The sequence below is a fragment of the Nycticebus coucang genome, chromosome 14 (genome assembly GCF_027406575.1).
Source record: "Nycticebus coucang isolate mNycCou1 chromosome 14, mNycCou1.pri, whole genome shotgun sequence".
NCBI lineage: Eukaryota > Metazoa > Chordata > Mammalia > Primates > Lorisidae > Nycticebus > Nycticebus coucang.
This window is the reverse complement of record NC_069793.1, coordinates 58020376-58597091: the sequence shown is the minus strand read 5'-3', so window position 1 is coordinate 58597091 and position 576716 is coordinate 58020376. Positions and strand designations below refer to the sequence as shown.

Here is a 576716-nt window from a genome sequence, read left to right as displayed (position 1 = left end):
CCCAGCTACTCGGGAGGCTGAGGCAAGAGAATCGCTTAAGCCCAGGAGTTGGAGGTTGCTGTGAGCTGTGTGAGGCCACGGCACTCTACCGAGGGCCATAAAGTGAGACTCTATCTCTACAAAAAAAAAAAAAAAAAAAAAAGAAGACTGCTTTACTCTCTCTTTCCAGCTAAAGTAGGTAGCCCTCAGGCACCTAAGAGCGCTGAGCAACATAACTTAGCGGTCCACATCCGGAACCTAGTTAAGCCGGCCAGTCCTGGACCCTGACAAGTGGTGTCAGAAGTGGGATGTGACAAAAACCATGTAAGAACAGGGAATTTTTGCAGAAACTCTGCTATCTTGATATTTTTTAAAAGGTAGCCTAGCCACAAGAGCCTAATAGTATACATTGAAACAGTTTAATAATAGGGGTATGGACTGAACACATGAAAAACAAATCTGTATGTGTTACATATAAAGAGGACCAAGATAACCTCTGATCCCTTACAGTTAAAGCTGTATTTCTTGTGTTTAGAGACTATAATGTGGAAATGGCCATGAACGCTTTCAGATCATCTGTTTTACCTGTGCAGTGCATATTTTGACATAGTCACCAATTAATCTATTGAAAGATGGTCCTCTGCCAGTTACTATACAGAGAGCTGTGTGGTTTTGCATTATTAAATGGTTGAAAAAAATCAAAAGTATTTCATGATGTGAAAATTATATTAAATTCAAATTTGTCTTTTAAGTAAAATTTTATTGGAATACAGACTTATTCACTTATATACTGTACACATAATATCATCTATGGCTGTTTTTATTCTATAATGACAAAGTTGAGTAGTCACCACTAAGAACTTAAAACCTGCAAAAAATCTAAAATATTTGTTATACTATCTTGCCTTTCATAGAAAGTTTGTAAACACCTGGTTTAAATTTTAGATACTAGAGTTACTGTGACCTTGATTTAGAGTTTTAAATTTGACTTTTTGATACAAAATACCTTTTGTTCCTTTTTAATGATATTCCCCTTGAATTCTTTGGCAATTCTTTGGTATTTTTGTTTTTGTACATCTTTTTCGGATTTCTCTTCACTTATTGTTTTTAAACTAACTTTCTTATTTATAGTGTTTGTTAAGTAATCTACCTTTTCATTTTAATTTTAATTAATATTAATTTAGTAATACTAAATTATTTTAAAGGCCGGAACAAAGTAATACATACCACACACTATCAACTGTGTAAACATGTACATGTAACAAGTACATAAGACATGCTGAATAAGGATGTAAACCAAAATATTACAAATGTCTATCTTTGAGTAGCAGGATTTCTGTCTTCTTATAGTGGACACAATTTCCAAGTTTACCCTAGTAAGAAAATAAAAGAAAAAATAAAACCAACAACTAAAAAGAAAACCATACCCCACTACCAAACCTCAGTGATACCACGTAGTTGCCTTGTCTCCTAAATGGTCTTGTGACTTCCATTCTTGGTCATTCTCTGCCCCTCACTCTGCCACATATTCAATTTTCACACCATTAAAATATCTTTCTGAAATGATGAGTTACTCCGCCATTTAAGATTCTTCAATGTTTCTCCTTGAACTACAGAAATTTTTAGCTTGGCACAGGAAGTCCTTCGTGACCTGGCCATCCTTCAACCGCTCCTTTGATTTACACTTTACACTCCCAACAGTGTCAGACTACTTGTAGTTGACTGTACATATACATCAGGGAATTTCATTATTCCATCACTCTGCACAAGTTAAAACTTCTTCCTCTTATCGTTTAACACACAATAATTCCAATACAGAAAATTCTAATAAAAATTACCTAAAATTGTGGTAAACTTCTTAATGACCGTAATGGTAGTTCAATTCATTACATAAAAATGAAAGGTCTAAATCCCTGTTAATATAGGGATAAATATAACTTATCCCTGCAGCAACACAATGGAATATCATGCAGCCATTAAAATTTTAAGTTATATGTTAAAAAGTGATTTGTATTTTTTATGAAGAGAGATCAATAAAAATACTAAAAATACAAAAAAGTGTAAAGAGCAAAAAGATAACCACAGTCTTTCCTGTCAGAGACCCACTAATAACATTTTTTTTTTTTTGAGACAGAGTCTGACTATTGCCCTCGATAGAGTGCCATGGCATCACAGCTCACAGTAACCTCAAACTCTTGGGCTTAAGCCATTCTTTTGCCTAGCCTCCCAAGTAGCTGGGACTATAGGCGCCCACCACAATGCCTGGCTGTTTTTTTGTTGTAGTTGTCATTGTTGTTTAGCAGGCCCAGGCCGGGCACAAACCCACCAGCTCCGATGTATGTGGCTGGTACCCTAACCACTGAGCTACAGGCGCCAAGCCCTAATAACATTTTTTAATATAGCCAACATTTTTCCCATGGAAATATCTATATAAGTACATATTCTTTTTTTGTAGAGACAGAGTCTCACTTTACCGCCCTCAGTAGAGTGCCATGATGTCACAGGGCTCAGCAACCTCCAGCTCTTGGGCTTCCGCGATTCTCCTGCCTCAGCCTCCCCAGCAGCTGGGACTACAGGCGCCCGCCACAACACCCGGCTATTTTTTGGTTGCAGTTCAGCTGGGGCTGGGTTTGAACCCACCACCCTCGGTATATGGGGCCGGCGCCCTACTCACTGAGCCACAGGCGCCACCCACAAGTACATATTCTTGTCATTACAACATTCTTGAAATGTATGTGTTAATGACTGCATAGGACTCTATATATAGTTGCATCATAATTTATTCAGATCATTCCTATTGAGAAGGCAGTGTAAAAGTTACAGTATGCTGGGCATAGTAGTGCCCAGCACTTTGGAAAGGCCAAGACAGAAAGGTCACTTGAGGCCAGGAGATCGAGATCAGCCTGAACAACACAATAAGACCACATCCCAGTGAAAAATAAAGTAACTGAGCATGGTGGCACATGGCTGTAGTCCTAGCTACTCAGGAGACTGACGCAGGATGACTAATTGATCCTAGGAGTTGGAGGTCACAGTGAGCCATGATTGCACCCCTGCATTTCAGCCTGGGCAACAGAGTGACATCGTGTCTTCTGAGAAAAGCCTGAGCAAGAGTGAGACCCCATCTCTACTAAAAATAGAAAAACTACACAGGTGTGGTGGGTGCCTGTAGTCCCAACTACTTGGGAGGCTGAGAGAAGGAGGATTGCCTTGAGCCCAAGAGTTTGAGGTTGCTGTTGAGTTAGGACACCATAGCACTCTACCCAGGTGACAAGACGGAGTGAGACTCTGTTGTCTCAAAAAGAAAAAAGAAAGAAAAAGAAAAAGAGAGGCCACTCAAAGAGAAACTGAAATAAGTTCTTGTAAGAGTACCTTCATTATCTGATGGGTTTCAGGGAAATTCCCCAGAAGTTTCTGCCCGTGAATTTTCTTCTGTTGACATTTTACTATGTAATGTTCTATACCCCCATTCTTTACATGAGATAGCTTGAGTGGATCTCTATTCTTTACAACTCCCAGAGAGTGTGAAACTCTACTTCCATAGGATATATTCCTAGATGTAGCAAAGAGTATCAATAATTTAAGGCTGGCTCGACGCCCACAGCTCAGTGGTTAGGGCGCCAGCCACATGCACTGGGGCTGGTGGGTTCTAACCCCGCCAGGCCCTGCTAAACAACAATGACAACAATAACATTAAAAAAAAAAAATAGCCAGGCATTGTGGCAGACACCTATAGTCCCAGCTACTTGGGAGGCTGAGGTAAGAGAATCACTTAAGCCCAAGAGTTTGAGGTTGGCTGTGAGGGTGACATAGTGAGACTCTGTCTCAAAAAATAGTAATTTTGAGGTTTATGATTGACCAAATAGCTCTTCCAAAAAATCTGTATCAATTTACTCTTAATATATGTAGTGTACTTCTATACTTCACTCCATACTCACTAAAAATAGGTATTATCATTTGTTAACAGAAGTTATACTTATTCTGTTTATGTCTGTCAATTTGAAATCAGCTATCCACTGTTTACACTGTCATATTGTCATAATCATGGCTTGTATTTTTCCTATTGTTATCTGATTTCTATGTTTTTGGCCTACAATTTTAACATTTTTATCTGGTCAAACTCCTAGGTATTTTTTCTGAGTTTTTTAACTTTTTAAAAATTCATGTATGTATGTGCATTTTAAACGATATAAAAATCCACTCCAGAGAATTTTAAGCATGTTATATTTAAAGGATAGACCCTCCTTTTAAAAAGAATGAAATCTTATGTTATTCTTGCAGATGAAACACAAAAATATGGAGCTAAATTTGTGATTCTTGTGTTTGAGTTACCAATCTTCATAAAACCATATGGAGGTCCATGGAATACAACTTGCAAACTTGTGCTTTAGTCAGTATATATTTTATTCTGATGTAGATCATGACATTAAAGCCTAATTTTATTTTTCACCCAAAGGTTAAATAATCATCTCAGTACTATTTATAAATAATTCTTCTCCTGTTTATCAATCTTTATCATATGTGAAGTATATATGTATATATATACATATACACATTATATATGTGTATATAATCCATGCACTGGTATATTTCTTTAAGCTATTTAGTGACTGAATTCTAAAATTTTTTTCAAATATATAATTAAGTCCTCCATTACTATATTTTCAATATACTATTACACGTTAGTGCCACCTCATTAATCTTTATTATCTTTGCTCTTTTTCAACATGTTTTTCTAAAATTTGATTTCAAATCTCATTGCGACTTTCATAATATTTAAAATAAATCTATAAATTAATTTAGAAACATTCCCTCTAGGAAAATTGTCTTCTCTTCAAGTCCTGTTTTATGATCTTTGATTTTTTCATTATGTACTTTTATGTTCATTTTAAAAAAATTTTTAAAGCTAGATATTTTTCACCTGTTCCATTTTCTGATTATTACAAGAGTTTAAGAAACTATTGATGTAGTGTTTTTATCCATCTTATGGACTTAATTCAAATTTTTTAAACTTTAAAAAGTATATTGTAGGTACTCCTTCGTATTTGCCTTAAAAAAACATCACCTAATCTCACATTTAATCAATATCTTTTTACTTTAACCTTTTCATCTGTAATAGAATTTAAATTTTACCCCATTTGTGTTTTCAAAATTTTTAATAAGTCATACTTTGGTAAATTTGGCCTTCTCTCATCCTGATGTTTTAGGCCAACCTCTTGTGTTTTTTTGTACTGTCTTTGCTATAAAGACTGAGTATTTTCTTTGCTTTTATCTTCTGTTTTGAAAAGCATCTGAACTTTTTTTAGTTCTATTAGTTGTAATTTCTAAGTTTTGAGGGAAAAAAAGACTTTTCTTAAACTGTAAAGAAGAAAATGTTATCATGAGTCCCTGTTTTTTCAGATTAGAAATGTAGCACTTTTCTCTATACCACCCCCATAGAGTTGCCAGATTTAGCACATAAAAACACAAAATATCCAGTTAAATTTGAATTTCAAGTAAATTATTTGCATTAAGTCCATGCAATATTTGCAGTATATACTAAAAAACTCCTTTGCTTATATGAAATTCAAACATAAGTTGAGTCCTGGCAACCCTAATTTCCCACCCAAACTTTTATTATTCAATATGCTTCTATACTTAGCATTTGTATATTTTCCTGTACAACTATTTAAATATTTTGAAGTTTTGAAACAAATTATTCAGACTTAACTGCAAGAAACTATTGATGTAGTGTTTTTACATGATTTTAGTGTTCACCACCAGTCCTTTAATAGCATGGCTTTCACATTCTTGAACCGTAAAAGGCATATGTATGGTGTGCTGTTTTTTAGTTTATCATCTAAAATACTTGTTTCTTGCGAATATAATGGACTATTTTATTATACTGTTCCTTAACAGTTGACTTTTTTAAATGTCAGAAATTCTGAAGGTGCTATTGCATTGTCTTCTGCGCTACCGTTGCAGAGGTTATCTATCCTCCCTTTTTAGCTTTGTAGATAACCAGAATTTTTCTTTCTGCATGCTTTCAATTGTTCCTTTTTTTCCTAAACTGTTTCTAAGATTGTTTTCATACTGGTTTTGCCTGAAATCTAGGAGCACATGCTTTAATCCAGGTAAAAATTCTTAGTATCTTTGATCATTGATTCTATTTCAAATGTTTTTTATACTCCTTATAAACATCTTTAATTCCTACATGGGACTCCCACTCTCTGCTCTTCGTATCTGTGTCTTCTCCTTATTTCCATTTCATTATCTTTTCCTTAGCCATTTAAGATCATCTCAAGTTTATTCATGATAGCATTGATACTCTGCAATGTTAATTTTACTCTGTATTGCTTTTTACTTTGATATAGCATTTTTAATTTCACTAAAGTTCTTCATTGTATCTATTTCTCCTATTATTTTAGAGGCTTTTCTCTACCTATGGATTTCTACTCTAGCTTTTTTGAGGTCAGTTTTTTTTTGTTGTGACACTGGGGATATCAACTTTTTAAAATATTTCCTCTGGAGCCTTAAGCAGCTAACTTTCAGGACAGTAGGTTTCTAACTCTTCAAGATAATATTCCTTTTTCTGATATTTCAATTCCCTTAAATTTCACTTTTTACTCCTTTGGAAATACTACCTAAGCCTATTTACATATCAATAGTTAATACTTTTTAGTGTTTTTCTATTGACTCTTCTGCATTTTATATAATGGATTATAAAATGGTTTATAAAAACCCTTCACACTTATAGGGTTTCTCTCCAATTATGTAAGTAGAGCTTAAATTCTCTACTTACATAATTAGCTTGGGGGCTCATTGTTGTACATAGCTCTGACTTCAATTCTGTTCCTAGCACTCTGTTTTTACTAAGATTAAATAAAATTCTACTCCTTGAACTCCTGGTTCTGAATCAATGGAGCATCTTCTGTTTCTAGCATTCATTCCTATCAATTTTTGTCCATACCTTTCACATCTTAGAGAAACTAAATGTACTTCTTGCAAGGTGGTGTCTGAAACTATGAATAAATGTGGAAAACTAGGGAGGGGAAGGAATGAAAGTGCACTGTGGTCACCAAAATTTGAGGAAATGTTTTGAAGTCAATGAAAATACAAAGTTGAACACACACACAGAATAATTTCATGCATATTGAAATGCACCAAAAAAAAAAACAAAAAACTAGGATGAAGGATTAGTTTTCTCCTTAAATTTTAATATATATTTTTAATGACTATGTTTATCATGGGTAAAGAAAATACTCTTCAGTTTTAAATATATATAAATCCTCCTAAGAACCTCCTCTTAAAGCAAATAATTCTTAATTGCAGTTAGAGGAATTATAAATGTTGTATGGGATTGTCTTGTTTATAGGATTTCCTTACCCGTAGCATTTATTGGGTTTAAAGGTTAAGCTTTGATTATAGCTATTAATAAACAAGATTTATACACTTTCTCTTCTATAATGACTGTGAAGATGTGAATTCTGATCAAATCCCTTATAATACTCATAGCATTTATAAGGTTTCTCTCCTGTATGAACTCTTTGATGAATTCGAAGAGCTGAGCTATGACTGAAACCTTTACCACACTTAGCACATTGGTAAGGCTTTTCTCCTGTGTGGACCCTCTGATGAATGTGAAGATTAGAGCTATGACTAAACCCTTTTCCACAATCATCACATTTATAGGGTTTTTCTCCTGTATGGATTCTCTGATGAATAAGAAGATGTGAACGCTGACTGAATCCCTTGCCACACTCTTCACACTTATAGGGTTTCTCTCCAGTATGTACTCTTTGATGAGTGTGAAGCTTTGAACTCTTGCTGAAGCCCTTCCCGCATTCATGACAAGTATAGGGTTTCTCCCCCGTATGAACCCTCTGATGAATGCGAAGATCTGAGCTGTGACTAAAGTCCTTTCCACATTCATCACATTTATAAGGCTTCTCTCCTGTATGCACTCTCCGATGAATTTGAAGATTTGAACGCTGGGTAAAGCCCTTGCCACAATCATCACATTTATAGGACTTCTCTCCTGTGTGTACTAATTGATGAATTCGAAGATTTGAGCTCTGACTGAAGCCCTTACCACACTCATCACACTTATATGGTTTCTCTCCTGTGTGGACTCTTTGATGAACATGAAGTACTGAATTCCGACTAAAACTCTTACCACACTGATCACATTTAAAAGGCTTCTCTCCCATGTGAAGTCTATGGTGAATGTGAAGAATTGAATTTCTACTTAGGTCCTTATCATACTCAAATGTATAGAGTTTCTCTTCTGTGTGGACTCTTTGATGATTATGAAGACTAGAGATCTGACTGAAGCTCTTACCACATGCATTACAGATGTAAGGTACCTCCCCCGTGCAGATTCTCTGATGAAAGTGAACTCCTAAGGTCTGACAAAAGTTATTGTTAACTTCATCACACCCATACAGCTTTTTACCTAGGTGGATTCTTGGATGTCTATATAAGTCTGATCTATGAGAGAAGACTGCTGTGCTGATGGAGCAATGATAGAGGTTATCTCCAAGCTGATTTCCCTTGTGAATACATTGTGAGTTCCAATAATAAATTTCACTACATTTATTACATCCACAATACTTCTCTCCCATCGAGTCTTTCAGGAGGTCATTTTGGCAAATCTCCCCAAAGTACTCTGGAAGGCCTTCCTTCACTGGGATATAAGAATGCTGAACTAAAAGCTTCTGTTCTTCAGTGGAGAGATTCTTCCTGGATATGCCAAGATGGTACCTGCCTCCTTGAAAACCAAGTGAATCACTCATGTAGATTTCTTTACCATAGTCTGAAGTGGTTTTTGTTTCCAAGGACTGCCAAGGTATAAATTTTTTATATTTTAAGTTCCTAGGATTTTTCCCTTCAAAAGTTAATTTGTAATTCCCATACCCTGGTACTTGTGTGGAGACTATTAACCATCCTTGACACTGGGAAAGGTCTTGCTGCTTTAGGTCTTTGGAATCTACTCCTTGAACAGTTACCTCACAGCTCTGATCCTCATATATCTGAGTGCCAGCATTCCTCCAGCCTTTCCAGCAGGAAAAATCTTCATATTCTAAATATCTGAATTTTTCTTCTTGGGGTTTGTAGCTCTCATTCCAGCTTCCTAGAAGAAAAAGAAGATAATTCAGTCAGGAGATAAAAGTTGTGTTTAAAAATTTCCAAGTGTCAAAATCAACATCTTCACTCTCACTCTGGAGTGACAGAAATATATGTGTGGATGGGAATAGGAAAGAAGGTTAGGACTTTGGCTGCTCCTTTTGAGTCTGAAATTCATTTGTTTTGTTCATTCATATATGCATTCACTCATTTGCTTATTTATTCATTCTTCAAGCATATCTTGAGCATCTACTATTTACCAGGCACTGTTAGAAAAAAGGATAGGGCCAACTCCTTCAGGGAAATACTCTTAAAACTGATACTTAATTAGACGATTTTGAGTATTATTATTATTAGAAATAAAATATATTATTCTTATTTTTTGTTCTAAAATAGTATAATAGATTGTTTGGAAAAAATGGCTATTCTGACTTGCTGCTTTATCTATACCTTTGGTTTTCTCTTTGTATTCTGTCTCTAGGCTTGGCTGTACAATATATTTGGTCACTGGGACAATAGCCAAAGTGATACAAGCAGAGACTTAAAAAGTGTTTGCTCTCTCTCCATGCTTCTGAAACTCCTGTGATTACTACTATATAAATGAGTCTCAGCTTGTTTGCAAAGGGATGTAAGGCCAACACATCCCAATTATCCCCACTGATACTAAGCCAACTGCCAAACGTTATTAGTCAGGCCAGCCAGCTTCATCTATCTTACCCCAATCAAGTCTCTTCAAGATAAAAGATCCATCAAGCCAATAAGAATCATGAAAAATAATAGTTTAAACCTCTAAGTTTGGCATATTCACTATACAACAAAAGCTAACTTGTATACAGTATGAAAAGGAAACAAATTTAGGATCAAACAAAGTTCACTATATATGGAGATATGTGTTTTAAGGGTAATTCAGAAAATAACTAAAAATAATAATCACAAATACCTATTAATTGTATAAACTAGGTGTCCTAGAAGATGTTTTATTTTATATAAATGAATCTGGGTTAGCTTGTTTGCAAAGGGACGTAAGGCCAACGCATCCCAATTATCCCTACTGATACTAAGCCAACTGCCAGACATTTGAGTCAGGTCAGCCTGACTTATGACACATTTTTGAGACTATTTCTTCCTTCACCTCAATACAACATCCTAATTCTTCCAGGACTTTAATACAACACCAGATAAAAACCCGAATACTCAGCAAAACTGGTTCTAGAAGAAACTAAGTCTATTTCCTTAGTTCATGGGATAACTTTACCTACTGACATGACATTTGTGTAGTTCTCCCACATGACTTCCCTATAGAGCCTTTTTTGAGAAGAATCCAGGAATTTCCATTCCTCCCAAGTAAAAATAACAGTCACATCTTCAAATGTTATTGCCATCTGGTCAAAGATCAAGCTTCCCAGGAAGAAGAAATCTAAGAGAGAAGAATAACACGGGAAAGAAACATTTAGCAAAAAAAAAAAAAGAAGGAGGGGGAGATAAATAGGCGGTAGGTAACACAACAGGCAAACTAAATAGAAAAATAAGGAACTTCTGAACTTCAATAAGGAAAAAAAACAAGAAAGGTAAAGGGAGGCACAATAATAGTAGTGGAATAGCTAGCTATACATCCAATCATGAGACATAATCATTATTATAAGAAACACCAATATAGTACAGCACTTATCTGTTAATCACAGGCTAAGTACTTCACCTATATTTCAGTTAATACTCACAGTAATAACCCTTTGTTATAGGTACTATCATCATCCCTGTTTTACAAATTAGTAAACAATGGTTGAAAGAGGATTAAGTATATTCCCAAGACTACAGTGCTAGAAGGAAAACAGTAGAATAGAATAACTGGGATTGAGGTCCGCATACTTCAGACCAAACCCATTAGCCACTGTACTAATATTGCTCAATGTTGTTTATATTACTGCATTATGACTGATTACTTTAGATAGTATTTTCTTTTTGCTGTAAGACATTACATCTTATACCCTATACTTCTGGCTCAGTATTCTCATACAGTGTTATCACTAATGTTTAGCCAAAGCAATAAAAAGTTCTAGCTGGGCACAGTGGCTAATGCCTATAATCCTAGCACTTAGGGAGGCTGAGGCAGCAGGATCACTTGAGACCATGAGTACCACATGGCCTGAGCAGTACAGTGAGACTCTGGTTCTACAAAAAAATTAGGAAATAAAAAATAAATAAAAAGTTGTTATATAATTTTCACTATGACTCTATACAGTTTGGGACGATTATCTGTTTTATTTCTACTTAATAAAGCCAGTATCCTCATATTGTTAATTATTTGAAAATTCTCTACATAATCTTTTTGTTTTTTTGCAGTTTTTGGCCAGGGCTGGGTTTGAACCCGCCACCTCTGGCATATGGGGCCGGTGCCCTATCCCTTTGAGCCACAGATGCCGCCCACTACATAATCTATTTTATCAAGTATCATCCTGCTCCAACCTGAATGTAAGCTGGAGTTCCACTTTCTTTTCAGCTTCATTTTCAAGAGCATATAATTATTCCTTGTTTGCGATTTACTCCTTTATTTTGGAGAAGGACACCTAAATGAGTTCAATCAAACCTATGAATGTGAATCAAACCCAGGGCTGATGAGAAAGGCAAAGGTGAGAAACAAACGAGGTTCTCTTCTATGATACACAGTTTAGTTTTAAAAAGAATCTCCTAGCATAGTTACTAAAAAACAACCCTAGGATTCATTTGAATCACTGTATACGTGAAGTCTTCATTATCCCCTCATGTTGGCTACATATAAAATTCTAGAATGAAAGAATTTTTTTCAGAATTGCTTCACTGTTTGTAACCATTCAGTGTTGCTGCTAACACTGATTTTTTTAAAAAAAATTCTAAGTGCTTTGTAGGTAATCTTTTGTTTTCTCTCTGGAAAGATTTTAGGATCCTTTACCTCCTTATCTCTTGGTTTGGGACTTTTTTCATTGGTTCTATTAGGCATTCAGTGAGAAAACCAATAATCTCCAGACAGCTGCTCATTAGCTTTATCAAATTTTCTTGCTTCTTTGCCAACTTCTTCCCTCTGATTTCTCTGTTCTGGAACACTTTACTTATACTGAGTTACCTGTTAGTCGTACCTCAGTTCTTTTGGATGATCTCTTTATATTCTTTCTTTTTATTCTACTATCTGGAAGAGTTTTTCAACCTTCCAGCTCTTCCCTTGAATTTTTTATTCTGGCAATCATGTTTTAATTTCTAAGAGATTATTTTCCTTCTACTATGGTTCTTTTTCTTAGTATCCTGTTCCAGTTTTATAATAATGCTTTAAAAACTTACTTAGGGTATTAGTAAGAGTTCCGTTGATGCAATGTCTAATTACTTTAGGAATGCTAATTTGAGTTTATACTAAGTTTTCTTACGTTACCTGCATTATGTTCCCTTGGTGTTATCAACACACACATACACTTATTTTGGTTTTTCTCTTTAAAGTTGAAGATTTTACTTAAATATCTGCTTATTCTTAGGTAAGTGACAAAGGTGATTCAAATGCTAGAATTCTTAGAGAGTGTTCCCCTACTACAGATGTCTAATTTCCTGTTTGAAGGGTTACATGTTTACTTCAGGCTGGCCCTGTGCTTCAGGTGGTATGGATGCAATCTTAGTCTCTCTGAAGTTCACAGGGTTGTCAGTTCCTTTCTAGTCTATATTTTCCTGTGTGAGCATTCTATGATGTAATATCTTTAGCTCTAAGTGGTTGTTACCACTATTCCTCCTGTTGTCTTTCAGATCTTTGTTGAAATTTCTCATTTTTTGATGACTCGGCACTTAATTTGCAAGGTAATCATATTTTTAGTTTTTTTATTACCACCATTAAGTAGAGAAAAGAGAGGAGATAAATACAGGTATTCAAACTACTTAAAAGTATTTTAGTGAAAAAAACAGACCATAAATTAGTTATGTGACAAGTTTATTTCTTTAATAACATTCTCAATTCTAAATTTCAATGGGGGCAAGACATGATTGCAAGAGGGACTTTACCTAACAATTGCAATCAGTGTAACTGGCTTATTGTACCCTCAATGAATCCCCAACAATAAAAAAAAAAATAAATAAATAAAAAAAAAAAAAAATACTGAGTAAAAACTAAGCATAAGAGAACAGATATTTTAAGGAGTTTACAAAGATGGATAGAAACTAAAATGTTAGCAGCAGCAGCTAAACATCACTGAATATGTATTATATGAATGGAACTATGTTTATCTCATTTACTCTCACAACACTCCTATAAATAAACTATTATCATCTACACAAAAAGAATGAGGAGACTAACATTCAGTAATACTAAGTCACTTGCACAAGGTCATGTAGTTACAAAACAGAGGTTTTTAAACCAAGGCCTACCTAGTAAGTGAAAGTGAGTAAGTGAGGAAAGTTAAAAACATTTGGCTAAGGGTTGTAAATTGGTTATTTCCATACACCATCACAATATGTTGATGTAGAATGCCCCCAATGCAGAGAAGAGGCACTGAAATATGGGTTCAAAATATACCACCAAAGTACTATTTTCCAAATAAACTATATGAAAATACATACCTACACAATGAAACATTATTTACAAATTAGAATGAGAAAATTCAGTGCTATATACTTAAATATCTAATGGTTTACTTTTAAATGCCTAGAAAATAAATTTTAATAAGCCTATTTTTTTTTCTTTTTTTTGCAGTTTTTGGCCGGGGCTGGGTTTGAACCCGCCACCTCCAGCATATGGGACCAGCACCCTACTCCTTGAGCCATAGGTGCTGCCCCAATAAGCCTATTTTGAACATCTAAATAAAATAAGACAATAAATTTGGGAGGCTCAGAAGTCCAGAGTAAAGGACTAACAATGGGGAAAGAAAGTTAGTATGTTTCTGGAAAATAAATGAAATCAATGGTTTCTCATTTCATAAAAAGTACAGTGAAGGTGGCGCCTGTGACTCAATGAGTAGGGCACCAGTCCCATATACTGAGGGTGGCAGGTTCAAACCCAACCCCAGTCAAACTGCAACAACAACAAAAAAATAACCGGGCATTGTGGCAGGCACCTGTAGTCCCAGCAGGCAAGAGAATCGCCTAAGCCCAGGAGTTGGAGGTTGCTGTGAGCTGTGTGACGCCAGGGCTCTCTACCAAGGGCGATAAAGTAAAATGTCTCTACAGAAAAAAAAAAAGTACAGTGAAAATAAAACTCGGTCTGTGACTATTGGCTTTGATTGTTATTTTTTTTTAATATTTAAGAATTTCTGTGAAAAACATACTAACAGAATCTAGTTAATTTTACTAGACTTTATGAAAATAAGTGCATAAATGTTTTAAATATTGAAGTAACATAAAAATTGAAAGGCTACTCTCCCTGAAATAACTTGAGAAATAGCCACTGTAAATAGTTTTCACCGTTCTTTCAGACCTTCTTCTACATATACGCACAAGCTCACATACATACTCCACTGACATTTTTTCTTCACAAAGACCTAATTTCAATTTCCTTTTTTTCATTTACGAGACAGTGTACAACTTCCCACTTCAGTACATATAGAGGTATCTTATTTCTGGTGCATAAATTATTTGATAACTTTACATTTAAGAAGTAGACCTTAATTGCTCATCCCTCAAATGTGGGCTGGACCTAGTCACTTCTGATAAACAGGGGGAAAAAAAGGAAAAGGAAGTAATGGTGTGTAATTCTGGAGACGAGGACATAAAAAGCACTGCACCATCCTCCCTCTCTCTTCAGACCACTAGCTCTGGAGAAGCTATCTGCCATGTTATGAAAACGTTTAGGGAGCCCAGTGGTGAAGAATTGAGGTCTTCTGCCCTCATTGAGAAATGGGGCCTCTTGCCAACAGCCCTGTGTATAAACCACCTTAGCAGTTTACCCTCCAACCCCAGTACATCCTTCAGATGACTGCTGTCCCTGCAGAAGGCTTGACTGCAACCTCACAAGAGACCCTGAACAGCTGTGCTGCTCCCAGCACCCTGGCCCTTAAACTGGGTGAGATAATGTTTGTTATTTTAAGCTAAGTATCAGAATAATTTGTTATGCAAAAATAGATCTATGTTATTTTTTGTAAAATTTACACAGCATTTCTCTTTATTGACGTCTAAGATTTAACCCTTCCTATACTATGGACTTTAAGACAGTTTTTAGTTTCTTGGCTATAACAATATAACAGTCAAGAATTCTCCTAAATAGGGTGGCACCTGTGGCTCAGTGAGTAGGGCACCGGCCCCATATACCAAGGGTGGTGGGTTCAAACCCGGCCTCGGCCAAACTGCAACCAAAAAATAGCCGGGCGTTGTGGCGGGCGCCTGTAGTCCCAGCTGCTTGGGAGGCTGAGGCAAGAGAATCGCTTAAGCCCAAGAGTTTGAGGTTGGTGTGAGCAGTGTGATGTCATGGCACTCTACCGTGCCATTTTTTTTTATTTACAAAAAAAAAATAAAAATAAAATAAAATAAAAAGGAATTCTCCTAAATATATCATAACCTTTCACTCATAATACTATTTCTGTAAGATAAATTTCCAAAAGTTAAATTATCAGTTATATGCATTTTGGGTTAACAAGAAATACTATAAGATTTCCCTTGAAAATACTATTTTAGAGTATGTGACAAGTATTTTCTTCCACTAGAAAAATAAAAGCAGGACAGGTATATTAAAGGACAAGTAAGTACAATGTATCTATACAGAATAAAAGTAAAAAAAAACATTACATAAGGAATAAAGCTAACAAGTAAGCTATTAATAGACAAAAAGGATACTAAAATTGAGTTTTAAAATATAGTGGTACACTGCTTGTAACACATACACACCAAACTGATAAATTCTGAAAGATTAAACATGATTTGGTTAATTGCTTCCTTGTTCTTTACTCCATTACTGTCAACTCATTCTTTTGCTCCAGAGACTTTATTAGATGAAGTTTCCATAGGGAAAAAAGCTAAGAAATAATAATAAACACAACATTTAAGATAGTGGTTGCCCTTCTAGAAGAGGGTTAGAATGAAATTATGGAGTGATCAGGGGGCTTTCTAATGTATTTTCTGGTCTAGCTGGTGTGTTTTCATGTTGTTATTGTATTTTAAATTATATATATGTTTTCAAATATTCATACATATATAATAAATCACAATAAAGTTCAAATTACATAAAATGTGATATAGAGTTTAGACATATAATGTTACAAAGTATTTTAAGTGACATTTATAACATAAAATATGAATTTCTAAAAATAAACTTACCAAATACTATAGTCTCACAAGTCTATAGGATAAAAATGGGGTTGAAAAAAAAAAGGAAGACCCTGCTCAATCTTAGGTAGGAGAAATAAATACAATGTTATTCTAAATTTATCTCTATCTCTATTTTCAATCGGATTTGATCAAGATACTAACAAGATTTTGATGTGGGGATGGAAAAGTTCTGACAAACTGGTTTTCAAGTTCTTTTGAAGGGAGAAGAAAATTGTGAAAGAGGAATAATGAGGAAAGACTAATCCAACACCCTTTAATAAGGCCTCTGCAATTATAACAACATGAGTTGACATACAGAACAATGGAAAAGACTAGGAATCTAGGAACGGACCCAGTACAACTGTGAATTTTAGGGAAAAGATGGCTTAGTAATTAATGATGTGAGAACAATTTCTTGACATTGGGGAAAAAAATTTAAACTTGATTCTCTGCGTCAATTCTTATGTTTTAGTGACTAAAAAAGAGTGACATCAGATATGCATTATAGTTTAAATAATAACATAACAGCAATCAACTATAAGTTTTTTCTATGTCAAGCATTGTCCTATGTTCTTTTACATGTATGATCTTACTTAACCTTCTTAACAGCCCTACATAGTAAGTTTTCTTTCCCCACTTTAAAAATAAGAAACTAGTTTAAGTAACTCAATCTAGTTCACAGTATTAAGAAGTGGTAGAGACATGAAACTTAGGTAGTATATCCAGAATCTATATTTTGACTAATATGCTATAATGATAAAACGTACTGAAAGGTTACTTACATACTCAATACTTCTGTTACTACTTTTTAAAATGGGAATCCTTATCATGTTATTCTGTGAAATATCCCCAATATGTTACCCTACTTCCTTTTCTTATCCCCACTGACTAAAAAAAGAAAGGTTACATTTCTTCTCATTGCCTACTAAGCAGATTTAAATTAATTATAGTAAAATAATTTTAAATAAAGAATGGTATATACCTGGAATGGGACACTCTATACCCATGAAAACTTATGCTACCAAAACAAGTGCTTGGAAAAATGCTCAAATGTTAAATGAGCATTTGTAAAAAATTATACAAATAACAGCCACTCATACATTCAACAAATATTTACTGAGCACCAAGGTTGAGTTCTATATTCACTGGAGACACTCCCTGCCCTCGTGGAACCTGTCACAATTCAAATTTTTATGTATATACTAGTCTCTCTGTACACAAATATGAATATACACATATACCTATATGTGTATTTTTACACATAAAATACATGTGTGTATATGTATGCATGTGTGTATATGTATGCATACATATTAGTGTTTATATGGATTAGTATGTATGTACCGTAATTATTAGATAAAAGACTATAAGCAAATATACCCCAATATCAATTGCATGGAGGAACCTCTAAATGGTACACAAGAATAGATAACAAATTAAACATTAATAGCTGTCCATAATGTGGCTTTACTTTATACATTCATACTTATGCTCCTCTGTACCTAGATCAGTTTTCTTATTTGTCCCCTCAAATTCTGAGACTCAATGTTGACTTTCCTATCTAGAATGGTATCTCCCTATTTATAATGATTATTCAAATCCCATTCTGCTGCTGTAAGTGCCACTCATTCTGGTACTATTTAATGTAGATAATTTCAGAAATTATTACTGACATCATATGGTTTATTCTCTAATGTTAAGACATATTTCTTTATCTCAGAGCACCAAGAACTGTATGAACTATATAGCAGACTTGAGTGCCTAAATGAATGAATGAGTAAATGCTGGGAAAAGACTTTGGGTAGGGGCATGCTGCATAGGAGGCTTGGAAGCTTCTCAGGCAACCAAGGAGCATTTTCTATGCAGTCTGATCCATCCATCTTGATTGCCACTTATACCACCACTGCTTATGGAGAATTCAAGATCATTTTATAAATAAGAAAAGACAATAATACTCACCTGGGATCAGACTGTGAGGAAAATGGTGAACATTCCTTCTTCCTTTGTGCTCCTCTTCTAGTGAACGGTAGAGTGTTGAAATGGCTAAGCTAAGGGAGAAGAAAAGAGGAGTGAAAGACTGGACATGACTTCAAATTCCCAAACTCACTAAAGTCTCCATACACTATACTGGGTATGACCCCCAAAATCTCTTAGAAAAAGGTCAAAAAGAACCTAAGAACATTTCTATTCCCTTTCAATGATGAAAAAGGAGAGCTATGAAAACTGGCATCTTGGAATTTATTTCTGACTCTCCAAAAACTTCAAAGGATACAATTCTAGTCTGGACTTGAAAGCACAGAATTTGACTTCACTGTTTAGTTTTTCCAGAGATGCAGATGCTTTCTATATAAGCAATCTCTCTGAGCCTCAAGGGTTTATTTTATTGATTACATTCATTATTATACAGATCATTAAAAACAAGAATGAAAGTAATAGAAATAATGGCAGCACATTTAAATAGTTTCCATACTTGAAGTATTTTTCTTATTTATTTCAATTAACGTCATTGCCCTCCCCTACTTATTACAACAGACATACTGGATTCACCATCAAAGAAGTACCAGGAATCTTGGAGAAGTATCCCAGATTTGGTAATTGGCTCACAGGTCTTGATCACAGTCTCAACTATGCCATCAACCATTTGTTGAACTTTAAGAGGACAAAAGGAGATCGCCTAAGGCCTCCGTTTCCTCACCTGTACAATGGGGGCATGAGCCTTTGCCACCCTGATCCTTCCTTGCGATCACAAGTAGGTCCCTGGGAAAAATGATAAGCAATTAGTCAAGACCCCTCTCTTTCTAAAGAGAAAAATGATTCATTCTTGTGCATCCCAAAAGCAGGCCAGATAGAGGCTGCCTCAGCGCGCCACGGGCTGCCAGAGTGTAAACACCGGAGAAACGTACGAGCATTTCTCAAAAGAACAGAATCGCAGAGTCTCAAGTCCACATAGCTTTGCCGGGCCTCCGCGTCTGCAGAGAAGCGGTGCGTGGCCTCCGCTGCTCATCCGGATACCCAGGCTGAGCTCCGCCTCGACACTTACCAACATCTAGCACCCAGACCCCGGAGCCCGAGATGCCTCTACCCTTCCGTCTCCTTCTCCTATTCATTCGTAACCAGAGCCCGAGATGCCTCTACCCTCCCCTCTCCTCCCCCAATTCATTCGTAACCAGGGGGGAAACCGAGAAGGACCTACCTACAGGAGTGTCTCCAATTTCTAAGCCAGAGTCGCTTCTCAGGCCGTGACCCTAGCTGTTCGGCCACTGTTCCTTCAGCCACAACTCTTCCAGCCCTTGTCCCCTCCTGACTCGGTGGTCTCGAAAGTCCACATCACTTGCACAGCCTCCAAGGAGAAACCAAAACATTCAGTCCACAAAAATAATGGCTGCATCCAGGCAAGACAGAACCGGAAGTCCCTGGCCTCAGAGCGGACACTCGAAGTGTTTCCATGGATACTGGAGGGGAGGGGCGGAAGTGAGAGCAACGGAAAACGTGACTTCTGATTGGCCAGAAGTATCAAGTCGCTTCTGGGCCTTTACCCTGTGGCGTTGCTGCCCGAGAAGAGTGTCCCCTTTGGTGCTTTAGAGCTAAGGAATGGGGCGAGGAAACCCCGACGTTAAAGTAATAGGACTAGACTTGTTGCTTTTAGGACCCCGGGAAGGGGGGCGTGGCTAGGGCTTCAGGGAAGCCGAACGGGAACGGCTACAGAGAGCTCTGGAACTCTCACAACCTGATAGGACCGAACTCCCGAAGGGGAACCCCAAGAAACACTTGGTGTCAAGTCGCCTTTGGTTGGCGAGGCGTGGTTATCCCGCTGTCCAGCGCCCTAGGCGGGATGGGCATCCCGGTAGCCCGGGCCCTGGCTAGCATCGCCCCTAAACTCGAAGTTGGAGGTGCCCAGCCATGGAAAAGGCTTTTTGAATTCCGTCTTCATGTTGTCTGGGAGTCCAGTCGCGGTTTTTTTCCTCCCTCCTTCCTGCCTAGTCCTAGGCTCTTCTGGAGACTCCAGGCAGAGGAGGGAAGGGCAAAGTGGGAATATGATGAAGTGGGAGGAGGGAAGGAGCTCTTCCTTGGTTTCCTGGAAACACAGAAAGAGTTCCATGCACCTGCTTTCCTGTTACTGAGTTGAGTATGTGTTACTAGAGAAGTGTTTTCACTTCTTTAAGCCCACTCTCTTAAACTTGGGCTGGATCAGTAGTAGTCAAACGTTTTATTAGGCAAGAAGCCTTTGTAGGGTAGTCCTTAAAGGCAAGGGGCTGCTTGGATTCTAATCTGGGAACATGACTTTTTTTTTGGTGGGGGGACAATTTCACTTTGACACCCTGGCATCATAGTTCACAGAACCTCAAATTCCTGGGCTCCAGTGATCTTCTTGCCTCAAGCCTCCCAATTAGCTGGGACTACAGGCGCCCACCACACACCAACTATTTTTAGAGACGGAGTCTTGGGGTCTCGCTGTATCTCAGGCTGGTCTCCAACTCTTGAGCTCAGGCAATCCACCCACCTCGGCCTCCCAGAGTGCTAGGATTACAAGCGTGAGCCCACCGTGCCTGGCCTAAACATCATTTATTAATGATATTAACCATGAATTACTTTGTAGTGTCAGCTTAATAGACATAATATTAATAGGTATAATAATAGTAACTACTTCACGGACTTGTTAGGCTTAAATGAGTTAGTATAGTTAAAATGCTTAAATTAGTTTTCACACATTTGGTACTCTAAAAATTCAATGTTTGGCAGGGGTGGGTGACCCAGAACCCATCTGCTTGGGCCCAGCGCACAATGAGCACCTTTGTCTCTTACAACTCTGGAGACATTTTGGAAATCTTTGTTCAGGGACCTCTCTCTGGCTTAAACTTTCAGAAACAATGTGGAATTGTGTTTAAAAACTTGGACTTTGTCCTTTGAAAGAACTAGTTTAAAATCTCTCATTGTTATCCACTAGATGATGAAGAGCAGGTTATTAAACCTCTCTCATCTATAAGATGAAGATTTCAGTAAAGTCAAGTGGTTATAATCGATAAAGTCCTGAACACACAGATGTTGACCAGTCAGAATGAACACTGAAAATGAAGTATTCTGCCATGCTGCTTCCAACCCATAGAATATTAGTCAGGATTGTTAAGGAATAATGTGGATAATCCACATAATATACTTTTTAGCATTCCTAGCACACAAAAGATTAGCTGTTGATGTTATTTAACTCACAGTCTCATTTTTTAAAAATAGTATGTATTGAGATGAAATTATTTTGTAGCAGAGGATATGAGAAGTGTACTTAGTTTCTTGGACTTGGATCACTTTTTAATTTATTTTGAGAGGAAAGTGGAACCTAGGATTTTGTTTCAAGCAAATGATTGTTTGCTAATTAAGAATACTAATTCTTTTACCCCCAGACACACTGATAATGTCTTCTCCATGCCAAAGTTGGTGAAAACTGTAGAAAATCAGAACCTTTCATATTAAAGAGAATGTACACGTCTCCCATTTCATAAGATAAATCACAGAAAAGGGCAGTAACTCTATGTTAAAGATGTATTTGGATTATGGGGGAAAGTCTAAGAAATGGCTGTCTAAATGAACTTCTCTATTCCCTACTTATAGCTATCTGGTCCTATATCAGAAAACTGGGGCTTATAGAGAAAAACCTTAGGATTAGAGCACTAGGTTAGAGACTTGGTGTTGGACCTCTCCCCATCCCCTTCCTTATGGTCTGGACAAGACCGTGGGGCACAGCATCACAGTCTACACATAAGAACTTAAATGTGGCATTTCTGAAAAAAAAAAAAAAAAAAACCCTGGCCCTCAGATTTGTGGACCTATAAGAGACCTGTATCAATTTAATGGGATTCCTTGACTCCAAAATGTACTGGAAGAAGTTGATAAAGTAAGCTGACTGTCCCTGTGCTAAGTCTCATAGATCATAAGGAGACTAGAGAGAATAAAAGATTTTATCCAGGTGCCCCTATAGGCAAATGGAAAGCTTCATGCTTCCATTCAATGGCCAAAAGAAGGAGAGACCATCTTTATTATCTCCTGTATGTAGGACTCCACCACTTTCAATATTCGATACACTAGACCTGGACCTCAGTGAACTGATGAAATTTTTTTTTAAGAGCTAAGAGAAGAGTTTCCAGTTGTTAGAGAAACAAATAGAATGTGTGATGAAGAAATATACCTGCTGAAGGATGAAGGACAACATGAATAACAAAGAGCATTAAGTGCAGAACCCACAAGGCTTTGGGAATTAATTCTATTTATCTTCCTGATTAAGCACTGTAATAATTGAATTAGAGGAAAGGTATGGTCACTTTTGAGTCAAAATGTAGCCAATATGGTTTAGTAATTAAGTCCCTGAAAGCACAGAGGGGAAAAAAATTGATAGAAATTGTAAAGAAAAAAGACAATAGACTTAAAGGATAGATCTATGAGATTTAATATGAAGACAGAGAAGTTCTAGAAGGAAATACAGAGTTGATAAAAGTGAGGGCCAGGTACGGTGCCTCACACCTATAATCCTAGCATTCTGGGAGGTAGAGGTGAGTGGATTGCTTCAGCTCAGTAGTTCCAGACCAGCCTGAGACCCCATCTCTAAAAACTAGTTGGGTGTTGTGGTGGGCACCGGTAGTCCCAGCTACTATGGAGGCTGAGTCAAGAGAATTGCTTCAACCCAAGAGTTTGAAGTTGCTGGGAGCTATGACACCATGGCACTCTATGGAGGGTGACAAAATGAGACTATGTCTCAAAAAATAAACAAACAAACAAAAAGACTGTAATCCTAGCACTCTGAGAAGCCGAGGTGGGCGGATTGCTTGAGTTCACAGGTTTAAGATCAGTGTAACAAGAGTGAGACCCTGTCTCACTAAAAATACAAAAAAACCGAGGCAAAAGAATCTCTTGAGCCCAAGAATTGGAGGTTACTGTGAGCTATGATGACGCCATGTCACTCTACCTAGGGTGACAGCTTGAGACTGTCTCAAAAGAAAAAAAAGTTGATAAAAGCAAAGAAACTAATGAATAACAAAATAATAGAAAATTTCTATGTGTTAAAAAATTTTTTAAAAAGCTCAAATTTGCAGATCTAAAGAACTCATTACATTTCAGTCTAGATTAATGAGTAAAGACTCAGACTAGCCATATAAACATACAATTCCTATACTCTAAGAGTAAAAAGAATAGTAAATTTTCAGGCAAAAGGGGCAAGTTATCTGAAAGAAAAATGACGTTGGACTTATTATTTTTAATTCTGTAAGCTAGAAAACTTGTACAGAAATATATAGACTAAAGGGCTTCAATCTATAAGCCAAAATATATCCTTGAAAAAAGACATACTTGAAGATTTGAAGAATTCAGAGTTTGTATTGCTCAGGTCTCCCTCATCTGAAGAAACACTTCAAGAAAGGACTCCAAACAACAAGAGAGGTCCCCACAAAACAACTCCAAACAAAAAGAGAGGTCCCCACAAAACAAGTATGGGAAAGGAAATAGAGAAAGCCGTAATATAAAATAAATAATAAACCTAAAGTAGCATATATAAAGACTACAATAAATTATCAGTTATTATGGTAAATTGAATGGCTTGGATTTTCCTATATATATTTAGTGAGTTATTTAATTTTTTTTTGAGACAATCTCACTCTGCCACCCTGGGTAGAGTGCAATGGCATCAGCCTAGCTCACAGCAAACTAAACTCTTGGGCTTAAGAGATCCTCTTATCTCAGCCTCCTGAGGAGCTGAGACTGTAGGTACCTGCCACAATGCCCAGATCGTTTTTCTATTTTTAGTAGAGATGGAGGTCTCACTCTTGCTCAGGCTGGTCTCACAGTCCTGAGCACAAGCAATCAATATACCCGCCTTAGCCTTCTAGAGTTCTAGGATTACATGCATGACCCACCACACTTGGCTGAAATTTCCTATATAAAGGCAGAAGCTGTCAGGTTGGGTGAAGTAACAAAAATCCAGCCATGTGCTATTTGTAAGAAATACCAGTGAGTTTGCTTAAAAAGATATCAAACAAGAAGTGCAACTAATTGAAGATTAGTTTGAGAACCAAAGAAATATATTGACTTTATATATTGATAAAAGGCACAATTTATGAAAAAATATAACTTGCTAAATATATACAGCAAAAATGTACAAGTTTGAGACCTTCACAAAAAATACTATTCTGCGGGAAAATTCAATACATTTGTCTCAAAATTAGATCTAGGAGACAATAAAGCCATATAGAAACTAAATAGTGTAATTAATAAACTTAATTTAAGAGGTATATATAGAAACTTTCATCCCTGGAATAGAGAATATATTTTTTGTATCCATAGAACATTTACAAAAACTAATTATGAGCTTTGCTGTCTTCATCCCCAGATGATGAATGTTTGTAATTGCCCTGAGAAAACAAGCAATCAAAGTGAACTACCCAACCTCATTCACTACAATAGATTCACACACCTTATCTGCATCAGTGGTGATTTAGTCTATTCCTTACTATGAATAAAAAAAGGTCTGTGCTCCTGGTTAAGAAACATATCCACTTGGTCACTAGATTCTATTCATTCTTGCCCACATGTGGACCTAGCTCCAGCAATTCCCCTCTCCTACAACATCAGTTTTCCTTTTATAGATTTTTCCCATCAACAAGTGTGCTTTCATTTCTCCAAAACAAACATCGAAACAAAATGAATCATTCTAGGGCCCTGGGATTCTATAACAAAATACCATAAAGCATGTGGCTTATAAACAACAGAAGCCTATTAATACCTCATGGCTCTGGAGTTTGAAAGTCCAGTATCAAGGCACCAAACAAGATTTGGTGTCTGGTCAGGGCATGATGTTTGGTTCATTATAGCCATCCTCTTGCTGAGTCCTTACATGGATGAAGGAGGCAGGGAGTTTCTGGGGACCTCATTTATAAGGGCCTATTCCTAAGGGTTCTGCCCTTATAAACTAACCATTTCACAAAGCCTCCACATCCTAATGCCATCACCTGGGGATTAGGATTCACTATATGAATTTCAGGGGAACACAAACATTCTGTCTATAGGAGGTCTACTATCCTTATCAGGTGCTGCCCCCTTTTTTCCCTTGGAGAAAAATTTCTTGAAAAAGTCATCTATTAAAAAAAAAAAAAAAGAAAAAGTCATCTCTTATCTTCAATTTTTTTCACCTTCTAGTCTTTCTTGAACCTACTTCAGTTCAGTTCTCATCCCATCCTTCCAGAAACCATTTTTCTCAAAATTACTAATGATCTCCATGTTGCTAAATCCAATGGTCAGTTTTCAGTCTCTTTCAGAAGAATTTGACACAACTGATCTCAAGCATTTGGCACAGTTAATCTCTCTTCTTAGGGATTCATTTTCTTCACCTGAAGTTTTAGACATCTCCCTCTCCAGGTTTTTCTTTCTGGATGTTCTTTTTCAGGCTCTATTGAAAACACTTTTACTACCTCTGTCCAGTCCCACTCCCTCTCTGTGACCTTAACACAGTGGAGTGACTCGGGGATCAGTCTCTGAATTCTTTTTTCTATCGACTTTCACTCCCCTAAGTATTTTCCATGGCTTTTATATTTCACATAAATGCTGATAACTTCCAAGTTTATATCTCCTGCCCGGACTTCAAACTTTAATTCTAGAGTCCTTCTTTGTCATTGTCACTTCAGGGTCTAATAGGCGTTCCAAATTTAACTTGTCCAAGAATGTGCTCTTGAGACTCTCTCCAACAGAGTTACTTTTTTTCCACAATCTTCTCCATCTCATTCTTTTTCAATTTTCCAAGCCAATATCCTGGACCTACCTTTGTCTCCATTCTTTTTTCTTACAACCCATAATTGTTCTGTTAGCTAATCCTTCAAGTTATATCTTTAATATCCAGAATCAGACCAATTTCACCACCAGCACTGCTACCAGGGTAGCCCTCACCATCATTTTCTCTAATGTGGCAATCCCTCTTATTATGATAGCCTCTTAACTGATCATGTTACTGCTCCCATTGCCCTACTCCAGTACACTTCGTCAGGACTCAGGATGATTCTCTGAAAACATAACTGTGATTATTTACTTTACTCAAAACCCTAAGTTGGCTTTCTAGCTTACTTACAGTGATCTAAATGGCCCTACAAGATCTTTCTCTCCTTACCTTTCTCATTGTCTCCTCTCTCTAATTCCATACTCCATCATTCTACTCCTTCATCGTATATTGGGGATGATGATATACATCATTCTGGCTTATTTTCTCTTTCTTCAGCTTGTCATGCTTGTCTCTACTCCTTTCTGATGTCCATGGGATTCTATTGATTCATTCATTCTTCTGGGTTCTGGGGATTAAAAAAGTGAATTAAATAAAAGTATCTATTATGGACCCATCATCCTTTTGATGGGGTGGAGTGGAGGAGGGAGAGAATGTCAATAGTCAATAAACAAATAAGTAAAATTATTTATTGAGTGAGAAAGTAAAGATGCAAAAATTGGAAAAATATTCAAATTTTGTGGATCAATGTGTGTATGTGATTGTGACTTTTATTACACAGCATGGATTAAAAAATGTGAAAGGATACATGCCAGAAGGTGATGTTTTTAATATAGATTTTTTTTTTTAACTGGGAAGCATTGATGTAAGTAGAGACAGGAAGAAATTGGAGACCTCTAAGGCAGTCTCTCAAACTCTTGGTAAAAAAGGAATGCTATCACTTTTATTTTATGTCCATGCTTTCCGGAGATAAGAGAATCAATAAGTTCTTTCAATTTGACAAAGAAATCCTACAAGCACTTTTATCTGTTAGTCACATAGATATTATTTCAAATATGATTATCAGGGCAACAAATGAACAAGTACTACAGTCACTCAGAATTGCAGACCTTTTTAGATGTTAAAGATCACTTGCACAAGGCACTGCAATAATTTCAACAGACCGGGTATCTTCTAAGAGTTCTTTGAACAAATAACACTTCCAAGTATAAATTTCTATAAACAGAAAATCGAACAAGATAATATCAGCATGAATACTTATGCAGACACCCCTTAGGGGACAGCAAAACAAGAAGAGATTTTGTCACTGTTTTCAACTTGCACCTTAGTTTTATGAAGAAGAATGATGCTTCTTCTCCCAGCATGAGAAGACATTGCTTTTCAGGAATAAACATGTTTATTTTTATGATAAAATGTGTACTTTCAGGTAGATAGATTTATGCCTTTTCTCAAAGTTGACAAAATGAACATCTCACTAAAAATTGAAGATCTTGTTAAACTCTCTACACTATGGACAGAATTACTCATGACATTTTAAACATTTACTTAATTTTACAAATCTGGAGAGTACAAAGAGAAACAGCATTGTTATTTTAGGTTTGTTCAGAATAAATATAATTGAACGTACTGTAGTTTCAGATGTTTATTTTCTATGTGTGTTTCCCAAAATATCCTGTTGATATATTTTGCAGATTTTTAACATTGATCTCCTATGTATTGATTTTCAGCAGCTCAATTGAGTGCTTGATATTTTCAAAATATTAATATCAAATATATCATCTTTTGAATTTTTTCTCAGTTTCTTTTTTGTCTTTTTTAAATTATTGTTGGGGATTCTTTGAGGGTACAAAGAACCAGTTTACACTGACTGCATTTGTTAGGTAAAGTCTTTCTTATAATTGTGACCCTTTCCCAAGAGGTGTGTCACACCCTGTGACTCACACCCTCCTCCCTCCTTCTCTCTCCCTGCACCCCTTACTGTGTACTAGATCATCAATTGTCTTCATATCAGAATTGCATGAGAAGACATTTAAAAACTTTTTCTTAGATGCCTTTTTATTAGCAGTTGTCCATTAAGTTAACATTTTCATTTTCATCATTGAGGACTTTAAGAATAAGAAGGCCTAAAAAGTTATATTTTACCACAAGTAATAGAGAAGAGGCTAACTGGAATTTTCTTTAATAATGCAATAAGGTGATAAGGAACAAATAATGTTCTTCCTCACAAGGGTTGCTTTCAGTGGGTGAGCTAAAACAAAAGGAAAAATGATTTCATTAACATTTATGATACTAAAATACTTAAGCACTTATACAAAATTAAGTATGGTCAAGTATATGCAAATTAAATACAAAATTTTAAATGTCTAATTCATTTTCATTAAGACACAGTTTCAGGATCCTCAAGCATCTAAAAGTTTTGGTTTCTTTAAGTATTTCCTGAGTTTTTATTTTTCATGGAATAAATATGTTCTATCTCATTATTTTATGACTATATTGAGAAATAGTTTCAGAGCCAAAACTTCTAACGTTCATAATTTCTCTTAATATGTATGTACATATTTGTGGCCAGGCATGGTGGCTCATGCCTCTAATCCTACCATTCTGGGAGGCCAAGATGGGGTGATCGCTTGAGCTCAGGAGTTCCAGATCAGCCTAGGCAAGAAACCCCATCTATACAACATATAGAAAAAAAATTAGCCACATGTGGTGGAACTTGCCTGTAGTCCCAGCTACTGGGAGGCTGAGGCAGGAGGATTATTTGAGCCCAGGAATTTGAGGCTGCAGTGAAGTACGGTAATGCCACTGCAGTCTACTTCCATTGACAGAGTGAGACTTTGCCTTAAAAAAAAAAAGTATGTATTTATGAACATAATATCTAATACATTACTCGAAGGCTATTATAAAATCAATTAAAATATATGTAGTAGATTGGAACCAAACCAGAGTGTTTATCTTTTCTCTTACTCCCCACTGTTGGTTATTCTTTTGAGTTACTTTTTATATAAATTTTATAAGGTAGGCCACTGATTTCTGACTGTAATTGAAACTGTTTGATCCATCTAGTTTACTAGCATGCTGAGCCCTGAGCTGCTTACAGTTTCCATTCATTTAATGTTAATGAATACTGACTCCTAATTTACCAATAAAATTTAAAGCTCTCTGTGAAGATTCCAGCTTAAGAAATGCTACCTTAAATGATGTGATGGTTAACTCTAGACTATCCCAAGTCTAGCTGCTTTGTGAATAAGAAGAGGTTTTTCAAATGGGTTATCCTTTATACTTTATCCTGTAAAGTCTAAAAAAACAAAGGCTTTTCAGAGAAGCCCAAGAACACTCCTGCAAGGTTTTCCCCATGGTAACCCAGTCCTTAAGAATTTGTAAACTTAGCTACCTGGGTCCTTAAAACTAAAGTTTGCTGCTTGCTTCCCCTTCTGTAAACCCTGCGTATGATTTGACACCTCCAAAGAGAAATAATATGGTAATTCATTCGTCTGTCTACTTGTGAATCTAATAAAAGGACAGGGACAGAGCTGATGGCCTGCTGAGTTTCTCCACTGGCAAATAAAATTCCTTTCCCTATAATCTTTGGTGAGCGTCCATTTGTTTTAATTTGCCGGTCTTGCAACAAAACAAGAAGTTGTCCTAACAGAATACCCATTTACCCATTTGATCCAAAGGCCTTTCATCTAATCATTAGACAATTCTAATTCCTGATGCTGCTGGATCTATTAATTTCTAAGTCTGTCTTCAGGTGCTAAGGGCATGAATTCACCCAAGAGCAATTGTAGTCATGTGGAATTTGGATGAAATTGCCTGTTTATAAATCACCAGAGTCATGGTGAACCACAATGGTTGATTTAACTGAAATGTTCCTCAAATATGTCAAGTAGGCTTTTGCCTGTGTGCCTCTGCACTTGCTATTTCTTCTTCCTGGACTGCTCTGTCTTCCAAATACCTGCATGGCTCATTCCCTCACTTTCTACAAATGCCACCGTCCCTGGGTCTTCCTTTTCCATTCAAAGAGAAATAAAACCAATCTCTTCCTTCCCACCCCAGCACTATCTCCCTTACCCCACTTCACAACAGTGATCAACACCTGATATACTACAATTCATTATCTATGCTTCTTCAATAGAATGTAAGCTTCACGGGGGGAGAGGGGGGACACAGAAATAGTTGCAGTCTAGAGAGAGAGCCCAGAAAACTTCCAGGCAGGAAGTAGGTGCTCAATAATTATATGGATTATTGGATAGGTAATTTAAGGGACATTGCTATTAGGAGTCACCCAGTTTGGGAAAGGTCATCAGAAGCTGTGATTCAATTCTCCAACTTCTCTTTCCCCCAGTGTTATTGTTCATCAGAAAAGGAAGGAGGAAGGCTGTGTGCCAGCAGATGTACCGAGCACAGGGGATCCTATATTGAACAATGTATCTTCTCTGGGGGAAATGCATGGTAGGAGTCTGCTTCCAGAATAGCTGGGATTACAGCCACAGTGCCAGCCCTTTTTAAAAACAGTTTTGTGCTAGTTAACTTGATTTTGTTTTATTTGTCAACGTTGGTATTAACTTTTATTTTTAGCTTAACTTAAAACTCTTAGTTTTCTTCCTTAACATTTTATTTATTTATTTATTATTTTTCTTTTTCTTTTTTTTATTGTTAAATCATAGCTGTGTACATTAGTGCAATCAAGGGGTAAAATGTGCGGGTTTCATATACACTTAACATTTTAATATGATCAAACGAATTAGTAGCTCCTAAAATGAAAAAGAAATTTGATTATTTGCCACATAAATTTGTTACTTAAGCAAAGTATTTTGACTCTGTCGATTTGACCATTCAGAATATTTTTTGTATAGTACTAAAAACAGTTATTACATTATACAAAAAGCGACCTAACTGTATGGAAAAATTAGATTAACAGTATATTAGGCATCTAGTTACAACGGAAGAATACGGAGTGATCAAAAAAGAATTGCTTAAAGTGTGAGTTGTTTCATGGTTAAAGAAAAAAAATTGCTCATTATTTTCTCATGTGCTTTCTAAGAAATACAAATTATTAGTCTTTTGTAAAATTCAAAATGAGTATTACTGTTAAGAATGACATAAAATAAAAATGATTTCAATAAATAAATAAATAAATAAATAAATAAATAAATAAATAAATAAATAAATAAATAAAGAGTCTGAGTCATAGACAGGGAGGGGAAGAGTGGGAACACCATTCTTGGGCCCCGCCAGCCAATGGGGAGAGAGATTCGCTGATGGGCGGGGGCATCTAACCATGCCAGCCCCGCCCAGCAGCCCTCCGGCGGCGTTAGGGTTTGCTGCACTAGACTGGGAGGAGAAATATGAGGCGTTAAGAGCCAAGGCGTAAACTCCCCTTACTCATCAAACCGCAAGTGCCTGTGGATCTTCTACTTTACCCTTTTCCTTTTTCCTCTTTGACTCCTTTTCAGCGCTGGGATTTAACTTTTGCTACCCACGTCCACTGAGACCTAAGGTATGGAATAAACCTCCATTTCTCTAGATATGTGTTTTTCCCCTCCAGAATAGGAGGTTGGACTCTGTAGGAGTCCTTCCAGCGCCCAAGGTTCAAGTGGAAGATAGAAAGGATGGACCTGGAATGAAGCCCAAGAGCAGACATTGCTGGGCCCCCTGGGGTGGAAAATGTTGGTAACTTTCAGGAATGGTGCAGGCGATGACCAGGTGGGAGAGTGACTTGCCAAGTGAAAGGCCGTGGTCACCTGGGAATGGAGGGTAGGGGTCGGGGGTCCAGACCCTAGAACCGGAGTTCATGTGTAGGTAACGAGTAGCCTGCGGCTGGAGACCGAATGTGGCCTTTAATATCCGTGCACTGCCAGCTCCTTAACTCTTGAGTTAGCATGGTAGGAACAGCCCTACTTTGGTTCTGAGGCCTCAAACACGCCCTTCTCATCTCTGCTAGGAGCAGGTGTTCGTCCTTCAATCCTAGGCTTTTCCCGCCACCTGGGTTCCGCAGACATTCCTCCACTCTGGGCCTCCTCTGGGCCCCTTTCGCGATTGAAAATGGAATACATCGCCTAAAAACTTTACAGTTCCCCTGCTCCACTCTACATGTCTTTTTTCCTCTTCTCAGCAAAGGTTGAAAAATAATAACGCGTGCTTGCTCCCTGCGTCAGACATCCTCCGCCCGTGGTAGTTTGTCTTTAGCACTCCCGCTGCCTTACTCCAGCAAAATTGCTGTTACTGTCTCTATGGAGGTTATCGATGATCGCTAATCTGCCAAATTTCAAGCACAGTTAGAGGTCATTTATTTATCTCTTTGGAATTTGACAAAAGGATATTTGTCTTTTTATCTTTTTATTTTCCACTTTTTAAAGGACTGTGTTCTGCTTTTTTAAAAAGTCACAAATTGTCCTAAACTCCAAAACGGTGATTAATATATAGGTTTATTATCTTTAATTTTTATGAGGCAGTTTTAGTTTTAATTTTAGTTGTAAGCCTCATATACCTGCCATCTGTTTGGAATCCTGCAAGTATTGTATATTATTGCTACCTGTAAGATCATTGTAATGACTGAAAACTCAACTGTGTTCTAATTTTTTATGCATTTATTTAAATTACAATAGGATTATTAATTTGTTGACAGTTATTCTCTATTCAAAATAAACACCCTTATGCACAAAACTTTGTGTATTGGGATTCTTTTCATTGGAAAATTTCCCAGAGAAGAAAGTGCTGCTTGAAAAGTTATGCATGTTTTTAAAACTGTGGGTGGTTGTGAACATATAGTTTTTCAATTTTGTAGCAATTAACGTTTATACTAACAATATCTGCTTCACTCCATTCTTATCATTATATGGCCTTATTTTTGAAAGCTTATTTTTTCCATTTTGATAACTGAGAAGGTTTATCTCCTGGTTTACATTACTTTTGGTATCTGCTTAAGTCTGAACATTTTCTGAAATACTTGTCAGCGATTTGCTTTCCTTTTCCTCTGTGAATAGGCTATTCACAATAAATTTGCTTTAGATCTATTTGTATATTGCTTTTCTGGTGATAGGAATTTTTAATTTTTTTCTCTAAGATAGAGTCTTGCTCTCTCCCCAGGGTAGAGAGGAATGGCATGATCATAGTTCACTGCAATCTTAAACCTCTGGGCTCAAGTGATTCCTTTGCTTCAGCTTTCTGAGTAGCTGGGGACTAGAGGCATGTCAGGGTGCCCTACTCTGCTAGTTTTTGTTTTTTTGTGCGGGGCGGTGTTGCTCTTGCTAGGGCTGGTCTTGAACTTCTGAGCTCAACAATCCACCCACCTCGGCCTGCCAGAGTGCTAGGATTACAGGCGTGAGCCACTGCGCCCAGCCTACAAGAAGCTTTTAAAAACCATATTTGCGTGTGAGCTATAACTCTTACAGAAGAGTACATAAAGCATAAACGTGCAGCTTAATGGGTGATTACCAAATCATCACCCATGTAAACTATCACCAGGTGAAGTAATACAGCATTCATTGCCAGCACCTAATAGCCCCAGGGGCACCCATAAAGCCCATTTAAAAAACATACATGCTTCTATAAACAGTAGAATTTAGTTTTCTCTGTTTTGGTCTTTTTCAGTGGCATCATACAGGACACGATTCTGTTGCATTTGGCTTCTTTTACTGATTGATTGTGAGAGTCATCCTAGTGGCATATAGCCACAGATCATATACTTTCACTACTGCGTAGGATCTTGTATGAATTTACCACAGTTTATTTATTGTTTTTACTACAGATGGATTCTTAGATCTTTTCTCAATGTTTAGGAATTATAAACAATGTTGTTATAGTTGTTTTATACACACATTTTTTAAAGACTATAATTGCTAGGTTATAGGATATGGATATCTCCAATTTTTAAAAAATAGCCATTTTATTTTAGAATAACATTTTTAGAATTACAAAAATGCTTCTCACCTTCTCATTTATGCTTCTCACCTAATTCCACCTATTTTTAATATCTTTCATTACTAAGACAGTTAACTGAGACAATTAAGTTGGATTTCATTTGGATTTCCCTAGATTTTTCTTTAGTGTTCTTTTTCTATTCTTGGATGCTATTCATTATACCATTTTGCGTTTAGCCATTTTATCTCCCTGGTCTCCTCTTGTCTGTGAAAGTTCTTCAGTTCTTTCCTTGTTTTTGATGACAGTACTGGTCAGGTATTTCTCAGGTCAGATATATTCTCTTCTCTGATTTGAAGTATTATCTATTTACTGTATATAGGATTTATTTTATAAGGATACTAATTAATTTTTGTCTGAATGGTTTGCAAATTATCCTAATAAACTCTTCTCTGACCGCTTCCCTTCCTAATTATGTAATTGGAGTATCTCTTAAAATCTCATAGGGAAGGGGCGGGCCTGTGGCTTAGTGAGTTGGGCGGTGCCTGTGGCTCAGTGAGTAGGCCGCTGGCCCCATATACGGAGGGTGGCGGGTTCAAACTCAGCCTCGGCCGAACTACAACAAAAAAATAGCCGGGCGTTGTGGTGGGCGCCTGTGGTCTCAGCTGCTCGGGAGGCTGGGGCAGGAGAATCGCTTAAGCCCAAGAACTGGAGGTTGCCGTGAGTCCTGTGACGTCATGGCACTATCGTGGGTGGTAAAGTGAGACTCTGTCTCTACAAAAAAAAAAAAAAAAAATCTCATAGGGAAGGATTTTTCTGAACCATTTACTCTGTTCTTTGATTTGTTGGTTATGGTAGAAGTTGTACACTCAGTAGTAGAGGGTAAAGCTTTAGAAGTGGCTTCAGCTGGCAGCAGTTTTCTGCTCTGGCGATATTTGGCAATGTCTGAAAAAAAATTTTTTTTCAACATCTCAATGTGTATCCATTTATTTAGGGTCTTTTTAAATTTCTCTCCGCAATGTTCGGTAGTTTTCAGTATACAAGTCGTACATACTTTTTGTCAGAATTATCCTTAAGTATTTATTTTTAATGCTAAGTAGTTTTTTACATTTCAATTTGCAATTGTTGATGCTAGCATATAGATTACAGTTGATTTTTGCATTTTATTTTATTACTATTTTTTATTGTTGGGGATTCATGGAGGGTACAAAAAGCTAGGTTATACTACTTGCATTTGTTAGGTAAAGTCCCTTTTATAATTGTGTCCTGGCCCCAAGAGGTGTGCCACATACTGTGATCCCCTGCCCCCTTCCTACCTTCCCTCTCTTCACTCCCCCACTCACCCACCCTACCATGTACTAGCATCAATTGTCCTCATATTAGAATTGAGTACATTGGATTCTTGCTTCTCCATTCTTGTGATGCTTTACAAAGAAGAATGTGTTTCAGCTCCATCCAGATTAATAGAAAAAGTCACTATCTTTTTTAGTGGTTGAATAGTATTCTATGGTGTACATATACCACAGCTTGTTAATCCATTCCTGGATTAGTGAGCATTTAGCTTGTTTCCAAAATTTGGCAATTGTAAATTAAGCAGCAATAAACAGTGTAGTTGAAATGTCCTTATGATTGGGTGGTGCCTGTGGCTCAAAGGAATGGGGTGCCGGCCCCATATGCTGGAGGTGGTGGGTTCAAACCCAGCTCCTGCCAGAAACTTAAAAAAAAAATGTCCTTATAATAAAATGATTGTTTTTCTTCTGGGTAGATGCCCAGTAATAGGATTGCAGGAGCAAATGGGATGTCTAGTTTGAGTTCTTTGAGGATTCTTCTTCTTTGAGGATTCTTCATACTTCCTTCAAAAAAGGTTATATTAGTTTGCAGTTCCACCAGCAGTGTAAAAGTGTTCCCTTCTCTCCAAATTCACGCCAGCATCTGCAGTTTTGAGATTTTGTGATGTGGGCCATTCTCACTGAGGTTAGGTGATATCTCAGGGTGGTTTTGATTTGCATTTCTCTGATAATTAGGGATGATGGGCATTTTTTCATGTGTTTGTTAGCCATTCGTCTGTCTTTAGAGAAGGTTCTAATCATCTCACTTGCCCATTGATATAAGCAATTGTTGGCTCTTTTTATGTTGTTTAATTTGTATTCTCTATAGATTCTAGTTATCAAGCTTTTGTCTGATTCATAATATGTAAATATCTTTTCCCATTCTGATAGTTGTCTATTTGCTTTGGTTGTTGTCTCCTTGACTGAACAAAAACTATTCAGTTTAATTAAGCCCAATTTGTTTATTTTTGTTGTTACTGCAATTGCCACTGGCATCTTCTTTGGAAACATTTTTGTTTGTCACAACTGTAGAAGATTGGGGATTCTAATGGCATTGAGCTGATAGAGGCCAAGTATGGTGCTAAACATAACACATGTCCCCCAAAGAATCATCTAGCCCAAAATGTCAGTAGAACTGAGGATTAGAAACTGCTATAAGGACTTCCAACTAAGAAAGGAAAGGAAGGCTATGGAAAGAATGACAACACAGTTTCCTGTGTTAAATGCCCCAAGATCTTCTCATCTCTATCCCATATCATAAAGGTCCCTTCTTTTTGTTTTCTTAAAACTACTGCTGCTCAGATGAGAGCTGTAGAGGTTATATTTAGAGATCTTGTTCTGCTAGCCTGGTGTTCAGCACAAGGTCTTGGTATCAGAAAACATGGCCACGCAGATTCCATGTAACTCTGAATTCCCAATGCCTAGGAAAATGAAGTGAAATTAAAAGGCAGTGCCACATAGTAGAAAGAGAATTAGCTTTGTAGGTTAATGAGCCATTTGTCAACTCTGCGAGCTAGGCAAGTTTCTTAATTTCTGAGCTTCTATATCTGTAAAATATGAGTAAAACCAAACTTTCAAGATTATTTTAAAAATGGAGAAAATTTTCATGAAGAACCTATACACAGTAGGTCCTCAACAAATATAGTCATTATTAATATGAGCTTTCTGATTAATTTATATTGAGCAAATGTGCTTTAATTATCATAGTCAAAAGTTCACATCAGTAAATTTGCAATTTGAAATCCTCTTAGACCATAGGTTTCCATTTTAGTTCAGGACATTTGGGAATGAATGTATGCCTTCACGTAAGAGAAGCAACACCAAAAAAAAATCTGTTTTCCTCTTTCTCAAAATGTAAAAGAAGACCAGAAAACAAAACAAATTCCTTCAAGAACACTGAAAAACCTTTGGGAAGGAGGCTACAGTATATTGTACTCTGTCATAATTATGGGTATGTATCACGGTATAGAAACCCTATTGCAGCAGTTCTCAACTTGTGGGTTGCAACCCCTTTGTTCCATGTGTAAAAACGCGACAATTAGGAAGGTTGAGAACCACTGTCCTGTTGGGTTTAAACCGCTATAGACCTTGGCTGAAAGGAATATCTAAAAAGGGAGGAGGAAAATGAAGAAAGTTTGGGATTATGAGAGCCAAGGGGACAGAGAATATCAAGGTGAAAGGCATTATTTTTTTTATTTTTTTTTCAGTTTTTGGCCAGGGTTGGGTTTGAACCTGCCACCTCCGGCATATGGGACTGGCACCCTACCCCTTTGAGCCACAGGCACTGCTATGTGAAAGGCATTCTTATACATGGGTCATTATGAAAGTTTTGAGATACACAAAAATCAAGAAACATAAAATCCACGTAGATGGAAACAAATGAAGCCCTCCCAGCAATACCAACAAGCAGAGCAAGTTGAAACTTGTATGGGTGAATAAAGAAGGATGCTGCTGTTTTTCTTGAAAGTGAAATAATGGACCATAACACAGTCTCAAAATTTTCATAATGACCCATGTACTAGCATTATTAAATGTATGACCCTTGTAAGTTAAGTGCATACATTAGCTTCTTTAATCCGTGCAGAGGTAAGCACTCTTATTCTTCCTGTTAATAGGTATGAAAATTGAATTCTAAAGTGTCTCTTGGGTTTTGGAACAAGATAGAAGTTGTTATGAGTTGTCTCAGTAGAATTATGGTGGCAAAAGTTAGATTATAGGTGGCACATATATAATAAAAGATAATTATAGAAGACTCAAGAAGTTTGATTACAAAGATGAATGGGATGTGGCATAAAGGGACCATTTATAAAAGACTAATTAAATTTGGGCATGTTTAAATGCCAGTGAGAAAGACTTAGTGGACAGGAAAAAGTTGAAGATAAACAAGAAAAAAGAGATCATTAATGGATTAAATCCCTCAAGGGAGAGTTGCTACTGAGATTCAGTTTACAAGAGAGGAAATAAGCTATAGAAAAGAGAGGGCCCCCTTTTCTGTGTTAATAGGAACAAAGAGGAAAAATGTAGCCTGTAATCCCAGCTATGTGGGAGGCTGAGGCAAGAGGATAGCTTAAGCCCAAGAGATAGAGGTTGCTGTGAGCTTTGATGCTACAGCACTCTACCCAGGGCAACAGCTTGAGACTCTGTCTCAAAAAAAAAAAAAAAAAAAATGTAGGCCCACACATGTGGTGACATTTGTGAATTTCTAGGCACAAAGTTGAGGTTGTTGTGTTCTATGCCTCACTTTCCCTTACCTACCATATTCTGTATGTCCTGGAGAAATTTCACTGTCTACTTTGAAGTTCCCTCAAATTTATCCTTTATTTCTTCTTTTAAAAACATTACTAATAGAACCTCTTTTTGTCAGATCCATCAGTAATCTAGACTATTTCTCCAGTGTAAACAACCCTAAGGCATCCAATAGCTCATCAATTATTGTAGAATAAATTCCAGATTTATCATGTAATTTTTGTAATTCACCTTCTGTTTAAGAGGTAAACTTAACATTTTTATTTCCCTATTTCTGTTTTCCAATCTCATTAGCAAGAGCATGAAGAGGATTATGAAAGGCTGGGGAAGACAGGTTTAGAGAAAGATTCAAGTTGAGTTTCAGCTTGTACCACTTACAGCTGCCTCTTCAGGCAAATCACCAAAGAGGAGATGAGGAAATTGAAAGTGTGAAGGAGAGTGTAGTTTAAGTGATTCATTAACTGGAGTGTCCATGCTAAATAAGAAATTGAATAAGGTTCTTAAAATGCTGGTAAATAAGGGGCTCGCAGGGAATTCATGATGTTTGAAAAACCGTCACAATGACTGAGGGCATGAAACTGCTTAATTAACTGGATTATGGGAGATTGCAATTCAAGAGTTGGAATAGTTGTTGCTGATAAAGAACAACTTGAGAGGGGTGAGAGCATCAGAGTGAGCTTCCAGAGTGCAGTAAGGTCATGAGAGTTGATATCATGGATATGAGAGAATGAGGTTTTGAATGAGCTTTAACTCTGAACTCACCCAGAATTAATGTGGTGTTTGACAGTGGACATGAAAGGAGCTTGTCATCTAGGAACAGACCCTCAGTGACTATAGATTTATGACCAGAGATAACATAACAAGAAGAGGTAGATGATGGCATATTCTAACTGCATGTGCTTCAAGAGTAGTAATATGTTAGTGGGAGTATAAATGATTTATTTATTTATTTATTTATTTTTGAGTCAGAGTCTCATTCTGTTGCCCTTAGTAGAGTTCTGTGGCATCACAGCTCACAGCAACCTCAAACTCTTGGGCTTAAGTGATTCTCTTGCCTCAGCCTCCTAAGTAGCTGGGACCATAGGTGCTCGCCACAACACCTGGCTATTATTTTTTTATTTTTATTAAATCATAGCTGTGTACATTAATGCAAAAACAATGTGCTGGTTTTATATGCAATTTGATTTTCATCGAACTGGCTATTTTTTGATTGTAGTTATCATTGTGTTTGGCAGGCCTCGACTGGGTTCAAACCTGTCAGCCCTGGTGTATGTGGCCAGTACCCTAGCCGCTGAGCTACAGGTGCCGAGCCTGTAAATGTTTTATAAGCTGAGATATATATTTAGTGTTGGTGGGGGAGAGAAGGGATGAAGAAAGTTACCGATACTCAGGAGATAGTATGCCAGGTGATACATGAGCCATACCTTGTTTGGTCCATGGCACAGTCCTCTGAGATTGCGTCTAACATCCTCATTTTGCAGAAGAGTAAACTGAGGTTCAGGGAGATGAATTGCCTTTGTTTTTTAATAGCTCATAAGTAGTAGGACTAGAAATACATCCTAGCAAGGTGGAAGAAATATGCATTATTATATAGTAGAGGGATGCTTTATTAAAGAAAATGTGTTACATAGGATGCTAAGTCACTATGAGCCTAAGATAGTGGGCTTTAACAAATATTAGTTGAATTAAGCTATTTTTATAGGTCTTTCACTTTCCGATCTTTCCCATATGTCCCATTTATTCCATGTACTTTTATATTCCCTACTGAAGCCTGAATAGTGATCCATGGATAAGATGACAGATTCGTTGCCATCTTCTTCATTCTTTTCTGATTTTGGGCTGCTGTTGTATTTGGAGGAGCTAAACAAAGAGGAACTAAATAAATTCAAGTCACTCCTAAAGGAGACCACGGAACCTGGGCGCTGCCTAATACCCTGGACTGAAGTGAAGAAGGCCAGGCGGGAGGATCTGGCCAACTTGATGAAGAAATATTATCCAGGAGAGCAGGCCTGGAGTGTGACTCTCAGAATCTTTGGCAAGATGAACCTGACCCATCTGTGTGAGAGAGCAAAAGCAGAAATCAACTGTGAGTGATGCTAGGGGCAAATATGGGGATAGGCAGGAGGAAGTGTTTCCTGGAGCCCACTGGCATGATTCTATTAATATAAGTGGGGCTTAGGCATTAAATCATTCTGTAGAACACAGACTCCATGGTGGTCTTGTATATTATGAGCTCGTTAGATCATTTGAGGAACTCTAAAGAGATAGAGGTTTAAGTACTGTTACTCAGCCTTGCTGCTTAATTGGGAGCAATTCATCCATCTTGTACCAATCATTATCAAAGGAATTGAATGGTAAAAATTGTTCAAGGTTGTACACTTAATTTGCCTTAACTAAAAATCATAAATCAGGTTAAACTTTAAGGAATCTCAAATGTAACTTAACGTATTTGCTGAAATATGAGAAATGAGCTAAAAATGATTAAAAGATATAAGCCAAGCCAGTATTTTTAGTCATTCCCAAGCATGAAATTTTAGAGACATTTAAAATTCCTTACTCATTTACAAGGCTTTCCAGCTACAAAATATATATCCATTATCTCCTTTGAGCCTCACCATGTCTCTTTGATGTCAACAGAAACTGAAGCTTATATGCAGTACTTGTGGTAGAATTATAAGGGGTTTGTGTTGGGGGGAGCGTAGCAAGAGGTCTCCTTCTTCACTGTTGTTTGTACCATACTACTTCTCCCCTCAGCTAAGCTTGTTAGAGTTTGAGGCTCTGCTGTACTAATTTTCCTAAATCCATATGGTCACAGAACTGAACAACTGAGGAGAATGCTGGCCTCTGCTCTGGCCATGTCACCAAAGCTATGCTTGGTTTTAGTGAATCTCATGGTCTTCTCGGAAACTGTTACAGGGGCAGCTCAGAGCACAGGACCAGAGGATGCTAAAGCTGGAGAGACACAGGGAGATCAGAAGGCAGGGCTGGGTGAGTAGAAGGCCTTTGTCAGATTCAGGAGGTATTTGAACTTTTGAAGCAGGGCAGGGTGTTTATCTATGCAATGCTTATTCACTTCTAATATCCCACCTGTTCCCTGAATGTGATTCAAAGAGGGTCAACAGACTGGCTCTCTGATCAGGGTCAGAATTTGGGCCATGTTAAATCAGGGCTTCAAGAGAACAGTATTTGGAAATGCCTAGTCAAAAGTTGGCAATCTTATGCACAAAGGTATATTCATGCTTGTGTTTATGGACTAAAGATTCCCTGCATTGGCGGGGGACTTTGACTTAACACATTTGTACCCTTCCATTGGAGAAAGTGCTCTGAGTTCCAGGAGTGGAGATCAGCTAGTCCATATAAAACCTAGAACCAGATCTTCTCAGTTTTAATTTAATTCAATTTCCATTCCCTCACTTTGTTTTGAATTCTAAAAAATTTAATTCTAGTTTCTATAAATAGAACTATAATAAAAAGAAAACTGGACCAGGTAAGAAACTTTTATTATTAACTCAGGTATACTGTTTTCTAAGAGGGCACATTATTTTATTAAAGAAATAATTGAGAACTTGCTGTATCCTAAGCACTGATAAATAAACATATTTTAAAACTTTGAATATAACTTCATGTTCTGACTTTAATTTCTGATTCAATAAGGAGTTTATGTTTGTGATATTAGAAGAAACTAATGACTATTAGTTTTTATGATTTTATTATTTCAAACCTAATGGTTATTTCCTTCATATGTGCAAATATTTGGACACAGATAGCTAATTAAAAGTCTCTAATTTATTCCTTGAGAATTTATGATAAAAGTAATCTGTACTTATTATAGTAACTTTGGACAGTAAGTACCACAATAAATTACTGATATGCCTCCCTCAGTATCAACACCATACAATTTGAATTATTGTAGTTTCATGATGCTTTAGTTTTTGGTAAATAGTATTTCCCTCTTCCCTGACTGGCCAGTCATGATTTTTGTTCTTAAATTTTTTTAGGCTATCATTGATTACTTTATTTATATCTTTATTGTTAAACCTCACATAAGCAAAATAAGATTCAAATATAATAAAAGCATATAAAGTGAGTTTTTCCCTCACTCCATTCTCCATCCCCAAATCCTGCCATTTGACCAACCTTAATATTTTGATGCATATCGTACAGATTTTGAAATATGTAAAGTTCATTTTTTTCTAATACAGGGTTATATTGTATACCTTTCCCTGAAGCTTACTTTATTTTTGGGGGTTACAGCATAGACTTTTTCTTGGATATTAGTAAAAACTTTTTATTCAAAAGTTGCAAAATATTCAATTTTATGATTGTATTTTTTCATTTTTTATTCAAATATAATTGGCAGTTGTGTGCAAGGAGATGTATTAGACACTGGAGATGCAATGATGAGCTACAAATGCGTCTCTAACCAAGTGCATCATTTCTTTAAAAAGTAAATACACAAATTACAATTTGTGACATGTGCTGTGAATGAAAAATATACTGTGTTTTGAGAATATATGAGAGAATTATTCTAATGTTGGGGTTCAGAGAAGGCTTTCTAAGATCATGTCATTTAAATGGAGATCTAAAGAAGTAACAAGACCTAAACAGGTAAAGATGAACTATATTTTCTTTCTCTTTGGATCCTTAGGAATTCCTTTTCTTCAGAATATTCTTGGCTATGCTATAATGTTTGTTTCTATTAACTTTCTTCTTGTATAGTCATTTTTGGTCTATAGATTCCCGTCTCTCTTAGGGTCATCCCTATTGTTAATTGTTGCCTCTGTTCTTATTTTTAATTTGTATTACAACTCTGTCATCATTTTTCATTGTGGAAGAAAAAATATTTCTAGAGCAAATATAATTTTTATTTTCTATCACAAATAGAAATTTGTTTTTCTTCATTTGAATTATGCTTATTTGATTTACATTACTTATAAAATATAACCCAGCTTTGATTTCAGACTGCATTATTTCTTGTTCCTAATTCCAAGTTTAATGTTCTTAACATTTTAATTCATAGCATTTGTTTTGATCAAATGTATCTTTGTTTTTGTGGGTTTTTTCCTCTGCTCCATTCTAACTGACTTAGGTGATAGAACAGAATACAGAATTCAAATAAAGGAAAAATTTTGCATCACATGGGATAGGAAATCTTTGCTTGGAAAACCTGAAGATTTCCATCAGGGAATTTCTCAAGAAGGTCAAAAACTATTGGAACATTTGTTTGATGTGGATGTCAAAACTGGTGAGCAGCCACAGGTGGTGGTGCTTCAGGGAGCTGCTGGAGTTGGGAAAACAACCTTGGTGAGAAAGGCAATGTTAGATTGGGCAGAGGGCAATCTCTACCAGCAGAGGTTTGCCTATGTTTTTTATCTCAGTGGGAGAGAAATCAACCTGATGAAAGAGAGAAGCTTTGCTCAATTGATCTCACAGGACTGGCCCAGCATAGAAGGCTCCATTGACAGGATCATGTCCGAGCCAAGAAGCCTCCTCTTTATTATTGATAGCTTTGATGAACTGAACTTTGCTTTTGAGGAACCTGAGTTTGCACTGTGTAAAGACTGGACCCAAGAACACCCAGTGTCCTTCCTCATGAGTAGTTTGCTGAGGAAAGTGATGCTCCCCAAGTCATCCCTATTGGTGACATTGAGACTCACAGCTTCTAAGAGACTAAAACCTTTGTTGAAGAGTCACTACCGTTTCGTAGAAGTACCAGGAATGTCTGAGGATGCAAGAAAGGAGTATGTTTACCAATTTTTTGAAGATGAGAATTTGGCCATGAAAGCATTCAGTTCCCTAAGAAACAATGAGATGATTTTTAGCATGTGTCAAGTCCCCTTCGTGTGCCAGCTCATTTGTAGTTGTCTGAAGCAGCAAATGGAGAAGGGTGGCGATGTCACATTGACCTGCCAGACCGCCACAGCTCTGTTTACCTGCTACATCTCTAGCTTGTTCACAGTGATAGAGGGACACTTTCCTAGGCTGCCCAGCCAAGACCAGCTGAGCAACCTGTGCCACTTGGCTGCCAAAGGAGTATGGACTATGACATATGTGTTCTACAGAGAAGACCTCAGAAAGTATGGGTTAACTAAACTGGATGTCTCAATTTTTCTGGACATGACTATTCTCCAAAGAGACCCAGAGTATGAAAACTGCTATGTGTTCATTCACCTACATGTGCAGGAGCTTTTTGCAGCTATGTTCTATGTGTTGGAAGGCAGTTGGGAAGCCAGGGGGCATGGGCATTCCTTCCAGCCTTTTGAAGACATAAAGCTGTTACTTGAAAGCAAAACTGATAAAGACTCCCATGTGACACAGATGAAGTGCTTTTTGTTTGGCCTTTTGAATGAAGATATAGCAAAACAACTGGAAAAAACTTTAAACTGTAAAATGTCATTGGAGATAAAATCAAAGGTACTTCAGTGGATGGAAGCATTAGGGAACAGGGAAACTTGTCCATCACAGTTGGAATGTCTGGAGTTGTTTCATTATCTGTATGAGACTCAAGACGAATCATTTGTAAGCCAGGCAATGAAGTATTTCCCAAAGGTTGTTATTAACATTTGTGGAAAAACTCATTTATTTGTATCTTCGTTCTGCCTCAAGCACTGCCAGTGTTTGCAGACCATCAAACTGTCTATAACTCTGGTATTTGAGAAGAAGATGTTAAACACAAGCCTCCCAGCTGAAACTTGGTAAGTGTGTTAGGTTAGTTCTCTGAAGTAACCCATGGTGAAGTGAAGGAAGTAGATTTTGTTAGAGGGAGGAGTTGGTTAGCTGAGGTCCAGCTGGGATAACCCTTCAGAGTTTTTCTACCTTGAGGCAGGGAGGCCAGGCATTTAAACCCCTACTGACCAGTAGTGACTGCTGGTGCAAAATGGACAAAAAACTTCCCAGAGGTGGCTTTCTTGGCTTGAAGGCAATTCCAGGAGAGGAACTGGGCTGAGACCTCTCAGCTGTCAACATTCCTAACAACTTTAATCTTCCCAACAGCGCTTTAGTCCTTAGAGAAGAATGTGATATAACACACACACACATCAATTACAGTAATATATTTATTTCTAAAAATAACATCCTCTACAAGAATGAGGACCCAGAAATGTCTCGCTGAACCTGGTGTACTATCATCTATTTGTATTATATTTCTCAGAACTTTACTGACCTAACTCACCTTTCTCTTCACCAAGACATAGGTCCATCTTTACTTAATAGTTCATGAAAGGTATCAGCCCTTTAATGCCTAACTGGAGACAGCCAAAGCTGAGTAAGAAATAGGTTCTGTATGAACATTCTTAAAAGAAGAAATGAACTTTTTACATGTATTATTTCACGTGTATTATTCTATCCTGTTCCCTTCCTCAAGTTTCCTTTGTTGACTATTCATATAAATACAGGGAAAGAACTGAACTATGGAATTGGTTTTAAGATTTAACTAAAATTTGTTGAAGGCTTACTACGTGCTAGTAAACTGGATATTTGGTGGCAACCATTATGTTAATTTAGTTTAAAGATCACCACATTGAGAGAGAGGTTTATCTAGAAAGTAAGTATACTGTTTTTGATTCAAACACAAATCAAACAATAGCTAACATTTGCTGCGTGCTTGGCACATATCTGACAGTCTTCTAAGTCCTTGAATTCATTTAGTCTTCCAACAGTCTTGTGAAGGAAATGCAGTTATTTCCATTTTTCGTATGAAAAAAGTGAGGTACCAAGAAGGCATACTGAGGTCACACATCTGATAAATCCTTCGTTTGCTAGCTTTACCAGGCTGTCTTATTTGCCATTGCATATGACTGAAGAAATATTCCTCTCTTATAAGCACACACATTTCATTTTTCTCTGAACTATGGGAGTAGAAATTATGGGCAGGGATTCTACCCTGATTGGGGTGTGTGAATAATTGTTAGTCATTTTTCTTAATTCTGACTTGGGCATTCTATTTTAAAAAGATGTGCTTGAATCCAGGGCATTAGAATGTCTTTCACGCCTAAGATAATAGTAAATGTTGGAAAGGTATTCTGGCCACTAGATTGCCTGCTAGATTCCCTCATCTTTGTTGTAGAGTAAAACGCTAGAGTTGGCATTGCTGCTAAAATTAAAAAAGAGTCTGAGAACTCAGTGTGCTAGAAGAGACAGTGACTTCAGTCTCTTCTACCATATAAGTACATTGTAAACTTTACAAGGGCAAGATCTCTGTCTTGTTTATCATTTTGTCTACAAAGTACTTGCATGTTGAACAATTTCTCATTCACACAAATTTAAGACCTCCAGTGATTGCAGCTCACTCTGCAGTGTCACTCATTCCAAGGTAAGGTATGGAAACTAGTATTGAGTAGCTATTATATATAAGGTAACACACTAGACTTTCATGTATTTTAATACATATAGATATTGTTAGGAACGCTTACAACATGAGACAGTTGCTAAACATTTTTTATAGATTGCTTCACTGAATCTGCACAGTATTTCTAAAGAATGGATACTGTTACCTTCATTTTTCAAGATGATGATGCTGATGAGGCTCAGGTTAGTTAGTAAATTTGTCAAAATCACCTACTATGGTTAGTGGCACAGCTGAGCTGTGACATTGGCTGCTCCACTGTAGAGCTTATGCTTATAATCAGTAGGCTATCCTTAGGTGTATCTCTATTACTCATTATTTATTTATAATGAGTCTATTAATGATATACCTAATAATTAAATCATCCAGTATTTTGAAGCTTACCAAGTGCTTTTGTGTCCCTATTAAAATTGACCATTAAGTCTGCAAAGTCTGTGAAGGGAGATGAAGTTTCCATTTTATGTATGAAAAAAACGTAGGAGCTCATAGAATTGATTTGACTTGCTTAATATAACATAGTTAGTAAGTGGTAGAGCTGGGGCTCAAGCTTGTGGTTTTTACTTTATAACACATTATATGTAATGCCTACCCACTAACCTTAAGCTTATTTTTTATGTTTGGTCACATAGTGTTTTTCTTCTTGATATCGGCTCTTCAAGTATTTGGAGTCGCCTCTCTTGTCCCTTGGGAATCTCTTCCTCCAAAGTGAAGCCTCTTTAGTTTTTATTTTCTGTGGGTTGAGGGTGTGAGTAGGAGGTTAGGGAGCTATTGGACAAATAAAGCATCTGGAGAGCCTCGAGGAAGACTACTTGGTAGACTGTGTCCATGGTAGAGCTGCGCTGGATGGTCTTAACAGAGTAACTTACTTTTACCTTATACCATCTTCTCATGGTTGCCTGGGCTGAAATACATTCACTAGTCTTTTCTTTTTTTAAATGATTTAGGCAAAATGATGTTGATCACATTACTCAATGCTGGCAAGAGCTCTGTTCTGTGCTTCATACAAATGAACACTTGAGAGAATTGGAGCTGTGTCATAGCAACCTTGATAAATTAGCAATGAAGATCTTTAATCAAGAACTAAGGCACCCAAAGTGTAAACTAGAAAAACTGAGGTAAGTCAGGCTTGAGAATATTGAATGGAATTATTCAAGCTTCTTTCTTTGTCTCACCTTCCCAAATTTTATTTTATTATAATTTGATTTTGGATACTCATCACTTTTTAACATTTGCTTATTTATATGACTCTTACTCTTGTCTATCAGCTCTCCTAAGAGGTAGAATGGATCCTACTTTCCTTTGCATTTTTTTGCCTATCAATGAGCGCAAGGTCCATTTGGTACTTAGAAGTAGTACAGTAGAACCTCCATAGTTGACCACCTCCTCACGTTGACCTTATTTTCATAGGTACATGTGGTGCATGTCCAGTCTATCAGTACAGAAGGCCTAGTTCCCTATGTTTGTTGACCACCTCTGTATGTTGACCAGTGTGTTATAGTCCTTTGGGTGGTCAACTTAACAGATGTTCTACTGTATATACTTAATGCTGACCAAATGATAGATCTTTGTTTCCATTAGCACTTAAAATAGATGTTCTTTAGTGGGGTCAGGCCTCCCACCAAATCTTTTCCCCAGAATCTGTGTGTTTTAGTGACTAAAGTAGGTCTGGTCTTACATAGAGAGATAGAAAGGCAATTGAATGTGTGTTATGGTTAAGCGGTTCCTAGAAGTCTTTTTTTCACCCATCTCTAAACTTCTCCTCTATGTAGCCCTGTTACTGAATGTCACTAATCCAACTGACAATATTCAATGCCTTCTTTGGAGGCATATGGCTTCCTCTTTCAGAATATAAGGGCCCCTTGCAGGATAACACCATGATGACTATTCTTAGTCTTTGCTCCCTTTATGTAGTTCCTTTTCCCTAACAAGCAAGATTGTGCTTTTGTGTATATTTACTGAGTACCTTAGGTATTTTTACTAGATGAGGATGATTATTGCACAATGGGTAAAATCTTCATTTTCTTGTATGTGCTTGGCTAGGAGCACAGGGAGTAAGGATGGGGACTGGGGATGGGTAGAAAGGAGGGGGTGGTTGCATTACAAAGGGAGATTTTGAACAGTTAATGAGCCCTGTACACATAGTCATTGGGGGCTAGCAGAGGCACTATAGAAGAATCAGAAGTATCTAACATTGAGTTAGGAGATAGAAAATAGGAAAGAAAATTGGCAAGATTTATCCTACTTAATATTTTGTTTTGGCTACCTCTTTTTATTTAACAGAGTCCACAGGTGATGGCATATTTTGCAATAATGTGTTTTGCTCTTGATGCACATCTAATAATTGATTATTTAAAGGATGTAAATTATTAATTGTTCCTACATATGTGGAATGGCTCTGATAATTTTTAAAAGGTGTAAACAGTGACACTCAGAGATGAGGCCACAGAGGAGATGTTCAGGCCAGGTTTATTGAAAGGGGAGGGTGTCCCACCTGGGCAGTGCAAAGGTGGTGGGTGGGGCTGGGGGGGTGGGTAGGCACATTTGACAGGTTGCTTGTCAGGTTGGGGTCTTTTGGCTGGTACTTCTGGGAGTAGGGCTAGCTAGATCCTTTGTGCCTTTGTTTAAAAGGAGAGAAGGAGGACGGGGAGGAGGAAAGGGTTTGTGTGGGGCTACATTAAGCCCCCCAACAATTTTGGGGAGTTACACCTGGGATGAAGAGATAAGAGGCTCCTTTTCTGCCTTTCCTTATATTCACCTTCTTTTCCTTTAATGAAAAAAAAAAAAGTTTAGAATGCCAGTCTTCGGGATATAAATGGAAGTGGAAATTGTAAGCCTATTGTTTTTCTAAATAATATCTTAAAAATCAGATTTATGATTTGACCCGGAATCTGAGAAATCCAGAGTAAGATAAGAGATGAGGATAGAATAAAAGAATATTCATATCATATGCAAGTATTAGATTAGAAAAGAAAGAGATTCTATGATCATGGACAAGGATGATTTTGTAATCCCTCCTGTATTTTTCTTCCAAAGGTTGAGTTTTGTCACTTTCCCTGTAAGTGCTTGTCGGGGTATCTCTAGTTCTTTGAGTCATAACCAGAATCTAATGCATCTTGACCTGAAAGGGAATGATATAGGGGATAATGGAGTCAAGTTATTATGTGAAGCTTTGAAACATCCAGAATGTAAACTACAGAAACTGAGGTAAGTCTTTAGTTTTTTTTTTTATGAAAATTTAGACTTTTTTCTGTCAATATAGACTCTAACAGCCTGATCTTACTGTTCACAGGGCTCACCTGAATCTACTTTTGTTGTATGGAATAGCAAGGATCAGTAGAATCAGGCTGATTACCTTCTGGGAGGACTTTTCACTCCTCCCGTCCCCCTACTGAAGAGTTCTCATTGTATAGTTCTGAGCCTTCATCTCTTCAATCTAGGGGAAAAAAGGAGAGAAGACCAAGAATTTATAAACATTTAACACTTTTCATGTTTAAGCATTGGAATATATTCACTGCATCTTTAAACTCTTGTAGAAAAGAAGGCACAAACGCTAACTAGGAACAATGCTAAGACAGGCTCAGTTTTACTTGATTTATGATAGAGAGTTCCTCTTAATTTATAATTGCAGCTCAGTGACCAGGCCCGAGAGTTGACAAAGAACAGAGTGGCAATTGTCAACTGTCAAGGCACTTGCATGCTATCACACACTAATGATCTTAGTGGTGACTGGCTGATTTTTCTTCCTCTATGAATATGAGGGGATTACAATCATTCACATTGTGTATCAGATTTTTTTTTTGGCCATGGCCAGGTTTGAACCTGCCACCTCCAGTATATGGGGCCAGTGCCCTACTCCTGTGAGCCACAGGCACCACCCTGTGTATCAGGTTTTAAGAAAGATCTTACAGTCCAATGAAAGGCAATTAAATCTTTTGCTTACAAAACTAAAACAAAATAAATCATTACAATAAATTTTACCTTAGAAGTGTTTGTAATTCCTGAGCTCAGTTTCCAGGTGAGTGATACATAAAGGGCCAGGGTAGGTCTGTATTTATGGGGAGTCAATTATACTCCATGTGTAGGAAAAATGACTGAAATATGAAATAAGACCTTGTTTGAGTTTTTAAATTAGTTTTTATAAGATGGAATTAAATTTACTTATAGACTGTCTGGAAAGTTGGATAATTCTTGGACGTGGGTTGAGTTCAGTTGTCAGTAGGCCATGTCAGAGTTAGAGGTTTTCTCAGATGGGAAGTAGTTTTAATTAATTATGAGGAATTTTCTGTAACCCATCTTATCTGGAACCCAGGTTAGAAGTATGTTACTGGTTCCTGTGTCTAAAAATAACACATTAGTAGCAAAAAGTTGTTAAGTGGAGGAAAAGTTGTTTTCTAATAATGGGAGCTGTGGATCTAAGACAGCCTTGGCACTTGACAGTTCAGCAGGACTTGGTATCTTACCAACAGATCTCCCTCCGTTTCAGTTGAGGTTCAAGTAATGTTTTACACTGATAAGCCTGATATAGGCCCAGTTACCAGGCTTTCAAGAAGGAAACCATCTATGCAGGATTCCTTGCACCAGTGAATAAAAGAGGTAGTTGGGCCAAGTCCTCAGAAGGATGTAAATGTACGCTATATGGTAATCTGTCGCCTCTGCTTTGCTGTCTCACATTAAGAGATCAGTTTGGAGCTACAGTGCCCAGATTTTAGTTTCCCTTTTGAATGAATCACTGTTGATTGATATCATATATTAATGTAAATAAGACCCTCAAACTCCAGAAAAACAGGAAACAGAATTATATTTTTTTTATTACTTTATGCATGTAAGAGGAGGGTGCCAATGATCCTTTTTCTGTTGTGAGGAAATCTTTTCAATATATATAAAATTTAGGAATTCAGAAATATCAATTTGAATATTACAAGAGTGGCATATCATCAAATAATTGATAAAATATCACAATAGTAAAGGGTTGTTTACACAAGATATAGCAACAACTTCTAAAGTCTAGGTATCTTGTAAGATTTCCTAAAATAAATAAATAAATAGGGTGGCACCTGTGGCTCAAGGAGTAGGGCACCGGCCCCATATACCAGGGGTGGTGGGTTCAAGCCCAGCCCCAGCCAAAACTGCAATAAATAAATAGATAAATAAGATTCCCTTACTATCATAAAACGCAATTAAAAAAATCATTGTTATAAAATATTTTATAACTTGTAATGCTATCTACTTTTCTTTGTAGTTGCAAGGGAAAAAGGGGACTTTTTAAAAAAAGTGACACCGAGGTTTCATTCATCAAGAGTTAGGAGGTCCCATAGCTGAAATTCTATTAGCACTAAGAAAAAAATAAAGAAATTTTAAGAAACTAAAACTTGTAATGGAAAGGATAAAACCAAAATAGATTATAAACAAATGGACTACTGATCATGTAATATTGATTATATCTACAATTAAAATCACTTTTAAATGTTTTCAGTACCATTTCTGTTTTTCCTCTATAGGTGAAATATATTTTCTTTCATATTTGTTTACAGGTGTGTCCAGAAATTTGCAAACAATGTTGCCTCTCTTTATTTATTTATTTTTTGTAAGACAGAGTCTCACTTAGTCAGCCTTGGTAGGAGTGCTGTAGCCTCATAGCTTTTGCAGCAACATCAAACTCTTGGGCTCAAGAGGTCCTCTTGCCTCAGCCTCCCAAGTAGCTGGGACTACAGGTGCCTGCCACAACACCCACCTGTTCGTTTTTATTTGTTTGTTTATTTTTTAGAGATGGGGTCTCTCTCTCGCTCAGGCTGTCTGGAACTCCTGAGCTCAGGCAATCTACCCACCTTGGCCTCCCAGAATGGTAGAATTACAGGTGTGAGCCATTGTGCCTGGTAATGTTGCCTGTTTATAACGTAATTGGTGGTTATTTATTACCCTTCAGATTTTCCTCCAAAACATATGCTTAAATTATGAAATTCAAAAAGATTTAGACATTTAAAATATCTTTATTTAAGGGAATACATTTGGCATACTCCGTTATATAATTTCCAGTATATTAACTTAACCTGGGATTATAGGAAATAGATTTTTTTTTTTTCTTTTTGAGACAGTCTTATTGTGTTGCCCAGGCTAGAGTGCCATGGCATCAGCCAACCTCACAGTGCCCTCAAAGTCCTGGGTTCAAGTGATCCTCCTGTCACAGTCTACTTAGTAGTTGGAACTACAGACATCCCACAATACCTGGATAGAAATGAGGTCTCCCTTTGCTTAGCTGGTCTCCAACTCCTGAGCTCAATTAATCCACCTATTCACCCTCTGAGAGAGCTGAGATTACAGGTGTGAGCCACTACACCCAGCCTTCTCAAAATATTTTGAAGAGATCTGTGTGCACCTTTTCTTCTTCTCTTTCTCTTTTACTTATTATTGGAAACCATTTTTTTTTGTGGGGGGGAGACAGAGTCTCACTTTGTAGCACTCTATAGAGTGCTATAATGTCACAGCTCACAGTAACCTCAAGCTCTTGGGCTTAGGTGATTCTCTTGCCTCAGCCTCCTGAATAGCTGGGACTATAGGCACCCGCCACAACGGCCCGGCGATTTTTTTGCTGTTGTTGCAGTGTGGCCAGGGCCAGGTTTGAACCCACCACCCCTGGTATATGGGGCCACATCCTACTCACTGAGCCATAGGTGCCACCCCAGGAAACTATTTTCTTTATAATTTATTTCTGTTTTCATTCTTAAGGACTATTCCTCAGAAAACATGGGTTGGCTCTCATGAATAAATTAACTCATCAGTTATACAGTTTTGTTTTGTTTTGAGACCAAGTTTCACTTTGTCACCCTTGGTAGAGTGCTGTGGCATCATAGCTCACACCAACCTCAAACTCTTGGGCTAAAGCAATTCTCTTGCCTCAGAGAATTGAACTTGTGAGCTAAGGCAATCCATCCACCTGGGCCTCCTGGAGTGCTAGGACTATAGGCCTGAGCCATTGCACCCGGCAGTGACACAGTTTTTGCTTCTGACTTCCTGTCCATCTCTGTTCTGTTTCAGAAGTCAGAGTGTACAAGGGTACAGCCATTCTTCAATCTATCTTATTCTAGTTGTTAGAGAAAACTCTCAGATTAAAAAATATTATCAAAGAGAATTGGGGAGGTGAGGATGGGTGAAACAAGCTCTCTTCCCCTACCCTTTTAACTCTATTAGAGCCTTATGCTTTGTTAAATAACTCTCATTCTATGTAGAGAAGCTGGATTTTTCAGGTAAAGTACTCCAAAACTTCTGGCTGGATGAGTTTTGGTTGTACCTCTTCTGTGAGGAAATGGTCATTTCTGTTTTTTTGTATTGTTTTCCAGGTTAGAATCCTGTAACCTCACTGAAGTTTGTTGTCTAGATATATTTAATGCTGTCATCAGAAGCCAGAACCTGGTATTTCTGAATCTGTCAACTAATAATCTACTGGATGATGGAGTGAAACTGTTGTGTGAGGCCTTAAGATATCCAAAGTGTTACCTAGAGAGACTGTCGTGAGTCTGTTTTGTTTTCTGTAGAGTCTTTTTTTCCCCTTGATTCTGTATAGATTAATTATGATCAGATGGGGAAACTGCTTGGGTTATGATAGTAACTAGCTCAGTTATCAACCCTGGGTGATCTTTACCTGCACCCCACTTTCCATCCTCTACCTCCCTGCCTTTTACACTTAGCTTTTAAACCCTTCCTTTCTTTCTGATTGACCCTGTGTTTTGTTCTTTTCTGGATATCTCCTCTCTCCTTTCATGTTTTTTTTTTTTTTTTTCATTAATCCCTATATACAACTATGGTGGAATTCATAAGTAAATTTGTTGAGGTTGCTTCTATAGCTGAAGGATAGGTTGTTACCCATCAACTAATTTCCTCATGAAGGAGAAGAAAAGCATGAACTTGGGAAATTGACAGATGTCTTCTCATTTGTGTTCCTCCTTCAGCTTAGAAAGCTGTGGCCTCACAGAAGCTGTTTGTGAGGATCTTTCTTTGGCTCTCATCAGTAATAAAAGGCTGACACATTTATGCATGGCCAACAATGCCTTGGGAGACAGTGGAATAAAGTTTATAAGTGATGTCTTGCAAAATCCGTGTTGTATTCTACAGAGCCTTGTGTAAGTGTCTACTGTTTTCATCCTTCCAATATAATATCCATTTTGAAATATAAAATGGGAAATTATGAATCTATTCTATGCCTTGCATTTTCCCGTTATGCTAAATGATAACTAAGAAGATAATGATATTAATAATCGACAATAACAATTGTTAATAATTGTGTCCTTACTCTATATCAGATCCTGTGTTAAATTTATTTAATCTGCACAAAAGTCCCTGATCGTATCAAATTGGTTACCTGCTTTCTAGATGCCTCACTGTACAGGTGAGGAATGTGAGGTTGAGGAAGGTAATGCAACTTTCTACTTCCTAAAGCAAGAAAATGATGAATTCACAGCTAAAATCTACCACTTATCTAGCCCCGTAGTCTGGGCTTGGAATAGAAATATAACATTCCATATTATGGCTGATCACAGTGAGATTATTTGGTCCATTTTTGTTAGATAATTTCCTAGGCATGGAATTAATGAGCCAAAGGTTTTATTTTATCAAATATGGTTAAATTGTCTTTTAGATATATTGTTTATATTCCCCACAGTAGTTGAGGGGCCTACATTGTAATACCCTTACTAGGTATCCACAGGTTTTTTTGATCCATATTAATTAGATAATTAAAAAATAACTTCTGGCTCGGACCCTGTGGCTCAAGTGGCTAAGGCGCCAGCCACATGCACCTGAGCTGGCAGGTTCGAATCCAGCCTGGGCCTGCCAAACAACAATGACGGCAGCAACCAAAAAATAGCCAGGTGTTGTGGCGGGTGCCTGTAGTCCCAGCTACTTGGGAGGCGGAGGCAGGAGAATCGCTTGAGCTCCAATCGCTTGAGGATTTGGAGGTTGCTGTGAGCTGTGATGCCACAGCACTCTACCCAGGGCGATAGCTTGAGGCTCTGTCTCAAAAAAAATAAATAAATAACTTCTAAGGTAATTTGATGTTGAGCATCTTTTCAAATGTTTTCTGCCTTTTACATTCGGGAATTGCCTCTTTACAGGCTCAATTTTCTTTTGATATATTTTGATATATTTGATATATTCTGATATATATACATATTACGGTTATTAATATATTATGTTAAATAATTTTCCTAGAATGTTACTTTACTTCTAACTTTCTTTATGGTTATTTTTAGGATATAGAGGTTTAAGATTTTTGTGAAGTCAAATTCTGCTTTATGACTTGTAAAGTTTTGTCATAATTGGAAATACCTTTTTGAAAAAACTCCACTAATTTTCTAAGATATGGTTTAATTTTAACATTTACATGTTTAATTACTACAAATTTATTCCCAATTTGCCATTTACATGTTATTCAAAAATTTATTTTGTTACAAGGTTGAAACTTATTTCCCCCAGTATAAGATTTGTTGTACAAAAATCATAAAGGGTATAATATGTCTTCTCCTTACTGTTTGAAAATGCCACTTTTATTATGTACAAAATGTATTTATTTTATTATAATTTCTCCTGCTCTCCATCTGCCTGCTTTTTATGCTTTTGCAACAGGATACTATATTTATATGCAATATAAAGAGGCTAATATTTGCCTTATATATTTAATATTAAGAAAAATTCTTAGGCACAGACAAATTAAGTCACGAAACACTAAGTGGTAAGGCTAGAATTCACCCCCAAATTCCTCTGGCTCCAAAAGGCTAATCTCTCTTAACTAAGCAAGCCCACCTTGCCTCATGATGTCCCCATAAACAACAGAAAGAGGGAGGAAAGGGGAACGGAGGGAAGGCTACCAATCCTTGAGCACCAGGGAGACCTACAAAAGGTCAAGATTCCAGCCTTTAAGAACTGCTGCCAACCAAAATAGCTGTAAATGTTCCTGCCCATGTAGGTTCGTTATTGTGTTGGCATCAGAACGAGCTGGACATTCTAATGTTCTGGGCAAGAAGAAGCTCTCTCCTTCAGACATGCACTTTCTTTTTTTTTTTGAGACAGCCTCAAGCTGTCGCCCCAGGTAGAGTGCTGTGGCATCCCAGCTCACAACAACCTCCAACTCCTGGGCTCATGCGATTCTTCTGCCTCCACCTCCCAAGTAGCTGGGACTACAGGTGCTTGCCACAACGCCTGGCTATTTTTTTGGTTGCAGCCATCATTGTTGTTTGGCAGGCCAGGGCTGGATTCGGACCCGTCAGCTCAGGTGTATGTGGCTGGCGCCTTAGCCACTTGAGCCACAGGTGCAGAGGCATGCACTTTCTTTTTTTTCCTTTTTTTTTGAGAGAGAGAGTCTCACTCTGTCACCCTGGGTAGAGTGCTGTGGCGTCATAACTCACAGCAAATTCTTGGACTCAGGTGATCCCCCTGTGGCTGGGACTACAGGCACCCACCACAACACTCAGTTTTTTCAATTTTTAGTAGAGACAGGGTCTTGCTTTTTGTTCAGACTGGTCTTGAACTTCTGAGCTCAGGTGATCCACCCACCTCAGCCTCCCAGAGTGCTAGGATTACAGCTGTGATCTACTGCACCCTGCCTAGACCACACGCTTTCTAATAAAGTAATTAGATTATTACTTTCTTTTTTTTTTTTTTTAAAAAAAACAAAAAAAAAGAAAAATTCTAAAGAATATGAATCCACTGGTAGCCCAATTGGATGTAAGTCTTAGTTTACTGTAGTTTCTCCTATTCTCCATCTGCCTGCTTTTTATGCTTTTGCAACAGGATACTGTATATATATGCAATATAAAGAGGCTAATATATTAAGAAAAATTCTGAAGAATATGAATCCACTGGTAGCCCAATTGGATGTAAGCCTTAGTTCTCAAGTGAAACAGGCTGGCAGTGAGGGTGCTTTCATCTGAGCTGGGGTGTTGGCAGGAAAAGTTTCATTCTAACATGAAACTTTTTCAAAGATACCAATCTCCAGGAAGTAGAGTAATGATTCCAACTTTCCTCACATTGTCCTTCCTACAGGCTGAGGCATTGCCATTTCACTTTGCTTAGCAGTGAGTATCTCTCAACATGTCTGCTACACAACAAGAGCCTGACACATCTGGATCTTGGATCAAACCAGCTACAAGATGATGGAGCAAAGCTTCTGTGTGATGCCTTTCGGCATCCAAGCTGTAATCTTCGGGACTTGGAGTAGGTTTTCTGTGACTTTTGTGTAGTTTCAATTACAGCGTGTCTGTGAATGGAGATTAGGAAAGGAAGTCTGGGAACTGGGTAACTATTAGAGAAAAGAATATACAGCTGATTTTCTCTCTCTCATTCAGCCAGAGACAAACTGGGGAAGACTGCTCATCAGTTTTTTAAAATAATTACCAGAGTAATTATAGCTAGCTCCCCTCAGGTAAGGAGGACCAGGGGCATCAGGCTGAGCAGTAGCTGTTTTATTTTTTCCTTGGTTGTGCCCTAGTGAATCTACAGTGTATCCTCCACTTGATATCCATGAAGCTGAAATTGCTGTACAAGTTTTTCTTTCAGTTTTATATTTAAACTCAGATTTATAATTAGGCAGAATTTCAAAAAAAATTGAGAAAGGAATTTAAAAAAAATATTCTGTAGTCCATTTTCGAACACCATCCATTTTTAGTAATATTCTGTCCTCTGTTAGTCTGTGAGCAAGTATACAAACATATACATAGTATATGTGTATGTAATTGTGATTATTGTATACACATGACTTTGGAGTTCCCTTTTCATTTGATAGTATTTCAGAAGCAGTTTTAAATACTTATTTTAAAATCATCTTTTTGATTATTTCATTAATGAAATATTATTGTGGCTAGAGTGAAGCCAGATAGAGGTGTCACTTAGCAATCTCATTTCACTTTCCCATTAAAACCTCCTGTGGGACTAGTAGCTTGGGTGAGTCATTAAAAGTCTAACTCCATCACAGTTTTTTAGAACTCTAAATTCAAGCTTCTTTGTATACCCAGAAGTGTTTGCCTTGACTGGACTGACTCCTAATAACTAAACTTTTGAATGAATTTAAAATTAATTGTGATGTCTATAAACACTAAGGTGCTTGAACTCTAAGGTCAAATAAGCACCTGTGCTTGCTTTAATAAAGTGTACATGATATGGGTTATATGTGATTCTCTGAAATTTCCTTATCATTTTTCAAATGGAAGGCAAATTTTTACCTAATGGACATTATCATTCAATACAGTGCTTTCATTCAACTACAGAGATAATTTCTAGGTAACTTATTCTCAAAGTCTGCACTCAGCCTACCTTCTTTCTTTAGCATTAGTATAAACACATGGACAAATTTGTACTTTCTTAGTTACCATCATAGCCTCTCTTCAGGCCAAGCCAATACTCTCAACCAATATTTGCAACAAATATGTGCTAGAAGCCGAGGGGACTAAAGGTCATGAAGGTGATGCTGTCCTCCTCAAGTAACACACAATGCTGATGACAGGAAAATAAATACAAAGACAACTGTAATACATTCCATATGTTACAAGGATGTGGCGAAAGTGCTAAAAAGGAAGGGGTGGGACTTCACAGTGGTAGCAACGTTACTTTATGCTTGAAAGATGAAGAGGATTTTGTTTTGTGGGGATATCCTAGGCATACGGAAAGGAGAGAGAGAATAGAAGGCAAATAACAACAGATGTGGTGTAAGTGGAGAAAAATGGGGAGAAAAATGGACATGCATGGTGAGAGAGTAAGGTGGGACAAAGTATGTAAATAGAAAGCTTGAGGTCAGGTAGTTATGGCATTTGAAAGCCATAGAACCTGGAAGAAATATCTTCATATGTGGTTTGCTTTTTTCTTCTTTGGAGGTGACATTTTGAGATAGATTGGTGGAAAACTTTTTATTTTGGAAATATATTAAAAACTAAAAGTAATATAAGTACCGTGCGCTAAGGAGGGAGGGGGGTGGGGTCTTGGTGTGAGCCACACCTTTTGGGGGAAAGACACGATTGTAAAAGGGACTTTACCTAACAAATTCAATCAGTAACCTGGTTTCTTGTACCCCCAATGAATCCTTAACAATACAATAAATAAATAAATAAATAAACTAAAAGTCTAGAGATCTATGGGTTCTTTAAGAAAGCAGGTTCCCATTTTTTAAATATTGGTAAAAATAATGTTCATACCCTTGATTTTTAAAAGCTTTGTTGATAACAACCTGTTTCTTCTGCTCATTAAGAAATCCCATCTGGAAACATTCAACTATCTCATTTGCATCCTGGATTGTATGTAGAAAAGAATCAAAAAAGAGGTTCAGATACTTGAGCATTCTAAGAAGAAACTAATTAATAGTTTCTATAATTAATAGCTCACAACTGGAAGATTCACATCTCCTCTGTTTAATTTCTTGCAGATTGATGGGCTGTGTTCTCACTAGTGCATGTTGTCTGGATCTGGCTTCTGTTGTTTTGAGCAACCGAAACCTGTGGAGCCTGGACCTTGGGAAAAATGATTTGCAGGATGATGGGGTGAAAATTCTGTGTGATGCTTTGAGACATCCAGACTGTAACATTCAGAGGCTTGGGTGAGTTTGGTTTCTTGTTAGGAAATGACACCTATTTGGCTGGTATAGCTAGAAGAAATTTAGTACATGTGCATGGTGAGAGGATGAAACATAAATGGGGCTAAGAAGTTAAGTTACTCTGAGAAATAAGAATGTAAATTTCAAACATATGGATCAATGTATTGTGTGTTCTTCAGTATAGAAGCCATATCTCTCATTTCTTTGTATTCTTCTTAGTGCCTTGGGTAGATTGTATTAAGTAAATGATCCCTCACTGGGGGCCTTCATGCTCTGTCACCCTTCAGATACTCTATTTGTCCTTGAATTAATTTTTTAATTGAAGATTTTACTAATCGTCTTACATCTGTAAAATACTATGTGTTTCATTTTACAAGAGCTTATAATCTAATAAATGTTTTTACTACATGGGTAGCTTTTTATAATGCCTTAGTTAGGGCTATTAAGTGTGCCTATCACACACATAGTATTCATTGTACCCGTTAGGTAGGGTTTTGTTTTGGTTTGGTTTGGTTTGTTTTTTTTGCAGTTTTTGGCCAGGGCTGGGTTTGAACCCACCACCTCCAGCATATGGGGCCAGTGCCCTACTCCTTTGAGCCACAGGCGCTGCCTGCGTTAGGTAGGTTTTTACCCCTCCCATATTTCCTTCTCCCCTTTCTTGATTTCCATCAATTTTTACTTCTTTTTGTGCCCATGTGTGCCCATCAATTAGTTCCCAATTATTAGAGAATACTTGTGTTGTTTATCCATTCTTGAGATACTTCACTTAGGATAATGGTCCCAGTTCTACCCAATGCTGCAAAAAACATGAATTCATTTCTTTTAACAGGTGAGTAAGTGCTCACTGGTCTCTGTGTGTGATTGTGTGCATGTGTGTGCGTGCACACGTGTATATATATCACATTTTGTTAATCCGCTTATGAATTGATGGACACTTGAGTTGATTCTATATCTTTGCAGTTGTGAATTGTGGTGCAGTAAACATTGGAAAGAAAAAATGATTTCTTTGGGGAGGGGGTTGGGGGTAATTGCTACCCCATAGTGGGATTGCTGGATCAAACTTTTAGTTCTTTGAGAAATCTCCATACCGTCTTCCAGAGAGGTTGTACTAATTTGCCGTCCTACCTACAGTGCATAAGCATCCGTTCTCTCTGCATCCATGCCAATATCTATTGTTGTTTTTGAACTTTTTAATAAAAATCATTCTGCCAGGGTACAGGTGAAATCTCATTGTGGTTTTAGTTTGCATTTCTCTGATAACTAGTTCCCATTGAGCATTTTTTCTTTTTTTTTTTTTTCCATTTGTATATCTTCTTTTGAAAATCTTCTGTTCATGCTTTTTGCTCACTTCTTAATGCGGTTGTTTCTTTCTTGCTGATTTGTTTGAGTTCTTTTTTTTTTTTTGCATATTCTAGATATTAGCCCTTTATTGGAAGCAGTTTGCTAATATTTTCCCCATTTTGTAGCTTGTAGATTTGCTGTGGTGATTATAAAGACGCTTTTTAATTTAATCAAGTCTCATTTATTTGTTGTTGTTGTTGCTGTAATTACCTTTGGCGTTTTAGTCAGAAATTCTTTGCCTAGGCTGATATCTAGAAGAGTTTTCCCTATATTGTAGAATTTTTATGATTTCTTGCCTTACATTTAAGTATTTTATCCATCTTGAATTAATTTTTTTAAGTGGTAAGAGATAAGGATCCTGTTTCATTCTTCTGCCCATGGCTATCCAGTTTTCCCAGCACCATTTATTAAATAGGGCTTCTTTTCTCCAGTGCACGTTGTTGTCTGCCTTGTCGAAGATTAGTTGGCTGTAGGTAAAAAGATGGTTTTATGTCTGGGTTCTCTGTTCTGTCCCAATGTTCAATGTCTCTATCTTTATTTAATCTTGAACTGATACTGGCTAGTGCATTCTCACTTATACAACATGAATCATTGACCTCTGGGTCAAGAACTGTGCTCTACATGTGGGAAGCCAGGACATGATAATCTGTCTTATACTAAAGGAATTTTAAAATTTCCCAGAGAAATCTATTCTGACTCTTCCAAGAAAATGCTGCTTTTCCTATTGACTGTTTACATATCCTTATCAGAACAATGATGAAGTTGTAACTGTTGTATCTAAGATTTAATTTTATCCTGCCTATAGCCTTATAATAAGTTAGCCTATTGCTGTTTCATGGATTCAGCCAAAAACTACAAGACTCCTATCAGAGACAAAGGACTTTATTACTTATAGCAAGTACACAAACATTAATAATATTTGTATCAGTTCCTTTTGTCCCCCAAGTCTCACAGGGCTGACGTGGGTTGAGATGGGTGTCTACACATGCAATGTGCTGTGCCCAAGAAGAGCAACATGTATGAGGGACCCACCCTCAAACTATTTACTTATAGCATGCAATAAGTAAGCTCACTCTTTGTCCTGGAGGGAGACGTTACTTCATTCCTCAAGGTTGCTCATTGCAAACACAACCCTAGGAAATGGCCCGTGTAAAGTGTTGTCAGGGCTTTGCATTGTTGCTAGCAAAACGTGTAGGAGAGAGAAATTCATATGGAAGAATGTGTCCCAATATCCACCCCTCATTTCCACACAGTAGTGTTTTGTCATCTGGTGAATTGTCACATGGGTATGTCACTGTATTGACCACTCTGATTAATCTGACCAGCAGAGGTTATGACCAAATCTATTCAGTTAATCTCATATACCATTTAATTAAGTTCAATATCAACAAGACTTTAAGCACAGGACAGGGTCAAGTTGTAGTATTGATTTCAACCATGCCTCAGAGTCCTAGACTCAGCCAACTGAGTAGTCTCATGGAAAGATGAACAGTTCTTTGATCCATTAGAAATCCACACAAGGAAGTCTAGAATGCTGATTGCTGGTATCACTGGCAATGAGGGGCAAAAGATTGTATAGTGGTCCAAAAGCAACCTTCATGCCCAATAAAGAGGCATTTAGTGATCCACTGTTCCCCATATGCAAACATAGAACCCAAAGGAGCACAGGTCACTCTAATTTGAGATTTGTTATTATTTGATTTGGGTCACCATTATACTAGTCTGGTTAAGCAGCTGGATAGTCTCACTGGTAGTCGCGGCTGCCTTGTTCACCATACACGGTACAACTCCAGACTGTTCTGGCATCAGAGAAGCCTATGAATTTGTTTCAATCATATTGGAAGAAGATTATGCTGCTAGTTGTATTTGTCCACATAGGATAGGATCCACATTTGGAGGTTGGTGTCATCAGGCACAGCAGAATAGTTCATGACCTGCTGTGTCCACATGAGATTTTCTGTTTTCATAGCATTTGGACAGATACTACAAACCAGGCAGTGGGTCTGATTGCCAGATAAGAGTCTTGTAGTTTTTGCTTAACTCACATGGACCATATAATTAATTTGCCAGGCTACAGTGTTGGATCTAGGGGGAGAAAGAGAGCATTAATTGATCTCCCCACTCTCTGTACCATCCAGGTTCTAAGCTGTTCCTTCTCCAATATTGTTGCTGCTCTTCCGCCATACCCGTGGTACTGGTGTGCTCTATCCCAGTAGCTGTAATTCACCTATTTTCTAGTCATTCCCCACTTGCACCCAGACCTTTGGTCCAGAAGGATCCAATGGAAGGGAGACAAACACACCTTTATAATATTTACAGTAAACCATTATATTTCACACATCATATTTCTTATTGTAATATATTGTCTCCTAAATGTCAAAGGAAAATTATGAAGCTTTGGGATCTTTAATCTACCTTTCAAAAGCATGGTTGAAGGTAAAGTCCAATTTACTATTTTCCTTCTATAGATAATCATTTTTTCCCAGCAAAATTCATTGAAGTTTCTCCTTTCTGTTTGGCAGGGGTGGTTACCTTTGTCATAAAATCATATTTTCATTGGTGCATCTATTACTGTGTTTTCTGTTCTTTTTCTGTTTGTAATTTCCAGTCTCAACAATGTACTATCTTAATTAACAGAGCTCTGTGATAGTTCCCAATACCCATTAGACCAAGTCTTCTCCTCATCTTGAAGAAAGTTTAGGTTCTTCATCCCTTTTGCATTGCCAAATAAATCGAAAATAGAAGCTTATCAAGTTATCCATACATGCACATGCACTCCCTACCAACCTCCCATTCATTCCATTTTAAATGGAATTGCATTGATTATCATTTAATGACTCTACTGATATACCAGAATGATGTATCTCCCTGTTTAGGCCTATCAGTAAAACTTAGTAATTTTTCTTTGAGCATTCCTGTATTTTGTTGTCATTCAACTTTGTTCAGAGTCCTTGTTATATGTATATATTTCATTGCTGTTGTAAATGGTTATTTTTTAATTATTGTTTTACTATGTTTATTCCTTATACATAGAAACACAGTTGTTTTTTGCATATTGATTTTATATCCAGTAGCTTGCCACATTCTCTTCTTGATTTAATTGTTACTTCATAGATGCTTTTGGATTTTCTAGGTATACAATTATGTAATTTGGGAATAATACAGTGTAGTAATTTTTTCCTTCTCTCTCTATATATATATACATTGCAGGATGGAATCAATGTAATAAAGGGAATTTAAATTTATAAATTCCCTATATATATGTATATATATACACACACACATATATACACACATACATATATATACATATACACACATACATACACATATATATTTTCATTGCCGTAGTAAATGTTAATGTATGGGGATTAACATTTACTACGGCATTAACATAAGCAAAATTTCAGTTCACCTATCTATCAATTTAAGGAAATTCCTTTCCACACTTAGTTTGCTAGGAGTTTTTTCTTTTTCTTTTTAATTCATGAATAGATGTTAAGCTTAAGAAATTTGCTAAATGGGATAAATCATATTGATTTATGTATTATGTCAACCTTGCATTTTTGGGCTAAAACAAATTTAGTCATGGTATCTCTTATAAACTTTGTGTGATTTATTTTGTTAATATATGATGATTTAAGCATTTTTGTTTGTAATGGAGATTAGGTTATAATTTCTTTGCCCTCAATCAAAATTACAGTATTTTTAAAAAATGAGTTTAGGCATGTTCTTTGTTTGTTTGTTTGTTTGTTTTTACAGTTTCCTGGGAGAATTTTTATAAGACCGATATTATTTCTTTCTTAAATTTTGTAAAAATTTCAGGTGAAACTATCTATTCTGGAATTTCCTTTTTTAGACTTCTAATTCAATTTTTGAAATAGTTATACATTATTTGGGTTTTCTTTCTTATTGAATACTTTTTGGCAAGTAATATTGATTTTATCCATTTCATCTAAATTTTAAAACATATTGGCAAGTATGTAATAATTTGTTCTTATCTGCTTAACTTTTTATAGTGATGGCTCCTTTTTCATTCCTGATATTGGCTATTCTTGAGCCTTTTCTCATTTTTCTTTTCAAAGAATACAACTTAAGTACTCCCTATTATATGTATACATTCTATTTTAATTCTTTTTTTGTACTTTTGCTAGGTTTATTTTATCAATCTTTTTCTAAAATCTTGTGCTGGATGCTTAGATCACATGTTCCCCTTATTCTTCTCTATCACAGATACTTAAGGTTATTGTTTCCCTTCATTACATTGATTCCATCCTGCAAGTTTTAATATTAAATGCAGTGTTTTTGTTATTTATTTTGCTATTTTTTTCTTCAGTCAATTCATAATTTTAAAATGTATGCCTTAATTTTCAAACATGAGAATGTTTCCTTGCTATCTTTTATATTTAATTTCTATCATTGTGGTCACTGCACCTGACTGCAATTTTTTGCAATGTGTTGGCATTTGGTTCATGGCCCTATCTATCGTCAGTATTTGTATGTGTTCCATAGTGCACTTGAAATAAATATGAAGAATTATTGGTTGCAGTATTCCATATTAGTTAATTAAAATTGTGAATTCCATTCAAACCATCTATATCTTTACTGATTTTTTTTTTGCAATATTGATAATTTAGTTACTGTGAAAAATATATGAACATTTCCATTGTAATTCTGTGTCTTTCACTTTGTAGTTATTAGTGTTTGTTTTCTATATTTAGTGATTGTTATTAGTGACTACAAATTTAAAATGATTATGTTCCTCATGAATTCTTGATAATTATTTCTTATAATGCTTTTCCGCTAAGGTGTATTTTGTGCAATGCTTACGTATCTTGTAACATTATTAGTGGGACTATCTCTTTACTCTGTTAATATGAGTTCCACGTGGGCAGCAACTTAAATTTTGTATGCTCTGCACCCATATAGGCATTCAGTGTGCAGTGGCTAGGTAAACATAGGGTAACAAACTCAATTGGTTGGGGGAACATCAGATACAGAAGGTTGAGTTTAACATTCTTCCTCAATTCATGTATTATGTTAACACTGGCTTGTCCAAAGGCCCTTGATTGACTGGCAAGTTGATCAGTTTGGCTAATTTATCTCCATCAGCAGTTTTCCTTCCCACCTAATATCACAAAATGTCATAGAATTATGATTATTCTTGTAAAACATGCAATACTGTTTTTTGGTATAGCATTTTTATTTGCAGAAATGGTATGGTACTAGAGACCTACCATTATATTATCTGCTTTTAAAACATTCAGTACCACATTTAAAAATCTACTTATGTTGCTTTATTTTATTTTATTTTATTTTGAGACAGAGCCTCAAGCTGTCACCCTGAGTAGAGTGCTATGGCATCACAGCTCACAGCAACCTCCAACTTCTAGGCTCAAGTGATTCTCCTGCCTCCACTTCCCAAGTAGCTGGGATTATAGGCACCCACCACAATGCCTGGCTATTTTTTGGTTGCAGCCGTCATTGTCATTTGGCAGGCTGGGCTGGATTTGAACCTGCCAGCTCAGGTGTATGTGGCTCGTGCCTTAGCCACTTGAGCCACAGGCAATGAGCCTGTTGCTTTATTTTTAGTGTTCAAAGATTCAGCTACATCATGGTATTTTATAGTGTGCATATTTTATTTATTCCCTGGATTAAAATTATGAGTTTGTAAATGCATGATTTTGGAAGGAGTATATTCAGCCTAAAAATACCTTGTAATAATGAATATTATAAGTACTTACAGTCTTTGAATTTAACTGTGCTCATATTTTTTAGTTTCTGGAATTATCCTCCACTCTAAGCTCACAGATCTTTTGTGTGCTTGTTCTCTGTCTGGGATAAGGTAGGTCATTTTTTGTCTTTTGTCTCTCTCCTCTACAGGTTGGAATGCTGTGGTTTGACCTCACTGTGCTGTCAAGATCTCTCCTCTACTCTTAGCAGCAACCAAAGACTAAAGAAAATGAATCTGACACAGAATGACTTACAATGTGAAGGAATTAGGAAGTTATGTCAAGCCTTGAAATCTCCTGACTGTAAACTACAAGTTCTAGGGTAAGTCTTGATTGACTTCTCAGGGGAGTAGTCTCCTGTAATGAGGGATCTGGGGAGCCATTCATTTATGCAGGCCTTAGAATCAACGTCATAGTATATCTTTAAGTATTTATCAGGCACATATTTGTTTTTCTCTCATAGAACACTGAAATTTAAGAGAGATAATATAGTATAGTAGATGATCACTTTGGAACTAAATTACCTGAGTTTGAATTCTAGCTCTACAACTTACTAAATCTTAAATTTAGGTTATTTCCACCAATCTCTCTTTATTTTGGTTTCCTTATCTGTATAGCGGGTGAAATGATAAAATCTACCTATAGGATGATTGTGAGGATCCGAATCAATATAGGCCAAGTCCTTTAAATAGTGCTTTGGATAATAATAAGCAATGAATGCCTCAACTGGTTTTATCTTTTATCATTAGTGGTAATATTTTTCTTGGCTTTCAAAATGCTCTTGGAGGAGACGTTGATATTTTTATCTATTTCCCTGTCTATATTCCATTTTCCTTCAGTTGCTATATCTCCCTCACTGTATGTCTCTCAGTTCCTTTCCCGGCTCCCCATTCATGTTATAATATTCTCTTTCTACTTCAACACAACACTTTTTTCTTCCTCCTAAAATCCTTCACAGAGAAGGGTAAGGCTATAGAGAAACTGAGTTAAGAGAAAGAGATGTTCCCTTGTTTTCTCAGGTTGCGCAAAGAGGCATTTGATGAGGAAGCCCAGAAGCTGCTGGAAGCTGTGAGAGTTAGCAATCCACACTTAATCATTAAACCAGATTGTAATGATAATAATGAAGAAGATGCGTCCTGGTGGCGGTGTTTCTGATTTGAAGAACTTGACATTACTTAAAATAAATAAATAAATAAATAAATAAATAAAACCTCAGAAGGAATGAGAACTTGAGTTCCTAGCTTTAGGTACTCTATTCCCAGAGATACACACTTGATCTTCATTAGATACAGGTTAGTCCCTTCTCTGTAAAATGTCTGTTCAACTTCACATGGGGCTTAAATAGGCTAAAATAAAATGAAAAACATAAAGCTCTCTGAAAAGTGTAACATAATTTTAATTGGATACAGTGCTTAAAAACTCAGGTGAGAGAAATCTAAACATGAGATTGTAAGATGGCGCCAGGGAAGATCAGATAAAGTGCTTTATTTTCCTTCCCATTCCCATTGCCATGGCTTAGTTCGCAACTTTGACATCTTTGGCTCCTTTTATTGGAATGTGTCTCGTGTGTTCTTAGGACTACCAGTGTCAAGATCACTTGGATGTCTATCTTAAAACACAGATTCCTGAGCCCCACACAGATTTAGTGAATCAGAATGTGTGGGTGAGGGTCCTTAGTAACCAGCAATTTTAATAATTTCCTTGGCAAATTCTTAGATATTCTAATATTTGAGAATAATTAGTTCCAAAAGAAATAGGATTCTACTTCTACATTGAATGTTTCTGTAGCCTTTGCAAAGGAAAAGAAAGCTTTTTTGCAAAGGCTACAGAGGAATATGAGCTTATTTGGATTAGAGCTAAAAATAGGTTCTTAGATTTGGAAAAAACGTGACACAATGAAATTGTCTGTGAAAGAATGTTCTGATTATTTATCTCTGTGTAACTATCCCAAAGCTTACTGGTTTAAAACAATAACAATTTCGGGTAGCACCTGTGGCTCAAAGGAGTAGGGTGCTGGCCCCATATGCTGGAGGTGGTGGGTTCAAAACCAGCCCTGGGGAGTAGCATCAAAAGAATTTTTGGCCTTCTTTAGTCAAATTCAACTTTTTAATCCTTCTATGTAGGAGATAAAAAAGCTCTCAACTGATTATAAAGGACAAAAAAAATCACTTTTTCTCAAACACAGTCAACCACACACTTTTGGTTACCAAATGTATGGGGTTTTACTACAAAAGTCAGTTTTCCAGCTCCAACTGAGTGTGCTACAATTTAATTCAATTATGACACTATCTATTTGAAGATAGCAGCAGATCTCACAGGCTAATAGTTCAGTCCCACAAAACTTCCCCCCACTTCAGGTACCGATCGTAACTCTCAGGTTGTGACCTTTACTTCTGACTAAATGGATATAAGTTGAGGTTCCCAAAACTCTCTCCTTGAATTCAATAATTTGCTAGGATGTCTTACAGAGTATAGGGAAATCACTTATTATAAAGGATGATCCAAATGAACAGCCAGATGAAAAAGATACACAGGATGAAATTAGGAAGGATATTTCCCCTGTGGATTTGGGGTATAACACCCTCTCAGCACATGGGTTTGTTCAGTAATCAGGAAGCTCTCCAAACCTCATTTTTTTGAGTTTCTGTGGAGGATTAATTAGGTAGGCATGTTTGATCATTGGCCCCCGATGATTAATTCAACCTTCAACCTCTCTACCCCAGGAAAGAAAGGGGTGAGGGAGCTGAGAGTTCCAGCCTTTTAGTAACAGGTTTGGTTCCTCTGGGAACTAACCCCAACCTGAGTCCATCTAGGAGCCTCTACACCCCCCAGCACCTCACTAGCATACAAAGATACTAATCATAGAGATTCCAGAGATTTTTAGGAGCTATGTGCTACAAAAAGGGACATAGTATCATGCTGGTATAATAGCCCCGGGTCAGTATGGAAGAGCTAGAGATAAGAGTAGATCATGGGAGTTATAAGGGGCAAATTACAACCTTATGAAGATTTACAGGTTCTGATACATACACAAAACAATGACACCATTGACATTTGGCATAGGTGATACATTGTGGGAGGAGCATTGCTGAGGTTGATTCACATTGATGGCAATTGTTAGAGAAATCTAACCTGGAAGTGTCATAAAACACACAGAAAAGAAGGTATGCAGTGAATCCATGTCACCTCTTTCACACGGCAGCCTATGTTTCCCTGTAGTTTGAGTACTTTAATCCTTTTCATTTGTCCAAAATTCCTTTCTAAGAGGGCCTAGTGAGTCACACCTACAAATGATAACATCTCACAAAATAAGGTTAGTTAAGCCAATAAAATGTGGTTCATTTTCAAACCTGATTCCAGAATAGCATCACGTGAAAGGCAGAAGACCCAATCTTCAGCATTTCCTTTCCACTGATGTCTAATCTTTTAGACAAAGCCTAACTCTTTCAGCCAGTTGTCAACTAATGAAGCCCTGAATTCACCTATTATTTATAAGCCCCCACTTCAACATGTACTGACTTTCTGGGCCAGACCAATCTATGCCTTCCACATACTGATTTATGACTATTAACTCTATCTCCCAAAATGTATAAAACGAAACTGTAATCCAATCACAGCAGTGCAGGGCTCCTTGGGCTCTGAGTCATAGTCCTCAAATTTGGCTCAGAATAAACCTCTTTCAATTATGTTTTCTGTTCGTAAGTTTTTTAGATATTTTGAGTCTATGGTCTTGGGTAAGTGGTTAGAATGTCTCACAGGCAGCTCTGAACTCACCTGCCTTCATCTTAGCAACCAAAGAGAAAAGATACTTTTATTCCTCTGCTTTACATTAAAATGTCTTCCAGAGACGCTAATTGTTCCAGCATGGATCCAATGATGCAATTTAAAATACAATTTTCAAGAGTTTTAAAGCTTGGTTCTTTTAAAACAGGCGTCCTCAGACTTTTTTTTTTTTTTTTTTTTTTTATTGTTGGGGATTCATTGAGGGTACAATAAGTCAGTTACACTGATTGCAATTGTTAGGTAAAGTCCCTCTTGCAATCATGTCTTGCCCCCATAAAGTGTGACACACACTAAGGCCCCACCCTCCTCCCTCCATCCCTCTTTCTGCTTCCCCCCCCCATAAACTTAATTGTCATTACTTGTCCTCATATCAAGATTGAGTACATAGGATTCATGCTTCTCCATTCTTGTGATGCTTTACTAAGAATAATGTCTTCCACTTCCATCCAGGTTAATACGAAGGATGTAAAGTCTCCATTTTTTTTAATAGCTGAATAGTATTCCATGGTATACATATACCACAGCTTGTTAATCCATTCCTGGGTTGGTGGGCATTTAGGCTGTTTCCACATTTTGGCAATGGTAAATTGAGCTGCCATAAACAGTCTAGTACAAGTGTCCTTATGATAAAAGGATTTTTTTCCTTCTGGGTAGATGCCCAGTAATGGGATTGCAGGATCGAATGGGAGGTCTAGGTTGAGTGCTTTGAGGTTTCTCCATACTTCCTTCCAGAAAGGTTGTACTAGTTTGCAGTCCCACCAGCAGTGTAAAAGTGTTCCCTTCTCTCCACATCCACGCCAGCATCTGCAGTTTTGAGATTTTGTGATGTGGGCCATTCTCACTGGGGTTAGATGATATCTGAGGGTTGTTTTGATTTGCATTTCTCTAATATATAGAGATGATGAACATTTTTTCATATGTTTGTTAGCCATTCGTCTGTCATCTTTAGAGAAAGTTCTATTCATGTCTCTTGCCCATTGATATAAGGGATTGTTGGCTTTTTTCATGTGGATTAATTTGAGTTCTCTATAGATCCTGGTTATCAAGCTTTTGTCTGATTGAAAATATGCAAAAATCCTTTCCCATTGTGTAGGTTGTCTCTTTGCTTTGGTTATTGTCTCCTTAGCTGTACAGAAGCTTTTCAGTTTAATGAAGTCCCATTTGTTTATTTTTGATGTTGTTGCAATTGCCATGGCAGTCTTCTTCATGAAGTCTTCCCCCAGGCCAATATCTTCCAGTGTTTTTCCTATGCTTTCTTTGAGGATTTTTATTGTTTCATGCCTTAAATTTAAGTCCTTTATCCATCTTGAATCAATTTTTGTGAGTGGGGAAAGGTGTGGGTCCAGTTTCAGTCTTTTACATGTAGACATCCAGTTCTCCCAACACCATTTATTGAATAGGGAGTCTTTCCCCCAAGGTAAGTTCTTGTTTGGTTTATCAAAGATTAGGTGGTTGTAAGATGTTAGTTTCATTTCTTGGTGTTCAATTCGATTCCAAGTGTCTATGTCTCTGTTTTTGTGCCAGTACCATGCTGTCTTGAGCACTATGGCTTTGTAGTACAGACTAAAATCTGGTATGCTGACGCCCCCAGCTTTATTTTTGTTACTAAGAACTGCCTTAGCTATACGGGGTTTTTTCCGGTTCCATACAAAACGCAGAATCATTTTTTCCAAATCTTGAAAGTACGATGTAGGTACTTTGATAGGAATGGCATTGAATAGGTAGATAGCTTTGGGAAGTATAGACATTTTAACAATGTTGATTCTTCCCATCCATGAGCATGGTATGTTCTTCCATTTGTTAATATCCTCTGCTATTTCCTTTCTGAGGATTTCATAGTTTTCTTTATAGAGGTCCTTCACCTCCTTCGTTAGGTATATTCCTAGGTATTTCATTTTCTTTGAAACTATGGTGAAGGGAGTTGTGTCCTTAATTAGCTTCTCATCTTGACTGTTATTGGTGTATACAAAGGCTACTGACTTGTGGACATTGATTTTATATCCTGAAACATTACTGTATTTTTTGATGACTTCTAGGAGTCTTGTGGTTGAGTCTTTGGGGTTCTCTAAGTATAAGATCATGTCGTCAGCAAAGAGGGAGAGTTTGACCTCCTCTGCTCCCATTTGGATTCCCTTTATTTCCTTGTCTTGCCTAATTGTATTGGCTAGAACTTCCAGCACTACGTTGAATAGTAAAGGTGACAGAGGACAACCTTGTCTGGTTCCAGTTCTAAGAGGAAAAGCTTTCAGTTTTACTCCATTCAGTAAAATATTGGCTGTGGGTTTGTCATAGATAGCTTCAATCAGTTTTAGAAATGTGCCACCTATGCCTATACTCTTCAGAGTTCTAATTAGAAAAGGATGCTGGATTTTATCAAATGCTTTTTCTGCATCTATTGAGAGGATCATGTGATCTTTATTTTTGCCTCTGTTAATATGGTGGATAACGTTTATAGACTTGCGTATGTTAAACCAGCCTTGCATCCCTGGGATGAAGCCTACTTGATCATGATGAATGACTTTTTTGATGATAAGCTGTAATCTATTGGCTAGGATTTTGTTGAGAATTTTTGCGTCTATGTTCATGAGTGAGATTGGTCTGAAATTCTCCTTTTTGTTTGGGTCTTTTCCTGGTTTTGGTATCAGGGTGATGTTTGCTTCATAGAATGTGTTGGGGAAGATTCCTTCTTCCTCAGTTTTTTGGAATAATTTCTGCAGTACAGGAATAAGCTCTTCCTTGAAGGTTTGATAGAATTCTGGAGTGAAGCCATCTGGACCAGGGCATTTTTTAGTTGGAAGCTTTTTTATTGTTTCTTTGATCTCAGTGCTTGAAATTGGTCTGTTCAGGAGGTCTATTTCTTCCTGGCTAAGTCTAGGGAGAGGGTGTGATTCCAGATATTGATCCATTTCCTTCACATTGTCAAATTTCTGGGCATAGAGTTTCTGGTAGTATTCAGAGATGATCTCTTGTATCTCTGTGGGATCAGTTGTTATTTCCCCTTTATCGTTTCTGATTGAGGTTATTAGAGATTTTACTTTTCTATTTCTAGTTAGTCTGGCTAATGGTTTATCTATTTTATTTATTTTTTCAAAAAACCAACTCCTTGTTTCATTAATTTTCTGAATGATTCTTTTGTTTTCAATTTCATTGATCTCTGATTTGATTTTGGATATTTCTTTTCTTCTACTGAGTTTAGGCTTAGATTGTTCTTCTTTTTCCAATTCCATAAGATCTCTTGTGAGATTGTTGATGTGCTCTCTTTCTGTTTTTCGAATGTAGGCATCTAAAGCGATGAATTTTCCTCTCAAAACTGCTTTTGCAGTATCCCACAGGTTTTGGTAACTTGTGTCTTCATTGTTGTTATGCTCAAGGAAGTTAATGATTTCCTGTTTTATTTCTTCCTTCACCCATCTGTTATTCAACAGAAGATTGTTTAATTTCCATGCCTTTGGGTGGGCTTGAGCATTTTTGTTAGAGTTGAGTTCCACCTTTAGTGCCTTATGGTCTGAAAAGATACAAGGTAAAATTTCAATTCTTCTGATTCTGTTGATATTTGTTTTGTGTCCCAGGATATGATCAATTTTGGAGAATGTTCCATGGGGTGATGAGAAGAATGTATATTCTTTATCTTTGGGGTGGAGTGTTCTATATGCATCTATCAAGCATAGTTGTTCTAGGGTCTCATTTAAATCTCTTACATCTTTGTTTAATTTCTGTTTAGAGGATCTGTCCAGCTCTGTAAGAGGTGTGTTAAAGTCCCCTGTTATGATGGTATTATCAGATATCATATTGCTCAGACTGAGTAAGGTCTGCTTCAGGAATCTGGGAGCATTTAAATTGGGTGCATAAATATTTAGAATTGAAATGTCTTCTTGTTGTAGTTTTCCCTTGACCAATATAAAGTGACCATCTTTGTCTTTTTTGACTTTAGTTGCTTTAAATCCACATGTATCTGAAAATAAGATTGCAACTCCTCTTTTCTTCTGAATTCCGTTTGCCTGAAAAATTGTCTTCCAACCCTTGACTCGGAGCTTTAATTTGTCTTTTGAGGCCAGGTGTGTTTCTTGCAGACAGCAAATGGATGGCTTGTGTTTTTTAATCCAGTCAGCCAATCTATGTCTCTTCAGTGGGGAATTCAAGCCATTAACATTTATTGAGATAATTGATAAGTGTGGTAGTATTCTATTCGTCTTATTTGGTGAGAGTCCATTGCTTAATTTTATCTTTTGCATCAGTGTGGAGGTTAGGTTTTGTCCTTTGATTTCTGAGTTCTTACTTTGCTGCTGATCCATTGTGGTGGTCAGTGTGCAGAACAGGTTGAAGTATTTCCTGTAGAGCTGGTCTTGTTGTGGCGAATTTCCTCAATGTTTGTATATCCGTAAATGATTTGATTTCTCCGTCAATTCTGAAGCTTAGCTTAGCAGGGTACAGAATTCTGGGGTGAAAATTGTTCTGTTTAAGTAGATTAAAGGTAGATGACCATTGTCTTCTTGCTTGGAAAGTTTCATTAGAGAAGTCTGCGGTAACTCTGATGGATTTGCCCCTGTAGGTCAACTGGCGCTTACTCCTGGCAGCTTGCAGAATCTTTTCTTTTGTCTTGACTTTGGACAGGTTCATCACAATGTGTCTTGGAGAAGCTCGGTTAGAGTTGAGGCGACCTGGGGTCCGATATCCCTCTGAAAGCAGTGTGTCAGACTCTTTGGTGATGTTTGGGAAATTTTCTTTTATAATATTCTCTAGTATGGCTTCCATTCCTCTGGGGCATCCTTCTTCCCCTTCTGGAATTCCTATAACTCGTATGTTGGAACGCTTCATAAAGTCCCATAATTCTGACAGTGAACGTTCTGCTTTCTCTCTCTTCTTTTCTGCCTCTTTTACTGTCTGAGTTATCTCAAGAACTTTGTCTTCTACCTCTGAAATTCTTTCTTCTGCATGGTCTAACCTGTTGCTGATACTTTCCATTGTATCTTTAAGTTCCCTAATTGACTGTTTCAGTTCCTTCAGGTCTGCTATATCCTTTTTATATTCTTCATATCGTTCATCTCTTATTTGATTCTGTTTTTGTATTTCCTTTTGGTTATTTTCCACTTTATTAGGAATTTCCTTCATTGTTTCCATCATTTCTTTCATTGTTTTCAACATGTGTATTCTAAATTCCCTTTCTGTCATTCCTAACATTTCTATACTGGTGGAATTATCTGCAGTAGCTACCTCATGGTCCCTTGGTGGGGTTGTTCTAGACTGGTTCTTCATGTTGCCTGGAGTTTTCTGCTGATTCTTCCTCATGAGTGATTTCTTTTATCTGTTTCCTTGCCCTAATTTTCCTTTCACTTCCTCTTGCTCTTTAAGTTCTTATGCCTGTGGACTAAGGGTTATAGGACCAGAAGGGTGAGAAGGTTGAAGAGCAAAAAAAGGGGATGAAAGAAAGGAGGACCGAGTGATAAGAAAAAAAGAAAGATAGAGAAAGGAGAGGGGGTGGGTATAAGGAATATTGACAAAAAGAAGAGAGGCACAGAAAGAGGGAGACAGGGCAATATAGGTGTACAGTAGGGTACTTTGACACAACCTTAAAAAAACCCCACCTTCTGGGGGTGCCCAGTTGCGTGGTTCCCTTGAGGTCAGCAGCTCTTTGCTAACCTGATCAGACACAGTACCCCACCTCCACCAAGTAGAGAGGAAAGACAAAAATGCTATAAATCAAACCAAAAGTAGCAAACAGAAAACTTTACGGGGATAAAATTGGGTGAAAAACCAAATTATATCGGTAGAAACACTAGCAAAAATGAAGTTGAAGTTATTAAAAAAGTCAGCAATGGGAAATTATAATTAAACTAGGAAAATTGAGAAAGAAAAAGGGATCTGTGTGGAAAAGATTGAAATTAAAAAAACAAAAGAACATCAGCAACGTCAAAATAAACAAACAAAAAAAACAACCAAACCAAAAAAAAAAAGAAGAAAAAAATACACAACCAAAAACAAAGCAGTTTGTATATGTTATTGAATATTGTCTGGGCAACACGTGGTCTTCTGGGGTATGAGATGTTAGTCACAGTTCTGATACGACTGGAGGCTGCTGATTTCTCAAACCCCAGCAGGTAGACACCCTAAATCTCTCTTCAGCCTACTTAAAAGGCACTTTGAACTTGTAAACTTGCTGAGCAGAAGCTTTCCCAGCTTTCTCGCTGGAATCGCTGCTGAAGTGGCTATGCACTTACTCAGTGTGCCAAAACCGATCTCACTCTGCCCCTGAGGGTTAGGGCTGCAAGGCGGCTCAGACCCCACCCTTAGGCTACTTGGTTGCTGGGTTACCAGCTCCCACCCGTTTCTAGCTCTGCGACCCTGAGGGCAGAGGTTGCCGGGGCAGATCACTGACAATGGATCCGTGTGACCCACCACCAAACACTATCAGCTCCGTCTGGCTCAGCGGCTCAGACTGGGGCCCTAGACAACGGCCAAAGTTCTCCGCACTCCCGCTCAGGCCTTCCCCAAGGCAGTTCAACTCAGTGCCAAGTCCAAGGACATCAAAACAGTTCACAGGTAAGGCCTTTCTGGTTTGCAGTCTCGCTGCTACTGAACTTACAGTTGTGGGCGGGTTTAGACGGATTGAACACACGCGACCACTTGCCGGCTTTCCACTGTTTTAGTCCTCCTCTTGGGGTCCAGAAGTCTCTCGCTGACTCCCTGTATTTTCATAGGAGTGATGATAGGCAGTTCCCACCAGCCAGAGATGCCTGGAGTCCTATCTCCCCAGACTCACGGTGCCCAGATGCAAGGAAGCTGTTACTCGGCTGCCATCTTGCTCCGCCTCCTCCCGTCCTCAGACTTTTTAAACAGGGGGCCAATTCACTGTCCCTCAGTCCGTTGGAGGGTCAGACTATAGTTTAAAGAAAAAAACTATGAACAAATTCCTATGCACACTGCACATATCTTATTTTGAAGTAAAAAACAAAATGGGAACAAATACAATTCACACCGCTTCGTGTGGCCCGCGGGCCGAGTTTGAGGATGCCTGTTTTAAAAGTACAGAACGAACACTTGTCAAAGATTTATTTTCAAAAAAGGAACCAGTAAGATGGTAGTTCAAAAGGAATTTAAGGAACAAGGGTTTACATGTACATTAGAAAAAGCATTTTAAAAAAATGTTAGAATAGCATTGCTAGGTAGATACAAAACCGGTTAATGCCCAACATTGCAATAATCTTTGGGATTATGTTTTCAAACACATAATTTGTACTACTAGCTAACAATTATTTGCATTGCTATCAGGTTCTCACAAATCTCTACCAAGTTGTAAGTACTTGATCAATAGCTAATTTAGAGTCAAGTAAAGATACACATCTCTAATAAAACAATCTCCTATCTGCTAATGCCTAGGATTACACAGAAAGAATATCCAGTAATCTCTTCTGTCTATTTTTAGATTTAAGTAATTTTTGTTAACAATACCTTCCAGAACAATGGATCTCAACTGGAGTTGGGGATTTGATCACTGAAACCCCACTTTGGTGACCCATAGGAATCATTTTTGGTTATCACTACTGAGGATTGCTACCATAATGCACTTAAAATCATCGTACTGTTAGGGACAGATAAGGAACAGGGTGAGAGAAGGAACAAGAAAAAAAAAAAAGGAAGAGAAAAAAAGGTTCTTAGCTTAGATATGAACAAGGTAGAGAAGATAGACTATTACAGGCTAGTACAAAAACAGAACTAGCTCAGATTGTGGTTGAAAAGTTTTAAAATTCAGTGACTGTTCAACTCCTAAGGCCTCTACAGAAGGATTGATTAATAAGAACTTAAAAAAAAAGCTAGTCACCATCCCATGATTAATGAATGCTCTATTAATATGTTGGAGATTTTCCAAAGGAGACGTTGGTAAAGAATACCGTGGAGTCAGTTTGATCAAGACTGTAGGTAAAAGAAATGCATAAACATTAGAAGTAAGTGGAACAAAGCTAGGAATTAGAAAATAATTACAAGAGAAACCATTCGTAAGGGGTTCTTCCTCATTCGCAAGGAAGAAACCACACCTCTCAAGTGCATGCTATTTGCTTAAAAAATTAAACTTTTCTGTTAAATTGCCACCGCTGCCTGACTTCTTTTCGTGCCAGCTCTGCTGCTGCTGCTACTTGGTTTCTTCTTTTTTGTGCCTGATGAGTCAAAGCGATTTCTGATTCTGGGGGCCACTTGCCAGTGGCATCCATAGAAAGCCCAAACCGGGGCTGAGATCTTCATAGCCCCCTGACATTACAGCAAACAATATCCAGCCTAATCTTGACAATGCCAAGGTTAAGAAACTTGTCGTAGACTAAGCACTGTCTAAGGTTAGAGTTGAGATCATTATAATCAATCCAGCTGGGAAGGAGATGTCAGAATTGCAGATGTACCTTTCCATAGCCAAATATGGAAAAGTTGAGTTCTAAATTGTGCCTACTAGCAGGTAGAAAATAAGGGACCATGGAAAGAAGTAGAAAAATAAACCTGTGAACCTGGAATCCAAAGATGTGGGATTTAGACCTATACTTTTAGTTACAAGCTCTGAGATTCTGGAAAATATATTTAGTTTTTTTATACCTCAGTTATCCATCAAACGAATGTCTCACTAACACCCTTGATTGTTAGCCTGTAAGAAAGTGAACGTTAGGGGTGAAGAAGGAGGAAGGAGAAGGCAGAGTAACCATCTGTATCCTTGTATCATCAATATATACTTCTTTAGAGTGAAAGAGAAAATTATAAGGGAAAACTAAGTTGAAAAGATTTCTTCTTTCTTTTTTTTTTATTATTAAATCATAGCTGTGTACATTAATGCAATCATGGGGCACCATACACTTGTTTCACAGACCGTTTGGCACATTTTCATCACTCTGGTTAACATAACTTCTTGGCATTTTCTTAGTTATTGTGCTAAGACATTTACATTCCACATTTACTAAGTTAAGATTTCTTCTTTCTAATCTTACCATAGTTTAGTCATTTCCTGTCTAGTCTTCTGGCTTCTCCCTTTACATTCTACTGTATCCTCCACAGCAGTTTCAAAGTAGTTTTATTTCTTTGTTTTTTTACTGTTTGGCATTCATTGAGGGTACAGAGAATTAGGTTTCAGTGATTACATTTTTAGGTAAATTCCCTCTGATAATTGTGTCCCACCTCTAAAATCAAAGTAGTTTTCTTTACAAACAAAAATACAAATCTATATATACTCAAGGCTCTCTTCCCCCTTCTGCCTCTTCTGCTTACATTTCAGCCTCATCTGTTGACCCCCAAATGTCATGTAAACCACTAACAAGTACCAGTACTTTCAAACACAATACCACCGTGTTAAAGCTCATTGTTTTGTTCCTGTACTCCTTTGCACATATTATTCTGTAATGTTTCTTTCTCTCTTTCTATCTTATTCTTTATTCCTTTATTCCCTGAAGATCATCATGGATACCATCCCAGCATTTAAGTATTGCCTTTAAGAATAAAGGATAAAAACTAGCACAATGTTTTGTTATATAACAACAGAAGAAAGAAAAAAGACTATGGACTCAAATAGTACTTCTGTCTCTTTCACATGCAATTAGTTTAAACATCCCCCCTTACTATTTGTTTTCATTCAGACTATCCAAACCTAGTATAGTGCCTTCCACATAGATGTTCAATAAATATTTGATGAATGAATGAAAGCATAAATAGATGATGTTAGAGCTGGACTAAATTCTTTTTATTCAAAAGACTGCATAATTTGGTTTCACTTTCAAATTTGTCACTCTCCCCCCTCACTTCTCAATTCTTTCAATACTACAGGGTTTTTTTGTGCCTGGGATCCACTCTGTCCTCTCAGCTCCTGGGCTGTCCCTTAGACTGAAGTTTAAATATCACCTCCAGGGAGAAGTTGAATACTTTATCTTAAATGCCACCATCAATGTCCCTCTCCCCCACAAAGCACTGCATTTCTTTCCTCCCACTATCACAAAAATTTAATTATTTCTTACTGTTTATTTTTCCTCATCACAAAGAAAGTTCTGTGAGGTTGGAGACCATGGCTCTTTCCTTCCCAGTTCTATTTCCAGCACACAGCAGTGCCTTCTTGCACATTGTAGGCTGTTACTGGGTAATGAGTGAGTGAGTGAGTGGAAGCAAAATACCCTACTCTCCTCGGGAACATCTGTCTGTCCAGCTTCCTAACAGTTCAGTGGGGTACCTCATCATGGGAAACACTGTCAGGAATGCCCAGCTTCTACGGAGACTTCTGGAATGACATCAGGTGGAATGGAGTTACTGGGCATTCCTCGGTTCTAGTTGTCTTCTGAGATTTATTAATTTAATTGGGTGGGCGAATCGGACCTCTGATTGCTTGACGTGGCCCATAAGGGAGACGGCGGCATTCGCAGTTCTGGCGCGCAGGAGGAAAGGAACAGGAGGAAAGGAAGGTGCCCTCTCAGGTGCTCAGAGCACAGAGGCGCTCCACCACCTGTCAACGGGGTCAGGTTGGAGAGCAGCGGCCCTGGCCTGACCTGCAGGAAGCGGGGGAGACGGGTCCTTTGCTCTGAAGTACAGCAAGTCCAGCGGGGATGGATGGACCCCGCCTTTCCACTGCCAGAGTCTTGGTATCTCCCTGAGTCACGTGCTGTCGGAGTTCAGCAAGGGGCGTCTCACAGGGACTGAACATAGTTGGCAAGGAGGTGACCCCACCCCTGGCCTCCAACGACAAAGAAAGCAGGACTCTGGACAGCGCAGCGCTAAGAAACCGGACCTATAGCTTTGCATTTCTCTTCTTAGCTTAGTTCTACTCCGTCTTTAAACTCGGGAGTTCTTCCGCTCACAGGGGTAGACCTATTCCTTCTCCAGAACATTCTACGCTTTAATAAACTTTGGCCCTTTGCCTGTTTGTACCTGCTCATTAACTCCCTGGACCGGGTACCAGTAACTATTCATCAGTACTGGAAACCATGAACCAAGTTAACACTGATCTGACATGTCTCCACACCTGACAAGGGCAAGAAAGAAAAACTTAGTTGTCAATCATCTTTTCTGTGGGAAAAAATTACACAGTCATACCAGCATTTTCTCCCAGTCTCTCTCCTTCTGATCAACCAGAAACCAGGAATCTGTCTAGTGAATACACTTTCATCCCTGCCCCCTCCAGAGTCTGAGCATACACCATGAAGGCCAGTTCTTCATTCCTTTATGTTCTCCCATTTTACTCAACCAACATTTCAATGGCCTGTTCTAATTCTCTATCAAACTATTACTTTAAAAAAGATAATTCTTCGCTTATTGTTGAAATTAGTTTGCAAAAGGTTTTACGTAGTCTGAGGAAAGGTGACTTGGTAGTCCAAATTGATGAAGTATCTTCTTTTCTGATTCTTTTTAGGCATGATGAGCAATTGCATCTATCATTAGGTACACAAAGGCCCATCCAGTCAGTGTACATTCCTATCAAGACCAGGTAGCCAGCATCAGTCACACTTACCAGCTATGTTCAAGGCCTTCTCCCAGGGAATCTGAAATAACCATCTGCAGTCTCTGCCTCTTCTGTTGCAAGACAAAGTTTTTAGTAGTATTTTGTGCCTCAGTAGTACAATAATAGGAATATGTCTATGTCTAGATTTAACCATCTTTGCATTGCTGCAGGCCCCCAATGTCTATTTATTTCCTAGACCCAGGTGGCCACCTCAGGCATACACAATGGGATATCCACTAGTCAATTCCAGCCACCTTATGAACCTACCGATAAATTCTTCTGACAGGAATCAACATTTTCCACTTTAATGGGCTCCTTACATTCCCATGGTGATTTCTATATGGGCAACCCTTCAATAGGCCAGTTTTCCATTGCATCTCCCAAGCCATTGCCATTCATTAGTTAGTAAAAACTCAAAACATACAGGATTTTGTTATTGTTCAGTTCTTCCATTACTGCTAGGAAAACAGCATGTACTTCAGCCCATCACACTAATTTGTTTTTACCTTTTTCAAACCCAGAGGTAGCCTTCCAATGAAGATACTGTCCTTGGAACTGCTATCCATAAACCAAACAACTCTTTGCTAGTCCTTTGAGAACTGTTCACAGGGTACTAGCCATAGAACAGAAGCTGGCAGGTTCTCACAATATTCCAAAATCAGTCGTAAGGGAACATAGTCTACTTGCTTGGAAATCTGCTGAGAAACTCTCTTCATTCCCCCAGTAGCATATTCCTGTTTTGACATTAAGAAACATATATTTGTTATCTGTTGAAAGTTGTTGATACAAAGTCTCTAAAACCCTTATAATCTCTTGAGTGATGGGGTGCTGAAAGCATTTTTTATTCTAATATGTGGTCTTTTGCCCAAATTTCTGACACAGAAATCTTAATTTTTTTATATTTCCTGGGTGATAGGATTGTCCTTTATTTTAATGAGTTGACTCTTGGTGGGTTCCTTGATACCTTTGGGATGAAGGCCAGTCACTAGAAAGGCCAGACCATGATTAGAAGCTTGGAACTTTCAGCTGCACTCCCCATCTTCCAGTGAGGAGAAAGTAGCTACAGACTGACTTAATCAATTGTGTCTATGTCATGAAGCCTCCACAAAAATCCACACATGGTAAGGTTCAGAGAGGATGGTGAATCCACTTGCCAGAAGTTGCACATCCCAACTCCTCAGAGACAGCAGTTCCTACACTTCCAGACTTCAACCTATATACCTCTTTGTCTGGTGTTCATTTATATTTTTTATTATGTATTGTATCATATCCTATAATAAACTGGAAACTTAAATTTTTCAGATTTTGGTAAGCTTCAATGTGAATTTTCAAACCTGAGGATAGGGCGATAGGAATCCTCAGTTTGTAGCCAAGCCTGTCAAGAAATGTGGATCACAGGAGTTTGGGGCTGCAGTGAGTGACCTATGATGACATGATAAGAAAAAATGTGTGTGTTAACCTAAAGTCTGAAGTAGGGGCAAGCTTATAGAAATAAGCCCTTAACCTGTAAGTCTGTAGTGAAATTAGTAGCTAGTCTCATAATTGACTTATAGGACACACAATTGATGTCCAAAGAATTGGAGAATTTGTTGGTGTGGGTAAAGTATACCAACTGATTCTTTAAAAAAATTTTTTTTAACTGTGGTAAAATATACATAACAAAGTTCATGATCTTAACTTTTTTGGGAGGGAGGATGGGTCTCCCTCTGGTACTTGGGCTAAAGTGCAGTAGCTCACTTAGAACCTCAAACCTGGCAACTATATTCTGCTTTCCAGTTCTATGAATCTGTAGATACCTCATATTAGTAAAATCATATAGTATTTGTCTTTTTCTGACTGGCTTATTTCACTTATCATAATGTCCTTAAATTTCATCTGTGTTATATAGCATATTCCAGAATTTCCTTTTTTTCCTTCAGGCTGAATAATATTTTTTTGTATGTAAATAGAGTAGTCACTCAGTATCTGGGAGAACTGGCCGCAGAACCCCCCTCAGATATCAAAATCCATGAATATCAAAGTTTCTTATATAAAATGGTGATGGTTTTTGCATATGTGATCTGAGGGACCAAAATAGAGGCCCCCATATCAATTAAAACTGACCATAAATCAAGGAAACAAAGTTACCTACCAATCAGAGATTTAGGGCCCAGACAGTGTGGCAAATGTCTAAATTCCTATAGCTCTAAACTCCCCCAAAATAAGAGCTATCAGACCCCTCTTAACCCCGAAGTACAACACCAACAACTACAACTCTTAGTGACAGAGGGTCGGCCTTACATTCATTTCTAATGATCATTTGCAGATTTTAAGCCAGTTTCAGCCAGTTTATGGAGGCTATGCATAACCTATATTTGTGTCATATAGTTTACTTTTTAACATAAAGAGCCAAATTCTGCCTCATTTTAATGCTATATCCCTGGCCCATTATGTTTTTTTAAATTGTTTTTTATTAAATCACAACTTTGTACATTGATGCATTTATAGGGTTCAGGGTACTGCTTCAATATACAATGTGAAATGCTTACATTGAGCTAAGTAACACATCCATCACAATTATAACTCATTTCTTAATAGTTTTGAAATATACCATTGCATCATGCACATTAGGTGAGGTTCCCTCCAATACCCTCCCTCCTCCCATATACCCTCTTCCCTCCCCTCTCTCTCCTCTTCCATTCTACTTTCTGGATTATAGTTATGTTTTGCCATTCATATGAGTGTGTAGGTTATATATTGATTTCATAGTAGTATTGAGTACATTATGAACATGGGGTGTATGTTACATGTTTACTTATTGTGTATGCACTTGACTTCCCTCATAAATATGTATAGCTTTTATCTCAAATCTGCTAAATATGTGTGACTTATGCTCTGTAAGGCATAAAAACAAACCTGTCCTTCATCTTTTCAGTGAGAAAACAGAAGCTGGAGACTATTTCTTTCTGGTTTAGAAACAGATATTATCAATAATGCTATCCTTTCTACTATTTACTTATCCTGGTCTTTCGGATGACATGTATAACCTATGCACATCCTCTCTTATGTTTTAAATCATCTCTGTATTACTTATATACCTAATATAATGTAAATGCTATGTAAATAATTTTTATAAGGTATTATACTAGAATAATAACAAGAAAAAAGTATACAAGTTCAGTACAGACACAATTTAAAAAAATATTTTAATCCTCAGGCGGTTGAATCCACTGATGTGGAATCCAGGGATACAGAAAGCCAATTGTGTTACATTTTTTATTCATTCTTCTGTTGTTGGATGTTAAGTGTACTGTAAGAGCTATTCAGACTATATTGCTATGCTCGCTAAAGGGGAGCTATTTTTCTTCCAGTATGCTGTTGGCTTGTTCTGTCTTCAAAGTTTATAATGGACCTGCTACTTGATTACACAACTGCTGGGCATAAGATTAGAAAATGAACTTGAGGACAAATAGATCAAGAATCTGGAACAGGCCAACTACATATTGTTGGTAACAAGATCTACCAGATGACATACTGTTTGCTGATGATGGAACAAGTCATGATGATGACAAAGCTTGGTTTCTGGTACATACCCCCTTTACACTTTCCCTTTATAAGTTGCTTGGTAAACAGAGGAAGATGAGGCGGTATTTAGGACAACAGTCTGCCATCTCCTCAGGCTGCCAGCACTTGAATAAACAACCTTTCCTTTACCAACATTCACTTCTTTTGTGTGGGTTGTCCTTGGGTAGCTGGTAGCCAAAACTGTATTCAGCAATGTGGACAAATGGGTTGCTTCTACTTCTTGACTATTGTGAACAATCTTGCAGTGAATATGGATGTATAAATATCTCAATTCTTTTGGTTACATATTCAGAAATGGGATTGCTGGATCCTATAGTTATGTGCCTATTTTTTTTTTTCAAGAATTGCTTTACTGTTTTGCATAGTGACAGCACCATTTTACATTCCCACCAGCATTCCATGTCCTCACCAACAATTTTGTTTGTTTGTTTTTGTTTTTTGATAGTGTAGGGGTGAAAGGTAAAACCTCCTCTCTGAAGACTTGTTAAAAGTCATTGACAAGAGGCAAATTAATGGGAGAAAAAGCATACACTTTTTTTTGGTCATAGTTTTATGTTACACAAGAACCTTTAGAATGAAAACCCAGCCATACAGTGGGGTAGAGAAGCTTGGTTAAAAGCATGGCTAAATACAGGTTATGGTGGTAAATGAGGTCATTGTAAGTTATATGACAGAGAGGAAACTTAGCTAGCAGAGATGGTCTTGTTAAGTAGATGAACTTTATAGGTAGCAACTGTCAGAATGGATAGTAAATGTTTCTTTTTTATTTTTATTTTTACATATACATGTGTTAATTAGGTTTCCGTTTTTTTTGCCTTCACAAAATTAAAAAGATTTAAAATTTAATAACAATGTTTAAGATAAGAACTAGAAACAAAAACTTCGTAAAGAATGAACGAACATAAATACATTCAGAAAAGGAATCAGACAATTGCTACATCGAAATATTGAACAATAATAATAATAATAATGCAAAGAAAGTAACATTCACATTGTCAAATAAGAGTATGTCTATTATAAAATGCTTTGACTCTAAGATGTTTCTTTTCAGACCTTTAATGGTGTCAGACTTTTGGTTAATCTTTCCTAGATCTGAACAAAGGGAAGCCTGGCTACATTAATGCAGATACTCTACAGATGCAGATTTCTCCCACAAAAGACAGATTTGCAGGTTCTCTTGTTTGCAGGCCCTCTGATAGCTATCTTAAAATCTGTCAAAGAAATACATTTTGGGGTTAAATATTTTTTATTTCCTTCAGTTTCATTTCACTTCCTGCTGGGTGCAAGATAAGATTATTTTATGTACTACAGTCATGGGCAGTTTCAATTAATGTGTGAGAGAAAGCTAGTAATTGCCGTAAATGGAAATTCTCTAATCCAAAGTCATCACTGGGGAGCCTTCACAGGCTTTTGCCAAGAGCTCCAGTCTGAGCTACACAGAGGTATACTGTGTAAACAACTTACCCATCTTAGTGATAACAGGTTTCTCCTACTCAGGGCTGGACAGGAACCCCTATTTTCTAAGTGTGGGTGAGATCAGAGATCAGTCTCATTGCAGACCCATCTCTATGCACAAACAGGCTCAAAAAAATTAGCCTGACCAGTATCTACCTTAGCTGCCACTTCTGGAACAGGAAACCCACCCTAAATAAGAGGCTGCCCCTCCCAGAGCACAGAACACATCCAACTGGGACCACATTCCTGCACAGGGGCAGTTTTAAAATTAACTTCTGGCCCTAAGCCCCTGGCACCAACTGGTTGTGACAGTCTGTCTTTCCAATAGTTCCTCCTACAGAATAGGAAAGTAGTGTATAAACCCCTAGACAGAATGACTGCTTGGGTCCCCCTTTGCCACAGCAGAGGTTTCCTTATCCATCTTTTCTACCTATCAATAAAATCACATGTTCCCTGGATTTGAGAGAGGATACCCGACAAGGTTGAGGTCTGGAAGAACAGGTCTTCAGAAGAAGACCACAAGGATACACCTGTGGGGTTCTCTCCATGGTGACTCAGCTCTTCGGAATTTATAGACTTAACTTCCTGGAACTTGTAAATTTCCAAGTTCTGTAAAATCCTGTAGTTCTTTAGGGGATGAAATAGCATCTCACGCTTGATTCAAACTGTCCAATGAGAAGGGTACCTGTGGGATGGAACATTTTGACTGTCAATAAAAAGGGAAAGAACAGGATGGTCATCTATTACTCCAGGCAAATGGAAAGCAGAAAAAAGCAGGTGTTGCAATCCTATTTGCAGATGCAATAGGCTTTAAACTAACTGAAATAAGGAAGGATAAGGATGGACACTTCATATTTCTTACAGGTAATACTCAATATGATGAGATTTCAATTATTAATATTTATGCACCCAACCAGAACGCACCTCAATTTATAAGAGAAACTCTAACAGACATGATCAACTTGATTTCCTCCAGTTCCATAGTAGTTGGAGATTTTAACACCCTTTTAGCAGTGCAGGATAGATCCTCCAAAAAGAAGCTAAGCAAAGAAATTTTAGATTTAAACTTAACCATTCAACATCTGGACTTAACAGACATCTACAGAACATTTCATCCCAACAAAACTGAATACAGATTCTTCTCATCAGCCCATGGAACATGCTCCAAAATTGACTACATGCTAGGCCATAAATATAACCTCAGCAAATTTAAAAATATAGAAATTATTCCTCGCATCTTCTCAGACCATCATGGAATAAAAGTTGAACTCAATAACAACAGGAACCTGCATACCCATACAAAAACATGGAAGCTAAACAACCTTATGCTGAAGGATAGATAGGTTATAGATGAGATTAAGAAGGAAATCACCAAATTTTTGGAACAAAACCACAATCAAGACACGAACTACCAGAACCTCTGGGATACTGCAAAGGCAGTGCTAAGAGGGAAATTTAGCACTGCAAGCCTTCCTCAAGAAAACGGAAAGAGAGGAAGTCAATAACTTAATGGGACATCTCAAGCAACTGGAGAAGGAAGGACACTCCAACCCCAAACCCAGCAGAAGAAAAAAATAACCAAAATCATAGCAGAATTAAATGAAATTGAAAACAAAAGAATTATACAACAGATCAATAAATCCAAAAGTTGGTTTTTTGAAAAGATCAATAAAATAGATAAACCTTTGGCCAACCTAACCAGGCAAAAAAGAGTAAAATCTCTAATTTCATCAATCAGAAATGGTAAAGATGAAATAACAGCAGACCCCTCAGAAATTCAAAAAATCCTTAATGAATACTACAAGAAACTCTACCCTCAGAAATATGAAAATCTGAAAGAAATTGACCAATACCTGGAAGTACACCACCTACCAAGACTTAGCCAGAATGAAGTGGAAATGTTGAACAGGCTTATATCAAGTTCTGAAATAGCATCAACTATACAAAATCTCCCTAAGAAGAAAGGCCCAGGACCAGATGGCTTTATGTCAGAATTCTACCAAACCTTTAAAGAACTAGTACCTATATTACTAAACCTCTTCCAAAATATAGAAAAAGAAGGAATATTACCCAACACATTCTACGAAGCAAACATCACCTTGACCTCCAAACCAGGGAAAGACCCAACAAGAAAAGAAAATTATAAACCAATATCACTAATGAATATTGATGCTAAAATACTCAATAAGATCCTAACAAACAGAATCCAACAACACATCAAAAAAATTATACACCATGACCAATTCGCATTTATCCCAGGGTCTCAAGGCTGGTTCAATATATGTAAATCTATAAATGAATTCAGCACATAAACAAACTAAAAAACAAGGGCCATATGATTCTTTTGATTGATGCAGAAAAAGCTTTTGATAATATCCAGCATCCCTTCATGATCAGAACACTTAAGAAAACTGGTATAGAAGGGACATTTCTTAAACTAATAGAGGCCATCTACAGCAAACGCACAGCCAATATCGTATTGAATGGAGTTAAATTGAAATCATTTCCACTTAGATCAGGAACCAGGCAAGGTTGCCCATTGTCTCCATTCCTCTTTAACATTGTAATGGAAGTTTTAGCCATTGCAATTAGGGAAGAAAAGGCTATCAAGGATATCCACATAGGGTCAGAAGAGATCAAACTTTCACTCTTCGCAGATGATATGATCGTATATCTGGAAAATACTAGGGATTCTACTACAAAACTTTTAGAAGTGACCAAGGAATAGAGCAATGTCTCAGGGTACAAAATCAACACCCATAAATCCATAGCCTTTATATATACCAACAATAACCAAGCCGAAAAAACAGTCAAGGACTCTATTCCTTTCACAGTAGTGCCAAAGAAGAAGAAATATTTGGGAGTATACCTAACAAAGGACGTGAAAGATCTCTACAAAGAGAACTATGCAACTTTAAGAAAAGAAATAACTGAAGATGTTAACAGATGGAAAAACATACCATGCTCATGGCTGGGAAGAATCAACATTGTTAAAATGTCTATACTACCCAAAGCAATATATAATTTCAATGCAATTCCTATTAAAACGCCATTGTCATATTTTAAAGATCTTGAAAAAATAATACTTTGTTTTATATGGAATCAGAAAAAACCTCGAATAGCCAAAACATTACTCAGCAATAAAAACACAGCAGGAGGAATCGCACTACCAGACCTGAGACTGTACTATACATTGATAGTGATCAAAACAGCATGGTATTGGCACAAAAACAGAGAGGTAGATGTATGGAACAGAATAGAGAACCAAGAGACGAATCCAACTACTTACCATTATTTGATCTTTGACAAGCCAATTAAAAACATTCAGTGGGGAAAAGATTCCCTATTTAACAAATGGTGCTGGCTGAACTGGCTGGCGATCTGTAAAAGACTGAAACTGGACTCACACCTTTCACCATTAACTAAGATAGACTCTCAATGGATAAAAGATTTAAACTTAAGACATGAAACTATAAAAATACTTGAAGAAAGTGCAGGGAAAACTCTTGAAGGAATCACCCTGGGTGAATATTTTATGAGGAGGATTCCCCAGGCAATTGAAGCAGTATCAAAAATACACTACTGGGACCTGATCAAACTAAAAAGCTTCTGCACAGCCAAGAACATAGTAAGGAAAGCAAGCAGACAGCCCTCTGAATGGGAGAAAATATTTGCAGGTTATACCTCCGGTAAAGGTCTAATAACCAGAATCCACAGAGAACTCAAACGTCTTATCAAGAAAAGAACACGTGACCCCATCTCAGGGTGGGCAAGGGACTTGAAGAGAAAATTCTCTAAAGAAGACAGATGCACGATCTACAAACACATGAAAAAAAAGCTCATCATCCTTAATCATCAGAGAAAGGCAAATCAAAACTACTTTGAGATATCACCTAACCCCAGTAAGAGTAGCCCACATAACAAAATCCCCAAACCAGAGATGTTGGCGTGGATGTGGAGAAAAGGGCACACTTCTACACTGCTGGTGGGAATGCACACTAATACATTCCTTCTGGAAGGATGTTTGGAGAATACTTAGAGACCTAATAATAGACCTGCCATTCGATCCTATAATTCCTTTACTAGGTTTATACCCAGAAGACCAAAAATTACAATATAACAAAGACATCTGTACCAGAATGTTTATTGCAGCCCAATTCATAATTGCTAAGTCTTGGAAGAAGCCCAAGTGCCCATTGACCCACGAATGGACTAGCAAATTGTGGTACATGTATACCATGGAATATTATGCAGCCTTAAAGAAAGATGGAGACCTTACCTCTTTTATGTTTACATGGATGGAGCTGAAACATGTTCTTCTTAGCAAAGTATCTCAGGAATGGAAGAAAAAGTATCCAATGTACTCAGCCCTACATGAAGCTAAATTATAGCTTTCACATGAAGGCTATAACCCAACTATAGCACAAGACTATGAGGAAAGGGCCAAGGAAGGGTAAGGGAGTGGGGAGGTTAGGGTGGGGGGAGGGTGATGAGTAGGGCCACACCCACGGCATATCTTAGAATGGGTACAAGCGAAACTTACTAAAGGCAGAATACAAATGTCTGCATACAATAACCTAGAAAATGCCATGAAGGCTACGTTGAACAGTTTGATGAGAATATTTCAGATTGTATATGAAACCAGCACATTGTACCCCTTGATTGCACTAATGTATACAGCTATGATTTAACAAAAATAAAAACTAAACTAAAAAAACAAAAACAAAAACAAAAGGGTAAGACCAAGCCACTCCGGGAACCTGGCCATTTGGAATTCTTCTATGCCAAGGGCTTCACCAAGGGTTTTGGTATACAGTGTCATGACTCTATTTCAAGGAGTTTCAAAACTTCTCTTCTCTACTCCCTGATCATTTGACTCACTCTTGTGGGTAAGGCTCTTGGGTCTCCAGAGAGGAGTCTAGCTAAGGGACCCTGGCCCTTTTGGCAATCTTAATACTGATTAATTTACCTAACCATTCCTTCAGCGATTCCAAGTCAGGTTTCTCATTGTAGTCTCTTCCTTAGGGCTTTTAAAATTCCTCCAGAGTGGGGTAAATAGAGCAGATTTGGGGGCCCTTAAATGGGAGTATAAAATCAGGAATGGGTACCATTGGTTCATCCAAAGAAATAGTGCTATATTAAGACTTTAGTTTTAACCCCATCAATATCCATTTGATTCATCCCATTTCTCAAAGACCATCTGAAGATTTCCATCTTTCTGGGACAGGTCCCTTGACTCTTCTCTCAGCCTTTTCCATTTTATTATTAATTAATTTAATGTGTTTTATTAGAATCTGTAAAGCCCCCTGAGAGAAAGCTGAGATAATTCACCATTACCAGGATAAGGGGTATATTCAGTGGATGACTATCCTGATTTTTTATGAAGCCAGTAGCTCAGGGTTTACATGCAAACTGCTACATGTGAGATGCTGTACTGCCATTTATAGGAGACGTTGGACTGTCCTCCTTCTCTAGATAAACTTCATTGTAGATTTTTCCCAATCCACCAATAGACCAGGTTGTCTATTCCCTTAAGGGTAACCTGTTTTGTGTCTGGATCATGGAGAGCCACCTGCAATTGTTCCATAGTGAGTTACGGGGCCTGAACCAAACCAAGCATGTTCTTCACTCTGCAGCATACCACTCTTATCTCCCATGAGGCACCAAGGACTGAATACAGTGCTAAGAGACTTGAGCAAAACTTTTTCTGGCTTCCATCTGTACTAGGTCTTCTCTGAAAAGAACGCTCAAACTTTTATTCAGAGTCTTTGCTTTAAAAAAATGCAATGCTGCAAAACCACAAAATACACATTTTCCCAACATATTTCTGCCCTTAAGGTTTGTTGAAAAATCACCTCACAAGAAATCAGATCAAAAAGAGAAAAGTTATCAAATTTATTTTATTGTGTATACACAGGAAGCCTCAGAAAATGAGGATTAAATTCCTCAGTTGAGCTCAGAAGTTTATATGCCTTTTTGATAAGGTAGGCTATGGGAACAAGGATAAAGGAATTCTGTTGCAGCACAATAATGGATTGCTAAGGAGGATGAATGAATGGGGAATGAAGATTAACTAGCAAATATTCCCCTTTGGACTTTAATCCAGTCTGAGACATGGAACGTTGTTTTCTTAAAGAGTATGTTAATGTCTGGTCACATCCCAGATCTTACAGGGTGGATTAGAAAAGAACAATTATTATTCTAAGTAGGTCTGCATCTCAGGGAAATAAAGTAACTTCAGTGATTTTGGTAAAGTAGATAGTGATGGTGATGGTCGCACAGAGACCTTGAGGCTTCTTTAGTAAGTCCAACATGTCAAAATGCCATATTTGGGGGTAAAAATAGTCATTCCAATTTCCTTCAATATTGCCAGACCCTCTTCAATAATTTTCTACTTATCTCCATTTTGCATTTTCCCCTTGCCCCATAACCTGCAGGCCTCTTTGATTGTTCTTCCCCTTTATCTTAGATAAAGTTTATATAGTTTAAGTTTATACTTAACTCTGTCTTGCCACCTTTAACAAATGTCTGATCCTGTTGTTTCTCTTTGACAGTTCTATGGTGTCACGACTCAAGTCTGGGTCAAAACAACCATTGGTCCCTTGGATACGACAAATAAATGACTCAGGAAACCATAAAACCTTTTGTTTCCAGTCTGCTTGCCTGTTGATGAGTCTGACTCCTGAGCCAGGATTCTGGAAGCAGGTTTTAATTTCTAAAATTCCAAGTATACTCTTGAGGTTGGGATAAAGTCACAGGCTTCTTTGTCAAGTACCATTAGTTAAGGATATATAAGGTACCATTAAAAATAGAAAAACTACACTCTTCCTCTCAAATCCCCACAGACTATATGCTTTTCCCCTAAAGCCTTAAAATTCTTTATCATTGGCAAAAAATTATATTAAAGATTCTATTGAATTGCAATGGCCCCTTTGTAGCTCTTGGGACATTCCTAACTGTCCATGCAAGGTGAGTCCTGGAACAAAAGGGAACAAAAATTTCAGATGTACAGTGTTTCTTTTAATTTGCCTGATATGAAAGAGCCCAGAAATAGCTTCATCTCCAGCCCCTTTCCCTTCCCTGAAGATGTAGCAGGGGTAAGGAGATACAGGTTCTAACTTGGAGTCTAAACCCCCTATCCAAACATTGGGTTGTGGGAAGGGACACAGAAAAGGGGGATTTAAAGGAAATAGGAGACAAGCCTGGCCTGTTGCATAAAGAAGTCTGAAGGGCTTGTTGAATAAAGAAGTCTGGAGAGCCAGTAGAATGGGAACACTGTCATCTGCACTTGGCACTTCTCACTAAAAAAGGGAAAAGAAAATGGATATGAGGTGATGTAGGTAACAAATAACCAACAGAAAAGGGAAATAATTCCTGGAGGTGAAGAGAGAACAACAAAAGAGTTAAGATTTCAAACAGAAAGAAAGGATATTTATACTTCTTCACTGTCTTTGCACCTGCAGTCTCTCTTTCACTACTCACTCCATGAGAAACCCACTTCCAGCTCTGTTTGGAAGTGCTCTAAGCTTTCTCTTTGCTCTTAAATAAAATTTCTCTTTGTTATACTAAAACTTGTGCAAGTGACTTTTGCTTTCTATTTCCTGATACCTGTGCTGCTCCCATTTTACTTCCATTTTCTACCTATGTTCACTTTCTATTCATGCAAGCCTTGGTTGAATGAGTAATGGAACTGGTCGACTGGAGTGGAGAACCAAGACTCCCAACCCTCACAGTTGGCTCCTCAGGCAACCAGCTTCCATCTTGAAGTATTGGAGGGGCCTCAACTACAATCACTTCTTTAACAACTCAGGTATGGTTGTCAGGGACTTGTTATGAATAACAAAAGACGTTCCTATCGCTTAGGAATTACCAAGGATTTTAGGAACTCTGTGCTAACAAGCAGGAATAAAGATCAAATACATATATTTATGCCAGGGTGGCAATAGTTTGTATGAAGGTGGTAGCAGGGCAGAAATAGAAAAGCACATGGATGCTAGATGTATTTTGAGGTTGGGGCCAAAAGGACTGATTCAATGGTGGGTAGGGTACAGTGGGAACTGGAAGAAACAGGAAGGTCTCCCCAAAGTGAAGACAACCCCTATGTACATCACTAAGAGAATTGAAAAAATAGTGGTACAGTAAATACAATGAATACTAAAAAAATTAAATAAACAAAAAGAGTAAACTGCTGGTACAACATATGGATGAATCCCAAAAATACGCTGAGTGAAATAAACAAAGCAAGTAAGAGTTCGTTCTATATGATTCCAATTATGTAAAGTTTAAGAGCAAGCAGAATTAATTCATGCTTGAGGTAAATCAGAACAGTGGTTACCTCTGGGAGGAAGGTATTATTCTGAAAATGCTCTAGGATGATGGAAATGTTATAGAATTCAATGTGGGTTGTAGTTATATGGATATACACATATGTAAAAATAAGTCAGGCAATAAATTTAAGATGTTATAAGTAAATTTATAAACTTAGTGTTTATATGGTAGCACTCAATAAAATCATTTATGGTAATCATTAAAAGAGCAGAAGTAGGAGGCATAACTTTTTCCATAATAGGGAAAAAGACACAACTAAAGACAATTCATTTGCTACAAGAAGAAAGGTGGGGGGAGGAGGGAGACAAAAACAAACAAACATGGTTACCACAAAGCACACAATAAATTTTTTTTTTTTTTCTTTTTTTGGCCGGGGCTGGGTTTGAACCCACCACCTCCAGCATATGGGACCGGCGCCCTACTCCTTCAGCCACAGGCGCCGCCCAGCACACAATAAATTGACAGGAAGAAATATCAAAAATATTGTAAGATGTAAGTATCAAAATATACAGACTAAGGTAAAAAGAATATTATGAATAATGAAAATCATTACACAATAAAAGGTATTCATCAGAAATACATAGTCATTCTCAATATTTCACAGTATAACCTTAAATTACATGAAGCAAAAAGGAACATAAAAACGAAGAGAAATTGACAAATCCATAATTATGGAGAATTTTAAAACAGTTCTTATTCAACATTAAACACACACACACTCATATATACTCTTACCATATTAGGTCACAAGGCAAATCTCAATAAAAACAAAAATAGGTATCATAGAAAGCATGTTAAAAAATTCTAAAATATCCATAAATCTCAAAATTTCTTTATAATTCATGGGTCAAGCAAGAAATAATGAAAATGAGAAAATGAAAACACCATAAAACACAGCTATTAACCAGTACATAGAGAATGAATTTTTAACCTTTGAGATAACAATTAGTAGAAACATTTTTTAGAACTCTTAATATGCCAAGTGTCCTATTTTAAAAATCATAGCAAAAAAATTTCATACAAACTGCAAATCCAAAAACGTTAACTTTTCACAATAACAACTTCTGAAATATTTATAACACTTTTGAACGAACAGCCCAAAATACACTAAATCAATATAGTAAAGAAAAATGGTTTTAGATATTACTGTTTTCAAGGAAAGATATGGTCATCAATTCACTTTTCATTCTAACATTTAGATCATCTAGTAAAGAAATTGGAATTGTATGATTTGCTGGAATGAACCCAAAAAGTTTTGCTTTGCTTAGGTGTGCTTCCTCATTCCAATGAAGCATGGGTGAAGGCTTCAGTTATGAATACTCAAATGCTACTTTTGAGTATTGATGATGAGTGTAAACGTGCTCTTACGTTTTGCTAAGGTAACTTTTTATGCTATCTATACCTTTACTTTAAAAAGCAGTTTGAGTCCAACATAACTGTGAACCCTTTGAAGAAAACGAGTGCATTCAAAGAATGACTCCCTTTACTTCCTACTCCACCACTGTCAAGTCTTCTCTCCCCGTTTGGCAGGCACATAAAAATGTTACTTTATTAAATTTTACGTGCAACAAACAGCGAACTGTTATTTTAAGACTTTTAAATTGCTTATTTTATCTTTCAATTTTTTTTTTTTTTTTTTCTGTTTGAAAATGGTTTGGGTAACTTGGTTTGGAATGCATCATAATACTCATTCGTGAGTAATGGAAAAAAGTTTTTATCAACCTAACGGCTTTCCATTTAGCGGCAAGAGCTCTCAAGAATGAATTAAAACCGTTAAACCAGGGTCTCGTTAACTGGAAGTTAAAAGACTGGAAAGGAGTCACAAAAACTGTCTTCTTTCTCAACCGGGTCTGCCCTCCGGAGACAACCAACCAATCACAACCAGCAGGGGGAGCCCGCCGGGCTGGGGGACTTAGACCCCAGAGGCACAAACCAGAGAGTTCCGCCTGCGCAGCCGGGACCACGTCTGCGGTTCCGGAGTCCGCAACGCGCCGCCGACCGGTAGGATCCGCTCTCGGCGAGCGGGATCGAAGGCCGCGACGGGCGCTGCCTCTTTCGCCTCCCACCGCCACTGACCACTCCACCGGCTGCCATGGTTGAAGCGGATCGCCCGGGGAAGCTTTTCATTGGGGGGCTCAACCCCGAAACCGACGAGAAAGCCCTCGAGGCGGCGTTTGGCAAGTATGGCCGCATCGTCGAAGTGCTCCTGATGAAAGATCGAGAAACCAGCAAGTCGAGGGGCTTTGCGTTCATTACCTTCGAAAGCCCCGCAGACGCCAAGGCCGCCGCCAGAGACATGAACGGAAAGTCCCTGGATGGTAAGGCCATCAAGGTGGCCCAAGCCACCAAACCGGCGTTTGAAAGCAGCCGGCGGGGCCCACCGCCGCCGCCGCCCCGCAGCCGGGGCCGCCTGAGGGGCCTGCGCGGAACCCGTGGGGGTCCGCGGCGACCACCTTCCCGGGGCGGGCCAGCAGACGACGGCGGCTATGCAGGGGATTTCGACCTACGGCCCCCCAGGGCCCCGATGCCCATGAAGCGCGGGCCGCCGCCGCGCAGGGCCGGCCCGCCCCCCAAGAGGGCAGTGCCGTCGGGGCCGGTTCGCAGCGGCGGCGGCGGCGGTGGAATGCGCGGGCGGGCCCCGGCCTCGCGGGGCCGAGACGGCTATGGGGGCCCACCTCGCCGGGAGCCGCCACCCCCGCGCCGTGACCACTACCTGGGCCCCCGAGAGGAGGGCTACTCGCCCAGGGACAGCTACTCGAGCCGAGACTACCCGAGCACCCGCGACCCTCGGGATTTTGCCCCCTCGCCCAGAGAATACACCTACCGCGATTATGGCCATTCCAGTGCCCGGGACGACTGTCCATCGAGAGGCTACGGCGACCGAGACGGCTACGGGGGTCGCGACCGTGACTACGCAGATCATCCAAGTGGAGGCTCCTACCGAGACCCCTTCGAGAGCTACGGGGATTCGCGCAGCGCAGCTCCTGCGCGGGGGCCACCGCCATCTTATGGAGGAGGCGGTCGCTACGAGGAGTACCGGGGCTGCTCGCCCGACGCCTACAGCGGTGGCCGCGACAGTTACGGCAGCGGCCGGAGCGACCGCTACTCCAGGGGCCGAGAGAGGGTGGGTAGAGTTGATCGTGGGCTTCCCCCATCCATGGAAAGGGGGTGCCCTCCCCCGCGTGATTCCTACAGCCGATCAGGCCGCAGGGTGTCGAGGGGTGGAGGCCGCCTAGGAGGCCGCTCAGAGAGAGGGGGAGGCCGGAGCAGATACTAAGCAGGAACAGACTTGGGACTAAAAATCCCTTGTCAAGGAAACTAACAAGAAGACGTGTTTTATGGTCACTACCCAAAGACTAGTACAAAGAAGAGTTGTTTTTACCTTTTAAGAATTTCTTGTTAATTTCCTCCCTCCCAATTTTTATGCTTTTGGGAGGAAAAAGTTAAAATTCATTTAATTTTGTTTTGGAATTGTTAACGTTTCTTTCAACAAGCTCATGTTAAAAGTATAAGACGAACCTGCGTACTAGTCTTCTTGTATTTTCAAGTAGAAATTTTCCTTAAAGGCTTCTTCCCTTCTAAATTTTTCTGATAAATGAGGCAAACAGTTCTGAGATGTTCTGAGTTTCATAAACATCTGCTCACCTAAAATGGAAAAATGGATCATTCTGCCCATTCAAACCAACTAGATTTTGGAAGTAGAGTGGGAGGGAATTGGTACATGTTACTGTTAAGATTTTGGGGTATCTTTCAGACTGAATCTCAGTGTTCCCAGTATTAAAAACCAAACAACCAGCAAAAACAACAAAAACCATTTAGATCAGATGCTTATGTAAAGAATTTTGTATTAATTCGGTAAATCTAAAAAAGCAAATGGATAATGCTGGCTATATTTTGCATTTTTTTCCCTTTCTTTGGGAATCTGCAGGATCTATCCTTTGCTCCCCCAAATATCATTTATATATTTTGAACAACAATGGAATGCTAAAAGAATTTACCACAAAGCTGCAAAAAAGAAAAAAAACAAAACCCAAACACATCAATTGATAGCATGCATTTTTACCACCAACCCATTATTAAGAAACAAGTAGAAAATACAACAAAGGTGGATTTGGAGATGTTAATGGCTTTCATTTCTAACTTGAAGCTACTTGCCCTTGGCTCTAAAGTGGCCGTTGACTCCTGTGGATTGAATTGGGCTTCTTCCCCTAGGGGTGGAGGAGTCAAATGTGAGTAGTTTCAGACAGAGCTCAGGAGCAAAGGTCAGAGAATCCCTCAAACAGCTTGGCATTTCAACCTCTGAAGATCACAAACTGGTATGAAGGTGCTGGGTCTTCCTGTCCGCAAAAGGCAAGGGGTTGAATTGGTGTTAACTGCTTTAAAGGTAGGGAGTAGGGCTTGAAAAGGTCAGAATCTTCTTCCAAGATTTGTCTGGAGGAAGGTAACAGTTTCTTCTTTTTATCCCAAGCTTAGGGGAAGAAACACCTTTTCCACTTAGCACCTATGGAATTCCCCAGTTTATCTCAGAGAAAGGTAATTGTCCAGTCAAGGGATTCTAATGACCAGAGAAAGAAGTATCAGGTAAAACTATAGGATCCTTGTTCAATTGCTGGAGGAAGCAAAGTAATACCTATACCTGAACAACAACAAAAAGTATTTAAAGAGATCTGAATGTAATTGACACACATACACAATTCTTAAAAAAGATTTTTCAACAAACTAATAAAGTAGGTGAATTAAAGGAGAGGACATGTATTAGTGTGTCAGAAGATCAAATGCAAGAAATAGCTCAAAAGAAATGATCCAAGAATTTAGCAGAACTGTGTAAGATAATTTGTGGAAAATGTTAATTTTTATTAAAGGACCTAAGAGAGGAATTAAGTAAATGGAAATTCATATGTTCCTGGTTGGGATGTCTTTTTATCATAACTATTTTCAGTCTTCCCAGATTAATTTGGAAACCAGGGTAATTAAATTGGAAAATCAGCTTTAAATGAAGTCAAAATATGATTTTTTTTTCCCACACAGCTTCCCTCTTCTCTTTCCTAATAATACCATTTATTTGTGTTGATCAGCAATGGAGTACTAAATGAGATTTGGTAAACCAACCACAAAAATCAAAACAAAACAATAACTTCATTTTACCACCAACAGATTATTAAGAAACAGGTATAAAAAACCGACATTAATGGGAGATGTAGCTAATCCTAAAATTTATGTGGTTCAATAAAAAAGAAGAGCCAAAGCAATTCTGAAAAATAATAGTTAGGAAGGACTCTATCCTACAGATACCAAGACTTACTGCAAAGCTCTAGCAATTTCAGCTGTATGTCATCAACAGACAAGATATACATACCAATAGACCAAAACTGTGGGCCTAGAAACAGGCTCACCTCTCTGTAAATGTGTTATATGACAGAGGTAGCTTTAAAAGTCATTGATGACAGAATGAACTTTTTAAAAAAAAAAATGACTTATCTCCGTAAAAGGTAAAATGAGACTCCCTAACTAACAGGCATGCACAAAAATACATTCTAGATGGTTTGAAGACATAAATACGAAGAGGAAATTTTTTAACACTTTGAAGAAAAAGAAATGCATTCACTTCACTGGGGTAGAGAATTCCTTTTTAAGACATAAAAATTACAAACCTATGAGGAAAATGTTGGTAAAGTTTTCCACACTATTAAGGTTTTTTTTTTTATAATAAAAGACACCATTAACAAAGTGAAATGTCGAACCATAAATTGTAAGAATATATTTACTTCGGAATAATTAACTGAAGCATGCTTAAAAATCAATAAGAAAGGAAAAAATGGACAATTAATCTTAGCTTTCTGGTATAACATTGATGCAATCCCTTTGGAAATAATTTTGGCAATCCCAAATTGGTCATACCTATGACCCTGAAATTCCATTTCAAGGAAGGACTAAGAAACTTGCATATATTCACAAGGATATATACACAAGATTGGTCTGTAAAGCACTCTGAATGTTAAAAAACAAAACAAAACACAAACAGTATACCTGGAGTGGATCAACAGCGATGTTCTCTTACAATGAAGTTTAGTGTAGAAGCTAATATGAATCAACCAGATCCAATGTATCAACATGAGTTAATATCAAATTATTTGGTGAAAAGGGCTAATTGCATATAGAGTATAGTAAAAAAGGCCAAAAATATGATTGGACTGATAGACAAAAACAATCAGGATATTTAGTGTGAGGAGGAAAGGAAAACAATGGGATGAGGAGTGGCTGAAACTGCAATGTTTTTATTTAAAAGTAACAGGTATTGGCTCAGTGCCTGTAGCACAGAGGCTGGGGTGCTGGCCACATATACCAGCTCTGACAAGTTCGAACCCAGCCCCAGGCCTGCCAAATAACGATAACTACAACAAAAAAATAGTCAGGTGTTGTTGTGGGTGCCTGTAGTCCCAGCTACTTTGGAAGACTGAGACAAAAGAATCCCTTAAGCCCAAGAGTTAGAGGTTGCTGTGAGCTATGAGCTGTGATGTCATGGCACTCTACTTGGGGCGACATAGTGAGACTCTGTCTCAAAAAAAAAGAAAAAATAACAGGTATTAAGCAACTGATTCAAGTTTAGCATCTTAAATTCTGTGGTCTGTATATTGACATCTCTTTATTCTAAAGGTCAAAATATTTCATAGTACAAATTTTAATAGGAAAACTAGAGCTTAGTGCAGCACCAAGCATATGATAACTACTCAAGAATGTTTACTATTATCTTGAAACTCAGACATAACACTCATGAGAATAATTCTCCATTCAGCCTTTGTTCTCTCTTCAGTATGGATGATGTGTTGTTTTATAATATTTGACTCAATTTGTAGAACCTTCCTATCCTAGACTGTGCCCACAGCTAGTTCAACATAACCTCAAGGGTAGAACTTGTATTTCTGAGAACCAAATCTTAGAGCAGGTGTAGCTTTTCTCTTTGATGTTTATCTTGAAGCATAATAAAGAGGAATTTTTTTTTTCAGTTAACAGGGTAATTCTGAACAGTAATCTGCATATTAAAATGCTTAACTTAAAAAATGAAATATTGGGCGGCGCCTGTGGCTCAGCGGGTAGGGCACCCGCCCCATATACCGAGGGTGGCGGGTTCAAACCCAGCCCCGGCCAAACTGCAACAAAAAAATAGCCGGGCATTGTGGCGGGCGCCTGTAGTCCCTGCTGCTCGGGAGGCTGAGTCAAGACAATTGCCTAAGCCCAAGGATTTGGAGGTTGCTGTGAGCTGTGTGATGCCATGGCACTCTACCGAGGGTGATAAGGTGAGACTCTGTCTCTACAAAAAAAAAATGAAATATTAACATTTGGAAATACTCTCTTGGGGCTTAGATGAGGTTAATAACATAAAAGGGCTGTCGATTTCTTATATACATGTACAACAGCCTCAATAGTTCTCTATTGGAAATTAATGTTATTATCTTTGTGGAATCTAGTCAATTGAGAATATCTTTTTTTTTTTTTTTTTGCAATTTTGGCCGGGGCAGGGCTTGAACCCACCACCCTGGTATATGGGGCCGGTGCCCTACTCCTTGAGCCACAGGTACAGCCCTCAATTGAGAATATCTTTATAATCATTTTTATAATGATGAGAGAGAGCATATCAGATGGTTTCTAGGACTCATCTACGGAATTTACATCTCAACCGAAACCTTTTTATTTGCTGTCTTGAATTTTATCTGTACTCCTGAAACCCCCATATCCTCCACAGTCTTTCTTTCCAAAATGGTTGCAGGAGCCTTCAAACTGTTCATGTGACAACTGATAGCATTACTGAATCCTCACCAGGTAAGGCCTGAACAATTTTCATTTCTGATCATAGACTGAATCTTACTGTGGTTCCTAAAGATACCTTGAAGAGTGCTAAAGCCTATAGAAGTATTTTCTATAGGCTAAATAAAGCCTTTTCTATAGGCTAATACCTCCCCCTTTCCCTTTACCTCAGGCCAGGTAAGGAGGAAAAAGCATTTCTGCCTACTGTATTCCTCCTAACTGGATCTTCTAAAACTTCTCTGCCTTTATATGGTTTCCATGATCCCTCCCTTTTAACCTTTGCTTTAAAGGTGATATAACTTCTCTTCCTCCACAGAAATGTTCTTTTAGGGGACCGTTAACTGTGTTCTCATATTTCCTCTTTGGGGCATATTTAAGAACTCACCAAGAAGAATCAGGTTGTGTTGCTTTTGTTGTGCAGACATGGAATCCAATGCTGGTGGGAATTTCAGAATCGGGCATGTTCTGTTTGTAGAGAAGTTGATTCTGAAGCTAATTTTTCTTACAGTTCAGCACATCTAAGAATAACTAAAAAATTATTCAGAGTCTAAGTATTTTGGGGTTAACACTGAACAAGGTTATCAAGTGCAAAAAATTAACTCTAGAGGAATTATGTAGCAATGATGACCCTAATGCAGCCTGCTACCATATCATATTTCTTAAAATGCTCAAGAAAAATGAAAAAATATGATGATCTATTATGAAAGTTTTAGGGAAAATATTAGAAAAAAATAGTAAATCTTTTCCTATAATGTTTAGAGGCTATTTGTTATAGTAGAGAGATAATTAATCTTTTGGTTACATGGATAAGTCCTCATTCTGTTACTTATGTGGCTTGGACAATTTTCTTAAAAAATTTGACCTTCATTTTTTTTCATGTGCAAATGGTGATGATGATAGTCTTTAATAATACTAGGAAAGCTCTAAATAAGGAACGTGATGAAGTTCAATAAATGATAGTACCATAGCATTCTATGCAAAGCAGTGACACAGATTGTCCCTTGGAATTTATCATTTCCATACCCAGTAAAATTACTTCTGTACTCAAGTCTTCAGGAAAGGTCACCTTGAGAGTTTTATTGTATTTACTCAAGCTGTACTCACCCAGCTTGAAATCTTAGAGACATATTTGACTTTTTTTTTTTTTTTTTTGAGACAGAATCTCAGGATGTCACCCTAGGAAGAGTGCCGTGATGTCTCAGCTCACAGCAACCTCAGGCTCCTGGGCTTAAGCAATTCTCTTGCCTCTGCCTCCCAAGTAGCTGGGACTGCAAGCACCTGCCACAATGTCCAGCTATTTTTTGTTGTTATTGCAGTTGTCATTGTTGTTTTTAGCTGACCCAGGCCCAGTTTGAACGTGCCAGCTGTGGTGTATGTGGCTGGTGCCCTACCCACTGAGCTATGGGCTCCACCAACATATTTGACTTTTTATAGCCCCCATTTATTTTCTGCTGCCTCTGCCTCTTGAAACTAGGGAGACCAAAACTCCTAACAGCAGGCTCAGTGCCCCATTGCTAACTAGTCTGAAGTGAGGCAGATATATGTTACTATCAAGGCCTTGATTCCTTCAAATCTAATAGGGCTTAGAATTATTACTTCTGGCTTAATTGGTTTAGATTCTGTTTGACCCCATAAATAAAATACAGACTATAGTGCCTAGATTTTTTAAAAATAGCTATTATTGTTGTTATTTTTATTTACAATTGATGCAAGGCTTGGTGCATGTAGAGACTTCCCTAAGTTGCAGTAAAGTGTAATGATTTAGAATAAGTAATATGGGATCTGGTAGGGCTGAATTCAAATTATGTATCCACCATTTACTAACTATGTGAACTTGGTCAGGTTACTTAATCATTCTCTGGTTTGTTTCCCTTGTTTATAAAATAGGGACGAGAATGCTTACCTCATGAGATTGCCCATCTGTTTACTCATTAGATGTAATGTTGAACAAATATTTATGTAATATTCAACAGATGTCAAGAACAGTGTTAAAACTGTGGCCATAAGGCAAACGATTAAGCAGCACGCATACTTGGCTGCTAGATTCAAGTTTATTAAAGAAGATTCACAAAGGTAGAGCAGTAGCAGTTACTCGTTCCCCAGATGCATTCGGGGGAATGCACAGAGAATTAACAGTATTAAATATCAACTTTTGGAGAGGAACTCCCCCATTTGGGCTGTGTGGCTTTGCGTTGCATAATAAGGCAAGCCTCAGCCCCTACTTTGGAGTAATTAGGGATTAGCATATAATGGCAGTATGTCATAGCAGAACCCTAGTTTTAACCCTCCTGACTCATAGCACTCATGGCTGAGGATTTGTAGTTTGCTTACTTCAGACCAATCCTAGCACTCTGGGAGCCAAGGCCGGTGGATTGCCTGAGCTCACAGGTTCGAGACCAGCCTGAGCAAGAGGGAGACCTTGCCTCTAAAAATAGCCAGGCATTGTGGTGGGCACCTTAGTCCCAGCTACTCAGGAGGCTGAAGCAAGACCATCTCTTGAGCCCAAAAGAATGAGGTTGCTGTGAGCTATTACCATGGCACTTTACCAGGGGTGACAAAGAGAGACTGTCTCACTGTCTAAAAAAAAAAAAAAAATATGGGAGGGACACTGAGCCTCCTGGTGGAGGATTTTGGTCAGTTTAGCTGTCAAGAGCTGGAGAAAGGAGAGGAAGTACAATAGAAATGAGATCTGTGAAGACAGTGTTACTCTGAATAATACCTTTTCTAACATTTTGCGGAGCAGGGGTCAAAATCTTGCACTTAAGGATGCGTAACGCAGCAAACTAGCGGCAGGAATTGCTACATCAGCATTTGTGATTGGAAGAACACTAGCAATAGTTGTGGAGGCAACTGTGGTCCAACAGGTACAGATAACCATAATTGATTGCATAAAAATGGGCCATAACCAGTTCTCAATGAATGTTGTAGAAAGCCAATCCTTTTCCAGGAGGCCAGTGTTAATCCTTATCTCCCAGCTAAGCAATGGAGACATGTTGGTGAACACAAGTAGACATTGTTTGTCCTCAAACAGATTAATGTTCAAAGGGTACACAGACTTTGGTTAATATCATTCCAAAAGGTAAAATTTTAACTATGATAAGTGCTATGAAAGAGAGTGCTATGAGATACGTTAATGAAAGCTTGGACATCAGAGAATACATCCTTAAGGAAGTGATAATTGTATTAAGATGTGAAGAATGGGCTTGGCGCCTGTGGCTCAAGCAGCTAGGGCGCCAGCCACATACACCAGAGGTGGCGGGATGGAGCCCAGCCTGGGCCTGCCAAACAGCAATGACAACTACAGCCAAAAAATAGCCAGGCATTGTGGTGAGTGCCCATAGTCCCAGCTGCTTGGGAGGCAGAGGCAAGAGAATCACTTAAGCCCAAGAGTTGGAGGGGTTGCTGTGATGCCATGGCACTCTACCAAAGATGACATAGTGAAACTATGTCTCAAAAAAAGAATAAAAAGTGAAGAATGAATAAATGTTATGGTTAAATATCATAATCTATAAAAAGCATTAGCACATAGTAAGCTCTTAATGAATGGAGACTGGTTTTCTTATTTCTATTTTCTCGTGACATCAAGATGTAGCTAGAAGTTTAAGGTATATAGATGAAGATTAAGGAATCTAGATGAACTAACAAATGTTAACTTATGAGGGCATAACTTGAGGTTGATTACCAAGAGAGCAGAAATGAGGAACACCAAAATATAAATCACCAAATAAGAAAGAGAATATGAGGTCAAGGTCAAATGAGAAAGGAAAAATGAACTGATAAGATTAGAAGATGGGAAACAGGCATGTATTGGCTGGACTGATGCTTTAGAATGAACCATGTGTATACCCCTTTAAAGTCAAAGAGCCAATGTCACTTGTTAAAGGCATCAGGGCTATTTGAACCTGAAGTGAACCAGACACTGTCTTTATCCTTAAGGTACTCACAGTTTAGTGTAGGTGACAGATTGTTCTGTATCAAACTATCTGGGATGCAAAATTGAAAAAATATTGAGATATGCATGGGCATTGTGCTAAGTGAAAGAATTAATTCTGATTAGGAAAAGGCTTTTGAGAGGATGTGAATTTTAGGATTTTCCCTTCTTTGGTGTGTGTATGTTTCCACTTTAAATACAGCTAGATTCATTTGCTTCTATTTGTAGTTAATTTTAATATTGTCCTCATCTTTGTTTATTTCCCATTTCTGAATAACTTACATGTATTTTATGTCACTGTCAATTGAAAGCCATTAAAATATCCGAAGATAAGAGAGGTGATCTGAGTTGCACTTGCCTGTTATTCTCCTGGCATCTGAAAAATTTACAGGAGAGAGAGGCCAGAGGAAGAGGGTCATCCTCTACATAATAAGGCTTATGTTTTTTGTATTTAAGGTTACCCAGTGGATTAAGAAGCTTTGTGAAGGAAAAGTGTGCTCCTGATACTAAAACAGAAGTTACCCTATCGTTACTGTCCGCTAGATGTCACCAAAAGCTCAAGAATTGTGGAGGATGTTTCCTCTCTTGTACCTGCCCCATCACTCTTGAGCTCCAGGTCCTGTGGTTTTATGGCTGGCTGGTACTTGTACCTTCAACTGGAAATCCTCATCTAATCAGATTCTTAACAGTGTATACAATTGAAAAAACCAGAAGTATATCTAAGTATCTACAAGTATTCAAGTTGGTAATGAAAGGTGAAAACTTGAATAAGTGATGCCGATTCCATTTATTATTTTAGAAAAAAACCTTGTATATCTACTAATCTTTATACACCACAAAATGTTCCAGTTGTACTAACTTATTTTAGGTAGGATTTAAAACAAATTTTTAAAAACTTTTATTAGGATACACTTGACAGAATTTAACTGTCTTTTTCCCCAGAATTTCACTGTCTCAGCCATTTTTAAGTGCACAAGTTCAGTGGCATTAATTATTTCACACTGCTGTGCTACCATCACCACCATGCATTCATAGGACTATTTTTACCTTGAGAAATTGTGGATTAACTTTTTAAATGTAAAAAATAGAAACAACAAAACCTAAAATAAGATAGAGGTATATTTTTTTATAATCTCGAGTTTGGGAAGATTTTTCTAAACCAAATAGCAAAGGGGATATCAAAAGTTATATATTGATACACTTTCTTGCATAAAGATTAAAACTTTGTTTCCATTTAAGTAAGCCTTAAAGTTTATTTATCACATATAATATGTATAATTTATCAGATATTCATCTCCATGTAGTTATAGAACTGAGGTCACTTGCCTTGCTGGCTTTTAGCCAACAGGCTACTATAAGTTCCTAAAGACCTCCTACAAGTCCTTGCCACACAGACCCTTGTACAATGTGACATTCTCTTTCTTCCAAGCCAGCAACGAAGAGTCTCTCCAGTCTGCTACTGTAGACTTTTATATACCACACCATCCCAACACAGTCATCTTTGTTATATAATTTAACTAATCAAAGGAGTGCCATCCAAGGCATACATGCCACGTGAAGGAAACATGAAATACAAGTTTTGTTTTTTTTTTTTAATGTTGGGGATTCACTGAGGGTACAATAAGCCAGGTTACACTGATTGCAATTGTTAGGTAAAATCCCTCTTGCAATCATGTCTTGCCCCCATAAAGTGTGACACACACCAAGGCCCCACCCCCCTCCCTCCGTCCCTCTTTCTGCTCCCCCCCCCATAACCTTAATTGTCATTAATTGTCCTCATATCAAAATTGAGTACACAGGATTCATGCTTCTCCATTCTTGTGATGCTTTACTAAGAATAATGTCTTCCACTTCCATCCAAGTTAATACGAAGGATGTAAAGTCTCCATTTTTTTTAATGGCTGTATAGTATTCCATGGTATACATATACCACATCTTGTTAATCCATTCCTGGGTTGGTGGGAATTTAGGCTGTTTCCACATTTTGGCGATTGTAAATTGAGCTGCAATAAAAAGTCTAGTACAAGTGTCCTTATGATAAAAGGATTTTTTTCCTTCTGGGTACATGTCCAGTAATGGGATTGCAGGATCGAATGGGAGGTCTAGGTTGAGTGCTTTGAGGTTTCTCCATACTTCCTTCCAGAAAGGTTGTACTAGTTTGCAGTCCCACCAGCAGTGTAAAAGTGTTCCCTTCTCTCCACATCCACGCCAGCATCTGCAGTTTTGAGATTTTGTGATGTGGGCCATTCTCAATGGGGTGAGATGATATCTCAGGGTTGTTTTGATTTGCATTTCTCTAATATATAGAGATGATGAACATTTTTTCATGTGTTTGTTAGCCATTCGTCTGTCATCTTTAGAGAAAGTTCTATTCATGTCTCTTGCCCATTGATATATGGGATTGTTGGCTTTTTTCATGTGGATTAATATGAGCTGTCTATAGATCCTAGTTATCAAGCTTTTGTCTGATTGAAAATATGCAAATATCCTTTCCCATTGTGTAGGTTGTCTCTTTGCTTTGGTTATTGTCTCCTTAGCTGTACAGAAGCTTTTCAGTTTAATGAAGTCCCATTTGTTTATTTTTGTTGTTGTTGCAATTGCCATGGCAGTCTTCTTCATGAAGTCTTTCCCCAGGCCAATATCTTCCTGTGTTTTTCCTATGCTTTCTTTGAGGATTTTTATTGTTTCATGCCTTAAATTTAAGTCCTTTATCCATCCTGAATCAATTTTGTGAGTGGGAAAAGGTGTGGGTCCAGTTTCAGACATTTACATGTGGATATCCAGTTCTCCCAACACCATTTCTTGAATAGGGAGTCTTTCCCCCAAGGTATGTTCTTGTTTGGTTTATCGAAGATTAGGTGGTTGTAAGATGTTAGTTTCATTTCTTGGTTTTCAATTTGATTCCAAGTGTCCATGTCTGTTTTTGTGCCACTACCATGCTGTCTTGAGCACTATGGCTTTGTAGTACAGACTAAAATCTGGTATGCTGATGCCCCCAGCTTTATTTTTGTTACTAAGAACTGCCTTAGCTATACGGGGCTTTTTCTGGTTCCATAGAAAACGCAGAATCATTTTTTCCAAATCTTGAAAGTACGATGTTGGTATTTTGATAGGAATAGCATTGAATAGGTAGATTGCTTTGGGAAGTATAGACATTTTAACAATGTTGATTCTTCTAAGCCATGAGCATGGTATGTTCTTCCATTTGTTAATATCCTCTGCTATTTCCTTTCTGAGGATTTCATAGTTTTCTTTATAGAGGTCCTTCACCTCCTTCGTTAGGTATATTCCTAGGTATTTCATTTTCTTTGAGACTATGGTGAAGGGAGTTGTGTCCTTAATTAGCTTCTCATCTTGACTGTTATTGGTGTATACAAAGGCTACTGACTTGTGGACATTGATTTTATATCCTGAAACATTACTGTATTTTTTGATGACTTCTAGGAGTGTTGTGGTTGAGTCTTTGGGGTTCTCTAAGTATAAGATATCATGTCGTCAGCAAAGAGGGAGAGTTTGACCTCCAATGCTCCCATTTGGATTCCCTTTATTTCCTTGTCTTGCCTAATTGTATTGGCTAGAACTTCCAGCACTACGTTGAATAGTAAAGGTGACAGAGGACAACCTTGTCTGGTTCCAGTTCTAAGAGGAAAAGCTTTGAGTTTTACTCCATTCAGTAAAATATTGGCTGTGGGTTTGTCATAGATAGCTTCAATCAGTTTTAGAAACGTGCCGCCTATGCCTATACTCTTCAGTGTTCTAATTAGAAAAGGATGCTGGATTTTATCAAATGCTTTTTCTGCATCTATTGAGAGGATCATGTGATCTTTATTTTTGCCTCTGTTAATATGGTGGATAATGTTTATGGACTTGCGTATGTTAAACCAGCCTTGCATCCCTGGGATGAAGCCTATTTGATCATGATGAATGACTCTTTTGATGATAAGCTGTAATCTATTGGCTAGGATTTTGTTGAGGATTTTTGCATCTATATTCATGAGTGAAATTGGTCTGAAATTCTCCTTTTTGTTTGGGTCTTTTCCTGGTTTTGGTATCAGGGTGATGTTTGCTTCATAGAATGTGTTGGGGAAGATTCCTTCTTCCTCAATTTTTTGGAATAATTTCTGCAGTACAGGAATAAGCTCTTCCTTGAAGGTTTGATAGAATTCTGGTGTGAAGCCATCTGGACCAGGGCATTTTTTGGTTGGAAGCTTTTTTATTGTTTCTTTGATCTCGGTGCTTGAAATTGGTCTGTTCAGGAGCTCTATTTCTTCCTGGCTAAGTCTAGGGAGAGGGTGTGATTCCAAATATTTATCCATTTCCTTCACATTGTCAAATTTCTGGGCATAGAGTTTCTGGTAGTATTCAGAGATGATCTCTTGTATCTCTGTGGGATCAGTTGTTATTTCCCCTTTATCATTTCTGATTGAGGTTACTAGAGATTTTACTTTTCTATTTCTCATTAGTCTGGCCAATGGTTTATCTATTTTATTTATTTTTTCAAAAAACCAACTCCTTGTTTCATTAATTTTCTGAATGATTGCCGCGCCCACGGCATATAGCCGTAGTGAGGCAGTGCTGTCCGCGTTATAGAACGACGGGAAGGTGGTTTGTGCTCCCCGGAGCTTTGCCCCCAGCGCCCCCAGTATGCACAGCATCAGAAATGTTGCCTAGCATGCTCAGTTACCCGCTTAAGTTTAAAGATTGTGGTGTTTACTCATGTGTTTGTCATCCTGTACCAGAAGTCTGTTTGTTCTGATAAACTATCAATATATACTTTCTTAAGAATGAACACAATACACTGTTGATCCAGATATAACACCACCTCATGAGCTATTAGACTCAGTGGCACCAACAATGAGCACCACCATTATGGTGGTTTTCCCACCATAAATACCAGTGAGCTAAGACGATAAGCCTAAGGACACGAAATACAAATTATCTACATAAGTTACAAAGTCACTGAAACACATCCACCCACCATGAAGTCCTGTTCAGAACATCTTACTTCACCAACTGTCACGCATAATAAAAATCAATAGAAAAACTAATACTTGTCAAGAAATTTACTCTAAATCAAAATTATAATTATCAATAACAATAAGATCAAATAGTAAATGTAGAATTAGTCAAGCATTAACATAAAGAAGATATCAAGCTGTTCTAAAAAGATAATAAAAAACTAAGAAAAGAGTTGGAGGCGGTAACATTCCTGAGATAGGAGGAAGCAGGCAGAGTTGACTAATAACCGCTACCCTCCGGGAAGCGGAACCTTAAGACATAACAATGCATGATAAATCACACTTACAAACACAAAGATAACCCGCGCACGTAAGCAGAAAGATTGCAAGCTCTGTAAAAATGTATAAATACCAACATGTGTACCCCGTAAATTTGCAGCTGCATACTTCACCCGTAGTGTGCCAGACTGTCATTCCTGCGCTGACCTCTCAACCTTCCTCGTTCCTTCTCCCTACTTTCCCTCGGACTGGAGCCCACCGACAGGGCGGTCCGCGGCAAATGATTCTTTTGTTTTCAATTTCATTGATCTCTGATTTGATTTTGGATATTTCTTTTCTTCTACTGAGTTTAGGCTTAGATTGTTCTTCTTTTTCCAAGTCCATAAGATCTCTTGTGAGATTGTTGATGCGCTCTCTTTCTGTTTTTCGAATGTAGGCATCTAAAGCGATGAATTTTCCTCTCAAAACTGCTTTTGCAGTATCCCACAGGTTTTGGTAGCTTGTGTCTTCACTGTTGTTATGCTCAAGGAAGTTAATGATTTCCTGTTTTATTTCTTCCTGCACCCATCTGTTATTCAACAGAAGATTATTTAATTTCCATGCCTTTGGGTGGGGTCGAGCATTTTTGTTAGAGTTGAGTTCCACCTTTAGTGCCTTATGGTCTGAGAAGATACAAGGTAAAATTTCAATTCTTTTGATTCTGTTGATATTTGTTTTTTGTCCCAGGATATGATCAATTTTGGAGAATGTTCCATGGGGTGATGAGAAGAATTTATGTTCTTTATCTTTGGGGTGGAGTGTTCTATATGCGTCTGTCAAGCACAGTTGTTCTCGGGTCCCATTTAAATCTCTTATATCTTTGTTTAATTTCTGTTTAGAGGATCTGTCCAGCTCTGTAAGAGGAGTGTTAAAGTCCCCTGTTATTATGCTCAGACTGAGTAAGGTGTGTTTCAAGAATCTGTGAGCATTTAAATTGGGTGCATAGATATTTAAAATTGAAATGTCTTCTTGTTGTATTTTTCCCTTGACCAATATAAAGTGACCATCTTTGTCTTTTTTGACTTTAGTTGCTTTAAATCCACATATATCTGAAAATAAGATTGCAACTCCTCTTTTCTTCTGAATTCCATTTGCCTGAAAAATTGTCTTCCAACCCTTGACTCGGAGCTTTAATTTGTCTTTTGAAGCCAGGGTGTTTCTTGCAGACAGCAAATGGATGGCTTGTATTTTTTAATCCAGTCAGCCAATCTATGTCTCTTCAGTGGGGAATTCAAGCCATTAACATTTATTGAGATAATTGATAAGTGTGGTAGTATTCTATTCATCTTATTTTGTGAGAGTCCATTGCTTAGTTTTATCTTTTGCATCTGTGTGGAGGTTAGGTTCTGTCCTTTAATTTATGAGTTGTTACTTTGATGCTGATCCATTGTGGTGGTCACTGTGCAGAACAGGTTGAAGTATGTCCTGTAGAGCTGGTCTTGTTGTGGCGAATTTCCTCAATGTTTGTATATCCGTAAATGATTTGATTTCTCCATCAATTTTGAAGCTTAGCTTAGCAGGGTACAGAATTCTGGGCTGGAAATTGTTCTGTTTAAGTAGATTAAAGGTAGATGACCATTGTCTTCTTGCTTGAAAAGTTTCATTACAGAAGTCTGCGGTCACTCTGATGGATTTGTCCCTGTAGGTCAACTGGTGCTTACTCCTGGCAGCTTGCAGAATCTTTCCTTTTGTCTTGACTTTGGACAGGTTCATCACAATGTGTCTTGGAGAAGCTCAGTTAGAGTTGAGGCGACCTGGGGTCCGATAAGCCTCTGAAAGCAGTGTGTCAGAATCTTTGGTGATATTTGGGAAATTTTCTTTTATAATATTCTCTAGTATGGCTTCCATTCCTCTGGGGCATTCTTCTTCCCCTTCTGGAATTCCTATAACTCGTATGTTGGAACTCTTCATAAAGTCCCATAATTCTGACAGTGAACGTTCTGCTTTCTCTCTCTTCCTTTCTGCCTCTTTTACTATCTGAGTTATCTGAAGAACTTTGTCTTCTACCTCTGAAATTCTTTCTTCTGCATGGTCTAACCTGTTGCTGATACTTTCCATTGCATCTTTAAGTTCCCTAACTGACTGTTTCAGTTCCTTCAGCTCTGCTATATCCTTTTTATATTCTTCATATCGTTCATCTCTTATTTGATTCTGTTTTTGTATTTCCTTTCGGTTATTTTCCACTTTATTAGCAGTTTCCTTCATTGTTTCCATCATTTCTTTCATTGTTTTCAACATGTGTATTCTAAATTCCCTTTCTGTCATTCCTAACATTTCTTCATATGTGGAATCCTCTGCAGTAGCTACCTCATGGTCCCTTGGCGGGGTTGTTCTGGACTGGTTCTTCATGTTGCCTGGAGTTTTCTGCTGATTCTTCCTCATGAGTGGTTTCTTTTATCTGTTTTCCTTGCCCTAATTTTCCTTTCACTTCCTCTTGCTCTTTAAGTTCTCGTGCCTGTGGACTAAGGGTTACAGGACTAGAGGGGTGAGAAGGTTGAAGAGCAAAAAAGGGATGAAAGAAAGGAAGACCGAGTGATAAGAAAAAAAAGAAAAATAGAGAAAGGAGGGGGGTGGGTAAAAGGAATATTTACAAAAAGAAGAGAGGCACAGAAAGAGGGAGACAGAACAATATAGGTGTACAGTAGGGTACTTTGACACAACCTTAAAAAAAAACCCACCTTCTGGGGGTGCCCAGTTGGGTGGTTCCCTTGAGGTCAGCAGCTCTTTGCTGACCTGATCAGACACAGTACCCCACCTCCACCCAGTAGAGAGGAAAGACAAAAATGCTATAAATCAAACCAAAACAAGCAAACAGAAAACTTTACGTGATAAAATTGGGTGAAAAACCAAATAATAGCAGTAGAAACACTAGCAAAAATGAAGTTCTAATTGTTGAAAAAGACAGCAATGGGAAATTATAATTAAACTAGAAAAATTGAGAAATTAAAAGGATCTGTATGGAAAAGGTTGAACTTATAAAACAAAACAACATCAACAACATCAAAATAAACAAAAAAAAACCAACCAAACCAAAAAAAAAAAAAAAAAAAAACACAACCAAAAACAAAGCAGTATGTATATGTTATTGAATATTGCCTGGGCAACACGTGGTCTTCTGGGGTATGAGATGTTAATCACAGTTCTGATATGACTGGAGGGTGCTGATTTCTCAAACCCCAGCAGGTAGACACCCTAAATCTCTCTTCAGCCCACTTAAAAGGCACTTTGAACTTGTAAACTTGCTGAGCAGAAGCTTTCCCAGGAAAGTGCTTGTCGGTGGAATCACTGCTGAAGTGGCTATCCACTTACCCAGTGTGCCAAAACCGGTCTCACTCTGCCCCTGAGGGTTAGGGCTGCAAGGCTGCTCAGACCCCACCCTTAGGCTACTTGGTCGCTGGGTTATCAGCTCCCACCCAATTATAGCTCTGCGACCCTGAGGGCGGAGCTTGCCGGGGCAGATGGCTCACAATGGCTCCCTGTGACCCACCGCCAAACACCATTAGCTCCGTCTGGCTCAGCGGCTCAGACTGGGGCCCTAGACAAAGGCCAAAGTTCTCCGCACTCCCGCTCAGGCTCGCCCCAAGGCAGTTTAACTGAGTGCCAAGTCCAAAGACACCAAAACAGTTCACAGGTAAGGTCTTTTTGGTTTGCAGTCTCGCTGCTACTGAACTTACAATTGCGGGTGGGTTTAGACCGATTGAACACACGTGACCAATTGTCAGTTTTCCACTGTTTTATTCCTCCTCTTGGGGTCCAGAAGTCTCTCGCTGACTCCCTGTATCTGCGCAGGGGTGATGATAGGCAGATCCCACCAGCCAGAGATGCCTGGAGTTCTATCTCCCCAGACTCACGGTGCCCAGATGCAAGAAAGCTGTTACTCGGCTGCCATCTTGCTCCGCCTCCTGTAAGAGCTAAAATGAAATGCAAGTTTTAAGATGATGCTAAAATTTTGGATGAGAATAGTGATTTTGTGGGGCTTTGTTATATAATATATAGATTACAGTTTTAATGTATTTATTTTCAAATAAATTTAAGGTCAAATTCATATTGAAACTTACTATTATAAAAAGGCTGCACAGTGAAGATAAGAGATGTATGTACTTAGAATAAAAACAGAATGTTATTAGAAATTAAGTAGTCATTTAGTTTGTTTAGCCTAACATTCTTCAAATTCAAAAATAAGTTAAAAGAGCTTAAGATAATTTTGACCTATCTGATCTCCTAAGTTTCCTTTCTGGTTCTAATGATAGAGAAATAACTAATATTTTTGAATTATTCCTCTGAGCAGGCAATGAGATAATTTACCTCATTTAGTTTTCACAAGGACTCTTTAAAGCAGATGTCATTTTTATGCCAACCACATTACAGATGAAGAAACTAAGGCCTCAAGAAGGTAAGTAATTTGTGCAAGGTTATAGAGAAGAAAATTTGGTAGAGTAATAATTTTAATGTAATTAATTGACTTTGGGAGCCCAAGGTTTTATTTACTAAGTTATACTGCCTGAAAGTCCCCTGTGCCAAGGCAAGCCATAGCATAAGAGCCCAAGTCTCTGTGATGTCAATGTAAGTGGCTCACACCCAGTTCTTACCCTGAAGTTCCAGGAACAATTATTAAATAGGTGGTGTCTACCTCTACTTTAATAAGCATTCATATTTTATAATCACAGAAAAATATTTAGTAAGAAACAGAAATACATTAAAAACTAGGGTGTAGATTACTTAACAAAGATTAAGCCTAGTTTCACTCAATGTGTTAATATCCTTTTTTCTTTTCTTTTTGTTTTTTTAAGTGAGTATTCTTTCCTTTGGAGCCATGGACATTGTGTTAATATCTTTTTATAACTCACACTTCACCCACTCCATGGGAAATATGTGTATATATGTATAGGACAAAAGGACATCTTGAGTGGCTGCTGGTACATTCTTTTGCTGGATATACCCATTCTTAATTATTATTTTTTTTTTTTTGTAGAGACAGAGTCTCACTTTATGGCCCTCGGTAGAGTGCCGTGGCCTCACACAGCTCACAGCAACCTCCAACTCCAGGGCTTAAGCGATTCTCTTGCCTCAGCCTCCCGAGTAGCTGGGACTACAGGCGCCCGCCACAACGCCCGGCTATTTTTTGGTTGCAGTTTGGCCGGGGCCGCGTTTGAACCCGTCACCCTCAGTATATGGGGCCGGCGCCTTACCGACTGAGCCACAGGCGCCGCCCCTTAATTATTTTTTATCATTAACTTTTTCATAGTTAGTATCTTATCCCTCAAACATGACAGTTATTTTGAACTAAGAAATCTCACAATAAATTTTGGATTGAAACTGATGTGGATGGTTTAAAAAAAAATCTATATTTTGTATCAAAATATCTAGTATTTTTTGTATCAAAACCAGGGTTAAGGTCAACTGTGTCAGAATCTGGGGGCTTATTACCTTCATAGTGACATTGTCTATGGTTGTAATGTGAGGTTTCTTAGTTCAATCATCCCCTCACCCAAATTCTCCAATTATGTACAGGCAGCAATTCATTGACTTCTATTTGGGGTGGGATTGTGAACTAAGTGATTTCCTAATTCCCCTATTATGTGATGACACTGTCTGCTTTTATATTAGTCATTATCCTATTTTTCCAATTACACCAACATACTGTACTTAATAGGATTTTACCTGCAATCTTAAATTTGTGCCAGGGAACTTAATCATTACAGAATTCTTATTTTTGTTTGTGTTTTATTTCATTATTGAGTCCCCTCCCAGACGGTTTATGATTCTAGCCTTCCATTTAGTTTGGAAATTTAGTTGTTATAAGCCTTTTTCTTCAGGCTTTATTTTTTATTTGGGTAAGATTCTACACCTTTTATAGTTAATGCAATGACACACCAAAATCAGACCTGGGAAAATTCAATTAGGAGGAAACATTTTTGTCATAGTAGTTGCTCTGGGCATTTAGAAAGTCTGGAAATGCAATTCTACTTTTTAGATGCTCAATGTTTTCCAAGAAAATGTCCAGTCCACTAAAGAGGAAAGAAGGCTTGTAACCAACCAAGAAGGCAGGGAACCAGTATATGCATGGGGTTGTCCTCAACCTTCTGTTCACTTATTTAGTAAGATTAATTCAACACTTATTACCAGCTGAGCATAGTTCTGAAGGGTGGAAATGCAAATATAAGACAACAATTATGGTCTCTACCTCTGAGTATTTATTTCTCTGTCCAGTGGGGAAGAAAAATACAAACTAGCAATTGCAGTACAAGTCACATATGAGTATAAATCAAAAACTTCATCCTGGCAGCAAAAAACAAGCTTACCAGCTATTGCTTTGGAATAGAAAGAAAACTGGAGACTAGAAGTGAGCCAAAAAAGTAAGTTAAAGTGAAGTAAGATCTGGGTAAAGCTGTTGTGTATTTCCTTTTTTATGTCCAGTGAAATATTTTTGACAGTAGAACTCCAAAAATACATAACGATGAATTGAAAAAAAAATGCCTTTTAGAAGCATCAAAAAAACACAATTTCTCTCATAAAGAAGTCATAGATATTATGAATATTTTGATATACTATAAAATTGCAAACTAGGATTAGTTTTCACCAAATGGATTTTATGACCCCAGTAATATCACTGCTCTATTTACTTTTATGATTTCAAGTAAAGTAAACATTCCACATGTAACTAATATATTTGGATTAACTCCTCTGTGCTTCATTTGTTTTGAGAGGGATTAACAACAAAGCTAGATTTATGAGCTTTGGGGGAAGGGTGTGCTTTGTTGAAACAGTCATCAGATTTTACACATGATTCTAAATACCGCAGAGAGATGGAATTAATCAGGCCTCAGCTCCTTAAAGTATAACTGCTGGCTACTCAGAGCAATAACTTCAGAATTAAAAATAGCAATTGAGCAGTGTTCAGTCTAGGGCTAATCAGCACTATGACAATGAGAACTATTCCAGGTCCTTTGTGGGGACCAGGTGCTTTTCCCTCCTAATCATTTTGGATGGCTCTTTCACCAGCCTGAGATGTTTGTTCACAAACATGCATGGGTTAGTAGTTGGCTGCTGCATCTTCTAGGTGGACCCTCTGGAGATGTCTGAAGTTTTCTCTCAGTGTTGATGCTTTTCTCTGTTACTCTGGTTTACATATGATAAAGGCCTCTGGACTATTGTTTTTTTATCCTCAACTAAGGGTGTCTGGCCAAGGTCTGTCTAGGTTTCTTCTCCCTGCTTTCCAGAAAATAAATATTTTAATAGAAACATAAATTATAGAAATAGATTCAAGAATAAATAAGATATATAAATAGGATAATAATCATGGAAGCAACTTTAAATCTGCAAAAGGATTCCCTAAAAGTACACTTGTTTTGGTTAAAGAATAATGAAGAAATAGTTCCCATGCTATATAAGTCATTGAAGAATATTTTAAAACAGAGACAGTGTCCATTTTATTTATTTATTTATTTATTTATTTATTTATTTATTTATTTATTTTGAGACAGAGTCTCATTAAGTCGCCCTCCGTAGAGTGCCGTAGTATCACAGTTCACAGCAACCTCAAACTCTTGGGCTTAAGCTATTCTCTTGCCTCAGCCTCCCAGTAACTGAGACTATATGTGCCCGCCACCATGCCCGGCTGTATTTTTGTTGTAATTGTCATTGTTGTTTGGCAGGCCCAGGCTGGGTTTGCACCTGCCAGCTCTGTTGTATGTGGCTAGGGCCCTTGCCACTGAGCTATAGGCACTGAGCTGAGAGAAACAGTGTTTAAATTTATTTTATAAGCCGGTATAAACTTGCTACTAAAACCTGACAAAGATACAAAGGCATGAAAATTATGAACAGTTTTCATCCATGAATATAAATAGGTAAAAATATACTCACAATAATAGTAAATTGAACCATACAACATAATTAAATAATATACCACAAATGAACATTGAATATAGTTTCTTTAATATAGTTTTATAAAACCTATTAATATAATCTTTTACATCAGTGAGCCAAAGAAGCGAGAAGTCCTCCATTACCTTTCTCCAAATGTAACTCCTCTTCCTCTCTTGGGGGTATTCATTCTCCTTACTTTCATAAAATTATGTTACTGCTTTTTTATATTTTAATATCATAATTATATTCTTTAAAATATATAGATTTGCTGGATTTTAAAATTTTATCTGAAAGTAATTATACTGTATATACTTCATATATACTTTGGTGACTTTTCATCTATATTTTATGAAATTTATTCGTGTTTTTAAACGAGGTTATAGTCTGCGAATTTTCATTGTTGTCTAGCATTCCATTGTATGAATATACCATGATTTATTCTTCAGTTTTATGATTGTACTTATCAGCATCATTTCCATTTGGAGACAGTTTTGAACATGTTACTCTGAAAATTACTAGGTACTCTATACCTGGTAATAAATTATGCCAACGTACTTCCCAAATGTAGCTTCAGAGTATAATTCGCTTGGCTATGTTGGTGAATACCTGTTGTTTTACCTCCTTTCCAACTCTTGATATCATCGCATAATCTTTACTGATCTGTTTAGTTGGTGTTCAGCTCAGTGCCAAAGCAATCTGCTGAGTGTGTGAGGTAGAGGAGGCATTTTATGTCTGTCTTGCTCTTACACTGAGGATACAGCTCTTTGAAATCTCAGTTCTATAGAGGGAGGGTCTCTTTTTAAAATTCTTACCTAATTGTACCTTAGATTCGGTCTTCTGTCTCCTAAGCCACTGAAAGCCTGTTAAAGTTCAGAGGATTTGACAAATGCTCTCCCAGCAAGAGCTCCTTCACTTGCATGTTGGCTTGAGTTCCTTCACTAACATATTGGCCTTACTATTTTTAGCACATATTTGATGTATTTAAGCTTTATTTTTGTTATATATTTTGTCCAAATTTTTTAGTTTGTTTTTTAATGTCTCCAAAGTAAATCAGGTTAATCCAAATATCCTTAAACCTATACTTTTTAGATAATGTCATTTCCCATTAAGTTCCAGTAGGATTTAAATGGGCCTCTTTCCTTGCAAATATTCTAGTTAATCTTCCCTTCAATATCAAGTAAAGGCACTAGGAAACCAGATTTGATTAGTTAGGAGTTATCTTGGCACTAATTTCCATTTATTCCTAGACAGGCTTTGCTGCCTCTTGGGAGGTATTAGTTTGGTATTCCTTTCTCCTACCTGATATTCTTGTATTTTTTTTTTTTTTGTGATTTTTTGGCCGGGGCTGGGTTTGAACCCGCCACCTCCGGCATATGGGACCAGCGCCCTACTCCTTGAGCCACAGGTGCCACCCGATATTCTTGTATCTTTTAATAGATTCTCAAATAATTGACAGGTAAAATACAACCTTTTATAGTTCCCTCACTAATAACTGTTTTTCCCTCTTCACTATAACACTTTGGTCCTTTCAGTGACAGCTCAGAAGGGATTTGAAAGGTGTAAGCAGTGGCACCTGGAGAAGAGACTGGAGGGGAAATGTTCAGGTATATTGAAAGGGGAGGGTGACCCATCTGGGCAGTGCAAAGGTGGTGTCTGTGCATGGGGGCAGTTAGATGCCCCTTTTATATGAGTCTGTAGAGAGTGGGTGAATTCCCCAGCTTGCCTAGAAGTTAAGATACTTTGGCAGAAACTTCTGGGGGGGATAACCAAGTCCTTTGTGTCTTTGTCTTAGGAGAGAATAAGGAGAAGGAAGGGAAAGGGGTCACATGTGGCTGTGTTAGGCTCCTCAACATTCCCAACTCTTGTTAAAAGAGGTACTAGGGACAATGGTCTGTCTTCTGAAATTGCTTTTGGCTGAACAGGGTTGTAGTTGTCCTCAGTGGGATGAGTTGGGTGTTGGTCAGACTGTGCAGGTTTGTGGTATACTGGGAGAAGATTTGGGAGTGATAGCAATTGGGTGGCAATTAATGGTGGCTGACATCTTCTTTACCCTGTCTTGAATAAATGAGTACAGGAATTGGATGACATAGGGGGCAATGGTTAATAGGAGGATTGCAGTGAGGAGGCCCAAAAGGGGTAAGATCCAGTGTCCCTGGGTGGACTGTTGAACCAGAATTCTTCATTTTGGAAGTGTGGGTGGGTAGCTTGTTCCTGGAGCTGGCTGATGCCCTCTTGGACCAGACTAGACTTGTTGATGTAGAAACAGCATGTCTCCTGTAAAAGCGTAAATAAAGGACCCCTTCTCCGCCATGATTGGGGGAGTTGTATTTTTTTATTACTTTAATGATGGAGATAGGAGAGAGAAATATAGGTCTTTAAAATTTAGGAAGACTAGAGAACATGTCTCTGGCATTTATTAGAACTAAGTTACTTACTTGTGTTACAGAGTAAGTTACTTAAGGCCATCCTGGTATGATGAAGTTGAGCTCATTTTCAAGACAGCCATGTCAGTCAGTTGGAAGCCATTCCCATGAGTCCATGAGTATGAAGGCTATTGATTCAGCGGACTACTAGTTCCAGAAGGTGAATGTAATCTGTGTTTCAGATGATTATAATCTCCCTTCTAGTGCCTTTCTCCTTTGTTGAGAAGATATGGTTCCAGGGTTCTGGCAAAAGATGCCTCTTGGGGCATTTTATTTTAGGGACACAGAGTCATAGTGGTGGTCAGGGCTCTATTCTGTAGAAGGGCATGTTCTTCTTGCTTGGGCGTTTTGAGTAACTAACTTCTGGAGAAGTTTTGAAGTGGCAGCCACTATTGAAAATCTTTTCTGCTTTTGTAGCTGCTGTCAGTCCCGTTTTCTCTCTTTCTCTATTCTTTCTCTGGGAGGAAGGAAGCTAGTTGGGTGGAGGGGAATCTTCAGGGCAGAGGGAAGCTGTCAGTGGGGTAGAAAGGTGGGAAGCCCACAGGATGGAGAGAAGTTGGTGACGGCAGATGCTGAGTCTATGAGCTCGCTCTGCCCTGCCCTGGCCCATGCGCTAGTGCTTATGTCATTTGCAGTCTAGGAAGTGCGTATGGCTTGCCACTGCTGCAGGAGCCAGACCCATGGTTTCACATTTTGAGTCTGCAGCCCTGCCTTCGTTGGGGGGAGGGATGCATGGCTGTTGGGCAGGAAGAGGAAGCTAAGAAATCTGGGGATTGGTGAGATGGGGGAGAGGGGAGTGCCTTGAGGCTCCAGGGGCAGGTTATGAGGTGGAGGAGCAGTAGGAGCTAAAAGAATCCCTGGAGGAGGGAAGATAAGGAGGAAGGTAGGGGAGATAGAAGGGAATGTGTTTGAGCAATGATTTATATAAGGAGGGGTAAGAGCAGAGGGAGAGAAAGGCCTGAAGATAGGGGACTTCGTTACATCTGCCTGTTTTTTTTGAGGAAATTATTTAAGTTCTTCAGGATATTGAAATTAAAGATCCCATTTTCTAATTTGTATTGACACCTCCACAGTATTTCTATTGAGGGGAGTAGAAGGGCCAGCTCCCATGTCTCGGATGTCTTTCCCCTACCTAGGTGGAAAAGAAGGTGTTCCTGGTTTCCCAAGATCCAAGAGTGAAAAACAAAGGAAGACTGAGAAAGTTCAGGCATCCCTATTTTTTCTCAGAAAACTTGAGGTCCCCAGGACCTTGAAAGCCTAAATGAGGATCTACTGCTGGGCTTGAAGTGAAAAATGAAATGATTTGAGGTCTCCAGGACCCCAGAAAAGAGCACAGAACTGGGACAAAATCCTCTAATTAGGCACAAATGAACAAAGAAGCAGCAACCAGGGGGGTTATGAGGACATGGAGGCATGGAGTTAGCCAAAGAGCTAGCTGAGAGAGGTTCTGTTCAAAGCTATTTAGGAGCTTACTTGCCCTTACTCACTCCTAAGAGGCAGTTGGAGCAAAATCCTCCAGGATTCTCAGGTGAAAAGGAGTCCAGTCTCAGTGCTACCAGAACCAAGTTTTGAGAAAACTAGGGTGGCTAGGGTGGGCAGCACTGAGATGCAGCTTGGCCACCAGCCAGATTCCAGTCTCCCACCGGTCCCAGGTCATCAGTACCACATGACAGGTGTAGGTGGCAGTGCCCAAAGATGAGATTGGAGCAGAGATGTTCAGGCCAGGTTGATTGCAAGGGGAGGGTGGCCAACTTGGGCAGTGCAAAGATGACATCTGCACTTGGGGGCAGTTAGAGGCCCCTTTTATATTGGGCTGTAAAGGGTGGGCAAATTCCACAGCTTGCCTAGAAAGTTAGGGTCCCTTGGCATGAACTTCTGGGAGCTGGGACTAACTGGGTTCTTTGTGTCTTTATTTTAGGAGGTGAGGTAGAGGAGGTGGAGGGGAAAGGGTTCATGTGTGGCTGTTAGGTCCCCCAACAGGATTGAATATAGGTATTAAATTGTTATGTTTACGATACCATCCTGAGCAAGAATTCTGTTTTTTTTTTTTTGTTTTTTTTTGTAGAGACAGAGTCTCACTGTACTGCCCTGGGGTAGAGTGCCGTGGTGTCATACGGCTCACAGCAACCTCTAACTCTTGGGCTTACACGATTCCCTTGCCTCAGCCTCCCAAGCAGCTGGGACTACAGGCGCCCGCCACAACGCCCGGCTATTTTTTTGTTGCAGTTTGGCTGGGGCTGGGTTTGAACCCGCCACCCTCGGCATATGGGGCCGGCGCCCTACTCACTGAGCCACAGGCGCCGCCCAAGAATTCTGTTTTTTAAAAAATTCTAGAACAAAAAATAAATACTATAATATAGATATCAAATTACCACCTCCCCACTTTATGTTGAAAATTTTTTTATTAAATTGATAAAACTTTGTTTCTGTTGTATTCATAATGTTCTGTTATACATAACATTAAAATGTTCATTTAAAAAATTCTAGAACAGTATTTTTTAGCAAATGTTCATTTTTGTTATAATTTTATTGGGGAATGTACTATGCTGCTCAGGTATTTAGGGAACTTGTGTTATTACTTTTCTTTTTTTAATTCCATTGTTTCTCCCTCTACTAGTTTCCACCCTCCTCCCACCCCCATCAGGATTTAAATATGCTCAGGTGTCTTTCCAGGAAAACTCTCTTGACCCCCACGCCCTCTCTAACTATTACCTTGTGCCCCCACTTCACAGCCAAATTTGTCTCCATTTCCTTATATCTTAAGTCTTGTCAAGTTTTTCCCTGAATTATAAAATTGAAAATCAACTTTTCAAGTTCCTCAAAAATTTATCTTAGATTTTAATTGAGAATACACCAGAATTATAGGTAAGTTTAGTGTGGATTGGCATTTTTTTAAATATTAAATTTTCTCACCTAAGAATTCATTTTGTTTCTCTATTTAATCAAGATGTTTTTATGTCCTTGGGCAAAACTGAATCATTTTCTTCATATAGAGTTTGCACATTTCTTTTAGGTTTATTCCAATTTAGAGGTGTTTAATTTTCTTTCTATAGGTAATGGGTTTTGCTCTCAGGCTTTCAAATTATTATTGCTGGTTGATAAAAGGAGACTATTGATCTTTGCAGACTTTTGTCATATAGTACCTACTTATTCAACACTTATAAATTCTAATGGTTTTTCAGTTAATTTCATTGTATAGTCTAGGAACTTTGTATCTCTTGTTTTCCTAATGTTTGTATCTCTTTCTATTATCTTATTGAAACGGTATACTTCAATGAAATTTTTACTTACCGTGATAAGAATTCTTATTAACTTCATTGCAGTTGGCTTGTGGGATTGCTTCTAATAGTTAACATGAGACATGGTATTTTCTGTGGGGTTTGTTAAATGCATTTCACTTTATTCCTACTTTTCTAGAAGTAGTAGGGGTTTTGTTTATCTATTTTAACCAGAAATGGTTATTGAGCATTAACAACTATCTATCAGTTAGGTCATATATTTTCTTTTAAACTAACCACGTAGAAATGCCTTCAGATAAACTCTATGGAGCCATGGTGTACATATATTTTTAATGTATCACTGGATTTGGTGTTCTAATATTATATATATTTTTTCATCCATGTTCTTAGCGAGACTACGAGTACTTTGTGTTTTCTTTTTTTTTCTTTTCTAATTTAGATATTAAGGTTAGGTTAGCCTGGTATAATGGTACTATTCTGTTCTAAGTCTGCACATTACTAGGAGATGATATAATAATCATGTAATACTTCAAATAACCAATTGACAAATTGCATAATTACAGCTACTAAGAAAATTAGGCAAGATTGCTGGATATTAACTTACAAAACTAAATACTAGACAGGCACAATGGCTCACACTTGTAATTCCAGCACTTTGGGAGGTAAAAGTGAGAGGATGGCTTGAGGCCAAGAGTTTGAGACCTATCTGGGAAAGAAACATAATGAGACTCCCATCTCTACCAAAAAACAAAACGACAGGAAAAACTAGCCAGGTGGCTTATGCCTGCAGTCCTAGCTACTTGGGAGGCTGAGACCAGGAGTTTGAGGCTACAGTGAGCTATTGTCCTGCCGTTGCACTCCAGTGGGGGTGACAGGGCAAGACTCTGTGTCAAAAAAGAAAAAAAAAGTGAATAAATATAAATAAACAAAGCACCATTCTTCTCTATGGGCAATTGCTATATCTAGAACATAAGAAATTAGATAGCATTACATTAATGACAAAAAGAATAAATCATGTGGTAACTAACCTAACAAAGTCTTCATAAGACCTTTAAGTAGGAAAATACTAAAAGCTATATGAGGATCTAAAGAAAACTTCATATGCCATGTTTAAGGGCAGGCTGCTTTAAAATTGTGGAGGTTCAAATTCTTTTCAAAATAACATAAATAAAATAAAATTTGAACAAATTTCTAGCAGAGTTTCTGAGGAACTCGGTATACAGAGAGAGTTAATAACTTCTTGGTTTTATTTTATTTTTATTGAGTTATTTATTTTTTTGAGACAGAGTCTCACTATATTGCCCTTGGTAGAGTGCCGTGGCATCACAGCTCACAACAAACTCAAACTCTTGGGCTCAAGAGATTCTCTTGCCTCAGCCTCCCAAGTAGCTGGGTCTATAGGCATTCGCCACAACGCCTGGCTATTTTTGTTGTTGTTGTTCTTGTTGTTGCAGTTGCCATTGTTGTTTTTTAGCTGGCCTGGCCTGGGTTTGAACCTGCTAGCCTCAGTGTATGTGGCCAGCGCTGTAACCACTGGTACAGGGGCCGAGCCATCTTCTTTGTTTTAGATGTTGCTCATATCTAAATTTGCATAGGTAATTCATCTGTTTCTTTTGCCTGTGACAATCTTCACTAAAAAATAATCTTCCGAGTGGTGCCTATGGCTCAGTGAGTAGGGCGCCGGCCCCATATGCCAAAGGTGGCAGGTTCAAACCCAGCCCCGGCCAAACTGCAACAAAAATATAGCTGGGTGTTGTGGTGGGCGCCTGTAGTCCCAGCTGCTTTGGGAGGCTGAGGCAAGAGGATCGCGTAAGCCCAAGAGTTAGAGGTTGCTGTGAGCCGTGTGAAGTCATGGCACTCTACCTGAGGGCGGTACAGTGAGACTGTCTCTACAAAAAAAAAAAAAAATCTTCCATTTAAAAACAAATTTAACACATTTGGGGTATGCAAATGTTTTGATATATTATATAGTGGTACAGTCTGGGCCTTTAGTGTACCCCAAAAGTGTGCTTTGTAGTCACAATCATCATAAATGCTTTATTATCTAATTTAAAAAGTATTTTATCACCGCAAAGTTACAAAGAAATTCTCTTACATTTTCTTATTTTAGATGAGATCATAAGGAAAAGAACAAAAGAAGCTCACCCTGGCAGACTTTAAGATCTATGACATAGTAAATAAAGGTGAGAATGGCAAAAGAGCAGTGCAGCAGAGTAGAAAGCTCATACATTTGTATGTAGGTAAATTCATGTACAATACAATTGTCAGTGAGGAGAAGAATTACAGTAGATCTTGTTGGGGAAACTGACTCATCTATTGAGAAAAATAGAATTAGTTCACTGTTTTACATTATTTTATTTATCTATTTATTTATTTTATTATTTTTTATTTTTTTTGCTGTTTTTGGCCGAGGCTAGGTTTGAACCCACCACCTCCAGCATATGGAGCCTGCATCCTACTCCGTTGAGCCACAGGTGCCGCCCTTTATTCATTATTTTTTTAGAGGCAGAGTCTCATTTTGTCACCCTTGGTAGAGTGCTGTGGCATCACAGCTCACAGCAACCTCCAGCTCTTGGGCCCAGCCAATTCTCTTGCCTTAGCCTCCCAAGTAGCTGGGACTATAGGCGCCTGCCACAAGGCCTGGTTATTTTTTGTTGCAGTTTGTCCGGGCTGGATTCAAACCTGCCACCCTTGGTACATGGGGTTGGCGCCCTGCTCACTGAGCCACAGGTGCCACCTGACACAGTTGTTTAGTGCAGATGTAGGTTTAAGTCCCCAAACAGAAAGGTCAGAGGGTTCTGGGAGAGGGGTCAGAGAGCTGACTGGGACAGGCTCTGGGTAGAGCTGGGAATAAGGAGTGAGACACCCAGCAGTTCTCAAACTGCGGGTTGCGACCCCTTTGGGGGGTGAATGACCCTTTCACGGGGGTCACCTAAGATCATCCTGCAAATCAGATATTTACATTATGATTCATAACAGTAGCAAAATTATAGTTATGAAGTAGCAACGAAAATAATTTTATGGTTGGGGATCACCACAACATGAGGAACTGTATTAAAGGGTTGTGGCATTAGGAAGGTTGAGAACCACTGTCCTAACCAGTATAATCATAGTGTTTATTCTTTAGCTCTGTGCCATTATGGGAAGTATTAAAATATTACAAGGTTTCTCTCTCATAGTGAAGAGCAATTATCTTCATCAGTATTGATTCATTCTTCTGGAGCTTTCTTTTCCATGTGTTATAGGCTGAATTGTGTCCCTACAGAATTCACAGGTTAAAGTCCTAATCTCCAGAGCTTCAGAATTTTACTGTATTTGGAGACAGAATCTTTAATGTGGTAATTAAGTTTAAATGAGGTCCTTAGGGTGGACTCTAATCCAATATGACTGGGATCTTTTTTTTTTACTATTTCACCAGTAAATATATATTTTTTAATTTTTTATTAAATCATAACTTTGTACATTGATACATTTATGGGGTTCAGGGTACTGCTTCAATATACAGTGTGAAATGTTTACATTGAACTAAGTAACACATCCATCACAATTATATTCATCATGAAAGTAAACTTAAGAGAGGATAAATTGAAGACCGGTATTTATGTAGTTAAATTATAAAGTTAATGGTCAAGAGAGATTAATATCTATAAAACACTTATATGTAGAATTTGCTATAAATCAGACTAAACAGAAAAGTAGGCAAAGGAAAACTGGCCAGGCATGGTTTCTCATGCCTGTCATCCCATTGCTTTGGGAGCTTGAGGTTTGAGAATAGCTGGAGGCCAGGAGTTCAAGGCCAGCCCAAAATTAGCCAAGCACTATTGGGCATGCCTGTCATCCCAGCAATTTAGGAGATTGAGGTGGGAGAATTGCTTGAGCCAAGGAGGCTGCAGTGAGCTGCAGTGATAGTACCACTCACTGCACTCCAGCCTGGGCAACAGAGCAAGGCCCGTCTCTTAAAAAAAAGAAAAAAGAAAGAAAGAAAGAAAGAAAAAGGAGAGCTATTTATAGATGGAAACAGATCACATGTATGTGATGAGGTGCTTGATTTCACTTATAAAGAAATATATATTATTAGCCGGGCACTGTGGCGGGCACCTGTAGTCCCAGCTACTTGGGCACAAAAATGGTCTAAGCCCAGGAGTTGGAGGTTGCTATGAGCAGTGTGATGCCATGGCACTCTACTGAGGGCAATAAAATGAGACTCTGTCTCTACAAAAAAAAAAAAAAAAAGAAAGAAAAAGAAATATATATTAAAACTATGAGATAAAAAAAAAAAAAAACTATGAGATACCACCTTATACTTAACCATGCTAAGAAAAATTAGAAGGTTGAATGCAGTAAAAGGGGAAACTTTATGCTCTCCTGGTGGGAGTATAAAATAGTACAATCATTCTGGAGACAAATATGGCAGTATTTGGGGAAATTCAAAAAGCATATACCACATGATTCAACAATCCCAGCCCTGGGACTAAACTGAAGAAATTTTCCCATGGGTCTAATAAGGAGAAATGTGTAAGATATATATCACTGCATTTTTTGGTGAAGGGGATCAAATCGTAAGACCATTGTCATACCTATCCTTGCCTTTAAGTTCATTTCCTCCTTTACCTAAGTTCCTACCTCTGTTCTCAGACAGCCTCCTACCACCTTATGCTTTACCCTTTTAGGCTCCATTGATTCTTCAGTCTTACCACACCCAGAAATCTATATGAATTTACTATTTTTCATAAAGCCTTATTTTCTTCATGTCCTCATTTCCTTCCCACCTAGCTTAGATTTCATTCCCTTAACTCCTTTGTCTTTTTCTTTCTCCAATATTTTCATCTGGCAAAACCCCAACCCTATTAGAAATAATGGGGCAGTGCCTGTGGCTCAGTCGGTAGGTCACCAGCCCCATATACTGAGGGTGGCGGGTTCAAACCCGGCCCTGGCCAAACTGCAACAAAAAATAGCCGGGCGTTGTGGCGGGCGCCTGTAGTCCCAGCTACTTGGGAGGCTGAGGCAAGAGAATTGCTTAAGCCCAGGAGTTGGAGGTTGCTGTGAGCTGTGTGAGGCCACGGCACTCTACCGAGGGCCATAAAGTGAGACTCTGTCTCTACAAACAAACAACAACAAAAAAAAAATTTAAAAAAAGAAATAATGCTACACATACCTCAGCTGCACCAAGGGAGCTGAATATGGCTAGAGACAAACCATACAACTCTGCTGGCTGGTATCACGTTAAATTTATGGTCATATATCTCAAGTAGATTCTTAGTACTGCCAGAAAACAATGTGTGACCAATCTGTTCGTCCTCCTACTCTTCAGAATCAACAGATGTGTTGGACATAGAGCAACATGGACAGATGATTGTTTAATGTTGATTGAAAAAATTAAGAGAAAAACAGAATAAACTATAACAAGAGAAGTACCTTTCTCAAACTGATAATGACCTGTGGAGCTTGATCAACTCAATTCTTTGCACCTGGTGTTTATTTTTTATTCTAAAAAAGGAAATAAACAAATAATCTGTACAGAGAGACCAAGGGCAGCTAGTTTAGAACCCTGCACTTTAGAACAAAGTCTTATTCATTCTAGTGTGTAGGATTCTTGATCATAAGTTCATCCTCCTGCCTAGTCAAGTAGACATTTCAAGTTTTAATGTCTGTAGGAATTGGGTGGGTCACACATGTACATATGTTTGAAATGGACTGCAAGCAGAATAACCACCAATTCTTGGCCTACTGGCACTTATGAATGTAGGCCTAGTATTGCTAGATAGTCTCTATTTTTTTTAACATAAGCCAGAAATATAAATGTTATGTGAAATTTTTCAATTGTAAATTATTTACAGTATAATTTATAAAGTTTAAATCACTATGCAAGTCATGATTAGGCTCATGAACCCAAATAATTTGATATATCTGCACATATGTGAAGTCTACCGGTTGCTAAATTCTACCCATACACACAGTGCTTCTAGTCAGTATGAATCATCAGATATTTAAAGAATGCCAACAGCATTACTAAAGTAGACATACTGAAAAACTGATGTTTTGGGAAACAGAGATAATTTTGGAAACAGAAGATACATTTAATTGTATCAAACATAATAATCTCCTTTCTAAGTCTAATACATCTGAGAACTCTACATATGAGTTCCTATACTTGTTTCGGAAGGTCAGAAATTAGTGCCCTTATTGGCTTGCAAGGCTTCTGGGAAATTTTTATATATTTATTTGCAAATGTAATCCCCATTGCAAAATGCTGTTGTATTCATATGTTCATGGGTACTTTTGACTCCTTTTCTCCATACTACATGCAGAATAAGATAAATGTCACCATGCTACCACAGAGTGCTCAGGTGGCTGACAGAATGATGATGAGTTTAATTTTTATCAGAAAACACCACAGTATTGGTGCTATGCATTGTTCTTGAGAAGGCCCCTATAGGCTTCCTAAGCCCAAGACAGCATTTGATGACAAGACACTTCCTTTGTTGCTTTTGCATTATGTTACCCTTGCATATTTTTAGAACTGTGTAAAAAGAAAGTGTCAATTCCTTCATATCCTCTTCCATTTTTCTAGAGTAGTAAGACAGAATAAGGCCAGCAGCAAGTATTATAATTAGGCTATATGCTTTTAAGGACTAATTAGAGTGAATCATAGACTTCCTTAGTTTGAAATCCAATATTACCAGGGATTTTAAGATTGAAAAATTCTGAGATTTTAATAGACAAGTTGAATGGTAAATTTTGCTTGGTTATGTATTAAATAAAATTTTGTGCCTTTAATGATTTTTATACTGACTGAGGATTATAATTTCTTCATTCAAAACTCTTTATCACTTACTACAAAGTTCTTTTTTCTTGTTTAGAACTGAAATATACTGAGCAACTATTAAAGGACAAAGGGTGGAGGAGGGATGCAAAGATAAATCAGATGTAGGCCCTGTCCTCAAAATGCTCATGCTACCATGTTGAAAACTGCTGGTCATTTGTATTAGTTTCAACAAGAATATTGTATTATAATTTAAATGGAATTGCAGGATCTGGAGTTAAACCGCCTGAGTTCACATTTAGTTCTGTGTAACTTTGGGTAAGTTATTTAAACTTTCTGTGTTTTCCTACTTGCAAATGTGTAGTAAAAAATAGTGTACACATAGTTGTGAAGATTTAGTATGATGCTACTTGTAAAGGGTGGGGGAGCTGTTTCTGAATTCTCACCTTATATGGAAATTTAGTAATTTAATTCTGTATCACCTTTTCAAACAGATTTTATTACACTTGTTTGGTGATAAAAAAACAAACTAATGTTTAAAAAAATTAAATAACTTTTAAAAGGATCCATAGGTAATACCATAGCTGAAACTCAATCTTATTCTACTTTTTATATTGCAAACAGAGTTATAGAATTTTCTGAGTGAGTCACATTTTCAGATGTTCTGCATTGTTATAACACTGTGTTCCAATGTGGGGTCTGTGAACTATACTCTCATAATCCTTACTGCCTGTTTGTCTTATAAATGAAGACATTTTCAAGACTCAAGCCCCAGAAAGTAACGAGAGAAGGAAAAATTGAGGAAACACACCACTCCTATTTCAGGGAAAATTCTGAGGTTTTGGAAAGCCATCCCTATCTTATATCTTCTCTTCAGTCCATAGGCCTAAAGGTTTTGCACAGTGGTGGCACTTGGTGTAAGTTAAATAAAACCCTTCTACACCAATCTTCTTTCCTGAGTCAATGGGCAAACACTCAATGGGCTCTTAGGAACTAACACCCTGTTGTGGCTTGATTTAGTTAGCTCACGTCCCTAATGCAAAGTTGAGGACAACTGAAGAAGCAAATAAGAATTTTATTGACTTGAGGAGCTAGATAAGAAAAATGTGAGAAAGATAACGGCAGTATTGAATGCCAGAATGAAAGTTATGGAGGCATAGTGGGTCAGAAAACAGGAGGAGAGAGCATAGTGAGGTTGAAAAAGGCATCAATAGGGAAATAAATGGGTAGAGTTTGAGGGAAAATATATAGGAAGATGTATTATATACAGGTGGAAAAATGAGAGAAGGGCTTTGCTACTCAGGAGTGTGGGCCTCAGATCAGCAGTATTATCACCTGAAACTTGTTAGAAATGCAGCCTCTCAGACTCCATCTATAATTAACATTGACATGCTAATAAGATCCCCAGGTGATTTGAATATACATTAAATGTTTAGAAGGAATCAGAGGAGTGCAAATGAGGTTATGAGAAAAACATGCAGATGAGTGGTGGAAGGGAGCAGTCTAGTGGATAAGATGGAGATGCTTACGCATATCCAAATAGTAATCTAGTATCTTTTGGGGCAACCTGGAGGGAGATAGAAACCATTCTTATAAGTGAATCATCACAAGATTTGAGAAATAAACACATATACTCAATACCAAATTGGAACTCATTGATCAACACTTAAGTGCATGTATGGAAGTACATATCAATGAAAATCAAGCTGGGGGTGGGGAGGAGAAGGAAGAGATGGGTAAATTCACAACTATTGGTTACAGTGCACACTATCTGGGTGAACAGCACACTTACATGTATAACTTTAACTCAATATGTATAAAGCATGTAAACAGAACATCTGTATACCCTTACATTCTGAAATAAATAAATACATAAATATTTACTTAAAAAAAATCTTAGAGTAGTTTGTGAGTAGGGTAAATGATTGTGAATTATATATTAGTCTCCACTCAGGCTGTTAGTGCCTCAGTGGTATGAGACAAGGCCTGGGAATTTCTTTTTTTTGTTTTTTTTTTTGTTTTTTGGCCTGGGCCAGGTTTGAACCTGCCACCTCCGGCATATGGGACTGGCACCCTACTCCTTGAGCCACAGGCACCACCCAAGGCCTGGGAATTTCTTTTTTTTTTTTTTGTAGAGACAGAGTCTCACTGTAGCGCCCTCGGGTAGAGTGCCGTGGCGTCACACGGCTCACAGCAACCTCTTAACTCTTGGGCTTACGTGATTCTCTTGCCTCAGCCTCCCGAGCAGCTGGGACTACAGGCGCCCGCCACAGCCCGGCTATTTTTTTGTTGCAGTTTGGCCGGGGCTGGGTTTGAACCCGCCACCCTCGGCATATGGGGCCGGCGCCCTACTCACTGAGCCACAGGCGCCGCCCGGCCTGGGAATTTCTTAAGGGATGAAGTTGTTGGAGATTCCCATAAGATTCTGATGTTATTAGGTATTGGTTTTAATTTGAGGCTTTTGTCATTGAATGTACATTTTTTTGTTTTCTTTGTGTATGTTTGGCTATTGTAGTTAGGGAAGCTGTGTTATGGGGAGCTATCCAGAAGTGATTTAAAGCAAGAAGTCACTTCCCTCAGCTTGTCTTCTAAACGTTCTTGCTTCTCAGTCTCATTCTCCAGCTGTGGCTTCACAGGCCTTTTGTAAGACTTCTAAGCATCCTTTGGATGTTTTTGCTTCTGGGCTCTGTCCTTCTCCTCTGTTTTCACAAACCAAACTTCTCTAGTTGCACCATCTATTATTGTGAATCCTACTGTCATCAATACACTGGTGACTCTCAGAGTGCCAGACTTACTGCTTAATTCACGCCTTACTGGATGTCCAATGGGCAACTCAGGATGTTATGGGATGATGTTTGTGTCCCCCAAGTTCATATGTTGAAATCTTAAATTTATGGGCAATGATATGGGGGGGTGTCTTTGGGAGGAAATTAGGTCATGAAGGCAGGGCCCACACGAATGGGATTGGTGCTCTGATGAGAAGACATATGAAGATGACTTCTCTCTCGGCCATGCAAGGATACAAGAAGATGACTGTTTCTAACCCATGAGCAAGGTCTTCACTGGAACCCAACCATGCTGGCACCCTAATCTTGGACTTCTAGTCCCCAGAACTGTGAGAAATGAACTTTGTCGTTTAAACCACCCAGTCTAGGGTAATTTGTTATTGCAGCCTGACCTGGCTAAGACACAGACTCATGAAGTCAACAAACTGAATTCATCATATTCTCCCTAAAATACTCTCTGTATTCTCCAGTCTCAGTAAATGTCACTACCATGAACTCAGTCCCCTATGCAAGATGTCCCTCCACATTCCAACTTTGTTTATACTCCCCACCTCCAATTACCGTGAAAACATACTGATTTTATCTTAATACTTCTTGCATCCATTTCCCCCTTTCCATTCACATGGCTATTGACTTAGTTCAGTACTTCCTTGATCTTTTCCCTGAAATGTTACAATAGTCTCTTGTCTCTCATCCTTAGTCTAGCCCCATTTCAATTTTAACCTCAATGCTGCACAGTGGCATTTTTAAACCATTAACATTTATTTATTTATTTATTATTATTATTATTTGACACAGAGTCTCACTATGTCACCCTTGGTAGAGTGCCCTGGCATCACAGCTCATAGCAACCTCAAACTCTTGGGCTTAAGTGATTCTCTTGCCTCAGCCTCCCAAGTATCTGGGACTACAGGCACCTGCCACAATGCCCGGCTCTTTTTTTTGTTGCAATTGTCATCACTGTTTAGCAGGCTCAGGCCAGGTTCAAACCCACCAGCCTCAGTGTATGTGGCTGGCACCCTAACCACTGAGCACAGGCACCTAGCCAAAACTGTTAACATTTAAAAGTAGGATATCTCCCATGTTAAAATTAAAGAATAGTTCCTTGTATCCCACTTGATATCCTTGAATAATTATATCAAGGATATCAATTATTCAATATTATCCTTGAATAATTTTTTAACTTCTTTGTAAATCATGTAAAAATTCTAGGTCAAACTGCTTGTACTTGTAACTCTCTCTGCAGACATTGTCTTTGCTTAATATATCCTGAATGAAAAAAATCTGTTTTATACCTCCATATCTTTGTTCATGCTATAGACCCTACCTCCCCCCTCCATTTCTCCTCTCTGCCAGATATAATTTTGAGGGCTGATCAGTGGTCATCTTACACATAAAATCTTTCCTGACTAGCTCATCCATCTTTTTGTATGTACACTGAACCTCATGCAGATTTAGATCATCACATAGTTTACCAAAATGCAGTTCTAAGGCTCTGATGTGTTTACATTATTATATTTAACTCTTTCATTGTTTCATTGGAAAAATATCTATTCCTATGGGGACTGCAAGGCCGGGCAGAGAAAGTTTTCAGGGCCTACGAGATGGCATGGGCTAATGGATCCTATGAGTCTGGGGGCTAAAGAGACATTGTTTGTAAATAGGGAAAAGAATAATAGAAGCTGTGTAGAAATGGGGCCCATCCTTTCACTGTAAGAGAAAGGATATTCAGTCGTTTAAAGGGGAAAGTTAGAATGAACACAGTGGTGTTAGATTGGCATTGGTATAAGTATGATGAACTCATTGACTGTAGAGCAAGAGAGAGTGATAAAGAAAAAAATGGACATCCTTGTGTGTGCATTTGTAGATAGATACATATATACGTGTGTGTATGTATACACGTTTTCTACATTTTCTAGCTCTATCTGCCAAGAGAACCTAAGAGCAGTAAAGCCCCAATAGCAAAGAGCATACCTAGTGCCCAGATCTTGGTTTGTATATTTCCTTATCTGATAAAAGAAACCAGGACTTTTAGAGAAATTTTTAATTCCAGGACTGGGGCAAGGAAAGTATAAGATGAGACCAGAGTATATTGATTGTTATAAAACAAGAAAGTGATAAAAAATGATGAGGACTTGTCAGAAGGACACAGTTGAGAGCTTAAAGGACAATTGGGACAGTCTGAGCATCAAAATAAATGACAGTAATAAATTATAACCTATTGATTAAAATAAGGCTCAATGAGTCTACAATGAGATAAACAAAGAAATATGAGAACGAAAAGCTCTTCCTTATAGTACAATACCAACTAATAAATGTAGAAGGAATGATAGGAAGTTAGGAAGTCATCATTAGCAAGCATCATAGTAATTAGATAATTATCAATAGAGTACAGAACTAGTTTGGTAATATATAAGGTATTAGTTCAATCTCAAAGGATATCTTAATTATAAGTATAATTAATGAGATACTTATTAATTACAAATGGAAGACTATATATTTATAGTGAAGAAATATGGCAGGCACCACATTAACCCAGAGAGGAAAGTTAACATCATTTGGAACAACGTGTGTCCTTGATTTCCTGAGAAGAACACAGCATCACTTCTGTGGCATTCCCTCTAGAAATGCCTGAATCTAATTTTTTTTGTTTGTTTTTGAGACAGGCTCTTACTATGTTGCCTGTTCTGGTTTCAAACTGCTGGCCTTAGCAGTACTTTCCCCTCAGCCTTGAATAGGTGGGATTACAAGCATGAGCCATTGCGCCTGGCTCCTGAATCTAATATAGAAGAGACATTAAGTAAACTTAAATTGAGGGAAATTCTATGAAAGAACTAACCTGTACTCTTCAACAATGTCAAGATTACAAGGAAAGAATGAAGAAGTTTCAGACTGATAAACAAAAATGACAATGAAATGTAACATTTGATTTCAGATGGATCTTAAGCCAGAACTAGGTATAGTGGGGTCATCACACCTACAACTTATTTTAAACTGGTTTGGGGAGTGGGGGGGGAAGTTAAGTGTGTGCGTGTGTTTCTGTAGATAAAGGTGGTGGTGAGGGAGTAATAAATTATGTCAAATGAATGTTAATAATTAGGAAGCCAGGCTGAAGCTATTGGAGCTTCTTTTACTCTTCTTGCAACTTTCTATAGCCTTGACATTATTATAAAATAAAAAGATTTTTTTAATCACAATTTCTCTGCCACTTTTTATACTTCTATTTTCTTTCCTGACTTTAACTGCCTTCTAATAACCCCCAAACACACGGAAATAACTTTGTAAAATATAAAAATGAATTTTTTAAATGAAGAAATAATTAAACATGATGGTTAACCATCTGGGCTCTTGAGTCAAACTACCCTGGTTCAAAATTCTAATCCATGTGTGGTTTTAAGGCAAATCACATGATCTTTCCATGTCTGTGTTTTCATCTGTAAAATGTGAATGATAAAAATGCTCACTTCATGACTGTTTGGGGAATTTTAAATTAACACGTATAAATACTTAGCACGGTGCCTATCATGTGACAAATAATTAAGGCGTATTCAAAAATTTCCAGAGGACTTAATGAGAATTATAACTGTTGAAGAAAAGTTGATTTGTGTAGCATTTTGTTTACTGGAGTCTGGTGGAGCCCTAAGTGGTTAACAATCCTAAAGAACCTCACATATCCATGTAATAATGAATTGATTTACTTATCTCCACAGCATGAAAATATTAGATATTTTAGTGTGTCAGACTGAGGATCACCCCATATGAGAATTTTGATTATAATAATTAGTGGGTTTTCTTACTAACATACTTAAAAACCATGATAGGGAAAATGGGTGGGGAAGGCGAGACTCATAAAAACAGAAAAAAACCCTAGGCTCTGCAGGCAATGTATCACATTGTTTCCATAAGCTATTTTAACACTTATTTTAAGAAGTATTAGATTTTATCAGGTCAGACAGTGAAGCAGAAAAAAGCTCAGTTTGTCTGTTGATGCTCCTGAAATACAAGAAATCTATCTGTTCTAAAATATAAAGAAGCTGTTTAGGAAAGGAAGTAAAACAACTGAATGAGGAAAAACACAATTAAAATCTCATGCTCCTAGCTCTTCATCCAAAATAAAGTCCTGCGCAAATGATGTCCAACATAGATTGTCTTTGAAGGATATGATGGCAGTCAAGAGCACTTGTTTTCTAACCAGTCAGATCTAGATGTGGATCTTTGTTATTTGATAACCAGTTGTGTAATCTTGAATAAGTCATGTAACCTCTCTGAGACTTAGTTCACCTGAATAAAAATGGGGATATTACTTGCCTCAAGGTGTTATGTGAGCATCAAATGGGGTAATATTAAAATGCCTGTCCCATAAACATTTATTGTTCATATTCTGACAGGAAGCATAAAGCAACGACAAAATAAAGACAAATTTTGGGAGAAAAAGTTTCTACCCACTTTTGAAGATTAAGTTAATATTCTTGGGGTTTTTTGTTTGTTTGTTTGTTTTGTTTCCTTTTTATCTTGGGACAATCACAAATCCAAATCCAATTGTAAAAAATAATACAGAGAGGTCTCAGTGAAGAGAACTTTGAACCAGTTTAAAGTACTGCCTCATTAACCTCTGGCAAACACTAGCTTGTTATCCATTGCTATAATTATTTTAAAAAATGTTATGTAAATGGAATCACACAGTATATCATTTTTTGGAATTGGCTTTTTTTTTTTTTCAGCTTTTTGTTTTTTTAACTCAGCACAGTTCTCTGGGGATTCATCCAGATGTTAGCATGTTTCAATAGTTTGCACCTTTTTATTACTGAGTGGTATTGCAAGGTATGGATGTATCAGTTTGTATAACCAGTCACCCATTGAAGAGCTTTGGTTTCTTTCCAGTTTTGGGCTATCATGAATAAATCAGCTATAAATATTTTTTCACAAGTTTTTATGTGAACATAAGTCTTCATTTCTCTGGGATAAAGGCCTAGGAGTGTGATTGCTGGATCATATGGTAGTTGCATGTATAGTTTTTTTTTTTAAAAACATTGTCAAATTATTTTCCACAGACACTGTACCATTTTACATTCACACCAGCAATGCATGAGTGATTCAGTTTCTCCAAAAGTTTGCCATCATTTGGTGTTTTCACTATTTTTAATTTTAGTCATTCTGATAGGTGTGCAATGGTAGCATATTTGTGGTTTTAATTTGCATTTCCCAAGTGTCTAATGATGCTGAACATCTTTTCATGTGTCTATTTGCCATCTGCATATCCTCTGGTGAAATGTCTCTTCCTATCTTTTGCCAATTTTCTAATTAGATTGTTTATTTTATTACTGGTGAGTTTTGAGAGTCTTTTATATATTGCAATAATTTCTCGGATATGTGATTTGCAATTATTTTCTCCCTCTGTGTAGCCTGCCTTTTAGTTCTCTTAAATGTCTTTCACAGAATAGAATTTTTATTTTGAAGAAGTCCAGTTTACCAACTTTTTCTTTTGTGAATCATACTATCAAATCTAAGAAATCTTTATTTAGCTATAGTTCTCCCAGATTATCTCTGAGGTTTTTCCTAAAATTATTGTGTTACATTTTTTATTTAAGTCCATGATCCATTTTGAATTCATTTTGTATAAGGTTTGACACTTTTGTTTTGTTTTTATTTTTATTTTTGTTTTAATCTATGGATGTCAAATTAGTCTAGCATTATTGATTAAATAATTAATCATTTAATTATTAAATTAAATAATTAATTTAATTCCATCATTAAATTCCCTTTACTACTCTTGAACTTCTGTCAAAGATCTATTGAGCCAATTTTGGCCAATTTCTGAATTTTCTAGTATGTTCCATTTTTCCCTTTATTTATTCCTCTACCAGTACCTCTTGTTGACTACAACTATATCATAAGTCTTAAAATAATATGGATTGATTCCTCTTCAGTTTTTGTTTTTCAAAATTGTTCTAGCTTTTCTAATTCCTTTGAATTTCCATATAAATTTTGGAATTATGTATATATATATGACTTATATGTATATAAATTGTGATAAACATGCATATGGCCCAGACACAGTGGCTCGTGCCTATAATCCTAACACTTTGGGAAGCTGAGGCGGGAGGATCGCCTGAGCCCCAGGAGTTTGAGACAGGCCTGGGCAATAGCAGGACAGTGTCTGTACAAAAAATTAGCTGGGCATGGTGGCTTGTGCCTGTAATCTCAGATGCTGGGGAGGGGAGAGGCTAAGGAAGGGGGATTGCTAGAGCCCAGGAGTTGGAAGTTGCAGTGAGCTAAGATGATGCCACTACACTCAACCTAGGTAACAGAATGAGACCTTGTCTCAAAACCCTCCCAAACCAATCCCCTCCTCAAAAATACCCCTATGTATATGAATTTGAAGAGAATTGATATTTTTGCTGTGTTGAGTCCTCTAATTCATGAACTCAGTATGTCTGTTTCTTTTAATGTTGGTTTTTCAGCAACATTTTGTAGTATACAGCATACAAATCTTGTACAAATCTTGTTAGATTTATATTTGAATGTGTCATTTTTGAGTGATTATACATGGTATTTTTAATTTCATCATTCAAGTGATCTTCAGTAGTGAATAATAGTATATATTTATCTTGCATCCTGTTACCTTGCTGAACCCTCTTATTCTAGGGATTTTTTTTGGGGGGGGGTTACTTGATATTTTCTGCCTAGACAATAGACAATCAATAATTTCATTTGCACTGGTTATTCTGGAGCATAGTGTTTAATTTCTATATGTTCTATGTTTTCTGATGTTCTTGATTGATTTCTAGTTCTATTTCATTGTGGTCATAAAAATACTTGTTATAATTTTAATTTTTGAGAATATATTTTTTTAATTTTTGAGAATATTTTAAGACTTACTTTGTGGCTTAATCTGCTACTAGAGAGTGGTCCAACAGCTGAGAAGAACCTGTACTCTGCAGGTGTTGGATGAAACATTCTGTAAATATCTATTAAGTCTATTCAGTATATAGTGCAGATTAAGTCCCATGTTTCTTTGTTGGTTTTCTGTCTGGATGATCTGTCTGGTGCTGAAAGTGGAGTGTTGAGGTTTCCAATGATTATATATTTAGAATTGTTATATACTTTTGCTGAATTGATCCCATTAATATTATAAAATCTTCTTGGTATCTTTTATAGTTAATTGCTTCTGTTCTTTTTCTTTTTTTTTGTCTCCATTTGCATGGAATATCTTTTTTCCATTTCTTTATTTTTAGTGTATGTGTGTATTCATAAGTGAAATGGATTTCTTCCAGACAACATATAGTTGACTATTGTTTTTTAATCTATTCAGCCATTCTAGGTCTTTTTGCATTTTGATTTTTTTTGTTTTGAGACAAAGTCTCACTCTGTCATCCCAGTAGAGTGCTGTTGCATCATAGCTCTCAGCAACCTCAGACTGTTGGACTCAAGTGATTCTCTTGCTTTAGCCTCCCAAGTAGCCTCCCAAGTAGCTGGGACAGGTGCTTGCCACAAAGCCTGATTATTTTTAGAGAAAAGGGGTCTCACTCTAGCTCAGGCTGGTCTCAAACTCATGAGCTCAGGTGATCACCTGCCAAAGTCTCCCAGAGTGCTAGAATTATAGGCATGAGCCATTGTGCCAACCTCATTCTAGGTCTTCTGATGGGAGATTTTAGTTCATTCACATTCGGTGTTATTGTTGATAGGTAAGAGCTTACTGCTGGCATGTTGTTATTTTATTTCCGGTTGTTTTGTGGTCCTGTCTTTTTTACTTCCTTTCTACCTTCCTATGTTAAAAGTGATTTGCTTTGGTAGTGTGTTTTAATTCCTTGCTTTTTATTTTTTGTGTATCTGTTGTAGGTTTTTTTTTTATTTGAGGTTATCATGAGGCTTACAAAAAACACTTTATGACCAATGATTTTTTCTTTTTTTCAATGATTTTAAATATGACAATTCTGCTTACAATTAAATAAATAAGCAAAGAGAAATCCAACAGAGATTCTACCCTTTAATTTCATCTTTCCCTGCTTTTAAATTTTTGTTTCTATCGCTATCACCTATCTCTCCAAAAGTTGTAATTATTTTTGATGGGTTTATTCTTTAGCCTTCCTACTCATATACTCATTTAAGTGGTTTATATAGTACATTTACAGCAAGAGTTTTCTATATCTGTATATCTGCATATTTACTGTTATCGCTGAGTTGTACACCTTCAGATGATTCTTACTTTTTATTACTGCTCTTTTCTTTTGGATTGCAGAAGTCCTTTTATCATTCTTATAGGACAGGTCTGGTGTTGATTCAATCTTTCAGCTTTTTTTCTTTTTCTTTTTGGTTTGAGGAATTCTTTGTTTCTCTTTGTTTGCAAGGATATAATATTGGATATAATATAAGTTGGCTTTTTTGCAGGATATAATATTCTAGGGTGAAGGTTAATTTTACTTCAGTACTTGGAATATGTCATGCAGTTCTCTCCTACTTATAAAGTTTCCAATGAGAAGTCTGCTGCCAGCCATTCTGGAGCTCTGTTATATGTAATTTCTTTTTTCTTATTAACCTTAGAAACTTTCTAAAAAAATCTGTGACCTTTGGGAGTTTGATTATTAAATGCGTTAAATTATTAAATGTGTTGAGGTAGTCTTGTTTGAATTAAATCTGATTGGTGTTCTATGGTCTTCTTATACCTGAATATGATTTCTTTCTTTAGGTTTGGAAAGTTTCTTCAAACAATCTTTCTACCCTAATCTCTCTCTACTCCCTCTTTAAGGCCAATAATTCTTTGATTTGCCATTTTGAGGCTGTTTTTTAGACCTTGTAGGTATGCTTTATTCTTTACTATTGCTTTGACTTTTTTCTCTTTTGACTGTGCCTTTTCAAATGGCATGTCTTCAAGCTAATTCTTCTCCTTGGTCAATTCTGCTATTGAGCAACTCTGTTGCATTTCTCAGTTTTTCAACGGAAATCTTAAATTCTAGAATTTCTGCTTGATTTTTCTTTTATAATTTCAATCTCTTTGTTAAATTTCTTTGATAGACTATCCTCTGTGTTGTCTTAAAGTTCATTAAGCCACTTCTGGACAATTATTTTGAATTCTTTGTTTGAAAGTTCACATATTTTCAAATATGGATTAGTCTCTTGTACCTTATTTAGTTTGTTTGGTGCGGTCACGTCTTCCTGGATGTTCTTGATGGTTGTGGATGTTTGTTGATGTCTAGACATTGAAGAAATGGGTATTTATTTTAATCTTTGAAGTCTGGGCTTATTTGACTCTATCCTTCTTGAGAAGGTTTTCCAGATATTCAAAGGGAATTGAGTATTGTGGCCTAATTCTTTGGTCACTAAAGCTGTATCAGCACTGGGGTGCCTCAAGCCTGATAATGATGTGACTTTTGCAGACTCCTGGTAGTATCATCTTGGTAGACTTGGGTAAGATATGGTAGAATCCCCCAGGTTACCAGGCAAAGTCTCTTACTTTGTTTCCTCACTCTTTATATTGGGCTGCTGGAGTGGGGGGAGGAGTAACATGGACACTCTTTCATGACCACTAGCTCCAGGTCACCCAAAGCCAACTTAGCCTCACCCAAAGCCACTGGCCATTGTTGCCTGGCTACTTCTTATGTTTATTCAAAGCCTAAGGGCTTGTTAGTGAGCAGGTAGTGAATCTGTCAGGACTAGGTCTTTCTCGGCAGAGCAGCAGGATGAAACCAGAAATGCCATCCAGGAAGGGGCTTCAGTAGTCTGGTACTTATTTTTCTCAGTTTTTCAACTGAAATCTTAAACTCCAGGGTTTCTGTAACTGAGATGATAGCCAGGTTGTAAAACAAAGTCCTCTGGCCTCTTCCCTTTCCTTTTTTTTCGTGGAAGAAAACTCTCCTTGAGACACACTGCTTGTAGTGGGGGGAAGGGTGACAAGCACTGGCTTGGCCACACTTGCTGGTGTCTCACTGGTTCTCTTGCACCCCAAGTCCACTGGCTCTGGGCCAGCATATCCATAGACATCGCTGAAGGACTATTGCCTTTGTGGCCCAACTGCCATATAAATTTAGTCAGGCCACAGCCTGCCTTTTGACAGCCAGTGGTGGGGCTAGCCAAAACTCAGGTTTGGGGGCACAGGATTTTCCTCTGGCTGTGGGGATCTGAATGCTTCCTCCATGGACACCAGCAGAATTCTGCCCTGTGGTATGTTTCCCTATGCCAGAGTGGCCCTGGGTTTCTGTACAAAGTCTCATAATCACTTTACTCTCCCTACCCAGGCACACAGATTCTTTCTCCATGTGGTGTGCTGGTATGGCCACAGGATGGGGATGCATGGTATTGAAAGACTTGGGACAGGACCCCCCACTCTGTCCTGAATGACGACGACCTCAATCAACCGCAAGAGATGGCACTTGATGCAATCAGCAAGAGGATTTTATTCCAGCATGCTGGGGCTTAACTCATAACTCTCTCAGGAGCAGAGGAGTCAAGCCCCGAACACCAGGTTTTACAAGCTTATAAAGGCAAAAACCACAAAGTAGGGAGGGGTAGCAGACATAGCAGGGGCTTTCCAGATAAGAAGAACTCTGGTTCATTACTCATCTGTCTTAAGACAAGATCAGCAGTTAAACATTTGCTTATCTCTTTTCTCAGAACCGGTTACCGGGTATCTGCTTTAGCTCGGGGCTATTTCCTGGGACAGTTACAAAAGGTCACATTCTTATGGTAGGGGGCGAGAGGTGCTGCTACATGGCTGGTTCCCCCCCCCCTTTTTGGATTTGGTAATACTTTCCTTCATTCCCCCATTTGTTTTTTGGGAAGTTCTAATCATGGAACTTCTGGCTCTATGTATTCATTCTCATGGCTATCGTCCTGGCAGAGAGACTGGTAATGCTGCCTGAGCATTAATACTTGTACAGCACTCACTCTCTCCCGGACGAAGGTGACTATACGGTTGAAAATGCAGGGCCCAAAGGTAAGAATTAGAAGCAGTGTAATAAGGGGACCTATTAAACTGGAAACGAGAGTGGTGAACCAAGGGGACTGGTTGTACCAACTTTCAAACCACCCTTGATGGGCCTCCCGGTCTCATTACCTTTTTTCCAGTCTCTCCCTGAGTTTAGACATGGAGTCTTTTACCATGCCAGAGTGATCTATATAGAAACAGCATTCTTCTCTTAGTGCAGCGCATAACCCTCCATCTTTTAGGAACAGGAGATCGAGTCCCCGTCTATTCTGCAATACTACTTCAGATAAGGAGGACAGTGACTCTTCTAGTTTTGTGATTGATTGTTCTATGGCTTTTAGGTCCTCATCTACGGCTGCTTGCAGTTCTTCGAGATACTGTGGGGTCTGGACAAGCGCAGCCGTTCCTGTTCCTACTCCAGCTGCCACCCCTATACCCATCAGGACAGCTAGGGTAATAGAGACTGGTTCCCTTTTCTGTCTACGGGGTCTGAGATCGAATTCTGCCTCGAAGGAACCCACCTCGTGGTAGATAACTCTAGGTATTAACTGTACGAGGATACAGTAGTCTGTAGTGGAGTCAAACACTGATGAGGAAATGCACGGGGTTAGCCCGGTGCTGCAAGCCCACCATCCTCCTTTAGGGGGCACTAGATAATAATTGGTAGTGGTTGACGGGCTTTTTATGATCTGATTACACAGATGCTGGCGATTTTCGGGGATCGTGCCTAGGCAAGTGCCTCTTCCAGAGACTGCTGTAAGGGTGATCTTGGACCCCCAGTCACAGGAATTATGGGAGGTGGTATTTTGAAAGATACCTGAGAAGGCGATCCCTTCATAATAGGGCAGGCCTGAGGCTAGGCACAACCAGCAAGATTCAGTAAGATTAGGGTTGGAAGTATTGAGGACATTGAAAGCTCCCTGTATTAAGTTAAGGAGTCTCTGCCCGGTGCTTGGAGTCTCCGGGGATGTTACCTGGGGAGACAGTTCCACAGGCGATGGGGCGGCTGTGCTGGCCCCAGTTAATTGGGTGCTCCCTGGGGTCTGGGGCATATGGGAGGAAATAGGTGGCCTGGCTGGCGGCTGCTGTCCTGAGAGTCCTGAGAGTACGATGTTGGGTCCTATCTGGACAGCGATGGGGGTCTCTATTTTTAATTTGATAAAGAAGGTAAATCCTTTATCCCACCCTGACATATAGAAACGGAATCCCCATGTTCTTCCTTTTATCCAATCTCAGGCTTGTTTCCCTCTCTCCATGAAGGAAATATTGAGGGGGTTTGACCCTGCCCCGGTACTGCTTCTCTTTACGGTTATTAAGTCCCAAGAGGAGATGGGGTGCCAGGAGGCCTGCCCAGTCGTTTCACATCCCCATTGCTTACAATAGAAATTTTCTATCCCCCCACATCTGTTGGCCTGGCTTCTCGTTCTCCTGTCCCGGGGACAGGTATAGAACTCTGTTTGTTGCATCCGGCGCTGGGCGGGCAAGTTGCCACAGCCAGGGGCGTCTGCAATGTACTGGCCTTGGGATGTGGAGCCTTGGGTAAGCAAGCGCTTTGCCAAATGATGATCAAGGCTTGATGGAACCTCCTCAAAGGTCTCATCGGGGATATCCCAATTATCTAGCCCTACTATTAAGGTGCAAATATCTGGGGTGAGGGGCAGCCACCAGGTCCAAGGAGGGTCCTCTTTTGTAGTACTCCATACTACATCACCAGTCTGAGAGAGAACCTGCCAGGTTAACTTCTGGGGGGCATGGGGATTGGGACCGGAGCTACTTATCACTGGGAGTTGTATCAGCAGGAGCAGGGCTAGTGCGGCGGATGCGGAGCTTGAGGGGGTTGTCCGTCTTTTCCACTTTCCACCCGGAGTCTGGCGGCAGTGCTGGTTTGACATGAGACGCGTGGATCCAGGCTGCGATGCCATCAACTTTTACTGTGGTCGGGGTTGTGAGCAGTACTAGGTATGGTCCTTTCCACCGTGGTTCAAGGTTGGCTGTCCGGTGGCACCGGATGTACACTGAATCTCGAACCTGGAACTGGTGAGGTATTTGCAGATCTCTGGGCTTGTAGGCTTCGATCAGCTGGCTCCACACTTCCTTTTGCACAGTTTCAAGGGCTTTTAATCTGGTGTATAGAGATTGAGAGGAGTAAGATTCTGGGGAAGGGAGGTGCTGCATGGCAACAAGCAGGGGGTGAGCTCCATATAGGATTTCAAAGGGGGTCAGCTTGAGAGTACTAGGGTTGTTGCGCACACGGAACAGGGAAGGAGGACTGTCCAGTCAGTAATGCCAGTCTCTAAGGATAATTTAGTCATGGCCTCTTTTAGGGTTCTATTCATACTCTCTACCTGCCCTGAGCTCTGGGGCCGATAAGCACAATGTAATTTCCATTCAAGCCCCAGGATTTTGGCCACACCCTGACTAACCTGGGCAACGAAAGCGGGACCGTTGTCGGATCCGATTACTTTGGGTAGCCCAAATCTTGGAAAAATCTCTTCTAATACTATTTTGGCCACAACTTGAGCAGTCTCCCTCTTTGTAGGAAAAGCTTCGACCCATCCTGAGAAAGTGTCTATGAACACTAGCAAGTACTTGTATCTGTACTTAGCCGGCTTAATCTCAGTAAAATCTGTTTCCCAGTAGCTTCCAGGGCAATCCCCTTGGAGTCGTTTTCCCTGAGGTAGTGTGCTAGGCTGAGTGTTTACTAATTGGCAAGGTCTGCACTCTTTTACAGCTGCATCAATGAGCTTATTAATTCTATAATATAGTATGGAGAGGACTGAACAATGGTTTTCAGATGCTTGGGGCCCAGATGGGTTAATTTATGAAGTTGTCTGAGAACGGTGATTGCCTGCTCCTCAGGGAGGATGTTTTTCCCTTCTGGGATTTCTCGTATCCCCTCTGGGGATTCTAGGTGGAGGCCTAATCTGTCCATCCTCTCGAGATCCTGTTCTGAATATTTAAATTTTTTGATAAGGGGGGGGTGCTATTTCTTTAAGCCTAGGCCTTAAAGTGTTTTCATATAGCGGTAGGATGTTGAGCCCTTGAGCTGCTCGCTTAGCTTCTTGGTCAGCTCTTTGGTTTCCCTCGGCAACTCTGGACCCCCCTTTCTGATGTCCAGGGCAGTGGATTATGGCCACTCTCTTAGGGAGGTGAACAACCTCCAGTAGACTTAGGATTTCTTCCTTGTGTTTAATTTCTTTTCCTGCTGAAGTTAACAGTCCTCGCTGCCTGTAAATGGCCCCATGGACATGGGCTGTAGCAAAAGCATACCTGCTATCGGTGTATATGCTAACCTTTTTCCCTTCTGCCAAATGTAAGGCCTGGGTCAAGGCGACCAGCTCGGTCTTTTGGGCTGACGTCCCTTCAGGCAGACTACTTGCCCAGATGGTCTGCTTATCGTCCACTACCACCGCCCCGGCCACCCTTTTACCTTCTATTATGGAGCTGCTCCCATCAGCGAACCAAGTCAGTTGGGCATCCGGCAGGGGCTGATCACAGAGGTCCCTCCAAGTTCCAGTCTCCTCAGCCAGTACTTCTTGGCATGTGTGTAATACATCCTCCCGGACAGAGGTATCAGGTAGTAGGGTAGCCGGATTGAGGAAGACAGGCGGGCCAAACTGGACTCTGTCTCCATTTAATAGGAGACTCTGGTAATGTGTCATGTGGGCATTGGACAGCCACCGGTCAGGGGGCTGTGTGATGATGCTTTCTTAGGCATGGGGGCAATGACTGTCAACTTCTGCCCCATAGTCAATTTGTCTGCATCTTTTACCAGTACCGCCACTGCTGCCACAGACCTCAGACAGGCTGGCCAACCACCAGCGACGGGGTCCAATTTCTTGGAGAGGTATGCTACCGGTCTTTTCCATGGCCCTAAAGGCTGCGTCAGCACCCCTCGGGCCACTCCTCTCTTCTCATCTATGTATAGGACAAAGGGCTTTGTTACATCTGGTAGAGCCAGGGCCAGGGCTGATAATAATGCTTTTTTAATGTTGTCAAAGGCCCGCTGTTGGCTGGCACCCCACTCGAAGGGAGTGCCTTCCTTGGTCAAAGGGTAGAGGGGGGCTGCCAGAGTAGCAAACCCCGGTATCCATAAGCGGCAGAACCCCGCAATCCCTAAGAATTCTCGCACCTGGCGGGGCGAGCGGGGAACTGGAATCTGAGTCACAGTATGCTTCCTGGCTTCTGTTAACCATCTCTGCCCTCCTCTTAGGGTGTAACCCAGGTACGTTACCTCTTTTTGGCAGATCTGGGCCTTCTTGGTGGAGGCTCAATATCCTAAGCGGGCTAGTTCTTCCAGCAACAGTTCTGTGCCCCAATGGCCCTCTTCCTTTGTCGTTCCAGCTAGTAGTAAGTCATCTACATATTGTAGGAGCATTACCTGAGGGTGGCTGGCGTGAAAGTGAGCTAGGTCTTGGTGGAGGGCTTCATCAAAGATGGTTGGGGAGTTCTTGAACCCCTGTGGAAGTCGGGTCCATGTCAATTGCCCCGTTGTTCCCGAGTCTGGGTCTTTCCATTCAAATGCGAAGATGTTCTGGCTACAGGAGTGTAGCCGGAGGCAGAAGAAGGCATCCTTCAAATCCAGGACGGTGTACCAGATATGGTCCGGAGGGAGAGAGCTTAACAGATTATAAGGGTTAGGCACGGTGGGGTGGATGTCTTGCGCCTGCTTGTTTACTTCTCTCAAGTCCTGCACAGGGCGATAGTCTCCTGTGCTGGGTTTCTTGACGGGTAATAAGGGGGTGTTCCATGGTGACTGGCACTTTACTAGTATGCCCAGCTGTAGGAGACGCTGAATGTGAGGCCTAATCCCTTCCCGAGCTTCCCTAGTCATAGGATACTGGCGCACTGCCACAGGAGTGGAAGTAGCTTTAAGTTCTATGACTATAGGCGGCCTTTCTGCGGCCAGTCCCATTCCGGCAGTTTCGGCCCATGCCCCGGGATATTTTTCTAGCCAGTCTTGTATGAGACTAGTCCCTTTCTCCCGCTGCTTTTCAAAGAGTCTATGTTCATCCTCTAAACGCATGGTCAGGGCTGTTACTCTCTTATTCTGGGTTACCTCTGGGCCAACAGGAGTGAAAGTGATTTGGGCTTCCATTTTGGTGAGTAAATCTCTCCCAAGGAGGGGCGCAGGGCACTCAGGGATAATTAAGAACGAGTGGGTGACCCATCCCACTCCCAGATCTACTGATCTTCGGGTAGTCCATGAGTACTGCTGATGCCCTGTGGCCCCTACAACCCAGGATTTTTTCTTGGAGACAGGTCCTGATGGTTCGAGTAGGACTGAGTGTTGAGCTCCGGTGTCTACTAGGAACTCAACTGGCTTCCCCTCCACCTTAAGTATTACCCTAGGCTCGGGGAGGGGTTCCGAGCCCCATCCCTGCTAATCTTCTTCTTCTTCTAAGGCCAGTACTTTCTTGGAGAGTTCTTTCTTCTTTTTTTTAGGACGTTCCTTGGCCCAGTGCCCATTCTCCTTACAGTAGGCACATTGATCCTTATCTAACGGGATGCGGTTGCCCAGGCTACCTGACTTCTTAGTTCTACCTTGGATCTGTTCCTGGCTCTTCTCCCCTACTCCTGCAGCCAAAATCCGTGTTAAGTTTTTCTCCTGTCTTTGGTCTCTCTTATTTTCCCTTTCCTCTCTCTCTTTCTCCTTTCTCTGCTCTTTTTCTTCCTCAGTTTCTCTTTTATGGTATACTTTCTCAGCTTCCTTAACTAAATCCTGCAAGGTATAGTCCTGCAATCCTTCAATCCTCTGCAGCTTTCTTTTAATGTCTGCAGCTGACTGCCCTATGAAAGTCATAGCCACGGAAGCCCTCTGTCCTTCAGAGGCAGGGTCAAATGGGGTGTAGTGCATAAAAGCTTCCATTAGACACTCAAGAAACACTGAGTGGGGTTCCGTGGCCCCCTGTATTACTTCTCTTACCTTAGCCAAATTAGTGGGGCGTCTTGCCGCCCCACGGAGGCCAGCCACTAGAGCCTGGCGATAGACTGTCAGTCGCTCCCTACCTTCTGCCATGTTGAAGTCCCAGTCAGGTCTGGAGAGGGGAAAGGCAGCCTCGATGATGTTGGGGAGCTGGGTAGGACACCCGTCCGCCCCGAGCACATTCTTCCTAGCTTCCAGTAAAATCCTCTCCCTCTCTTCAGTAGTGAAGAGAGTCTGTATGAGCTGCTGGCAGTCATCTCATGTGGGCTGATGAGTGAACATCATGGACTCTACCAGCCCAGTCAGGCCTTGGGGGTCTTCTGAAAAAGGGGGGTGATTAGTTTTCCAGTTATACAGGTCTGCGGAAGAAAATGGCCAGTACTGGAGGGGCTGGAGAGGAGGTGGTCCCTCATGTGTTGCCACCGGCGGGGGGCTGTATGCCCTCAGGGGCAGGGCAACAGTAGTGTCGGGAGACATTCCTCCCCGGCAGTGACTCCTGGTACCTTGTGCGGGCCCCAGTGAAGGTTCCCCCGGGGGTGCAGAGGGGGCAATTGCCAGATCCAGCGATGCTGGTCCTCCCTGCCCCAGACAGGAGCCAAGGCGGGAGGGTATGGGGGAGGAGGGGGTGGAGGGTCGAGGAGAAGATGATCAGCCTGAATTTCCGGGTAGATCTTCTTACGGGGGTCCGAGCTGTCGCCCCCTTTTCTGGAACCAGAAGATTGGACAGCGAGCACCCGAGGATTAGATGGGCAGTCCACGGCCGAACCCAGGGGGGCGGATTCTGTACCAGGTCCTGCCAGACTATGATGTAAGGTTGTTGATCCGGATGGGCTCCCTGTCCTCTCTGAAAAACAATCTTTTTGATAGCAAAAATAAGAGATAAGTCAAAGGTTCCTCCTGAGGGCCAGCCAACATTAAAAGTGGGCCACTCCGAGGAGCAGAAAGTCTGCCATGGGCCTTTTTTAACCTCTACTGACAGATCACGACCTCTTCTCTTCACTTCAGTCCAATGATCTAGAGTCAAACTCAGAGGGGTTGTCACAGTCTGTCCCATCGTCAGTAGATATGTCAGAAACACAAATGACAGGAATAACAGAAATATTACAGATACAAGGACCTACCTACCACACTTGGTCCCCCACAAGCCTACAACAGAATCAGACGGGAGCGTTTCCCGTAATTTTTGATCGAACAACCTGACTCGATCAGCGCCCTTACAGCAGGAGACAACCAGGCATCCCTGGTTCTCCTCGATTCCTGGGGCGTCCACCAGGATTTCAGCCTGTGGTCCTCTGGGCATGTCTACCGACCACTGTCCGGCCACTCTCACTAGGTGCCGAACGGCTGTGAAATCGAAAGTGCGCACACAAAGTCAAACAAAGGACTGAAGACACAGACCAGACAGTTTTCGGGGTACCCCTTTCTTACCTCCAAGGTCGACTCTGCAGGTGAGGGGTGATCGTCAAATCCCGGACGAGCCCCCAAATGAAAGACTTGGGACAGGACCCCCCACTCTGTCCTGAACGATGACGACCTCAATCAACCGCAAGAGACGGCACTTGATGCAATCAGCAAGAGGATTTTATTCCAGCATGCTGGGGCTTAACTCGTAACTCTCTCAGGAGCAGAGGAGTCAAGCCCCGAACACCAGGTTTTACAAGCTTATAAAGGCAAAAACCACAAAGTAGGGAGGGGTAGCAGACATAGCAGGGGCTTTCCAGATAAGAAGAACTCTGGTTCATTACTCATCTGTCTTAAGACAAGATCCGCAGTTAAACATTTGCTTAGCTCTTTTCTCAGAACCGGTTACCGGGTATCTGCTTTAGCTCGGGGCTATTTCCTGGGACAGTTACAAAAGGTCACATTCTTATGGTAGGGGGCGAGAGGTGCTGCTACATGGCTGGTCCCCCCCTCCCCCTTTTTGGATTTGGTAGTACTTACCTTCAGTATAGGCAATACAAAATTGTCCTTTCTCCCCTCCTCTGTGCCTCTTTCCTTGATATAATGCCAAAACCAGGAGTGTGATCCCTCACCAGATTTTTGATTCTTCTGAAGGTGCTTACTTGCATGGATAGTTGTGGAATTTGGTGTTTGTGCTGAGGGACAATCACTGGAACTTCTTTATCAACCATCTTTCTCCACCCATCCTATGAATCTGGGCTTTTTTTATTTTTTATTTTCTTTTCTCTATCTTCCTGTGGGTTACTTGAAATTCTTCAGGATCTCATTTTGAATTCTAAAACATTTCTCTATGGTGTTTTTTAACGTACTCTGTTCAGCTTTTTAAACGCATGCTTTAGATACCATATTTATTGCATGCTCTAGATTTGAGAACATCTATTGTTTTTTGACATTTTAATAAAGGGCACTCTAATTGGAGTAAGATGGTATCTCATTGTGGTTTTAATTTTTATTTCTCTGATGATTAGTGATATTGAGCCTTTTTTCCCTATTTTTTTTGCCTATAATAAATTAAGTATCTTCTTTTGAATGTGTCTATTCATGTCATATTCCCTCTTTTTTTTCTTTTTAATGGAGTTCTTTGGTTGACTATTTAGAACCATATCTGTCTATGTCTATGTATGTGTCTATCTGTGTATCACTTGTCCCAGTGTAGTAGTATCATTTGACCACTTTGAACGAAGTGTAGAAAAATTATTTTACATTGTGTCACTTTCACATTCCCTATTTATATTATAACTGTCTTAAGTATTTCCTATGCATGTGTTTGGAAATACATCAGCCAGTATTTTGACTTTTTTCCTTTAACTGTCAATACAATGAATGTCTAAAACTAAGAGGCGAAGGGAAGCGTATTAAAGTTATTCCTATTATTGTTTAACACAGTTTTTCTTTTTCTTCTTAATGTTCTTCAGCTTCTTCTGCTAGTATTTGCTCTCTGTTTAGAGAACTTTTTGTTTCCTTTTTTATTTCAATAGATTTAGAGGGTATAAGTTGAATTTCATTGTATATATTGTATAGTGGTGAAGTCTGCATTTTTAGTGTACCTATCACTTGAATAGTGTATATTATACCCAATAAGTAATTTTTCTTCTCCCACACTCCCCTCTTTTAAGTCTTCACCGTCCATTATACCACTGTGTGTGCCCTTGCATAGCCATTGCTTAGCTCTCATTTATAAATGATAAATGTGGCTTTTATTTTTCTGTTCCTGATTTCTTTACTTAGGATAATGGTCTCCAGTTTTATCCAAGTTGCTGCAAAAGACATTATTTTATTCTCTCTTATGGCTAGGTAGTACTCTATGGTATATATATCCACATTTGTTTTATTCGTGCATTGGTTGATGGGCACTTAGGTTGTTCCCCTGTCTTTTCAATTGTGAATTGTGCTATGATAAATATACAAGTGAAGGTATATTTTTGATATAATGATATCTTTTTCTTTTGATAGATAGCCAGTAGTGAGATTATAGAATCAAATGGTAGATCTACTCTTAGTTCTTTGAGATATCTGTATACTGATTTCCATAGTTTGTACTAATTTACTATCTCACCAATAGTGTATAAATTTTCCCTTTTACCGCATCTGAGCCAACATCTATTGATTTTTTAATACATGACATTCTAATTGGAGTAAGATGGTATCTCATTGTGGTTTTAATTTGCATTTCTCAGATGATCAATGATATTGAGCCTTTTTTCCTATTTTTTTTTTTGCCATTTATATATCTTTTTTTGAAAATGTATGTTCATGTCATTTGCCCACTTTTTAATGTAGTTGTTTGGTTGTTTTTCTTGCAGAGTTGTTTGAATTCCTTGTAGATTCTGAATGTTATGTCTTTGACACATCCTTTGTGAATATTTTCTCCCATTCTTTGGGTGATCTGCTTATTCATTTGATTATTTCTTTTCTTGTACAGAAGCTTTTCAGTTTGATTAAGTTCCATTTTTCTATTTTTGGGTTTTTTTGCATGTAGAGAGCAGGCTATTAGAGGGCAGAGCCCGCACAGCCTGGGGAACATTTAGAGAATGAACCCCCAACTGCTTCTCCTCTGTTCCTAAAACAGCCATATTCTTTTCTTCATGGTCCCTCTGCTAGAAGTCATGTAGCCCTTTCTTTTGTTGTACTCATTTGCCACCTGGAAGAAAAACTAGGACCCCACTTCAGGTATAAATCAAATGGTGATTTATTACACCTGCGCAGGGCACCATGGTGATTTATTACACCTGCGCAGGCAGGTCGCTGTCCCAAAGGGCAAAACGGTGCTGAAGAAAGGAGTAGGGTGATTTTTATAATCTTTTTGTGCTACATGGCAAGCCAAGCAAAAACAGAAGCATTACGTGGCTGGTTAGCTCAGGGGTGGGGTTACAGTCATGGGGCTACAGCGCGGTGACTGTGTGGCAGCTGGCATGGGGACAAACTTGGCTTGGGAAGTTTTGCTTGAGTAAGCTTTCCACCATTGTTTAGCTATTGCTAGGGGGTTGGGGTAAGTTATACCATTGTTTTACCTGTTGCTAGGAATTCTTGGGAACTCAGGGAACTTCCTTGTACTGAAATCTGTTAGAATTAACCCAAGGAGGGGGTTTGAGACATGCAGGGACTCAGGCTGAAACAGTTAGGGGCCTTTAGGGGCCCTTTGGATGGGTACCACACTTTGTCTAGTTAACTATGCAGAGATCCTTGAGGTCTCGCCCTTCATTCTCCTTGTCATATGCTAACAAAGTTAAGTAGTAACCACTAAGTCACATAGTTCTTCCTTTGTTTTGTTAACCATAATGGGATCCTAGTGATCTTTCCCTTCTTGCTTCTTGTCATATGTTAATGAAGTTGAGTAGAAACCATTAACAAGATGGTTTGTGTTTTGTTAAAGTTATTTACATTTTCCTATTGTACTATAATACCAAAACTATGTCTTTTGTTTATGCTATTTCCCCATATTGTCTATGCTATCTCCCCCTGGACAACCCTGTACAGATACTATAAAATAAAGCTGATTTTGTGCTTTGGGACTGGCTGTAGCTATCAGCTCAGTCAGTCCTCCCTGCCCCATCCTTTGTTTCCATGTCTTCTCTTGTGTTGTATTTTCCTCATTCCCCACCAATTCCACTCTAGTTCGCGACACTTGCATTTGCTTTTGGAGTCTTAGTCATAAGCTCTTTCACTATGAAAATGTAAAGGAGAGTTTTTTCTTGGTTTTATATTAGAATTATTATACTTTCAACTCTTACATTTAAGTCTTCAATCCATTTTGAGTTAATTTTTGTATATGGTAACAATTAGGGACACACTTTTATTCTTCTATATATGGCTATCCAATTTTCCCAGCATCATTTATTGAATGGTATGTCCTTTTCCCAGTGTATATTTTTGTCTGCTTTGTCAAAGATCAGTTGGTTATAGATTTATGATTTTGTTTCTGGATTCTCTATTCTGTTCAATTGGTCAGTATCTCTTTTTATATCAGTACCATGCTGTTTTGGTTACTATAACTTTATAGTATAATTCAAAGTCAGGTAATGCAATGCCTCCAGACTTGTTCTTTTTGCTTAAGATTGCTTTGGCTATTAAGGCTCTTTTTTGGTTATACATGAATTTTTGAATATTTTCTAATTCTGTGAAAAATGACATTGATATTTTGATAGTAATTGCATTGATTATATAGATCGCTTTGAGCACTAGGGTCATTTTAACAATATTGAATCTTCCAGTTGATGAGCATGCTTGTGTAGTATATTCCTTCCATCAGATTTTTAGCTTTCTTTTTAGAAATCATTAATATCCTTGGTTATGTATATTTCTAGGTATTTATTTATTTGCAGCTATTGTAAATAGGATTGGTTCTTAATTTGGTTCTCAGCTTGGCTTTTATTGGTGTACAGAAATGCTATTGATATTTACACATTGATTTTGTAACCCGAGACTTTACTGAATTCATTTATCAAATATAGGAGTCTATTGGAGGACTCCTTAGTGTTTTTTGTTTTGTTTTGTTTTGAAGACAGAGTCTCACTATGTTGCCCTCAGTAGAGTGCTGTGGCATCACAGCTTACAGCAATCTCAAACTCTTGGGCCTAAGCGATTCCCTTGCCTCAGCTTTGGGGTAGCTACAGGTGCTGAGCCTCCTTAGTCTTTTTTTAAGTATAAAATCACATCATCAGCAAACAGTCATAATTTGACTCTTCTTTTCTAATTTGGATGCCCTTTATTTCTTTCTCTTGACTGATTGCTCTGGCTAGGACTTCTAGTACTATGTTGAATAGAAGTAGTGAAAGTGGGCATCCGTGTCTTGTTCCATACAGAACTTTCTAAAATCACTTTAGGTAGCTCTGTTGACAACAAATTCTTTGTTTTTCTTCATCTGAAAATGTCTTGATTTCCTTTCATTCCTAAGGGATATTTTCACAGAATATAGGATTCTGTGTTGATCATTCTCTTAGCACTTGAAAAATACTGCACTACTACTTCCTTTGACGTCAGTGGTTTCTCATGAGAAATCCACTGCCATCTGGCTACTTTTAAGATTTTTCATTTATCTTTAGTTTTCAAAAGTTTAAGTTTGGGTGGATTTCTTTGGGTTTATCCTTTTGGGGATTCATTCAGCTTCTTGAATCTGTAGGTTAGTATCTCTTTCTAAATTTTGGAAGATTTCATTCATTACTTCTATGGTGACTTTTTCAGTCCCTTCCTGTTTCTCTTCTCTTCCTGCAACTCTGATGACACAAATATTAAATCTTTTGTTATAGTATCACAGGTCTCTGAGACTCTGGTTTTTGTTAGTCTATTTTTTTCTCCATTGTTCCAATTAGGTACTGCTATTGTTTTTCCTGAAAGTTCACTGATTCTTTTCTTGACAAATTCATTGCATGACTGATTATGGCACTCAAGCTGTTAGCTTGAAAACATAATTGTCAGCATGATAAATGGTAAATATTAATCTCAAAGTAGACCCACATTAAACAATCTCATGGAGGCTAATGACTGAAACCTAGAATGCCATTTAATTTACTTAATTTAAAACAAATTGTTTAACCATCCGATAGACTTAAAAAAAATGCTTTCTCTATATAAGCAAATGAAAATGGAAAACCTTAATTATAATTAAAAGGCTTCAGAATAAGCCTGAAACTAGGAAAAGCATTAGATGGAGATTTTAATGCCTGGTATTATAGGGCCCTATAGTAAATTGCTAACTACAACTATACCACTGGATCACACTAGGCACACCACCTGGTTGGTTATCATACTGAACCATGACACCTCTTCTGGCCCTGAAATAAAATACTATCAAGGTTTGACTTCTTTTTTTAAACATTTTTACTGATTAAATATTTTTAAATATTACTTTTTTTCCTGATATGCACATTCATTACAGTTTTGTTCAAATCTTTGTCAGAGCTTATTCTGTCTCTGTTTTGTGACGTTATATATCTCTAATTTAAATGATAATTAAAAAAATAGTTCAAAACTCAACGTGAAAACTCTTCCTAAGTTTTTGAAGGGAAATTTATTATTGTTTTTATGAACCACCTGCTAAAATTAGAAACTTTATTTGACAACAAGGACCAAGTGAGAGTTGGTCTTTTTCTTTTTCCAGCAAAAGCATCTTTTTCTCTGAGCAGTCACAGCTGATAAGAACATGTCTCCTCTATAACATCAATTTTAAGAAATAGCAAGTAAAAGAAATCAGAGATCTTAGAAAGTGGGAGAAAGTGCATTTGGTTCTATGCCTATATCTCTGATTTCAGGGGTTTTGGGAAAGGTGTCTAGAGGGGGCAGAAGTTAGGCTATGAGAGTCACAGATGGCTGAGGAGAGTACAGCAAAGGTGACTATAGTGACATTCAGCAAGAGATATGTAGCACATTTTCTAGGATGCATTTGCAAACTTAGTCATCAACTTATATGTGGATATCTTATTGACAGGACATTTTCCCTGAATTATTAGAAAGGGAGCAAACTTTATCAAAAGTAGGGCCTAACTCTTGGTATGCTGATAGCCTCATCACACCCTAGTTCTTCCTTAATATTCATTTAATTTATTTCAAATACTTTTTCTTCTGTAAATGCTAGGTTGCCTGACTGTTCACTGTCCATGTTATCTTTCCATTCTCTCCAAACTTTACATCAGCCCCCAAAATAATCACAGGTATTTTATGGAACCCTAGTTCTCTAGAAAAAGGATTTGTTATTGTCTGGTGTCATCTAGTCGAATGCAGTTGAGAATGATCTGGTGATGCAGACCTCTGGTCAAGTCCTGGCATTCCTTGATATAACTATACCAAATAGGGTTGGAAGAAATAATCTCTACTAGCAGGGCTAGCAGAGAAGGTTAGTATGAGGACAGATGAAGACTCATTTATCTTTACCCTGCCAGAAGTATTGCTAATCTCCCTGGGCCATAAGATACTCTTTCTCATTGATGACTATATCATAAGAAACTCTTAACCACAGAAAAAGAAAGTATAGTTCTTAGACTAAAAGAACTCCCTTCCTCCATAAAACACAGAGAAAAACAGGTCTGGAAAAGAAACTCTTGGTAGCTGTCCAAGTTCTTAAACTAGCTACGCCAATCTTTCACATTAAGGTTTATAAAATAATGATTGCAATTTTGATATTTTAAATTTCTGAGTGGTGCTGTTCATGTTTAGACTGGATGTGATTTCTCCTTTCTATATGTAGAAAATTGGTAAACATAAAAAGCATAACTTAAAATTTGAATCTGTATGTTTTATTGCCACAATATTAACCCTCCCCCCAAAAGCTGTATTTCTTTTTTTTTTTCATACATTTTTTATTTTTTTTTATTGTTGGGGATTCATTGAGGGTACAAGAAGCCAGGTTACACTGATTGCAATTGCCAGGCAAAGTCCCTCCCGCAATCATGTCTTGACCCCACAAAGTGTGACACACACCAAGGCCCCAACCCCCTCCCTCCCTCCCTCTCTCTGCTTCCCCCCCATAACCATAATTGTCATTAATTGTCCTCATATCAAAATTGAGTACATAGGATTCATGCTTCTCCATTCTTGTGATGCTTTACTAAGAATAATGTCTTCCACATCCATCCAGGTTAATACGAAGGATGTAAAGTCTCCATTTTTTTAATGGCTGAATAGTATTCCATGGTATACATATACCACAGCTTGTTAATCCATTCCTGGGTTGGTGGGCATTTAGGCTGTTTCCACATTTTGGCGATTGTAAATTGAGCTGCAATAAACAGTCTAGTACAAGTGTCCTTATGATAAAAGGATTTCTTTCCTTCTGGGTAGATGCCCAGTAATGGGATTGCAGGATCAAATGGGAGGTCTAGCTTGAGTGCTTTGAGGTTTCTTCATACTTCCTTCCAGAACGGTTGTTCTAGTTTGCAGTCCCACCAGCAGCGTAAAAGTGTTCCCTTCTCTCCACATCCACGCCAGCATCTGCAGTTTTGAGATTTTGTGATGTGGGTATTCTCACTGGGGTTAGATGATATCTCAGGGTTGTTTTGATTTGCATTTCTCTAATATATAGAGATAATGAACATTTTTTCATGTGTTTGTTAGCCATTCGTCTGTTGTCTTTAGAGAAAGTTCTAGTCATGTCTCTTGCCCATTGATATATGGGATTGTTGGCTTTTTTCATGTGGATTAATTTGAGTTCTCTATAGATCCTAGTTATTAAGCTTTTGTCTGATTGAAAATGTGCAAAGATCCTTTCCCATTGTGTAGGTTGTCTCTTTGCTTTGGTTATTGTCTTCTTAGCTGTACAGAAGCTTTTCAGTTTAATGAAGTCCCATTTGTTTATTTTTGTTGTTGTTGCAATTGCCATGGCAGTCTTCTTCATGAAGTCTTTCCCCAGGCCAATATCTTCCAGTGTTTTTCCTATGCTTTCTTTGAGGATTTTTATTGTTTCATGCCTTAAATTTAAGTCCTTTATCCATCTTGAATCAATTTTTGTGAGTGGGGAAAGGTGTGGGTCCAGTTTCAGTCTTTTACATGTAGACATCCAGTTCTCCCAACACCATTTATTGAATAGGGAGTCTTTTCCCCAACGTATGTTCTTGTTTGGTTTATCAAAGATTAGGTGGTTGTAAAATGTTAGTTTCATTTCTTGGTTTTCAATTCGATTCCAAGTGTCTATGTCTCTGTTTTTGTGCCAGTACCATGCTGTCTTGACCACTATGGCTTTGTAGTACAGACTAAAATCTGGTATGCTGATGCCCCCAGCTTTATTTTTGTTACAGAGAACTGCCTTAGCTATACGGGTTTTTTTCTGGTTCCATACAAAACGCAGAATCATTTTTTCCAAATCTTGAAAGTACGATGTTGGTATTTTGATAGGAATGGCGTTGAATAGGTAGATTGCTTTGGGAAGTATAGACATTTTAACAATGTTGATTCTTCCCATCCATGAGCATGGTATGTTCTTCCATTTGTTAATATCCTCTGCTATTTCCTTTCTGAGGATTTCATAGTTTTCTTCATAGAGGTCCTTCACCTCCTTCGTTAGGTATATTCCTAGGTATTTTATTTTCTTTGAGACTATGGTGAAGGGAGTTGTGTCCTTAATTAGCTTCTCATCTTGACTGTTATTGGTGTACACAAAGGCTACTGACTTGTGGACATCGATTTTATATCCTGAAACCTTACTATATTTTTTGATGACTTCTAGGAGTCTTGTGGTTGAGTCTTTGGGGTTCTCTAAGTATAAGACCATGTCGTCAGCAAAGAGGGAGAGTTTGACCTCCTCTGCTCTCATTTGGATTCCCTTTATTTCCTTGTCTTGCCTAATTGTATTGGCTAGAACTTCCAGCACTACGTTGAATAGTAAAGGTGACAGAGGACAACCTTGTCTGGTTCCAGTTCTAAGAGGAAAAGCTTTGAGTTTTACTCCATTCAGTAAAATATTGGCTGTGGGTTTGTCATAGATAGCTTCAATCAGTTTTAGAAATGTGCCACCTATGCCTATACTCTTCAGTGTTCTAATTAGAAAAGGATGCTGGATTTTATCAAATGCTTTTTCTGCATCTATTGAGAGGATCATGTGATCTTCATTTTTGCCTCTGTTAATATGGTGGATAATGTTAATGGACTTGCGTATGTTAAACCAGCCTTGCATCCCTGGGATGAAGCCTACTTGATCATGATGAATGACTTTTTTGATGATAAGCTGTAATCTATTGGCTAGCATTTTGTTGAGAATTTTTGCATCTATATTCATGAGTGAAATTGGTCTGAAATTCTCCTTTTCGTTTGGGTCTTTTCCTGGTTTTGGTATCAGGGTAATGTTTGCTTCATAGAATGTGTTGGGGAAGATTCTTTCTTCCTCAATTTTTTGGAATAATTTCTGCAGTACAGGAATAAGCTCTTCCTTGAAGGTTTGATAGAATTCTGGAGTGAAGCCATCTGGACCAGGGCATTTTTTGGTTGGAAGCTTTTTTATTGTTTGTTTGATCTCAGTGCTTGAAATTGGTCTGTTCAGGATCTCTATTTCTTCCTGGCTGAGTCTAGGGAGAGGGTGTGATTCCAAATATTGATCCATTTCTTTCACATTGTCAAATTTCTGGGCATAGAGTTTCTGGTAGTATTCAGAGATGCTCTCTTGTATGTCTGTGGGATCAGTTGTTATTTCCCCTTTATCATTTCTGGTTACTAGAGATTTTACTTTTCTATTCCTCGTTAGTTTGGCCAATGGTTTATCTTTTTATTTATTTTTTCAAAAAACCAACTCCTGGTTGCATTAATTTTCTGAATGATTCTTTTGTTTTCAATTTCATTGATCTCTGATTTGATTTTGGATATTTCTTTTCTTCTACTGAGTTTAGGCTTAGATTGTTCTTCTTTTTCCAATTCCAGAAGATCTCTTGTGAGATTGTTGATGTGCTCTCTTTCTGTTTTTCGAATGTAGGCATCTAAAGCGATGAATTTTCCTCTCAAAACTGCTTTTGCAGTATCCCACAGGTTTTGGTAGCTTGTGTCTTCATTGTTGTTATGCTCAAGGAAGTTAATGATTTCCTGTTTTATTTCTTCCTGCACCCATCTGTTATTCAACAGAAGATTGTTTAATTTCCATGCTTTTGGGTAGGGTTGAGCATTTTTGTAAGAGTTGAGTTCCACCTTTAGTGCCTTATGGTCTGAGAAGATACAAGGTAAAATTTCAATTCTTTTGATTCTGTTGATATTTGTTTTGTGTCCCAGGATATGATCAATTTTGGAGAATGTTCCATAGGGTGATGAGAAGAATGTATATTCTTTATCTTTGGGATGGCGTGTTCTATATGCGTCTATCAAACACAGTTGTTCTCGGGTCTCATTTAAATCTCTTATATCCTTGTTTAATTTCTGTTTAGAGGATCTGTCCAGCTCTGTAAGAGAAGTGTTAAGGTCCCCTGTTATTATGGCATTATCAGATATCATATTGCTGAGACTGAGTAAGGTCTGTTTCAAGAATCTGGGAGCATTTAAATTGGGTGCATAGATATTTAGAATTGAAATTTCTTCTTGTTGTATTTTTCCCTTGACCAATATAAAGTGACCATCTTTGTCTTTTTTGACTTTAGTTGCTTTAAATCCACATGTATCTGAAAATAAGATTGTAGTGCCTCTTTTCTTCTGAATTCCATTTGCCTGAAAAATTGTCTTCCAACCCTTGACTCGGAGCTTTAATTTGTCTTTTGAAGCCAGGTGTGTTTCTTGTAGACAGCAAATGGATGGCTTGTGTTTTTTCATCCAGTCAACCAATCTATGTCTCTTCAGTGGGGAATTCAAGCCATTAACATTTATTGAGATAATTGATAAGTGTGGTAGTATTCTATTCGTCTTATTTTGTGAGAGTCCATTGCTTAGTTTTATCTTTTGCATCAGTGTGGAGTTAGGTTCTGTCCTTTAATTTCTGAGTTCTTACTTTGCTGCTGATCTATTGTGGTGGTCAGTGTGCAGAACAGGTTGAAGTATGTCCTGTAGAGCTGGTCTTGTTGTGGCGAATTTCCTCAATGTTTGTATATCTGTAAATGATTTGATTTCTCCGTCAATTTTGAAGCTTAGCTTAGCAGGGTACAGAATTCTGGGCTGGAAATTGTTCTGTTTAAGTATATCTGGACCAGGGCATTTTTTGTCAAAGACGACCATTTTCTTCTTGCTTGGAAAGTTTCATTAGAGAAGTCTGCGGTCACTCTGATGGATTTGCCCCTTTAGGTCAACTGGTGCTTACTCCTGGCAGCTTGCAGTATCTTTTCTTTTGTCTTGACTTTGGACAGGTTCCTCACAATGTGTCTTGGAGAAGCTCGGTTAGAGTTGAGGTGACCTGGGGTCCGATATCCCTCTGAAAGCAGTGTGTCAGACTCTTTGGTGATATTTGGGAAATTTTCTTTTATAATATTCTCTAGTATGGCTTCCATTCCTCTGGGGCATTCTTCTTCCCCTTCTGGAATTCCTATAACTCGTATGTTGGAACGCTTCATAAAGTCCCATAATTCTGACAGTGAACGTTCTGCTTTCTCTCTCTTCTTTTCTGCCTCTTTTACTATCTGAGTTATCTCAAAAACTTTGTCTTCTACCTCTGAAATTCTTTCTTCTGCATGGTCTAACCTGTTGCTGATACTTTCCATTGCATCTTTAAGTTCCCTAATTGACTGTTTCAGTTCCTTCAGCTCTGCTATATCCTTTTTATATTCTTCATATCGTTCATCTCTTATTTGATTCTGTTGTTGAATTTCCTTTTGGTTATTTTCCACTTTATTAGCAGTTTCCTTCATTGTTTCCATCATTTCTTTCATTGTTTTCAACATGTGTATTCTAAATTCCCTTTCTGTCATTCCTAACATTTCTGTATAGTTGGAATCCTCTGCAGTAGCTACCTCATGGTCCCTTGGCGGTGTTGTTCTGGACTGGTTCTTCATGTTGCCTGGAGTTTTCTGCTGATTCTTCCTCATGAGTGATTTCTTTTATCTGTTTCCTTGACCTAATTTTTTTTTCACTTTTCTTGCTCTTTAAGTTCTCATGCCTGTGGAAGTTGCGGGTGGGTTTAGACGGATTGAACACACGCGACCACTTGCCGGTTTTCCACTGTTTTAGTCCTCCTCTTGGGGTCCAGAAGTCTCTCGCTGACTCCCTATATCCTCTCAGGGGTGATGATAGGCAGATCCCACCTATCAGAGATGCCTAGAGTCCTATCTCCCCAGACTCATGGTGCCCAAATGCAAGGAAGCTGTTACTCGGCCGCCATCTTGCTCCGCCTCCCCCAAAAGCTATATTTCATGTGAATATCCAGTGATGATGAAATCCAACAGAATAACATGGTATCTTAACATGTAGACTAAGTATACTTATGAAGAATATAATGTTAATGATATTTGAAAGTATCTGGGCAAAGTTTTGACTTTTGGAATGTCTGGTCACAGAGATAGGGTTCCAGTCTGGGGATTTGTTTAAAGAATTAAATCCAATACAGTAAGAAGGAGTTTATCAAGAATGTGAGTAGAGCTTTAGTTCCAGAAAAGGATGAGAGATGAGGCAGGTCACAAATCAGAAAGTCAGGACCTCAAAGAACTTCAATTTCACTAGCAACCTTGGGAAAATACCCAAATCCGGTAATGTGACTGTATGCTTCACTTTCCTCCTTCTTGAACTAATTTTTGGTGTTTTTTTTTTTTTTTTGTAGAGGCAGAGTCTCACTTTATGGCCCTCAGTAGAGTGCCGTGGCCTCACACAGCTCACAGCAACCTCTAACTCCTGGGCTTAAGTGATTCTCTTGCCTCAGCCTCCCGAGTAGCTGGGACTACAGGCGCCTGCCACAACACCCGGCTATTTTTTTTTTTTTTTGGTTGCAGTTTGGCCGGGGCCAGGTTTGAACCCACCACCCTCGGTATATGGGGCCAGCGCCCTACCGACTGAGCCACAGGTGCCACCCTTCTTGAACTAATTTTAAAGAATGTAACCACATTAAATAAAGTAAAATCTGGTTTATCTATGGAAGAAGAATTTTCAGGAGTGCAGGGGCTGCTTAAGAATAGTGGTGACTGTGTGCTCTGAATTTCTTCCTCTTTTTTGGACAATCTTCTCAGTTTAGTTTCAGCTAAGCCTCCCCTCTGCCTTAATCACTTCTGTCAATCACCAGGTTTTTGTGCTTAGCACATATAAGACATAATGAAGCTTGCAAAGACTCTGGTGGTTTTCCCCCAGCCAGAGATGGCTGGGCTTTTTTCCCCTGGCCTTGCTGGGAGCAGCTAGTAGGGAGATGTTTCTAGTCTGCCATCTTGCTCTACCTCTCCCCTAACACTATTTTAAATATGAAGGACAATCATGGGAAAATAATCAATGCTAGATGGAATATCAAACATTTCATTTAACAAATCTAGGGATCTAATCCCATCTTATCTAGTTTGTATTAATAGCATTCCACTTTCTCTTTGGAAATCTCTATATTTGGCACTAGTTCACTGAAGTCTTATCTGTGTCCCTTACTTCCTAGTTTTTGGTCAGTCTCTATGCATCAGTTTTAATTTTGACCACCTCATTTCTACCTTCATTGATGAACTGCATACAAAATTTCATCACTTTTCAGTACAGACCAAAAAAGAGATTTTTTTTTTTTTGCATATATGTTTGTCCAGGTTTCTGGTTTTTTTTTTTTTTTTTTTTTTTTTGTAGAGACAGAGTCTCACTTTACTGCCCTCCGTAGAGTGCCATGATGTCACAGGACTCACAGCAACCTCCAGCTCTTGGGATTCTGCAATTCTCCTGCCTCAGCCTCCCGAGCAGCTGGGTCTACAGGCGGCCGCCACAATGCCAGGCTATTTTTTGGTTGCAGTTCGGCCGGGGCTGGGTTTGAACCCACCACCCTCAGTATATGGGTCCGGTGCCCTACTCACTGAGCCACAGGCGCCACCCCAGGTTGCTGGTTTTTAATCTGAAAAATAGGCTTATTCCTCTTGTGGCTGGCACTAGAAATAATTTTATATACCCAAAGATTTATATTTTAGGCTGAGACATTAGCCATATCATTCAAATGCAAACACTATTCTTACAACAAGGGTTACACATATATAGTAACAAGTGAGTTGTCTCCTCATACAGAGACTAGTCATATATAGTCTGTGTATGAGAGGACAACTCATATATACACACATATATAAAGGTATATATATATATATATATACACACACACACACACACACACATATATATATATATATATATATATATGAATCAACTTTATCTTCCTGTTTCTTGGGAAGCCAGGGGGTTTAAAAAGGGCTCCTCCACTCTTTTACTTATGAGTAGGATGCAGAGTTGCCAGAGAGATGGATGCTATAAGTAAATGTAAAGGTACAGGTTTCTAATGAATTGGAGAATTAAAGCCTTGTCAAGAGTTAGGAATATGGAGAGAGATGTATAGAGGAGGCAAAATTACAGAAGAAACTCTCAACAACTGAAGATATATACTCAGTATGATTCCCATAGAGGGGACAGAAGAACTGGGAAAAAAAAATAATAAGGAATGTATCCTTGTCAGAAAAAACATGGGAACATTTGGTAAACTATGGGTGTTACTATTCTCTTGGGGGACTTAGGAATAACTAAATTGTACACCAAACAGATCAACATGAAGTTCACAAAAGAAATCTTCCTTTAAGAAACAATGGAAAATGAGAAGCAAAATCTGACTTGCTTTCTAGACTGGCCCCTAAGCTCTAATGGTGAGGATGCCATGTAAGGGGCCTCTATTTCATGCTCCTTCTTACAAGGCCGAAGATTCAATTTCAGAATTGTACACATACCAGGAGAGAGTGACCCTAAGGCAATTTGCCTTTTTTGCTGAAGAAGTGTAAAAGAAAGGTGAAAGAACCAATATATGGGCTATCTTTAAATAGGCAGTGACTCTTTATCACTACTAAATAAGGCCCAATTAATGTTAACATTTTAGCAACTAATCAAAACAGTGTTTTGCCTTAGTAGGAGGAATTAAGAAAAGGCAGGGAGGTATTGGAGAAATATTGATGATTTTATAATTCTCTTTAATAAAGTTTCTGTTCCTAGACCAGCAGGAAGCACAGATTAAAAATGATATTGTGGTAAAATCTCATTTTAAAAACAATCTCACTTAACACCGGTTCTCTTGATAATATTTTATTTAATGCTCACCATCTCTTCCTTGTTACCTATGTAACTGTTTTGTTGTTTCTGTCTTGTTTATTATTGCTGTTTGCTTCTCTGCTTGATCTATTAAATCTTTTTTTTTTTTTTTGGATGGAGCTGGAACATATTCTTCTTAGTAAAGTATCTCAAGAATGGACAAAAAAGTATCCAATGTACTCAGCCCTACTATGAAACTAATTTATGGCTTTCATATGAAAGCTATAACCCAGTGATCTATTAAATCTTAATAGACCTAGATTAAAATATCCCCTTATGATTGTAGACGTGTTGATTTACTCTTACAGTTCTAACAAATTTTGCTTTCTGTATTTTAAAGCTATGTCATTAAGCTCCTACAATTTTTATATTTTTATATTTTACCACTGAATTGAGACTCTTACAAATTGAAAGCACCAGGTCACGGTGAAAATGAAAGTTCTTCAAGCACATGCACCAACATGGATAAATCTCAAAGACCTAATGCTGAGAAAAGCATACAATTATAGAAGAATACAAGCACATAAAATCTAAGACCCTAAAAAATGTGAACAATGTATTATTGAGGGACACATTTTATCAATGGTAAAAATCAATAACAAAATTTAGAATAACGATGACTTAGAGGTGAAGAGTGAGGGTTATGATTAGGGAAGAATACACAAAGGATGTCAAAGATTCTGGTGATGAAAAAAAAGATTCTGGTGATGTTCTTTAATTATGTTGGCTGGTGGGCATATAGGTGTATGTTTCATTTGTTTTATTTATTCTATGTTATATAATCTTTTGTTAATGATATATTTTATAATGAAAATTAGCTAATAATTTCATATATAAAAAAGGTGAAATCAATCTCAAGAATCTGCTCTACCTGAATCCGTAAAACCTGGGGTAGTTACTCCACACCTGAGGTCCTGAGAGTCATGATCATAAGGTCAGGCTTATTAATAAAGCCATATCCTCAGCAAGAACTTTTAGTCCTGGACCTTCACTAAATTTTCAAACCTGAAAACATCTCCAATTCTCACCCTCATTTACTTCTTATAATTAGTCTTCTGCAGGAGTTCCTATTGAGAAAAAATATAAAATAACAATGAAAACTAAACCAGAAAGCTTACTTCAATTGCTAGGATTTATGTATTCTAATTTACATATATTAACTTACTTACACTACTTACACCAGTTCTGTGAGGTGAGTGCTGGATTTATTTTTGTTTTTTAATTTTGCAGATGAAAAACACCACAGAGTAAGAGAGATTAAATAACTTGTCCAGTATTTTTTTGCTTCCAGATAGGTCCCAAACCAGATAGTCTCCAAAGACTGCACTCTTAACCATTAAGATCAGACTTTGTTCTTGCCAATTCCCTTTCCAGAAGCTGTGATATTGTCCCTAAACTTAAATCCACCCAATTAAACACAAATGTTTTCAGCGCCAGCAGCCTCTCTCTGAATCTTTTAGAGTTCTACTCATGTGAAAATTGAGAAAAAGTGAAAGGCTCATATTAGATTTGAAAATAGCAAGAGATAAGTGTTTAATGTGGTAGACAGTTTAAAGATTAGAAAAAAGATGATTATCGTTCTGCAGCGCGAGACTTTAAATTGAAAGTTAGCTTTAAATGTGTGGGAAAATTCCGATTAAAAAAAATACAAAGTACACTAAGTAAAGAAATAAAGAAAAAGACACATGAAGATACCAAGAAGACTGTAGAGGGAGCTGTCTGATCAGTTCAGATGCTAAAGAACAATTTAAAAATGAAAGAACACTGACCAGAGACTGTCTTGCATGCACTGTTCACTGAGGAGTAACTTAATAAACATTTGTATGAGTAAAACTGAAATGAAAGACTGTGATAAAACACTGTCCATAAAAGTTATGTTCAAATAAGATAGAATTGCAAAAAAAAAACTATGCGGCAAAGAGGTTGGGGTGCTTTGTTTTTAGCCACAGGCAAAACAACAAAAAAGCAAAAGAACAGGCCCAGCTTAAGGATCATGGTGTATGTATTATGTGTACTTTTGGGGACAGAGGGAAAGTAGATGAAAAACCAATCCCTGATTTGGTTTTCTTCAACCAATATTGGGCAGAGAAAAGTTACACTCTGGAAAGAGGGAGGAGTGTAGAAGGGGTGTACTCATCAGACAGCCCCAACTCGTTTCAGACCTAGGACTTCCATCTTACTTTCTAAGTGTTTACAAAGAGAATTCCTGATATACCCACAGGTCAGTCATTTCAGTGGTCATTTATCCAGCACCTATCATGTTTCTGGCACCAAGTCAGATACTGGGAATACAAAGATGAAGACAATACAAGATTTTCAATACAGAGAATGAGACAGGAGCTGGAGATTAGAAAATATTCTGATTTCTCCAAGGGAAAGAAGTGTGTTCCTCAAACTACTGGATTCTTGGTTCTCAGACAATAGGGCTTTTGACCAAGTTGACACACCCTATGTCAAAGATCTGGTTGGCAATAAAAGTGAAATTCAGGCTTCTGAACCAGGCTCTCAACTTACTTCAATTCTGCTCCAGCCCTTAGTGCCTCTCCTGTTGCTTTGTCTTCCTAGATTCTAGTCCTTAGATTTGTCTCTTGCTTATAATCATTCATCTACTCAAGAAATACTCACTAATGTCTATCATGTGCTGGAATCTATTCTAGATTCTTGAAATATACCAGTGAGTAAACAAAGTCCCTGTCTTAATGGAACTTACCTTTTGGTACTGGTCATGGTGGTGGAGGCAAAATATAAAGTGTATTCTCTCTCTCTCTCTCACACACACACACACAAAATAGTATATGCATATATATATACACTATATAGTGTGTATATATGTGTATGTATATATAATTTACAGTAGTACTAAGAAGAAAAAATAAATCAGCATAAGAGAGTCAAGGAGTACTGAAGGTTTTTATGTATATGATCAGAAAGAAGGTTCTCAAATAAGATGACACTTGAATAGACATGGAAAGAAATTGAGAGTGAGAATTATGCTTATGTCTGGTGGGAAGAACAATGCAGGAGAAATTCCAGTGTAAAGAGTGGAACACAGTGGGGTAGCTAGCAAGGTGTCCTAGTGGTAGTGAGAACAAGGGGAGCAGAGGATGGAGGGCCTGATAAGCCATGGTGAAGACTTGGTAATGTGAGACTATGAACTCTTGAAGGGTTTTAAGCAGGGCAGTGCTATCACCTAACATGTTTTAAAAGCATAATTTGGACTGTCATAGGAAGAATACAATGGGAGGGATAAAATTACAAGAAGAGGGAGCAATTAAGAGTTTATCAGAATCACTTGGAAAAGGGCTGATGGTGCTTTGGACAAGGTTGCAATAGCAAAGGCAGAAAGAAATGTTGGAATTCCAAATGGATTTTGAAGATATACCTGAAAGGGTTTGCTGTTGGCTTAGAAGTTGGGGTATGTGAGTGGAAAAAATATGCCTGGCTTTGGCCATTAGTGCCCCCTAAGACATGGCTTATCCTTACTTCCTGATTTTACTGACTTCCAGATACCTACTTGGGAACCCTACTCTTCCTACTTCCATTGCAAACCTTGAACCCCAACTCTGGCTTTGGCTTCCCTTGCCTATACTCCTGGCTAGGCTTGCACTAGCCTCCTGCAAGACAAGTATTTTCTTCCCTGAAATTAAAATAAACCCAACTGTATTTCCATTGTGTCTTGAAAATGTATATTAAGAGAAAAGGAATTAACTGTCTAGAAACATGTAGTACTTTATTTTCTTCTTGATTGAGTAATCAGTGTTTAGGGATCAATGTTTAATGATCATAAAATGAAAATGGACGCTCAAATCCTGACTAAGAAGAATGTTCAAGGAAACTGAACCCCTATTTCTGTATCAATTCAAAAAGACAAATGATTTACAAGTCTTTTCCTTCATGTCATGGTAATGAATTTAGCCCAGAAATGTCTAACTTATTCTGCCAGCCATCTAATGGCTGAATGAGACACCAAGTCCTGGTGCCTGTTCTGTTTTCCCATAGCAGCAGTGCATGTCATCTGCCCTACCCCTGCTCTCTCCCCTCTACACTAATTGGAACCCAGTCCAGTGTCTTTGGAATAGGAGCTGAGAGTGGAATTACTGCATCCCTGGGTCAGACCAAGGGAATTTAGCTTTGCTTCTCTATTTTGCCTGTTACACAGATGCTTTGCAATTCCCACCAATAAACAGGAGCTGATTAGCACTCCAGTGCCCTATTTAAGCTTTCTGGCTCCAGAGAGAAGCTATTTTGAAAAGTGAAAAGATTACACTCTGATAATAGACCAGAGGCCTTACACATGTGGATTGTTCACAGAGGATTAAAGAACATACCCAGAATAAATGCAGCCTCCACTTGTGGGAGCAATGAGGGAGAATTGCCCTCACACTGGCTATAGGGGCTATTTAAAAGAATTTTCCTGCTTAGATCATTGATACCTCTGTGAACCAACACAGTGATGGGTAGTTTAGGGGCCAATGTCTGATCCACCTGCTGTCTTCTTGAGGAACCAATTAGACCACTCCATAGTCTTTTGATGTCTCCAGGATCTTACATCCTTATTGGTAGGCTCCTCTTTTCCTCCTTTGATCTCTTTCTGAGTGGGAGGGATATGCACAGGAACATATCCCCAGAGTCACCAATTATCTGAAAAAGCGAACGAGTGGGAGAATTCACACTTGTTCCAACACAAGATGATGCAGATCAGAATTTTGTTAATTTCAGCCAAGACCCATAGAAGTTTGATTAAGAGGGGCTCTCAGATGGATAAAGCTTTAAGCCCCGTAGGTCAGATTTAAGGAGGTCAAGGCTTTGGGAAATTTAGCTCACTTAATTTGATAATTCCAGTATATTATTGTGTTATTTACCAAGAGAAATTATACAGTTTGAGGATATGATGTTTATTATAAAATTGGTTTCAATTATATTCTGTCCAGGGAAGGCAACCGAGGAAACTTAGTAATTAAACAAATATCTTCAATATTTATTAGACCTATGTTACATGTCAAGAACCTTGCCTGATACTGAGAATTCAATGATGAAAGAGGATTATGGGGGGCGGCGCCTGTGGCTCAAAGGAGTAAGGCGCTGGCCCCATATGCCAGAGGTGGCAGGTTCATACCCAGTACCAGCCAAAAACTGCAAAAAAACAAAAAAAGAAGGATGATAGCATTGTTCTGGGTGACTGTAATCAATGAGGAAGAAACTTAAAACTATGCTCATCCTCCCCATCCCTGTGGATGATAGAGGAGCAAGTCCATTATGTAATCTATTGCATTTGTGTCCTAGAAACTTTCAGGTGGCTCTCAAGTCTATGTTTCTAATTCAAAGATAAGGAGAAATGTCATCAAGAGAAATGAATTGTAGGGTACCGAACCAGATTTATAGCCATAGAACACCCTAGCATTTTATAGCATCTGAAATGGTCTGTAAGAAGGGGTATAGAAGAGCAATGGTATATAAGTAGAAGATGCTCCTGCTGCTTGGAACAGGAGGCCTACCGTCCCCAAGATGTCTGGATCTTGAAGTAACACTGCAGGGTGTGGTCACTTGCTTATTATTCCTGGTTGATCATCTTGGTCAGTCACAATGAGGGTGGGGGCTATCCTGGGTTGGATAATCAGGATGATCAATGCTGTCCGGGTTTCTCAGCTTGTGGGACCTGGCATCTGTTTGGTGGATCTGACTACCTGGTAGGTAGAATTTAAACCTCTTTGGAGAAACTGTCTGATATGCTTCAATTGCTTTGAAGTTAGTAGTCGTAACTTGTTGCCAAGAGGTGTGTGTTCCTTTGAGATGTATGTCCATACTTCTAAAGTGTCTTAACTGTCAGTAAGTATGACCCATACTGCAGGAAATAATCTGGAAGGAAATGTCAGAGGTAGGTGTCCCTTAGTTTTAGCCATGCCAAGCAGGAAGCCAAGTAGGCCTGGTGAGTATAGTGAGAGCTAATCTCTCAGAGTCCTTTTAATGTGTTACATTTGTCTATATGTCTGAACATGAACTTGGGCTCTTCCCAGGCAAGTGTGGCACAATTTTTAAATAGATATTTAAAAATTTTTTAAAGTTTTTATTTTATAATAATTTTAAATGTACCAAAAAGTCGTAAAGACACTGTTGTTTCCATATACTCCTCATTCAGTTTCTTCTAAGGTTAATATCTTACATTATTATGTTACATTTTTCACAACTAAGGAAGTAAAATTGGCAAATTACTATCAATTAAACTCCATACTTGATTCAAATTTTACCAGTGTAGGACTTTTATATACAATGTTGGTAATGTCCTATTTAGTGCTGCCTTTGTCAGATTTGGTATCAGTGTTACATTAGCTTAACCTTTCCCTGAGCTCTCAATAGTTTAAAAGAGATTGGAATTATTTACTTACTGGTTTGAAAGAATTGGCCTGTGAAATTGTATACTCTTGGTACTACGTTGGGGATTGTATGTTTGCTGAGACACTGACCAAGAGAGGAGCTAGAGCTTTAGCCCCAAACTCCAGTGCAATCCCTACTTGAGCTATGCTGGACCACTTGGAGAATTCTCACCTAGGCCCAATTGACCTGTATGTCCTTTGTAGAAATCAAGCTGAAATGCCATCTGAGCCACCTCCTCTTAAGCTTATATGTAAATCTGGGATTTTAAAAAATATATAAGTAAAGCCCACATCTGAGCCTCCTTGTTGGTAAAAAAAAATAACAGAACAAAACCCCAAAGTCAGAATTTGATCTAATGCTTTGACAGCTGACTTAACTCTTTTAGGCTCAGGATTCTCCCCAGAATTTTGAGTCAGGAGTTCAAAGTGGAGTCTTACTTTTGAGCAAGGTCTCGGGTGATGCTGCTGGCCCAGAAACCACACTTGGAGAAGCACTGCCATAAGGTCTGGTTTGTATAGAAAAATCTAAATAAATACTCAATTACTTATCTTTATTTCCCAGATTTCTGACCAATAATTCAGTCCCCTAGTAATGTGCAAAGGGGATCAGTAATTCTTATTTAAGAGACATTTTGAAGTTAAGCATTTTTTAAATAAAGGGAGCTTTCATACTTTTTTTCAGATTGATATAAGGGTACAAACACTTAGGTTACATTGTTTGCATTTCTTAAGTAAAGTCCAACTTGTAGTTGAGCCCTTCACCCAGGAGGTATGCCATATACTCCTGCTCCTATTAGGCAAGAGTTTACCAAACTCTCTTCATCCTCTCCCTCCCTGCCACTTGAATTTAATTGTGTTATTTTTCATGTGTGGGCATGTAGTTCATCTACTAATTTCATATTAGTATTGAGTACATTGGAACCTTGCTTTTCCATTCTTGTGATACTTTACTTAGGAGAATGTTCTTCAAATCCAGGTAAATACAAATGATATGAAGTCTCTCATCTTGCTTTATGGCTGAATAGTATCCTATAGTATACATATACGAGAGTTTGTTTATCCATTCATGAGTTGATGGGCACTTGGATTGTTTCCATATCTTGGTGATTATGGATTGAGCTGCAATAAACATTCTAGTGCTAATGTCCTTATGTAAAATGCACTAGAGAAAAGAATCCCTATTTGATAAGTAGTCCTGGGAGAAATGGCTAGCCACACGTAAAGGACTAAAACTGGACCTGCACCTCTCACCGCTTACAAAAATTGACTCACACTGGATTAAAGATTTAAATCTAAGACAAGAAATAATAAAAACTCTAGAAGAAAGGATGGGAGAAACTCTTGACGATATATTATCCTGGGAAAAGATTTTATAAGAGACCTCATTGCAGAAACAACAAAAATAAATAAATGGGACATGATCAAATGAAAAAGCGTCTATATAGTTAAGGAGGAACTAAAGCAACTTATGTTTACTGAGACACTGACCAAGAAAGGAGCTAGAGCTTTGGCCCCAAACTCCAGTGCAGTCCCCACTTGAGCTATGCTGGACCACTTGGAGAATTCTCACCTAGGCCCAATCCTACAGTATAGTCAGTGTCTCAGCAGCATTCTTACTTTAAAGTATTTGCTTGTGTGATGGACAAAATATTACTATTGTGTTCATTTGAATTTTTATTCTTACTATATTAACATTTGATCTGTTATTGCAAATGTTTCCTCCAGCTAAACAACTAAAGCAAGCAGACAACCTTCAGAATTGGACTTCAGAATGGGAGAAGACATTTGCATGCTACATATCTGACAGGCCTATTAACCAGAATTTATAGAGAACTCAAACTGATCAATAAGAAAAGAGCAAACAAAACTATTTATCATTGGGCAAGAGACAGGAACAGAACATTTTCCAAGAAGATAGATGAATGGCCAACCAACATATGAAAAAATGCTCATTGCCCCTAATCATCAGAGAAATGCATATTAAAACCTCCTTGAGATATCACCTAACCCCAGTAAGAATTGCCTACATCACAAAGTCCCAAAGCTGCAGATGTTGAAGTGAGTGTGGAGAGAAGGAAACACTTATACATTGTTGGTAGGTTTTAAACTAATACAGCTCTTTTGGAAAGAAGTAAGGAGAATCTTCAAAGAGCTAAAAATAGACCTTCAATTTGATCTTATAATACCATTACCTGTTATTTACCCCAAAGAAAAACACTTAAGCATTTTTAAAAAATATCCAGCATGTTAAGACATTATTCTTAGTAAAGCATCACAAGAATGGAGAAGGATGAATCCTATGTACTCAATTTTGATATGAGGACAATTAATGACAATTAAGGTTATGGGGGGAAGCAGAAAGAGGGACGGAGGGAGGGGGTGGGGCCTTGGTGTGTGTCACACTTTATGGGGGCAAGACATGATTGCAAGAGGGACTTTACCTAACAATTGCAATCAGTGTAACCTGGCTTATTGTACCCTCAATGAATCCCCAACAATAAAAAAAAAATATATCCAGCATGTTTCAATTAATTGTAATTATTGGTTTTCTTTTTGGTCCCCAAATTGTCTCATGTTTACTACAAGAGTCCCTTCAAATTGGCTCCTGTATTCTTTCGCATGAACTAGCCAATAATCTTTGAAGGCATCTTTTCTTTTGGGTGCCAACAAAATGCTCTATGTATATCTTACAAATTTCATACTCTAAACTTGGATTCAGCCATTTCTTCAAGGAGTCTTGATTCCTTTTAATATGAATTTGTATTATACTTTCATTATTTTTTCTAATTATAAAAGCATATCCTCAGTGAAGAAATGTGGAAATAACATCATAGAGTAGAAGTAGGGAAAAAATCCTATCATTTAAACCACTACTGATAACATTGTAATGTATTCCTTTCTAGATTGCAATTCTACACAGTTGAAATCAGATTATATATCTCTCTCTATATATAAATGAAATATATATATATCTTGCATTTTCACTTAAAAGATAACATTCATAACAACTTTTGTGTATCATTACAAATGTTTCATGAACATGATTTTAATAGTAGCAGTGTGTCCCACCATGTGGGCTTACTATAATTTCCTTAATCATTCTCCAAATATTGGACATTTGACTTGTCCTCATAAATTATGCTTCAAAAGACAGATATGTGCTTAACACTTTAATCCTATTTTATATTACTAATTATTTCTTATAATCTAATCTAGAAATAGAATTATGGATCAGAGGACATGGAGCTATTTAAAGACTTAGAAACCTATTACTAAATTCCTATCAAGAAAACATTATACTATACCCTTTCCAGCATTCAGTGTTCTTAAAGTATTTGTTTGTGTGATGGATAAAATATTACTATTGTATTCATTTGAATTTTTATTCTTACTGTATTAACATTCGGTCTGTTATTGCAAGCCTTTCCTCCAGCTTATCTTTTGCCTTTCCATTTTGGATTAGTTTTTGATACACAGAAACCTATCTTTTTAACAATGCCTTCTTTTGAAAATTCTTCCAGTGAAGTTATAGTGTCTACATTGATAACAGGAATAAAAGGAATGTTTATATTCAGTATACAAAAATTAACCATAAAACTGCGTTTAGTAGTGCACATATGTTCCATAAAGCAAAAAATTTTAGAGAAAAGAAGAGATTAGCTAGTGTACTATGTGGCCATGATGTAGATGGAGCCCCTGACCTCATATGGTAATCTGGGTATCGTAAGGTCCTTCTTTCTCATCTCTGCTCATCTACGAAGGGCAGCGAAGTCTCATATCTGGTACAGGTGATCTTTGTCAGGATAGTCACTACTGATAGATGGTTGTGATTTAACAACCAACATGGGGCAACATCCTTAAAAAATATTTCAGCCAAAACGCTGTGATGGGACCAGGGACAACAAAACCTTCCTCTGGTAACTCTGCCACAGTCTCACTATTCTCTATCAGAACAAAAGAGGCAGAGCTGTAACAGAAGGAAAGGATGAGGTCGTTTCAGTATAGAAGTACAGTGTGGGAGGAATAAGCTCAGAACTCAATGTAGTTCCCTGTCTTGAAAACCATCCTTCATCATCTGCAAAATGGTGCCCCAGTGAACATGGCCTCTGATTATCTCTACTCTTCCTCTCTCCCTAAGTCAGCTTTCACCTTCCTTCTTGCAACTCTCTCTCATGAAGTCATTCAGTATCATTTCTCCTACATCTCTCTTTACTTAGGAAACACCTTTTACTTCTTAGGATTAAGAGTTTCATCCTTTGCATTTTGAAAACTACAATAGTGTCTCAAGTTTATCCAATGTGCTCATCACAGTTTCTCTGTGCTCAGTTCATTACGAGATTGGAAAATGTGAGTCAGGGATGCAACTTAACTTTATTTAGTGTCTCCTAAAGAGAAAATTGAAAACTAACTTAAAAAACAACCTATCTAACCTGGGATGTAAACACATCTCATTAAGGTATTATTTTATTATAGAAAAAAATATATACAGAGAGAGATAGACTCTCACTGTGTTGCCCAGGCTAGAGTGCCATGGTGTCAGCCTAGCTTACAGCAACCTCAAACTCCTGGGTTCATCCTGCTGCTTCAACCTCCTGAGTAGCTGGGACAATGGGCACCTGCCCTGACACCTGGCAGGTTTTTCTATTTCGAGTAGAAACAGGTCTCGCTATTGCTCAGGCTGTTCTCAAACTCCTGAGGGTAGGTGATCCTCCTGTTTTGGTCTCCCAAAGTCCTAGAATTGCAGATGTGAGTCACCACACCTATCTTATAGAAAATACATTAATGCTAAGAGAGAAATCATTTGTATCAGCATGACTCTGGACCTTGCTCATTGTGGAACAATAAACCTTACCTTTAATTGTATTGTGTGAAGGAACATTTGGCTCTCTCTGGGCCTGGCCTGATTAACAGGAACCACACTAGCTATTAACGGCCCTTTCCTTTCTATATGGGATGGGCACTGCCTTCTCCAATTAATCTGAAAGTCAATTCATCGCACCTCAAATGGCATGCTCAAAGATAAATTTCATTCCCAGAGGTTTCTCAATCTCCATTTTTGCTGTGGCTCATCTACTATTTTTCAGACTAGGTTTTCACCTACACATACATGTACGTTGTTTTTAATTTAGGGAACAAATATAAGCTAGATTTTGCTTATCTAAGGGGGTAACTTTTGAGATAGAAAATTTGGTTTCATGGCAGTTTTCTTTTTCTGCTGATAGAGGTAGCAGTTGGGAAGATTTTTCTCATTGTGAGCAACATTGGAATGGCCTGCTCTATTTATTGAAATGTTAAGACCAGTAGGCCCATCTGGCCTGGGACTAGGTTTAAAAGGACATTGTTTTTTCTCTTTATGTAAGCAAAAGCTATCTATTCTCATGGCCCTGTCCTCATGATGGTATGCTGAGCTCAGGAAGATGACATAAAATGGTTTGTATAAGGAGATTTGATGATAGGAAAACCTCCTGGAGTCTATCTAGCTGGTAAACACAAGTCCTAGGGCTAGAAGTGACACAAAGAGCCCTATATAAGAGCTCTTATGTGGCCCAGAGTGCAATATATGGGGCCTTGAGCAGGGGTAAGGGGCTCTGCCACATTATTTGAGTAAGGTTGGCAAGTGGCATGCATAGAAGACTCGCCTCACCCCAGAAGACTTTGGGAAGAAGCGGCGCCTGTGGCTCAGTGAGTAGGGCGCCGGCCCCATATGCCGAGGGTGGCGTGTTCAAACCCAGCCCCAGCCAAACTACAACAACAAAAAAAAATAGTCGGGCATTGTGGCAGGTGCCTGTAGTCCCAGCTGCTTGGGAGGCTGAGGCAAGAGAATTGCGTAAGCCCAATAGTTAGAGGTTGCTGTGAGCCGTGTGACGCCACGGTACTCTACCCGAGGGCCGTACAGTGAGACTCTGTCTCTACAAAAAAAAAAAGACTTTGGGAAGAAAGGCTATGCTTTTGAGCTGACTGAGTCATAATCCTAAAATCCAAGGATGAGACAGTTCTTGTGGCGGTGAATGGCCTTTATCAGGATTATTGCCACAGTCGTAGTAGACAAGCACCCTCTGGTTTTATGAAACCAATGAGGAAATATCAGGAGTTAGTGGTGGGAACAATGGATATTATGAGATATATATGCTTTTGATTTTCCTTTTTCATCTGTTTTTGAAAGCCAGATGGATCCCTGTAACTGAGTAAGCATCTAGTATTCTTGCACATTTGGGCACAATGGGGGCTTCAAGGAAAAGAGACTGGATTTCTCAAAGTTGCTTGAGCCAGAAAACTTGAATTTCTCTTTTCTCTGTTCCTGTTTTCAATCTATCAATAATCCCTAAAGATTCTACTTCCAAAACCTAAACGAATCCATCTGCTCTTCTTTATTCCTGCTTCTAGGGTGCTACGTCAGCCACTGGCATTGCTTTTCTAGTTTACTGACCTCCCCACTCCTGTTTCATCTCCCACCCATATAGAATTCACTCTCTGCGCAGAGTTAACTTTGAAAAATGCAAACCAGTCTTGCCACTCCCATGCTTAAACAGTCTGGTGGCTTAAAATCCTGGTAATAGATTAAAATTAGATCTCCCTACATGGCCTACAAGGTTGGACCTCCTCTCCTGTTCCTTCTCTTAGCAATCTTGCCTATGCCTACTACCCTCCAGCCAGGACATTTTCTGTTTCTGGAACAGAACATTTTATTCCCATCTTAGAGTATCTGCACTAGTTCTTTCCTTTGCCTGAATTGCTTTTCCTTTGATTCAGTTTTTATGGCACATCCTCTGAGAGGCCTCTGTCAGACACCTGAGTTAAAGTAGCCCCTACTCTCATCACTCAGATATTTTCAAGTTAGCATATACCACTTAATGTTTTTTAGTTACTTTTATTTACCTATCTATCTGTCTATCTTATCTCTAAGCGAGGTACTAGAATATAATTTAGTTTAAGGAGTGAGGGGAGAGTGGTGAAAGATGAATAAATAATTGAATGAGTGGCTAGCTCTGAATTCATTCATTTAGTATTTCTTCCAGGATGAGACTGCAAATTCCATGGGAATGTGGATGGTATTTTGCATGGATATTCAGCTACAATGCCTATTACATAGCAGTCATTCAATTAAACACTGTTGAATAAATTAAAGGGCTGCAGTGAGTAATTGGAACAATATAGCAGATGTGCTAACATGTATTTCCAAAGGGCATAAAGGTCATGTCACCTATTACACATAGTTAAAATATTTTAGTATTTCCCAGAGGACAATTCATGACAAAATGCTTCTTCAGTGTTTCTTTTAATACAACAAACTTCGGAGTTACATATGATGTTTTGTCCATTTTATAGATAAACTGAGGGTCGGATGAAGGGAAATAACTGCTATTTAAATCAAAGAGCAGAATCTGTGATTATTTGATGCTGTCTAGTAAACTGTTAATACTGTTTCATCATAGTAAATTATACTTATTGCAAGTTACAATTTTTCTATGTGTGATTTTATATATCTTTTTTTATTAGTTTTTGCTTCATTTTGGTTTTTATTTTATTTTTTATTGTTAAATCATAGCTGTGTACATTAGTGCAATCAAGGGGTACAATGTGCTGGTTTCATAAACAATCTGAAATATTCTTATCAAACTGTTCAATGTAGCCTTCATGGCATTTTCTTAGTCACTGTATATAGACATTTGTATTCTGCCTTTAGTAGTGTATTTAGTAGAATACAAATGTGCCTATACACTACCCTCCCTCTACCCTACCCTCCCCCCTCCCTTCCCCTTCTTTGGCCCTTTCCTCATAGTCTTGTGCTATAGTTGGGTTATAGCCTTCATGTGAAAGCTATAAATTAGCTTCATAGGGCTGAGTACATTGGATACTTTTTCTTCCATTCATGAGATACTTTGCTAAGAAGAATATGTTCCAGCTCCATCCTTGTAAACATGAAAGAGGTAAAGTCTCCATCTTTCTTTAAGGCTGCATAATATTCCATGGTATACATGTACCACAATTTGCTAGTCCATTTGTGGGTCAATGGGCACTTGGACTTCTTCCATGACTTAGCAATTATGAATTTGGCTGTGATAAACATTCTGGTAGAGATGTCTTTGTTTATTGTGGTTTTTGGTCTTCTGGGTATAAACCCTAGTAAAGGAATCATGGGATCGAATGGCAGGTCTATTTTTAGGTCTCTAAGTATTCTCCAAACATCCTTCCAGAAGGAACGTATTAGTGTGCATTCCCAGCAGTGTAGAAGTGTGCCCTTTTCTCCACATCCATGCCAACATTTCTGGTTTGGGGATTTTGTTATGTGGGCTACTCTTACTGGGGTTAGGTGATATCTCAAAGTAGTTTTGATTTGCATTTCTCTGATGATTAAGGATGATGAGCTTTTTTCCATGTGTTTGTAGATCATGCGTCTGTCTTCTTTAGAGAAGTTTCTCTTCAAATCCCTTGCCCACCCTGAGATGGGATCATGTGTTCTTTTCTTGTTAATACGTTTGAGTTCTCTGTGGATTCTGGTTATTACACCTTTATCGGAGGTATAACCTGCAAATATTTTCTCCCATTCAGAGGGCTGTCTGCTTGCTTTCCTTACTATGTTCTTGGCTGTGCAGAAGCTTTTTAGTTTGATCAGGTCCCAGTAGTATATTTTTGATACTGCTTCAATTGCCTGGGGAGTCCTCCTCATAAAATATTCACCCAGGCTGATTCCTTCAAGAGTTTTCCCTGCACTTTCTTCAAGTATTTTTATAGTTTCATGCCTTAAGTTTAAATCTTTTATCCAGTGAGAGTCTATCTTAGTTAATGGTGAAAGGTGAGGGTCCAGTTTCAATCTTCTACAGGTTGCCAGCCAGTTCAGCCAGCACCATTTGTTAAATAGGGAATCTTTTCCCCACTGAATGTTTTTAATTGGCTTGTCAAAGATCAAATAATGGTAAGTAGCTGGGTTCATCTCTTGGTTCTCTATTCTGTTCCAGACATCTACTTCTCTGCTTTTGTGCCAGCACCATGCTGTTTTGATCACTATGGATTTATAGTACAGTCTCAGGTCTGGTAGCATGATTCCTCCTGCTGTGTTTTTATTGCTGAGTAATGTTTTGGCTATTCGAGGTTTTTTCTGATTCCATATAAAACACAGTATTATTTTTTCAAGATTTTTAAAATATGACGATGGAGCTTTAATAGGAATTGCATTAAAATTATACATTGCTTTGGGTAGTATGGACATTTTAACAATGTTGATTCTTCCCAGCCATGAGCATGGTATGTTTTTCCATCTGTTAACATCTTCAGCTATTTCTTTTCTTAAAGTTTCATAGTTCTCTTTGTAGAGATTTTTCACATCCTTTGTTAGGTATACTCCCAAATATTTCATCTTCTTTGGCACTACTGTGAAAGGAATAGAGTCCTTGACTGCTTTTTCAGCTTGGTTATTGTTGGTATATATAAAGGCTACAGATTTATGGGTGTTGATTTTGTAGCCTGAGATATTGCTGTATTCCTTGATCACTTCTATAAGTTTTGTAGTAGAATCCCTAGTATTTTCCAGATATACGATCATATCATCTGCAAAGAGTGAAAGTTTGATCTCTTCTGACCCTATGTGGATACCCTTGATCGCCTTTTCTTCCCTAATGCAATGGCTAAAACTTCCATTACAATGTTAAAGAGCAATGGAGACAATGGGCAACCTTGCCTGGTTCCTGATCTAAATGGAAATGATTTCAATTTAACTCCATTCAATACGATATTGGCTGTAGTTTTGCTGTAGATGGCCTCTATTAGTTTAAGAAATGTCCCTTCTATGCCAATTTTCTTAAGTGTTCTGATCATGAAGGGATGCTATCAAAAGCTTTTTATGCATCAATTGAAAGAATCATATGGTCCTTATTTTTTTAGTTTGTTTATGTGTTGAATTACATTTGTAGATTTACATATATTGAACCAGCCTTGAGACCCTGGGATAAATCCCACTTGGTCATGGCGTATAATTTTTTTGATGTGTTGTTGGATTCTGTTTGTTAGGATCTTATTGTGTGTTTTTGCATCAATATTCATTCTTGTTGGGTCTTTCCCTGGTTTGGGGATCAAGGTGATGTTTGCTTCATAGAATGTGTTGGGTAATATTCCTTCTTTTTCTATATTTTGGAAGAGGTTTAGTAGTATAGGTACTGGTTCTTTTTTAAAGGTTTGGTAGAATTCTGATGTAAAGCCATCGGGTTCTGGGCTTTTCTTTTTAGGGAGATTTTGTATAGTTGATGCTATTTCAGAACTTGATATAGGCCTGTTCAACATTTCCACTTAGTCTTCAATGTCAGAAATCCTTTCTTCTGCTTGCTCCATTCTGTTACTGAGGGATTCTACTGTGTTTCTCAGATCTTTGAGTGCTGCAACTTCCCATCTCAATGTGTCAAAATCTTTGGTCATTTGATCTTTGAATTCGTTGAATTCTTGAGATATCTTTTGGGTTACTGCTTGGAATTCTAATTCAATCTTATTTGCTATCCAGATTCTGAATTTGATTTCTGACAAATCAGAAATCTGCTATTTGTTTGTGCATGGGATCGTGTGCTGTGTCTGCCCCATTGATCCTTGGGAGAGTTGATCTACTCTGATTATTCACATTGCCAGAGTTTTTCTGTTGATTTTGTCTCATGATTGTTTTTCACCATTGTCTCTGGCCATCCTTGGAGTTGGGGAGGTGTCTCTCCAAGATTTGACCCCAGCGTGATCACTCTATTGTTGCTGGATCTTTGAAGGGAATGAGCCTGTGTAGTTCCTTTGGGGCTGCCCAGGGAGTTCTGCTTGTGGAAGCAGCTCTGGAGTGTGACACACCGGGATCCAGCAACAGGGCAGGAGATGGTGCGCATGGTTCTAGGAGTGCCTGGCACCCATTGACTTTGGCACAGAGAGCCCATTCTCTGTCTCAGCATTCTCTGTCCAGGAGAAAGGCTCTGCACAGAGGCAGGGAGGGCTCCAGAGGGCACATGGCTACCAGAGTCCCTGGCCAGATAAGCGGGCTGGTGTGGAGTCAGGGAGGGTATAGGAGGGAGGACGCAGGGTTGCGTGGCTCCCGCAGTTCCTGGTCAGGGCATGTGGAGGCCCAGCGGCACGGGTTGTGGGTCGGGGGTCGCGGCGCAGCTCTTATGGAGGTCCGGGTGACTCCAAGCCCAGGAGTTTGAGGTTGCTATGAGCTGTGATGCCATGGCACTCTACCCAGGGCAATAGCCTGAGGCTCCAGTGTGCCAAAACTGGTCTCACTCTGCCTCTGAGGGTTAAGGCTGCAAGGCAGCTCAGTCCCTGCCTTTAGACTGCTCAGTCAATAGGTTACTAGCTCCCGCCTGATCCTTGCTCTGCGACCCTGAGGGCAGAGCTTGCCAGGGCAGTTCTCTCACAATGGCTCCCTGCAGCCCACAGCTAAACACTATTAGCTCTGTCCGGCTCAGCAGTTCAGTCTGGGGCCCTAGACAATGCCCAAAGTTCTCCGCACTCCTGCTCAAATTCTCCCCAAGGCAGTTCAACTGAGTGCCAAGTCCAAAAACATCGAAACAGTTCACAGGTAAGGCCTTTTCGGTTTGCAGTCTCATTGCTGCATGTACTTACGGCTGCCGGCAGTATTAGGTTGATCGAACACATGCAACCACTTGCCAGTTTTCCACTGTTTTTGTCCTCTTCTTGGGATCCAGAAGTTCCTTGCTGACTCCCTGTATCCTCAAAGGGATGATTATAGGCAGATCCCACCAGCCAGTGATGCCTGGAGTCTTATCTCCCCAGACTCACCGCGTCCTGTTGCAGGGAAGCTGTTACTCGGCCGCCATCTTGGATTGTTCTCTGATTTTATATATCTTAGAAAAATAGTGGCAAGCATCCTTTCTTGCTCCTTTTCTGTACAGGATAAAGTGCTAGCTTTTGGTAGAAACAGTTATCCAAAAATGACCAGATTATTAGTGATCAAATATGGGAACAAAAGTTCTATGTGTTGCAGAATATACACAGATAATAATATAGAGTGCCTTTTTTAGCGTGTGGGAAAAGAAGAAATGAGATAGTAACAATTTTTTCAAACTAATTATAATCTCTTTCATGTAAGGATAGAATTCTGTTGTTTCCTTTGGGAAATCCAGTACACTTTTGGAGGCAGAAGTTTGCTTTTCATAACTTCTTGGGGTGCCAGGCTCCCAGGAACAGCCTGCTTTGGAAAGTGTCCCTCCTAAGCTTTAAGTAGACCTGGCATTTATCTCTTTGTGGTCTCCATGACTGGCAGATGGAGCTTGATTCTAAACCGACCTGCTGAGCTTGGGTCTGAGGCTTTCAGACATAAAATCTTGATTAACAGCAAATGTTAATTGAAGCAGTGAATTATTAAAATGTCTTTCCATAAATGATAAATGCTGTTGTTGGCTGTTTTACCCATTGTGACATCATAAAACTTTCCAAGAAATTGCCAGCTTTATACAAGGTAAACAGGAGGAAGTGGCTGCATTTATTTAATGGCATTAGTAGTAACTTGCTTATGTTCTGTGGCTAGGCCTGGCGGGTGATGACACCACCTTTTCTTCCGGAATCTCACATCATCTCAACTGAACAAACAAATCATCTTTCCCATAAACACAGGACTCTCTCCAAAAGTTCTCATCCAGCCTCCCAACTTTAGTTTGCACCAACAGCTGACAACTCCTAATCTTTACCTCAAACCCAGACTTTCTCCTGAACTGCAATCTTGTAAATACTATGATTATTATTAGAAAACTCCACCTGATGTTCCATGGGACCTCAAACTCAAATTCATTTATTTAACAAATGTAAATCAAGTTCTTTCCATATGTCCCCAGTGCCATTTTATTCTAAGCACCAGGGAAATAGTAGTGAACAAAGTAGATATAGCACCTTGTAGAACTTCTAAGGCAGGGGTCCTCAAACTGCGGCCCGTGGGCCGCATGAGATGGTGTGATTATATTTGTTCCTGTTTTGTTTTTTACTTCAAAATAAGATATATGTAGTGTGCATAGGAATTTGATCATAGCCTTTTTTTTTAAACTATAGTTCGCTTCTGCAATGATCTGAGGGACAGTGAACTGGCCCCCTTTATAAAAGTTTGAGGATGCCTTTTAAGGGATGTGGAGGAGAAAAAATAAAGCAGAGAAGGAGGAGCAGGAAGGATGAGCATTGAGGGTAGTGATGGCAGTGGCAGTGGTTTGTAAACCGTAGGCAGGGAACATCTTGTTAGATGACATTTGAGCAGACACTTAGAATAAGTTATAGATGGGTCTAAGATTTTAATATAAAAATGAAATTATAAAATACACTACAAATTAATTCTCTTTCTCTTCAGATTTGCCCCTTGTCCTGCATTTGGAGTCTCAGGGAATGTTGCACCCAGTCACTGGAGTCACATGCATGGGGCTGTCTACCTCCTCCATTCCAATATTTGTAAGGGATGGGCATCATCTCACCCATCCTGAATTCCTGCCAGCCCTCTGCAGCATCTTATGCCATCACAGATATATCAGATAGAACCTTTTGCCTCTTGCCCATTTTTCATTGGCTCCTCCACAGGAGATAAGAAGTGTTGGATCTAAAAAGGCCAGATGGAGATCTCTCACATAGTAGTCCAGTTTCTCCAGTGCTCTCTGGCAGCACTTGTCAAACTTTAATGTCCAGGAGTCAACTGGAGCATTTTGTTCAAGTGCGGACTCTGATACAGCAGTTCTTGGCTGGGACCTGAGATCCTGCATTTGTGTTGAGCTTGCAGGTAATGTAGAAGTTGCTGGTTTATGCACCACACTCTCTGTAACAAGACTTTGGGGTGTGAGGAGACTTTGATGCTCCATGCTAAGCATCTTCTCAGATGCTCCAACTCTCCTCGCCTATAAGGCCCAATATATAGGCTTGAATGTAAATGTTAGGAAGTCCAGTTTCTTTCTTTCTTTTTTTTTTTTTTTAAGAGACAAAGTCTCACTTTGTCACCCTCAATAGAGTGCCATAGCGTCACAGCTCACAGCAACTTCCAGCTCTTGGGCTTAGGCAATTCTCTTGCCTCAGCCTCCCCAAGCAGTTGGGACTACAGGCACCCGCCACAATGCCTGGCTAAGGAAGTCCAGTTTCACTACAAATCCAAGCTAGATCCTCTAATCTAGGTTTACTAGATTAAAACTGACATTTTGATTTCTACTCAACAACTATCCATTACTGAATTAGCTTAGAAGTCAAGAAAGAGGGGAACAAAGTGTTGTTATCACTTCCATTTTGCAGATGAGGAAATGGTGGCTTAAGGAGGTTGAACAGCTGATCTAAAGCCAAAGGAGGGAGGCAGTGCAAACTGGGATTTGAAGCACATCAATCTGGCCCTAGTGTTTACCTTCTTACTTGCTGCTTTATACTTCTCCTGTTAAAATGCCCTGTCCCATATGCTGTGGTTCCCCCACCGCCACCCCACCATGTGATTCCTGTCTTGCTTGGATTACTGAATTCACTGCCCTCTTCTCTGTACCCTTCACACTTGTCACACTTTTTTCCTTGTCCCTTTTTGCTACTTGGCCATCTTCTCACCTATCAATGGGAAGAGCAATCTCTATCTCCTCTGTGAATCTTTCCCTCAATGCTTCAGCAAGATGCAGTCCTTCTCTATTTGGCTCCTGATTTTCTGTTTATAGAATTTCATAATTTCCTTCTCAATAGTTATTGTATTTATTTGTTCCATGTCCATCTCCTTTACTGTTTTGAAATATGGGAGTAGTGTTCCCAGCACCCTGCTTGGGGCTCACACCTATTCAGTGCTAAATATACATTGAATGGATGCTTAATTCTTAGGTTGGAACTTAGTGGCCAAATACTTGTATACTCAGTCTTTCTTTTCTGTCTCATCCTCTTCCCACCCTTGCATTTTGTTTGAAGTGTCTGTTTCCTTCTCTACTGTATGAGCAGGAACAGAGAAAGCAGGGTCAGCATCTTATTTTGTTAGCGACTCACTTATCACTTATTAAGGACTTTGCAAAACCTTGTGGTAAAATAGAAGTCTGATAATAAAATACTTTTATGGTCTGAGAAGATCATAATACAACTTTTAACTCAAAGTTAAGACAAATTATCCCTTCTATTAACTTATATATGATCTTGGGCTAGTTACCTAAATTATCTGAACTTTACTGTCCTCATCTGTACAATGATGGTTTTGATATCTATATCACAGGATTATCAGGGGATTAAATGAAACACTGTATCTTAAAGAACAGCCAGGCACAACTGTGCCTGCTTCCTCTTCCATTCAGTTTCCATGAGGTTTAGGCTATCATCATAGTTCCTTCTTCCTGCTTTCTGCCTCTCCCATTTTAGTTTGTTTTAAATATGCTGCTGTTGTTCCATCCCTGAGTGTGATATTTGTCTAGATACTCTCTGTTCTAAAATCTGATCATCGACAAGGCTATACCAAGTTTCTCTTCCAATTTTCCCACGTTCCATGACACCACCTCCTGCTCCAGGCAAAGTGGGCACCAACTAATTTTTTGAACACAAAACTTTACTTTCTTGCTCCTGGGATATTTCTCACATGTTCTATATATTATTTTTGCCCAAGTATTATTTAAGAATGCTAATCTCATCCTCAAAAGATAGTGTAAGTCTCAATCTTCCTAAATGCCAGATTCAAAGGGTGCTTACTCATCTGAAATTTTGTGTTCTATTACCCAACATGGTAATTAGTTTTGCATTTTCCTGTGAAATAGTACTTTTGCTATTGTTTGAAAAGGCCCTTCTAATCTTGCCTCACCATTTTTTTTTTTTAATAGATGGTAACACCAGGGACTATGGAATCTTCAAGAACAGAGATTATGTCTTGCATCCCATATAGCTTTGCATTCCATCCACTGCCTAATGTGCAATCTGATAAATTTATTCAGTCCCATATGAAGAAGTTTACATTGTGCCAAGCATTTAGTAAAATAAAATAAATATCAAGACAAGGCTTATGAGGATTCCTTAACCTAGTTTGGGAGATAGATAATACACAGGTGGAATATGCTGGAGTAGTAAACAAAATGGCCATGGATTCTTTGCAATTCTTGTCATTATTAAAGTCTATTTCCCTGTCCCTTGAATCTGACTGGTCGTGTGATGTACTTTTCCAGTGGAATGTATTAGAAGTGACATTGCATGACTTTTTGCAGCATCTTCTCAGTCTCTTGGGGTGCGTCAGCCATGAAAACACATCAACACCAGCCTCATTGAGGATGACACACCATGTGGAGAGGGGGGAGCAGCCTTCCCAGCCATCTCTCCGTATGAGTGAACCCAGCCAACCATGTGGATTATACACTATCCACACTAATAAAATCCAAGAAAAATTATAATCATTTCATCATCTCATATCCATTTAATAAAGATGTAAGTTATCAGACCAGCATATGGAGGCAAAAATATTTTGAGATGAGTTACTGCTATGAAGCAGCTAATGCTCTAAGTGAAATACATGATGCATGGGCAAAAACAAGACACCAGTTCAAGGCCTATATAATAAGCAGAACAGGCAGTGAAATAGCAGGTGGAGGAGGAAAGCATATTAAAGAACTGTGTTCCTCAGGAGAGCTTCATAGAAGAGCAGCACAGGGATGAGATTTTAAAGAATAGAGAACTCAGAGAAAATTGGGTTCCACTCAAAATAGAAAGGAATAGAAGGGCATTTCAGAAACAAAAATGGCAAGAGCAAAACAAGGAGGCAGCATATGGCTCATGTGGAGCAGGACTAGGTACTTTGAAGAAGCAAGTGCAAAGAGTGAGGCATGGTTTCAGAAAGGTGGTTATGATCCTTATAGCAACTGGTATTAGACACCAAAATAAGGATGTTTATTTTGTGAAAATGGGAGCCATGGAAGAGTTTTAGTAAAAACATGACATTAACAAGATAGAAAACCAAACTATGTCAAAGACTTCCTCCTGGCAGCAACACTTGTGATTTTCCTCCTGCAGCTGAGAGTTTATTCTCCAGATACCCCAGTTTGCTTTTTTTCCTGAAGTTTAGTGACCAAATTTGGTGTAGAAAAATAGTAGAAAAATCTTCTAACATGTGGATTTGGGATTTGATCTTATTCCAATACAGAAAGTGGTATGTTGGTATACTTACCATTTGAGAAATAGCTGAATTAGGTATGAAAGTTCCCATTGCTCTCCCAGTCCATGGCCCAGCTTTTCAGCTCACCTGCTTGCTGCTCAGTATGCATGGAGTATGTCATGTCAATAAGGGCATATTCTGCTTTGAATTTACTGGCAAAGCAAATAGGAGATGGTAAAGAATTATTCTTCATTCCACAGATACCTATTGATATCAGAGCTAAGCATTTGTCATTAGAAAAGCCAAATAAGACATTGTTGCTCTCCCTTCTAAGCCACTAGTGAAAGCAGATATATCAAAATATAGCCTGCAAAGTACCACAGTGAGTCATATAAGTTGGCTGGTTCAGCTTCAGTTTTCTTCCTTCTGGTGAGCCTTGCTGTTTACAAAAGCTGAAAAATCTAAAATTTGAATTTCCTAGACTCCCTTTCAGACAGGGTTCTGAATATAAATGAAATTCCACCAATTGGATGCAATTGCATATGACTTGGAACATGATTTCTGTCCCTTTTGGTTGTATTTGTTGGCAAGCAAGTTCCTGGGGACTTTGGTTATCCTGGTGCAACATCTCAAGGCCCATTTACCAACTTTATGGCTGTCAGGAGGCTATTTCAGCTCCTATATCAGCAATTTTCAGACTCGGACTTTCTTATTCCTAGATCACAGTTGTTGTGTGTGTTCTTATACTAAGGTCAGTTCTAAAGTGTTCTGAGAGACATAGCCTAGAACCCTTGTGACAATTGTGTAGGCATCTAATTCTCTGTATTAAATCTTCTGCTTTAGTGCTTAGAGTGGTTTCTATTTCCTGCACTGAACATTTGCAGATGGTGTAAAAACTGTATAAACAAAATAATGAGAATCTAGCCAAGTGTGTGACTAATCCTTCTGGTTGGGGGAGTTGGAAAAAGTTTCCATGAAGAAGTGATAATATCTATCATGTCTTAAAGTATGAGTAGTGATTATTATTTGATAGGCAGCTAACAGTGCAAAGGGCAGTTTAGGCATTGAAAAGAACTGGTGTAGAAACACAAAGGTGCTAAAAAGTAGTATTAGGGAGTGATAAGTAGACTAGTGAATTTCTACTTGTCATTTCCAGTCACTTTTTAGTACATTTTTTAATAATACAGTTATACCTCAGTGTTTCTGCATAGAGTGACAATTCTTTATTCTTTATAGTGCTTTTCATACCAAAAGTAACCTATACACGTGTAGAATAGATGTCTGAACATAATCATATCTTTCCCAAGTGCAGTAAACCAGTAGCATAGACAGATATCAGGGAGAAGTATAATAGGGTGCTTAGAATATGGGCTCAAGAGTCAGACTATCTTGATGTTTAACGACGGATGTCATTTCCTTCTCTGTAAAAATGGAATAATAATAGTACCCCTAACCCCACAGAAGAATTGTTTTGGGGATCACAATAATACACATAAAATTCTTAGAACATAGTGGACATGCAGAAAGCTCTCAATAAATGTTAGTTACAGTAATTCATTATTCTTAGGGTTGTACGCTCTGCTAATGAATGCTAGAGTGCTATCCGGAGCTCCTTGCAGTGGAAATGACTCTCGCAGATTGATTTTCTTTAAGACTCTGTGTCATTTATTTCTGCCATTATTAATTTGTTGTCATGAACAATTTCAACCCTTCCTGGTTATTAAAACATATGCCAAGAAAGTACTTGTAATGCCACAAAATCTCCAAAGAAAATTTTTATGCTGCTTGTTAAAATGCAAAGTTTATGTTGGTCCAAGGCATTAAATGTAATGGGCAAGACAATAGAAGGTAAATACGAGTAGAAATTGGTGGAAATCCTTTGACATTTTAAAGGTTATTGTAAACATGCTGCAGATCAACAATTGTTTGATGAACCTGGAAAGAAATATGGACAGTGGCAAAGAGATTCTACTATAATAAACTCTGAAGCTTATTTAGTGAACATTCACTTCCAAGAAAATATTCCTTGCACTAAAAAAGACCATGCTCATGTTTTCTTTTTAAATCTAGATTGTTGGTGTAAATGCCGATGCTGCAGAGAGACAGCCTTGCAGCCTCAGGGGGAAGCTTGCTCCTATAATGTTAAGGAAAGGGGGCAAGAAACAGACTACACAGCATGGGATGGTGTGTAGCAAAGTTCTTTATTCTGGGGTCTGATTTTATACATTTCTAGTCATGTACACACTTAATCTGTTAGTTTCACCATTACCTCATTTTACCTATCTGAATTTAACTTGTAAGGAAATATCCTGTTACCACGTCAACACAATCACTTCAGCAGTTAACATTCTTTTCTAGACATTGACTAATCTCTTGGGCAAGTATCTAAAAGAAGAAAATAGCCACAGGGGAACAGAGTTAATGGAAGAGTGCCTTCAAGCGTTCACTCAGTATACCCAGCCTGAAGTAACAACTGTGTTTCTCCACAGGGCAGAACACCTATAGACCTCTGACAATATGTTTTTAACATACATCAACCCTCTGGCCCCTATCTCTGAGGATGCCCTTTGGCCTTAGGCTTAACGAGCACAACTTCTTAGACCCAGCCTGTGGGATTTTAACCCCAAGCAAGCCAGCTCTGTGCATGTGATCCAGGGGGCCCAGGTTCCTTAAGCCTCTGTAAAAACAGCAAGCCATTTTTTAACTCACATTGAGTTCACTTTGTGTGCTTGATGTAGGATATGTTTATTTCTAAATATTATCCTACACTAGATTATCTATTTCTTCTGTCCTCTTCCCCTTTTTATCCCTCTCCTATATTTCTTGAGATCTTTTGGACATGATTTCTTCTTGTATATTTCACGAACACTCCAGCCACCCTCAGGGAAACTTGGACAAGTTTCAGCTCTATCCAATAGCCATTGGATAGAATAGGAAAATGGGCCATTGTTCAACTTTGAATTTCCCTTTATATTAGGAGCCACATATTAGAGAAGACTTTCAGTCTCCCTAACATACTCCCCTTCAGACTGCTCTAGCTTAGAAAACTTCCTTTTTTATATATCCCATCTTTGTATTTGTCCCATTGAACTATACTTTTATAAGTTTTCCTACTCTAAAACCAAACAAAACTCTTCTCTTTATCTTTTCATCAATCCAATTAAGAGTGCATATTTTTTCAGCCATCATTTGCCAAAGCATTTCTATGTTATAGGCACGTGGGATTCATAACAGAGCAAATATTACTCCCGAGGAACACGGAGTGTGATGCAAGAGGCAACGGAGCAAACTTTACAATAGCATGTAATTCAAGCTCTATTATAAGCAACTGCTGGATTCAGTAGCAGACTGAAGAGAGACAGAACCAAGACTTCACTGAGAAAAAAAAAAAAAAGAGTTGAATCTTGGAAGATATGTAGACATGGCAGAGATTTTGTTTTTGCATTTTTTGGTGATTTATCTATTTTTAAAAGCTTTATTGAGATATAATTCATACACCATTTAGTTCACTCATTTAAAATGTGCAAGTCAGTGACCACGGACCTTATGAATTTATGCATTTGTACATCTATCACCACATTAAATTTTAGAACATTTCATCACTCCAGAAATAAACTCCATAACACTTAGTATTATACCAACCTCCCATCCTGCCTCAATTCAAAACAATCACTAACATGCTTTTTCTCTATACATTTTCCTATTCTGAACATCTCATATTAAGTATAATTGTACAGTATATGGTACTTTGTGACTGCTTCTTTTACTGATCATAATGTTTTCTTTTTATTTATTTATTTTTTATTTCAGAATTTTAGGGAGGTACACATATTTTATTTACATACTTTGTTTTTTGCACAAATCCAGTCAAGTTTAAAAGTGTGTCCCCCCATCCAGTGTGTACCATACTCAATACATCTGAATTTACCCACTCCCTCTTTCTTCCTCAACCAGCTTGATTTTGATTGAGATTTACTTCCAGATGTGCACTTACGTGTTGATCGATCAGTTCCAGCCTGGTACTCAGTACATGTGTTTGTTTCTACAGTCTTATGACATTTCACTTAAAAGAATGGCCTCCAGTTCCATCCAGGTTGTCACAAAAGACACTAGATTGCCATTTTTACTTGTCTTGATGTTTTCAAGGTTTATCCATATTATAACATATATTAGTACTTAATTTCATTTTATTGCCAAATAATAGTCTATTTGTATGGATATAACACATTATATTTATCAATTCATAGTTCAATGGACATTTGGGTTATTTCTACTTTTGGGCTACTGTGAATAAATATGCTGTGAATATCCACATACAAGTTTTTCTGGGAAATATGTGTTCTATTCTCTTGGGTAAATATCTAGGAGTGGAATTGCTGAATCATATGGAAACTCTATGTTTAACTGTTTGAGGAACTGCCAGACTGTTTCTGAAAGCAGCTGCATAATTTTTAACTTTGACAAAAAGTATGAAGGCTTCAGTTTCTTGAGATCCCTGACACTTTTGTTATTGTCTGTCTTTTAAATATAACTGTCCTTACAGGTGTGAGGTGGCAACTCATTGTGGTAGAAACTTTGTTTTATTTAATTTTGTACGCAGTGTTCCCCATATCTAATGCAGTATCTGACACAAGTGGGCGCGTTAAATTTTAGGACTGAGGAAGAAAAAAAGAATAGAAATTTTAGGACTGAGGAAGAAAAAAAGGATGTAGGAAGAAAGAACAGAAAATTCAAAGGCATAGAATCAAGAGAAAAATAGGTTATATTCTGTGAATTGTTAGAACGCAGCATATTAAAGCATAGCTTTATGTGGAGAAGTTTCAGAAAATGAAATTGAAGATACAGACAATTAGTCAACAGCTACTGAACACCATCGCGTACCAGGCAGTGTTTTTTTGCACTGGGATACAGCAATGAACAGGATAGATGGAGTCCCTACCCATGAGGAAGACTGAAAATGAAAATATTATGAAATAAGTAAATTAGAAAAATTCACAAGCAAAATTCTTTGAAAAAAATATTATAGCCCAATGTGATAGAGTGGGAGTAAGGCTACATTAGCTCAGTGAAAGAGAGGGTGGCATTTAAATAGAGACCTGAGTGGTTAAAAATCAGGCAGGTACATGAAACTCCTGTGTAAGAATGCTCCAATCAGAAGCAACAACAAGAGCAAAGATTGTGAGACAGTTAAATGCTTTGGGGTGCAAGTAAATAGAAAACTCTGTGAAGCAGATTTAAAAACAAGAATTTATCATTTCATAAGAATCAGACAAAAACCTGATTCCTTGTTTGATTAATCAGCAGCACAACAATGATTTCAGTCCCAGGTACTTTCCACTTCCCTACTTTGTCATCTTTAGAATGTTTCCTTTATTGACATGTAATGTATGGATTGACAATGGACTTTCACTTACTGGAAAATCAAATGTGGCATAGATGGTACCCTTTAAAATAGTGATGTTAATAAGGTATCTCATTTTTTTTTTAATTTGAAGGTACCAACAACTAGGTTACAATGTTTGCATTTGTTAAATGGAATCCCTTTGGAAGTTATATCCTGCACCCAAGAGGTGTGCCATATACCTTTACGTTGTGTCCATTAAGTGAGAACACCCAATCTCCTTCCCTTCTCCCCTCTTCCCCCTCTCTACTTCCTCCTACCCCCAACATGAATTTAATTGAGTTTTTCTCTTATGCAGGCAAGTATTAGATCTCTGCTGGCTTCATATTAGTATTGAGTACATTGGATGCTTGCTTTTCCATTTGTGTGATACTTTTCTAAGAAGAATGTGCTTCATCTCCATCCAGGTTAGTTAAAAAGATGTAAGTCTCCTTTTTATGATTGAATAGTGTTCCATGGTATACATATAACATCATTTGTTAATCCATTCTTGGGTTGGTGGCTATTTAGGTTGTGTCCACATCTTGGCAATTATAAATTGAGCTGTGATAAACAATCTAATACAAATGTCCTTATGACAAAATGATATTTTTTCTTCTGGGTAGATACCTAGGAATGGAATTTTAGGATCAGAAAACTAACACAGCACTTTGGAAAGTTGGAAAGAAGTATGGAGAATTCTCAAACAACACATTTTTCTTTTACTTCCAGATTTTTATGATGTTTTAAGTAGATTATTTTTTCTTATTGGAAACTTTATAATATTTATGAAATAGGAAATGATTATAAAAATATTTTAAGCTACCTGCTTTTTCATGGAAAAGAATATTAAAATAATTGTTCAAAATAGACAAATCTACAGAGCCAGAAGGTAAATTAGGGTTTGTTTAGGACTAGGCATTTTACGGGGAAATGCAGAATGACTGCTAATTGGTATAGAGTTTTTTTTTTTTTTATGGGGGTAGTGATTGATATGTTCTAAAATTGAATGCAATGATGATTGTACATTTCTGTGAATAAGCTAAAAACATTGAATTATATACTTTAAATGAGTGAACTATATGGTATGTGAATTATATCTCAATAAAAATGTTTAAAATATAATGTGGTAAAGATAGAATAAATAGTAATTTCCAGCTATATAATTTTACTCATTAAAAATACAAGAATTTTTTCACTTATAAAATTTACAATTTTAAAATCTTAATGTCGGTGGTGCCTGTGGGTCAGTGAGTAGGGCGTGGACCCCATATGCCAAGGGTAGCCAGTTTGTGCCTGGCCCTAGCCAAACTGCAACAACAACAACAACAACAACAAAGGCTCGGTGCCTGTGGCTCAAACGACTAAGGCACCAGCCACATACACCTGAGCTGGCAGGTTCGAATCCAGCCCAGGCCTGCCAAACAACAATGATGGCTGCAACCAAAAAATAGCTGAGTGTTGTGGTGGGCGACTGTGGTCCCAGCTACTTGGGAGGCAGAGGCAAGAGAATCGCTTGAACCCACGAGTTGGAGGTTGCTGTGAGCTGTGATGCTATAGCACTCTACCCGGGATGAAAGCTTGAGGCTCTGTCTAAAAAAAAAAAAAAACAACAACAAAAATAGCCAGGCATTGTGGCAGGTGCCTGTAGTCCCAGCTACTCTGGAGGCTGAGGCAGGAGAATCGCCTAAACCCAAGAGGAGGTTGCTGTGAGCTGTGATGCCACGACACTTTACTGAGGGTGACAAAGAAGGACTCTATCTCTAAAAAAATAAAATCAATAAAATTTTAATGTCATATTAATAATAATTTTAGTGGGAATAATACCTTTTTGAAAATCTTTAACACTTATATATTGAGGTATAATATTACCATAAGTTCTAAAATATTATTTTTCAAAATGTTCACTCCATCCCTTGAATTGATTTCACTACATCGCCTCCAAACTGTTTTCCATAGGAGCTATATCATTTTAAGTTTCCATCAGCAATGAATGGCAATTGATCCACATCCGTGCCTTACAGTCACAAACAACTGACTTACACACAAATTATACTCATGACCAGAGGGTATTACAGTAAGTCCCCAAGTTACAACCAACCAATTGACGTATGACTCACACTTACAGAGGATATTATAGGTAATAGGTAAATGGGTTCCATCTTAACACACAAATTTAACTAAGAACAAACCTATAAAACCCATCTCATGTGTAACCCAGGAACCGTCTGTACTTTGTATTTTCAGGGTTTTTTTGAATAATTTTTATTATAGCTCAGGGGGTGTGAAGTGGTATCTCATTATGGGTTTGAATTGTGTTCCCCTAATGACTAATGATGTTGCACATTTTTTGTACTTTTGGCCATTTGTATGTCTACCTTAAAAAAATATCTTTTCAGCTCTATGCCTGTAGCTCAGCGGCTAGGGTGCCAGCCACATACACAGAGGCTGAGGTTGGAACTCAGCCCAGGCCTGACAAACAACAATGACAGCTACAACCAAAAAATGGCTGGGCATTGTGGCAGGCACCTGTAGTCCCAGTTACTTGGAAGGCTGAGGCAAGAGAATCACTTAAGCCCAATAGTTTGAGGTTGCTGTGAACTGTGACACCACAGCGCTCTACCAAGGGCAACATAGTGAGACTCTGTCTCAAAAAAAAAAAATATATATATATATATATATCTTTTCATCACAATTGATTCACAAAAGTTTTCAATTTTGATGAGTCCAATTTATATATTTTTTTCTTTTATTGCTTGTGCATTTGGTGTCATTTCTAAGATACCATTGTCAAATTCAAGGTCATGAAGATTTACCCCTGTGTTTTCTTTTAGGAGTTTTATCATAGGAGCTCTTACATATAGACTTTTGATCCATTTTGATTTATAAATGGTTTGCAGTGAAGTCTAGCCTCACTAATTTGCATGTGGTTATCCAGTTGTCCCTGCATTCTCTGTTGAAAAGACTATTCTTTTCCCACTGCATGTCCTTGGTACACTTGTCAAAAATTAATTGACACATAGGCTTATTTATGGACCCTCAATTCCATCCAATTGATTCTTATGTCAATACTGCATTGTCTTGATTTGTAACAAGCTTCAAAATTAGGAGTGTGAGTCCTCCTCTGTGTTCATATTTTCTAAGATTGTCTTGGCTTACTGAAAAGGTTATATACTGTATGATTCCATTGACATGACATTCTGGAAAATGCAAAACTATCGAGAAAGTAAACAAATCATTTGTTGCCAGAGGTTCAGAGTGAGGGAGCATTGAATAAGTAGAATATAGGACATTTTCTTAGGGTGGTTAAAGTATTCTATATGATACTGTAATGGCAATATATGACACTATGCATTTATCAAAATGTCTACCCATAGAACATTAGGAAAGTGGAATGAACTTTAATCTATGCAATTTTAAAAAATCATTTCAGAGGTCAGGGATCCCAGGATAGAATGCAGACTATGGCAGAAGAATCTAATTGTATTACACTTACGTTGTATGAAATAACCTCATTGAAGGAAGTGGGGAAGTGGCAGAAAAAGATGCTGACATAAATAATTCAGAAAATGAATGAAGTCTATAATCAGGAATATAAACACTGTCCTCTAGTTGATAATTTGTTTCCCACAAGTATATGGGTTAATAACTCTGAAACCACTATATGTGTAAACTGGAATTAAACAATTAAGTAATAGGATCTCAGATGGTGGCAGCCAGGTTTTCCACTGTTGGAATGGGAGGTTTCCCACAAGCAGCAGGGAAAAGCATGGAATTATCCATGTAGTAATGGGTCAGAGTTGGAGAACCAGTGTGAATACATGTTTATCTTAATATAGATACAGAGACATACAGAAGTATTAATAGATAAGTATATATACATAGGTTAGCATACACACATATATTTCCTTACTCTGTCATCAGAAAGGGCTTAGAAGCAGTAATACCCCGGTAGCAACAAGCAGAGCTAGCATCCAGTTCTTAATTTCTAATCTCACTCTCTAATAGAAGGAACAATAGCTCCTTAGAAAAATGGATGTTTCTGGGACTGGGGTGGAAACATATAATATAAACCTAAAGCAACGTTTAATGACAGAAAGGAGGTGCTCACACACACACACAGAGACTCAGACATATATACAGACAAACATCAAAGACACAAAGAAGCCAAATGAGCAACAAAATAACTAAAGCAGTCTTGGATAAGCCAACAAATAAAGTAATTATCATGAGTCTATACTAGTATAAATATAAATAAGTAATTGAAATATAAATAAATAGTAGAGGAGAGACAAATTTCTCATGCAGAAGAATTCCAAATAATTTAAAGTAGATACTCTTCCCTTAAGAAAGTGGAGCATAACTCCCCATTCCAATACTATGGGCTCTACCTAACAACTTCCCTCAGAAAAGCACAGTATGGAAAGGGGAAATAAAATAACTTTACAGTGGAGAAACCTGACAAACACTATTTCAGCCACACAATCAACATTAACAGTGATACATCATGCTGATAGTATGTGTCTTTGGAATAATAAGATAAGAATGCGACTTTTCCTTGTTGGTCTTCTTCTCAGGAACCCTTAGCCCCAGTCTAGTCATGAGAAAAACATCAGGCAAATCTAAACTGAGTGACATTCTACAAAATACATCACCAGTATTCTTCAAAACATTCAAGATCGTCAAAAACAAGGAAAAACTGTGCAGCTGTCATAGAAAAACCTGGAGATCTGACAACTGAGTTTAGTGTGATATTCCAAATGTGCTTCTAGAACAGAACAGGGACATAGGTAAAAACTAGGGAAATATGAATAAATGATGGACTTTAATTAATAATAGTATATAAATATTTTTCATTAATTGTGATAAATGTACCACACTAATGTAAGATGTTAATTATAGTAGAAACTAGATGTGGAGGTATGTGGTAAATCCATACTATCTTCACAACTGTTTTATAACACTACTTTAAAATAAAAATTTTATTTAGAAAGTAAACACACACACACACACACACGGACATGGGCCAAATTCTAGGAACTTTTATTAGCCCTAAATGGAATAATTTGAGTTTGAAAAGGAATTATAATTACAATAGCTTGAAAGATACTAATAAACAGGAATTCATGAGCTCATAATGATGTTTCAAAGAGACAAAGTAAAAAACTGGGCATCAACCAGGGCATCAAGTCCTAATGCTGAAAATTGTTAATAAAAGAGAAAAAACTAAACATCCACCCCTTTGCTGTACAAACTCTATTTCAAGGTAAGAAAACAGTATTCACTAATAAGGGAAACTTCCTAAAGAATTATAGATAATATGTTAGGAAACAATGATAGAATTAGAAAAATAACAATTTTGCCAATGAAATAATTGATGGATGAAACCATTTAAATAAAAGATGAATAGGTAATTTTAGTACAATACAATATAGTGATCAGGCTATCATTACCTCAAATCCCAGATCAATCTTAGGCGAGCAGACATTTTGAGTTTCCTCTTGTGAACTATTTGTAAAGAATTCTTACTCTTACCCCCCAAATTAACCTGAATCTTCCAGTTTACAGGAAGCAGAACAGAGGAACAGGTTAAATAACACCAAAAGGAAGCACAGGAACTTTTCCAGAATGTGCTCATTCAATAGGACAAGTTACATGGTTTCCCCAACAAAACAAGATTTTTTTTTTTTTTTGAAGAGGAAAGATTGTTTAACATTAAAAGTATTTAGGAGAAAGGATAATCAAATGCAATGTATAAACCTTGTCTGAATCTTGATTTGAAAAAAAATCAACTGAAAAAATAGTTTTGAGACAATTGTTGGAATTTGAATTTGGATTGGGTATTAGAATGGATCAAAGAATTACTGAAATTTTGCTCAACTTTAATAATGGCATCATCTTGTGTAGAAAAACATACCTTAAAAATAAGATACCTATTAAATCATGCAGGGATGAAACTATGAGATTTGTTTTCAAATGTGTTTTCAACTACCTAAAAAGAAAGAGTTGAAGCAAGGATAGAAAATCTTGACAATTGTTGAATGTGGATGATAGATATATGGAAGTGCATTATAATATTTCTTTATTTTGTGAAAATTTTCATTATGCTTTGTAAAGGGCAATGCAATTTTAACTATCGGCATATACATCAATACATATACATACATGCATACAAAATATACAGCATGTGTGTGTATTTACAATGTGCATTCACACACACACACACACATATATATACACATGTACATACCTGTGCTGTTGCAGGGTGCATTTACTGGAATTTACCTAACAGGATATGTACTGGGGCGTGTCCTTGGAATCAACACCCATAGAAGAGAGGCAAAAGAATGAAGCAGGAATGTGTGGATGGAAAAGTCAAGCTGCAGTGCAGGCCCAGCGTCAATGGGATACAGGATCTAGAATGACCCTTTACAGTTGTCCCAAGGTGGGCCTGGATGGCCAAGGCTTTATACTCCTGCATTAGTGAGTCACTGGCTGTGGGCCAGCTCAGAGAGGGGTGAAACACTGGGCAAGGCAGTCCTCTGAAATCTCTTAAGGGCTGGTGCCTGAAGGCTGCCACTGACCACAACTCCAAGCAGCAGGTGCAGCAAGTTCATCATTGGGTCCACCACAGATGGTATAAGTGATAAAGTGAGCCAAGATCTATACCAGAGGATTCTGGATGTGAAGAGAAGAGTAACACGATAAATCTAAGATCAGGCAGGCCTCCAGAGTCCAGGGAAACATCAAGAGGAGGAGCATCAGAAAGCCAAAAAGGCAAACAAGATAGGCTTCCTCACCTTCGTAGCAAATTTGTGACCTAACTAGAAGTTTTTCACCCAAAAACCCAAGAGCAAGTAACCACTAAGGCAATGTAAGGAGAAAAGAAGCAACGGTAATTAAGCTTCGAATGACATGAGCTTAGAGGTCTGTAACTTAGAGAAGAATCAATACTCAGCCTGCTTAGTAACAATGCCAAACCATTGCCTAACCGAAGGGGGAAAGTAATTAGTGGAGAAGGCTGTTTAAGTCTCAGTCTTCAGGTAGACTTGAAATACCTCTCACACATATACAGAGAGGCACATCAGCAAATTATCCAATCCTTTGTGCCTTCTCATTTTCTGCTAGTGAAATCCACCACTATCTGCTGAAATCCAAAGGGATCTCATCTCATGTATACCTATTATTCCTGGGTTCATACAGGCATGGGATGTGACTAGCCATTTGACCACTCTTTCTTTGTGCTGCCCTGTACAAAACTCCAATTTCTAATATAAATCTAGAATATCTGGAACTTTTTGTGGGTCTTTTTTTTTTATCATTTCCAGAATTATTCTGTTGCTAATCAGTTTGATTTAAGCATTCCACATTGTATATCAAATCATCACATTATATCCCATAAATGTATATAGTTATGATTTTAATTAAAAATTAAATTAAAAAAGTGAAATACTTCAAACATTTCTTCTTTTGTGGATGCTACAGTCATTCCCTGCTGCATACTTAGTTTCTGAACATCTATTAATTTTGCATCTTCCACTGGAGTATGTTGCTGCTCACTGACAGCTGTGTCAGATAACTGTAGATTGAAATGACTGACCTAATAGGATTGGGTCTTCACACTTTGATGCCAAATTACCCATTTTGATTGTGTGGCCTTCTGACTTATGGGTAGCATTTATTAATGTTAGTTTTCTTTGTTAAATAACTTTTAGACCTGTCACTTCATCTCAATTCCTGCTCTACACCCCCTATACCTTAATTCAGGTTATTATTTTACTTAGATCTTTAAAATAGGTAGTTAATTCCTCCCCATCTAAACTTCAGTTGCATAATTATCATGGAAGTCTTGCCTCATAGTTTGTAAAGATACTTGTTTACCTCTATGCCCACATGAAGAAAAATATAGAAATAGAGAAATAAATCATATATATATCAATCAAAATATAGCTGGCATAGGCAATGGTCCTGTTCAAAATAAAGTGGTACTTGTATTTAAGCAAACAACTAGTCTTGTATGTAGCTGTCAAAGTGAAACAGAGCTGGACAGTAGTTAAAGCTGTAAAAACAGATTTTACTCAGGAACTATTGCAATAGGTAAACAGAGATATCAATATAGAACTGGGCTCAATTCCAAATACATGAAAGTCAGCTGGAAATTTATAGCCAATAAGCATAATAAAGGGGTCAGTGGATGGAAAATTACTGAGGAGACATCAAGAGTAAATGGATTCTTGCTAAACCAATCCTTTTTGTATCTTTGTGATATATAGGAAAATTACAAACTTGTTTCCTGTACATATGAAATCCACTAAAGTCTTTGCCAGGAGTATCTTTTCATACTCATTTTCTGCCTTTCTTCACCATGCTTTGTGAATCACATACAAAACAAACTATATGTGACTTTCTTATATGTGATCTTTCTTAAATCTAAGACTCTGAGATGTTCCCTCTTTCTAACATGGCCTTGGAAATTTTGTAAACTTTCCTATCATCTTTCAAGACCCATGTCAATGTCACCTATTTCTAATGGCTTCTTTCTCTTGTCTTCTAAGGTTTAAATGTACCATCCTCTGTAATCATTTAGGGTCTTTATTATACATCAGTTATAGAATTTATAACATTTCCCTGAAGTTACTAGTTTCCATGTTTATTGTCCTCAAAGAGCATGAAGTACAGGGAGACAGTGATGTCATATCAGTCATCATTGTATACGCAACATCTGCCTCCGTGCCTGGCATCAAGTAACTGTTTAACACATGTTGACTGAATGCATGCAGGGATAAATGAATGAATGATCAAAGATTCTATAGCTGGCTGACTTTCCTAACATTTGGTTGTCAGTAAAAGCAGCTGTTAAAATATACCCCAAATCTTTATTTCCTCTATGCAGCAAGGAAGAGACCTCTACAATTGTTATTCATGGGCAGCTCCAGAAAACAGCAGAATCACAGAAAAAAAATGGCACACTACCAAGGATTAATTCCAGTGAGATTCTGAAAGGCATTTTTATGATCTAAACAAACTCCTTCAAATTTTTTCTAGGACAGTTAATGTCTCATAACTTGGAATTTTATTTCATCAAAGCACTTAAACCATTGTGTTGTAGCGACAATGAGAATATAGAATGTGAACAGAGAACTGGGTTGGGCCTTTTCAGAGAGACCAGAACATAAAGCAAGGATTTCCCAGAAATAAGCCATCTACAATATACCTTTCTCCTCTTCTCCCATGTACCTAGGCAACTGACTATTACCCTCCATGCCAACTTAAGGTCTAAAGGCAGAGCGCAGGCAATGAAAGAAAGGAGCATTCTTAGACAAATAGGAGCTATAAACTGAAAAACAAACAAACAAACCAAGATCAGTATTAAAATTTACTATAAATGAAGAATTAATAAACACCACCTGAAAAGTTATAGATGTAAAGAGACATATGAAGAGTTATCCCAGAAAGCAGGTAAAAATTTTGGACACAAATATTTTGTGTGTTAAAAAAAAATGAAAGATATTATTGGCTGTGTAATCGACTCAGAGAGATCCTAAAACTCCAGACGATAGGTAGCTGGAAAAGCCAGAAAGCTTATAAATAAATAATGCCAATCCCTTTTAAAAATAGACTTAAAAACCAATGTAAAATGGGTTTAGAAGAAACAAGAAACAGAAATAACATTGCAGACACTTGTATTAAAGGAAGAAAGGCTTGAAGAAAAGATATCAGTTTTAAAAGCTTTTTATTCCTTTATTGCAATTTTAATGGGATCTTAGGAAGGAAAGAAGAAAATACTTGTGGTTGAACCAACCACCTTTAATAAGAAGGTGTCTCTTTACTTTTGAGGAAGTAAGAAAACAGGACTGTTAGGATAGAAAATAGGACATGAGCTGTTAGGGTGTTAACCAGGTTCCAGAAACCCTGGACGTCTGTTACTGAAGAAGGATATTTCCAGTCTACAGTACTGATAACTTTTTTATCACATGTGAAATTTTATGGACAAAATGTGGCTCAAAAACTTTACCTGAAGCTTTCAAACATTATTTTGTAGAATTTGTCTCATACATGTGGCATCAGATACTCAAAATCTGATGTCACTCTGATACCTGATATGACCTCTTTTTTTCAAGAAATCTTTAGAACGTTCTCTTTGTTGTTACTATGCTGATAGTTTACAACAATGTTCCTTGGCTTGAAAGTTTTTACATCAATCATACCATCTATTTAGTGGGACTTTCGACCTTTTCATTCATGGAAATATTCTTAGATTAATTCCTTGATGGCTTATTTCACTCCATTTTCTCTGTTTTCTCTTTCTGAGACTTTTATTAATCATATTTTCCAAGCCCTCTTCATGTTCTCTAAACACAAGAGAATTTAGAAAGTTATATACCCCATGTTCTTGTTTCGTGAATATAATATATTCTTTCAGATATGAGGTATTTATTATTTTTTTTAAATTCCTTTCTGATCACTGCATTTTAAAATTTTATTGGACTTCCATTTTTAAAAAAAAATTCAGAATCTTACCATGGCACACACATTTTAGTTACATGATTTGCTTTTGTACAGATTAAGTCAAAGTTATAGGTTTGCCCTTCACCCAGACAGTGTTTATTGTACCTGCTGGGTGTGAATTTATCCATGCACTCCTATCTCCTCCCACCTGATTTTCATTGAGCTTTCCTTCCATGTGTACACATACATTTGAATCAATTAATTCCAATTTAGTATTATGCACATGTGGTGCTTGTTTTTCCATTCTTGGGATATTTCACTTAGAACAGCGGTTCTCAACCGCTGTGGGTTGCAACCCACAGAAACTGTGTTAAAGGGCCATGGCATTAGGAGAGTGGAGAACCACTGACTTAGAAGAAGAGACTTAGTATTGGTGGACACTTGGGTTGTTTCTATGTTATTGCAATTGTGAATTGTGCTGCTGTAAACATTAAAGTACAAGAATCTTTTCATAAAAATGCCTATTTTTCCTTTGGGCAAATACCTAGTAGTGGGATTGCTGGATGAAATAGTAGGTCTACTTTTAGTTCTTTGAGGTATCTCCATAATACTTTTCATAAATGTTGTACTAGTTTGCAGTCCCACTAACAAGGTATAAGAGTTGCTTTTCTCCATATCTGTGGCAGCATCTGTAGTTTGGGGACTTTTTGATCAGAGCCATTTTTGCTGGAGATAGGTGGCATCTCATTGTTGTTTTGATATGCATTTTCTCAATAATTAAAGACATTGACTATTTTTTCACGTGTTTGTTGTCCTAACTTTAGTATATCTTCATTTGAAAAGTTTCTCTTCATGCCTTTTGGCAATTGTTAGTGTGGCTGTTTGATTTTTTTGTTGTTGATTTGCTTAAGTTTCTGGTAATCACCTTTTTTTCTGATGAATAGCATACAAATATTTTAACCCTTTCTGTTGGTTGTCTATTTGCTCTGTTGATTATGTCCTTGGCTTTGCAGAAACTTTTTTTTTTTTTTTTTGTAGAGACAGAGTCTCACTGTACCGCCCTCAGGTAGAGTGCCGTGGCATCACACGGCTCACAGCAATCTCTAACTCTTGGGCTTACACGATTCTCCTGCCTCAGCCTCCTGAGCAGCTGGGACTACAGGCGCCCGCCACAACGCCCGGCTATTTTTTTGTTGCAGTTTGGCCGGGGCTGAGTTTGAACCCGCCACCCTCGGCATATGGGGCCAGCGCCCTACTCACTGAGCCACAGGCGCCACCCGAAACTTTTTAATTTTATCATGTCCCATTTATTTTTGTTGTTGCTATAATTACTTTTGGGGATCTCCTTCATAAATACTTTGCGTAGGCCAATATCTATAGGAATTTTTCCAAAATTTTTTTCTAGAGTTCTTCTGGTTTCATGCCTTAAGTTTTAAGTTTTTATCCACCATGAATTAATTTTTGTAGTGGTGACAGGTACAGATCCTGTCTCAGTCTTCTACATGTGGCTATCCAATTTTCCCAGTACCATTTATTGAATAGAGATTTTTTCCCCAGTGTATGTTTTTGTCGGCTTTTTCAAAGATCAGATAGCAAGATGAGGATGGTTTCATATCTGGGTTCTTCATTGTGATCCATAGGTCTTTATCTTTGTTTTTGTGCCAGTACCATGCTATTTTGGTTACTGTAGCCTTGTAGTAGAGCTTAAAGTCTGATAAAGTGATGCCTCCTGATTTGTTCTTATTGTGTAATGTTGCATTGGCGATTCAGGGTCTTTTCTGGTTCCATACAAAGCAAAGTACTATTATGTCTAGATCTCCAAAAAAATGACATTGGTATTTTAATGGGGATTGCTTTGAACCTATAAATCACTTTGGGTAGTATAGCCATTTTAACAATGTCTATTCTCCCAAACCAGGAAAATGATGTGTTTTTTCATCTGTTTATATATCCTGTAATTCAGTATTTCATAATTCTCCCCATAAAGGTCTTTCATCTCTTAGTTAAATATATTCCTAGGAATTTTATTTTCTCTGTTGCTGCTGAGAAAGGTATTGCTTCTTTGATTTGAATCTCAGTTCAATTGCTGTTAGGAAATATGAAAGCTACTGATTTGTGTATCTTAATTATGTAACCTGAGACTTTGTCAAATTTATTTTACAAATTCTCAGTTCTCTTGGTTGATTCTTTGGGGTTTTCTAGACATAAGATCATGTTGTTGGTTTGGTACCTGTGGCTCAGCAACTAGAGCGCTGGCCATATACACTAAGACTGGCAAGTTTGAATCCAGCCCAGGCCTGCCAAACCACAATGACAACTACAACCAAAAAATAGCCCAGCATTGTAGTGAGCACCTGTAGTCCCAGCTACTTGGGAGGCTGAGGCAAGAGAATCGCTTAAGCCAAAGAGTATGAGGTTGCTGTGAGCTGTTAACGCCACAGATCTCTACCCAGGGCAACATAGTGACATTCTGTCAAAAAAAAAAAAAAAAATAAAACAAATATATATATATATATCATATTGTCATCAAAGAGTAATAGTCTGACCCTTTTCTTCCCCATTTACATATGCTTGATTTTCTTCCCTTGTCTGGTTGCTCTGCCTAGGACTCTCAGAACTATGTTAAATAGAAGTAGTGATAGTGATCAACCTTGTCTGGTTCCAGTTTAAAGTGGGAATGCTTTCATTTGTTCTCTATTCAGCCTTATGTTGGCTGTAGATTTGTCATGTATAGCTTTTATTTTGAGGTATATCCCATCTATGCCTATTTTGTTAAGTGTCTTTATCATAAAGGGATGCTGCATCTTGTCAATTTTTTTCTTTGTCTCTTGAAGTATCAGATGGTCTTTGATTTGCTTCTATTTATGTGGTGAATTATATTTATAGATTTGTGTATTTTGAACCATTCTTGCATCTCTGGGATAAAGCTAACATGGTTGTGGTAAATTATTTTTTGATGTAGAGCTGATTTCAGTTTGCAAAGATTTTGGTGAGAATTTTTGCATCTCTATTCATAAGGGATATTGGTCTGTTTTATTTCTTGTTTTGTCCTTTCTTGGCTTTGGCATCAAGGTGATATTGGCTTCATAGAACAAGTTGGGAAGGACTTCTTCATTCTCAATATTATGAGATAATTTCTGTAATATAAGTTCTTTGTAAATTTTGTAAAATTAGGATGTGAACCACATGGTCCAGGACTTTTTTTTTTTGTCACAAGATTTTTTTATTACTGCTTCAATTTTGGCGCTTGATATTGGTCTGTTCATGAGTTCTATTTCTTGCTGACTGAGCCTAGGGAGATTGTATGTTTCCAAGAATTTGTCCATTTCTTCTGTTTTCAAGGTTATGAACATAAAGACTTTTATAGTATTCAGAGGTGATGTTTTGTACTTCCATGATATCAGTTGTGATTTCTCCTTTTTCCTTTCCGATTGAGCTTATTAGAATCCCTTCTTTTCTGTTTCTAATTAATCTAGCAAACACCCATCAATATTGTTTATCTTTTTTAAAGAACCAACCTTTCTGTTTCATTAATCTTCTGTATAATTCTTTTGTTCTCAATTTCATTTAGTTTTGCTCTGATCTTGGTTATTTATTTATTTATTTGTAGAAACAGAGTTTCACTTTGTCGCCCTTGGTAGAGTGCTGTGGCATCACACAGCTCACAGCAACCTCTAACTCCTGGGCTTAGGTATTTCCCTTGCCTCAGCCTCCCGAGTAGCTGGGACTACATGCGGCCGCCACAACACCCAGCTACGATCCTGGTTATTTATTTCCTTCTTTTGGGATTGGGATTGGTTTGCTCTTCCTTTTCCAGTTCCTTGAAATGAGTCATTAGATTGTTGATTTGTGGTCTTTTATCTTTAGGATATAGGCATTTAAGGCAATAAGTTTTCCTCTTAGAATTACTTTTGCTGGGCGGCACCTGTGGCTCAGTGAGTAAGGTGCTGGCCCCATATACCGAGGGTGGCGGGTTCAAACCCAGCCCCGGCCAAACTGCAACAGAAAAATAGCTGGGCGTTGTGGCAGGCGCCTGTAGTTCCAGCTGCTCGGGAGGCTGAGGCAAGAGAATCGAGTAAGCCCAAGAGTTAGAGGTTGCTGTGAGCCGTGTAACGCCACGGCACTCTACCCGAGGGTGGTACAGTGAGACTCTGTCTCTACAAAAAAAAAAAAAAATTACTTTTGCTATAGCCTCAGGACTACAGATTTGGATAGCTTATGTCCCCATTATCACGTAGTTCAAATAGGGTATTGATTTCCATCTTAATTTCCTGTTTGACTCAACTATTATCCAGCATTAGATTGTTTAGTTTCCACAACTTTGTGTAGAAATGAGTATTTCTGTTGGAATTGATTTCTAGTTTTATTCCACTGTGGTCTGAGAAGATACATGGTATAATTTCTGCTGGGGTCCTGCCCCAGGGGCAGGGTCCTTCAAGACCTGTGGAAATGGCTGCAATCAAGGGGGAAAAATGAAATTATAAGTGGCGAGAGATAAAGAGACAGGACACACAGAATAGAATTTTAAAGAGTGTGATAGGGGTCCACCGCTAGTTTGTGGGACTTCAGCAAGTGGTCCTGAGTGCTTGTTTCACCCACCTTTTATTGAAGGCTATTTTCTTGCTTAGCCAAGGGGTTAAGCTGAGAAAGGGAACAAAAACATCAGCAGTTTCTATGAGTAAGCACGTTAATTCTTTTTTTTTTTTTTTTTGTAGAGACAGAGTCTCACTTTATGGCCCTCGGTAGAGTGCCGTGGCGTCACACAGCTCACAGCAACCTCCAACTCCTGGGCTTAAGCGATTCTCTTGCCTCAGCCTCCCGAGTAGCTGGGACTGCAGGCGCCCGCCACAACGCCCGGCTATTTTTTGGTTGCAGTTTGGCCGGGGCCGGGTTTGAACCCGCCACCCTCGGTATATGGGGCTGGCGCCTTACCGACTGAGCCACAGGCGCCGCCCAGCACGTTAATTCTTATTCTATTTATAATCATTAACTTTAAGGGTCTGGGTAGCCTTGGGAAATTAAGAACCTGAGCCTTGTGTGGGGGCAGCCTCCTGTTTGTGGTCATGCACACAGATTCCTTGGGGGAGGTTAGAACCCTCTAGTTTCTCTGTGGAGAAGATGCAGTGGCATCAGCTCTCCTCTGAAGAATGGGTGGAAAAAGAGGAATTTTTCCCCTTATCTCTACCTGGAGGCATTTCCCTCTGTAGATTAGGGTACAAGCCCTCCTGCCCATATGTCAGGGCTCAAGCTATTCCCTTGATCTCTGCCCTGGCCATCACACAAATTCCCACAATGGGGATACTGGAAGGTTATTAACTATTGACTGGGCAGGGGTTGGTCTGGTTAATGTTTCTTCCCAGACCTTACATGCAGTTTCTGCTATGACCATTGTTCTTCAGAGTGCTTACACACCCAGTAGTGGTGTGTGTCTTCAGTCCCATTCTCCCTGCAAATTTCTATATTTGTTTTGAGATAAGTTTGTGGCCTAGGATATGATCAGTTTTAAGAATGTTCCATGAGCTAATGAGAAGAACATATATTCAGTGGTTTGGGGGTAGAATTTTCCATAAATGTCTGTTAGGTCCGTATTTGCTAGAGTTACTTTTAGTTTTTTTTTTTTTTTTTTTTCTCATTTTCTGTTTGGAGAATCTGCCTGGTTCTACCAGTGGGGTGTTGAATTCATCAGAATTATAGCACTGCTGTTTATCATTTTGTTTAATTCAAGCAATATTTGCGTCAATAATCTAGGTGCTCCTTTGTTAGGTTCATAAATATTTAGGATTGTTAAGTCTTCTCATTGAATTGTTTCATTCACCCTTATATGACCCTTTTTGCCTTTCTTTACTTTTGCTGATTTAATGTCTATGTTATCTTATATGAAAATGGCCACGCCAGCTTTCTTTTGGTTTCCATTTGCATGGAATATTGTTTTCCATCCTGTCACCTGGAGTCTAGATCAGTCCTTGTGAGTTAGATGTGTTTTGGGGAGACAGAAGATGCTTGGTTGCATTTTATTATTCATTGAGCCAGCCTATGTCTTGAGTGGGGAGTTCAAACCATTCACTTAGTGAAAGACTATAAATAGGGTAAATTTCTGTTCATCCTTATTGCTTTCTTTTTATTTTGATTTATGCCACTCTTACTTGAAGCATTTTTTAGGTATCTGATGATCTTTGGCTGTGTATTTACATTTAGAGTGAGATGCTACAATGCTGTTTGGAAGCTTTGTGTGCAGAAGAGTATTATAGTTGGCTTATTTCATTGGGTAAACAGGAAATTGTAAATATATTTCATATGAAGACCACAAAATTTTAATATCCTGCAGCTTTTTTTTTCTTGGCCAGGTGTTTCCCCCATAAATAAATCTCCCAATCTTTTGTGTTTATGAAGAGGAAGCATACTTCTCTAATTGCCACCATTGTAGAAGCTGAGAGAGCAAAGGAGGTTAAAAGGATTTAATTATTTAATTTTATCCTCTAGTTTTCACTGCCTATACCAGCTCTTATATATGCTTGGTACCGCCATACCCAATCCCTCTAGTTTATTTTCTACATACAGTTAAATTTCAATCTTCTGCTGAGGTATAGGGTCAAGCAATCATCTGCAGAAAGTCAAGGATAGAATGTGGATATTTAATTGCTTCTTTGGGGGATTTTTTTTCCTCATTCTTCAAGACCCTATTCAACATGACCAATATACCTCCAATTCTAGACCCTTTCTGAAGTTCATGGATGTGAGTTACCTATGGGACTCTCCCATTTCTGGCTTTAGTTGCAATTCTCTTTTTATGATGGCAAAATTTGCCCATTTATTTTCTAATTCCCCAAATTTTGTTACTGTTACTTCCAATGATTTAGTCTTTCTCCTTGAAAATTTTATTTCTCTTCCACAATTGGAAGAAAGGCATGGAGGAAAGGGCCCTAGGTACATTTAGGCAATGTGCCACTAAGAAGTCCTAATGTTTGTTCCTGATTTTTTATTTTGAACAAGTTCAAATATATATAATTGCTTTCTATTTCTTTTTTTTTTCTTTTTATTGTTGGGGATTCATTGAGGGTACAATAAGCCAGGTTACACTGATTGCATTTGTTAGGTAAAGTCCCTCTTGCAATCATGTCTTGCCCCCAGAAGGTGTGACACACACCAAGGCACCACCCCTCTCCCTCCTTCCCTCTCTCTGCTTTTCCTCCCCCCCACCAACCTTAATTGTCATTAATTGTCCTCATATCAAAATTGAGTACATAGGATTCATGCTTCTCCATTCTTGTGATGCTTTACTAAGAATAATGTCTTCCACTTCCATCCAGGTTAATACGAAGGATGTAAAGTCTCCATTTTCTTTAATAGCTGAATAGTATTCCATGGTATACATATACCACAGCTTGTTAATCCATTCCTGGGTTGGTGGGCATTTAGGCTGTTTCCACATTTTGGCGATTGTAAATTGAGCTGCAATAAACAGTCTAGTACAAGTGTCCTTATGATAAAAGGATTTTTTTCCTTCTGGGTAGATGCCCAGAAATGGGATCGCAGGATCAAATGGGAGGTCTAGCTTGAGTGCTTGAGGTTTCTCCGTACTTCCTTCCAGAAAGGTTGTACTAGTTTGCAGTCCCACCAGCAGTGTAAAAGTGTTCCCTTCTCTCCACATCCATGCCAGCATCTGCACTTTTGAGATTTTGTGATGTGGGCCATTCTCATTGGGGTTAGATGGTATCTCAGGGTGGTTTTGATTAGCATTTCTCTAATATATAGGGATGATGAACATTTTTTCATATGTTTGCTAGCCATTTGTCTGTCTTCTTTAGAGAAGGTTCTATTTATGTCTCTTGCCCATTGATATATGAGATTGTTGACTTTTTTCATGTGGATTAATTTGAGTTCTCTATAGATCCTAGTTATCAAGCTTTTGTCTGATTGAAAATATGCAAATATCCTTTCCCATTGTGTAGGTTGTCTCTTTGCTTTGGTTGTTGTCTCCTTGGCTGTACAGAAGCTTTTCAGTTTAATGAAGTCCCATTTGTTTATTTTTGTTGTTGCAATTGCCATGGTAGTCTTCTTCATGAAGTCTTTCCCCAGGCTAATATCTTCCAGTGTTTTTCCTATGCTTTCTTTGAGGATTTTTATTGTTTCATGCCTTAAATTTAAGTTCTTTATCCATCTTGAATCAATTTTTGTGGGTGGGGAAAGGTGTGGGTCCAGTTTCAGTCTTTTATATGTGGATATCCAGTTCTCCCAACACCATTTATTGAATAGGGTGTCTTTCCCCCAAGGTATGTTCTTGTTTGGTTTATTGAAGATTAGGTGGTTGTAAGATGTTAGTTTCATTTGTTGGTTTTCTATTCGATTCCAAGGGTCTATGTCTCTATTTTTGTGCCAGTACCATGCTGTCTTGGCCACTATGGCTTTGTAGTACAGACTAAAATCTGGTATGCTGATGCCGCCAGCTTTATGCTTTCTGTCTGTCTCAGTTTTGGATAATTTGAACATCCAAACAATGAGTAAATATATAAAATGATCTGTTTTTGCTGACTCATTTGAAAGTTTCAGTTACCATGAACTATACTCCAAAATGCATGCATAGTATTAAATCCCTAAAGAATAAAGAAATCCTCCTACATAAACATGATATTCTCACACTTAATAACCCATATCATCATCCACTATCCAGTCCATATTAAAATATCCCCACTGTCAATTGTTTTTATATCTTTATTTAAAGCTAGTTAAAAATACCATATTGCATTTGGATGCTCTATTTTTGCAGTCATTTTATTTTATTGTATTTATTTTTTCACCATACACTGGTTTTATATACCTTCTACATTTAGTAAGTTTCACATGTACCCTTGTAAGATGCACCGTAGATGTGGTCCCACCAATTACCCTCCCTCCGCCCATCCTCCCCCACACCTTTCCCCATATTCTTAGGTTATAGTAGGGTTATAGCTTTCATATGAAAGCTTTAAATTAGTTTCATAGCAGGGATGAGTACATTGGATACTTTTTCTTCCATTTTTGAGATACTTTACTAAGAAGAATATGTTCCAGCTCCATCCATATAAACATGAAAGAGGTGAAGTCTCCATCTTTCTTTATTTGCAGTCATTTTAAATCTAAAAAAGCTCTGCAGAGTTTTTGATGTCGGAGGAAGTTCATATCTGGATTAGGATGTTTCCTTATGGTGTCATTAAACTTGTTCACTTATTCACTAGGTTTCCTTTTGCAAACTAGCGCAAGGAGGGGGAGATATCCTGAGTGGAAATGGTGGGAAATGAAGGACATGAAAGACATAAAACACAAGCAACAAAAGATAGGATGGGATGGAGAGGGCTGAAGAGCTGATGGCACACGCATGTGTGCGTGCGTGTGTGTGTGTGTGTGTGTGCACGCTTGCCTGCCTGCCCGCCCGACCTGAGCTGTAGAAGCAGATTTATAAAGAATCTTTAACCAGGTAATTCTTAACACCTTGGGATAAGGATTAACTTTAAGGAGGAAAAGTTGTATGTAGGGGCTACGTGACTTCTGGCAGGTGTAAAGAAGGAGGAGAAGTGGCAGGGGTGGGGGGTCATTTTCTGAATGCCTCCCTAGGTTGTGAGGGGCCCAGCCACCTCAGAGCCTATTCTCCACATCCTTTTTTTTTTTTAAATTTTTTCCAATTTGTGAATAAACAATTTTAGTGGGGGGAGTTGTTTGATTCCAACTCTGCAGAAGACTGATTCATCATAACAAGGTTAAGATAAATTTACAGGTAACATAGCAAAAGAAAGTTGTTCAATCACAGCAACAGCATGAAAAGGATTAAAATGATTAACACAATTAGACAAATTACAATGCGTACAATTTAAAGTAGATCTATGTTCAGCCTTAGTCATATAAATATTTCCAATTAACAAGTGTCTTGGGATTCAGGGTCTTTATCCAAGAAGGAAGAGCATTCTGTATCATATTTTTGCTCCTCATTCTGAAGTTCTTCTGACTCCATATCCAACTAACTGTTCTGGGAGCCAGCAAGGGCTGTCAGCTGTTCTAGGAAAAACACAAACTTACTCTTTCCTCCAGAGAGAAAAGCTTTAGAACAGATAAAAGACCCCACCATTAAATCCATTGTTTTATTAATGGCCCTAAGACCTTGCAAAAGATACCACTTGTCTTTTTTTCTCCAAGTTTGTAAGCCTAAGTCTCTTCCCCTAACAACATATCTTACAGTAAAAGGAAGATTTTTTCTGCCTTCTTGTCAATCTGATGGGCCCATTCTGATTTCCATAACAAATAATCACCTCCAGAAAGGCAAGCCTTAGGAACTGACTTCCAATCATTAGGAGGGAGAGCCTCATTACTTAAAGTATCTGTTTTAACTCCTTAAGGATTTTAAGAGAAAGTGGCTGATGTTCCCTAATACAGCTGCCTTATTGATCTGTAGTTTCTACCCTGTTTCCCCGAATATAAGACAGTGTCTTATTTTAAGGTGTGCTCCCAAAGATGCGCTAGGTCTTATTTTCAGGGGACATCTTATCTTTCCTGTAAGTAGGTCTTATTTTCGGAGGATGTCTTATTTTCGGGCAAACAGGGTAGTACTTGGAAGTAAGAAAAGCCACCTAGACATTCTCTTTGGTCATGAGCTTGTGCAAGGGTCTTTTGTAATGGAGATGTAAATGAAGATTTTAACTTAAATTCCTTGCTTCAAAAGGCAGTGTTGTTAGCAGTGCCTTCCTTGGGAAACTTCTGAACGAAGTGTAAAAAACATTCTAACTGAATCTTAACCATACAGTTTCCAGTTTTGACCTTAACCTTACAGTTTCTAGTTTTTTTTTTGTTTGTTCTTTTGGGGTTTTTTGAGACAGTCTCAAGCTGATGCCCTGAGTAGTGCTGTGACATCATAGCTCACAGCAACCTTCAACTCTTGGGCTCAAGTGATCCTCTTGCCTCAGTTTTTCTATTTTTCGTAGAGATGGGGTCTTGCCTTTGCTCAGGCTGGTCTCAAACTCATGAGTTCAAACAATCCACCTGCTTTGGCCTCCCATAGTGCTAGGATTATAGGTGTGAGCCACCATGCCTGGCCTACAGTTTCCAGTTTTGACCTTACCCTTACAGTTTCCAGTTAAATGTATCTGAGGCACATGACATCTACAAACACATAGACATACAGATAGACATACGGACTTTCTATTTGCCAGCTTTTAAACATATTTTATCAATTCTCGCTCCTTTGAGCCCGACTGTCTCATAATTTATTACTCCAGGCTATGATTCCTCCCTCAAAACACTTTCTAGCTGTGCAGTTTTACTCTTTTCTTCTCATAGGGGATTTGCTCAGCTGCTGTTTCACTTTCCCATACCCTGCTCCCTGTTTGAACCAGAGGGAGAATGGTGGGGAATATTCCCTCACCTACTTGAACTTACTTTTCCATACTCAGGTTCCTGTTTGGGTGCCACCTTTTGCAAACCAGCTGGAGGAGGAGGAGGTATCTTGAGTGGAAATAGTGGGAAATGAAGAAGAAGGACACAGAAAACATAAAACGTACAAGAGACAAAAAATAGGCTGATGTGCACCACCCAGCACGGAACTGTGGAAGGAGCTTTATTTATAAAGTATCTTTAACAAGGTAAATATTAATACCTGGGGTAAGGATTTACATTAAGGCAGAAAAGCTGTATGTAGGTGCTGTGTGACTTCTGGCAAGTGAAAAGAAAGTGGTTGAAGGAGGAGAAGTGGCTGGGAGGTGGGAGCATTCCCTGAACACAGTTGCCTGCAAATTGGAAGGCAAGTCTGAAGCTTCATTTGTTTCATGTTAACCTTGTTGGCCAGAATGCTTCATAGGTGATCATGGATTCTTATTACTGCATCACATCAAGAGGCACATAAGGTCAGGTTGCCTCAGTCTTAATATTAAGTTTAATGATGTGATTAAGGCAGTGAACACTAATCTATTATAAGCCAATAGTTTTCCTTTGAATCAGTAGTTGATCCATGGGGGTGATACTTTTGGATAATGTGAATCTCATGTTCCCCAGTCACTGCCTTCCTAGTCATTTTAGAATAATTCACAATCTTTGTCTGATTCAATTATGAAATTGTGGTTGCAAAATGGTAATTTCCTAATTCTGTCAATCCTTTTACGTTTACTCACTAGCATTATTCCTAAAGAAAAGTTTTTCCTTTCTACCTTAGCTCTCTCTGTGTGTGTGTATTTATAGACTTAGAATTCATTTGAATATTTGTTTATTAAAAAATCAGTTGTTATTAACATTGTTATTATTATGATCAAACTTTCTAAAATTTAGACAGTGGAAATCCCTTCAAATTGACTCCTTTGTCCTTTTGGCATGACTCCATTAGTCGTTGGGTACATTTTTGTTTTCTTATACTAAAAGGTATCCCAGGGAGGGGAGACAAGATGGCGGACTGAAGCCAGCTTTCAACAAAGGCTCCCGTCCAGAAGGAGAGTTAAGGGACAGGAATTTAGTAAGTATCCTGGTGGACTTGAGCCTCACCAAGAGAGAAGGCTGAAGAACGCACATCAACACCGCTGAGGCAAGTTGTGATCACAAGGACGCAAACAAAAGGTACAAAATCCACCACCAAGCGGACGGGAGTCCCCCTCCCCCATGAGACTGGCTCAAGAGCCCCACAATTGAACAAGCGGGCAGAAATTAAAAGCCCTCCCACTACACTCCACGGGAGAGACCTTCTAAAAACTGGACCTACCTCCCCTACTGGGGTGCCGTGGCATTCTCCTGCCAGACATAGGGCTGAATAAAACTTTGGGAATCCCTTGCCGGCAACCCTGAATCCCCGGCGCTCCCCTCCCGCCCACTGAGGTCTGGAGGCCTGTCCCCCAGGACTTCGGATCCTTGGGTGATTTCTCAAGAGGAGTGGACAGTCCCCGAGTTGCGACTGGTCAGCATTGACTCTGAGGCACGCAAGTGAGGAGAGGGCACCGGGCTGAGGGGGAGTCACACCTCGCGGCACTTCCCTGCGGTGCAGTGCACCAACCCTCCCGGGGCATACGGGGCCCAAGACTGAATAAGACTCTGGCCTCCCCGCTGAGAGCTGAGAACCCCTACTCTCACTCGGGGTCTGAGGGCCTATCCCCCAGGAGTTCAGCTCCTTGGGTGATTTCTCGAGGGGAGTGCACAGTGCCTGAGCTGCGTCAGGTCAGCGCCGACTCTGGGACACGTGAGCGAGGAGAGGGCACTCTGCTGAGGGGAAATCAAGCCTTGGCGGCACTTCCCTGCGGTGCAGTGCAGGAGCCCTCCCCGGACCGTAGTATTGCGTGAAACTGAATGAAACTCTAGCTTCCCCCCCCCACTCCCAATCAGGGTCTGGGGGCCCATCCCCCAAGAGTTCTGATTCTTGGGGGATCTCTTAAGGGGTGTGGACCCAGCACAAACTGCGGCCGCTCAGTGCTGACTCTGGGGCACGGGACAGAGGAGAAAAGGGTCGCCTGAGTGCCCACACCAGAGCAGCAGTTCCCTGGAGGTAGATCAACAGCCGTTTTTTCTTTAACGGCAGAACGCTCACTTCTGGATATTCTGAGGCCACACCCCCTGTCTCCCTGGGCAACCAGAGGAGGCCACCGGTGACACGGCTCATAAGCCCGGGAAGCTTCCAGGGCGGGGCCGACCCAGAGAGGTGTTCAGACGCAATTCTCCAACAGCAAAGACGTTTGAACTCAAAACAGCCCGTCTTCTGTAGGCGACGACAGGAACAGAGACAGAACCTCACAAAGTTGTCTGTTCTGTTCTGTTCTGTTAGCAGCATCCATCAGGGACGGGGCTAAGCCTGAGTGAACACCTCCTTCCCATCACCTGCATCAAACACTCAAAGATGTCAGGCCCCATCTCCTCCTGCTAGATAGCGGCAGTCTGCGGGGGCCTGGCAGACTTCCTTGTGATTCAGGCAGGTGCAAACCCCTGGAGTGTCTGTTCACTGCAGGCAACTGGGTTAGCCATCTGCAGAGATACCAGTGACTGGGTCCGACGGAGGGGCAAAGTGGGGAAGGAGACGTCAACCTTCCCAGACTGCTCTGTTTGCTGGGTGGCTCCTCCTGACTCCACGCTGCACTGGGGTGAGCTGTGTCAGAGGAGTCACCAGGCCCCTGTGATCCAGTTCCCAGAGACCTCTTGAACCCTTCCACCCGAGACAAGAGCCGATTGAGACAGTCGATTCGGACCTTTTGAACTGGGCTAATAGACTGAGGACTTTTCAGGCAGTGCCCTGGGTGTGCGATTGTAGGAAGGTTTGATTCTCCTTTTCCAACTGGGGCCAGAGGTGGGCAGGCGGGGTGACTTAATTGCTGATTTTTCCACACAGCTGAGACTTCAAGCCAGAGTAGAAGTTGCAATAGGATCGAACAGAAACCAGCTGAAAATAAGACAGAACCACTTTGCTCCACCACACCAGACAGGGCCCCAGTTTCTCAGGCCACAACACTGTACGGGCCCTCGATAAAACCCCAGGGGAAAAACCAAAGGGAGTAAAATACCATGGGGCGGAATCAGTGGAAAAACTCTGGTAACATGAATAACCAGAATAGATCAACCCCCCCAAAGAAAAGATACGGCAGATATGATTGAAGATCCCATTCATAAACAACTGGCTGAAATGTCAGAAATTGAATTCAGAATTTGGATTGCAGACAAGATTAATAAAATGGAATTAGGAATTCGAGGAGAAATTCAAAAATTGTCTCAAGAATTTAACGAATTTAAAGACAAAACCACCAAAGACTTAGACACACTGAAACAAGAACTTACAGCCCTCAAAGATATGAAAAATACAGTAGAATCTCTCAGTAACAGAATGGAGCAAGCAGAAGAAAGGATTTCTGACATTGAAGATAAAGTCTTCGAACGCTCCCAATCTCTCAAAGAGGAAGAGAAATGGAGAGCAAAAACGGATCACTCACTCAGAGAACTCTCAGATAATTCGAAAAAAAAAACAACATAAGGGTTATAGGAATTTCGGAGAACGATGAAGTGGCTGCCAAGGGCACAGAGGCCCTTCTACATGAAATTATGAAAGAAAATTTTCCAGACATGCCTAGAGAATCTGAAATTCAGATAGCAGACAGCTTCAGAACCCCAGCACGATTCAACCCCAATAAGCCATCTCCCAGACATATCATAATTAGCTTCACTAAAGTTAACATGAAAGAGAAGATTCTCAAAGCAGCCCGGCGAAAGAAAACTATAACGTACAAAGGTAAGAATATTAGAATAACTGCAGATCTCTCTGCTGAAACTTTTCAAGCCAGAAGAGGCTGGTCATCAACTTTTAATCTCCTAAAGCAAAAAAACTTTCAACCCAGGATCTTGTATCCAGCTAAACTGAGTTTCATCTATGATGGAGAAATTAAATACTTCAATGACATTCATATGTTGAAAAAATGTGCCATAAGTAAACCAGCTCTTCAGGATGTTCTCAGACCTATCCTCCACAATGACCAACCCAATCCTATACCACAAAAGTAAACTCACTCAGAAACTTCGGATCAAACTCCAACTTCCACACTGGCGAAAGGATTAAAAATGTCCACTGGACCTTTGAAAAACTCGATACCCAAAATTCCACCAGATTTATCAATACTCTCCATCAATGTGAATGGCTTAAACTGTCCTCTAAAGAGGCATAGGTTAGCTGACTGGATACAAAAACTCAAGCCAGATATTTGTTGCATACAAGAGTCACATCTCAACTTAAAAGACAAATACAGACTCAGGGTGAAAGGATGGTCATCCATATTTCAGGCAAATGGTAATCAGAAAAAAGCAGGTGTTGCAATTTTATTTGCAGATACAGCAGGCTTTAAACCATCAAAAGTAAGGAAGGATAAGAATGGTCACTTCATATTTGTTAAGGGTAATACTCAATATGACGAGATCTCAATTATTAATATCTATGCACCCAACCAGAATGCACCTCAATTTATAAGAGAAACTCTAACAGACATGAGTAACTTGATTTCCTCCAGCTCCATAATCGTTGGAGATTTCAACACTCCCTTGGCAGTGTTGGATCGATCCTCCAGAAAGAAGCTGAGCAAAGAAATCTTAGATTTAAACCTAACCATCCAATATTTATATTTAGCAGACATCTACAGAACATTTCATACCAACAAAACTGAATACACATACTTCTCATCAGCCCATGGAACTTACTCCAAAATTGATCACATTTTAGGTCACAAGTCTAACCTCAGTAAATTTAAAGGAATAGAAATTATTCCATGCATCTTCTCGGACCATCATGGAATAAAACTTGAATTGAGTAACAACAGGAATCTGCATACCCATACAAAAACATGGAAGTTAAATAACCTTATGCTGAATGATAGCTGGGTCAGAGATGAGATTAAGAAAGAAATCACCAATTTTTTGGAACAAAACGACAATGAAGACACAAACTATCAGAACCTCTGGGACACTGCAAAGGCAGTTCTAAGAGGGAAATTTATAGCACTGCAAGCCTTCCTCAAGAGAACGGAAAGAGAGGAAGTTAACAACTTAATGGGACATCTCACGCAACTGGAAAAGGAAGAACATTCCAACCCCAAACCCAGTAGAAGAAAAGAAATAACCAAAATTAGAGCAGAATTAAATGAAATTGAAAACAAAAGAATAATACAACAGATCAATAAATCAAAAAGCTGGTTTTTTGAAAAGGTCAATAAAATAGATAAACCTCTGGCCAACCTAATCAGGAAAAAAAAGAGTAAAATCTCTAATATCATCAATCAGAAACAACAAAGACGAAATAACCACAGACTCATCAGAAATCCAAAAAATCCTTAATGACTATTACAAGAAACTTTATTCTCAGAAATATGAAAATCTGAAGGAAATAGACCGATACTTGGAAGCACGCCACCTTCCAAGACTTAACCAGAATCAAGTGGAAATGTTGAACAGACCCATATCAAGTTCAGAAATAGCATCAACTATACAAAACCTCCCTAAAAAGAAAAGCCCGGGACCAGATGGTTTCACGTCAGAATTCTACCAAACCTTTAAAGAGGAATTAGTACCTATATTACTCAACCTGTTCCAAAATGTAGAAAAAGAAGGAAGACTACCAACACGTTCTATGAAGCAAACATCACCCTGATCCCCAAACCAGGAAAAGACCCAACAAGAAAAGAAAATTATACACCAATATCACTAATGAATATAGATGCAAAAATATTCAACAAGATCCTAACAAACAGAATCCAGCAACACATCAAACAAATTATACATCATGACCAAGTTGGTTTTATCCCAGGGTCTCAAGGCTGGTTCAATATACGTAAATCTCTAAATGTAATCCAGCACATAAACAAATTAAAAAACAAAGACCATATGATTCTCTCAATTGATGCAGAAAAAGCTTTTGATAATATCCAGCATCCCTTCATGATCAGAACACTCAAGAAAATTGGTCTAGAAGGGACTTTTCTTAAACTGATAGAGGCTATCTACAGCAAACCCACAGCCAATATCATATTGAATGGAGTTAAATTGGAATCATTTCCACTCAGATCAGGAACCAGACAAGGCTGCCCATTGTCTCCATTGCTTTTCAACATTGTAATGGAAGTTTTAGCCACCGCAATTAGGGAAGAAAAGGCGATCAAGGGTATCCATACAGGGTCAGAAGAGATCAAACTCTCGCTCTTCGCAGATGATATGATTGTGTATCTGGAAAGCACTAGGGACTACTACAAAACTCCTAGAAGTGATCAAGGAATACAGCAGCGTCTCAGGTTACAAAATCAACATTCATAAATCGGTAGCCTTTATATACACCAACAACAGTCAAATTGAAAAAGCAGTTAAGGACTCCATCCCATTCACAGTAGTGCCAAAGAAGATGAAATATTTGGGAATTTACCTAACAAAAGACATGAAAGATCTCTATAAAGAGAACTATGAAACTCTAAGAAAAGAAATAGCTGAAAATGTTAACAAATGGAAAAACATACCATGCTCATGGCTAGGAAGAATCAACATTATCAAAATGTCCATACTACCCAAAGCAATATATAATTTCAACGCACTCCCTATTAAAGCTCCACTGTCATATTTTAAAGATCTTGAAAAAACATTACTTCGTTTTATATGGAATCAGAAAAAACCTCGAATAGCCAAGACATTACTCAGAAATAAAAACAAAACAGGAGGAATCACACTACCAGACCTCACACTTTACTACAAATCAATAGTGATCAAAACAGCATGGTATTGGCACAAAAACAGAGAAGTAGATATCTGGAACAGAATAGAGAACCAAGAGATGAATCCAGCTACTTACCGCTATTTGATTTTTGACAAGCCAATTAAAAACATTCAGTGGGGAAAAGATTCCCTATTTAACAAATGGTGCTGGGTGAACTGGCTGGCAACCTGCAGAAGACTGAAATTGGACCCACACCTTTCACCATTAACTAAGATAGACTCTCATTGGATTAAAGATTTAAACTTAAGACATGAAACTATAAAAATACTAGAGGAGAATGCAGGGAAAACCCTTGAAGAAATTGGTCTGGGTGAGTATTTCATGAGGAGAACCCCCCGGGCAATTGAAGCAGCTTCAAAAATACACTACTGGGACTTGATCAAAATAAAAAGCTTCTGCACAGCTAAGAACACAGTAAGCAAAGCAAGCAGACAGCCCTCAGAATGGGAGAAGATATTTGCAGGGTATATCTCTGACAAAGGTTTAATAACCAGAATCCACAGAGAACTCAAACGCATCAGCAAGAAAAAAACAAGGGATCCCATCGCAGGCTGGGCAAGGGATTTGAAGAGAAACTTCTCTGAAGAAGACAGGCGCACGGCCTTCAGACATATGAAAAAATGCTCATCATCTTTAATCATCAGAGAAATGCAAATCAAAACTACTTTGAGATATCATCTAACTGCAATGAGACTAGCCTATATCACAAAATCTCAAGACCAGAGATGTTGGCGTGGATGCGGAGAAAAGGGAACACTTCTGCACTGCTGGTGGGAATGCAAATTAATACATTCCTTTTGGAAAGATATATGGAGAACACTCAGAGATCTAAAAATAGATCTGCCATTCAATCCTGTAATTCCTCTACTGGGCATATACCCAGAAGACCAAAAATCACAACATAATAAAGATATTTGTACCAGAATGTTTATTGCAGCCCAATTCATAATAGCTAAGTCATGGAAAAAGCCCAAGTGCCCATCGATCCACGAATGGATTAATAAATTGTGGTATATGTATACCATGGAATACTATGCAGCCTTAAAGAAAGATGGAGACTTTACCTCTTTCATGTTTACATGGATGGAGCTGGAACATATTCTTCTTAGTAAAGTATCCCAAGAATGGAAGAAAAAGTACCCAATGTTCACAGCCCTACTATGAAACTAATTTGGGACTCTCACATGAAAGCTATAACCCAGCTACAACTTAACAATAGGGGGAAGTGGGAAAGGGGGGGTGGGTAGAGGGAGGGGAATCGGTGGGATTACACCTGTGGTGCATATTACAGGGGTATTTGCGAAACTTGGTAAATGTAGAATGTAAATGTTTTGGCACAGTAACTGAGATAACGCCGGAAAGGCTATGTTAACCACTGTGATAAAAATGTGTCAAATGGTTTATGAAGTGAGTGTATGATGCCCCATAATCATATCATTGTATACAGTTATGATTTAATAAAAAAAAAAAGGTATCCCAAATTCCACTGTATTTTTCCTATACTACACTTGAAATTATGCATTTCTCCAAGGAGATTTTGTTCCTCATAGTGGGCAATGGTGTTTGGAAAACAAAATCTATGTGTTACGAATCTGTTAATTGTGAGTTGGAGTAGTATTGCTTCTTAGCAGTTTTAGGGGCTAAGCTAGGAAAAAATACACACACACACATATATGTTTAACATACAAAATTGAATATTCATATTAGTATTTTCAATTAATATTTACATTAGGCATTTGATTATCTTCATTTATATCATATTTATGTCTCTTTTTTCTTGCAATGAAAATCTTGGTACCCACATATTTGCTATAGGCTATAAATTATATTAAAATGTTTTAGAATCACAGTACCAATAGTACTACTAACAATAAACTATAATAAATAGATCAAAATTTATTTGCAATTCATTTTGTCTTCAGAGTAGATGGTACTACAGATGTAAAGACATAATTTTATTTAAAATTATTCTGTTATTTTCAATTTTAGTTGTTTTCTTTTAAAGTCTTTGTTATTTAATTTTATGTTTTGAGTATATAAAGCATTTTATGTTTGGAATATATAAAGCATCACTCAAAATCAAAGCTATATGAAAATGTAGCTAAAGATATAGATAAACTATGAAAAAAGCTATAGTCAGATAGAGATACATTCAGATTTTTGCTGCTAATCTTATCCCCTCCGTGCTACTCCCACACATTTTTGGTAACCATATGAAACACCTGGTTTAATAATCACTGTCATTAGTTTCTGATTCAGCTTTCTTGTGTTCTTTTTGCAAAAGTGAGCATAAACTTATATTCTTTTCCCTTCTTTTTTACACAAAAGGAAACATTCTCTCTATATACTCTTGTGTACCTTTTTCCTTAACTATGGCAATTAAAATGAAAATTATTTCATATATCTTCGAAGAAATCTTCCTAAATATTATTATAGCTGCCACAGTATTTCAGTAGGTGGATATAGTTTATTTAACCATGCTCCTACTGAAAGGAATTTTGGTAGTTCCAATTGCAATAGATTTTACCATTACGAAATCTTGCTACAGTGAATAACCATATGCATATGTTGTATAATATTTGTAGAGATGTGTCTTCAGGATAAATCCTAGAACTGGGATTGTTCAGTGAAAGTACATGCATAAATATTTCTTTAGTCCTTTCCATGAGGAGTTAACTTTTAAAAACATCTAAATTTATTACCTGACTACTTTTATTTAATCTTGATGTCTGTTTATAAATTACTGTTTAAAAAATCTTTGCATATTTATCCAGAGAACTAGAGTTTCATTTAATTTTGTTATACTATTTAATTATTTTTCCTTTACATCTAATCTTCCTTGTAAATTTTATCTTAAAGCCTTTTAGAGCTCTTTTTTGAGACCTCCTAGTTTCTGAACTGTATTTTCTATTTTACGATTTTCTCTTGTTAGCCCACCCATGCATTTTAAGATATTGACCACTTATCTTTTTAACATGTATCTCTCTGTAAAACCAGTTCAATCAATCATCATAGCATTTGCCAGAGTCATCATAGTGTTTGCCAGAGGCAGGAAATTTTCTTTTATTGTAGTTTTGGAAATGTTTTTCTTCTTCTTTCAGAGAGAATAGCAACTTAGCAAGAGAATTGATCAGTGGTGACGAAACACATCCCATAAGTGCTTTATATGTATTTTCCCAGACTCTTTGGCCCTCTAATTTTTAACTTATGAAAGTGAAGATTTTTATCCCCACCCTTGGGTGTTAGGTCTCCTCTCATTCTATCAGCATGTAGTTCAATAACATATTAGTAAGTCTCTGTCTTCCTTTGATACTAATGATGGAAGACATGTTATATTTCTTTCGAACTCTGGAATACATACTTTTTATCAATTCAGGAAAATTGTTTTAAGTTATTTTCCTAGTTTTATAATTGTGGTTTATGTTTTTTTTTTCTCCACATCTCCTTTGGGGACACAATTGTGAACAGTTTGGATTTATATCTGTGATATTATTGAGGTTTCATTTTCAGCTGGTTGTATGTGGTTGCCATTTATTCTACTTGTAGCACTTATTCTAACTAGTTTAGTATCCATTCTATTCTATTGTAAAATATTCTAAATATCACTAGTGTGATAACCTGACATTAGTCCGTGAGCCAATGCCAGTCCCAGATATGTCAATTGCAGCCATCTTTGGCTAATTGAGAAATAGTGGGACAATAAAGAGAAGTGTTCAGCTTATAAAACTATTTTTTATTGAGTCTATCGCATTCCTACATTTTTAAAAATATTTTTTCTTTATTTTTATTGTTAAATCATAGCTGTACATTAGTGCAATCAAGGGGTACAATATGCTGGTTTCATATACAATCTGAAATATTCTCATCAAACTGTTCAACGTAGCCTTCATGGCATTTTCTTAGTTATTGTATGCAGACATTTGTATTCTGCCTTTAGTAAGTTTCGCCTGTACCCATTCTGAGATGCACCTTAGGTGTGGCCCCACCCATTACCCTCCCTCCACCATAACCTCCCCCCTCCCTTCACCTTCCTTGGCCCTTTCCCCATCGTCTTGTGCTATAGTTGGGTTATAGCCTTCATGTGAAAGCTATAATTTAGCTTCATAGTAGGGCTGACTACATGGATACTTTTTCCTCTTTCATGTTTACATGGATGGAGCTGGAACATATTCTTAGCAAAGTATTTCAGGAATGGAAGAAAAAGCATTCCTACATTTTTGTTTACAAAGTGTTATTTCTCTTATGGAAAAAATAATAACTGGTAGTTTTGGGTTTTTTTCCCTTAACATTCTTATTTGGCTTAAAGAAAGATGACAACACTAAGTCAGTCCTCAAAAATTTTTAAAAGAAAATAATTACTTTGTAAAATTCAAAAGTCTGGGAACACTAATATTTATCATTTGTTTCGAAGTTAATATCTAGGCTAGCCTGTTATTTGTTTATGAATCTAACTGTATTATTTCTTTAGGATTGGGTTTTGAGATTTAACTTTTATCTTTTCAGTTACTGACTCTTTTTGCATTCCTCTTTACTATCTCCAAGAATGTTTATAATACTACACTTTTTGTTTCTATCTAAACTGTTAAGTTTTGTACTCAATGTTATCTATTCCATGTTCCTTTGGTCACCAAAGCCAAGTGGCATATCAAAAGTGATAAACAGGATCAAGGAATAAACTACATTTTTCTGGCCGTTGCCTTACCTACCATTAGGTATTTCTCACTCTACAGTAGTATCCCACATGTGTGCATTAACAAGCCTCTTAGGTTTACTTATTGGACACACTTCTGCAGCGCACATCATTGACAAAGGTACTTTATCATCATCAAGGGCACCAGTGCTGAGTCTTGTAGACAGGATGTCTGGCCCTCATAGATGAGAGCAATAATGACTGGGAAGATTTAAATAATATTTTATTTTCTATAGATAATGTCTGTGTAGTTAAAATCCCAAAGAATTGACAAGAACTAATAGTATTATTTTTTAATGAAGAAGATATGTCAATTGCAAGTCAAAACAAATCAATAATATTCTAATGTACTAATGAATGGAGAGTTTAAACAGGAAAGGTCCCCCTTCAAACACACACACACACACACACATACACACACATACAAAGGCACTGGGATAAAATAATGCATAGCTTTATAATGAAAATAATAAAACCTTAATAAATCTAAATAAAATTTTAATGAAATAGTATAAGGTACATTAATAAATAGATGGTAATTTTGATGGGAGTTGTAGGATCTAAAACTGGAAAAGGGAAACAGGAGAGGCTTAGCAAACAGTCCAAGATGATAGAATTAGAGTAACAAGGAAACATAGCACCTCACAAGGAATACAGGCTAGGAATCAAGGAAATTATCTAAAGGATGTGGCCAATAGTAAAAGAACAGTAAGAAAAGAGCAAAGTTCAAAGCCAAAGGTCTGCATCAAAAAGAATTCAAACAAGCAAGGAAAGAGACTGGATGAGGAGATAGGAAACCCATGCCCTGGGCGTTAGAGCCTGAAGAGTTTCCCATAGATACTGATTCAAATCTTCTTTCCCATGGAGTCAGTGGTCATCTCCACAGGTGTACAAATCCCAAACTAATGCAATAATTTACTAACTCATAACTTAGAAATTACAATTCTGATTAAAACTTCAATAAGATGTACCTTATAAAGCAATAAAATGCTCCTAAATTTCATGTGAAAAATGAACAGGTCAGACAATCACAGAACCTACAAAGCAGCAGTGAAGGGGCTCATTCTACCAAGTGTTCAGATATGCTCAATACTAAAATGCTCAGCTGAGTCTACCAGAAAATAAAGAGATCATTGGAACAGAGTATAACTCTAAACACCGTAGGATGAAACAATAGCACAAAAGCATCAAAAAGGAAAGACCATTTTTTGAATGGGAACTTTACATCTGGATAATAATTTGAGAAAACAGTAATTTAAATCCACCACATACCAAATTTATATCTTTCATCAAAATGACTTTCAGAATAATAAATGAATAAGCATTTAATAAAATCAAGTATAGAATACTGATGAGAATTATCCAGATACTTGGATTTACAATATTCTTTTCAAGACTTAAGTCATAAAACACAACAAGCTCAAGATACCAATTTTCATGGGGCCCTTTCTGTGGCTGATCTGCCTCTGGCCACACTCTTCCTCCTGTCTGTCCTTCTTGCCTGCCTGACTGCCTACCTCTCATGCTAAATTCAAAGCATTTTGAAGAATTTACATAAAACATATGAAACATATGTAATAATAAATATAAAATAAACATTTAAAATTTTCTGTATAATATTATGTATGATTCTATTCAGAGCAAAATATGTGAGTATCATATGTGTATATCATTTATACACACACACACAGGGTGCCAAAAATATGTATTTGTACTTTTTACAAAAGAAAAACACTGTATTAAAATTGAAATACGGAAGTCACATTTGACTTCCGCAGTTACGAGAGGCGCTCAAACATGATTTGTATTCGTCTATTGTTATTGGTGTATTTTGATATTAATAATTTTAATATATTTTTTTCTTTTCTTAAAATATGTATTTCTTTTCTGGCAACCCCTATATATTTGCTTATATATGCACAGGGGAAAAGAGGAAGATACCTGGAAAATCACAAGTATCTTTATCCCTGGAGGCTAGGATTACTTTAATTTGTTTTCATCTGAGAAATACTTTACACCCTTAAAAATTTGTGAAGCTTTGTTTGGAAGGTGTTAGATCTGTAGATACTTACTATAGGGGAAATAAAAGCTATGAACTTTAGGGCGGTGCCTGTGGCTCAGTGGGTAGGGTGTCGGCCCCATATGCCAAGGGTGGCGGGTTCAAACCCAGCCCCGGCCAAACTGCAACAAAAAGATAGCCAGGCATTGTGGCAGACACCTGTAGTCCCAGCTACTCGGGAGGCTGAGGCAAGAGAATCGCCTAAGCCCAGGAGTTGGAGATTGCTGTGAGCTGTGACACCATTGCACTCTACCGAGGGCAATAAAGTGAGACTCTGTCTCTACAAAAAAAAAAAAAATCTAAGAACTTTAAAACATATTAATCTATGGTATTGAAAAAGTATTTTTAGTGGACATAATAATTATATAAATTTAGGTACAGTGTGATATTTTGTGACGTTTATTATGATGGTTGTGTAATGATCAAATAAAGGTAATTAGCATATTATCACTTCTAAGATTTATTATTTGTGTTGAGAACATTCAAAATCTGCTTTTCTAGATATTTGAGAATATACAATAATTTTTATTATTATCACCCTATGGTGCTACAGAACACTAGAACTTACTCCTCCTATTGAGATGTCCTTTTGTATCCATTAACCAATCTCTAGCTAGTCCCCTTTCCCTGACCTTCCCAGCCCCTAATATACACTATTCTATAATCTACATCTATGTGATCAACTTTTTTAGCTGCCACATGTGATGGTAAGTAGTATTCATCTTTCTGTGCCTGATTTACTTCACTTGACATAATGTGTCTTCCAAACTCATCCATGTTGTCATGAATTATAGAATATTGTTCTTTTTATGGCTAAATAGTCTTCCCTTTCATATATGTACTATAGACTATATTTTCTTTATTCATTCATCTGTTGATGGTCACTTAGGCTGATTCCTAAGGTTGTTCTGAATAATGCTGCAATAAACATGGGAGTACAGATATCTCTTTGACTTACTGATATCCTTTCAATTGAATATGTACCCAGTAGTGGGATTGCTGGATTATATGGTAGCTCTATTTTTAGTTTTTTTAGTTTTCCATAATGGCTGCACTAATTTTCATTCCCATCAACAGTATATAAGTGTATGATTTCATTTAAAATTGCAACAAAAAATCCATCATTGTGAACATAAATAACATCTTTATGTAGAGAAATAATTACATTTTCCAATATAAAAAAATTAATGAGAAGACTAACATTATTTTACATTCTATTTAATGTTCAGCTAAATAGAAATAGCTGGATTGTATATCTACTTTTGAATTTGAGTAAAAATGGAAAGTAAAATCTCAGTATTATTGTGAAAATAGTTTGACCCAGAGTCCCCAGACAACACTTTGAAAACTGCTTCTGTAGAAGGGAGGAGGAGGATTTTTATCTTCACCACAGATTGTTTGTGTTTTAGAGCTCTCTAAGGCTTGTCTGTTAAATGGGGAAAATAATACTTCTGTATACAATCTCTGTGCACAATATGAATAATGAACTTAGAAGAAAAATAACCATATGTTTAAATGATAGCTGTTATTATAGTAATCATTTATTATTATGGTTGAATTTAAAGCCAGGAAGAAAAATACTCTAAATGTAAATTCAGTACTTTTCACTGAGGTCACATATGGTTTAAAGGCTGTAGATAGGGGTGCAAGGGTTTCCTATGCTCTTTTGGAAAACTATTGGTTTCCATGGCAGACAAAGTCCAATTTGCCAGAGTGGGATATTAAAGCTGTTGGGAAAGATGCAGAACCCACCCTTGGATACTAATAGGCATTGGCACTGGTACTTTCAAACAAAATGGAGGCAAAAGACTGCTCAGACCTCTGAAGCGAAGGAAGAGAAAGGGAAGTGTGAATAGTAAAATGGAACATTTGCAATCAATCAATTAATTGACTCAGGGTCCTGGTCTATGATGGGCCCACCAGAGCTTACACTTCAGGCAGGGTTGGGCATAGAACAAAAAAGGTGTTAAGACTGGTAGCCTAAGACACAAAGGTTGATGTGATGATGGTGATGATAGTGGAACAAGGAGGTTAGAGTATTGGGGGCCATGGTAAAGGCAAGGGAGCTCTCCTAAAATTTTACTTATTTCCCTAGATTCTCAATCCTCTTATGATTAGGCGGGGCCAACATGGCTGGTTTTGAACAATGGCACTATAAAAAGGAATAAAGAACTTAATATACAAATTATAAAATGGGAGTTAGAATCCTAGAGGATATTTATTTGATAAGAGTCCAAAAGAATCTAATGGAGGGAAAGAAAAGTAACAAATATGTGAAGAGATAAAAACTAAAGTTTTCAGAATCAAATGAATATGTGGGTCCTTAGACTGAAAGGGAATCCCTAGAACCAAAAAGGACGTAGATAATGCTCTATATCAAGACATTTCATGGTAACCTGCAAAACATTAAGGACAAAGAGAAAAATCTTTAATATTATTTGAGGGAAAATGCAGATTACATACAAAGCAACAATTATCTTGATAGCAAGACAGACAACAGATGTCAAAAGATAAAAGTAATATTGAGTAATAACCACTGGTCAGGACTAAGAGAAAAATAAAAATGGTTTTATCTTTTCTTTAGTAAGACAAAAAGTTAAAGGAAAAGAATAGGAAATAATTTGAAGTGTGCTAAATATTGCCAGAGTCTATACTCACAGATGCTATAGGCATAGAAATCCAAGAAACCAGGAACATAACTAAGCTATCAGGGTTTATATGACCAAATTTTCCACATCCCCAATATCACAATGGATATTATAGGACCAGATAATAGACCATGGCAGGAGGGAGAGGATGAGGCTGTATTTACAAAATCACTAGATATGAAAATCGCTAGATAGGTGCATAGAAAAAGGGAGAAAAGAAAAAGAAGAAAAATCTTTATCATGAAAATTGACCTTGTAAAAAAATCCAAAAATATGGAGAGACTTAATGTTAAGAAAACAGGTTACAAAATCAAGTAAAAATTAATTCATTAAAAATATTATATTTCTGGAACATGGTTATAAAATCAGTGCATTAAATGTATTCAAAGAGGTAAATGAAGACAAACCTGTCATTAAAAATAAAAAATATATGTAATAGGCAGGGAAGAAAACAAAGGTTTTAAAGAACAATTAAAGTATCTTGGAAATGAAGAATATAGTGATTAGAGAAGCTAGGTTTATAATATAAACTGCAGATGGAGCCTAGCTGAGAAGAGAATTGGATATTTGGAAGAAATAAATTTGGTACTTACCCAGAACACAGCCCAGAAAGACAAAAAGATTGAAAATCATATTTGTGTGATTAAGAGACTAGGAGATAAGGCAGGGTATCAGTTTTTACCATTCTAATTCAGCCTTGTACTGGAGGATCTATCCAGGGAAGTTAGGCAAGAAAAGGAAGTAAAAGGCATACAGATTGTAAAGGAAGAAACAGAATTATCTCTGTTTACAGATGGTGTGATCTTGTATTTAAAACTTTTTAAGGAACTCACATACATACAAACCTACTAGAGCTAATTAATGAGTTTATAGAAGTTGCAAGATACAGTATAAAAAAATCAATTGTATTTCGATATGCTATCAGTGAACAATTGAAAATGAAATTAAGAAAAAGTTACATTTATAGTAGTATCCCAAAGGATAAAATACTCAGAAATAGATATAACAAAGAAGTATAAAATTTGTACACAAAAAACTACATAATTCTCATAAGACTGTGATACTGGCATAAGACAGACTTATATATCAATAGAATGGAATTGGGAGCCCATAAATAAAGCTGTACATCCACAGTTAATTGATTTTCAACAAGGATGTCAAGACAATTCAATAGAGAATATTAGTAGCCTTTTTAACAAATGGGACTTATATGACTGGATAAACATATGCAGCAGAATGAACCTGCACCTCTACCTCATACCTTACACAAAAAGAAAACTCAAACTTAATTGAAGACCTACATGTACAAACTAGAAGTGAAAAACACTTAGCAGAAAACATAGCAATACATTTTTGTGACCTTGGATTAGACATGTTTTTTTAGTATACTAAAGACAAAATTGATAAATTGGACATTCTTGAAATTAAAAATCTTTGTGCTTCAAAGAACAATATGAAAAAGTGAAAAGATAATACAAAAAATGGGAGAAAATATTTGCAAGTCATACGTCTCATATGGGTCTGGTATCTGGGTCATATGCAAATGACTGATAACAAAATTGACATTGGAATTTTTATCGGCGTCACTGAGTACAAGAAGATATTAGAATCATTTCCTATTGATATAGGAACAAAAGAAATACTATATATTTTTCATAAAGAGGAAGATCCTTTCCATATTAATCACTTGATTCAAGGAAACTTTATTTAAAATAGCTATAGAACATTTTATTTTTTTTTTTTTGTAGAGACAGAGCTAATTCTAAAATTCTTGTGGAGAAATTAAGGGCAAAAAATAAACCATTTTGCAAAAAGCTAGGGGAAAGATAACTTATTATCATTGTGAGAATAATTTGTATCCAAAAAGTTTCTATTTAGAAAGAGGAATAAACACTATTATTTATAATTAGTATATTTTCCAATTTATTAATCATATGAATCTAGAATTTACACAGAATACACACAAACTAATGCCTCAAATTTATGCACTAAACAGATTTAATTTCCCCAAACATTTAAATGTTGATTGCAAACTTAAACACTTATAAACCTTTAATTAGGATTCTTTCAATATATCAGAGTCTCTCAAATGCTCTGAAATTTTGAAAATCCATTAAAATGTACACGCAGTATAATTATTAGAAAACTAATATGATACCTACCAGAAAACCTGCCTATACAGTTTTTGTACCAGGATGTTAAAACTGTTTCTTCCTGGGGGGAGGGCAGAGCAAGATGGCAGACTAGAAACATCTCCTTACTAGCCCCTCATTCCAAGTCAGGGGAAAGAAAACTCCAACCAAATCTGACTGGGGGAACCTATCCACAGACTTTATTCTGGGGCTTAGTGAAGCAGTGGTGGACTATAGGAGCTAGCAAGGAGCTCTGAAGCTGAGGAAAATCAGCACAGAAGGCAAGTGCTTGGGAATGGGTGGGGACCAGCTGGCCAGCCATCGAATGAAGACCTGGGGACAGGAATGGGCTCTCCTGCAGTCTTTTTATTTTGGGTTAAACTGCTCACTGGAACTGTCTTGGAAGTTTTAAACAAGTGGGTGGAGTGAAACAGTATCCAGATGCCAGGATTGAATAATGGGTGGGGTGGATCTCCCATGGATTTGGTTGCTAGCTGGGCACCACCATTGTAGGAAGACCATGTGGGAGGAACAGTCTGGAGGGTCCTAGTGCACACCCAGTTCTGGTGTACCTGCTGAGCTCAAGTTGGGGTGATCTGAACAGCCCCAGGAATTGTTGCCAGGGGGCACTGTGTGACATGCTTTCTAAAGAATCTGGCCACAACTTTAGGACACTAATCACACAGGGACCGAATGCTGACAAAGTAACCAGGCCCTGCTCTGAGAGCAACTAAGTCAGAAAAACAGGACCTGAACTACCCTGCAACTAGAGAATAGATTCCAGGCCCAAATTTTTCATAGAAAAACAGCCTATGTTTTCCATACTTTAACACCATAGTGCAACCTGGTGTCCAGGCAATATATTTATATATATATATATATATATATATATATATGTACATATATATGTTCTTTGTTTTTTGTTGTTGTTTTGTTTTGGTTTGTTTTTTTGCATGGTCAGCAAGAAAGAGGCTGACCCTGCAAAGACCTGGAGGGAGAATGTGATGGGCACATGAAATAGCAGCTGTAAAAACCTTCGCGTAGAATGATCCTGTGTTGGAGACACAACAGGGGAAGATCACTACCGTGGACGCTATGGTGCACTTCCCAGCTTGCCCTCAGGACCCAGGTTCTACTCACCCAGTTTATGGGAATGTGGCTCACCCGTGGATCACAGCTGAATGCTTCCCTGATAATCTCCTGTGGAGCTCATGTATTTGCCTCCATCCAAAGACTATTAAAATCTTTCTCTTGGGCGGCGCCTGTGGCTCAGTGAGCAGGGCGCCGGCCCCATATGCCGAGGGTGGCGGGTTCAAACCCAGCCCGGGCCAAACTGCAACAAAAAAATAGCCGGGCGTTGTGGCGGGCGCCTGTAGTCCCAGCTACTCGGGAGGCTGAGGCAGGAGAATCGCCTAAGCCCAGGAGTTGGAGGTTGCTGTGAGCTGTGTGATGCCACGGCACTCTACCGAGGGCAATAAAGTGAAACTCTGTCTCTACGAAAAAAAAAAAACCTTTCTCTCAACTAAACTAAGCCATATCTGGGCAGATGCCAGGCTGTTTTTGTTGTTGTTTTCTTCCCGTTGTATCACTAGTACCTGACACACTGCCTGGAGCATAGTAGGAACTCAATAAATACACATAGTTCAGGGAGAATTTTTTTTTTTTTTTAAATCTCATCTTCGATATCTTCTTATATAAACTCCACATTCTTTTTACTACATGTAAGCAAAGGCTGTTGTTATCTAAAATGTTACACTGTTCTCCTGGGTAAATTCTCACTGCGTAAGCTGTCCTAGTTTCCCAGGGCCGCTGTAACAAAGTGACTGAGTGGGCTAAAACATCAGAAGTCATTCCCTCACAGCTCTAAAGGCTAGAAGCCTGAAATCCAGGTTCGTAGGATCAACTCTCTCTGAAACCCCGAAGGTCAGATTCCTCCTTGTCTCTCCCAGTTTCTCATAGCCCCAGGCATTTGTGGCTGTGGTGGCATAACTCCAATCTCTGACTTTCTTCGCGTGGTCCTTTCCCCTCTGTGCCTGTTTATGTCCAATTTCTCTTTTAAAAGGACACCAGTCATATTGGATTAAGAGCCCACTCTGCTCCAGTATGTCCTCATTTTAACCAATTACTTCTGTAATGACCCTATTTCCAAATAAGGTCACATTCTGAGGCACTGAAGGATACAAATCAATATATGTTGAACAGAGCAACAAATGATTGCATAATCACTTCACAGTTTCTCAAAACCATTAAACCAAACTGAAAATGTAAAGCTTTCCAGGAATGCTTCTCTCCCCAACAAATTGCACAGTCTTTTATTTAAACAATGCATTATTTTATAATCTTTATTTTTTCACTAGATTTCACAGAATGAATGAACAAGAAAATAAACACTGGGAGGCACCTGTGGCTCTGTGGATAGGGCACTGGCCCCCTATACCAAGGATGGCAGGTTTGAACCAGCCCTGGCCAAACTGCAACAAAAAAGTGGCTGGGCATTGTGACGGGCGCCTATAGTCCCTGCTGCTTGGGAGGCTGAGGCAGGAGAATGGCTTAAGCCCAGGAGTTGGAGGTTGCTGTGAGTTGTGTGATGCCACAGCACTCTACCGAGGGCCATAAAGTGAGACTCTGTCTCTACAAAAAAAAAAAAAGAAAAAAAATAAACACTAATTGAATGCCTACTAAATAACAGGAAAATTAGGCACTAAGTTATATCTTACTTTTATTATGCCATTTAATACTTGGTAATACCATGTCAAGACAGAGTCAAGTGCCTCTTCTCTATATTTCCTCACATGCTTCTGTGGGTGTGTGAGGAAATACAGTATTACTCATCATACTGTATCATAATTACCTGTTCACTTCTGAGTGCCCATCACTCTAATCTTTGAATGTAGGGCCTGGCTTATTCATTCTAGATCTTTACAGCCCAGTCCAGTGCTTGCAAGTACAAGTGCCCCTACTAGGCATTGATGACTAAATTGATTAATAGCTTTCAGTTATCCTACAAAGTGCTTAGTGTTGTTTCCGCATTTCAGAAACAGTCTAAGTGAATGAATATGTCATATCTGTGTGAATATGTCACAAGTCTCATAAGCCTTTCATATTCTAGGCACTATTTTATATTCACAGAGAGTCTATTAACACATAGACTCTCTATGAATATACATTCTATATGACTATTATTTTACTAAACTTCTTATTTTGTTTGGCAAACCTCTCTCCTTTTGGATCCCTTTTCTAATCTTCTCTTTCCTCCTTTGGCTCCAGGGGGTGGATTCCTAAAGACTAAGTCACCTGCATCCCTAAGTTAGTCAGAGGGGGACACTGGCAGGGGACTAGTGGGTAGGACTGAAAAGGAGATTCCCTCTCTGTTCTTCAGGAGAATTTCTTCCCCTTCCTTCCTCCTTGCCTCACATTGATTCTGTGAGTGCTGCATCCTCTGTGGGCATGGCTTCTGTTAAACCAGTGGTTCTCAACCTTCCTAATGCCTCGATCCTTTAAATACAGTTCCTGTGGGTCGCGACCCACAGGTTGAGAACCGCTGACCTAGAAAGAGCCAGAGTTGTGGGAGAGATTAGGAAGGTTGAGAACCACTGTTCTAGGTGCTGGTTATCCCTTTCCATCCACTGCTTCTTCCAGGATAGGGATGGTAACAACTTATCTCTGTGGTTACCTTCTGCATATTTTCTGATTCATCAAATCATTGTGTTGGTCATGTGCCCCAGCATCTCATTATTAAATGAATACAGTATAAATGAGACCATGCCAGAGAACTTCTGGGTGAATAGGTGGCTTAGAGTCATATGAAACATGCTCCTACAGTTTTGAAGCATTTTCTTCAGCCCACATCTAACGCTTTATAGGGGGTTCCTATGACTAGCTAATATAAGAGGACAGGCACACAACTAGTTCACAGATGTGCTATACTATGTGCTGTCATCAGCTGTAACTGGACAACCACAGCATCATAATCTCATTCAGGGGTGGCTCTACAGGAAAGCATTAAATGGAAATCTGTCATCTAGGAGTGACGTGAACTATGAATCTACAGTAGTTTACTAGCAGTGGCTAACAGGTCGTCAGCTGCTTGTTCAGACACTTGCAAAGTACAGAGACCGGTAGATTAGCGACAAGAAGGTCAAATTAAGAGGCACAGACCTGATTTCTCTGAGACAGCAAAGAGTGTGAGGATATTTATGTTATAGAGGAGTGTCCACTACAAAGGAGGCAATCACATGGCAGATGAGATGACCTGTTCTCTGCCTTTTAATCATTTTTCATCCAAAGGCCCATTTAGTGGGCAGAGTCAACCAAGATGTCATGGCAGCAGAGGACAGAGGCCATGTCTGAGCTCAACCCAATATATATTTCCTCTCATTAAGACTGAAATGGAAACCATTACTACTAATTGATTAGTCTACCGATGTTGAACTGGAACTTTCCTTGGAGGGCCCAGGTAGTCACCTGGTAGCAAAGTAACAAGTTGATTACCCTTAATCCTTTCCATCATAGAGTAGGCAGAGATTTCTAGCCCTTGGGGACAAATTTGTCTTCCCTGCCCAAAGTACTTTATCACTACCATTTGTGAACTTCTAAATGTCTTACTGGTTGCCATGTTATCCAACATAATATCAACAGCAACCAGGGAATATATTTCATAGCAAAAGAAGACTAGCAATGGGCTCTAACAACAAAGTTCCCTAATCTTACATTTACTGTCTCCCAGAAGCAGCTGGCCTGGCAAGAGAGCCCAGTTGCTTGTAAGGACTCAATAATGGCAATAGGGTAGGCGGAGCAAGATGGCGGCCAAGTAACAGCTTCCTTGCATCTGGACACCGTGAGTCTGGGGAGATAGGACTCCAGGCATCTCTGGCTGGTGGGATCTGCCTATCATCGCCCCTGTGAGGATACAGGGAGTCAGTGAGAGACTTCTGGACCCCAAGAGGAGGACAAAAACAGTGGAAAAACGTCCACAGGCACGAGAACTTAAAGAGCAAGAGGAAGTGAAAGGAAAATTAGGGCAAGGAAACAGATAAAAGAAATCACTCATGAGGAAGAATCAGCACAAAACTCCAGGCAACATGAAGAACCAGTCCAGAACAACCCCGCCAAGGGACCATGAGGTAGCTACTGCAGAGGATTCCACCTATAAAGAAATGTTAGGAATGACAGAAAGGGAATTTAGAATACACATGTTGAAAACAATGAAAGAAATGATGGAAACAATGAAGGAAACTGCTAATAAAATGGAAAATAACAGAAAGGAAATCCAAGAACAGAGTCAAATAAGAGATGAACGATATGAAGAATATAAAAAGGATATAGCAGAGCTGAAGGAACTGAAACAGTCAATTAGGGAACTTAAAGATGCAATGGAAAGTATCAGCAACAGGTTAGACCACGCAGAAGAAAGAATTTCAGAGGTAGAAGACAAAGTTCTTGAGATAACTCAGATAGTAAAAGAGGCAGAAAAGAAGAGAGAGAAAGCAGAACGTTCACTGTCAGGATTATGGGACTTTATGAAGCGTTCCAACATACGAGTTATAGGAATCCCAGAAGGGGAAGAAGAATGCCCCAGAGGAATGGAAGCCATATAGATAATATTATAAAAGAAAATTTCCCAAATATCACCAAAGATTCTGACACACTGCTTTCAGAGGGATATCGGACCCCAGGTCGCCTCAAATCTAACCGAGCTTCTTCAAGACACATTGTGAGGAACCTGTCCAAAGACAAGACAAAAGAAAAGATTCTGCAAGCTGCCAGGAGTAAGCGCCAGTTGACCTACAGGGGCAAATCCATCAGAGTGACCGCAGACTTCTCTAATGAAACTTTCCAAGCAAGAAGACAATGGTCATCTTCCTTTAATCTACTTAAACAGAACAATTTTAAGCCCAGAATTCTGTACCCTGCTAAGCTAAGCTTCAAAATTGACGGAGAAATCAAATCATTTATGGATATAAAAACATTGAGGAAATTGGCCACAACAAGACCAGCTCTACATGAAATACTTCAACCTGTTCTGCACACTGACCACCACAATGCATCAGCAGCAAAGTAAGAACTCAGAAATTAAAGGACAGAACCTAACCTCCACACTGATGCAAAAGGTAAAACTAAGCAATGGACTCTCACAAAATAAGACGAATAGAATACTACCACACTTATCAATTATCTCAATAAATGTTAGTGGCTTGAATTCCCCACTGAAGAGACATAGATTGGCTGACTGGATTAAAAAACACAAGCCATCCATTTGCTGTCTGCAAGAAACACACCTGGCTTCAAAAGACAAATTAAAGCTCCGAGTCAAGGGTTGGAAGACAATTTTTCAGGCAAATGGAATTCAGAAGAAAAGAGGAGTTGCAATCTTATTTTCAGATACATGTGGATTTAAAGCAACTAAAGTCAAAAAAGACAAAGATGGTCACTTTATATTGGTCAAGGGAAAAATACAACAAGAACACTTTTCAATTCTAAATATTTATACACCCAATTTAAATGCTCCCAGATTCTTGAAACAGACCTTATTCAGTCAGAGCAATATGATATCTGATAATGCCATAAAACAGGGGACCTTAACACTCCTCTTACAGAGCTGGACAGATCCTCTAAACAGAAATTAAACAAGGATATGAGATTTAAATGAGACCCTAGAACAACTGTGCTTGATAGACGCATATAGAACACTCCATCCCAAAGATAAAGAATATACATTCTTCTCATCACCCCATGGAAAATTCTCCAAAATTGATCATATCCTGGGACACAAAACAAATATCAACAGAATCAGAAGAATTGAAATTTTACCTTTTATCTTCTCAGACCATAAGGTACTAAAGGTGGAACTCAACCCTAACAAAAATGCTCGACCCCACCCAAAGGCATGGAAACTAAACAATCTTCTGTTGAATAACAGATGGGTGCAGGAAGAAATAAAACAGGAAATCATTAACTTCCTTGAGCATAACAACAATGAAGACACAAGCTACCAAAACCTCTGGGATACTGCAAAAGCAGTTTTGAGAGGAAAATTCATCGCTTTAGATGCCTACATTCGAAAAACAGAAAGAGAGCGCATCAACAATCTGACAAGAGATCGTATGGAATTGGAAAAAGAAGAACAATCTAAGCCTAAACTCAGTAGAAGAAAAGAAATATCCAAAATCAAATCAGAGATCAATGAAATTGAAAACAAAAGAATCATTCAGAAAATTAATGAAACAAGGAGTTGGTTTTTTGAAAAAATAAATAAAATAGATAAACCATTGGCCAGACTAACGAGGAATAGAAAAGTAAAATCTCTAGTAACCTCAATTAGAAATGATAAAGGGGAAATAACAACTGATCCACAGAGATACAAGAGATCATCTCTGAATACTACCAGAAACTCTATGCCCAGAAATTTGACAATGTGAAGGAAATGGACAAATATTTGGAATCACACCCTCTCCCTAGACTCAGTCAGGAAGAAATAGAGCTCCTGAACAGACCAATTTCAAGCACTGAGATCAAAGAAACAATAAAAAATCTTCCAACCAAAAAGTGCCCTGGTCCAGATGGCTTCACTCCAGAATTCTATCAAACCTTCAAGGAAGAGCTTATTCCTCTACTGCAGAAATTATTTCAAAAAATTGAGGAATAAGGAATCTTCCCCAACACATTCTATGAAGCAAACATCACCTTGATACCAAAACCAGGAAAAGACCCAAACAAAAAGGAGAATTTCAGACCAATCTCACTCATGAATATAGATGCAAAAATTCTCAACAAAATCTTAGCCAATAGATTACATCTTATCATCAAAAAAGTCATTCATCATGATCAAATAGGCTTCATCCCAGGGATGCAAGGCTGGTTTAACATACGCAAGTCCATAAACATTATCCACCATATTAACAGAGGCAAAAATAAAGATCACATGATCCTCTCAATAGATGCAGAAAAAGCATTTGATAAAATCCAGCATCCTTTTCTAATTAGAACACTGAAGAGTATAGGCATAGGTGGCACATTTCTAAAACTGATTGAAGCTATCTATGACAAACCCACAGCCAATATTTTACTGAATGGAGTAAAACTCAAAGCTTTTCCTCTTAGAACTGGAACCAGACAAGGTTGTCCTCTGTCACCTTTACTATTCAACGTAGTGCTGGATGTTCTAGCCAATACAATTAGGCAAGACAAGGAAATAAAGGGAATCCAAATGGGAGCAGAGGAGGTCAAACTCTCCCTCTTTGCTGACGACATGATCTTATACTTAGAGAACCCCAAAGACTCAACCACAACACTCCTAGAAGTCATCAAAAAATACAGTAATGTTTCAGGATATAAAATCAATGTCCACAAGTCGGTAGCCTTTGTATACACCAATAACAGTCAAGATGAGAAGCTAATTAAGGACACAACTCTCTTCACCATAGTTTCAAAGAAAATGAAATACCTAGGAATATACCTAGCGAAGGAGGTGAAGGACCTCTATAAAGAAAACTATGAAATCCTCAGAAAGGAAATAGCAGAGGATATTAACAAATGGAAGAACATACCATGCTCATGGATGGGAAGAATCAACATTGTTAAAATGTCTATACTTCCCAAATCTATCTACCTATTCAATGCCATTCCCATCAAAATACCAACATCGTACTTTCAAGATTTGGAAAAAATGATTCTGCGTTTTGTATGGAACCAGAAAAAAACCCGTATAGCTAAGGTAGTTCTTAGTAATAAAAATAAAGCTGGGGGCATCAGCATACCAGATTTTAGTCTGTACTACAAAGCCATAGTGCTGAAGACAGCATGGTACTGGCCCAAAAACAGAGACATAGACACTTGGAATTGAATTGAAAACCAGGAAATGAAACTAACATCTTACAACCACCTAATCTTTGATAAACCAAACAAGAACATACCTTGGGGGAAAGACTCCCTATTCAATAAATGGTGTTGGGAGAACTGGATGTCTACATGTAAAAGACTGAAACTGGACCCACACCTTTCCCCACTCACAAAAATTGATTCAAGATGGATAAAGGACTTAAATTTAAGTCATGAAAATCCTCAAAGAATTCATAGGAAAAACACTGGAAGATATTGGCCTGGGGAAAGACTTCATGAAGAAGACTGCCATGGCAATTGCAACAACAACAAAAATAAACAAATGGGACTGCATTAAACTGAAAAGCTTCTGTATAGCTAAGGAGACAATAACCAAAGCAAAGAGACAACCTACACAATGGGAAAGGATATTTGCATATTTTCAATCAGACAAAAGCTTGATAACTGGGATCTATAGAGAACTCAAATTAATCCACATGAAAAAAGCCAACAATCCCATATATCAATGGGCAAGAGACATGAATAGAACTTTCTCTAAAGATGACAGATGAATGACTAACAAACACATGAAAAAATGTTCATCATCTCTATGTATTAGAGAAATGCAAATCAAAACAACCCTCAGATATCATCTAACCCCAGTGAGAATGGCCCACATCAAAAAATCTCAAAACTGCAGATGCTGGCGTGGATGTGGAGAGAAGGGAACACTTTTACACTGCTGGTGGGACTGCAAACTAGTACAATCTTTCTGGAAGGAAGTATGGAGAAACCTCAAAGCGCTCATGCTAGACCTCCCATTTGATCCTGCAATCCCGTTACTGGGCATCTACCCAGAAGGAAATAAATCCTTTTATCATAAGGAGACTTGTACTAGACTGTTTACTGCAGCTCAATTTACAATTGCCAAAATGTGCAAACAGCCTAAATGCCCACCAACCCAGGAATGGATTAGCAAGCTGTGGTATATGTATACCATGGAATACTATTCAGCCATTAAAAATAATGGAGACTTTACATCCTTCGTATTAACCTGGATGGACGTGGAAGACATTATTCTTAGTAAAGCATCACAAGAATGGAGAAGCATGAATCCTATGTACTCAATTTTGATATGAGGACAATTAATGACAATTAAGGTTATGGGGGGAAGCAGAAAGAGGGACGGAGGGAGGGGGTGGGGCCTTGGTGTGTGTCACACTTTATGGGGGCAAGACATGATTGCAAGAGGGGCTTTACCTAACAATTGCAATCAGTGTAACCTTGCTTATTGTACCCTCAATGAATCCCCAACAATAACAAAAATAAAAATAAAAATAAAAAAATAATGGCAATAGGTAAGGAGAGTATTCTGTGAGGCATGATACCATTCTGTGGGATGTGTCATATACCTTAAATCAACAGCCAATGTGGATATGATGCCCTTTGTCCTGGAGAATACATGGGACTGAGAACCATGAAGGAAAGATCCTCTCATTTTAAAATCTTTTTGTTTTTTTCACTTGTGTATCTTCTAACCCACTCACAGAACTATCTTTTTTCCATCTAATCACTTGCATTTTGGGGCCTATGGGTCATCAGAGCCTACTGCTGTTTCTAGTGCCTGGTGTTTCTCATCTCTTATTAATTCCCTTGATGAAAATCTCCGGAGTAAAAACTTCTGAGTGTGCCATCTGTTGACCCTGGGACCCAGCTGCCACAGCCTCCTTTCACCGGGAGCAGCACTGTCTATACTGCTCTGCTTTCAGGAGTAATTTAGGGGCTGCAGTTCAGTACTATGCTTCGTCTTTTTCTTTCCCACCCAGTTTTAAAATTATAAATTCTTTCAGAAATAGCAAGAAGATATTTCCTTAATCTCTGGTTTAGTTTAATTTTAATTTTCATCAGAATGGCAAACACAACTTTCCTAATTAACTGGAAGAATACAGTTTTACTAGAAATATTACTAACTCAAAACAGCATAGGAAGACCACTTTACAATTAGAATTATGATGAAAGATCCCTGGTGCCTTCCAAAGACAGCTCCCCATGTATGATATTCTTGTTTTTACTTCTGTGCAAGGACTTAACATTATCACTACCTGAATAGTCCTTAATTCCTTCATCTATCGGGAGTCAATTGGGCTTCAAATGCAGAATGTAAAGGAAGTTCTTTGCTTGAAAATTAGGATTCAACATATAGCCAAAGCACTTGATATCTGCCCTAAACTTTTATTTCATTTGTTTAGCTTTACTCATTGTGTGAGTGTGTGCATGTATGTATTAACATAAAATTTAAAATTCAGTTATTCATCACTCTAGCAACATTTCAAGTATTAAGTAGTCACTAGAAGCTAGTGGTTGATATCGTGAACAGCACAGGTATAAAACATGTCTATCATGGAAAGACTTATCGGACAGCACCAAGAAATATTATAGAAATACTTACATAATCACATAAAATTAAATATACAAGGTTGTTCATTGAAACATTATTTATAATAGCTGAAAAATTTAGCACAATAAAATTTTCCATCTGAAAGGAAATGGTCAAGTCAATTATAGAAATATTTGTTCTATGATGTAATAAACTGTCATTAAGAATGATGTAGTTCTGGGCAGCACCTGTGGCTCAAAGGTGTAGGGCGCTGGCCCCATATGCTGGAGGTGGCAGGTTCAAGCCCAGCCTCTGCCAAAAACTGCAAAAAAAAAGAATCATGTAGTTCTATATACAATGTGTATAAGTTTTAAATGTTACACTGTACCTTAAATATATGTAAGTATTAATGTTTCAATTAAAAACAAAATAAAACTAAAATGAAAAAGATAGTTCTAAATGTATTAACATGGAATAATAGCGGAGTTATATAAAAATATGTGTATTATTATATGATTGAGTTAAAATATTTTTGTTTTTTAATATACTACCTACTCTGCCATTCATCCGTAAAATAAGTTAATAAGAATACTCACAGAAAAGTATTCTATTCTTCTTTTAATGAAGAATGTATTAATGAAGAATCTTTTAATGAAGAAGAGTATTTTTTTAGATTTTTTTAAGGAACTTTTTTTTACTTAAATTTCAAAATATTAAGGGGATTCTGGAATGTCAGCTGCACATGGATTATTTAAGGCCTGTTTTGCTTATCTGTGGTGTCATAGATCATGAAAATTATGCACGGACTGTTTTTTATTTGCTCATTAGCTTTTGTTAGTGTTTGTGTATTTAGTATGTGTCCCAAAACAATTCTTGCAATGTGCAGCAGAAAATAAAAATGTTGAACATCCTTGGATGGATCACTTTTGTAATGTATGAGTCCTGGATACAGGTGTGCCCATTACCAAAATAATGTTCATTGTACCCATTAGGGAGGTTTTTGCTCCTCTCTTCCTCTCTCCTCCTCCCTGCTTGACTTCCACTGAGTTTTGGTTCCCTCTGGGTTTATCGGTTAGTTCCAATTGAACAGTGAGTACAATTTTATTTGTTTGTTTTTCCATTCTTGAGATACTGCACTTAGGAAAATGGTCTCCAATTCCACCCTGTTTGTTACAAAAGATATTAATTCATCTTTTTATGGCAGAGTAGGACTCTGTGGTATATATGTGCCACATTTTATTAATCCACTCATGTATTGATGGGCACTTGGACTGATTCCACATCTTTTCCATTGTGAATTGTGCTGCAGTAAACATTCGAGTGTAGGTGTCTTTTTGATGAAAAGTCTTCTTTTCCTTTGATTAGATACCCAATAGTGGGATTGCTGGATTGAATGGTAAGTCTTCTTTTAGTTCTTTTGTTCTTTTAGCAAAGATTTACTGAGCTAGTATTTATAAAACATTTAATAGTGCTGGGCATATACTAAGTACTCCATTACTCTTTGTTAAATGAATTGTGTAAACCTTAATAAATCATTCTCTAATCAAAGATAATAAAGCTATTCTTCTAGATTTTCTTCTAAGAGCTTCAATTTTTTTCATTGTGTCTTTAATGAATATGCAATTTATTTTTTATCTTTTTTTGTATAAATTAGAGATCTTCCTCTTTTGTCATGTAGAAAACAGCTGTAGCAATACAAGGATGATGTATACCAAAAAAATGTAATTTGTTGTACCACCTCTGCTACTCACCATAGGTTTGGGTCTCTGCCATGCTGGTCTAAAACAGCTTGATGTGTACCTGGTGAGCATACTGTAACATTTAAACATTAATAGGGTATTGCACCTGATGACTCTCCGTTTCTCTTGAATGCTAAGCATTAGGAGTTAGTGTTGTGTCTAGATTTAAAAAATCAAAAAGACAAAATATGTCACTGACACTCTTGAATTTTTTTCAGCAGCATATAAGTTGAGGTTTAGCAGCATTCAAGGGATGGTGCTTATTTCAGACTTTTTCTAGCAGGTTGTATGCCTTACTATTAGCTTTCAGGAGATAATTGTAGGTCTACAGCACAGCACTTGCTGGAGGACACACCTGCCTTGATACAGGATATGATGGAAGAAACCTGATGATTATACACATTTGGGTCAACATGCATGTTTTTCTCAGAAGTCTTAAGATTTACACATTGCAGTGATTCCATTTTTTCCAATACTGTCTAATAATGCCCATCTTTGCAATACAATATAATAAATTTCTATACCTGCTTTTACTGCTTTCTGGGGTTTCTATTCTGAACTTTACCCATTATCATAATGTATTCATGACTTAGCTTTCTAGTTGTAAATATAATAGAAAATCTTAAACCATATGTATACTATAGATTATGATAATAGGACAATAGAAAAAATGCAGTTGACCATCTGAAACTTAATATACATTGTTTCTGGCAAAAACACCAAGTCTCAAAAATTGATACCGATATTATAGATGAAAATATAATAGTCTTAGAACAGAACAAAGAAAGCTTGATTATAAAGAGGAATTCAACTTTGTATGTTCTGACCAACTATAAGTTTGTCCATATTCAGATCCAGTAATTCGATGTTCTCATGTAGTACGTCTTTTCTTTGGGATCTGAAAAATTGATAAAAACTACAGTGAGAAATCAGTATAAAATGAAATGACTTAGAAGTATAAAGTAAGTAAAAGAAATGCAAGTCAAAACCACAATGAAACATCATTGTAAAGGTCTTAGCAAAATAACTAAGAAAATGCCAGGAAAGCTATGTTAAACTAGTGTGATGAAAATGTGTCAAACGGTCTATGAACCAAGTGTATGGTGCACCATGATCATACTAATGTACACAGATATGATTTAATAAAAAAAAAAAAGAAACATCATTGTACACCTGTTAGGGATGGCTATTATCAAAAAGACAAGATAAAGTGTGATCAAGGGTGTGGAGAAAGAGATCTTTTGTACAGTGTTGGTGGAAAGGTAGATTGGTGTAGCCATTATGGAAAACAGTATGGGTATTCTTCAAAAAATTAAAAATAGAACCACCATACAAAGCAGCAATCCATCTTCTGGGTCTATTTCCTTCCCCCCTCCCCCCACAATGAAATCAACACTTTGTAAAAATATTCTTCACTCCCTATTCATTGCAGCATTATTCACAATAGCCAAGGCATGCAAGCAACCTAAATGTCTATAACATTCAAAAGGATAAAGAACTTGTAGTACACCACAATAAAAAAAAAAATGCAAAAAAAAAATCTATCCTCAAATACAGTTTTTACACATAACGTAAAATTTACTGTCTTAACTATTTCTAGGCATATACTTCAGTAGTGTTAAGTACACATTCACATTGTCATAAAAGAGATCTACAGAACTTCTTCATTTGCAAAACTGAAACTATCTCCATTAAATAATTTTGATATAAATCAAGAAACACCTGAATAATTTAGTTCTTTGTGTCTGCAAGATCTAAAGTCATTTGGGGGGACAGCATTTATGCCTCTCTTCCTCCAGTTGTTAGCAATCGTAATTGAGTGGGTTTTAAATATGGGGTTTGTTATTTCATTTTGAGCCAGAGCCATATTTTAAGTATCAGAATTAGGTTATCTTTGAATTTGCACTAAATTAAGAAAGTAAACAATTTTCATAAATTATGTGTGCCTTGTTGAAAATGTCAATTGTTCTTGACATCTATCCATAAAAGTTTTAAAATATGTTTTTCCTTTGAAAAAGCAACTTAATTTCCTTTGCTTGGATATTATGATAGGAATGTTTACTGATATTACTTGGTAATCATATATAGCCTTGGAACTTTATCAGATATACATTTATATATATGCATACACACACACTTATATATATGGCAGTATTAGTATAGTTGTACTTCTTTAAAACATTAAATTTGAAGAAAATTTTAAAAAGTATATGTGGTATATATGTACAATAGGATATTATTTGGCCTTATAAAGAAAGAAATCCTCCATTTGCAACAACATGGATGAACTTGGAGGACATTATGATAAATGAAATAACCAGACACAGAAAAAGATATATTGTATGATCTCACTTATATGTGGAATCTTAAAAAAAAAAAAGAAAGAAACAGGCGGTGCCTGTGGCTCAAAGGCGTAGGGTGCTGGCCCCATATGCTGGAGGTGGCGGGTTCAAACTCAGCCCTGACCAAAAACTGCAAAAAAAGAAAAGAAAGAAAGAAACATAGAAGTTGGGCACAGTGGTTCATACCTGTAATCCTAGCACTCTGGGAGAGCAGGGCTGATGGACTGCCTGGGCTCAGGAGTTTGAGACCAACATGAGCAAGAGCCACAATAATCTGAAAATTAATCTGTATTAATACATGTACATCTAGATCATTCATTAAATTATTGTACGACAGTTCATTATTTGGAAATGTTATCTTCATTATTTAATTCACCAATTCCCCTGTTGATAGACATTTATGTTACTTATTATTTTTCGCTTTATGAAATGCTGCAATAAATAACTGGTGTATGTTCCCTTGTGCACATGTGATGGAGTTTCTCTAGGATAAATATGTTAAAGTAGAAGAGTACAAACTTTTTCAACTTGACTATGTAGACCCCAATTCCACTCCAAAGTGGACATGACAATTTACATTACCATCAGGAGAATATGAATTTTTCTTTCTCCCTATCACAACAGTGGTTGATATTACCAATTATAAATTTTGAGAATATAATGCGTATGAAATTTTAATTTTCTATTTATTTTTCTCTGATTATTCTGAGGATGAACATTTTTGAAATGTTTATTAGTCATTCTACTTTCTTCTATAACTTTTACCCATTAAATATAAATTATTCAAATATTTATGACTTGCTAATATTGCCTTCAAATCTGTGCTATATCTTTTAACTGTGTTAATGATTTATATTATCTTAGAGAATTTTCCTATTTTAATGTAGTCATATATATATTTTTTTAATTTGCCTTTGGTTTTGTAATTCTTGCATCATGTTCAATAAACTCTTGTCTACCCGAATATGAAGAAATTATTCACCTACATTTATAACTATTAGTTTAATAGAAATAGAATAATACAACCTGATTTTAACATATGTCTATCTGCATAGGTCTAAATTTAAACCAAATGTCAATATTAATATAACACTTTACCATTCCTATGAAAATTAGGAATAAAACATTGGTGTCTGCTGTGACTCTTGCTATTTTCTATTGTACATTAGCATAATACAATTGTTAGATGGTATTATTATACAACATAGTGAAGTAAGATAAATGTAAGTATCTCCCTAGAAGACCAAAGAAAAACAATAAAACTCAAGTAAACTAAAGGGATGACAGGTAATAATATGTATCCAAAGCAATGCATCATACATACAATGAAAAACAATTAGAAAATACAATAGAAAAGGCATAGTTTACTGTAACAAGTAAAAAATATCCAGTTATTTATAACATGAGTAATTAAATTTGTAAAATTATAAAACTTTAGCAAAAACCATAAATAAATAGACCCATCAGGTTTTAAGATAGAAAGATTTTGTACTGTAAAGAGATCAATATCCTACATCTGTTTACATATTCAATGAAATTCCATTGAATTCCTTTTCAACTTTACAAAACAAAAAATGTACAGGTGAAAATACTCAAAAATGCTGAGAAAGATGACTAAGGAGAGTGGATTGCCATAGCAGATACTAGAATACATTATACAGTTATAGCAATTCAAAGTATATATTACTTGACTAAAAACAAAGAGCAACAGGAAGAATACAACTCCAGACTGAGAACAAAAGTATCAATGGAAAGTTTATGGTTTATGTCCGATAAAGGCAGAGTTTTAAATTTCTATGGAAAAACAATGATTCCTAAATAAAATTAACACATTTAGCTAGCCATCTGAAACCATAAAAGATGCGGATTCCTTCCTCATTTACTATACCAAAATACAAATTCTTTCTGAAATCATAAAATACTAACACATTAGGAATATTTTCATAGTCTTGGGTTAGGGGAGACTTTTCTAAGTTTGTCTTAAGCATCTGAAAACTTGATAGGAAGTATTGGTAAAATTGACTACTTGAAAAAAATGAAACTTCTGTATAAAAATAAACACCATAAAAGGTTGAAAGGTAGAAGGCCAACTGGAAAATTATTTGCAGTAAAATGAAGACAAAGAATCAATAACCCAGATAGAGAGCTCTTAAAAATCAATAGAGAAAATATTTAATGTTTTAATGGAAAAATGGGCAAAATACTCTGAGGCAAGTCACCAAAGAAACAAAAGACATGAAAAATGGTTAGTCTCACAAATAATCAAAGAAATGCTAGCAAATGTAAATAGTCACTCCACCCCCATGAAACTGGCAAAGATTAAAATTATTGACATACCAAAATTTGAAACTGTGAGGGACAGCATGTCTTCTCAAGCAATATTGTTAAGTTTGTAAAACAGTCACATCTGGGCGGCACCTGTGGCTCAGTGAGTAGGGCGCTGCCCCATATACCGAAGGTAGCAGGTTTGAACCCAGCCTCAGCCCAACTGCAACAAAAAAATAGCAGGGTGTTGTGGTGGGCGCCTGTAGTCCTAGCTACTTAGGAGGCTGTGGTAAGAGTTTCACCTAAGTTCAAGAGCTGGAGGTTGTTGTGAGCTGTGATGCCATATCACTCTACCAAGGGTGACAAAGTAAAACTCTGTCTCTAAAAAAATAAGAAAATAAAAAAATAAAAATAAAACAGTCACATCAACTTAGGAAAGTAGTACAGCAGTATATATTAAACCGTAAAATACTTTATTCTGCAACACACTTCTGGGAATTTACCCTAAGGAGATGTATGTACATTATTGCTCTATTTACAATATTGAAACTGTGAAACAACCTTAATGTCCGTCAATAATGGACTGGTACAGCAAATTATGTAGGAATTTCAGATATTTCTTAAAAACAGACTTTAAATTTATGGAATAGGACAATATTGTCTAATGGAAAGTGAGCATTTCAGAATATAGGCTTTAAAAAATTACAATAGGTTTTATGCCTATTTATGAATAGAGAGATACTTGAAAGGGTTTCCACTCTCCTCCAAAGTAAAGTAATAACAGTGTGTGTTTCATGCTTTTTAAAAAAAGCAAATGATCTGTACATCAATAAAAGTCAAGCTGAGAGTCGAATCAAAAACTTAATACCATTCACAATAGCTACAAAGAAAATAAAATACCTAGGAAAATACTTAATCAAAGGTGTAAAAGATCTGGACAAAGGGAGCCATGAAACACTGAGAAAAGAAATCACGGATAATACCAACAAAGCATGTCATGCTCATGAATCAGTAGGCTCAACATTGTTAAAATGTCCATATTCTCCAAAGTTTTTTACAGATTAAATGCAATCTCTATCAAATTACTGATGTCATACTTCACAGATCTAGAAAAAAGAACTATATGCTTCTTCTGAAACCAGAAAAGAACACAAATAGCCAAACCAATCTTAAGCAAAAAGAACAAATCTGAAAGTATCACATTACATGTACCACACTTCAAACTATCTTACAAGGCTATAGTAACTGAAACAGAATGGTATTGACAGAAAAATAGAGACATAGACCAATGGAACAGAACAGAGAACCCAGATATAAAACCATCCACATAGAGCCAACTGATGTGGATGTGACAAGCAGACAGCAATGTATGCTGGTGAAAAGAAGTCCTATTCAATAAACAGTGCTGGGAAAATTGGATAAGCACATGCAGAAGAAAGAAACAGGATCCCTATCTCCCACCACTCACAAAATTAATTCCAGATGGATGAAAGACTTAAAGCATGAAGCCATAAGACGTGTAAAAGAAAACGTAGGAAAAAACTATCCTAGTTATCAGCTGGGATTGGGTTAGGAGGGTGTCTGTGTAGAAAAGCAGACTGGTTTGTAGTGTCAGTCCCAGAGCAGAGTGTGAAGGGGGTTGATATGGAGGGACAGCCTGGTTTGGGATGTCAGAGACCAATTGGGGTGGGGAGGCTGTCCACACAGAAGGGCTTCCTAGTATAGGGTGATAGACCAAAGAAAGACCATGCATGCAAAAAATAGTGTGAGGAGTAAAGGGAGATTTCTTACACACCACAGAGTTGGTAAAATAAGAAAATATAGTAAGAATAATGGGAGCAAGTTTTCTCACTGTCATAAAGAGTTATAAATATGAAAAGGGAGAAAACTAGGGTGAATGTAGACTGGAATTGGAGATATTGGTGTGAATTTGTGGATTTCTATAAATATAGAGAGATAAAAAATGTGGATATAATTGTGTGTGGATATATGTACATACAGCTCTATCAACTGAGAGGACTGGCGGTCTCACCTCAATAAAGTGAGCACATATAGCACCCAGATCTTGGCTTCTAAACACCAGAAAGTAAACAAGTACTTGAAGAAGGATGAGACCAATTGAAAGGATGCAGGAACCATCCTGAAGGCCATCACATGTGAACATCACAATAAATCATGAGAATAAAGGATTGTAATACCCTGAACAAAATGGGAAATGATATAAGAAAATAAGAAAGTTGGATGAGCAAGGAGATATTTATATAGTTTCAAAGAACTTCACAAAATAGTTATTAATTTCAAAGGAAAAACATGTTACCTCACAATAAAGAAAGGTAACATAAAGTATCTTACACAGATCATCAAAGTGAATGTCATCAGTAATGAGACAGAATCCTGTGTCACCTGGCAGGATGCAAAGGCGAGAACACAGCATTATTCTGTGATACGTCTGCCAAATTGCGTAACCTGAGCCTGGTCATGGGGCAACATCAGATATGCCGACATGGAGAGATGTGAGGCAAAATAACTGGCCTGTAATCTTCATAATTCATGAAAGTCAGGGACTATGGAGCTGTTAAGGGAGATTGAGGAGAGGTGATACCTTACTGCAATACTCAAGTCTAAGCTGGATTCTTTTGCTACATAGGTCATTACTGGGACATTTGGGGAAACTACATTGGGGTCTGAGGCTTAGATGATACCAATGTGCCACACTGGTTTCTTGATTTTGATGCTTTTATTATAAATGGTTTTTAAGAAAGTATCTTTGCTTGTAGGAAACACACACTAAAAGTATTTGGGGGTTGGGGAAGCAGTGGCAGGGCATCAGGTCAGTAATATGCTCTCAAAAGTTTTTTGTACTGTGGTTTTAAGTAAGTTTTTTGTACTGTAGTTTTAAGTAAGTTTGAGATTGTTTCAAAATAAAAAGTGTATACAAAAAAAAAAAGAATAAAATGGTCTATGAGATTTTCTATCATATTAAAATGAATTGCCCACTATCATAACCATCCCTGGATGGCCTTTCCACAGAGCATACATGTTTACCTCCACACCCTTGAGTGCTTTCTTTTCTCAAAGGCTCTCCATGGCACTGGCCACACTTGGGACACCGTCTCTTCTTCACTACTGTTCACTGGACTGTTTTTATCTAGGATGTGCTTATTTATAGAACCTGCATTTTAACCACCAGAATAGAGGTATAAATGCTGCAGGCACATTTCGTCACATCCAGCATTCATGCTGACAGAAATGTGGGGTCAGGTTGTCAGCCCCTTAGTAGATGTGATTTTATAATCTGTATTGTTTGTCCCATTGCATTAAATTTGATTTTCATAGAAACTTCTTTTTGTTTTACAAACCTATTGAGCTACACTGTTATGTGTTGTCTCATAAATATTCAGCCTACATCTCAATGTCTACATATGTAAAATATATATTTTATTATCTTACTTTGAAAATTAAAACTTTTAAAAATTTATCAATCATTTCTGTAACTATTGTAAATATATTTAGCCTTGAGAAGTTAAAGATAAATATTGCAATATATTGGTATAAACACAGTGTACTCTGTGTGTAGGAAACCAAATTTTCTGTTAGGGAAAACACAGTATGTTTATTGCCATCTGCTTAGATAAGTAAAAAATATATGAATCAAGTAACTGACAGAGAAATGAAAACCAAAAATGTTCTCCATATGTATTGGGAGGGAATATTAATGCTCAGCTATTTGGGTATTTCCTTCAAAATGGAAGGACTTTTAATTTGATCATGTGCCTTATAACTCAGCAACTAAAATATAGTAACTAAACAAAATATTATTAGCACTTTTTATAGTTGTTTAATGCAGGAATTAAAGGCATATATCACTGGAACGTAGAATAACAAACTTATTTGGTTAGCTATTTGTTACTTACCTGTATTCCAGCAGTCTGTAAACACTATAGCCGTCCAGGATGTGTCAGCCTGCTCACAGTTGACATTAAAGCAGCCCAATATGTTTATATATATGGACCATAAATGGACCCATAAATGCTGTATCATCCCCAAAGCTATGTCAGTGTGTATACACCATGCCCATCCATTATAATGTGGGGAGCGGGCTGTGAGACTGGCAGGGCCCTCACAGCCTGGGGTACATTCAGAGAATGAACCCCCAACTGCTTCTTGTTCCGTTCCGGAAACAGCCATATTCCTTTCTTCATGCTCTGTCTGCCTGAAGTCACATAGCTCTTTTTTTGTCCAGTTAACTATGCAGAGACCCTTGTGATCTTTGCCTTCCTACTTCTTGTAACATGTTAATGAATCTGAGTAGATACTACTAAGTCACATAGTTCTTCCTTTATTTTGTCAACTATGCTGAGATCCTCGTAATCTTGCCCTGCTTACTTCTTATCATGTGTTAATGAAGTTGAGTAGAAACCGTTAACAAGATGATTTGTCTTTATTAAAGTCATTTGTATTTTGCAATTGTACTATAAGACCAAAATTATGTCTTTTGTTTATGCTATTTCCCCATATTGTCTATGCTACTTCCCCCTGGACAAACCCTGTACATAAACTATAAAATAAATCTGATTTTGTGCTTTGCTGCTGGCTGCAGCCATCAGCTCAGTCAGTCCTCCCAATTTCATCCTTTGTTTCTGTGTCTTATGCTGTATTTTCCTCATTCCCTACCAATTCCACTCTGGTTCACTTCCCTTTGCAGCGCCGGTTTGCGACATTGTAACATGTATATGGTGACAGTCCCATGTATCAATCTACCTGCACCAGGACAACCAATTACATAAATCTGCTTGTATGCACTTTGAGAGCCATTTCACACTGTAGGGGACTGGTATAAAACAGTTATGACAGACATAACAGACTCATGTGTGTTGTCACAGCCCAGAGTATGTCAGAATATATTAATATATATCACGACAGTCAATATAACTGTGATGGTCCAGGATCTATCAGCCTATGCACACTATAACCTCTGCCTAAACCATGACAGTCTCACATGAATTATAGTAACTATTTTACACGAGGGAGTGGGATTAGCATTTTGTGTACCATGACAGCCCAGTGGATATTAAACAATTTAGCAGACCAGAATGCAACATGATAGCTTAGCAAATGTCAGCTTGTCTGTATGTGCAGACTTGGCAGCCCAGAATTTATTCAACTGCATGCTTCATCATAGCCACTATATACTATAATAGCCCAGCAGCAGCCATTCTAAATGTACAATGACAAATATAGACTATGACCACATGTACTGGGTCAGTCAGTACCTACTGTGACATCTACAATGTATCTAGCAATGTAGTTTGGTATAGTGTCTGTGTGTGCATGCATGTGTATGCTTAATTTACCTAAACCAGTTCTAGCTGCATTTCTTTCTAATTGCATTGGCTTATGCTTTAGGTTACTTGCTTTCTGCTTCCATTTTCTTTAAGTGGTTATGTCTATAATGTATCTCAACCTTTACCTTCCTCTTTCCAGAAGGTTTCAACAGCCTATTGGCCAGCTATCTCTTAAATTTTTTTTGAAGTAAGATGCTGTGTAAATCAGTAAATAAATAAAGTCGTTTGGGGGTTGACAGATTTTACAGTGTAATTTCCTTTCCTCTCTTTTAGTGGTCTACAACTACAATCGTCACTCATACACATGCACACACACACACAATTGAACACATATCACACCTTTAAAAGCCCTCAAGGTTTCCCGTTACTAAAGAAACAGCTGAGCATCGCTGTCACTATCTTCCATGTTTTCTCCCAATTTCTCTTTTCAACTCATTTGTGTATTACCCTTTTCAGCATTTCATGACCAAAGCCCTGGACTTTCCCACTTCTACACTTTAGTTCATCCCATGCCCTTTCTACAACATACATCTCTGTTCTTCACAGTTTGAGATCTCTCACTATTTCTGCTCATTTTACTCTTTTATTGCCTTAAATATCTGGATATATGACAGTAAGGAGAATGATATTTCAGTAAAAGGATATAACTCATACTAAGAATTTGGTCTTGAAGGTAAGGAATTTTAGAACTATACTAGTACAACACAAGTTCTTCTAATAAGTGACACCTTGTCTCAACCTTCAGCTTCAAAAAGGAAGATTTCTCTTCCCGAATAAACCTATTAACCAAGAAATAGTATAGAAAAAAGTATGATTTACTAAGATGACTCTTATTAATTTATAAAAGGAGGAAATTGAGTGGTCACATTCATTCCAAATCATTGGAGTCAGTTTTTTACAACCTCCCTTGTCCTTGGAAGAAATTGTTATTATTTACAACCTCTGATGTTTTTTAAGGTAATGAAAACAATTTTTGTCTATTGTAATAAAAGGCTCACATATTAATGAAGTTCAAACTCTATCAGTAATTTTTAGTGTTCTACTCAGCCTACTAATACATTTGAATTTCAGCTCCACCCACCAATAAACATCTGTTTGAATGTGAGCCAGATACTTTTTTTTGTTGTTTTGAGAGGTAGTGACATTTTATTCTCTCAATGCTGACCTAAGAATTCCACACATCTGGCACAAGGGTTGAAAGGGGAAAAGAAGCACAGAAGCACGATTGTACAAGCTTCATGTTTTGATATTTCAAGTCACCTGTCACTTCATTTGCTACTGGGAGCTGACAATCGCTGTGTGTACACAGTGGGTGTTGGTGCTAGTCTTCATAGAGCACCGGGGGGCCTCGGTCATCCAGATACTTAATACACCTGTGCCTTGGTTTCTTAATTTGTAACACAAGGAAGTTGATAGCATGTGTCTCATAGCATTGTGAGAGTTAAATGAGATTATTCATTCTCCCAACAAATATTTATTAAGAACCTATACTACATGCTAATATAGTACATACTCTAAGTGCAGGGGACATACTGATGGACAAAATAAGAAAGAGAATTTCCTGTTTATTAATAAAAAAACTTTCCATTCTAGTAAATGATAAGCATTACCTTGCAGTATAAGTTTATGGAGAGAGTCATAGTTTTAGAGTGGGAATAGGGGAACTAGCACTATGGGGAGCCACATTTCAACATTCTTGAAAAATGAGCTAGACTGAACCAGGCAAAGACTTGGGAGAAGAATGCTTTAGGTGTGGGTAACAGACAGTGACAAAGGCTGTTCCTGTTCAGGGAATCTGAATGACAAGGAGACCAGGGTGTCTGGAGCCAAATAAGTAAAAAGAAAGGTAAGAGATAAAATCAGAAGGTGGCAAGAGGTCCAGATCATGTGGGCATTGTTGGTCATTGTAAGAATTATGGCTTTACTATGAATGAAAAGGTTTTGAGCAGAGGGAGGAGGTGATTTCATTTAAATTTGAAAAAGTTTGCATTGGCTACTGTTGTTGAGATTGAATGGTAGGGGGATGTGAAGGAGACGAGTTAGAAAGCTGATCAGGTGAGAGGCGATCATCACAGTGAATGTGCCCAGAAGTCAGATCCTAGATACATCTTAAAGGCAGATAGTAAAGGATTCACTGTCAGATTGACATGAAATGTGATGAGGACTGCAAGGTTTGGAGTGTGAGTGGTGAGAAGGATGCCATTAGCTGGATGGTCTAGAGTGTAGTTGGGGCAGATGGATCTGGGCGGTAGAAGCTCCATCTTGGGCATAAGAACTTTGAGATTCTTATTGGAGACTGGAATAGAAAGATCAAAAATGCAGTTGTGTGTGTGAACCAGGAGTTCAGCAGAGAGAACTGAACTAAGGACGTAAATTTAGAAGCCATGAGACAAATCCCAAGGGAGGGAGAATAATACGGAGAAAAGAAGTCTGTGGATGGAGCCCTGAGATACTCCAGGGAGTGGAGGGTGGAGGGAAGGAGGAAGAGCCAACACTGGGCACCAAGGAGTGGTCAGCAGAGACGGAGGGAGCCAGGGGAAGGAAGTAGTATGAGAAGCCAAGTGTCCAATGTTGCAGATTAATCGAGTAACATGAAGATGCAGAATTAAATATTAGCTCAAATGGATTTAAACAAACATTGAGTTGAAACACTAATTAAACATTTAATTATTAGATTTATCAATTATGAGGTCATTATTGATCTTGAACAGAGAAGTTTTGGTGGAATGGTAGAGATGAAGTTGAAAAGAGGCTGAGAAATGGAAATTTCTGTATGTAGCAGGTGTATACAACTCTGAAAAAGTTTTGCTGTAAGAAGAGCACAAAAATGGCATAGTAATTAGACAGGAATAGGGTTAAGTAAGCTTTTTTTAAATAGGAAAAATAATAGTATGTTTCTAGTGTTAGATAATTGCCCCAGAAAAGCCCCTCCTACTTTCTATAGACCAAGATTAACTATGGCCTGCCCCTAACACCTCTTCCGGCCAGGGCAGTAACTCCTTATTGACTATTCTACCCTCCCATCACCACTCTAAGACTTCCCCTAACCGAACCTATATAACTCTCTCACATGCATACTCTCTCTCCTCTCTCTCCTGTCTCTGTCTCTCCCCCCCTTTCCTCTCTCTCTCTTTTCTCCCCTCTCTCTCTCTTTCTTTCCTCACTCCTCCTTGGTGTTGTCCTGCAACATCCCCCCTCACCAATAAAGACCTTTCGTACAAGCCTTGGTGATCTATGAGATCTCTGCTGGTCGAGTGCCCCCCCTTTCATCTGATGTCCAAAGCAGGATGTAATTAGGGAACACTCCCAAGGGTAGCTTCCACCTCTTCCATGGGATTTTAGCTCCTGGGAGCTCCCCATCCTCCTCTCCCACTCCCGGCACTCACCACCGCACTGGCTTGTATCCATTCACCAAAGCGCTCTAACCAGCACCCAACACCGACACCGTCCAGACTTGGTGAGTACCCCCATGGGAGTAAATTTTACCTAATCATGGGCTGGGTTGCTTACATTCCTGGTGATACACCCGTTTCTTGAGGCTTGAGTTTTCTATTCCGCTTGACCTTGTGTGGCTTAGCAGCAGAGCTTCTATGCCTTCACACGAAAATTCCTGGAGTCTCAAGCTCTCCCCGGCCTCAAGGGCCTGACACTGCTCTAGTGCACAATGATGACGGGCCTAACTGTGTTCTCGTTTTCTCTGCCAGCAACAAAGTAAGGAAGACATTCGTTCTTTTGTCCTGGTCCTTGCGTGATTCTACTCATGCTTTATTTCTGTGACGAATCGCCATGAGTGCAAGCCATTCTAGCCCACCTAACTCCCCCTGGGGTGCTCCTTACACCACCTGGTAGAATTAAGAAACTCTTTACCCAGGTTTAACCACTTTATTTAATTTTTCTTTAATTCAAAACTTATATAACTATTGTAAGTGCCTTGGCAAATGGAGCAAGGTCCTCTACGTTTAGAACTTCTTTTTTTTTTTTTTTTCTTCCGTATGGTCTCTCAGTCCACTTCAGATTGCACCAAGAAACTCTTCTGGACTCCTTTACTCCTTTCTCCCTTCAGCTCCTCCATATAATAATCCTACAGTACCACCGTATAACAATGTATTACTATATCCTATCATCTTACCTAGCATGATGTTTTTATTATTATAAGCAATACCCTAACCTCTAACGAGTGCAAACTAGTGTGGGAGAGGGCGAAAGAGGCAGCAAATCAATTTCATATATCAAACAATAAGCATCCTACAGGTGACACTACAGTCCCTAACTCCCAACCAAATTAGAATTATAATAATAATACTAAGAAAAAATAGAAACATCTTTATTACCTACATTCTTTGCAGACTTAAAGCTTTCGCCAAAAGATTATCAATTATAATAAATTATAGGAAATCATACAAGGTAAGTCTAAAAATCCTTCAGCTTTCCTCCAATGCCTTACCAAGGCTTTTATTAAATATACTATCTTAAATCCTGAAATAATAGATAGGAAAAACGTTCTCATAACTTATTCCTTTAATCAAAGTTACCCCGACATCAAACTTAAGCTAAAGCGCTTGGAGCATGGACCCCTGACACCCCAGGCTGTAATTTTAAACACAGCCTTTAAAGTTTACACGGGATGAGATGATATTTTCCGAAGGGAAAACAAAAAAATCTCAAACCCCCAAATTATCAAATACTAGCTCAAAACATTACAGTATCACTAAGACCATCATTCCTAACCTACCTAAGTAATCAGGGACAAAAGACGGCTTCATGATTCAACCACCTGAATCATACTACAAATACGATGGAGAAGGCCACTGGGTAATATGTTGCCCCAATCCCAAACCTCTGCCATGGCCATTCCCTCTCTGCAAAAAAATGGGTCACTGGAAGGCTGACTGCCCCTTGGCTCACAGAGGACATGGGGCTAGCCAACCGCACCTACAAGCAGACTTGGGAGTTTCCTCTTCTGAAGACCAAAGGGACCCTGCCTTCTCTCACCTGATGAAGATTACCTCTATGGAGCCAAGAGTAACCCTGATGGTGGCAGGTAGGATGATTGTCTTTCTATTAAACACAGAAACTAGCAACTTAGTTCTTAAAGAGTTCAGCGGTCCTACCTCCCTGTTGCCCACCTCTATTGTTGAAGTAAAGGTTTTTTCCCGCTGTCTACATCAAACTCCTTTTTCACACTGCCTAATTGGCAATTTCTCATTTATACATTCTTTTGAATATTGCCTTCCAGTTCCCCTTCTGGAATGTGACATACTTTCCAAATTAAGTACCACCCTAACTTTTGATCTTAAATTAATAAATGCTGGCCCATCTCCCTCTGCCTCACTCTGCCTTGTCCTTTCCCAAGCTATAAAAGACTCGTCACCCTAGCCCATTCCACCAAAGCAAGTAAATCCTAAAATTTACGATACTAAAACCCCCTCAATTGCCTCCTACTCTCCAATTCTTATTAAACTAAAAGACCCCTCTATTTTTCCTTCTCAACGTCAACATCTACTTCCCAATCTAGTCTCCTGGAACTCTGACCTATTATACAAAATCTCCAAAAGTAAGTTAAACTTCTTCCCAACTTATTTAAACTATACTCCCCCAGAGATTTCATAACAGCCCCCACTTATTTGGCCAAACATTAGCACGAGACCTTCAATCCTATAATCCCTCTCCTTCAACCTTAATTCAGTATGTTGATAACCTCCTACTCTATAATCCCACCTAACATGACTCTAAGCAAAACACCTATTCCCTCCTTAATTTCCTTGCAAATAGGAGATATCAGATCTCTCCCTCAAAAGTTCAATTATTCCAACAGAAAGTCACGTACCTTAATATCCTTTTATCCCCAAACTTCAAAACTATTACCATAGTAATATGTCTATCACGACTAACACAGACACAGGAACAGCTAACATTTCCTACTCAATAACTCATTTTATTCAAACTCAACTCTCAAAGTTATCTCAACAGGTACTCAATTAGTACTCCAAACCTACAAGAGAAACTGTTCATAAATGGACTACGCTACTCTGAACCACAAGATTTTCCTAAACAACCACCGCTAAAAGAACAGTCTGAAAGGAAAAACTTACATCCTCCCAACAAAAAAAAAAATCATAATTGTCCTCTAGTTGGCCAATTGAAACTACGCGAGCCCCTCTCAGCTGGAAGAAACTACAGAAGAGAGAACTCTACATCCCCTATCCCAAGGCCAACCCCCTATTTTTAATAAATCAAGAAGGGAGGAATGTTAGAGAATTGCCCCAGAAAAGCCCCTCCTACTTTCTACAGACCAAGATTAACTATGGCCTGCCCCTAATGCCTCTTCCGGCCAGGGCAGTAACTCCTTATTGACTATTCTACCCTCCCATCACCATTCTAAGACTTCCCCTAACAGAACCTATATAACTCTCTCGCACAGCGTGCTCTCTCTCCCCTCTCTCTCCCCCCCCTTTCCTCTCTCTCTCTCTTTTCTCCCCCCTCTCTCTCTTTCTTTCCTCACTCCTCCTTGGTGTTGTCCTGCAACATCCCCCCCTCACCAATAAAGACCTTTTGTACAAGCCTTGGTGGTCTATGAGATCTCTGCCGGTCGAGTGCCCCCCACCTTCATCTAGGCCAATAAGGAAGCTCCAGTAGAGGTGGAGCAAGATGGAAGAATTGCCAGTGCACTGTCCCTGGGTGACCAGAGTGGGGTCTACACGTCTAGTGGTGTTTGGGAGCCCTGCTCATACAGGCTGTCACGAGCAAGTTATCAGCATCTCTTCCCTGCACCATGTTCAGTGATACTATGTTGGTAGCTTGAAACAGGCCACTGCAGAAGTATTTACATTACATAAATCAGCAAATACTACAAATCTGTGCTTTTTTTTTTTTTTTATCCCAGGAGAGTAGGGTAATAAGTATTTAAGAAGGTACCACTGTTGGGCGGCCCCTGTGGCTCAGTGAGTAGGGCGCCGGCCCCATATGCCGAGGGTGGCGGGTTCAAACCCAGCCCTGGCCAAACTGCAACAAAAAATAAAATAGCCGGGCGTTGTGGTGGGCGCCTGTAGTCCCAGCTGCTCCGGAGGCTGAGGCAAGAGACTCACATAAACCCAAGAGTTAGAGGTTGCTGTGAGCCATGATGACATCATGACACCTGAGGGCGGTACAGTGAGACTCTATCTCTACAAAGAAAAAAAAAAAAGGTACCACTGAGTCTATCAGTGAAGAGTCTGGCCTTAGACAGGAACAGAAAGTACTCATCCACAGAAAAGAAAGAATGAATAAAGATGCGGATTTGGGTAGATGGAGAGATTTACGTAACACACTTATTCCTGGAACTGATGCATAGAAAGTGATTATTATGTTTCCCATCTCATTCAATCATATCACTTTGCCTTTAGCTGCAACAAGGCTTCCAGGCTATGTATATAGCATTAATATGTCTTTAAAAGGAGGAAGATAAATTTTTGTGTCTTTGTACTCATTGCTTTACTAATTTAATCATTCAATAAATAATTATTGAAAGCCAAGCATAGTGGCTTATGCCTATAATCCTAGCACTTTGGGAGGCCAAAGTGGGAGGATTGTTTGATCTCAGGAGGCCAAGGCCAGTCTGAGCAAGAGCAAGACACTATCTCTACAAAAACATAGAAAAATTAACTGGGCCTGGTGGCACAAGCCTGTAGTCCCAGATACTCCAGAAGCTGAGGCAGGATTTTTCTTGAGCCCAGGAGTTTTAGGTTGCAGTGAACTATGGTGACACCACTGCACTCTGGTTTGCACAGTAGAATGAAATCCTGCCTCAAAGAAAATTGTTAACTATGGGGTGGCACCTGGGTTCAAAGGAGTAGGGTGCCAGCCCCATATGCCGGAGGTGGTGGGTTCAAACCCAGCCCTGGCCAAAAACTGCAAAAAAAGAATTGTTGAGTATTTATTAGGTGTTCCAAATTATATTGTAGATTCAAATAAAGAAATCCAATAAATATTTAGTAAGAAATAAGAAGAAGTGAAGTATTTTAGTGGATACTATAAAGATTAAAGATGAAAAAGATTAAATTTAAACATCATTTCTAAAACAAGGGAGTATGTGTTATGTGGTGTAAACATATAAATCAATCATCAAATTATTATGGTACAATTAAATGTATTGTATATGATTTTGCGAGTTTTAGGCACAGGGAAAGCATCACTTAAAAGTATGGCACCTGTAGCTCAAGGAGTAGGGCGCCGGTCCCATATGCCGGAGGTGGTGGGTTCAAACCCACCCCTGGCCAAAAACCACAAAAAAAATAAAAATAAAAAAAAAAGTATGCATTTTCCCCTAATAATTCACTGAAAATCTATTTCTTTCCAATGTGGGAACAGGAATTGCTGAGAAAGCTAGCCATTAGAAGAAAGGTAGACACCAGGTATTCTCTGACTCTTATCTCACTGGAGTTGTCTTAACATTAGGAAACATTGTTATCCCTGTTTTTTACAGCTCTCTCACTTGTTTTCTCTAATAACATTATATTTTGGTTCTTCTGTATCACTGGTCTCTACTTTGAAGAAACAGAAGCTCTTCTTCCTCTGCTCTCCCATATTATTTTGGGTTTCCAAGGAATTTGGCTTTTCTTGACCTCTTTTCTCTCCTCATGTTCCTGGGTAATTATATCTATGCAGTCGGCTTCAAGTATCATTTTCATGCAGACATATAAGAACTGTCTTCCACTTCATCACTCTCCTGTGTTCTAGCGCTGTACATCCCAGCCGGCCATTCAATATTTCCCTCATCACATCTCATAGCTACCTTAAATTCTAGTTTACCTCCTAGAAACCAAAGAATTACCTGAATTCCTCTTCTCTCATCCTCCTACATCTGCACAGAGACATTCCATTAGTTCTTCCTTCAATATTCATTGACCCTGCCAATTTCTTTCTTTCTTTTTTTTTTGAGATAGAAAAGGTCATTTTTATTTAATACAACAATGAGGAATAATTCAAGAAACAAGGTATTTGAAAAGGAATTCTTCTTTATTGATGAGCATATTTTATTAACAAGGATCATTTCTCCGTAGCCGGTGGAAGGAACCAGATCACCTTGGGAACATGCTGCTAAAAGCCGGTCAGCTCATCTTCCTTGCGTTTGTCAGTCTGGTAACCAGAAAGCGTCAACTCCTGATTTTGATAAGGAAGACTTTGGAATACTTTCACGTGAATATAATGATTTTCGCCTACTCGTATCTTAATGTAGTAATTTATTCCAGCAACTACTTGAGTTTTATACTCTTCAGCTTCAAATTCTTCATAATTCTTATTTGTTTTTTCTTCAGGCTGTGGTTTAATCTTGTTAGCAATCTCCTGGATTTCTGGAGTGGCACGTTTGGCTTTAGTTAAACCTCCAGGTATCATTTTGGCTGGTTATTTCTTTGTTGGGTGAGTTGCTGGAAGAGAAGTCCTGCCAATTTCTTAGTTCAGTAGCTACAATTTTTGACCTGGGCAATTGCTAATAGTCTCCTACTAGGTCTTCCCAGATCCAATCCTTTCCCCCTTTCATTGGAACTATCTTTCTAAGATATAGCCCTAATTGGGTTACATTCCTTCTTAAAATTCTGCAACTGTATCTGTCCTGAGGATATATTGTAATATTTAACAGAAACACTAATGCATGTACAAAGACACTAATAAAAGTATAATATTAGTAGAAAATGGGAATGACATAAAATTTGAACAAGAAGGGAATAGTTAAGTTCATAATATTGTATCCACTCAGTGTAATATCCTGCAGCTAACAATAATAATTTTGTAGGAAACTAGAGAAGACTGATTCTACAGGATGCACATTGGAATTAGCACTTTTATGTTCTCATTTTTTTTCCTACAACTCAACAGAGACTTTCTCTGCGTACTACTCCAGGAAAATCACTTCACGCACATTGAGTTCATATGCAATTTCAATGAATCTATGAAACTCTGCAAATCTTGTCCAAATTAAATTGTAAGCAGTCTCAAAATGGCAATCCCCAACCTTTTTGTTCCTGTTGCTCTTGCTTTTGTTATCCCTGATTTTTGCCTCCTGTACCTATACTCCAAAATCAGAACAGCTCTTCTTGGAGAGTTCTTGTTTCCACCTGGCTTTTGTGTGCCTTTGGTTTTGGAAACCATTGCCCCCTACTTTTTTGAGTAAAGTTTTCCTTGCCATACTTCCTAGTACTGTACAGAACATCTTCAAAAATTTGTACCTGGAATTGTGAGTTCCCAGGTTCTCACTTGGGGCAATGAATAAGAAATGGTCACTAAGCTGTTCCTGCAATAGGTAATGCAGCACAATCATATGAGAGTGTGAAATATACCAACAGGACACTTGTCACTACGTGGTTGACAACTATGGAGTCTAAGTCTATGGTAGAGTATTCACAGAGACTGCAAAGAAAGGTGGTATTCCCTGACTCAGCCTCCTTCCTAAGACTGATTTGAGGTAGATGGGGTGAACAGGGTAAGGGCATTATAAGAAATGTCCAAAATTTCTCAGGGATGGGCAATTTACAGTTCACAGGGAGCCCGAAGAGACATTATCGGTGTCTGCTTAGCTATGGTGAATAATCTGTAAATGGGTGGTCTACATCCCAAGTAAAAGGCACCTTTTACTGGAAGGCACAGGATTCTGGAACAAACTATAATAGTTGAAAGTTCTATATTTCAAGACATACTAAATACTGGTAATGTCAGGGTCCCACCCTGAGCGCAGCATCCCCTGAGACCTGTGGAAACTGGCAGCGATTGACTGAAGAAATACAAAGTTAGGAGCCAGGGTAAAGAAAGACAAGAGACATAGAGTAGAATTAAAAGTGGGAGCCAGGGGTCCATTGTCCATTCGTGGGAATTCTGGCAATGGCACGGAGTGTTTGCTCCACTCTGCTTTTATTGGAGTCTATTTGCCCAGAGAGTGAGATGAGGGAGGGGACAAAGACTTCATGATTGATCCTATCAGCTCCTATGGTTATTATTATTAACCTTCAGGGAGGCCTTAGGTAATCTGAAATCTGAGCCTTGCATTGGGAGAGCCTTCTACTTCAGGTCACACACACAAATTTCTTTCTTTCTTTTTTTTTAGCCATAATCTCACTATGTTGCCCTGGGTAGAGTGCTGTGTCATCACAGCTCACAGCAACCTTAAACTCTTGGGCTCAAGCGATTCCTTTGCCCCAGCCTCCCAAGTAGCTGGGGCCACAGGTGCCTGCCAAAAATCCCCCGCTATTTTTTGTCCCAGTTGTCATTTTTGGTTAGCTGGCCCAGGCTGGGTTCAAACCCACCAACTTTGGTGTATGTGGCTGGTGCTGTAACCACCGTGTTACGGGCCCAGAGCCACACACACACTCAGATTTCTAAGGAGGTGTTAAGCTCCATTAAGTTCTCCGTGGAGTAAAACACCGTCAGCATTAATCTACTCTGAGGGATTGGTGGGAGGAGGCATTTTCCTCCCATCACCACCGCAGAGGATTTTCCTCTACCATAGTTTCATGTCTTAAGTTTAAATCTTTTATCCAGTGAGAGTCTATCTTAGTTAATGGTGAAAGGTGTGGGTCCAGTTTCAATCTTCTACAGGTTGCAGTTCACCCAGTTTTCTTTTACAGCCAGTTCACCCAGCACCATTTGTGAAATAAGGAATCTTTTCCCCACTGAATGTTTTTAATTGGCTTGTCAAAGATCAAATAATGGTAAGTAGCTGGATTCATCTCTTGGTTCTCTATTCTTTTCCAGACATCTACTTCTCTGCTTTTGTGCTAGTACCATGCTGTTTTGATCACTATCGATTTATAGTACAGTCTCAGGTCTGGTAGCGTGATTCCTCCTGCTTTGTTTTTATTGCTGAGTAATGTTTTGGCTGTTTGAGGTTTTTTCTTATTCCATATAAAACGAAGTATTATTTTTTCAAGATCTTTAAAATATGGCAATGGAGCTTTAATAGGAATTGCATTAAAATTATATATTGCTTTGGGTAGTATGGACATTTTAATAATGTTGATTCTTCCCAGCCATGAGCATGGTATGTTTTTCCATCTGTTAACATCTTCAGCTATTTCTTTTCTTAAAGTTTCATAGTTCTCTTTGTAGAGATCTTTCACATCCTCTGTTAGGTATACTCCCAAATATTTCATCTTCTTTGGCACTACTGTGAAAGGAATAGAGTCCATGACTGTTTTTTCATCTTGGTTATTGTTGGTATATAAAAAGGCTACAGATTTATGGGTGTTGATTTTGTAGCCTGAGACTCTAACAGACATGATTAACTTGATTTCCTCCAGGTCCATAATAGTTGGAGATTTTAACACTCCTTTGGCAGTGTTGGACAGATCCTCCAAGAAGAAGCTGAACAAAGACATTTTAGATTTAAACCTAACCATCCAACATTTGGATTTAGCAGACATCTACAGAACATTTCACCCCAACAAAACTGAATACACATACTTCTCATCAGCCATGGAACATATTCCAAAATCAATGACATCTCAGATCACAAGTCTAACCTCAGTAAATTTAAAGGAATAGAAATTATTCCTTGCATCTTCTCAGACCACAATGGCATAAAAGTCAAACTCAGTAACAACAGGAATCTTCATACTCATACAAAAACATGGAAGTTAAATAACCTTATGCTGAATGATAGCTGGGCCATAGATAAGATTAAGAAGGAAATTGCCAAGTTTCTGGAACAAAACAACAATGAAGACATGAATTATCAGAACCTCTGGGATACCGCAAAGGCAGTCCTAAGAGGGAAATTTATAGCACTGCAAGCCATCCTCAAGATAACAGAAAGAGAGGAAGTTAACAATTTAATGAGACATCTCAAGCAACTGGAAAAGGAAGAACATTCCAACCCCAAACCCAGTAGAAGAAAAGAAATAACCAAAATTAGAGCAGAATTAAATGAAATTGAAAACAAAAGGATTATGCAACAGATTAATAAGTCAAAAAGTTGGTTTTTTGAAAAGGTCAATAAAATAGATAAACCTTTGGCTAACCTAACCAGGAAAAAAAAAGAGTAAAATTTCTAATTTCATCAATCAGAAATGACAAAGACGAAATAACAACAGACTCCTCAGAAATTCAAAAGATCCTTAGAATATTACAAGAAATTTTATTCTCAGAAATATGAAAATCAGAAGGAAATTGACCAATACTTGGAAGCATGTCATCTTCCAAAACTTAGCCAGAATCAAGTGGAAATGTTGAACAGGCCTATATCAAGTTCTGAAATAGCATCAACCATACAAAATCTCCCTAAAAAGAAAAGCCCGGGACCAGACGGCTTCACGTCAGAATTCTACCAAAGTACTAGTACTAGCCACCGCAATTAGGGAAGAAAAGGTGATCAAGGGTATCCATATAAGGTCAGAAGAGATTAAACTTTCGCTCTTCACAGATGATAAGATTGTATATCTGTAAAACACCAGGGATTCTACTACAAAACTCTTAGTGGTGATCATGGAATACAGCAGCATCTTAGGTTACAAAATCAACATTCATAAATCAGTAGCCTTTATATATACCAACAATAACCAAGATGAAAAAACAGTCATGGACTCTATTCCTTTCACAGTAGTGCCAAAGAAGATGAAATATTTGGGAGTTTATCTAACAAAGGATGTGAAAGATCTCTATAAAGAGAACTATGAAACTCTAAGAAAAGAAATAGCTGAAGATGTTAACAGATGGAAAAACATACCATGCTCATGGCTGAGAAGAATCAACATTGTTAAAATGTCCATACTGCCCAAAGCAATATATAATTTTAATGCAATTCCTATTAAAGCTCCACTGTCATACTTTAAAGATCTTGAAAAAATAATACTTCATTTTATATGGAATCAGAAAAAACCTCAAATAGCCAAAACATTACTGAGCAATAAAAACAAAGCAGGAGGAATCACGCTACCAGACCTGAGACTGTACTATAAATCGATAGTGATCAAAACAGCATGGTACTGGCACAAAAGCAAAGAAGTAGATGGCTAGAAAAGAATAGAGAACCAAGAGATGAATCCAGCTACTTACCATTATTTGATCTTTGACAAGCCAATTAAAAACATTCAGTGGGGAAAAGATTCCCTATTTAAAAATGGTGCTGGGTAAACTGGCTGGCAACCTGTAGAAGATTGAAACTGGACACACACCTTTCACCATTAACTAAGATAGACTCTCACTGGATCAAAGATTTAAACTTAAGACATGAAACTATAAAAATACTTGAAGAAAGTGCAGAGAAAACTCTTGAAGGAATCAGCCTGGGTGAATATTTTATGAGGAGGACTCCCCAGGCAATTGAAGCAGTATCAAAAATACACTACTGGGACCTGATCAAACTAAAAAGCTTCTGCACAGCCAAGAACGTAGTAAGTAAAGTGAATAGACAGCCTTCAGAATGGGAGAAGATATTTGCAGGTTATACCTCCGATAAAGGTCTAATAACCAGAATCCACAGAGAACTCAAACGTATTAGCAAGAAAAGCGCATGTGATCCCATCTCTGGGTGGGAAAGGGACTTGAAGAGAAACTTCTCTAAAGAAGACCAACACACAATCTACAGACACATGAAAAAAAGCTCATCATCCTTAATCATCAGAGAAATGCAAATCAAAACTACTTTGAGATATCACCCAACCCCAGTAAGAGTAGCCCACATAACAAAATCCCCAAACCAGAGATGTTGGTGTGGATGTGGAGAAAAGGGCACACTTCTACACTGCTGGTGGGAATGCACACTAATACGTTCCTTCTGGAAGGATGTTTGGAGAATACTTAGAGACCTACAAATAGACCTGCCATTTGATCCTGTAATTCCCTTACTATGTTTATACCCAGAAGACCAAAAATCACAACATAACAAAGACATCTGTACCAGAATGTTTACTGTAGCCCAATTCATAATTGCTGAGTCATGGAAGAAGCCCAAGTGTCCATCGACCCATGAATGGACTAGCAAATTGTGGTACACGTATACCATGGAATATTATGCAGCCTTAAAGAAATATGGAGACTTAACTCTTTCATGTTTACATGGGTGGAGCTGGAACATATTCTTCTTAGCAAAGTATCTCAGGAGTGGAAGAAAAAGTATCCAATGTACTCAGCTCTACTATGAAGCTAAATTACAGCTTTCACATGAAGTCTATAACCCAACTATAGCACAAGACTATTGGGAAAGGGCCAAGGAAGGGGGAGGGAAGGGGGAGGTTTGGGTGGAAGGAGGGTAATGGGTGGGGCCACATCTATGGTGCATCTTAGAATGGGTACAGGCAAAACTTACTAAATGCAGAATACAAATGCCTACATACAGTAATTAAGAAAATGCCATGAAAGCTATGTTGAACAGTTTGATGAGAATATTTCAGATTGTATATGAAACCCGCACATTGTACCCCTTGATTGCACTAATGTACACAGCTATGACTTAACAATAAAAAGAAATAAATTAAAAAAAAAGGAAGTAGTAGGAAGAGAGCATTTTCACAAAAGCACCAGGCATCAAAAAAAAAAATAAATAAATAAATATAAGAAGTTTTGTGGGGGATGGAGCAAGAGAATTAACATTTCATTTCTGAATTCTGATCCAAATCGAATGTTTTCAGAAGTGATGGATCCAGTGTTGGATTTGCTTGGGCCAAGTCTCTACCCACAATTCAAAATTAGGTCTAGTTCCTATCACTGCAACCCTGGCCTTCCTTAGGGCAAGCGAATGACAGAGAAACTGCTCATGACGGGGCCTGTGTCCATGTCCCCAGAGCACAGGGAAGTGTGCAGCCAATTATCCAAAATTTCAAGCCAATAAAAAAGTTATTTGGCTTTAATTGTCTGGTCAAAGTGTTTGGAAGATCAAATTATTTACACGCATTCTTATTTTTTATTGGTATAAATAGAGTGACTTTTTTTTTTCTTGTTTCAATTTCACTTATTTCTGCTCTGATCATTACTATTCCTTATATTCTACTAATTTTACGTTTTCTTTACTCTTATTTTCCTAATTGAGATGTATCATCACTTTGTTTACTTGAAGCTTTTCTACTCTTTTAATGTAGGCACTTATTACTATAAACTTTCCTCTTATTTCAGCTTATACTGTATACCTTAGGTTTTGATATATTGTGTTTTCATTGGTTTTGTCAGAGCTCAACACATCATCAAAGCAGAAAATAAAGAAACATTAGACTTAAACCAACTCTAAATAAAATGGTCCTAACAGACATTTGCAGAGCATTCTACCCCCAAAGAACCTAATATACATTCTTCTCAGCAGCACTCGAGATGTTCTCAAAGTTTGATCACATCTTAGATCAATCTTGGAGACAAAACTGGTCTCAACAAATTAAAAAAAAAAAAAAAGAGCATCACAATCATACCCTGTATCTTCTCAGACCACAGCCGAATAAGATACATTCTATAAACCTAGTATCGCCATGATACTAAACCTAGAAAGGAACCAAAAACAACAACAACAAATAATAATAATAATAATAAATACAATTTTTGTGTTATTAATATGATGTAGATACCACATTGGTGCCTCAGAGATAGACAGAAGACAGGAATCTAGAATCTCAGGGACAACAGTGAGAGAGAGAAATAGCATATGAAGAGAACATGAGGTCAAATAAAACATGAGCGAGGAAGACAAAAGTTTCAAAGTGTATGATAAAGTAATAATCTAGAGATGTCCAATGGATCAAGGACTAAAGAGTGTCCTTTGACTTTCACAATTAGGAAATCGCTAAAAATGTAATGCAAGAGGATAGACAAAGGGTGAAGTGTTCCAATCATTTTCCTTGGAATTGCATTTGACATTTGGTTCATCCCCCTTTGAACAAGCTTTAGAGCAGCGGTTCAACCTGTGGGTAGCAACCTGCGGGGACTGTATTAAAGGGGCACGGCATTAGGAAGGTTGAGAACCACTGCTTTAAACGAAGTACCTGAGATTAGAAGAAAGTCTCAGGAGAATGAATATGTTTGGTTGTCATTGGAAACGAATAGAGCCAAATTCCTGGAAAGGAAGGGGAAGGGATGTACAAACCCTGCCCCCATTGAGCAGGTTGAGGCAAATGAATAAAGATACTTCAGTGTTGCAAGGAGCCTACCATACCTGTATATAAGATGGGCAGGGGTGAGGAACCTGAGGAGGCTTGAGTAGGAGGACTTGGAGGTCGGGCAAATGTACTGGATGCTGGGGTACATGAGATCCTCCTTTGGGGGGTGAGGCACTCATTCTTCCAGCTGCCAGGAGGTTGAATAATGCTTTCTCATAGCTGAGTTCCTCCCCAGAAATTGTCTTTGTCAAAGGTTATGCTCCTTACTACCCATGGGGAACCTATATTTAACGACTGTTTAATGCAAGGGTATTAAGACCCAGCCTTCTTGCCTTAATTCAGGATGTCTCCAAAGGACTATCCCAGTTTCAGATTTCATATGAGATTGGATGAGACCTTTGTGCAGTTGCTTCTCCCACTTTAAACTTGTGCTCAGCAGAATGCACTTCTTCTTACTCCTTTATGGGTGTCATCCCAAGAATAGCCTTCAATAAATACCCTGCATCAATCTCGGCTGTAGAAGCTGTTTCTGGGGGAGCTCAAGATAAGGTAGTAAGTATGTATGTCGTAGTCATCTTTATGTCTCCTAGATCTGGATCTAGTCAGGGGAACATTTTGATTTCATCATTGGAAGGACTGACCAAAAGACTCCCAAAGAAGAAGTTAATATGATACAATCAGCAGGCAGCAGTTCTCAACTAAGAACAGGGATTATTGATAGTGTGTGCTGTGGCCGCGCCTATCTGTGTCCACTTTTTTTTTTTTTAGTAAACTTATTCCAGGTTAACGTGAGGGTACAAACAGCCAGGTCAAAATATTTGACTTTGTTAGGTGGAGTCCCTCTTATAGTTATGTCTCCCACCCAAAAGGTGTGCCAAACACCCCCACCCTGTGCCCATTCAGTGAGAGCACCTTAACTCCCTCCTCCTCCTACCTCATTACCCCTCCCCCCAGCTTGAATTGAAATGAGTTTTTCACCCATGTGGTCATGCATCCAGTCCTCTACTGGGTTCATATTAATATTGAGTACATTGGATCATTGCTTTTCCATTCTTGTGATACTTTACTAAGAAGAATGTGTTTCAACTCCATCCAGGATATTACAAAATATGTGAAGTCATCATCTTTTTATGGCTGAATAGTATTCCCCAGTGTGCATGTACCACAATTTGTTAATCCATTCCTGAGTTCATGGGCATTTAGGTTGTTTCCATGTCTTTTATTTATTTATTTATTTTTGAGACAGAGCCTCAAGCTGACACTCTGGGTAGGGTGTTGTGGCATCACAGCTCACAGCAACCTCCATCTCCTGGGCTCAAGCAATTCTCCTGCCTCTGCCTCCCAAGTAGCTGGGACTATAGGTGCCTACCACAATGCCTGGCTATTTTTTTGTTGCAGCCATTATTGTTGTTTGGCGGGCTCAGGCTGGATTTGAACCCACCAGCTCTGGTGTACGTGGCTGGCACCTTAGCCACTTAAGCTACAGGCACCGAGCCTCCATGTCTTGATGATTGTAAATTGAGCTGCAGTGAACAATTTAATGCACATTTAATTATGATAAAATGATACTTTTTCTTCTGGGTAGATGCCTAGTAGTGTGATTGTGGGGTCAAATGGGAGATCTAATTTGAGATCTTTGAGTATTCTCCATACTTCTTTTCAAAAAGGCTATATTAGTTTGCAGTCCCACCAAGAGTGTACAAGTGTTCCCTTCTCTCCACGTCCATACCAGCACCTACAGCTTTGGGACTTTATGATGTGGGCTAATTTTACTAGCGTTAGGTAATATCTCAGGGTGGTTTTCATTTGTATTTCTCTCATGGTTAGGGATGATGAACATTTTTTCATATGTTTGTTAGCCATTTGTCTGTTTTCCTTAGAGAAGGTTCTATTCATGTCTCTTGCCCTTATTCCAAAAATTCTGACACCTCAGACTTACCCCCACTTCCTCCTTGAGAAACATTGTTCTAAATGATATTGTGCCCTCTTCCTTTTGGGGTGGACCTGTCCTGAGGGGTCAGTGTAGATGGAAGGGTGTTTATCAGGTATTTGCTGGAGAAAAAGGCAGAAGAAAAGTTGTTTTTTTGTATTTTTTTAAAGACATACTGTAATATATTTATATATTAGAAAGACTGAAAAAATGAAAAGACTGAAAATATGAAATAACTGGTGGAGAGAAATAGAAATTATTTTCTTGTAGAGAAAGAAAAAACAATTAACAAAAAGACCACTGTGCCTGAAAAGACCCTATAGCAACCAAATCCTGTAAATTATTCTCTAACAGTCTCATTTCTACAATAATAGAGCTGGACTCATATTCTGCTTCTTTGGCACTTGTGTTCCCAAACCCAAACCCACCTAAGAGCGAAGGTTGGTGAGACTTGATAGGGATCTCCAAAGCTCTTCTGACCCACTGCTAATGGCTTGGTTGCCCCGGATCTCAACTGCTGGGGTCATCATAAGAGCAAGTGTCAGCCTATGTGGGGATCTTCTTTTTTTATTATTATTTTTTATTGTTAAATCATAGTTATGTACATTAGTGCAAGCGCCTGTACCCATTCTAAGATGCACCATAGATGTGGCCCCACCCATTACCCTACCTCCACCAAAACCTCCCCCCTCCCATCCCCTTCCTTGGCCCTTTCCCCATAGTCTTGTGCTATAGTTGGGTTATAGTCTTCATGTGAAAGCTATAAATTAGCTTCATAGTAGGGCTGAGTATATTGGATACTTTTTCTTCCATTCCTGAGATACTTTGCTAAGAAGAATATGTTCCAGCTCCATCCATGTAAACATGAAAGAGGTAAAGTCTCCATCTTTCTTTAAGGCTGCATAGTATTCCATGGTATACATGTACCACAATTTGCTAGTCCATTTGTGGGTCGATGGGCACTTGGGCTTCTTCCATGACTCAGCAATTATGAATTGGGCTGCAATAAACATTCTGGTACAGATGTCTTTGTTATATTGTGAGTTTTGGTCTTCTGGGTATAAACCTAGTAAGGGAATTATAGGATCTAATGGCAGGTCTATTTGTATGTCTCTAAGTGTTCTCCAAACATCCTTCCAGAAAGAATATATTAGTGGGCATTCCCATCAGCAGTGTAGAAGTGGGCCCTTTCCTCCACATCCACACCAACATCTCTGGTTTGGGGATTTTGTTATGTGGGCTACTCTTACTGGGGTTAGGTGATATCTCAGAGTAGTTTTGATTTCATTTCTCTGATGATTAAGGATGATGAGCTTTTTTTCATGTGTTTGTAGATCTTGCGTCGGTTTTCTTTAGAGAAGTTTCTCATCAAGTCCCTTGCCCAAACTGAGATGGGGTTACGTGTTCTTTTCTTGTTAATATGTTTGAGTTCTCTGTGGATTATGGTTATTAGACCTTTATCGGAGGTATAACCTGCAAATATTTTCTCCCATTCCGAGGGCTGTCTGCTTGCTTTACTTACTATGTTACTGGCTGTGCAGAAGCTTTTTAGTTTGATCAGGTCCCAGTAGTATATTTTTGATACTGCTTCAATTGCCTGGGGAATCCTCCTCATAAAATATTCACCCAGGCCGATTCCTTCAAGAGTTTTCTCTGCACTTTCTTCAAGTATTTTTATAGTTTCATGTCTTAAGTTTAAATCTGTTATCCAGTGAGAGTCTATCTTAGTTAATGGTGAAAGGTGTGTGTCCAGTTTCAATCTTCTACAGGTTGCCAGCCAGTTTACCCAGCACCATTTTTAAATAGGGAATCTTTTCCCCACTGAATGTTTTTAATTGGCTTGTCAAAGATCAAATAACGGTAAGTAGCTGGATCCATCTCTTGGTTCTCTATTCCGTTCCAGACATCTACTTCTCTGCTTTTGTGCCAGTACCATGCTGTTTTGATCACTATCGATTTATAGTACAGTCTCAGGTCTGGTAGCGTGATTCCTTCTGCTTTGTTTTTATTGCTCAGTAATGTTTTGGCTATTCGAGGTTTTTTCTGATTCCATATAAAATGAAGTATTATTTTTTCAAGATCTTTAAAGTATGACAGTGGAGCTTTAATAGGAATTGCATTAAAATTATATATTGCTTTGGGCCTATGGACATTTTAACAATGTTGATTCTTCCCAGCCATGAGCATGGTATGTTTTCCATCTGTTAACATCTTCGGCTATTTCTTTTCTTAGAGTTTCATAGTTCTCTTTGTAGAGATCTTTCACGTCCTTTGTTAGGTATACTCCCAAATATTTCATCTTCTTTGGCATTTTTGTGAAAGGAATAGAGTCCTTGACTGTTTGTTCAGCTTGTTTATTGTTGGTATATATAAAGGCTACAGATTTATGGATGTTGATTTTGTAGCCTGAGACATCGCTATATTCCTTGATCACTTCTAAAAGTTTTGTAGTAGAATCCCTAGTGTTTCCCAGATATATGATCATATCATCTGTGAAGACTGAAAGTTTGATCTCTTCTGACCTATGTGGATACCCTTGATCACCTTTTCTTCCCTAATTGCAATGGCTAAAACTTCCATTACAATGTTAAAGAGCAATGGAGACAATGGGCAACCTTGCCTGGTTCCTGATCTAAGTGGAAATGATTTCAATTTAACTCCATTCAGTACGATATTGGTTGTGGGTTTGCTGTAGATGGCCTCTATTAGTTTAAGAAATGTCCCTTCTATACCAATTTTCTTTTTTTTTTTATTTTTTTTATTTTTGGCCGGGGCTGGGCTTGAACCCGCCACCTCCGGCATATGGGACCGGCGCCCTACCCATTGAGCCACAGGCACCGCCCTATACCAATTTTCTTAAGTGTTCTGATCATGAAGGGATGCTGTATATTATCAAAAGCTTTTTCTGCATCAATTGAAAGAATCATATGGTGTTTGTTTATGTGTTGAATTACATTTATAGATTTACGTATATTGAACCAGCCTTGAGACCCTGGGATAAATCCGACTTGGTCATGGTGTATAATTTTTTTGATGTGTTGTTGGATTCTGTTTGTTAGGATCTTATTGAGTATTTTAGCATCTATATTCATTAGTGATATTGGTCTATAATTTGCTTTTCTTGTAGGGTCTTCCCTAGTTTGGGGATCAAGGTAATGTTTGCTTTGTAGAATGTGCTGGGTAATATTCTTTCTTTTTCTATATTTTGGAAGAGGTTTAGTAGTATAGGTACTGGTTCTTCTTTAAATATTTGGTAGAATTCTGACGTAAAGCCATCTGGTCCTGGGCTTTTCTTTTTAGGGAGATTTTGTATAGTTGATGCTATTTCAGAACTTGATATAGGCCTGTTCAACATTTCCACTTAGTCTTCAATGTCAGAAATCCTTTCTTCTGCTTGCTTCATTCTGTTACTGAGGGATTCTACTGTGTTTCTCAGATCTTTGAGTGCTGCAACTTCCCGTCTCAATGTGTCAAAATCTTTGGTCATTTGATCTTTGAATTCGTTGAATTCTTGAGATATCTTTTGAGTTACTGCTTGGAATTCTAATTCCATCTTATTTGCTATCCAGATTCTGAGTTTGATTTCTGACAAATCAGAAATCTGCTATTTGTTTGTGCATGGGATCGTGTGCTGTGTCTGCCCCATTGATCCTTGGGAGAGTTGATCTACTCTGATTATTCATATTGCCAGAGTTTTTCTGTTGATTTTGCCTCATGATTGTTTTTCACAATTGCCTCTGGCCGTCCTCAGAGTTGGGGAGGTGTCTCTCCAAGATTAGACCCCAGCATGATCACTCTATTGTTGCTGGATCTTTGAAGGGAGTGAGCCTGTGTAGTTCCTTTGGGGCTGCCCCAGGGAGTTCTGCTTGTGGAAGCAGCTCTGGAGTGTGACACACCGGGATCCAGCAACAGGGCAGGAGATGGTGCGCATGGTTCTAGGAGTGCCTGGCACCCAGTGAGTTTGGCACAGAGAGCCCAAGGCTCCAGCATTCTCTGTTCAGGAGAAGAGTTCTGCGCAGAGGCAGGGAGGGCTCCAAAGGGCACGCAGCTACCAGAGTCCCTGTGCAGATGAACGGTCTAGTGTGGAAGCTGGGAGGACACAGGAGGGAGTACGCAGGGTTGTGTGGCTCCAGCAGTTCCTGGTCAGGGAATGTGGAGGCCTGGTGGGTGCGGGTCACTGGTCAGGGTTCTCTGCATAGCTCTTAGGGAGGTCTGAGCGGCACCAAGCCCAGGAGTTTGAGGTTGCTATGAGCTGTGACATTACGGCACTCTACCAAGGGCAACAGCCCAAGGCTCCAGTGTGCCCAAACCGGCTCACTCTGCCCCCAAGGGTTAAGGCTGTAAGGCAGCTCAGTCCCTGCCTTTAGGCTGCTTAGTCAGTAGGTTACTTTGACCCACCCAATCCTTGCTCTGAGACCCTGAGGGTAGAGCTTGCCGGGGCAGTTCTTTCACAATGGCTTCCTGTGCCCAGCTCAGTGGCTCAGTCTGGGGCCCCAGGCAATGCCCAAAGTTCTCCACACTTTTGCTCAAGCTCTCCCCACAGCAGTTCAACTGAATGCCAAGTCCAAGAACACCGAAACAGTTCACAGGTAAGGCCTTTCCGGTTTGCAGTCTCACTGCTGCTTGTACTTACGGTTGCCGGCGTGATTAGGTCGATCAAAAACACGCAACCACTTGCCAGTTTTCCACTGTTTTTGTCCTCCTCTTGGGGTCCAGAAGTCCCTTGCTGGCTCCCTGTCTCCTCGTCTCCTCGTCTCCTCAAAGAGATGATTATAGGCAGATCCCACAGGCCAGAGTTGTCTGGAGTCTTGTCTCCCCAGACTTGCTGTTCCCAGTTGCAGGGAAGCTATTACTCGGCCGCCATCTTTAATCTCTCCTCCTATGTGGGAATCTTTTTATGACTCTCTCTTTACTTCTTGCCTCTAACTTTCCTGATGGTCTGGGCAATTTTGCAGTGTCTACCATTCTTTTTGAATGAAAAACCAAAGGTTAATAAGTGCCTTCATATCTAACAGCTAAATATAAGCTATAATTATGATGAAACAAAACTGGAAGTTGAGGTAAGTGTTTCTATCAGTGAAGGAAGTATGTGCTCAGGAGTGTTCATGCAATAAGGCTTCACTTCAATTAGAAATCACTCCTGGAAGCTGACACTGCCTTCTGATTTCCAGTGGGGGAATATATTGAGTGAGAGGAAGGGATAGAACACACAAGGGGCAGGGAAAAAGGAAAATAGAGGTTTGACAAAGCGCAGTTTGGAGGTTGACTTTTTCTTTTTTCATACTGCTGCGGGGAAGGGAAGCAAATTTCCCTGGTAAGAAATGATGGCATTACAGCTTGAAGGGGATTAGCAAGATATGACCTGAAAGGCAATGCTCCCCGGGTTAGAAAGATCACCATAGACAGGGGCCGATCATTAGAAAAATGATTAAGGCTATTATTAATGCATTACTCAATTATAAATTAATTACTTTAAAATGTGGCTAGAAATGAGGCAATTAGGAGTTCACAGTTCTAATTGGTATTTGAGATCACAGAGGGTGAATTGATGAGCAACAGCTGCTCTGACATTTTGCCTGGTGACCAGCCCCTGAGGAAAGCAGGCTGAAGAGCAGTATTTATAGTTGCTCTTTTCACGGTATGACCACACTGGGGAAGGACAGATGTTTCCCGTGGAGAATGAAAAAAGCACTCACACTTCTGTTTGACAAGAGAGCTATGTAGGTGGTATAAAGTAGGAGGGAAGCTGTGTGTTGGCTTTTCCCAAAGTGGACATTGGAACTAAAGCTGCACCCAGGAAGTGTGGGGTGACCACAGGTATGGCTGAATTGAAAATTAAATTTCTGGGACCAATGGGTTATTAGCCAGCCAGGCACAGTATGAATACTAATATTACCCTTCAGGGTCCTCTGGCTTGTACGGGTCAGTTGGGCTAATCACTTAAGGCATATCATCTAGACAGGTCCTCTTGAGGCATTTGGGTGTCTTTTCATCCTGCGACCGTCAGCTTTGTTAAGAAGTCAAGGTGCTTAAGGATATGGCATTTCTCCCACGCATTTCCCAGGGCTTTCTTTGTCCAAGTAGATATCTTTATATTTGCACAAATACATTCCAACATGTTAGATATGTTCTATTGTTATGCATGTATTTCTGTCCTTCCCGTTGGTGTCTTTAATCATATCCTTTGAAACAGGAGGAGCAAGTCTCATCATATATATTACAGTGCGGTGAATTAAGTCTTCTCATATTCAGTAATAGGCAAAATGACGATAATCTTCCCCCCAAATCTGGAGTTGGTTGTTTCACCAAAAAACACTTCAGTTCTCACAAGAAAATAGAGAAGATGAAAAGAAGTATGTTAAAAACAAGGGGAAGTAGGCACAGAGGTAGAGGAGAGTGAGAGGAGGAACAGAGAAAATAGCCAAGCCGTGAGGCCCAGCAGAGTGGGGGGAGGGGAGAGAAGAAGCAAAAAGCTCCTGAGGCATGTGACCCAAAAAGGCAGGGTCATCTCCCTGTCCTCATCCCAAAGCTTTTCCTTCTCTATGTATTTGTGGGGAGGACAAGTCTGACATCCACTCCTAGGCCAGTTCATGCTGAAGACTCATAGACGAAAGATGTGCTTTCTACCATAGGTGTCATTGCTGCAGGCCCAGCACCTGCAGCTTTGGAACTTTCCACCACCATGCTCACATCTATGGAAGGATGATTCATAGAATGGCATTTGCCTTCTAAGTCCCATCTCAGTTCTCCAGAGAACCACTAATGGGAGGAAGTTTATGTAACTAAAGTTTAGGAATAACTAGAAAAAAATCTTGGTGGATGTGAGATGCCCATTAGTTTAGCTGCCAGCATCTCTTCTCCTTGTCTGGGAAACCACCTCTTGTACTTGGGAAACTGCCCCTGTCTCATTCCCTTTGGTCTGGTAGGGAATCATCGCAAGGCCTGTGGTGATAGTAATTGTTTCAAGGGTAGACATAAAGACCCAAATGAGGAAATCAGAATGCTTCCTTGAGATTGATACTGTGAAAACAGATCTTTCCTTTCCTTCCACTGGGATTACTACACTCAGCAGCATAAACCTGGAACTGCTGGCAAATGTTTTTCCTACTCCCAGAGAACAAGTTCATCTACTGTAGGAGAAAATGAGGCCAACACAGAGTAACAGAACTAAAAACTGAGGAGAGGGTAGGAAGAGGGGGGAGAGAGCTAATATAATTATTTAAGCCTCTGGACCCAGCCATGACTGAAGGAAAACATTAACCCCTGGACTTTTTATTCATTGTAAAGTATTTCATTACATGGCTATAAACCTATGAAGTTTATTTATCTAGTCCCTTTGTAATAGACATATCTCTTATTGTCAGCTTTATAAATCACAAATAGTAGATTAATTACTTTCATTATTCATGTGTTGTGGTGCACACAGGTGAGAATTTTTTCTAGTTTGCACATCTAGAAGAGAATCACTGGTTCATAAACTTTGCATAGTTGTAATTTTGCTAGAAGCTACCAATTTCTCTCTGAAATTGTTATGAAATACCAGTAATGTATGAAAATTCTGTTTTCCCCAAATCCTTGCAAATAATTGAAATTGTCAGGCTTTTAATATTTTCCTATTTGATGAGAGGAAAAATGGCATTGTGATGTTGCTTTACTTTGCATTTCATGGAATCAAATGAGATTGAACATCTTTTTGATGTTTATTGCTCATTTGGATATTTTTTCTCTAGACTTTGTAACTTGTGACTATTCTTTTGTCTTCTCTTCATGATTTGTGAGAGTTCTTTACATATTCTATATATGAGTTTTTTGTTTAGGTGGTGGTTGTAGAAGTTAGATTTCGACTTACAGCCTATGTTCAGTTTTTAATTTTATCTTTAGCTGACACATAATAATGGTTCATATTTATGGGGTACAACATGGTATTTAAATACATGTACACAATGTGCAATGATCAAATTCAGATCATTCTATTTTTTTTTTTTTTGTGGTTTTTTGGCCGGGGCTGGGTTTGAACCCACCACCTCCGGCATATGGGACCGGCGCCCTACTCCTTGAGCCACAGGCGCCGCCCAAATTCAGATCATTCTAAAAGAATGTATTAATTGGTTTTTCATTTGTCTTCCAAAGTTTCTGGAACATAGCCCTTGTAATATTCACTACAACTCCACTCAACCCTATTGAGGACATCGAGGGTAAAGACTGTGCCTCATTCATCTCAGTATCTCCAGTGGCTAGAATCATTACTGGCACTCAGAAAGGATTCACTACATGTTAAATGACTGGCTGATAGAAACTGTTTTGACTGCAGGAAAAATGATGCTTTAAAATTCTTACGCAGCTGATTGGTGATTAAAAGGGCAATAGCAGAGGGAAGAGTAATTTTGAAATCATTTATTAATCACTTATTATATTTTTATAAAATTATAAAGTTTCATTTGGGAAATCTAGTACACACAATGTAATATATCTGTGGCACCTATGCACTAATGCACCCTGCACAGACACACAGCTATGTTGTAGAGGCAACAGCAAAATCTTGGGAGAGAAAGTAGCTTACTATAGGTCTTCTTAGAGTTCATCTTACTGCCTATTCTTAGAGTTCATCTTACTGCTTATTTAGAAGAAACAATTCATTCTTTTTCAGACCTCAGCACAGATTTCTGCTAAACTGAGCTCCTGGGCTGGTAACACATCAGAGGAAAAGGAAGGTGTCATTTGGCAATTTGGCTGCTGTCCATGACACAATCATCTTTCATGAAAAATGTTAGCTCCAGGGGAGGGCTGCCTATTAGAGCAAATGGATGGGAAGTTAAGAGAATTGGTTGCTAGGTTTTCTTTCCAGAAAAGTAAGTTTATTTCTTTTTTATTTTTTGCTGAGTATGAGACAAATGCAACCTATTTATTCTGCATGAGATAATATTAGAAAAAGAGAGGCTGAAAATCATAAATATGAATCCTGAGAGGCACAAGGACTGTAAAGTCATTAGAGGATGGAATCTGCCCATTTTGTTCACTGTTGATACGAGGACTGTCCAGAAAGTATCCAGTCATGTATGTCTCTATTTTTCATATTGCTGTGAGGGCTTACCACAGTGCCTGGCATCTGCAGATGATTGCTGAATATTTGTTGGATGAATACATACACAAACATCTCATAGGTCCTACAAGTATACCCTTATCTCGCTTCAATAATTCTTTAATTATCATAAAAATTAATATTCCTTTTTTTTTTTTTTTTTTTTTTTAGAGACAGACTCTCACTGTACCGCCCTGGGGTAGAGTGCCCTGGCGTCACATGGCTCACAGCAACCTCCAACTCTTGGGCCTACGCGATTCTCTTGCCTCAGCCTCCTGAGCAGCTGGGACTACAGGCACCTGCCACAACACAAAAATTAATATTCTAAGCATTTTCAAAAATTAAATAATAAAGAGAATCAAAGAAAATGCATTCCTAACCCACTCATAAAGATAAAATTAGGTTTTAAGTATATTTATCTCATCATTTTTCTGTATGCACATGTTGGTATTTGTGGGTAGCTATGTATGGATATACACAAATTTATTATCATGTCATATAAACAATTTTTCATTCTGATTTTTTCATTTACATGGCATTGTAGATATTTTTAATATTATTAAATAATTTTTTAAGAATGTAATTTTTAACTGCTCTAAAAATATATTATTAATCTGCCAACGTTTAGCTATTCTTCTCTACTGCTTAGAGAATGAATTTTTTCAAATAGCTACTACTTTAAATATATAAGGGCTATTTAAGTCTAAAGATATTAATATTAATTAATAACTATGTACTTAGTATTAATAGATATTAATATTGTAACTATGTACTTTTGTATACTTTTCCAAAATTATTTTCCAGATAGGATTTTACATAGTATTTATATAACACTAACACTGAGTACTTTAGCTGGTTTTTTTTTTTTTTTTCCAATTTGAACTCAGGAAAACATTGTTTCATTGTTATTTCAACCCATGTTTTTTCATAACTATAAAGGTCAAACATTTTATTTATATACTTTTCTTATTTTATGGCTTCTTCTGCTTCTCCCTTGGTGAATTATCATTGTCTTTAATCCATTATTTTATACTGAGGTAATACAGTGTTTCTTCTTAATTTGACAGCTATTTTAAAATTTATTTAAAAATTAACCCTTTGTCTATAAATAATTTTCACTTTGTCAACTATTTTAAATTTTGTTTTGTAATAACTTAAAAGAAACAGGTTTTAGAGTTTTAAGTAATTAAATCTACTGGTTTTATATCATCTCATTTATTTATTTATTGCTTTGTGACTTCCTCCATATGTTTCATCTTTAGGAAAAAAGTTCCCTTCCTGGAGTCTATAAAATGCTCATTTATAGTTAATTCTAGTTTAGTTATTAGAGTAATTTACTTTGGTTTAGTTGCCCTAATAGCCAACTTAATGATGGTTCATTTTTTAACACATCACTAAGTCATTTTGATGTCTCTTTAATTTCTCCCGCCATATCTAATCAATTGTTTAAACATTACTTATTGAATACTCTCTTTTACATATTGATTTATAGTAAATATATGAAAGTCTTACATGTATAACAGTTTTTAAAATGTTTATATTTCTCCATTGATCAAATTGTCAATTCTTGCCTTAAATACAAGGCAAGTTCATGGTAGGTAGCTGAAAGTTACAAGGCAAGTTCATGGTAGGTTTCATTATCTTGTAAGACAAATCTCTCTTCATTACCCTTTTGTTTTATTTTACATTATCTTTTTTGAACTTTACTTGTATTTAAAGCTATATACTTTTAAAAAATGAGCCTATAGGGTGGCGCCTGTGGTCAATGAGTAGAGCGCTGGCCCCATATACCGAGGGTGGTGGGTTCAAACCCAGCCCCGCCTGAACTGCAACCAAAAAATAGCCGGGCGTTGTGGCAGGCGCCTGTAATCCCAGATGCTCTGGAGGCTGAGGCAGGAGAACTGCGGAAGCCCAAGAGCTAGAGGTTGCTGTGAGTCCTGTGACATCATGGCACTCTACTGAAGGCGGTAAAGTGAGACTCTGTCTCTACAAAAAAAAAAAAAAAATGAACCTATATCACTTTGTCAAGTAAAAATTAGAACTGTTTCAGGGGGCGGTGCCTGTGGCTCAGTGGGTAGGGCGTCGGCCCCATATACGGAGGGTGGGGGGTTCAAACCCAGCCCCGGCCAAACTACAACAAAAAATAGCCAGGCGTTGTAACGGGTGCCTGTAGTCCCAGCTACTACGGAAGCTGAGGCAAGAGAATCACCTAAGCCCAGAAGTTGGAGGTTGCTGTGAGCTGTGTGACGCCATGGCACTGTACAGAGGGCGATAAGGTGAGACTCGGTCTCTACAAAAAAAAAAAAAAAAAAGAACTGTTTTAGAAAAGTTTTTATTAGAATCTCTTTAAACCTTTAAGTTATTTGAAAGTTAAATAATTACTTTAATAATATTTAGTATTCTCATTGGGGAACATTGTATATCTCTACATTTATTTCCCTATAATATCTGAACATGTTTTTAATTCTCATGTAGATGATTCACAGTTCTCTAAATTGTTTTCCACAGAGTTATTTATTAATTTGCTTAATTATTTTTGATGACATAAATTAAATATTTCACTTTAATTTTAACTAATATTAGTGAAAAGAAGCAACAATTAATATTTTATATTTATGCTTGCTTGAGGACATTTTCCTAACTTCTCTTATTAGTTCTGGTAGTATTTTAAAATTTGGGGGGTATTCCAGATCAATAAATCAATAATTGATAAAATATCTTTCTCCATACTTTATTATATGTAACTCTTTTATTGCATTATAAATATACAAAGTAATATTAAATAATGAAAACATCAATGATAATTCTTTTGTATCTGAATTTCAAAAGAAGTATTTATGACATTTCAACCTTTAGAATATTGTCTCTAGATTTTGGTATTTATTCTAGTGTAAAGAAAATTTCCAATCTCGCTTGTTTTCAAAAACTTTTCTTGGGAATAGATATTAAATTTTATAATATAAAATTCAGGCATCTGCAGGGGCGATAGCCTTTAACCTATTATTGATGGACAGTATTAATAAAGGCGGCGCCTGTGGCTCAGTGGGTAGGGCGCCAGCCCCATATGCCGAGGATGGTGGGTTCAAGCCCAGCCCCGGCCAAACTGCAACAAAAAATAGCTGGGTGTTGTGGCGGATGCCTGTAGTCCCAGCTACTGGGAGGCTGAGGCAAGAGAATCGCCTACAGCCCAGGAGTTGGAGGTTGCTGTGAGCTGTGTGACGCCACGGCACTCTACTGAGGGCGATAAAGTGAGACTCTGCCTCTACAAAAAATAAAAATAAAGGTACTACTACTTTTTTTTTTTTTTTGAGACAGAGTCTCACTATGTTGCCCTCCGTAGAGCGCTATGGCATCACAGCTCACAGCAACCTCAAACTCTTGGCCTTAAGTGATTCTCTTGCCTTAGCCTCCTAAGTAGATGGGACTACAGGTGCCTGACACAATGCCCAGCTGTTTTTTTGTTTTTTGTTTTGTAGTTGTCATTGTTGTTTAGCAGGTCCAGGCCGTGTTCAAACCCGCCAGCCTGGGTGTATGTGGCCTGCGCCCTAACCACTGAGCTACAGGCACTGAACCAATGAAGTTTATTACTAAGTGAATCTGAAACTTGAAGAGTAAAAATCTGAATAATATTCCGTGAATATTACCTTATGATATCCTGTTACGTTTATTGCTTTACTTAAGATGTTTAACATCAATCTCTAAAATGTCATTGTGGAAATTGTAATTTGGCCACCCATTTCCTTATGCTCTAGATGCCACTTACCATACCTCCCCCCTTTTTTTTAATGGGACCATTTGGCATATTATGTAACCACAATAAGAGAACCATAAGAGTACAATTCCTTGTTTCATTTTGCTCCTGACACATAATTGGTATTCAATAAATATTTGTTGGCTATATTAATGAATTCTCTCTTTATTGATATTTATGCTCTTCTTCAATCATTTTATACTACATATTGCACATTCCTTGATTCTTCATTAGAGTCTTTACCTGAGTAGCTGGAATAAAATGTAGAAGTACATATATACATATTTTTTTCTATATGAATATGAGGAGGGTGTCCTTGCAGAACCTTTGAACAGCTGAGAATATCTTCATGTTGCCATCAAGAATGTAAAAATTAGTTGAAGACAAAATTCTTCTCAGAAAACTTTTTTTTTTCTATCAAAACTATAGTATATTGCTCCATTATTTTCTGGAACTTGGCATGGCTGAGGGGTATTTTGAAGCTAACCTTTTTTTCTTTTTTTTTTTTTTGGCCGGGGATTGGGTTTGAACCCGCCACCTCCGGCATATGGGACTGGCGCCCTACTCCTTGAGCCACAGGCGCCACCCCAGCCTTTGTTTCTTTATCCAACCTTTCCTCTTCTTTAATGCCAGGATGCTTTATTTTCAAATTTTAAATGCAGTGACAAAAATAATGTATTTGATTATCTTAAAATATAAATACATAATATATACTATATAAAGTAAAAATTTGTCTCACTACTTGTTGTTCTACTCTGCCTCCCACAGGGCTCCTTCAAAATAACCTCACTCCTCAGTTGTAATTCCACAAACAGTTGTATTTTTTCTAGGTTTCTTGCCTTGTATTTATATAAATGTGGAGTTTCTTCTATATAAAAGAAGATCATACTCTGTAACACAGTGCCCAGAAGAGGAGAACTTTTAAAATGTTTTTTTTGCATTTATTTTTTTTATTAAATCATAGCTGTGTACACTAATGAAATTATGGGGTACAATGTGCTGGTTTTATATATAATTTGAAATACTTTCATGAAACTGGTTAACAGCCTTCACTGCATTTTCTTAGTTATTGTATTAAGACATTTATATTCTACACTTAGTAGATTTAACATGTACCCTTGTAAAATGCACCATAGGTGTGGTCCCACTGATTTTTATTTTATTTTGTTGAGAGTCTTACTTTATCACCCCCAGTAGAGTGCTGTGGCATCATTGCTCACAGCAACCTCAAACTCTTGGGCTCAAGTGATTCTTTTGCCTCAGCCTCCCAAGTAGCTGAGACTACAGGCACCCACCACAATGCCTGGCTATTTTTGGAGATGAGATTTCGCTCTGGCTCAGATTGGTCTCAAACTTTTGAGGTCGGGCAATCCACCCTCCTCAGCCTCCCAGAGTACTAGGACTACAGGTATGAGCCACTGCACCAGCCTTTAACATATTTTAGTAAGAGAAGCTGCCAAACACTTCTTTATCTAGATAGACATAGAAATTCACATTGAAACATGTTCTGGTTTGTTTTTTTTTTTTGGAGACAGAGTCTCACTATATTGTCCTTGGTAGAGTACTGTGGCATACTCACAGCAACCTCAGACTCTTGGGCTTAAGCAATTCTCTTGCCTCAGCCTTCCAAGTAGCTGGGACTACAGGTGCCCACCACAATGCCTGGCTATGTTTTGGTTGTAGTTGGCCTGGGCTGGATTCGAACTCGCCAGCTCCAGTTTATGTGGTTGGCACCCTAGCTGCTGAGCTGCAAGTGCTGAGCATGAAACATGTTTTCTTAATCAACCACTTGAATGACCCTACTTGATTATGTAAATACTACCCTGTTTCCCCGAAAATAAGACAGGGTCTTATTTTAAGGTGTGCTCCCAAAGATGCGCTAGGTCTTATTTTCAGGGGACATCTTATCTTTCCTGTAAGTAGGTCTTATTTTCAGAGGATGTCTTATTTTCAGGGAAACAGGGTAGATGAGTAGGCACTTATACCCTGAGGAGAGGTATGACAGGAACTTTTGGGTGTTTACCAAGACTGTCTTTTCTCAATGTCCCTAAGAATAGGCATATTTGATCCTTGAGTGGGAAGGTGGAACGTTTTACGTAGGGGGCATGAAGCCTCTTTGGAAGACAGATAGAGGGTCCCAGGCAGTGAGAAATTCCTAGTAGTGGGGAAGGAACAATATATTTCTAGTAACAATGATATCTTCTATTAAATTTGAGAGCGTTTCCTTGATTGATTATAATTACTTTTTATCATTTCCAAATCATCAGTAGAAATCTGTTAGCTAAAATATCCTACTGATAATAAAGGAATAAAGGAAAAGAATAAAGGAAAAAAGAGTCCATGGCAATAGGTAACGTAGACCCAGAAGCAAAGAAAACCTACATTGGTGAAGTACCACTGAAGATGGACTCCTTAGACCATAAGCCCTGCCTGGAAATCTAAGAGACTGTAGCAATTGCAGAAGTAGGTATACTTCATAAAGTATGTGGCATGGCTACTGGAGCCACCTTATTTGGATATTATACAAATAGTAAGACTTAAATAATTGAGAGTTTGGGGAGTTCTAGATTACAGTGCTCAAGCATCAACAATCCCACATTTTGAATGGCCCTGTCCTAAATGGATGGGGTGGGCAGCCTCTAAGGTGGTACTCAATGCTTCCTATTTCTTGATATTCATATCTTTGCAAAAACCCCTCCTCCTGATTATGGGCTAGATTTAGTGATGCGCTTTTAGCAAACAGAATGGATCAGAGGTGGTGGGATGCCACTTCAATGATTAAGTTACAAAAAGGCCATGGATTCTCTCTCTTTGAGCATCTAGGACATTTACTTATTCTATTTGGGCTCTCTGAGGAGAGCCAGATGCCTTGTTGTGAGCTTTCCAATGGAGAGGCCCATAGGCAAGGAATTAAGGATGGTTTCCAGACAATAGCCAGAAAGAAACTGAGGCTCCCTGTTCAGCAGCCTGTGAGGAATGAAACATGCAAACAGTCACCTGACTGAGCTTGTAAGGGGAATTCTCCCCCTGTTAAGCCTTCAGATGAGACCACAGCTCTGACTTATAACTCAACTACAACCTTTTGAGAAACTTTGAAACAGAGGTATGGAGTCAAGCCACACTTGGATTTCTGACCCATATTTAATTTTCAGTGAGAAAATAAATGTTTTATGTTTTAAGTTGCTAAGTTTTGGGATAATTTCTTATGTAGTAATAAATAATTCAGTGGGAAAAATAATGGAGTATATATCACAGATAATTGACAACCTTGGTCAGGGATTCTATTTGGGATTTTGTGAATGGAATAAATTGTTTAATAGAGTCAGACTATAGGAAATACAATGATATGTTCAAGGATGCATCATGGTATAAAGCAACAGGTCTCAGGATATTATATCAAACCATTTTCATTTTCATGATTCCGTTTGATGCTTAAGATGCATATGCAAATCTCTTTTAGAAAAAAAAAAACACAAAAGCTCAGGTAGAGTCTTGCTAAATAACTCCAATTTACCTTCCCTCACTTCCCAATGATCTACTATCAACACACAGAAAGTTAAATAAAATTATTGTTTAAAAAAAATCTGGTAGATCCCAAGTAAAGCCACTAATCTACATGGGCCTTAAGTGAGGAGGATGCTAAGCAGTCCAGGGTTTTCACCTACCCGAAGCTGCAGAGGAGCCACTCCCCTCTCATGTGCACCTCCACCCCACCCCATGCCTGGCAACTGCACACAGCAGCCTACTCATTAGTAAGTCTCTTTCTATTCAATTCAATTCCCAGGATTCAACATAGCTGAGGCTATATAAACAGACGGTAGAGCTTTGTATCCAAAGATAAAATAAAAGAGTAGAGGCAGAGAAAGCATTGACATCCTCTTGCTCTTATTAGTACACTTTTAAAAATTGTAGTTGTGAGCTGCTACAACAGATTCTCGGTGTTTTCCATCCTAATATTTGCCTCATATTAATCCTTAACATTAATCGAACTTCAAACACATAACTGGCAAAGTTATGTTCTATGTAAACTCTGATTTTATTTTAATATTGATATTACAAGTCCATTTCTAGAACCTGTCTGCCACAAGGGTGTGGTCAATCACATAATATGGTGGGTAATAAAGCAGTCTGGACTGCTTGGGCTTGAACCCTTGATTTCCTAATTATTGGCTGTGTCACCTTGGACAAGAGATGTAATATTTGTCATGATTCAGTTTCCTTACTCAGAAGATGAAGATAATAATAGCACCTACTTTACTGCATTATTTTGAGGAATCAATGAGTTAATGCCCATAAAGTGCTTAGAACAGCAGCAGCTCCACAAATGGGCTCCCTCTCATTGGCCATTAGTTCTGTGATAGAACAGCAAGCTCTGGGGGAGGGTGGGGTGATGAGGGACTAGAAACCTGAAGTTTCTCCAGCACAGACAAGTTCCTTTTGCCTCAGGAGTCATCCTGACCTAGAAACCATATTAGTCGTATAACATTAGGCTACTTTGTGTTCACTGAAAATCCCAGATTAATATTAATACTCATGCGACAGTCTCTGGAGACCTCTTGGACCTGCTTACCCCTCAGACCTGTTGGGCGTTAGCTCATACATATTCATTTGGACAAGTGTGACTTAGAGCAGGGAAAGAGAGGTTGTATCAATTTATTGAGCCATTATTTTTTATTTTATGGCTCTATGTTTTCTTTTGAAAAATACATGGTTTCTTCTCTTGCCCTTCTGGGAGCCAAGAAAGTCATAAACTTAAAACAAGTGTCTGTGAAAAAAAAAACTTTGCAGACAACAGTGCTTCTGGCAGATCATCTATTCAGTAGAAAAAGTCAAACTTGCTTGTTATCTTTTAATTACTCCAAAGGGGGGAAAAAACTGAAACTAGTAGCTTTTCTATGTTATCCTTATCTAAAGCTTCACAATAAGTAGAATCTTCCCTCCAGTAATAAGAGATGAAGGCCCCAGAACTAACAAGCAAAAGGCATGAGAGGTCTAGCCATGCTTGTTCTCTGGGATGAATAACCTCTGTAATTTGGAAGAAGGCTTCTGGTTTTGGAGCTTGGGCTAGGAATTCTACAAGGCCATACAGAACTCCATTCCTCTCACTAGACTAATCAACACAAGCATGCAAGACAAATCTGCCTTTTAGATATCTTGCACACACACACACACAGAGTTCTCATGTGCAGACACTCACAGCTTCAAGATCTGTACACACTTACAGATGCATAATGGCCACAGGTCCTGGATGTTAAAAGAGAGAAGTGTGAGGTGTGAGGAGTTGACATCAGTTCAGAAAAGGGAGATTTTCAGTAGATTGTTGTTAAAGTAAAACTGAGGCCCAAAGCCTTTGCAAGCCCTTTTCACAGGACTGATGAGGGGAAGGTGCTAGGCCAGGAATATCTCTCTGCAGGTATTCAATGTATATCTTTAAATTCAGTTGTTTGAAGTCTGTCAATTTGGGTGCTGAATTCTACTTGATTCAGAGATATTTGAATATAAGAGGAAGGTGAATTTGAATTAGCCAATCAATATGCACTCAGTGCCTGCCTTCTAAGGGCAGGCAGTGCCCTGGGCTCTGAGATAGAAAGGTGATCAGGACATTATTCCTACCCCATAGTGTCTAATAGGAGAGATGAGACTAATTCACAGGAAGCAGACTAATGCAACATCACTGATAGACTATTAATACCCAAAAGGACCTATTCTTGTAAAACACATGAATTTTGACAGTGAGATGCTGATATCCAGAGATATTAAGAAACTTTCTTATGGACAGAGTGCCAGATAATAGATCAGTTCTTCTAGATGGGATTGCTCTCTCTCCAGCTCTTTGCATTATTTTGTAACTATGTGTATATATATATATATATATATATATATATATATACCACTTTAATATGGCCGTTTGTTTTAACTTGATATCCCTCCTCCAGGATCATGAAGTCTCACAGGTAACAAGCTGATCTTCCATATTTACAGAGCCCACAGTAACTGATGAGATCATATGTATCCACGTGTTTAATCCATCAGCCTAAAGTGACCTGAATGAAACAGAGACAGTAGCCTACATAACTTTGCTCTTGGCCCAGGGCTCCATTTATTACACTGAGTAGCATAGGGAGTAAAGAACTAAATCTTGGGTACAAATTCAGGATGATATTTTTTAAACTTGGCATAAAAATTACAGACATATTTCCAAAAGGCCTTCTGTTTTCTTTTCCGACTTAAACTTAAGTTCTTATATAAATTTATATACAAGGATAATGCATTTTCATTTCAGTCAGCAGGAAAAGGTCAGGTTCCTCAGGTGCTTTTGACTCTTCATATTTGCAGACAGAATCATTGAAAGGTTTTAATATATTTCTCCTAAGAGATTTTCGAAATTATACCAGTTCACTCAATCATCAAACATTTATTTCAACAAGTATTTTTCAAATCTTCTACTCTTTGCCAAATACTGGACAAGTTATTGGCTAAAATATTATCTGGTTAAATTATCGGGCAATTATTTTATTCCTAGGGGAAAAAGATCCCTGGCATAGCTATTATTTTCCTAGTGCTACTGTTACAAGTTACATACAAACATACTGCAAATGTGGTGTGTTACAACTTACTACAAATGTGACAGCTTAAAACAACAAGAGTGTAGGAAGTCCAAAATCAAAGTGTCAGCTGGGCTATTCTTCTAGAGGTTCTATAAAAGAGTCCTTCCTTTTCTCTTCTGAGCTTCTTGTGGCTCCTGGCAATTTCTAATGACTCCTTGGCTTTTAGATGCATCCACCTAACTTCTGCCTCCATCTTCTTCTCTGTATATTTCTTTATGTCCTTTCCTCTTTCTATGAGAAAACCAGCCATTGAATCCAGAACCTACTCAAAATCAGAATAATTTCACCTCTAGCTGCAAAGGCCCAATTACAAATTATATCTGCAAAGGCCCAATTTCAAAATAAGGTCATATTTTTAAGTACCAACTGGAAATGGATTTTGTTGTGTGTGGAGGGGAGGGCTCTTTTCAACTCTGTCATTAATAGCTTTGGCCTGTATAGGTCAGATGGACAGTAAAAGAGATGAGGATGGAGGGAAGCTCAGCTTTGTCTGCATGGACTTCCTCCCAACTTGCTGCTGGCTTTTCACTGTTCTGTTTCCTCTCTTGCATGTATCCACATCCAGAATGCTCACTTGGATTCTTGTCTCCTGATTTACATGATTCTTTGGCATATAACCCTGGTTCGTAACTATTTGCCAACCTCCTGACCTATGCCTGTTCTCATGAGTACCTTGGCTGATCTGGACCTGAGTCTTGCCCTTCATTATCCACCTTATTCCATTTAACAGATATTCCCTGAACATTCCTATGTGTCAGGCACTGTGTAAGATGCTGGGTGCTTGGTGATAAACATGACAGAGACTTTTCTTTCTTTTTTTTTTTTTTTTGTAGAGACAGAGTCTCACTTTATGCCCCTTGGTAAAGTGCTGTGGCATCACACAGCTTACAGCAACCTCCAGCTCCTGGGCTTAAGTGATTCTCTTGCCTCAGCCTCCCGAGTAGCTGGGACTACAGGCGCCCGCCACAGCACCCGGCTATTTTTTTGTTGCAGTTTGGCCGGGGCTGGGTTTGATCCTGCCACCCTCGGCATATGGGGCCGGCGCCCTACTCACTGAACCACAGGCGCCGCCCAACAGAGACTTTTCTTTACTTGCTTCCCATGCAGTCCTGAGCTTTACCAACCTGCCCTATCAACTGAAGCATCAGTTCAAGAGGGAATGATATGAAGAAGGGGGTGCTGCAGAGAATGAATTCAGTGAAGGTGGTGGAGGGAGATTCAGGTTTCAGAGGCAGGGGTGAATCTGGTGCCCCACTTTGTCCCTATAAATTTTGTGCCTGCACCCAATAGTGGTGGGGTGGTAGAGTCACCACTGAAATAGTCTGCTGAAAGAACATGGATGTTTCTCCTGGCTGCCTGGCCTCAAAGCCTGATATTCTCTAGGAAATTCTTTCATACATTTTATTTAAACTATTTAGGGTCTCTGTTGTCAGCCAGGAGGAACTCACACCAATACAGAAGCCTCTGAAGACAAGTAACAAAAAACACTGCTTCAAAGCAGCTTAAATCATATGTAAGGTACTTGCTCCCATAACAGGAAGTACAGAGGAAGAAGGCTGTACAGAGGCTACAGAGGTGACCCGTCAAGAGTCTGGCTCCATTTTATTAGAGCGTTCAACCCTGTGTTCTACACAACCCTGTGTGTTTTCATCCTCTCTGTGTGGTCACACTTTGACTGTGACAGTTCCACATCTCAGATTAGACATGATAATGTCTAAAGGTACAAGGAGGTTCTATACTTCTTCTGCCCATTTTTAAAAGGCACCTTACTTAGCATGTCTCACTGGCTGTAATTTGGTCAGATGCTCCTTCCTAAACTAGACACTGGTAAAGAGAATGATATTACTACAATTACCTTGGGCTAATTAGGTTCCACCTTCTGGATCTGGGGAAGGAGCCAGATGACCTAAAGCATGTGGCCAGGTGGAGGAAAGTGGCTGTATGAAAAAAAATAAATAATGGGGCTTTGCTGTAGATTAGTAGATGCTGGGTAAGTAACCAATCCTGTCTTCTATTGGAAGTTACTACAAGGTCCAGTCAGAAGCTGATGCTACTTTGTATTGGGATCATGATTTGGGGATATTTCACACACCTTAAAGCAAAAAGGTTTGCTAGTGTATTTGGATTAGGAGGGGGAGGGAAAGAAAAGGGGATAGAGAAAATGATGTATTCATTTAGACCTGTGCAATTACATTTGCTTACATGGGAAAAATTGGGACAAAACAGGTAGAGGTAGAGGTGAAGTTACAAATTCAAATAGTTACTGTTAGGAAGATTAACATGTAAGTTTGAAGCTAAAGGGAGATTATGGCTGATGATGTAAACTGGAAAGTCATCAGTTTACCAAGGAACTTGAAAGCATAGGACTAAGTGAGATTTCCTAGAAAAATGGTAGCAAGAGAGAAATGAGGTGTAAGAACCAAGCCCCACACTCTGGGGAACTTTAACACTTAGAGCTCAGGCAGAAGGGAGGTTAAAAGAAAAGAAGACCACTGAGGCCACACTCTGAGACGGTTCAGATGCTATTGTTTCTCCAGCCCCTCAAGTCCCAGTTCCTCCCCACCCATCTCCATCTCTCTCCACCCCTAGATGTCTATGTTTGTATTTTAACTTTCATTTTTAACTTGAAATGTCAGCTAATGGATTTACTATGATGGAGCCTAAAAAAACTGTCAGTTGAGCCTAAAAACTACTGGAGACTAAAGAAAAATAGAAACATAATCTAAAAAGAACTCAATGCTTTAGGAAACCTGTCTACTTGTTCTTCCTTGAATACTATATATATTTTCCTCATAAATGCCATAGAAAATGGCTTTTTAAAAACCAACAAAAATCCTCACCAAACAAGCTTCAAATATATCTTCTAGTACTCCAAACAAATTTTATTAAAACAAAAGGTGAACAAGACCACCTCTTACTATTTTGTTTAGGTAGTGTCCTTAAAGCAGTCCACAAATAACATTAGATTGCTTTAAATGGAACTACAATTTCTTTTTTTTTTTTTTTGGCTGGGGCTGGGTTTGAACCCACCACCTCTGGCATATGGGGTCGGCGCCCTACCCCTTTGAGCTATAGGCACCGCCTGGAACTACAATTTCAAGAAGGACAATAGATATATAATAATCTTAAGATCTAAAAGAAAATTAGATATATGCTTTTATTTTAAATATTGGTGGTTAACCCTTAATTTAAAAAGTATACCTCTTCTTCTAATTAAACCCCCAATGACAGGCAGCTACCTACAATTCATTAAAGTTAAGATTTTGCATAAAAACTATATTATTTAAACTTGATGAGTTTCCCTTCCTTTCAATTAACTAAACTCTCTCAGAAGAAGCCTAAACTCTAAAGACTGTTTATGAAATGCAAAATCAGTCTTCACCTTGGCTCACTGCTTTGCTCTTATGAACCTTGGAGGTTTAACTCTCCTTGGTAATAAATATTTTTCCACCAGGAATAACATGATTCAAAAGAAAAAAATAGCTTATTTGGTACATCCATATACATCTGTGGACATTGTTTTATTGCAACAGATAGAATCCATGGCTTCCTCTACTGGCCAAACTTAGAAAAAGACTTACTCTTTTCCCCAAAAAAGAGTTACTTAAAACATACACACATGGCACATATTTTAGAGATCTATGTAAAAAGGACAGAAAAGAGATTAGAGAAACTTAGTAAAGTAACTGCCCAGGTGGAAACAGGGAAAAAATATTTGTTTGGTAAAAGGACAACAATTACTTTACACTTATTGAATGTTAAAAAAGCGTATGTCTAGAAGTGGAAAATCTCCATGCAAAATACAAACTTTCATTAGTTGCAGATAGATAAATTGAGGACTCTGTACTGGAGTAAGATAACCCTAAGACACACGGACACAAGAGGCAGAAATACAGAATGGAAGTGGCAAAAAGACCGTGAAAAATTCTTTTGGAAAGGACTTAGACCACAGTGGGATTGCTGATTGATTTCATAATCAGTGGGATTGGATTAGCAGAATAAGTAATGTGAGCAGAGAATGTTTTGCTTGTAGTTTGTAGTATAATTACCTGCACTTTAATTCATTCTAGTGTGTGGATTTGCTTTTTCTTATTTGTTTAGGGAGGACACAAGAACCTCTAAGAGTGGATAAAAATTTGAAACATCCTGCAAGCATTCTAATATGAGATTCATGGGGGAGATAATATTGTATGGTGGTTAGATTTCAGTCTCTGGAATCTCCCTAATGTGGGTTCAAATCTCTCTGTTCCATTACTTACTAGCTGTGTGACCTTGGGCAGGTGACAGGCTTCAGGGCTGCAGTGTTCCCATCTATAAAATCAGGATGCTAATAACAATAACTATTTCCAAAGGCTGTGGTAATGATTAAATGAAAAGCATGTAAAGCACAGCACACAGCATGTGGTGCAGAGCAATTACTCAGTGTTAGCTGTAAATGGATGCACAGGCTGGTCTGTAAAGACCACACAGGATACAAACATATGTTGGTTAGACCCTGCCCATCCTCACATGCAGAAGACAAAATCAGGGCATAGATGTGACTACATCCACCAGAGATGGCAAAGGCTTGAGGCCAGCATTGTTTTTATTGGCCACGTGGGCCTGTTCATCTTCAGGATGTGGGCTTTGTGTTCTCACCTGGACCCACCTGCAGAGGAGGGATGATTGAGAGCAGGGATCAGGAGCCACAAAGCCCATCACTGCTGCCCAGCTGTGTAAATTTGGACAGGATACTTAATTTCTATGCTTACATTTCCTTAGTTGAAAAGTAGATACTTAATAACAATACTGTCCTCCTAAACTTGTTATGAAGATTACATGAGCTAATATATTCAGAACATGTTTTAGAGCATCTGACACATTGCATGAGCTCAAAAAATAGTAAAAATAATTGTAAGTAATTATTATAATCACTTTGAAAAAGACCTCTAAGATTCCAAATTCTTCCTTGCTTCCCAATAAAACCTGTGCAGAATGAATTTATAGAAAGAAAGGAGAAAGAAGAAAATTAGAAGAGGTAGGTTTGAGGTAAGAAAGAAAAAACCAATAAAATTTTCAATAGGGATAACTCAAAGCATAAGTGACACTAAGAGGAATAAATTTTTGAATAATATTTGTGAAAAATATTTACACAATAGAAAATAAATCTAGTGAAAAACATTTGTCTGATAAGAAAGCAGTAATTTTATAGCTATAATTAATGTAAGATATAAGAAGAGGAAGAAAGTTTAACTATAAAATTTAAGAGACCATCCAAAAGTTTTATCAAAAACCTTTGCATGTGGTGGGCACTTAGACATTTGATTAATTGATTTGTTGATTAAGTGTGATTAAGCACTAAACTCAGCAGGTAACCTGAAAAGCCTGGCTTTGCACAGAGTGAAGGCTGAAACAAACATTTGGTTTTCATATGGTCTTTGAATAAGACCAAAGAAGCTTTAATGACATAATGATGCTTCTCCCCCTGCCCATCTCTCTCTCTGACCCCTCCCCCACCAATCTCTCTTTTTCTCACTGCCCCTCCCCTGCTAATCCCCTGCCCTCTTTATCTGGGTACTCAGAGATTTCTGTCAAGGCCATTTGTTACTAAGCAAAAGACCAAGAAAAGGATTGTTGAAACTCATCTTTAAGTGCCCAATGCTCATATTCTTGCCCGTACCTGTGCACACTGACCTCTTCCCTTAATAAACAAGAACCTGGTATAGGTCTGACTCCTCTAAATTCATTGTTAGCATGAGTGATGAAAGAAAAATTCTGGTTAACTCGGATATTTATTAGTGCCATCTCTTTAACTAGTGGGATATTCCACAACCACTTGTCATATAGCTGAGCCAGTTTTGGATTTCACTGTCCTCTCTTTGAAGCGTCCAGAGTGACTGCAGCAGTTGTCCATACCTGTCCAGGATGAAGGGCACCATCCACTTTGACAGGCGCTCTAAGGATGCCAGAACCAGTTTTTTAAAATCCATCTGGTGGGGAAGGGTACTGAGGTCCAGGTTTTTCTCAGTCTCACTCAGCAGAAATCTGACCTCTGCTCTCTCTCCTGGCCTTGTTCTGAAAGATGAACAAATGTAGAACCACGAGTATCTATGAAGAATGGACAGCTGAGTGCCAGGCCCTCTGACCCGGAACGTTGCCTTCTGTTCCTTTTAGTATATTCCGTGTATGATGTATCTTTTCAACCTCATGCTAATAAATCTCTATTTTCTTTAAAGTGAAATAAATTGAGCTATAACTTTATAATTTGCAGCCATAAAATGGGGAAGAAGTACACATATTCCAAGAAGGAGGAATAAGGATTTTGAACATACCAGAACAACCTGTTACTGAGATAACCTCAGCAACAGTAACAGACACATGGGCAAAGTAGATCTGCTTAATTCCCAATTGGCATTCATTTCATTTCTCAGGAGCATTCTTATCAAAAAGGAAAGGATGAAGCTCACAGATTTTAAAGGGGATTGATGTTCAAGACAACAGAGGTTGTCATAAAACTTAAGCTCTAAGTCAGTTCTAGTCTCCTGGTCCAGGCTCTAAAGCAAGCATGGGGATGAATACCTATTTGGATCATTAAGGAGAAACTTTTTGAGCATTGCATGGGAGAATCAATCATTAGGATAAAAACCCATTGTGCTGATAAAATCTTATTTTCTTTTTGATAAAGGCAACTATCAGTCAAGGAACTAAATCAAACAAAATGACAAGAGGAAGTTCAGCCATTAAGAATATCAAATCATTTCCCGAGTACAGAATCTCAGTCTTAGGAATAGGGGTGAGGATGTGCATGAAAGGAAAGAGCAGCATGGAAAACTAAACGGAATTTCATCCATTGTGTGTTGATGTACTGGGATCCAAGCAGCAATTCAGAAGCTGAGGTGCAGATGGGGCAGGAAGTACTAGACGCCACAGGTTGAAGGATGACACTGGGAACTCTGGTCTCAGTGCAGGTGCCACATTTCAGAAGGGATTCTGACCCATGAAGCACATGTACCAGACAGTGAACAGTAAGATGAGTGGACTTGAGCAAAATACTGGGTATTTTTACCCTGGAGGTGAGCTGGGGAAGTAGTATGGCTTAGAAAACCCAGGCTCTGGAACAAGACAAATGCAAATTGGAATCCTGGCTGTCTCCATAAGCTGTGGCATCTTAAGGAAGCTTCTAAATATCTCTGTGCTTGTTTCTTCATATGTAAAATGGAAATTTAATGTGTATCTTGTTAGGTGCTCAGGAATAAATGCAATAGTGTATATAAAGTGTATGGCATATATTAAATAACAAGGGCACAATAAAAATCAGTTATAATCATTAATATTATTTCTCAGGGGACACAGTAGCTAATTTCAAACCTTCCTTTCCAAGGGCTCTTTTCCTCAGTATAGTTCAGAACATGTCTTAGTCCATTTATGCTGATATAACAAAATGCCTGAGTCTGGATAATTATAAAGAACACAAATGTATTTTCTCACAGTTCTGAGTGTGGGGAGACTAAGATCAAGGTCCCAGCATCTGGCAAGGGTCCCCTTTCTGCGTCATCACATGGTGGAAGGTGAAGGGGCCGAGAGACAAGAGAGGGCCAAACTCACCCTTCTATAATGGCATTAATCCCCCCTTCCCCCCATGAGGGAAGAGCCTGCATTGCCTAATCATCTCCTGCAGTCCTCACCTCCTAATACTGTTACAATGGCAATTAAACTTCAGCACAAATTTTAGAGGGGACAAACATTCAAAGCATAGCACCAGGGGGATACTCTTTAAAAAATAATTTTGTGGGTTCGGGTGAATCCCAGGAATCAGTATTTTAATAAGAAAATCAGGCAATTCTTGAGCAGAGGGACAGTGAACTTTACTTTGAGAAACATTGCTATAAACATATGGAAGTCTCTCCTATCCTCAAACAGCTTTTCTCCCATTCACCTCTCTTTTTAGTTACAACCTTCTCTGTCTTTCTGCTTTGAAAGACTTACCCCTGGACAGTTAAGACTAAACAGCAAAACTTCTTATCCAGGGCAGCACAGAAAGCTAATTTGCCACAGACTTGTAATACCTGGGCTGAGATGTGATCCCCACTGCCTTTAGTCCTCCTGGCCATAACAGTATCTCAGTTCCCTTCCATACAATGTTTATTCTCTACATTTTCTCTTCTTCATCAGGGTATCTTTCCAGCAAGCTATCCTGTAAAGTTGCAAAATCTTCTAAGGCAGTGGTTCTCAACCTTCCTAATGCCGCAACCCCTTAATACAGTTCCTGTGGGTTGCGGACCACAGGTTGAAAACCTCTGTTCTAAGGCCTAGATATGGTTCAGAATCTTACTTATACACATTCTCTTGATTAAAGTAAGTCACAGGGCCTGCTCGGAGTCAAGGAAAATGAAAACAGATTCAATTGCTTGATGGGAGGAGTGGTAAAGTCACATTGAAAAAGGACGTGTGGAATGGGAGGGATGGCTGTGGCTGTCTTTGGGAACAATCTGCCAATTAGTCTTTGAACAAATTATTTAACCATCCAATTTTATTTTCTTCACCTGCAAAATAGGAAATAATGTCTACCACTTTGGGATATTGTAATAGGTTAAGAAAGTATGTTTAGCTTCTGGCACATCATAGCAGACACCTAACAGCAACAACAAAAACATGTATTGATTGAGCTTATTCTGTGCAGCAGCACTACTGTAAACACGTTATTTTCTTTCTTTTTTTTCTCAGATTAATTTGAGGGTTACAAAGAATTAGGTTACAATATTTGCATTTGTTAGGTAGAATCCCTCTTATAAGTATGTCCTGCCCCCAAGAGGCGTGTCATATGCCCTAACATTGCGCCCATTAAGTGGGAGAGCACTCATCCCTTTCCCTCCTCCCCTCTCCCTGCTCCCTTGTTGTAAACACTTTAAATGTATTACTTTATGTAATCTTTATAACAATCCAACGATGCACATATTAGTATTCTCTGATATAAAACTGTAGGCACAAAAAATGTTAACGTGAATAAAATTGGTTTGAATAGTAACTATTCTCTCTAAACTTTGAATGTCTTACTACCTGCTACATCCAAAGGACACTTTTTAGGTTTCTTTTTCTCTTTAAATTCTATTTTAAAGCTGATATTGATATTCTTGGTCATTGTTCTAATCAAACACTTCTCCTTCCCTTGGCCCTCATGACTCCCCACTGTTTGCTGCCCAAATGTTCCTCCTCCTTCTCTGACTGCTACCTTCCAGTCTCCTCCTTGCTAAGCCACTTTTTAAATGCCAAAGTTCTCTCCCATTTCTCCAGCTCTTCTTTCTTGGAGGAGCCCATCCAGCGTGGCAACTCCATCTCCACCTTTTCATTGATGCTTGCCGGTCTTCTCTCTCTCTCAAACCCTTGCGTTACAGTCATCAGGGTCTGCTCACATAGGACCCACGTGAGCTTTTGAAACTTCTGTTTCTTTCATTGTGTCCTCCTTGCTTTGATTGCAACCTTGTCACTTAATACTTGAAATGTTTTTCAAATGTGGACTTTTTTGGCTATTAGTCATTGCCTTTGGCCTAGTCTAGGTCTTCTCCAAATCTTGCCTGGTTTGTCAAAGTCATTTTAAACTTCTTGCTTTCAGTTCCTCTCTAGCGGCATTAATGTTACATTCTACAAGCTTCAACAAACAACCTCCTCATCGTTACTACACCAGCCCTAGTCCCATACTCCCTCTGATGTTACCTCCACTGTCACATGGCCTTTTCATTCTTTCAAAGACCAGCATCTTTGACTTTTTCCCACAGGCTCCCTTTCAGCTTGTTTCTTCCCCCTCCTAAGGTTTCTAGGGCAGAGTCTACTTGTCTTTTCATAACTCTCTAAAGGTATCTTTACCTTTACAACTCTGTATTTTCTCTACCATTCCCTTATAAGCTCCTTGAAGCCCTAGCACCATTCAGGGCAGGATTTCAAAACTTGCCTGTTGGGTGAATACTTTATGGGATGCCGAATTATCTTTCTGTGCAATATGATTTGTTATGAGATGTCTCTAGAGACAGCACAACCTTAAGTCAAGAGTGCCAATTATCAGTTAATATAAGAGAGAGTCTCCTATAATTTCTACTTAAATGGTTCTAGAGCAGGGCCTGGACACTAGTATTATACTATAAAAGGAAAGGAAGGGAGGAAAGAAAGAGAAAAAGAAAGAAAGAAAGAAAGAAAAGAAAGAAAGAAAGAGAAAGAAAGAAAGAAAGAAAAAAAGAAAGAAAGAAAGAAAGAAAGAAAGAAAGAAAGAAAGAAAGAAAGAAAGAAAGAAAGAAAGAAAGAAAGAAAAGGATCAAAGTCAAATTCATATATGAATTTAGGCAAGTGACACCTTTCAGAGTCCCTTTCATTGGTAAAGCCAGGGCATCAGTTATACGGATTTCGTTGGGCTTTCTAGAGAATTACATGAAATCATATACCCAAACAGACCTGTGGCAGAGTGCCTGGCACACAGAAAGAGCTCATACTTCAAAAGCTGAAAAGACGGCTGGATGAGAGGTGCCCTGAAGTCCCTTCCAAATATCCAAGATTCTGTAATACTCTTCCTTGGGTGCTGCAGACACGTCGTCAATATTCATATTTCCAGTCAGTTCCTTAGAAAACCAGCCAGGACTTAGGAAGCTTCGGGTAAATCGCAAAGTCTTTCCCAGGAGTCATTTATTTATTTGATTTTAATTCTCATCTGAGAGGCTACACCTTCTCCAAAGCACCACAGTGAGGGCCTGTGCTTGGGAAACCCTTCCTTTGTTGAAGAATCTTGAGCCCAAACCCCACATTTGGGTGTCTGGCACCTTAGGCCCAAGGTTTATGCCCAGGAAGCTTTTTCCAAGTTTGAAGCAGAGACTCTGCTCTGCTCATCTGGCAGGTGTAGTCTAGTTTGCAACCTTCGCGCCACACATCCAAGAACGTGATTTGGCCACACCGTGGGGGTGAGAGCGGGTACTCGGTTTGCATCGGGGCGGATGGGTGAGGTGAACAGAGCGTTCGGAGCACGCACCGGCTCACACTATCCAAGCCTGGGCGCGGCCGATCTGAGCACAAGGTCCGGAGCAGAGTGAGTCCCGCGCTCCGCACCAGCCCGCGAGCCCCGGGTCCCGGGCAGGGGCCGCGGCGATCCTATCCTGCCGGGCTCACCCATGACCCGGCCCCGCCCCCCGGCGGCCGCGAGTGGCGGGCGGAGCGAGAGGAGAGAGGCGCGCCGGGCTGTGCGGCGCCGCCTCTCCTCTGTGCCGGGGGAGGGACGGAGGGGCCGGCTGGAGAGCGAGAAAGCCTGACCGACCGGCTAGAGAAGAGCTGCATGCAACCGGTGGGAGGCCGGGCCGGCTGGGGCTGCGGCTCGGGCTCAGACCGTTCCTCCGTGGGTCCCCGGCGGCGAGCGCTGACGGCCCGAAGGCGGCGGCTCTGAGCTGGCAGGCGGAGGGCTGTCTCCCGCGCCCGCCTGCCCGACGCGGTCCGAGGATGCGGGGGGGCGATGCCCGGGGCCAGGGACGCGCTCTGTCACCAGGCGCTGCAGCTGCTGGCCGAGCTCTGTGCCCGTGGGGCCCTGGAGCACGACAGCTGCCAAGATTTCATCTACCACCTGCGGGACCGTGCCAGACCTCGGCTCCGCGACCCAGGTGAGTGCCGCCACCGTCGCCTCGCGCGACCTGAGGGCCCTGGACTGGGTCTTGGGGACGGACGTACCGGGGCCTGAGGCAGAAGAGCGACGTGGACTGGGAGAGGGCGAGGGGTGGTGCTGCCACCCAGCTAGGGGAGAGATCAAGAACCAGCTCACCCGTGGCTTAATGCTGAACGGGTGGGGACCCGGGCGGTGGCTGCTGCTCCGAGGCCGGGTACTGGTGGGCTGGGGCAAGGCTGTAGGGGCCACACCCGCCACCTGCGCTCCCATCGCCAGGGCTCCTGGGGGCGGCTCCTGAGCTGCAAGGTACGCTCTCCACTTCCCCGGCTCTGCACTCCCAGGTAGGGGAGGCCGCGGTGGCCTTCTGAGCCGTGGGAAGGTGGACGAGGCCGAAGGAAACTCCGGGAAGTTGGGAGTTGGGGATGGCCCCGAGCTAGGGCAGAATCCCACTAGGCACAGCTCATTCTTGCTCCTGAGCGTCCTGTCCTTTTCCTTGGTCTGGGGTGAGAAAGGCGGGACGGGATCCTGCGGCGTTGGGTTAAGGGCCAGGGAACTCCTAGCCCAGGGCAGCCGGGCCGGAACCCATTGCCTGCGGGTCGCAGGGCGCGGAGCCGGCCTGGGCCTGGACTCTCAGCTCGACTCGCGTCGGTGGGCTCCGTGGTTTCGGCTTGGGCACCTGTAGTTATCCTTAGTGAAAGTTGCAAAGCTCTTAACTTCGTAAAGTTCATTTATTTTGGCATTTGACCAATTAAGGTTAGAGAGAGGAGTTTTAGTGGAGCCATTTGCTTTTTCCAAGGTCCCTGGGTCTTTTGGGTCTCATTCCCTACTGGTTCCTTCCCAATGTTTACTTGAGGAGTTTCTCACCTCACTTAGAGAATATTTTTCTCGAATATTCCTCCAACCTGAGAACTTACCAAAAAAGCCTATTGTTGGACTGCTAAAGATAGGATGAGAAAGTTACCTTTCTCTTGATGTTCCTGCGTATAAATATTGGAAATGAGCTATTGCTGTGTCAATTATCATGTTCGAGTTTATCTCATTTTAAGCAAAACTGTAACATAAAAATCCATTTACCCAAAGGATAAATTAGAGAATTATTTGGTTTGTAAAGAGTCACACTGAGCCTGACTTAAATAGCATATCCTTGGTAGTATCTTCAATATGGGTGTGTGGGGTGAAGTCTTCTGTTAAAAGTTTATATCAGATTTGTCTACTCAAAGGCTTTTTTTCTGTTGAAAAGGAAAAATTATTGTTCTCCATTGCCAATGGTTACATTAAGTTTATCAAATGACCACTAATGTGTTACTTCAAAATGGGGAATTAAGTGTGGAAATACTGATCCCTCTGGTTTCTGGGGAGGTTTAATGTCCGGCCTGTGCATGGCTCATTGCTGGATGTGATGTGCTGAGTACACCACACATAGACATGGGAACACCTAATCTCACAAACTGGAATCCCAGGAAGATGTCCCATCTGGGGGATGTTCTGTCCTTAAGCAGCAGTAACGGAAATCATTTAACATGCTTCACCCAAAGCAAGTGTCAGTGTTAAGATGTCTCACTACCTTACCTGCAACTGTACCATGTGTTCTTGTTATCCCACATAAGCAGTCATCTTTGGCTTTACTGGAGAGGGTGGATGCGGCAAATCACGTGTTTAATACCTCACATCATTTTGGCCAGTTTTCTGCCTCTGCTCCTTTTAATCAAGGGTCTGGATTTGGTGTTCTCCGGTTCTGCTCAGTCCTTGCACTGGGCAGCCCATAAGGAAGAATCATGAAAAAGATGTCTTATAAAAGGAAATCTGATTCCTTGGCTGAGAAATGGCTATAGATGAAAGTCTGCCTAACTGTCCTGAGTCCATGAAAGCAGTGCCCTGCTTTTTAAAATTAGGGCAGAAGAGTTTTGAGGTAGCACCATGCACATCCAGTTCTTTGGTTTGTGTCGGAAGAGCCTGCTTGTGAGAGGCAGGGGTGGGGGACTTTGAGTGCAAGGCGAGAGGCGATGAGGCTGAAGATGACATCTGAAGCGTACCCTCTCCTTCATGGCACTTCAGCTTGGCTGAATCTTCTTTCATTTCCCTCCTTCCTTGCCTTGCCCACATTAATTCTTACATCAGATGCATTTATTTCCATCCCTCTGGTGAAGTATGTCTAAACCAAGAGTGGCTTTAATCTCTGAGCCCTTAAAGCTGAGTGGCTGTAGAAGCTACACTGCACAATATGATGGGACAAGTTTCCCTGCTGTTGTATAGTGTGAACCAGAATAATCATTACAGCAGCTCTGGGACTTGGGTCCCTGGAGAGAGCGGCCTCTGTAAATGGGTGACTGCCTTTTCTGTAAAAAAACCAAAAACAAAAAAAACCAAATGCCACCTCCCAGCTTTCTCTGTCTATTGTCCTGGTGGTAGCTAAGTTTTTCTAAAGCTGAGCTAAGGGCTTTGGTTATAAACAGAGAAACAGAAATGTAATTTCCTATAGTGCTACTGTAGTGCACTCACTACAGCAGAGTGACCCTTCATCTGTGATGTTTGTTCATTTTTTGGGGGGGGTAGGTGAGGCTGGGTCACAGACAGGTGGGCTTGCACCATCAGATGGGTTATTTTGGGGGGCATGTAGTTGTAGTGTCCTGATGGGAGAGAGTAGCACTAAACTTTTCCTAACTTGGTATTCACAGAGGTCTTGATGCAAGTGTGATTTTTAAAAATGAGCCTGAGTCACAGTTGGAAGTGAACTGCCTCACCCAGTCCATCATCTGTACCAACTTGTGGAAAGTAAAGTGCTGATCCTTAAGCTCAGCGCGAGCACTTTTGGCCATAGACAGCAATTAGAGTGCTCTGTCGATCGTCTTTATGTTGTTTTGTATATTGAGGATGTGGGATGTAAACTTGCATCTCAGAGAATAACCTTTAAGGCAGAGAGAAGAAGATGTGCAGAGGCCCCGAGGTAGGAGCATTAGATAAGACTGAAAATATCGTGACTTCAAAGAGTGGCTGGAGAAGAGTGAAAGAGATGGAGAGCTAGAAGAAATGTGGTCAAGGATTGGAGAAGACAAATCACAGAATCTTGTAAGCTATTGTAAAGACTTTGGTTTTTACTCTAAATGAGATAGGAAGCCGTTACAAGGTGTTGAGCATAGAAAAGACAACACTGACTGCTAGGTTGAGAAAATGCTGTAGAGGAGCAAGGGTAAAGACAGAGAAACCTGTTAGGAAGCTATTTCAGAAGCCTAAACCTTGGTGATAGTGGCTTCAACCAGGATAGTTGTAACAGAGGTGGTGAATAGTAATTGGATTGTGGACACAATTTGAAGGTACAGCTACCAATATTTATTCATGGAAGAGATGGGAAGGATCGGGAGAAGAGTTAAAGGTGACTTCAAGGCTTTTTGACCTAAGCAACTCTATTTACTGAGCAGAGGAAGACTTTAGGAAGAAGATAGGGGTAGGCAGGGAAATCAGGGGGTTTTTCTTCTGTTTTATTTTAATATTTTGTACATATATGATGCCTCTTTAGATTGCCAAGCTGTCTTACAGTTAGGCATTTACCTGAGGAATAAAGAAGAATACCTTCTTTAAGATCTACTGTTCTATTCTCATATTTTATAACGAGACTTCACTGTCAAGAGGGCTAATTGGTTGTAGAATAGCACTTACTGTTAAAAGATTTTCTCTTGTAAGGAAGTAAAAGCTCTCTTAAATCTCCACTCACTGATCTTGATTTTACTTTTTTCAGTCAAAAGGAATTGGTCTTATTACCCTTTTCCGTTATACACCTTTGACTATTAGAAGGTACATATCTTAATTTCTCTAGAGCCATTTTTTCCACATTTGGAAAATAAAGGGGAAGTGGATCATGTAATTTATAGATTTTCAGCATTTTTTATAATTTTTATTGTAAGTCATTTCATCTGTAGGGCACTGGCCTTGTCTGTCAAGCATTTTGTGTTGCACTGAGTCCTCCTAACAATCTTGTAAAACCTTGCTGCTCAAAGCACTAACCTGTGGATTAGCAGCTTCTGGAAGCTTTTTAGACATGCAGCATCTCAGGTCTACCCCAGATCTACTGAATATAAATCAAGAAATATGGCTGAAAGCAATTGATATATATGAATAAACTGTAGTGCAGGGAAATAAAGTAGCTCAGGGCCATGGGTTTCATCTAAAAATAATTGGGTTTAAGTCACAGTAGCTTCTTGGGTAGTTACATCACATATGCTAATAATTTAGGAGTTATTATAAATAAAATTTTCTTAGATTTTTTTTTTATAAGAGCTGCCCTTAGACCTACTTTCTCCATTCTGTACTTGTTTAGTGGATTTATTCCCCAAATGTAGGTTAAAGATCTATGTAGTTATGGAGATACAGTTATAGATTGGTTATGAATTCTGTTATACAGGATACTGGTTTTCTATTTATGTTTCCCTCCATATTCTGGAGATTTTTCTCATGACCTCTGTGTCAATACCCAAAGTCTAGAAAATGTTCACCAGGCCAAGGTGTAAAGCAGAGCCTTAAGACTCATCATTAGCGAGTCTTCTCTCCACATAAATATTATTCTATTCAAGGAGAGCTTTTTCTAGACCTGTGGTTTTCAACTTTGACTTCACATTAGAAATTCTTAGGGAGCTCAAACAAACAACAAAAATAAAACAAACAAAATAATCACCAGTGACTGGGCTGTACCATAGACCAATTAAATCAGAATATTCAGGAGTGGGGCCTGGCATCAGCATATTTTTTAAGTTTCTCAGTTGATTCTAACCTGCAGTCACATGGAGGACAAATTTGAGACCATTAGGTGAAGGGTGAATGCACTTAACTCTTCTCAGCTCACATTGTTCTTTCTTTTTTTTTTTTTTTTGCAAAATTAAGTAAGATGGTATCAAAAACCAAAGGCCTTGATTATTACCCTTGTAGAACCCAATCAATTGATTATTAACATTTTTGGACAATATTATATCAAATTTTTATTTTGAAGGCTCTTTAAAAAATATGAGACTCCATAATGTCCATCCAATTTGAAGGGAAAAACTCCCCAACTAATCAAGAAAATCTTGTCCAAATAATATTTTATTAAAAGACCAGAAGGTAAAAAACTTCACTAATGTCATCTTGTGTTGAATTACAGTGAAATCACTTTTTAAAGATGTACAGTAAAATAATAGTGACAGTTTTGAAGGAAAAAATCTCCAAAATAATCATCAAGATTAAGGATTAGCCTTGATTTATATTTTTTAAGATAATCAAAAACGAATTAGGCTTAATACACTAGATGTTTATGAATAGACATTGGTGTGATTATGCACAATGGGATTGATTTTTAATAATTAATGTTAATTACAATCAGGAAATAGTCTTCTAAGGAATGGGTGGCATATTGGATGCACAATATGTGAAGATCTAATTTGCATTTATTTCAGTGACATTTTAGGGCTTCTTCATAAATATTTTATTTAAACAAGTGTGTTTTCATCTCTGTGGGATTCCTCTACATGGACCAGTGAGTGGTTTTAGTCATGAGGTAATTATCAAGAGGGAAAAACAAAAGCAAATTGTGGTAAAGACATCACAAGCAGCCCTATGACCATCTGCCTCCTTCAGAATAAACCATCAGAAGCACAAACTTTTTGACATGAGCTAACCTCTCAAGGAAAAATTAAGCGGACACCTAAGGGAAATTGTCCTAAAAATTTCCATTATGTATGGAAATTATGTGTGTATAGTCTTGCTTTAGCTGAGAAACACAGGGAAGTTTTTGTGTTGATGTGTATAAGTGCTATTTCCCATATGGTTGTCTTAATAAAATTCCTAATCCCTTCTTAACGAATTGACTTGAAAGAACTAACAAGTGCTTACTCCAAAGTGTATAGAGAAAGGGGAGGAGCTTGGGGTCTCCAAGTGTAAATGGGAGGGAGAGCAGTCTCACTTTTAAAAGGGTAAGTGTGATGTACTTCTATTTTCTGAATGAGGTCACAATTTAAGTTGTGGAGATGTTTTCACTGTGATAATTGATCTCTCTCACAGCTGTAATTGTGCATCATTTCTTAAGTGTTTCATTTGGTTGGCTCTAGGAATGGCTTTAGACCAAATCAAAGCCTAAGGACTAGGCTTTGCCGGTCTCCTTGAAATATTCATGTGTCCTTGTGCATGTACTTTATCACAGAAAGACTTTTCTACAAACACTGATATAACTGCATCTGAAAGAAAAAAAAATTACCCCAGGACATCCAGATGGCAAAGTGAAATAGCAAGAACATTGGAGTCAGAATCTGACCCTGCACTTAATATTAGGTTATTAAGTATGAAATATCTGATTTCCTTAAGTACTAAGTTTGACAGTTGATATCTCCAACATTTCACTTGATATGCTTCTTGTTTTATTTTTATTTTGAAGGTAGTATTATAACTTAGTAAACTTGAGCAAAATATTTCCCGTTTCATATTATTTATCCATGAAATGAAACTGGAAGATTGCTGTAGCACAGTGCCCAGAGTAAAGGCTCAAGTAAGATCTCAATAAATGGATGTTGTTGCTCGCATTTCCTTTAAGTTGTGGTCCATGGACATGTATATGTTTTACCATTTGTAATCATTTGTAGACAGAATTTCTCTTCTACTTTTTTGCAAACTTAACATTTAATCCCCATTTATTATCTGTATGTCCAGGGACAAATTTTATTATTATAATTTTCTCATGATGAATAATAATTATGTAATTATTGTTATTATTTTGTTGTTGTTATGACTGTATTCCAAAGTTTTGAAATTCATTACTTTTTTTTTTTGAGACAGAGTCTCAAGCTGTCGCCCTGGGTAGAGTGCAATGCCATCACAGCTCACAGCAACCTCCAACTCTTGGGCTTAAGTGATTCTCTTGCCTCAGCCTCCCAAATAGCTGGGACTACAGGTACCCACCACAACACCCGGCTCTTTTTTTTGGTTGTAGTTGTCATTGTTGTTTGGCAGGCCTGGGCTGGGTTTGAACCTGCCAGCTCCGGTGTATGTGGCTGGCACCCTAACCACTGAGCTATAGGCGCTGAACCAGAATGAGAACCTTTTTTACTTAACCATTATTTTTAGACAATTCTAGAAAACTTTTTATCAGTATACTCAGAAATACTATGTTATATTCATAGTCCCTTAATTCCTTTTGGGAAATATTTTTAATGATGAATTATTAACAGTGAGCCCTAAGTGCTTTCTAGTTGATCTATGTCTCTTAGCCCGGCTACACGTCACCCTTTAATCTGCTAGCAAAAGGTTGCTAATTTAACAAACAGGGTATAAGTAGCTACCTTGTGGTTGTTTCAATTTGTGTTTTTTTATTCATAAGATTGAACATTTTTGATATTTTAAACCTACTTACATTTTCTCTTGTGTGAATTTTCTGGATCCTCTACCACGTTCTCTATCACGTGCCAGTTAATTTTCTGAGAATCTTAATGTTTTTCCTACCAATTTGCACTAGTTAGAATGTAAACATTCACTCATAGAAGGGGGACTGAATAGTGAATAAACTCATGTTGGCTGATTATAATAAATCCGTTATGCTAAATTGTCTAATAAAATTTTAGGAGTGTAGCAATAAATAGGGATTAGTTGTAACATTCTGTTCTAATGCAAAGTGATGCCTTTATATGAAATATGAGAAAAATTGTTATATAACTTGGATCTCTTTTTTTTTTTTTTTTTTGGTAGACACAGAGTTTCACTTTATGGCCCTCGGTAGAGTGCCATGGCATCACACAGCTCACAGCAACCTCCAACTCCTGGGCTTAAGCGATTCTCTTGCCTCAGCCTCCCAAGCAGCTGGGACTACAGGCACCTGCCACAACGCCCGGCTAAGTTTTTTTTTGTTGTTGTTGTTGCAGTTCGGCCGGGGCCGGGTTTGAACCCGCCACCCTCGGTATATTGGGCCTGCGCCTTACCGACTGAGCCACAGGCGCTGCCCTATATAACTTGGATCTCTTTAGATGTTTTCTTTCCCACCTCATCCACCACACCCTACCCTTATGTAGCCTTCACTTGGCCACAATGATGTTATCAATCTTTTATAATTATAATTAAGTTAAATTCAAAAAACATTTATTGAGTGCTCCTTAAGTGTCATGTGGTTAGGCATCAGTAATTCAATGATACATTAGACATGCTTACTGCTCCTATGAAGTTGAGATAATACAATAATTGCAATTAATAAAATAAGTCAGGAAGGCAGATATGCACTAGATACAGTGCAGAAAAAAGAGAAGAGAAATAATTAGCTGACTTGAGTGGATCTGCAATGGCTTTCTACAGAAATCTCTTCTTGGGTGGAGCACTTTGCCTGAAACTTGTGGATGGGAAGGGCATTCTAGGATTTTATAAAGGCCCTAAGATAGGAGAGAAAGAATCCTTGGTAATAGTAAGCAGAATGTGTTGGGAAAGTCAAAAAACATGTCTGCTCTAGTAAACAGTAGTGGGATCATGAAAGTCCTTGTATATCATTGCTGAGCTCCCACTCAGAACTAGGCTAGGCACTGTGATGCAGAAATATTGAAAGAAGTACAATTTATGTGATGAGTCCAAAAGACACTTTCTCAGAAAGTGTACCAGAAGATCTCAGATCTGTGAGTGCAGCGTCTCATGGTTCCTCATGGGAAATATGCTCAAGTTGGTGGCGATGATGTTCTTTCTGTCCAAGGTAAGGCCCTGACAGATTGGAATCACTGAATGGAAGATCACCCAATTTAGATTCCCTAGTCATGTCACCCTGAAACTCAACTATAATTACCTCATATCATTGTAAAAACAGCCTTTAGCAAGTTTAGTCATCTGGTTCAAACATCTGGGTTCCAGATATAATTTCTGACTATGCCAACAGTGACATCTTGCTTCCTTGCCTGGTTATTTAATAAAGAAAAAGCAATGTGTTAAGTTGCATTGCAGCCATCCAGTCTGTGGATGTGCACAGTATGTTTTCTCTGATGTTATGGGGCCCAGGGGAATAAACATGGCAGGCTTGCCCAGTGTCCACCAAGCCATGCGGAGATGGTTCTTCATTCTGTGAGAGGGGCTGCTAAGTAGCAGGCACAATTCTTTAAAATAATTGAATTGAATGTGCATAGGTGGGTCACACGCTATTACTTTTCATATCTTCCCCTACACTCCCACTCCACACACATGCACGTTGCTTATTACATTTGGAGGATATGCCTGGCCATTGAAGACATTTCAGTTTATATTAGCTCTAACACTGCAGAACCATTGCAGAATTTAAAGCCAACACTTCAGCTGAGCAGATTTATCTTTTAATTATATCAACCTGGAGACAGGATGAAGGTTGGAGAAGTTATAGTTGGGGATGCTATTCATTTACTCATCATGTTTGTTTATTGGGCATCTACTGTGGGCCAGGCACTGTTCTAGGTCTGTGCAATACCTAAATGTCTAAATACATTATGTACAGTATTGTACATACGGCAGGGAATCAATCAAAGAATAAGCTTGCCATCATGTTGTTGAGTGAAAAACAATAATACATATATAATTTAATTAATGATATAATAAGATACTAGATATTAAGAAGTGCTAAGGAGAAAAATTAACCCGGGAAAGAGACGAGGGCATGGAGACTAAAATGGCATTGCTGAGTTGATGTATGGGTAATGTTCAGAAGGGGATGCAGGAGCAAGGCATTGAGGGGAAGAACATTCCAGACAGAGGAACCGCAGGCATAAAGTTGTGAGGCAGGAGAATGCCTGGCATATTCAGATATTATCCAAGGGCCAGTAGGACTGTAGTGAAATTGGCAAGGAGGAGAGGTAGTAGGTGAGGACAGGCAGGTGATGGTAGGCTGATTATAGGGCCCTATAAGCCATGTATAAAAAAGGTGCCTGAGCAAGAGTTAGCCCCATCTCTGCCAAAAATAGAAAAACTAGCTGGGAGTGGTGGTTCACTCCTGTAGTCTCAGCTACTTGGGAGACTGAAACAAGAGGATTGCTTGGGCGGCGCCTGTGGCTCAAGAAGTAGGGCACCGGTACCATATGCTGGAGGTGGCGGGTTCAAACCCAGCCCCGGCCAAAAACCAAAAAAAAAAAAAAAAAAACAAGAGGATTGCTCAAGCCCAAGAGTTTGAGGTTGCTGTGAGCTATGACTCCATGGCACTCTACCCAGGGTAACAGAGTAAGACTGTCTAAAAAATAAAAAAGAAAAATAATAATGTAGGAGATTAGTTGTGATGGCTTGGACCAGAGACATAGCAGTAAAACTAGGAAGAAGTGGTCAGATTCTGGGCAGCTTGAAGGTACAGCCTGTGGGATTAACTAAGGGATGACTGAAAAGTGTGTGACAGGGGAATCAATAATAACTCTAAGATTTGGGCCTGAGAAGCCAGGACATGAAGATTATCAGAGAAGTAAGTTTGACAGGAATGGTTAAGAGCTCAGTTTTGGATGTATCAAGTTGGAAATTCTTAGTGAGCACAGCAGAGATACAGACTTGGAAGTTGGATGTATGAGCCTGGAATTGGGAAAGATGACTGGGCTGGGAGTTGTGGGCATATCAATGATACTTAAAATGAGTCTGGCTGAAATCATCTAGGATGGCATTGTGAACAGAGAAGAGAAGAGGACCAGTACTGAGTTTCAGAACTCTTCAACAATAAGAGGTGGAGAAGGACCCGAGGAACCACCAAGGAGGAGTAATGAAGAGGGATGGGAAAAGAAGGAAAAAATTCAAACAAGAGTACACCTGGAAGCTGAGAAGAAGAAAGTGTAGCAAAGAGGAGGGAATAAACAGTTGTGTTAGTGGGACTGTTACATCAAGATGAAGGACAGAGAACTAATCACCACCGGTAGTAATAAGGGGTTGCTGGAAGTGATGTTGTCAAGCAGTTTTGGTAGAGAGCCGAGGGAGACTGTGAGGTTAGACAATTCTTTCAAGTTTTTCTGCTGCTAAAGGCAGAAAAATGGGGAAGTAGTTGCTGGTGACGGAAGTGAGATCAAGGATTGTTTTCATTATTTTTTTTAAGTCTGAACAGTTAACAGCACTAAGGTGATGGGAATGAGCTAGTATAGGACAAAAATTAAAGATGTAGGATAAAGAGGGAAGGATTACCAGAATGATATCCTTGGGTGGGAAGCTGGATATACTTCCCAGGAGTTCAAGGAAGAGTCTGGACCACAGATATACATTTAAGCACAGTAGGCACATTGATAGTATTTAAAATAAAGATACTAGAGGAACTAACTGTCTTAGATCATTTGAGCTGCTATAACAAAATTACTATAAATAGGGTGGCTTATAAACAAACAGCAAACATTTATTTCTCATAGTTCTGGAGACTGGGAAGTCCAAGATCAAGGTGCTGGCAGATGAGGTGTCATGTGACAGCCGGTTCTTCATAGCTCCTCTCTCTGCATTCTTGCCTGGAGAATGGGGCCAACAAGCTCCCATGGGCCTCTTTCATAAGGGCACTAATCCCACTTATGGAGGCGCTCTTCTCATAATCTAATCACCTCTCCGAAGCCTCCACCTCTTATTACTATCACACTGGGGGTTAGGATTCAACACATGAATTTGGAGGAGGATGCAAATATTCAGACTTCTGCACTTACTTAGGGGTGAAGGAAGGTAGAAAAGAAGCCAAACAACTGGTTAGAGGGCAGAGGGATGAGGAGGAACCACAAGGAGACTGAGAAGGACAACAGGGAAGTGGGAAAAGGATCAAGAGGGGGGTGGACTAGAAGTGAAGAAAGAATTCCTGGGAGGAAGGGATTTTCCCCTCTGTGTGAAAGGAAGCTGGTAGATCAAATAAGATGAGAACCGAGAAGTGACCCTTGCACTGAGCAGGATGGAAGGTCATTGGTGACCTTGGAGTATGTGATTTTGGAGGAGTGGTGGGTGAGTGGGATTGGTGAGAGCTTGACTAAAGAATGAGAAGAGAGAAGTTGAAAAAAATAATATAAGCAACTTTTTGAATTATGTTGTGAAGGTAAATAAGAGGAGAAAATTATTCAAAATATGGCTTTTTTAAGAAAAGAAAGTAACTGGAGGTTTGTATGCTGGAGAGAAGGAAAACAGTGATACCGAGGACTGAACTGCTGGAATGCTGTGCTGAGTAGGTGGGGTTTCAACTCTTCATTCATAATCAAGGATTCAAGATAGAATATGTACATAGCACTTTTTCTAGGATGAGTTTACAAACTTAATTGTCAGACCTCATATATGGGCAGATATGGTTTGGGGATCTTACAGACATTTGTCTTCTGATTGCTCTTACATTCTTGGTGAAGGTTAGCAGCTGAGAGTGAGGATTGGGAGAAGGTGATAGAGGTTGGAAAACAGGAGAGTTACAAATGTTTGTTTAGGAGAGTCGAAGAGTGAATGGATTAGGGAAGGGAATGTGACTGTTGCACAATATTAAGGGCTTGCTGGAAGTTGATGTTCGTGAATTTAATGTGACTTCTGTCAGCACAGATGTATGTTTTCCTCCCATCAGCCATGTTTATGCAGGCCTGGATAAGAGAGAAGTTTTGGTCTAAACCGGGGTTATATGTACGTATAACAATGAAAAACTGACAGAAGAGTTGACAGGGAATAGAATGGAGTGGTTAGAATGTTTGAATCTGAAATTTCTGATTGAATCTGAAATTTCATCAGAATAGGAAAGAAAAATGGGCATGTAAGAGGATTAGGAATAGGGAATAAGGGGTAAGATGAATCAATTGTAGGTCCCAGAGGGGTGGGATGTTTGTTGGGAATGCAATGAAGGGAGTAGGATATTTGAAATCAAGTTTATAGAGGAGCAATGATTTTTGGCATGACCAGGTCCCGAAGGAGGGTGGGAGGAAGACAAAGGATTGAGATAGAGGAACTCAACGAACTATATGCCCAGGGTTCTGAAAGTGTTACTGACCTGCATATTAGATTAACCAAGAATTATAACAAAATTGGAGAGAATGGCAAATGGCTATTCCAGAAATGGGGGAAAGTGATCTGAGGAAAGCTAGATGCCTGTAGCAAGGATGGGTGTCTATGTTGTGGTGGGGCAGTATGAAATTCACAGCTGGGGAGTTGTAGGAGAATGAACACCGTGCTTCTAAGAACAGTCACCAGTTATTGAGGGAAACACTGAAAGCAGGACAGTCCCCTGGCTGGCCTAGAGATGTTTTGCAGCCTGGAGACAAGCCCTCAAGGAACTTAGTGCTCTAATGAAATGAGATTGGTTGCTCATTAGTAAGCAGGTGTTGGACCTTGAGCATTTGTGGCGCTTCAGGGTGGGGGTCAAGCCTATGGGGAGAAAGAGCTCATAGCTATTCTTAAGCACGTATCCTTGTATGTGATTACTGGGCACTCTCCACACCTGTTATGTATTGTCTCAAGAAATAGTTATTGCAGAGGCTGGCTCTCTGGCTCTCTCCTGCACCTCTGGTGAGGCTGGCTCTCCTGCACCTCTGGTGAGCCTCACCTCTTGCAAGCTTGTACTTTCAATTCTCATACTGGCTATTTCCTGCGTGCAGTGCCAGTGACACAGGGGCGCCAACAGGGAGATTTTGGGAAAACTCCACTAGGTAGTGAGCTATTTATTTTTATTTATACTGGGTGATTTTAAAGCAATAGAGATGCATTAAAAGATATTGAAGAGGTGGTGCATCATAGAATGGGTACTAATGTACACAGCTATGATTTAACAATTAAAAAAAGATATTGAAGAGGTAAAATAGTCAGTACAAGTACATGAAATAGAGGGATCCTGCTTCTTAAGGTTCTTGCATGTGTACTTGGGAGGATGGTTGTAAGATTTATTAGCTTTACTGTAGGAAATCAAGCATGTTTTGTGGGAAAATGATGAGAAGAATTTTAAACACATTGATGTTCAAGGTTGTATATGACATCTGGTAGAGATGTACAGAGCAGTTGACTGATGGGCCATTGGAAAGAAGTTCCAGAAATCAAAGAAGTTGAAAAGTGGTGCAAGACCCCTTACAACTCAAAGATTTTTGTAAAGTTATTCTCAATTCCAGCTATGTATCACAATCAATTGGGGAATTTTTGAAAACACAAAAATGTTTTCAAATTGACTAAATCAGAGTCTTCAGTGGTGACACCAAAAATATCTCTGCACATGAGTCTGGTGTGTAGTCAGGATTTCAAGGGACATAATTTACGGCCTTCATGGATTAAGATACTTTTTATAGCCTCATTATCTAAATAAATGCTCAATCTGAATAAAACTTTATAAAATATTAGGCAAGGAAATCCGAACACAAAAATACACTTACTATCTATCATTGCCATCATTAATCCTTTTATATTTTTTTACCATAGTGAGAGTCATCACAAATTATTAGTTACTACAGCTGCTGTTGGCACTAGTAATAAGTTCTGTTGAAAATTTAGCTATAGGATGTAACTGTAGCATCCTAGTACTAACTAAAATCATGGCCTTCCTTTTCACTAGGTATGTAATGTAATTTTCATTTGTTCTTAAAACTCTGTAAAAACTCTAATTAGGCCATGAGGTTAAAGAAGAACATGGTTGCTTGATTCCTGTAGGCTATAAATCATCTTTTCCAATATGCTCACTTCTTGTCAGAAAAACCTGTGAAGACAACTAAGCGCTCCTTTCCATCCACTGCGTGGGCCTCTGCCCTCTCACCGGCTGTAGAAAATGGTGAAAGAAACCACTTACTATGATGTTTTGGGAGTCAAACCCAATGCCACTCACGAAGAACTGAAGAAGGCATATAGAAAACTGGCCTTGATAAGAATCCAAATAAAGGCGAGAATCCACCCTGATAAGAATCCAAATGAAGGCGAGAAGTTTAAACAGATTTCTCAAGCTTATGAAATTCTCTCTGATGCGGGGGAAAAGGGGATTATATGACAAAGGAGGAGAACAGACAATTAAAGAGGGTGGAGCAGGTGGTGGTTTTGGTTCCCCCATGGACATCTTTGATATGTTTTTTGGAGGAGGAGGAAGGATGCAGAGAGAAAGGAGAGGTAAAAATGTGGTACATCAGCTCTCAGTTACCCTAGAAGATTTATGTAATGGTGCCACAAGAAAACTGGCTCTGCAAAAGAATGTGATTTGTGACAAATGTGAAATCTGAGGTGGCAAAGAAGGAGCAGTAGAGTGCTGTCCCAATTGCCGAGGTACTGAAATGCAAATAAGAATCCATCAGATAGGACCTGGAATGGTTCAGCAAATTCAGTCTGTGTGCATGGAGTGCCAGGGCCATGAGAACGGATCAGTCCTAAAGATAGATGTTAAAGCTACAATGGAAGGAAGATAGTTCGAGAGAAGAAGACTCTGGAAGTTCATATTGACAAAGGCATGAAAGATGGCCAGAAGATAACATTCCATGGTGAAGGAGACCAAGAACCAGGATTGGAGCCAGGAGATATTATCATTGTGTTAGATCAGAAGGACCATGCTGTTTTTACTCGACGAGGAAAAGACCTGTGCATGTGTATGGATATACAGCTGGTTGAAGCATTGTGTGGCTTCCAAAAGCCAGTATCTACTCTTGACAACGGAACCATAGTCATCACCTCTCATCCAGGTCAGATTGTCAAGCATGGAGATATCAAGTGTGTGCTAAATGAAGGCATGTCAACTTATCGTAGACCATATGAAAAGGGTTGCCTAATCATCGAATTTAAGGTAAACTTTCCTGAAAATGGCTTTCTTTCTCCTGATAAACTCTCATTGCTGGAAAAACTTCTACCAGAGAGGAAGGAAGTAGAAGAGACTGATGAAATGGATCAAGTAGAACTGATGGACTATGATCCAAATCAGGAAAGACGGTGCCATGACAATGGAGAAGCATATGAGGATGATGAACATCATCCCAGAGGTGGTGTTCAGTGTCAAACTTCTTAATGAGGCCAGTGAATGACACTCATGCTGGCATTTTTGTACAGTAATGAATGAGTGAAGGAACTGTAATCATAATATGCTCACTACTTGCTATTGTTTCTGTTTTAATATTCAACTATAGTAGTGTTTTAAAGGTTAAATGAAGAATAAATGCAAATATAAAAGCTCTGACTTTGCCCTGTATGTATGACTTTGGTGTGTAAGATGAAATTTAATGCCTGTTAAAAACTACTTTAAAAAAGAGTTCCCCTAGCGTTTGTTAGGCCAAACCTTGTAATTGATTTCAGCTGGGTACATGAACAAGCTTAGAATGAAATGCTAGGTGTATGCATTGGCTTCAATGTATGACCCTTTATTGTTAAGCTATGAAATTAAAACTCTGTATTTAACTGGCAATCAGATAAAGAAAACTTAATTTGTAGAGAAGTGTTGGTGTGTATAGTTAATTTGTATTGAGTGGGATTCATTGTGATGCCTCTGCATTTATTATTTTGCCTCAACTGTTACTTGAAGATGGCATAATATATCCTGTGTTATCGGTAATAGAAAAGTTGCCTTTCCAAAAAGAGGGTTTATCATAATACGCTGCTTCTCGAGGGCATGCACTTACAGAATTGCATTCCCTCTGTGCCATCCATATGTAATATATCCATATAGGTGTAACTTGACCATGCTTATTCCCCTCCCCCCTTTCTCTTTGGACCATGATAAACCCCTGAGTAGTGACTTCCAGAAGTTAAAGTGAAGTGAAGAGAACTTTATGTGGAGAAGTAATTTGCATGCATAATTTAGGAAGGTCTTCCTTAGGTATGTTACAGGCTTTCTTTAAATCATTTGACTTATGCTCCAAAGTAACTGTAATTTAATGTTGATAGTGTAGAAAATGATGAATAGCTTTAATTGTATGTTTAAAAGTCTACATATGTTCACGTGCTTAAATCTGGGTATCAAATTTTTAAGCAGTTCTTGAAATGTATGAATGTCTCCTTAATATACTGGTTACAAAGAAAAAAAAAACCCTGTGAAACGGAGAAAAAATCTGGACATGAGTGATGGGACCACGTTGGAAACACTTTTAACACTTTATTCAGAGAATTTCCAGTTAGATATATTTTCCATTCTTATTTTTTCAAATAATATGGATATCAATTGCTGGTATAGCTATGCTAGCCCTGAGGGCTTCCCAAATTATTGCAGAGGGAATGAGAAAGTAGTGCTGCTTGTTCTTTAATCTGTTCCACTGTGACTGCTACTTTAGATTTAATAACACTGTAATATCCCAAATTTATAGGTCATCCTTCTTCTGAGCGTTTAAGTACTTTGTGTGTATTTAATTTTGTGGGAACTCAAATTTATCATGTTATGGAATCTGTTTCAGAGAGAGTCTACAAAGAGAACTAGACAATCCCCCAAAGTGTTTCTTTTTTCTTCCAGATGCTGTTGATAGGAACATCCATTGATTCTAACTCAACACTGCTCTAGAGGCCATTTATGTGTGGATTACCGAAGGCTTTTCTGGGGGGAAATCTAATCCCCATGGGTTCAGCTTGAGAGGATCTACTGTGAAGGCTGATAAAGATTAAGATCACAGCTCTTTTCCACTGCATTGGTTTTTTGATCTTTTAATTTTTATATTATCTTATGCTTCAGTAACTCAATCACAGCTGTCTTTTCAGTGCCTCAGTATATGGAAATTGGGAAGTTAAATTGGTCAGAGTAAAGCTAGGTGAGGTGGCTCACACTTGTAATCAATCGTGGCACTCTGGGAGGCCAAGGTGGAAGGATCACTTGAGCTCAGGAGTTCAAGACCAGCCTGAGCAAGAGTAAGAACTCTCTGCATCTCTACTAAAAAAATAGAAAAATTAGCCAAGTTTATTGGCCTGTACTTTAATCCCAACTGCTGGGAAGGCTGAGGCAGGAGGATTGCTTGAACCCAGGAGTTTGAGGTTGCTGTGAGCTAGGCTGATACCATGGCACTCTAACCTGGGGCAACAGTGAGACTGTCTCAAAAAAAAAAAAAAATTGGGCAGATTAACAAAACAAGAGCTCTATAGCATATGCCTCTATAGGTGATGTCTTGGTGTTTGTGTTCATGTCCTATATGGGTATGTGGTTTAAAATTTACAAAAAAACTAATTAAAATTCTAAAGGAAATTATGCAATAATCTTTTTAAAATCAATATTCTCTGCAGTTGACAGCAAAACAATCACAGCAAGTTAAATACAAAAGGTAAATGTTTAAAATTCTCTCATATAAGGAGACCTGAAAGTAGGCTGACCAGGTCTGAGAGGCTTTAGGGCAGTGATTTACAACCCATGTGCACACTCATGAGTGGTCAGAGGATCTTAGATGTGTTGCAGGAATTTTTTTTTTTTTTTTTTTTGTAGAGACAGAGTTTCACTTTATTGCCCTCGGTAGAGTGCTGTGGCGTCACACAGCTCACAGCAACCTCCAACTCCTGGGCCTAGGCCATTCTCCTGCCTCAGCCTCCCGAGTAGCTGGGACTACAGGAGCCCACCACAATGCCCAGCTATTTTTTTGTTGCAGTTTGGCCGGAGCCGGGTTTGAACCTGCCACCCTCGGTATATGGGGCCGGCGCCCTGTTCACTGAGCCACAGGCGCCGCCCTGTTGCAGGAATTTTTAATTAATTAAAAATTAATTAATTAAATTAATTTTAATTTAATTAATTAATTAAATTATTGTCAAAAGAAGTTTGAAGTACTGTAAGTATTCTTCTTTTTACACCTGTTTTTTTTTATCAACATAATGTAAGTGTGCCACAGAAGTTTAACTACAGGTTTGAGTGTGCCATGAGATAAAAAGGTTGAAGAACACTGCTCTAAGAAGTCATAGGAATCAGGTTCCTTCTATTTTTCTATTTTGCTTTCTTTAACACATGGCTTCTAATTCAAAGTGATTATCATGGGCTAACATGGCTGCTGGAATTCCGCACTCACATTTGCATCGTTGGTAAGACAAGAGACCCACCTCCAATCTCAGTATGGTCCGTTTAGGTACCTTTCTGGAAGTCCCATTCCACACTGTACTTTCATCTCATTGAACAGAGTGTAGTCATGTGGCCATACTTAGCCACAAGAAAGGTTGAGAAATGGTAATATTTTAGCATGATATATCATCACTTCAAATACAATTTAAGTTCTATTATTTTGGGAAGAGGGAAAACAAATATTGGGTAGTCACTACCAATATCTGTAGTATTTGAGGTGGATGAAGATTTCCTTAGCAGGACCCCAAAACCAACTCCTGTAAAGAACAAAGTTGACAGATTTTGACAAACACAACAGCAAAAAACTTTTTCGTTTGCGAAAGTCATAAACAAAATGAAGACAAACCATGAAGGGGGAGAAAATAATAGCAATAAATAATGGACAATTAACATTATTAAAATGTACAGAAATACATTAATAACACACTTGACTGCCTGTGCCTTTTGGAGAGTAGAAATTATGTGGTTCTCCTTAAATGTATAATAATACATTATGGACAATGCTTAATTTTATATATGTCCGTATTTTTTTGAAAACAGAGTCTTGCTCTGTCGCCCTAGGTCCAATGCAGTAGCATCATCATATCTCACCACAACCTCAAACTCCTGGGCTCAACCAACCCTCCTGCATCAGCCTCCCAAATAGCTGGGATGATAGGTAGGCACATACCACACCACCATTTTATTTTTTTCCAATTTCTTCAAACTTTTATTGCTTCATTATTTTTAGGAATAAGATGCAAATTGAGCTCACAGAAAACCAGTGTATGTCTTGGCCCAGGGGAATCAGTTTAAGGTCATTATCAAAGTCAGTTCCCTTTCTTTCTTTTTTTTTTTTTTCCTGGTTGTATTCCTTTTTTTAAAAAAAAAATTATCTTTATTGTTTGGGATTCATTGAGTATACAAAGAGTTAGGTTACATGGATTGCATATGTTAGATGAAAATCCCTCTTATAGTTGTGTCCCACCCCCAAGAGGTATGCCATATACCATGACCCCCCCATTCCCCTCCCTACTCCCCTCTCCCCACTTGCTCATTCCCCTACTCACCCCTTGTATTAGCTCATCTACTGCCTTCACATTAGAATTGAGTACATTGGATTCTTGCTTCTCCATTCCCTGGATGCTTTACTAAGAAAAATGTGTTCCACCTCCATCCAGGTTAATACAAAAGGTTTAAAGCCTCCATCTTTTTGAATAGTATTCCATAGTATACATATACCACAGCTTGTTAATCCAATCCTGGGTTGGTGGGCATTTAGACTGTTTCCACATTTTGGTGATTATAAATTGAACTGCAATAAACAGTCTAGTGCAAATTCAGAATGGGAAAAGATTTGCATATTATGAATCAGGCAAAAGCTTGATAACTAGAATCTATAGAGAACTCAAAATAATTAACAAAAAAAAAAAGACCCAACAATCCTATATAGTACTGGGCAAGAGACATGAACAGAATCTTCTCTAAAGAAGACAGGCGAATGGCTAACAAACATATGAAAAAATGCTCATCGTCCATAATCATCAGAGAAATGCAAATTAAAACCACTTTGAGATATCACCTAACCCCAGTGAGAATGGGCCACATCACAAAGTCTCCAAGCTGCAAATGCTAGCATGGATATGGAAAGAAGCAAACACTTTACACTGCTGGTAGGACTGCAAACTAATAGAACCTTTTTTTCCTCTGAACATTTTTTTTATTAAATCGTAACTGTGTACATTAATGCATTTGTGGGGTACAAAGTGCTGATTTTATATACAATTTGGAAAGCTTACATCAAAGTGGTTAACATAGCCATCACCTCACTTAATTAACCTTTTTTGGAAGGAAGTATGGAGAAACCTCAAAGAACTCAAGCTAGACTTCCCATTTGATCCTGCAATCTTATTACTAGGCATCTGCCCAGAAGAAAAAAATCCTTTTATCATAGGACATTTGCACCTGGTGAATTTTTAGTAGAGATGGTGTCTCAGTCTTGCTCTTGATCAGGATGGTCTTGAACTCCTGAGCTCAAGCAATTCTCTTGTCTTGGCTTCCCAAAGTGCTAGGATTTCAGGCATGAACTATGTGGAAAGCCCTTATACTTAAAGAACAAACCAAAAATGTTCACCTTATAGCAAGAGGGAGCATTTTTTTGTTTCTGTTGTTTTTATTTTAATTCTGTGCCCTCAAGGGCACATTCTAGGCATCTGTTAAATGCAGCCCATAAATGCTGTTATGGGATGTTTGCTTGAGGACAGATTCAGCTAGATTACCTGAATGCTCAATTAACTGCGGCAATGAGAATCTTCCCCTTTCAGATTGATAAGAAGATCAAATCAGTAGCCATTCTCAGTTCCGTGCTTCATCAGGAAGTAAATTAAAGTGAAACCATTAGTGGTCATCTTTCTAAATACTAATTACTGAATTTCAAATCCTAGAAAAAAATTTGTATGTTTTTAATGGCTATTATAGACAGAATGTTTTTAACAGAGTTCAAGACTTGGGAACATTGGGAGGGGGCACTGTTTCTGGCCATATTACTTAGACAACAGTAATTCTTCACAGCTTTCTGCTAATATCTTCTTGATTTAACAAGCAAGTTGGAGCCCAGTGGTTTCAGCTATTTGGTATCCTTGGTAACCACTGTTAGATGATGAATTGAATCAGTTAAAATTAATATCTTGTGAAAATGTGCTTCCACATGAGGGTATTGGTTTTGATGTTTAGATGTATTATAGATATGCATATTATTATATGTATATAGTGTGTGTTTGTGTATATATATATATATAGCTTTATATATTTATGCCATAGAAAGCAGAGAGAGTCATCTGATGTGGATAATATTTGTAGATAAAAAACTGCAGAACCTAATAAATTTAAAAAGTGGGAAAGGTGAGGGAAGGCTACAAAGGGCTCTGCATTTAAGGATTCTGCTTCTACTTGAAGAGGGAAGACATATAAATGAAGGAAGCTGGGCGTAATAACCACTATGTGGGCTTGTCCTCGGCTGGAGCAGTAGCCTTCCTTCCCTTGCATCTGTGAATGCTGTCATGACAAAGCTATTTTATTGTTAAAGAAGTTTGGAGACTTCACCTCTTTCATGTTTACATGGATGGAGCTGGAACATACTCTTCTTGGCAAAGTATCTCAGGAATGGAAGAAAAAGTATCCAATGTACTCAGCCCTACTATGAAGCTAATTTATAGCTTTCCCATGAAGGCTATCACCCAACTATAGCTCAAGAATATGGGGAAAGCGCTAAGAAAGGGGAAGGGAGGGGGAAGGTTAGGGTGGAAGGAGGGTAATGGATGGGGCCACACCTACGGTGCATCTTAGAATGGGTACAGGTGAAATTTACTAAATGCAGAATGCAAATGTCTACATACAATAAGTAAGAAAATGCCATGAAGGTTACATTGAACAGTTTGATGATAATATTTCAGATTGTATATGAAACCAGCACTTTGTACCCCTTGATTGCACTAATGTACACAGCTATGATTTAACAATAAAAAAAAATTCATTGCAAAAGCAAAAAAAAAAAAAAGTTTGGGAAAAGAGAACACATTTTTCTAATATTAAATAGTACAGTGTATATTTTAGCTCTAAGCCCACTTTTGATGTCAATTTAAGAAGCATTTTTCATTGGTCCTGATAGATGCCTTACTTGAGGACCATCCTGCTACAAACCCTACATTCCCAGAAGTTAACATTTTGGGGATATTGCTGGAATATGAAAAAGCGGTGCTGGACTGTGTAGCATGGATTGCTGGTTGATGCAGAAGCAACACTCCCATCCTTGTTTGGGTCTGTAGCAAAGGGTGGCCAAGAGTAGCCAATTTTACAGAGATGTGTCCTAGTTCCCTGGCCCAGCCCTGCAGGAGGAGGCCAGGGAGGAATGGATGCTCCCAATTTCAGCTCCACATAGGATTTTGGCTACTGCTGACTTCTTCAACAGCATATTCTTCTTGCTGTTGGAGGAGTCATAAGATAGAAACTTAGAGGAAAAAAAAAAAAAGCAGAAGTAGAGCTAGAAGAAGATAAGTCAGAGTTTAGTTTATAAGCTTGGATCCTTAGACTGTTTTGCCTTTGTTTTATATTTAAATATCTCCTAAATGAACACTTCCAGGAAAGAGCACATATTCTGGAAAGTCTGTGTAACCTGGGTTCAAGGACTGCTCCACCACTTAATTGTTGTGCATTTTGGTGTCTCAATTTTCTTATCTGTAAAATGAGGATAATGTTTGTAGGGGAACTGTAAGGTGTGAATAATATCATGCATTTGGGCCAGGGCCTACACTTACAGATCAATTAATGTTATTTCTCTTATTAATCCCTTCAGTAGAAACTTCGCTTCCATTTCACAAAAATCTGTATAAGTGACTCCTACCTCATCATTTCTTTTTGCTTTCTTTTACTTCTGTTAATCTCTCCTTTTAGTTTTCCTCCCACCTTCTGGTACCCTAGTCCATTATTGTTTTCTCTCCTCTTTCTTTATCTTATCCTCTCTTGCTTCATTTTATCTTTCAAACTTGTCATTGGTTATTTATGTATTATTATTATTATTTGCTGTATTTTTTAATGAGAATGTAATGTAATCTAGCTATTCATTCATCACGTTTAATAGCGACCTACCATGTACAGGGCATTGTCCTTGGTTCTGGAATTGTTATCAACAAGAAAGACATGATCAGTGTTCTCAAGGAGGGTAGAGACAAGTAAACACGTTGTTGCAGTTCAGTGCAATAAGGGGAAATACACTATATTAAGGGAACACATAAGAGGGACACTAAACTTAAACTTGGAGGGATTAGTGTCAAGGAAGTATTCCCCAGAGAAGAAATAAATAAGCTCTGAAGTGTTAATGAAGTGAGTGTTCAGGCAAACATTTGAGTGAGAGTTTCTAGTAAAGATAACAACTTGTGCAAAGGTTTGAATTCTTAAAGTTGTGTGTGACCTTCAGGAAGCTAAATAACTTTAGGGTTGGTGATATTGAATTTGAGGGTTGGGAAGATATTATGTAATGACAGATAAATTCAGAGAGGTAAGTAAGGGTTTTGAGGGCCATGTTAAGAATTTGAATTTTATCCTAATGGTAGTGATGATCTATTTTATGAGAGAACCAGTAGAACATAAAATATAATAGGAGAGAGGTGGAAAGGAAACCTGAGGTTTCTGAATCAGGCAGCTGGGTCATGCAGAATGCAGAATATAGGAACAGTTAAGGGAATGAGAACAAGAGACTGAATTGGATTTTAGAAATGTGTGCTTGAAATATGTAGTACCCTTGTATGGGTCTGAAGTGACAAAGCAATTTCAAATCTTATTTTGAAATTATGATAGTGATTGCACTTGTTATTCTCTACTGTTTTTTTTTTTTAACATGATTCTGGTTTTTCTGCATGTCCTTACACTTTGGTGAACTTGGTTAAATAATCATAGCCCAATTATACGTACTCAAGAGAGAACAGAGTATAAGAACATGGTAGAGGTCAGGGAGAGAACTCAGTATTTGTTTTCTGTGAGGGACATTAGAACAAAATAGTTAGTGTTTAGCCTCTGGTGTCACAGGAATTGCTTACAGGAACTTGAAGATTGAATTCTTTCCAAGAAACAAAAGTGCCATTCCAAGCGAGTTACTGTGGCCAAAAGTTGGCCTCATGGTAGTCCCAGGGAAGTGTATGAATGAGGTTTTGGGATGAGTGGTAAGTAAAGTCTTGTTCTGCCTACACTCAATCTCTGAGATTAAAGAAATCTCCAAATCACCTAGTTTTATTCAGAAGAAAACATGGTTTTATTGCTGGATTTATCTAAAAATATTTGGTGTCTATTTTTATTTCTGGCTTATATGCCCTTTGAGGTAAAGTCCTATGTTAAGTTTATTACTGACGTACTGTGTAAAATGGCCTTTGATTAGTCAGAGCCTAACTTTTCTCTGCCTCCAGTAGAGAGCCCCCTCCTGATAGTTCAAGATTTGTTGGTCAAATTCATGCTTCTGTAATTTCCATCCATCATGATTGTATGGTCTTTGCTCATACCTCTGTTAAGTTCATCTTTTCATAGAATGTTAGTTTGTTTGGTGAATTCCTCCCCATGTAGCTGGATCCTATCTCCATCAATGCTCAGGTTTTTCCTTTCTTCACCTCTTGCCCTACCTGGTGGGAACTGGACCCTACCTTGAACTTCAGGGAGCTGATGCCGTGTGGTATGGATGGAGCAGCAAGATGCAGCAGCAGTACACAAAACCACCTGCTCAGGAAACCTAGCAGTGGATCCCTGACCCTTCTTCATGTTCAGGTTCCTCAACCAGCAAATATTGTTTGTCCTGTTTTCATTAAATTTCCTGTCACACTTGGTCCTTACTTAGATTCTGGGAGAGCTTCCAGAAGGTTCTTAAAATTCACTGGAGTGAAGAATTCTAGGTGATCTAGTGTCTCCATTCTGGCCCTATAAAGTTTGGGTTGTTTGCTGGAATTAGCTCCTGGGCTCCAGGGCTGCACAAAGCCAGCTGTCAGATTGTGTATGTCTGTGCTCCAATTGCGGGTATTCCCTGTGCCCACCAGCACTGCTCCCGCTGATTCTCCCTGACTTGCCAGGCTCTAGATTTGCCGGTGTTAGGTGTTCTCTTCACTACCCCTTGCCTTTCCTAATGGCTCTTTCTCTTCACAGCTGCACTGCTCCTAGGATGCTTATACTATTTGCCTGGCTTCCTCCCCCACCTTCTTCAAACCAGTGTGGCCCAATTCCCAAGCCCACTCTTCCTCTGAGGCTGCTCTAACTACAGTCATCAATGACCTGCTAATTACTAATCCCAGCAGGCACATTTCAGTTATTGGAATGCTGCTGTGTTTTGAAATGGTGATTACTGCTTCCTAGCCTCTTGAATTTTGCAGCCTTGAATCCCATTCTTTTCCTTTTCCCTGGGTTTCTTTTCTTCTACTTGCCCATTCAATGTTGGTGTTTCTTACATCACTGAGCTTGACCCACTCCTCTCACTTAGGTATTTTTCTGAAGTTGTCCTCTCCATTTTCAAGATTCACCAGCTTCTGATACACTGGTAATTCTGAATCCATTTTACAGCCCCACCTCTGCTGAGCTTCAAACCTATATATCCTGTCCTGGATATCTCCATCTGGATAGATCAAAGTGACCTCAAATCCAACGTTTCCAAAACTGGAGCCATCATTCTGAACTTTGCCTTTGCTCCTGAAATATTCTTCTCCCAGGTACCACATGGCTCCTGTCTCGCTTCCTTTAGCCTCTGCTGCCCAATCAGCCCCTTCCTTGAAAGCCCCCCTTTATACCTTTCCTTCCTCGGCTTTATTTGTCCTCACTGTACTTATGTCTGAATCTAGATAGTATAATATCTTTTACTTGTTTATTGTTTCCTTTCTCCCTACTAGAATGTAAGCTCTGTTTATCTGTCTTATTCACTATTATGTGTGTAGCACTTGTACCAATTTCTGGTGCCTAAATATTAAATGAATTAGTAAAATCATCCCCAAACCCAGACTGACTTCTGTATTTTTTTTAATCTCAGTGGATAACACCATTCTCACTTCCACTCAAATCAGAAACTTGGAGTCATGCCAGAAGCTTCCATTACCATCACCACACCCTCACCTTTTAGCATCCAATATTCATTCACCAGTTCCCACCAGTTTTACTTCATAATTATTTCTCAGATCTGTCTCCCAGGTCATCATCTATCTACACTTAAAACATTATCTGTCCATGTGACTACTGCCTTATTTCAGGTCATCACATTTTATTCCAGTATTATTACAGATTTTAACGTGCTTCCTGTCTGTTTTCAACCCCCCAGATCTGGCCTCAGGGGAAGCCAAAGCAGGTCTGACCCTGTTGCTTTCCTTTGTAAGCAAGAGCAGGATCAAGTCCAAGCTCCTTAGCCTGACTTAGACTAATCTGCTCACAATGTGCTAGCCTTGCTTTATACTAACAGTAGAATGTGATACATAGTTTCTTGCTTCCATACTTAAACTGTTCCCTCAGCACATGATGATTTTCCTTGGGCCCTGCTTCCTCCCTTGTGGTAGATCCTTCCTCATCATTATGCCTCAGCTTTGGGGTTACCTGGATTCTCTGTGCTCTTTCGCGTTTTCCTTATCACTGTATCTACACTTAGAACGCTATATGTCCATGTATTTGCCTCCTTCATTAGATTGGGTGGGTACTCCTTGAGGGCTAGGGCTGTGTGTTATTCATCTTTCTATTACCCTCATCTAACTGAATGACTTAAGCATGATAAGTTCTGATAAATGTGTTAATAGATGAAAGAAGAATGAATGATCTATCTAGTTGGATCTCTGGCTGAATTCTGGTGACTATTATCAACTTATGGCATGGAATTACATCTCTAAAATCTGAAAAATATCAGTATTATGTGCAAAATGGGAATTCATTATGTGGTCTATGTTATATAATGTTCTGTTTATGCTTTTCAGAACATGCCCAGTCTTACCTTCCCCATTGTCCTATTAAAACCAAAATCAACTTAATAAAAACTGAGAAGAAAAAAGGGGATCATTTCAAGGTTGACTCCATTGGTTTCTCTTTCTTATGAATCTGAAAGGTTTTCTCAAACAAGAAAAGGGTATTTTTGTAGTAGTGAAGTAATTGTATTTTTATTATAATATGTATTTTGTTAGGCAGGTGAGCAATATGGCTTAATAGATAATTTCTTAAGGATTAATATATGCTTAGTTGAAAATTAATGCTTCTTCCCCCAGAGTACATGCTGGATTTGAGTCTTCAATGTGAAAACAAATGTTTCTGTTGTGGAACTTTATCATCAACTTGTTGGAATTCATGCCCAGAATATTTTAAGTGGAACAGTTCTGTCACAGTGACGTACATGGATTCACTAAGAAAGGCACTGTGCCACTGATGCTGTAGACGTGTTAAAAGCTAGGAATGCTACATGTTACTTAAGAGAAAACCAGTGTGTATCAGTGTATTTTCTGTTGCTAATAACAGAATCCTGAAACTGGGTAGTTTATAAAGAAAAGGAATTTATTTCTTAGGGATATGGAGTCCATGTTCAAGGAAGTACATCTGGTGAGAACCTTCTTCCAGGTGCAGACTCTTAAGATTCCCAAGGTGGTACAGGGCATCAGTAAGGAGGCTGAGCATGCTAACATACTAGCTCTGGCATATCTTCCTCTTCTTATAGAGCCACCAGTTCCACCCCTATGATAACCCTTTAATTCATTAACTCATTAATCTGTTAATACATGAATGGATTAATTTATTCATGAAGGCTAAGCCCTCATGATTTAATCACCTCTTAAAGGCCCCACCTCCAATACTGCCACATTGAGGATTAAGTTTCAACATGAGCTTTGGAGGTGACATTCAAACCCTAGTAACCAGTCCCAAACTGAAGTAAGCATTTGAATCTTCAGAGTGATTTTAAAATTCAGCACTGAGTTTCTGCAACATTGTCTTGGGGCTACCTACAGGTGGATTCAAGAGATGAAACTAAAGGTATCCCTTATTCTTACTGCAACCAGAGCAATTGACACTAGTACCTTGTTTAAAGAAAGTGTTTCTTTATTATATTTCAATTGACATATGACTTGGTCTAGTTGAATATAGCAGGACTTGTGTTTTATAATATAAGAACAAGTTTAAGTGATTAAAATTAAGCAAAAGTTCAAATAGTAAGATTCCAAATAGCTCATGTGGAATAAAAAGCATGAAAGATCTTTTAGATTTTCATATTCTAATTCTTATAAGTTGAGAAAAGGGGAAACTCTGCTGCCTTAGAAACTAGTTCTGATTCACACAAATTTAAAGGCTTATGGGCACACAAATGAACAGGTCAGGTATTACATCTAGGAACTTTAAACAGGCATATGGTATAAAGATATTTTCAGTAATGCTGATGGCTAGAATGAACTGGTGTTTTGGAAGCATCCAAAGAATAATCAGAAATGTATTGTTTTAATTTATGTGAAAACCAAGAAGGAAGACATCGTCCTTTCTAAGGAGGAGTAATGATAACAGATGCCAGGAGACACCCAATGGAGGCAGGAGCAATGCCAGCAGATAGAATTGGGCAGATGGCCCAGTCCTCATAATGGAGGATACATAGAATCTAAAAAGTCAAGACTGTGAGCTTGGTGTCCATCCCTGGCAGTCTTAAGCCAATTTAGCAGATGGTTTGTGAGCACATAGGAAAGGTGCTGTAGAGTTAGCTTATTAAAACCAACTCATGGTAAACTTCCTGTGCTTCGTTTATTAGTAGAGTTGCTCTTGACTTCAGCAATATTTCTCATTATGCTGTTTATGATAACTAACACATGCCCCTTTTTTGCTAGTAACAAAGAAACTGAGTTGGGGGAAAAGGTAGGTGGGGTGAGGCTCATGTCAGCTAAAAAGAAAAGGCAGCGAGGCAGGAAGATACCTCTTATGTTTGGCTTGATGGATCCAGATACAGTCTGTTTAAGAAAGCAGTGGGGAGCTTAGAAAAGCTCCCATGTTTAGGTGTGGAGTGTACCCCAATGCTGTATTTCTTAAACTGTGAACCATGAGCCTCCTCCTGCCTTTGGAGACACAGGAGGATGTTTATTTAAAATGTAGATTACTGGGCCTCACCAATCAGGTTTTCTGGAGGCATAGCCCAGGACTCTATACTTTTTTTTTTTTTTAATTTTTATTTTTTTTTTATTTTTTTTTTTTTTATTAAATCATAACTGTATATAATGATATGATTATGGGACTCTATACTTTTAACAAGGTTTCTAGATCATTATCAAGCACACATAAATTTCAGAACTATTGCTTTAAAGATAAGATCATTCACTGTGAAGAAAGTTCTTCAGTTAGAGAAATAAAGGAATTCTTTAGTTGTTTTATAAGCAGATTCATTTTGTGTTTAATATATTATTGTGACCTAGAAATTTCTGATCTTCTTTTACATCTAATTGCCCAAGGTCAAGCCCAACCCTATTGCCATCTGGTGACAGCCACTTACGCTTCAAAAGCAGGGCTGATAAGGCAAATCTCTTGAGCACTAAAACTAAAATTTGGCATTAGGTAATGTCCGTAGTTAAAAAGCAATAGGGCATTCTAAAAGAAACTTATAGTTCTGTACAATTCCTTGAGAAAGTCAGTGTACACACTGCCTGAATTAGGTGCAGTGGTATATTAGTACAACTGTAACAATGAGTTCTCCTGAATAAAAAATGTATACATAAACATGCTCACGTTAGTTCATTTATAAACGTATCTCACAGAAAGGATATGCAGCACACAATTCATAATAAAATACACAGAACACTTTATTGATTACAATTGATTCTCACAGAAGGCTTTCCTTGATTTTTGTCAAACTCTTGTATCCATAGCAACCTTTGCTTGCAACTGACAAATGAGAATAGATCTCACACGCATGTTGGTTGACAGTTTCATTTATGTTAACAAGACAAAAGTGAAATAACAATGACACGTCAGAACTTTCACTCATTTGCCAATAATATGAGCAACTTCTTAAATCTGATGATAGGTTTTGATTAGTGGAAGAATATTATCTTCAGTTTTTTGTGCTGTTCACATTGTAATGATTACAGACAAAACATACTTATCATTTGTGTTAGCAATATTTTCTCCATCATTTTGTAAGACATCATTTTCATAAGACATCAACAAAGTAATAAATCAAGTGTTGATTTGTGGTGTTTGAAGCTTTTGTAGTGTAAATGCGCCTAACATGGACCCTTTCAAGCTACCAGCATGACATGGCTGACTGTGGAATTGGGAAGGGACACTCAATAGTACATCAATATCTAATACTTCCACCATACAGACACTACAGGTGTAAATAACAAAATTATACAGAGCACATAGTAATAGTAAATTGTAATGAAATGAGTAGGAAATGATGGTTTAGGAGTAGTTAGTACCAGTATAATTTATTTAATTGCAAATTTATGTAGTTTAATTTTTAAAATAATGGCTGTGTTTAATAACCAGCTCTCTAAATTCCTAAAAATTTAACAATTGGCTCTTACAAGCTTCTGTGAACTGGCTGTAGTCCATGACTGACTAAGAGCAAGTTTTTGGAAGTCACAAATATATGACAGGTCATGTCCCTACTTTTATGAAGAAGTATAGATATGATAGGCACATTTTCATATTTGCATAAAAATGCAGCTCTTCTAAACCAGAGCATAGCAGTAACATGCCTGACAAATGTATCTTGCCCCTAGGCATCACAGTGAGAGGAATTCCTAAACAGATGAGGTCAGATCCAATAGAGCAGGTTTCCCCTGTCATGTCCGGGAAACTATTTATGACTCCTGCTGTTTGCCAGCTCTGTGTTTTGCATCAGTAGATATTCTGACATGTAAAGGTACCTCTCTTGTGTTCTGTCCTACTGATTTCAGCAAAACCATTGTTGATACCTTGACACTTTCTACAAGCCTTTCTGAGTACAGTGGTGTTATGGTATTATTGCTTTTGACTTTTCCACTTTCTTTTTTCTACACTTGTTCTATGTAAAAGGTTCAGTTTGTAATTAAAATTTGATGGCGGCCTGGATACTACCACAAGAATGGATTTTTGCAGCCATTTGCTCAAAGCCAAACATGATTTATTTGAAGTTTGTAAGTTTTTGGAGCTGACTCTTTGAGGCTATCCATAACATGTAAAGATAGTAGGATTTGACCCACACCTTTTACATAAATTCTTACTAAAAACAGACAATGCTTTGGAGTGGTACATATATATATATTTAAATTTTGGATATTTATGGAATAAATAATATGCTTCTAATGCAAAATCATATTCCCTTTTCTTGTTTTCTCACTGTTATGCTTGCAGGCAAATTATTAAATAATTTCCTTGTGCTCCCCAAGAGCATTTCATTTTGCCCACTGTAGGTACCTGGGCTTTACCAATATTTTTCCGTAGTGACCCTTATAATTATGGCACAGGGGCCTACTTAAACAGAATTTTGCTTGCTGAATGACTATAAACACAAAATTGCTTTTAGTTGCTAGCTGTTCTTTCCTCCTGTGGACATTGGCCGTGACCCAGGAACTTGGCTGCTATTTCGGCGGTAAGAGATCTTGCACAAGCCCTCAGAAACTGCCTCAAGTAAAAATTCTTACAGAGTCCACTGGTAATTAGGGTAAAGAATCTTCTGTCTTAATATTGTAATAAAATTTTACATTTGTAATATGAAAAAGCAACATATTTTTCACATTATAAAAATAAAAAAAGTAAAATCAAACAATCTTTTCGTTGGAGGGAGATGCCCTCGCCCTTTTGGAGCATTGACGCCATCTTTCCACTTTATCGACAGGCCAAGTTGGTTGGATAGGGATATCTTGGAATGTGTGCCGCTGATTCCATGGCTCTGGTTCAGAGCAAAAACATTGAACCACGATTGAGGGCTTTTATAAAAGATCCTTTGGCTAAGTAGGTATGGAGGTATGAACTCACAGTGGCAGGTAGGAAGACAGATGGCAGCCAAGGCAACCCGGGCTCCACAGTGCCCGATGATGGGCAGTGCCTCATTACATACAGTTCATGGGGTGCGCATCCCCCTCCCCACCCCAGAGCACTGTGCGCAGGCCCAGACCCAGAGACCTCTTCCAGGGCCATCTGGGTCCTCCACCCCAGGGTATCCTGTAAACAGCGCTATGGGAAGCGTCTGAGAGCCGTAACCTCGAGAGGTTTCTTGTGCTTTCTGGAAGTTGTTTTCTTCGAAACAGAGCCCCTTCTGGTCCGTTAATGATCTTTGTTAGAATTTTGAATGTTTTCAGCTTCCTAGTTTATTTATTTATTTATTTTTTATTAAATCATAGCTGTGTACATTAAAGCGATCATGGGGCAGCATACGCTGGTTTTATAGATAGTTTGACACATTTTCATCACACTGGTTAACATAGCCTTCCTGGCATTTTCTTAGTTATTGTGTTAAGACAATTATATTCTACATTTACTAGGTTTCACATGTACCCTTGTAAGATGCACGGCAGGTGTAATCCCACCAATCACCCTCCCTCCCCTCCCTCTCCCCCTTCCCCATATTCTTATGTTAAAACCGGGTTATATCTTTCATATGAAAGCCATAAATTAGTTTCATAGTAGGGCTGAGTACATTGGATAATTTTTCTTCCATTCTTGAGATACTTTATTAAGAAGAATATGTTCCAGCTCCATCCATGTAAACGTGAAAGAGGTAAAGTCTCCGTCTTTCTTTAAGGCTCCATAATATTCCATGGTATATATATACCACAATTTATTAATCCATTCATGGATTGATGGGCACTTGGGCTTTTTCGATGACTTAGCAATTATGAATTGGGTTGCAATAAACATTGTGGTACAAATATCTTTGTTATAATGTGATTTTTGGTGTTCTGGGTATATACCTACCCTGTTTCCCTGAAAATAAGACAGTGTCTTATTTTAAGGTGTGCTCCCAAAGATGCGCTAGGTCTTATTTTCAGGGGATGTCTTATCTTTCCTGTAAGTAGGTCTTATTTTCAGAGGATGTCTTATTTTTGGGGAAACAGGGTAGTAGAAGAATTATAGGATTGAATGGCAGATCTATATTTAGATCTCTAAGTGTTCTCCAAACATCTTTCCAAAAGGAATGCATTAATTTGCATTCCCACCAGCAGTGTAGAAGTGTTCGCTTTTCTCCACATCCATGCCAACATCTCTGGTCTTGGGATTTTGTGATATAGGCTAATCTTACTGGAGTTAGATGCCAAATGTCTCAAAGTAGTTTTGATTTGCATTTCTCTGATGATTAAAGATGATGAGCATTTTTTCATATGTCTGTAGGCCGTGCGCCTTTTTCAGAGAAGTTTCTCTTCAAGTCCCTTGCCCAGCCTATGATGGGATCACTTGTTCTTTTCTTGCTTATACTTTTGAGTTCTCTGTGGATTCTGGTTATTAAACCTTTTACGGAGACATACCTTGCAAATATCTTCTCCCATTCTGAGGGCTGTCTGCTTGCTTTACTTACCATGTTCTTGGCTGTGCAGAAGCTTTTTAGTTTGATCAGGTCCCAGTAATGTATTTTTGAAGCTGCTACAATTGTCCAGGGGGTCCTCCTCATAAAATACACGCCCAGACAAATTTCTTCAAGGGTTTTTCCCTGCACTCTCTTCTACTATTTTTATAGTTTCATGTCTTAAGTTTAAGTCTTTAATCCAGTGAGAGTCTATCTTAGTTAATGGTGAAAGGTGTAGGTCCAGTTTTAGTCTTTTACAGGTTGCCAGCCAGTTCAGCCAGCACCATTTGTTAAATAGGGAATCTTTCTCCTCTGAATGTTTTTAATTGGCTTGTCAAATAACGGTAAGTAGCTGGGTTCATCTCTTGGTTCTCTATTCTATTCCATACATCTACCTCTCTGTTTTTGTGCCAGTACCATGCTATTTTGATCACTATCAATTTATAGTATAGTCTGAGGTCCGGTAGTGTGATTCCTCCTGTTTTGTTTTTATTTCTGAGTAATGTCTTGGCTATTCGAGGTTTTTTCTGATTCCATATAAAACGAAGTATTATTTTTTTCAAGATCTTTAAAGTATGGCAGTGGAGCTTTAATAGGAATTGCATTAAAATTGTATATTGCTTTGGGTAGTACGGACATTGTATCAATGTTGATTCTTCCAAGCCATGAACATGGTATGTTTTTCCATTTGTTAACATTTTCAGCTATTCTTTTCATAGAGTTTCATATTTCTCTTTATATAGATTTTTCATGTCCCTTGTTAGATAAACTCCCAAATATTTCATCTTCTTTGGCACTACTGTGAATGGAATAGAGTCCTTAACTGTTTTTTCAGCTTGACTATTGTTGGTATATATAAAGGCTACTGATTTATGAATGTTGATTTTGTAACCTGAGATGCTTCTGTATTCCTTGATCACTTCTAAGAGTTTTTTAGTGGAATCCCTGGTGTTTTCCAGATATACAATCATATCATCTGCGAAGAGCGAAAATTTGACCTCTGCTTACTCTATATGGACACCCTTGATTGCCTTTTCTTCCCTAATTGCGGTGGCTAAAACTTCCATTACAATATTAAAGAGCAGTGGAGACAATGGGCAGCCTTGTCTGGTTCCTGATCTGAGTGGAAATGATTTCAATTTGACTCCATTCAATACGATATTGGCTGTGGGTTTGCTGTAGATGGCCTCTATCAGTTTAAGAAATGTCCCTTCTATACCCATTTTCTTAAGTGTTCTGATCATGAAGGGATGCTGTATATTATCAAAAGCTTTTTCTGCATCAATTGAGAGAATCATATGGTCTTCGTTTTTTCATTTGTTTGTGTGCTGAATTATACTTATAGATTGACGTATATTGAACCAGCCATGAGACCCTGGGATAAAACCAACTTGGTCATGATGTGTAATTTGTTTGATGTGTTGCTGGATTCTGTTCGATAGGATCTTGTTGAATATTTTTGCATCTATATTCATTAGTGATATTGGTCTATAATTTTCTTTCCTTGTTGGGTCTTTTCCTGGTTTAGGGATCAGGGTGATGTTTGCTTCATAGAACGTGTTGGGTAGTCTACCTTCTTTTTCTACCTTTTGGAACAGGTTGAGTAATATAGGTACTAATTTCTCTTTAAAGGTATGGTAGAATTCTCATGTGAAACCATCTGGTCCCGGGCTTTTCTTTTTAGGGAGGTTTTGTATGGTTGATGCTATTTCAGAACTTGATATCGGTCTATTCAACATTTCCACTTGATTCTGGATAAGTCTTGGAAGGTGATGTGCTTCCGAGTATTAGTCAATTTTCTTCAGATTTTCATGTTTCTGAGAATAAAGTTTCTTGTAATATTCATTAAGGATTTTCTTGAATTCCTGAGGAGTCTGTTGTTATTTCGTCTATGTCATTCCCGATTGATGAGATTAGAGATTTTACTCTTTTTTTCCTGATTAGGTTGGCCAAAGGTTTATCTATTTTATTGACCTTTTCAAAAAACCAACCTTTTGATTTATTGATCTGTTGTATAATGCTTTTGTTTTCAATTTCATTTAATTCTGCTCTAATTTTGGTTATTTCTTTTCTTCTACTGGGTTTGGGGTTGGAAGTTCTTTTTTTTCCAGTTGCTTGAGATGTCCCATTAAGTTGTTAACTTCCTCTCTTTCCGTTCTCTTGAGGAAGGCTTGCAGTGCTATAAATTTCCCTCTTAGGACTGCCTTTGTGGTATCCCAGAGGTTCTGATAATTTGTGTCTTCATTGTCATTTTGTTCCAAAAATTTGGCTGTTTCCCTCTTAATCTCATATCTGATCCAGCTATCATTCAGCATAAGGTCATTTAACTTCCATGTTTTTGTATGAGTATGCAGATTCCTGTTGTTAATGAGCTCAACTTTTATTCCATAGTGGTCTGAGAAGATGCAAGGAATAATTTCTATTCCTTTAAATTTACTGAGGTTAGTCTTGTGACCTAAGATGTGACTGATTTTGGAGTATGTTCCGTGGGCTGATGAGAAGTATGTGTATTCAGTTTTGTTTGGATGAGATGTCTGCTAAATCCAAATGTTGGATGGTTAGGTTTAAATCTAAAATTTCTTTGCTCAGCTTCTTATTGGAGGATCAATCCAACACTGCCAAAGGAGTGTTGAAATCTCCGACTATTATGGAGCTGGAGGAAATCAAGTTGCTCATGTTTGTTAGAGTTTCTCTTACAAATTGAGGCACATTCTGTTTGGGTGCATAAATATTAATAATTGAAATCTCATCATATTGAGTATTACCCTTAACAAATATGAAGTGACCATTCTTATCCTTCCTTACTTTTGTTGATTTAAAGCCTATTGTATCTGCAAATAGAATTGCAACACCTGCTTTTTTCTGATCACCATTTGCCTGAAATATGGATGACCATCCTTTCAGCCTGAGTCTTATTTGTCTTTTAAGTTGAGATGTGACTCTTGTATGCAACAAATATCTGGCCTGAGTTTTTGTATCCAGTCAGCTAACCTATGCCTCTTTAGAGGACAGTTTAAGCCATTCACAGTAATGGAGAATATTCATAAGTCTGGTAAAATTTTGGGTATCAAGTTTTTTGAAAGTCCAGTGGACGTATTTAATCTTTTCACCAGTGTGGAAGTTAGAGTTTGATCAAAAGTTTCTGAGTGAGTTTGCTTTTGTGGTAGAGGATTGGGTTGGTCGTTATGGAAGATAGGTCTGAGAATATCCTGAATAGCTGGTTTGGTTATGGCAAATTTCTTCCACATATGATTGTCATTAAATTATTTAATTTCTCCATCATAAATGAAATTCAATTTAGTTGGATACAGGATCCAGGGTTGAAAATGATTTTGCTTTAGGAGATTAAAAGTCGATGACCACCCTCTTCTGGCTTGAATTATTTTAGCAGAGAGCTCTGCAGTCATTCTAATATTCTTCCTTTTGTAGGTAATGGCTTTCTTATGTCTGGCTGCTTTGAGAATTTTCTCCTTCATATTAACTGTAGTGAAGTTAATTATGATATGCCTGGGGGATGTCTTATTTGGATTAAGTCGTGCTGGGGTTCTGTAACTGTCTGATGTCTGAATTTCAGAATCTCTAGGCATGTCTGAAAAATTTTCTTTCATAATTTCATGGAGAAGGGCCTCTGTGCCTACTGAGGAAAATCAAACCTTCTTACAACCACACACCTAGGGCACTACTTGGATAGTCCTCGGGTGATTGGCTCAGTTCAAATGTCCAAATCAATTGTTTCAGTCAGCACCTGTCTCAGGTGGGAGAGTTTAAAAGGTCTCTGGCAACTAGATCGTGTGCTGACAAGTCAAATATGACTTGCTCTGGTGCTCCATGAAGTCAGGAGGACCCACCCAGCAAAAGATTAGTCTGGGAAGATTGATGCCTCCTTCTGCACCTTGTACCTCTGTCACATTCAGTCACTGATAACCTCACAGGGCTGTGACCCAGTTGCCTCCAATGAGCAGATACTCCAGGGGTTTGCACCTGCCTGAATCATAAGGAAATCTATGTCTGCTCAGCCAGACACTGCTCTCTGCCTCTATCCAGCAGGGGGAGGTGAGGCCTGACAACCTCGGCCTCTTGATGGGGGCTGGGAGGTGTGCACTCAGTTCCAGCCCCACCCCTGATTGATGTTACTGACACAACAGAACAACTTTGCGGGAATTTGTTTCTGTCCCTGCTAAATTCCCCTGCAGAAGAGAAGCTGTTTTGAGTTCCCAGAACCTGCGCCTCAGGCCCTGTCTTTGCTACTGCAGGTTTGTATTCACAGCATGGTTCGCTGTCAGTTCTAGCCTCCTGCCTTCCTTTGTCTATAGGCTGACGATCCCCTGAGGGCCGAGTGCGTCTTAGGCTCAGTAAAGCGGTCCTTTGGGTCAGCCCTGCCCTGGGAGTCTGCGGCACTGCGTGTGCGTTTTCTAGTCCCCACGCTCCACCCAGGCCAGTATGGCCTTAGGCAAACCCTTTACTCACAGGGCCTGCATTTCAGTCCCAGATCTGTTCCGTGGTGGTTGCCAACTGAGAAGATGCCCGGCCTCTGGATGCTCAGAGAGACAGTGGGTGTGACTTCGGAATATCCGGGGGTGAGACCTATTGTTGCCAAAAACGGCTGCTGCTCTGCACCTCAGGGCACCTCCGCTCGAGTGTGGTTCCCTCTCAGCCGACCATCCTCTCCTCATTCCCGTGCCACAGAATCAGCACTGACCAGCTGCAGTCCAGGCCCTTTTGTTTGTATTCTTGGAGTCGCAGCTCAGTGGGGTTGTTGTGCGTTCTTCAACCTTCTCTCTTGGTGCAGCTCTAATCCACCAGGTTACTTGCTAAATTTCTGTCCTTTAACTCTCCTTCTGGATGGGAGCCTCTGTGGAAAGCTGGCTTCAGTCAGCCATCTTGTCTCTGCCCCCAGCTTCTTAGTTTAAAGCGTGTTTTCTTTATATTACATTTAACTTCTACACATTTTATTTACAATTTTAAATCATAATTATTTAAGTAACATATACAGTGTTAAAACACACACACCTGCACATGCACACACACGCATACACACACACTAATGGGGAGAAAAAAGAGAACAACTCATTTTTACCTGTGGGTCCACTCTCAGAGGTAACCATTTTTATTTACCCTTTTCTAGTTTTAGGATTTCTGTTAATTCCACCTGTAGATAATGTACTTTTTCTTGTTTACCAGCTTTAGACTATAAATAAATATGCATATATGTATACTCTATATATAAGCAAGATGAGAAATTTTCTCATTTCCAATTTTTATTCATTATGTTATTTGAGTTCTTTTATTGGTTATACTTTAAACTTAAAGATTTTATACCTCTGTTTCCTATTGTATCAACATTAGACATCTCTGAAAGCCTCATTTTGTTGAATGATTATATTGATTGGCTAATTATGCTATTATTATTGTGCTGTTACCACTGTGATGGTAAAAATTTTGCGTCTATATGTTAGTTCTAAACATAAGATACCAGCAAACTGTTTATGATACAATGAAAGCTTTCTTAACTTTCTTAATGTCCAGATATCTGACTGGCCAGAATTATAAGAGTTTTCTGTTTATTCTAGAAAACATTTCAGTATCTAACTATTGCATTCTGAGTGCTCAGAGGTAGCAGATTCACACCTATTCTCATTTATTTCTGCTCTAGTAAGTTAAGAGGAATGCTTACTAAGAGGCAGTTGTTTTTGTTCCCAAACTTTTTATTCTGTTATATTTGTTATTACAATTATGTAATTTAATTAAATATTGCATATATAGTATTGGCAAAATTGGAGCACTAGAAGACACTTATTTCTCTGAAAACTGAATTCAATGCTTTGTAAGAAGTGGTAAGGGCAAGTTAGGTTATTTATTTATTTTGCAATTTTTATTTATTTTTTTGAGACAGTTTCACTATGATGCCCTCAGTAGCGTGCCATCTTGTCATAGCTCACACAACCTCAAACATCTGGGATCAAGTGATCCTCTTGCCTCAGCCTCCCGAGTAGCTGCGACTGAAGGTGCCTGCCACAGCACCTGACTGTTTTTAGAGACAGAGTCTCACTCTTGCTTAGACTGGTCTTGAACTTGTGAGCTCAAACAATCCACTCACCTTGACTATTTAATTTTTTCATGTTGGTGAATTAGGAGTGGAGGACAACTATGAAAAATCGAAACAATGGTAAACATCTAAGAGGATTCTCCTCTTGAATTGCTCCATAGATGTCTTTAACTTCTTTTCTTTTTTATTTCAGATTATTATACAAGGGTACACATAGTTTGGTTAGATTGTTTTGTACACTTCAGGTCAAAGTTCTAAGTCTGACCTCCACCAAGAATGTGTGCATTATATCCGTTAGGTGTGAATTAACCCAACCCTTAAATTTTTATTCTACTTTAAAGAAATTCAAGGTAAGTACAAAGAAACTGGATTATGGGTATTTTTGATACAAGAAAGACAACACAGAACAGAACTATAATCAAAGGGTCCATATTTAAAGGAAATAACTTATGTTTTAAGTTTAGATAAAATGTCTACTTTAAAATAAAAAATTTAATGTTCAAAGGGTGGGTGGGTTTTTGCTTTAACCAACTTTTTAAATTAACTAGTCCTAATCACATTACCTAGGAAGGCTTTCTAATACTAGAGTAGAGTGATTATGAGTACACTTCAGCAAGTTGCTTCACTTTTCTGTGCTTAGATTTCCTTATCTGTTAATTTATGGTAATCATAGGGCTTTCATAATGATCAATAAATTATCTTATGCCAGCATTGACATTTGTTAGACACTGAAATGTGGAGCTATTGTTATCCCTATTACAATATTATAATTCTTAAAATAAATTGTAATTACGGAGCCATCAAGTGTGATTAGACTCTAAGAAAAGGCAACATAATTCTATGTTGTTACTCTTGTGCCACTTGAAAGATTTAATTCCTTGCTTCTCAAGTCTTCAGTTATATGCCATAATCTTGTCATGTTTTAGTTGACTCGGTATGTGATTGTTACTTTCTTTTATATTTCTTAGACTGTTTTCCACCATAAAATGCAATATTTTGTAAACAAAAGAAGCATATTTATTCACTATATTATTTAGTATATCCAGCCTCTTAATCATAAATTTTGTTTTGAGAACCCACTTTCTTCTTGACAGTATTCTTCTATTAAGATTCTCTGTAATGTGAGCAGAGCTGAGGTCCTGGGACCTCCTGTCACTGGCACTTAAAGGTTAAGTACACTATTATTATAGTTTCCCTATGTGAATTCTTTCATTCTACTTACATTCTTGAATTCTTTTTTTCTTTTTTAATTTACTGTAGTACATTCTCAAGTAAATTTATTAGAAGAGATACATAGAATACAAATATTAAGTCCTTTGCATTTCTAAATGCTTTGATTTTTGCACACATTTTAACTAATGATTTGGCTGAGCATACATTCTCCAGTGAAAATAACTTTCTCTTAGAATTTTAAAGGTATTGTTTCATAGGCTTCTAGAGTTGCTTAAGAGACATCTGAGTGCAGTATGCTTCTAGATCTCTTCAGGGTGTTTTCTCTAGCTTTGAAGTTTTGAAATTTTACAGCCATGTGTCCAGGTGTGTGCTTTTTTTTGCAGTTTTTGGCCAGGGCCAGGTTTGAACACACCACCTTTGGCTGGTGCCCTACTCTGTTAAGCTCAGGCACAGCCCAGTGTGTGCTCTTTTACGTTCATCTTCCTCAGCATTTCCTAAGCCATTAAATGAAAAAACTTAGGTCTTTCTTTCACTTTGGGAAATGTTATTTTATTTTTATGATAATTCCTTCCCTTCCATTTTCTCAGTTTTCTCTTTAGGGGGCCTCTAGATTAATTCTCTGTTTCCTTGCTTTTTTTTATTACCTTTCCCCCTTTATTTCATAGTGTCTTGGAAGGCAAAATGTTACCTTTAGTATAAGTGAGCCCTTTGTTTCTTCCCCCTATTTGGCCATACTTCTTTTCCTTTACATAACCCTTTCACCAGCATTTTTTATCTATATGCCCATTATGGAGTTCGGGTATTGAAAAACAAAAATACAATTCAGTATGATTTCACTCAGACCACTGAGTTTTACTTCTGCCTCCCCAAGATGCCAAACAATCCTTGGAACATATTTCAGAGGAATTTGGGGCTGAAGATCAGGTGGGCTTCTCTCTCTTTTCCATGTTCATGTTAAAATAATGAATTTTGTATACATGTAAGTCTATGAATGAAAAAGCTCAATGACCAACATCAATCAGAAGGAGTTTTCAGTCAAGTCCATTCCTTCTCAAGATAGAATTGAGTAACTATCAGATAACATTACCCACACTGGTTTCTCAGCTTGCCGCTGGAAGTTGTGTCTCTGTCCTTTGTTGCTCAAAGATCTGAGCAGAAATTGAATGATTCCCTATCTTAAAGGCAAGAGAGTATTTTTTTTTCATGGTCAAGCTTCTTATTCATAACTTTGTCATTGCTTCTTCCACTTGGATAATCTGTGTCCCTAATACACATATCTGATGTGATTAATAATGATCACATCTAATTGGAACGTTTTCTTTCTCATTTTGGGACAGTGAAAGAGTGGCCCCCTCTAGTTTCTAACAAATTACAAAGCAGCAGACATTTAGAAATTCCCTAGGTAATGTACAAATTATAAAAAGACAACCAAACACCTTATGTTTTTGTCTCATTTCTATGTTGTCTATTTCATACATTATGTGATCAAAGTGGCGTTGTTTAAACTTTAGTGTTGAACGTTTTCCGAGTGATGTACACATGTAGCAGTCCACATGTTCACAGTAGAGGGAAACATCATGGCATCTTGCAATATGGCCAAAATAATCCCTACATTGACTTCCACAGGATTATCCAAGGATTTTCTGACTCCCAGAGTGGCAATCGTGAGAAATAAGCATGGGACCATCAGGGCCCTGAGAAGCCCTCTGGGGGTAGAGAGAAGTACTCCTTTAAGACTTAGGCAGAGGGATTTGAGAGGAACTGTATATCATACATACATAGGATGCAAAACATCCTAACATTGGCATTTAGAAAACTATGGAGTTATATGTGCCTGTATAAAACCTAACTCTTCATCAATATTTTCTTTAGTTGATGCTCTTATATTTTTATGATAGCAATGTCTCCTCCTTTTCGATAGTTTTGATACCTCTTATTTCTGTTTCATGTATTATTGTATAACCCAAATATCTTCCAGAATATCACCCACTTGTGGGCCTAGGTGAGACAGCTTTCGTATTTGATACCTAGGGATGCTGGATCATTAGCCTTTACCTGTCAAGAGACAGGAAGGATGCCTGTCCTACCACTTCTTGTGCTTTTCTCTGCGTCGTCCATTGGCGATATGGTGGAGAATACACGTAGCATTTGCGTAAAATGAACCACTTTTTTTGGCTTTGCCGTCTGTCTACTGAGCCTTTTGTCATCTATCTCATCCATACTTGTTCTTATTATTTCTATCTTCTGATTGTGCTTCTGTTTTCTTTGCCTTGGTTGCCTGCTAATCTCTGCTCTGTCTGTAGTCCCCTGCCTGATATCCTGCTAGTATTACAGCCTTGATTTCTTTTGCTCCTTTAGATGAGAACCCGGCCCTCTCTCTGGCTGCTCTTTGGAGTTTTCATTGTGCCTGTCTCTACTGCTCACACTTCTAGTATTTAAGGAAACATTTCTCTCTCAAGCCCGGTTTCTTCTAGGAACTGTAGGTTCTTATAGTTTCTCATGGCAATGCCGCTTGGACCCCCGGGTGATATAGGATGCTGATGAATGCCTAGAAGGGTGTGAAAAGTCATATGATTTCTCATGAAAGCACATTTCCATCTAGGGGCAAGAAATCTGGGAAATTCTAATTTTTGGCCTCCTTTCCCACCTCAGTCCCAGAGCATCATTTGGGAAGTATCCCAGACTCCCCTTTACTCAAGCCTTGGGGTAGCTGCCCGCCTGTGCTGTCTGGCTCCCAGTCTTCCCTGTCATCTTTTGCAAGGTGACGATCCTATCTAGTGATCAACTTTCATTCAAGTGAAATAAACTACTTGGTTTATCATAGGTATACAGTGGTTACCAGGGACTAAGGGGAAGGGAAAGGGGGAGTTAGTATTTAATGGGTATGAATTTTCAATATGCAGATGGATAGTGGTCATGATAGCCCAACACTGTTCCAGTCAATGCTGCTGAATTGCATATTTAAAATGACTAAAATGTTAAATTGTGTGCTATGTATACTTTGCTGCAGTTTTTTAAAATGTGGGGAAAACAACCTACTTGGTTTAATGAGAAGTAAAGATTACAGAAATGTGGCAGGCGCCTGTAGTCCCAGCTACTGGGGAGGCTGAGGCAAGAGAATCACCTAAGCCCAGGAGCTGGAGGTTGCTATGAGCTATGATGCCACGACACTCTACCAAGGGTGATAAAGTGAGACTCTGTCTCTACAAAAAAAAAAAAAAAAGATTACAGAAATGTGTCAGGAAAATCATCACTGCCTACTCATAACTATCTCTCTGCCCACTGCCTGCTATGCAGAATTTCTGTAATTTGCAGAGAGGGCAGGCCTAAGAGGAGACTTTTGAGAAGAATTGGGATTCTTTACCTCTTCCAAGTAGGCTTAAGAATGAATTGTATTGAAATTTTAAGAATTTTTTTCCTTAATTGATCAATGCTTTTCAGAATAATTACTACATTTCTTGGTCTTATGCCAGTGTTATTAATCATTCCAGTGACGAATAAATGCCAATTGCTATGCATTACTATTGATGAAAATTAGTGATTCAAAAGAAACTATCTTCATTTTAGTAGCATGAAACATTTGCTAAAAGGAAATTGACTCCAAATCATAGTATTTGTAGAAAGTTGACAGTTGAATATAAAGATATAAGAGTCTGTGCTTTTAACCAGTTACCAATAGTCTAAGCCTAATTATGTTTTCAGCACGGACAGATCGATGACCTGAGGGTACATTTGGGTTTCAGGTATAGCATCCAAGTAGTAGGGGGTTATATGCTGGGACAGAGTCTGTGCTTTCAACCATGGACTAGCATTAAGATCAGACAAATAAGGAAAAAGGTAGAGAAGAATTTGAACTGGGGGAGTCCACCTCTCTGTTCTGAGTTTAAGCAGTCTTATGGCTTGGATGTGCTTCTCAGGAGAGGTTCCTCTAGGGTTAGAGTTGGCCAAAGAAGCAAGACTATTTGAAGATGTCATCTAGCTCTGAGAACTTCTCCTGAAGATTTAGTTTCTTGGGCACATTCAGGACAGGTCACTCTAGTCCCAGTTAAATAATGTCTTCATGAAGGACAGCTCAATACAATGTGTTGTGAAGTTAATGTAATACATGATTCCTATCACAGGCGCTAATGTTCCTTCTACTATACTGCACTGCCTCTGTGATGTCTTAAATGTTCAGAGAATTATTGTAGATAAAACAACATGAATGAAATATTGTATAAATGAAATATTGCATTATTTTCAATCATGATGAAAATGTAATCTTAATGCCTGTTCTATATATACTTAAACATGCAGCTTCTTTGGCAACTCCTTTTCCTGAAGCACATTTTTAGTGGAGTAAGGAATGAATATAAAGTGGAAACAATACATAGCTTATAATTTTATCACTCATCAAATTTGAGTGCCTCCACCATGCCAGATGTCATGCTAAGTTATAGAGGGTAGAACTTTAGAGATAGAACTTCTCATACAGTTTGAGAATATAAGATCTGGGGGGAGGAGGGGGATGGGTAAATTCAGACCTAACCAGTACAATGCCCACTATCGTGATGGGCACACTTATAACTTTGACTCACACTACACAAAAGCAATCTTTGTAACCAAAACATTTGTACTTCTATAATATTCTGATATATGTATATACATATATACATAGATATACCTATATATCTATGTGTGTATATTATATATATAATATATATAATATACAAATGTTTTATACTCCCATAATATTCTGATATATATATACACACACTCACATACATAGATATCTATGTGTGTGTATATTATGTATATATAAGAATATATATGTATATGTATAATATATGTATGTAATATGTATGTATAATACATATGTATATAAACACAAATGTATATATATAATCTCTCTATATTGTACTCCTATATTCTGATATATATGATATACACATATCTGTGTATATTATATATGTATCAGAATATGATAGGAGTACAAATGTTTTGATTATATATACATATATATCTATGTGTGTGTGTATATTATATATATCAGAATATTGTAGAAGTACACATATACATCTGGTGTGTGTGTATATGCTTTCTTTTTTTTTTTTTTTCTCAAAGAAGAGGGAATATGAGGTCTGGAAGGCCTTTCCATTTCATCACATCTCATTTTGTGTATTAGGAAACTCAGGCCCAGATATGGTTAAGGTTCACTCAGGTCACCCAGTTGACTAGAGTTAAGGCCCAGAATAGGAAACAATTTATCCTACAGTGACTCGATCTGGGCCCAGCAGAATCAGACAGGACATGGCCAAACTAGGTAATTTGAGGAGAGTTTAATACAGGGACTTCTTAAAAGGTGTGGTCAGGATTCAAGGAAACCAGCAAAAGATAGGGCAGTACTCCAGGTCTAGCAGTAGTAAGGTGCCCTCTCTACCTCCAGGTGTGAAAGAACCCAGGAAAGGAGCTGTGGCTTTCAGCAGAAGGACACATGTACACAGCGGCAATTTAGCAAGAAGAAAGTTGGAGGAATAAATACTGTAACTTCTCTCTCCTCCTACCTTCCAGTTTCCCACTGGAGCCCCCTATCACCTGAACTCAATAGAAGCCAAAGGCAAAGGACTTTTGACATAGTCCCTAGGGGTCAGCCTCCCAGGGTCCAGAGCAGGGTGGAGAGTGGAGGAGAGTGAATTTAAAGTGGTAAATGGAACTTCCATGATTCCCTATAAAAAGATTTATGCAAATGTAAGGACACAATTTCAATGTTGATCAGATGTTGGAAGAGGCTTTGACTATAAAAGAAATCACATATAAATGCTGAGTTATTTAAGTATAAGACTTTTAAAGTTTCTAATTTATAAGAGAAACTACTGTCTTAGATTAAGAATGGTAAACTGAAATGCTTAACCTGGGGATCCTACAGATACTTTTTTACGAAATTCAATGGCTATTGTTCACAATAGCTCACCAGGAGCTCTGCTCCTTAAAAGACTCTAAGGGCAGGCGTCCTCAAACTTTTTAAATAGGGGGCCAGTTCACTGTCCCTCAGACCGTTGGAGGGCCAGACTATAGTTTAAAAAAAAACAACTATGAACAAATTCCTATGCACACTGCACATATCTTATTTTGAAGTAAAAAAACAAAATGGGAACAAATACAATCACATGGCCTCATGTGGCCCACGGGCTGCAGTTTGAGGACCCCTGCTCTAGGGAGTGTCTCACATGTGTTTAAAAAACAAGTCTGCATTTAGTCTCTAGGTCTTTCCTCATGCATTCTGTGTCTTGTTCTCTGAAAAAAGTACCCCCCCACCCCAATCACTGCAGCTTGCTTCATGCCAGTTGAAGCCAGGGAGTCTTCTGCCCATACCAGCGTAGGCACAGCTAGCAAAGAGCATGTGTGCAGTTTGCTGTCAGTCAGGCTATATGCTTAAGGATCAGAGCCCTGTCCAGCTGTACCCAAGGAAGGCCAGGAAGGAAAGTCTGCCTAATTCTGGAGTCCAGAGCAACAGTAAGCTGCCCAACACTACACCATGACTTATGCAGGCAAGTGGATATCAAATAGGAGGGAGAGGCTGGACTGAGCCTGTCTTTCTAATCAAGTAACTCACTTCCCCTTTGAATGGAGAAGTAAGGGGTAAGAGAAGTGACCAGGTATATTCCTGATGGAGGTCATTCCTGATGGGAGCCAGGAATGGAAGAAACATTCCTACATTAGACATTGCTTTATGAGAATTTTCTAAAAGCTTGTTCACAAAGGTGGTTGTCAGCGATCTTTTGATTCTGTTCCACAGTATAGATGAGAGATTTAAACATGAATTGAATCAAGGCAAGACCAGATCCGGCCTAGGAAAGAACTCTGTGGAAAGGGGTCCTGTGGGTTGTGTGAACTGTTGGGCTAATGTGGCAGTATGAGGTTTAAAAAGAATTTTAAGCTATACCATGAAAGCATTGAGACAGGCTTTTATACAGATGCAAGTGCATAGTGAAGCTAGGAGGAATTTCTCCGCCCATCGTAGAGGTGAGAAATGACCCATCAGAGGATACCGGCAGCCCAAAATCTCAGAGCGAGCAGCAGAGCTGGACACAAGGTCTCCATTTGCTGACTCCATCCCCGCCAGCCCCACACAGTGCTACAGTGCAGGCCAGGCTTCCATTTCCTGCGGACACACCAAGGAGGGCTGTTGACCTCTTTGGCTTATCCCCTGCCCCCACATGTTCTGAGTTTTATTTCATAGTGTTCTTTTCAAGCAAGAATTCCTTATTGTTTAAAACCCCACACATCATATTTTCTATAATTTCTTAATAATCCTAGTATATTTAAGTGTTGCCGTGTACTCTATGCAGGCCAGAAAAATCCCACTATGCAGAAAACATTGTAGATTTTGCATGCATTTCCAATTAGGTGGGTGATAAAATATTATTAAATAGATTTTTCCCCCAATTAAATAACTCTGGAGAGATTGAGTGAAAAGAGAGTGGAGACCTAGTAACAAATCTGATCATGATTCCAGAACCTTCCTGTTGTGCACATAGCAGGGACTAAGATGCAACAGCGTTTAGAGGTGTGTGTGTGTGGGGGGGCGGGGGCGGTTATGGACACAAAAGCTAAGATCCTGCTCTTAGTGTTTCTGGTTCCAGCCACTGTGTATTTCAGTACTGCCTGCCCCTGTCTACCCAAGGCAGAGGCGGTGATGCTGCTGTGAAGAAGAGCTGGTCACACTGATGAGGCTGCACTTTGCAAACAGAAGGTGCAACAGAAAGTGTTCTTGCCACGCTAATTTTAGGCCAGCTGCTTAGTTAACACAGGCAGAATCTTCTGGGCAATCTTCTGAGGAAAGGATTGGAGGGCCAGAGGCACAGTCATACCATAGATATTCTTCTCTTTATGTCAACAGAAAAATGCATTTAATGTCATTTGCCAATTTTCCTGTTCTAATTAATTTTTACTAATTTTGGGGCTTCTTAAAGTTAAGGTAGCTGTGTTCTGTTTACCTGGCTCAGTACCATAAAAAATGGTATGGCCCTGCAGGCCCAAGATAATGCTCCTTAATCCTTGCAATTTTCCCTATGAGCCAGAGCTAAGAGAAACCTATGTCTGCTGTAAGAATGAAAAGCAAGAATGGTCCTAAATTTTAGCCTTCAGTTAAATAGCACTCATTGGCTTGTGGCCACCAGTGGGAATTATTATAGTGGCTTCAGTGCTAGATACAGATGTGGCTATGACCGCCAAGGTCATCTGGCATTTTCATAAGATCCATAGAATGTGAGGGCCATGTCTAGGCCCTTCATGACATAAGGAAGACTGTAGAGAACCAGTGACTTATCCAAGGGCAGAAATTATAAACAGTGGGAAGACTGGTCCTAAATCTCTTGGACTAAATTACACAAGATGTTTCCCAGTGGTATTATGTAAAGTTGAGCAAGTTGTGCCCTGTACAACATGCATGGCCATGAACAGAAATCCTGGCCTCCTCTTTCTCCTGAAGAAGTCTTTTGGCTATATGCAGGTGACCTGGGTTTGATGTTTATATAGAAGTGGTTTTAAGTAGGTCTTGGCTCATACCTCATCTATGGTGCCTTAGTCTCTTTGGGCTAGTGTAACATAACACCATAGACTACATGATTTATAAACAATTGAAATTTATTTTTCACAGGTCTGGAGACTAGAAAGTCCAAAATCAAGGTGTCATAAAATTCAGTGTTTGTTGAAGACCTGTTTTCTATTTCATAGTAACTGTCTTCTGTGTTCTCCCATCCCCACATGGTAGAAGTGGCAAGAGAGCTCTCTGGAGTCTCTTTTATAAGAGCACTAATCCCATTCATGAGAGCCCCACCCTTGTGATTCAAACCTCCCAAAGACACCCCCCCTCCTAATACTATCACATTGATGGTTAAGATTTCAAGGTATGAATTTTGGGGAACACAAGCATTCAGTGTCTATTTCATTCTACTACTGTCCCTCTAAAATCCATGTCTTTCTCACTTGCAAAATACATTCATTGCATTCCTAATGCTGTAAATGTTTTAATTCTTTCCAGCATTAACTCTAAAATCTAGAATCCATTCTCATCTAAATATCATCTAAATCAGATATGAGTGAGACAAATATCAATATTCAAGGTGTGAATATTGATACTGAGGCAAATTTCTCTTACCTCTGAACTTGTGAAACCAAACAAGTTATGTGCTTCCAAAATACAGTGGTGAACAGGCATAGGATGGTTATTTCCATTTCAAAAAGGATACATAAGAAAGAAGGGATAACAGGTCCTAAATAAGTCCAGACTACAAGACAAACTCATGAGGTCTTTAGACTTAAAAATAATTCTCTTGGCTCAATGTTCTGCCTCCAGACTCACTATAGCCAAGATTATGTCCTCTAGATCTACTGAGGCAGTGGTCCCAGCTTTCAGACTCATTGAGGCTACAGCCCTGCTTCCACGGTTCTGCCAGGCAGGGGTTGGGCCCTGAGGTTCTGCAAGGTGGCTCCACACCCACACCTCTGAGCAGCCCTGCCCGTGTGGCTCTGGGAGGAGGCCATGTGACTTGTTGAAAGCAAACCAGTGGTCCCCCTTTAGAAACCAAGTGTACAGCCTCAATGATTTCTGAATCTTCATACGGGTCGTTCTTCCCTTCTCTTGAAGAATAGTGTATGTTACCAGCTAAATAGCTCTATGGTCCCATTCTGTAAAATCCAAATTTATCAGCCTCTTTTCCATTCCTTCGCATCTCCTTCCCCTTCAGTTCAAATTGGCAGTTTTCCTGCTGGGTGACTGCTGAAGTCTGTGGTTCACAATTATGCTAATCTCTGTATCAAATGGTCAGTTGGCCAAGTTAGTGTTCTTTTCCAAGGATATTTTCTCATTTTTTGCAATATTGGCAGTCTGAGATTTTGCCAAATCTGTAAGTTCTAGTTCCTATTAATTTAACAATCCTGTCTTTAATTCATTCTCTCTTCTTTCATTCTATCATAAGCAGTCAAGAGGAGCCACGCAACAGCTTCAACACTTTGAAGGTAGATAGAAATTCAAATTTTGTTGTTCACAAATTATACCTTCCAAAAAACAGTAGAACTCAAATACAGTTCAGCCAAGTTCTGTGACACTTTGTAACAGGGATCATCTTTCTTTCATTTTCCAGTAGCGATTCCTCATCAGAATGGTTTTTACTGTTTGTATTTCTGTGAGCAACCTATTCGTGATTACTTAGGTATTCAAAGTTTTCTATACAGCTCTACTCTTTTGTTTCTTGGCCCGCAACAGAATCACTCTTAATGGTCTGTTCCTGGCAGTGTAGGCTTTTTGGGCACACATCTCAAAACTCTTCCAGTCTTTACCCATTACCTACTTCCAAACTGCTTTCGCATTTGTAGGCATTTGTTACAGTAGCACTTCCTTCTTGGTCTCAATTTCTAGTTTAGTCTTATGAGAAGCCTTTTCTGAACACCAGATTAGATTATGCACCCCCAATTTACTAGATTCTAGCAGTACTCTGAGTTGTGAATAGCACTACTGAGATTCTCTTAACTAATAGCTCCTTGAGGGCAAGGACTAGTTTTATTCATATATTCATTCATTGATTCTTCCTTTTGTACCCCTAGTTTAGTTCTTAGCAAATATCAGATGCTTATTAGGAGCTCCTTTTCTTGTCCTCAGTAGTTCAGTTCAATAAGCAGTGGCTGAGCACCTCACATTTGCTTCATGCAAGCCCATTTCATACAGCTGTAGAAGGCCTCCCCGAATTACTAACCAGAATGATCACTTTCAGGCAGTAAGAATAAGTCTAGATATGGAGATGCCAAATCCTGAGATACCTCAAAAGAAAACAAAAGCAATAACTTATATTTATTGAACCTATCTAAGCACTCACTCCTACACCAGAGATAGATACTATTATTATTTCAATGTTAGTGTGACAAGACAAGATAGAGAAATTTATCTATCTAAAGCTATACAATTAATCTTGGAAGGCAGCTCTTGACTGTGATTCTAGAACCTGTGTTCATAACTACTGTGCTATGGTGCCTGCAGTATGATTGAAGAGTGGTGTTTCTGCAATATTGGATTTCCCAATTTAAGTTCAATCATTTAAACACCAAAGCATCTAATTTTAACCTAAAATCTGTTACATACTTCTTATCCAAGATGCTTCAGGGTCACCGTGTTGCTACAAAGCACCATGCAGGGGAAGCCTTCTGGCCTTGAAGGTTGTGAACAGAGCTAATTCTTCTTCACTGGATAAGTCTAGAATGCTGTGATGTTTGAACTCAATGATTTTCTTTTATTATTATTAGTTTTGTTTGCACTTTATTTTTTAGAGCAGTTTTAGGTTCATGGAAATATTATCTTTTTAAATTATAAAAGTAAGACATTTTCATTGTATAAAGTTTAAAAAAATAGAGGAAATACAGTGTTAAATCAAGGCTTTGCAGTTATAAGAAAGGGATGTTGATGAGGGAATTTTGACATGAACTATCCTGAATGATCCTTAATGTTTGTTCTTGATGCAGTTGTTTCTTCATAGGTTTAGTTACCTGAAACACTTAACATCTCCTCATCAGAGCTGTCTGGTCCTGCTTGTTTTCTCTATCTAATTATATCATGACTTTTCCTACAAGTGACCATTGATATCCTCAATGGATCTCCATGGCCTGATTTCCTAACTAAATTTCCTAGTGTTATCTTTATTATGCACCCAAGACATAATTGTCTTAGGATCACAAAAATGTGTTATATTCTGAAACCACTATATATTATGTATAATATATACATACATATATATATACTTGATCAGATATTCTCATTGTTATCTGTAGACTGTTTGTATGAGATTTATCTGAGATTTGAGATGCTTGGTAAAAATGGAAATGCTGGACTTCAACCAACACCTATTAAATAAGAATGTCTAAATCTGAAGACAGGATCAACATTTTCCTTCTACCAAAACATGCCCTATTTTTATTTTCCATTAGTAAATTGTCAGACATGTTCAGAAGTAGAGAGAATAATATTATAAACTCCATGTACTCAAAACTCAGTTTCAGCAGTTACCAATTTGTAGTTAATGTTGTTTCATCTACAGTTTGAAATAAATTTCAAATATCTGTTGAATATTTCCACATGTCTCTATAAAATATAAACACAGTTATCATACCTACAAGTAATTAACAGTAATCTCCAATATCATTACATTTAAGTTCAAATTTTTCTTATCTATAAGCGTTTCTTAATTGTGTAGTGTATTAGATGCTTAATTATGTAACTGCTACAGGTTGGGCTGGCTCCTCTCTAGGCCTATTGCTCAGCTCCCATGCTGGACCTTCCCTTCCCTGGTCTTCTGAGTTGAACACAATTTTTCCTGTACAATGTGTCTTCCTCTGTTTTATTTTAATCTTTTACATTATCTTTAACTAACTTTCTATGATAAATGCATATAAAATAATCTTTTTGACTATGTTCAGGTCTGAAATAATGGCTTTGCCAGTCTTCACACCTCATTGGCAGTATGCTTGGGTATAGTGTTCTAAGTTGAATTAATTTTCTCAGAACTTTTCAGGCATAATTCCGTTATTAACTGTTTCTTATGAGAAGTCCAGTACTGGTATGGTTCTTTCTACATATTCCTATATTTGTCTCTTAAATTTTGTAATTTTTCTCTAATCTTCATGTTTTCAGATTTCACAGTCACATGACTAAAGTAGTGTACAATTTTATTATAGGTGCTCAACATACACCTATTAATTTGTCCTTCAATTCTAGGGAATTAAATCTTGATGATTTTCATTTACCTTTATTCTCTCTGCCCTCATTTTCTGGGAAATTTAAATGTTAGACCTCTTGATGAACATACTCTACATCTCATGTCTTATAATTAAATTTCCTGAGTCTTTTTTTTGGCTACGTTCAAGTAGATGTTCCCTAACTGTTCCTTCCCTGGATTTTGTTTATTTGTTTCAGCAATCATGTTGTTTTCTAATTAGATGGTATCTCAAGGGTGTCTTTTTCTGGTTATTGCTACAGCCATAATTTTCACTTTTAGTTGCTATCTTATAAATTTTAGTACATGAATTAATTTGCCTCTTGCATTACTATAATTTGTTTCATGTCAGGGGTCTTTTATTCTGCTAGCTTAGCTTGGTTATCCTCTTCGGAGCTGATGACTTGCATTTGTCCCATGACTTTTCTTTTATCCATTGAAGTGTTCTTCCTGGTCAGTCACAGTATAGGGGGACAGCTAATTTTCCTATTTCATATAAGTATGAGTACTTAAATATTTCATTTGTTGGTTAATAATTGTTGTTGCCATTCTGGAACAGGTTCACTCCTATTATGCTTGCAAGGATCACTTGGAATTAAAAGTGGCCTGCTGGAATGTGTCTCTGGGTGCAGGAGTATCATGGTGTGTTGCAGGGATGTCACTGCAGTATGTCATGTTCTATGCCTAGGACTAATAGCCAGAAGACAAGCTTTATGACAAACAGGGATGATTACAGGACAGTCTACTTCACATCTTTCCTGGGAGGGATGTACCATATTTTACCATGTATAAGATGCACGTTTTTGCCTAAATTTTTGAGGGAAAAATAAGAATGTGCATTGTACTTGGGTAGTATGGCTTGGGAATGGGAGAGTCCAGTGGGCCTCCCGGGGCCACTGCACCTTCCCACCTAGGCCCACCAGGAACACAGGATTCTAGTCCATGAGGACCTGGCACCTGGTGAGAGGGGTAGAATGGCCTCCACCAAGCACTACAATCAGGGGAGGAGGTGGTGACAGGGCTAGTAAGGTGGGCCACAGCTGTATGGGGTGAGGGTGGAGGCCCAAGGCCACCAGCCAAGTGGGTGGTACTGGAATCCACAGACAGTCCCCAGGGACCTGTCTGGCTGACTGGGGGCAGAGCAACCTCAGAAAGTCCCACCTTTTTGGCTATATACATGGCCATCTCAGCTATAGCTCAGGATGTGGCAGGGAGAATAGGACTCCCACCAGATAGGGAAGAGGCAGCCTTCACAGAGCAGGCAGCTATGGGAGGGTGGTACTATCTGTATGTTTACCAGGAGAACATTAGCCCTCCCCAGATGTGTCTATCCTACCTGAGAGCATGGCCACTTTCTCAAGGTGTATTTTCCTAAAAATTTGGGCCAAAAATGTGGGTGTGCATTATACATGTGAGCACGTTATACACAACAAAATACAGTACTTCACAATGACTTTGGGTACCATTTTCATGCACATTCCCAAAGCAGCAATACCTTCAGTGATCTGGATCAAAACTGGTTTGTCATTTGCATCCTTTAATCCCTGAATGACCATCTAGTTATTACCTTGAGCTTTAAACAAAAGGACCAATTATACTACTTCTATTCTTTAGAAAAGTTATCTTATGATTACTTTAATGGCACTATATTTTTCAATTTTTATAATGAAAAAACCACAAATGACAAAGAGTACACAAAATGAATATATATACTTTTTAGATTAGTAATAAAACAAACGGTCATATACCTACCACCTAACTTAAGAAATAACTTCTTTCCTAAATAAAGCTATTTTGTGATTCTAAGCTGACTTTTTCTCTTTTCTGAGGTTATAGGTCTGAGATAGGGAATATGGCCTTAGTGGGCCCAGAGTTGTTTTTTAGTAATTCTTTCTGAAAGAAGAGAGAAAATTACAAATGTAGTATCTAGAGGATACACTGAGCTATTTCTGAACAGAAGTCCAGATGGTTACACTTAGGGCCTGGGATGGCTGTGTAGGTCACCACTTGTTTCTTCCTCAGGTGTTCCCTGGCCCACTGCTAACTCACATGACACCTTTATGCGAATAAGGAAAAGCAACTCTTGCAATTTGCCAGAAATTTTTTGTAATAACTATATGCACAAAATTCTATTGTGACTATGAATGTGATTTATATCTCCTGGAGCTTACATACCACAACCCATACAGCCATAATTCAAAGTAGACCTAGCAGGTGGTGCAAGGCTACTCAGGTGGGCTTCATCATTTGCTGAATGTCTACTACACATCAGGTACACTTTTAGATTCTTGGCATTCCATTGACAAGATCTTTGTTTTTATGGATCTGCCATTTTTAGACTTCTGAGCAAGCTGGGTTTTTTGTTTTTTTTTTGCATAAGAGCTCAACTAACAAGCTGAGTTATTATTGGGATGGGTCAATTATCCTATGGTTACTAGTAAAAGTAAGTCAAGACTTCAGTTTGCTTAGAATGTTATCTATACCAAACGAATCCTGAGAGGTCATGTTGTATTAAGCCCATGAGTTCACAGCTCAGGTGATATTCTTAAATCAATAGTGACCCTGTGTCCTAGTTTTTCCTGGACAAATTCTGAGTTAAGTATCTTATCCCTGTGTAATTATTAATATAGCCTGTTTTCCCTTTTGAAAGTGTCCCAGCTTCAGACAGTAAATTATATGCTCACATATATTAGTCAACATTTTTTTACTGTGGCCACTAGTCCTTTCAAAATTCTAATGAGTTAAAAGACAGATATTTAGGTTTTGTTCATGGATCTGTGGGTCAGCAGCACTTCTGCCCTAGGCTGTTGGTCATGTTTAAGTTTATTCCTTATTCTGGACATTGAGCCAATGCCACAAATCGTCTCATTATGGCTCCTGGGGCTCAAACATCAGCTCTTAACTCATGCAGAAGGTGGGAAGCCCAACAGTCCTTTGGTCCAAAGTGGCATGGGTCATGTCTACTCATGTTGCATTGCCTACTGCCAAGGACAATATTAGGGCAGTAGATTTATGCTTCTCTCTTAGACGAAAATGCTGTGATAGAGGAGAGTAACTAGTGACTAACAAAGCAATTATCACATCACACTACCAGTGTGCCCTCCTTGGGCCTTTGTGGTGGTCTCCTGGTGGTGTCTGTATCAGAACAGAGCTGCAATGATTGACAAGATTTAAAGAAGGATTTCTGCCTCCATTTGGATTAAAGAAAGTATTAAGGGACTTCACCACTGTGTGGAGACACTATAGGAGGGGGAGGACTCTACTGATGTCTGCCATGCCAGACTGATTACCTGGGACATGTCTCCTCCTTCCCCAGGCCCCCAGCATCACCAGCTATCATAGAATAGAAGTCTGAACCAGCAGCTTCTCCACTCTCCTTTGTGAGCTGCCAGAGCCCAGGAAAATCTGGGGTCAAATGTGCTCTTCTACCTGGTCTCGGTGCTCTGTGAGGTGTACTTTCTAGCCCCTTGTTTTTTGCCTCTGCTGGCTCCACTCCCAAGCATCCATCCCTGCCCTGGTTGCTCTGCACTTAATATTTTTAATTTTTATTTTAATTTTATCTGTCAGCGTCCCTTCATTCATTCAGGTTAAGTGTTCAACACTGATTGGCCTTTCCTTGAAAACAATTCCAGAAATTCCTCAGTTACTGGTTCACCAATGGATTGATTATACATTGCTTGTTTCCATTATACATCAATTCCTCAGTTACTGGTTCATCAATGGATTGATTATACATTGCTTGTTTTCTATTGTTCAATTATACATTGATTATACATCCTTGTTTTCCATTGCTCGTCCCATTTCAGAGGGATTTTAGGAGACAAAAGTGAAAAAAGAAATTGAGCTCAGTTACTTATATGGAAACTGGAACCCCAGTATTGTCAGAGATAATATTGCTTCGCAACAAGGGCAGAGATCAGTTGAGAGGCATAGAGAAGATATGTTAAATCCATCACCAGCTCCAGCAGCTGGCTTTCTTTCAAGAGCAATTTTTGATGAAGAACTAGTTTTATCACTTCATAGGAATAACTAAGTACCTTCAGAGTCATGTTGAAAGGCACATGCATGGTAGTTGTTCAGCTTACTCGGTGGGTAAGTGACTTGCAGGAGGGGTTCCCATGCATGACTCAGCAGAAATATAGCTCTTCACAGATCATATAGAATGTAGGCATTGCTGTGAATTGTTGAAATGTGAGTACTAAGTGACTAATCTAATTTTCTCCTTCATTAGACTATGAATTTATGGAGTGTGTCTGTCATGTTCCCCATTATCTTCAAAACCTAGTCTAGCACCTGACATGTAGTGAGCATTCAGAAAACTTTCATTGAAGCAATGCAGATATTAAGGATGGACAATATAAAGCAAAACCTGGAAAGAATACTAGGGCTCCTGAGGGTAACGGGCTATAGTAAGGACAGGTGTTCTTTAAAGTAAGGAGTTTACAGCCTCCACAGTGCCAGAAATGTGTTCAGGTTGATGTCTTAGCCTCCCTGGCACTACTGTAAGGTGGGATGGAGCCTGGAGGGGTTGGGCTCTGTTTTGAACAGGGGGACACAGCCATTGGATACTGCACTGCCATGGACCCTCACTGAGGCCATGGGGCTATGGTCCATGTAGAAGACGTTGTTGTGACTTGCCATGTCTCCTGACCCTTATCCCCTCAGCACCAGCCTATTCATCTCAGTGCAGCTTCTGCGTTGATTTCAGGGGAGATTTTCTGGCCATTGAAGCCTGCTTGGCCTACATGTGCTGCAGGTTGCAAATGCCAGGGTTTTAATGCCCTTTGAGAACTGCCCTCAAATCAGTGACTAAAGGGATTTGGTGTTTAAATAGCTCTGATCCTTTTCCCCCTGAGTGGGATAACACTGAGGTGTATGGAGCCTCTCCAGCAGGCTTACCCGTTGGTCCCCTACTGTGGTAAGGGGCTTGATAATACACCTTTTACTGCAGTGGTTCTCAATCTTCCTAATGCTGCGACCCTTTAATACAGTTCCTCTTGTTGTGGTGACCCCCACCCATAAAATTATTTTCGTTGCTACTTCATAACCGTAATTTTGCTACTGTCATGAATCGTAATGTAAATATCTGATATGCAGGATGTATTTAGGCGACCCCTGTGAAAGGGTCGTTTGACCCCCAAAGGGGTCGCAACCCACAGTTGAGAACTGCTGCTTTACTGCTGCATTCCCTAGATGGCTCCTCCCACTCACTCCACCTGTGTTTCCTTCCGCTTCTCAAGAAACCACTTGCTCTTAAATAACTTGCCTCAGGGTCTGCTGAGGGGTAACCCAAACTACAAACTACAATAGTCTGCCCTGTCTCCCCAGGACCTGACCTCAGAGTGCTGTACATTCTTAAGGCTGCAAATTCCACAGAGGACTTAAGCTTCATTTTGCTTAGGGCCTTAAAAGTTAATAGCAAAAACAGGGTGGAAAAGCACTGTAGTTTCTCTTGTTTTATACTAAAAAGTAGTGACATACAATTCCCAAATTATGTTGTATAGCTGTCTGAGATGACAGAATATTTTTTAAGGACAATTGAAACTTCCCTGCTCAAAAAGCATTAGTGATTTGTACCGCCTGGGTTGCTTGGACCCTCCTCCTCCCTCCCTCCCATGAAGGGTAGGGTCTCATCTGACTTGCAGGGCATTCCTACTTCCCTTGATTCTTTCTATACAAGGCTGTTTGTAGTTTCTGAACTGGCCTGACTGTTGTCTACCTTCTCTGTGCTTTTGCTTTCTTTTCCTCTGCTTTGTGCCTCAATCCTCATTGTCACTGCCCCAGAATAAGGTGATCCAGCAACATGTCCAGAATGGCCTTTTATGGTCAGTTCCTGAGAGATGGATGGATAAGAGGTGCCCACATCATGCTGCGGGTGGCAGACATGAGGGGAACAATTACACTGACCTTTGATTTTTTGCTTCTTTGCAGATATCTCAGTGAGCCTGCTGACCCTTGTGGTCACTGCCTGTGGTCTCGCTCTCTTTGGCGTGTCTCTCTTCGTGTCTTGGAAACTCTGCTGGGTTCCGTGGCGAGAACGAGGCCTGCCCTCTGGTAGCAAAGACAACAACCAGGAGCCTCTTAACTATACGGACACAGAGAGCAATGAGCAGGAGAACAGTGAGGACTTCCTAGACCCTCCTACTCCCTGCCCAGACTCCTCCATGAAGATCAGCCACACCTCCCCTGACATTCCCCTGTCAACGCAGGCGGGGCCCCAAGAGAACTGCACCTATGGCGTCCGCGTGCAGCGTCAAGTCACAGAGCCAGCATCGTCGGCTCGGTCAGTAATGCCCCCTTCCTTTCTGAATTCAAGGCAAGAACTGCTCCAGTTCCCTGTCTGGCAGCAATAGCATTGATTGGTCAAGGAGCCTATGCCTTTTAGATGTCTGTTTGGTATCAGAGACATAAACATAGGAAATGTCATGCTTCCAAAGCTGAAGTTAGGTTTCTGAGCTCTGCTTAGTCTCTACTTAGTCATAAAAATAATAGTTAACGTTATTAAAACTTACCCAAAACTCTATAAATAAAGTGTATATGCATTGTTTTATTACAGCTCACAACTTTGTATCAGATAGACATTATTATTATTATTACTATTTTCACTTTATAGTGGAAGGAAAAATTTAAGTCAAAGAGATTAAGTAGCAATGTCATTTAGTAGTAAACACCCAAGATTTGAACCCTAGTTCAACCACCATGAGAATCTGAGCCACCCTTCCTTGCTGCCCTCCTAGTGCTATAGAATTTATCCCCTGTGCCTCTGACCTAGGCCAGAAGGCATACACAGGCTCTCTCTGGACTCCACAATGTGGCTGGATGTTTCTTTGTCCATCTCCGGCTCTTGGGAGGCTTGTGGAGTACCCAGGCCTAGGGGCACTCTTTTTCCATAGTCTGGATGCTTTGCGTTCTTAACCACTAGAGAAATAATATAGTGCGGTGATAAAAAATAATATGGTCTTTTGAGGTCAAATGACCTGGGTTTACTTAAATGTGTGACATTAGACAAATTACTTACCCTCCCTAAGTATCCATTTTCTTATCTGTGGAAGAAGAATAGTGACAGTACTAACTTATAGGTGGTGTTAAGAATGACATGATAACATGTGCTTTGCGCAGATCTGCACCTAGTAAGTGCTCCAAGACAGGGACTGCCATTCTACTTTTAATTACTGCTATGACGGCCTCTCCCAAGTTGCAGACACTGCACAAAGGTGTGTTTGAAGCTAAATCACTGGATATAAAAACTCATTTTTAGAAAGAGATTTTAAGAAAAGAGACTCAGGAAGCAGTTTTCTTTAAAATGAAAATATTTGCTTGAGTGATAGCCAGAGGAATAGCATGTGCTGTTATCTGGAAAGTACAAGCATAGTTGGAAGATAGATTTTTAAAATCTTTTTTTATTATATTTGCTCCCTAGAAACAGAAATAAGACTTTTCCCTTTTTTTATGTTAATCAAGTTTATCCTGGAGGCTCTGCTCATTCGCATTAAGTGGGATGGAACATGACAGTTTATAATTTAATTTTTTCAGAAACCTATTTTAGCATCATTTCCAATTCTGAATCAAAGATCTAAACCTAAAATACTCCTCTGTGAGGAGATAGGTAGTTGTTTGCCATTTGAGTTAGAAGAAATCCTCAGATTTTTATCACTAGAATTTGTCTTCAGATTTGAGACTTAAATATAACCCGAGCTCTGTTTGATGCTGTCATGGAGTTCATGCAGTGGTGCAGGTGCATAATGAAATCCTTTCAGGACTTCAGTAACTGGAACCTTTTAGATGGAGTTGCCATTGAAATTCCCATTGAAAATTGTCTGCCATTTGATTCTACTCTGCATGTAACTTTTCTAGTCCGACTTCTTTCAATATATGGTGACAGTGCTTTTTTTTTTTTCTTTTTGATTAGATTTGATCTGAGGATTTTGCCATAATTCTAATGAATTGCTAGCAGTAATATCACTAGAATTATCTTAATATTGTAATGGAAAAATGTATAAATTCTCTGCATATCAAGAAATCTTCCTTTAAGAAAGAAAAACTGTCCTTATTTTTACCACTGATTTTTGGAAATTGGATAGAAGGAAAAAAACAGAGAGAGAAGGAATTATCCCTGTAAAATGCACTTTACATTCATGTTTATATTAATTTTGGAGGTATGTAATTTGTCCTTTCTGATGGCTCAAATCAGGTTTAGTAATATCTGAACTACCATGAGAAAACTAAACCCTTTCAAGCTGCCTTTGACCTAATAATACTCACAATTTGCATTGTTTCACATTTAAAACATTCATACCTAAATTGCTACTGACCTAGTTTTATAGGTTCTGTCTGGAAATACATATCTTTGTCTCATGTTCTCCTCCATAATAAGAATTTTGTATGGTCTTCTAATTCTTTAGATATTCTGTTGCATTATAAGAAAAAAACCATACATACACCCAGCCTTTCTATTGACAAAATGGAAAAAAGGGAAGGCAGTTTCCATCATTCTCCAAGACATTTTTAACATTCTTTTTTAAGTAACCATTTTTGATACCGCATTTTAGGAGAGGGAAGGTATTCTTTACTGAGATGGCTCCCAGCAGTCTGCATTTCTAGTTATTATTTCTTCTCCTTTCTTCCTCATTGTGTTCTTTACTTTTTTCCCCGCTGTCACTGTCTTCCTCTCTGCTTCCACCCTGAGCTGTTATCACTGTCCCAGGCTTCCCAGTGCACAGAAAATGTAACCTCACATTTAAAGGCATCCTCACTGTCACTGCAGTGGGGATAGCTTCTGTCACTCACATCAGAAACTTCAACCTCACCTGGCCTCTTCAGCTTAGATATTTTTGACCCACACCAGTGCCTTTTTGGCACATTGTAAAACTGAGCTTTGTTTTTATCTTCTAAGAATGTTTTTGGTCAGATGACTTTCCATTGTTCTTCCAAGATCAAGCATGTTAGAATTCTGTGTCGAGTTAGCTCAATGGAATGGCTGTTAGAACCATCTAAAATTTCTGCTAATTCTTTTCTATTTGAATAAAATCTCTTTTGTATAATGACCCAATATGCCAGGACTGTGGATGTTTTAATTTTCTCAGACTTTTTCAACTCTAGACCTTTATAAAGTTCTCTACTCCAAATATACGAAAATCCCTAGATCCCAAAAATAGAAGGAACCTTGAAAGGACATCCATTTCATGCCTTAAGATGAAAATTCATCCTGTTTTTTAAAGCCTTCTCAATTTTTTTATGTAACATTTTTGTTTTATGAAAATTTCAGTTACCACCCAAAATTCCTGATCAAGTCTATTGAGGCCCCGCATGATCTTGCCACAGTCTGCTCCTAACAACCTCACCTCCTGGTGGCCTGGGTCACCAGGCTTCACAACCCCAGAGGACACAGTTAATGGGGACTCAATAGGATATTTTACCTGGAAGAAGGTCATCACATAGCAGCTACACTCGTCTCTCTTACTTCCTTCAGCACTGCAAGCCTTTTCCTTCCTGCCTTGATGCCTTCACACATGTTGCTCCCTCAGCCAGGAATGCTTTTCCTTGTTCTTTGCCCTCCTTGGCTCCTTTGCAGCTTTAATGATTGGAGCTGAAACCTCACGTGCTCAGACAGGTCTCCCTGACCACCCATCTGACTCTGTGTTCTGCCCTCCACACGCTCCCACTTTAATTCTCTCTCATTGCCTTGCATTCATGCTTTTGCAGGATTAAACTCCATTTCCAAGTGATTGTTTGCTTATTTATTGCCTATCCTCCCCTCTAGACTATGAGTTCTGTGAGCTCAGGGACCCCATCTGTACTGCTTCTTCCCCTATACCAGCCCCCAATGTAGCCCCTGACATCTATGAATGAATGATGGAGTACATTGGTCAATACCAGGCCACTTTGCTCCTGTTTTGCTGACAAGAATGGCAAAGGGCCAGAAGATGAACTGAATAGGGCCTGTAATGGTGTGAGGCTGGCAGAAGGCCATTTGTCCAGGACCTCATATTCATTAAGAGCCTCACAATAGGTTTTGACCTTATCTCTGAATTAAGCAATCATAGAGTCATGGAAACAAGCTGACAGAATTGAAAGAAGAAGACAATCATCACACTCTAAATTTAAGTGTCATTACAGGCCACAACTCTAGTGAGTAGTACACAAAAATTAAATGTTGTGATTACTCTGTGAGCGACATGTTTCTATTAAGCTATATTTTTGTGTGTTGAGAACGTTGGCTACACATAAACACCTAAAACATAACAATTTTCGAATCATAGTTATTTCTTTAGATTTTAATAAACAAACTGCTTCAAAAGTGGGAGTTGTCTAGACCTGTCTCAACTTCCATGAGACCCTGAAACTAGACATAAATGGATACCTTCTTGTGTGTTTATGTTTACTCTAAACACAGGTATTAAGTGTTTGCTATGTGAGAAATTTCATATTAAGTGCTAGTAATAAAGAGAGAAAGACAATAGCCTTTCCCACAACATGAGCACCAATTACACATATAAGTGTTTACACTGTTCTGGAAAAAAATATATAAGATGTGTGGGACAGGAGTGAAGACTGAATACAGGGCCCAATTCTGGTCTGTAATGAGGGCCTGAACTCTGTTGGGAGCAATAGGAATGAAGAGAGATATGTGATATGAGCTACTTTAGAGAAAGTGTTAGTGAAGAAAGGCTCATCTTGCTTATGAGGGATGAAGTCTTTTGAGGGTGACATCAAGGTCTAACCTGGAATCAGGTGGGAAGAAGCAGGTCATGCTTTGGTATCCCCCTGTACTGGGCCATATACCTCCAATGGCCCCAAGACTTGATATCTGCATCCTTGCTATTACACTCATCTTAGAAGTTCTTGAATCCCAGACCAAGAAAGCCCCATGTTTCTACTTCCTCCTTCCCTTGAAATCTGTTAACTGTGTCTGTTGCTGTCCAAAACTTCCTCCTCTTCTGTCTGTGTGGTTAGGACAACCCAACTTTTCTCTATCGTTAGGGGAGCTTCAAAGATGGAGAATAGGGTCCTGCCTCCTGTATTTCTATATGTCCCTGCTTTGACCTGAAGGGAGTAGAGCAATCAATAACAGTCCTGAAACAATAATGTGCTTCTCTTTCTTTTCCTCTTGGACCCAGAAGCCTGGTTGACACTGGTGCTCCAAAACCAAGGAAAGGATAGGTCAGGTTTCATCTCTGAGATGAGGACACTAAGGGGAGGAAGCATATGAATGGGAACTTGTCTGCGGTTCACAGGAAACCGAGAAATGGAAAGGTGCTGGATGATGTCTCTTACAGATTCTGGAATAAAAGATGTGTGGGCATATAGGAGAAACTTTGGAGAAAACTTCTGGGGCAAAAGAACTGAAGGCTCCATCCTGCTAGAGAGCTGGGACCAAGATGGAAGTTGAGTTAATTTTTCTATTGAAGTCTACAGCATCAGCTTGGAAGTAGATAAGGATGAAGCCAAACTAGATAGGCAACCCCAGATCAAGTACCATCTCCTCCATGGAAATTTCCTGAGCCAGAGGCCTTTCTTTCTCCTTCTTTGGTCAGTTCTTATTGCTCTCTGCCTTAATTCAGAATTATTAGGGGACCATCTCATCACCTTACTGGTCATTCAATCTACAGATTAATCTAGAAAAAATGTATAAGATGTATGAGGCAGGGGTGAAATCTGGATACAGGGCACCTTCTACCCCACTTGACACCTTGCTTTGCAAATTCAAATTTCATTTCAATGTAATGTTTTATTTCTTAAGATCTGATGGATCTAGATGGTTTAGAGACTGGGACTAGAGCTGGGACTAGTTAATTAACATTTGAGGAAAGAAAAGGAAGAAGAACGCTTTGCTTCTCAGCTGCTTCCCCTTCCTGTCCTATAGCTACAACTTAGCACAAGGGTCAGATTCCTTCAGGCATTAAAGTATGTGTTCCCCTAAGAGTTTCTTATGGGAAACCTACTTTACAAATTTGGCTAATTATTTTTTAATTCAAGCTTTCTGCAGGTTCAACTACCAGTCTTCCAACTCAGGTCTTGGGTAGCCAAGTCCAATCTTTAAGTTTCTTTCTGGTCCCTTCCATGGTAGGAAAATAGCCTTTGCCCTTCTTGAAAGAGAATGGGGGGTGGGGTGGAGTAAGCTGAAAATTCAAGCCCCAGCAGCCAGGTTCTCTGCAAAGTGTTAAGATGTGACTTATTTACAGAGGAGATCATCTCTTACCTTCTCTCATCCTCCATCCTCGTTGTCTACATTTTTCTTTTTCCAATTATTGTTAATAATAAGTCCTGAGAACACTAAAATACAAGACTCCCTAGATCTACTGAGAGGACTGTCGGCTTCAGTAAGTGTGCTCCTTACCACACTTACTCATTGTGATCGTCAACGTCACTCCGTGGCTTTAAATTCTAGACTCTTTCCCTCCGTAGTTTCTCATATACATTGCTCAAAGCCTATCTCCATTGACTATTTAGAACCACCTCATCTGGAGTTGGGAGAGCTCAGACTAACACTATGTTCTGTGTCTTTCCTCTCTCTTACTTTGAACTCTCTTGTTCTTCCCACCTCCATTTGAGTAGACTATGAGAGCTATGGAATATTGATTTTCTGTTTTCTCCACCTCCCCTTCTTCTTCCTGTCCCTAGGAAGTCTTCCTGCCCTACTTTCTCATTTTCAGCCCTGAAAGATTTAGAGATTATGCAGGGAGGTTATAAGTTACTCTGGTTATCTAGCTATTGTGAGCTTCTTCTTTGTTCTACCACACCCTCTCCCCCAATTCCAGTAAAGTCTAACTCCCTCCTGAAAGGAAATGAAAAGGAATTGAAAGGGAGTTCCAGGGTGTGAGAAGAAACTATCATGGCCTATTACAGCCTTTGCCATCTGCTTTAAACCATTGCCTTACTGTTAGATTCAACTGTTTTCCCAGTAATTGTGATTCTGAATTGAGGGGTGAAGAGAAGAGAGGTTGGAAATTAAATTAACCATGTAAAACACTTGGGTAGATAATAGTATTCATATCTGTGATTGGTTTTTACAAAGATGTTTGGTTGTATTGGAATTTTGAATGGAGAGATTCCTGTGCAATTGGGTTCTCAGAAAAGGAGATCTTATTAGGATGTTTGAAGAGCAAATCTCTCCATAATGCCCTCCCAACCTACCTCCTCTACCCCCTATCAATCCTTTGTGGTTAAGAAGAGCTGAGCATACAGGACTAATTTCTCTTCAGATTTCATGTCTAAGAAAATGTGCAAGTGAGTATGTTCCATTACTAAGTAGCCAAATCCATGTGTTTTTAAATTAAAATAAAAATGTACATGGTGGGTTTATACCTACAGTCAAGGGTGAAAACAAAATGTTGCTGTGATGGATCTAAATTCAGTGCTAAGAAAACTCTAAAGGTAAATTGCTATGACCAGAATCTGCCCAGAAATAACCTGGGGAAGAGAGGGGTAGGACCTGGGGCTGGGTGTAGATACGGGTTTATTTTTTTACCATAGACTCCAGTGCAGAGAAGGAGCGTCTACTGGATCTTAAGGCAGCAGATGCATTTTTATCATGTAAACCAGTGGCCCCAAATCTTTTTTGCATGAGGGACCAGTTTTGTGGAAGACAGTTTTTCCATGGACCTGTATGAGAGTGGTGTTTTGGGATGATTCGAGAGCATTACTTCTATACCTCAGATCATCAGGTGTCAGATTCGCATAGGAAGCACGCAACCTAGATCCCACATGTGCAGTTTACGGTAGGGTTCATACTCCCATGAGAATCTAATGCCACTGTTTATCTGATAGGAGGCTGGGCTCAGGTGGTGATGCATGTGATGAGTAGGGCTGTAAATCCAGATGTAAATATACCTGCCACCCATCTCCTGCTGTGTAGCCCAGGTCCTAATAGGCTACACACCAGTATGAGTCTGTGGCTCATGGGTTAGGGTCCACAGGTATAAACAGCACCAATAACTAGATAGCATCTAGAGTGGTCCAAGTTAGTCCTCTAAGTAGTCCCCACCCACAATGGTGGGAACTGGCCTTTTTGAATCTAGCTTGCAAAGAAAATTCAATTGCAGAAGGAGACAGTGCTGGCACCAGCCTTTTCTAGTCCCTGCATGAGGCATGCCGCTTTCTACTGCCTGCCAGTCCTTTCTGCCCGCAGAGTCCAGCAGAGTGAGATTCAAGCTCTATTCTGGCACTGCAAAGGTTCCACTTTCAGACAAGGGAATGACGTGGCTGGACTAGTGCAGAAAGCCAGTTTTAGGTACTTAATAGCATCTCTACCCTTTTATCTCTGCTCCCCATAAATCATAAGATACAGGGAAACCTGAAGATTTTGGATTTCTGTGTAAGAGTTTAAAATCTCACAGCAGCGATTTTTAGGCCACACAGTGGTTGCACATGCAGGGATGTGTGTGATGGGGATGTATTTGTTTACTGTGGACTGTGCTGGCTGGGCTGACAGTGCTCTGGTTGAGGATTAGTGATCAGGAGGCTGCGTTAGAATCAAGAGGAATGTCCAGCATGACAACATCTGTTTTGACAAGGGACAATAATTTCAAACATGTTTGGGGGTCTCTTAATCCTATTTTTACATCTGTATTTCATAAGGTAGTCTTAAGAAAGGACAAGAGTACACATCCAAATGTTTACTCTGCCTGTCCAACTTTTACCATTCCCTCAGCAACACCCCAGCTGTTCCCTTTCACCTTCTGGTAGAGAGGCTATTTTAATTAAGGTTATTGAGCAACTGCTTTTTATTTTTATTTTTTTTGAAACAGAGCCTCAAGCTATCACCCTGTGTAGAGTACTGTACTGTCATAGCTCACAGCAACCTCCAACTCTTGGGCTTAAGCTATTCTCTTGCCTCAGCCTTCGGAGTAGCTGAGACCACAGGTGCCCGCCACAATGCCTGGCTATTTTTTGGTTGTAGTTGTCATTGTTTGGCAGGCCTGGGCAGGATTTGAACCCGCCAGCTCTGGTGAATGTGGCTGGCACCTTAGCCACTTGAGCACCACCCAAGCAACTCCTTTTTAAAAAATAAAAAATTTTACAAAGAGGTAGCCAATATGTAGAGAATATTTATTTTGTAAACTTTTGTAATGAATAGTTTGCAAATAAAGGTACGTTTAGCTACAATTTTCCCTTGTCCCTATGTGTGGCACATTTCGGGATACCCCGTATAATGTCTCTGAACTTGAGCTAAAAACAAACAAACCTTAAAAACAACCTTGTATTAATGACTACTTCTCTCAATTTGTGACGACCCATATAGATAAGATAGGTGTTAAGGAGAATTTTAAGAAAAATTCTAACCCAAACCAAGAATTTGCAATAATTAATTTGCAAATATTAGTGTGTAACCTTCTCAAACTGAATAGATACTTTTATGGCAACTCACCTTTAATCCTTGTGCCATTGGTGATTATTTCAGGAAATAAACCATTTTCCTAATCACTAATCACCCTGGTATAACAAAAGCACAATCCCACTGCTGTGACTCACACCTGTCAGAGCCAATACAACCTACTGCGTGCAGACACATGCCAGTTACACACATTGTCACACGAGCAAAAACTGGGTTCTTGGTATGAAATTATTTGATTTGAACTGATAAGAATTCATATCCTATAAAGAAATAACCCAGTGACAGGAAATTCAATGTGATTTAGAGAAAGATTCATTCTTCTTAAGGCTATATTTAGCTAACTATTTTCATTTCAAGATGATATTATATATAAAGGCGAATAATTTTATTTTTAAAGCAGTTTGTTTAGATCTTTACATTCCACCAGTCAAGTAAGCTTCTTTAATGGTGTATCAGACAGTTTAGAAAGTGCATTAAACCTTTAAAGCTCCAAGGTCACATGTTAGTAAGTTCATTTCCTGATACCAAGCCTCAATTTTGAGCTTCAAGCCTTAGGGAGCAGCTTACTCATTGATGAGCATTTTGAATTTAGGCCAAAAAAAAAGCCCACATATCTAAGCTCTTAGCAGAACACAACAGGCTACCTACATCCCAGGCACAAAGTCTCTGAAAGACCTGTATCTAACAAGGTTATAATTTTGTTCTGTCTTGCTCTTCATTCAAGGCATAATTCAATCCGAAGACAACTCAACCTGTCAAATCCAGACTTCAATATGCAGCAGCTTCAAAAACAGGAACAGTTGACTGGAATTGGTAGAATAAAACCAGAGTTATATAAGCAGAGGTCACTGGATAATGATGATGGGAGAAGGAGTAACAGCAAAGCTTGTGGGAAACTGAACTTCATTTTAAAATATGACTGTGACTTAGAGCAGCTCATAGTGAAGATCCACAAAGCTGTCAATTTGCCCGCCAAGGACTTTTCTGGGACTTCAGATCCTTATGTCAAGATCTATTTGCTTCCTGATCGGAAAACAAAACACCAGACTAAAGTTCACAGAAAGACCCTGAACCCTGTGTTTGATGAAGTGTTTTTATTTCCGGTTCCCTACAATGACCTTGAAGCACGAAAGCTTCACTTCTCTGTGTATGACTTTGACAGGTTCTCTCGCCATGACTTAATCGGCCAAGTGGTGGTGGACCACTTCTTAGACTTGGCTGATTTCCCCAGGGAGTGCATCCTTTGGAAGGATATCGAATATGTCACCAATGTGAGTCCAGCATTTCTTCATTTGGGCGGGTGGGGGGCTTTTTGGTTAACATGGAAACAGATTACTTATACATTATTTGGGGAGTAAAACGTAAAATTTGTGTCAATGAACATCTGTTATAGCTATTACTTCAGCACCTCCTTGTACCTTTCTAGAAACATGTCTTTAACAATATTCATTTTGAAATTTCTAAGAATTATTCATGAAAACAGGATTAAAGAGTTAACATTCTCTTTTCTACTTTCAGTTTCTTAGCCATTTCTTAATAGACAGCAGATATTATCTGTCTTTCTTACCACATTTTCTTTAGAGCATTCTTAGGTTATCAGTGCTAAACGGAACTGGGCACTCTATTAACTGTAGTCTGAAGCTAAGAGACCATTGCCTGCCTCCAAGAGCATTAGATCCTTACCTGTGTTCTCAAGTTGGTTCAATAGCATTTCCCATGATCAGATCCTCAACTTTAATATGTGTAATAGAACTGGGAATGTTTGACAAGAGGTGGTACCACACTTTTAGATATTAAACAAAAGAAAATCAAAGTTATGAGGAGGACAATCTGAAAAAAAATTATAGATAATGGCAAACCTAATCTATAGAAGGTCAAATCCAATTTAGAGTTCAGAAGAGAAGGCAGAGGCTCTATGTAGTGGTAAACCATATATCCATGTTTATATTTAAAACACAAGATTTCAGAGGTGGTATTTTTACTCCATTTACATATTTTTCACTATCCTGCAGATGTGTGTTGACGTTCTGGAAATAGAAAGAAAATGGGTCTTTCTCAGGTAACTCTGATATTTTAAAGTTATTTTTTTCATCTGTCCAAAGTCCCCGAACTGTTAACTCATCTTACTGATCATGAGCCTTTCCAAGAGCAACATAGCTTTCTTTTCTCTGCCATGGTGTCCAAAGGACCAGGCACCACTATCCTTACTCCACACAGACATTGATTCAACTGAACTCTAGAGCCTATTTAGTGAAAGACTCATGCTGTTCAGGAAAAGGACACTCAAAATCTCTGCCTGATCACCGAATACCTACACTAGTACCCTCTTCATGAACTGGGGACTCACCCATGCTTTGGTTGTTCTATGGGTCACCTTCCTTCCATATGTCACAAGCTTCTAGTGCCAGCCCTGTCCTACAGTCCAGGTAAACAAAGTGCAATATGGGTTCTGTTGGCTTTTTTCATAATGATGAGAAAAGAAACATTGCTGAAGAAGTGTGAAGAATAGTGGTTGATGAGACTAAGGAGATTTGTGATATTGGGGAAGGAACATACCTCTTATCTTAAAATTCTGTAATACATGTAAATTCAAAAATGGATACTAGGAGAAGCAAGGTTTGTCTCTCGAATCCCAATTGCTAAATTCAGGAAGCAGCATAAGGAAGTCTAAAGAAAGAGAAATGGGCAGGCTTCTTATACCAAGATATGAATGGCCCCAGAATTAGCCCTCTCACTGGAGTATATACTGTGTCCTTTTGGGTATAGCAGCTGAGACACTGCCAGCAGCAGTAATGAACCTTGGACTTATGTCTGATTTCAGGGTAAGGTTGGTCACACCATCTAGTGAGACAGCCATTTATATTTTTTGACAAATGGATCTCATAAAATAGCTGGAGAGGTTATTAGAAAGCTTCATAGGGGGCAAGACATGATTGCAAGAGGGACTTTACCTAACAATTGCAATCAGTGTAACCTGGCTTATTGTACCCTCAATGAATCCCCAACAATAAAAAAAAAAAAGAAAGCTTAATAGGGATCTTGCTGAGAGTTGCCTTCTAGAGACTTTGTGGGGAGAGCAAGATAGTGCACAGTTGCTGAGATTGAGATAAGGCTTATGATCCCTGGTGGGAATGTCTCCTAGAGCAGGTTCCTGTGGATGAGAATATAGAGGGGCAGGCTGCACAGAGTGTCTGACCCTGAGATCATTGCCATTTCAGCACTCTCCTGGGACTATGAGTTTCCTGTATATTGTTGGAAAATTCTGGATTTCTATAAGGTTAAGGAGAATGTGGAATAATTTATTAAGGAAGAAAAACAATAAGGCTAAATACTTCAAAATTCTCAGTTGTTTCCTCAGGCAAAAAAATCTTCTAAGCATTGATGTAATATTTTGTATGGCCACAGGAAATGGTAGGCCTTCAGAATTAAATTATAGATTATTTTATAATTTGTCATTTTAAATTCCATTTTATAAGTATTATCTGGGAATGTTTTGACTGTATTTTGGGGGGCATGACTTTGTACAGGGACTAAACCTGAAGATTTGAGATTCAGCAAAGTTCTATTTCTATAATGTGGCATGTATATAATACAGTGTATGTAATAGACAAGTGCGGATTTATGAAGGAACAATTAAATGAATAGGCATGCACCCACCATTCAGCTAAAGAATAGAACATTACCAGTACTACTCTGGCCTTTAGATTATCTTGTCTCATCACCTTCTCTCTCAGTCCACCCTTGCCAAGAGGAAATCAGTTTCCCAAATTTTATTTATAGTGTGAGATATTTATATATCTATATATACATGTATATGAGGTCAGACAAGTAAGTTGGTGAACTTGTCTGAGAAAAAGTGCTACATACCTCATTGCTAAATATCACTACAGTCATAAGATGGCCAAGGGGAGTAGTTTGAAGGAGACTGTGGAGCAGTCTTTAGCAATGAGGTATGAAGCACTTTTTCTAGAACTAGTTCCCAAACTTAATTGTCAGGCCTCAGGTATACGTGTATATATGGCAACATAGGTTTTTTTATTTTTTATTTTTATTAAATCATAGCTGTGTACATTCATAATTGCTAAGTCATGGAAAAAGCCCAAGTGCCCATCGATCCACGAATGGATTAATAAATTGTGGTATATGTACACCATGGAATATTATGCAGCCTTAAAAAAAGATGGAGACTTTACCTCTTTCATGTTTACATGGATGGAGCTGGAACATATTCTTCTTAGCAACATAGGTTTTGATTTTGTGTATTTCTGCTTTTTTTTTAATTTTTTTTTTTTTTGTAGAGACAGAGTCTCACTTTACCGCTCTTGGTAGAGTGCCATGACGTCACAGGACTCACAGCAACCTCCAGCTCTTGGGCTTCCACGATTCTCCTGCCTCAGCCTCCTGAGCAGCTGGGACTACAGGCGCTCGCCACAATGCCCAGCTATTTTTTCGTTGCAGTTTGGCCGGGGCTGGGTTTGAACCCGCCACCCCCGGTATATGGGGCCGGCGCCCTACTCATTGAGCCACAGGCGCCGCCCTGTATTTCTGCTTTTTACAGCTATTTGACAATTTTTTTCTTCATCCAACATGGATTATGGCATTTAACCATAGAGATGGATGGAGCAGTTGTGATTCCTATGTTTTCTTTCATTGCTCTATAGTAGTCTTATATTAATATGTGACCAATTAGCACTTTTATATTGGTGACATCTGGGTTGTTACTAGTTTTTTGTTATTCTGAGCAATATTGTACAGAAGACTTCTGTACACATGTCTGGTTCACATATGCAATCATTTCTCTAGGGTGTATCCCTAATAGAGGTAAGGTATATATGTGTTCAACTTTTCTTGGCAGTGACAAGGTCTTTTCCACAGTGACCGTATAAAGTGATCCTCCCACAAATGCAGTTGTCAACCTGATTAATATGTATGGGCATGTATGTAAGATAATATATTATTGGTATTTTCTTAGTTGTTAAAATCGACCAATTTTTGTTAGGTTTAATGGTCATTTATGTTTTCTTTCTTGTGAAATGTTTATTCAGCACTTTCTTCTATTGTTTACTTTAATAATTCATATAGTCTCTTTAAATAGCCTAGATGCAAATATTTCATTGGTTATGTGTTTTACAAATGTCTCAGTTTCAATAAATATATATTTAAGGTTCTTACATTTAAAGTAATAATAAAATGCATCAATATATTCCTTTGTATATTAGCACCTTTGTGTCTTATTTAAGAAATTCTTCCTTACCCTATGTTATAGAGGTATTTCTCCTATATCCTTTATTAGAAGTCTTAAGGTTTGGGCTTCCCAATTATGATTTTTTTTTTTTGAGACAAAGTTTTTCTCTGTTGCCCAGACTAGAATGCCATGGTGTCAGCCTAGCTCACAGCAACCTCAAACTCTTGGGCTCAATGATCTTCCCACCTCAGGCTCCTGAGTGGCTAGGACTACAGGTGCCTGCCATACATCCATCTAATTTTTTGTATTTTTGGTAGAGATGGGGTCTTGCTCAGGCTAGTCTTGAACTCCTGAACTCAAAGGATCTTCTCATCTTAGCTTTCCAGAATGTTAGGATTACAGGTGTAATCCACTGCATCAGGCCCTCAATTATTATTTTCATTTGAAAAGAATAGAATATTTTGTATAGTGTAATATAGACATCCCATATTAGTGAACTTGGGCTGCCATAACAAGATACCATAAACTGTGGAGCTTAAGCAAAAGATATTTATTTCTTACAGTTTTGGAGGCTGGAAAGTCCAAGATGGAGATGGTAGCAGATTCAATTCCTGGTGGAGTCTCCTCCTGATTTGCCTTCTCACTGTGTCCTCATGTGATGGAGAGAGAGTGAGCTCTGATCTCTCCTCTTGTAAGGTCACTAATCCTGTCATGGGGGGCTCTAACCTCATGACCTCAACTAAACTTAATTATCTCCTAAAGGCTCCATCTCCAAATACCATCATACTAGGAGTAGGGGAATTCAAGATATGAATTTGGGGGAGCAGGCAAAAACATTCAGGCTATAACAGATCTGTATTTTCTATGTGGATAAACAATGTTCTGACATATTTTCCCAATAATATGCGGTGCATGCTCTGTCCTGTAGAGCTTTCCACATATGAATCTATTTCTGTAGTCTCTTTTCTGTCCATTGTTCTATTTGAGTATCTCTATAAATAGTACAATTTGCAAATTACTATTGTTCTGTGATAAGCTTTAACATCTGGAAGAGCAAATCATCCAGCCTTTGACTTTTTAGTTCCTTCTTGCCTGATAATTGACTTTTCTCATAAATTTTAGTATCTTATTGTCAAGCAAAGAAAATTCTTTCTGGTTTTTTTTGGATTTATGTGAAGTCCATAGATTAATTTATGGAAATGTTTGCATCTTTTGTGGTATGGAGTCTTTCTATTTATGACCATAGGGTATCTTTCCATTTATTTAGTTCTTCTTTAAAGTTTCTAATTCAAAACTTATAATTTTCTACATGAATATCTTATACATATCTTGTTAGATTTATTGTTTGGTGCCTAATTTTTGTTCTTTTAAATGGTGTCTTTTCTAAGATTGCATTTTCTAAATATTGACGGTATATAATTAAAACTTTACTTATCTGTCTTCTATTTGGAAATTTTATAAACCCCTTTCATTCTCATAAGTTGATTATAGACTCTCCTAAATTTTCTTTATAATCAGTCATCTGTGAATTATGATAGTTTTGTTTTATTTTAATCTATACAAATTTTATTTTTGGTTCTTAGTGCATAGGCTAGGATTTCTAATATAATGCTGAATAATGATTATGGTAATAGGTATCCTTGACTTGTTCCTTATTGTAAATGGGATGTCTTTATATTTCCATGGAGTATGATCTTGCTATATATATTATGTGGATGTTTTCCTCATAGTGAGAATGTATTCCTCTATTCCTAGTTACCTAAAACTTTTTATCACTAATAGTTATTTTATCAAATGCTATGATCTTATGATTTTTCCCCCTTTAATCTCCTATTTTGGCCAATTAACTTAATCAGTTTTCAAATGTTAAGCCAGTCTTATATTTCTAGAATGATCCAAACCAGCCTTGATATATTACCTTTTTTTGCGTTGTTGGGTACAGTTTGAGAATATTTCATTTAGCATTTTTTTCATCTGTGCTCATGAGTGATGCATATAACTTACTGATGTTTTCTGGGTTTGGAATCAAGGTAATTTTTGCTTTATAAAGTTACATGGGACATTATTTTGGATGCCTTCTGTTTATGCCTGCTCAGTGCCCATGAAGGCTTTGGGGGTTTTGTTTATCTTTCTTTAGGCTGAAAGAGCTCCCTTAGTCTCTGGCTTCTGCTTAGATTCAGACAATGAGGAAGGGAAGAAAGTGAGATCAGGAGATTTATCTACCTATTTCATGGGGTATCCATAGGCTGGCAATAACTTACAACTGGAAGCAACAGCTCCTGAATATGTCTTTATTTTTCTATTATTCTTAGAAAAATATTTTCCTTGGAATAAAAATTTAGGAGCATAAAACTGTTTACTTTTACTTTGCCAATTGTAAAGCTATTATGTCATTGTCTTCTGACTTCCAAATGTTGTTTGAGAGGTCACCATTTAATCTAAGATTTATTCCTTTGTATGTAATTATTCTTTTCTTTTTTTGTTGCTTCCAATATCTTGTATTTTCCTTTAGCATGTAGAAGTTAAACTATAGAACTAGTTTATAGTTCTTTTTTTATTCTGGACATTCTTTTCTTTATTCTGATTAAGATTTATTGGAATGGCTAAATCTAAGCTTATTTCCTTTGACCATTTCTGGAAATTTTCAGCCATTTACTTCTCTCCATTTGTAGAATTATTATTTGGTGTGTATCCGCATTTGTCTAATATGTTTGATGGTCTCCTTTTTTATCAACACACTTTCCATTCCCTTCCAACACACTTTCAATGTATGTATATTTTTACAATTCCATACGTAGTTATTTTTGTTTTCTGTTACTGACAACTCCAATAGCTGTGACCTCTGCTACTCTGATTCTTTTGCTTGGTGTTTCCCTTGACCCTAACTAATCATGCCTTATTGCCTTATATTTAGGCAATAAATATGATTATATTTAGGTTTGTGACCATGAGGTCATCTAGATTGGAACTTTCTCGGCAGAAATTGTCAAGGCCTAGATTTAAAGTGTATTCCTGTAGAGGTGATTTGTGATTGTCTCCACAAGTTGCCTAGATGAATTACCATCAACCTGGAAAAATTTAAACCAAATTGTGGGCTTGGGAGATTTTGGACAAGAAGTATAGTGAATTCAGGCTCCAAATGTGTTAGTCTAGGTTTGTGGTGATGATTAGAAACTAGTCAGAGAGATTTTTTTTTCTTCTTTACCTAGAGCAATTCCAAGACAGAGATGTATCCCCAATATTGACTTAAGAAAGGGAGAAGTTCTGCTTTGTTTTCCTTTAATAATGTGACCCTCAGGCTCTGGGAACCTCAGCTTTATTTAGAGGTTCCACAGTCCTCTAAATGCCATGTGCTAAGCCGCTAGAGATCCACATTTTCCTCTGTTCAAAATCCAGCTTCAGAATTACTTACCACTGTGGTTTCATGCTTCTTACTGTTTCTGGACACTGTAAAATTTCATTTCTGTCCCATTATCTCTACTATACAATAAAAAGGATTTTTTGTGAACCTGGGAGAGTTTTGTGAACACTAACCCCATTACTGGAAACACTATACTGCTCAAAGGTTATTCATAAAATTTGTTTTTATTTATGCTAACTGAATAGTAATCTATGTCTGACAAGTTTGCCTTCCAGCTGAATAGAACTTTAAAAATCCTAAAATCTGAAGTCTTCATTTAGCAGACTAGAAGGCCATTAGGAGATACAGCTGAGGCTACATAGCTCAATAATTCCCAACTGGGAATTAAGACTATTTGCTAATAGTGAACTTGGTCTGTGCATGAAACAGTTGCTCAAAATTATCATATGTGCTGGTTGGCTTCTCTTTCCCCTCTTTACCTGGCTAACTCCTGCTAAGCCCTTAGTGCTAAGCCCTTAGATCCCACTGAAGTGTCACTTCCTAGAGAGAGCCCTTTCTCTAAGCCCTGGACAACGGTAGTTTTTTTTGGTATTTCCTTCCACAACACATGTACCACATACTCATCCCTCTTTTATGTATCTGTTCAATTTTCTTCTTCCCTATTAGTCAGTTCTATAAGCACAAAGACCAAATTTGGCTATTCACTGCTGGGTGCCTAACCTCTAGAATAGTGTCTGGAAGTGAGATACTTAAAAGGCACTTGCTGAATAAAATGAACCTTGTGATGAGGGACTAATTTGGTGAGGCTCTAGGGACTGACTGATTGGAGGGTACTATGCAGAGCTGAACTCATACTTTTTAAAATCTTTTTCTTTATTTCTCCAAAGAAAGTGTGAGTTTTACATGTATAATTGTTGGCATTCAAATAAAAATCCTCACTCTTCCCCCTGTGAAGAAACAAAATGGCAATTTATTGAGTGTAAAAACAATAGTTTAATCAAACCCCCAACTACTGAAGCCAGGTCAATAATAGTGTAATGGATATTTGTCAGTCAACCAGAGAGAAGATAGCATCTGAGGGGAAGGTCACAATTTTAGCAAGTGTCAGTTTAGGGATCTGGGTGAATGTTGGCTGTCAGGCCTGCCCACGGTGTTTTTAGTATACCCGCTGGTCACTGGCTTCCTAGAAAACAGGCAGTGAGCACTCCAGGAATCTCCACTAAGGAGTGGCCTGCCTTGAAACTGAAGCAGAGACTTTCCCTGAGACCTATGACCACCTCAACTAGGCTCTGATTTAGATAAAGATGATAAGAGTTCTTGTGTGGTGATGGAAGTCATGAGGGTTTCTCTCTGCCAATGCAGATCCTAGAAGAGTACCATTTACAACAGCAAAGACTTTCTTTTAATGATAGGGATTTTAAGACCTTATGTTTTTTTATCAAAATTTGACTTTTTGTCATTGCAAGTTTCAGTATTTTATAGTGACTGATTTGGGAATTTTCCTGTCCTGCCTCCCAGGAGCCTGGAATGATTTCTGGACCTGACAGAGGTGGACACTTGGAACCTCTCAGGGAGGGGAGGGTACAAGTTTTGGGGGAAGCCCAGGATGCTTGCTTTTCACAGTTGGATGCAAATGAGGCAGGCAGGCTCTGTGATTGAAGATGTTTATTAATAAATTTGAATCATTCCATTGTACCATGATTTCTAAGTGATTATCATATGATTTTATGGCTGTGTTATAGGCATTTTAGTGATGTCCTAGTAGATAGATAACAACTGACTGGTGCATGGAGAAGGGGATCTTGTTTGTAGCATTTATTGATTCCCACAGGGTAAATTCCCCCAGCTGGATTTCAGGTTGTCAATGTGACATCACTGAAGGCAGAATTGGCAAAACATACTCACAACTGGCTCTTTTAGCTGGTGCCAGCTGATAAGAGCCCATGCCAGGACACTACATGTCGTGCTAAAAATGCTAAGAAGGAATGGCTGGGTAACTGATTCCAAGGGACACAAAACTTTAAAATCCCTGTAGAAAGCTCCTGTTTCCAACTTCCAGGAGGCAACCTGTGTTCCCTCTATAACGTGGATGTGAGTGAAGTCTGGCTGTCACTGGTGTCTGCCGAGCTATGTTTTCATAAGAGTCCACTGAATCCTACCCTATCATTTTTTCCACTCATGATCACTCAGACATGTTATCCCCTGACATCTAGATTATTCAGAGGGAGTGATAAATGGCAGGACTGCAGAAAAGAACATATGCAAGAAGTGATTGATGAAGCTACAGCCTCTGACAAAGAGACTTCCATAGCTTTTGTCCTGGTGAGGGTGCCAGGACAAAGCATTTGATTTTTTAAATGAAATGTATGACACTTACAAGAGCGTATATAATGTATATGTATGGATTACAAAGAATCACAAAATGAACGTCAATCCAAAAAGTAGCTAAAGAAAGAGAACGTTATCAGTCTCTTTGAAGCTTCCTGTGTGCCCCTTCTCCATGCCAAAATCCCCAAGACGTGAGCAATGTAATGAATTCTGTATATATAATTCCCTGTTTTAAAAATCATTTTATCACTTAAAAATAGGTTTTCAGTGTTGTCTATTTTTGAAATTTATGTGAACGAAATTATATCTATTCTGTAAACTACTATGTTCAGTGTTATGTGTATTAGAATAATTTATGTTTGTATATGACTGTAGTTTTTGTTGTTGCAGCAGTATTTTAGCATTCTGTTGTATGGCATACCATAATTTATTAATTTATTCTTCTGACAATGGATGTTTAAATTAATTTTAAGTTATTTTCTATTTCAGAAAATGCTATTAAACTTTTTTGTACATGTCTCCTAGTGAATATGTGCAAGAATTTATGTAGGGTATATACTTGAGAATGGTGTTGAAGAAAATTTTATCTTTGTATGGTTTGACCAATTTATAATTTCACCAGAAGTATTTGAGCCCATCTTGGTCTGTGTTTTCTCTAACACTTGATATTGCTGCATGCTCCAATTCTAATAATTTGACTACAGATTCTGTTGAGTTTTGTACATTCACAATTATACCATGTATAAATATGGACAATTTTCTTTCTTCTTTCCTTTATAATTCTTTCAGCAACTTCTCCCACCTCATCCATTTTGCTTGTTTTATTGTATTTATGAGGATCACCCATACAAAGGCAGGTAGCATGATCCTAGGCTTGCTTCTGATCTTAGAGGAGTGCTTTGAATATTGTGCCACTAAGGAAAACATTGGCTATAGACTATTTAAACCTGAATTGATGTTGAATTTTACAGATGATTTTTCACAATCTATTAGATGATTATATATTTTGTTCTTTTTATCTTTTAACATACCAAGTTATGTTGGTATATTTTCTAATCGTGATAAAATTTTGTATTCTTGGGATAAATCCAACTTTTTATAGTGTATTTTTTATATTTTTATATACATAGATTGTGTGTATTCAGCTATTATGTTAAGATTTTTGCAGCTAAATTCTTGAATGAGATAAGCCTGTGATTTTATTTTCTTGTTTCTCCCTCTATCTGGTTTTATTATACAAGACTTGAAAATGAGATATGAGATGTTCTTTTGCTATTTTCTTGAAAATCTGGGGTATGAGTGAAATAGTCCTTTTCTTTAATGGTTAGTAGAACTTGACACCGTAACTTTCTGGGTCAGATGTTTACTTCGGGGGAAATTGATAGAATTTCTTTGAGGATTATAGTACTATGTGGATTTCCATTTCTTCATGAACCTATGTTGGTGATTTAGATTTTTCTAGAAGTTTGCTTATTCCATCTATGTTTTAAATGTATTGATTTGAAGTTCTTCGTAATCTTTTCACATTCTTTTGTTTTCTGCCTCATTTCTATTTATGGTCTTTTCCTCATTTATAATACTGATTATTTGTTCCTGTTTTCTTTTTTCAAGATCAGTGTCATTGGTAGTTTATCATTCTTACTACTCTTATCAAAAGACCAACTTTTAGTTCTGTTAGTTCTCTTTAATTTTTCCAATTCTTCTTTTGCCTGCATGTTTTTCTTTCTTTTTATTTCCCCTTGGGTTTATTCAGTTACTTTTTTTCTGACTATTTGTATCTTTAGGTTAGTGATTTTTCTTTCTTAAACTGCTTTAAAATGTGAATTTTTTAGACTACAATTTTTTCCTTGATATACTGCTTTTTTTGATGTCCACAAATTGTGATATTTAGTGTTTTCATTATCACTTTGATCTAATTATATTCTAATATCAAGTATGATTTTTTCTTTGATCTATAGATTTTATAGTTCAAAGTGTTTTAAAATATTCACGTTTGAGAGTGTGTTTAAAAACCATTATTTCTATAATTTAGGATGTTATCAAATTATGTGGACTATATTTTTTAGATTATTTGACATCCGTTGAAATTTGCTTTATGTTTTCTTACACAACATTTTTTATAAATGTTCTATGTGCCCTTGAAAAGATTACATATCACTTATACCCACATTTTGAAGGATGTTTTTATCAGCCTAATGTATCAGTTATTGATAAATGTGTTTTGAGTCTCCTACTATAATAGTGGATTTTCAATTTCTCCTTGTAGTTCTGTCAATTTTTGCTTCATATATACCTATATTTAAAACTAGGACATTAGTGCTTTTCCTCATTTCTGCTTATTTGAATGTTTTACCTACTACGTAATATTCCTTTTTATAGACAGAAATTATTTTTGCCTTCAAGTATAATTTGCCTGGCATTTATAAAGTTACAAAATTTTTTAAATTTGTTTTGTCTTATATGTTGTTTTCTATTCTTTTACTTATAAATTTCCTATGTCCTTACATTTTAAATGTACATGTTATAAGTGAAGTATGCCCTGTGATTTTAAAAAATCTATCCTGAAAACAATTGACTTACAACAAGTGCGGTTAATCCATTTATGTCATTGTGACTATTAGAAATATTTATATTTCTTCATACGGTTTTATATTGTGCTTATTTTAGTCCTGATATTTTTTCCTATTTTGTCTTCCTTGGGTTGTTTTTTCCCCATTTCACTTTCTCCTTTTCCCCAGCTTATAAAGTGTATCCTCTGTTTCTATTTGTGTAGTAGTTTCCTAGAAATTGTAACATGTATGGTTGGTTTAGTAAAGTAAGGAGTTGACTACTGTATCAAAGCTCCTCCAAAGCTACATTTTTACCTTGGAACCTTAGACTCCAGTAACCCCCATTTCAGATAAGATATACTCTTCAATTAGACATTATAATTAATAATTTGTATAGTCAATGATTATTTAAAGTTTCCACATATTTAGCACTTTTATTTGTTGACCATTCTTTCAGTCTTCCCTTCCAGACTGTTTTTCATGTTTAGAACATTCTCAATAAATTCCTTCAGTTAAGAGTCCACTGATGTTAGCTGTCTTTGTTTTTATTTGTCTGAAAATATCATTTCACATTTATAATTGAAAAACATGAGAATACAAATCTTGTGTGAATAATTATATTTTTTTCTTACCTCCTACTTTGTTAGCTGCTTGCCTCCAAATTCTTGGCTTTGAGAAATCAGCTGCTAATTGTAACACCCTTTTCTCTTCTCTGTGCCAATTTCAAGACTTTTCTTTGTCTGAAATTTGATGGTAATGCGACTAGTATTGAGTTCTTAAAAATTATTGTTTATCTTTCTTAGGATTCACCTTGAACCAGAGAGTGAGTATCTTACGAATTCTGCAAATTTCCAGTCATAATCTCCTTGAATATTGCCTGTCCCTGTTGCTTGTTATCTTTTCCTCCTGGAAATTTCCTTAGATATTTTTTGGACCTACTCACATGTTTGTTTACTTGTTTTCCTATTGGTGATTCATCCTTTTAATTTCTTTAGGTTGGTTTTTCAGTTTCTTTAGCAGCTTCTAATTAAGTTATTTAATAAGCTCATTAGGTTTTCCATTTAAATTAATGTAATTTTCATTCTTAGAAGTATTATTTTACTCCTAAAACTTGGTTCATTTGTATAATTATTTGATCCATTTTTACACTTTTGTTGTCTTTTTTGTTTCTTTAAATGTACCAATCTGATTATATAATATATTCAATAGATAGTTATAAAATGTATCATTCGAGACATCACTTTTGCCTTTGAGACAAAAGGAAAGTGGTAAGAGAAAAGGGCATGCTGGATACTTCCAGAACTCCTTTCTATCAGGAAAGAGAAAGCTTTTCTAAAACTGACACCCATGTCTTCTCCTTATTTCTTATCAGTCAAAGCTGAGTTACATAACCATCCCCTCATTCAAGAAAGGTAATGGAAGAATATGCAGGATGTCCGTAAATTTCATACAATGGACATCCGTATTTAGCTTTTTCAGCCTCTATGCTGAAATGTGCCCAGATGAAAGAGTGAAAAATGTAAGTTAAGTAGTCTATGATATTCTCCGTCATGTCACAGAAGGAGATGCTCAGGAAACTTGAAGTGAGTCTGAGTTTGACCTAGACAAACTGCATTACAGGGAAGACAGGACACAAAACCTGAACCAAGTTGGCTCTGAGATTTCTGTGAACATATGTGGAGGTGATTTTACAGCTTAAAGAAAATAGTAAGGGATACTTTTTTTTTTTTTTTATAAAACTTACCTGTGTTTTCATTATTTTAAAGGGAATTTTAAAAAGAGTAAATTTACAAGAGAAATAAAAACATATTTATAAGAATTATCTTAACTTGTATATGAATAAATGGAAGCTACCCAAATGTCCTCCAATGGGTGAAAGGATAAACTTTAAAAATATTCACACTATAGAAAAGAACACACAGTGTGCATAATATACACACAATAACATGGATGAATCTCACATGCTTAATGCTATCTCTTTATATGAAATTATGAAAAAGGCAAAATTATAAGGACAGAGAACAAATCAATGGTTGCTGAGATGGGGGCAGGAAGATAGATTGATTACAAAGGGGCAACCTGAGGGAATCTGGGGGCAAGGGAGTGATGGAAACTGTTCTCTACTGGGATTTTGGTGATGAGTGCATGACTGCATTTGCCAAAACTCATAGAGCTGTATACCGAAACTCAATTTTACTGTATGTAAACTGAAAATAAGTTAATAAAATATAAAAATTATTTTTTGAGGGGGAAAATAAAGACTTCATCAAATAAGAAGAATCTTTAAGGTTCGGCACCTGTGGCTCAAGTGGCTAAGGCGCCAGCCACATACACCTGAGCTGGTGGGTTCGAATCCAGCCTGGGCCCGCCAAACAACAATGATGGCTGCAACCAAAATATAGCCAGGCATTGTGGTGGGTGCTTATAGTTCCAGCTACTTGGGAGGCGCAGGCAGGAGAATGGCTTGAGCCCAGGAGTTGGAGGTTGCTGTGAGCTGTGATGCCCCAGCACTCTACCCAGGGCTCTGTCAAAAAAAAGAAAGAAAGAAAAGAAAAGAAAAAGAAAAATCTTTAAAAAACTAGTTAGTAAAAGTAGAGTTTGAAGATATAGGAATATATCGACTCTATATCTACATAGCACTATATAGCAAATTTATAAATGTGTGTGTGTGTGAGAGAGAGAGAGAGAGAAAGAGAGAGAGATGGGAATAATCAATAGGGCAAGTTCCATGAGAAGGGATGTAAGATCTAAATCACGGGTAGAGGGGCTGGATTTATATAAAATAAGGACAGTATTTTCTTGGTGACAGAAATTAATAAGAAAAATATGGGAACAAATGCAGATATGATTGTAGATTTGGAGTGGGCACTTAAAGATAAAACATAAAAAACATTTATGCAAAAGGGAAGGCAAAGGTTTTTCCTCCTGAGGGCCAACTCCAATAAGCTAGTGGTAGCTGACTAGGGGGCTGTGTTACGAAGGATCTAGAAGCAATACCAAGGCTCAGTGAAGGAGGAGACTGGGATCTAAAGTGAATGTATGCCACAGGTTTTAGACAATCAATGGCCTTCTGTGGTATCAGCTAATTCTCTTTAATGGTGTGGATTATATGTAATCCTGTGTTTGTTTTATACACACATATTCTCTGTAATGTCTTTTCTTTTCCACTTATCCTCTTTGTTTAACTAAATGTTACTCATCTTAGATGTCCTAGGCCTCACCTTCCCCTCATTAAGCAAGCCCTCGCTGTATCCACACAGAGCATAGTAGGTGCTCCTGTGTGCTCTTGCAGCATCCTGTGGACCTCTTCACCACAGCCATCACATTAGATTTCAAGTATCACCTGGGTGTGGTGGCTCATTCTTTTAACTCTAGCACTTTGGGAGGCCAAGGTTGGAGAATCACTTGAGGCCAGGCGTTTCAGACTAGCCTGAGCAACATAGTGAGATCCAATCTCTACAAAAAATAGAAAAACTAGCCGTGCATGGTGACATATGCCTATAGCACCAGCTACTTGGGAGTCTGAAGCAGGAGGATCACGTGAGTCCAGCAGTTTGAGGTTGCTGTGAGCTATGATGACATCACTGCACTCTAGCCCAGGCAAGAGAGTGAGACCCTGTCTCAAAAACAAATCAAAATAAAAGTATCTATGTATCTCTGCCTATCTGATTAGACTAGTCTCTCCTTAAAAATGAAGTCTATGACTGTATCCTCAGTAATTAACCCAAGAGGTAGACAGTAAAGTTGTTCTTCAGTGAATGAATGAATAATTAAAATTAAAATAGTTTTAATCTCTTAAATTAGAATACTTGGAGGCAGAGGCTGAGAGGCATTCTTATGCAGTTGACTTATTGAGGGCCTTTTCTCATGTGAAACCCATAAAGAAGTAAAGGAAGCAGATAGGGTGAGTTAGGGGAAAAGCTGGGCAAAGATGGGGCAGGGGAGTCAGCTGCAGCCTTTCCTAAGCCACAACCCACAGGGAACTCTGGAGCATGAAGAGCACCACAGAGGTATCCACCCTGACACAGGGCCATCATTTTATCCTGTACCAGTCTTTCATTGGCTGTAGGCACCCCAAAGAGAGTGTATAACTTGCTTGGGATTTTCAAGGTGGCCCCTATCAACTCTCCCAAAGGAAACGGTGCCATGAGCTGTTAGCAGCCGAGGACACAGCCCAACTAAGGAATAACTGCACTGGCCTGGTCAAAGGCTATCTAACCAGAGCAAAATGGGGTCCCCCCCAGTGTGATAGAATGGAACAATGGGAAGGAGGTTATGGAGACACAGGAGGGACTCTGACTCATGTGGCCTCTGAGATGTAGGGAAATGATGGAGAAGAGAGAAGGGACCCTCTACCTCCTGCCCCGTATATTCCTTTCCTGAGGAAGGGTCTGCTTGCTGCCTTGGCATGGGTACCAAAGGCAGGTACAGCAAGCCGAGTGCCCCTGAGGGGGAGGCTGGCTCTGCAAGAAGCTCAGGTGGGCTCACTTGGGTTGCCCCTTCCATAGTTATGTGCATATTATTACAGAGCTGAATACAAGGGGACAACTGAGCTAGATGAAAAAAAATCTTCTACAAACCTAGAACAATTAAAAAGAACTTAATAGAGTTGTCAAGGACAGCAATTTCATCTCTGAAGAAAGGTGAGACTAGTCAAGTAGAATGCCCCCCTGAGATTGCTTTTAGTGATCCTCTACCTGTGAAAACATTACTGTCCAAAATAGCGAGCTGGTTTCCTGACAGAAAGCCTTGTCCCATGGATTGGCATTTGCTTGCTTAGAAAATGAGTTTTGAGCCTTTCGAGAATCAAAGCAGTCTGTGTTATTTACAATACAGCCTTACTGTCCAGTAGCTAAGTGTAGTCTAATTCTGACAGATGGCTCTCCTGGGAAATTTTCTCTCAGATTGGATTATGCTTCCATGCTGAAATGCACTAATTAAGGGGAGTCTAAATAAACATCATGGAGGAGTGAAAGGGAGGGGAAGGTAGGCTCTTTCTTAGGAAGCTGTGTTGGAAAGCAGCCATGTTTGCAATCTTTATCTTCCCAGCCCCACGCACTCAGCTTCATGGAAAATCTAGGCCACTGGTTTGCGAAAGACACAGCACACTGGACCAGTGGTCAGTCGGCCTTCAGCAACGAGCCATGACTTCATTTTCTCCAAGGCACTGCCTCTCAACCTGGTTTTCTCCTCTGTTAACTGTCTTGAAGTGTAACTTCCAAAATAAATGAGCATGACTGACTTTTTTTTTTTTTTTTTTGCAGTTTTTGGCCAGGGCTGGGGTTTGAACCTGCCACCTCCAGCATATGGGGCTGGTGCCCTACTCCTTTGAGCCACAGGCGCCACCCAGCATGACTGACTTTTTAAAAACCCTAACAGATCTGTCAGTACAGATACGTTAAATGTTGTTAACCTTTCTTTTATAAATCTAATATTTTGATTTTAAACTATTTAATACATGTACTTACTTCTCTATTACATTTCTTAATGCTTATCACTTTGATTCCTATGTAACTATAGGAAAAGTACACCTGGCTTTCAGATACAGAAGGATGGGTTTTACATGAGTGGGTCAAGAAAAATGTAATTTGAAAGTCAGGGAGTGAGTTCTGGGTCAGGAAGTGAGTTTGAGGTCTGTCTCTAACATTTATTCAACAAAGGTTTTTTGTGCCAGGCGATATACCAGGCATAAAGTACATACTGGCCCCTACTCTCTTGAAGCTTATGGTCTTGGGTGATGAGAATATGGGAAGGAGGGATAGTGCCACTAAGGAGACATAGGCAAGTTCTTCATGAAGCACCCAACCTGGACTGGTACATCAAAGAAGGGTGCTTGGGCTCGATGCCTGTGGCTCAAGTGGCTAAGGTGCCAGCTACATACATCAGAGCTGGCAGGTTCAAATCCAGCCCAGGCCTGCCAAACAACGACAACAGCAACCAAAAAGTAGCTGGGCGTTGTGGCAGGCACCTGTGGTGCCAGTTACTTGGGAGGCTGAGGCAAGAGAATCGCTTAAGCCCAGGAGTTTGAGGTACTTCCCCTCCTTGCTGTGAGCTATGATGCCACGGTACTCTACCCAGGGGGACAGCTTGAGGCTCTGTCTTAAAAAAAAAAAAAAAGAAGGGTGCTTGGAGAAAATGATATTGAAGCTAAGACTAAAGGATGGTTAAGAGTTTTCCTGGAGAAGGGCAGAGTTCCAGGCAAAAGGAACTGGCATGTGCAAAGACCCCAAGACAGGAAACATTTTGGCAAGTTCCAGGAACAGGAACTGCAGGATGGTTAAAAAGGCGGAAACAAAATGGAAGAGAGAAATAGAACTCAGGCAGCAGCAAGACTAAGTAGACTCCTTCAGGGAAGAATTAAGTCTTTGGGTCTTTCTGAGGAATTTGTAAAGGATTTTGAGCAGTGAAATAACACAAGTAGATTTATGTCCTTATCAGATAGCTCTGGCTGCAGTACAGAATAGACCGGAGGATAAGAGAGGGGAAGGTCAGTATGGTAGACGGGCACGCTGGGGGTGGTGCTAGACATGGAGAAAAGTGTCATGTTCCAGAAATTTTTAAGCAGTTTTATTAGGAATAATTGGTATATGATACCATTTGACAATATGTATACATTTGTGAAACCATCCACTGCAATCAAAATAGTGAACGTATTTGTTACCCTAAAACCTTCCCTCCTGCCCATTTGTAACCTCTCCTACATCCCCTCCTTGCTACCCATCCCCCAATCCCAGGCAACTGTGAATCTGTTTTCTGTCATTATACATTATTTTAGATTTTCTAGGACTTTATATAAGTAAGCATCATACAATAAGTACCCTGTCTTGTTTGGCTTCTTTCAAACAGAATAATTATTCTGAGATTTCTTCCATGTTGTGTGTATATTAATAATTCAAATCCTTTTTTTACTGTATACTGTTCCATTACATTGATGTACTATATCTATTTAATTGCCTGTTGGTGAACATTTGGGTTATTTTCAGTAGGGATCCTACATTTAAAGCTGCCACAAACATTCACGTGCTTTGTATGGGCATATGCTTTTATTTTTCTTGAGTAATTATCTAGGAATTGAATGGCTGGATTAGATTGTAGGTATTTACCTTTTCAAGAAACTGCCAGAATGTTTACCAAAATGGTTGTACCATTTACATTCACATCAGCGGCATATGAAAGTCTCACCAGCACTTGGTAGGATTGGCCTTTAATTTTAGATGTGCTAACAGATATGAAATGGAATCTCCATTGTGGGTTTGCATTTCCCTGACAACTTATGATGTTCAGCATTTTTTCAGGTTCTTATCTACCACCTGTGTATCATCTTTAATGAAGTGTCTGTTCAAATCTCTTAATTTTTGTTTTTTTGCTTTCTTATTATGAAGTTATGAGAGTTCTCCATATATTCTAAATACTAGTCGTTTGTAAAATGTATGATGTGCAAATATTTTCTCCTGAGCTATGACTTGTATTATATTTTCATTCTCTTACCTTTGTCTTGGAAGGGAGAAGTTCTTCATTTTGTTCAAATCCATTTTATCAATTTTATCATTTATAGAGTCTGCTTTCAGTGATGTGTCAAAAAAAAATTTTGCTTAATCCAAATTTGTACCGTATGGGTTTCTTTTGTTTTCTTCCATAAGTTTTATAATTTTAGCTCTTACTAAATCTACATAAAGATTTATGAGTACAATCTATTTTGAGTTAATTTTTATATATAGTGTGAGATATGTAGGTTTTTTCCTTTTTTTCTTTCTGTAGATTGTATCCAATTGTTTCATCACCCTTTGTTGAAAAGACTGTACTTTATCCACATAACTGCCTTGTGCACTTTTGAAGAAAATCAATCGGTCATGTGTGTGGGTCTATTCTGGACTCTCTCCTGTTGCTCTACTTGTCTATATTTACTCCAATACCACAGTGTCTCGATTGTTCCATATTTTAGTTCTGAAACCAGGCAGTCCGAGCGCTCCAATTTTGCCCTACTTTTTCAAAGTTGTTTTGGTAATTTTAGATCCTTTGCATTTCCATATGAATTTTAGAATCAGTTTATCTATTTCTACACACACACATAAACCATTTGGAATTTTGATTGGGGTTACAATGAATATGCAATCAAATTGGAAAGAATTTAAATTTTAAAAATTTAGAGGCTTCCTAATCACAAACAAAATATATCTTTCCATTTAGTGTATCTTTTTTAATTTCCCTCGATGATATTTTGTAGTACAAATCTTTGGAGCTCTTTCGTGTTCATCCTTCTCTATATTTTGAAACCCTGCAAATTCTAGCCGGGTTGGCCTCTATAGTCTCACAAGTCCATTTTCTCAACTGAGAGCCCTCCAGGCTCTGCCTGAGTTCTTGCCATCTATCTGTGCTGTCTTGGAAACTCTCTCCAGACAGTGAGCTAGACAACTGTAGGACTTGCCTCATTTGTTGCCTATCACTCAAGGATCATATATATTCATTCCTGATGCCCAGTGTCTTAGAAATCTTTGTTTCATATATTGTGTCCAGATTTTTAATTGTTTATGTTGTGAGAGTAAATTCATTTCCTGTCTCTCCATCCTTGTCCAAAGTGATTGATTTTCCGAGTGATTTGAAGAAAGAGAAGGGTAAAAGATGGATGATTTTCTGGTTTCCAACATGAGCAAACTCACGAAAGATGTTGGTCTTTACTGAAAGGGGAAACTTTAGGTAAGAATAGGGTTTGTTGGGGGGAGTTTTGTATAGATAAGAGCATGTGTTCCATTTTTAACTTATTCAATTTGTACTAACTATGAGACATTCAAGTATAAAAAATTCTTGAAGCAGTTGAATATACTAGGCTGGATCTCAGAAGCAGGGTCAGAGGTGGAAATTTCAATTTATGAATTATCAATATACACTGTTTATGATATTTGAATAATAGAGGTTGATGAAGTTACTTAATAATGGAATGTAGAGCATTCAAAGAAGAGGCTTTGAGTCTAATTCCTGAAGAATACTAATGTTTAGAATTTAGGCAGAGAAGGAGAGCTTAAAGTAATATGAAATGGGACCACCAAAGAAGCAAAGGAAAACTGGTGGATTATGGTACAGAAGTCACTATAACAATGTTCAAAGAACTGTGAGAGGTTAGGTGGGTCAGAAGCTATATGGATGTCAACTAAGAAAGGACTGTAAAGAACCCGTTGGAACCTGTGACATGAAAGTCATAGTTAATTCAAGTAAGGGGACTTTCCATAGAGCAGTAAGGACCAAAGATTGGAATTGGGAGGCAGCATATTTAAACAGCTCTGTGGCACATTTGGCTTGGGGAAAGGGGACTGAAATTGGGAAGGGTTTTCTCAAAATGGGAGAGATCAGATAATTTTTAAATACTAACAGATAAGAGCCAGTGTAGCGGAGGAGCCTGAAGGTTTAAGATAAAGAAGTTGAGTGGCAGAGGGAATTCCCAGAGCTGAAGAATACTGGACACCAGAACAGATGGGACCCAGAACAGAGCGAATGGATTGGCTGATGTCTGTGTGTTCTCTGTGAAGTATGGGACAGGCTGTGTGCTGAGTATGAAATAACCCCGGCCTTCTGTGGTTGATGGTTCTTTGGTGTGTAATGATTTGATAATTTGCTTTATAGTAATTACTGAATATTGTTAAACTCAATCCTACTTTAACTTGGGTCTGTTTTGAACTTTACAATATTTTTTTACTTTTCAAAAATAATTTTTGGCTTTTTCCTTTATTAGGCAATCTTTCTTCTCAATATAGAAAATGTGAATTAAAACCTGAACAATAGATAATCCTGAGTATGAAGTCAACCGTCATCCCTCTGCCCCAAAATAACCAGTTAGAGTTTTTTGGTATGTCTTTCCTATATAATCTCTGTCCATGAGTCTTCATTTGAAATTTTATATAATTGTGACACTATTTTGCCTACATCTTTCTTTTAATTTGCTTAAGGGAAAGAGCTGAACACAAAGTTGTAGGTCTCAGTGGACTCTCTCCGCAGTGGCGTGGGGCCTGTGTCCCTGAAAAGTTAGTTGGACAGGGTTTTATTCCCTTTGTCTGTGTCTCCTGAGGTCAGGACCTTCTTAGCAGCCAGATCATCCTGAACAAGCAAAAATCCAGGACAAGGCCTTCAAAGGAAGTTTATTTGACGTCTTCTCTCTTTGCAGGCTGAAGCGTCACAGTGTGTCCAGAAGAGAAGCTGGCACTGATCAATTAACCAATACTGCCTTCAAACAATTTTCATTGAAATATTCCAATTAAGGCAGGGCAATGCTTGCAGGGCCAGGCACTGGGGAAGTCCCTTACTGAGCTTCAGAGATCTTGGGGAAAGCATCTCTGCAATTACACATGCCATGAGCCCTGGGGAATAAGGGAGTCTGTGGATAAGAGCCTATACTTGGGCCTAGAGGGAAAGTCTCATGTTCTCTCACAACAGCATGAGGACAGCGGCTTGTTGAGAGGGTGAGAAACAAAACAGGCAATTTTGGAGTCTTTCTATATTGAGACAGGGATCAAGAGCTGAGTGAGGGCAGAACATGAGAAAGTGGTCCCAGGCCCAGGAAAATGTTTGTTCTTTCAACAGCCAGTCTCCATAATAGGCACTAGGATGCTGACAGAAACTGAAGGAGGAAACCACAGGCTGGTAGGACCGTAAGTCTGTGGCATCAGCAGGAAGTAAGTCCAGGAAGAAGCAACTTAGCCCCAGCTGCATCCTGGAGAAGGGAGGGGATGGGGAGATGTAATTTCCTAATAAGGGACTTTCCTTAATATCTAGGTTTCAGATTAATTGATACTTTCAGGGTTAAAAGGAGAACCCTCCCAATCAGGTCATACAAGTTTTAAAGATAATAGTTTGGCCACATTCTGATGTAAAAAAATAAGGGACCTCCTCCTCCAAAGATGTACACAGCTCCAGAAAGCCACCTGAGAACCTTGTGTTGGCCCCTGTCCTGACTCTTCCTCCTCCCCAGTCCCTTTTAATCCGTTCCCAAAAAGAAATGTCACCAGATGGCCCTGCAAATGTCACCTGGCCATCAGCATGGCTTCACTCAAAACAGGGAGGCATTAGAAAATATAATCCATACTTCATTTCCTTCATTCCATATCAGCTTGGGATCCTGTACAGGGCATGTGAACACAGTGGGTTGGGCGGTCAGATCCATAATCCTGCTGATACTAAAGAATATTGCTTTATATTTAATGAAAGAAGGCCCCAGTGACTCACAGATCCTGAGCCTTCTTTGAGAACTCCTCTCTTGTTAGCATTTAATACCAGATTTCACTGCCCTCTGCTTCATGAACTGCGTACTTCCTCAGCATTCTCAATACCTTCAGCTATTTTTAGCATTTAATCCCTTCCAGGTATCAGAGCCATCAGACCTCCTTTTTTTTTTTTTTTTTTCTTAACAGAAGAGAATCCTTCTGTGTTTTCAGATTGTGCATGGATGATTTTTAGGAATTGAGCTAATCCTTTTTTAAAGTGGGGTTTTCTTTTACTGTCTCTTAGATTTCATAGATAGTCTTGGGTATCAGCCCCACATCCTGGCTCTGCTCTGTGTATCTCTCAATTCTAGCAGTTACAAAAGTGGCTAAGGTCGATGTGACCAATCCTGGAGAAAGACATGAAAGCTGAATTCCGCAAGCTAAAGAAGGCACAGGACCACAACTAGGGTGGACGAGTAGGTGGATGGGTGTACTGCTGGGCTCTCAGGCAGGGGTGCCACATACCCTGGTGTTGTTTTAAGCTCCCCACAACCTTGAGAGAGTGACTTCCAGGGGGTTCGGAAAATTCAAAAATAGGTTTAGAATAGAAAACTTCAAATGGGTCCCTAACCGCTCCAGAACCACTTACTTTCCTTACTGGGGGTTAAAAATCTCTATCAGCATTGCCAGAGGTTGGAGAGAGAAGGAAATTGTTTAATGGATACAGTGTGTCTGTTTGGGAAGATGTGGGCTGGTGTAGGTGTTCCAGAGATGGACAATGGTGATGGTTGTACAACACTGTCAATGTACTTAATGACTCCAATTATACACTTAACAAATGGTTAAATGGTAAATTTTATGTTATGTATATTTTACCACAATAAAAAATATATACAAAACACACATTAAAAAAAAAAAAGGTGTGTCACACACCGTGGGACGGGACACTATTAATAGAGGGACTTTACCCAGAAAAATGCAAGCAGTATAACCTGGGTCATTGTACCCTCAATGATTCCTCAACAATTTAAAAACAAAAACAAACAAACAAACAAACAAAAAAACATAAAACCTCCTACCAGGGTGCAAATGAGATTTGGAGTCAAAAGGGGAGAGCACAGACCCATGTGCAAAGAGCCCCTAGGCACAGGAACAATATCCCTGTGGGGGGCACCACCCCCTGTCAGGATAGGGATGTGACAATGAAGGCTGGGCTCCCCTCAGATCCCCAGGACAGTGGCCCACCACTCCATCAACATCCGTCATAATAAAACTCATTCTTTTTATTTTGCTCTCTTCTGCTAATTTTCACTGCTCCTCTGTGCAAAGTTCTACCCTGGCTACTGAGTGCAACCATTGAAAAAATAAAATGAAGATCTGAATTTTTTAAAGTTTTTTTTTTTTTTTCTTTTCTACTAATCCACAAAGTAGTCAAGAACCAGCTGCACTTGACTGTACCCTCTGACTCTGAGTGCCTGCTTGGGGCTAGATTCACAGCCGGGTTCTGCAGGAAGCAAAAGTGATATGTTTAATGGATACAATTTCATGAGGCAATGCCCATGTGCAGACCCGAGTTGCAGTGTTTTCACATTTCCCAGTTTTCACAAAAGTGACAAAGGCATCATTCCCACTTTCCAGGAGAGGAAATTGAGGTATAGAAGGGTATCATTACTTAGGTTACACAAGTAACCTGTTTCCCCGAAAATAAGACATCCTCCGAAAATAAGACCTACTTACAGGAAAGATAAGACGTCCCCTGAAAATAAGACCTAGCGCATCTTTGGGAGCACACCTTAAAATGAGACACTGTCTTATTTTCAGGGAAACAGGGTAATACAGGGAGACAGAGTTTTGAATATACTTACTTAAAGCCTATGTTCCAAAACTGGGTGTGGGTTTTTTTCCCATTATACCACACTTCAAAATATCTATCTCGGTGTGAAAGTATACTTTGAACAATGCCTTCATCAATTGTGGAACAAAAATGAGTTTGCATCATGATTTGAATCTAGCACACTTAGGAGAGCCACTGGCATTCTGCTGTGTTCATCACACTGCGCCCCGAGAGTCACTCTTGCCAGGAGCCCCCATCCTTGTGCCCTCACATGTATTTTGCTGAGTGGATGATACAGTAGAGCCAAAGTAAGGAACAGGCTGCCCAGACAAATTGCCGGGGAAATAATCAATAAAAGTTACTAAAACATTGAGGCGGAGGAAACTATGATATTAATCAGTATTTCTTTCCTGGAGAAAATTACATGCCGTTGACAATGATACTCGAATAAGCCACTTAGGAAGAGCCGTGACACTCCCAAACAGCTCGTTTGGGAGGATGCTCATTAACATATCTCCTGAAGGTGTAGGTCCAGCTAACTGCAAGCTTTGGGCTTGAGCTTGTGATTGTTAGAGGCGAGACTAATACTGCCTCCAACAACCCTGTTTCTACCCAACAGAGCAACTGACCTCTCTTCTAATAAGCACTGAACAGATATTTAAACAGTATCAACTTGAAGGATGGCCAGAGTCACCTTCAGCCTGAGCTCCCCATGTGCACCGATCTGTCCTGCAAGCCACAAGTTTTCATCCCCTCTTCCCTACATCTCAGCCCACTTCTGCCTCATAGATATGTATATGTGAAATACAGTGGCCTGGGCTCACCTTCCTTCACCTCCTGTATATCAGGGCTTACACTATGGCTCACTCCTTTCTTCTTTCAGGCCAGTCTTCTCTGCTCTCAATCCCCACTGCCACAGCTCCTCCTTGGTCCCTGGCATTGCTGATGCTGCCACCACAAACTTTCAACCTGAGATTGAAGATTTTTCTAGGAGACGTGAAGTGGGGCCAGATGGAAGAGATAAATGCTATGTGCATTTTGACACTACCTAAAAATAAAAAGATCACATTTAGCTTTTAAAAACTCGTCTAAATAATGTATAAAACAACTATCTTTGGTAGATTCCTGGCCCTGACCCTTCAGCTCTTGCTCACCATATTTGTGAATGGCAGTCACCTGTGGAGTGAGCTCAGGCACGGAGCAAGCATGGAGTAAGCACGAGCTTGGTGAGAAAGCTGGTGATTTTCATAACATCATGCTTTTGTCTTAAAAACGTCAGGATCTATGTGGCTACTTCAGGAAGTCCTGCTTCTGTATAAATAGCCAGGCTTTCAAAAATTATTTTTGCTGATTTTTGCCCCCTTCAAAAAAATTAAGTGTTACGTGTTGTCTATTTAATGGTCAAATATCATGAACTTTGGTGGAGAAATAAACTGAAATCTCAGTAGTTCCTAAGATCTTTATACAAGCAAAGCATTATCAGTGTGTGTCGTTTGGGGCAGTGGTTACATTTTCAAGAGCCTGCCATCTGTGCTAATTGACCAGGGATGTGGCTAGCCAGGGTCAAGCTCCCACAGTCAGTGCCAAAGGCCCCTGAGGCTTTGGGCAGCCACCTAATACATGATGCACTGGCAGTGCTGGCCTACTTCTGCGAGCAGCGCCTGAGTGACGGGCTCCCCGCGAGAGAGCTGTGTGTTAGACTGGAGCTCCAGACTGCTCGTTCCCTGCCCAGAGCCTTACCCTGTCATCATTGATTTTATAGGGAAAGAAAGCATTTCCTTTTGTAAACACCACACCAGTCTTCAATAAGGTGATGTAATGGGATTAATGATGCACTTTCCAGAATCCTCATCGATTCTGAAAATGGGAGTAGAAACTTGAGATGAGGCTAAGCTATGTTTTGTCAACATTTTGCTGCTCTAGTAAGCAAAGTATCCTCAGACGAACAGTGAAGTGTCTTGAAAGATATGCTGGTATTTGAATTCTCAGGGTAGGGCAGATTTTGTCTATTTTATAAACATTGCCAGGAGTAGGGTGGTGCCTGTGGCTCAAGGGAGTAGGGCACCGGCCCCATATGCCAGAGGTGCCGGGTTCAAACCTAGCCCTGGCCAAAAACTGAAAAAAAAAAAAAAAATTTCCAGGAGTGTTACACTCAGGCCTGAAAGTAAAGAGGAAGGAAGGAAAAAATAATGAGTTACTAACCACTGTTTTCCAGAGCCTGCTGTGTGGGTGAGCTGGCGGATTGGCTCGTGGATGTGTTTTCCAGGAAATAAACCCCACAGGAGTGGTAGGGACAAAATTGGGGTGGGAAGGAGTAGAGGGATGACCACATCTTGCTTTTCTTTGCAGGTTGAGGTCTGCCATCAGCCAGAGGAGGACTCAGATAGTGAGCAGTTGTATGGCTATTTAGCCAAATTCCAGCTGGCTCAACAGATGAATGACCATCCCTGAGAGTTCAGGAAATGTATTTGGTTGTGAAGTTCTGTGGGATTTTACCCATAATAGAGCAGTCTGCCTCAGACAGACTTCGGATATAAATGATTTTAAAGGAAGTGGACTCTTTCTTTCCTAAAGAATTAAAAATAAATATAAAGTTAGAATCTCAGGAGTTTCTGTGCAACTAATGTCTAGGCACATCAGAGAGGGGGAGAAGAGATGACTGTCTGTCCATTAAGGCAGCTGCATTTGTACAGCTGTCCTGATTACCTACACTGGAAACAGCAGAGGGTTCATGTAGACTAGTCAGAAAACTGTTCAGCAGACATTCAATATTGAAATCTGAAATCAATGAAATTCACTTGCCTTGTATGCCTGAATGACAGTAAGACCCAGAGATTTATAATTTGGAGTTTGGAAACATGATGTCTCTAGTTGGTTTTGATTTGAATTACAAATTAAAATGAAGTTTTATGACATATATTGATTTTTTAAGAATAGTAAGTGAATCAACTGGTCTGAGATGATAATGTAATTTTTGCCTAGCCCTGTAGGAAATAGTATAAAATAATATGACGTGTGCTCCCTGAAGTTGTTAGGGTAGATGAGACACACCTATAGAGCAATGAAGACACAGTACGGAGCAGGATGTGTACAGATATATGAAATATACCCAGGTTACTGTGAGTTCGGAAGATGACAAAGGCTTCGTGAACAGTTTGGTGCTGGTCCCAGAAGGCTTTTGAGTGAGTGGAATGATCTTCAAAGTGGAGTGGGGAGATGACCTACATTGGGGTGTAAGAATAAAATATTAAGACTTCTATTTATATTTTCTCATCTTTGTTATTTCTGTTTCTCAGTATATGTTTATCATATGTTCTGTTAAAATTTTATACATGTATATAGTTTATAAGTAAATAAATATGCATATGTGGGGGTAAATTTCCTAAACTTCTTGATATGTATGTGCCAGTTAGAAATTTATTTTTTCTCAGCTTCAAATTCACCCTTCATTGCCTGCTCTAGAAAAACCAGGCTGGAACCTTGAAATGTTTCTTTTTACCACCTGGCACGATGCTAAACTCTGTCAGCAGATGGCAATGGAGAGGCATTGCAAGAGGAAGGGGTTTTTCCTTAGTTCTGGTGTTCTCCTCTCCTTTCCTTAGACCCCATCAGGGTGGGGTGGGAGTGTTGTAGCAGAGTGCCCCTGCAAGACACCTTTCCACAAACAGCTTTTCCTGGCTCCTAGATAGCATATTTCTGGAAAATACCAGAAGGTGGATCTGGTGTAATATTACAGCAACTTCTCCGCTTTACAGTGAGTGATATCTACACCCTCTTTTTTTTTTTTTTTTTTTTTTTTTTGCTTGCAGTGTTTGGCTGGGGCTGGGTTTGAACATACCACCTCAGTAATATGGGGCCGGCCATCGATCCACGAATGGATTAATAAATTGTGGTATATGTACACCATGGAATATTATGTAGCCTTAAAGAAAGATGGAGACTTTACCTCTTTCATGTTTACATGGATGGAGCTGGAACATATTCTTCTTAGTAAAGTATCTCAAGAATGGAAGAAAAAGTACCCAATGTACTCAGCCCTATTATGAAACTAACTTAGGGTTTTCACATGAAAGCTATAACCCAGTTACAACCTAAGAATAGGGGGAAGGGGGAAAGGGAGGGGAGGGAGGGGGAAGCTGGGTAGAGGGAAGGGGATTGGTGGGATTACACCAGCAGTGCATCTTACAAGGGTACATGTGAAACTTGGTAAATGGTCTGTGAAGCTAGTGAATGATGCCCCATGATTATATCAATGTACACAGCTATGATTTAATAAAAAAAGAAATATGGGGCCGGGACCCTACTCCTTTGAGCCACAGGCACTACCCTGTCTATGCCCTCTTTAACAAGATCTGGGTCTCAGTCTTGATCCTTGATGGCAGAGAGGATTTCTTCCCTGAGTGCTCTATCTCAGCCCCACCAGAAATGGCTGCTCCTGTATCTGCATTTCTGTATTTCTTAAAATTCTCTTTAAGGCTTGCTAACCAATTCCTTATTACTCCAATCCTCTGTTAAAGTTAATAATTCTTTAATTATAAAAAGAATAATTATAATTATTCTTTAGTTATTAGTTAATATGAAACTTTCCATATCAAAATTACTGGATAGTTTCTCTCTCCTGAATGGACCCACACTGATTCAATGCAATTCTATTAGTAAAAAAACTGGGGCATGCAGTGGCAATATATGTGTTATATTCATGTACTATTTTAGTAATTTTCATGAATATGTTAAAACATAACACAAAAAATTTAATAACAACCAAGAAAATATTGTATATTTTAAATATTTATTTTAACTGTCTTGATTATAATGGCTTTTTACTGTCATTAGCAAATATCTTAATAGTATAGACCAAACATGGTTAATCTTTTTTTTTTTTTTTTTTTCTGTTGGGGATTCATTGTGGGTGCAAAGATCCAGGTTACACTGTTTGCATTCTTTCATTAGGCAAAGTCTCTCTTATAATTGTGACACCCTGAGAGGTGTGTCACACACTGTGTGAAATCCAGGTGACCTTTATTGGGTTATAATTGCTGTCTTGTGTTATAACCTCAGGTAACTTTATTTATTAATCTTGCTTTGCCAATCACCAACATTCTTTTTTATGTTTCTTTTCTTTTCTTTTTTTTTAATTGTTGGGGAATCATTGAGGGTGCAAAGAACCAGGTAACAGAGGATACAGAGAACCAGGTTACACTGCTTGCATTTGTTAGGTAAAGTCCCTTTTATAATCGTTTCCCACCTCCAAGAGGTGTGTCACACATTGTGGCTCCCCACCCCCATCCCTCTTTCTCTCTCTCTGCTCCCCCTTTCCCTACCCCCCACCATGTACTAGCATCAATTGTCCTCATATCAGAATTGAGTACATTGGATTCTTGCTTCTCCAATCTTGTTATGCTTGACTAAAAAGAATGTATTTCAACTCCCTCCAAGTTAATACAAAAGTTGTAAAGTCACCATCTTTTTTAGTGGCTGAATAGTATTCCATGGTGTATATATATATACTACACACATATATATATACGCACACACACACACAGCTTGTTAAGCTGTTCCTGGATTGGTGAGCATTTAAGTTGTTTACACAATTTGGCAATTGTAAATTGAACATCAATAAACAGTCTAGTGCAAATGTCCTTATGATAAAATGATTTTTTTCTTCAAATGGGAGGTCTGGTTTGAGTTCTCTGAGGATTCTCCATACTTCCTTCCAAAAATGTTGTATTAGTTCACAGTCCCACCAGCAGTGTAAAGTGTTCCCTTCTCTCCGCATCCACACCAGCATCTGCAGCTTTGAGATTTTGTGATATGGGCCATTCTCACTGGGGTTAGGTGATATCTCAGGGTGGTTTTGATTTGCATTTTCTGATAATTAGGGATGATGAGCATCTTTTCACATGTTTGTTAGCCATTCACCTGTTTTCTTTAGGAAAGCTTCTATTCATCTCTCTTGCCCATTAATCTTAGTGGTTAATCACTAATATTAGTATTCTAAATGTCAATATTTCAAGTAATGTTTTTGATTGGGATTGAATGAGGGTCCATCTTTACATTAAATATCATTAGACTTTATTTTATTGTTAAAACAACAAAGATAAAGAGAAGTTATTAATGTTTGATTTCCTTACCCTTCTTCAGAGCGCCACATTGCCCATTTTGGAGCATACAAAACCCATTTTGAACACCCATGAGCTCAGTCACCTCCTGTAGTGACTCACTTAAAAAACATGCTACTCTCTTGCTTAAAACACTTTATTGGCTCCCTATCATTCTTATGAAAAGCTACACAATTTGTTTGTAGATCATGGCCTCCAGTTTGCAAACATGTATATCCTGATGGTTCAAGCTCTGGCAGGACAAACGTAGTTGTTTTGCCTAGTCTTATCACCTTCCCCCACTTACCCCACAAATAGGCCTGAGGTAGGGAACATATACTGAGGGATCTTGCATCAGGGTTTCTCCTCTTAGAGTCCAGGTCCTGATGCCTGGGACTTCTTCCTTTAATCTGACGTGTGACCCTTCCTCAGTTCTGAAAATCTTGTAAATTGAGTGATTCAGGGTCCTGCTTCCCCATGCTCTCTGCTGGTTATGTTCTCATCTATTCTTTTCCCAGCATTATCCTTTGCTTCTGTTTTGCAAGATGCTTCCCCTGTGCTGGGTCCACCATGATGCTTTGCAATTTGTTCTCAGAGGTGGAGGGGCCAGCCTCAGGTGTGCAGGAGCAGTCAAAATATATCTGTCACCTTACTTGGCATTATCACATAAACACCCAGAGAGACAGCATTTCTGTCCCTTTCTCCCAGCTCTCCCAAGTTGCCCTTCCATAAAAGCTATGATCACCATTTCTATGCTTCTATTTTTCTCCTAAAGATACCAATAGGAATATCGAACTATGATGTTGTAAAAAACAAATGAATGACTACTTGGATTAGTATCTGTGATAGAGTGGAGATTTCAATAAACATTAACCATTATTTTTATTAAGGTCCACACCAAGATAAAAATATATTTTCATAAGTTTCCTCCCTTGCTACTCTTCTTACTTTGATACCTCACCCTACCTGAAACCTGAAAAAGGCTATATGCTCTTTCCTGCCATCAGACTCCTGGATCTGAGCTTCCCAGATGGCACAAGAGCCAGCTGTGGGACACAGATGTGCCACTGATAACCTACAGGTATGCTGAAATACTGATTTCCCCTCAGCTTTCTGGGAGTCCAGGTCGGCTCCCTCTACCTCCACGCTCAACTCCTCCCTGTCTGACTTACCCTGTGTGCACTACAAATGTGGCTTTCTGTGTTTGCCACAACACAAAATATTACAGGACTGTGTTAGCATTGCCTTATACGCTTCCTCTCTTACCTCTTAATGCCTATCTTTCTGGCCCTAACTCAAATCCCACCTTCCTTTTAAATTCTTCCTTGTCTTCCTTAGCCAGAGGATGCAGGCTACCCCATCTTCCTTCATATGCTGGAGTTATTGTTCTGATCCATTTATTAATCCATAGATTAATTAAATGGATAGCCCTTAGGACATGCTGTTATAGAGTTAAAGAGTAGGGAGAGTGCAGTGGTGTTGATGGGATTGACCTTAGACAACGTCTGGTCAGATGATATGTCAAGAGAAGAAAGAAGCCTTTTCAAGATTAAGTGGACCTTATCTAGTAGCAGGAAGGATATCATCTTTAAGTGTTTGATGTTAGCTCAAGAGTCAGTGGCCGCTTCTTGTATCCTCCAGGATTCTCATAATTATTCCACGATTGTGTTATTTGCATTTCTCAAGCTGCAACTTTCCTCCCAATTATACCAGGAGCTCCTTGGGGGCCCAGTCCTTTCCTGATTGTCTTGCATCTGCTGCAGTGAGCCTGGCCCAGGCTGTGCACAAAGTAGGAACTCATAAAATGTTTCTTATGTGAATTTGATTGTTCATGTGCAAACCTTCTCTTGGCCTGCCTTTGGGGATCCTACCTAAATCATTCCATAGAGTGATGGAATGATTTTTTTCTGCTCATGAACTGTCTCAGGTCTAGGCTGGAGACAACTGACAGTGTGTTTGAGCCTATTTAGGAACTGAGCCTGGTCACTGTAGTTACAGTCAACAAATGGTAATAAGCCCATCAAAGGATGGAAGAATCAGTTCCAAGAGGTGAATTACCTGGATCCCAATTGTAGCTTTAGCACAGAAGGAAAGACTGATAAGTCTTCTGCTTGCACTTTCAAACTTGAGTCATTTTTCTAGTTCTTGAAATTTAATTTCATTACCTTCTTTCTTGAAACTCTGACATTCAGTATCCACATTGTCCCTTGGGTAAAATGGCTACTTCTGTATTTCGATGTTCTAAAATATAAGCAGGTCACTTTAAGGATGCATCCTCACCGACCTCTGCCTGGCCTCAGGGCTTTGCCCCTTCTGCTCTTTCTGTTCTCTTGCTCCCAACTTGCCCCTGACTCCCCTAGTGCAGGCTGCTCAGGGAGGGGAAAAGGAGGAGAAGATGCCCTTCTACACATTGCTCCTCTGTACTCTACTGTGACTTAATCACTTAAACCTCTGATTTTAGAGTATTTGAGATGGTAGCAAAAATTACTTTTTGATACTTATGAGTCCTTTGGAGACAACAGTCACATTTTACAGTAGATGGAAATAAAAGTAATTGTGATCATCAGTGATCAAAATTCTACTTACAGGTTCTATTATTTGAAAAATAACTTTTATTTCTACTTCAGTTTTTTCCTAGTTGTAATGCTAAACAAACTAATCATGCATTCTTCACTTTTATGTGGAATGGTGTAGGGGTCCTCAAATTATAGCCCGTGGGCTACATGAGGCAGTGTGATTGTATTTGTTCCCATTTTTTTTTTTTTACTTCAAAATAAGATATGTGCAGTGTGCATAGGAATTTATTCATAGTTTCTTTTTTAAACTGAGTCTGGCCCTCCAACGGTCTGAGGGACAGTGAACTGGCCCCCTGTTTAAAAAGTTTGAGGACCTCCTTCTGGTGGCAGGCACTATGCTGCTATGTGCTTGATTCTCTGCCTTCATGCTGTTTTAACTAGGAGAAAAACAAATATTAAACAAATTAAAAAAACACAGATTGTTATTTAATTAAAATAGTGAGAAGTGGTACAGGAAAAATACAAAGTATTCTGCGGACTGGTAACAGGGAAACAAAACCTGGTATGGGGAGTTAGGGAAAGTTTCTCCTCAGAACTAGCATTTGTGCTAAGGCTGAAAGTGGAAATAGAAGATAACCAGAAGGCGGCTAAGGAAGCATTTTGCCATGAAAGAGCAAGCCTTTTGAGGCATTGGGATCTCCCCCCAGTAAACAACAATAGAAACCTACAGAAAGACTTTTTGGAGAAGAGTGATAGGATCTCATATGTATCTAAAAAATAACCCTCTGACTGTTTTGTCAAGAAGATTGTGTCCTGCGAAATTGTCAAGGACTATACTGGCAATTTTCTTACCTTGAGACACTAGGAAAAGGGAGCTAATGTCTGGTTGTTTGGAAATACGTGATATAAATGCCAGCATAAGGCAAAAATAATATTAATTTTATTCTAGCCTTAATGATCTGATAATAAAAATGTTTTAAATTATTGGTGTTGCTAAACTTTGCATCTCCAAGCAAAGTAATGCAGGTAAACTAGTCGTAATTGGATCCCAGCTCCTCTGAGAGGTCCTAAAGATAGCAAGACAATGAGAAGTAAGCCTCTGATTTATTAATTGCAGCTAAATGGATAACCAGAGACCCAACCTTAGTCCTCCTAATTTTCCCAGGGTAAGAACCTTGGCAGGAACCTGACAATATCAGGACCCAATCCAGGAAGAACCACTGGTGAATCATCAGCTGCATCCATGTTGGAAAAATATCTGCAATTTCAAGGGCATCTTGTCCTAGAGCAAGGAGACTACAGTGGAGAAAGGATGAATGTCCAAGGACATTGATTCCTTCCATTTTCTTTATTTATCTTTTTTCTCCAGTTTTACTAATGTGCATTAACAAATGAAAATTTTATATGTTTAAGGTGTACAATGTGATGTTTTGGTCTACATGCACATTGTAAAATGATTACCACACTCAAGGTCATAAATATATCCATCTCCTCATTTAGGTGCAGTTTTGTGCATCTGTAGTGAGAACACCTAAGATCTATTCTCTTAGTAAATTCCAACTATACACACAAAACTTATTATTAACTAGAGTCACCATGCTGTACATTAGAATTCCAGAATTTACCCTTCCTGCACAACTACTTGTCTTTTTTCTTAATATTTTTACATACAAAACAATGAAAAAATATGAGATATATGTTGTCATTTTTTTCATATTTGATTCTAATATTTTTATGAAGAGATAAAATAATACATATATACTCAAAGCCCTCTCAGCTCCTTGAGATAACCTTGAAGTTAGTATCTATCCTTCCTGTGCATACTTTTGTCTTACTACATATAATTATATTCACAAAAAAAATTGCTTCATATATGTTGAAAATTTTCATAAGTAGCTTCATATTTACATATCCTTTACAACTTATTTCTTTCTTTTAATATTATTTTCTCAAGGTTTATCCAAACTGATACTTGTCCAGATTATTTAATTATTGTTTATAATTCTATTTTATGAATAAATTATAGTTTGATTACCTATTCCTCATAACATTGATTAGTTACATCCATTTCCATTTTTGCTAAAAATATACCATAATGAATATCCTTGTACATTTGCCCTTAGGGCATTTCTAGAAATGAAACTGCTTAGGCTGGAATATACACACAATTCAATTTTATTAGGTATTTATAAATTGCTTTCTCATGTAGTTATACCAATTTATACTCACTCCTAACAGAAATATATGGGCTTCAGTATCTACATATTCCAAAAAACCTGATTAATTTCTGGATAACCTGACAGATGTTAAATTTATCTTACTATTTCAATATATGTTATTACCCTGATTATTAACAAAATTTGAACATCTACTTACTTATACAGTAGAACCTCTGTAAGTTGAATGCCCAAAAGACTATAACAAACTGTTCAACATACAGAGGTGGTCAACATGAGGAACTAGGCTGACTTACTGATACATATCGGTGGCATATGCCCAGCCTATGAAAATGAGGTCAATTTAAGGAGGTGGTCAACCATGGCAGGTCTACTGTGTATATATATACACACACACACATATATACACATACATATATACACATATACATTATATATACACATACACAGTATATATACTTTTAGAATTTCTACTCTCACCTATTTATGTAAGAGTTTGTCCATTTTTCTGTTAGATTGTTAGGATTTTTTTACTTTCTGGTTACAATTCATCTTTCAGTTACATGTTCTAAATATTTTCTGTCAGTCTAGAGCTTTAACTTTTAACTTTATAATTTTTTGTCATACAGAAGCCTTTAAATTTAATACGGTCAATTTTTTTTCTTCATTCCTTATGGTCTGAAGTTCCAGACTCCTCTGTAAGAGGTCTTTTCTTACCCCAGCATCATAAAAAGGGCCTCTTATTCTAAATCTCTTTTAAGTTTTAACATTTTATAATTAATTCTTTGTTCTGTCATAATTTTGTTTTGATGTGGTCAGTGGGAGTGAGGGATCCAAGTCTGCCCTTTTTCATAAAGATGTCTATATTCATTGTCCATTGTCCAATAATACTGTACAAAATAACTAGAAAACCATGGTGACATATGTATGTTGCTCACATGCTTGGCAACATACCAAGAGAATCTGAGTTGGGCCCAGTGGGCCTCACTCATGGGTCTGTTGTCTTACATGGATTGTCTATTTTTCATCCTTCATTTAAACCAGCTTATTCAGTTCTATAAAAACTATTGTGGGTGGCACCTGTAGCTCAGTGGGTAGGGTGCCAGCCACATACACCAAGGCTGGCAGGTTCGAGCCCGGCCTGGGCCTGCCAAACAACAATGACAACTATAGTCAAAAAATAGCTGGGCATTGTGGCAGGCACCTGTAGTCCCAGCTACGTGGGAGGCTGAAGCAAGAGAATTGCTTAAACCCAAAACTTGGCAGTTGCTGTGAGCTGTGACACCACGGCTTTTTATTGAGGGCAACATAGTGAGACTCTGTCTCTAAAAAGCATTTTAGACATTTTAATTTTAATTTCATTGCATGTATAAATTACTTTGACTAGAATTGACATCTTCATAATATTGATTTTTTTCTATTCATAGACATAACTTCTCTATTGATTTAGATGTTCATTAATTAATTCAAAAAATATTTATTGAGCCATAATTTGTGCCAGGCATTAATCCAGACACTGTTATGCAGCTGAGAATAAAAGAGAAAAACGTGCCAGCTTTAAAGACTTTGTATTCTAGGGGAGGGGGAAAAGATGATAAACAAAAAAATGTATATGTTAGGAGGTGATAAGTACTAATAAAAAGAAAAAGGTGGTGTGGAAAAGATCAAAGAATGGCAATTAGTTGAATACTGTTTATGTAGGGTGGTTGTCTTTTATTTCATTCAATAATAATGTTCTCCTTAGATTTTATAACCTTTGTAGATTTACTTCTCAATACAATATAGTTTTTGATGCCAGTTTAAAAGTTCTCTTCCTTTGTAATTGCATATTTTTTGGCTGATGAATAAAAATGCTATTGATTTTTGAAAATTGATCTTATATCCAGGACACTTTTGTGTTTGGTTATTAAATTATTTAGCAGATTCTCTTTAGTTTGTAGTTTCTAACAAAATACAGTTTTATTTCCCTTTAATCCTACTACCCATTGTTATTTTTCTTATCTGGTGCATGCTTAGGTCCTTCAGTACAATATTGTACAGAAATGGTGCAAGCAAGTGGTCTTCTCTTGTTCTTTTTTTTATTAAATCATAGCTGTGTACATTAATGCGAACATGGGGCACCACACACTGTTTTTATAGACCGTTTGACACATTTTCATCACACTGGTTAACATAGCTTGCCTGGCATTTTCTTAGTTATTGTGCTAAGACATTTACATTCTACATTTACTAAGTTTCACATATACCCTTGTAAGATGCACCGCAGGTGTAATCCCACCAATCACCCTCCCTCCCCCCCCCCACCTCCCTGCCTGTCTCTTTCCTCCTTCCCCCTATTTTTAGATTATAACTGGGTTATAGCTTTCATATGAAAGCCATAAATTAGTTTCATAGTAGGACTTAGTACATTGGATACTTTTTCTTCCATTCTTGAGATACTTCACTAAGAAGAATATGTTCCAGCTCCACCCATGTAAACATGAAAGAGGTAAAGTCTGCATCTTTCTTTAAGGCTGCATAATATTCCATGGTGTACATATACCACAATTTATTAATCCATTCGAGGATCGATGGGCACTTGGGCTTTTTCCATGACTTAACAATTATGAATTGGGCTGCAATAAACATTCTGGTACAAATATCTTTGTTATGATGTGACTTTTGGTCTTCTGGGTATATGCAGATCTGCCAGATCTATTTTTAGATCTCTAAGTGTTCTCCAAACATCTTTCCAAAAGGAATGTATTAATTTGCATTCCCATCAGCAGTGTAGAAATGTTCCCTTTTCTCCACATCCGCGCCAACATCTCTGGTCTTGGGGTTTTGTGATATGGGCTAATCTTACTGGAGTTAGATGATATCTCAAAGTAGTTTTGATTTGCATTTCTCTGATGATTAAAGATGATGAGCACTTTTTCATACGTCTGTAGGCCATGCGCCTGTCTTCTTCAGAGAAGTTTCTCTTCAAGTCCCTTACCCAGCCGGTGATGGGATCACTTGTTCTTTTCTTCCTTATACATTTGAGTTCTCTGGGAATTCTGCTTATTAACCCTTTGTTGGAAACATAACCTGCAAATATCTTCTCCCATTCTGATGGCTGTTTGCTTACAGTGTTCTTGGCTGTGCAGTCCCAGTAGTGTATTTTTGAAGCTGCTTCAATTCCCTGGGGGGTCCTCCTCATAAAATACTTGCCCAGACTGATTTCTTCCAGGGTTTTCCATGTACTCTCTTCTAGTATTTTTATAGTTTCATGTCTTAAGTTTAAATCTTTAATTTAGTAAGAGTCTATCTTAGTTAATGGTGAAAGATGTGGGTCCAGTTTCAGTCTTCTGCCAGCCAGTTCACCCAGCACCATTTGTTAAATAGGGAATATTTTCCCCACTGAATGTTTTTAAGTGGCTTGTCAAAGATTAAATAATGGTAAGTAGCTGGATTCATCTCTTGGTTCTCTATTCTGTTCCAGACATCTACTTCTCTGTTTTTGTGCTAATACCATGCTGTTTTGATCACTATCGTTTTGTAGTATAGTCTGAGGTCTGGTATCATAATTCCTCCTGCTTTGTTTTTATTTCTGAGTAATGTCTTGGCTATTCGAGGTTTTTTCTGATTCCATATAAAATGAAGTATTGTTTTTTCCAGATATTTAAAGTATGACAGTGGAGCTTTAATAGGGATTGCATTGAAATTATATATTGCTTTGGGTAGTATGGACATTTTAACAATGGTGATTATTCCCAGCCATGAGCATGGTATGTTTTTCCATTTGTTAATATTTTCAGCTATTTCTTTTCGTAGAGTTTCATAGTTCTCTTTACAGAGATCTTTCACATCCTTTGTTAGATAAACTCCCAAATATTTCATCTTCTTTGGCACTACTATGAATGGAATAGAGTCCTTAACTGTTTTTTCAGCATGACTATTGTTGGTATATATATATAGGCTACTGGTTTATGAATGTTGATTTTATAACCTGAGACGCTGCTGTATTCCTTGATCACTTCTAAGAGTTTTGTAGTACAATCCCTGGTGTTTTCCAGATATACAAACATATCATCCGCGAAGAGCAAAAGTTTGATCTCTTCTGACTCTATATGGATACCCTTGATCGCCTTTTCTTCCCTAATTGTGGTGGCTAAAACTTCTATTACAATGTTAAAGAGCAGTGGAGACAATGGGCAGCCTTGTCTGGTTCCTGATCTGAGTGGAAATGATTTCAATTTAACTCCATTCAATATGATATTGGCTGTGGGTTTGCTGTAGATGGCCTCTATCAGTTTAAGAAATGTCCCTTCTATACCAATTTTCTTAAGTGTTCTGATCATGAAGAGATGCTGGATATTATCAAGAGCTTTTTTTTGCATCAATTGAGAGAATCATATGGTCTTTTGTTTTTAATTTGTTTATGTGCTGAATTATACTTATACATTTATGTATATTGAACCAGCCATGAGACCCTGGGATAAAACCGACTTGGTCATGATGTATAATTTGTTTCATGTGTTGCTGGATTTTGTTTGTTAGGATATTGTTGAATATTTTAGCATCTATATTCATTAGTGATATTGATCTATAATTTTCTTTTCTTGTTGGGTCTTTTCCTGGTTTGGGGATCAGGGTGACGTTTGCTTCATAGAATGTGTTGGGTAGTCTTCCTTCTTTTTCTACATTTTGGAACAGGTTGAATAATATAAGTACTAATTCCTCTTTAAAGGTTTGGTGGAATTCTGATGAGAAACCATCTGGTCCCGGGCTTTTCTTTTTAGGGAGGTTTTGTATGGTTGATCCTATTTCAGAACTTGATGTGAGCCTGTTCAACATTTCCACTTGATTCTGGCTAAGTCTTGGAAGGTGACATGCTTCCAAGTATCGGTCAATTTCCTTCAGATTTTCATATTTCTGAGAATAAAGTTTCTTGTAATATTCATTAAGGATTTTTTGAATTTCTGAGGGGTCTGTTGTTATTTCGCCTTTGTTGTTTCTGATTGATGAGATTAGAGATTTTACTCTTTTTTTCCTGGTTAGGTTAGCCAAAGGTTTATCTATTTTATTGATCTTTTCAAAAAAACAGCTTTTTGATTTATTGATCTGTTGTATAATTCTTTTGTTTTCAATTTCATTTAATTCTGCTCTAATTTTGGTTATTTCTTTTCTTCCATTGGGGTTGGAATGTTCTTCCTTTTCCAGTTGCTTCAGATGTCCCATTAAGTTGTTAACTTCCTCTCTGTCCGTTCTCTTGAGGAAGGCTTGCAGTGCTATAATTTTCCCTCTTAGGACCGCCTTTGTGGTATCCCAGAGGTTCTGATAATTCATATCTTCATTGTTGTTTTGTTCCAAAATTTTGGCAATTTCCTTCTTAATCTCATCTCTGACCCAGCTATCATTCAGCATAAGGTTATTTAACTTCCATGTTTTTGTATGAGTATGCAGATTCCTGTTGTTACTCAGCTCAAGTTTTATTCCATGGTGGTCTGAGAAGATGCAAGGAATAATTTCTATTCCTTTAAATTTGCTGAGGTTAGACTTGTTACCTAAGATGTGATCAATTTTGGAGTATGTTCTGTGGGCTGATGAGAAGTATGTGTATTCAGTTTTGTTGGGATGAAATGTTCTGTAGATGTGTGCTAAATCCAAATGTTGGATGGTTAGGTTTAAACCTAAAATTTCTTTGCTCAACTTCTTATTGGAGAATTGATCCAGCACTGCCAAAGGAGTGTTGAAATCTCCATCTATTATGGAGCTGGAGGAAATCAAGTTGCTCATGTCTGTTAGAGTTTCTCCTATAAATTGGGGTGCATTCTGGTTGGGTTCATAGATATTAATAATTGAGATCTCATCATATTGAATATTACCCTTAACAAATATGAAGTGACCATTCTTATCCTTCCTTACTTTTGTTGGTTTAAAGCCTATTGTATCTGCAAATAAAATTGCAACACCTGCTTTTTTCTGATTACTGTTTGCCTGAAATATGGATGACCATCCTTTCACCCTGAGTCTAATTTGTCTTTTAAGGTAAGATGTGACTCTTGTATGCAGCAAATATCTGGCCTGAGTTTTTGTATCGAGTCCGCTAACCTGTGCCTCTTTAGAGGAGAGTTTAAGCCGTTCACATTAATGGATAATATTGATGAGTCTGGTAAAATTTTGGGTATCAAGTTTTTCAAAAGTCCAGTGGACATTTTTAATCCTTTTGCCAGTGTGGAAGTTGGAGTTTGATCCAAAGTTTCTGAGTGAGTTTACTTTTGTGGTATAGGATTGGGTTGGTCATTATGGAGGATAGGTCTGAGAATATCCTGAAGAGCTGGTTTGGTTATGGCAAATTTCTTCAACATATAAATGTCATTAAAGTATTTAATTTCTCCAACAGAAATGAAGCTCAGTATAGCTGCATACAGGATCCAGGGTTGAAAGTTATTTTGCTTTAGGAGATAAAAAGTCGATGACGACCCTATTCTGGCTTGAATAGTTTCAGCAGAGAGATCTGCAGTCATTCTAATATTCTTCCCTTTGGAGGTAATGGATTTCTTACATCTGGCAGCTTTCAGAATTTTCTCCTTCATATTAACTTTAGTGAAGTTAATTATGGTATGCCTGGGGGATGTCTTTTTGGTATTTAGTTTTGCTTGAGTTCTGAAACTGTCTGCTATCTGAATTTCAGAATCTCTTGGCATGTCTGGAAAATTCTCTTTCATAATTTCATGGAGAAGGGCCTCTTTGCCTAGTGAGGCCACTTCATCACTTTCAGGGACTCCAATGAGGTGGATATTAGCCTTCTTTGAATTATCCCAGAGCTCTCTGAGAGAATGATCTGTTTTTGCTCTCCATTTCTTTTCCTCTTTGAGAGTTTTGGAGCGTTCAAAGGCTTTGTCTTCAATGTCAGAAATCCTTTCTTCTGCTTGCTCCACTCTGTTACTGAGGGATTCTAGTGTATTTTTTTAGATCTTCAGGGGCTGCAAATTCTTGCTTCAGTGCATCATAATCTTTGGTGGTTTTGTCTTTAAATTCGTTAAATTCTTGAGACAACTTTTGAATTTCTCCTCGAATTTCTAATACCGACTTTTGAATTGTTGCTCAAATTTCTAATTCCAAATTTTCCTCCATTTTATTAATCTTGTTTGCAATCCAAATTCTGAATTTGATTTCTGACATCTTGGCTAGCTGTTTATGAATGGGATCTTCAGTTACATCTGCCATATCTTTCCTTGGGGAGGTTGATCTATTCTGGTTATTCATGTTACCTGAGGTTTTCCACTGATTCCACCCCATGATTGTTTTACACCATTTGATTTTTCCCCTGGAGGTGTGTCGAGGACCCATACAGTGCTATGGCCTGAGAAACTGGGGACCTGTTTGGTGTGGTGGGGCTAAGTGGTTCTGTCTTGTTTTCAGCTGGTCTCTGTTTGACCCTAGTGAAACAGTTACTCTGGGTTGAAGTCTCAGCTGTGGAGAAATACCAGCAATTAAGTCACCCCCACCCCCACAGGCAACAATTAGAAAAGGAAAATCAAACCTTCCTACAAGCTCACACCCAGGGCACCACCTGAATAGTCCTCGGGCGTTTGGCTCAGTTCAAAAGTTCCAATTCAATTGTCTCAGTCAGCACCTGTCTCAGGTGGGAGAGTTTAAAAAGTCTCCGGCAATTGGATTGCAGGGGTCTGGTGGCTACTTCGATATGGCTTGCTTCAGTGCTCCGTGGAGTCAGGAGGACCCATCCAGCAAATAGATCAGTCTGGGAAGGTTGATGCCTCCTTCCCCACCTTGTACCTCTGTCGCACCCAGTCACTGATAGTCCTGCAGGGCTTTGACCCAGTTTCCTGTCGTGAATAGATACTCCAGGGGTTTGCACCTGCCCGAATCAGAAGGAAATCTATTTCTGCTCAGCCAGGCCACTGCGCTCTGCCTCTGTCTAGCAGGGGGAGGTGAGACCTGACAACCTCGGGCGCTTGATGGAGGCTGGGGGATGTTCACTCAGTTCTAGCCCTGCCCCTGATTGATGTTACTGACAGAACAGAACAGAACAACTTTGTGGAAATTTGTTTCTGTCCCTGCTAAATTCCCCTGCAGAAGAGAACCTGTTTTGAGTTCCCAGAGCCTGCATCTCACTCCCTGTCTTTGCTCCAGCAGGTTTGTATTCAGTTACATGTCAATTCTAGCCTCCTGTCTTCCTTTGTCTATAGGCTGACGATCTTCTGAGGGCCGGGTACATCTTAGGCTCAGTAAAGCCGTCCTCTTGGTCAGCCCCGCCCTGGGAACTTCCCAGCTCTGCACATGCATTTCTAGTCCCCGTGCTCCACCTAGGCCGGTACCGCCTCAGGCAGACCCTTTACTCATGGGGCCTGCATTTCTGTCCCAGATCTGTTTCGTGGTGATTGCCACCTAAGTAGATGCCCGGCCTCCTCTGGTTGCCCAGGGAGACAGGGAGTGTGGCTTCAGAATATCCGGGAGTGAGCCCTATTGTTGCTAAAAGACAGCTGCTGCTCTGCGCCTCGGGCCACCACCGCTCCGATGTGGTTCCTCTCAGCCGACTGTCCTCTGCTCACTCCCGTGCCCCAGAGTCAGCACTGACCAGCTGCAGTTTAGGCCCTGTCCACAACCCTGGAGAAATCACCCAAGAATCTGGACTCCTGGGGGACAGGCCTCCAAACCTCAGACTGAGAGTGGAGGGGAGTGCTGGGAGCTCAGAGTTGCAGGTAGAGAATATATACAGTTTTATGCCTGGCAGGAGAATGCCGTGGCACCCTAGTAGGGGAGGTAGGTCCAGGTTTTAGCGGGTCTCTCCGTGGAGTGTAGTGGGAGGAACTGTGAACTCTGCTCATTTGTTTGTGGGGCACTCCAAGCCATTCTCATGGGGGAGGGGACTCCCATCCTCTTGGTGATGGATTTTGTACCTTTTGTTTGTATCCTTGGGGTCGCAGCTCACCTCAGCGGGATTGATGTGTGTTCTTCAACATTCTCTCTTGGTACAGCTCAAATCCACCAGAACTTGCTAAATTTCTGTCTTTTGACTCTCCTTCTGGATGGGAGCCTCTGTGGAAAGCTGGCTTCAGTCAGCCATCTTTTCTCCACCCCTCTTATTTTTCTATTTTTAGAAGAGATGGGTCTCACTCTTGATCAGGCTGTTCTGAAACTCTCTTCTCTTGTTCTTAAAGGGATGATGTCTAGTGTGTCACTAGAAAGTCTGATGCTTTCATTGAATATTTGCTCAAGACCTTTTATCAGCTTAACAATCCGTAGCTTGCTAAGTATATTTCTCATTAATGAGTGTTAAATTTTAGTGTTCTTAAAATCTATTGAGATGATAATATTATTTTCCACTTTCCATTTCCATTATGTTATGTGGTGGCATATAATGTTAGTCTAATGTTAAATCATCGTGGTGATAAACACTATCTTATATTTTTTACATTGCTTTATTTTGCTTCCTTCTACTTTCTTTAGTATTTTTGTTGCTATGTTCATAAGGTCAACTGGACTATAATTTCCCTCTTACACTGTCCATGCCTGGTCATGATATCAAGGTTATACTAGCTTCAGAAAATAAATTGGAGTGAATTCCTTTTTAAAGGCTTTTCTCTAGAAAAGCTTCTATACAATAGAGAATATTGGTTCCTTGAAGAGTTGGTGGAACTCACTTTTAAAATTAGAGGGCATTTTCGTGATGGGTTTTAAATAATTGACTTGATTGATTTAATGGTTATCATTTTTTCAAGTTATCCATTCTTTATTCTCACATTGGTAATTACATTTTTCTAGACAATTTTCCATTTGATTAAGTTTTCAAATTTTTAGGCATAAAGTTGGTCATAGTATTCTCTAACATTCCTTAAAGTTCCTAATATAGGCATAGTTATGGTTTCTTTCTCATTTCTAACATTATTTTTCCTTTATCTTTTTTCCTTAATTAATTTTGTTAAGGATTTAATTAATTTGTTAGAGCTTTTTAAAGAATTCACTTTCAGTATTGTTTGCCTTCTTTCCTTATTTTGGATATCCAACCCACCCCAACTTACTTCTGTCTTGTTTTTATCTTTTATTTTTGGTGCAGTTTAGTCTTCTTATAACTTATTCCTTGTGGTCTTTTATTGTGTCCTACATCAGTCTTGAGTAGCTTCTAATTCCCATTATAATCACTTTTTTTGACTAGTTACTTAGAAGTGTGTTTTTGAGGGGAGTTTTGTTTTGTTTTGTTTTGTTTTGTTTTGTTTTGTTTTGAAGTGTGTTTTGTTGAGGATATGTAATAGTTGTAGAAATATATGTTTGAATTTCCAAATGTGTAGACTTGCTCAAGTCTTTATCCTTCACTTATATTCATATTGCATTTTGGTCACTGAATGTTGTCTGAAGAATATCATTTTTTTGGATTTACTGAGACATTGTAGACTTATATGAAGTCAGTTCTTATGACTATTCTGTGGTTCCTAAAAAAGAGTGTGTTTTATTCTACTGTTGAATTCATGGCCTCATTATGTGTCCCTTAGATCAAGCTTGTTAGATCAGTTGTGTTCTTCACATAATGTATATTCTTACATATTTTGTCTGATTGGTCTATCTACTGAAAGAGATGCATTATAATTTCCCTCCATGATTGTGAATTTGTTGACTTCTATTTCTGGCACATATATGTGAATTCAGGGTCATTATGTCTTCCTTGAAAAATTTTCCATAAATACTTATGTCTGCAGAAATGAGATTAGCTGCATGTTATGGAAAATCAACCGAAGTGGCTTAGTGAAGGAGAATCGCATGTTTCTCAGGAAATAAGAAATCTCATAATAGCTCATGGCTATCATAATTTTCCAGGAAGTTTTCAAGGACCCATACTCTTCTACTTTCCTGCTCCATTATTCCTGCAATTTTACTGTCAAATTTATAGTCACTGAATGGCTCCTCAGCTCCAGCATCAACTTGACATCGCATACAAGAAGATGGTAGAAGTTTGAAGGACAAAAGGACCATCTAGTAGATTTTCACCTATGTCTTTGTAGCCAGAAATGGTCACTGCCCATCCTTCCTGCAAAAGAGTCTAGAAAATTTTGTATTTTTAACTGGGCCAACTGATGCTATAAACAAAATTGAGGTCTCATTAGTCAGGAAGAAAGGATATTAAGTATTAGGCAGAAAATCAGTAGTGTATGCCATATTTGCTTTGTCCCTAGTAATGCTGTTTGCCCTAAAGACCATGTTGTCCAAAATTATTTGTACTTTTGATTAGTATTTATCTCATAAATATGTCTTATTACTTTGGACATTAATGCTTTCTTATATATATTTTGGAGTTATCTCTTAGAAACAGCCTAAAACTAAATTTTAAATCTAATCAGTCTTCATCTTTTAATTGAAACTGTAACCATTTACATATAGTACCATTACTGAGATACATGATTTTATTTCTACCATCTGATTATTTTTTACTTTCTTAACATGTTAATTTTTTGCCTCCATTATGTTTTTCTTGTAAATTGTTGAATTGACCGTGTTTTTGGTTGTCCACTATTCCCACCTTTCACCAGGTATCTATTCCCTTGTACCCTTCTTTTGCTTTTCTCAAACATCTCATTAGTCTCTAGTATTTGTAAATCTCATTTTGTACATTTACTTTGAATATCCACTACTGCAACCTTGCCCCAAGCTACTATTACTTCTCTGCTGAATTTTTTGCATAACCTTCTAATCAGCCTCCTGGAATTCACTCTTGCGGCTGTTACAGAAAGACTGTTACTGACCTAGCTAGAGAAATTTGCGAGAAAGCAACTAGCCTAGATTTTCCTGAACTCGTTCACATGATCTAAGTAAATGGAGCACTCTTAACACTAAAAACTCAGAAAAGGCAAATGATCAAGCTCAGGTTCCTCACCCTAGCAACTTGGTAAATGGCGAGATATCATTACTGAAATACAGAATACTAGGAATGAAGCATGTTTAAAGAAGACCATGAATTTAGCTTTGTGCACCATGAATGCAATGTATCTGTAAACCATTCAAGTCAGTGATTCTCAACCTTCCTAATGCCTCCTAATGCAGTTCCTTTAATACAGTTCCTCATGTTGTAGTGACCCCCAACCATAAAATTATTTTTGTTGCTACTTCGTAACTGTAATTTTGCTACTGTTATGAATCATAATGTAAATATCTGATATGCAGGATGTATTTTCGTTGTTACAAAGCAGTCATGACCCACAGGTTGAGAACTGCTCATCCAAGTGATGATGCTGGATGGGTTGTTAGATACATTATTTGAAAACTTACAGACAGGGCTAGTGTGAACCTATTGAAGCCAGAGGAAAGGATCATCTTAGAAGATCTAGAGTGAAAGGATATCACAGGTAGGCCCAAACCATGAACCTTCCTATGTTTAATGATCCAGCAGAGTAGAAGCTTCCCCAAAGGAAAATGAAAAGGTAGAGTCCAGAAGGAGGAAAAGCAAAAGAATCCAAAGTCATGGAATCCAGAAGTGAGTATTTTCACAAGGTGGGAGTAATTCTTTAGAACAGAGAACTCACAATGAGGATGGAGAGGTGTCTGATTAGGAACATGGAAGGCACATTGGTGAGAGTAGTTTGGGTGGAGCCCTGGGCACATAAGCCAGATGGAAGTGGGCTGAGGAGCAAGTGAAAGACAAGTAGTTATCTTGCTTAAACAGCCCTTTTGTGAAGTTTGGCGAGGTGAGATAAGTGGCCAGCAATAGCTGGAAAAGTGCCATGCTTTCAAGGAGGAGTTTCATTTAAAAATGTAGAGAAAAAATAAAATAAGGTAAATTAAAATGTAGAGAATATATTTAAATACTAATACAAGAAGATTCAGCCAAGAAGAAAAGGCTGAAGAATGAGGAGAACAGAGGTAATCCACTGAGTTTCTGCAAAAGCTGGGCAGGGCGGGGCATCTAGCCTACTTCTTAGGATGCAGAGCATGTCTCCCAACATTGGAAGGATAAAGGTTCAAACCTCTTTGTAACAGCGTTGCCTCAAGTAAGGGAGTTCTGTCTCATGACTTTTGTTTTTTCTAGGAAGGAGGAAGCAAAGTCATTTTTCTGATAGATAACAAATGAAGGTCAAAGGTTTGAGAAAGAACAGAAGTCCTATTGATCAATTTTTGTTGCATTTCTAGTGTTGAAGGCATATTGTTTCTAATACCTACAAAAAATAAAGAAACATATTATTACTCTCACTCTACAGAAACGAGAGCAAATGTTAAGTACCTTACACAAACTCATATAGCTAAGATGTATTTTGTACAGATGGCAGAGCTGGGATCAAACCCCAGATCTGTTTTACTTCAAAACTGATACTAACTGGAAAAATTAAAGGTAGGGTGACAAAGAAAGAAATTCTCTCTTCCAGGTTTTTACTGGTTTATTGGAAATTCTCTACTCTCCCTTCATCCACTTTTATACATTCCGTATGGATATTTAAGATCCCTTTGTGACCTGCCTGAAAACGCTAACCTGCCTGAGCAGAGTCAGTTAGTTGCTGTCAGTGGCTGCATTTATTTCTGATAAATGCAAGGCATCACTAGGACTAAAATAGAATTTGGGGTCAGATTCCTTCATGGCTGGGGAACTCTGCAGCTGTGACAGATGGATGAGGGAGCAAATGCTAGAGGGAGAAAGGAAAGAAAAAAGAATCTGTCCTAAACTGAACCTCTGTCCACACAGTGCAGATGTGCCTCCCAGACAGGTTTGTGGATTGCTAAGGGTCTCCTGCTTTGTGTCCTGGTGTGTCTGAATGAGCATGCTCCCAGACACTCAGACCCCTCCTCCCCGGCACATCTCACACTTTTCCGGCCCTTCACTCTCTGGAACAGTGAAACCCTCCAGTGACCAGAAGGCTTTTGAAATGGAAAGCTCTGATAATGAAGAGTAAGCATTTTTGTCTTTATGACTGAGAAGGAAAAAATAAACTGATTAAATTACTTAGAAATTCCTCAGTACGTGTTGGGGAAATTGGGAACAGATGATATCCTGGGAAAATGAACACTGCAGTGAAGAATCCATCTTTTATTCTCCTCCCAAATTACAGAGAAGAGCACCTTTTGGAGGGTATTTTTCTCAGCTGCAAAGGCAGAACACCTCAAACTTATGACATTTTTCCTATCTTTCAAGCTTAAAAATATTTCTGAGACTTTATAATATGTTGTTCCTGACAATATGTGCAGTATGTTTATTAACCGCAATTTGTATTTTATGTTCACTTCTGAGCAAACTGAACTGGAACTCTGCAGGGCCAGTTTTGTTTGTTTTCACTCACCCCAAACCCTAGAACCTCCTGCCATGCCTGACATCTCATGGTGACAATTTAAAAAAATAAAAGAAAAGAAAAGAATGCATAAGCTAATTAAATGCTCCTGTCAGAGTACTCTCAGCAACAGTTTTCACTGGCTTCTGGTTTTTATCACTTTCTTTGTACTGACATTTTTAGGGGACTTCATACCTGTTTTAATTTTTGCTTTTACTAGTTGTTCCAAATATTGTCGTAGCTACCAAATGACTTAAAAATCTTGATAGATGTGAGCAGGGTTCAAAGTACTGAGTGATTACATTTACTGTTGATAGATATGAGGCTGCTGCTTCCCTCTCATCTAGCTCTGGTCACAATCTGTAGGGTTGGTGGGACATCTAATTTGAGGCACTGATACTAGTCAATGACCCCTGTTCTGCTGACGTGCCCTACAGCGTTCTAATCTGCCTTGAAAGAAATCATAGTTGCTTTGGTAAATGACCCTTAGAGAGACTGAAATGTGTTTGTAGCTCAATCGCTCTCCAGGCACTCCCCGTCTGACTCCCATGATTCCATGCTCTGCCCGGTCCTGAGGACATGTTGGTACCTTAACTTGGCCTCTATGGTGGGCACTATCTTGAAGCTCTGACACCTCTGGATCTTGATCTGCAAATGGATCACTCTCACCGGTTTTTCTTTTAACCCTCTGAATTGCCAGGTCCTGACCTCTTCCCACCAACACAGTTTTATTCCGAAAATCTGCTAAGATTTTAGTATATATACTTTAGGATTTATTTCAATGCTTAGTCATGAATATTAATGTAAAGGTACATATACTTTTTTCAGCAAACCTGAAGTCATTCCATGCATATTCCTTTATTATATGACTTTTTTCTCTTATTAAGTTCTCTTTGCATGTGCATTAGTAAACATCCACATATTTATTTTAAATCATAATCTTTCTGGTTATTGTTATTCCATTTCATGTGTGGATATACCATAATATATTTTAACCTGTTCTCTGTTAATTAATATTTGAGTCACTACTAATTTTTGACTTTATGGTATGATGTAAATCCTCATACATACTTTTTTACACTGTGCAATTATTTCCTCAGGATAAACTCTTCAGGTAGAAATATGGGGCCTAAAGGATATACATATTTTATGGCTTTTCATACATATTGATAAAACTGGTCTGGTTGTACTATTTCATAGTTCCACAAAATGTGTTCAAGTGCCAGTTTTATTACTCCATCATAAACATTTATTATTATTGAATTAGCTTTTTCTTCCTTCCTTTTTTTATTAAATCATAGCTGTGTACATTGATATGATCATGGGGCATCATTCACTAGCTTCACAGACCGTTTACCAAGTTTCACATATACCTTTGTAAGATGTACCGCTGGTGTAATCCCACCAATCCCCTTCCCTCTACACACCTCCCCCCTCCCTCCCCTCCCTTTCCCCCTTCCCCCTATTCTTAGGTTGTAACTGGGTTATAGCTTTCATGTGAAAACCCTAAATTAGTCTCATAGTAGGGGTGAGTAAATTGGGTACTTTCTCTTCCATTCTTGAGATACTTTACTAAGAAGAATAAATTCCAGCTCCATCCATGTAAACATGAAAGAGGTAAATTCTCCATCTTTCTTTAAGGCTGCATAATATTCCATGGTGTACATATACCACAATTTATTAATCCATTCGTGGATTGATGGGCACCTGGGCTTCTTCCATGACTTAGCAATTATGAATTGGGCTGCAATAAACATTCTGGTACAAATATCTGTTATGATGTGATTTTTGGTCTTCTGGGTATATGCCCAGTAGAGGAATTACAGGATTGAATGGCAGATCTATTTTTAGATCTCTAAGTGTTCTCCATATCTCTTTCCAAAAGGAATGTATTAATTTGCATTCCCATCAGCAGTGCAAAAGAGTTCCCTTTTCTCCACATCCGCGCCAACATCTCTGGTCTTGGGATTTTGTGATATGGGCTAGTCTCACTGGAGTTAGATGGTATCTCAAAGTAGTTTTGATTTGCATTTCTCTGATGATTAAAGATGATGAGCATTTTTCATATGTCTGAAGGCCACACGCCTGTCTTCTTCAGAGAAGTTTCTCTTCAAATCCCTTGCCCAGCCTGCGATGGGATCCCTTGTTCTATTCTTGCTTATGCATTTGAGTTCTCTGTGGATTCTGGTTATTAAACCTTTTGTCAGAGACATAACCTGCAAATATCTTCTCCCATTCTGAGGGCTGTTTGCTTGCTTTACTTACTGTGTTCTTGGCTGTGCAGAAGCTTTTTAGTTTGATCAAGTCCCAGTAGTGTATTTTTGAAGCTGCTTCAATTGCCCCGGGGGACCTCCTCATAAAATGCTCGCCCATCCCGATCTTTTCAAGGGTTTTCCCTGCACTCTCCTCTAGTACTTTTATAGTTTCGTGTCTTAAGTTTAAATCTTTGATCCAGTGAGAGTCTATCTTAGTTAATGGTGAAAGGTGTGGGTCCACTTTCAGTCTTTTACAGGTTGCCAGCCAGTTCACCCAGCACCATTTGTTAAATAGGGAATCTTTTCCCCACTGAATGTTTTTAATTGGCTTGTCAAAGATTAAATAATGGTAAGTAGCTGGATTCATCTCTTGATTCTCTATTCTATTCCAGACATCCACCTCTCTGTTTTTGTGCCAATACCATGCTGTTTTGATCACTATCGTTTTGTAGTATAGTCTGAGGTCTGGTACCGTAATTCCTCCTGCTTTGTTTTTATTTCTGAGTAATGTCTTGGCTATTCGAGGTTTTTTCTGATTCCGTATAAAAACGAAGTATTGTTTTTTCCAGATCTTTAAAGTATGACAGTGGAGCTTTAATAGGGATTGCATTGAAATTATATATTGCTTTGTGTAGTATAGACATTTTAACTATGTTGATTCTTCCCAGCCATGAGCATGGTATGTTTTTCCATTTGTTAATATTTTCAGCTATTTCTTTTCTTAGAGTTTCATAGTTCTCTTTATAGAGATCTTTCACATCTTCTTTGGCACTACTGTGAATGGGATAGAGTCCTTAACTGTTTTTTCAACTTGACTGTTGTTGGTATATATAAAGGCTACCGATTTATGAATGTTGATTTTGTAACCTGAGACGCTGCTGTATTCCTTGATCACTTCTAAGAGTTTTGTAGTAGAGTCCCTAGTGTTTTCCAGATATACTATCATATTATCCACGAGGAGTGAAAGTTTGATCTCTTCTGACCCTATATAGATACCATTGATCGCCTTTTCTTCCCTAATTGCAGTGGCTAAAACTTCCATTACAATGTTGAAAAGCAATGGAGACAATGAGTAGCCTTGTCTGGTTCCTGATCTCAGTGGAAATGATTCCAATTTAACTCCATTCAATATGATATTGGCTGTGGTTTGCTGTAGATGGTCTCTATCAGTTTAAGAAATGTACCTTCTATACCGATTTTCTTAAGTGTTCTGATAGTGAAGGGATGCTGGATATTATCAAAAGCTTTTTCTGCATCGATTGAGAGAATCATGTGGTCTTTGTTTTTTAATTTGTTTATGTGCTGGATTACATTTATAGATTTACATATATTGAACCAAACTTGAGATCCTGGGATCAAACCGACTTGGTCATGATGTATAATTTGTTTGATGTGTTGCTGGATTCTGTTTGTTAGGATCTTGTTGAATATTTTTGCATCCATATTCATTAGTGAAATCGGTCTATAATTTTCTTTTCTTCTTGGGTCTTTCCCTGGTTTGGGGATCAGGGTGATGTTTGCTTCATAGAATGTGTTGGGTAGTCTTCCTTGGGTAGTCTTCCTTGTTTTTCTACCCTTTGGAACAGGTTGAGTAATATAGGTACTAATTCCTCTTTAAAGGTTTGGTAGAATTCAGACGTGAAACCATCTGGTCCCGGGCTTTTCTTTTTAGGAGGTTTTGTATGGTTGATGATATTTCCGAACTTGATATGGGCCTGTTCAACATTTCCACTTGATTCTGGCTAAGTCTTGGAAGGTGACGTGCTTCCAAGTATTGGTCAATTTCCTTCAGATTTTCATATTTCTGAGAATAAAGTTTCTTGTAATATTCATTAAGGATTTTGTGGATTTCTGATGAGTCTGTTGTTATTTTGTCTTTGTTGTTTCTGATTGATGAGATTAGAGATTTTACTCCTTTTTTCCTGATTAGGTTGGCCAAAGGTTTATCTATTTTATTGACCTTTTTGAAAAACCAGCTTTTTGATTTATTGATCTGTTGTATTATTCTTTTGTTTTCGATTTCATTTAATTCTGCTCTAATTTTGGTTATTTCTTTTCTTCAACTGGGTTTGGAGTTGGAATATTCTTCCTTTTCCAGTTGCTTGAGATGTCCCATTAAGTTGTTAACTTCCTCTCTTTCCATTCTCTTGAGGAAGGCTTGCAGTGATATAATTTTCCCTCTTAGAACTGCCTTTGCAGTGTCCCAGAGGTTCTGATAGTTCATGTCTTCATTGTTGTTTTGTTCCAAAAAATTGGCGATTTCTTTCTTAATCTCATCTCTGACCCAGCTATCATTCAGCATAAGGTTATTTAACTTCCATGTTTTTGTATGAGTATGCAGATTCCTGTTGTTACTCAGCTCAAGTTTTATTCCATGGTGGTCTGAGAAGATGCATGGAATAATTTCTATTCCTTTAAATTTACTGAGGTTAGACTTGTGACCTAAGATGTGATCGATTTTGGAGTAAGTTCCATGGGCTGATGAGAAGTATGTGTATTCAGTTTTGTTGGGATGAAATGTTCTGTAGATGTGTGCTAAATCCAAATGTTGGATGGTTAGATTTAAATCTAAGATTTCTTTGCTCAGCTTCTTGTTGGAGGATCGATCGAACACTGCCAAAGGAGTGTTGAATCTCTGACGATTATGGAGCTGGAGGAAATCAAGTTGCTCATGTCCGTTAGAGTTTCTCTTATAAATTGAGGTGCATTCTGGTTGGGTGCATAATAATTGAGATCTCATCATATTGAGTATTACCCTTAACAAATATGAAGTGACCATTCTTGTCCTTCCTTACTTTTGTTGGTTTAAAGCCTATTGTATCTTCAAATAAAATTGCAACACCTGCTTTTTTCTGATTACCATTTGCCTGAAATATGGACGGCCATCCTTTCACCCTCCGTCTGTATTTGTCTTTTAAGTTGACTCTTGTATGCAACAGATATCTGGCCTGAGTTTTTGTATCCAATCAGCTAACCTATGCCTCCTTAGAGGAGAGTTTAAGCCGTTAACATTAATGGAGAATATTGATAAGTCTGGTGAAGTTTTGGGTATCAAGTTTTTCAAAAGTCCAGTGGCCATTTTTAACCCTTTTGCCAGTATGGAAATTGGAGTTTGATCCGAAATTTCTGAGTGAGTTTACTTTTGTGGTATAGGATTGGGTTGGTCATTATGGAGGATAGGTCTGAGAATATCCTGAAGAGCTGGTTTGGTTATGGCAAATTTCTTCAACATATGAATGTCATTAAAGTATTTAATTTCTCCATCATAAATGAAACTCAGTTTAGCTGGATACAAGATCCGGGGTTGAAAGTTATTTTGCTTTAGGAGATTAAAAGCCAGTGACTACCCTCTTCTGGCTTGAAAAGTTTCAGCAGAGAGATCTGCAGTCATTCTAATATTCTTCCCTTTGAAGGTAATGGTTTTCTTTCTCCTGGCAGCTTTGAGGATTTTCTCCTTCAGATTAACTTTAGTGAAGTTAATTATGATATGCCTGTGGGATGTCTTATTGGGGTTGAGTCGTACTGGGGTTCTGAAGCTGTCTGCTATCTGAATTTCAGAATCTCTAGGCATGTCTGGAAAATTCTCTTTCATAATTTCATGCAGAAGGGCCTCTGTGCCCAGCAAGGCCACTTCATCTGTTTTTGGAACTCCTATGATTCAGATATTTACCTTCTTTGAATTATCCCAGAGTTCTCTGAGAGAGTGATCCATTTTTGCTCTCCATTTCTCTTCCTCTTTGAGAGTTTGGGAGCATTCTAAGGCTTTATCTTCGATGTCAGAAATCCTTTCTTCTGCTTGCTCCATTCTGTTACTGAGGGATTCTACTATATTTTTCATATCTTTGAGGGCTGCAAATTCTTGCTTCAGTGTGTCTAAATCTTTGTTGGTTTTGTCTTTAAATTCGTTAAATTCTTGAGACAACTTTTGAATTTCTCCTCGAATTCCTAATTCCACTTTGTTAATCTTGTCTGCAATCCAAATTCTGAATTCGATTTCTGACATCTCAGCCAGTTGTTTATGAATGGGATCTTCAATTGCATCTGCCATATCTTTCCTTGGGGGGGTTGATCTATTCTGGTTATTCATGTTACCGGAGTTTTCCCGCTGATTCCGCCCCATGGTTGTTTTACTCCCTCTGATTTTTTTCCCCTAGGGCTTTGTTGAGGGCCAGTACAGTGTTGTAGCCTGAGAAACTGGGGTCCTGTCTGTTGTGGTGGGGCTAAATGGTTCTGCCTTGTTTCAGCTGGTTTCTGTTCCACCCTAGTGAAACCGATACTTTGGATTGAAGTCTCAGCTGTGGAGAAATATCAGCAATTAAGTCACCCCACCCCCCACCGGCAAACAATTGGAAAAGAAAAATCAAACCTTCCTACCACCGTGCACCTAGGGCACCACCTGATTTGTCCTCAGGTGATTGGTTCAGTTCAAAAATGTCCAAATCAATTGTCTCAGTCTGCACCTGTCTCAGGTGAGAGAGTTTAAGATGTCTCTGGGAACTGGATCACAGGAGTCTGGTGACTACTCTGGTGTGGCTTGCTCCAGTGCTGCGTGGAGTCAGGAGAAGCGACCCAGCCTATAAATCAGTCTGGGAAGGTTGCTGCCTCCTTCCCCACCTTGTACCACTTCACACTCAGTCACTGATAGCCCTGCAGTTGGCTGACCCAGTTGCCTGTAGTGAATCGGTACTCCAGGAGTTTGTACCTGCCTGAATCACAAGGAACTCTGCCAGGCCACTGCACTCTGCCTCTCTCCAGCAGGAGGAGGTGATTCCTGACAACCTCGGGCGCTAGATGAAGGTTGGGGGGTTTTCACTCAGGTCTAGTCTCGCCCCTGATTAATGTTATTGACAGAACAGAATAGAAACACTCTGCGTTTCCCCTGCAGAAGAGAAGCTGAATTGAGTTCCAAATCAGCTTGTCTTTGCTCTTGTATTGTCTATAGGCTGACGATCCCCTGAGGGCCAGGTGCGTCTTAGGTTTAGTAAAGCGGACCTCTGGGTCAGCCCCGCCCTGGGAGTCTCCCTGGTTTGCAAGTTGGAATTGCCTCAGGCTAACTCAGAGTCTCTGGTTGCCCAGGGAGACAGTGGGTGTGGCTTCAGAATATTCTGTAGTGAGCCGTATTGCTAGCAAAAGAGGACTGCCGCCCTATGGCTCAGGCAACCATTGGTCCGGTGCAGCTCCCCTCCGGCCAACTGTCCTCTCTCCGCTCCCGTATCCCAGAGTCTGCACCGGCCGGCTTCAGCCCAGCACTGTCTATACCCCTCAAGCAATCGCCCAAGAGTCTGGACCCCTGGGGGACAGGCCTCCAGACCTTGGAGCGAGAGTAGAGGGGAGCACAGGGAGCGCTGGGGTTGTGGGCAGAGAACACACACAGCTTTACACAGTTTTATGCCTGGCCGTATTGTCACCGAAAGACGGCTGTTGCACTGTGCCTTAGGGAACCACCACTCCGGTGCAGTCCCCTCTCTGCCGACTGACCGGGACTGGCCTCCAGACTTCAGTGTGAGCGAAGGGGAGTGCTGGGAGCTCAGAATTCCAGGTAGAGACTATATACAGTTTATACAGTTTTATGCCTGGCAGGAGGACACCATGGCACCCTAGTAGGGGAGGTAGGTCCAGTTTTTAGAGGGTCTCTCCCGTGGAGTGTAGTGGGAGGACCTTTGAACTCTGCCCGGTTGTTTGTGGGGCACTCTGAGCTGTTCTCATGGGAGAGGGGACTCCCGTCCGTTTGGTGATGGATTTTGTACCTTTTGTTTGTATCCTTGTGGTCGCAGCTCGCCTCAGCGGGGTTGACGTTCGTTCTACAACCTTCTCTCTTAGTGCAGCTCAAATCCACCAGGTTTCTTGCTGAATTTTTGTCCTTTAATTCTCCTTCTGACCGGGAGCCTCTGTGGAAAGCTGGCTTCAGTCAGCCATCCTGACTCCTCCCCTCCTGAATTAGCTTTAATGTGTTGTGAATTTTTGTATCATGAATGTATACACAGAAAACTTATGGTTTATAGAAATTAGGCCTGATTATTTAGCTTCCAGATTCTAGTGTAACACAGGTAAAATCCTTTCATCACTCCTTTTCTAAAGACCATCTTTACAATTACTTTCATTTTTACTTTATCTAGTTCTTGTACCTCTTATTTTCTTTCATGTAGGCCTTCCACATTTTTCTTGTTACAATGTAATTCTTGCTAATCTATAGGCCAAATCTGGCACAATGATTTTGACATGGTTTGTGTTTCTTATACTACTGATGAATTTAAACATCTTTTTGTACATTTATTTAGGCCACTTCTTTTCCTACTTCTGTAACTTGCCTGTTCCTTTCTCTTACTCATTTTTTATTGGGGTTTACTTTTTTTTTCTTAGTAATTTGTAAGATCTCTGAAATTAAAGTGTCTGGCTTTATTTCCTTTTTGACATTATTAAATGTTTGTGTATTCACATGTAAAATATTTTTCCATTGGAGTCTCTACTTTTGGATTTATGCTTAGAAAATTCCTTCCACCCACACCCTCATTCCTGAGATTATAAAAGCTTCCTGCATTAGCAGTAATGACAAAATAAAGAGGTAACATTTACTGAGTTAACATTAACCATTTGCCAGGCCCTGTTCTAAGAACCTTGTTCATCCTATCTCCTTTTTTTTATCACAAAAACTGTATGAGGCACATCATTTTATTTTATGAATCATTTTACAAATGAAGAAACAAATGGTTAAGTGACTTAGTCCAGGTCACATCGTGAATGACAGATCCTGGAACCAAACCTAGATAATCTGACTCTTGAGGCCACACTCTAATCTGCAATACCTACTTTAAAACTCAAATATATTTGCATTTTAAATATATTAATTTGGTGTAAGTATAAGCTAAAGACCTTAACTGATTTCCCTCAAATTAGTTATCTCAGCTTTCATATAACAAACACTCATATTTGTAGCTTTTGTCAATCTGCACATTTGATCCTTATACATTGATATTGCTAGACTACTTTTTAGTACCCAGGTGTGACATTTGAATAATGTCAAATGATGTCAGCTGATAAAGCTCTTGAAAACTGTTTTCTAGTGGCATCCTTGAAACAGGTCACTTGCAGAAGTATTTTCATCTTTATCTGATTCATGGCCTTTCTATAATTTTTGAAACACTGTGTTTCATTTTGCCCTTATTTAAAACCCAGACACAATAGAACAAACATTGTATGATTCCATTAATAAGAAATGTTCAGAAAAAGAAAATCCATAGAGATTTAAAGTGTATTAGTGCTTGTCTAATATGAGGAGTGTGAATGGGGAATCACTTTGTATGTGGGCATAAAGTTTCTTCCTAGGGTGATGGAAATGTTCTAAAATTAGATTGTAGTGATAGTTGTAAAATTCTGTAACTATACTAAAATTCATTTCAAACAGATTTTATAGGATGTAAATTATGTCTCAACAAAGCAATTTTTTTAAAAAAGAGTAATCCTGCTCCAAAAAAAAAAAAAAATCCACAGGCACAATGAAGGTGGGAAATTGAAATTGAAAAGTGCTGGTATTAACCAGAAAGAATATGCCTCAAAAATGTAATAAAATTGAGATAAATACAGAAATAATTAGAACTGGAAAGCTGTTCACTGTATTCCTCAAATAGATGTTCTCTTACAATAAGTCTGTTGATTGCAGGATGTATTATGAATGAAAGAAAATGTTGGGAATGTATTGTTAAAAATTGTGCTACTGAAGTAATGTGTGTTGGGGTTTCAGTAGAATTTTTAGTTCTTAGAGAATAGCAACGCCTTTATAATATCTAAGTATATTTTTCAGGTTTTGAGAATTTTTATACCATATAATTTTATGAGATAATTATGTACCAAAGTAGTGGAGTACCTAGGGATATTTTAGTTATTTTTATAATTTATGTCATTGATTTTCTTTCTTTTTCTGATAGCAATATACTGATACATGTATGTATTATATATATGTTAATTATAGTCTCTTAGTAATGCATTTTACTGTGTAGTAAGTCAAATTGATCTTACTCTTATAGATGATAAAAATATTTGTAGTTTCATTCATTTAATCTTGCAAATAAACCTTTAGATGATTTTAGAAAGATGCTTAAAATAAATTGTGATATCACTCTGGAATTAATTTATATTTATGTATAATTTTGATATGAATGAACATGTTGTAAAGAACAATATTAAATATTCCCATCCAGGAACATGGACTATCTCCATTTACTTCATTCTTTTTAAAAAGCCATTTATTTAAGTTTTGTAAAATTTCTTTATCTAGATTCATCATATTCTTTTAAAGATTTTTTTTTCTGTATACTTTATGTTCTGGTTGTCACTGAGAACAAGGTACTTTTTAAGTCTCTTCCTAATATATATAGGAAAAAGTTGACTTTAAATTGGGATATGCTTTATATTTTATAAAGTGCTCAGTTTGATGAGTTTTGATATTCATGTTCATACCATCTAAAACAAAATATACAACATTTTCATTACCCCAGTTTTCATCCCTTCTTCCAGTCAGTCCCCACAAAGTGGCCCCTTGCTGACTTCTGTCACCATGAGTTCCTGCTCCTGAATTTCATATTTTTATGTATGCAGGGGTTCTGTAGTTCAACATATCACTTTTGATGTTGCTTTGTTCCGTTTATGTTGTTGAATGATAGTACACTGTGTGAAATTGCCAGAATTGTTTATCTAGTTCTCTACTCCTAGATATTTGGTTTGTTTCCAGGTTTTTTTTGTTTTTTTTTGCAGTTTTTGTCCCAGGCTAGGTTTGAACCCACCACCTTTGGCATATGGGGCTGGCGCCCTACTCCTTTGAGCCACAGGCACTGCCCTTGTTTCCAGTCTTTTGTTTTTGTTTTGTCTTTTGGCTAATATGAACACAGCTGCTATGATTATTCTTTTTTTTATTATTGTTGGGGATTCATTGAGGGTACAAAAACCAGCTTACATTGATTGCATTTGTTAGGTAAAGTCCTTTTGTAATTATGTCTCATCCCCAAAAGGTGTGTTATGAACCATGACCCCCACCTCTCTCCCTCCCTTCCTCTTTCTGCTCTCCCTTTCCCCCATCCCCCACCATGTACTAGGTCATTAATTGTCCTTATATCAGAATTGAGTATGTAGGATTCTTGCTTCTCCATTCTTGTGATGCTTGACTAAGAAGGATGTGTTCCACTTCCATCCAGGTTAATACAAAAAATGTAAAGTCTCCATCTTTTTGATGGCTGAATAGTATTCCGTGTATACATGTGCCACAACTTGTTAATCCATTCCTGGGTTGGTGGACATTTAGACTATTTCCACATTTTGGCCATTGTAAATTGAGCTGCAATAAACAGTCTAGTGCAAGTGTCCTTATGGTAAAAGGATTTTTTTTTTCTTCTGGGTAGATGCCCAGTACAATGGGATTATTGCAGGGTCAAATGGAAGGTCTAGTTTGAGTTCTTTGAGGGTTCTCCATACTTCCTTCCAAAAAGGTTGTATTAGTTTGCAGTCCCACCAGCAGTGTAAAAGTGTTCCCTTCTCTCCACATCCACGCCAGCATCTGTAGTTTTGAGATTTTGCAATGTGTGCCATTGTTATTGGGGTTAGATGATATCTCAAGGTGGTTTTGATTTGCATTTTTCTAATAATTAGGGACAATGAGCATTTTTTCATGTTTGTTAGCCATTTATCTGTGTTCTTTGGAGAAGGTTCTATTCATCTGTCTTGTCCAGTGATTTAAGGGATTGTTGGTATATGCCAAGATGAGAAGCTAATTAAGGACACATCCCCTTCACAGTAGCTTCAAAGAAAATTAAATACCTAGGAGTATACCTAACAAAAGACATGAAGGACCTCTATAAAGAAAATTATGAAACCCTGAGAAAAGAAATAGCAGAAGATATTAACAAATGGAACAATATACTATGCTCATGGCTGGGAAGAATCAACATTGTTAAAATGTCTATACTTCCCAAAGCAATCTACAGATTCAATGCCATCCCTATTAAAATACCAAAATCATACTTTCAAGACTTGGAAAAAATAGTTCTTCGTTTTGTATGGAACCAGAAAAAAACCTGTATAGCTAAGGCAGTTTTTATTAATAAAAACAAAGCTAGGGGCATCAGCCTACCAGTCTTTAGGCTGTACTATAAGGCCATAGTGATCAAAACAACATGGTATTGGCACAAAAATAGAGACATAGACATCTGGAACTGAATGGAAAAACAAGAGATGAAGCTAACATCTTACAGCCATCTAATCTTTGATAAACTAAATAAGAACATATAAACTAAAGAAGAACATACACTGGGGAAAAGAATCCCTATTCAGTAAGTGGTGCTTGGAGAACTGGATATATACATGTAAAAGACTGAAACTGGATCCACACCTTTCTCCATTCACAAAAATTGATTCAAGATGGGTAAAAGACCTAAACTTAAGGCATGAAACAATAAAAATCCTCAAGAAAGCATGGGAAAAATACTTGAAGATATTGGCTTAGGGAAAGACTTTATGAAGAAAACTTCTATGGCAATTATAACAACAACAAAAATAAACAAATAAGACTTTAGCCGGGCATTGTGGCAGGTGCCTGTTCACAGCTACTTAGGAGGCTGAGGCAAGAGAATCGCCTGAGCCCAAGAGCTGGAGGTTGCTGTGAGCTGTGATGCCATGGCACTCTACCGAGGGTGACAAAGTAAGACTCTGTCTCAAAAAATAAATAAATAAATAAATAAATAAAAGGACTTAATTAAACTGAAAAGCTTCTGTACAGCTAAAGAGACAACAACCAAAGCAAATAGACAACCTACACAATGGGAAAGGATATTTGCGTATTTTGAATCAAACAAAAGCTTAATAACTAGGATCTACAGAGAACTGCTATAATTATTCTTATTCACGTCTAAGTGTAAACTTGATGTTTTTATTTCTCTTGGGCATGTACCTAGGGGTAGAATCCCTTGATCATAGGATAGACTTATGTTTATAAGAAACAGAAATAGTTTTTCAAAGTGTTTGTATTATTTTACTTTCCCACAAGCAGTGATGTGAGTTCCATTACTTCACATCCCTGCCACATTGGGTGTTGTCATCTTTTTTGTTTTAGCCATTCTGGTGGTGATACCTCCTTGTGGTTTCCCTTTATGACTAATGACATTGGGAACCTTTTTAATGTATCTTCTTTTAATAAATTTATGTTTTAGTTTTGCCCATTTTTTTTAATAGGGTCTCTCTCTTTCACCCAAGCCACAGTGCCATGGCCTCAGCCTAGCTCACAGCAATTCTTAGGCTCTAGCAATCCTCCTACCTCAGCCTCCTGAGTAGCTGGGGCTACAGACACTACCACATCCAGCTAATTTTTCCATTTTAAATAGAGACAGGTCTTTCTCTTGCTCAGGGTGGTCTCGAACTCTTGATACAAGTGGCCTCCCGGAGTGCTAGGATTACAGGCATAAGCTACCAAGCCTAGCCTAGTTTTGTCAATTTTTAATTGCATTGTTTATCTTCTGACTTGTGATTTGTAGAAATTCTTTATTTTTGCATATTTATGACTACCTATCTCATTAGATTTAATAATTTTCTACTTGGTTATCTTGTATCTCTAACTAAGCAACCATATAATTCTTTGAAGAATTATATATTTGTTCCACTTTTGCAATAATTTTACCTTTTACATAATTTTCTTATTTTATGGCATCAGGTAGAATTTTTCAAACTATTGAATTAGAGTAGTACTAGCAGGTCCTGATGTTGAATTTAATGATAATGCCATTGGTGTTATAGCATCAAGTTTTATATTTTTTTTTAGCAGTGGATATTGAATTTTATCCAGTATCTTTTCTATTAAGATATTTGCTTATTTTTTCCCTTAAATCCATTAGTGTGATTTATTACATTCCTACTTTACTAATTTTGAAATTCTAAGGCATCTGGAAATAGACCCTACTTGGTCAAGGTATCAATATTATTAATGCTGATATAGTTTATTTGTTAATGCAGTAGATAGAATTATAAACTTTATTCACATAAGAATTGGCTCATTGTTTTGTTTGATTACTTGTTTGTTCTTGTTTTGGTGGAGGCTTGCTTGCTCCTTTTGTGTATTTTTGTCTTATATTGATTTTGAGGTTATAATAAACTCAAAACAAGAGTTGAAGCATTGATATTATTTTGTCCTGTAGGATATATTTTTTATTTTTATTATTTATTTATGTATTTATTTATTTATTTTTTGAGGCAGAGTTGCACTATGTAGCCCTCATTAGGTGCCATAGCGTCCCAGCTCACAGCAACCTCCAACTCCTGGGCTTAAGCATTTCTCTTGCCTCAGCCTCCCAAGTAGCTGGGAACAGGCGCCTGCCACCACGCCTGGCTATTTTTTTTGCAGTTGTCATTGTTGTTTAGCTGGTCCAGGCTGGGTTTGAACCCGCCACCCTCAGTGCATGTGGCTGGCTCTGTAACCACTGTGCTACAGGTGCCGAGCCTAGGATAAATTTGTAAATACATCAACAGCATGTGTTACCTTAGCATTCCCATTCCCCTGTCTGTTTCACCCTTGAGTGATTTTCTTCACTTTGTATCTCCCCTCCCATGTTGTGGTACTGGTCTATACTGAGGTTCAGGCCTTCCCAAGGCTAGGGGTTGTACCTGCTGTAGCGACCACTCTTGGTTCCACTGCTGCAAGTGTAGGCTTTGTGGGCATCCTACCCTAAGTTGTAGGGTTTGAATTTTATTTTGGAATAATGTAACTGAGTCCAAGCTCATACTACTCACCACAGGACAGAAAATAAGTTGAGAGACAATGTGTTGGGAGAAAGACAAGAGACTTTTATTCAGAGAGCCAGCAAACCAAGAATATGACAGACTAATCTTAAGTTAGTATGAACTTGAGGCTTCCTTTTATGTTGGAAGTGGTTTGCAAGTGATAACAGAGGGCTACAGACATCTAGGCATCAGCGAGAGTCTGAGGAGGTTGTAAAACTTCTTTGTTGTTAGTCAGTTAACTTTGAAGAGTGTAGGTCAGGTTGGTCTATTCCTATAAATCTTTAACTTGTGTGTATACTTTATTTCCCCAGGAATTAGTTTTGGGAAAGGAATGGATATCATCTTTTTTCTAGCCTATGTGCAGAGCTAAAAAAAAACAAAAAACTTTTAGCCTAAAGCATATTACTGCAGGGGGTCAGAAGCAAAATGGAACTAGTTACCCTAAGTCTCCCTTCCACTGTTACAGTAAGTTCTCATGAGCTAAGCTGGAGGACATTTAGCGAGAGCATCTAGGACACCAGTGAGCACAGTTATACTGACTCTAAGCCACATAACAGGTTGAACTGTATGAAATCACTCATGTTCCACCATTTTTGATCTACAGAAACTGCAGTTTCACATAATTCACCCTAATACTTGGACTCTTTCCACCCAGATATCTCACTGCACCTAGAGACTGGGAAGCTTCCTTTTTGTTTGGAGACAATCAAGGGAGATACCTAAAATCAGTGTGATTGGGGCTGTTGGTGTGGGGGTGTGGTTTCCTGATGAACACTTCCATCCGTATTTTCACATTTTTCCACATTGCCCTAGAGGGTTCTTGCTTTGATATCCATGAGTACCTGGTGAAAATAATTAATTAGGCACCCATTGTGACCCTTTGTAATCAAGAGTAGCTTCCTACTGTACACAACAGTATCTGACTGAATGAATGTTAAATGTTGAAGAGTATAAATAGCAATATCTAATTCAACTACCAATTAAAATGATTCATAATAAGTATTTTAGACCTTATAACACTCAAGAAAACCTCAAGAAATTAGCTAAAAGTGATGGAAGGAGGACTAGTATACACATACACAGTCTCTGACCTCATTTCCTGCCACTCTCCTGCACATTTTCTCCACCCCAGACACACCCACCTCCTTGCTGGTGCTCAGACATGCTTCTGCTTCAGAGCCATTTTTTCTGCCTAAGCCACTTCCCCTATACATTTGTGTGCCTTGCTCCCTCACTTCCTTCAGGTCTTCCCTTAGATCTCTAGGGTCTTTCCTGACCATCCTATTTAAAATTGTATTTCCTTCCTCCAGCTGCTACCTCTCTCTTTTTTTTTTTTTTAAGGTAATACTCTTCAACATTGAATGCAGCTTAGTTTGACTATTTATTTATTTTTTTAATTTTGCTTTATTAATAGCTGTTCATTTTTATTGAATATATAAAGTACATCATCATTGTAAGTACTATGTATATTAACATATTCTTCTCAACATTACAGGTCATTTGCTAATAGAATCCAAAGTATTAGAAGAGATAAAATATATACATAAATAAATACAAGACATAAAGTACAAGGTGTCTAAGAGAAAAACAGATAATATGAAAGGGAGTTAAGAGGACATATACTTCAACTACAATAATTAATTTCTTTTTTTATATATGACCCTTTAAAATGGGTAGGACTTAACCATGGCAAGAGTAGGTTTCCAAAGGGAAGAAAAAGCTAGAGGAAAGGCATGTGGTCAGGAAATTGCTAAGTCTGTACAAGGAATAGCAGGAAATCTGGTCTCAGGAATGGTGGAGATCAGTGAGAAACAGAATTTCCAAGGTGGGTCAGACTTTTGCTTTTTAAAAAAACCCACACAAAGAAATGACAAAAATATTTTCAAATGTGATTTTTAAATAGCTTGTAATAAAGCTAAAGCAACTGTGACAACTACCCTGCCATAGCAATTTTCAACACACACACATACACAAGTCATTAAATACTGAATTCCTGAGAAACCATAATCAAACCATAAAATATATTTTAAAACAAAATTGTAAAGCATCATGAAAACCTGTAAGTGAGGTAATTTAGAGTTCTGGCTGGAATCAGTATTCTTTTTTTTATTTTTTAGAATCGGTCTTTAATTCACCATTCTTGTCTAATAGAAGGAATTTAAACAAATGTATTCAAAATCAAAGAATACTAACAAAAGAATGTTTTAAAATGAGATTCCAGAAGCTTGTAACTTTATGTCCTATGCTTTAGTTGTATGTTGATTGTACTCAACAATGCTATTATTATGAAAGTGTAAATCTGACATGAACTGATTCCAATAGTTAAATGATTCTATTTATAGACTTTTACCAACATCCACAGAAAAAGCCACTTAAAATTTCAAGTGGCTAGAGGCAAAGTTAGAAATAAGCAGAAATTTGATATACTAAGAAATAACTTAGAGCATCTTTCAAAAGTTCTCTCAAACTAAAATCCATGAACCACCACTTCATAGTCATACACTTTTTTCCTAAGGGGTCTTCCCATTTCCTTTATTTTTTTATTTTTATTTTTTATTAAAACATAGCTGTGTACATTGATATATTCATGGGGTATCATTCACTAGCTTCACAGACCGTTTACCAAGTTTAACATATACCCTTGTAAGATGCACCGCTGGTGTAATCCCACCAATTCCCTTCCCTCTACCCACCTCCCCCCACCCTCCCCTCCATTTCCTCCTTCCCCCTATTCTTAGGTTGTAACTGGGTTATAGCTTTCATGTGAAAACCCTAAATTAATTTCAGAGTAGGGCTGAGTACCTTGGGTACTTTTTCTTCCATTCTTTTTTTTTTTTTTATTGTTGGGGATTCATTGAGGGTACAATAAGTTTTCTTCCATTCTTGAGATACTTTACTAAGAAGAATATGTTCCAGCTCCATCCATGTAAACATGAAAGAGGTAAAGTCTCCATCTTTCTTTAAGGCTGCATAATATTCCATGGTGTACATATACCACAATTTATTAATCCATTCGTGGATCCATGGGCACTTGGGCTTCTTTCATGACTTAGCAATTATGAATTGGGCTGCAATAAACATTCTGGTACAAATATCTTTGTTATGATGTGATTTTTGGTCTTCTGGGTATATGCCCAGTACAGGGATTACAGGATTGAATGGCAGATCTATTTTTAGATCTCTAAGTGTTCTCCATATCTCTTTCCAAAAGGAATGTATTAATTTGCATTCCCACCAGCAGTGCAAAAGTGTTCCCTTTTCTCCACATCCGCGCCAACATCTCTGGTCTTGGAATTTTGTGCTATAGGCTAGTCTCACTGGGTTTAGATGGTATCTCAAAGTAGTTTTGATTTGTATTTCTCTGATGATTAAAGATGATGAGCATTTTTTCATATGTCTGAAGGCCGCGTGCCTGTCTTTTTCAGAGAATTTTCTCTTCAAATCCCTTGCCCAGCCTGTGATGGGATCCCTTGTTCTATTCTTGCTAATGCGTTTGAGTTCTCTCTGGATTCTGGTTATTAAACTTTTGTCGGAGACATAACCTGCAAATATCTTCTCCCATTCTGAGGGCTGTTTGCTTGCTTTACTTACTGTGTTCTTGGCTGTGCAGAAGTTTTTTAGTTTGATCAAGTCCCAGTAGTGTATTTTTGAAGCTGCTTTAATTGCCTGGGGGGTCCTCCTCATAAAATACTCGCCCAGACTGATTTCTTCAAGGGTTTTCCCAGAACTCTCCTTTAGTATCTTTATAGTTTCATGTCTTAAGTTTAAATCTTTAATCCAGTGAGAGTCTATCTTAGTCAATGGTGAAAGGTGTGGGTCCAGTTTCAGTCTTCTACAAGATGCCAGCCAGTTCACCCAGCACCATTTGTTAAATAGGGAATCTTTTCCCCACTGAATGTTTTTAATTGGCTTGTCAAAGATTAAATAATGGTAAGTAGCTGGATTCATCTCTTGGTTCTCTATTCTGTTCCAGACATCTACTTCTCTGTTTTTGTGCCAATACCATGCTGTTTTGATCACTATCGATTTGTAGTATAGTCTGAGGTCTGGTAGCGTAATTCCTCCTGCTTTCTTTTTATTTCTGAGTAATGTCTTGGTTATTCGAGGTTTTTTTCTGATTCCATATAAAATGAAGGATTGTTTTTTCAAGATCTTTAAAGTATGACAGTGGAGCTTTAATAGGGATTGCATTGAAATTATATATTGCTTTGGGTATTATGGACATTTTAACAATGTTGATTCTTCCCAGCCATGAGCATGGTATGTTTTTCCATTTTGTAATGTTTTCAGCTAATTCTTTTCTTAGAGTTTCATAGTTCTCTTTATAGAGATCTTTCACATCCTTTATTAGATAAATTCCCAAATATTTCATCTTCTTTGACACTACTGTGAATGGGATAGAGTCCTTAACTGTTTTTTCAACTTGACTATTGTTGGTACCTATAAAGGCTACCAATTTATGAATGTTGATTTTGTAACCTGAGACACTGCTGTATTCCTTGATCACTTCTAAGAGTGATAGAGTCCCTAGTGTATTCCAGATATACAATCATATCATCTGCAAAGAGCAAAAGTTTGATCTCTTCTGACCCTATATGGATACCCTTGATCACCTTTTCTTCCCTAATTGCGGTGGCTAAAACTTCTATTACAATCTGAAAAAGCAATGGAGACAATGGGCAGCCTTGTCTGGTTCCTGATCTCAGTGGAAATGATTCCAATTTAACTCCGTTCAATATGATATTGGCTGTGGGTTTGCTGTAGATGGTCTATATCAGTTTAAGAAATGTCCCTTCTATACCGATTTTCTTAAGTGTTCTGATCGTGAAGGAATGCTGGATATTATCAAAAGCTTTTTCTGCATCGACTGAGAGAAGCATATGGTCTTTGTTTTTTAATTTGTTTATGTGCCAGATTACATTTATAGATTTAGGTATATTGAACCAGCCTAGAGACCCTGGGATAAAACCAACTTGGTCATGATGTATAATTTGTTGGATGTGTTGCTGGATTCTGTTTGTTAGGATCTTGTTGAATATTTTAGTATCTATATTCATTAGTGATATTGGTCTATAATTTTCTTTTCTTGCTTAGTCTTCCCCTGGTTTGGACATCAGGGTGATGTTTGCTTCATAGAACGTGTTAGGTAGTCTTCCTTCTTTTTCTACCTTTTGGAACAGGTTGAGTAATATAGGTACTAATTCCTCTTTAAAAGTTTGGTAGAATTCTGACGTGAAACCATCTGGTCCCGGGCTTTTCTTTTTAGGGAGGTTTTGTATGGTTGATGCTATTTCCGAACTTGATATGGGCCTGTTCAACATTTCCACTTGATTCTGGGTAAGTCTTGGAAGGTGACGTGCTTCCAAGTATCGGTCAATTTCCTTCAAATTTTCATATTTCTGAGAATACAGTTTCTTGTAATATTCATTAAGGATTTTTTGGATTTCTGATGAGTCTGTTGTTATTTCGTCTTTCTTGTTTCTGATTGATGAGATTAGAGATTTTACTCTTTTTTTCTGATTAGGTTGGCCAAAGGTTTATCTATTTTATTAACCTTTTTGAAAAACCAGCTTTTTGATTTATTGATCTGTTGTATTATTCTTTTGTTTTCAATTTCATTTAATTCTGCTCTAATTTTGGTTGTTTCTTTTCTTCTATTGGGTTTGGGGTTGGAATGTTCTTCCTTTTCCAGTTGCTTGAGATGTCCCATTAAGTTGTTCACTTCCTCTCTTTGGGTTATCTTGAGGAAGGCTTGCAGTGCTACAAATTTCCCTCTTAGAATTGCCTTTGTGGTGTCCCAGAGGTTCTGATAGTTCATGTCTTCATTGTTGTTTTGTTCCAAAAAATTGGCAATTTCTTTCTTAATCTCATCTCTGACCCTGCTATCATTCAGCATAAGGTTATTTAACTTCCATGTTTTTGTATGAGTATGCAGATTCCTGTTGTTACTCAGCTCAAGTTTTATTCCATGGTGGTCCAAGAAGATGCGTGGAATAATTTCTATTCCTTTAAATTTACTGAGATTAGACTTGTGACCTAAGATGTGATCGATTTTGGAGTAAGTTCCATGGGCTGATGAGAAGTATGTGTATTCAGTTTTGTTGGGATGAAATGTTCTGTAGATGTGTGCTAAATCCAAATGTTGGATGGTTAGATTTAAATCTAAGATTTCTTTGCTCAGCTTCTTGTTGGAGGATGGATCCAACACTGCCAAAGGAGTGTTGAAATCTCCGACGATTATGGAGCTGGAGGAAATCAAGTTGCTCATGTCTGTTAGAGTTTCTCTTATAAATTGAGGTGCATTCTGGTTGGGTGCATAGATATTAATAATTGAGATCTCATCATATTGAGTATTACCCTTAACAAATATGAAATGACCACTCTTGTCCTTCCTTACTTTTGTTGGTTTAAAGACTATTGTATCTACAAATAAAATTGCAACCCCTGCTTTTTTCTGATTACCATTTGCCTGAAATATGGATGACCATCCTTTCACCCTGAGTCTGTATTTGTCTTTTAAGTTAAGATGTGACTCTTGTATGCAACAAATATCTGGCCTGAGTTTTTGTATCCAGTCAGCTAACCTATGCCTATTTAGAGGACAGTTTAAGCCGTTCACATTAATGGAGAATATTGATAAGTCTGGTGAAGTTTTGGGTATCGAGTTTGTCAAAAGTCCAGTGGCTATTTTTAATCCTTTCGCCAGTGTGGAAATTGGAGTTTGATCCGAAGTTTCTGAGTGACTTTACTTTTGTGGTATAGGATTGGGTTGGTCATTATGGAGGATAGATCTGAGAATATCCTGAAGAGCTGGTTTGGTTATGGCAAATTTTTTCAATATATGAATGTCATTGAAGTACTGAATTTCTCCATCATAAATGAAACTCAGTTTAGCTGGATACAAGATCCGGGGTTGAAAGTTATTTTGCTTTAGGAGATTAAAAGCCGGTGACCATCCTCTTCTGGCTGAAATGTTTCAGCAGAGAGATCTTCAGTCATTCTAATATTCTTCCCTTTGAAGGTAATGGTTTTCTTTCTCCTGGCAGCTTTGAGGATTTTCTCCTTCAGATTAACTTTAGTGAAGTTAATTATGATATGCCTGGGGTATGTCTTCTTGGGGTTGAGTCATGCTGGGGTTCTGAAGCTGTCCGCTATCTGAATTTCAGAATCTCTAGGCATGTCTTGAAAAGTCTCTTTCATAATTTCATGCAGAAGGGCCTCTGTGCCCAGCGAGGCCACTTCATCTGTTTCTGGAACTCCTATGATTCTGATATTCACCTTCTTCGAATTATCCCAGAGCTCTCTGAGAGAATGATCCATTTTTGCTCTCCATTTCTCTTCCTCTTTGAGAGTTTGGGAGCGTTCAAAGGCTTTATCTTCGATGTCAGAAATCCTTTCTTCTGCTTGCTCCATTCTGTTGCTGAAGGATTCTACTGTATTTTTCATATCTTTGAGGGCTGCAAATTCTTGCTTCAGTGTGTCTAAGTCTTTGGTGGTTTTGTCTTTAAATTTGTTAAATTCTTGAGACAACTTTTGATTTTCTCCTCAAATTCCTATTTCCACTTTGGTAGTCTTGTCTGCAATCCAAATTCTGAATTCGATTTCTGACATCTCAGCCAGTTGTTTATGAATGGGATCTTCAATTGCATCTGCCATATCTTTCCTTGGGGGGGGGTTGATCTATTCTGGTTATTCATGTTACCAGAGTTTTTCCACTGATACCACCCAGTGCTTGTTTTACTCCCTCTGATTTTTTCCCCTGGGGCTTTGTCAAGGGCCTGTACAGTGTTGTGGCCTGAAAAACTGGGGCATTGTCTGGTGTGGTGAGGCTAAGTGTTTCTGTCTTGTTTTCGGCTGGTTTCTGTTCCACACTAGTGAAACCAATACTTTGGATTGAAGTCCCAGCTGTGGAGAAATATCAGCAATTAAGTCACCCACCCCCTACCAGCAAAGAATTGGAAAAGAAAAATCTAACCTTCCTACCGCCATGCACCCAGGGCACCATCTGATTTGTCCTCAGGCGATCGGTTCTGTTCAAAAAGTCCAAATCAATTGTCTCAGTCTGCACCTGTCTCGGGTGAGAGAGTTTAGAGGTCTCTGGGAACTGGATCACAGGGGTCTGGTGACTACTCTCGTGTGGCTTGCTCCAGTGCTGCGTGGGTCAGGAGGAGCCACCCAGTCAATAGATCAGTCTGGGAAGGTTGATGCCTCCTTCCCCACCTTGCACCCCTGTCACACCCAGTCACTGATAGCCCTGCAGTTGGCTGATGCAGTTGCCTTAGTGAATCGGTACTCCAGGAGTTTGTACCTGCCTGAATGACAAGGAAGTCTTCCAGGCTGCTTCGTAGCAGGAGGAAGTGAGGCCTGACAACCTCGGGCACTTGATGAAGGTTGGGGGTTTTCACTCAGGTCCAGTCTCACCCCTGATTGTTAGTGACAGAACAGAACAGAACAACTCTGTGGTTCCCCTTTTGTTTGTATCCTTGTGGTCACAGCTCACCTCAGCGGGGTTGACATGCGTTCTTCAACCTTCTCTCTTAGTGCAGCTTAAATCCACCAGGTTACTTGCTGAATTTTTGTCCTTTAACTCTCCCACTGGACGGGAGCCTCTGTGGAAAGCTGGCTTCAGTCAGCCATCTTGTCTCCTCCCCTTGACTATTTATTTATTTATTTTTATTGTTGGTGATTCATTGAGGGTACAACAAGAAAGGTAATACTGATTGCATTGGTTAGGTAAAGTCCCTCTTGCAATCATGTCTTGCCCCCAAAATGAGTGGCACACACCAAGGCCCCAACCCCCTCCCTCCTTTCCTCTCTCTGCTCTTCCTTTCCCCACCCCTCCTTCCTTTCTTCTCTCTCTGCTCTCCCCTTCCCCCACCTCCACTGTGACCTTAATTGTCATTAATTTTCCTCATAACAAAATTGAGTACATAGGATTCATGCTTCTCCATTCTTGTGATGCTTTGTTAAGAATAATGTCTTCCGCTTCCATCCAGGTTAATACAAAGGATGTAAAATCTCCATTTTTTTTAATGGCTGAATAGTATTCCATAGTGTACATATACCACAGCTTGTTAATCCATTCCTGGATTGGTGGGCATTTAGGCTGTTTCCATATTTTGGCGATTGTAAATTGAGCTGCAATAAACAGTCTAGTACAAGTGTCCTTATGATAAAAGGATTTTTTTCCTTCTGGGTAGATGCCCAGTAATGGGATTGCAGGATTAAATGGGAGGTCTAGCTTGAGTGCTTTGGTATTTCTCCATACTTCCGTCCAAAAGGTTTGTACTAGTTTGCAGTCCCACCAGCAGTGTAAAAGTGTTCCCTTTTCTCCACATCCACACCAGCATCTGCAGTTTTGAGATTTTTTGATGTGGGCCATTCTTGCTGGGGTTTGATGGTATCTCAGGGTGGTTTTGATTTGCATTTCTCTAATAGGGATGATGAACATTTTTTCATCTGATTGTTAGCCATTCATCTGTCTTCTTTAGAGAAGGTTCTATTCATGTCTCTTGCCCATTGATATATGGGATTGTTGGCTTTTTTCATGTGGATTATTTTGTGTTCTCTATAGATCGTAGTTATCAAGCTTTTGTCTGATTCAAAATATGCAAACATCCTTTCCCATTGTGTAGGTTGTCTCTTTGCTTTGGTTATTGTCTCCTTAGCTGTACAGAAGCTTTTCAATTTAATGAAGTCCCATTTGTTTATTTTTGTTGTTGTTGCAATTGCCATGGCAGTCTTCTTCATGAATTCTTTCCCCAGGCCAATATCTTCCAGTGTTTTTCCTATGCTTTCTTTGAGAATTTTTATTGTTTCATGCCTTAAATTTAAGTCCTTTATCCATCTTGAATCAATTTTTGTGAGTGGGGAAAGGTGTCGGTGCAGTTTCAGTCTTTTACATCCAGTCCTCCCAACACCATTTATTGAATAGGGAGTTTTTCCCCCAAGGTATGTTCTTGTTTGGTCTATCAAAGATTAGGTGGTTGAAAGATGTTAGTTTCATTTCCTGGTTTTCTATTCGATTCCAAAGGTCTATGTCTCTATTTTTGTGCCAGTACCATGCTGTCTTGACCACTATGGCTTTGTAGTACAGCCTAAAATCTGCTATGCTGATGCCCCCAGCTTTATTTTTATTACTAAGAACTGCCTTAGCTATACGGGTTTTTTTCTGGTTCCATACTAAACACAGAATCTTTTTTTTCCAAATCTCGAAAGTACTATGTTGGTATTTTAATAGGAATGGCATTGAATAGGTAGATTGCTTTGGGACGTATAGACTTTTTAACAATGTTGATTCTTCCCATCCATGAGCATGGTGTGTTCTTTCATTTGTTAATATCCTCTGCTATTTCCTTTCTGAGGATTTCATAATTTTCTTTATGGAGGTCCTTCACCTCCTTCGTTAGGTATATTCCTAGGTATTTCATTTTGTTTCAAACTATGGTGAAGGTTGTTTTGTCCTTAATTAGCTTCTCATCTTCACTGTTATTGTATACAAAGGCTACTGACTTGTGGACATTGATTTTATATCCTGAAACATTACTGTATTTTTTGATGACTTCTAGGAGTCTTGTGGTTGAGTCTTTGAGATTCTATAAGTATGAAATCATGTCGTCAGCAAAGAGGGAGAGTTTGACCTCCTCTGCTCCCTTTATTTCCTTGTCTTGCCTAATTGTATTGGTTAGAACTTCCAGTACTATGTTGAATAGTAAAGGTGACAGAGGACAAACTTGTCTGGTTCCAGTTCTAAGAGGAAAAGCTTTCAGTTTTACTCCATTCGGTAAAATATTTGCTATGGGTTTGTCATAGATAGCTTCAATCAGTTTTAGAAATGTGCCACCTATGCCTATACTCTTCAGTGTTCTAATTAGAAAAGGATGCTGGATTTTATTGAATGGTTTTTCTGCATCTATTGAGAGGATCATATGATCTTTATTTTTACCTCTTTTAATATGGTGAATAACTTTTGTGGACTTATGTATGTTAAACCAGCCTTGCATCCCTGGGATGAAACCTACTTGATCATGATATATGACTTTTTTGATGATAAGCTGTAATCTATTGGCCTGGATTTTGTTGAGAATTTTTACATCTATATTCATGAGTGACATTGGTCTGAAATAATCCTTTTTGGTTGTGTCTTTTCCTGGTTTTTTTATCAGGGTGATGTTTGCGTCACAGAACGTGTTGGGGAAGATTCCTTCCCCCTCAATTTTTTGAAATAATTTTTGCAGTACAGGAATAAGCTCTTCCTTGAAAGTTTATTGAAATCTGGTGTGCAGTCATCTGGACCAGGGCATTTTTTTGTTGGAAGCTTTTTTATTGCTTCTTTAATCTCAGTGCTCAAAATTGGTCTGTTCAGGAGCTTTAGTTCTTCCTGGCTAAGTCTAGGGAGAGGGTGTGACTCCAAATATTGTTCCATTTCCTTCACATTGTCAAATTTCTGGGAATAGGTTTCTGGTAGTATTCAGAGATGATCTCTTGTATCTCTGTGGGATCAGTTGTTATTCCCCTTTATCATTTCTGATTGAGGTTACTAGAGATTTTACTTTTCTATTTCTGGTTAGTCTGGCCAATGGTTTATCTATTTCATTTATTTATTTATTTATTTATTTATTTATTTATTTATTTTTTATTAAATCATAGCTTGTACATCAATATGATCATGGGGCACCATACACTTGGTTCATAGAATATTTGACACATTTTCATCTCACTAGTTGACATAGCCCTCCTGGCATTTTCTTAGTTACTTTGCCAAGACATTTACATTCCACATTTGCCAGGCCTCACATGTACCCTTGTAAGATGCACCACAGGTGTGATCCTTTCAATCCTCCTACTTGTACCCACCTCCCCCTTTCCTCCCCACGCTTTCCCCCTTCCCCCTGTTCTTAGGCTGTAACTTGGTTATAGCTTTCATGTGAAGGTCCTAAGTTAGTTTCATAGTAGAGGTGAATACATTGGATATTTTTTCTTCCATTCTTGAGACACTTTACTGAGAAGAGAGATGTTGGCATGGATGTGGAGAAAAGGGAACACTTTTGCACTGCTGCTGGGAATGCAAACTAATACATTCCTTTTGGAAATATATATAGAGAACACTTAGAGATCTAAAAATAGATCTGCCATTCAATTCTGTAATTCCTCTGCTGGGCATGTACCCAGAAGACCAAAAACCACATTATTTTATTTATTTTTTCAGAAAACCAACTCCTTGTTTTATTAATTTTCTGAATGATTCTTTTGTTTTCAATTTCATTCATCTCTGATTTGATTTTGGATATTTCTTTTCTTCTACTGGGTTTAGGCTTAGATTGTTCTTCTTTTTCCAATTCCATAGGATGGCTTCTGAGTTTGTTGATGCGCGCTCTTTCTGTTTTTAAAATGTACGTATCTAAAGCAATAAATTTTCCTCTCAAAACTGCTTTTGCAGTATCCCACAGGTTTTGGTAGCTTGTGTCTTCATTGATGTTATGCTCAAGAAAGTTAATGATTTACTGTTTTATTTCTTCCTGAACTTTTCTGTCATTCAACAGAAGGTTGTTTAATTTCCATGCTTTTGTGTGGGGTCGAATGTTTTTGTTAGAGTCGAGTTCCACCTTTAGTGCCTTATGGTCTGAGAAGATATAAGGTAAAATTTCAATTCTTTTGATTCTGTTGATATTTGTTTTGATCCCAGGATATGATCAATTTTGGAGAATGTTCCATAGGGTGATGAGAAGAATGTATATTCTTTATCTTTGGGATGGAGTGTTCAATATGTGTCTATCAAGCACAGTTGTTCTAAGGTCTCATTTAAATCTCTTACATCTTTGTTTAATTTCTGTTTAGAGGATCTGTCTAGCTCTGTAAGAGGAGTATCAAAGTCCCCTGTTATTATGGCGTTATTGGATAGCATATTGCTCAGACTGAGTAGGGTCTGTTTCAAGAATTTAAATTATAAATTTAAATGCATAAATGGATGGATGCATCAATATTTAGATGCATAAATATTTAGAATTGAAACGTCTTCTTGTTGTATTTTTCTCTTGACCAACATAAAGTGACCATCTTTGTCTTTTTTGACTTTAGTTACTTTAAATCCACATGTATCTGAAAATAAGATTGCAACTTTTCTTTTCTTCTGAATTCCATTTGCCTGAAAAATTGTCTTCCAACCCTTGACTCAGAGCTTTAATTTGTCTTTTGAAGCCAGGTGTGTTTCTTGCAGACAGCAAATGGATGACTTGTGTTTTTTAATCCAGTCAACCAATCTATGTCTCTTCAGTGGGGAATTCAAACCATTAACATTTATTGAGATAATTCATAAGTGTGGTAGTATTCTGTTCATCTTATTTTGTGAGAGTCCATTGCTTAGTTTTATATTTTGCATCAATGTGGAAGTTAGGTTCTGTCCTTTAATTTCTGAGTTCTCACTTTGCTGCTGATCCATTGTGATGGTCAGTGTGTAGAAGAGGTTGAAGTATTTCCTGTAGAGCTGGTCTTGTTGTGGCAAATTTCTTCAATGTTTGTATATCCGTAAATGATTTGATTTCTCTGTCAATTTTGAAGCTTAGCTTACCAGGGTATAGAATTATGGGCTGGAAATTGTTCTGTTTAAATAGATTGAAGGTAGATGACCACTGTCTTCTTGCTTGGAAAGTTTCATTAGAAAAGTCTGCAGTCACTCTGATGGATTTTCCCCTGTAGGTCAACTGGTGTTCACTCCTGGCAGCTTGCAGAATCTTTTCTTTGGTCTTGACAGGTTCATCACAATTTGTCTTGGAGAAGCTCAGTTAGAGTTGAGGCAACCTCGGGTCCAATATCCCTCTGAAACCAGTGTGTCAGAATCTTTGGTGATATTTGGGAAATTTTCTTTTATAATATTCTCTATTATAGCTTCCATTCCTCTGGGGCATTCTTCTTCCCCTTCTGGGATTCCTATAACTTGTATGTTGGAATGCTTCATAAAGTCCCATAATTCTGACAATGAACGTTCTGCTTTCTCTCTCTTCTTTTCTGCCTCTTTAACTATCTGAGTTATCTCAAAAACTTTGTCCTCTACCTCCGAAATTCTTTCTTCTGCATGGTCTAACCTGTTGCTGATACTTTCCATTGTATCTTTAAGTTCCCTAATTGAGTGCTTCAGTTCCTTCAGCTCTGCTATATCCTTTCTATATTCTTCATATAGTTCATCTCTTATTTGATTCTGTTTTTGGATTTCCTTTTGGTTATTTCCCACTTTATTAGCCATTTCCTTCATTGTTTCCATCATTTCCTTCATTGTTTTCATCACGTGTATTCTAATTTCCCTTTCTGTCATTCCTAACATTTCTTTATAAATGGAATCCTCTGCAGTAGCTACCTCATGGTCCCTTGGAGGGGTTGCTCTGGACTGGCTCTTTATGTTGCCAGGGGTTTTCTGCTGATTCTTCCTCATGAGTGATTTCTTTTATCTGTTTCTTTGCCCTAATTTTCCTTTTACTTCCTCTTGCTCTTTAAGTTCCCATGCCTGTGGACTTCGATGAGTCCTTTTGGTACAGGACCAGAAGGATGAGAAGGTTGAAGAGCAAGAAGGGATAAAAGAAATAAAAAGAAAGAAGGAAAAGAAAATAGGGAAAGGGGGGGTAAAAGGGAATATTGGCAAAAAGAAGAGAGGCACATAAAGAGGGAGACAGAGCAATATAGGTGTACACTAGGGTACTTTGAGACAATCTTTAAAAAACCTCAACCTCTGGGGGTGCCTGGTTGGGTGGTTCCCTTGAAGTTAGCAGCTCTTTGCTAACCTTATCAGACACAGTTCCCCACCTCCACCAAGTAGAGAGGAATGACAAAAATGCTATAAATCAAACCAAAACAAGCAAACAGAGAACTTTATGGGATAAAATTGGGTGAAAAACCAAATCATAGGGGTAGAAACACTAGCAAAAATGAAGTTCTAATTCTTGAAAAAAGCAGCAATTGGAAATTGTATTTAAACTAGAAAAATGGAGAAAGAAAAGAAAGAAAAGGAAAAAAGATAAGAAAAAATCTGCACGAAAAAGGTTGAAATTAAAAAACTAAATGATGACAAAATAAACAAAAAACAAACAAACTAACAAAATAAAAAAACAACCAAAAACAAAGCAGTATATATATCTTGTTGAATATTGTCTGGGCAACAGGTGGTATTCTGGGGTATGAGATGTTAATCACAATGTTGATACGACTGGAGGCCTCCGCTGATTTCTCAAACCCCACAGGGTGGAGGCCCTAAATCTCTCTTCAGCCCTCTTAAATGGCACTTTAAACTTCTAAACATGGCTAAGCAGAAGCTTTCCCAGGAAAGTGCTTGTTGCTGGGATCACTGTTGAAGTGGTTATCCACTTACGCAGTGTGCCAAAATGGGTCTCACTCTGCCCCTGAGGGTTAAGGCTGTAAGGTGGCTCAGTCCCCGCTTTTAGACTGCTCAGTCACTAGGTTACTAGCTCCCACCTGATCCTTGCTCTGCGACCCTGAGGGCGGAGCTTGCCTGGGCAGTTCTCTCACAATGGCCCCCTGCAGTCCAGAGCTGAACACTATTAGCTTCGTCTTGCTCAGCAGCTCAGTCTGGGGCCCTAGACAACACCCAAAGTTCTTCGCACTCCTGCTCAAGCTCTCCCCAAGGCAGTTCAACTGAGTGCCAATCCAAAAACACCAAAAACAGTTTGCAGGTAAGGCCTTTCTGGTTTGCAGTCTCACTGCTGCTGTACTTACAGCTCCCAGCGGGATTAGACCCATCAAACACATGCAACCACTTGCCAGTTTTCCACTGTTTTTGTCCTTCTCTGGGGGTCCAGAAGTCTCTCGCTGACTCCCTGTATCCTCAAAGGGCTGATTATAGGCAGATCCCACCAGCCAGAGATGCCTGGAGTCTTTCCAGTTTGCAGTCTCCGGTTTGAGTCTTATCTCCCCAGACTCATGGTGCCCAGTTGCAGGGAAGCTGTTACTCGGCCATCTTGCTCTCACTCTCCTAGTTTGATTATTTAATTTGTTTATTGTCTAAGTTCCAGAAAGGCAATCTGAGTGGCAGCTTCTTTAAGCATACATCCTTACTTGCCCTCCCTCTTTTTGTATTCCCGGCATCTAGTGTAAAGCAGAGTACTAGGTAGTTACTCAACAAGTATTCCTTGAATATGTAAATGGAAAAATTTAAAGTGAGACCAATTCCCTTTCTCTTTCCCTTCTTTCCTCTCCCTCTCTTTCTGTCTCTCTTCCTCCCTCCCTCCCTTCCTTCCTTCTTCCTTCCTTCTTCCTTTCTTCTTTCTTGCCTTCTTTCATGTCCAAATTCTTTCTACCTCCTTCATCACTGCCTTAGATCTTGTCCTGGGTAAATGAGAGCTATGCCTTTATGGCAAGAAGAGCAGACTACTACATACCATAGATGAAGTTGTAGAATTTCCCGGGTTATGGGACAACCTTATGCCCAGGTTTGTCATCCAAACCACCTCAATACATGGTTGGCCTTGGGCTATTACCAAGAAGTGGACTCCCCTTGACTCACTCTTCCTAGAAAGCCCCACGAGTCTCTAAGATAGCATTAGGTGGAGAAAATTACAACCTTTGCTATATTCTAGAAGTCAGAGTGGAGGTTTGTTCTGAAATTCTAATAGGGTTGTTTGACATATTCAAAAAGTAAATGAAGACTAAAGGTCAGAGAGAACACATGGTATCTTCCAGACTTACTTTTGACACGCGGGAACTTTGTGACCATGGGCAAGTGATTCAGTCTCTCTGATGAATTCTGATAACTTCCTGTAGCTCCCAGGGCCATGACATTTAAAAAAGATATATTACTTCTTTTATTTCCTGTAAAACTATATCCATAGCCTAGGAAATTCCTTCAGGATATTTGTGTCTCCTTCCTCCACCTTACAGATCAGGAGGTAAGAGTATCTTTAGATGTGTGTTGAGCTGCTAGACAGGAGTCCCTGCTCTAATCTGTCCCTGATGGATCTATTGTTCCCTCACTGCAGAGACAACTAGGGTTCATTCATGCATGCATTTAATTTACAAATTAAGAACTCATCTGCATCTGAGATGACCTCTGCCTACCACTTGGACTACCCTTTACTGTCACACAATCTCTTATTTTTTAAAAAGTATTAGAAAATTGCAGTGGGCACAGCAAGAAATGTACTGATACTTGTGCTTGGAGGAAAGGCAGATCCTCTTTTGCCCTCCTTCTCAAATAGGATTCAGTCAAGATAGCTTCTCTCTCTCTTTCTTTTCTCCTTTTTGCCACTAGCTTCAATGGCAAAAACAAGTTCCTGTTGATAAAAGGTGACAGAGAAGGTCATCTCTTCTCTTTCAGTCCTTCACAGTGGTCAAAACATTGTGTGGTAAAGAGAGGAATCAGGAGATTTGAAGTTCCCAGTCCAGCTCCTCCAAGTTCCCTAAAGTCTCAACCACATAAGAAAGAATTTGACCACCTTTTCCCTTTATTAGTCCCTAAGAGCTTTGGGGACTATGCAAGGGCTGCCCACTTGGGAGTGCTATAGACTCTGTAATCAGACTACCTGGTTAGGGCATGGCTTCATCACTAGCTTGCTCTGTGACCTTGACAAGTTACTAACCTCCCTGACTCTGAGCTCTCCTATATAAAATGGCCACAGTCCTGGATGAAAATGCCAAGAGGAAGAGGCTCCTACCTTCAGCATCTCAGAGTCACAAACATCTCTAATTTCATGTGGTAATGAAAATATGGACAAAGAGTTGTCAGAGCAGAAAGCACAAACTTGGAGAGACCCTGAAGGTTGCACAGAGGGGATAACTTAGCAAACTGGGTCTTCAAATAGGAAATACAATTTTGCCAGCAGAGAAGTGAGCAGGAGTTATTCAAGAAGAAGAAAGTGCATCCAAAGGAATAAAAGGTAAAGGTATGTGCATAATGGGGTGGAGTTAAGACTAGCTCAGGATGATTGGAGAATTAGGTGTGTGAGGAGAAGTAACAGGAGAACTGCTAGGGAAAGTCCTCTTTCATAAGATATACTAAGAATTCGAAATTAACCTCAGAGTGATCAGCATCCATTGAAGAATTTAAGTAGGGAGTGAAAGATCATATCTGTGTAGACATGGAGAATGGACTGGAAAAAGTAAAAATTACTCCTGAATAATCTTCCAGAAACTGATGCAAAGGGAATTAAGAAAAAGAGTTGTAATCAAGACACATTTGGGAAGTGAATGAACTGACTTGGTGACCCAGGTACTAAACTCTAGGAGTTACATGATAATAGTGATGGAGGAACAGATAGAGATGGAAAAGAGATGGGGGCCCATAGTGTTTGTCTTCAAGGAAATATTTTAAGGAAACAAAACATCCTATGTCCTGTGATTATCCATGAGGCAAGTCTCCCTTGATGGTAGAATAAAAATATTATATTTTTCTTTATGATTGTTCCATACCACTGAATATGTTGATTTAATTCACTTGCTGCCCTTGCTTCTCTTTAAGAAGGCATCTTTACTAGAAAATATCATCCTCCTATCTCTCATAAACTGAGCAAATTCTTAGTTTTGATGGAAATTTTTAGGAAGACAAGGATGCTGAGAATGCCATGTGAATTCAAAATTGTTTCCAATTCATCTTAATGTTTTCTTTTCTTCAAAAGCCAATGAAACACACTGTGGCAGTCAGAGCCAGCACACAATGCTCAATTCCAAGGATGCTTTGATATTCTCATGGCCTTTAAATGAGAACAAATTTTCATATTGAATTACCTTTGTTTTTTTTTCTATTGAAAATTGGCGGATCTGTAAAAGAGTCTTTTCAGAATAGGTTAACATGAAGTTAAATACCAAAGCCCTTTAAACTTTTGAAAACTTCTATCTTTGTTTTAACCAAGGATGCTCCTTGATTAAACATGCTCCCTAGGAAAATAAGAGAATTTTAAAAATCATGTATGAATCTCAAAATATCTTTTAGCGAAGCATATTAAGAAAAAATAATCCTCAAATTCCTGTGCTATGTGCACCAAGGCTTGAAATTCTCCTTCTCTTATTCATACCCCTTTTAAAGTACACATGTTCCTAGGATGCTAAATTAAGTGTTATGAGTCAACAATCCTCATCATTTCTAGCCTCTGAGTGTCCAGATCTTCCTCCCAAATACAAATAAATACACACTCCACCAAACCCCACCTCCTTAATCTCAGGTCTGATAACACAATTGTTCTGCCCCAGAAATATACTGTCTCTCCTTGGCTGCAGGCTAATTCTGAGAAGGGAATTACAGGACATCAGGGTTGGAAAGCTTTATTTGTCCAACCACCTACTTGACATTTAGTTCTTCTCTATACCAGAAAAACTTACTGAACAGATGGGGAACTCCACCATCAGAAACAGACTATGGCTTTGGATTGTGATAGAGAAGAATATTCTAAATCTTCTTGTGGCTTCTACTTATTGTTCTTAATTCTAGTCCTTGGAACTATTAAGAACAAGTTCAGTCCCTCTTCCATGTGACACTGCTTCAGATTTGTGCTGACAATAACCTTGTGTTTCTTGAATGTTTTCCTTAAATCTTAATAGTTCTTCATCACTACTTACATAATCTTGACCTCTTTCATAGTGATTTCTCTACTCATCATTTTCCAGCTGCTTACATGTTTAAAATTGAGGTGTTCCGAATAGAATTAATGTTTCAGGTAGGTTGTGCCCAGAGTACACTGTTCTTTTCCAGACTACATCTATATTAATGCGGCTTAAAACAAAATTAGTTTCTGATAGCTATGTCATATTTGATTCAAAATAAGACTGAACCATGATGCCTTTTATTTTTGCATGCATTAGGTTGCATCTACTTCAGAGGTTGCATCATTGACTTTTTAGGCCCTCAAGTAATTTATTTCGATACATTTATGTCATTAGGCCTTATTGATCTCACCTACCTGTCAGGATCTTTATGGATCTTGATTCTGAACTCCACTGCAATGTACTTATTATGCCTATTGTGCCATACCCACATTCTATTTCTTCTGCTAAACTATTGATAAAATTACATAACTGAATAATACCCAGGTTATTGAATCATTAATTGGCACCCTTAAGGTATAGTTGTCAAATTAGATTATGATTTCACCTTGTTTTACTATCACTTGGCTAAATTAATCCAGATCATCTATAAGAATATCTGAAGAGAGCTCACCAGAGGTGCTGAGGTCCACATTTACTGTGCTACAAAAACTCCTTGATAGGTGAATCCAATAACTCGAGTCAAAAAAGGAAGTGATGTGAGTCTGCCATCGCCTGTTTTTAGTGAATTTGTTAGGACTCAATGATTTTTTTAGGGGTTCAAAAACCATACCTTAGCTTCTCTTCTGCAGGGGAACTGCAGAGTTCTTCTGTTCTGTTCTGTCAGTAACATTAATCAGGGGCGAGACTGGACTTGAGTGAAAACCCCCCACCCTTCATCAAGCGCCCAAGGTTGTCAGGCCTCACCTCCTCCTGCTAGAAAGAGGCAGAGCACAGTGGCCTGGAAGACTCCCTTGTGATTCAGGCAGGTGCAAACTCCTGGAGTACCGATTCACTACAGGCAACTGGGTCAGCCAATGGCAGGGCTATCAGTGACTGGGTGTGACAGTGGTGCAAGGTGGGGAAGGACGCATCAACCATCCCAGACTGATCCATTGGCTCAGTGGCTCCTCCTGACTCCTCGCAGCACTGGAGCAAGCCACACCAGAGTAGTCACCAGACCCCTGTGATACAGTTCCCAGAGACCTCTTAAACTCTCTCACCCGAGACAGGTGCAGACCGAGACAATTGATTTCGATTTTTTGAACTGAACCAATCGCCTGAGGACAAATCAGCTGAGACTTCAATCCAGAGTATCTGTTTCACTAGGGTGGAACAGAAACCAGCTGAAAACAAGACAGAACCACTTAGCCCACCACAGCAGACAGGGCCCCAGTTTTTCAGGCCATAACACTGTACAGGCCCTTGACAAAGCCCCAGGGGAAAAAAATCAAAGGGAGTAAAACAACCATGGGGCAGAATCAGCGGAAAAACTCCGGTAACATGAATAACCAGAATAGATCAACCCCCCCCCAAGGAAAGATATGGCAGATGCAATTGAAGATCCCATTCATAAACAACTGGCTGAGATGTCAGAAATCGAATTCAGAATTTGGATTGCAGACAAGACTACCAAAGTGGAAATAGGAATTTGAGGAGAAAATCAAAAGTTGTCTCAAGAATTTAACAAATTTAAAGACAAAACCACCAAAGACTTAGACACACTGAAGCAAGAATTTGCAGCCCTCAAAGATATGAAAAATACAGTAGAATCCTTCAGCAACAGAATGGAGCAAGCAGAAGAAAGGATTTCTGACATCGAAGATAAAGCCTTTGAACGCTCCCAAACTCTCAAAGAGGAAGAGAAATGGAGAGCAAAAATGGATCATTCTCTCAGAGAGCTCTGGGATAATTCGAAGAAGGTGAATATCAGAATCATAGGAGTTCCAGAAACAGATGAAGTGGCCTCGCTGGGCACAGAGGCCCTTCTGCATGAAATTATGAAAGAGACTTTTCCAGACATGCCTAGAGATTCTGAAATTGAGATAGCGGACAGCTTCAGAACCCCAGCACAACTCAACCCCAATAAGACATCCCCAAGGCATATCGTAATTAACTTCACTAAAGTTAATATGAAGGAGAACATCCTCAAAGCTGCCAGGAGAAAGAAAACCATTACCTTCAGAGGGAAGAATATTAGAATGACTGAAGATCTCTCTGCTGAAACATTTCAGCCAGAAGAGGATGGTCACCGGCTTTTAATCTCCTAAAGCAAAATAACTTTCAACCCCGGATCTTGTATCCAGCTAAACTGAGTTTCATTTATGATGGAGAAATTCAATACTTTAATGAGATTGATATATTGAAGAAATTTGCCATAACCAAACCAGCTCTTCAGGATATTCTCAGACCTATCCTCCGTAATGACCAACCCAATCCTATACCACAAAAGTAAAGTCACTCAGAAACTTCGGATCAAACTCCAATTTCCACACTGGCAAAAGGATGAAAAATGCCCACTGGACTTTTGAAAAACTCGATACCCAAAACTTCACCAGATTTATCAATATTCTCCATTAATGTGAACGGCTTAAACTGTCCTCTAAGGAGGCATAGGTTAGCTGACTGGATACAAAAACTCAGGCCAGATATTTGTTGCATACAAGAGTCACATCTTAACTTAAAAGACAAATACAGACTCAGGGTGAAAGGATGGTCATCCATATTTCAGGCAAATGGTAATCAGAAAAAAGCAGGTGTTGCAATTTCATTTGCAGATACAATAGGCTTTAAACCGACAAAAGTAAGGAAGGACAAGAATGGTCACTTCATATTTATTAAGGGTAATACTCAATATGATGAGATCTCAATTATTAATATCTATGCACCCAACCAGAATGCACCTCAATTTATAAGAGAAACTCTAACAGACATGAGCAACTTGATTTCCTCCAGCTCCATAATCGTCGGAGATTTCAACACTCCTTTGGCAGTGTTGGATCGATCCTCCAACAAGAAGCTGGGCAAAGAAATCTTAGATTTAAACCTAACCATCCAACATTTGGATTTAGCACACATCTACAGAACATTTCATCCCAACAAAACTGAATACACATACTTCTCATCAGCCCATGGAACTTACTCCAAAATCGATCACATCTTAGGTCACAAGTCTAACCTCAGTAAATTTAAAGGAATAGAAATTATTCCATGCATCTTCTCGGACCACCATGGAATAAAACTTGAGCTAAGTAACAACAGGAATCTGTGTACTCATACAAAAACATGGAAGTTAAATAACCTTATGCTGAATGATAGCTGGGTCAGATATGAGATTAAGAAAGAAATTGCCAACTTTTTGGAACAAAACAACAATGAAGACACGAACTATCAGAACCTCTGGGACACCGCAAAGGCAGTCTTAAGAGAGAAATTTATAGCCCTGCAAGCCTTCCTCAAGAGAATGGAAAGAGAGGAAGTTAACAACTTAATGGGACATCTCAAGCAACTGGAAAAGGAAGAACATTCCAACCCCAATCCCAGTAGAAGAAATGAAATAACCAAAATTAGAGCAGAATTAAATGAAATTGAAAACAGAAGAATAATACAACAGATCAATAAACCAAAAAGCTGTTTTTTCGAAAAGGTCAATAAAACAGATAAACCTTTGTCCACCTAATCAGGAAAAAAAGAGTAAAATCTCTAATCTCATCAATCAGAAATGACAAAGACGAAATAACAACAGACTCCTCAGAAATCAAAAAAATCCTTAATGAATATTACAAGAAACTGTATTCTCAGAAATATGAAAATCTGAAGGAAATTGACTGATACTTGGAAGCACGTCACCTTCCAAGACTTAGCCAGAATCTTGAACAGGCCCATATCAAGTTCAGAAATAGCATCAACCATACAAAACTTCCCTAAAAAGAAAAGCCCGGGACCAGATGGTTTCATGTCAGAATTCTACCAAACCTTTAAAGAGGAATTAGTACCTATATTACTCAACCTGTTCCAAAAGGTAGGAAAAGAAGGAAGACTAACCAACACATTCTATGAAGCAAACATCACCCTGATCCCCAAACCAGGAAAAGACCCAACAAGAAAAGAAAATTATAGACCAATATCACTAATGAATATAGATGCAAAAATATTCAACAAGATCCTAACAAACAGGATCCAGCAACACAAATTATACATCCATCAAACAAATTATACATTATAACCAAGTCGGTTTTATCCCAGGGTCTCAAGGCTGGTTCAATACATGTAAATCTATAAATGTAATCCAGGACATAAACAAATTAAAAAACAAAGACCATATGATTCTCTCAATTGATGCAGAAAAAGCTTTTGATAATATCCAGCATCCATTCATGATCAGAACACTTAAGAAAATCGGTATAGAAGGGACATTTCTTAAACTAATAGAGACCATCTACAGCAAACCCACAGCCAATATCACATTGAATGGACTTAAATTGGAATCATTTCCACTCAGATCAGGAACCAGACAAGGCTGCCCGTTGTCTCCATTGCTTTTTAAGATTGTAATGGAAGTTTTAGCCACCACAATTAGGGAAGAAAAGGCGATCAAGGATATCCATATTGGGTCAGAAGAGATCAAACTTTCGCTCTTCGCAGATAATATGATAGTATATCTGGAAAACACTAGGGACTCTACTACAAAACTCTTAGAAGTGATCAAGGAATACAGCAGCGTCTCAGGTTACAAAATCAACATTCATAAATCGGTAGCCTTTATATATACCAACAATAGTCAAGTTGAAAAAACAGTTAAGGACTCTATCCCATTCACAGTAGTGCCAAAGAAGATGAAATATTTGGGAATTTATCTAACAAAGGATGTGAAAGATCTCTATAAAGAGAACTATGAAACTCTAAGAAAAGAAATAGCTGAAAATATTAACAAATGGAAAAACATACCATGCTCATGGCTGGGAAGAATCAACATTGTCAAAATGTCCATACTACCCAAAGCAATATATAATTTCAATGCAATCCCTATTTAAGCTCCACTGTCATACTTTAAAGATCTTGAAAGAACAATACTTCGTTTTATATGGAATCAGAAAAAAACCTCGAATAGCCAAGACAATACTCAGAAATAAAAACAAAGCAGGGGGAATTATGATACCAGACCTCAGACTATACTACAAATCGATAGTGATCAAAACAGCATGGTATTGGCACAAAAACAGAGAAGTAGATGTCTGGAACAGAATAGAGAACCAAGAGATGAATCCAGCTACTCACCGTTATTTAATCTTTGACAAGCCAATTAAAAACATTCAGTGGAGAAAAGATTCCCTATTTAACAAATGGTGCTGGGTGAACTGGCTGGCAACCTGTAGAAGACTGAAACTGGACCTACACCTTTCACCATTAACTAAGATAGACTCTCACTGGATAAAAGATTTAAACTTAAGACATGAAACTATAAAAATACTAGAGGAGAGTGCAGGGAAAACCCTTGAAGAAATTGGTCTGGGCGAGTATTTTATGAGGAGGACCCCCAGGGCAATTGAAGCAGCTTCAAAAATACAATACTGGGACTTGATCAAACTAAAAATCTTCTGCACAAGCAAGAACACGGTAAGTAAAGCAAGCAGACAGCCCTCAGAATGGGAGAAGAAATTTGCAAGGTATGTCTCCGACAAAGGTTTAATAACCAGAATCCACAGAGAACTCAAATGCATTAGCAAGAATAGAACAAGGGATGCCATCGCAGGCTGGGCAAGGGATTTGAAGAGAAAATTCTCTGAAGAAAACAGGCGCGCGGCCTTCAGACATATGAAAATTGCTCGTCATCTTTAATCATCAGAGAAATGCAAATCACAACTACTTTGAGATACCATCTAACTCCAGTGAGACTAGCCCATATCACAAAATCCCAAGACCAGAGATGTTGGCGCGGATGTGGAGAAAAGGGAACACTTTTGCACTGCTAGTGGGAATGCAAATTAATACATTCCTTTCGGAAAGAGATATGGAGAACACTTAGAGATCTAAAAATAGATCTGTCATTCAATCCTGTAATCCCTCTACTGGGCATATACCCAGAAGACCAAAAATAACATCATAACAAAGATATTTGTACCAGAATGTTTATTGCAGCCCAATTCATAATTGCTAAGTCATGGAAGAAGCCCAAGTGCCCATCGATCCACAAATCGATTAATAAATTGTGGTATATGTACACCATGGAATATTATGCAGCCTTAAAGAAAGATGGATACTTTACCTCTTTCATGTTTACATGGATGGAGCTGGAACATATTCTTCTTAGTAAAGTATCTCAAGAATGGAAGAAAAAGTACCCAATGTACTCAGCCCTACTATGAAACTAATTTAGGGTTTTCACATGAAAGCTATAACCCAGTTACAACCTAAGAATAGGGGGAAGGGGGAAAGGGAGGGGAGGTGTGTAGAGGGAAGGGGATTGGTGGGATTACACCAGCGGTGCATCTTACAAGGGTATATGTGAAACTTGGTAAACGGTCTGTGAAGCTTGTGAATGATGCCACATGATTATATCAATGTACACAGCTATGATTTAATTAAAAAAAAAAAAAACATACCTTTTGATAATTGATCCTGATAACCTGCTTGAGATAAGCTCCAAGGTAACTTTCCCAGGAAAAGGGCTCGGCTCTTTATTTTCAAGTATATAGTTGCCCTCTCTGCCAGTTGAGGGCCAGTTGAGTGCCCTAAGGCACCGCCCTGTGATGAAGCTCTGCCCTGTCAGTGGGGTCCTATGGGACACAAGCCAGTCATCTCTAGTGCTGAGAAAAGTTGAATACATAGAAGCCCTCAGTGAAATGTTGTCAGCTAAGTGTACCACAGAAGAGAGCATCTGCCGAAGGCTCCACATCTTCCCTAGCCTGGGTGAGTTTTGAAATATGAAAGACACAAATCCCAGCAAAGCAAAATGAGGCATCGTGTCATTCCAGACAAGCTGGGGTATGTCTTCTTTACAGGAAAGGAAGGTGGTTTCTCAGATTGAGCAATTGTCACTCTCATTATCATTAAATTCTTCTTTGTGTTATTATTACTGTCAACCCCATGTGCCACTGCAGCTCTAGGATGCGATCAACTTCCTGTGTGGCGAGATGTGAGAGGAGCTGTCCAGCCACGGGGCTGTACCCTAGAAACTTTGAGGGGAAAAGCCCAATCAAGTGGGGAGGTAAGGGACTATAATGTCTCATCATCTCCATAGGCAGAACCAGGCCTTTTCTGAAGCCCTCTGTGAGTACTTGCCTTGTGTCAGTGTATCAGACCAGACTGAGAATCCCAGACTCAGGCATGTGGCGATGTAGGCATGAGGATAAGGAAGCAAGGAGCTGAGGTTTCCTTCTACCTTGAGCAGCTATGAGTGCCTCGTATACGTAGAATCCTATAATCTGAGTATATCATAGCCACCATCCTGCCCAGGTCTCCTTTGGCCTTCACTGTTCTGTAGTCGTGCATGTGAGAGAGATAATGGTATCTTGAAATAGGGTAGTGCTATTAAAAAAAGAGAAAATTGGACAGACTCTAGATATTTTCAGAGGGAGAAATTACATGACTCGCAGATGTGGGAGGGTGAGAGAAGAGGAGGAATATAAATATGATGACTACTAGATTTTTAGCTTCAGCCATTGGGAGGATGTTTTTATCATGTTTTTATCAAGCTGAGATGAAGGTGGCTTGAGTAGGAAGGCTAGGGACAGGAGAGGGAAATCAGCTGCATTTTTGAACTATTAAGATTGAGATGCTTATTAGACAACTAAGTAGAGAAGTAAAGAAAGCATTTGGATGTAGGAGTCTGTAATGCAGGAAAGGACTGGGGTAGAGATATAAATGTTGGAGTCATCCGTATATAAATGATGAAACCAAGGAACCAGATAAGATCAGATAAAACAAAGATGTGAATATTTTTTGTTGACTGTAAAGAGGTTTACACATGTGTGATGTTATTATCTTGTCTGTTCCTAATTGAACATATCAAAAATTAAACAATATTCTTTCCAAATTGGGGCCAGTCCTAGGGAATGGCACCTGAATCATTCGAGAGAGCAATACAGAAAGAGAAAAGGAGTGAGTTGATCCCAGTCCTCTCCTCTTCCCTGTGAGACTGTGGGGTTCACTTGAGCCCCAACACCAGCTTGGAAAGTGTCACCCTCCAGGCACACTTCCAAAGCAACTAATCATGCTAATATCTATAAATAAAGTGCAGTCAACAGTTACTTTAACAGTGCATACTAATTACTGGCACTGAAGGAATTTTAGCCAGTTTTGTCATGTCTGGGGAAAATATTGGGAATATAGTTAGAATTTCTTTGAAAATAGGATCATCACATCATTAAGTGTTTTCATGTTTCAGGTGGACCAGGTTTGGCCCATCAGTGTGAAATTACAGGTGAGGGTTAAGGACACTTGAGAGAAATGTTGCAACTAAGATTTCCTCTTCACTTGCTAAATAAATGATTTCTTCCTGCTATGTCTCACAGGAGGTTTGTTTGCAAAAGAAGCTCTGTAAGAACAGTAATTCTCAGTAAGCCAGCAGTGCCAGTGAGTCTGGTGGTGGGAGATGAAGAGAAGAAGGGGGAGACCAGGTGTCCCGTAGTCTTGTGGCTTCTGGACATTCGATCCAAAGGTCCCAAGAAGCTAGGCTACTGAGAGTGGGACACTTATCCAAGGATATTTGCATTTTTTTTTTCATTTGTGCATCATTCATTAACGCAAGAAATACTGACTGAGCCACTTGTAAGTTTCAGCCACTGTGAGGCTTCCCCTTGAAGAGTACCCAGACTGGTGAGAGTGACACCCAGATAATCAAAGGCAGCAAAAGCTACCTCATGTTCAGTTTTTACTGCATAAATACGTTTTCTCATTTAGCCTCGTTTATCAACCCTGTGCTTTAGATATTAATTCCATTTTCCAAAGGAAGAAATAGAAAACGGAGAACTGAGAAACTCAGAAATTATGTATAGCTTATTTCAGGTTGCAGAATGGTTAAAGAGCTGGGACTTGAACTCGGCTCAATCAATTGCCCTAAAAGTCCAGGCTTCAGGAGTTTTTAGATACAAATGAAACAATCTGTAGGTTCATACTCCTAACCTCAGTTCCCACTCTTGACAAGCACTTTTAGCTGCTTTAACTGTTTTTGTTTTTTGGTTTTTTATAAATATGCATCTGTATTTTAAATAAAATGCTTGATTTGGAACATGAGGATTTAACTCCTTACACTAAACACACGTACATATATCTCACCCCATACTTCCCTCCTCCATTTTCTCAGAATAGGTATAAATTTGTGGAGATAATTATTCAGGTTTATGTCATTATTATGTAAACTTCGTTTACAGCTGAACCATGTAGTTAATTATGAATACATTCTCATTCCCCACCCCACCCCCAGGAATTGGTAATTTGTGTCTCTAGCCTGGCTCTTTCCTCTGATCTCCATACTCACATACATAATTGGCTATTTGATGACCCCATTTTGGTGTCTAATAGGCATGTCCCATCTAAGGAATGCAAAACAGAGTTCTTGATCTCTCCCATGGGCCAATGCCTTCCTCCCCTCTATTTAGAAATGGAGATTAATGGCAATGCCATCTTTCTACTTATTCAGGCCAAAAATCCTGGAATTATTCTTGAATCCTATTTCATCTATTGCCTTATTTTCAAAATGCGTTGTGCTATCTCACCACCTCCACTGCTTTCTTCAGACCAATCCATGTCACCTTTCACCAGGTCCACTGCAATTACAGGACTTCCCATGGCTGCGTTAAGAATATTCTAGGGTAATCAGGACCATCATATAATTTTTAAGTTAATTAATTTAATTAAATTGTTTAAACTTCATATGTTAAGTCAATCACGTAGACTTGAAATAAAACAAATTATGTATGTCATTATTATGCTTTTATGGATTCATTTTTCTGATATTTTATTTAATTTTTTTGATTACAGTTCATAATGAGATTAAACTATAATTTGCCTTTCCTGTAATGGCTTTCTCAGGTTTTTGTAACCAAAATGTGATAGCTTTAAACAATTGGTCTGGAACATTCTCTCTTCATCTATTTTCTGAAATATTTACATAACATTGGCTTCATCTGTTCCCTAAATAACAGAATTCACCAGTTGAATTCAACTGGGCCTGAAATTTTCTTTATGGTAAGGTTTTTAATTACATATTCAGTTTCTTTAGTGAGTCATAGAAATTCAAAGTCCCTATTTTTTCTTAAATCTGTTTTTTAAGTTTCATATCTTGAAAAATTTGTCCATTTTATCCAAATTTTAAGATCTATGTATATAAAGGACAACAAAGAAGAGAGTAGCAAAGGATACTGAAAAATCTCACATGCAGAAATCTGGCCCTGCTTATAGTTTAAAGTGTATTTGCAAAATTGAAAACATAAAGTGGGTATATTTTCCTAAGCTATCATTACTAGAGTATTATTAGGTATGTGTTGTGATCAAGAGTATGTGAATAGGCTCAGCGCCTGTGGCTCAAGCGGCTAAGGCTCCAGACACATACACTGGAGCTGGCGGGTTCGAATCCTGCATGGGCCTGCCAAACAACAACAGCTGCAACCAAAAATTAGCCGGGCGTTGTGGCGGGAGCCTGTAGTTCCAGCTACTTGGGGAGGCAGAGGCAGGAGAATCGCTTAAGCCCAGGAGTTGGAGGTTGTTGTGAGCTGTGATGCCGCGGCACTCTACCCAGGGTGACAGCTTGAGGCTCTGTCTCAAAAAAAAAAAAAGAGTATGTGAATAAACATACTATAAATATTACATCCTGTAATTCTTATTAATAGATTGGCAGATGTTATCAGAACCTGATGGGAGGCAGAGTGAAATAGCTGAGTTAACAATAAACAAGAAATTCAAATAATTCTGATAAAAGAAAATGTATGGGTGTACAGTTATTTATAAAATCCTTTTATATTTTTATTGCCTTTAGGATCTGAAGTAGTGTTGTATTTTAAACCATGACATGATTATTTGTGCCTTCTTTCCTCTCTTTTCCCCTTTCTTTTTTCTCTGTCTTAAAAGAAGGTTAGCTATTTTTATTTGCCTTTCAGAACCTAACTGTTGGCGTTGTTGTTTCTCCTTAAATATATTTATTTTCTATCTCCTTAATTTCTGGGCTTTTATATTACTATTTCCTTCCTTGTACTTTAATTTGTTGTTAAATTTCTTATTATTTTTTCCAATTTTTGAGATACTAATACATGCTTTTATTACTGATTATTGCTTTATTATATTCTATTTTAAGCATTTAAAGCTAAAACAGTTACCTTGATATGAATTTTCAGCATTCTACATGTTTTGAAATGTATTATTTTATCATCTAGCTTGTTGTATTTCCAATTTTAATTGTATTTTGTATCTTGATCCATGGGTTATGTAGAAGTGTATTTCTTAGTATCTAAACATATGGAAACATTCCAGTTATCTTTCATTATAAATTTCTAGCTTTATTGCTTTATGATTATTGCTCACTCAATCTAACATCTCTGCCAGCCCTGATGTTAACTAACCTTCATCCAGAATGTTCAACATGACATCAACTTGGTCAGAATACGTAATAGTTGGGTACCCAAGCATATGGACCACAACCACATCTCCCCTTTTCAGTATAGGAAAATATGTATGAAAAGGAAAGTTGCAGTGAAGACACTGTGTGGTTCTTTACAGGCTTGAACCCTATACATTTCAAGAAAAGATTGATTCTTGATGGCTCCATAGGGAGAAATCTAAAATCCTGATAAGAATTCTTTGCTTATCAGACCTGGAGCCATTTCAAGCTGTTGTAGCCCCTGTATGGGGTCCTGTGTGTCCCCCTAGTGAATCACTGAACCTGAGAACAGTCTTGAGGGCCCCTACCATAATGGTACTTTAAAATATTGAGGTCAGCTCGGTGCTCATAATTCAGTGGTTAGGGTGCCAGCCACATGCCCTGGGGCTGGCAGTTCAAACCTGCTGGCCCAGGCCTGCTAAACAACAATGACAGCTACAACAAAAAAATAGCCAGGCCTTGTGGCGGGTGCCTATAGTCCCTCCTACTTGGGAAGCTGAGGCAAGAGAATCACTTAAACCCAAGAGTTGGAGGTTGCTGTGAGCTGTGACACCACAGCCAACTTAGTGAGACTCTGTCTCAAAGAAAAAAATTTGAGGTCTCTCTCACCTTCTTTCCTTCATGAGAGGGACCCACTTCCAGCTCTCTTTGGAAGTGCTCTAAAATTTCTCTTTATTCTTCTTACATAAAATCTCTCTTTGTTGCCCTGAAAAATATATATATATATTGAGAAGACTGAGCTATCAAGTCTATTTATAATGACTATCCTTACCTACCTCGTGTAACCTTCTGTATAACTAAAGTTTAATAAGTTTGTTAATGTAAGTTTGATGAGAATATTTCAGATTGTATATGAAACCAGCACATTGTACCCCTTGATTGCACTAATGTACACAGCTGTGATTTAACAATAAAAAACAAACAAACAAACAAAAAGTTTGTTAATGTAAATATACAAGTAATATTAAAGAGTAATTTAGGAGGACTTCTAGTCAAATATGTCAGATGAAAAACATGATATTTCTCTAGCCCATAAAATAAATGTAAAGAAACTTTTATAGTGGACTTTCGTTTTGACAGTTTCATTGTAGACAATCAAGGATGTTCTACAATGTGAGGAAAATCAACATCATAAAAAAGAAGTTTCAAAATAAACAAGTAGATTAACTGATCACTGAAGAAAAAGACATGAAAGCATGAAGAAAGATTCCAATTAACTTCCATCACCAAAGACCAAGCAAGATCAGTAAAAACAAGATATCTAAATAACTTTTGGAAAGATTTCAAAAAATCTAAGTACAAAGAAAAACATAAAAACAAAGTCCTCGAGGATGTACTCAAGGAAAATGAAAAATATGTCTACAAAGGAGGGATGATCTTTCTTTTAAAAGAAACTTTAGTGAACAAAGAAATAACATTTTGACCAAAGCTTAAATGTTTATTAATGATTTGGTTGTGAAACATAATGAAACTGTTAAAAAATATGTAAAAGACAGAAGCATAATAAATTAAATTCTAGGAGAAAGATTTGGATATAAAATTAACAAGCTTGATTTTATAAAAATACATAAATTTGTCTCCATGAATAGAGAATACACATTATTTTCAGATGCATTTAAGCACAAATAATAGAATAACATGGAATAGAATAGAACAGAATAGAATTTTAAGTGATTGAAACCACGAGGGCATGTGCTCTGAACTCAAGCCAATAAAACTAGATGACAAAAATATACTACATAGTCCTTTGCAAATCTGTGTTCTCAGACTTTTTTAGTTTCCTTTATAGATATTTAATTTACATATAATAAAATTTAGCAATTTTAAGCATCAAAGTTTTTTTTGCAAATATCCATCACCATGATCATGAGATGGATTACTTCCGTCATCCACAATGGTCTCTCAGGGCCCTTTGTAGGCAATCCCTTACTCCCGCTCCCAATACCTGGCAACTACTGATCACTTTATCTTACTACCTTTTTGCTTTTCCTAAAATTTCACATAAAGAGAATCATAAAGTATATTGTCTTTTTGTGTCTGGCTTCTTTCACACAACATAATGCTTTGAAATTTATTCATGTTGTTTCTTGTATCAGTAGCTTGTTCCGTTTGGTTGCTGAGTAGTATTTCACTGAATGGACATAGTACATTTGTTTATCCATTCACCAGGTGATGGACAGCTGAGATTCTTTTCAGTTTGGGTAAGTAAGTTGCATACAAGTCTTTGGATGGCTGTGTAATTTTATTTTACTTGGGCAAATAGCTAGATGTGTGATTGCTGGGTCACTTGGCTAGTGTATATGTAAGGAGAACTGCCACACACATGCACACACACACACATATATAGTCTTTTTCTAAATTTCAGATTAATATGCAGGTACAAATTATTAGGCCACCTTGTTTGCATTTCTTTTTTTTTTTTTTCCCTCTGGATTCTTTTTTTTTATTGTTGGGGATTCATTGAGGGTACAATAAGCCAGGTTACACTGATTGCAATTGTTAGGTAAAGTCCCTCTTGCAATCATGTCTTGCCCCCATAAAGTGTGACACACGCCAAGGCCCCACCCACCTCCGTCCTTCCCTCTTTCTGTTCCCCTCCCATAAGCATAATTGTCATTAATTGTCCTCATATCAAAATTGAGTACATAGGATTCATGCTTCTCCATTCTTGTGATGCTTTACTAAGAATAATGTCTTCCACGTCCATCCAGGTTAATACGAAGGATGTAAAGTCTCCATTTTTTTAATGGCTGAATAGTATTCCATGGTATACATATACCACAGCTTGTTAATCCATTCCTGGGTTGGTGGGCATTTAGGCTGTTTCCACATTTTGGCGATTGTAAATTGAGCTGCAATAAACAGTTTAGTACAAGTGTCCTTATGATAAAAGGATTTCTTTCCTTCTGGGTAGATGCCCAGTAATGGGATTGCAGGATCAAATGGGAGGTCTAGCTTGAGTGCTTTGAGGTTTCTCCATACTTCCTTCCAGAAAGGTTGTACTAGTTTGCAGTCCCACCAGCAGTGTAAAAGTGTTCCCTTCTCTCCACATCCACGCCAGCATCTGCAGTTTTGAGATTTTGTGATGTGGGCCATTCTCACTGGGGTTAGATGATATCTCAGGGTTGTTTTGATTTGCATTTCTCTAATATATAGAGATGATGAACATTTTTTCATGTGTTTGTTAGCCATTCGTCTGTCGTCTTTAGAGAAAGTTCTATTCAAGTCTCTTGCCCATTGATATAAGGGATTGTTGGCTTTTTTCATCTGGATGAATTTGAGTTCTCTATAGATCCTAGTTATCAAGCTTTTGTCTGATTGAAAATATGCAAATATCCTTTCCCATTGTGTAGGTTGTCTCTTTGCTTTGGTTATTGTCTCCTTAGCTGTACAGAAGCTTTTCAGTTTAATGAAGTCCCATTTATTTATTTTTGTTGTTGTTGAAATTGCCATGGCAGTCTTCTTCATGAAGTCTTTCCCCAGGCCAATATCTTCCAGTGTTTTTCCTATGCTTTCATGGAGGATTTTTATTGTTTCATGCCTTCAGTTTAAGTCCTTTATCCATCTTGAATCAATTTTTGTGAGTGGGGAAAGGTGTGAGTCCAGTTTCAGTCTTTTACATGTAGACATCCAGTTCTCCCAACACCATTTATTGAATAGGGAGTCTTTCCCCCAAGGTATGTTCTTGTTTGGTTTATCAAAGATTAGGTGGTTGTAAGATGTTAGTTTCATTTCTTGGTTTTCAATTCGATTCCAAGAGTCTATGTCTCTGTTTTTGTGCCAGTACCATGCTGTCTTCAGCACTATGGCTTTGTAGTACAGACTAAAATCTGGTATGCTGATGCCCCCAGCTTTATTTTTGTTACAGAGAACTGCCTTAGCTATACGGGGTTTTTTCCGGTTCCATACAAAACGCAGAATCATTTTTTCCAAATCTTGAAAGTACGATGTTGGTATTTTGATAGGAATGGCATTGAATAGGTAGATTGCTTTGGGAAGTATAGACATTTTAACAATGTTGATTCTTCCCATCCATGAGCATGGTATGTTCTTCCATTTGTTAATATCCTCTGCTATTTCCTTTCTGAGGATTTCATAGTTTTCTTTATAGAGGTCCTTCACCTCCTTCGTTAGGTATATTCCTAGGTATTTCATTTTCTTTGAGACTATGGTGAAGGGAGTTGTATCCTTAATTAGCTTCTCATCTTGACTGTTATTGGTGTACACAAAGGCTACTGACTTGTGGACATTGATTTTATATCCTGAAACATTACTGTATTTTTTGATGACTTCTAGGAGTCTTGTGGTTGAGTCTTTGGGGTTCTCTAAGTATAAGATCATGTCGTCAGCAAAGAGGGAGAGTTTGACCTCCTCTGCTCCCATTTGGATTCCCTTTATTTCCTTGTCTTGCCTAATTGTATTGGCTAGAACTTCCAGCACTACGTTGAATAGTAAAGGTGACAGAGGACAACCTTGTCTGGTTCCAGTTCTAAGAGGAAAAGCTTTCAGTTTTACTCCATTCAGTAAAATATTGGCTGTGGGTTTGTCATAGACAGCTTCAATCAGTTTTAGAAATGTGCCACCTATGCCTATACTCTTCAGTGTTCTAATTAGAAAAGGATGTTGGATTTTATCAAATGCTTTTTCTGCATCTATTGAGAGGATCATGTGATCTTTATTTTTGCCTCTGTTAATATGGTGGATAACGTTTATAGACTTGCGTATGTTAAACCAGCCTTTCATCCCTGGGATGAAGCCTACTTGATCATGATGAATGACTTTTTTGATGATAAGCTGTAATCTATTGGCTAGGATTTTGTTGAGAATTTTTGCGTCTATGTTCATGAGTGAGATTGGTCTGAAATTCTCCTTTTTGTTTGGGTCTTTTCCTGGTTTTGGTATCAGGGTGATGTTTGCTTCATAGAATGTGTTGGGGAAGATTCCTTCTTCCTCAATTTTTTGGAATAATTTCTGCAGTACAGGAATAAGCTCTTCCTTGAAGGTTTGATAGAATTCTGGAGTGAAGCCATCTGGACCAGGGCATTTTTTGGTTGGAAGATTTTTTATTGTTTCTTTGATCTCAGTGCTTGAAATTGGTCTGTTCAGGAGCTCTATTTCTTCCTGGCTAAGTCTAGGGAGAGGGTGTGATTCCAAATATTGATCCATTTCTTTCACATTGTCAAATTTCTGGGCATAGAGTTTCTGGTAGTATTCAGAGATGATCTCTTGTATCTCTGTGGGATCAGTTGTTATTTCCCCTTTATCATTTCTGATTGAGGTTACTAGAGATTTTACTTTTCTATTCTTCGTTAGTCTAGCCAATGGTTTATCTATTTTATTTATTTTTTCAAAAAACCAACTCCTTGTTTCATTAATTTTCTGAATGATTCTTTTGTTTTCAATTTCATTGATCTCTGATTTGATTTTGGATATTTCTTTTCTTCTACTGAGTTTAGGCTTAGATTGTTCTTCTTTTTCCAATTCCATAAGATCTCTTGTGAGATTGTTGATGTGCTCTCTTTCTGTTTTTCGAATGTAGGCATCTAAAGCGATGAATTTTCCTCTCAAAACTGCTTTTGCAGTATCCCACAGGTTTTGGTAGCTTGTGTCTTCATTGTTGTTATGCTCAAGGAAGTTAATGATTTCCTGTTTTATTTCTTCCTGCACCCATCTGTTATTCAACAAAAGATTGTTTAGTTTCCATTCCTTTGGGTGGGGTTGAGCATTTTTGTTAGAGTTGAGTTCCACCTTTAGTGCCTTATGGTCTGAGAAGATACAAGGTAAAATTTCAATTCTTTTGATTCTGTTGATATTTGTTTTGTGTCCCAGGATATGATCAATTTTGGAGAATGTTCCATAGGGTGATGAGAAGAATATATATTCTTTATCTTTGGGATGGAGTGTTCTATATGCGTCTATCAAGCACAGTTGTTCTAGGGTCTCATTTAGGTCTCTTATATCCTTGTTTAATTTCTGTTTAGAAATTAAATTTCTGTCCAGCTCTGTAAGAGGAGTGTTAAAGTCCCCTGTTATGATGGTATTATCAGATATCATATTGCTCAGACTGAGTAAGGTCTGTTTCAAGAATCTGGGAGCATTTAAATTGGGTGCATAGATATTTAGAATTGAAATGTCTTCTTGTTGTATTTTTCCCTTGACCAATATAAAGTGACCATCTTTGTCTTTTTTGACTTTAGTTGCTTTAAATCCACATGTATCTGAAAATACGATTGCAACTCCTCTTTTCTTCTGAATTCCATTTGCCTGAAAAATTGTCTTCCAACCCTTGACTCGGAGCTTTAATTTGTCTTTTGAAGCCAGGTGTGTTTCTTGCAGGCAGCAAATGGATGGCTTGTGTTTTTTAATCCAGTCAACCAGTCTATGTCTCTTCAGTGGGGAATTCAAGCCATTAACATTTATTGAGATAATTGATAAGTGTGGTAGTATTCTATTCGTCTTATTTTGTGACAGTCCATTGCTTAGTTTTATCTTTTGCATCAGTGTGGAGGTTAGGTTCTGTCCTTCAATTTCCGAGTTCTTACTTTGCTGCTGATCCATTGTGGTGGTCAGTGTGCAGAATAGGTTGAAGTATTTCCTGTAGAGCTGGTCTTGTTGTGGCGAAGTTCCTCAATGTTTGTATATCCGTAAATGATTTGATTTCTCCGTCAATTTTGAAGCTTAGCTTAGCAGGGTACAGAATTCTGGGCTGGAAATTGTTCTGTTTAAGTAGATTAAAGGTAGATGACCATTGTCTTCTTGCTTGGAAAGTTTCATTAGAGAAGTCTGCAGTCAATCTGATGGATTTGCCCCTGTAGGTCAACTGGCGCTTACTCCTGGCAGCTTGCAGAATCTTTTCTTTTGTCTTGACTTTGGACTGGTTCATCACAATGTGTCTTGGAGAAGCTCGGTTACAGTTGAGGCGACCTGGGGTCCGATAACCCTCTGAAAGCAGTGTGTCGGAATCTTTGGTGATATTTGGGAAATTTTCTTTGATAATATTCTCTAGTATGGCTTCCATTCGTCTGGGGCATTCTTCTTCCCCTTCTGGAATTCCTATAACTCGTATGTTGGAACGCTTCATAAAGTCCCATAATTCTGACAGTGAACGTTCTGCTTTCTCTCTCTTCTTTTCTGCCTCTTTTACTGTCTGAGTTATCTCAAGAACTTTGTCTTCTACCTCTGAAATTCTTTCTTCTGCATGGTCTAACCTGTTGCTGATACTTTCCATTGCATCTTTAAGTTCCCTGATTGACTGTTTCATTTCCTTCAGCTCTGCTATATCCTTTTTATGTTCTTCATATCGTTCATCTCTGATTTGATTCTGTTTTTGGATTTCCTTTTGGTTATTTTCCACTTTATTAGCAGTTTCCTTCGTTGTTTCCATCATTTCTTTCATTGTTTTCAACATGTGTATTCTAAATTCCCTTTCTGTCATTCCTAACATTTCTGTATAGGTGGAATCCTCTGCAGTAGCTACCTCATGGTCCCTTGGCGGGGTTGTTCTGGACTGGTTATTCATGTTGCCTGGAGTTTTCTGCTGATTCTTCCTCATGAGTGATTTCTTTTATCTGTTTCCTTGCCCTAATTTTCCTTTCACTTCCTCTTGCTCTTTAAGTTCTCTTGCCTGTGGAAGTTGTGGGCGGGTTTAGACAGATTGAACACACGTGACCACTTGCCGGTTTTCCACTGTTTTCGTCCTCCTCTTGGGGTCCAGAAGTCTCTTGGTGACTCCCTGTATCCTCTCAGGGGTGATGATAGGCAGATCCCACCAGCCAGAGATGCCTGGAGTCCTATATCCCCAGACTCACGGTGCCCAGATGCAAGGAAGCTGTTACTCGGCTGCCATCTTGCTCCGCCTCCTCTCTGGATTCTTAAGAAGGTTCAACAAAAATAATGCTGTAATGTGCCCGCCAGGTTCTGCAACTCAGACGAGCAGCAGTGACAGCGGCAGCACCTGCCGGTGACGACTCCAGGCGGAGGGGACCGGGCAAGAGTATTCACATTTTCTACTTTTGTCCTGCTCTGTGGCTGCTGCCGCTGCACCCCTTGTTTGCATTTCTAAGGTGAAGTTCAAGTTGTAGTTGAGCTCTTCATCCTGGGGGTGAGCTGTGCATATTAAGTGAGAATTTACCAATCCCCCCGACTCTTCTCCTTTCTCATTTCCCTCCATCCTCCTCCCCCCACAACTTGAATATACATGTATTTTTTTCTGTCCTATGAGCGTGTAGTTATTTTTGTAGTTACCTGGATGGAGCTGAAGCACATTCTTCTTAGTAAAGTATCACAAGAATGGAAGAGCACGCATCCAATGTACTCAATACCAATATGAAACCAATAGAAAAACAACCATATATAATCTTTCATTAGCTATATGTTTTGCAGATATGCTCTTTCAGCCAGTGGCATGCTCTTTCCCTTTCCTAACAATTTATTTTTAAGATCAAAGTTTCCGACTTTAATGAAATATAGTTTATAAGTTTTTGTTTTCTATTCTGCTCTGTGCTTTTTGTGTCCATCTAAGGAATTTTGTCTAATCCAAAGTCACAACATTTTCTCCTACATTTTCTTATAGAATTTTTATAGTTTCAGTTCTTACATTTAGGTCTATGATCCATTTCCATTAAATTATTTCATATGATGTGAAGGGAAGCACACCCACAAAGGGAAATGAAATGGCAAATGTACAGCTGATGTGCCAACACTGGATTCCCCAGGATGTCCCACATGGGGGTCAAGGTCATGCATATACGCATTACTCACTTCTGTTTTTTTGCTTATTCTCTGCTCTGCGATATAAAGAAACTATGAAAATGTCAAAAAGGCCTGCAGATATCCCGAGGGGTAATAGTAATAAGAAAAAGAGGAAACATTTATATTTATCCATAGCACAGAAAGTCGAGCTGTAGGAGAACTGAGCAGTAGTGTGTGAAACATCTTATAGAAGAAGTATAGTGTTTATTTTTGTTGTTGTTGTTTTGTGTCTGTTTAATTATAAGTGATGTTGTGTATACTTTTTTATTTAGGACATTTGTATTCTTAAAATGTACCTGGAATTATTTTCTTATTACATTGCAAAAATAATATGATATTAGGGAAAAAAATTCAATTAAAATGTTATCTTTTTACATTTTTCCCATTTATTTTTTATTTATACATATTCATAGGGCTGTAAGTACAGTTTTGTTACATTGATACATTGCATTGTGGTGAAGTCAGAGCCCTCGGTGCATCCCTGTGACAATGTACATTGTACCCACCAAGCAACCTCCTGTCATCCATCCCCCTGCCATCCCTCCTCTTCTCACTTTTTTTAATTATTAAATCATAGCTGTGTACATTAATGCAATCATGGGGCACCAGACACTGGTTTTATATACCATTTGACATATTTTCATCACACCGGTTAACGTAGCCTTCCTGGCATTTTTTTTAGTTATTGTATTGAGACATTTACATTCTACATTTAGTAAGTTTCACATGTACCCTTGTAAGATGCACCATAGGTGTGGTCCCACCAATCACCCTCCCTCCGCCCATCCTCCCCTCTCCTCTCCCCTCTCCCTCCCCCTTCCCCCTATTCTTAGGTTATAGTAGGGCTGAGTACATTGGATACTTTTTCTTCCATTGTTGAGATACTTTGCTAAGAAGAATTTGTTCCAGTTCCATCCATGTAAACATGAAAGAGGTAAAGTCTTATTATCTGCATAATATGCCATGGTGTACATATACCACAATCTATTAATCCATTTGTTGATCAATGGGCACTTGGGCTTTTCCCATGACTTAGCAATTATGAATTGGGCTGCAATAAACATTCTGTTACAAATATCTTTGTTATAATGTGATTTTTGGTCTTCTGGGTATATACCTGTAGAGGAATTGTAGGATTGAATGGCAGGTCTATTTTTAGATCTCTAAGTGCTCTCCAAATATCTTTCCAAAAGGAACGTATTAATTTACATTCCCACCAGCAGTGTAGAAGTGTTCCCTTTTCTTTTTTTATTAAATCATAACTGTATACATTGATATGATCATGGGGCATCATACACTCGCTTCATAAACCATTTGACACATTTTTATCACAGTGGTTAACATAGCCTTTCTGGCGTTATCTCAGTTACTGTGCCAAAACATTTACATTCTAATTTACCAAGTTTCGCAAATACCCCTGTAAGATGCACCACAGGTGTGATCCCACTGATCCCCCTCCCTCTACCCACCCCCCCTTCCCACTTCCCCCTATTGTTAAGTTGTAGCTGGGTTATAGCTTTCATGTGAGAGTCCCAAATTAGTTTCATAGTAGGGCTGTGTACATTGGGTACTTTTTCTTCCATTCTTGGGATACTTTACTAAGAAGAATATGTTCCAGCTCCAGCCATGTAAACATGAAAGAGGTAAAGTCTCCATATTTCTTTAAGGCTGCATAGTATTCCATGGTATACATATACCACAATTTATTAATCCATTCGTGGATCGATGGGCACTTGGGCTTTTCCATGACTTAGCTATTATGAATTGGGCTGCAATAAACATTCTGGTACAAATATCTTTGTTATGTTGTGATTTTTGGTCTTCTGGGTATATGCCCAGCAGAGGAATTACAGGATTGAATGGCAGATCTATTTTTAGATCTCTGAGTGTTCTCCATATATCTTTCCAAAAGGAATGTATTAATTTGCATTCCCACCAGCAGTGCAGAAGTGTTCCCTTTTCTCCGCATCCACGCCAACATCTCTGGTCTTGAGATTTTGTGATATAGGCTAGTCTCATTGGAGTTAGATGATATCTCAAAGTAGTTTTGATTTGCATTCCTCTGATGATTAAAGATGATGAGCATTTTTTCATATGTCTGAAGGCCTTGTGCCTGTCTTCTTCAGAGAAGTTTCTCTTCAAATCCCTTGCCCAGCCTGCGATGGGATCCCTTGTTTTTTTCTTGCTGATGCGTTTGAGTTCTCTGTGGATTCTGGTTATTAAACTTTTGTCAGAGATATACCCTGCAAATATCTTCTCCCATTCTGAGGGCTGTCTGCTTGCTCTGCTTACTGTGTTCTTAGCTGTGCAGAAGCTTTTTAGTTTGATCAATTCCCAGTAGTGTATTTTTGAAGCTGCTTCAATTGCCCGGGGGGTTCTCCTCATGAAATACTCACCCAGACCAATTTCTTCAAGGGTTTTCCCTGCATTCTCCTCTAGTATTTTTATAGTTTCATGTTTTAGGTTTAAATCTTTAATCCAATGAGAGTCTATCTTAGTTAATGGTGAAAGGTGTGGGTCCAATTTCAGTCTTCTGCAGGTTGCCAGCCAGTTCACCCAGCACCATTTGTTAAATAGGGAATCTTTTCCCCACTGAATGTTTTTAATTGGCTTGTCAAAAATCAAATAGCGGTAAGTAGCTGGATTCATCTCTTGGTTCTCTATTCTGTTCCAGATATCTACTTCTCCGTTTTTGTACCAATACCATGCTGTTTTGATCACTATCGATTTGTAGTAAAGTCTGAGGTATGGTAGTGTGATTCCTCCTGTTTTGTTTTTATTTCTGAGTAATGTCTTGGCTATTCGAGGTTTTTTCTGATTCCATATAAAATGAAGTAATGTTTTTTCAAGATCTTTAAAATATGACAGTGGAGCTTTAATAGGGAGTGCGTTGAAATTATATATTGCTTTAGGTAGTATGGACATTTTGATAATGTTGATTCTTCCCAGCCATGAGCATGGTATGTTTTTCCATTTGTTAACATTTTCAGCTATTTCTTTTCTTAGAGTTTCATAGTTCTCTTTATAGAGATCTTTCACATCTTTTGTTAGGTAAATTCCCAAATATTTCATCTTCTTTGACACTACTGTGAATGGGATAGAGTCCTTAACTGCTTTTTCAATTTGACTATTGTTGGTGTATATAAAGGCTATGGATTTATGAATGTTGATTTTGTAACCTGCTGTATTCCTTGATCACTTCTAGGAGTTTTGTAGTAGAGTTCCTAGTGTTTTCCAGATACACAATCATATCATCTGCGAAGAGCGAGAGTTTGATTTCTTCTGACACTATAAGGATACCCTTGATTGCCTTTTCTTCCCTAATTGTGGTGGCTAAAACTTCCATTACAATGTTGAAAAGCAATGGAGACAATGGGCAGCCTTGTCTGGTTCCTGATCTGAGTGGAAATGATTCCAATTTAACTCCATTCAATATGATATTGGCTGTGGGTTTGCTGTAGATAGCCTCTATCAGTTTAAGAAAAGTCCCTTCTAGACCAATTTTCTTGAGTGTTCTGATCATGAAGGGATGCTGGATATTATCAAAAGCTTTTTCTGCATCAATTGAGAGAATCATATGGTCTTTGTTTTTTAATTTGTTTATGTGCTGAATTACATTTATAGATTTACGTATATTGAACCAGCCTTGAGACCCTGGGATAAAACCAAATTGGTCATGATGTATAATTTGTTTGATGTGTTGCTGGATTCTGTTTGTTAGGATCTTGTTGAATATTTTTGCATCTATATTCATTAGTGATATCGGTCTATAATTTTCTTTTCTTGTTGGGTCTTTTCCTGGTTTGGGGATCAGGGTGATGTTTGCTTCATAGAACGTGTTGGGTAGTCTTCCTTCTTTTTCTACATTTTGGAACAGGTTGAGTAATATAGGTACTAATTCCTCTTTAAAGGTTTGGTAGAATTCTGACGTGAAACCATCTGGTCCTGGGCTTTTCTTTTTAGGGAGGTTTTGTATAGTTGGTGCTATTTCTGAACTTGATATGGGTGTGTTCAACATTTCCACTTGATTCTGGTTAAGTCTTGGAAGGTGGCGTGCTTCCAAGTATCGGTCTATTTCCTTCAGATTTTCGTATTTCTGAGAATAAAGTTTCTTGTAATATTCATTAAGGATTTTTTGGATTTCTGATGAGTCTGTGGTTATTTCGTCTTTGTTGTTTCTGATTGATGATATTAGAGATTTTACTCTTTTTTTCCTGATTAGGTTGGCCAGAGGTTTAACTATTTTATTGACCTTTTCAAAAAAACAGCTTTTTGATTTATTGATCTGTTGTATTATTCTTTTGTTTTCAATTTCATTTAATTCTGCTCTAATTTTGGTTATTTCTTTTCTTCTACTGGGTTTGGGGTTGGAATGTTCTTCCTTTTCCAGTTGCGTGAGATGTCCCATTAAGTTGTTAACTTCCTCTCTTTCCGTTCTCTTGAGGAAGGCTTGCAGTGCTATAAATTTCCCTCTTAGAACTGCCTTTGCAGTGTCCCAGAGGTTCTGATAGTTTGTGTCTTCATTGTCGTTTTGTTCCAAAAAATTGGCGATTTCTTTCTTAATCTCATCTCTGACCCAGCTATCATTCAGCATAAGGTTATTTAATTTCCATGTTTTTGTATGAGTATGCAGATTCCTGTTGTTACTCAATTCAAGTTTTATTCCATGATGGTCCGAGAAGATGCATGGAATAATTTCTATTCCTTTAAATTTACTGAGGTTAGACATGTCACCTAAAATGTGGTCAATTTTGGAGTAGGTTCCGTGGGCTGATGAGAAGTATGTGTATTCAGTTTTGTTGGGATGAAATGTTCTGTAGATGTCTGCTAAATCTAAATATTGGATGGTTAGGTTTAAATCTAAGATTTCTTTGCTCAGCTTCTTTGTGGAGGATCGATCTAACACTGCCAAGGGAGTGTTGAAATCTCCAACGATTATGGAGCTGGAGGAAATCAAGTTACTCATGTCTGTTAGAGTTTCTCTTATAAATTGAGGTGCATTCTGGTTGGGTGCATAGATATTAATAATTGAGATCTCATCATATTGAGTATTACCCTTAACAAATATGAAGTGACCATTCTTGTCCTTCCTTACTTTTGATGGTTTAAAGCCTACGGTATCTGCAAATAAAATTGGAACACCTGCTTTTTTCTGATTACCATTTGCCTGAAATATGGATGACCATCCTTTCACCCTGAGTCTGTATTTGTCTTTTAAGTTGAGATGTGACTCTTATATGCAACAAATATCTGGCTTGAGTTTTTGTATCCAGTCAGCTAACCTATGTCTCTTTAGAGGACAGTTTAAGCCATTCACATTGATGGAGAGTATTGATAAGTCTGGTGGAATTTTGGGTATCGAGTTTTTCAAAGGTCCAGTGGACATTTTTAATCCTTTCGCCAGTGTGGAAGTTGGAGTTTGATCCGAAGTTTCTGAGTGAGTTTACTTTTGTGGTATAGGATTGGGTTGGTCATTGTGGAGGATAGGTCTGAGAACATCCTGAAGAGCTGGTTTACTTATGGCAAATTTTTTCAACATATGAATGTCATTGAAGTATTTAATTTCTCCATCATAGATGAAACTCAGTTTAGCTGGATACAAGATCCTGGGTTGAAAGTTTTTTTGCTTTAGGAGATTAAAAGTTGATGACCAGCCTCTTCTGGCTTGAAAAGTTTCAGCAGAGAGATCTGCAGTTATTCTAATATTCTTACCTTTCTACGTTATAGTTTTCTTTTGCCGGGCTGCTTTGAGAATCTTCTCTTTCATGTTAACTTTAGTGAAGCTAATTATGATATGTCTGGGGGATGACTTATTGGGGTTGAATCGTGCTGGGGTTCTGAAGCTGTCTGCTATCTGAATTTCAGATTCTCTAGGCATGTCTGGAAAATTTTCTTTCATAATTTCATGCAGAAGGGCCTCTGTGCCCTCGGAGGCGACTTCATCGTTCTCAGAAATTCCTATAATCCTTATGTTGCTTTTTTTCGAATTATCTGAGAGTTCTCTGAGTGAGTGATCCGTTTTTGCTCTCCATTTCTCTTCCTCTTTGAGAGATTGGGAGCGTTCGAAGACTTTATCTTCAATGTCAGAAATCCTTTCTTCTGCTTGCTCCATTCTGTTACTGAGGGATTGTACTGTATTTTTCATATCTTTGAGGGCTGTAAGTTCTTGCTTCAGTGTGTCTAAGTCTTTGGTGGTTTTGTCTTTAAATTCGTTAAATTCTTGAGACAATTTTTGAATTTCTCCTCGAATTCCTAATTCCATTTTATTAATCTTGTCTGCAATCCAAATTCTGAATTCGATTTCTGACATCTCAGCCAGTTGTTTATGAATGGGATCTTCAATCACATCTGCCGTATCTTTTCTTGGGGGGGTTGATCTATTCTGGTTATTCATGTTACCAGAGTTTTTCCACTGATTCCGCCCCATGGTTATTTTACTCCCTTTGGTTTTTCCCCTGGGGTTTTATCGAGGGCCCGTACAGTGTTGTGGCCTGAGAAACTGGGGCCCTGTCTGGTGTGGTGGAGCAAAGTGGTTCTGTCTTGCTTTCAGCTGGTTTCTGTTCAATCCTATTGCAACTTCTACTCTGGCTTGAAGTCTCAGCTGTGTGGAAAAATCAGCAATTATGTCACCCCGCCTGCCCACCTCTGGCCCCAGTTGGAAAAGGAGAATCAAACCTTCCTACAATCACACACCCAGGGCACCACCTGAAAAGTCCTCAGTCTATTAGCCCAGTTCAAAAGGTCCAAATCAGCTGTCCCAATCAGCACTTGTCTCGGGTGGGAGAGTTCAAGAGGTCTCTGGGAACTGAATCACAGGGGCCTGGTGACTCCTCTGACACGGCTCACCCCAGTGCAGCGTGGAGTCAGGAGGAGCCACCCAGCAAACAGAGTAGTCTAGGAAGGTTGACGTCTCCTTCCCCTCTTTGCCCCTCCGTTGGACCCAGTCACTGGTATCTCTGCAGATGGCTAACCCAGTTGCCTGCAGTGAACAGACACTCCAGGGGTTTGCACCTGCCTGAATCAGAAGGAAGTCTGCCAGGCCCCCGCAGACTGCCGCTATCTAGCAGGAGGAGATGGGGCCTGACATCTTTGAGTGTTTGATGCAGGTGATGGGAAGGAGGTGTTCACTCAGGCTTAGCCCCGTCCCTAATGGATGCTGCTAACAGAACAGAACAGACAACTTTGCGGGGTTCTGTCTCTGTTCCTGTCGAAATCGCCTACAGAAGACGGGCTGTTTTGAGTTCAAATGTCTTTGCTGCTGGAGGAGATTTGCGTTCGAACACCTCTCTGGGTCGGCCCCACCCTGGAAGCTTCCCGGGTTTGTGAGCCGTGTCAGGAAATCCCCCGCTCACCGGTGGCCTCCTCTGGTTGCCCAGGGAGACAGGGGGTGTGGCCTCAGAATATCCAGAAGTGGGCGTTCTGCCGTTAAAGAAAAAACGGCTGTTGATCTACCTCCAGGGAACTGCTGCTCTGGTGTGGGCACTCAGGCGACCCTTTTGTCCTCTGTCCCACGCCCCAGAGTCAGCACTGAGCGGCCGCAGTTTGTGCTGGGTCCACACCCCTCAAGAGATCCTCCAAGAATCAGAACTCTTTGTGGATGGGCCCCCAGACCCCGATTGGGAGTGGGTGGGGGGAGCTAGAGTTTCATTCAGTTTTACGCAACACTACGGTCCGGGGAGGGCTCCTGCACTGCACCGCAGGGAAGTGCCGCCAAGGCTTGATTTCCCCTCAGCAGAGTGCCCTCTTTTTGCTCACGTGTCCCAGAGTCAGCGCTGACCTGACGCAGCTCAGGCACTGTGCACTCCCCTTGAGAAATCACCCAAGGATCCGAACTCCTGGGGGATAGGCCCTCAGACCCCGAGTGAGAGAAGGGGCTCTCAGTTCTCAGCGGGGAAGCTAGAGTCTTATTCAGTCTTGTGCCTGCCCCGTAATGTTGCCCGGGGAGGGTTGCTGCACTGCACCGCAGGGAAGTGCCGCCAAGGCGTGACTCCCCTTCAGCCCGGTGCCCTCTCCTCACTCGCGCGCCTCAGAGTCAATGCTGACCAGTCACAACTCGGGGACTGTCCACTCCCCTTGAGAAATCACCCAAGGATCCGAATTCCTGGGGGACAGGCCTCCAGACCTCAGTGGGCGGGAGGGGAGCACCGGGGATTCAGGGTTGCCGGCAAAGGATTCCCAAAGTTTTATTCAGTTTTATGCCCGGCAGGAGAATGCCACGGCACCCCAGTAGGGGAGGTAGGTCCAGTTTTTAGAAGGTCTCTCCCTGGAGTGTAGTGGGAGGGCCTTTCATTTCTGCCCGCTTGTTCAATTGTGGGGCTCTTGAGCCAGTCTCATGGGGGAGGGGGACTCCCGTCCGCTTGGTGGTGGATTTTGTACCTTTTGTTTGCGTCCTTGTGATCACAGCTTGCCTCAGTGGTGTTGATGTGCGTTCTTCAACCTTCTCTCTTGGTGAGGCTCAAGTCCACCAGGATACTTACTAAATTCCTGTCCCTTAACTCTCCTTCTGGACGGGGAGCCTCTGTTGAAAGCTGGCTTCAGTCCGCCATCTTGTCTCCCCCCCTCCAGAAGTGTTCCCTTTTCTCCACATCCATGCCAACATCTCTGGTCTTGGGATTTTGTGATATGGGCCAATCTTACTGGAGTTAAATGATATCTCAGAGTAGTTTTGATTTGCATTTCTCTGATGATTAAGGATGATGAGCGTTTTTTCATATGTCTGTAGGCGTGCGCCTGTCTTCTTCAGAGAAGTTTCTCTTCAAGTCCCTTGCCCACCTTGAGATGGGATCACTTGTTCTTTTCTTGCTAATACGTTTGAGTTCTCTGTGGATTCTGGTTGTTAAACCTTTGTCGGAGACATAACCTGAAAATATCTTCTCTCATTCTGAGGGCTGTCTGCTTGCTTTACTTACTGTGTTCTTGGCTGTGCAGAAGCTTTTTAGTTTGATCAGGTCCCAGTAGTATATTTTTCATGCTGCTTCAATTACCCGGGGGGTCCTCCTTATAAAATATTCGCCCAGGCCGATTTCTTCAGGAGTTTTCCCTGCACTTTCTTCTAGTATTTTTATAGTTTCAGTTTTATAGTTAATGGTGAAAGGTGTGGGTCCAGTTTCAGTCTTCTATAGGTTGCCAGCCAGTTCACCCAGCACCATTTGTTAAATAGGGAATCTTTTCCCCACTGAATGTTTTTAATTGGCTTGTCAAAGATCAAATAATGGTAAGTAGCTGGGTTCATCTCTTGGTTCTTTATTCTGTTCCATACATCTACCTCTCTGTTTTTGTGCCAGTGCCATGGTGTTTTGATCACTATTGATTTATAGTATAGTTTGAGGTCTGGTAGCATGATTGCTCCTGCTTTGTTTTTATTTCTGAGTAATGTCATGGCTGTGACCTGAAGAAATGAAAGGACAAACCAGCGGTTCTCAACCTGTGGGTCGCAACCCCTTTTTAACAAGGAAAATGCATTGCAGCACTAGGAAGGTTGAGAACCACTGGGATAAACTGTTCCAGGTCTATATTGAAAGTGATGAACAGAAGTTAATGAAAAATAGAAACCCTGCATAAAGCTAAAAACAATGATCTTGATTGTGTATTAAAAGAGTGGATCATTCAGTGTCACACTGAACATAAGCTGCTTAATGACATGTTGATTGTGAAACAGGCAAAGATCTATCATGATGAACTGAACGTTGAAGGGAGTTGTGAATATGTAACAGTCTCCATGCAAAATTTTAAGAAATGATACAATGTTAAAATTTTAAAGATCAATGGTCATAAAGCATGTGGAGATCACAAAGCATGTGGAGATCACAAAGCGGTGGAGAAATTTATTGATGAGCTTATCAGGGTCATTGCTGATGAAAAATGAACACCAGAACAAGTCTATAACATTGATCAAACATCACTGTTTTTCCCCAGAAAGACACTGACTACAGCTGATGAGACATCCTTTCATGAATGAGGATGCCAAGGACAGCATAACTGGGCTGGGATGTGCTAATGCAGCGGAGTGCATCAGTGTAAACTTACGGTGGTCGGCAAAAGTTTGCAGCCTCACTGTTTTCAAGGAGTAAATTTCTTACACATCCATTATTATGCTAACAAAAAGGCAGGGGCCCTAGGGACATCTTTCTTTTCTGATTGGTTTCATAAACATTTTATACTGGTGGCTTATGCTTACTACAGGGAAGCTGGACTGGATAATGGTGATTGTGATAATAACAATGATGAAAATGATATTGTTACTATTTCAAAATAAGTGCCTATAGACAACATCCTGAAAATAACCTGATGGAGTTATTGAGGGACTAGAGTGTTGTGCATTTATAATGAACAAGGAATTGTTTCAGTTCGTAAAAGCAAGGAGAGACTTATAAGACAAAAACTGTTGTTAATCAGGCAGATTACTCTGGAAAAGATATTTTTTAAAGCCATTCAATAGAACGCCTCTTCATCCCTAGAGAATCCACTTCCTGGTCCCTCAACTGCTACTGATGTTTCTTCTCACTTAAATAACATATAGTGTATAGTAACCTTTTAACCCAAACATAGCATTGCAAGTAGAGACGGAAGGCTGGCTGTTGTTAGCTGTTGCTATTGTTTAACAACTAATACAGATATTCTGTTGATGCTACTATACTGCTTAGTTACCCCAAACACATTGCTTTTTCACTGTACTAATGGTATATCATATTTATTACTGTTAAGTATCACGTATGAATAAATATAAGAAAATGATTACTCATCAATAATATATAAATTCAGGATAAGGAATGATGGTGATGTTAAATATCCACAGATTGTCTGCATGGGTGTCTGACATAGTGACGTCTTTGCTTTCTGACAGTTCAATGTACTCAATTTTTATTTCATGAACAAAATTATTAAAAATTTATTGTATGGGCTCGGCGCCTGTGGCTCAAGCGGCTAAGGCGCCAGCCACATACACCTGAGCTGGCGGGTTCGAATCCAGCCTGAGCCCACCAAACAACAATGACAGCTGCAACCAAAAAATAGCTGGGCGTTGTGGCGGGCGCCTGTAGTCCCAGCTACTTGGGAGGCAGAGACAGGAGATTCACTTGAGCCCAGGAGTTTGAGGTTGCTGAGAGCTACAATGCCACGGCACTCTAGGCTTGAGGCTCTGTCTCAAAAAAAAAAAAAAAAAAAATTATTGTATGAAATTATTTTCAGGCTATGTATATAAGATATATATGAACATAAGTGCATTTCATGTTTAGACTTGGGTCCCACACCGAGATATCTCATTATGTATATGCAAATGTTCCAAAACCAAAAATATCTGAAATCTAAAATATTTATGATCCAAGGATTTCAGATAAGGGATATTCAACCTGTAATAAGAAGAGTGTTCCCACCTCTTCTTTTTTCTGCAAACACTGTGTAGAATTGGTATTATTTCTTCCTCACATGGTCTGGAGTTTTCTTTATGAGAAATGTTTTAACTATGACTTTAATTTATTTACCAGATACAGGACTATTCAAGTTTTCTGCTTTTTCTTTAGTGTATATGATTATTTTGTCATTTAAGTACTTTATTTTATCTGTGTTATCAAATTTATTGCCACAAATTGGTATTTACAGATCGACAGGTAGAGAACTCACACATGCCTGCTATAAAGTCCCTGTATATCTTACCAATAATACTGAAGTTGTCTACACAAAGCAGAAGCAAATAAAGCTTCTTTGTATGGCCTTTTTCTTCTCCTAGTACCCCCCTGGGCTCCTATCCTCCAGTGACACTTTTGCATATCTGATTCTTGTTAAGCTGAAAAAAGAAGCCAAATAGTCCACTACTCGTTTATATGTGACTTTTAACAGCATTCCACAAAACCTTTTACTAAGAAAGAATCTAAGCACTTCTGTGGAAATCAGTTTCTCAATTGTGGCACTATGCCACATTTCCAGTTCTACCCACTAGGTGTCAGTAACACATCCCCCTCCCCAGTTGTGATAATCAAATATGTAGAGTATGGAATGGCTCCTATTTGGGAGCCACTGACTTAGCGGAATATTTACAAACCTGGAGACCTACAGGTTCTTGATAATAAGTCAGCATCAGCTGATGGGGAAAAAGCAGAGTGAGCTCAAGAGTCAAGGCACTCCTGTTCCATAGCCCAACAAGTCCATCTCTCCTCAAGGGAGGGTTCTGTTCACCACTGCAGATTCAGCTCCCAGTCTCTGAGAACAATGCTCAGCTACCACAACCACAACAAATGCCAAAAGAGTAAGTGTATTAATGAGTAAATTAATGGATGAATGAATGAAAAGAAAAAAATGTGGATGATCATGCATTGTGTTACTCTGAGGAAAGGAGTGATGTGAGTACGAGAAAAGGGGATATTTTATTGTTTACTTGAAATTTTCCATATGTTAATTTTGTTGTATTATTTTATAACTTAGAAAACTTTAAAAGACTTTTTAAAACACTTTAAGGAATTTTCTCTTTGGTAACTATTTAATTTTTTTTTTTAATTTTATAAGATAGGGTCTCACTGTGTTGCCCAGGCTGAACTTGAATTCCTGGACTCAGGTGACTCTCCCTCCTCACCCTTCAGAAGAGCTAGGAGTACAGGCACAAACCACCACACCTAGGTAATTTGCCATTTAAAAAAAAAAAAATGCAGTCTTTAGCCCTAGTTCATAATCTGTATATACCACCAAGTCTGAGGTTTGATTTTTTTTCTTTTAACTCATGAGCAAATAGTCGTACAATATAAATATTTGGGATTAGGTTTACATTGGGAAAAATAAACAATCTGACGTACTTAACACAGAAGGAATCTGATACAACCCATTTAATTATGTGGATCAGCCTTGAGGGCCGGAATTGAACTGTGTGCATTTTCACATCCCAAACCTTGCAAAATACATGCGCAGTGTGGGCCCTCAGGAAATCTGTGCTGAAAAAATTGATTATGAAGTTTCATAGACATGATTTTGGCTACTCCTATATTTACTTTGTCAAAGCAAGATTTTCTGGGCAGAATGAAGGGCGAGGAGAGAGCTAGATGCAGGGAAATGCCCTCTAAGGGAAGAACAGAAGTTGAAGGGCAAAGGAATGGACCAAGGATAAAAAAAAAAAGGATAATTTGTGGGACAGCCATTGGTTCTCCTTCCCCTCTGCCACCAGCAGGGTTTGTGTCAAACCCTCCCTCCTCAGTCAGGGCAGACGCTGCTCCTGCAAAGGGGAACGAGGCACCACAGAGCAAATCAGAGCCTGCTGCTTCTGAATCCCCCACGCCTGTGAAATTCTGGTCCTCATCTTGCATCTCTCCCCCAAGGAAAAGGCCCAGCCACCTGTGTTTCCTGAGGCCAGGTCTCTGGGAACCAGGAGAGACTGGTTTGCAAGGTGAGGTCGTTTATTTACATGAGGAAAACAAGGCATGAAGACACGGAGCAATCCATCTGCCTCAGCAACCAAATAGATCCCTTCGCCACCGCCGCCTCTGTGGAAGCAATCAAGGCAGGAAGGTTAGGTAGGGTCACCTTCCAGAGCCGAATCTGTGCTTCTAAAAATAGAAGCATCTTTGGAGACTGGAGAAGGGGAGGGGAAACTGTGGATGTTGAGGGCAAAAACCTGACTCCCCAGAGCACTGTCAGTATGAAACTATATTAATTACACACAGGCACCCAGCGCAATAACCTCAGGTACCTCTCAGAAGTTAAAACTGAATGAAATGGCTTTTTTCTCCTTTTAGTTACACTGTCCCTGAGCTAAAAAGGAGAAAGAGCAATCATGTCTCCAGATGTATTTGAAGGGCTGCACACTGCCCAAGGAGATCGGCTCCTCAGGAGGGGGAAATGGCAGGAGAAATGGGGCTCCTTAGAGGCGAGGCTAAAGAAGGGAGGATCTATGCAAGGGGGGACCCTGGAGCAGGCAGTGGTGTCTGGAGGTCCTCATCTCCACTCTTCTCTCTCTGCATGCGGTCTCCTCGGGACTAGGCAGGTGTCCAGGTGTGTCCAAGGCTATGAATGTGTGGGGTCATTGGGTGCCACTCTGTGTAGCTTCAACTCGGAGGCTCTATATGGACTGTGGTAGGGATGAGTGAAGCCATGTAGGGGTCTCCATGGAGATTGTTGGAGCTTAGGTCAGGGCTCCTGCCCTGGGGGCTGGGCCCCGGGCTTCACAGACTATGTGAGGCTGTGCTGGGCTGCCTGTGGCCGGATGCATCGTGGCAGTCTTGCCATCTAGAAATATGCTGAGGCACTTACCAAGTGCAGGGATTTGTTCTTCCCCATGTGACTTACATGAAGGGAAGAAATAAGAGAGATGCGTGAGGTGAGCTGAGCCAAAGGAGTGGTGTGGTCACTTCCAGGGCTGCCCTGCAGCTGAGCCTCTGGCACAGCAGTCTGGAGACATACCCTCATGTGTCAGTTTGTGCTTTCTCAACAGGACAACGTGGATCTGGGAGAGTTGATGTTTTCCCTCTGCTATCTTCCAACGGCTGGCAGGCTGACCATTACCATTATAAAAGCAAGAAATTTAAAGGCAATGGACATAACAGGAGCATCAGGTGGGATATTCTCAAATTCACATGTCCTCAAAAGGTTCTAACATAGTAGACCTGTCTAGTAGAGTAATAAAGCATATTGACTCTGGAATCAAACTGCCTAGGTTTAATCCCATTGTTACCACCTGAAAGCTGTGTGACCTTAGGCAAATCACCTAACCTTTCTGGGCTTCAGATTCCCTTCTGTAAAATGAAGGTAATAGTAGCTAGCTCATTAGAATATTGTAAGATTAATTTAATACATATAAAGCCATGAAAACAGTATCTGGTATATATTACATGCTACATATTGTTAGCTATTATCATTATTATTATTGGTCCTTCCTATCTGCTGGTTCCACAACTGCAGATTCAACCAACTGTGTATCAAAAATATTCAAGGGAAGAAAAAAAATTACGGTACAACAATTTAAAAGTAATGCAAACTTTAAAGAACAACGTAGTACAACAAAAATTTACATAGCATTTCATTCTATTAGGTACAATAAGTAATCTAGAGATGATTTAAAGTATATGGGAAGATGTGGGGAAGTTCTATGCAAATACTATGGCATTTTATATCAGGGACTTGAGAGTCTGGATTTTGGTATCTAACACCTGTGGTTATCGAGGGATGACTATATTCTCTCTTCCATAATTATGAGTTGGGCCTACAGTTTGCACATGCTTGTATAGCTTACCTGATTGGGTCTTTCCTCAGATATCACCATCTCAGGCTTATTGAAGGCTGAAGACAATCCTATCTTCCTAATAAAGTCAACTATGCAGTTTTGGCTTTTCCAGACAATCAAGCATGGACACTTAAATTGTGAACTCTAAAAAAAAAAAAAAAGCCTCAATACGCAGTTCCTACTATGCAAATTCACAAGCAGCCTCTGTAGGGGATCCCCAAACGTGATCACAAAACACCCAGTGCACACTGGCTCACAGTCACTGAAATCAAAGAATATTAGATGCAATTATATTCTGCATCTTACACTCCAGTGTTTTTCTAAGCAGAAAAAAAAAAGTTGTATGGCCCCTCTGGCCCTCTGAGTCCCTTCTAGACAGTGCATAGTACAACTCATGGTCAATGTGGGTTATGCAGGTGAAGAGAGAAGGGGAACCATCCACTGAACAGGAGGAGGAGGAGGTAGCTGGTGGGACAAGACGTACCCTGTCTGGAGCAGAGGTCATCCTTGCCACTGTCACCCCATCACAGTGTTGCACCACAACAAGGCTGTTTCCTTTCTCTCCCTGAAAAGCTGAACTGCTTCTCCCTTTCCAACCCTGACGACAGGCCATTCTGGGGGCTCAAGGTCCCTGTACTTAAGGAAATTCACCCCTAGACAATCTCCCTGTCCTCTGGGAATTCAGACATGCTAAGAATCTAGGAGTTTCCTTTCGTAAAGACCTGATCTATAGGAAAAAATTCCCTGAGATGGCTCAGAGTTGAGGGGCCTATTTGCCGAGCCTTGGAAGTGCCTATACATTTCTCTCCTGTTAAGCCAGGCAGATCTTAAATTCTAGCTGGAATGTTTTCTAATTCAGTAACAGATGTTTTCACACTATTTTTAACTTTCCCATATTTTTTGAGAAGACCATGTCCTGTACTTTTTCTTGAATGAAAGACTTAATTATCTTAACTCTGGTCACTGCCCAGATACCATATTAATGAAAATTCCCAAACACCAATCCACTGGCACTGTACACTCCCGTCCCTAAAAACTCACCGTGACATAGTCTCTTGCCTAGATCTACATTTATCCTCACAGTACTCCTGCTTCTCATGGTCTCTGCAGATCCATACGTGAAAGTCTCGCTGATGTGTGATGGCAGACGGCTGAAGAAGAGGAAAACGTCCACCAAGAGGAACACACTGAATCCTGTTTACAATGAAGCCATAGTCTTTGATGTCCCTCCTGAGAACATTGACCAAATCCACTTGTCCATAGCAGTCATGGACTACGACCGGTGAGATACCTGGAGCTCTGTCGCAGTGCAAGTGCTATGCCCGGGGCTGGAGGGCAGAGAGGGAGAGAACAGTCCCAGCTCCTTAACTCATGTCCCAAGCCACAGGACGCGAGTCAAACCTACAGCGTATGGAAAGCAGACTGGCAGGAGTCACTTCCAACCCATGGTATAGAGTCAGATTATAAAGTGCATCTCAGCACTCCCCTTCTTTCTTACTTCTTTCTTCTCCTCAATCCTCTCCCCCTCCCAACTTCATCCCCTTTTTATCTCTGCATACCTCCTAGAATCTCAGCTTGGGGAGCTGTAGCCTCACAGGGCTTATCTTCTGTTGGGACATCCCAATTGCCCTTCATTGGAAAGATTTCACTCAAAACAGCAGAATGATTACTTTCGCCAGACCATCAACATTTCTAAATACATAACTTCAATCTTTTTCCTTCTCAAAATATGTTTAATAAAGATCATTTCCATCCGCTTAAGTCTGAAAGCAAACACAGAAATGTTCTCTTGGAAATGCTAGAATCAGTATGGATGACAAGATACATTAAAATGTATAAGATGCTCGACTTTTTAATTAATACAGCAGAGAAGAGATATTTATAGCCTGCATTGTAGCCAATTGTGTATTTAAAGGACAGATTTGAAAAACAGTCATTTTAATATGCAAAGGAAGTACCAACAGGGAATTATACATGTTAAACCAGTCATTAGAATGAAATGCAAAGTCTCTTTTTAATTGGAAACCTCCCACATGGTCTGGGCACAATTATAAAAAAATCATTCTGACTTCTAATATAATCTTACAAATATCCTTTGTAGCTGAAAATTTTCCCACATACCTCTGAAATGTCAGTAAGGCAGCTTCAGTGACCTGAACACTCTTTCCAGCAGATGCCTGCATGAAGCATGACCGTCTTCCAACCTGGGGAGCACGTGGGTTTGCTCAGCTGCCCATGAGTGTGACAGCCCATGCTGCACAGTAGACCTTGTCCCATCTCCTGTGGGCAAAAAGCAACACCAATAGTGTCAGGCCCCAAGAGGGCACATTGCCCACCAACTGTGGAAACCTAGGCCAGCAAATTTTAAGCTATTGCCAAGTTTCCTGCATCGACAAATCTGATTATATGAGCTCTGCCTCAATTTAATTCTCAGTAAACTCATGAATCTGGTCTGGAAAAATCCAAGGCACAATTCATGGGGCTGCTGCCTGCATCTGATTTTGATGAACATACATTCAAATATCCTTCACACTCTGTTCCCACCTTTATGCCCCACAAACAAATAGAAAAATGACTCATCTTTATGAGAAGGAAAAAGAAAGAGAGAAAGTATATGAGTTTGAATCCCACAGAGTTAATGAATGGGCCATATTTCTTCACTTAAACAAAGGACTTTTAATGAAAGAAGGAAAAAAATAAAAGGACCAAGGAAAGAATCCATGAAGGGACCCACCCAGGGAAAGGTTTAGAAGTATTAGCCCTAAGGTTAAAAGAGCTAAATATCTTTCTACAGATGGGAAGTTAAGTTGTGTTAAAGAAACAAAACTGAGCTTGGAAGAGAAGAGGGAAGGCATGGAACGGCAATAGTGTTCTCTAGGGAGATAGGGGCCAGAAGACCCAGGAGGCTTCTCCACTCTGCCCCTTTGTATCCCTAAGACCTGTGGCTTCCAAACACAGCACTGCTCCCTCACTCATCCTTTGGTAGCCTTCTATGAAAATTTGAGCAGCCATCAGTGCAAGAAACTCCTCTCAGATGGCTTCCTTTCCATTATATGGATTTGGAGGCCAACCTGGTTGCAGAAAGAGAGGTGGCACCCTTCACATGCATCAAGAGTTTTTTGAGCTTAGAGTTCTTTGGGAAAAAGCTGACCATGTCAGTGTTAGGAAAGGTGATGTACAATATTGGACCCCAAGTTCTACTGACTGTTAAGCTTCATTGTCCTATAGTTTTAAATTAGGAATAAAAAAAAAAAAAACACTTCCCCAATTCTCCAATTTAATTGAGTAGCTATTGCTCTTACATACCAAAATTTTAAGAAAAAACTATTGTGGGCCATTTTCACAGTGTAGGTCACAATGAGATCATCGGCGTGTGTCAAGTAGGCAACGAGGCTGAGAGACTGGGCAGAGACCACTGGAGTGAAATGTTGTCATACCCTCGGAAGCCCATTGCACACTGGCACTCCCTGGTGGAGGTAAGACCCTATCCCCACATGCTTCACTTTACAGAACGGTAAATGCTTTACTGTTGAAATGCAGGACCTGGCAAAAGTGTGAGTGCACCAGGATCTGTGGTCGTAGGTGGTTTCCTACGTTGCATTTCCTGGAGTTGTTGGGGCTTGCATTCAGTCTGAGTCAAATCTACGCTTCTCACCGGTCTGGTAGGTTTTGAACACTTTGATTTGTCTTGTAAAAAGATGAAGAGTCTCTGATTCTGTGCTTTGGCTTGGTAAGTTGGAGGGCATCTGCAGGATTTGGGAGAATGTAGAGTTTCAGGTTTTCATAGAGTGACTTGAGCCTGACTTCAGAAAGAATGTGAGACTGGAGAGAAGAGGCCTAGAACTTAGGACTGGCTCTGACACTCACCTGTGATTTGGGTTCAACTACATATAACAAAAACCAAAACCAACGAAGTACAAAACAAGTGAAATGGCCATATACTTCTCTCTTGTACACAAAAGGTCTAGATGAAGGAGGTCTGGGGTATGTGGGGTGGCTCTATGACCAACAGAGACCTAAACTTTTTCTGTCTTTCTGCCTCACTGTCCTAAGGTGGCTTTTTTCCTTGAAGTCACCTTATTCTGCAGTTTGGCTTCCACACCATAAAAAGCTAGAAAGGGACAAGACGTTCCTTTTTAAGGATTCTCTTTGAAGTTTCATGCAACACTATTACTTACATGTAATTTAGTCATAAAACTTAGTCACGTGGACATGTCTAGTTGCAGGGGAGAGGAGGAAATGTATGCTTTTTGTTGGATTGCAATATAGCCAACTAAAAAAATCAAGATTCTCTCTTAAAGGAAGAAGGGGAGCGTGGATACCTGGGGCAAATGGCCATAATTCCGCCACTCACACCTTCATTCTTTCACTCTCTCCTTCATCACCTACTTCTTATTCCGTCTCCCCCATTTATTTTTGCTCATTGATTCACTCTTATTTACTAACTCATCCTCTCAAAACTAATTTGTGCTCACTAACATTTCTTAGGATCAAATGCCATCATAGGTACATAAAATACACATGTGAATTAGAAACTGTCCCTTCCCTTAGAATTTAAGACCATAACAGAGACAGAAGATGACATATAAACTTGCACAACTATAAGTATTCTCAGCCATAGAAAGTGCTGCCAGAGAACAAAGGACAGAGGTGTTTTTTTTGCTTAGAGGATATTATCTGGGAAACATCTCTCCCTCCTGCTCTCAGGAAGTAGAGAACTGAGCAATCTGCAGTAGGAAAGCCAGAAAGCAGAGAGCAGTTATTTACAAAGGGCACGTGTATTCCAGGAACTTTTCCCCTTGGAGGGAGGCAGCTGCATTCCCTCCAAAGCCATCCTGAGAGGCTGGGACCAGAGACTCGCCCAGTGTGAACTCATCTGTCATTGATAGCTGAGTGAATCTGGTTGAAGTAAACATGAAGCTGTGGGGAGGCAGAGAGGCTCAAATCCAGGCCTGGGGACAAAGGGACATCTCCTTTATTGAAGATGGTGCAGGAAAAAGAGGGTGAGACTAGGATTAGGGAGTGACACTAAGCATTGAGTCGCTGGGTATGTCCGAGGAAAGGCTAGCACACCTAATTTGCAGGTCCTTAAGGACAGCTCTGCCTCTGGGCCAGGGAAGCTAAGACTCTTTCTTTTCTGGACTCAAAATTAATCCCCAAGGGAGACTCACAGGATCTATGAGCCACCTGAGAAGGAGCTGGGACTGATGCGTACTGAACTACACCTCACTTCTTCAGCTCCTGGTGGAATTCTCAAAGGAGTCCATCTGTGGGCTCATTAAACTGTCCATACCTGTCACTAGCAGTGGCAGTTAGAGGAGCTGTAATAGACTTTTTTTGAACTCATATACGTCATTGCTGACTTGAATCCTTATATGTAATTGGGAGTGTCAAAGAGAGTTAAAGCTCCGTGCTTCTCAGGAAACAGGAAATGGGAAAGGCGTGAGGATGAGGGCTGTGGAGTGGGGCTGAGAGATGAGCCCATACTCCTCTTGCACAAGCAGTTTTTTCATGGTGACCTCAGCTGGGGAGTGACTCTGGGCAGAGCAGTACACACCAGGCCCTGAGCGGCCATGTCTGCATGTGTTAACACAAAGGAGAGCACAGAGAGAAGGCTTTGGAGGTTGCTTTCTTCCATGCTGAGAAAAAAGTGTGGTATGACTTTCCCCATTTGAGAGACAGTCCTTAAGCCCCTAATACTCAGCTTTCTGCAAAGCTGTGCTCAACAGTTATGTAAGTGAAGAAATAAATATCTTCAGGGTTAAACCACTGAAACTTAGAAGTCATTTGTTATAGCACCTAAAATTACTTTGGCCAATACATTGGTTGTTTCTCAACTGTTACAACAGAACTAAGGTAATGAAATGCCTGAGCCCCTCATACGAAGGGGAAACGAAGGGAGGCTGCCCCTTCCCTGTTGCTTCCTTTCTCTTTGAAGTATGTGCCCCAGACGCCAGATCCATCCTGGAGGGGAAGCAATACTTTTCCTTTTAAAAATAAACATGTACCTGGCAGAATTGGGACAGTGGTACCAGGTGAGATGAAAAGCATTATTGGGGAGGGTATGTGCTTTGCTAGTGGCTGAAAGGACGGAGAAGGCCACCGCCAGAGCTGCTGGAAACATTCACTTTGGAATTGAATGGACCTAGATTCACATCCCTCTGCTGCCACTTACTAGTTGTTTGTTTTTCTCCTTCAGAATCTCAATATTCTTGTCTGTAAAGTGGCCATAACAGTTCCTGTCCCACAAGAGGCATGGTGTGATTATATGTGACACCATGACTGGCATGTTATAAATGCTCAGTAAAGAGGAGCTGCTGTGTGTTCCAAGGAGACTGTATCACACAAAGAGATATTGTGCATAATGTTTGTCATGAAGAATAGGAAAAGACCAGGGATCTCCCACCCTTGCACTCCAGGGGGCCATCATCTCAGACTGGGGCAAGGAGTCCTTTAGGACTTAGCTGAACATAAATGCACATATTTAAGTTCTGTTCTGTTTCCTCTTTTCCTTAGCCTTGAAGATAAGTTGCTGTTATACTTTCTAAGAACCTTTTAAATGTTTGCTTCAAAACAAAATCGGCAATTAAATTCCAGTGCTTTTGATAAATGTGTATGTATGTGCATAGACACGAGTGTGTGTATAAAAGAGATGGAGCGAGGGAGAGACAATGAATAATTGTTAGTATAAAGACCGGGGGTTAGTATAAAGAGAGGCTGGCCTGGCAGAAGCTCTCCACAGCTGGGGACTGAGGGACCAGGTTAGTATGGCACCCTGAACCCTACAGAGATCTGGCAGCCTGCTCAGGTTGCATCCAATATACCCTGACTTTGCCAGGGCAAGTGGCAGATGGAGTCTTCAAAGCCAGTGAGTTAAAAAATCCGTTTCTCTCACAGGGATTCTGGATGGTTTCACTGCACACTCAAAGGTCAGCCACTGTGGCTCCCGTGACTATTCACGTCAAAGGCTGAGAAAGCTGCAAAAACTCCCCCGATGCCGGCTGCCTGGGAATTAGGGTTAGGAGCATCCCTTGCATGGGGCCTCAGGAGATGACAGGGCTCTAAGGGCTCATTTGCCAAAGCACCCTCCTCTGTGTAGCCAAGAGACAATGGTGTTGGCCTGGCCAAATCCTTTCCTCCCTCCTGGAAATCGAGCTAACATCGTGAGCTTCATGGAAGATAACAGAAAATAGTTCCATGCTTTCTTGCTGCTGTAGACAGTGCTGTATCATGTCTCCATGAACAAATTGTCCACTTGGTTTCATGGGAAGACTGGACAAAGATACAATTTGGTTTAATCAAATTTTACAAGAGAGAGAATCTACTCAGAAAATACAGTAAAGATCACAGCAACACTGTCCTGATTGGTCAAGTTGTAGGATTCTAAACAACAGTATTCTCCTCAAGACGTGCTTGTAGGTGTATAAGTCTTTCTTCCTGCAAGCTCAGGCTTTGGACATACAGGTGCATAAGGCTAACAGGGTTTTGCCCCCATCTGGCTGTCTGCTGGGACCAGCTCATTGAACCTGCTGCCCCCTCTAACTTAAGGTTATATAACTCCCAGCATAACCAGTGGGCAGTTATGGAACAGCATGTCCTGATTTAACTCCCTCTGTTTCCTAAAAGGTATAAACGTGGAGCTGTAGGGCTACAGCAGACATCAGTTAAGCAGATTTATTCTGGAGCTTACACGCAGCCCCTTCAGACTGTCTCAGTTCATTATCAAGTGCTCAGTAGAACCTATCTGGAGTCTTCGAGGTTCACAGATTCCCAGGAGAAAGCATCTGATTACCCAAGATTTGGTTAGGTATCCACCCCTGGTCTATTTTTTTGTAGGTCTAGAGTCATAGAAATGTAACCTGGTGCCTGCTTCAGCAGGAGTTTGGAAGTAGGCTTTTTGAGATGGGTTCTGGCAGGACAGGAGAATTGTCTAACACGAATACGACTTCTTCCCAGAATTTGAAGTGAAGGAGTGAGAGGCTTTAGCACTGTGACCAAATTGTTATTCACCACAGATTTAGGAAAGGAGAGATTCTCTAGGAAGGACGGGGTGACAGGAAAAGGCCAATTAGGTCAGGTTCTCATCAGATGGATTTGAGTGTATGGCAGGGCTTGGGTCTTGTTGAAAACTAGACTAACAACGAAGGCAACTGAGACAGAAAAGAAAAAAGCATGGAGTAAAACATAGGACAAGGAAAGCTCTAGAAAGGACTGCCCTTCAACAAGCATTAAAGCACTCAGGACTGCATGTTCAAAAGCACCATGAACTTCAGTCCCCTGTGAGTTGGTGGTGAACCGAGGCTAGCAATCATTTGCTCTGCGCTCTACAGGAGTGGCTTAAGAACTGGTAAACAAGCTTAGCAGAAGCCTAACATGTGTCAAAGGGCAGCATGGAGTGGGAGGGTCATGATGGGGAGGCCATGTGCCAGTGCAGTGTCCCCCATGCCCCATGTGACATGCTCCCCCACAGTCCAGCATAACATCTCGCATCTCAAGGCCTCAGAGAACAAAATGTTTGCTATGGATGGGAACTGAGAGAACAAGAAACTTTTAAAGTACATTACAATAGGGAAAAAAATGTAAATTTCTTTTTTTTCTATAAATTTCTTTATTAACTAAAACAGGTGCCATCTTGGTAAGTAACACCTTGGCAGGATCAAGGGAGGGAGAAAGAATTAACTTTATCTTGCTAATTAATGGTTCTTCATCTTTTCCAGGTTATCTCAGTGTCTTTAGGATAAATACTCAGTCACATGTAAGGCTCAAATTCCTACTAGAACCATTTTCTCTTTTTTCCTGGAAGCATCTTCTCTCCTTACTCCCTCCTAGGCTAGTGTGTAGGTACAGGGAAACACTAGGGCCCCCACAACATTGGCTGGACCTGGACATACTGTCTAGCTTGTCTCTGGGCATCAGACTTTGTAGTAGTGCCTCTGCTACCACCCAGGTTCTCTGCAGGTGTAACTCTCAGCCCAGACCTGGCAAGAGGATTGCTGCTCTGGAGCTTGGCTGCCTGAGGCTGAGGAGCCTCACATGGCTCTTGACAGCCTTGTGGAACTCTTAGGGCTGTGGCACCTCCCTTTGGATGCTCAGCTTGGGAGAAGCTCTTGGCATAGAGTCACTTCTCCACATGCTGGAACCCCCAGAACCCTGTCCTATCCTCCAGGCATTTGGGGACATATGGGGTTGCAGGAGACTCAGTGTCATTATAGGTACCCTCTTCAGGCTGGAAGAGTTACCTGGCCATTTCTATGTTGGCCCAGGGGACACATTTGCCTTCAGCTCCCCCCTCAATCCATCCGAACTTGTGTTTCAAGCCTGAAGGGTGACGTTAGAACCTTGCCCCATCCCCTGTCTATATTTCTTCTGCCAAAGGCTGTTTCCTCGTCCCTTCTGGAAGAAATTTCCTTTATATCTTGACATGATTCCTTTTTACCTATGACTTAGATTCAGATCTCAGAGGTTTCTTTTCAACATGTAAAGGAAACATTTGGAATTTAGAAGTGTCTCTTTTTTCTCAACAAGGCCTGAAACTCTTGTTTCATAGGGGACTAGCTGATCATTTACCTTCTGTTATCTGCCCTCAGCTTGCAGAAATACATGGCATTGATTCAATGCATGGACAATATGATTTACAGACAGTGAAAATCTTATCCCTGTTACATAGATACAGAATTAGTATTTGATGAATGAACAAAGAATAAATGAATGAGACATGTAATGAAACAAATTGTATTGGAGAATTCCCCATTGAATGTTATTTCAGCCAAGGTGTAAAAAGTACTGAGAATGAATTTGCAGTAGACTGTTCAAATGGAGATGGCCCTTATTAAGCTCTAAGTTTTAATCACCTTTTCTCCTTTTAGATAAAAAGACATGTAAAGGGGTCTTTTCCTTCCTGGTTCACATTAACTTTTATCTGATGGCAGTGGCTTTGCATATTGAATACAACTGAGAAATAGTTGTAATCTGAGTCTAAATAACTGAAGCCTGTAAATAAATCATGAGGGTCCTCCTTGATTTGATGAGGGTGGCCAGGTCCTGGGGCTCTTCAGGAAGCACATAGAGACCCCAGTGATGAGTAGCAGATAGCTGCACCCTAAGTGACCACTGGTTAGGAGAGAACAAGGACTGTAATCCTTTTCCTTTTCTTGCCAAGGAAATATTTCAGTATCCATAGTACTAGTAGTTTCATTACAAGGTAATGATTTGCTGCACCTACCTGTGAAGATAAGAGAAAAATGGTGGGAAAAGTTTTGAGAGTCTTTTTTTTTTTTTGTATGGGGGGTACAAAATTAAGCACCTTCATTTTGAGAATTTTTTAAATTAAAATAAAAAAAACTACTTCTAATGGTGAGATTTAGCATGGCTGTGTCCATAAACCCCTGTAAAACTGACTGCAAAGAATATACGAATATAGTACATGTTCAGGATCTGAAAAACCATTAACAAACCTGTTAGGATTTGTGCCAGTTGACACAAGTAGCCAGAATGCTGCATGGACAGGCAGGCGTGATTAGTGTCAGTGGGGCACTGTGTTTCCAGCTGGTGCAGGGAATGGCCAGCAAACAAAGCCAAGGCCACGCACACTTCCCCAAACAAGTCTTCTTTCTTGTATTGCATTATCTGCAGAAAAGAAGGATGCTAGGCACGTCTCATCTTCATCTGGGGTGAGTGACTTTCCTAAAGGTCTGTAGAGATAGTAATCATACAAAACCTGGGAGTACTCAGGGTAAACACTAGAGGTATAAAAGATAACAATGTGATAAAAGATAACATTTCTGCCTGAAGAGAAAATCAACTGGAATTTGACTCTCCTCTTATTCACCAATGACCTTGCTCCAGCACCCTGGAGCATCCCTGACGCACACTTGAATAGTTATTAAATAGGAAGGTAGATGGCAATAGGCCTGAACCGTCATCTGTCTCCGTCTCCAAGAATGGCATTCAGAGATGGCTGCTAGCACAATAGACGGATTCTTTCCCCACAGATGAAATGAACCAAAATGGTTTATGCCACCTTTGTAAGAATCGCACCCTCTTCTGATAGTCTGGGAGGAGGATTTTTTTCCTACATAACCGAGGATCTGAATGATGCATACTTAAATACATATTCATAGTAAGTGTTCATATTAACAAAGTTTATTAGAAAAGGTCATAAAACAAATCAAGAAAGTAAATGTCATCCAAAGGAATTCAGTTGCCTATAAATTTTTTAAAAATGTGAAAACGCTGTAGTGTGAATTCATATGTTGAAACGTAATCACCAATGTGGCAGTGCTAAGAGGTGGGAAATAATTAGGCAGAGCCCTCATAAATGGGATTAGTGCTCTTAAAAAAAAGGCCCCACGGAGCTTGTTTGCCCCTTCCACCGTGTGAGGATGCAGCAAGAAGGTGCCATCTATGAAGCAGAGAGCTGGCCCTTACCAGACACCAAATTGGCTAGTGCCCTGATCTTGGACTCCCCAGCCTCAAAAACTATGAGCAATAAAATTCTATTGCCTATCAATTATTCAACCTAAGACACCCTCCTTGCTGACTGGAGTCAGGCTCACATCAAGAAATAAGGCTATGTTGGAACAGGCAACACATCTCACAAGGGGAGACAAGGACTGGCCTGGTTGCAGCTGGCCCACAAATGTGGAGACTCAGCATTCCTGTCCTAGTTCTGGAAGCTTCTGTACAGGGATAATGAGTGGGACCATGGCAGTGGTGGCCTCTAATGAAGGAACCAAGAGCCAGGAAGGGATTAAGATGGACTTCTGGTTTTAGAAAGGGTGATGGTAGAGCTCTTGCTTAGAGGATCCTGGCCTGGCAGTCTGAGTCAACCTAGTGGTGGAGGTGAAGGGTGTGGAAGTTGGACTCGCTTCAGCACATAAGGTCCACAAATGAATTGATGATCAAGACCCCTGGACTATGGACAATGACAGCACCTCAGCACATGGCAGGGCAGCTGCAAGAGTCATTCTGCTTCTCCACCTTGAGACTGCAGGGTGATGTCAACATTGCACTCAGGGGTGGGGGAGACAGAATCTGATCTTTCACTTGCATTTTATGCTTTATGTTCCTTAAAGTTGCAGAAAGTATTCCCAGGGTTAGGGCTGTTGACTTTTATCCCACTACTTACAGATAATGTGACCCTTCCATTGCCCTTCAAGTGTGGAACCAACATGTCATATGAATGTGGGCTTCCTTGGAAGCAAATCTTATATCATGAATGAGGATCCATGGACATCGTAGAAAAAGAAACGATAACTTAGAAAAATCCCATGCTGTCAGGATAACAAGGAGAAAAGTGAGGGATATGACCAGCAATCACAGGGTATGAGTCCAGGCAGAATTTATGTCAGAAATCATCACTCATCATGCACCATCATCTCCAGCCCCAGCCCTTCTGTTTCTCTCATAGGACCAGACATAAAAGAGTTAATAGCAGAGGCCTTGAGTAAGCTGCTCTCTGTTATAGAAAAATCTCTTTTAGCTGGCAGAGGAGATACTTGAAAGCAAGAGAGAGAATAATAGGGAAGAAAAGGACTTTTGAATCATATGGGAGCCTTCGAGGACTACTCAGCCCAGATGTTCCTCTTATTGCTTCAAGCCAATAATGCTCTAAAGCCCCCAAGCACAGATGTAGCTTCCTTCACTGTCTTTACAGATTATGTTTACATTTGTGGGTTCCCAGGAGACTGTCTGCTGAGTATGGACTTCTTCAGTAGCAGTACAAGGGGCCGAATTAATAACAGCGTGACACTGGTTATTCAGAGCTGAGCCCTGTGTCGAGATGGATGGTCTCTGAACATTAAATGAGAATCCTCAAGCTATTACAGGCACAGACTGATAAAACTCCTTGATTAGAAAATCGGAAAAAGACCAGAAGAGGACATATAAGCCAGGGAATAATGGCGAACTAGGACTATTAAAGAGGAAACAGATCTGAACCAAATTCAAGGCTTCATCCATTCCCATCCTAGAGAGGAAGGCTTGGAAGTTAAGAACTGAGCCCCCTCCACTAGCCCCACCTTCTCCATGCTCAGAGAATATTTGATGGTCTCTGTTTTTAAGGCTGTGTACTGCTTAGCAGGGCATGCTTGCTAAGTAGCTACCAAGTGAGCTTGAGTCATTATATAAGCTTCCTTCCATGTGGTTGGAGAAGCTGAAGAAAGACTAAGTTCAAAAGAGAGAAAAGTGTTGATGCAGCAGCCAGCGCTGGAAAAGGAATTTGGTGGCCTTGGGAGAGGGGAATGTGGGGACAGTATTTTCAGTAGGGTTAACATGAATTTGCATTTGGATTATAAATTGAGAACTTGCTGAGTCTGGCTCCACACTCGAGAGGCCATGGTGCTGCTACCTGATTCTGTATTTGTTATCTGCTGTTCACATGCATATATATATATACAAATTTAAGTTAGCTCTTAGCAAACACAAACATTCACATAAAGGCTTAGATTAGTTGTCTAATACAGTAATGTACAATAATTTTTGCTCAACTCTTTCCAGAAGTCAAATCTAATTTGAAAACTAAATGTTTAAAACAGATAAATGCAAGCGCTACTGTGATCAAAGCAGGTAAAAATTGAGGAGAGGGAGATCATTTACTCAAAGAGGAAGGCATGACGCAGCTAAACTTCCTGGTGGACTAACCCCAGCTGTGCTGTTGCTTCCAGTGTCTCACAGGAAGAAAAGCCTAATGCCAGCTCTGCCACTTAGAGCTGCTGAGCTTGAGCAAATTACCTCATTTCTCTAAGGATCAGATTCTTTCTCTGTAGAATGGAATATTAGGACATAGTTTTAAATAACTATGTGTGGATGAGCAAAGAACAGAATACACACACAAGCACCTGGCATAGTGTCTGGCAGTGAACAATGTTCAACAAGCGTTTGTTTCCTTTTTGCAGCCAATTAAGATCCTGGGAAAATACAACTCTAGCCAGACTTTTCAGTAGCGGATTTTTGATGGTGCTATTCCAGTGCTCAAATAAGAATAACATTTCCAGGGATATTCCATGTTTCTCATTTCTCTGTTTCTGATTTCTCATTTCCAGTGCTTCACAGAGACTTCGGTGTCACGAATGTAAGGTATAGCACAGTATTTCAGAAAGTTCCAATTATACATGAAATAGAGCAGAGTGCCATAAGTGTTCTTGGCTGTGATTCACTTTAAGAAATACATTTTAGGGCGGCGCCTGTGGCTCAGTCGGTAAGGCGCCAGCCCCATATACCGAGGGTGGCGGGTTCAAACCCGGCCCCGGCCAAACTGCAACCAAAAAATAGCCGGGTGTTGTGGCGGGCGCCTGTAGTCCCAGCTACTCGGGAGGCTGAGGCAGGAGAATCGCTTAAGCCCAGGAGTTGGAGGTTGCTGTGAGCTGTGTGAGGCCGCGGCACTCTACCGAGGGCTATAAAGTGAGACTCTGTCTCTACAAAAAAAAAGAAATACATTTTATATCAACACACACACACAGGGAGGGGGAAGGGAGAGAAAACTGAATTAGAAATTTCATGAAATAATATACATATGATATACTTTGATCTTTTTTAAATTTTTATTTCATTTAAAAAAAGAGTGCTGGTCACAATCATTAAATTGATTTCACAAACCCATAATGGGCCACTATCCACAGCATGAAAAACACTATCTAATATGCATTTTCAAAATGGCCAGTGTAATTTTGATCCAGTTTGGGAGTCTTAAGGGGCAAATTGGGAATGTGACCCACTGCACACATTTTGGGAGCCATCCAGAGTGCTTTTTCTTTGAAAGACCAAGAATTCTAAGCTTTTCATCATATATTCACGAGGAATCTCTACCATCCCCTGGCTTTAGCTTCCCTACATAGAATGTTACGTGCCTGTGTTGCTACATTTGCATAACACAAATAAATTATTTTTACCACAGATATTTAATCTTCTGGTTGGGAGCTATGCTGTGCTTAGCCTAAATAGTGTAGCGACACTGTGTGTTTACAATTAAAGGAAAAGCTGTGTAAAGTCACAGAAGGAAGAGGCAATTCTTGGTGGAGGTGTGCGTGACTGCTATGAAGGAGTTCCCAGGTGTTGCTGGCTCCACCCCAGCTCCTTTGTACCGACCAGGTACCAGGTAATACATTAACTGCTGCAGAGGCAGGGATGAATGACAGTACCTGCTTGCGAGGAGTGTGGTGGGGGACTCTGACAGCAACTTGTTGCAGTGTAATACCATCAGGTAGAATCGGTGTTTTCCAATTTTGCATGGGAGCACAGATGACAGCACTGCCACCCCAACACAGGACAGTGGGTGGTGACCAGAGACATGCATGGACCTCACTTGAGCAAGGGAGGAAATGAATAGGAATCCTCCCCCTGAGCAAAGAAAAAGAGACTTTTGAGAAGAAAGCTCAACACCTACAAAGGTATAAAGGTGTCAAAGAGGTGGGCTGGCACCTGGGCCACTGAGGAGTTCAGATGACTGAAACCCTGGGTACCTGGCATGGAAGTGAGGCCAGAAGGGAAGGAAAGCTTTGTTCAACCATGATGAAGAGTTTGGACTTTCTGCTGGGGCAGTAAGAGAGCTTTAGAACGATTTTAAGAAGAGCTGCAGTATGCCCTAATTGATGATTTACAAGGCTCGCACTGACCATCTGGAGGAGGGTGGACGAGAGAGATGAGGCTCTGGAGCCAGAGACAGCTGCAGTGGTCAGATGGGCTATACTCTAGCCTAAAGAGGACAGAACTAGAGGAAAGAATGACTTGCAAAGGTTCATAGCCAAAACTGAGTGAGAGGTCAGGGAGAGGGAAGAGGCAGGATGATAGCCAGGCCTGCATGTTGGACAGATGGATGGTCCTGCTGCTGACTGAGCTACAGAATGTCAAGGAAGGGAAAGGGTGTTGGGGTAGGAAGGCAGGGAAGGTGGTGCTGACAAGGACAGAGGCGAGATTAAGGAGTTTTGGTATGTTCCAAGAGCAATGGAATTTGACATAATGTACCATTCACTAATTACCTCTTAAAAGATGCTCTTCTAAAAGACATATTGAATTCACTACTAAGTTACTTTAATTCTAACCATCCACCCATACACACCCACGTACCCCACACACAGTGCTACTGGCTCCTGCTCTCTTCCTAGCTGACAGCCAGTCCGAGTCTATTTTGGGCCTAAGGTCACGTGAACAATGGCAGATTGGTTCACCTGTTTTTTCAGTGAAAATGCCTATGCCCATAATCTGCTGACAAAAGGCTAATTAGCCTGAATTTGCAGCTCTGGATCCATGGGGAAGAACGTGTCAGGAAACGCCAAGCTTGACTGACAAAAGCTTTCCGTGAATGAATGGAGGTTGCAGTTTTCTCCATACAGCCTGTGTGTTGGTGTTAGTGAGCCCCAGATTCGGCTGTGACCTCACCGTGAAGAGAAGGGGGGTTAATCAGACCAGCAGGTTTTTTGCCTTGCAGCTCTCTCACTGCTGAGGGCTAGAAACCTGGCCTGGGGTGAGGACTGAAGAGAAAAATTTTGGAACAGCAATTAGCAGGGGAACTTGGACAGATGGGGCTGGCCTTCTAGCAAGGAGCAGGGGAGGAAAAGGGCTGGGGAGAGACACGAGGAACAGAGAGTAACATTAGCACAGTCACCATCAGGCCACTGAGCAGGCCAGGGCAGAGCGGAGGCTCTGCAAAGTCTGTCCAAATTGATTTCAAATTAAACTTAGTAATATTTAGGATGATTCTTCAGCACTAAGCCCATCCCTGTGCTGCTTATTTCCCAGCATGGGCTGGTTGGGCTGACTCCTCTGCATTTTGTTATGTCTGCCTCGCCTAAGAACAGTTTCAGTTGAGCAGTGCTGTCTGTGGACATTCTGACTGGGGAGGAACAAGGAGCGGGCAATTAGGAAGCGAGAAATTAGAGTTAATGAATCCAACAATGCTTTCAAGTTTCTTGGCAGAAGAAACAGAAGACAGACTAGTGCCCAGAAAAGGATGAAGGATTATGGGAGAGGGATTTTCTTTTTCAGAAGTAAGAAATGTAGGCATTTTTATAGGCTGATGAAAAGGCCAGTAGAGGAAGGAAAAGTTGAAAATACATAAGACAGAGGGAATAACTGGCATGTGTGGGCTCTGACTGAGAGGCATAGGGCACAGCTCTCCCAGGGACACACAGGATGCTCTGCCCCTCCTGTAAGGGGCACACCAGGGCTCCATCTCATCTCTGTGGTGTATGGAAGCAAATGTTTCTCCATGGCTGCAGTTTGGAAATAGCCATGTGTCACTTGCTATATGAGGGCAGAAGACCCAGCATTTATGCAATGCCCCCCTTTCTATCTCCCCCAGCTATCAGAAATTTGGCCCAGCCAATCGCCTGCCTCCCTTCTCCCAGATCTCTTGGTACCCAGGTTTTCTCTATGTAGTGACTTCTCACTCTGGTGTCCTGGGAGCAGCTCTGCCCTCTTCCAACCCCCTCAGCCTGGAAAGGGCCTCTTTTCCCACCTTAGTGCTGGTGGGTCTTTTCTACCATTCAGACCCTGCTCCTATTTTTCTACCAATTTTCATAAGATCATTGGGAATGATCCAGCCTCTTCCCGATGCTTTGCTCTTCGTGTTGAAACTGCACCAGCCCTGCCATCTCACATACCTCCCATGTCCTACCCCTGACACTTGGATGTTTGGACTTCATCTCTGATTCAGCATCAGCCCTTGTACAGAAGCTCCTTCCTGCTAAGTCCTCTCCTCCCAGGTCTGATTCACGCCCCCACCTGCACACACTTCCAGCACATCCAGCTGTGGGCCTTCTTTGAGCATTTGTTCTCAAATTCTAAAGGGCCCTATGCTGATGTGAGAGGCCACCTCTCACCACTCAGAAAGCAAGTAGTCACAGAGCCCTTTTGGCTTCAGTCAGACAAACCCCAAGACATTTAGAGAGATGAAGCAGCCTAAAAAATGTTCCTAAAAACCTAGCTTAATAGAGAGGACAGACACTCAGGAGAAAATGGGAAGAATGCAAACTGGAATTGTAGAAGCAGTAGGGGTGTGGAGGCATGCACACAGCATAGGAGAGAAGGGAAAGTCCCAAGGGACTGCAGCTTCATGATGGTGTAAGATCTTACCTAGAATGTGAACTGAAACCTTCTAGGAATCCAAAAACAACTTCTGCTCCAGGAAAGGAGGAAAAAGACACTGAGGAGAGTCGGTGTTGGGGGCAAGGTGTACTGATGGGGAAGAGGAGTGTGTTTAAGGTCAAGTAGCCTGCACTGGCAAAGGGGTGCCCAGTGCTTGGGACCATGGGTCACACCTGCTAGGGTTGCCAGGAAAGCATTTGTCGGAGTGGACCCCCAAGGCCAAGCAACATCAAGTCGTAAGATAGGCTGGAAGGGGAGAGGTAAAGACATGAGCTAAAGGCTGGAGAGGCTGAGCAGAGAGATCTCTAAGATCAGATGTTAGAGTATGAAGTAGGCATGGGGTACAGAGCAGATGGGAGGCAGAGACCTACCCTGGAACATCTTCCCATGGTGCTGGCCCATCTCAGCCTCCCCTGCATGCATGCACAACTCAAGGCAGCCCTAGCTACCATAGTTCTTAAAATATGTGTCCCTGGCCACCCTTGATTGCATCAAGAGGACACATGCCCCCAGCAGCCAATCTATGGGCTGTCTAGTGACTTATGACATGGCCTCATACCACACATGAGCTGAGGCAATTAGATTCAACCATCAAACTTGGAAATGTCAGGAAAACGAGGTGTCAGCTGAACCAGAAGAGATTTTAAAGACATTGAGATCTCAAAGAGAGAATCTAGAGGTCTCCATAGGCCATGAAGAAATCACATTATAGGCATCCCAAAATTGTAGTGAGAACAAATACATGCAGAGAAGATAAAGAATCCAGTCAGTAAAAAGAAGAGAAGCAAGTGCTGACTCTTGTTAATAGCAGAGACCAGAGCAAAAATCCACAGGTTCTGATGCTTAGATCCTAGGAATTACCTTGGACTCCAAGCAAAATTCTTGCACCCACCCCTATTGTGGTTTCTTCACTTCAGTGTGGCCACTCCATGTGCTTTCTCACAGTTTGCCACACACTAGCTGTGCCAAATATGAAGTCTTTCAAATGTTGGGAAAGAATAGAAAAGAAGGTAGAATGAGCAAAATAACACAAACAGAAGCAAGATTCATCCCAATGGAGGAAGCCTGGATTTCTGGAAAAGGAGCACTAATGAGAGAGAACTCTTATTCACCTGTGAAGGAGGCTGCTTGTAGGGAAACTCAAGAAGACCAAGGTTGGTAACTCTTCATTAGGAAGCATAAAGCAACTGCATGTGGACACAAAAGGTCTAATGGTAAGACACTTCCTGAAACTGGTCAAAGCCATGGCTTTTCACACACATATCCCACTAGAACCAAACATGGATATGTCTTTCATGTTCTGGAGGTAGATAATTAAGGACTTGAGAATACAGGTAGCGTTTTCATTACTTCTTCCTATTTCCCTTTGGAACTTTGGAAGACTTTGCCTCAGAGATGATCAAGGTTGTCTTGCAGGATTGGGTTGGTATTTAGAATAAGATTCTGAACCATGGTTTAAAATAATGGAAGAAATCATTCTGAGCCAAGAGTGCAGAGTAATTTACAAAGACTTGGGGACTGTGTTACTCAGCAATTGATAAGCTAACTTCATGGAGAGGACTTCAAAAATAATAGTAGGAGAAAGAAACAACACAATAAAACACAAACCACAATATTATTTGCTATGGATGACATTAAGTGGGATGTGACAAAAAAATTTCAGGATAGGAGGTGCCCAAAGATTGTCAGAAGATAAGATTGAAAGCCCCAATGTAATTGATGTGCTTGGCCATAGGTGTTCTAATGCATCCTGTGCGGAGAACAAACAAAATAACCCAGGGCAATGTTTACAGCCTTGGAGGTATGACTGACACCCAAGCATGTGAACAGACCACTTAGAAGCAGACAGATTAATGTGCTGTACCTTCCTGGGAAGCTGTGCATTGAGAAGCATATCTTTGGGACTTAGCAGAAATGACCCCATGACCTGTGGGTAGAGAGCTGATGCTTAAGCAAATCATAGCACTGGAACAGGTACAGAGATGAAACTCTAGGTGTAAGGGAGAAGCCCCCTGTGGAGACAATTCTTGAAAGTTTTCTTTGGTTAATGACAGAGTTTCTGACAAGTTCTTGAGTTGTTTTGTTGCAAGTTATGTGCTTTAGAATACTTTTGATGTAAAGAACAGAAATCTTGACAAAAACTGGATTAAACAATGAGAAAATGTATCAACTGGCCAAAGAATCTAGCAATAGGATGGGATCAGGGTAGATTAAAGATTGTAGATTCCGTGGCTAATGAGGGTGTCAGAGCACCAGTTCTTTCCGGGCTGCTGGACCATCCTTCCTTTCTATTCATCTTCAGGTTGGTGGCAAGACATGCCATTCTAGGCTTTGTGTCCAGACATGAAAATATCCAAAGGAAAATGTATTTCTTGGGGCTTCCTTTTCAAAACAAGAAAAAAAATTCTCAAGCTCCCATACATGTCATGGCCAGAAGGATGCCAAATTTTGAAGCAATCACTGGCAAAAGGAACAGGACTATGTGTGCCACTCAAGTCCAAGCCTGGAGATAGAGCCCCTTCCTCTGAGTCACCATGAAACACACCATCTTGTTCTCCCTTGGTCATTCCCACCCAACTTCCAGCTCTTACTTTCCACCTATGCACCCACTTTCTTCCCACAGCAACTCTGGACTCCATTTTTCACCTCTCAGAAACAAACCATTTTCTAACCATTTCCCAAAGGCTTGAGCCAGCATAGGTACTACAGGGAAGCAAATCAAGTCTGGATGTCAAAGATTGTCAGACCAGCTCCTCCCACTGAAAATCTCTCTTGATAAGAGATGGTCCTCATAGGCCTGTGACACCTGCCGTGTCCTGTACATGCCATCAGCTCTTTATTCTCCCATGAAAATGGCTGGGGCAGGGAGCTTTCCTTTTACAGACCCAAGCTCTGCCAATTCCCGCTGCAGTGGTGGGACCTGAGAAGAAGGTTGAGAACAGCCCTCCCCACGCATGTCTGGTCTGGCCTTGGCTGTCTCCTCCCACTCTTCTTCAGCCCAAAGCAAGATGAAAGATGGTGTCAGGCCCAACTTTCAGGATACTTGTCAGTTCAGGAACCAGAGAGTCTAAGCCCTGAGAATATGTTTGGAGCTTCCAGAGGTGCTCTGCACATAAACCACCAACACTGTGCCTCTAGACCACCTCACCTGGGATCCTGGACTTCAAGTCCTCTTTCTATGCACCTCTACCCCTAGCACTAGGGTAGTGCTGTAGCTCCCCTCTCAAATCGGTCTCCCTTTATGACACTAGACTTCTCTGGACTCCTGTCAACAACTTTATCCAGTCTGTGCTCTCAATATCCCCAAATATTTACATGAGTAATAGTACCCTTGATCCAATGTCAAGCATCCATCTCCCTAAGAGCAAGGTGTCCTTTCCTGGGGCCTTTGCTGACAGCTCTGCTACCCTTTGCTGCCCTCCCCTGGCCATTGGCATCACTGCAGGTAACCTTCAGGACTCTGATGCATTCAATGACACACTGATTCAATAAACACTATTTAGGGCCACACTGTATAAGGCAATGTCCAGACACTGATGATTTGGCTATAAAAATACATGGTGCCTGACTTCCAGGAATACACTATCAAGTGAGGAAAATTAGAGAATGAGAGAATATGTTGGGAATGAGAATGTGTGAATTCTACCTTACCTCTGTGAAAGCCTGAATTTACTCATCGTTATATATAGACTCTGCTGCCTAACACTTTTACCTAGAAAAAAATCCTGGAAATTAAGTACCCCGTCCCCTTTGGGAGTGGAGGTAGAGATCTTTGACCTCCCTCTTTTCAGTGGAGATGGTACTCACCTCTGCCTTCTTTCTCCCTAGCATTTTAGGACTTGTTTTTCATCTATAAACCAGATATTCCTGAGTAAGTGCCAAGGACTCTGACAGGCCCTGGAGATACAATAGGAAAAGCTGGCCCTGTCCCCCAGTGCATTTACACTCTGGCTAAGGAAAGAGAAATAAGTAAATAATTAGATTGTTTAATAACACTTGTGATGTTACCTGGTGCTCTGTTCTCTTTTAATCAGCCCAGGCAAGAACTCTATGCAGTAAGGATAGGGCATGGGAGCCATGCTTTGGGGGATATAAGGAATGAACCACAGAGGAGTGGACCCCATGCACGTACGTGGTAGGCACCTCAGGAAGTGCTGGAAGCACGAAGGAGGCTGCAGACCAGAGAAGGCCCCAGAGAGCCAAGGCCAGAATCTCTGGCTGGCATCTCCAGCCAGCTCAGCTGAAAGCAGCAGCTCACATGCTCCCTCCTCACCAGCAGCATGCCCACTTCATCCTGAAATCCTTCTACCCAGCCACCTCAGCTCCAGATGCAGATCCTAATGTCTCAGACAAGATACTTGGCAGGTTCCAAGTTAACCCAGGTCAAGGATGATTCAAGAGCCACAGTCCAATATTGTAGGAACTATGCTGTATACATCAGGTACTACATGGCACCAGGCATGTAGGAGGTACTCCATAACTCTGACAACTATTGAGTAAACACATGAATTTTGCATAACTATACAGGCCAGAGTTGTCCTTTTGCAAAGAATTTGGTCATTACTAGACTCATTTGATCCCAGGAGGCATTCTAGTTCACTGTATCCAGCCATGAATTTATCACCTCTTTTGGCCTATTAGCCACCAACAGGTTGTAGTGAGACCACAAATCTGCCTCAAGGCCAAGGAGGGCTCCACCATCATCCCTGAGTTGAGATCCAAGAGTACCCCTTTATGTTCAGCCCCCAGGGGAGAGATCAGTGTGGGCTAACTGGGCTGAGAAATCTTCCTGGCAAAGAAAAGGCAGGAAGAAGGATTTCCAGCAGCAGGTGGAGAGAGCAGAGAGTGGTGTGCAGTGACAGTGAGGGGCAGGGATGTAGAACGCATTCCCTGCAGTTGGGGAAGGAACCTCTTCAAAGGCTGTGCTCCCTCTTTAACAGGTCTAGGGGGGTTCTGTGCTGGCAGTGATCAACTTTTTCTCAAATATCCAGCAGGGCTACACCACATTTTGCTTAAAACTACAGCTGGTTTGTAATTTTGGCCTCAGATAGTAATTACAGCTGTCGGGTCTCCTTAGAGAGATAATTACGGAAAGAATTCAGCACATTCATTTTATCTACATGCTTAACCATCAATTAAATCATTACCATCTAATCCTATTCCAGAGTCTAGAAATGTTCTATGAATATATAATTTTGAAGGCACTGAAGTTTGTTTTCAGATGGTTTTAAGTGAAAAATTGCCCAATTTCCATAGCCGATGGAGGCTTTCCCTATGAAGACAAAACTGAGTGTCTCTTGTCTTGTGGTTGCTTCCTCCCTGGAGGCCTATGCCACGTGAGGGACCCAGCGGGAATGGATTGGCAGGTGGGACCCAGGACTTGGATTTTGATCTCCCATGGAGTTCATGGTTTTCCAAAATAGGATTAGCACTGGGATTTAGAGGCCAGTGGCTGGGACAGACTGGAGGGTGGCTTATTTGCTAAGAAGCTTCCAGGAGGCTCTTCCCTTGCTGGGATTTTGCAAGGACCCTAGGCCACCATCCACCTTCCATGAACTCAAAGCCAGAAGTGGGCTCTTTTCACTTTGGGAATCTGGGAGAGAATGTGGTATTTAAAAGCATGGGCTCTGGAGTCTGACCACTGGGTTTACATTTTGGCTGTGCCACTTCTTAGTTGTGCATCCTTGAGCAAGTTTCTAAATTTATCTAAACCTCAAGTTATTCAACTCTTTAACAACACAATAATAGATCCTATCTAATAGAACTGTGGTGAGACTTAAATGAAAAAAATGAAAGTAATATTTTTAACACATTGTCTGACACTTAACAGATACTAGGTAAATTTTAATACTTGACATTATTTAATATATAAGTATGTACAGGGGAAGGAGAGAAGCAGAAGGGATAATTGGAGTGTCCAAAAATGTGCCTCCATGGTAACCAGGAGCCTCTGAAGGAATACGGGGCCCGGGCAGGCTCTGTTGCTAGGCACCACACCTCAGGCTTCGCTGTCTGACCTCAGACTCTACAGCTATTGCCTTCTCAGACCTTGATCACCCTTGAGGGTGACCCCCAGAAGCTCCTGACCACACCCTTGCTCTGTACCTTTCCCCTGGCCCCTAGGAGCTCCTGCCTGCAGTCCCTCACTGCACCCCCTCACTGCACCCCTTCTCCTGACCTCCAGGAGTCCCTGACCACAGCCCTACTCTACACCCTCCTCCCTGATCCTCACCTGGCTCCAGCTTCTCCAGCAGCCTCGCTGCTCTGCCAGCTCCCTGAACAAGGCTGCTATCCTCCTATACCTGTCCTTTTCTGTCTCTCTGAGAAGCTTTCTCAGGCTGGCAGTGGGCAGAGTCATGCCCCAGGTTTCTGTCCTAACACACTTTTTGGTTTAGGCAGGTTTTGGAGAGAGGGGGCTGACAACTCACAGGCATGCAACTGTTCCCTGGCCACCTGCTGCCAGAGAGACAATTCTAATAGGCATTGCTTTGGGGCTTAATCAGCTCTGCAGAATCTGTGTACCTAACACTGACATCCCAGTGGCACTGTACCTGTGGGGCACTGGGGAAGTCTTTTCGTAGGCTGACTCTTCCAGACTGCTATACCTGTCCTCCAGCCAGTTTTTGGGCCCAGTCCATCATGTCTTCCTACCTGTAGCACATGGCTCCTCTGCTGAGGTAATTAGAAAGCCAACCTCTTGTACCTAGCACAGAACTAGCCACAGGGCTGGCATTTTCCTTGATACAAGCAGCCACTATGTGGGAGTAGCAAGCTGGAAACCAGCCCTGGGCAGAGCATCAAGTCCAGGTGCCAGAAGGCCACCCACTTGACCTTGTACCCAGCCCTGAGCCAAAGGCTTCAGAAGAAATGAGAAGCTCCCAACAGGTAAGATCATAGAGCTCAGCTGTCCAGTCTCTATGTTCAAGGATAATCATGGTTATCATCAGAGAGACTATAACGTGAATATTAGTTTTTAACTACCTCTAAGAATTGTAAGACTTAAACAAGTTAATAAATGCAGAACACTTACCAGAGTGGCTAATACTTGGTGTATGCTCAGTGGATATCAGTTACCATTGTTGTCATTATTATTAGTTTTTTGTTTTTTTTGTTTGTTTGTTTGTTTTTTGAGACAGAGTCTCAAGCTGTCACCCTGGGTAGAGTGCTGTGGCATCACAGCTCACAGCAACCTCAAACTCTTGGGCTTAAGCGAGTCTCTTACCTCAGCTTCCCAAGTAGCTGGGACTACAGGCACCCGTCACAATGCCCAGCTATTTTTTTGTTGTAGTTGTCATTGTCGTTTGGCCAGCCTGGGCTGGATTCAAACCCGCCAGCTATGGTGTATGTTGCTGGCACCCTAGCCACTTGAGCTACAGGTGCCGAGCCTGTTGTCATTATTATTAAAGGAGAAACCAAGCTTCATAAGGCCTTCCAAGTCCTGGTCAGAAAAACTAGTTGTCCTGCCTAGGGAACTCCAGGAGGGCTTACTCTTGGGCTGGTCCTCCTAATCAGTGATCTTTAGATCCAGTGACATCGTGATAACTTCCTGATCCTTAATTTAAGTATTTATTAACACAAGCACCACAGGGTGACCTGTTAAAAGCCTAGATCCAATGAAGGTTCTAGGAAAGGATGGGGGGATTGGTGTGCTCCCACTGTGTGGGCACAATGTAGGGGTATATGTCACACACCTTTTGACTGCAGGACACAACTATAAGATGGACTCTACCTAACAAATTTGAATATTGTGACCTGGTTGTTTGTACCCTCACATTAATCTGAAATTGAAAAAAAAAAAAAAAAAAAGCCTGGATCCTGGCACTGCCCCCCACCATCCTCCCAGTCCCTCTGCATTGACTCCCTCGAGGGGAAGCAGAAGACAGTACCACAAGCTTCTCCAGAGGTGAAGACTAGTACCCTCATCCCTCCTTCTGCCCTATCTTTCTGTCTGTGAGCCTACCTGGACCTGGGCAGCCCCCCAGGCTTCTTTCAATGACTCCTGAATAGTGAAATGATGCCCATCCAGTGGGCAGTAAGGACCTAGTCCTTGAGGGGGCTTCAGAGGGAAGTGTGGGGCATACCATCACCACCTGGAGTGTCTACTGTGGGGCTCAGGGAAGCACATCCGGGTGCCTTTTTGCTTCAGCATTTGGAATTTGGCAACATAGAAGTATGTGTGAGTCTGCAGAGTGGGTGAGGTCACTGGTCGACAGGCCGCTAAGGCTTTCCAGCATTCTGGACCGGAGCTCCTCTGAGTGGGAGGCAGATGCTGCCAGCTCCCAGTGCCAGAGTGAATACACCCTGCCCCACCCTGGCCCCTCACCCCAGTTCTCTGTCTTTCCTTCCAGTCTTCCCCTGCCTCCTTTTACAGGAGAGATCCCAAATTCCTCAGAGCACTCACAGACCCCGTCACAACCTGTTCCCTTCCTGTCTGGAGGCAGAGCCGCTCACTGCCTCTGAACAGTCCATGCTGCAGCCACACTTCAGCCGCTCCTTCTACGACCCTGGCTACATTGTGCTCTGGGATGTCACTTTGCCTTTGCACTCACTGTTCCCTCTGCCCGGGATATGCCCTCAGAGTTGCCCTGTGGATGTTGACTTGGACTCAGAAGGAGCATAACCTCTTCTCTGTGTGCATCCTTGTCATAGCTCTCATCTTGCTATATTTTCTTATTTGTTTTCGTGAATAGTCTGTGAGTTCCCTGAGGGCGGGGATTGTATCTCATTCATCTCTTAATGCCTAGACTCTTGTATAGGGCTCAACACATGATCACATGCCCAGTGTTGGCTGAAGGAGAGAAGGAAAGAAAGAGGGAGGGTGCGGCTTCCCATGTGCTCAGCATGAGTGCAGTAGCCTCCTTCCTGACTCACAGATCAGGAGTTCCTCCCTGACAGTCATTGTACAGCTTTGGAAGATCACATGCTTAAACATCTACACTCCAAAAGCTGAATGGAGAAAGCCCTCACTGATAACACTGCATGTTTTCCCTAATAGTATGAGCTCTCCACCTCCAGAGGGGCTGTAAGAAATACCTTGATGGTCACAAAGAAAGAAATACTGCTGGGCTTGGGTCCCCTGGACTTTGGCATATTTTACCCTTGAAGACAATCTAGTGCCTTTGTGAAACCGGGAAGTGAGAAATGGGGAGGCAGCAGGAACTGAGAACAGAGGGTGAAGGCCAGCCCTCTGAAGGTCTTCAAAGCCACCTGCTCCTATGGGGAATGTGTTCTGAAAGCAGCCTTTACCAGGTGAGGGCACCGTGCCAGGCATAGGGACCTGGCTGAGGCTTAAGGCAGACATCGTGGCCTTCGACGTCTCCTGCTAAATGAGCAGAGTGTACAGAGTTCACACGGATCTTAGGGCTCCGAATCCTGTCTGTCACTTGCCTCACAGAAGGACACAGTAACAGCACACACCTCCTGCTGCAAAGAACACATCTGCCACGGGTGTGCTGCATCGACAAGATGACCACGCTTTATTAATTGCAATTTCCTGCTGTGATTATTCACTTTAATCTATGCCAAAAATGGCAACTGTAGCCACTGTGTCTCGCCAATGTTGTGTTGTGTATTTAATGAGTTTAGTGAGGTTTGATAAATTGGCAAAACTTCCTTTACTGGAGAGCACAAAGAATTGTCTCAAAATAACTCACTTTTTATATAATGCCCACAAACATGCTACGTTAGTGGGCACAGCGGGTTAGAGGCTGGCCTCTGCAGCTTCTCTGAGCACTTGAGCCCCTTCCATAATGCTTGGCTGTGGCTTTGAGGTGGATGAACCAACACTAAGGAGGAGGCATCTGCCACATCTGTGTCACTTGGTGTGGGGCAGTGGCATGGGTGGGATGGAAAGCACATCCCAGAGCAGGTGGTCCTTGGTCTTCCTAAACTGAGGCAGATGGGGGGTGGATAGTAGCAGGGCAGGAGGGTATACTGGGGCTTTCACAAGAAGGTGGAGGAGCCAGAGAGACAACCACACCTCCCTGATATGCTTGGAACATGAGGGATTAAATGGCCTTCTTTTGAGAAGACTACAGAGAGAGGAATCAGGATTCAGGTAAAGTGAGGAAGTGAGTGGGTTTTAATGAAGGACTAAAGATGTGGGGGAGTTTGATGGTGGCAGAGTGAGAGTGCCAAAGAGGGGCTAGAGAAGTTGGGAGGGGGAGCTGTCTGGGAGAAAGGGCAGTGTGGGGAGGCTGGGATGAGAGGAAGGAGAGGAGCAGCGACTGCCCTGGACAGGGGCTCAGAAAGCAAAGTCTGGCAGGTTTAGTCTCAGGGGGCAATGTCTGCCTACCCAAAAGAGGTGAGGTGATCAGGCTGTCCTAGGGTGAGAAAATAAAGCCACGCCCATCCCCAGACAAGCTGTTCCCCCAGAGTTGTCTCACAGAGGATCTGAGCCATTCATTTGTGGGTCACACAGCCTTAGGTCAGCCGTGCCCTGCTCTTCTGACCCCTTTACACTTTACCTGCATGCCTGACCATCCCCACCTCCCCTCCAACCTGTCGGCCCCTGTCCTGATGAGCAGGCATGCCTTGCCTGTTAATGACAACACAGTGTAGCTCTCCTGCTCTTTTCAGGGCACGGTGCCAAGTGCTGTACCTGCCTCATCTAATTTACCCTTCACCCCGTGATGTAAACAGTATCGCCTTCCCCAGATAAAAAGAGCTGAGGCTTAACTGACTCACCTGGCAGCAGGTGGAGGCATCATTTGTTCGCTGTTATAGGACCCCTCCACCCCTTTGTCAGGGTCGGGCACTCCAGCGACTTGGAGTTGGCCCTGTGATTTAAGCGAAGGTGGGATGACAACATGCCAGTTTCAAGTGAGCGATTTAAGAAGCATCACATGTTTCTACTCATCCCCTTGAGCTTTTGGCATCTTCTTGGAATAACATGCCCTAGAAATCAGGATTCTTCAGCCTGGTCCTAGAATCAGAAGACACAGAAGCAAACCTCTCCCTGTCTGGCAGAGCTACAGCCAACCCACAAACCAAGCGCAAGAAATTAGCGTTCATTGTTGTAAGCAGCAGTTCCCAACCTTTTTGGCACTGGGAACCAGTTTGTGACAGTTTTTTCACAGACTGGGTAGGCATGCTTTGGGGATGACACAAGCACATTATATCTCCACCTCAGATTATTAGGCATTAGATTCTCATAAGGAGCACTTAGCCTAGATCCCTCACATGTGCATATTACAGGAGGGTTCACTATGAAGCTTCACTAGCTGGTCCATCATTCACCTCTTGCTATGCAGCCTGGTTCCTAACAGGCCACAGACCTGTACTGGTCCACAGCCCAGGTCTTAGTTGCTGAGATTTGGAGTAAGCAATTAAGATTTGGAGGATGTTTGTTGTTGTAGCAAAAGCTGACTAATACAGATTAAAGCTGAGCTGTTTCTGATTGCATACAATGCTTTTCAACTCAGCGTTATTCCACCCTAGTGCTTCTTGGGCATAGTTACCAAGCTTATTCAAATTGGATTCAGGGGTGGACTTCTCTCCATCCCCTTAAGAAAGGTTTTTTTCTTTTCATCAAGATGAATCTCACAACCTATTTGTGTCCCACTTGAACTTCTCTTTTTTCTTTCCCTGCTCTTCCCCTAGAAAAAAAATTTGCACGTGTTTACATATCTCAGCAAACCTCTCAAGTTCACATCTCTGTGGGTCAGGCAGCTTTGAAGAAAGCACAGCTTCTTCCAGCCAGTTTTGGACATGGTCAGTTTAGACATCACACCTATGCTGGTTCTAAAAGATTTTTCCCTCTCTAGTGCCCAGGAGTTGCACAAAGACCACACTGCCAAACAAGCCAAATTTACAGCAGAGTCCTTTTATTGAAGAGCCAACTGGGGACTGCCTCAGTGTCCCAACATGGGGTTTCTGAGAGCAGCCCTGAGTGCTTAGGGATTCAGGTTTTTAAGGCTTGGTGTGCATTTTGGTTGGCACACAGGCTGTCCAGGTGCATTTGGGGCTGGGGGTGGGGTGGGGTGCGCAGCAAATAAGCATTGTACAAAAGCAGAATTTTGCGGTTAGCCGTATGTCACACATTTTTTGTTTTAATATTTTCTCATATATTTTAGTTTCAGTACTTTTCCTTCATACATCTTTGTCTCCGTATTTGCTCCACCTGGCATTGTTTAAAGGTCTGTCTGGGGATAGTCAGTTCATTTCCCAGGCCCAGGAGTTAATCAAGCAAGAAGTTAGTGAGTACTCTCCCATTTATCTTGTGAGTGAACCAGACTAACTCCATTTTGTTGAGGGCTTGCAGCCTAAGAATTTGTCAGGAGTTAACTGGTATTTTTCTACTTTAGCCTAGACCTAACACCTCCTGAGCTGTTGTTATTCAGCTCACTTAACAATGTAAACGAAAACAGTGCCTTAGAATTTTCAAGAAATTTCTTTTGTTTCTATCCTCCTGGCATCAATTCACCATCTTATGACTTCACATTCCCAAGTGATTTGTAACATGGGTTACAAATTTACTTTCAGTTGTTTTGCTTCTTCCATTTCTTCCCCCACCTAATCATCTGCTTCAATATAACCATGATTTGCAAGAGCAGTAGGACCCACAGTGAACAATATGCAGTAAAATTGATTAACAGAAAGACCTTTGTTTATAAAACCCTAAAAGCTAATGGAATACTCTTTTTTTATTTTAGAAGTCATGCTGTGTTCTTTAAGTTTTATCCACAATGTTTTTAAACGTTGTATTTTGCTAAGACAAAACTTTGTATTTGCAAAGATAGGATTCCTCCATGATTTTCCCTAGTTATTTTTAGCTTGACAAACCTGAAATAAAAATTTATGATTTTGCTTATGCAGCATTCCTCTATTTTCTTCTGATAAAAGAATCTCATTTTCTTGAGCATGCACCCCCTGCCCTTGCCTGTGTGCTTGGGGAAAAGTGACCATACTGGTAGCTCCAGGAGAGTCTTTGTGCCCCCACCCCAGTCTTAAATTCAATCAGCACATTCAGGGATTGGCTCAGAGTGGGCATATGACCCAATTTAGGCCCAGGAGTTTTGTCTACAGCTATCAGAAAGAATTGGACTTGGAGCTATGAGGATACAAATATGGAGATGCTATCCTGCTATCAAACCAATAAAAGACACCCCAGAATGGAGTGAAACAAAAGAAAGCAGACTTGAGAGGTATAGAAAGTGATAATGATCTTCTGGATCCAGCCGTGCCTGAAGTCGTCTCTTACAGGGTGTTTACAGGTACCCCATGACCAAAAACAACAAATCTGACTCCACTTCTGGTCAGAATTACAATTCTGGAGAAAGATAGAGCTATAAAATTATTCTGCCACACACAAAAGCATAGAAAAGATATATAAAATGTCCAGTCTTAATTTTAAAATGTGAATGAGTAATCAAGGATCACAAAATAAAAAAGAACTAACAGTATTACAGATTTAAAAAAAAAACACGCATACACATTCAGGAAATAAACTGTAATAAAAAAATCTAAGTCAAATGTGAAATTAATCAGAATGTATAATGATTTTTAAACAATTAACATCTAGAAAATCTACGCATAATCAGTGCTGCACACTGGCCTCAAGATGTAAGATAAGAATATCCTGACTTACAGAAGCAGACCATGACCCCTGGTATCAGCAGGGCCAACACCCAGGCACGCTGTGGACTGCCCACCCTCAGAATTGAAGGTGTTTTGCTTCTGATCCTGTTACTGCAGTTCTGCTCACACAAAAGAGCTGCCCTCTGGCTCTTTCCACTACTTTTCTCCTATTGGGGTGCAGATACTTAGGTTGGGCCAATCTCAAAGGCAATCTTCTCCTATCCCCTGGTGCAGTGTCTCCAGAGGCTGTTAAGAAGAATTCTAATTGTTGGGAAAGTTTTGCTTCTATAGAGTCAAAATGATGTCATTGGGGTTTCCACATGGTGGTCCTGGTCTGTCCGTTGTCACAGCTCTGAACACCTCCCTCCCAGGGTACTTTCTTTATTCTTTATTGCTTATCTTACCCACAGTCCTTTCATAGAGGGCTGATCCCTAGAGCAGAGCATAGACCTATCCAGTAGAAGGATGGAACCAGATGCCCAGAGGGATTTGAATGGAATAATTATCACACCCTGAGTCAAATAGGATGCTTTATGTTTCTATGAACAGAAAACCCAATTCAAACTTCTTTTTTTTTTTTTAGATAGTACCTGAAATTTTTTTATTTTTATTTTTATTGTTTTTATTAAGTCTTTTGTACATAGATCATAAATACATTTATGCCCATTTCAGTGTGTTGATTATTTGTACAGATTGGAGTGTTTACATCATACTAATCAGCATAGCTTTCATCTCATTTACCCAATTATAGCATTAGGACATTTGTGTTCTACACATGATAGAACCAACTTATACTTGCGATGTGCTCCGTAGTTGCGGTCCCCCTACTATCCCCTACTACCCCTCCCTCTCCCTCCCCATCCCTCCTCCTCCCCTTCCCCCTTCATCATAGGCTAAAGTTGTGTTTCATTTTTCATGTGCAAGTGTAAGTTATTATAGATTGGTTTCACAGTAGTACTGAGTACATTGGATACTTTTTTTTCCATTCCTGAGATACTTTACAAGAAGAATATTTTCCAGCTTCTTTAAAGGATAAAATGTATTGTCTCACATAAATCAAAAGACTAGTGGTTCATTTTAGTCCAGAGAGGTATAATGTCATTAGACTTCTACTGTACATCGTCTGAGGGGTTAAGAAAAATTTCAGTCTTTACAGTCTTCAGTGTAAAAATGGCTACAAAGTCATCAATAATTATGAAAATTCTTAGGGAAAAGTTGATGGGAGACCTAATGATGGGGGGGGTTAAACTGACTTACACCTGAATCCACTGATCAATCTTAAAATCAGCAAAAACAGAATAAGCAGACATGATATTTCCCTTGCTTTAACACATTTCACTACCTATTAAATATTATTCCCCACCCCACCTTTCTATCTAGTCCTATGTTGATTTTTTTCTCCCCACAGGGGCATATGGTTGCCTGAGGAATGTTCATTTATGCGTCTCACAATTCTGTTGGTTGCTTGCATTCCTTCTCTACTCCCAGCTGCACTCACAGCTTTTCCGGGCCCATGGCAAGAGGCCTCAGAGCTGCTGCTTGGGGCCACCGCCATCTTCCTGCCCTGTCCCACCATCCTACCCCAAGCATGAGCACAGCTGAAGTTTCCCTAAAGGCTGGGGATAACATGAGTAATGTATAAGACAACACAGTAACTGGAACTGAACATTCTACAATTGGGGAAAGAAACATCTGTCTAATATAGTAATTGTTCCTGCCAACAGAAAATTGCCTGCAAGATGCACGTTTTACATATTGTGCAGAATAACACAGTCTCTCATGCTAAGATAAGATGTGGGTGTTACCTTTGATAAGGTAAGGAGCCCCTAAGAAAGCCTCTCCCCCCGAGCCTTGGCAAACTGGTTTCTTCACTAGGGTGCCAAGTTGTGGGGAGGCATGAAGCCAGAGTCAGCTTGAAATCAGCTTTCTCTCCATTTGACAGGTGGTGAATTTACCTACAGGGGGCTCCTGTTTCCACTTCACACAAAGGCCCAATGCTAATAGCTGAGAGATAATTTCACCTTTAGAGAAAAGCAGATAACAGATTAGAGAAAATTAATTTTCCTGATAGGTTTTATGGGGTTTTCTTTTTTTTGACATTGAGCATCTTTGGGATGAAAAGCTAATAGTTGAAATGTTAATATTATTAAAACTAACAGGAATAAAAGGCTCTAATCCTTTGGAAGGAAAAGAACATTTCTTATCTCATACTCTCATTTCAAACACATACATTGTCTTTTTTCTTTCTCCTACTCTGACTGCACTAATTCTACTGAAAGAAAACTCTTTTTCTCAGGAAAAAAAGAACTTTCAAGACATTAAATTTTCTAAAAATTATTACATATTTGATTGAGTTTTCAAAATAAAATTCTGTTCATCTTATTAGGTGTTTTTATTCTATACAACTGGACGTTTAAGCTAATTCTGAGTCCTTTTTCCAGATCAAGAAAAACACATCTAATAAACCATATGTGGTAAGGGAAAGGTAAGCATGAAGTCCAGGGGAGGAAGCGAAGACCCCTGCTTGAAGCCTTCATATGGTTGGTGTTCTTATTATTGCCCAGCTGGGTTCTTCACCTGCTGTATGGGATGAAGCTGATACACTAAGACAAAACCGGGTGCAGATGAGAAAGATTTTAATATTACAAGGCTCTGAGCAAGGAGATTAGAGGAATTTTCCAAATTCATCTCCACTACACTTTGGGAGTAAGGTTTTTAAAAGATAGTTTGGCAGAAAAAGGACTGGGAAATTGGATGTGCTGATTGGCTGGGGATGAACTCTTAGGATTGGGAAGCAGAAATTATCTTCTTGCACTCAGACAGTTTCTGAATAGAGGGTCACAGGATCTGTTGGGTCAATTCCCATTCCTGGCCACTGGTCTGGTCAACATCAGCTATTCTCCCCAAATCAGAGTCTAGAAGATATCTCAAAAACCAGTCTTAGGTTTCATAAGAGCAGTGTTACATATAAAAGCAATTAGGGCAGTCATAAATCTTATGCCAGTCAAGAATAGATGTCTCTTAAGCAAGAAGGCAAATGATGAAACAATGACTGGCTAACTTTTAATTATGTCTATTCTTATGTAGAAATCAGACTTTTACCACAGTTCTTGCCTTATGGTCTTACATAAATAGACCATAAATAGATGGTTTTACTCTATCCTTTGTAGTATCTCAATAGGCTATGAATTCCACAGCTTCCCTCTGTGGCATGCATAAACTCTGGGCAAAAATGACCATCCAGGGGGTCATGGCTGCTGCAGTGAGTATCACCATACAGCCAGGCGAGGCTGGTCCCAGCAGGTACCCAGTGCCTGTCAGCTCTCCCTCAGGTAGTCTGCAGAATTGATTCCAATAGCCCCTTAGTCATTCTTATCTCACTGTAAGCCACTCTCCTCAGGAAGGAAAACCCACACTTGACCATGCCTTTCCCCTTCCAAAGTTTCCACCAACCGGCCATACCTTTTCTGTGCCCTAAATCAGTTTACTGTTTCACTCCTTTTCTCCTTGCATTCCCTCAGCCTAGAACACTTCTCCTCTACTTTTTCACCATGTAAAGCCAACATAATCCTCAGGGTTCAGTTTAAGTGCCACCTCCTCTGTGAAGTCTCCAATGAGCCATATCCCATTTGGAATGAAATGCTTCCTAATACTTTGAATGTGATTCACACTGACCACTTACCAGCTCTAGTTTTTGTCTTATAGTTAGTTCTAAGTTAGTTATATATCTGTCTTCCCTCTTAATCATGAACCCATGAGGTCTGGGATCATGTTTCCTTACTATGGTGAAAGTAAAAAGTAGGCTCTGTCAGCATTCGCTGAATTGATACGGTTAGTTGATCTGGCATCATTGCTGACCTTTACTACAGATTGCAGTAGAGCAGCAGTTCTCAACCTGTGGGTTGCGACCCCTTTGGGGGTCTCCTGCTTATCAGATATTTACATTCTGATTCATAACAGTAGGAAAATTACAGTTAGGAAGTAGCAATGAAAATAATTTTATGGTTGGGGGTCATCACAACATGAGGAACTGCATTAAAGGGTCGTGGCATTAGGAAGGTTGAGAACCATTCCAGTAGGGCCTTTACTCTGAGGTTTATAGAAAAATTTTGAGTACATTATAGTCAGCAAGCAGGAGAGAGCTGTCAGTGTTAGCATGCCCCAAGGAGGATTAAGATGAGACAGTCTGTACACAGATTCTCACAGGGTGTAGAGGCAGTTGAAGGAGAACTGCAAGATGCCCACATGTGCAGAGGCTCAGCACAAGTCCCTCCAGCGTCTCCTTTGTGTCAGGCCCATGAGAATGAACCTTGGAGTCTTGCTCTGTAGTCAAAAAATACCCACCATCCATAAATGGGAATGGTGATATCAAATTCACAGATGAGCAGATACAACACCCATATTATTGTGCACTGAAGTTTAGAGTCATTTGGAGGTGGGAATAGATATATGATTCTTTATTCATGATCCCTTTGGAATCTGTACTTTTGAGACTCTGTTTTGGTTTTGGTTTTGTTTTTGTTTTTTTAGCTCCATTTGTTCCTTTTTGGAAATGTTGAATTCAAACACTCTGTTCCTGTTTTGAAACCAGCCATGTAGGGTTCTCAAAAGCTGAAGTGAACTACCCCTTTCTCATCTTCACTCACCAAGACTTCTACAGGGTCAGGGTGAATGGAGTTTTTCAAGGCAAAAAAAAGATGCTTCAGCTGATCTCACATGATCACTCAACTCTGGTTATCTAACTCACCTGTGTACTCTTCAATGCAATCTCTACGTTTCTTCAGGGGTCCTAGTCCTGAAACACATCTGACCATGTTCTTCCCTTGTTTAAAATCCTTCAATAATTGCCCTATGTCCTGAACAAGATCAAGATCAAGATCAAATTCCCCACCTTCAGGTTCAAGGTCCTTGGTCAACCTGCCTCCATCTCTTCCTTACACTTTGTGTTGAGGCTATCCTTAACTGTTAGTGGTTCACACGATTCTTTTCATCCACCTTGTCCCCTTACTCTGGCTTTAATTTTTATTATGCTATTCTTTCTGTTCCTCTTTACCTGTAGATCCAGCTCATCTTGTAAGCATCTGCTCAGCTGTCATCATCTTCAGGAAGCAGTCTGAAGATCCTCTCATAGGAGCTAAATGTTTCTTGTCTGTGCTAACTTCTAGCACCCTGTGCCTGCCCTTAATATAACATTTGTTGCCATTTGATATTATCTATGTACCTGTCATCCCAGCATATCCAGCTGCCCCTGGAGGCTGGAGCCTGAGTGTTACTCATCACTGTATAACAAGCACCTGGCAAAATGCCTGGCATGAAGTCAGCATTGAGCAAGTCCTTGTTGGGTAGGATTTCAATTTCTTCCATCTTACAACTTGTAAAATGATTACTGATTTCTTACACAAACTCTGGGCATATCAATTTTTCAAATCCGCAGGCATAGTGCTTCTATTAATATGTGAAAGTAACTGAGTGATAGCTGTGAAAGCCAAAGAAGTTCCACTTTCTTGGGGACTCAATGACCCCTACCTTCCTTTTGGCACCTAGTTTTCCAAGTTCGAGGCAACATCCATGAGAGTTAAGAAAATGACAATCAAGGTCCTAGCCATCATTTCAGATAGATTCACTGTGGCCCAAAGGCTCAAGCAGTTCTCATACAGGTTTTTGTAAAAGACTTACTTTAATTTAAAAGGCAGGTTGGGAGACCCATGACAGCTTCCTTCAGAAATCTCACAATTCCTGCAAACTTGGAATCACCATGCTACCGGCTGTCCTGCCTTCAGCTCATCTCAGCAATCTTTTGAAACGCCTCCTGAAGTGCATCGTGTATGGCATTCTGTTCACGTAAGGATCCATCAGCCTTCCTTTAAAACAATCACTTTGCAGAAGGTAGTGGAGGATTTCAAGCATTTATTTATTTGTTCAACAAATATTGATAGAATTCTGTGAGTACTGAAGATGCACTTGTGGGACAAAAATCCTTGCCCTAACGGAACTTACGTACCAGTGGGAGACACAGAAAATAAACATGGTAAATGGGCATATTATGTTATATTGAAGTGCTATGGAAAATAAAATAGAGCAGTTAAAGGTGATACAAAATGTGATATGGTTTGTTTGCTTGTTTGTTTTAAGGGGGGGTGGGGGTAATTTTCATAAAGGTAATAGTAGGGCTCACAGTGTATGAAACATTTGAGCAAATACTTGAGAGAGATGAGGGAACAAGCCATATGGCCACAAGGCTATGCTGAGGGAACAGCCATTACAAATGCTGGAAGGAAGTTCACACAGAGGAGGATGAGGGCTGAGTGAGGATCCTGAGGGGGTGGCAGGGAGACAGGGAAGTAGGGGATGGGATCAGAAAGGCAAAGGTAAACAGAGCTCAGGTTACATAGAACATAGCAAAGCTTCAAAAGTAAACAGGGAACCACTGCAGAATTTTCAAGAGAGATATGACATGATCCAAGCTTATAACTGATCCCTCTACTACTATGTTGAGAAGAGACTGTGTAGGGACAAGGGCAGAAGTGGGAACATCCATTAGGAGTCTACTGCTCTAATCAAGATGGAAATAGGCTTGGACTAGTGTAAAAGCAGAGCAAGTGGTGAGAAGTGGTTACATTCTGGATTTTTTTGAAGGGAGACTTAACAGGATTTTCTTTTTTTTCCTTTTTTTTCTTTTATTAAATCATAGCTGTGTACATTGATAGAATCATGGGGCATCATTCACTAGCTTCACAGACCATTTACCAAGTTCACATATACCCTTGTAAGATGCACTGTTGGTGTAATCCCACCAATCCCCTTCCCTCTACCCACCTCCCCTCTCCCTCCCCTCCCTTTCCCCCTTCCCCCTATTCTTAGGTTGTAACTGGGTTATAGCTTTCATGTGAAAACCCTAAATTGGTTTCATAGTAGGGCTGAGTACACTGGATACTTTTTCTTCCATTCTTGAGATACTTTACTAAGAAGAATATGTTCAGCTCCATCCATGTAAACATGAAAGAGGTAAAGTCTCCATCTTTCTTTAAGGCTGCATAATATTCCATGGTGTACATATACCACAATTTATTAATCGATTTGTGAATCGATGGGCACTTGGGCTTCTTCCATGACTTAGCAATTATGAATTGGGCTGCAATAAACATTCTGGTACAAATATCTTTGCTATGATGTGATTTTTGGTCTTCTGGGTATATGCCCAGTACAGGGATTACAGGATTGAATGGCAGATCTATTTTTAGATCTCTAAGTGTTCTCCATATCTCTTTCCAAAAGGAATGTATTAATTTGCATTCCCACCAGCAGTGCAAAAGTGTTCCCTTTTCTCCACATCCGCGCCAACATCTCTGGTCTTGGGATTTTGTGATATAGGCTAGTCTCACTGGAGTTAGATGGCATCTCAAAGTAGTTTTGATTTGCATTTCTCTAATGATTAAAGATGATGAGCAATTTTCATATGTCTGAAGGCCGCGCGCCTGTCTTCTTCAGAGAAGTTTCTCTTCAAATCCCTTGCCCAGCCTGCGATGGGATCCCTTGTTCTATTCTTGCTAATGCGTTTGAGTTCTCTGTGGATTCTGGTTATTAAACCTTTGTCGGAGACATAACCTGAAAATACCTTCTCCCATTCTGAGGGCTGTTTGCTTGCTTTACTTACTGTGTTCTTGGCTGTGCAGAAGCTTTTTAGTTTGATCAAGTCCCAGTAGTGTATTTTTGAAGCTGCTTCAATTGCCCGGGGGGTTCTCCTCATAAAATACTCCCCCAGACCGATTTCTTCAAGGGTTTTCCCAGAACTCTCCTTTAGTATCTTTATAGTTTCATGTCTTAAGTTTAAATCTTTTATCCAGTGAGAGTCTATCTTAGTTAATGGTGAAAGGTGTAGGTCCAGTTTCAGTCTTTTACAGGTTGCCAGCCAGTTCACCCAGCACCATTTGTTAAACAGGGAATCTTTTCCCCACTGAATGTTTTTAATTGGCTTGTCAAAGATCAAATAACTGTAAGTAGCTGGATTCATCTCTTGGTTCTCTATTCTGTTCCAGCCATCTACTTCTCTGTTTTTGTGCCAATACCATGCTGTTATGATCACTATCAATTTGTAGTATAGTCTGAGGTCTGGTACCGTAATTCCTCCTGCTTTGTTTTTATTTCTGAGTAATGTCTTGGCTATTCGAGGTTTTTTCTGATTCCATATAAAAGGAAGTATTGTTTTTTCAAGATCTTTAAAGGGGCGGCGCCTGTGGCTCAGTTGGTAGGGCGCTGGCCCCATATACCAAGGGTGGTGGGTTCAAACCCGGCCTCTGCTGAACTGCAACCAAAAAATAGCTGGGCATTGTGGTGGGCGCCTGTAGCCCCAACTACTTGGGAGGCTGAGGCAAGAGAATCGCTTAAGCCCAGGAGTTGGAGGTTGCTTTGAGCTGTGTGAGGCCACAGCACTCTACTGTGAGCCATAAAGTGAGACTCTGTCTCTACAAACAAAAAAAAAAATAAAAATAAAAATAAAATTCCCTCCTTTAAAAAAAAAAAAAAAAAGATCTTTAAAGTATGACAGTGGAGCTTAAATAGGGATTGCATTGAAATTATATATTGCTTTGGGTAGTATGGACATTTTAACAATGGTGATTCTTCCCAGCCATGAGCATGGTATGTTTTTCCATTTGTTAATATTTTCAGCTATTTCCTTTCTTAGAGTTTCATAGTTCTCTTTATAGAGATCTTTCACATCCTTTGTTAGATAAATTCCCAAATATTTCATCTTCTTTGGCACTACTGTGAATGGGATAGAGTCCTTAACTGTTTTTTCAACTTGACTATTGCTGGTATATATAAAGGCTACTGATTTATGAATGTTGATTTTATAACCTGAGACGCTGCTGTATTCCTTGATCATTTCTAAGAGTTTTGTAGTAGAGTCCCTAGTGTTTTCCAGATATACTATCTTATCATCTGCAAAGAGTGAAACTTTCATCTCTTCTGACCCTATATGGATACCCTTGTTCGCCTTTTCTTCCCTAATTGCGGTGGCTAAAATTTCCATTACAATGTTAAAAAGCAATGGAGGCAATGGGCAGCCTTGTCTAGTTCCTGATCTGAGTGGAAATGATTCCAATTTAAGTCCATTAAATATGATATTGGCTGTGGGTTTGCTGTAGATGGTCTCTATCGGTTTAAGAAATGTCCCTTCTATACCCATTTTCTTAAGTGTTCTGATCATGAAGGGATGCTGGATATTATCAAAAGCTTTTTCTGCATCAATTGAGAGAATCATATGGTCTTTGTTTTTTAATTTGTTTATGTGCTGGATTACATTTATACATTTACGTATATTGAACCAGCCTTGAGACCCTGGGATAAAACCGACTTGGTCATGATGTATAATTTGTTTAATGTGTTGTTGGATTCTGTTTGCTAGGATCTTGTTGAATATTTTTCATCTATATTCATTAGTGATATCGGTCTATAATTTTCTTTCCTTGTTGGGTCTTTTCCTGGTTTGGGGATCAGGGTGATGTTTGCTTCATAGAACGTGTTAGGTAGTCTTCCTTCGTTTTCTACCTTTTGGAACAGGTTGAGTAATATAGGTACTAATTCCTCTTTAAAAGTTTGGTAGAATTCTGATGTGAAACCATCTGGTCCCAGGCTTTTCTTTTTAGGGAAGTTTTGCATGGTTGATGCTATTTCCGAACTTGATATGGGCCTGTTCAAAATTTCCACTTGACTCTGGCAAAGTCTTGGAAGGTGATGTGCTTCCAAGTATTGGTCAATTTCCTTCAGATTTTCATATTTCTGAGAATACAGTTTCTTGTAATATTCATTAAGGATTTTTTGGATTTCTGAGGAGTCTGTTGTTATTTCGTCTTTGTTGTTTCTGATTGATGATATTAGAGATTTTACTCCTTTTTTCCTGATTAGGTTGGCCAAAGGTTTATCTATTTTATTGACCTTTTCAAAAAACCAGCTTTTTGATTTATTGATCTGTTGTATTATTCTTTTGTTTTCAATTTCATTTAATTCTGCTCTAATTTTGGTTCATTTCTTCTACTGGGTTTGAGGTTGGAATGTTCTTCTTTTTCCAGTTGCTTGAGATGTCCCATTAAGTTGTTAACTTCCTCTCTTTGGGTTATCTTGAGGAAGGCTTGCAATACTGTAAATTACCCTCTTAGAACTGCCTTTGCGGTGTCCCAGAGGTTCTGATAGTTCATGTCTTCATTGTTGTTTTGTTCCAAAAAGTTGGCGATTTCTTTCTTAATCTCATCTCTGACCCAGCTATCATTCAGCATAAGGTTATTTAACTTCCATGGTTTTGTATGAGTATGCACACTCCTGTTGTTACTCAGCTCAAGTTTTATTCCATGGTGGTCCAAGAAGATGCATGGAATAATTTCTTTTCCTTTAAATTTACTGAGGTTAGACTTGTGACCTAAGACGTGATCGATTTTGGAGTAAGTTCCATGGGCTGATGAGAAGTATGTGTGTTCAGTTTTGTTGAGATGAAATGTTCTGTAGATGTCTGCTAAATCCAAATGTTGGATGGTTAGATTTAAATCTAAGATTTCTTTGCTCAGCTTCTTATTGGAGGATGGATCCAACACTGCCAAAGGAGTGTTGAAATCTCCGACGATTATGGAGCTGGAGGAAATCAAGTTGCTCATGTCTGTTAGAGTTTCTCTTATAAATTGAGGTGCATTCTGGTTGGGTGCATAGATATTAATAATTGAGATCTCATCATATTGAGTATTACCCTTAACAAATATGAAGTGACCATTCTTGTCCTTCCTTACTTTTGTTGGTTTAAAGCCTATTGTATCTGCAAATGAAATTGCAACACCTGCTTTTTTCTGATTACCATTTGCCTGAAATATGGATGACCATCCTTTCACCCTGAGTCTGTATTTGTCTTTTAAGTTAAGATGTGACTCTTGTATGCAACAAATATCTGGCCTGAGTTTTTGTATCCAGTCAGCTAACCTATGCCTCTTTAGAGGACAGTTTAAGCCGTTCACATTAATGGAGAATATTGATAAATCTGGTGAAGTTTTGGGTATCGAGTTTTTCAAAAGTCCAGTGGGCATTTTTAATCCTTTTGCCAGTGTGGAAATTGGAGTTTGATCCGAAGTTTCTGAGTGAGTTTACTTTTGTGGTATAGGATTGGGTTGGTCATTACGGAGGATAGGTCTGAGAATATCCTGAAGAGCTGGTTTGGTTATGGCAAATTTCTTCAACATATGAATGTCATTGAAGTATTTAATTTCTCCATCATAAATGAAACTCAGTTTAGCTAGATACAATATCTGGGGTTGAAAGTTATTTTGCTTTAGGAGATTAAAAGTCAGTGACCTCCCTCTTCTGGCTTGAAAAGTTTCAGCAGAGAGATCTGCAGTCATTCTAATATTCTTCCCTTGGAAGGTAATGGTTTTCTTTCTCCTGGCAGCTTTGAGGATTTTCTCCTTCATATTAACTTTAGTGACGTTAATTATGATATGCCTGTGGGATGTCTTATTGGGGTTGAGTCATGCTGGGGTTCTGAAGCTGTCTGCTATCTGAATTTCAGAATTTCTAGGCATGTCTGGAAAATTCTCTTTCATAATTTCATGCAGAAGGGCCTCTGTGCCCAGTGAGGCCACTTCATCTGTTTCTGGAACTCCAATGATTCGGATATTTGCCTTCTTCCAGCTCTCTCCCAGAGCTCTTGGAGAGAATGATCTATTTTTGCTCTCCATTTCTCTTCCTCTTTGAGAGTTTGGGAGCGTTCAAAGGCTTTATCTTCAATGTCAGAAATCCTTTCTTCTGCTTGCTCCATTCTGTTACTGAGGGATTCTACTGTGTTTTTCATATCTTTGAGGGCTGCAAATTCTTGCTTCAGTGTGTCTAAGTCTTTGGTGGTTTTGTCTTTAAATTCGTTAAATTCTTGAGACAACTTTTGAATTTCTCCTCGAATTCCTATTTCCACTTTGTTAATCTTGTCTGCAATCCAAATTCTGAATTCGATTTCTGACATCTCAGCCAGTTGTTTATGAATGGGATCTTCATTTGCATCTGCCATATCTTTCCTTGGGGTGGGGGGGTTGATCTATTCTGGTCATTCATGTTATCAGAGTTTTTCCGCTGATTTCACCCCATGGTTGTTTTATTCCCTTTGATTTTTTTCCCCTGGGGCTTTGTCGAGGGCCTGTACAGTGTTGTGGCCTGAGAAACTGGGGCCCTGTCTGGCGTGGTGGGGCTAAGTGGTTCTGTCTTGTTTTCAGCTGGTTTCTGTTCCACCCTAGTGAAACAGATACTCTGGATTGAAGTCTCAGCTATGGAGAAATATCAGCAATTAAGTCACCCCACGCCCCCTCTGGCAAACAATTGGAAAAGAAAAATCAAATCTTCCTACCACCGTGCACCCAGGGCACCACCTGATTTGTCCTCTGGTGATTGGTTCGGTTCAAAAAGTCCAAATCAATTGTCCCAGTCTGTACCTGTCTCGGGTGAGAGAGTTTAAGAGGTCTCTGGGAACTGGATCACAGGGGCTGGTGACTACTCTGGTGTGGCTTGCTCCAGTGCTGCGTTGAGTCATGAGGATCCACCCAGCCAATAGATCAGTTTGGGAAGGTTGCTGTCTCCTTCCCCACCTTGCACCACTGTCACACCCAGTCACTGATAGCCCTGCAGTTGGCTGACCCAGTTGCCTGTAGTGAATCGGTACTCCAGGAATTTGCACCTGCCTGAATCACAAGGAAGTCTGCCAGGCCACTGCGCTCTGCCTCTCTCTAGCAGGAGCAGGTGAGGTCTGACAACCTTGGGCGCTTGATGAAGGTTGGGGGGTTTTCACTCAGGTCCAGTCTCGCCCCTGATTAATGTTACTGACAGAACAGAACAACTCTGTGGTTCCCCTGCAGAAGAGAAGCTGAATTGAGTTCCAAATCAGCTTGTCTTTGCTTTTGTATTGTCTATAGGCTGACAATCCCCTGAGGGCCAAGTGCGTCTTAGGTTTAGTAAAGCGGACCTCTGGGTCAGCCCCACCCTGGGAGTTTCCCTGGTTTGCAAGTTGGAGCTGCCTCCGGCAAATCCTATACTCAGAGTCTCTGGTTGCCCAGGGATACAGCGGGTGTGGCTTCAGAATATTCGGTAGTGAGCTGTATTGTTAGCAAAAGAGGGCTGCTGTTTTATGGCTCAGGCAACCGCTGCTCTGGTGTAGCTCCCTTCCGGCCAACCGTCCTCTTTCTGCTCCCATACCCCAGTGTCTGCACTGACCAGCTGCAGCCCAGCACTGTCTACACCCCTCGAGCAATCGCCCAAGAGTCTGGACCCCTGGGGGACAGGCCTCCAGACCTTGGAGCGAGAGCAGAGGGGAGTGCGGGGAGCGCTGGGAGCCTGGGGTTGCGGGCAGAGAACACACAGCTTTACACAGTTTTATGCCTGGCCGTATGGTTACCAAAAGACGGCTGTCGCACTGTGCCTCAGGGAACTGCCACTCCCGTGGGGTCCCCTTTCCACCGACTGGGACTGGCCTCCAGACTTCTGTGTGAGTGAAGGGGAGCGCTGGGAGCTCAGATTTCCAGGTAGAGACTATATACAGTTTATACAGTTTTATGCCTTGCAGGAGGATGCCATGGCACCCTAGTAGGGGAGGTAGGTCCAGTTTTTAGAGGGTCTCTCCCATGGAGTGTAGTGGAAGGACCTTTGAACTCTGCCCAATTGTTTTGGGGGCACTCTGAGCCATTCTCATGGGAGAGGGGACTCCCGTCTGCTTGGTGATGGATTTTGTACCTTATTTTTGTATCCTTGTGGTCGCAGCTCACCTCAGCGGGGTTGACGTGCGTTCTTCAACCTTCTCTCTTAGAGCAGCTCAAATCCACCAGGTTACTTGCTGAATTTTTGTCCTTTAACTCTCCTACTGGATGGGAGCCTCTGTGGAAAGCTGGCTTCAGTCAGCTATCTTGTCTCCTCCCCCCTCAACAGGATTTTCTATAAGGTATGAGAGTGAAAAGTAAAGAGGAATTTCTGGATTTGGGGCCTGAGCAACTTAAGGGATGGAATTGCCATCATGAGATCTCAGGAAGACTATAGGTAGAACACCTGTGCAGGGCAATTGGGAGTGGGACCTACCAAATTTGAAGCAACTTTTGGAGATCCACAGGGAAAAATCAAGTAGCAGTTAGATGCAAGAATGTGGAATTCCAGAGAAAAATCAAGCTGTTGTTCAAAGATGGTTGAGATGTAAATGAGGAAAAGAAGAGGTCCAAAGACTAATAATTGGGATAGTCCAACAATTAAACATAGGGAAAAGAAGAAAAACTAACAGAGATCCAGAAGGACAAAGTTGTTGAAGTAGTAAGAAAACCAAGAGTGTGGTAAACAAGAAGGCAAGAAAAGAAATTGTTTCCAGGAGGAGGGAAGGAATAGATATGTCAAATAGGATGTAAATTAGATGAGGATTGGTAACTGCCATGGGGTTTATCAACGTGCTGGGTATGGGTGACTATAGGGTACTGGTTTGAATAATGTCCTCCAAAAATTCATGTCTACCGAGAACTTCAGAATGTGACCTTATATGGAAATAAGATCTTTGCAGATATGTTTAGTTAACATGGGGTTGGGTAGGGTACACCACAAATGTATAAGAAGGCCATGTGAAGGCACAGAGGGCCACACAAGAACACCATGTGATGATGGAGCAGGAGTTGAGTGATGCAGCTATAAACCAAGGATCACTGACTACTAGGAAGCTAGGAAGAGGCAAGGAAGGATTCTTCCCTAGAGCTTTCAGAGAGAAGGCTCTGTGCCAGCACCTTGATTTCAGACTTCTACAATCCAGAACTGTGACAGGATAAAGTTCTGTTGCTTTAAGTCATCCTGTTTGTAGTACTTGGTAACGCAGTCATTAACATCTCTGTATCTGTATTTCCTCATCTGTAAAAGGGGAATAAAAGTACTTATCTCAGAGAATTGTGATGAGGAGTAAATTAATTAATATATCTAATAATCTTAGAATAGTACATTCCAAAAGCTACATAATTAACTATAATAATTACAAATCTAATATTTTGTTTTGAAATTAAAGCTCTTATTTTTACTTTTTCTTTGCTTAATGCTAAATTAGCTCATTAATTTGGCTGATTAAATTTTTGTAAACTTGTAAACATTAATTTTATGTTTAATCAAATTCCATTAAACATTCTGAAATAAAGAAAAAACTTAATATTTAGCAAATATATTTTTTCTGAATATTTAAACACTGTTAAAGCAATTGATTAGCTGAATTCCCTTGAACATTTCAAACTCAAATCATGAATTTAAAATGTGATTATATTAAACACTTCAAATATCTAACATATGTTAAACAAAATTGTTCCCAATCACTTAACTGTTATAATGCTAATAAATAAAACCTTATACATTCATATTAAATTATTTTAAGCATTTCAACATCTTAATAATCAAATTTATAAATTTAATATATGGGATTTTCCTAAGCATTTACACAGTGACTGTAAATTTAACTTAATTTTAATTAAGTGAAGTTCTCCTATATATATTCATTAAAACCATTAATTTAGTAATTTTCTAATATATCAGAGTAAGCATTTAGCTTAAAAACGTAAAGCATAAACAAAGCAGAATTAGAATAATAATGTGAATTGCACTTGAATAAATATAAGTTACACAAAAGCATTGATATCTCATCATTTATTATTTTTATTTGTTATATTGTTCTGATGCTGCAAAGTTACTTTTCCAATTAACAGGAATAGATCCTCTGTAGCAACTGAAGTTACAGATTGCCATTTACAGATCTGAGTCCCAATTGCAGCAGTAAAATCACTGTGCACAGGGCATGGGATGCCTTGCAGGGGAATTTTACCAAAGTCCCTTCTTCTGGTTGGCTTCTGCTTGCTGTGCTACTGGTGGCGGACAATCCCAGCCTTTTTCAATGGAATTTTGTTGCACAATCCAATGCACCACATAACATGCTAGGAATCATTCACCTTTCACCCTCACCTAATGTTTTCATCATAACTTTTTTCCTTCTTATTATTGATTTGAATAGCTGGAATTATCCACACACACCCACACAATAACATATATAATCAGAGCTTCCTGCTGAGGCTTTACAATTTTCTTTCTCATTCTTGATTCTGTAATCTTCTAGTGACCACTATGAGCTCTTCAAGAGCTGGGTGTCCACTGTCCATCTTTGTGTTCTTTGTGATCAACACAGAGGCCTAGTGCTCAATGTTTGTTGAATGAATGAGTTAATAAAGGCAATGAACAGAAATTTGGAGTAACAAAGTCCAAATATCCTCCACTGAACTTCATATTGTAGAGTAAGTTTTGTACAGTAAGTTTGTATAGTAAATCCTAACTTACCACCTCATCTGAAAAACTCTGGTAATCCTCTTCATACCTTTTGAAGGTGCCTTCACCACACCCTTTGCTTCTCATTTGTTTCTAACAAGCTCCACTCAGTAAATAACAGTGTACATGCCACCATTTGCTACTTTCCCCCCTCAAGGTTGACTTGACAGTGAATCTTAACACACTTCCCTACCAATCCTGAGCTGTTCAGAATTCTTTTCTGCACTGGGAATCCTTTGTCAAGAGGCACTGTAGTGAAGTTAGCATTCTATGCACAATAACTTGCCATCCCAGGCCTCATTTTATTCTTGGGATTTATATTTGAATCCATAAATCCATTTTATTCTTCGAATTTATATTTGAATCCATAAAAACGAGGCAGCAGATTCTGTCTTTGCCTTTTACTACCTTTATTATTTGGCCTTTTCCAGACATGGTTACTCAACATAAATATGTGATTATAATATCTATTATGGGGGATTGAGGTGAGAAATGAACGAGATAAGGTATAGAAACCTTTTAGGACAGAGCCAGGTGCTGAAGTGCCCAACAGCTAGTAGTTATTATTTAAATAAATTCTTTCACTTTCCAAGCTATTGCCCCAATCTCTTGACTGGCAGTGTATTTACATTCATATTGTTTTATTTTTTTAGCGTACTTGTTTTTCAATGGGAGATGGAAAGTAGGGAGAGAAAAAAGGAATGATCTCTTTGGGGAAAAGGAGAAACTAATTAGATTCTGACTTGGCAAGACATGATGATTCTTCATATATTTGCAAAGCTGTGCTAAGCAATGGTCAACAAAATCCTGACATTTTTCTGTTTTTTAAATGAAATCTTAAGATACAAGTTTAACAGTATTAAGTACATATAAGATTGAATCATGTAATAAGAATCACTACAATTTTTGACAGGCTTCCTAGTTCAAAGTCCTTACATACTTCCTGCAATCAAAACCCATTTTCAAATTTAAAGGGAGGTATTATCTAACACTACACTCAGTCTTTTTATGTCCTTAATTTGGGGTCAGTTACCTCGGCCTGTCTCACATCAGCTGTCATTTTTGTGATCAAAATGTCACTTCACATTACAGATTTCATTGGGACAATTCTCATCTTTGGTTTAATTCAGTTTAATTCAAATCAGATCCCTATGTCTCAGGACAATTGAATTCAGTTAGATGAATAGGATAGGACCGTAACCCCCATTTCCTGTTGATGCTGCCAATGTTCCTGGTACCTTTAAACCCCTGGTACTTTCTGGGAGGCCACTGGATTTGATAACAAGGACATAGTTGCTTCTACCCACTGAAAAGAGCCCGAGGTCAGCCCTGGAACCAGCGAGGCCTGCACTGTGCTCACCAGTCCTTAAACCACCATTGCCATCTTTACCATTGATGCTTCAGCCTCCACCCATCTCCTCCCATCAAAATCCCACTGGCTCAGTACTTCTCTGAATTTTAGAAAAATCTTCCTTCACATCTTGTTTTGTAAAAATCTTAGCTGAAAAACAGTCCATGAAGTTATGGGAGTCTAGAAAGGTGTCATTTGTTTATTTTGTTTTGTTTGGTTGAGTTTTTCCAACCAAAGATACAAGCAGATTGGGCAACAGCACAATTCACCCACACCCTTCTCTCAAGACACCTTTTTCAGACATGACTTGTATGACCACCTTTCCCTAGGATAAGTTTGTTTCCAAGAAGATACTCTTGTGAGACTGCTGGTATTTCATAAAATGTATTTAAACTCCACCATCTAGTGGGCTTTGTCCCTGACCAAAAGCATTCTGGGACCTTGGTGGTACTGTCCAGAAGAGGAAAAGAAGGGATACTAGGCCCAGACAAAAAGGGCCCAGAAAATGTGGAATGTAAATGTCTTAGCACAATAACTAAGAAAATGCCAGGAAGGCTATGTTAACCAGTGTGATGAAAATGTGTCAAATGGTCTACGAAACCAGGGTATGGTATCCCATGATCACATTAACGTACACATCTATGATTTAATTTAAAAAAAAAAAAAAAGGCCCAGAAAACTCACCCAGCTGGAGGGCTTTACATAAGAGGACCAGCAGGCCCCTCTGCAGCATTGCCAGGGACTGAGCTCGATTCTGGCTAATTGCACATACAAAAGCTTCAGACTGGCCATTAAAAACTAGGTATAGAAGTAGTCCCTTGGCTGGGCACTTTGGGAGAGCTATGCCCAAAACATTCTTAAATGGAGAGACAAAAATAAGGCCATAACAGGAAACGGTGAGATTGTACATAGAACTGAGAGGACAAAAATGATACACCTACAGGTCACTAAGCAGGGGACTCCAGAGAAATGGAATAAGAAGCTAGGAAGCCATAAGTGGGACATGGTACCTGCTGCATGTTACTGGCTTGGACGAGGGTCTATAAAGGCAGTTCATCAGGCTAGATTTAGAGTGACTAGAATACCAAGGCAGATAAAGTATGTTTAATACATCAACTATGTAGAATGGGCCTACAGAAGGATTTTAGAAATGACGTAATTGCTAAATCTTGGACTTTGAAATTAGAAGTCTGGGGTTTAAATCCCAGCACTTAGCTAAGCATGCTAGCCCACACGTGTAGTTCCAGCTACTTGGGAGGCTAAGGCAGAAGGATCGTTCAAACCCAGGCATTTGAGGTTGCCGTGGGCCATGGTGATATCACTGCACCCTAGCCCCAGCATCAGAGCAAGACCCTGTCTCTAAATGAACAAATAAACAAAGGCCAGCTCTGAAACTTAGTCACAGTGAGGCTTTACACAAATTAATCTCTCTACATCTCTGTATCCTCCAGTTAAGAACCTGGCAGAGTTCTTTTAAGGATATGTAAAGTTCATATCCTAGGGTCTGGCACACACTTGCACGGGTACTGGAAAAGGAAGAATGTGGCACATGGCCTATTTGGCTAATACCAGCGCAGCTAATTCCAGACCACATTTACTGGTGGTGCTGAGCCTATGGACAATTTGCCTTTCCTGATGAGCAAGAACTCAGGAAATGGCAAACTAAACCTTCAGGTATGGGTCTCACTGCCAAAAGAGGTGCTGGAACCCAAATCCTCCTGTGGGTCGTGGCTTTAAAAATAGAGGTATTCAGAGAGTGCTGGTCTGGGAAACTTGAATTTGAATCACAATATGAAGACCAATATCCATTCATACTTTCCTCCTAGACTCTGAAACGAATACCCCTGTTTTTCAGGGATATGTGTACATGCCTACACATGCACACATCTCAAAGCCAAGGGTCCCAAACAGACATGACTTTCTCTCTGCCATGCACACACTGACTTTTATTACTTTTCTTAAGCTGGAACCTCACAGGTAAACTTTTGATCCCTGAAATGCAATTCCTAAATTTCAGTGTGAGAATGTTTGCCACTCTCTCATCATTTATGTGTACCATAATGTTATTACCATAGTCATAGAAGTGACTTTGGTTTTCCTTCTCTCTAACTATAGCAAAACTGCCTTGAATCTGTACTGGTAGGTGCCCTGAGTTAAATTAAGTTGAATGCTGGGCTGAGTGTGAAACCCAAGAGATCCTGCTAGTCTGTCACAGCCTGGACACAAGGAATGATGGAACACCACTAAGGCCTCTCTTTCCACGGAGGTTTACTGCCTTCTGCTCCACTCCTCACATGACAGTCCAGTCACACCAAATTTTGACGACTCCTCCAGTCCCCCACACCTTTTCCTGCCTTTGTTCCTCTGCGCAGGCTCTTTCCTTTGCCCCGGATGAGCTTCCCCATTCTCTCCTGAGAAACTCCTTTTCAGTCTAAATGGCCCAGCTCAAGACCCTCTCTGCAGACCTCCTCAGTCCCCTTAGTCCCTCCCTCCAGTTTGCTCCTACAGCATTGTATGCACACATCTGTACTCCACATCTCACACTGGAATTTTTCCCTCCGTGAGTCCTTTGAAGTCAGGGTGAGCATCTAGCATCTAATACAGTGCCTGGCACTTGTTTGGTGCACATTAAAAATTAATGAAAACTAATCATGTTTTGAATTTTCTTCTTCCTACAGAAACGATGACCATGGGTCAGAAGAATGCTGTGCTAAAGACAGAATAGGACAACCATCTCACAAAGATCTTAAGTAACTTTTCCCATCCAGCAACACCCAGACAACTCCAGTGACCAAATGCTCAGCTGTAACCACAGCAATAACTGGCCCTCTTACCAGACTGGGTTTGGTGAACCTGAATGGTCCAGCCACCTTCTTTAGGTGGCCCAAGGTGATGTGCTGCAGGGGAAGCATGTCTCGCTTGGCCAAGGAGCAAGACTGGACTACAAAAGAAACCAAGTGATAGATATAGTGAGAGTACCAAGAGTACCAGGACTCAGTGACTAATGTAAGGCTCTTGGTGATGGTGACATAGCACCTGCCCTGGCAATAGTCACCCTGACATGATGTTATTTGCTAGAATGCCCTGGAAGGACAGAATATTTAAAAAATATATCCAGGTGCTAAATAGGCAGCAGAAATCAATTCACACGCGACTACCTTTGAGCTAATGACTGTCTCCAGGAAATAATTTCACCCCAAGAAGTGTTCCAGCTTTGCAAGAAATAGCCCTCAGAGAATAATAGGACAAATAGGCTGTTTTCCCTGGACAAAAACCTAGTGCAAGGAGGGCTAGTTCATAGCAAATTCACTGCCCCCTCCCATGCACATGGCAGAGAGTACCAGGTGATCATGACCCTCTTTTCTGCTAAAACTAGACTCTGAGGTGTCAGAAACCCCAACACTATTTTCTTGGTAGCCAGCAGCCACTTCCTTTCAACTGCTAGTGGTATTAGAATGAAAACTAATTCTTATCCCTGTTAGACAGGCATCATCTCAGGATGATGGAATGTACTTTCCCAGGCCCATGTGTCCACAGAGGGAATAGCCTCAGACACAGATGTAGCATTGGATGAGTGAGAGCGTGGAGAAGGAACACAGCCACCCCTAGGGGAGGGCACAACTTTGGAGCCTTCTTGGCCTGAGTGCCTTCTGGGGTATTTCCATATGCAACAGTCCAGAGTCACAGCCTTGGCAGCCACAGACAGAGGTCTACTTCTCAACCTCAGACACATGTATCACTTTCTCAGTACTTGGGGTTGGAAATACCTGCAAGAGTGAAGGTCAAGGGCTCTCCCTGGAAATCTCATTCATTACTCAGCTACCTTCCCAGCTGTATCTACCAATCCATGCCAGCTACACGCCTCATCCTCTTTGCTTCTGCCTCCACATAAATGAAACCAAAGGCTTTAGCACATCCTGAGAGGACCAGGGGCTGTTACCTAATGGTCCTCTCTCCCAGTGTGGGTGCAAGCTACCCCATTCACACATTTGCATCACTACTCCAAGATAACATTTCCCTTTTCATATAATCTCTTGGCAGCAGACCAGAGTTGGGTTACAGTTTACCTTTCTAGAAAGCTCATTATCCTCATTCCAATAACATTTCAATGTGGAACTGAGTGGAAGCAGGATCAATGCATGTCTTCAGAAAGCTCTTGTTGCCACAGCTGTCTAGTACTGTACAAGAAGCTCGATCCTGATGTTAGATCTAAGGTTAGAAGCCTTTGGTTGCATGTGGCTGTGTTATTAAACTCAAGTCTCACTTCTCTGATTGGCTTTCAACCACTGAGATTCAAAAGGAATCCAGGGCTCTCTCTAAGTCTGATGACATGATAAAAATTCAGCTTCCTTTCCTCAAGATTCCTCTTGGCTCATCCCTTCCCCATTCAGACATCCTCCACCATAGCAATGTTTAGAACCAAAGCATGAAGGGCTAGTGCTAACAGGATACTTAGCAGAAATACTATTTCTAAAGCCGGGCAGATAAGCCCAGAAGAATGGTCCCAGAGAAATCAGACTGCCTCCAATAGAATCAGGCAGCCATCCCAACAAGCTTAGATATGTCACTGGCCCTGGGAGCTGGGTTGGAGATCCTGAGGCAGCTGTGCCTATTGTTACTTCCCTCAGGGTCCTCTTGCCCAGAGACCTAGCAGCCTTGGGATCCTGATGAGTATGTTGTTGATATGAAGCAGGAGAAAGCAGGCAAAGAAGACTGTCCACATGGAAGGCAGGTGTCTTTATGTCTGGAAAGCTTTGCCTAGCCAGTACAGCTGTGGCCAGAGGCTGGTTATACGTTTGAGCTCTCTCTGCCCGTTTGCAATTCTGCCTCTGTTCTCTTGCATTCTGTTTGGTTTCCCTTTAGTTTCCTAGTAAATGTTCATTTTGAAAAATTCCAACCTTGTCTCATATAACTTGGGGGAAGGGGATTCTCCAATGTCTTTTTCAGGATAGAGAAGGAAATTAAAGTACCTTAAAAAAAATTGAAATGGCAGTAGAAAAGGAAATACTCTGATCAGATCATAGGAATACACTTTGGGGAAAGCTGATGCCAAGAGAGAAGGAAAGACCAGGTTCCTCGCCCCTCTGCCTACCTGCCTGGCTCTGATTCTCGGCCCCTTCCTCTACTGCCCCTGTCTTCAGATGGATCTGTCCTAGGTGCATGTTGCTGCTGACGTACCTTCCCAGCCAGTGAATCGGGCACATTCAGCAGGCAGTATGTTGTCCAAGAAGTACACTCATCATGCTAGAAGTCAGGGAGGGGAGGGAAGAGGAGTGGTCTCTACAATGTGAATGTTTTCAAAAAAGTCTTCGACAATCATAACTCTGAGTGGTAGGATCTCGTTCACAGGCTCATCTGTAAAATTACATTTTACATGATGAGAAAAAAGTCCTTCTCTCACCTTTAAGCCAAGGAGACTGACAAAGGATAGATGCACAAAATGGCTTGCTGTGTTCATGCCCATCCTGTCTTGCAACTGGGGGAGAAGAGTGTCATTCCAATGATCTGTGGCTGCATAACAACACACCATAAAACACAGTGGCTTAAATAGATATTTATTTTCTCTCGTGATTATGTGGATTGACTATGCTGAGTGATTCTCTTAGAGTCTCAAGGTGAAGGCTAACATCATCTTAATGTCTAACGGGGATGGATGTCCATGATAGCTTCTTCACAAACGTCTGGCTCCTCAACTGGGATAACTGAAACAGCTGAAGAATGGTTAGGAATTTCTCTCCACATAGTCTCTTCATTTCCTACACCACAGAGGTCTCATGACAGACTTCCTTCAAAGCAGCTGAGTTCCCCAAGAACTAGCATTGCAGGAGGTTCAGGGAGATATTATGGGTTCTTTTAAATAATGTCTGGTGTAACCTAGTCATTTATTTTATTTTTATTTTTATTTGTTAGATATGGGGTCTCACTATCTTGTCCACACTGACCCCTAACTCCTGGGATCAAGCAATGTTCCAGTCTTAGCCTGCCAAGTAGCTGGGATTATAGGTGTGCGCCACTGTGCCTGGCTACTGAGTCATTTCTGCCATATACTCTGAGTCAGAGCAAGTCATAGTCTTGAATCAGCCCAAATTCAAGGTGAAGTAATTACACAAGAATGGAATGCCAGAGCATGTGACTAATTGGTGCTGTCTTTGGAAACAGTGAAGATGGGATTGGGAGTGGGGAGTTTACTGAGTCAAAGAGCTTCCTAGATAGCTGTTGTTTTAAAAGCACACATAACCCTTAACATGCATGGAGGATCTTCTAAGCCAGAGAAAAGCCATTGGCAGTGTTCAGGGAATTCTGTGTGTCTCTGAGATGCCCTTTCCAGAGAAGAGACACATATGAATGGGACCTTTCCAAGATCTCACACATTATCCTACTTTCTATCCAACTGCATTCCAACACAGGCTGACCTTTGTGAAAGATATAAAATAGGAAGCTGAGAGAAGGAAAAGAATCAGAAAGAAAAATTATCCCAGGGAGGACCTGCAGACCAACTCCAGGGTAAACTGGAAAAGAGAGGGTTGGCTGCATTCTAGGAGCTGAAGAAGGTGAGTCTGGTCTTTATGTCTAAGCCCAAGATGGAACTGAGGCCAGAAAAAGCTATGATCTGTGCTGCGGACCTACCTCTGGTGTCCCTGATGGCAGATGTAAAGCTCTCTTTGTTCCGTCTGCTAAGAGATGAGGACTGTGGAAGGAAGCCACCTCCTTCTTCCATTCCAAAGGCTTAATTGTCACTTGTTGCCTAGGCTCCCTGGGCATATAGACTGCAAAATTCAACTAGCTGTATGATCACCTCTGTCAACTCACTATCTGGTGTCTTCCCACTTGAGTCCAGAAGCTCTGGGCCTGGGAAGGGTTAAAAACCAAGATTAAAGATGGTCCAGAAGGCCTCAGAGGAGCCTAGGTGGAGCCAGCCACCTAGTCCAGAGATCTTAGCTAAGCCTCATGTCATTAGAGTCCCCCAGCTCAGGCTAGTGCCAGCAGATAGTGATTCTCACAACACCTCCTCCCATTAGGAAAGGGAAGAATAGGCCAAAGGAACTGTGGACCTGGGCCATGGTGCTGTCTTCATAAGTCATTGGTACCACCATCCTGAACTTCATGTTAAAATAAAGATTACTCCACACAAGCTGGATGAGCATTGCCAATTATAAAATCATATTTATCAATATGAAATGTATTGACAATAGTCAACATTGCATCTTATAGTTTGCAATACATGGTATTGCTTTTATCCATTTTCTCTATTTTTTGAAAATTAACTTGTGATTTCCAATAGTAAAGATAGTAAAAAAATTAATTTATTTTTGGCTCAGTGATAAATTTATTATAGTTGTTATTCCAGTAATTATCTGTTACATTAACGTTTTTTCAAAACCAGCATCTGACATAGGAATATCTATGTTTTTTTCCTACCACATGAACATCATCTCCAAGACATTAGCTTTCTCACAATTTAGAGAAAATTTTTATTCCATAGTGACAGCATCCTGTGGCTTGGTTTTGAATTTATCCAAATTTGAATTTGTTAATGAAAAGCAATTTGTCCAATTTGCCAAACTCATATTTGAATAAATTCCTTTATCCAAATATCTGGACACTTATATTCTAAGCTTCAAAGATAAGCATATGAATCATTTAAACTGATAAATAAACCTTCTAGAAACAAGTTTCACCTTTATTTGAAAAATAATTTTGCAATGATACATTTTCCCCTCCAGGAATTATAGAACTAAATTTAAACTTTTATGTCTAAAACAAAGCTTTCAAATAGTCCTTAATCTTAAAAGCACACTAAAAAGTACAAGCAAGATAAAAGGCTAATAAAGGAAGGTAGTGCCATAAATTGTACATTTTGAAAAGAGGAATGAATGTACTGTCCCTGCCTGCATGTTCCTCACTCAGACTGGAACTCTGCTGAGGGCTCCCTGGGCCTGCTGGCTCCAGCAAGGCTTGTAGGCTTTCTCAGCCAAGCAGCAAATCTGTATTATGGCCCAACATTATGGCCACCATTTTATAAGTTTATTTTCTAGTGGAAAAGAGAATACAAAATGTTTTACTGAGAATAAGATTCAGGCAGCCCAATGTCAAGCCCTCCAGGGGGAAGTAAGGTGTGTTGGCTGCCGCGATAAAAAAGGAAGAACAGCTATAAGGTATTTTCTGAATTAGAACTTCAAGGGTTAAAAGTATTTCAACCAAAATAAATACTTTTCTAAATTATAGATTCTTTTTTCCTTGTTCTCTGCAAATGAAGTCTCATGGTATTTTGAACAGCACTACTGGTTTTGAAACAATTATATTTAGTTGCATAAAATTAACAGGAAGACATCTAAACTTTGACATATAGTGTTTTCCACACTTGAACTCCACACCAAGGAGGCATTAGCATTCACATGTGAGGTGCAACTGGTCCTGTCTGACTTGCTGCAGTGACTCAGGCGGTGCTTGGGCTCTTGCTGGTGCTGTTAACATTTGCTGGTTGGTGCTTTCATAGTGACTGCCTGGATGGGTGAGATGGTCTTTGCTGTAGCAGTCCACTTGGCACCTGAGACAAACACTCCGGGCCATCTAGGCCAAGATAATGCCATTTTATCAGCAACTGCCATAAGGATTTTGTCTCTTGACTTTGAAAGATGTTCACCCTTTGACCCTCCCTCTGAAATATAAAAATTAAAACAAAGCAAAGGAGAGTATAACCATGACACCAAACAGGATGAGAACAAGGACATTAACTGTGTATGTATGTGCAGGATAGTGAGGGGAAGTATCACCTAAATCCAGCCCAAATGCAGCATCTCTAACTTTTTTCTGTGTTTTAAAGCTTATTAATCTTGAGTTTTTAGGAAAAAAGAAAAGGAATTTCAAAAAATATAAATAATGGACTCAAAAGAAATACAATGGACTTTAAAAAATCCCATAAAACCCAAAAAGTTTGGTAAATTATTCAAATACTTATTATGTTGACATTTGGCTGATTAGCTGCATTATGTCAATTTCCCTAGTCCAAGTAAAAGTAGTGGCCAGTGCTTGCCTAGTCCTAAAGAACTCATGGGAACCCACTGTGGGCCTTTGCTGGCTTACAAAAGAAGGGCAGCCTCAGGAAAGCCCAGTATGATCTTTCAGTCTTCTGATGTCTGCATGAAGAGGGCAGGTCCTTGAAGAGGAAAGTGTTTATATAAATGAAGAGAGATTCCTCTACTTACCTCCAACTCATGACCTTCTTGGACTCCAGGGCTCAAGATAAAATTACTAGTTTGGGAAAGGTAGATTTCAGGCTTGAAGCTGCAAATTATACAGGGGTTTAAGACTGGTAAGAAAGATTAAACTTCTAACACTTGAAACCATTCTAGTGCATGATCTCACTTCTTTGGGCCTAAACTGTAAAATATTTGCATGATCCTGGCAGATGGAGGTAGTGGTGGAGACCAGCTAGCCCCTAGAAGGTTAAAAGGAACTCCGACCAGTTACCTCCAAGCAGAGTGTAACTCCAACCAGTTACCCCTGTCTTGTGGGAGCCTGAAGACCTTCTCTGCCACTGATCAACTCCGTAAGCTCCAGTCCTCATCTTCCTACACACTCGTTGCCATTAGTCTCTGCCCAGACACTTATCAGCCTCTAGTGCAACCAGATCAGAGACATATCTGAGGGAGAAGCACCTGTGGCTATACTTGGCTCTTACCCTTCTGGGCTTGAGAGGACTTTGGCAATCCCCAAAGAGCTCAGACAACAGAAACATGACCGTGCAAAGCCCTTGCCTAGAACTTCCTGCCTTGGGCCAGCCCCTCACTGGTTTTTATATCAGGGTGCTTGGCATCCCAGGCCACTGTACACACATACACACATAAACACAAATGCAATTATTGTGCAGGAGTAGTTCTGAAGAGGCTGGCGTGTGGCTTCATGTCTCTCCTAGACAGAGGAGATGATTGAGGAGGCCAGGGTCCCATCAGAGGTGGGAGTCTTGACTTTGTGCATCTCTTTGAAGCAAGGAGTCTTATAGGAATTGCTACATGGGAACACATGGCCTCCTGAGTGCTGCTGCCCACCTAACACAGGTAGCCTAATCCCTAGATTTTTATGACCCTCAGTCATGGCAGCTCTCTCTTCTCATGCTAGAGTCTACCTGACGCCTCCATAATCCAGTCTACAGTCAGAAAAGATGTCACTAGAGGTGACCTTCACCTCCCTAGGGCCATGATATATAGATTAAGAAAGGATTGTGTCAGAGCCTACAGTGTTAATGAGTAAAGTTTATCAGGGCTGCCATTTGTGTTGAAAGACTGTCATTCACATGCATTGTTTGCAAGTGACTGCCAGCCTGAGGAGCACAGAGCAAAGATCAAGCTGCAGCACCGTGCCATGCCGTGTGTAAAGTCGTGGACTGGAGCAAAGCCTGGGCTCTGCTCCTGCCTCCGAAGCCCAAGCCAGCTGTGGACCCCAGTTTCTTCTCACATGAGGCAGGGGTGACCCAGTGTGTTCTGTGTTCTTTCACCTCTAGTGTCTGTGTGTCTCCGACTCTAAAAAACTGCCGTGCCCATCCCTGGGAAACTAGTGTAGCTGAAGTGAGGTGTGAGCAGTCCCAGATGCATGCTGCCTGGAAACCCATGTGCAGACTAACTCCAGAGGAGGGGTTTGTAGTTTCCACAGATATCAGCTGTCTCCCCAACCCGTCTGTTGTTTCTCAGTTCCCTCTTCAATAGCTTTTTATTTTTAACAAATGGAAAGGAATCTGACTTTGAGAATGTCCTGAAAACCCTTGTAATGACCAGTGATGTCTACCAGGGATCATAAAACCAGGCCTGGCCCTCTTGAAGCACAGGAAATTCCATTTTGAGGTAAATACCCACACAGATTCTTTCAATTATAGCCCAAAGAACTCATTATAGTCCTTAATTAGTAAGCCAGAGGGAGGGAAGAGAGAAGCAGCAAAGAGAGCTCTGGGGAGAGGAGCTTCTGGATGAAGAGGTAGGTATTAAGTGAAGAAAAGAGGGAAAGAGAGTGTGTGATTGGTTCACCATCAGGGACAGGAAAGAAGGAAGATGCTGAGCCCTCCTCCCAGGCCTACTTCTTCAAGCAGCAACCTATAATCCCTTGCCTGGGGCTGTGAGATAAATCTGCATCCTGGGAAGCTCATGCCATACAGTTCTGTGCTTCTAACAGCACCAAGACAGAGGTGCCTTGGAACCAAAAGCAAGGACCTCCTTCCCAACCCTGCATGGCGCACACAAGCCAGCGCTGTCCCCCAGCAACCCATGTGTGCTGGGTTGATATGTGGATTCCCAGATCCGGACTTTTGATTATACCTCAGCCTATGTTTCTAAAAATAAGACCACCATATCCATTCTTTCTACTCGGACAAGATTATCAATCAGACTTATTGGATGAGGAGAGAGAGGAGAGAGGGTTTGAGGGTGGTTTTCTGAATGGAATACATTCCCTCTCAGAACTAAAAAGGGCACGAAGTAAGTAGTACCTTGGCCATAGTCAGATGACTGCCTGAGAAGCCTTCAGTCTCTAGTGGTTAAAGGCTCTAATCCCACTAATTCACACAAAAAGTGACCCAATGTTTGGTCCTGGGACACTGGACTAAGACCACAAAGGATGTGCTCTCCAGGGTCAGCAGGTAGCCCCTCATCTGTTAGCCCTAGGGCTAGATGTTCCTAGTACCCAAAAGCCTTCACTTGGAACCTGTGTAGAAAGACAAGGGTAAATCCTATGCTGGGGAGACACAGAGCCCACATTAAGACACAGCTGTCACACCCAAGCTAGCCAGCCCTGGCCCTACTTCCCTTCTCCTGCAGGGAAGCACCCCTGTGTAGGTGACCATCAGCAACTGCTATCATCTCCTGGCCAGCAAGCCTTGTCCAGCTATAGCTACACCTTTCATACATCTCCAGAAGTCACTAATTCACATCCTACCTCATCAGTGGCTCTCACTAATCAGGCCCCCTCCCTGCGGTCCACCTACCCTCTACTCCAATCTCTCCCTGAGCTGTGTAAATGTAGGCAAGATTCCAGAAGATACATGCAGAGATGTGGTTATGAAGTGCTGAAATAACAGACTCTGGTACATTACCTGAGCCCCTGGCATGTCCAGCTTTTGGCTCATGCCAGTCAGGACAAGACACACAACCTCCAGAGAGGTTTCTATCAATCATAGAAAACTTCCCAGGTGGGCTTCAAAAGCCAAACCAGAATGATCACAGTAGGTGGTGTGCAAGTTTTAGGAACTCCGGTGCACATGGTTTCTGTATCAGAGAGCTAGGGGAGGCTATTCCAACTAGTGTATATTGAACAGGCAGCTATTCCATCCTGGGAGCTGCAGGAAGGCAGGGCACTGCGAGAAGGCAATTCTAATAAAGCATGGGTTAATTTAGGAAGAATGTCTAGGACTGAGAAGGCTGAGCTCTCAGTAGACTCAGGACACAGATTGGGGTGAGGGATGAGGTGAATGAGGGCAAAGGTGTCATCTTGGGAACTTCTCGCTCATGTCAAATCATAACATTATTGATAAATGGGAAAGTTAGTGCTAGGGAATACGAGGTTATGTCCCCTAAAATTGATATTGAAGCCCTAATCCCCATTATGATGATATTTAAAAGTGGGACCTGTGTTTTCTGAAAGTCTATTCCTAAGAAGTGTCTCATTCCATAGCAATTAAAAATGAGGTGACTTATTCAGAGCATTGCATATTACATTAATCTAACACTATAGAGAATATGTCTTCAAAGGTTTAGATGAAGTCATGAGGGTGGGGCCCACATGGTGTGATTAGTGTCCTTATAAGAAGAGAGGGAGACCACAAACCCTTCTCCCTCCACTATGTGAAAACAGAGTAATAAGGTTGCCAGTAAGGGACTCTGGTGCACATGGTTTCTGTATCAGAGAGTTAAGGGAGGCTATTCTAACTAGTATATATTGAGCAGGCAGCTATTCCATCCTGGGGGCTGCAGGAAGGCAGGGCACTGCCAGAAGGCAATTCTAATAAAGCATGGGTTAGTTTAGGAAGAATGTCTAGGACTGAGAAGGCTGAGCTCTCAGTAGACTCAGGACATGGATGAAAGCCAGGGAAAAGGTTACCAGACATCAAATCTGCCAGCACTTTGATTTTGGTCTTCCCAGCTTCCAGACTGTAAGAAATAAATGTTTGTTGTTTAAGCCACCCAGTCTATTGCATTTTGTTATAGCAGCTCAAACAGACAAAGACAGTTGGTGACTCATAGCAAAGGGTTTGTGGAAACAGAAGGTAACTCAAGGTATATCTAACAATAATCGGAGATATCACAAGAGTTTCCATATGACATTTTTATTAAGGGGTCACCTAGGAGGTTCTCTCCTTACTCCCAAATACAGTTCTCTAAACATTTTTAAATGATTCCCCAAATACATCATTACAGTAGAAAAATATGAACTTGTTTCAAAATTCCCTTACCTAAAACTTCTCAGTCAGAAAACTGGTCTTAATGTCTAATCTAAATATCTCCTACAATATGTCTATTCCTTTTAATCCAAACAAAAACAGTATTGGTCCCCCATGAAATTCCACAGACCACGCCCTATTTATTCACTCTCTCCTTTCTTTTCCATACAATGCAACAATTTGAAAAGACAACTGAGGCGATTAATTAGAAGATCAATATTATCTGGGGAAATATTACATTACTTAAGGAAGGAGACTGTTTCAAGCTCCCTCAGCATCTCTTACTCGAGTACAAGCAACCCCTGCCCTCACAGTTGGATTCTCTAGAGAGTGTGTGTGTGTCCTATTAAATTGTAAGCTCCTGAAGGCAGTATGCTCCTTAGCTCAAGACTTCAATAAGGACACATAGCTATTATTCAGCACACTTACTGTAAATCATTCTTATTCCTTTCTATCACTAAAACTAGCCTCTAGCTCTGGTTTTCCTATGTACTGAAAGATACTAACTGTGATCCTTAGCAATTGATTTGGTATTTCAGGCAAAGGTATCTTCATTCAAAGCCCCTCCTTCACCCCAAGTGGTCTTCATTTGGGGGGATGTAAGTGTCCTTGCAAAATTCTCCCTGGAAAGCTGCCACAGAGCCTAGAGGGTTTGGGTTTATTTTTTTCAGTCTTTGTGGGGAAAAGAAAAGGTAGAAAGTAAGATGGTTTCCTCCTTGAAATGCGGAAGGGCCTCTGGGATTTCATACGGATTAAAATATGCTCAATATTTAAGGAAGAGAAATTCTTTACAGTCCAAGTGGAAACAAGATGATCCTTAAACCCTGAAAAGTACCCCCTGATCATCCCTATCTGCCAAACATCTGCCCTTTCCTTGGAGGGAGCTGCATGGCAGAGCCTAGATTTCCAAGAGAGGATGTCATTAAACATCCACCCCAGCCTGTCTGAGTGGGTCCCATGGTTCTCTAAGGGGGTCACAGGGTGGGGTATCCCAGGAACCTACAGCACAGAGCCCAGGCCCATGATCTGGAAGGTTGCTGAAGTAAAGCAGAATAATGAGCCCAAATTCAATTATAGCTTTGCTACAGAGGAGAGCAAGAACAAGCCAGTGAAAAGGGCTCTAATCCCTGGAGGGTGAGAGGAGCACAGCAACTGGGCAAGCAAAATAGAGAGCAGCCTCAGATAGTTCCTAAAGTCTAAATCCAAACCTAATCCTAATGAGGCTGTTGCATATCCTTATTTAAAAAAATTGGGCAGGCCCGGCACCTGTAGTTCAAGCGGGTAAGGTGCCAGCCACATACACCAGAGCTCACAGGTTCGAATCCAACCCAGGCCTGCCAAACAACAATGACAAAACTACAACTAAAAAATGGCCAGGCATTATGGCAAGTACCTGTAGCCCCAGCTACTTGGGAGGCTGAGGCAAGAGAATCACTTGAGCCCAGGAGCTGGAGGTTGCTGTGAGCTGTGATGCCACAGCACTCTACCCAGGGTGACAGCTTGAGGCTCTGTCTCAAAAAAAAAAAAAAGAAGAAGAAGAAGAATTGGGCAGAGGCAAAGAAGGGAAGGGAGATAGTTCAGGAAAATATAAACTACAGATCTAGGAACTCAAAATCTACAATTTTTTTTAGCCAATGAATACTTATAATAATCTCTGAAAGAAAGCTGTACATGATACAATAGCTGATACTTATAATTATTATATTACACCATTAAGAAAAAAATAAATGGGCTCAGTGCCAGTAGCTCAGCGGCTAGAATGCCAGCCACGTACACTGGAGCTGGTGGGTTCAAATCTAGGTCCACCCTGCCTAATAACAATGGGCGACAGCTTGAGACTCTGTCTCAAAATAAAAAGAAAAGAAAAAGAAAATAATATATGGCTTTTAAAAAGTAAATAAGCTTGAAATATACCTGGAAAGATTTCCATTAAATATTAAAAAATTTTAATATTAAAAAAAACTATTTTCCAGGGGAAAAGAAAATTTTTATTTTCTGACAATTTATTTATGAAGAATGTCTCATTCTCACCAATTACAGATTAATGAGGCAACATGTCCGCAGCAGTGCATCTAAGAACTTTGTCTTCACAAATATGTGAGATATGTTGAACCATAGTGAAATTACCTCAAATCTATTAGCAAATCTATCAGCTCTATCCAAGGGATAGAGAGCACTGAGCCCTCATAAGAAGACTGGACTTGGAGTGTATGCTAAAGTCCAGTAATTGGCCCCAACAATGAACTGAGGTACTTAGGTGCAGCTATGCAAACTTCCATGCATCTGTCAGAGAGGCCATCAGGTGACACAACCTGGCCACAACACTGAGGAGAGTATGAATTTGATAAAGGGCCAATTCTGGAGGCAAATATAAGCTCAGACCAAGAGAAAAGGGGGGGTTGGGGCTCAGGTATTAGTCTAGGCAAGAGTATGGTGATCAAACGAGCTCCCAGACTTAATAGGAGACACATGGCAAAGAAAAACAGGGCATCAGAGAAAGGATCTGGAAGAAAAGTGCTCAACTTTGAGAGGGAGCCTTGCCGGTCAGAGCTACTTCTAAAGGCCATTTGTGTGTGTCCCCTACATGGGGCACGCAACTCCTCTACACACTTGCTCTTCCTTTGCCTGTTACTAAAATTATAGATCTTAGCTTAGATGTAATTTATTTGCAAAGACTTCCCTGAGCCTGAGGAATCTAGACTTTCTTGGGAAGGAATCGGCAGACAAGACTCCCAAGCAGGGAAATTACATAATGAAGCTACCTCACCCTGTGTATTGGCTCCCTCACCCTGGCTATGGTACTGGTGCCAGATTAGGAGGGGTCAGAAGGGAGGCTGTCATGAACACAGAATCTGGCCATCAAACTGACTGCTCCCATTTTTTATTCTCATTCAATCAGCAACCAAGTTTTGTCAATTCTACATACATCCTGAATTCTTCTCAAAGGCATCCAGTTAGCTCACTTTCTGCACTGACACTACTCTGATTTTAACTCTCATTGTATCCCCCAAGTCACTGCAAAAGCCTAATCTACCTCCCACCTTGAATTTAGCTTTGTTGGCCTCTAATCCATCCTTTATCTGGCCTCCAGAGAAATCTCTCTGAAACACAAATCTGTTTATATTGCTTTTCACTTCACTTGAAACTCTAGTTGTTTTCTCATTGTTCTGACCATACCACCTAACATGTTTGGTGTATCCTACAAACTTGGGAAAAGGCTGGCCTCTGCTGTCCTATGAAGTGGACACTGTGGTGTATTGCTTGAATTTACCCTTTAGGATGAGGACGCTCCTTCCCCCAGCTATGCAAGTGAGGCTGCACTGACCCATCTGAGTCCCTCCCCAGGCACTGTCCTTGGCCAAAGGAAACTACCTCACCCAAGACTATATTTTCTCCCTTCTGGGAGCAGCCCACATCTAATGACTGCTTAATGCAGGAGTGTCAGGGCCTGGTCCACTGGCCTCAATTTAGGACGTATCTGATGGGCTTTCCTAGCTCTAGAGATCCTGGTGAAATCAGTGGAGGCCTGTGTCACAACTGTGCTGTAGTTGAACTTTTCTCTGTGTCCAGTCATGCTTCCTTTACTCACCCACAGGTGTTGCTCCAAAGAGCACACCCCAAGAAACATCTTGCATGTAAATCGGACCCAGAGTCTATTTCCTGGGAAGCCTGACCTACAAAGCATAGAAAGCATATTCTATTTTTTTTTTTTAAAAGACAATCTCACTTTATCATCCTTGGTAGAGTGCCATGGCATCACAGCTCATAGCAATCTCCATCTCCTGGGCTTAGGATTCTCTTGCCTCAGTCTCCCGGGTAGCTGGGACTAAAGGTGCCTGCCACAATGCCTGCTTATTTTTTGTTGCAGTTTGGCCAGGGTCGGGTTCAAACCTGCCACCCTTGGTACTCTACCCACTGAGCCAGAGGTGCTGCCTGAAAGTATATCCTTTTATTTTTTACTCTTTTTAAAATCAACCTAATTTAAGTGCACTACAGAAGTTTAACTATAGGTTCAAGTGTGCTGTGAGATTAAAAAGGTTGAAAAACACTGGCCTAGAGCATTTTCCACCTCTTCTGCCCACTATCCATTTTATACGGTGAATTCCTATTCATTCTTTATTTCTCAGCTAAGCTGCCTCGTCCTTTAGGAAGTCTTCCCTGATTCAACAAACTCAAGTGCTCCACCATCATGCCGTCCTGACATCTAGTACCCTCTTTCAATGCCTAATTAGAAAAATGATAATGCATTATAATTATGTATCCTTGTATTTGTCTCCCCTATTAGATATATCCTCTATGAGGGCAAATAAATGTCCATCATGTCTGTCATTGCATTCCTAGTGCACGTCCCAATACCCGGAATGCAATAGGTACCCCACAATATTTATTAAATTAATAAATAAATAGTATAAAATGAAGAAGCCTAGAGTAAGGAAGTAGCAGTAGGATAAAACAGAAGGGAATGTCCTCTTTCTTTTTCTCTCTCTCTCTTTCTCTCTCTAGATGTATATATATATATATGTATGTATACACATATATACACACACACACACATATATATATTTAGGTGATAAAATTAATAAATTGTAGTGTGCTGACTGAGCATAAGAATAAGAATGAGGAAGAGTCTACAATAATCCCTATATTTCTACATTTGTAAGTGGATAGTAGGTAGTGCCATTTGCAGAGAGAAAAAAATGTAAACAAGTTTGAGTAGAAAGAAAAAGATGGGCATGTTTGAGATGTCTATTCTATATCCAATTTCAGATGCCCAGTAGGCAGATGGAAATAGAGTTTGGAGCTCAAGTTTTAATCCTGAACTTGGAGATCATCAGTATATCACCGAGGAAGTTCTCTTATCAATGTACTTCCTGCCGTGAACGTTATGCATACCTGTTGGAACTGCTCCATTTTGTTCTCATATTGCCTCCAGCAACTCAGTGGATGCTTGTACTAGTTTTCTCAGGCTGCCATGACAAAATGCCACAGATGGGTGGCTTTAAACACCAGAATTTCATTTCTCACAGTTCTGAAGGCCAGATATCCAAGATCAAGGTGTCAGGTGTTTCTTCTGAGGCCTCTCTCCTTGGCTGGCAGATGGCCATATTCTCACCACATCCTCATATGGTCTTTTTTCTGAGCATCTATGCCCCTGAAGTCTTTCTGTATGCCCAAATTTCCTCTTGGTATAGAGACACCAGACTGCATTAAAGTCCCCTCTAATTACCTTATTTTAACATAACTACCTCTTTAAAGACTCTACCTCAAATTACAATTACCTTCTGAAGTTGGAAGGGTCACAGCTCCAACAAACAAGCACATGAATCTGGTGCTCCACCCTTTAGCCCACAGCAGTGCGACATTTCTTCTCATCCTCCTTACACACTGCTGCCCCAAATGCAGGGAGCCCACACCTCTCAACCAGAGCACCAATGCTCAGATTAGCCTCCCCTCAAATTTCCAAGATTCAGACTTCAATATGTCATGGGGTTATTCTGTCTGGAATGGGGGTGAAAAGGTGGTAGGGAAACTTGAAGGATGAGTAAGAATTCATGAGTTACAAAAGGGAGAGACATTCTAGGCAGAGACATCTGCATAAGCAAAGATAGGTGATGTTAAGTTTCTTGGAGAGGTTGGGGACAATTTGATGTGGTTCTTGTGGAAGATGAATGTGGTAGATGCTAACAGGTGAAGTAAGGAAGGTTGGCTGAGGTCACATTGTAAAAAGCTTTCGTTTTGGCATAAAATCAGCAAACGCTTTATCTAAAGAGACAAAGATAAGGAATTAGAAGCTGTTCCAATCACTCATGCAGGAAACAATACAATTAACTTGCAATGCTTGGAAGATTTGAAGATGATTTAAAGCAAATAGCTATTAGAAAGGAGAGGAAAAGGTGTGGCCAATAAAAGATGGAAGGGAGAAGAAAAGGTTGGGGAAGAGAAGAGGATAAAGGCGACATCCTGTTGATGAATTCTTGGGTCCCAGATGGGATTTTGTTGGGCTGGGCTCTGCCACCTCCCAATGGCAGAGTCCTCCCCCAACAGACTTCCCTGGAGTTGACCAGCACCTCTTAGCAAAGTAAAGGATACTGGGGCTGAGAAGGCTCCAGAAAGCAAGAGGTCAGTTAATGTGGCGGTGCGGTAGTAAAAGGAGTCACCAGTGATGGAGGTGGCAAACATTTCCAAAGAGAACAGAAGACCTGGATGGGATCAGCTTCAGTGGGCTAGTTGGGCTGAGCATGAACATGTTCAGTATGACTGGTCATTTAGGGAAAACAGTCACCTCAGGGCTGAACTTGCAGATCTAGGACCAGTGATGTGGATCCAACCACATGGAGGAAATAGTGGCAGATATCAAAGAGCTTAAGTTCCCCCTCTCGGGATACTGGGGCAGGAAAGCAAAAAAAAAAAAAAATCAGACACTTGCAAGGGAGAAAAGAGAAGTCACTATGCTTGGTCATTGTCCTCTCTAGTGAGCTTATTGCAGTGGTCAAGGCCAGGAATGTAAGGAAGACAACAGAGCAAACTGGATGATTTAGCCCAACTGCAGGTGCAGCAAGCCATCGTTTCCACCCTCACTGACATAGCACCCATTGACACGGAACTGCTCTGAATAAGGATGGTCAGAGCTGGCTACTGCGTGCCAGTCAAGTTTGGGACCATCTGCAAAGTGAGTTTTGTTTTTCTTTATGAAATCTCTGGTCACAAGAACATGAGGGTTTCTTCTCCATGGCTTATCAATCCTGACGGGTCTAGATTCCAGCTGTGGGAATTGCTGCCCTGTTACAGAATAAATAAAGTTCTCCAACTAAGACGAGGTATGACCAGTCAGAGCAGAGAGGCCAGGCATGTTCCTATGAAGAAGCTGATGGCTTCAGAGAGTATGCCATGGGGCCTGAATCACCGACAGCCAGAGGGGAATGCTTGCCAGGGCTGCCCTAAGCTCCTTAGATCCACCCCAGAAAGATAGGGACATAAGCAACCCTGAAGCTGCCAAGGCTTTGTGCTACAACTGAGAACTTTGCATTCCCCTTCACAGCCTCTCCAGTACTTCTTTACACTTCATCAATATTTTTTTAAATTTATTTTTATTGTTAAATCATAGCTGTGTACATTTGTGCAATCAAGGGGTACAGTGTGCTGGTTTCATATACAATCTAAAATATTCTCATCAAACTTTTCAACGTAGCCTTCATGGCATTTTCTTTTTTTTTTTTCTTTTTTATTGTTGGGGATTCATTGAGGGTACAATAAGCCAGGTTACAGTGATTGCAATTGTTAGGTAAAGTCCCTCTTGCAATCATGTCTTGCCCCCATAAACTGTGGCACACACCAAGGCCCCACCCACCTCCCTCCTTCCCTCTTTCTGTTCCCGCCCCCATAACCATAATTGTCATTAATTGTCCTCATATCAAAATTGAGTACATAGGATTCATGCTTCTCCATTCTTGTGATGCTTTACTAAGAATAATGTCTTCCACGTCCATCCAGGTTAATACGAAGGATGTAAAGTCTCCATTTTTTTAATGGCTGTATAGTATTCCATGGTATACATATACCACTGCTTGTTAATCCATTCCTGGGTTGGTGGGCATTTAGGCTGTTTCCACATTTTGGCGATTGTAAATTGAGCTGCAATAAACAGTCTAGTACAAGTGTCCTTATGATAAAAGGATTTTTTTCCTTCTGGGTAGATGCCCAGTAATGGGATTGCAGGATCAAATGGGAGCACTCTAGCTTGAGTGCTTTGAGGTTTCTCCATACTTCCTTCCAGAAAGGTTGTGCTAGTTTGCAGTCCCACCAGCAGTGTAAAAGTGTTACATGGCATTTTCTTAATTATTGTATGTAGACATTTGTATTCTGCATTTAGTAGGTTTCGCCTATACCCATTCTAAGATGCACTGTGGGTATGGCCCCACCCTAACCTTTGGCCCTTTCCCCATATTCTTGAGCTATAGTTGGGTTATAGCCTTCTTATGAAAGCTATAAATTAGCTTCATAGTAGGGCTGAGTACATTGGATACTTTTTCTTCCATTCTTGAGATACTTTACTAAGAAGAATATATTCCAGCTCCATCCATGTAAACATGAAAGAGGTAAAGTCTCCATCTTTTTTTAAGGCTGCATAATATTCCATGGCATACGTGTACCACAATTTGTTAGTCAATTCGTGGGTCGATGGGCACTTGGGCTTCTTCCGTGACTTAACAATTATGAATTGGGCTGCAATAAACATTCTGGTACAGATGTCTTTGTTATATTGTGATTTTTGGTCTTCTGGGTATAAACCTAGTAAAGGAATTATAGGATTGAATGGCAGATCTATTTTTAGATCTCTAGGTATTCTCCAAACATCCTTCCAAAAGGAACGTATTAGTGTGCATTTCCACCAGCAGTGTAGAAGTGTGCCCTTTTCTCCACATCCACGCCAACATTTCTGGTTTTGGGATTTTGTTATGTGGGCTACTCTTATTGGGGTTAGGTGATATGTCAAAGTAGTTTTGATTTGCATTTCTCTGATGATTAAGAATGATGAGCTTTTTTTCATGCATCTGTAGATCATGCATCTGTCTTCTTTAGAGAAGTTTATCTTCAAGTCTTTTGCCCACCCTGAGATGGGATCACATGTTCTTTTCTTGCTAATACATTTGAGTTCTCTATGGATTCTGGTTATTAAACCTTTATCAGGGGTATAACCTGCAAATATTTTCTCCCATGCTGAGGGCTGTCTGCTTGCTTTACTTACTGTGTTCTTGGTTGTGCAGAAGCTTTTTAGTTTGATCAGGACACAGTAATGTATTTTTGATACTGCTTCAATTGCCTGGGGAGCCTTCCTCATAAAATATTCACCCAGGCCGATTCCTTCAAGAGTTTTGCCTGCACTTTTTCCAAGTATTTTTATAGTTTCATGTCTTCAGTTTAAATCTTTTATCCAGTGAGAGTCTATGAGAGTTAACGGTGAAAGGTGTGGGTCCAGTTTCAGTCTTTTATAGATCGCCAGCCAGTTCACCCAGCACCATTTGTTAAATAGGGAATCTTTTTCCCACTGAATGTTTTTAATTGGCTTGTCAAAGATCAAATAATGGTAAGTAGCTGGATTCATCTCTTGGTTCTCTATTCTGTTCTAGACATCTACTTCTCTGTTTTTGTGCCAGTACTATGCTGTTTTGATCACTATTGATTTAAGTACAGTCTCAGGTCTGGTAGCGTGATTCCTCCTGCTTTGTTTTTATTTCTGAGTAATGTTTTGGCTATTCGAGTTTTTTTTCTGATTCCATATAAAAAGAAGTATTATTTTTTCAAGATCTTTAAAATATGACAATGGAGCTTTGATAGGAATTGCATTAAAATTATATATTGCTTTGGGTAGTATAAACATTTTAGTGATGTTGATTCTTCCCAGCCATGAGCATGGTATGTTTTTCCATCTGTTAAAATCTTCAGCTATTTCTTTTCTTAAATTTTCATAGTTATCATTATAGAGATCTTTAACATCCTTTGTTAGATAAACTCCCAAATATTTCATCTTCTTTGGCACTACTGTGAATGGAATAGAATCCTTGACTGTTTTTTTGGCTTGGCTATTGTTGATATATATAAAGGCTACAGATTTATGGGTGTTGATTTTATAGCCTGAGACATTGCTGTATTCCTTGATCACTTCTAAAAGTTTTGTAGTAGAATCCAAAGTGTTTTCCAATACGATCATGTCATCTGCGAAGAGTGAAAGTTTGATCTCTTCTGACCCTATGTGGATACCCTTGATCGCCTTTTCTTCCCTAATTGCAATGGCTAAAACTTCCATTAAAATGTTAAAGAGCAATGGAGACAATGGGCAACCTTGCCTGTTCCTGATCTAAGTGGAAATGATTTCAATTTAACTCCATTCAATACGATATTGGCTGTGGGTTTGCTGTAGATGGCCTCTATTAGTTTAAGAAATGTCCCTTCTATACAATTTTCTTGAGTGTTCTGATCATGAAGGGATGCTGGATATTATCAAAAGCTTTTTCTGCATCAATTGAAAGAATCATATGGTCTTTATTTTTTAGTTTGTTTATGTGCTGAATTACATTTATAGATTTACATATATTGAACCAGCCTTGAGACCCTAGGATAAATCCCACTTGGTCATGGTGTATAATTTTTTTGATGTGTTGTTGGATTCTGTTTCTTAGGATCCTGTTGAATATTTTTGCATCAATATTCATTAGGGATATTGGTCTATAATTTTCTTTTCTTGTTGGGTCTTTCCCTGGTTTAGGGATCAAGGTGATGTTTGCTTCGTTGAATGTGTTGGGTAGTATTCCTTCTTTTTCTGTATTTTGGAAGAGGTTTAGTAATATAGGTACTAGTTCTCTGTAGAGACAGAAAATAGGTAACTGGCTACCTAGGGCTAGAAGGACATAAGAGGTGCTTAAAGGTGATAACTAAAGGGTATAGGATTTCTATTTGAATTGAAGAAAATGTTCTGAAATTGAATATGGTAATAGTTTCAGAACTTTCTAAGTATATTATAAACCATTGGATTGTACACTTTAAATGAGTGCATTGTGTGCTATGTCTGAATTATATATCATTAAAGCTGTTACCAAAAATTAAAAAAATATATTAATCATTTAAAAATTTATATATATATATAGGTACTAGTTCTTCTTTAAAGGTTTGGTAGAATTCTGCCATGAAGCCATCTGGTCCCGGGCTTTTCTTTTTAGGGAAATTTTGTATAGTTAATGCTATTTCAGAACTTGATATAGGCCTGTTCAACATTTCCACTTTGTTTTGCCTAAGTCTTGGTAGGTGGTGTACTTCTAAGTATTGGTCAATTTCTTTCAGATTTTCATATTTCTAAGAGTAAAGTTTCTTGTAATATGCGTTAAGGATTTTTTGAATTTCTCAGGGGTCTGTTGTTATTTCATCTTTACCATTTCTGATTGGTGAAATTAGAGATTTTACTCTTTTTTTCCTGGTTAGATTGGCCAAAGGTTTATCTATTTTACTGACCTTTAGAAAACCAACTTTTGGATATATTAATCTATTGTATAATTCTTTTGTTTTCAATTTCTTTTAATTCTGCTCTGATTTTGGTTATTTCTTTTCTTCTGCTGGGTTTCGGGTTGAAATGTTCTTCCTTCTCCAGTTGCTTCAGATATCCCATTACGTTATTAACTTCCTCTCTTTCCATTTTCTTGAGGAAGGCTTGCAGTGCTATGAATTTTCCTCTTAGGACTGCCTTTGCAGTATCCCAGAGGTTCTGATAATTCATGTCTTCATTGTTGTTTTGTTCCAAAAATTTGGTGATTGCCTTCTTAATCTC

The 576716-nt window shown here is 39.1% G+C and overlaps 5 protein-coding genes and 1 pseudogene across 8 annotated transcripts; 4 read left to right on the top strand and 2 right to left on the bottom strand.

The window, feature by feature from the left end:
- Positions 1–7142: 7142 nt before the first annotated feature.
- On the bottom strand, positions 7143–19713 carry ZNF214 (zinc finger protein 214). Of its 3 annotated transcripts, none has more exons than XM_053561924.1 (5): positions 19520–19713; positions 19022–19083; positions 18286–18374; positions 10340–10501; positions 7143–9091 (listed from the first exon to the last, which is right to left on the bottom strand). In XM_053561924.1, exons 2-5 carry the CDS (start codon positions 19036–19038, stop codon positions 7404–7406), a joined length of 1956 nt encoding a protein of 651 aa, XP_053417899.1. In that variant the 5' UTR covers positions 19039–19083; positions 19520–19713; the 3' UTR covers positions 7143–7403. The 3 variants fall into 3 exon arrangements, with proteins under 3 accessions (XP_053417899.1, XP_053417898.1, XP_053417900.1); XM_053561923.1 differs by having other exon boundaries at positions 19524–19713; XM_053561925.1 differs by lacking the exon at positions 10340–10501 and having other exon boundaries at positions 19524–19713.
- A 20586-nt stretch (positions 19714–40299) lies between these two features.
- NLRP14 (NLR family pyrin domain containing 14) lies at positions 40300–68644 on the top strand. Its single transcript, XM_053562889.1, has 11 exons — positions 40300–40591; positions 41422–41493; positions 43595–45200; positions 47794–47964; positions 49883–50053; positions 54184–54354; positions 54793–54963; positions 57881–58051; positions 60249–60419; positions 67641–67811; positions 68509–68644. Exons 1-11 carry the CDS (start codon positions 40300–40302, stop codon positions 68642–68644), a joined length of 3303 nt encoding a protein of 1100 aa, XP_053418864.1.
- A 29430-nt stretch (positions 68645–98074) lies between these two features.
- RBMXL2 (RBMX like 2) lies at positions 98075–99956 on the top strand. Its single transcript, XM_053561581.1, has one exon. It carries the CDS (start codon positions 98161–98163, stop codon positions 99343–99345), a length of 1185 nt encoding a protein of 394 aa, XP_053417556.1. The 5' UTR covers positions 98075–98160; the 3' UTR covers positions 99346–99956.
- A 170882-nt stretch (positions 99957–270838) lies between these two features.
- On the bottom strand, positions 270839–271307 carry LOC128565758 (cystatin-A-like). Its single transcript, XM_053562467.1, has one exon. It carries the CDS (start codon positions 271302–271304, stop codon positions 271008–271010), a length of 297 nt encoding a protein of 98 aa, XP_053418442.1. The 5' UTR covers positions 271305–271307; the 3' UTR covers positions 270839–271007.
- Positions 271308–311527: 40220 nt separating this feature from the next.
- Positions 311528–556867, top strand: SYT9 (synaptotagmin 9). 2 transcript variants are annotated; one of them, XM_053561266.1, is made up of 7 exons: positions 311528–311948; positions 371695–372046; positions 381822–382368; positions 501843–501963; positions 503742–503913; positions 505978–506107; positions 554655–556867. In XM_053561266.1, the coding sequence occupies exons 1-7, from the start codon at positions 311804–311806 to the stop codon at positions 554661–554663; spliced, it is 1476 nt and encodes a 491-aa protein (XP_053417241.1). In that variant the 5' UTR covers positions 311528–311803; the 3' UTR covers positions 554664–556867. The 2 variants fall into 2 exon arrangements, with proteins under 2 accessions (XP_053417241.1, XP_053417242.1); XM_053561267.1 differs by lacking the exon at positions 554655–556867 and having other exon boundaries at positions 311565–311948; positions 505983–506107.
- LOC128565053 (dnaJ homolog subfamily A member 1-like) lies at positions 326592–327845 on the top strand (annotated as a pseudogene).
- Positions 556868–576716: the final 19849 nt, after the last annotated feature.

Bases quoted from the DNA above. Each gene is read 5' to 3' on its own strand.
- ZNF214 (XM_053561924.1), bottom strand. The intron at 10,502-18,285 runs GTGAGTATTATT...CTTCTCTCTTAG, and splicing joins TCCTCACAGTCTGATCCCAG to ATTTCTTCTTCCTGGGAAGC. The intron at 9,092-10,339 runs GTAAAGTTATCC...TTTTTCTTCTAG, and splicing joins CACAAATGTCATGTCAGTAG to GAAGCTGGAATGAGAGCTAC.
- NLRP14 (XM_053562889.1), top strand. From the start codon at position 40,300: ATGACAGATTCGTTGCCATCTTCTTCATTCTTTTCTGATTTTGGGCTG. The intron at 47,965-49,882 runs GTAAGTCAGGCT...TTTCTTCCAAAG, and splicing joins TGTAAACTAGAAAAACTGAG to GTTGAGTTTTGTCACTTTCC. The intron at 54,964-57,880 runs GTAAGTGTCTAC...TCCTTCCTACAG, and splicing joins TGTATTCTACAGAGCCTTGT to GCTGAGGCATTGCCATTTCA.
- RBMXL2 (XM_053561581.1), top strand. From the start codon at position 98,161: ATGGTTGAAGCGGATCGCCCGGGGAAGCTTTTCATTGGGGGGCTCAAC.
- LOC128565758 (XM_053562467.1), bottom strand. From the start codon at position 271,304: ATGATACCTGGAGGTTTAACTAAAGCCAAACGTGCCACTCCAGAAATC.
- SYT9 (XM_053561266.1), top strand. From the start codon at position 311,804: ATGCCCGGGGCCAGGGACGCGCTCTGTCACCAGGCGCTGCAGCTGCTG. The intron at 382,369-501,842 runs GTGAGTCCAGCA...CTTTCTCAACAG, and splicing joins ATATCGAATATGTCACCAAT to GACAACGTGGATCTGGGAGA. The intron at 501,964-503,741 runs GTGGGATATTCT...TGGTCTCTGCAG, and splicing joins GGACATAACAGGAGCATCAG to ATCCATACGTGAAAGTCTCG.